At 41.8% G+C, this 576,716-nt stretch overlaps 4 protein-coding genes across 12 annotated transcripts; 2 read left to right on the top strand and 2 right to left on the bottom strand.

Annotated features, from left to right (window-relative positions):
* Nucleotides 1-76,593: 76,593 nt before the first annotated feature.
* LOC128153275 (probable tRNA methyltransferase 9B) lies at nt 76,594-92,738 on the top strand. The gene is given in 4 exon segments (XM_052812412.1): nt 76,594-76,747; nt 79,243-79,416; nt 91,450-91,727; nt 92,170-92,738. Coding segments are annotated over 4 exon segments (903 nt in total). The 3' UTR covers nt 92,467-92,738.
* Nucleotides 92,739-102,961: 10,223 nt separating this feature from the next.
* Nucleotides 102,962-114,512, bottom strand: RFC3 (replication factor C subunit 3). 2 transcript variants are annotated; one of them, XM_052812815.1, is made up of 9 exons: nt 114,347-114,512; nt 113,173-113,310; nt 111,918-111,985; nt 109,028-109,125; nt 107,311-107,492; nt 106,928-107,064; nt 106,705-106,803; nt 105,601-105,670; nt 102,962-103,892 (listed from the first exon to the last, which is right to left on the bottom strand). In XM_052812815.1, the coding sequence occupies exons 1-9, from the start codon at nt 114,431-114,433 to the stop codon at nt 103,701-103,703; spliced, it is 1,071 nt and encodes a 356-aa protein (XP_052668775.1). In that variant the 5' UTR covers nt 114,434-114,512; the 3' UTR covers nt 102,962-103,700. The 2 variants fall into 2 exon arrangements, with proteins under 2 accessions (XP_052668775.1, XP_052668776.1); XM_052812816.1 differs by lacking the exon at nt 114,347-114,512 and adding an exon at nt 113,948-114,117.
* A 37,659-nt stretch (nt 114,513-152,171) lies between these two features.
* Nucleotides 152,172-464,200, top strand: STARD13 (StAR related lipid transfer domain containing 13). Of its 8 annotated transcripts, XM_052812403.1 has the most exons (18): nt 153,725-153,813; nt 201,591-202,512; nt 232,131-232,277; nt 236,846-236,980; nt 292,183-292,216; nt 425,805-425,876; nt 427,938-428,019; nt 435,423-435,486; nt 440,719-442,097; nt 443,509-443,682; nt 445,751-445,910; nt 449,933-450,131; nt 453,175-453,382; nt 454,310-454,424; nt 455,202-455,423; nt 457,402-457,619; nt 460,734-460,910; nt 461,286-464,200. In XM_052812403.1, exons 2-18 carry the CDS (start codon nt 201,748-201,750, stop codon nt 461,401-461,403), a joined length of 4,269 nt encoding a protein of 1,422 aa, XP_052668363.1. In that variant the 5' UTR covers nt 153,725-153,813; nt 201,591-201,747; the 3' UTR covers nt 461,404-464,200. The 8 variants fall into 8 exon arrangements, with proteins under 8 accessions (XP_052668357.1, XP_052668363.1, XP_052668359.1 ...); XM_052812405.1 differs by lacking the exons at nt 153,725-153,813; nt 201,591-202,512; nt 232,131-232,277; nt 236,846-236,980; nt 292,183-292,216 and adding an exon at nt 315,501-315,803; XM_052812404.1 differs by lacking the exons at nt 153,725-153,813; nt 201,591-202,512; nt 232,131-232,277; nt 236,846-236,980; nt 292,183-292,216 and adding an exon at nt 341,180-341,475.
* A 10,061-nt stretch (nt 464,201-474,261) lies between these two features.
* On the bottom strand, nt 474,262-524,122 carry KL (klotho). Its single transcript, XM_052812886.1, has 5 exons — nt 523,370-524,122; nt 487,971-488,481; nt 483,061-483,329; nt 479,348-480,464; nt 474,262-475,563 (listed from the first exon to the last, which is right to left on the bottom strand). Exons 1-5 carry the CDS (start codon nt 524,120-524,122, stop codon nt 475,226-475,228), a joined length of 2,988 nt encoding a protein of 995 aa, XP_052668846.1. The 3' UTR covers nt 474,262-475,225.
* Between the last annotated feature and the right edge of the window lie 52,594 nt (nt 524,123-576,716).

Below are 576,716 nucleotides of genomic sequence, written 5' to 3'. Positions count from 1 at the left end.
TGATCATTGCCTTAATTGACTAAAGTGCAAGGATACTGTTCTAAGTATTGATTTTCTAATCAAATTAGTGCCTGGTATTTACCCTCTATATGTTTATTCCTCTGTTGTGCAAGGCCCTCTAATGTCCCACGGGATTAGTATCTAACCAATAAGTTTATTGTCCAGTGCCTTCTCTGCATATGCACAGAATGCATCAGGCTCTCGCCGTCTCACAACCATTAATAACCACTGAAGCGGAGAATTTTTTTTTTAATCAACAAAGCTGCTGATAGAGAATTAGCCTTGCATTTAGGGGAATCAGTTCCATTATTGATTACACAGCTTCAGATTTCCTGCCTGACCACGTGAAAACAGCGAAGTCTCGCTCTGCCTTGGTTTCCCACTAAAAAAAAAACTGAGTGTGATGAAGATGCCAGAAGTTTGAGGCTGGAGACAGCAGCGATGAGACCATTGAAATCTCTCTCCCATGCAGAGCAGGCTGTCCTGAGAAGCTGGGTTCTGCTCTGCCCAACTCTGACAGCTTCTCCACCAGGTACTCCATTTACTCTAAGCAGCAAGTCTTGGATTTGGTCCTGATGAACCAGGGGAAGAGAACATTATATACATTTCAGAAGTACCTCATAATGTGAAAAGGAAAAATCTTGTTACAGTGCACTCCAAACAGCCTATTCAAGGTAATCACATTTATATTTATTAAATGAGACAGCATTCACAAAATGTCAGCGTTGCAGCCAAGACCTAAACGACATTACCCAAGACATAGTCCAGAAGCAACAAAATGGTTTATGACACTTCCTGTTCTCAGAGTCCTCTTTTCTCTTTCCTAATGATCTCTAATAAGAGGATGTACCAACGTACATGCACAGAGATCTCCAGGCTAGCTGCCTCATATAAATGCCTTTTTCAATAAAGGAAACACCATGCAAGGTAGCATATTAAACATCAATGCCAAACTTCTTTCCCTATAGTTTAGTTAATTGTACTCTGAAAAAGCATCTCCAGTCAGTTTTTAAATGTTTCTTTTTCTAATGAATATAACTTTTGCAAAATAGACATAAATTTACTTCCTTATCCAATGATTTATCTGCTTATCCAATGATTTATTTAGTTAATCAATAGCAAAAGAAAGCAGGTATAAAATAAAGTAGATCTGAGTCAGTTAGAGGTTTTGAAGGAACAGCTGCAGGAGTTTCCTTTGTGCAGAAGTGGTGGTGAGCTTTCCGGATAGAAAACAACTTAAACTGAGCGAGCAGTGCAAGGGAGTTTCTCTCACTGCTGGTTTGAGAGACAAGACACCCGGAGAAAATAATCTGGCTTATTTTTATTTGAAAAACAGCAAAATATGGTGCCTGACAATACACTTTTCATTTCATAATTACAACCTCTAGTATTCTGGGATCATTAAACACAAGCATAAGTCAGCACATGATTCTAACCATGAAAATAGACACATCTCAGCAAAGTACTTAAGCCAGGCTTATATGCCTTGTTGAATAAGGATGCAATTCTGAACTTCATTCTGTAAAATGCTTTGGGGCAAAGTTTTGAAAATGCATCTGAAAATGCCAATATACCAGCATCATGCTTTAATGAATTTGTGCAGAGATAAGTGAAGAACAATTGATTCAGGATTTTCAGATACATCATTGCTGAGGACAAAAATTACTAAATGTTAAGACAAACATCGTATATGAAAAAAAGCTAGCCTGGCAAAAAAAAAGGAAGATTATATCAGAACCTGGAACTTATCTTGTGCTACAGCATGTGTTTAACAAAGTCTCTTATGAACAAAACTGAAAAAAGTCAACGTTGCCGCTATATAGCAATGATGATCAGCGCACAAGAAGGCTGAAAGTCATGAGGGAATCAGCATGATGTCATTGAAATTAAACTTATAAGCTGTAAATAAATACCCACCCCACCCCCCCAAAAAAACCCAACCTGATCATAAGACTCTTAAAATGATACAGAAATGTCTAGTGTGACAGATATTTTGGTCAGGATGCCTACCTATTTTCTATAGTATTTTACATAACAAAACACTTTTCTTTCTAGGCTTTAAGCACTAATTTGTCTTCTTTTATTTTCATGTGGCTTCCAAGAAAGTCAAGGCATTGTAGTCGGAGTGCAGTATCAGGTCTGTAATATGCTCTGATGGGCAAAGCATTTCTGCTGTCTTGGTCTCAGAGACATTTATTAATGGATGGGCTGATAATGCTTATTATGTGCCTGAGATAACCTCAAAAGAGCCAGCAAATACAACTAGAGGTGAACAATGTCTGGTCTTGTGAGGGTTTCTTAGCAATAAATTGGATTTTCAATGCAAAATATATCACATTTTTGAAGAAAAAGCAATCAGACCTTTGAGAGCCTACTAGCTGTGGAAAGAGTTTTGGAAAGAAGCAAAGACGTGTTGCATGTCTTCAAAATCATTTAATTCATCAAAGGGCAAAGAAATCAGCATCTCATTGAAATGCAGCCTTCTGTATCTTTTAGTTCTGATTCACGTGAAGGTGGGGAATACGAGTTTTCTAGTATTATATTCTCTAGTAAGCGGGATTGACAAAAGTACAGTCACATCATTCAGACAATAAAGATGAGGTGATCCCTTTTTACTTCCCTCATTAGTATTTAATCATGTACTTCAAAAGAATTTCTAAAAACACAGATTTTCCTAGTACCATCGCACCTTAAGATCCACAGCTACGGTTCATGTTGAAGTCTGTTTATTTGTATCCGAATATATGCTTTTAAATTAAATTAGTCTTTGAGGCTCACTATGCCAACTGCTATTCGTCCTGCAGGAAAACAAGTCCCTGAAGAAATGCAAATAATTCATGCTTCTTGAGGGCTTTGGGACAGTTACTATGCCACCTGAGTTCTCAAAATTGCAGTAAGTAAGTAGGTTATATAGCCTTGGCATCATCATTCCATATGGCTGCATCCGAAATAAGATGCTTGAGTGGGTTGTAAAGTGACATAGTTTGAATACACATAATTGTATCTTAAGCTCAGCTACAAGCCCTAGGCCACCACCAGTTCAATAAGGGATCAGACACGGGTCAATTAAGTTTTGTGAACATTTTATTATCTGGGAGCTGAAAGTCTTTAGCTGAGATTAGACAAATACGGATCTTCACAGATTATAAACACTGCACTGATGCGTTGTTACGGAGTTATGGTATGAATATCGTCTCACATCACAGATAAAACTGAAAGGAAAATCATGTAAACAGGTAATTTCGGGAGACACTCCAAAAAAACCAGCATTGATTCTGTGGTTTTTTACACATGGGAGCCATCATATAGGGCTACCTTTGTAAAAGATACACGAGCAATTAAGAAGGAAACAAAGGTAGATTTTCTAGACATGAAAGTGTAAAATATTTCTGTGTTGTCAGACTGCATTTTTCACTGGAAAAGGTTTTCCCCAAAACCTCCTGCCCAGCTTTTGTTAACTGATCCCACTCTCCTCGAGATCACCAAAATGACAGAATTAATGTAAAACAAAGGAGATATTTTTTCTCTGTGTTATTGCAGTCTTGTCTTAAACTGGACTGACTTAGTTCCGCACAAAATCTCACCACGTTATTTGTAAGAAGGCACAGTGGGGGCCAGCAGTTACACTAAATTTTTCTGCTATTCTTCCCATCACTACATTTCATCTTTTGAACGCTTTGTGTTATCCCCATGGGATGGACTACAACGTAGAGTATGGAGTCCCAGATCACGGAATATTTGGGGCTTTTCTGCTTTCACACTGTCCTCTCCTTTCCCTTCCTAATCATCTCATAATTCTTAAAGTAACTACTAATTTACTTTTATTTTAAATTACTCTTAATTTGATTATTCTCATGATTCTTGTAATTCTTATGATTTTCCTTCCCCCTTTTAAGTATTTTTAGAAAGAATTTTCAATGCAAAAGAACTACGCAAATGCAAATTTTAACAAAAATTAATGCAAATGAAGAAATAATATTCAAAAATAGATGAGGAGTTTATTAATTTTTAACAAACAAGTGGCCTATCTACTTCATAAAAGCAGTTCTTGGATCTTGGACCCTGTTCTGAGGCACTTGCAATTCAATCTTGACTTAAGATACAGAAACCATAAGTCAGTAAAGGAGGCAGGGGGAAAACATATTACTGTTCCCCCAAGGAACAGCAATTTGACTATGTAGCACCAGTGATGCCATTGATTATGCTGAATACATAAATAGATCACCTCTATGAACAAACGCACTTCAGAACTGAAAACTAACTGCATTTTCCAGAGCACAAAATTTCTGGTAGTGGTATCTTATCACTCGTAGAGACTTAACGGATATTTCTTCCCAGTTTCCTGAAGAACAGTACTTTGTTTTATCTAAGCTGCAAGTTCAACCACACTGAATGACAGGGGACAATATGTAAGGGATTTCTAAAATAAAATAAAAGCAGGATTTTTAAAAGATAAACTCATCTAAGTCATTAGGAAGATCTAAGAAAAGAACGTCCTTGAAAGCAGGTTAAGGTTTTTGTCAGGTCAGTCACAGATACACCTTAGTCCAACACCGCATTGCATTTTAACAGCTACCATCTCATTTCCTATGGATTTTTTACAAGATTTACTATAAAGGCATTGGGGAGGGTGTGTATAGTAATGACAGTCGTGTTTATTATTTCAGTGAAAAAAATAAGGTCTGAGATGATTCAAAAGCCATACCACTTTGGGCCAGTATTTCCCAATTTGGAATTTCAAAGTTAGACATTCAGCTTCATGTGGGAGCATACAAACCAGAGTGGCCTGGTTTCCAGCAGCACAAAACGTCCCAAATAACACAGGAGTGGCACATGTTCATACCTATGAAAGCTGGACTTCATGCTTTGCCCTGAGGCTAGAGATCTACTTTGGGTAGCCACTTTGGGAGATTTTGCTTACTTCAAGGTAGTTCACAAAATTAATAGAAAACATCAAATGACCAAATAGGTTTTCTAGGCTCACATCTGGTTATTTGATTTCCTAAAAAAATTGCAGGTAATGGAATTAATCAGGAAGCTGGAAATATTTTTATATGGGAAGCCACTAAAAAAAAATAAATTATTTCTAATACAATAATGCCTAGAAGTCAGATACTTCTCTTTGCTGGACACCTGTGTGCACATAACAGAGAGATATTTTCTGCCCAAATTGTTTTCTGAAACTGGTTTTGATTAAGAGGGGAAATGGCAAAGGTCTATAGACCAACAAACAGTATGAGGAGTATAGACTGCATGTGCTGCTTTATCTCCTCTCATTACACAAAGAGGCAAAGAACGTTCAATGAAATCAACAGGTATCCAGCTGCTACAAGGATACGCGTTTTTCTGGTGAGACGTAACTGACTTTGGAATTCATTGCTGCAAGGTGTCTCTGAGAATCTCTACACTGCTAAGCAAAAAGAGGACCAGGGAGTTTGCTCATACCCCGGACCTTCAGGCATTCCCACCGTTTAAACATTACCTTATGTCTTTGCTCTCTCGGCAGCTCCAACTTGCTTTCTTGCGAAGCAATATTTGGAAGTAGTTCCCTTTTGGCAATACAGCTCTTCTTGTATAAACAACAGTGCACCATTTTGTCTCTTTCTGCCCTCCAGTGATATTCTCAAAGGATCAGATATTCCCAGATGCACTCCAGGCCATGAAATATATGTCCTCAGTTTCCTGTTGTTAAAATGCCACTCTCACAGACTCTGACATATTGCTGACACTTTGAGTAGGAAAAAAAAAAAAAAAAAACACAGAAAAAAATTATTCTTATGTCCTAAGACCACCATTTGGGCCCTGAGGAAATACTGGGCCAAGCCACCATATGGTGACACACTCCACTGCAGAGTGGCAGCGTGAACACAAGCCAGTTGGTGCTATCGGTCCTGGGGACGGAGATCATCTCCTGGTCTTCTCGCAATGTGAGATGTGCCACATCGCTTACCCTCAGGCAGATGATGGGTCTGCATCTGTTTTATTTATCGGTAATCAGTGAGACCAGTAACTTAGGAGGACCAAAAAAGTATCTGATGGTTGCCAAGAGAGCATGAGAACCTATACAGCTAAATTAAATTCAAAAGAAACATTACCATAGCTGTGAACCCTCATGTTTCAGGACATCAGCTAGTAAAATTCATGTGATTAGACAGAAACTACCACCCTAGACAAGTTTATACAGCACGTAATTGCCTGCAATGGTTTCCCATTTTCTGTAGTACAAATCTTCACACACCACTGGTTTCATTCAGTCTGGCAACTTCTGTGATCCTCATATTGGCATCCAGTCACGTCACTGTTCAGCTAATATATCCCTCAACACACAATGGTCAAATAATTCCTTTGCCACTACCGGTCTTTTTTAAATTTAAGAATTTAAAGCATTAACCTATTCCCAGCATGAGGTACTATATTATCACACTAAACTATGTTAATTGTTTACAAGACCTTCCTACAGAGCGTGCATTTGCTGATAACAAGCGCTTCCTGAACAGAATGAGTGTTCTTAACTCCCCTTTGTGAGAGTAGGAGACACTTAGCATTTTGGGATTAGACTTGAGCCCCTCGATCCTCGCCTGATTCCTGGCAAAATCTGTCGTCTGGCCTACATACCACAAGTTCAGCTTGCCAACCACCACGTGATCCTCCTGCAACTAAAATGCGTTGGCAGAGATTTGTTGGATCAAAGGTAGACGTCTAAGAGTATGATCTAATGTGACCTAGTTGTCTACGTTCCCTTCGTAGCCCACGAAGGGAATAGAAAGCTCTACAGAGCAATTAATTTACATCTAATGCCTAGAACTGATTTTCCATTAATTCTAAAGGGCATCTACAGAGATTTATTTCAGACGTAAACAACCACATCAGGCGTCCTCCATTAAGTGAGGTGAATCCCACCACTGCTTACATGTTTCAATAGCTTCATCAACTGGACTAGACTGGAGTGCAGGTAGGTGCCACATGGTCCTCACCATGCACAGATCTTTGCAATTTGCTGCTTCTGTTCCGGGGATGCTTGCACACACAAAAGCATGCCACATTTTTCCAACGCTGCTAGCTGATTTGGTAAAAGATATTAGTTCTGCAAACAAAATTCACTTTGCCATTTTTCTTAGCCCACCACCAGACATCAGAAGTACCATTAATCCCCCATTCTGTCAGTACCCAGCATTTCTTTATGTGGGAATCGGGCAGCAGCGCAAAGGCCAAGAAACAGCATAAATGAGCTGAGAGTGTTGGACTACAACTGTGATTCATAACCAAGAAGACGGGCTTTCCCCTGCCTACACCCCAGATCTGGCGGATTGCCTCAGACTGTGTCATAGCTGTGGCACCCAGCGACCAAGGCTTGGTCCAGCCCTGACCTGCCGCTACATCGGAGTGAGATCCAGGTGCATACACCCTCGCACACCCACCAGCTGTGAAGTCCCTTCTTTCCTTTGCTTCCCTCTCCTTCTCCCAGGATAATTTGCTGACCTGCACCTGCTGATGGCAGGGATGGAGGAGGAGGGACCATGTCCTGCAGGAGCTTCTCCTTGCTGCAGGCAGGAATGAGGCCAGAAAGGGAGCATGAGAAGGAACTTGGTGAAGTTTCCCTTTAGGAAGGGAAAAGGAAGGGAACAGGAAGGAGAAAAGATGGGACTTCGGTTCCTACTCCCTGGTCCTCAGATGCAATGCACAAGCTGATTCGGGAACAAAATTTTTTCTCCTCATCCTTTGCCACTGTTTGCTTGGGTGCTCTTCTAGGACACAGGAGATAAAGGTGTTAAAGTACCGATGCTGAGCAAGAAATCAGATCTTCTACTTCATAGGGACCTCCTGGTATTTAACCTAGTATGTTTAAGCACTAAGCCTTTAGCTGTGCATTAAAGGAAAGTAATCACAACTGCATTTGGTGAGGAATCAAATCTTTGCAGCATGCACTGTATGTTATTGGAGAATGCTGATTGAATTCAGGACCTAAGGGCTTGCAGTCAAAAAGATTCTTTGTTTCTGGGCTGTTACCGGGTTAAGGCATCGACTGGCTATAAACTGCTCAGACTGGAGAAAATTTTGGCATAAAGGGGAACTTTCAAAGGACAGCTCAGGTACCCCCAGAGTTTAGTGGCATCTAGATAGGTGGTTTTAGATTGAAAGTTTGGACTTGTGGGAATTTCAGGCACCTAGTTTTTCCCCTAGTGCCAAATCCCTTTGTGCAGTTTTCGTATGGTCTGAAAGGGGAACTATCCTGCAATTGAAACAAGGTAACATTTAAAATTAAAATAGGGAACTATGTGTTAGAAGGACATAGAAGCTGAGTAAGGATAGAGTGGGAGAAGAAAGTGAGCAAAAAGGGTGTAAGAAGGGAAAGGCAGAATTAGGATAGAGTGGGAGAAAATTAGAACAATCAGAATTAAAAATAAACCCCAGCCACTCTTAATGTTGAAAGCTCACAGCTAGTAAGCTGACTGTCATCTCACAGCTCTGCCAGAGTATTACAGGAAGAGCACTCAAAGTTACCATCATGTGTTTTATGTGTTTCATAATCACATCTGTTAATTGGAAGGTACGTGATTTCATATGTACTAAGGTCTAGTACTTTACTGCTAAAGTCTAATTAGTAAATCTTGGAAAGAAAGGAACGCAAGCTGATGCTTTGCTCAACAAGCTTGTACGTACAGTGGAAGAATGTCAGGACTAAATGCCAGATAAAACCATGGCTTTATTAATTTTCACTTGACTCTGATAAAAATATATGAACCATGCAATTATTTCAAAATCCTAGTGGCATTAAACTCTCCCCATCTCATACTTCTTCCTCATCCCACTTTCAACCGCAGCAGCAGAGATCACTTTCTCCTGCTAACCTGCAATAAACTCTGCTTACAGCTGCCTTCGAAGGAGATCCGCTGAAACTTAAAAATAAATGAGACAAGACTAAGATTAATAAAATAGGCAAGGATAATTGTTCATTTTGTTATGACCCAAATTCAATCCATTAAGGGAAGAGTATAAGACTCCCTTCTAGTTAAATTGACTGAACTGCAACAATGGAGAACAATAAAGCACAATTAAAAGTGAAAGTGACCTGGGGCTTTAAATACCCAAGAACCACGGTAATGGAACAAGAAGGCCATTTAAAGGTCAGCAGCTTATAAACAATATCCTCAGAGCAATTTCTCAAGAGGAAAATCATTTCAGATGGACCTACCATGTAGTTTATAAAAGAGAAGACTTCTTCCGTCCTGAAGGAAGCCGAGCAAAATGAAATGCCTACTACAAGGCTCTGGCAGCCACTGTTTCGTGTCTCAGATTCAAGAGGAGCTATTCTTATTCCAGCTGGCATTCAGTGAGATCGTCCGGCAAGGTAAATCTCAGAATACCATGCCTATAGAGACATGCATTTTCCAAAGTATTTGTTTCTTTGGGAAGAAACAGAGCAAGAGGCAAAAGAAAACGCTGAAGCTCGCGGTTCTCTCCGGGCAACGGTGGGAAGCAGCGTCCGTCTACCCCTTCTGGTCCTGCCCAGCTGTGCTTCTCTGACAGTTTCTGTGGTCTCCCACAAGCAGACTTCTCCTGACACAGCCTGGGGACCTGCTGCCAACCTGCACGAGTAGCGAGTGTCCCGGCACCGCTGCAGGAGTCTTCAGCCTTTCCTTGCTGAGATCAGTTGTCCAGGATGCGCTCGTCTATCACTTTGGAAATTTGTCCCCATGAGTGAAAATACGGAAACCATTATAAAAACCTAGTACCGTTCCTCCTATTTACAGTGATCCTGCAAGCTCAAAAGGAAGAAAATTTCCTTCTCCACTTAGACACCTTTTTTCCCTTCATTTTTCAGACTTAGAGGTAGTACCCCATTCCACCAGGGTCTGTACCACGGAGCTGGAAATACAGATTATGCCCCAAAATCTTTATCTTTAATTGACTGCAGGAAAATAAGGCAATTCATGTCAACATCCATCAGAAACCTGCCAAAAAATGTATGGCTAGCAAATTAATTTTCATCCAAGCAGGCATATTGAATACAGTGGTCCAACAAAAACTGTATCGTGTCAGCACCCACAGCAAAAACTGCTAGGAATAATTTGCAGGATCCAGCAAGTTATTCTGTGCCATTTAAATCCATATCCGGGGGAAAAAAAGGTGATTTTACATATTTATTTAGCCTGTGTTACATCTCAGTCATCATGGAACACCTCATAACCCAATGTCCAGGGGAAAAAACAACAGGATAGTTGGCACAAGGTATTATCACGTGTAAGGCATGTTTTACGTTTCTTGCAGCTGCATCAAAGACTGACATAAACCAGTTGTTTCAAAAGTCACCTAATGACAGAGAAGAATTATACTCAGGCTTTTGGTGAATTCTTTGCAGATGTGTCTGAATTCAAGAGTTAGCCTAATAGTAATGCTGTCCTACACAACCCAGGTTTCACTGGCTATTTATGGTCATTTAATATTTCATTAGTTCCCTTTCTGAATGTCTGTCTTCTGCTGTGCTCATTCTGTACTTGTTTCTCCATCTGCCCTCTTTCTTCATTTTGCACACAGCAAGTTCACTGAATATTTTACTCCCCATTCCTTTCATGCTCTCTTTTATCCAAGCAACTCATCAACCCAATGACTTGAAGTTTGGTTCCCCTGTGTTCAGGTTAGTCAAAAAAATTAGTCAAAAGAACTCAACCGCTTTGCCCTGGATGTGTGTTGCCTGTAAAGTACCATGTGTTTTTTTAAATACGACATTGCCTGGTGTTATTGATATTTCAAGAAAAAGAGCGTCCTCTACATTTTCTGCTGGTACAGTTCATTTACAGCAGGCTGAGCATGCACTCACTGTGCACAGACAGTGCATGCAGAGTCACAGGAACAGCTGATCAAACACAACCAAGCTAAATTCAACTCAGTACCTTTTCCATTGCCTATAAAAGAAATTTGTTTTTTATAGATTTTTGTCTGGGTCTTGCTTCTGAGCTATAGGTGTAAAAATAAGACAGGAAGCTGGACAGATTTTCTTCCCTCAAGACTGTAAAATTGCTCGATAAACCTCCTTCTATAATAAAACCCTTAAAATGATGGTTGAAATCCTGGCTCCACTGGAGTCAATAGTAAAACTCCCATTCACATCAGAAGCGACTGACTTCTGTGCTAATGAAAGCCCTTTAACTACACCAGGTATGCTGCATAATGACTCAATATAATAACCTGTTATAAACTACATACTTTTCTCCAGATAGGGTTTCACAATTTTTTTCTAATATTGCATTTTTAAAAATAGTTATTTCTTCCATCAGTAAAAGACAGTCAATATACCAATGCCCATTAATACTAAGCAGCAGTTTAAAAAAGCACTCCTGAAGACAGCATGGAAATGAAACTGCAGGGGGAATGTTATATAGGCCGAACGAAATGGTCAAGGCTGGTTTATGTCTCTGCTGGAAGCTGGTATCTCTAGGACCAAAGTAAATATTAAAAGCATTATTGGTCAAGACGGACTCACACTGACATCTGGCAAATTCATACAAAACTAGGAGGCATTTGTAGTCTTCGTCTGTGCCTAATATTTTGGTTTAGACTGACCAAAGCGTACACGGTAGACACCCAGACAGAAAAAAACAAATTCCAGTTTATCGTCGCCAGCAAAAATGGATTTTGGAGAGAGGAATTCACCTTGTCAGCTGTCTGTTCCCCGTGCGGACAAATCCCGGTGTGTAATTGCAGCGTGACTCACGCCAGCTAACAAAGGCACTGCGGCGCGGGCAGGGGGACGGCGGGGGACAGCAGCGAGGCCACCGTCTCCCCGAGCCACCCGCTTTCCTCGCCAGCCTCCAGCACCGGCTCAGCAAGTGCGATGGAGAGCCCGGCTTGGAGCTCTGTGTCCCCCGCCACCCTCTCTGCTCCCCACCATCGGCTCGTCCCGGGGGGGGGCTGCCACCCCTGGTCCCCTCGCGGGCAGCTGTGGATGGGTTCGGGTCCTTCTGCACCCCTCCAAGGGGTCAGAAGCAGAGCTTCACGTCGGAGCTACAGCTGTATCAGTGCTCCCTCGGCTTCGGAGCAGGATGGGAGACGAAGAAAGAGGATAAAGCTTTTCCAAACCGGCCTCGTGTCTGAGACGGGCTGCTTCTGAGTTCAAGGTTTGGGTTAACAAACGCCCAAATACCACTACAGGTGTGAAATGAAAGCCCCTTCTCTACCCACAGAAAACTCCTTTGAAGATACAGCCCTACACGGTTTTTTTCAGTAAGTCGGTAACTAGGCGAGGGCTTGAATCCAGAAACACAGTCCTCGCGTAATGATTTCATCCGCTCATAAATAGTAGCAGGGGAAGAATATTTCTGATAGTGACATCTCTTACATTGTCACTGTTTGCAGCTATGGATGATCAGAATTGTAAATACAGAACTATGGGAATAATCTGTCAAGCAATGTGTTAGATTTACCATCACCTGAAGTCGTTAAATCAAGTGTGGACATCTCTGAAAACCATAATTCTAGCTCAATCACAACTCTGTGTCATGGGCCTGCGTTGTACAGGTGGAGGGTATGATGGCAATAGCTCTTGCGGGCATTAAAAGTTATGAATCTTTGAATCTGCTTTGCCAAACTGGTTTGGATTTCTTTTAATTCCAAGATTTGGGGTTATTTCAGCATTCATATTTGTCAGCTTGAAAAGAAACATCAAAAACAAAGATACAAAGCCCAGCCTTTCAGGATATAAATAGATTAACAGTTCCTACAGGGAAAGGTACCTGAAAGACCCTGGCCGATTTTGGGCCCTTCCAGAAGGCTGTGATTAGACAAAGCCTTCCCCAAAACCCACTGTTAAGGGCATTTGAGGTGGAAGGAGATACTGGCCGCGAGACAGGCACTCAAAGCACATTTCCTTGGGGGTAAAAAGTTCAGAAGTGTTTTATAAGGAGCTAAAAGCATCTGAGGAGAACAGCTGTTTTAAAATATTGTATAAAGGCAGGAGGACCGAGGAGGCTGTTTCTTTTAAAGTTTGGAGAGTGCTGATACCGATCAAGAGTGTTTCAGCGTGACCAAGCTGGAGTACCCAGCATTGCGTGAAACATAACAAACCTTCACCGTTGCTTCGGTGCCCTCCTCTTGCTGAGCACTCCCTGTGCCGAGGAGGAGCCGTGCCCATTTATCCACCTCAAATTGTAAATTCCAGCCACTGCCTGGAAGCAAAGTTGGTTTTTTTTCTTCTATCTAGTCACCGAGATCATACCGTTATAAACAGTAAGAGATTTTCCAGAGCTGCAAACAAACTGTCTGCCTTAACGCTGTCTGATCCTGCGCAGAGGTAGACATCACGGGTCTCTCTGCCGGCACGCATCGTGCAGGAATAGGACCGTAAGACTGCAGGATCTTAATCTTGCAATGAAGTGTGCAAGGGATTCATACTGAAGCCATACAATTCCTGCAAAGTGTACCACCACTCCCAAACAGGGACTTTTTTTTCCTTTTAATACCTAGGACGGTGATGCCCCCGAGAGAGGCATTGCCACAGCAGAATTCAGTAGAGCACAGTAAGTAATACAAGGTAATTTGCATGATTAATCAATAACGTTTTGTCCTGAATTGTTAAGCTTTTTGTCAGCTTTTTGGTTCTACCAACATGTTAATTAACAGTCGGTGTCTCAGATCATCCCCGAGCCACGCTTGCAAGACACTGGAGCTTCACTGGCTGGGGGCAGGGAGGAGGATTTGGGAAGGTCATTAGTGAAACATGTGACATGTGGGAAGAGCAGCGTCAAATTTCAGACTTCTTTACTCATTTCAGACACCTTTGGAGTCCCACAAAGGGCACATAAAAATGGAAGTTTCTGGGATGACAAAGAGGGAGAAAGAAGAGCAGGAGTGAGGAGAGGAGCCGAAAGGAGGAGCTGAGAAAGCTGTTTTCCATGGTAATGTGGAGTGGTCAGGAAGAGCGGGCAGAGAAGGGCTGTGCTCCAAAGGAGCTAGAGAAAAAGAGGTTCAAACACCGTGAATGGGGAGACACCATGGGGCCTTCCATGTTCTGGGGCTACGAAGCAAAGAAGCAGGTAAAAAGTAAGAGGACACAAACCCAAGAGGAAAGTAGCATCTCTGAAAAAAAGAGTAGGGGAAGCTGGGGAAGAGGAGGTGGGGACAAATAAGAAGGAAATGGTATTTTTTCTTGGCAATTGGTGAATCCTTCTTACGTGCTTACAAAGGAAATTGCCTTTCCTTAGAGAACCTGGCATGCTCTCCGGAGGCTGATAGCCTTTCAGCAATGACATGCCCTGTGTACCAGAGCAGTTTTTTATGCCAACAAGCAATATTTTTGTTTACATAGTTCTCTAATCCACTAACAAAAAAACCAAGACAGGGCTGTAGCAAAACTGCTCCCCGGCACGTCCTTACCTGAAAGAAGAGCTTCATGGTAACCCACCGATGGACAACGTGGGGTTAGCTCTGCGGCACGGGCCAGCAGGTCGGGAGGCAAACCACACCTCAGCCCCCATCCATTTGTGAGAGACCCAGGACCATGCTCGTCCCGGGTACCGATTTCTGTACCTGCGGATACAACATTTGCCTGGGATGTATTTGACATTTAAATGCACAGGACTGAAGTTGCTCATAGTCTCTCTGGAGAGAGTTCTGCTCTTGTCCACCCCCTCACCCTAACCTTCGGGCCCCTACAATTCCCCATCATCTCGACTAAAACATCTTGTTTCCTCCTCCAAAGAATACAGCAATATAATTAATAGTAAGTAAGAGCTAACCCACAACTGTATGCATTCTATCGTGTTCTCAGCCAAGCAAATCTTTCACTTTGTCGGGTAATTTCTTTTTAATGTGGTGGTTGCTATTATTTCTTGATAGTGATAAAAGACCTGAAGCAAAACTCTTTTCAGAGACTTCGAGAGGAAAAAAAAAATCTTTGTTGGCTGAAAGGAGCATATTTAATGCATGCAGAAGGTGTTAATTAAAAATCCTTAAAGCTGACATTATAGCCCTAAAAATCAGGAATATTTTGAGTCTTAAATGTCTCAGTTATCATTACAGAACATGTCTGCCATGGCACCCATTTCTTTACCCTGAGGCATTACTATAAAATTAAAAATGGGCATTTGGAGCAAGTAAGCTTTGATATAATTGAATTTGTGGTAGGATCAAATCATAATATGCCCATGATTTGCTGATCTCATTCCTCCCTTCTGGCAAGGGTTTGTCAAGTGGTACTAATGGACACTTATAACCTACTAAGAGATTTGCTACAAAGCAAGCTAATTTTTTCACTGTGTAACTTATTGTTGTGCAGAGGTTTAACAAACAAACAAACAAACCAACCAACAAAAAAAACCCACCGCAAAACAAAACACAGAAAAAACCCCACACCTGAAGTTTGCATACACACTAAATGGCAGAGGAAGCTTCCAAGCTGCTATAATTCAGGAGGTATGACATTTACCTCTGTGTGGTTTTCTTCAGCTGGCTTAGTGCACACCACACTGTGCAAAGTTGAAAATCAATTAATTCTGGAAACAATTTATTTTTATACACTCTCTTCTGTGGATCCAATTTCTCATCTGTTCAGAGAATTCTTTTGGCATGAGAAGAGGTAAAACTGATGAATATTAAATCTCTGCAATCTAATAAAGAGTAGTGCTTACCTGAGTTTCAATGAAATACAGTTGTGTATATACATACACCTAGGTATATACATTTCATATACGCATGAAGGCATGATCAATGCACAGGTTTTATCAATTTATAGGTAGAGGTTCTAAATAAAAAATAATGATTTTTTTTATCCCTTAAGATCTCAGCTAGAAAAAATGACTTTTGCAAATGAGAAGTGGCATCAGTCATCAGTGAAAGGAGTGTACGGAATCTGAAATAGCAAAGCAATTGAACATGAAAAGTTTGGCATAGAAAAGAAGGGTGAGTAATTTAAACCCACTCAGGAACAGGTGTGACTTGTTCATAAACCAGTTAGGAAAAAAATTTGTTCAATTACTCCTCTCTGGTAAATAACGAATTACCATAGCAACTCCATTTTCAAACAACATATGCATACATTTTGTTTCAGAAAAGCTTGAGTCAAAAATTGCATTTTACTACCAGGCTATGCCTTCTTTCCTAACTTCAAGATCCAAACTCCATGAACTTTCAGCTCCTTATTTACACACGCTGCTTAGCCATGACCTGAAACCACAACCTTAAGGCTGACTATATTGCTCAATCCATGCTTACAATATATTCTGCCCATTTGTTGAGACTGTTACATTAAGCCAATCCAGCCAGTAGCTTTTGTGATAGGCAGAGTAAATAGCTGTCATTTTGGGGGTGGATTCCAAATGATTTGTTAAAATCAGATGGTTTTTATCAGCAATTACAAATAAGCTGAGGCATATGCGTGTCTGCAAGTCTGTATTTAAATTTATAATTATATATGTTGTGGTGGTGGTTAGGAATTTGTAAGCATTTCGATTTTCAAGAAGTAGGGAATTATTCAAAGGGGATCTGATCAGCATTTGAATATAAACACACATTGGAATGCTGTTGAATTTAACTGAGTGACCATACAGAATCCAAACCCTTTTGTAGAGCTACAGAGCCCGCATAGAGCAGGAGTCCCAAACCCCACCGCTCCCCAGGCTTTGTTGTACAGTAACATACAGTACAGTGAGTAACATACTCACTTGCAAATCCTGGCCCAGACTTTACAGAAGAAATGTTCATCAGCAGCAATCCATCTGTAGCATACAGCACTAGCCTGATTTCTGATTAAACTTTCTTTAGAAGCAACTTAAAAGGCAGCCAGTGCCAGTGTCTCCACACCTGGATCTGCCCACAAATACATAAGGGTTATACAGGCTCAGTTAGGTAACGTCATTTTAGTACCCCAAATCTTTAAAATATGTACGATCTGGACCTTGCACCTTGAAGAGTCTCTATTTTTGTGCAGAGTTGTGTACTGAGGGGTGTCTCACCTGTTCAAATTAACCTGTCCAGGTTGAAATTAGTCTCCAAGGGGTCTTCAAACTTGGAGGGGTGATCAGAATCTGATGTCATTGACAGGTTTCCATTTTGCAGTCAGCAACAAATGAGAGTTTACTCAATGTTCTCATAACCATCTGTTGCCTCCACAATGGTAATTTCAGTCTGGATCCTTCTATCCCATCTACGTTTACATGATTCAGATGGCCAAAAATATCAGAATGGGCAGCAGCATAATGAACACTGACTCCTTCAATTTGAAAAGCATCTCAGATACATTTCTGATTTTATAAAACTACGCCAGAAGGTTGGGCCAATAAAGATAAACCATGTATGCAGTTGTAAGCTCTAGTACCCCGTCCTCATTTTTCTAAACAATAAAAGAAGAAGGTGAAGTAGAAAATATAGGCACTTATTCCTTAGCCAGCCTCATCTCATAGTTCATTGGGCATCATTTTTTGCTCAAAGAGATTCTCTGAACCAAACCACTCAATCATCAATAGATGCAGTGAAACAAATCTCTTCTCATTCCATTGGAAATATGCAAACAGTAATACATCTCGCCTGAAGAAGAATTTCCTGTTCATACCACAGTAATTTATCTCACAGAATCATCTTGCTTTAGTTATTCATTCTAGAATCTTTTAAAGGAAAGTGAGGGGGGGGGGGAAACAAACCAACACACAAACAAACCACTCATCAACAGAGCAAACACAATTAGTTGATCAAGTTCACCTGTGTCCAGTGACTCAAATCAATTGAATTGTTAAATTGCAAAACTTTTTCAGGTCATGCTATATGGGCTGCATCTGTAGTAGCATTTTAGTCTGCAGCAGGCGTGCAGTTTGGAAAGAAGTCTCCCAGTTGTCCCCACTTGCGGTGCCTCCGCTGACATCATGGAGAGGAGTCGAGTCTCTCTGCACCAGCTGGGTTCCCCCCAGTGGAACTGAACTGGAAGCTGCATCTCAGGGGAGCACCCAAGGCACTCTAGCCACCCGTGGGTGCTCAGTCCAAGCAGGAAGGTTAGAGCTAGGCCAGACTAAGACCTCCTGAAATGCAGATAGACACCAGGTCCACAGCCTCAATGGCTTTGCTTTGCAGATCTATTCCTCTCGGGTTGCACTACTTACTAATGTAGATATGGGTTCTGCCACAGAGCTTTGCTTCAGAAGACTTTCTTGCGTGGAGTGATTATGTCAGTGGGATTTTATTGATATCTTCGGTTGCATTACCTCCTGCCACCTTTTCATCTTTGTGTTCAGGTAAGAAATGCAATTCTACACAGGTATAAAGTTATCATATCCTCGCCATAAACTGAGTGACAAGATAACTTGTCTTGTCAGATAGTTTCACAGTGCTATGCATCAGCTGGAAGGCTGAGAATGAAGCAAATATTCAAAGTTTTTTTATATCTCCCCTCAAGCCACAAGGAGATGTAAGTACTGATATGAAATGACACTACATTTTGGGAAAATTTTGCAGGGTTGCTTTAGCCCAAGATGGCAGCTATTATGTAAGTAGTAACACCTTCTCTTCCAAATTCTTCATTTTCTCTTTTTTCATGCAGACCAAATGTACTTGAGCTCAGTTAGCTTTCCCTTCAGATAATGAGAACATAGCAAAGTGCTTAAATCAGCACATGAAACTTCCTGAATAAGAGACACAGGGCCTTGAATTAAAACAGCCCCTCCCAACATTAGACAGATGCCTGAAGCATGCAGAGGTAGAGTAAAAATACCGTACTAGCAGCTGGAGACGTCACAAAGCTGAAGGTAAAGAATCCTTTCTTGCAGCATCTTGTTATAGTTTTGAATTTTCAACTTTGAAATTCTTGACCCGTGCTGCAATGACTGTCACACAGCCGTAGAGCATCCCCCCTGTCCAGAGGGTCGTCCCTTGGGCCCTGAATTCCTGCATCTCCCATGGCCCGAGCCGTAGCAATGCAAGACTACATCTTTCCTTGGCCTTGGGGGAACACCCAGTCAGCATGGGTATCCCAACACAGCTGTTATATGAAGTTTTCAAGATTATCACTAGCCATGTTAGTGCAAGAGACGTGCAGATCGAAGTGAAAACAGTGACAGAGCTGGCTGCTGTTCCTTGCCTCAATTTTCTGACCGTTCTTGAATGCTCCTTGGTCACCGCTGTGCAGGGCAGTTCCTCAGTTTTATTTTAGCCAGTGCTTCACTGCAATCCATGAAGAACTTTCTTCATGATTCCTTGTAGTAGGTAGCTGCTGAATTATGTCTGTCAGGAAAGAGAAAAGGCAAACGACATTTCAAGCTTCATAAATTTTTCTTAAAAACTGAATGATGAGACACACAAAGGAGAAGTGCTGCTTTAGATACTATTTCTCAACTTTTCTAAGCCAAGGATCACCATGTTTTTGTGAAACATCACTTCATTGCTTTTCATTAAAGGCCAAATAAAATTTAACCTAAGCTTCAGGTAGTCACTTATTAATTCTATTTTTCCACATTGTGCTTCTTATTTGCATATTTAGGAATGTGTGTATTTGGAGAGTTTTTTTAACACATTCGTTCTGTGGACCATGTTCTGATGTCTCATGGACCTCTTGCATCCTGGAGACAATGTGTTGTTAAACACTTCTGAGTGCAGCTACAATCTCCCATCGGAGCCTGGTTTTTATTTCACTCAGAGACTATAATCAGTCAGTCTGTAGCAGGTTTTGTTTTATGCTTACGACAGCTTTCTTTAACCATAGCTGGTCCTATGGCCAAGAGAAATCTCAAAAAAACTTACACTCTCATTCTTCTCTTTTATTCCAAATGTTAGCTGTATTTTTAAACCTTTTCATTATGGTAGACAGTAGCCTCCTTGTTAAAGCTTTGTCAGTTTGGCTTTCATGATTTGATTTTCCTTAGTTTATCTACGGTCAGAGACTGGCTTTCACGGTCATAACTTATTCTGTTCTGTAGCTTCTTACAGAATGTGAAATTTCACCTGAAGCACCTCATGGCTGAGTCCCTGCACTTGAAGCACTCTCCAAAAAGTAACAGAAATTACAAAACTACACATGGATTCTCCCAGTTATACTGGCATGTTATTAATTAAAAATAAATTTGAAATTGCTTCTGTTGCCCCAAGGGCTGCAGAGCATCATAACCTTCCTCATCCTCAGCTTCCCCAGCCACAGCAGCACAGTCACTGGTCCTCTGTCCAAAGTCAGCTGTAGGGTTCAATTTCTTCCCATAACTTCAAAGCACAGAGACCGTCAGAAACCAAAGTGGTTGCAAGGAAGAACTAACAGACTGTCAGAGGCCATGGCATGTCTGTTAGCAGAATTTGCTTGTGTTAGAAAGGCACTGAGCCTTGCTGGGCATTGGAGGATCAGCAGTCCACATTTACCCCCGTGCCCCACCGAAAGGACACAGTCTTTCCTTCCCTCCTACAGCTCTGGAGGTGAATCAAGGGGGGTATACGCATAGCGTGGTCACTGCATTAAAGTGTGCTGAGAAAATAATGGGTCCTCTAAAGATTATTTTTAAAATCTCTTGACATTTTGGAGTTACAATGGTGGAGCGTTTGTGTCCCAAAATAGGGCATCTTGGAACCTCTGTCATTACATGACAAATCAGGACACTGCTGACATTTCCTTGCTCCATAGCGAACCTGAACTGTGAGGCTATCTTACAAGGAAAACTGTGTGAGTACCATCACTTGAGAATTCAAAACTAGGCTGAACAATTCGCCAGAGAATATGTGGTAAGAAATAATCTTCCTCTGACAAGTGACCTAGACTAGAAGGCTGAGCAGGACTTTTCCGGCTTCTACGTTTATTATTCCTTGATGTGTGATTATTTGGAAAGGCATAGAAGTTCCTACCAATTTAGAGAGTGTTTTTTTATATGCAAAACTCATAGACAAATCTCAGTACGGGGAACTGCACTTTGCAAGTAACATTTTCAAGACCATTTCTGGAATTCCATTTCTGTCAGGCACCCTTACAAATACCCAGGCAACCTAAATAACAGCTATCCAGATTTCTTTTAGATTCTGACTTTGCTTCATCGATTCTATTTTGATACTACAATAAAATGGCACTGTGTAATTTTATTTTTCGTTCATAATTGCCCTTTTGATTTTGAAAATAATGCTTCTCTCTAACTGCAATGTGAGCTGCATTCAGTTTGTTATGTTATCTAAATTTGAGCAAATACTATAAAGCTCGCGCGGTTCCACCAAGGGACGGAATGTTCTCATTTCTTCAATTACTCACATCTGAATATAATGTTCACAAAGACATTCGCACTTGTTCTTCTTTCTTATAATTGGAAACCTTAAGATTAACACTGTTGTTTAAAATAAGATACGTTTGAGTCAACAAGCCTTTCCAAACTTAATTTTCAGCACTGCAGGTTACTAATTCTTTTCTGTTCTAGCTTTCATTCAGAAGCCAACATACACATCACAGAAATGTACGTTTTTAAACGTTCTTGCTGATTTAGGCCCAGTTTGTCACAGAGATCCTGGCCTAATTATGCCTGCTCAAACCCCGAAAGGATTGAAAACATCCTTCAAAGGGACGTGTCTTTTCCTAAACCCGGTAGAAACCTCCCCGTTGCACGCAGGGTCACTGGGCTGGGTCTCAAGCCTCCCACCACTCCAGCATAACCATCCTCTTCCCAGGATTACTCTTGCAGCTTCGACCTCGTGTCTGCACCGAGGCTGGCCATGCGAGAGCCGGGCGTGAGGAAGGACGCGTCGTTTCGTGCAGCCGTGCTGCGTGTCAACAACGCGCAGAGCTCTTGCCGTGTGTCGGCACAGGGGGTCTCACCGCACTGGGGACGGCACAGCGAGGCTCCGGTGCCAGCCTGGGCGGGTTTCCAGATTTCACTAGCCAGTAACCCTCAGACGTAGAAATATAGCAAGGTTCAGGTTTCGACCAATATTTTAAACTTTGGAAATTAGAAACCCTTGGTTTGGAACTGGAACGGTTATGCTTCCCAGCTCTGGCAGGACGCTGCTGACCAAGCCCACCACTGGCTGGAGAAATGGGACAGCACCAGCATCGTCCCCCCCAGGCTCACTGCGAGGTTCCCCCAGGCATGCAAGGGACAGAGGCACACCGTCTCCCGGGTACTGCCCCACGGTCCGGTTTAGACTGCTCCGGAGGAACCAAAGCTCCTCTCTTTGAGCCCTCTTTTCTTTTTCTACTATTCACCCAGAACCGTGCATGTGCTTTTATAATAGAGATTAATTACAGAAATGTGGTGGGTTTTGACAGCAGAAGGTAACTGCTGTCTGGAAATAGCATGAATTGTAGCATACTTTCACGAGCACACAATATGAAGAAGGACACTGCCAAATTAATGGCTAGAAACAAAGAAATATAGACATTTTATTTAAGCAGTGTGGTATTTAATGTCAGAAACTGAAGGGAAATCCAACTGCAGAATAAATAAGACATAGCAAGTGGATTAAGGACATAAGTTTATGCACATAGCACATACTTATAAGTAGGAACAACGTGTATCTACATACATTTGAATCTGGATGTATGCATAAACAGATTTATTTTTTTTCACTCAAGGCTATAGCTCAGAAATGTTTTTAATGAATCACTTATAGTAAAACGGTCATAAGAAACATCATACTTGAGGTCCACCCTCAAGTAAAGAGTGTTTTTCTCAAGACTTGAAATACTGGTTAGCAGCCATGCCTGGCCTGAACGGGGGCACCCGTTTCTTTCTGTTCAATGAATTGGACTGCCCTGCTCTTTATGTATGGGAAGTACAGCCAGTTTGAGATACATTTAAATAAAACCTTTCTGGCAGTTATTTGCCTCAGACGAAAGAAAGTAAGACCAGCCTTCAAGGTCCTAGTGGGGTTTGTGGCTGCATATGCTTTTTTAGTTCCCCAAAAGTTATGTTCCCATTAAAATGTCACCTCACAATAATTCTCTAATGTACTGGCTTCTGCCTTCATTAGCTGTTGAACCAAAGCTAGTAATGGAAAAACAGATTACCTTGAATTTACGATGGGCTAATTTCACTCCTTTTAGCCGCAATGATAAATCACCCTTTGTTTACAATCGAAAGACCAGTAATTTTGAGCAGAATGAAAAATGGATGGAAAAATATAGTTTTAACTACTGGCACAGATTGTTACGGGGCCCCGAAGCAACAACATGGTCAACAAATGAAATGTAAAAACAAGCTCTGGTAAAACCCAGTGAACAATGCTTTCAAACTGCACTTATTTTAGTCACTTGAATATCCCACCTTTTACCTCTGATGATGGGATTTGACCCATGAGGAATTCTCTGTCACAGATGCAGTATGTTTAAAGGAGAGGTGGAATGCAAGACATCTGCACGGAGACTTTGTTTCTGGAAGGTCACCACCTAAAACCTTTCTGGACTGAAAGAAAATTAGGGGACTGAAACTTTTCAGGATGTAATTAGGGGACTGAAAGTAAAATCGGGGCTGAAACCAGACAGTCATTTCTGTAGCCTGGACCTTGCGGGGGATTAGGGGGTGGGCGTCCTGCCACCTCCGACTGCCTTTAGAGCTGCTTTTGATGCTTCTCTGAGACAACATCAGGGCCAGCACACATTCTGCAAAGTACTGAAGCGTGTATAACCCCCCCACACACTCTGACCAGGCAGCAGAGGCACCTACAAATCACCCTTGTGTTTCTCTGGCTCAGGGATCCCCCAAAAGCTACGCAGATTTCTTTTGGCTTGTACTACCCCTGCAGGTGCCCCACTGGAGCAGTGCTGCACAGACTCCTGCTGTCAATGAGAATTAATTGGAAAGATCTTTTGGGAGATATTTCTCTGGCTATTTCTCCGGTTGCATGGAGTAGATCAGTGTTAATATACTGAAATGGACCCAAAATTCTTTAATTCTTTAATGGAAACACCTGAGGAAACAACAGCAGCAACAAAAAAAAATATTTAGGAGAGATAGTAGTAGAAATCATGATAAAGTCAGTAGTACCTAAAAGGTACCAGATCTTATTCACAAAGAAAACTTCCGCAGAGCATCTTTGGGGCAGATAGCAATTCACTTTTTTTTTTTTTTTTAAATTAGTTTATTTTTTAATCCTGCTTTAAAAGCACGGATAGAAAAAGGCAATGAATAGGAATGTCATACACTGTCATTTACCAGCTTAGTATAGTGTAGAAAAAGGTCACACCTTCGTAGGCATGGGAAGGGAGTGGGGATTCATTATCATGTGTTAGAGAGATGATGGTGAATCCAAATTCATAACACTAAGCAGCTCCACTGTATGTGAAAAAATAAAAAATCTGAGAAAACATTTAGAAGCTTTTCCTAAAGGCTTTTTTGTCCCTGTCAAAATACACTATAATTCTGTAGAAAGTAGATGATACATATGAAAATTTGTGTTAAAATGATCAGATTCTAAAGTAACAGAGTTTCATTTCTTCTACAAATTAGTTTCTATATGTATACATACCTAATTATCTACCTATACCTTTCCTTTTCTTTTTATTTTCCAGCAACTGTGATTTATCTGTTCTATTTTGACCAAGTTGTAAAAGCCTAGACTACCAAGTCAAAAAAAAAGTAAAATAAAAAAATAAAAAGGATGCTGTTGGGACAGAAGTTCCCTAAGGGACAAAATGAAATGAAACATTTTAGTTCATCAGGCAAATACCATGTCAGCCTCCAACAAAGGGCAGTATTTTCATTTGACTGGTTCAAAGAAAGCGATCCTCAGAACCTGTTCGTGTTCCTTTTCCTTCCCAAGTGAAGGAAGGTTGTAGTTAGGGTACGGATTTAACTGTTGAGGTGGGAAAAATTCGATTTGTTTTGTCTGCTTAAAAAAAACAGCAACTAATGGTTTTAATCTTTTTTTTTTTCTTTATCTCTTTCTCTATCTTTGGGTTATGAACTGGACTTCTATATTCTTACACAGGATTTATTGCCTTGTCTCAGACATCAGAGCAGTAAGTGAATACACTGATAAAAGATGTGGCTAATGTGAGATGCAATCTTATTTAGACCACCCGCAGAAAGTAGTTGATTCTTAAAAAGATCTTGCAACCATCTTCCTCTTAACTTCAATAACCTAAGAATCCCATTCTTACCCTGGAGTTGATGGCCAATATATTCCTACCTACTACATTTAGAAAGGGATTTCGCTTTGCCCAGAGAGCAAAGTTGATCAGAGTGAGAGAGATTTGTTTTATGTATGAACTGAAATCTGCTGCAAACTCTCTTCCTCCAAAGTGCAAAACAACTGATTTCTGTGTTTTATTTTAGAAAGTCTCCCCAGGTGAGTCTGTCAGGAATCTGCAGCTGAGACACTGTGAGAATATCTTCCTTTCTTCAACCATTTGGGTTTTTCCCTTATTTAAAGCCTAACTCCTTCAGGGTATTTTGCTCTTCAAACGTACAATGAGATCTTTCATTGTACACGGTTTAAGGAGATATCACTGGTGTCAGCTGTGCCATTTTTATTTGACTCATTGATATTTGGTGTTTTTCCTAAAGCTCCTAAACTCCTTGGCTGAAGCAATTAAATAAGAGTTTGAAGGAGGCGAGTTCTTAGCACTTGGGGTTAGAAGAAGAAATTTTAAAAAACTTGAACATTAGAGCAAATAAAGAGAACCCAATACTTCTGAAATAGTAAGATTTTAAATCCTTTCATGACTTCTTAGTACTCAGCATTAACGAAAAAGCTGCAATAATACACATTATATATAATAATAAAAAAGTTTGCTAAAAATGATCCTTCATTAGCAAGCAATGGAGCTTCTGATTCAACAATGAAATTTAATCAAAAACTAATAACCCATGTGCCCATGCAAGTATGTCTTATTTCTGTGGCTGCAATTATCCTCCCAGTATTATGAGAAAAACACTTGGATCTCCTTGCCTTCCTTGTCTCTATGCTGGCAGTTGTGAAGGTCTGTCTTTATAAATGATTACAACAGCCCCCTTCCATCAGTCACCATACTATTTTCATTTAACAACACTGCTTTATCCTAATACGTATTAAATATGCCCTGAAGGTGTTTTCCCATCTCCTTCCCCAACAAATTTGGAAGAAAATCTTTCAGACCTATTTCAGGATCTGCCCCTTCTGTTTCTTTGTTTCCATCCGTGTGTTTGCACCCTTCAAAATTTCTGTATAAGTCACTCATTAGGAAAAACATTTTGATCGGCCGGTTCTGAAGAGATGTTGCTCTCCTGCCAAGTGGTCAGTGACTGTTACACCTAATTGCAGCCATAGGTTGGCCTCTCCAAGCGTTGTGTGCCTGAGTGCCACAAAACTCCCTCCTTCAGCCCTCTCATGGGGGCTTTCTTAGTAATTTTGAAGCTTTAATTTTTGCTAGCTGATAATAAAGGGGTCTTTAGGAGCACATACAATTTTGGGGCAGGCTGGAAAGGGTGCACGTCTGATTTCTGATATTTTTCTTTCACTGGCGGATCATCTCCTTCCTCCCTCCAGGGCAATCTTCAGCTGCTTGATTGGGGCAACTTTGAGTCGGACTCGTGCTTGCCAAGCAGTGAGAAACACGTCTGTCATCTGCCAGGATCCAGCCCTGTAGTCCAAACACCTTTTCCAGTAACACCACAAAGGTTTTTGTGAAGATTTCAGCTTATGCTGCATCAGGATGTCGCAAATCTGTATGTTAAACCTGCTTCTTACCTAAAGCTTTCACTATAAAACATTGCAGGAATTCCTAAAGAAAAAAGGCAAAAAATTAAAACCAGTCTCAAAATAGTGAGTGATACAACACACACACTAGAAGCAGAAGAAAGCAGGGACAGGAGCATTTATTAAGATGATGACAATAGGGGAAATTAGAATGAGGACTTAAAAAACGTGTCACAGGGTTATCCTTGTCCACCCGCTCCTGCCAGCCCTGACCATTTGACCTGATGCTTCACAACCAGCAGCCCCGACTGGCACGACCAGCCTCCCTGAAGGTTTTCCTTTACTTTTTCATGCCTTTCCACACCGATGTTTTTCCTCTTCAGTCCTCCGCCTCCTTCTGGTCCTATCTGAACAATCTTATGTCTGCCTGTAATTTTACCTTTCTCATCTCGGTACAGACTTTCTCACAGTTTTTTCAGAGCAGCCTGGGTGGAGGTTACGCAGCTGTGCTGCATCAGAGCTGAGCCGTGCGTCCACATACAGTCAGAGAAAACCTGGCTGGCAGGAGAAAGCTTACAGCAGGGGCTACAGATAGTGGGGGTTACAAACAAGTGTAATAAATTCCTAAATACTTCAATATAAATCTACTGTTTCTATCAGCATAACGTATCCACACAAACACAAACAAAAAAAAAAGTTCCCTGTGAGTTATAAATAGCGTACTCCTGTAAGCTAGCTAGTTACAAAGGATTTTACATGGCAAGCAAGCTATGCCTAGGACAAGCCACCCGATTTTTCACGCTAAGGCAGTATATCAAATGCTCGGCCTGGCATCCCTAGGCACCCATAATTCCTAACCTACTGAGAGCTTTAGAGTCACAACATCTGTAAGACCGGACCTAAAATGACAGAAAAGTATTGAAGGTCATGCAGAATAATTTACCTCAGCTTTGTGTATTTGATAGATGAGAAGGCTCTTACTCATTGGAAATGTTAGGAAGCATTACAAGAACAAGTAAGAAACAGCAATTTATAGATTCATAAATTTTAATGCCAGAAGAATGACCTAATCTGACCTGCATACCATAGGCTGTGAAATTCCACCAAGTAATTGCCACATGAAGCTCATTAATTTGGGGCTAAAGTAACGCTTATCTCCGCATAGTAACAATTACCAGATAGCATCAGAAAACTATTTTTTAAAAGCAAGAAAAAAAGAAAAAAAGAAATTTGCCAGTGCAACTCTATCCACCCCCTTTTTCTCTACATGCTTGGTGGAAGTTTTCAGAAAGCTGTACCGCAGTAAGATTACAGAGAATAAATGAGAAGTACCTATGCAGTTTGCACATGACATTGCATTTCTTGAGTATCTAGCAGCTACAGAGAAGAGGATAATAAATTATCTTTATGCAGCAAGCCAGAAACGGGGAGTTAAAATAAACACGAAGAAAACTAAAGGTGACATAAAGCATTTACACCCAAGAAAAAATACTCCGGGTAAATGGAAAGTAATAAAAAAGCTGCAGCATACATTTACCTTCAATAGATTTTCACTTTAGAAAATGATGATCATGAGAAAGAAATTGTAAAAAGAATCTAGGATAGATGGAGATCATCTGAAAGGATGAACGCACTTCTGGAAGACAACAAAAGCATGTCCTTTGCAGGGAAGATTACCGGCTGGGTAGGTAGGTAGCTCTCTGTGACCTATGCCAGAGCAGGAAAAGCAGACAAAATAACAGCAGAAGCTGAGCATAAAAGAAAGCAACTTAGTACATGAAGAGTGGAGCTAAGGAAATCTTGTTTCACATGGATTTGTTTTGCATGTCCCGCATCACACCTACTCACCTCAAGAACAAGAGCATCTTCTCCGTATCCCTACGATCACTCCCACCATATTACACATAGCTCTCTCCGATGTCTCACAGGTGCCCCATACTGGTGTCCCAGTACTGCTTTCTTCCCCGTACTCCCACACCACAGTACCCCCACCCGCCCATACAGCAATTCCCCATCTACCTCTGGGGACGTACTGCCCGGGCAAGGGACAACACGAGCGAGGGAGAGGGCTACAGGCACGCTGAGTGCCCGGGCTGGCTCTCCAGGTGCTAATCCAAATCAAGTCGTGATCAAATCCTCTGGTCTTTTCACAACAGAACAATCTTATTAACCTTATTTCTCATGAAACCACTAAAAAAAAAAAAAAGCATAATTTACTCAGTAGGGGAAAACAGAGAAAAAAACGTGCCATTTTCATAGGACTAAATGACATGCAGGCTTAATACTTCTGCAAAGAAAATGCAAAAGCTCCTTTTAACTGAGTTATCGGGATGCCAACTGCCTAATCAGAATAATTAGGGGATCTCAATATTATTCATTACTTCTTGTTTCAAACGTATGTGGGAGGTGGAAAATTGAATCCAACCATTTCGTTCAGAAACAAGGCCTTTGTGGCTCTCTCGTGAAGGAGGACACATTTCTAGGTGCTTCATGAGGAGAGTGATATACAATTACCAGTACAAAGAATGGTACAGAATGTACCGATCTAGCCAGTGAAAGAATATCTAAAGTAAGGCTTGAAATTAATAAATGTATAAATAGATTAATTAAATAAATGCAAAAGCAATGACAAAAGCAACTTCTATCGGAACTAAATGATTATGAGACAAATATACATGTCATTTTTATTTAAAGTTCTTTATTTCCTTTAACTATAAATACTACAGAATCTCTTAGCATATACACTTACACGAATAAGTGTTTAAGTAGATAACACTTCTATAAATATGACAAATGTTTCTATAAATGCAACTGCATCCTGATGAAGAATAATTATTTTTCTATTTTCTTAAGTCTCTCAGCAATGGATACTTGAATAAATGTGAGACAACATCATTCTAATAAATGACTGTAGGACACGCAACTGGGGAAATGGAAAGGAGGCGGATCATGAATTATTTATCATTGTCACTGCCACAGCTTTTTGCAAAAAAATAATACTTGAGTGCCACCTGGGACATGGGACAGAGCTGTCGCCCTAACTTGCTGGAGTTTGATGCTACTGATAGGAGGGCAGAACCTATTTCAGTGATGGTGATAAAACACTGATGAGCCTTCCAGTGATCTCATATCTGGGTGTAAAAGGAGATCCAACCTGCCTATGGTGCTGTTTTCAGGGCAGGATTTTATACCTTAAGTTTTTCTTCTAGAACCAGTTGTTGGCCAACTGCTGCTTTCTTCCCAAGAGAATGGTCAGTAAGGAACTTCTCCCTTGTCCTATTCTCCCTGTTTTTCAGTGTCCCATCAGGAGTGAAAACTCCCGCCCACCTAATGCCAAGGCTGAACTTCAGCCGCTTTAGCTTTCATATCTTGCACTGGAGTTGGTCGCTCTCAGCTACTGCCATGGTCAATGGAGAGAAGTACTTGTAGTGATTTGTTGACTTATTTTAGGCATTAACTTTAAGGTTGAAACATTAAGTTTAAAATAAATCATGCCTTTCGGGGTTGATTTTTGGTTTGTTTTTTTTTATTTTCCCTTGGAGGGGTAGGGGTTGTACTTTTGGCACTTGATTCGTCTAATTTGTTTTAGGCATTGACTTTAAGGTTGAAATCACTCTTGCCCAAACAGTACCGATATGCTCTGAACTTAGGTACATAGCTTTTGATTATGCTCAGAGATGTCTGGAAGGACAAGGCACATTTTATAGATGTGTTTATTGCCATCACCTACATGTGAAAGCTGTCCTGGTTCAGGCAGGAGGAAGAGGCAATCCAAGGACACCCAACACACCGGCGGACGGAGGTGTGGTATGCATGATTCCAATTACACCTGACACTGAAGTTGATGCCTTGATGAAATAATTACTGAAGCTTGCAGGAAGCTGCAAAGATTCATGCATATGCATCAGGAACCCTACTGAAATATGGGAGAGCAGCAGCTGACTTCAATCCAAGCCATTGGGGGACAACTACAACTTTTTTCTGTCTTCCAGGGTATAACAACTAATCATTCTTGTCCACTAATTATTATCTTAAAAATGAATAACCTATGCTGTTCTTGTTTTGTATACCATACTCCTAAGAGTCCTTTGCATTATGCATGTGTAGACACATAAGTCTACTACTGAATTTTGAGTTGAGATTCCCACCAGCTAAAAAGCATTAAGCTTATCACTGATGGAGGGAAAGCAGGCTGTGATGGGGACAGAAGCAGCTTGGAAGAACTGGAAGACCTTCCCACCGGCTTGGGAAGAGATGTGAATCACCTTGAGAAGCAGCTCATCTGTGAGCTGAAGGGAAAATGAAAGCCAAAACAGTGTGCAAGGCAGCTGTAAAGTCCGCTATTATTTCCCCTCCTTGTATTTGTCCTAAATACAGTAAATGATTCCTTAGCTTTGCATTTCAGAGAGAGAAACTTGTTTTCCTGGGAGGCAGATTTGCCTAGTAGACTGGCAATGTCAAAGGACCCAGTAAGGTGCAGGTGGAGTCCCAGTTCTCTCCTGTAAGGGAGCACCCAGCCTTTGCCCGGGAGTCCCAGCAAGGCGCCGAGGCTCTTCTCCCCTGCGCGGCAAGGCCAGACGGCGTTTCGGCAAGAAGGGGAGAGCGTCCCACGGGCACGGCAGCAGGGCTCCATCCCCTCCGCAGGCAGCGGGGAGCGCGGGGAGAGCCGGGGCTGAGGCCATCCCCCGAAACTCCCGACCTCCACCGAGTACGACGCTCAGGAGAGGAGCAACACTCCGTTACGTACATGACCTCGTATTTTCTTGTAGTTAACAGAGAAGACCCGAGTCCTGTTTTGTTAGCTACTGTATATTTATGAACGCAAAGGCGGCCATGGCTGGAAGATCTTAAATCGTGTACTTATATCAAGCAAAGACGTGAATGCTGAGGTCAAGAGGAGTGCATTTCCCCGACTGATCATTTCTATTCGTGACTCTGGTTTTGTGCTTGCTTTCCGTGTCAGGCGTGGGGTGTGGGTGTAGCAGAGTGATGGATAATGTGTGTGTTTGCAGTTTGGGGGGAGCAAGTGGCTGCCAGATAAGAACTCTCCGATTTCTTAATTCTATTCACCAGCCTCATCCCTCCCACAGACGATTTCTGCAAACACGTCCTGTATTTCTTTTTTACCACTAGATGGTAGTAGCAGGTAAAGGCTTGCTTTTTTTTTTCTCCCCCCTCTCTCTCACTCCCCTTTCTTTGTTTACTGTCTGTGTAATAGTTTTAGGACACTGGTTCCAGTAAAAGGTTTATTGTTTTCTCTGAAGGATCAAATGATTATACAGATAGTATAGATTCAAAATTCACTGTTTGCAAAATAACCGTTTCCTTCCTTTTCTAATCCTCACACCCCCTCTCCCCACACATCCTTGCTGAATCCAGCGTGGGTGCAGATCACAGGCAGCAACCATTAAGGGCAGAAACAAGCCTCACTAGCCCATGAAATCCCACTGAAGATTTTCCTACGTACTGCCAATTACACTCAGCATTTTCAGCAGTTGCTTCTTTATGGGTACTGAGGGGCCTGGGCAGCTGTTCTGCGGCCTCCGAAGCATTTCCGTGCTCTCCCTCAGTCTGCCGTGCCTTTCTTTCCCCACTTGCGGGGCTTGGCTGGGAAAAAGCATCCCCAGCCCCAGCAGCTCTGCAGAGGGATGCCCACCGCCCGGCTGGGCGGGCAAGGGGGTGGCTGCGTCTCCTGACATTGTCGGCCTCAGAAAATTGTTAGGAGAGGCGGAATGGGGTATTGTAACTTCCCCATGACTCCAAAGGTAGGCTCACCTGTTTTGATTTTTACATGGGACACGTTTTTGCTCTGTAGATGCAGCCAATAATTAATAAAACATTGTTTTAAATTAGTGAAATCTATCCCAAACCCTCACTAACATTTCATCGATGTGCTCTGTTTTCAAAGCTGTTTTGCACAACCATTATCATTTAGAAAGGAGAAAAAAAACAGCCAGTGCAGCTGTCATTTGATAACATCAAATATTATCCTTGGCTACTGATAAAGTATCACAAAAGCATCATTTAGCAAGTGCTTGATGACCAAAATATGGATATTAAGACTGCATTTTCTTTATAGATATTTATTATAAATGGACCAGAACAAATTAAGTACTACACATAATAGTGTAGTACACTCTCCCAGTCCCGCGGGTACATGTTCATATTCAGCTTACTTCATTTATGTGACCCCAAGGAGGACCCATATGTTAAAGTGCAGGTCAATTTACTTAGAGCAGTATTTACTTTTTAAATGGATGGTACCAACCTGCAATAATGATAACTGAAGGAAGAGCCATCCTTTCATTTAGTGAGAAATAAGCTGTTTGTAATTTTCTCAATAGCCCTATCCCACAATCATGTATTTCTACACAGATGAAAATGCCTGTTTCGCAGACTGTTCAAGACTAAATTCTGATGGGTATTTTCATCCTTTTTACATAACTAGAGACACAAACCAAAATAACACCCAAGGAAAACAAAAACATATATTCCTATATCTATTGGGGTTAGTCTGGATTAAAGCTTCCATTTTCCCTATGGCCACGTTTCCTTCTGTAAGGTATTGAAGACATACATCTTTCCTCTTTCATACTGACTTCTTTCTGCCTCTTCTCCCTTTCTGCCACAGGAGAGGAAGACTTAAAAAAAATAAAGTTAAGACTAAGGGGCAGATCCTCAGGTGCTGAAAATCAATGTTGCTCCAATGAACTCAATTTATGCAAATTTTTATTAGCTGCAAAATTGGGCCCACTGGATATTCATTGCACTTCAACATCTGATGTACCTTTTGACAACAAAAGCAGAAGGCAGCCAGTTCTAAACAACCCTTTAATTTTCACTAGAGGAAGAAGGTTTAAGGTTTCGTGAAGCATTTTTCAGCTAGAATTTCTCCTTTCAATTCATAAGCACATACACGCTCTGTTCTGTAACTTCAGTACTTCATTTCCAGGTACCTGGTTCAATTATAAACTGTTCAGAGAAATGACTGTATTAACAAGGCAAACCTCTATCAGAGAAGAAAGATGTTCTTAGAGTTAAATCATTTGTGCTGGCATCAGGCGTTTTGGACAGCTTTCCTGCTCTCTCACAGGCTTTCTGTGTGTTCTTGCACAAACCGCCCAAGAAATGGCTCCTCCAGCCTGACGGTGGGCACTTACTTAGTGAAGTCCCCAACTTGAGAACTTTGTAGCCCTGCACTCCACTGTGGTCTGGGCTCACATGGGACGTCTGCTTCTCATCGTGGAAGGCAGAGTAAGGCTTCAGCAGTGACAGCTCAAAAAACCCCTTTGGGTAAGTTCCTAAAGTTAGGTATGGCTACTACGGATCTGAATCTCAGGCCACAGATTCACAAACATTTTAAGCCAACGCTGCAGTCTCACTCCTTCCCTGCCCTCTGGCACTCATTAGTGCCTGCTCTTCCCCTTTTCATGTCCCTGCACAAGCAGTTGGGCAATTCCGTGCCAAATAGGACTGGTGGACAGATTTGGACTAAAACTGATGCAGCAAAAAAGATTCCTACCAGCCCAAACCTACCAAGCTACCGCCTGGGTACACTTTTGTGTTACCATCTGGTGATGTCTATGTAAGCAAATAAAACGGATCATGGGCAGGACCCAGAGGGCAAAAGGTGTGGTGAGGTCTGCCTGTTTATGGACGCCACATGTATATTTTCTCCCCCAAAACAGGGTGATTTCATCCATACTGCTTACTGGGACCAGTCTCCCAAACTATGCCCAGACAAAATGCTGTGGTGCAGGCCAAAGCCAAGCTGGGGGAGCCTAGCCTGAGCCTGTTCAGTTTATCAGCATAGACAGAGCACTGTGAGAGGGAGCAAAGTATCTGTTAACGGTGCATCAGTGCTGGGTTCATGATATGGACACAGGAATACCTGATTTGTCTAAAAATGCACTGTCTTGCCTAGTCAGGTTTGTACGGCATCAGGGCACTGCTGGTCAAAAAGTAAAACAGCCACCTGACTACTTTGGGACAGAATTACTTTTTCATGGGAAAAACATTCTCCCAAATTTTCTATGGGAAAAATTGGCTAGGTGGCTTTTCTTTGAGCCAAGATATTTTGGTTTAACTCGGTTCAGTAGGAACCTGGTTTCTGTAACAACACTGTATTGCATAATTGGGTTTGTGGTTTTAGCCTCCTCTGCCTCCTGTGGTTAACTCCCAGATTAGACTCTATCTGCACAGGTACGATACGCTCGCTCGTCTCACCGTCATCCCTACAGCTGTGATGCGGCGCTGGAGACGTGGCCTGAGCCTGTGGTCTTACCCGCCAAGGACGGAATGACACAATAGGCGATTCAACCTCCAAACCCCATCAGGCAGCGTAACACTGCAGAAATATGCAGCTTTTGTGCTCAGCTGGGAAAAGATGAAATGTTCAATTGTTTCTGAATCCATGTTTTTCAGAACATTTTGTTCCACAGTGCGTGTTGATATTTTGACTTCTTGTCCCAAAGTGGATGGAAATTCCAACTTTTGTTCAGCCCTTGCTGCAGCCTCTAGCTCCTGCTATAATAAAAGCAAACCAATTACAATAAAAGAAAAATAGCTTTTAACAAACAGTTACACAGTTTCAATGATGCCTAGTACAAGAGTTGCAATATTTTAAAATTAAGCTTTATTCTTTACAGAATACAGAAGATTTCAAGATCTTAATCACAGAACATGGCTAGTTCCTCTTAGTTGCACTACATTTTGCGTGTGCTATATATTTCTTCTTTGCCTGATTCATGACAGGACTTCCAATATGAACCATATAGTACATTCTGCTCTCAGTTACGCTGCTGCAACCGCATTGATTTCAGGGGCTATGCTGAGCTTTGAATTCTCTTCCCACAACTGCATGTTCGCACACTCTGCACTCAGACTTGCTCTCTGTTGCACTCCTTTGGGACACAATTTCAAGAATGAGTCAAGATGCCTAAAAAGTGCAGCTGTGCGTGTTGTTCAGTATAGTTTGCTCTTGACAATAGTTATAATTAATCAGGGCTTTTCACTCTCACTGACATTGTGGTTACTTCTGAGTTTTCTTTTTTTTTTTTTTTTTTTTTCAGGACAGAAAACTATGGAAAGCAAAGATCATTTTTAAAAATAAATTCCAGGAAAGGTTATTATACCATGTTGCGTTATTGCTCGGAGTGCTTTAAAACTGGCAGCTGGGTTATGTTTTGGGATCAGATTGCTGTGCTCTTTGTTTGCAGAGGGGTAATGATTTTGCAATATAGAAAGCACTGCCTAAAGGATAATGAAAAGAATGAATGAATGTGTTCTTAAGAGCAAAACTCTTTCTTTTACATGGCATATGAGAAGGTGTACCTCCTAAGAGGCTAGGCTGGCTATAGTTTTGTAATTCACAGAATTATTTCAGATATAAACGTGTGCCTATAAGCTGCATGGTATCACAATGAGATTTTTTTTTAAATTCAGCTTTGATTTTTTGTTGCTGCTGTTGATGTATGAGTCGGTTAGCATACTGGTGTAGTAGACTATGATGCCTAAAATCACCATTTTTCAGAAGCACCATGCTTTTAATGCCTAGGACTTTAAGTATCTCATCCTCTGAGGCACTCAGGGTGGCTGTTTGAAAGCCAGTGACTTATCAAAGAGCAGGAGAAATAGTAAGATAGCACTGGAGTACCTCTTGATGTCTGAGGACTCAGCTGTATCATCAACAACAATGAAAAGGAGAGGAATCTCTACTAAGCAAAAGTCTTCCCTGATAAAATCTTTTCTTTACCATTTTTACAATGCTTTATGAACTGTAAAGATCAGATCTGATTTGCATATGCAATGTCTTTGCTTTTTTATTTCACAGTTGCTAGTCATCATATAGCAGGCAAATTTCTGATGAAGAGATCAGCTTCTAGCAACTGGAGTTATCATGTGTTCAGCTTTCTGTCAGTTTTGCGAGCATCCTTTGCTCATTAAACTGAGTAGTGGGAAAATGGCGATATGCTCAAAACAACTTCTGGTATAAACATGGATTCTGTGTACATATATCACAGAGACGACACGCCAGAAATTTTTTCCAACCATTTCTACAGGCTTAAGGCATGGGAAGATTTACAGAACATATCAAAGTCTTCATCCGCAGTGTGAGCACCCACATCCTGCTCAGATGAGCCCAGGCTCTGTCCTCAGTTTTATACAGTGCCTTGCTGTAGATACCATGCACCTCAAATAGCTATTCCTACACTTATACTCTGTGTATATACACTCAGCACTAAGATTTGTGGGTACATGCTGCAGATTTCCCACTGTCAGAAAGTATGATCCTTAACCGACTTGTGGGTTTTGTGGGACACCTTACTTTTTCTTCACAATTCCAACACAGCAGTGATTTGGGTCTGCTTTGCATCACAAGCAGAAGTCCAAACCTGAGATGAAATGTCCTGTTTTCAAGACGACGTAGGGAACAGATCCTTATGGGCTTGCTAAGCCTGAAGGACAAGTTTGGCATATTTGCAGCAGACTGGAAATACTTCATGAATAATGCAATAGCTGTGCAAGTCCACTGCATCCAGTGGTACATGTCAGGGATAAGAGCAAAGTTAGAGAATGGGATCATAACATTTTGGATATCAGCAGTGGAAGCAGAGCCCCCAGGCGAAGGCTCAGACTTTCCTGAAACTGCTAGAGGAACCTTGTCCCAGTTCCAAATGAAGGCGATTACACTGGTGCACAAGTTGATGGCTGTGCACGACTGAAGTGGATAAACCAGACACAGGTAAGTGTATAACCAGTTTGGTACTGGCCAGTCAGCTGCTGAAAGTCTGCAATGGGATCTTATCATGGTTTACAGCAAGCAGATGGCTGGATGGGATAAGGAATATAACTTATAGTCAGTGAAATTAAACTTTTTGGTTGTCATGGGTATGGCCAGGATTTGCCCTGAGGAAGAAGGAACCAAAAGTGTCAGAGGCAAAAGTTATTCTGCCTTGGGTCTCCAAGGCATGTGGTCTTAATTGCAGGTTCATTAACACCCATGTGGGAAGCAGAGGCAAGATGTGTAATGCCAGGGTATTGAGGAAGCCTGGCATTTACAGGGCGGGACAACTAGGAACTAATTTTCCTCTTAACGTTGTTGTTATCAATGAGGTGTTGGTGCCAACAATTATTCTCGAGGACTGCCTTTGGCTTTATATGCCTTGGAAAAAGAAGTTTAGGTTAAATACAAAGCAGTTTCAGTAATACAGTGGAGAGTACATTTAGCGGGTTAAATGGAGTATGCATTTACATAGCAGACATTAAGTAAAAGAGCATTTCAATACCCCTGTGACAAATATTATCCAGACTGTAGCACTCTGCACTACAACTGCAGGGGAATTTTGAGCACTTTTATGTAGAAAGGATCTAGGGACACTCACAGTTTTTGGACTGGTCCACACACCCAGAAAACTGTAGCCCTTAATACTGAGCCAAGTTCAGAGCTAGCACAGGGGAGATCGCATCTTGCTCCAATGTATTGACAGTGTAATAATGGGGAGAACAGCTCGGAAAAGCATGTGATATTTTGTTGCTTAAATGGAATGGGAGTCCTAATACATTAACTTAAAAAAAAAAAAAGTTGTTCCATATGTTCTGTTATATAATATTGTATTGGTGGGTTATTTTGTAAACACTTTGTAAAGATACCTGTACTGCATGAACGACAAGAATCCACAAGGAAAGAGCTATTATTATCTTAGGATGGGCAGGGAGGGCTGCTGTTAGTATTTGAGTATTAAAGTATGGTTTCTGAATTTCAAGTCTGTTGCCTTTTATCTCGATTTTTAGATGTAGAGGGGACTGTCATAACCAGTTTCATTTAACATCTGTGTCTGAGAGTTCTATGAGGCATCCCATGTGCAGTCTAGATGATTTGTATGTTTTGCAACTTAGTAAAAAACATTCTTATACTTTTCATCATATTTATTTATTTGATGGTAGCTTCAAAACCACTATTATGTAGAGAAATACACTTAGAGAGTGGAGGAGCCCTATAAGTAAGGAGATATAGGGACCTGAAATACATCCATATTACAGTAATGGCCATTATACTCTCTATCCTATTTGTTACTGCTTGTGAAAAATTATAGTGGAGAAAGGAAAGGACTTTTTGTTTTAAGATATTCAGATGAATCTGTTTGCACTGAGCACAACGGAGTGACTGGAGTTGTTGATAAAGGCAATATTTCAAGAATTACCTTCTGTGATTAGGAAAAAAAGAGACTACTCCTAAATGAATAATGGGGTGATTGATAGTGGCAGAAAGGCCCTTCCACACTCCACCCTTCTGCAGTCTCTCCTGCTTTTCTGCTAGCACGAGTTTCCATTAGAGGATACACAATGACTGATGCCTCATTTTCTCTTTCAGTTCTTCACTGTTCCCAGAATATTTAAATCGAGCATTTTAAGCCTAATATTAGCTGAGCAAGAAATACCAGCCCTCCAGAAGCCCTCTCAGGAAGCAGTCAAAATGAGGGGGACAGGCTACAGCTACTGCCTGAAGACTTTGGCACTTATCACCATTGCATATTATACTGGCCAATACGCTCTTAAAACCTGGTCAGTACTTTTATAGCAAAGGCATAAAACCCAGCAAGGTCTGATGTAACCACTCACTGAAATCAATTCTATAAAAACCCTACTCAGGCTATGAAAATAACTCTATAATCATGGTAAAAATTGCAAAAGTCCGCTTATGAAACAGGCAGGGTTGTATGTTGAGGCTTTTTTCCCCCCCTCTGCCTACCATTTTGTACATATGAGATCAGAAGGGATACAGCTGGAAGTAGGAGACAGAAAATTAGTTATGAAAAGTCACTTTATATTCTCTGCTCTTAACTGAAACTGAGCACACTGCAGAAGTAAACTGTTTCCTGTAGCAGTAAATGTATTGGCCAAAACCCAAGAAATTTCTCCCAAATATATTTATACTATATGTACTTACAGGTATTAATAAATAGGATAGATTGGCCTTAATGGATTGTGGATGTGTTTCAAGTCCATGCATTCCCCTGCCTGGGTCTTAGTGTCATTCCCAGATCTGTGCCTACATAAGTCATTTTTTTTAAAGTCATCTACTATATCAGCTTTCCTAGTTAGTTGTCTGAGTCTCGTTGGTTACAGCTGATCCATGTTAGCTCCACTCAGCACCCAAGATTCCTTCCTGAGATCATCTTCTTGTCTGTATTAAACTAACCAGTTGAAAAGTGGAGTGGGGAGGAGAAAAAGCCTGCATGCTGTGGTTACTGAGTAGGGCATGTTTGTACTCCCCGTTGCAAAAACACAAACTGGGAATCATTGTAAGCTTATACTTGGGTATTTATATTCCACATGCTTGATCTACACAAAGTACTGAACTCTAATTCTTGTGTACTTTCCCAGGTAAATTCTTCACATGCCGGTAGGTTACCTTTAAGCTGCCATAGCAGGGATTAGCTGTGTATAGTTTGTGGTTCAAATGGCAAATAGAGTTTTCTCAGAGACAGAAACCTTCCTGAAATCAGAGAATTGGGAAAAGCCAATGGATAGAATATAAAAGGAAGAGAATATAAGTTCAGGGAGTCTCAGAAATAGCAGTGGTGATTTGTTTGCACTCAAGTCCAGGTACATGCTAAAGCCATGAAGAACAACTTGCTGATGATCTTTAGTAGTAACACCTGGCTAAGCTGATTGTGGATGCACCCAGCTGCAATTACGTGCAGAAATAGGAAGAGGGGAAGGGCATTTTTATGAACCTGAACATAGAGATAGCCCATTTTGCTGTCATCCAAAAACATTCATCCAGAAACAACGCTCAATGATTATAATAGCACTGCTACTGATGGGCCCAATCTTGCTTGGAAAGATATCCTCACTAGCTCCAATTATCATTAAATCTGACCTACTGGATTATCAGTGAACCTTTTTATTTCTTGCATTAAGCTGTAATAGAAAGTTTAATGACCATCAAGATTATTTGCAATGCAAGAAAGATACAAATATTTCCAGGTAAAAGGAGTCCAACTGAGATTATCAGGGAAACAAAATAAAATAGCAATTGATGTGGTTAAGCTCTTGAAAGCTCCCAATTTGTTTAGCTAACAAATTATTTGCGAAAAAATATCAACAAGAGAAGCTACAGGTAAAGACTGAAACCCAAGAATTTGAAAAATGAAGACACAGGCATTTCCAATGTTAGATAGCCATGGTAGCTAAGGAAAATACAACTTTGTGATGTAGGAAATGTCCACAGCACAAGAAAAAGATCACAGAGCCCCATGTAAGAGAAGTTTCAGTGCAGGGAAGAGTGGAGAAGGTACAGTGGAGGGAGGTTAGGCCTGCGTACATGAAAGCTGATAAATGGTAATTCAGTGTAATGGCTCTACACCATGCGTTTGATAGACTGAGACATGAAGAGAAGCAAGGAGAAGCAGTAAGATCAAAGATGCATGAGATCTTGGGGCATGTCTGAGACTATCTTTCATTGTCTTTTGATATGAGAGGACAGTGGATCTAGAGAATAGAAAGCCTTCGTGAATTAAAAGTGCCATGAAGGAAGCAGAGAGAATAGACTTAGGAAAACAGGCAAGGTTTTAAATTCTTCACTAGCAGCTCCAGAAAGAGGTAGTCATATGACACAAAAAGTATTTAATTTTATAATGTCACATTGGAAGTCTGTAGGACTAAAACCTAGATCTCTTAATGTCTAAGAGAATATCTTAACCACAAAACCATTCATCTTCTGCTATGTTCCATGGTTTCATCACCACAAACTACCATGAATAATTCAGGAAGCACTTTGACACCAGTCTCATTAATAAGACATATAATCAAGGAGATGTTTAAATAATGATGTAGAAAAGGCAGAAGAACTCAATAAATATCTAATTTTATAAGAAGTCAAAGAAGTACTTCCTAGCCCATGCCTAGTAAAGAAGAAGGATGTTAAACTGAATGCCTCTGAGGTGTGGACATTAGAGAACAAATGGGTTAGGTTAATTTTTAATAAATCTCAGATTACTAAGGAAATTTGAAAAGACAAAAACAGTGCTAATGCTATGTCAATGTTCAAAAAAGGTTAGTGCATTGGCTGATAAGTCTTTCAGCATGGAGTCAGACTGGGCCAAATAACAGAAAAAAATGGGCAAAAGATTGAATTTATAGAAAGAGATAGGAATAGAATTTCAAGATGTTAAATCAGTCTGGTCAAACCAATCTCATTTTTTGTACTACAAATTTGTTTGATAAAGGATGTGTGGCAAAGGTTTGTAAGGTATTTGCCTTGGTATCACATGACAAGCTGATTAAACAAGTAGTTCTGAGAGCTAACAAAACCTGATTTTCTAGGGAATTGTGTCTCCCTTCGTTAATTGACTGTTCAACAGTATTACACTTAGATTTTCTGTTTACTCTGCATATATCAACACAGGGCTATTTTTTCTTGCTGCAGGGTATTTCAAAATGACAAACGTGCTGTCATCTTTAACTATAGAAACTACCCAATGGATTCAGAAATTATTGAGAGTGATATTTGAACTTTTGTAGTATTTCCCTACAACTGTCTACTTTCATGAAATATATTTATCTTTAGGATATTTATCTCTCTGCAAATGTGCTTGAAAATGACAAAAACAGCCTCAAAAAATTTTGGGCACCTTGCTTCCGTGGGAATAAGAGTACCATGAGCACTGTAAAATCCTAACAAATAACAGTTCTTACCTGGGTTGGAAACTCTCTGTCTGACAGATCTCAGAAAGCAGTGATCAGTAAGAAATCATAAGCAAGTAACAGTATTTCTAAAGAAACCTCTCAGATATTAGTATTAGAAAATAGCAGATTATTCTACATGGTGAAAAAACAGTAACAAGCATAGGGAACCCATGGGAGACATCTATAAGGTGAACCATTAAAAATACATTTTAAGAAAGCCAAGTTCAAGCTCCAACAGCTAGGAACAAGGAAGCAAGCCGTAGCACAGAACTGAGGGATGTACCCTGAAAATCATTAGCTTCAGGAAGGATTTAGAGATCACAGTGAAGAACTGACTCAGTATGAGGTAACTGTGATGGTGTGGGGAAGGGGGCTTATCTAATCTGGGGAGTAATAGTAGAATAAAAGTATTTTACATCTACACAAGGAAGGAAGGACCAACAGGCTTTTAAACCAGACATAGCTAGCGGGCTACACCACATGGCTATGAGTAGGTATGTTTATACTGGGCTACCTAAGTGCTTGCCTTAGGAAGGAGGAAACTTCAGAAGTCAGCAAAGGCCCCTAGAAGCCAAGATTTTGAACGTTCTGCTAGCTACATGATGCCAGGGTCTGTTCTTTGACTTGAAGACAAACTGGCATGCTCTAGCCATGGCCATTCCATTTGTCTCTTTTTAATTCCAAGGCAGGATAGCTACATCCAAGCTGTCTCTTGGGCAAGGTCTCTGACCCAGGAGCTAGCTAAATCCTGAATGCCAAAACAGCACCAGGAATTGCTCCAACAGTTTAACTGAGGGCATTTGGGGACATGTGTTGGCCTTGTGTTTTTTGCAAGTGTCAACTCAGTGACTCAGAAGTCATCACAGTGTAATACAGAGAGCTCTGTGCAGTAATTTATCCTCCTGGAAATCCTGTACCCACACTGCAAACAGATGTCACAGTTTTTTCCTTGAAAACCCAGCCCAGCCACCATGGAACAGGGTTCTCCTACACACCTAACCCTTTGACGAAGTGTTTTCTGGTGTGCCCTGTGGTCCCAGGCTGACTGTATCAAGTCAATCACTGAAGCACCTGCACCATCCCCACCGCTCCTGTCTTCCTCTGTGCCCATGCAGGTGGCTTTCTACAATGAAAGCCAGAGCGGGATGGGCCTCTTCATCCCAAGCCCCTGTAGAAGGACACAGACGGTGGAAGGTTTAGCCCAGAGAGGCAACGTTTACCTCAAAGCATCCTAATTTCTGAGTGTTTTATTGCAAAATGTGGGATTTTTGCCATTTTTGCTATCTACTAAGTGTAAGAAAAAAGAAAAAAATGTCACATCTTGCTATTTCATAGATAGTCACCAAATTAATGCACCACACTACATGCTACATATTCATCACCGTGACAGAAACCTCTGGATATTTCTGTATCATGCAAGAAGAAGAAGAAGTATTTTCTGGGGCACAGACTTCATTCATATGCCCCTTCACAGATCTTATTTGCAATCCACAAATAAGTATTAAATTCCATCCACCTTTTTGTGCTTGCATCTTCATAGCTAATGGAATCCTGAGACATTATCTAATCAATATTCACTTATTTAATATATTCATAGAAGTAGAGTGCCATAAAAAAATGGAAAATTTTTGCTTTTATCCATTTAATATCATTTACTATCTGTGTATAAAGTATGTTATTAAAGCACTATAATCTTAAATCTGATTTTTCAGCAGACCAATGAAAGGCATATCTACATTCCACAACTATGTCACTGACAAATTTCAATTTTTCAGTTTTCATTGCAATGTGAGTGCTGTTCAGATGATGACAGAATAAAAGGGCTTTCTCACCTTCTCATGCACTTATTTCCATCTAGAAAATAATTTAACAAGTTTTTCCTTAAGAATACTATCTCATATTTGAGAATAAGTATATCAGATTTCAGCTGAAAAAGTAAAACTTTGAATATGTTCATAAACAACTGAACATCATCCTTTACATGGCTAAATAATTAATTTTAGCATAGCATTTTAGCAAATGTTAGCATATGTGTCACCTTTAATTTACCCTATCAACATATCACCAATCACAGTATCAGCTAATTTTATAGCCCACTAATCTTTTAGCATATAATGTAATGATAGTATCAGTTATTAGGGACACGATAATATAAATGGATTTATGGGAATAACTAACCAAATATCTGTTAGAATGTATAGTAATGAGTAAAATTTTCTGCTTTTCTGACATGCCACAACTTCTTTGAAATCAGAGATAAAATCCTTTATGTCATTTTAGAACCCAGAATTTGCTGTTATTTTGTTTATCATGCACATTACTATCGTTGTGACTTTCCAAAATCCTGACAATCACTAAAATCACTAGAATACTAAATCACTGACATATTCTTGATCAATGGTGTTTATTGAAACAAATTATTGTTACGTAACAAACATCAGATTTCCTCTTGTTATTGAAAATATGACATGAGAAAGTCTTACTACCTTATTTACTTGATAGATGAGGTTTCATAGCTGTCTGCTACCCATTTCCTTCACCTCTCGAATTAACAGAGGTTGGAAAATTCACTAGTAACTTTAGTTTCTTCACTCACTGTGGAGGCTTTTGGATAAAACATAACACAAACACATTAACTGGAATACAATGACACATCTATTGTTATTTGTTAAATAATGCCTTAAATGCTGCAAATGCTAACATGCAGAAATAGCATGATACATCCGTGCATAACACCAGTTTGTAACATATGTCGAGATATGTCATGTGAGCCATTTGATTCCCAAGCTCAGCATCTCCAGTTACTTTATTCAATTTCTTTTAGCTTCTAGCATCAACAGTGATAATTGTGTACTGTTGCTTATGCTTTGTAAGTGTACTACACATCTGTAGTAATATTTTACATGAAGTTCTGAGCAAAAAATCGTAAGTTAATGGGAGATGTCTGACTCACTGAAATGGGCTTTGAGTTCAGATCCTAACCAGTAAAAAAATTCTTGCAACCATCTTTCCCAAATCCCTGATGTCCTCTTTCTCTTTCTCCAGCAAAACCAAGTCCCAGATCAGTAAAAAATGTCAGGCAAATATATTCTACTCCGTTATAATTTTTTCAGTCACTGCTGTAAGATGCAAACACACCACTGAAAACAGTTTTTCCAGCCATCCAAGTTGCATACTAGAACTGCATTTTAACTGTGTTCCAGGTTACAAATATATTAATAATTTATTTGCTTAATATACAATTTATGGTAAATTGGGTGCCTTGTACAATAAAGGCAGAAGTGCACAGCCAGAGGAAGTAAAGGTCAGCATAATCACGGGCTAGACAGTGTTCATAATGAAAAATAAAAGACTGCATGTCAGTAGAGAAATGACAGGATCCTTTGTTTAATTTCATATTCTAATGCTGTAGGACTTTCCCCTCCTGCAACCTTTAAAGTGAAATAATGTATCTAAAGGAAATGCAAAGTATTTGCAAGATATGTGATGACACATCCTTAAGATTTTTTTACCAAATAATTTTTTACCAGATTGTTTTATTTGTGAATTCCTGGGTTGGACGGCTGTGTACAGCAGACTTCTGGGTGACTTGGAGCCATGGTTCCACTGAATTTAATGAGCTCTGCTCATATACCCAGAGGATTTGCCCTCATGCTTTAAGCGGGGTTGATGTATAAATGAGCAGCCACTTCTTAAAGACCTTTGGAGACTGAATAAAACAAAGTTCTGCTTTTGCAAATCCATACTCAAGCTGCTGTTCTGACAGAGAAGTTTATTTACTGGTGAGAAGATGAAAAAAGAGCACAGTGGAAGGCAGCAGTGTAAGAGTAAAAAATTGTCAGCCTTTAAAGCAAAGATTTAAAACTTTAAAAGGACTGGCCAGATCCAGAAGGAAATAACTCCTGCTCTTAGCTAACTTAGCTGGATTGGGACACCTCTGGATGCAATCCGAGGTGCAGTTGACTAGAAAAAGAACTGGGATGCTTAGGACTAGATTGCCACTCTTAAATGTTAGTCACAGTGGACTAGTGATGACAAACACTGGTTCCCACTGACCTCTTCCAAGAGCAAGATCAGTATAATTTTTTTTTATTGCTTACAAACACCAGCAGATCACGAACAAAAGTCCAGTTCCACTGAAATCTGGCATGTAAGCCTGTTCCTTTTATGTGGGTAAGCCTTCTCTGTCTGTGTAAATAAAACTACTGCCAAGAGTAAATGCTGATGGCTCCTCAAAGAGCAAAAATCAAAGAAAAAAAGTTCTGGCAAAAACAACAAACAGAATGAGTGAAAAGAATGAAAGAAAAAGAGGACAAGGAAAGAAGGAAGGAAACAAGGAAGGAAGGAAAGAAGGAAGGAAAAAAAACACAGACAGAAGCCTCATTTCAGATGAGTGAGGACTACTCATCTAAGCAAGGATTTGCAGAATCAGCATGATCAGGAACTCAGGTTTTATCCCTAACTTCTTCAGATACAGATGGATCACCTGAACTTGCTAAATCAGAAAACCCTCACGTGCACTTATTTATAGTATTGGGACCTTAACTGGCTATCTCTTGGGGGGGGTTGCATGTTATCAAATAATTAATTGAACAAATGCTGAAATTAAAAGATAATGTGTCTTTAGTATGTTTGTTTAGTTCGGTAAGGAAGACCCAGATTTGAACAGTTCATACAGACACTGTATTTGTTAGGACAGTTTATTTTTTTCATTCAGATACTGGCTTTGCTCTGCTTTTTCTTTCAGTGAGTTCTGAAGGGTTTTGATGCAAATAGGCTGCCTCAGGAGACAGACTTCCAGAATTTTTTTTTTTTACTTTTTATTTCTAAAAAATATTTTAGCTCATGCATTCATGCATGGGTATAATTAACTCTATGTCCTTCTGCTTGCCTGCAAGTGCCTGCAAGCCCTAGTAAAAAAGAAGGACCCACATTGCACCAGGTGCTGCACAAATACAAACCAAAATGATGGACTTTGCCTGGCAGATTTCACACATTAAGTAACAAGACGACTCACATATACCTCTTTTCTTCCATGGAAGCCGAAGCACCTTACAGGAAGGCAAAATGCATTATCTCTATTCGGAAAGGAACAAAACCTAAGCAGAAACGCAATGATTCAGAGCAACTTTGCACGGCAAGTCAGTGGGGAAACGGTGACTAGAGGCCAGAGCTGGCCAGAGCTATACGCAATTCTCCATTTCTTTTAGCTCGTGAGATGTGTCAGGTCTGAGGGCTACGCTTTTTGTCTTATGGCAGTATTCCCCATGCCCCCGGATCCTTTTCCTTTACACCCACCTGGGTGACCCGCATCCTTCTTCACGTTGTTCAGAACAAGCCGGAGAACCGCACAGGTTTTTCTCCCCCTTTTGAAATACGCGGTCAGAGTTATGGGACCTGCCTGCCAGCGTGTCACAAACCTGGGTAAACGCCCAGCGTTTCTGTTCACGAGAACTGCCTGAGGCGGGGGAGCGATGGAGGAGGAATGGAGGGATCCGGACAGCCGCCGGTGGGCCGCTTACCTCAGGTACGGCCCCGGTGGGGTTTTTTTTTCCCCCTCCCGTTCACTTACGGGGGGATACAGAGATGGCGGGACGGGCGACGGAGCCCCGGAGAGGAGCCGTTCTCCGTGAGGCAGGGAGGGAGCGCGGGCACGGCCCGGGCCGGGGCCGGGGAAGCTCCTGTGGGACGGACGGCAGCGGGACGAGGAGAGGGTGTGAGGCGGGAACGGAGAGGGTGTGAGGCGGGAATGGAGAGGGTGTGAGGCGGGAATGGAGAGGGGTGTGAGGCGGGAACGGAGAGGGGTGTGGGGCGGGAACGGAGAGGGTGTGAGGCGGGAATGGAGAGGTCTGTGAGGCAGGAACAGACAGGGGTGTGAGGCGGGAACGGAGAGGGGTGTGAGGCGGGAAAGGAGAGGGGTTTGGGGCGGGAATGGAGAGTTTGTGAGGCGGGAATGGAGAGGGTGTGAGGCAGGAACAGACAGGGGTGTGAGGCGGGAACGGAGAGGGGTGTGAGGCAGGAACGGAGAGGGGTGTGGGGTGGGAATGGAGAGGGGTGTGAGGCGGGAATGGAGAGGGTGTGAGGCGGGAACGGAGAGGGGTGTGGGGTGGGAATGGAGAGGGGTGTGAGGCGGGAATGGAGAGGGGTGTGAGGCGGGAACGGAGAGGGTGTGAGGCGGGAACGGAGAGGGGTGTGGGGTGGGAATGGAGAGGGGTGTGAGGCGGGAACGGAGAGGGATGTGAGGCGGGAACGGAGAGGGTGTGAGGCGGGAATGGAGAGGGTGTGAGGCAGGAACGGAGAGGGATGAGCGGGAGCCGGCAGCCCCCCGCCTGCCTTGCCCTGGGAAGGGAATCCCGCCTGGAGCCAGGAGCCCCTCGCTGGGGTCGAGGCCCCCGCGGTGCCTCAGGCGCCAGCTCCTTAGGTCGGCCGGCCCGACGCTGCCCTGCCCGTGGCTCCATTTTCTCGGACTTCTCAAGGACGCGGGCTGCCGCCGTGGGTTTTTTATGCTAGTCCAACACCAAGCTGCCTTCTGCGGGCGGGATCTCAACGCCGCGTGGCTGTCTTTGGCTGTCAGGCTGGTGTTAAAGGGCGTTTAGGCAACTGTGAGAACGGCCCTCCCAATATTCTACCTGCTTAAATAAAATCATCCTCTGGCACGTTATTTCCAGCTGGTGAGGCTGGATACTGCACAACTTTGATGGATGCTTCAGTGTCTGAAAGGAGGAACAAATCCCTGACCTCGGGAAGGGTGAAGCCCTGACCTAAAGCATGATAAATGAGCCGAGGATTGGCGAGGTCTGCGAGGGTTGTGTATCTGCCCCCTCGAGTACCTTTACAGTTGCTTCATCCTTCTTTCCAGAGGAGTTTGGCTGGGAAGCCTGCATGCTTGCAGATTCATCGGCGTACCTCTGCTCCCAAGTTCACGTCCCTCCTTTCCCGGACTCTCCCAAGCCCTCTGCCATGCAATTTGGGGGAACAGACCTTTTGCACCGTGTACTGCAGTATGGTCAGGAGTTTCTGTAGCGTGATCGACGTTGGGGAGTTCTATGTTCACCCTTGCATTTCTTTCTTCCTGTAAACACACTTATTTTACTTTCTTGTATCCCTCTGTTTGTATTCCCCGCTAATTCTTCCAGAAGGAAATCTGTTTAGAATATGAGCTGTCAGATGTCATTAGGTATTATCAGGAAACTATGTTGCTATGTTTTAAGAACATGCATATTTCAGGGCACACTGCTCCATAATGTTTGCATATTTAATACATATATTTGCATTTATGAATCTCCATGCCTTTTGGAGCATTGCCAGTTGTGGAACTGCCTGACTGTGGAGAGAAAGTAGGCAGCCAGAAGGAAAACAGTTCAGCGCCTGATCACCTGTCTCATTTGGTACAATAACGCTCATTGTTAGCTGGTGTTTCTAAAACTGTGATGTTGATACAAGCAAAACCAGAGCTCATCTGCCATTGTGTTTAAAATAGTTTATGTTCCCTACCTATCAAGTAGTATTTAGTTGGACTTAACAATAAAATAATAGTAATAAGCACTATGCCTTGATGGAATGATATTGTTAACACCTGTTGATTCTTGGCAAACCAAAAATATTTGAATTTCACATTTAAAAAAAAAAAGCATCTCAAAACACATTTGGAAGTCAGCAGTGTAAAATATGGAATGGATCTTTATTAGTTATTCCAAGGTGTAAAAACCAGTTAACAATTTTGCTACTAAGAATGAAGTCTGTGTATGATGCTGTACAACATTCTTTTGTGCACATTCTGCTTGTTAATTTTCTCTATTGCTCCTATAATTCAGTAGAGCTTATAAAATAAGTTTTTATTTTGGTTTTGACCACAAAAAATCAGTTTTTCACAGTGTTAGACAGATTTCTCTATGAAACATTAATCTTTTTGTGGATATGTGTATAGGCACTCACACATGAAAGAGAGGTGCATATGCAAAGAAAGGTAGCCTTGTAGTTAAGGTACAGGACTTCAGAGGCAGAAGATCTCTCCTATCCTGCTTTATGTATTTTCTCTTTGACCTTAGGGATAAAAGTTAATGTGGTTCAGTTTCTTTCCTTGTCTGTAAAATAGTGATCTAAATATGCACCTGTCTTGCAGAAACATTGTTTACAGTAAGTTGTTTCCTCTGGCAGTAAGCTGCCTGAGATACTGATTGATAGTTATTTTGTGTATAACCCCATAGAGAACACTATCAATATGAAATCTAGTCAGTTAAGAGTGTTCTTTCACAACAGGGATTAACTGACTTCCATTTGCAATGTCTGTGATGCCCTTGAAAGGGGTAATTTCACTCTGCACTGGGGTTTACGTGGCTGGTTACATGATCAGCCAGATCTGAAAACTAACATGGCAAAACTCAAAAACAGAAAAAGGCTTTTGGCTAGATCGATTTCCCATAAAGTCTTGCTTTAATGCTGGCAGAAGGGAGTGGACAGAAATTTGCAGACTGGGGCAAAAGGGAAGGCAAGAACTCTCATGGTTTTGCAATAGCATGTGGATTTAGTTTGTCGTAAGCTGACTATGAAACTTCCCCTTAAGGCAAGTATGTTATGGCAGTTTATATACTGCAAATATCTATCTGTTGAAGACTCCCCGATCACTCTTCGTGGGCTTGCAATTACATTGCTGTTTCGTGCTGTCTCCTTTCCCTCTCTGTGTTGCTATATAAAAGCCACATGCAGGCACTACCGGTGCAGATGATTGCACAGAAGAAGGGCCATCTGCAGCAGAGTCAGTTGTATTCAGAAGTATAAAATGCATGTTTCATTTCAGGTTGGCTGTGAGAGAGTGGAAAAAAAGACTATTTTGCATTTCATGTCCACTTTAAACAGATGGTGACAATTTAAATATGACAGTAAATCATGATTTACATCTGGCTTAAGAAAGCATATGATAGATTTTTTAAGAAACAAGATACTGTGTTAGCATGTCTGGCCTATAACAAGCATGTTTATTTAGTGTTTATATTGTAGTCTTACAGAAAAGCTTACCAGGCCGGGGCCATGTGGGATATATAATAAATATCCCCAAAGGGTTTACAGGCTCTTGAGTGTGTAGCAAGGCCACGCAGGCTCAAGAGTGTGCAGCAAAACAGACAAACAAGCAGTCAGGGATGGTGAAAATGTGTGCAAGGTAACAAGGACAGTTACATGTGCACAAATCCTATCCAGTGAGAAACAGTAAAAAAACGATGTGCACACATACAGTGCCTTCTTTCCAAATGAACCGCACAGCGATTCAGCTTTGGTCACATCTGGAGAACTTCACCGGGTGTATGAGCACCAGGTGGCCAGTGTGGAGGTTTTGATGAAGTTTAATGTGGCATCATGCCTGGGAGCACTGTGAGTGGGCTGGGGCAGTCGACTTCGATTTACACAAATCCCCTGTGTTGTGAAATCGCTCTTAAGGTGTAGGTGGAAGAGGGTGGAAAGCTGCCAACATCTCTGTGTTCTGGTTTTGTTTTTTTTTATTGAGATCTTGAGGATTGTATGTTTCATTTGGTTTCTGTTTTATTTGTATTTAAACATTATGTAATACTGCAATAAGAATACATAGTAAGCTTCAACCAGGCACTGTGTTTTGCGTGCCATAATCCATAGTTCCAACTTGCATGAAATGTCCTCCCAGAGCCATCGAAGCTGCTGTTCCCAGGACAGGGTCAAAATTAAGGTGAAAAAAATGGTGCTCTTGTGATTCCTAGCCCAAGCCCTGGGAGGCTTTTCGTACCAGTGTTTGTGGTGTTGCTGTTTTCAAAGGCTGAACCCCAACAATTTTAACAAATTGTTCCACTCCGCAGAGAGCGTTGCTATGGAAATGAACAGAGCTAACATCTCTGAGAACCCTACTAAAGAGCACTATGCAAGGGGGGAGGGATTTAAGAAAGTAGAGCGTGCAGGGCGTTAACATCTTTCGATTTGTGCACCGTTCCTGTGGACTTCAGAATTTGGCCCACTGATAGAGATGGGGGGGGTTCAGTCCATTCTACAGAAGTTTAATGCAAATTGAATTAAACAAGATGCAAGCAAACGAATTTGGAAGTGGTCTCTGGGAGTAAGCTTGCATAGACTTAAACATCTGTATTGAATTATTTTTTGTTAATAATGTCTAGCAGAAAGATGTGATTATAATGGAACTGAAGAGGTTATTGAAGCATAACACTTTACATGTTTTTTGGGACAGTTACAGTTTGCCCAAAACCTGAAGCAACTGTGGTGTTCAGAGCATTTGGATGGAAAAATATTGCTATGGCAACAAATTACTTTTATATTCACATAAAGCAAAAATAGATCTCTCTCCCTTTGTGGGAAGCACATATTTTAAAGTGTATGAAAGATTAAAGGTGATAGGCAGAAACAGCTGCATGAATATATTTTTGTTTTTCTTCATTTGGTTTATACATATTTCTGTATAAATCTGAAATGCAGAAATAATTTACAGCTAGAAGCATTTTGCAGCGAGAAAGTAGAAACAGCTTAGGAAAGGGGAAAAAGTATAATATAGTCAGAACTTCTTATTCTGATTGCAGTGTAGCAGCATCAGACTTCAACTGATTAAAAAAAAAATTCCCCAGTGTCATTCAAAAAGGAGGGAGAGAATCCTCTCTCTTCTTCCTCTCTCTCCTGCGTGTACACCAGCAAAACTGAAATCGCTTTGTGTCCATAATTTAAGAAAGAGACAATGTTTTTTATTTTTGATCAGTCAGGCACCTTGTCGAACTCAAGAAATAGACCTGGTGGCAAGATTATTGATTGCTTCATTTTAGCTGTGTGGTGGTGGGTTTTTTTTTTTATTTAGAAGGCATGCAGCTTTTACTTTTGTGGGGTGAAGAGCTTCTGGTACATCTATATGCCATGGTGTGCACCATCTGCAAAGGAAGTATAATACGTCTACATTGATATGTAAGGTCTATCCTGAGGTTCCCTCTCAATTATTCTGAGCCACGTGAGCTGTCTTACACCATCTGTATCTCTCTTCATAATGCGCAGCAGAGCAGCCCACATTTTGTGCTTCTTAGCTGCAAAATAGAGGCCGCCTTGGAAGTGGTGTGTGAATTTCCAAGCTCCTTTTCCAGCTGGTCTCTTCATATGGACAGCAGAGAGAGGTACCAGAGAACTGGGGGTCAGAAGTGAGGAGTATGAGGGAGTTTGTGGGATGGTCACTTACTGACCTCCCATTCCCAAACCTTCAGCCTAAGCTGAACAAACTGAAGGAAGAGGCAGTCAAGGCGTGAATTAGGGTGAGTTGGAAGCATGGTAGTTTCAAACTGGACTGCTTTAGGGCAAATACAGAGGTTTATGGTATAGATAGACCTGCAGACCTGGATTTGAGGGCCACTTTAAAATTGACCCAAAGTACCAGACAGTTCAAGGGGCATCACATCCCTTCTGTAAATACCCAGTGCACAAGAGGGTCTGTAAGGGATTTGAAGGGACCACTAAACTGAAGTTCATATTGTCCATGCTATGAAAATTGCAAAGAGGACATTTTGGGGTGAGGAAGGGAAGGCTCTAGATGTAGTGGATGTAGAAAGGGGAATGGAAGAATCAGCTGGTCATTCTGCATCTCTGCAATACCTCATAAGCTATTTCTGTACTGCTTAATAGGAGGGTGCTGCAGAGCAATTTGGGGCAAGCTGGCTCACATCCAGATTACTCAGGGCAAGCTCTTCATCTAGCACACTGACTTCTTCCAAGCTATATGGTCCTTGGCTGTGGGTCTCCCTGGGCCTCAAGTGATGCTTTTGAGGCCCAAAGACATAAATAGTATTTCGTGGCTCTTTTCCTTTTCTGCTTGAATTGCCTGAAATAATGTGATACCTGTGTTGCAGCTCTCTGCAGTCTTGTTTGCACAGTGTGAAACAAGATGCGTTGGCATACCCTGAGATGTGGCCAGAGGATGTAGGGAAGAGTTTGAGGGCCTGAAGCTGGGATTGTTGTAAGCCACTCCTGGTGCAATTATACCTCTGCTGCCTGTTGGAGACAGTCCCTGGAGTGAGCTCTCCCCCAAGCTGTCCCTGCGTGTCTTGGAGAGACCCAGCGTAGCCCAAAACATGCTCCAAGAGTTAAGCAATGTGGGTGAGCAGAGATCCAATCTTTTAGCTTGGTCTCTGGCTCACTTCAACACCGTGCTGGCACAATTTGGACCGTGCTTGTACTCATGCACAAATCCTGGCCACAGATCAGGAGTAGGCACGGGCCAGGGACTCTCTCAGTGGGCAGGATGGGTGCAGCCATGCGTGGCTGTTCTGTCTCCATTGGCTTTTGTGTCCCAGTTGGCCTCAGTGCCAGCATGGTCCCAAGCACATTTCATTTATAGCTGTTGGCTGCAATACTAATGCCGCTAGACATGGTGTCACAGTACTATGGTCATAATAACCCAAATAAAGAGTTGTATCCTTTTTTTTTTTTTTTTTTTTAAATATGTCTGTGGCTAGTTTATCCTGGGTTTGGAAAGAATGGAGTTGAATGGGTTCTATAATGGGACCCAGTCTGGACAAAATTTCAGTAGTTTATGTTTTCTGGAAACATTGTCAGAAAACATGTGTTGGACTCCATCCACAGCTACAGTGCTTTGAGTACATGAACTAGGTATTTTAAAAGTTGGGTATATCCACACAATCCAAAATTATGCTTTGAATGCTGTGCTGACATACCCTCAGTTACACTGATGAAAACTTCTTTGCATCAAAGGAACAGAAATGGGCTAGAGGTATTTTTATACATGCAACCCAGAAAGAGATGGGAGAGACATGTCGTGTTACCCTTCCTTAATGCAGTCTTCAGAACTGTATGACTCTTGACTTCTGCATATTCTCCCTGGTTTTTTGTGTGTGCAGCTGAATTTTTGCCCTCTGTGCCCTGGCTTTTGTTGTGCTTATAGATGTCAAACGCAAATTTAGTCATGTTACCAGTTTAGAATAAATGGTGAGGGTCTTGCATACCTCACTATGTCCCATAGCCTTTTTCTGAGAAAGAAGGGAGTAGCATACATTGCTTTTCAATTTTTGTATCTTTTTTCTTTCTAAGAAGAAAGATGATTGAGGAAAGCATGCAGCATGACAGAGAGTGTTGGCATATAACTTAAAACACATCTGAAGTAATTCACCCCATTTTGTAAAAAGAAGTGGGTCAGAATGAGGTATAAATCTATCCTAATCTAATCTTAGTTGTTTACTCACTTAGTCCTGTCCTCTCACTCTCTGTCCACCCTTACTGTGTAGTGTTCTGGAGTCTTTCAGGTTCTGATTGACACTGGTTTTTTTAATTACTTAAGAATTAATAGAGTTGGATGTGGCTCTTCTCTCCACGTGCACTCCGAATGAAGATGAGACTAGAGTATTTTAGTAGCAAGTGGAGCATTGTCTCCCAGCAGTATTCCCACTGGTGGGATCTCTGCCAATGAGAAGTCAAACATAGGAAGTATTCACAGGTAGTGACTTTTCCTATTTTGTCAACCAAAGTCCAGTGACTGTTTTATTATTGCAGGCCTTGATGTATATTACCTCTAACATAACATTAATAATACACCTGTGCATGATAAGTCATCTTCTGTATTAGGCATAAAACAGTACAGTGGAAAACAAGGAATTTTGGAAAGAGACTGCTATAGACTGTGACTAGCATATTCATTTATTCCTCTGTTGTTGGTGTAATATAACAGAATTGCTGCACAAGTGTTTTTTGTTTAGTTTAGTTTAAGCAAGTTCTTGCAGAACAATGAACAAAGGGATTTGGGGATTTATACATTCCATTGTAAATACAGTGGCATTTCCACAACCCTGTTTAGAAGAGTAAAGCTTCTATTTGTCTCCTGCTGATTCTGTCAACATTCACACGGTAAGTTCAGTAGAAATCCCTCAGGTATTCCAGTGTCAGACCACAAAGTCATTTCTGCCTTTTAAAGAAAATACTGTGTTTCAAGGAACAGAGACTTTGGGGAATATTCCTCTGAAGTGGAGAATTGTTGCAGCAATGCAGATGTAAAGAACTGAAAGGCTGGGCACAGAACTGAAAAACAAGCAAAATAAAATGAAAAAATATATATTTATATATCTTCTGAGTTTAGTTACCTTGGTGAAAATCTGCAGCAACTCCACAACATCTACAGAATTTCCTGGAATAGCTCAGATTAAAATATATGCCTGCCTGAAGATAAAATGAACTGCATGCAGTAAACAAAGAGAGGAGAAACACTAACCTGTGCTGGCAGCAGATAGTTGGGGAGGAAAAATAAATGGGATCATGAGTTTTTCATTCATTCTTTTCACAAATATTAGTCCTTTGGATTTATTCAGACCCACTTAGACAAAGTCAATTATTACAGAATCCAATTACTTATTTCGTGGTTTCCAAAGGATACACAGCTCATGCAACCATGTTGCCTTGTCTGCCGATCGCTCCTTTCCCCAGTAATTTCTTAAAATGCTGTCTGATTTTAACGAAAAGGGCAGACAGATAGGTACCAGGCTCACAGGTACCATGTCCCAACATGCATATGAAGCAGTGTGTGGGTAGAGGAAAGAAATCCAGACCCATCAGGGGACAAGTGGTTATAGTTGAGCCTTTTACTATTTTGGCAGGCACTAACAATTGGCTCTTTCACACATATTTGCTGCCCGCCAGGGCATGGGTATAGGCGTGTGGGATGCAGTGGGACACGTAGAGCGCTGAAATGATGAGGTTCATATGAAATAGAAAGTGGAAAGCTGGTTGTTACACACACACAGATAATAGTTGAAGCATAAAAGGGGGGCATAAGGTAAGCGTGGCGCAGTACTGGTGCCTGTGGTACCATTCAGGCACAGCTTGCTGCCTGTTGAACTGATCTCAGGGCTTTATAGGCATAATGGCACAGAGTAATGGCAGAAAGGAAGGATGGAAATCACGCCTACTTGTATCATAGAGCTGAATTTTATTCTGTTGCTTAGAATTGGTGCTGAATTGCAGAAACAGCAGAGGAGAAGGCTGTGATGGAGTAAGCTGCATCTCCCTCCTGCTGGGCTCTACCAGTTTTGCAGTATATTACAGCCTGAAAACTGCTGAAACTTACCCTGTGACCCTAAAGGGAATTTTTCACAGCCTGGGATTGGCAAAACACAGCACATTCCAGCTGCGTTCATCCCCCACTTTGGTAGATGGCAGTTCCCCCCTATAAGGAAGGGCTTTTGGTATTCATAAAGCACCAACAAAGATAATCTGTGACAAGCTGGATTGCTTCTCAAATTAGAATTTGGATTTGGATTTGGTTGTGTGGGATAAATTCTCATCATTGCATAATGAGGACAGGGCTGGTATTGATTCTGTATAATTTTCTTTTCATATTACCTGTACCACTTGAAGTAGCAACTCTAACACTTTGATTTTCATTCGTGTAATTGAGAAGACAGGAGAGTTTTCTTTCTCTTTCAAAATACTTTTTTTAAAGATTTTTCCAATCTTCAGCCTTTTGAAAAGGTATATATACTGAATATTTTTCTCTAATTGGCTTAACTTTTGGGAGCCAATATTAATTGAAATTTCACACTCTTCGGTGATTCTTTCTGTGGCTTTGCAAAGGGGACACACAATTTTAAAGCTTCGTGTGAAAAAGCCTATGATACGATACCATCTGGAGATGAAAGCATTCGAAGTCCAGATTTCAAATCCCATTGCAGCAGAATATTTACTTGTCAGATCTTGCTTGTTGTCAATGTTGAAATGCATGTAATTTCCTGCAAGGGAGGGTTTTGGAATGTGAAGCCGCAGCAGTAATGAAGGAAATTTGTACGGTGGTTGAGCTGATAGTGGGAGTGTGAGAACTCTGCATTGTAAAGTCAACACAATGCCAGCATTAGTATTCAGATGAAATTTAGGCTTCCGTGAAGAGGCTGTCATGCAGTCAGTTTGTCGAGATAAAACCTCACTGTGTTCATGCACCCTGCGAGCGGCTCTGCGGTATGTCAGTGGCGAAGTGCAAGTACTTTTTGGAGCATTGGTGCTGTTCATCCTTGGCATAGGGTGCTCTCTTCCCTAACAGGAGAGGTTTTGTTTGTTGGTCCCTATCTACACAGGCTCCTGTCTGTGTATTCCAAAGATAACTGAGCACAGTTTTAACTGATTTTGGTTGAATGGTATGATTTTCATTTTTTTAAATCCCGTTAAGAAAGGACAAAGCAGAACATTGTATAAAATCAAAGCTTGAAATGGATGATACTTTGCCTGCTAGCGTTAGTTGTTGTTGCATAGTTACAGCAGCACTTTTGGGATGCTTAGTGTGCCAGGCCATGGACTGGGTCCCTGTTGTGCAAGGCAGCGGTTCAATCATGAACAAAAGAGCTTACAATTCACCTCCATAGTCTTTTGCATGCGAATGTGAATGGCCATGCTCCAGGGACTGGGTTTTTCCTTGCCGTGGTGCTGTGCCCAAAGAAGGAAAACTGTACTAGCTCAGCTAATGCAGTTACTCAGTTTCCAGTACAATTGTATTACCGTTGTATAACTGCATCAGGACGAATATTTTATAACATGAGCAGAGAGCAGTGTGCTCATGTCTTATCGCAAAGGTGGCCTGGGCTGTGATTCAAGAAACAGCACAGGGCTGCTGGCAGGCAGGGTAGTAAAGGAGAAGGGGAGACAATTCTGGGTCAGCAGCAGTCTCAGACAGTGGCCTAAACAGTGCCTAGTATTTTGTGGTATCAGGATGGATTCTGTACTCATTTCCCAGCCTTCACTTGGCATACTGCATGTTAGGGAGGCAGGGATAAGGCTGGGAAGTCACTTGATGCTCTCTGCAATCCCCTGCTGCCTCCTTTTGATTCAGTGTCTTTGTACATCAGCCTGCTCACACAGACGGGCCCAAGCCAAGCTTCAAAGGGAGCAGGAGGTGGAAAAAGATGGGCTTATCTCTGCTCAGAGAGAATTCCTTCATAGCAAGGGCCACGTGGTTTCTTAAGAATTGTTCTATGGTAGGAAAACGGGAAATTTCCCCCAAACAAAAAAGATACAGGGTTGCAAAGATTATAAACAAGTATCTCAGCTGGAGCCCAGGGAGTTCTCATTTGGTCTCTATTGTATGGAGGTATTCTACTAAGTGTAGGGAGGCAGTGAAAAATCACAGTCTCTGATCAGCAGGTAAGCTCACCGTGATATATGCTCTCAGGCCCTCCTGCACCGTCACCTACCTGGAATCCACAGCATATGCTTTCAGTCTGGGGAAAGCACAGCTCACAAAAGCTTTGCTGAGTAGTGGGTGGTAGTAAAAGGAAAACTAGAATATAGCCAGCTGCTAAAAATCATGTTTCTCTAGCATACTAGTGTTCTTTGAAAGTACCTTCAAACTAGTGTGGAGAGAAAAAATGGACATAGTTCTTCTATCCCTTTGAACAGGTTTGATAAAAGTTTTTTACAGGAGTTTGTGAGTAAACGTAGAAACCACAGAGTGATAGATGAAGTCTTGTCATGGATTAAAATAAGACTAATAAAGAGAAAAACAATGGGTGCAGTAATAAACTGTCCATTCTGGGCAGGCAGATGAGCTCATGGTGCGTTGTCCTGTGAGCTGAAACAATGGTAAATGTATTCACAGGTTAAATAGCCAGTAGGCAAATATGCTAATGACATATATAGAAGTAAATGTAACCTGTCAGATAAGTAATTGGGAGACAAGGCAGACTAAGCATTTCCATTAAAATTTTAACCTATTTTTTAAATAGTTGAGCAGTTTGGAGAATTGCCTCTTCTCTAGTTTATATTTGTACATAAGCCAAATCCTCAGAAAGCAGGACACATGGGTAAAGGGGCCGGTGGGTTTTTTGGCCTCTGAGACTGAGTCAGCGCATGCCCGGTCCTCCTATAACCTGTCAAAAGAGCGGGATTTGTCTGGTTGGTTTGTTTTGCAAGGGTTTGGATCTGACCGCACGTAGGCAACCTGGTTTAGCCCTCCAGAATCACACAGGCACTTGTGATGGGAAGCAGCAAACTGCAGGAGCACAGGGCAGGAGACGGGAGTGGAGGAAGAATAAGTTGTCTGGCAAATGGTTAGAATTCTTTCTGTATTAATAGCCTAAATTTAGCAGCTGGGCAATAGTTTTCTCCTTATTGACATGACAAGCCTATTGCCTGGCCAACATTGATTAATTTAGAGGACAATTATTTTCCCATTGGCATCAATGAGATCCAACTAGGGCCCCAAATACTTCTGTGTAGGATTGGTGTCACAGCAGATATAATAAAGCTGGCATTTATATTCCGGGGAAGAATAGAACAGCAAGATACAGAGGATACAACACAGTCAAAAGTCACACAGAACAGCTAGAAACAAGATAAGAACAGAAAGTATGTCATAAAATAGAATTGAAGTAGCCTATTTTTGTAGAAAGATGGCAAATATTCGTGAAATAGAGGAACAACTGTATAGTGTGAAAAAAATATAAAAGGCTAATCTAAAACTTGTAACTTGTAACATTATTTTTAAACAAATAAACCTTTTTTATTTATTTAAAAGCATATATAATACATACATACTAATATATATGTCAGTAAGCATATTCTGTGACATTTAACACGTGGCTGCCTTTTGTTGTTATTTGTGGTTTCATTCAAACTGGAGGAAAGAAGAGGGAGCAATCAGAAGTTTATTCTAGGTTGGATGATAGAGATTGTCACTCCCAGGAATTTAGGAGACTGGAGACATCCTTCCCCTCCCTCCTGTGGGACTGTCATGGTGTCACGTACAGGTTTCTCCCAAGGTTTCTGGCATGTGCTGCAGCCAGAGCCAGACCTCCAGTCAGGAGGCACCTTCAGGCTCTGCCAGTGCAGCACTTGCTTCCTTTCTGGGATAAAACTTGGGCCTGCAGAAATGTTTATGAGCCATTACTGACATAATGTGATCCAAATTAATCTTGTTTTATGTGTTCCAGTTAATGATACTTTAAAATTCGATAGTCAGTAGAGAATAACTATGCTTTTAAGAATTTTCAATTTTCCAAATCCATAACTTAGAGTTTGTAATTAAAAGAAAGGCACCTTTACTTTCTATGAAATAATTTTTTGGGCCTCCCAAGATATGAATTATACTGAAAGATTGAACATCTTATAATTAACTCTAATTTACATGCATACTAGTGCTCTGTGCTAGTGGAATCAGATCCATTCATCCATGTGTCTCAGAATCTTTACTGCTAAGAGATAATTGAGATTTTTCTATAACATAGATAGCAGGGAGGGGTGAAAAAGGCATCTCTCTTCCATCTTTTTGACCTGCAGTCCTGCAAGTCGGTCAGTCTCTGTCATGAGTTGGCTCTGCAGCCACTTCACATGGTGTGGTCTGTGGCCCCACAACCAACCTGATCCCCCAAGGTCATTCTCACCATGGAAGATCACTTGTGCGGTGACAGACATAAAGACGTAGGTATATTGCATTTGCCCAAGCCATGAGGGTGGGACCAAACAGCTTACAGGAGCCCCTTATGCAACAAGGCCAAGCTCTGTTCTCCCCAGAGTCCTTTAAACAGAAACGAGAACCCTTCAGATGACTTACAGATCTGAAATGTCTATATTGCAAAAATATTTTTTTCATGTCTTGCTGTAGTTCACCAGGACTTTCATCTCCTGAGTGGGCTCTGAAAGTTTTATTGACTTATCAAGCTCTTATAGGTCATGATATCAAACATATCCATCTTTTATAAACATTTTCAATTGTCCTGGTTTCATCTACGAGCTACTGTAGGAGACAATTCTTCTGAAAAGCACCAACGACTGTTCTAATAGGGGACATATATTTCAGATTCCAGGAAGGTTTAATATCTGTCTAAGCAGCAAAGGTTTTCCCTTCCCTTAGAAGCTTGGATTGATGTCATCCTGCATGGAGCAGATGCTTTGACATTGAACTACTCTGATTATTTTGCCATATGAGAAGCTATAAGCCACTTTATTCACCAGCTGGTCGTTACTCTATTGTCTTTTCTTATTCCAATGAAGAGAAAAATGTGGAGAAAAATGATGAGAGATTTTCTTTTGCCAATTTTTCCTTTAATTTCAGAATATAATGTTACTGAATTTTTGGCACCCTACATCCTATCTCATTCCTTAGGCCAAGGACACTGAGTAGGACAGATTGCACGGGCAGGAGAATTACTACTCTTTGTCATCAGTTATAGTTCTGTTGGGGACATTGAAAGTTTCCTTTGCTTTCAGAAGAACCTTCTTTAGTTTGACTTTTAAAACCATATTTATTCCAGAATGCATTTCCTACAGCAGATAGGATATACTGTAGTATTTTTTTTGTCTCTTTATATTGTTCTATATAAGATGACTGGGCAATTGTTAGCAAGTTCACTCATGAGAAATAAATTACGAATAAGTCCTATTAATTTTTTTCTCTTTCTTGTTGTGAAGATTGTTTTCTGTAGTGATTTGTATATCAAAACTCTTTCAGAATGTTCATTTGACTCTACAACTTAATGCTCAGGATGCTGTAGTGCAATATGACTTGTAACTTTTTATCTTCATACGTCAAGAAATATATTTTTTACAGACCACATCACATTTGTCTATGTATGAGGACTACTTTATGAATTTTTTAATAAATAAAAGACCTTCTTTGTCTTTTAGACTAATTTTTGCCAACATCACTGAATTGGATAGAAAGGAAGGGAGAGCACTTTCTAGGTTTTATGCCAATGTAAAATTACTTCATATATCTGTTAATGTAGCTGAGAGATTTTGGCCCTTCTCTGTGGCAGGAACATACTGTCCTGTCCTAACGAGAAGACTCAGCACGTAGGTATGAAGGTGTCTGTGCATTAGTGGACACACACACGTGCAAAGACAGCATCTTCTAGCAGAGGAGTGTCGTGCCATACCTGCTGCTGGCTGTGGGTATCAGCCATCCGACCCTGTTCTGTCCCACTCTCAGCTGAAGTTGCTTGGCACAGCAGAGGTAAAAAGTCTTCCAGAGTCAGCAGGTGTCAGGCGAAACAGTGTCAGAAAAAAATTAAGATGTTAGAAGGAAAAGAATGTGAAAACACATTATGGGATTAACTGCAGTAGCAAGCGAGGAAGCAAATAGGTGACATAGGGACCATGAGAACAACGCAGCTACCAGCTGAGTGAGTCCACCTTATGGAATGCATGACCATGGCTGGCTGAACTTGACCAAACCGGACTAGATACAGAGCACGGAGTTAACAGAGGATGCCATGGAGCTTAGCCATTTGAATGTTTTGGGGGGAAAAAATGATGAGATGAAATGAGATGAAGACAAGGAGCATTCTTCAGGCAATAGCTGGAGAGTCTGCCTCTTTCTGGGCTGCCTAGAGATTTTGAAAGCTGACTTACTACTGGGAGGCCAGGTCATCTATGCAGCTTTAAAAAATGCAAACAATGGATTTATTTCTTCCAACTGTGATGCAGAAAACGGAGCTCTGACTTCCGACAGTTCCCTCGCCTCCATTTTATCCTGCCCTTCATCCTCCTTGATACCTCATTTCAGTTCCATCCCCCCCCACTTCGCAACCACAGCCAGGGCTGGGGCTCCTTTACCGCAGAGAGCAAATTTATAAATTTTGCATGGCTTACAAATCTCTCACACATCAAGGCTTTCATAGACTGGAATTCAGTCATCTTCTTGGCTGAGGGACACAGGGCCCTCACCCTCATTAGAAGGGAAGGGACCCCCTGAGTCAAGCCCAGACTTCTACTGAAAAATCCCATAAGCTTACTGAGCAAAACATGGTCTTTACCTTAGGCTAGCCTCAGTCACATGCCAGAGGATAGGATTCTGCTGGGATATTTTCAGTCCCAAGTCTGAGTCCTCGGTGACCTCGCATTTAATTTTGACTGCTCTCATTATGTTGTTTCGCGCTTTAGCAAAAGGATAAGCACATTCTACAGATCCGTCTTGTCTTAACTGATGTGCACAACACACAGAAGGTCAGATGCACAGTTCAAGTCAGTCAGTAAATGGTACAAAGTTACATCAGTTTAAGATTTGGCCTGTAGCATTTTGGCTAATATCTTTTACTATATCCATATCCTGGAAATAACTACAGCTCACTGAACAGTTTTAAAACATCTATAAACCTAAGGAGTGTGGCAACTGCAGTGATGGCTTCAATAAAAATATGCTCAGTGTCAGATTATGAATCCAGTCATGGTAGTATAAAGCCAGAGTAATTCTGTTGATGTCATTGGAGTTACTTTGGCATTACATTATCATGACACAGATCAAACCTTAGCTCACAAGTGGCTCCATATTGCTTTGAAATTTTTATGGATTCCCTTTGTCTCGCCTGTTCTCTTTATATCATGTTTGTTTGGTTTAGCTTAAGAAAGTAATTCAGGATTTATCTACAGCCCTTCCTTATTTTTTTTTGGTCTGAAGTCAGTTTTAGAGGGTTTTGTTTTGTTCTGAAAACAAAAAGAAATAGCAAACAAGCTGCCATTCTTTTCTATTTTATGAACTAGCAGTCAAGACCTTCCATTCTATGGATTTCTGAAGGGTTTTTAAATTTTATCTTTTTTAAGCTGGAAGGTATAGCAAAGTGAACATCATTTTGTCTGTTTTCATCCCAGCAAGAAGAACCTGGGGGCTGCGCAAGTTACCGTTGCAGACAGGTTAAATTCTGGAGGCCTGCAAGACTGGGGCCTTACAACTCCTATAGCTGTCAGAAGTAATTCTGGCCAGAGACATCGCAGCTTTGTATTCAGCATAATTAAAGCAACCGCTTGGAACTGTTTGCATGTAAAGAACAAAACAATAGGCATTGAGACTTCATTATTGAAAGCAGCTGCAGGAGAGGCAGTCCTGCAGCCAGAGGTTAGTAAATCCTGCCTGGGACATTTTAGTACTGTAATTCAAATTTTCATGACCCTTTCTGTGAGGCTGGAAGCTATTTTGCACTGTCTTCTACCTTTTCTGTCCCATTCTTCCCTCAAGTATTAAATCTGTGAAACTAAATTTAGAAATATTGGAGGCCCCGCTGTGATCCCACAGCCGTCTGTGAGAATATAACAGGTTGTATATACCACCCCTGTAAATTTGATAAGCCGAGCACTGTAAAACCAGCTAGCAGAGTCTATAGCTGGAATTCATTGTGGAAACTCTTGCCAACCTCAGTGGGGTTGGATGTGTGTCCTTCAGTGGGCTGCAGTTGTTTATGATGAAATCCTTCCTGCTTAGCTAGGACACTGCTACACCAACCAAACTTTCGTGTTGCTTGCTCTGAGGTGGGGAGAGCAAGGAGGAAGGGGGATTGGGTCAGGCGACTCAACGGAACTGCAAATTTAGTGCCAGTGGAGAAAAGTGGATTCCCCTGTAGACCTTCATGTGGAGATACGTGCTATCTAACTTCAGTGCCTTTGCCTTTCCACTGACTGTACAGAGTCTGTGGACTCCTTCCATGTTAATACTGCGTTGCTTGATACGCTTCTCCAACGGCCACCTCTGTTCTGCTTAAATCCAGCATTTGGCTGTCTGAGTGAAAAGGATGGGGAGCCAGAAGGAAATGTGAGGTGTCCTCATCTCCCTGGGATCCACACGGCAGAACATCTTTCTGAGGAGGCTTCAGGACAATATGAAAAGTCAGTTCCCAACTTCAGCAGAGCAATTACAGCACTTCTGAGAGCACTTCATCAAAGGGTTGATGGCTCAACTCAGCCTCTCTGCTCTGGAGTGTCTCCTAATGACAAGGTAATAGGATATCCTGGGTGCAAACACTGCCTTTTGAAATTTTGGCTGTGTCTCTACTGCTAATTAAAAGGTGAGGGATTGATCCCTGGCCCTGTGACCAACACTGACTGTTTTGTACCCTCTCTGTTATGGGCCACCTCTTTACAGCAGATAAGACTTAGAGAAAACTAGTCAGAGCACTGAAACCTAGAGCCGGAGAGTGAGCTAACAGCTACACGGTGTGGGTGTACCTGAAGGTTATGTCTGTCGTGATAAAGAGAAAAGGTCAAGGGACTAGTCCCTGACAGGCCAAGTGGCAGAGTCTGGCTTGTGTCTGTGCTGCTCAGGGCTAAGCTGCTTTTGGAACAGGTTGGCCACATCCACACTACATGGCACGTGGCTTTAGCTGTTTTCTGATTCCCAGGTGATGCTTCTATAACACAGGCTGTGATGATACTTCTGTGTGTTTTTTCAGTTCAGAGGGGGATCTTATTAATGTATATAAATACAAGATGGGATTGTGTAAAGAAGACAGAGCCAGACTCTTCTCATAAAATCTGCTTGAGCATAAGAAGCATCTTTTTACTGTTAGGGTAATTGAAGACTGGAAGAGGTTGCCCAGAGAGCTTGTGGAGTCTCCATCTTTGGAGATATTCAAAACCTGCCTGGCCACGGTCCTGGGCAACCAGCTCTGGCTGACTCTGCTTTGAGCTGGGGGCTGGACCAGACGATCTCCAGAGGTGCCTGCCAACCTCAACAGAGCTGCGATTCTGTGGCTATAAGGGAGAGTGCCCATCACCACCTCAGCAGAGAGACTTCTGGGCGTCCATGGGTGACTGAGATTCAGAATTTGGGGTAGTTTCCAATCGAACAGTGACTTGACAAATGTTTATGTTCAAAACATTAAGCAGGCCAAGAAAGGAGGCTGTTTACTGGGACTTACATGGGTTTTATCTGCCCGTATCTCATTTCAAATGAGTCACCTCCTTAGGCTCAGCCAGATTATACCACTACACTTTCTGGTTAGTTGTATTTGGGCTATTTTTAGAGTACTAACAAATATGAGCAACGATGGCAGAGCTATAGCCAGAGGGGCTGTGGCCAGCTCGCTAGCCCTGCTTGCTGTAGCATGTTCCCGTACATCCCATGGCTGGGCTGCTGCACAGCTCTGCCCGCACTGCCTCCAATCTCACACCCCTCTCTTCTTCAGGATTTCTATGGCATCAAAATTTTAGCACCAGGGTTTTTTGAGGGGAGCCCTAATTTTTGGACAACTGTTTGGGGTTTTTTTCCTGCCCTTACCCAGATTAGATTACCCATCTCTCCCTGAACTTTGTCCATGGATGTTGGTGGTGTATTTATGCACGCAATTTTCCTTTCTCTTACTCTTTCACCTGCTGCCAGGTAGTCATTCTGCCATTTTGGTTTTTTGGCTGCCTTTTCTGAACTGGATTCTCCACATGCCCTATGTAAGCACACGCAGTAGTGCAGAAGAAACAAGGGTAGGGAGAGATGCTTCTGGCAGTTTAGAATGGCTCCTCCGAGCTCGGCAGCTATGTCATTTCTAAATGGATGTGATGTTTTAATGACAGTCTAAACTAATGTGAAATCAGGTTATTGACTTCTGTTTCAGGACCTGATGATCCTTCCATACCTGCTTCGATGATTCATTTTTTTCTGTGTTTTTTTCAGGCTCCGCAGTTAAAAGAAAGTAGTAGTAGATGTTAAAACGATCTTAAATCAAAAGCTAAGAAATTAACTCTTACAATGCCAAAACTGCAGCTGTCAGTAACAAAATTAGGTACGCCATTCCATTTGGCTCAAATTGTACAACTTAATCCTGTGTATTATTCAGATGCCTTGTTTACAATGCTGAAGTTTTAATGAAAACAAATTTATTTTAGTTCCATCTCTTCTGCTCTTTTGTCCTCAGGAGGGAATATGAGGCAAGGAGCTCCCATTTCCCCTCTGTGGCAAATGTCCCACAGGCCAAGCAGGGGAGTTATGAAGTGGAGAGCTTTCCCCCCCGGCTGAATTGGCAGGACTCAACATAATCACTTAAGCATGAACCAGACTGGTTTTCTTTCTACTTACGTAAATCCATAATACTTAAATCCATAGTCCTTCACTGTTGAATTACTGCCAGTGGTTTCCAAATACAATTTCTTTATTAAATAAACAAGGATCAGATGACACGCGTTAGAGTGCAGATGACCAGTGCTACTATAGATTGCTTCTATCTGAAAAACACAGATTTGTAAGGGGATGCTGGACACATGCAAGGAAGGGTTACCAGGCACAGATGGCAGTGCTCATTTATAGCAGTAGAGCAAGGATGTAATAGTATTAACAAGTGAAGGGTCTGATTTTGTACATGAGGGAAGTGAAACCCATCACTTGGAGATGCAGGAGAGAAAGTCACTGATACAAGCAACTGGCAATATTTTCCTGCCTAGTTCATTGTCAGCTACATTAATGAAGATGCTTGAGCTATTCCCATGTGAACTAGCATTTTAACCCATCTTTTGTTGCTGCCTTGAGCCCAAGCTGGGGAGGAGAAAGAGGAATAACAGAGCGTAACTTCATGTCAGTAGGGAATCTCGCAAGTCCATCTGCATTGCCCACGCTCTACCATCATCTTGTGTGCCAGGGTCTACATGAAGGCCAATGTGTTTCACAGAGATTTCTAAGAGCTAGGCAGGCTGCCAGTCCCATTCTTCCACTGCATCGTCTCCTTTACTCCAGAGCAACAGGCAAAAGTATTGAGATGTGATACTTCAGTGATGCCTTGGAAAAAAATTCCCCATGGGAGATGTACCCATGTTGGATTCTCTATTAAATAAAACCTAAGCAAGCCTGTTTATACCCTCTTCAGACCCTTTTATAAAATCTATCTTTACTCAGGATCCTTACTGTAACTGTAGGGTCTGTGAGGATGGAAAAGCACAGAGTAGGAACTTTCTGTGTCTATTAACCCAAACTGAAAAGTGTAGTGATTACGGTAGTACAAGCACACATATTTCCAAGCACATAAGGGCTACTTTGAACAGACTATTAGACTTTTCAGACTTAACAATGTGTAAGCAATTTATTCTGACTTGCTTATATCAAGATGGCGTGCCTGCTGCTCTGCTACAAAAAATACCTGGTGACCGGTTAATTCCAGTGCAAGTGTTACAGCTGCATGTTCAGGTGTTTGCATCTCTTTTGTTTGCATGCTGCAAATCATAAATCCCAGTACTGGTTTGCATTCAGGAAATTATCTGAGTTTTTGCAAAAAGGAAGTGTTGAAACCATGCTTTTCTCTGAAAATACCATAGATTATTGAAATTTTTTTAGGAATTCTCATTGCAACAGTCAGCTCACTGGGCTGTGGTCAATGTGTGTTTTCTTGACTATCTGGTTATTTGCCTTTGTTCATAGTTTGCTTTTTTGGTTTGTTTCTTTGTTATTAAAGAGGAAGTTATAAATTGAAAATTATTTTACATGATGTCTCTGTTCCCATCAGTCCCTGAACTGTAAAATGGTGTCATGTACTGTTTTGTTCAGCTGACTAACTGCATCTACATCTATAAAATGATTCAGTCTTCAGTGGCCAGAGGCTCATTTTATTATTTTCTTCCCCTTAAATAACTCTTTAAATAAAACATTGAAAATGAAAATGCAGTCCATTGGTTATTGAATTTTTTTTATAAACTGTTATCTTTCTGAATATAATTCACTTCTTCAAGGTTGAAATTCTGAGTGTAAATATTAGCTCGATTAATGGAAATTGTGTGCATAAAACCTTAAGCACAGTGCTGGAAATGTTTCCTCCTCTTTGTGCCCAGGTACAGTCTCTTCTTAGTACCTCAGGCTTGGGGGGGGGAGGATTTGGCTATAATGCAACTTAGAGAAATATATATTTTTTTAAGATCTCTGGAGCAGGGAGAGGGAAGTACTAAATTTACAAGAACTTCAGTTTAATACTTCCGATTTTATGCTTTCCATTTGTATAATCATGTCAATTTTATAATGGCATAAAGCAGCACTAAAACATTCAATCCAGCATAATCCAATTACTATTTCACTGTCTCAGGCATGTCTTATTCTTAGATAGGAGAAAAATCACCAAGTGTGATTACTTTATGGATTTGCATGTACACTTCGTACCGTAAGTAAGCTATGTCATGATATTTGCCTTTGTTTTCCCATGTAGCTGTTACTAAGAGGCTGTCTCAGTGCTGTAACATGGAAGGAGATAATAGTTTTAAAAGGTTATTTCATAAACTATGAAAGGGGTGCACTTACAAGCAAGTTTGCCAGTGACTCAAACCAGAGTTTGCAGGGTTGGTCTTCTTCTTTGGGGGGAATTTTCTTCTGCCCCCACTTAGGGTGATACCCCCTGAGCAGCATCAACATTCTCAGGGATGCGCAGATCCATCTCCAAGGGAAGTTTTATTACTTAAGCCGCCCTTCCAGTGACAGGTCCATGTCAGGAAGAGCGAGCTGTGATGGTGATGTAAGCTTGGTTTATTACTCATAGCTGTTGCCAACATGTGTTTGTAAAAATTCTCCTCGGATGTCAGATGAATTGGGCAAGACATGAATTTCATGTCACAACTGCAGCTGAGGAGAGTAAGCTGTAACCGGCACAGCAGCACAGCTTCTAGAAGTGACATCTCCACTCCACCAGTAGTTTTTCAAATGCTGTGAAGTTCATTTTCTTTCCACATTAGAACTAGGGGAAGAGGGCTGCTTTTGTTATTTTTCAGGCTCTAAATTTGTTTCTTTCCTCCTTTGCCGTGAGACGGACGTCGTTCCTTCCATATATTGTGTTTACTTAAAGACTTGCGAGGGGTCCCTAGGAAAAGATGTGTTGTAGTGCTACACCTCCAAAAGGCTGGGATCAGCAGACTGTATCGTGGCAGTCTGAGCTAGTGAGCAGGATGAGATCTTCTGTCCATCTGTGAAGGCAACAAGAACAGGTAGAGGAAAATCTTATGACTGGTTATGCCTGAGTAGGTCAGGGTGGTGCAGCCACCGTGGAAACAAAACAGCAGTCCAAGAACCTAGTTCTGATACTTAAGGCAAAGTGGGTTAATATTTATTTTAACACTCAGTGTCCCAAATTCCCTAAACATGTTTTGCCTCCATTACAGAAGTACTGGTAAAATTATTTTTTATATCAGGACCAAAGTTCAAATCTTGAAAGTCACGGAGGGTAACAGTGTGTAGCTCAAGTCTCCAAGGTTCAGCACCTTCTCTAGCCTGTAGGGCCATAAAGTTCTTCCTTTGCATCCATCCTTGCTGCTGGGTTGCACTCCAGACTCCAGGACTATGGATGAGGCTCCACATTCCAGCTTTCTATGGGGGTACCCAGGAAGCACCACCATCTCCCCTCCGGAGTTAGCTTTACCCTCATTTTCCCTTCAAAATAGGCTGGGTAAAGACCCAGCAGGCTTCTCTCCCTGCCCGCTCCTGCAACGCTGGGAGTAGTATTGGTTACTGGCAATTAGTGAGGCTGCCCTTCAGGGTTCATTTCCTGGATTAGGTGAACATGTCCCCGTGTCACATTTTCCAAAAGTTGTGGCTTTTTCTGAGTAAGCGCTGGCTCAGTCTCACAAATCCCATCCTTCCCTTCTAGTTTTCCCTTCCCGCTTCTCTTCTGCATGTAACCACCTCCCCGGCAGCACCTGCAACGCGGGGGAGTTCAGACAGGCACATACCGACCTTACGCTGTGGTTGCTGGTGGCTTTAGGAAGGGGGAAAAGATGCAGCTCTGCTGCCTCTCAGCCCTGTAAAAGGTGAGGATAAGGCCAGGAGGATGCACTGCGGGAACTGGGAGGCTGTGCGAAGGTTTCACCGCGCTATGGTAATATTAACACACCGTTATGAGGAATCCCCAAATGGCTGATTAACTGTCAAATTGTGATGCTGTGCCCGTGCATGATGGTATCTGGGAAAAATGCAGCGAGGCCAACTAATTAAAATACTAACCTGGAGTTTCTCTACATGTCTGCTTTTTTATCCTTTCTTCTTTTTCTCAGTTTTTTTCTCCTGCTTTTCGTTTGCTTCCTTGCCCTTCATTTTCCCTCTTTATTATTTATAAAATTCCCTTTTATCATTTGCTTCCCATCTAGCTTCTTTCGTTTCTCCTTTTCTCCTAGCCCCTCTGTGCCCCATATTGCATTTCTCCTTCTGTTAATCAGTCCTTCTCCAGATCCTGATACCTCATGGGAACCGTCGTTCAAGGGCTTTAAGGCCGATATTACAGTTTCTCCTCTCTTCTTTTCTTTTCCGCTTCACAGGGGTAGGGGCTGTTAGTCTGACTGGCAGAGTGCTCCTGTTGTGGCTGGTGCTGCTGGTGGAAGAACAAATTTGCTGAAGGTCCCCAAAGGGACCCTGCCAAGGTCCAGCTGAATATTTGCAGTGTTTCACTCACAGATTAGGCACTTCACAGAGAAGCTATTTCAATGCAGTCACAATGTCATGTTTGTGTGTAAGGTGGGAATGGTGATGGTGCAGGGGATGCAGAGAGGGAGAAGGATTAAGCAGGCTTTCCAAATGTATCATCACAAAAATACTCACTTAACCGAGGGGAGGAAAGCACCGCCATCTCTTTCATAGGTATTAGAAACAGTGTGTTCCTGGAGTTGTCGGTTTGGATTTTCAGCTATGACGGACCAGCCGTTCTGTCATTTGCTGGCACTGATTACTGCAAGACTTAAGCTAATTTCGTTTCTGAAGAAGCCCAGCTCAGCTCGGCAGCTCCAGTTTTACCTCTCCGGCCGGCGGCAGGGAGGGCTCGATGGCATCAGGACGCGTCTCCGAGCCAGCCCCGTTTCTCCTGTGCTCCCACCAGCTCTCCCATGGCCTGGCCCACGTGCATGGGGCTCCAGAGGGGCTGGAGGGACGCCGGCAGAGCTGCCCTCAACTCACCGAGCTTGGTGAGAGCCGCTGCACAGTCCCGGGCAGCCCGCTCCTGCAATTGCCTCCTCAGCTGCAAGTGCTATGGGGGCAGAGGGAAAGAATAGGCTTTTTTTTTTAAATTCGGAATTACTCATTACATCTGGGAGCTCTCGGATGCCACGTCCTTCTAGAAGACTCTCCCTGTCAAAACCAAGCTTATTACCAAATCAGTTTATTCTCTCCTATTAGGTTGAACCACGGAGCAGCTGAGTTAAACTGACATCATTGGGTATTACCCAAAGAATGAAATTATTTAGAATTAGAAAGCCTATTCTCCTCCCAAATGATTTCTTTTTAAATTCAAAGGTAAATTTAAGGCACCCTTAACACAGCAGAGGCTGCCACGCCGCAGCCAGAGGATGAGCTCCTGCCCTGGATTTGGGAGCCGGAGCCGCCTCCAGCAGCTGCCTGGGGTACCCCCACGGGAGCGATGCTGCGGGCTCTCAGGGCTCCCCAAAGCACAGGGCACAGCCTGCACGAGGCTCGCGTCCCGCACGAACAGTCGGAGGCTTCACAGTGTTCGGGAAGTTGATAATCACTTGTGAACTCAGAAGTTTGTAATGGCTTTTAAACTCAAATTTAATTTCACTTTCAATCAAGTTGTGTCAAATTTAGCTTAAGGTTAGGTGACAGGCAGTCAGGCTGAACTGCTGCTCTGTACCTCTTCGTTTTGCTTTCCTGCCAGCCCTGGGTGAATAGATTTACTTTTTTTTAATTTGCATAAAGGTAGGGGTGAGTGCACTCAGAAGAAAATATCTGCATTCCCCAAAGCCTTTGTTATGCAAGAAAGCAAACACCACCAATGTAAAATGCCATTGTGTGACATTTGCAGCACTAAATATCCAATTTTGTGTTGGGCAGAAAATGTTTCTTTTTTCCTGATGCATAGCTTAATTTCCAAGTCATTTTCTGGCTTTCCCTGTGACTAGAGAAAGGATGTTGGGGATGATAGAGAAACTGGAATGTCTGAGGTTCAAATTGGCATGTATAAATCATATGTTTGAACCTGAGTCAATCCCCCAGAATTTTTTTTCCCCCAGGCTAGATTGGTGGGCATCCCTGTTTGCTTTTTGATTTTGTTTTTTTTCTTGTTTCTGCAATGTGGGTCATAACCAGCTTCCTAAGATTGTCTGAACAATTTTACTTAGTAAACGTGGTAGCTGTGCCCTCAAACGTCTCTCTGCTCTCTTCCTCTGGTGCACTTTATTTTTTATGGTTTTCAGTCTGTTGTACTAAAAGCATTAAATGGAGTGTCAACAAGCATTTTGTGGTTTATGGCTTGGTAAATGTAGGAGATGGGCATTCATTGGACTCCTCTAGGCAGAAATGTCCATAGCGTGGCTGCTGGTGGTTGCTGGGGACCAACCTGACTGGTCTCTTCCTCCAGCCTCCTCCACGAAGTGGTACTTTCTTCTAAGAACCATGTAGAAAATTTATTTTGATAGTGCCTTGCAGCGTTGGACTTCTAAATTTCAGAGAGTCAGACCATTGCCCCCACTCTTGGAGCTACCGTTTTAAAACAGAAGATGCTGTGTCTTTCTTAATTCTAAGTGGGATTTAATCATAGCCCATTACATCTTTTTTGCTCCTGTTCCAGAGGAGGCACTGTTTTACACACAACTTGTGGTGGGTTTTTTGTATTTAAGCATTTTTTTTGCCTTACTTTGAAAGGGTGTCTTACTATGTGGTTCGTCTTCTAGGTGCTTTCATATGCACCTTCTTTTCCTGGTAATTAAGTGTCTCAAGCTGGTAGCAACTTCCAGGCTGTCCCTCTGCCTCTAAGTGAGCTATCCTGACTGTAAGCCTGGAATTAAACAGAAACAGCTCTGTTCTCACTCCTGTGATCTCACATCAATTCACCAGTTATTATTTCCTCTTGTCAAATGAAGCAATAGCAAAGCTTTGAAATGATGTTGCAGCTTTTCCAAAGAACAATTTCCCTCTCCTCTCTCCTCCTTCTGCCTTTCCCTGTGTATTTGATAGTACATCAGCTTCCTCTTGAAATGATCCCCAGTAGAGCACTTCAGCTATTTCAGCCAGGGTTTTTCTGAAGGTATTTTTTAAAAACTAGTTTCTACAGCGGAGTTTGGTTATAATGAAGAACAATACGAAAAAAATCCCTCTGCCTTGGAGAGCCAGTCTTGTGTGCACTAACGCATGTGGTGAACTCTGTGCCTGGAATATCCCCACTGGATACAGTCAGTGCTATTGTTTGCACACACAGAGTTAAGCACCTGTGTAAGTGCTTGCAAGGTGATGGCCTTAAATCTCACTGGAAAATAAAAAGATATGCATTGCAGTGCAGGAGGGACTAAACCAATGCAACTCACTTTCATTGTCTTTTTGTTTTATTATTATCTGTGTTTCTAAAGTGGCTGTTATTTAGCAACACATATAATTAAGAGAACATGATGATCTTCCAAAGAATTTCTTCACCCCACTCCAATACTTGTCATCACTTTGATCTAAGCAGGATATTCAGGAAACTTGCGGTCTGGGCAATTTCCCAGTGATGCTGAGTGAGTATCTGATATGACAGAAGACACCAAAGGCTACAGGATTTAATCCTTGCACAGTTTTTCAGATTAATAAATGACATAACAACACCTCCAGAGTTATTTTCTTGCTGTTACTGCAGGATCGAATTTGGGCTTAGTCTGCTCCAGTGTTTCTCTTTGATGTAATTGCCTAGGAAATCACAGAACTATAGTCTTTTGAGTTGATAGGACTTTAAATGCTTATGGGTTTGAAAATAAGGACCAGATAAGGACTGTATCAGGAGTCAGATTAATGGCCAGCCTGCAGTGCAGAGATCTTGGGTGAGGTGCTGTCATCGATACCTTTGCCTCAGAGAAGTTATTCTGCCTGGAGTTGTTTGCAGCGTGTGAGTGGAGCCAGAGCAGCCTGTCTTGGTGGCCCAAATCTTCAATAAATCAATGGAAATCCGGGCATGGCCAGCGTATGTTCAGTGAAGTTCACGGTTCTTACAGCCTTTCTGTACAAAGTTTCACGGTGAACTCAACAATCACTTAGGATGCCATAGGCTATTTGCAATATCACAGGGTTTTCCTGGCGTCATTGCTAATACCAGTGCACCAGGCCAGTCCAGAACAGCTGAAAAAAAGGATGCTTGGAAAGCTGGAAAGATTTTTGTTCACAGTAACACACGGTGTCAATGAATTGTGCGATGGGAAGTCTGTAAGCATGGATCTTTCTGGGTGCTGAATGAACCGGAGGAGATATGACACCTCTCGGAGCTTTTGTTTCAGTTTCTGAACATCTTTTGGTATTCGTCATCACTTTCAGTCACTGGTTTTTAAGATGTGTCTGTAAACAAAGGACTTCTTAGAAAATACTTTTTCAAGGGTAGACTGGAAAAGGGTGGAAGAGTTTATGAAGCAAAAGCTAACAGCTTCCAAAGTATAACAATATAAGCACGTTAATAAACATTGAGTGGTAGGTCATAAAATTCCTTTCAGTTTTATATAAGAAAACAATACATTGTATAAAATCATAGAATAAATTACCTTTCTTCCTTTAAAAGCCTCAGCAGTTTCTCTTTAATGGCAACATAGTATTTGGAAATACTATTTCCTAAATAAACAATGTCATACTGCTTAACTTAAGGAAATGTACTTTGGTAACGAGTTTCAGCACTTGTTTTTCTCCCTTCCCTTTCTCTAGGACAGTTGCACTGCCTCCAGTGAGTTAGCCTAGCCTTGCCTGTGATGGACAAGGAGGCAAGCCAACTCGAGAGGGACCACATTCACAGCGTATATGAGAAAATTGCTCCTTGCTTCAATGACGCGTGCTACAAGGCATGGCCAAAGGTGCAGCAGTTCATTTCAGAGCAGGAACCAGGCAGCCTGATTGCTGATATTGGTGAGTGGGGTTGTTTATCACATTGCTAATGACAGTCTCAGTACGTCCTCTCTTTCTATCAAGCAATATTTGTGGCAGAAAAGTTTGGAGCTTGTGAATCAAACTGGGGAATCAAAATGGCCAGACTGACTATCAAAATTTGCCTCCTGCTTTGCTCCACCATTCACAGGTATATGAAGACAATTTTACTTTTCCCAGTATCCAGTAGGTCAACTAAACCGAAGCTAAATTTATTAAGATGTCGTTAGTGGATGCTTATGTTGTGTATTGGTATGATAATTCTGGAATTTGAAATCTTGTTTAGCTGTTACAACATGTAGTGGTGTGGCCAATTTGAAGCAAGTATCGTGACACTGTCCTGAGTGCTTTAGGGAACAATATGTGACAGGTTTTAATTCCCTGAAGGTTTGAGAATGTCTAACTGGTACAAGGGAAGTCTCTGTACTGGTTTCAGCACCTGCACAAGAAGTGGATACATGCTGGGTGCCCAAATGAGGTCTGGGCATTAACTCATCAGTTCTACATGTTTAGGCTAGACTTCTAAATAGCTCTTTGGACCTGTAATCCTTTCCAACAGCACATATGTGTAGTCTCCCCACTATAGCATGGGAATGTTTGTGAAGGAGAAAAATGACTGAGGGTTGGAGTAATCACACTAACTTTTGGGGCATCTTTCAAACGTTACCGTATACTTTTCCCAGTTTATCACAGTGTAAATGCTGGGAACTATATTCCTACCAGACCTTGGCAGATTTTGCAGTGTTTTCAATGTGAACAAATAAAACATACGAAGAACCAGCACATTGAATTTTTACTGATGTCACAGACTTTGGGCTTTGTTAGTGCTGTAATTTAAGCTCAGGCTTGGCTCCTGGGCTTTGGCCTGCAGAGGCTGCTGGCACGCTGTTGTGGTGCCCGTGGCCAGAGACGAGTTTTGTGTGAAACACAACTGCCAAGAGTGGTGGCACGGTGCTGGAAAGGAGCCTACCTTCGGGGCTCTCCTCTGCCCCTCCATCCCTGGGAAGCAGCCTCTGGTGTCAGATTAGAGGAAACATATTTAGTAGCTGTCGTTTGGCTTCTACTTTAGCCTTCCCCTCCAAAAGTGAAAACCAGAAAAAGTCCTGGAGTTCTTTTCCAGTCAGAGCTCCAGGGTAGACCTCTTTCTGCTCTTTCTCCTTGGAAAACCAAGTCTGATATTAGCCAAGTGCTGGCACCAGTTCACAGCACCTCTTCTCAGCTGGTGCTGAAGTCAGGCATGGGAAGGACTGAGAGAGCCCCAGCTTTTCTCTGGATAGCTTTCCTTCATTCCTGGGAGGTGGGATCAGCAGTTAATATTAGACAGGCAGTTCGGAGCAGACTTCTATCTGCAGCTCAGCAATGATTCATCTCCAGTTCAAATGGCGTAACAGATTGATGGGTCTGGGAGGCTTCTTACTGAACACAAGGACCCACACAGGGTTTCAGAATAGGTGCTATGGGGTGGCTGTAACCTAAATATAGGGACTTAAATATTTGGAAGGCTCCAAAATAACTATAATTTTTTTTTTAATTAATTAGAGATAAAATCTGGGCTCTGACCCAAGCTCAATGTTTGATGTAAGCATAGCCATAAACAGGATGTGAACTAAGGTCTGCACAAGGTACAGGGTATTACTGGTAGCCAGATGCACTTACCTCCCTGATCTTAATCTGAACTACGATATTTATGATGCAAGTGGGAAGGCAAGTTTTTAAAATTAACAGTCTACTTTAAAATGCACTTTGTGTTAAGATCCAGATAATTCTGCAAACAGATTATCAAAAATTTAGATAAGATCCATTTTACTGCTGACATTAAAATCCTCCTTATCTAAAGATGTCTGCCTTTATTTCAACACAACAAGTATTTCAATTTGGGAAGATGTAAATTTCCATGTCACAGGATCCATTATGAAAAGGAAACTGCGTGGAGATACCAGAAAAAGAAACTCCACTGTTGTCATGGTGACAGCAATTAGCAGCAGTTAAAACAGCAAACAATGGATTTAATGGTTTGGTCTAATAGTGACTTAATTACTTAGCAGTCTAGTTTGTCTATCAGCGTTTCAATACACAGGAATAATTCAGTGCAGTGCTCTCACTACATGATGCTTTCAGTTAGCATTTTGAGTCTATTACAAGCAGAATTGCAGTAGCATCATTACCATAAATATTTTTGATTCTGTATGTGGTGGGAAGGCCAAGGTAAATGCTCTCTAGCAATCCCACTTGAACACCTCCTGTCACGCAGCAGAGAGCCTGCTAGACGGAAAGGAGCAGTCTGTGCTCATTGTACTGTGATTGTAAAAAATAACCTGAATTCCACTGCAATTGTATCATCTCCTTTAAAATGGGTGGAGAATTTCAAGCTATTAGGCCAGTCAAGGGTGTACATCATGGCTTATGTCAGGAATACATTTTCTTTTGTACAGACACCAAATGTCCACCTTTCTTTCTCCTCCTCATTATTACTTCAGGCTGTGGAAACGGCAAATACCTTCACATCAGTTCTCAAGTCTATAAACTGGGTTGCGACTACTGTTTCCCGTCGGTGGAATCAGCATGAAATGAAGGCCATGAAGTAACAGTATGCCATAGCTTGTGTCCGCCTTATCGAAGTGAGTGCTCCGATGCTGTCCTGTCCATCGCTGGTAAGTTCTGCGTGCTGCCAGTGTCTATAGGCCAGACCTTTAAAGAGTCTAAACTACTTAGGCCGGCATCACAGTCTTTTCTAGGTTTGGGTTTTTTCAGTGACCAACAGAATATTTGGGGTTGTGTAGACCAGGTAAATCTATATGAGCACAAGGAATGTATATTATTGCAAAGTCAGTGAAAAACTGCAAAATGGGTAAGTCACACACATGTGAGCTGAATTTTATTCTAGCCCAATCACAACTAAACTACAATGTGCAAAACAGGAGAGCGCCTTGTTTGTGCCTTACCACATGGCAGAAATTTGAAATGTTGGCTCTGTCAGGAAGAAGATATAACAAAACTTGCTTAGGAACACTGAGCATATTCAAAGCACAGTATTAAATCCTTCTGCACCTTTCCAAACACTGGTTTTTTCCTCCCATGCTCCATGTTTTGTCAGCCAACACAATCATTTTTGTGCTTATGAAGAAGGATGACCATGACACTGATCCAGCTGGAAAGTAACGCAGCAAAAAGAAAGGTTGCTTTTAGCTGAATGAGTTACCCATTGCTTCACTGCAGAGAGACCCATTTCAGCAAAAGCAGGGGATAATGCATAGAAAGAACAAGAAGCCGATGACAAATCAAGCAGAAGTGCTTATTTCAGTGGCACTGCCGCCTTAAAATGTAAGATTTTCCCTTTTTGTTTAGTTGCCCTTTTCAAAATACCTTAATGATGGAAGAACTACCCGTCTTTGCCACTTTTAAAGCAGACACTGAACGGTAGCTTTAGCCTTTGCTTTTTTCTCTTCTAAATTTTGAGGGTTCTTTTGTTTTGGAAGTCTTGAAATTATTCAACCACCTTTTAAAAGTTAGTTATTAAGCTTATACTGATTAAAAGTTGGGCAATACTGTAAATAAAACAAATTACAGTGCTCAGCAAACCTGATTTTCCTTTTCTTAACCAAAGAAGTGTGAAGGTCTCCAAGCCTTGTTAAATCAAAGTGAAATGTTAATACCTCACATCTCTTGAAGTTAGTGAGTAGCCTGACACAGCCTTTTCTCCAGGTCTCGGGTGACCTTTCCTGAAGCCCTGAAGGACTTTACTTTTCAAGCCCAGGTCCATTTGACATTTGATGGAAATTTGAGATTGCATTATTGTCACTGGTACATCATTGTGTGGGGCTGTGAACCATGCTCAGCTACACCATCTGAAAATCTTTCAGTCATGATTTAAGAAACATGACCAATAGCTAACAGTCCTCATTATTAGATTTTCACATCCTTTGCCCAGATGGAGTAACAACCTTCGTGTGCCCAAAGGTGGGTGATTTTGCATTCTCTGGAAATCCAGGGTAAGGAAGTGAAGGACAAGCCAGATTTGTTGAAAAGGGTATGTAGCAATGTTCAGAAGTTGTCTGACTCAGAAGAATCTGTGCCCCGGGAGTACTTACGAACAGCCTACAGAAAAGCAGAGTAGCTGGGCTGGAGATGATACAGAACTACAGACCTTCCTATCCACAGCAAGCTGAAAACCGTGTTTGCAGGGCTGCTGCACAAGAAGCTAGAATCGGTGACAAATCCAGAAGGACACTTGGGCAACGGGTAGAACTGCGTGGTTATGGACAGTGGCCCTTTCAGCGCTATAATATGGCTGCAAATTACAAAGTTATTTCTGTTACAGCCTTTACCAACACAGGTCATGCATGAACCATAGTAATGATCGTGTTTCCTTATTATTGATGAAAAATATGATTCAGATGCATCATAAAGCTTCAAATAATAGGTTGAATTATTATATATACAAGTATATAGTATCATACTAGTATAGTACATATATACTATAGTTTGGGTAAGCATGTGCTCTTTTAATCTTCAGAGGATTGTCAAAGGAGGCAAGAAATTTCTGTTGGTGTTCTAAAGCCAGGTCTGTAGTAGGAAATATTGGCAGAAGAGGAGCGTCAAGCCTAACTCGATGATTTTTTCCTTGTAATATGCATATATAATGAAGTATTTTTGCTAGTTCCATGAATGGAATCACCTATACTGACAAGAAACAAATCTAGACATGATATATCAGCAAAAGTTTAAAATGTGCTGCTTTCAAATGCTTAACTTTCTGTTCAAGGAGACAAATTTGCCCTGTGAGTATACAAGTCATTCCACAATGTTTTCACTGCCTTAAGAAAGAAATCACTTTCCCAGTGTATTCATAGCATAATTTTATTTGAGATTTAATATCATCAAACAACAGAAATCATCCCATTGCCATTTACTGATGGCTTTGTTATTGTTAGCGTGATGAAGCCATTCCTGTATTATTGAAATAAGTAGGATTCCTGCCACTTGCAGTAATGAAAAGAGGACTGGCACTCGTGTTTCCACTTTATCTAAGGAATTGTTGCGAATCGTAATGCAGGACTGATTTTTTAGCATGGCTTTACCTCTGTCAAGGTGGCTTTCTCCTTTATATGGAAAGGTCACGTTCTGTGTTAATAAAATCTTGTATATGCTGAGCTCTTGGACTCTGAAATGGGCAAAGGATAAGAAGAAGCTTTTTCTATTCATTTAGAGAAGTAATTTCTTTCCTCCAAATGCAAAGGTGAAGACATCACATTTTCCTCTCCTGTTAGGAGTCAGATGCTCAAGTCCATAAAGTTATTTTATATTAATGAAATATCTGATCAGACTCTTCATCCCAGTGGGAAAAAAGGGTTTCTGAAGTGAAAAGCATCAAATGGCTTTCCTTGGTGTTAATACCAATATGTGAAAATTAACTTTGCTTTAATCTGTGATCTTTTAGTAATGTAGTAATTTAACAGAGAAAGTAAGGGGAACCTAAGGGACATAAACATGTCTAGTCCTCTAATTTACACTGCCTGAGAAAATGGTCTGCGTAATTGCAGATAGTATAATTCTTAAAGTTTACAAGGTGGAAGAGTCTCTTGGGGAAAAAAGGAGTCCAAATAAAAAGTCCAGGAGAGTTTCCTTACTATATAAGGTTCTGTCTTTATGGTAGAATTCCATGAGATGCTGAGCAGGAAGAAACCAAGTGTTAGTATCAGATCATAGCAGTGTAGTTACATTGCACTGTTGTGCCAATTAATGTGGGCACAATATTGCAATGCTGTCATGACATAGTTTCTTTAGCCCATAAAGAAACCTCATATTTCTGTGCACCATTGGTTATTTCTGCATAACACTGAGTTTTGTCAGATGATAGGTATATCATCACTACTTGCCAGGTGTCCTAAATTCTGTTTTTCCAAAGGATCAGTCAGGATTACATTCTAACAGTTTTTTTACTTTTTCCAACAAAAAGGCACTGTGGTCAGAAAAATTACGTTTTCTGAAAGAAGCAAAGTTAAAGGCACAAGAAGCAATTTGTCCCAGTGGAAAGCAGAGTATAACAACGTCTGGTATGACAGCATCAGGAACTCTTTAATGCCGTAGAAATTGAAAAGAAATCATCAAAAAACATCACTATCAATAATTACAAGAGATGGTGTGAAGAACCAAAGTCAGGATGACTACAGCATAACATGAATTAGAACTAGGATAAGGTTTTATAAATGTATACAAAGCAAGAGGAAAACAAAAAGGAAAGAAGAGCAAATAACAGATGACAAGGGAAGTTGCATTTTTCTTTGGTCTTTACAAAAAGTTAATAGTAGTCATCAGCAAGTTAGTAGAGTTTTAACCAGAGGACAGGAGTTTAGACTATAAAAGAGAAATTATGTCTTAAAGAATATTTAGATAAATTAGGTTACACAAATTGTTAGGAAATCATGAAATTAATCTCAAACTACTGAGAACTAGCAGATTATCCTTAAGATCTCCAGCAAGTGAAGAAAAGCAAACATAATACTTGTTTCCAAAAAAGAAAGGACGTCAAGAGGAAGCCAGCCTAATTTAGATTTATACAAGGATACTAGAATAAATAATTTAAATAATCTAATTTAAATAGAATAAATTATTTAAACCTACAGAATACTAATGTAATGGGAAACAGCCAACATGTATTTGTCAGGAGCAAGCCAATCTGCTTTCTGTCTTTGAGATACAGAACCCATCGAGAGGGACGTACCATGCTCAGGAAGGAAACATTCAATGAACAAAGTGAGAAATAATGGCCAGGCAAGATGGACCACAGGCCAAATACGTGTGAGTAGTGTCCTGCTGTTACAAAACCAGCCAAATACCTGTCTGGAGTACAGTGACAGAGCAGTTTCATGGAAGGCAGAAGAATGAGTCACCCGCCTGCACTTGGCACTTTTGAGATTCTAGGTGGAATATCTTCTCTGCTTTTGGGAACCATGCCTTACAAAGTTTGCAGTCAATATGGAGACATTTTAAATAACTGATGTTCAGAAAATCTGAATTATTAGAGGAAGCTGAAGGAATTGGGTTTGGTTAGTCGAGAAAGGAAAAAAATGAAAGACTGAAGGAAACATAATAGTCTTCAAATACATAAATGATTTTTACAGAAAGCTGTTCTTTATTTGACATGGGAAGAAAAAAAAAAATCATCTTACCCTGCAGCAAAGGTTATTTACCTCAGATATGAAAAGGCTTTTAAGAGCAGGTTAGACCAATTTGGGTCACATTTGGGCCAAGCATTTAATCCTGCCTTGGAGATGGAAGATGAATGACCTCTATTTTTCTGCATCTATTTTAATGTAAAGGCCACCTGGCCTTTCTGAGAAAAAAATCCCTTGACTCTCCTGTATCCAGTTGCTGCCTAATGCTAATACAGCTCCTCTCACAGCAGCAAACTCTCCTCCCTGATGGAAGTCAGAGGTGCAAAATACTAACAAAGTCTGAATATCGTAAGAGGTCTCGGAGGCAGAGGAGAAGTGTCACCCACAGAGTACCTCTGCTTCTTCTGAGACATCTGCAAGCCCTGATTTCAGCTTTGGTCTCATCACTCTTAGTGTGTTATTTAAAGTGAATAATACAGTTATTTCTAAGTTAGTAATCGTGAATTCTTAGAGATGCGGAGAAGCTCCGTAGGACAGCCAGAGCCTGTGGTTGACACCCGCAGGCTTTATCCGTCATTCACGCAGTTGCTGCCACTGGGCTTGTCAGCTGGCAGCGTTGTCTTTCGGTGCAATTCTCACCAACAGCGAGGAGCCTGATTTCTATCTCACTTCATTAAAACAGGAGCTTTGTGTTCCTTGCATTGATATTTTCATGCAAGTTATAATTGATTTATCAAAAATATCCTGTTTATTTCCAGTGGATGATACATAGTTATCTCAGGATGGGGTCTGGTCAGAAAACTTGACTTTTTTTTTTTTTTTTCCTTAGAAAAACATTCATCACAACAGAACAGGCTCCGCCCCTTACAGTCCCCTCTATTTCTCCAGGTCACTGGAGTGCAGAACTGGTGCAAGCTCCAAATACACCCTTATATTTAGCTTAATTTTCACAGTAGCAGCCTGCTCAGCATTTTTAAATGCAATCATTTATTTTAGACCACAGTTAGCTATCTGTGGTCTTATCGCTGTCGTCATGTTGACAGTATATCTGTTTTAAATCTCACCTACATGTTCTTAACAACATGTTACCTGGTCGCAAGGTCTTGACCAGCTGCTGGGTGTCATTAAAAGAGGTGACAGCTTCTCGCCGGCTGCACAACTCGCTCGTGTACGGATGCTGTCCTCTGCTCGCTCGGGCTGCAGAGCAACACGGCTGTGGTTTTGGAACACAAAAGGAGGGATGGCTGAGCTGCTTCCACGTGATGGTTTTGGCAGGTTTGTGCTGCTACCTGAGAGCAGGCTTCCGAGTACGGGGATTTCACTCCGTACTACCAATAGCTTATTCTCCTGCTGAGTAAGACATTGAGATCCAGAATGGATCCAGAACGGCATTCAGGCACCTGAGCTGGGTCACAATTAAACCTTCTTCACTAAACAAAGATCCGTAGTGCCAAGGCCTCTTTGGAGGGTGGTGACTAGCAGAGCATTGCAGAGATTTCACTTTTTTTCCTCTTTCCACTTCAGCCAAGTCCTCCGGGCACTCACCCAGAAAGCGGAAAGGCTCGATTCCCTCCCTTCCTCAAACCCACATTCCCAATACTCAGGGACGTGCCCCAGTCCTCCAGCACTCAGCTCTGTTGGGTGCAGAAAACCACCACCACCCTCCCTTGGAACCGGCAGCCAAAAAGCCCAAGGGAGCCTAATCCTGTAGCCCGGCACGTAGGAGCACGCCCAGGAGGGAAGGAAAGGCAGCAGGCACCGCGAGGGTGGCACAAAGCAAGGGATGGGAACAGCGTGAAGAGAACTGCTCCACCTGACCTTGTTTTATTCTCCTCTTCTGCTGATTTTTAGCTACAGGTGTCCCCACTGCTGTGACAAGCGTTTCAGAATTATCTTTAATATAAATGCAGAATTAATCCTGCTGAAACCAGTGTAGCTACCCAGATGCTTAAAATTAAGCATATAATTATATTCCTGAATCAAGGCTTTAATAAGTTAATTAAATTTCATAATTATAATGATTTTTATAAAGGCAGCATCCTCATTTGCTAATGCTAACCATAAATGTGCGAAAATAAAAGAAGGAGCGAGTTTTCCGATGTAAGTAATTAATGAGTTATGTTTTTAATAGGAAAAAGTTTTTAATGGAAACACTGTTTGAAGTTTACTCAGTAATTCTTTTAAATAATTCTTTGGTATATTAGTATTTTTCCTCCCCTCTTTATTTTTGATACCACCATAATGAAGAGAATAAAATCATATTTAACTTAGAATCATGCCTTCTATATATGTGGTAATTGTTCCTATTATTAGAGCTGACAGAGATAAAGTGACATCTGAAGTGTATGTACAGTATATACAAAAGAGTCTCAAAGATAAAGATTCCATGATCCTTAAATACTTTCCAAATGTCTCTGAAGGGATTTAACTTCAGCAAAGAAGTTTGACAGAGAAAAGCAATTTCTGATTACACAGATTTCTTTTTGCCATTTAACAGGGTTTAAATTAAATCACTGACCTAAAATACTAATTTTGAAAATGGCTTCTAAAAAAAAAATTCAGACAAAGTTGTTGATGCGTTCAGGTTTGTTCTCTGAAGACAGCTGAATGACACAAAAAATGTATCATGCATTGTCTGCTTGGTCTAAATAATCCCTTTTAGTAGGATTAGTCACAGTATTAAATTAAGAGAAGGAGCAATTAATTATATTCTTATGAAATGAAGAAGAGAAGAATCTTTGAAATAGTCTCCTTTCCTCCTTACCCTCTCCCTTTGAAATCTAAAATTGCATTATGGATTTTTCAGTTATGGAAAATCTTTCAGTCTTCAATTTAAACAAAAGTGGTGGGAATGAGCAGTACATGGCACAAAATTAATTTGGATTGACTTTTATGTACGCTAGGGGAATGTATGGCCAAAATGAAAAGGAATGCTTGATTTATAACAACTGTTAATCCATGAAGCAAGACCTTGCTGCTGCAAAGAGCTGTCAGGAGTTTTGGACAAGCACCTGTGCTCACCCCAAACAAATATTTTGTGCTTAGATTTCCTTTTTGCAATTGTTTATTTGGATGTTTAAAAAATTGAATGTGGTCCTACTTGTCCTCATCACCATGGCATGGTGTTGCTTAGTACGATAATGACATAATGTTCATTAAAGCCCTTTTTGTAGTGAACTTAAGAGGTTTTTCCAGCTTTCATTACAAGGGTTGCATAACAGCTAAAAAGCTCTTAATATTCTTCTGTGGAAAAAAGCATGAGGATAAACTTTTGGAAGAAAAGATAGTAGGCAGACAGCTACAGAGGAGAGCAGTGTAATAATAAGGATGTGTCACTAACTCTCTGATAAACTTGGGAAAATGACCACAGATTATTAAGAGAGATTGTGAGGGCTGTGAGGGCTATGAGGGCAGAAAACACGATATTGAGACACCACAATTATCCATGTGTAGGTTGTGTAAATGATACACAGGGGCATGAAACCTCCTGGAAAAATTAATCTGAGAATCCACAAAAGGGAAGCAACTCTTATTAGTCTGGACCGGTGCATCAGGCCCACATCAATAAGTAATTGTGCAAGAACCACATTCTCCCACTGAATTTAATGTGACCGTAACCAAACCTCCTGCTAGGAACAAAAATGCTTTAAAAAATCCACTGCATAAAAGTTTACTACCAAAAAGGAAGAAACTCTAAGGAAAATTGAATGGGAAAGCCAGAATGGTAAAATGCTAGCAGACGCGCGTGGAAAGTGCTGAAAGACTCAATGTTGAATGCTTAGTGTAGGTGTATGGCACCTATAAAAAGGCCGCTGTTCGACAGATTCTTATGTAATTTATAGTTACAAATCAAATGAATAGGCTAGTGATAAAGTTTGCTTTATGGTGACATAGAGATATTCAGGATTACTGACCGCAAAGTTGCAAAAAAAGTCTTGTGAAACTAATGACTGGGTGCAAAATTGCAGAAAAGTATTTGTGGATAAATGCTAGGTAATGTGCATAGAAAAAAATAACTAAGCATACAGGCACAGTGGTACCCTCTATCCTTGTTTAGGAAAGAGATATTGAAGTCATTAGACTCATTTTCATTAGCTCAGTGTTCAAACCTGGTCAAAAAAGTATTGAAATACTAGGAACAAAAATGAAAATCCAGAAGAATGGTAGAAGATAAATACCTAGTGCATCCATATCTTGAACACTGCGTGAAATTCGGGTTTCCTCCATCTCTGGAAGGTCCTTATAATGATCAAAGGTGCCAACTCTTTATGTATGAGGATAGATTAATGGGCTAGGGCTTTTCACCTAAGAAAGAAGAGTATCATCATAAAAGTACCATAAAAGAAGTGTATACCTCATACTGCTCCTAGGGGAGAGGGAGATAGCATTCTGGAGCCCAGAAATGATATTAAATTAGTGAACAGGGAGTAAATTTCTGCAGTTTCTTACAACAGGAGAAGCGCAGGGAAAGATTTAAAATGGAAGGACCCACTTTTCTAAAAAATATATAATTAAAGTGCAGATTCCTTTGATATGTGAATTTGTGTAATCAGAAGTACAAGTGAGTCCAAGAAAGTATCCATGGAGGACAGACCCATCACTGGCTATAAGACACAAGCTCCAGCCCGTGGCTGAGGAAGCTTTTAGGCTGCCGACTGCAGGAGGCAAGGGGAGAGAGCATCACTGCTCTTCCCTCCTTTCTTTCCCGAATATCTGGTGCTGCCCGTTGCCACAGCTCCGTGCTGGAGGGCTGTTTGCTCCAGCCCAGGCTGAGTTTCCTCTGCCCTGATATTGTTTTCACCACCTGCAGGCTTCTGTATTTATTGTCATTTAGGACAAAACTAATTTTCATTTCAAGTACCAGTCGTTATGACAAGTGCAGTTTGAAGCATCTGGACCCTTGTTTTACAGTGTTTGGGTGGTGGGAAATCACCTTAAAATACGTTGAACAGCTGGTGAAAGATTGTTCTAGGGGTTTAGCACTGCAAGACTCCGGGGAGACCTTATTGCGGTCTTTCAATGCTAAAATGCTTGTAAGAAGGATGGAAAAAGTTTTTACCAGGGCCTGTAGTGACAGGACAGGGGCAAGTTTTAGACTGAAAGAGGGTAGATTTAGTTTAGTTGTAAAGGAAGAAATTCTTTGCTGTGAGAGTGGTGAGGCACCGAGGGAACAGGTTGCCCAGAGAACTTGTGGCTGCCCCATCCTGGCAGTGTTCAAGGCCAGGCTGGATGGGGCTTGGAGCAACCTGGTCTAGTGGAAGGTGTCCCTGCCCATGGCAGGGGGTGGGAACTAGGTGATCTTTAAGGTCCCCTCCAACCCAAACTATTCTATGATTCTATGCAATACCACCCCAGTGCCATCTGCTCATCAGTATGAGAGGAATTGCAGGAGAAGCAGATCTGAACCATTCCCACCGGAGCAGAGGGAAGCAGGCTCATGTCCCTGCTGGGCTGCGATCAGGCCCTCGGTGAGGGTTTGTGCCTCACCGCCAGCTAACGTGAGCCGCTCCGTCTCTGAAACAGCACCTTTACTGCACAGTACAGATTGTTCCGTTTAAACACAGTTTCAACATACAAGGAATTTAATGTCAAGGAAAAGAAAGAAATTATTTTTTTATAAGCCGCCCACCTTAGGTGAATGTGGCTGCCTGGTGATCTTGGAGCCTGACAGGTTTGGCTTTGATTAAAAATAATCATGTGCAATAATTCACGTGATAATCTGTGATTTCAGGATAGTGTGATGTTGCCCCATGCAGATGCTCTATTTCTTTGCGTTATGCATTTTTAAATTGAATACATCACCCATAGCTTTTAAAATTATCTGACAAATTTATCTTGACAACACTAAAGTTTTGCTCAGTGTGAGATTTTATTAATATGCTGTAATTTCTTAAATGATACTTGATCCCTTTTTAATTAGAATAGCCATAATGTTTCAATGTCAACGTCTCCACTAGTGCTAGAAGACCTGAGCTTTTGGAATTGATTTCTGTTCATCTCAAACAAGTGAGACCTACAGGCAGAGCAGCTGAATAACTACATGTTAAAAGACCCTATTTCTTCAAAGCTCGCCTTTTGATCCTCACATTGCCGCCAAGGCTCTGAATGCATCATTCATTGCAGGGAAAGTGTTTTCCTATCTCAGCTGGATTGCATGCTGTTATTCTTTTAATTGTAAAGTGTCTTTTTTTTTCTGAGGCAAAATGGATCTGATGGTGAATGGCTGCCCTGACAGACACAGAGAGGCTGCACATACAGAGCTTCTGCTAGCATTTTCTAACGTTTCTCGAAACAATCGAAAGCTTGCACCTTTTTTTTTTCCCTTGAGAGATCTGTTATTCTTCTGTGGAAACCAACACCTCAGCAGCTTAACCAAAAAATGGTTTATCATTGTAACCTGAAGTGGTATGTGTAGAAGTGTCTGCCCAAACCGGTACAGGCATTTTCACTGAGGAAAATATATGGTTGGATAAATATCACTAATCCTATTGCTTTTTGTTTTCAGCATCTTTAATATGTGCCCTTTCCTTTCCAGCACTATTCCCGAATTTTTTCCTATTCTTATTTCTCATGTAACATTCATTTGATGTAGTTGAAACTTTGCTGAGGTCCCTGCTGTGCACCAAGACCTAATCAACCTCGACATCTGTTGCGAATTGCTCTAGAGCTGCTCAGCCTGAGAGCAGGAGCCAACCTGCAGAGCTGCCGTTCGGCAAATGCCTGCCAAAGCCTAAGGCCAATGGCCCTTTTCGGGGCAAAAATTTTTACTGAAATGGGAGTCGAATTTAAACTCAGTTCTGACTCAAGCAAAGCTGTGCTGCTTGAGTTTCGCCATCGTAATGGTGAGGCGTTCTCCACGTCATGCATGTTTCTGTAGTGTGGGGGGTTATCAAGCATGAGTGGGACTATCTAATTATTTTTTTTCATGATATATGCTTGTTAATGGCAGAAGTAGACAAATGCTAGTTGACTAAGTGTCTTTCACCCATATGTTGATGATTTAAATATATCCCAGGCTGATAGCGACTGTTCATTTTTTCTGCTGTTACTGACGTCTGACAATAAAGGAGAAGAAATGGGCAGGCGGTTTTAACCTAGTCCTTTTTAATGGGTTATCATCAGCAGGATCACTAGCACGGCTGTTGCAAGGACCATGTATGGTCTCGGTCTTTCAGAAGTGCTTCTTTCAGGCTGCAGATGAGCATTAGGTGAGGGTAAAAAAGGGCCAGGTTGCTTTGCCACTGACCGAGTGGTAGCCTTTCACAGAGAAAACGAGTCTGTTGTGTTGTTCATTGCTGATCCGAAAGATGTCATTTGTTTCAATGTTTCTAAATTCTGCTGCGTTTTTAAAATAAGTCAGCGTGTTATGAACTCTTTAGAGTTGGAGATAGCACAATGTTCGAGATGTTAGAGGTAGTACAATAACATGTAGCACAATGGAAGATAAATGATGTATTCCTGTGGTGCAAACCACAGGCTGCCAGTGTGTCAGAGCCAGTCCCTGTCCTTATACTCTGTATTCATTAGTGCCTCGAGGGATACTTATTCACCTTATCTGTTCTGTTCTAGTGATTCACCATTTTTCAACGGAAGAGAGGTGCATGCGGGCAATAAAAGAGACGGCTCGTATCTTAAGAGTAGGAGGCCAGATAATGATATATGTGTGGGCAATGGAGCAAAACCGGAGAAGATTTGAAAAGCAAGATGTCTTTGTTCCTTGGAATCCTTCACCTCCTTCCTGCTCCTCGGGTGAGCCTTGCCCACGTGGAGTACAAAAATCAATCCTTCGCAAGGACAAAGAGCTGGCTTTGAACCAGCCCTGTCGTAAGTTGGACGGGACTTCAGAGGTACACAGGACAGCAAGGAGCTCATCCCGTGGAGGGGAGAAAAAAGCACTGTGCACGGCGTTAGAGAAATCTCTGAGACGGTCTCTGTTCTCAAGATGACTTGACTCGGTATTAGGTGCGGGTGATCAGCGGCACCAAGAAGAGCTCATTAGATACTGCAATTATGATGTTCAGCTGAATGAATTAAACAGAGGGAAAAAAGAAGAGACCGTAGCTTTCTGAAACACGCTTCTGATTTTTTTTCTACATTGCAAACCGAGTTTTGAAAATACAACAGCTTTTGAAGTGGCTGTTAAACCTGTGCTGCCCATGTCACGCTGCTTGAAGGCTTTCAGAAGTCGTTATTCAGAATTAGGGCAAGCAACTACACAGCTCCCTTATGCCTGCAGATACTCCTCACAATTGCAGCAGAGTGTGTTTACCTGACCTGATTTCACATCAGAAAGAATTAGCTGTCAGACAACAACTTAAAATAGACCATCACCCAAAACAAGGAGCTTTCTGCCAACCTCAGAACAAAAGGAGACCAGGCTCTTCTCCGCAGAGAGCAGTCAGTGAGTGCACCCCGACCACCCAGAGCCGGCAGCAGACCTGGCTGAGGTACTACCACGTTTTTAAAGAAGGGGAGCTGGCTGAGCTGATAAACTGTCACATTCCTGAGCTATATATTACTCAATCATACTTTGACCATGCCAATTGGTGCGTGATTGCAGAAAAGACTGAAATGTGGAAGATCTAGGGGAAATTTCCTTACTGAAATGCACCAAGAATAGTTCTGGGCTTTCTTCCTTTTGAAAGCTCAGCACCTTTGAAAATCTTTCCTGAAGCTTTTTATAGCCTCAGGTTTGTTTTAGGGGAGAGGGGGACATATGAGGACGAGACTGCTTTGAAAATCTCAGGTTCTGTGACTTTGTTTTCTTTGATTTTGTTCTTAAAATACATCTCTATTGATTTTTTTTTCTAGAGTTATTATTTCAGACCGAGCGCATTTTAGCACACTGACCCCTTTCCATAAACAGCTGCCAGCTGTGTTTTGTTGCTTGAAAATAAGTAAAATACAGTTGGAAGGTGATTGCTGGATTATTTTTTACATGTGCATTAAAAAGCTTTGTTATTCATTTATAACTATATAATCATTCGTGTCAACTTTTTATTTTAAAATTTATCATACTCTGCCACTTGATGTAACGTAACGCGGGAAGTAATTGAAAGATGCACTATTTTATTACAGTTCACTTTGTCAGCCTATATGATAGTTCTAGTCATACTAGACAGACAGTCTTTTATGAGAATTACTAGGTGTATAGAGCCTTCATGGCAGAGACAGTAATTCATGACACTGTCGTAGTCTAGAGATCTTTTTCATTGCCTGGTGGCAGTCACAGCCAGGAAAGCAAAAAGATATTTCCCTCCATATATGCCACTACATGACCCCCCCAAAAAATAGTTTTAAAAGTGAGCTTCACGTGTATGCTTAAGTCTTTCTCCCTATCAGCAAAACTAGGAAAAGTCAGAAGGATTTAATAACTCATTTAAATCTGTACAGTGAATGAGCATAGCACAGAAAAGTGCTCCAGTGACCACTAGTCAACTGAGAAAATATTTATTAACATCAGCATGCAATGCTAATGCTTTTATCTACAGATCTCCCTTTTGCAAAGAAGATCGGATTCATTACACAATTTTTATAGGTAAAGAAACTGAGGTAAGTAATTTTGCTTAAGGTTGCAATGTAGAGTAAATATTTGGAAGAAAAACAAACAAAAATCCCAAGCAACACAGCTGCTTTGCTGATGATTATTTATGTGCTGGGGAGATCTGTCTGTAATTGTACTTCCTGCCTTTCTTTCTGTGGATTTGTGAGTCAGCAGGTCAGAGATCAAACTTGTTTTCTGAGAAATAAGCCCCTGCATGTTCTTTGCATGTCTGTCAGTAGCAGATGCATATCATGTTTTCCAGCGTAGCATGGAACCATACAGTAATCTGAGTATTTTAATGCAGCTTTAATTCAATTTGGATATAATATCTGTAATCACATTTCCTTTATTTCCGCCCATGGAGTTCATGTCGGCGCTATCATAGTACATCTTGTATGTTTAGGTGGAAGAGCTGGAGGGGCTAATCGGTCTCCTCCACCTGTAATGACCGCCTCTGCAGTGCTCCTCTTTTCCCCCTAAATGTTAGTATCATTGTGCGAGTGAAGAAAAGAATTTGCAGTCACGAAACGTTGCTGCCGTTCGGCTCTGACGACACCGTTCCCATCGTTCCGTACGCTTGTTCCATTGCCGGAATGACCTGACAGCATCTCCCTATTTTTCAGTGCAGCTTCAGGTGGCACGGAGCAGCAGCAGCAGGAGCAGCGGCACGCTGCAGCTCCGAGCCTCTCCATCACGTCCGCTCCTACGGTTCAACAGGCTGCTAACCCACAGGACGCACCAGAAAAATGCCTTTGATCGTAGCTGCCAGTCCTTGCCCTCAAGCACACCCCACGTTTAGTTTTCCTGGAAATGAACACAGGTATTTTAACTGAACCTTACTGATCCTCTTGGAAGGTTTTAGCCTGCTCCAGCATTCCCTGAACAAAAGGCTCCATCATCTCCAGGTCTTCCCTGGGGTGCGATGAGATTTCTCCTAATGCGGATACCCCCGTCTGCCTGCTCTGGGTCAAGGTGTTCCCAAACAAGATGCATGTCACAGGGACAGTACTAGCCTAACTGGAAGGAATTTTAATCTCTGGACAACTGTCAGCGGCTCTAAAAGCAACCCTCCCCTTCAACAAGGAGTTAATGTCCTTGTTTTGAATGAAGTACACTGCAAAGGGTGAAGGCGTGGGTTAGGTCTGCTTCCACACGGGATGGCTTCCACTCACGACGGCTGCCTCTGGAGGGTGCCGAGTGCTTCCTGGGATCAGAGTAAATTCAGCCTCTTGCAAACGAAGCTGCACTCCCTGACTATGCAGGGGAAGAAAGTAAAAACATGGATTTCGTTGGAAGGATCACGTAGTAATACTTTCTCAAATTTATGCATGTCACAAATGTTACAAAGCCATAAGCTCTATTTGAAATTCTCGTTTTGATCAGGATGCCAGTAGCAAAACCAGGACGGAGTTCATTCCTTCATTTCTACATCACAGTCTGCATTTGTAGTCCTCAGGGTAGGCGCTACCTTGCTCCAAGAAATGTAGCACGGAAATGCTCTGCACTCCTGAGCGGTGCTTGGTCCTAATTCGTTTTCTTCTTGTGCTCTTTGCTGTTCTGGTCTGGATTTTAGAATAGAAAGGTTTAATTTTTCTGGCCTCTGGTCTGGATTTTAGAATAGAAAGGTTTAATTTTTCTGGCCTCATTTAGGCATCTAGACTGTAGATCTGTATGTAAGTCTAGCTTTGTGCTCTATATTGCCTGTGGAGTTAATGGCAAGAAATAACCCCTTTAGAGGATGAACCATGAAATACACCTTGAGGAGCTGTTGGGATTAGAGAGCTCATGTTCAGCACCTGCTCATCTCTTTCCTTTGCATGTGGAAAGAGCTTAGAGAGGAGCTCAGCCTTAAACACTGATTCTTGGGTGCTTCAGTTAGGAGAGATGGATCCTACCTAGGAATCTTTTAAGTCCTGAGGATGAAAAAAAGGAGCACGAACAACAGTAAAATCAGACAGATGCATCCACCGCTCCGCCTTCTGGCCAAGCAGTGCTGCCTACATATCCCTATTTTGTAGGAACCATGCTGAAAAATTCATTGTTAAGCTGGGAAAAAAAAAAGACAAAAAGCAGCAGCCTAGCTCAGGTCTCTACAGCATCTGCCACTCTGAATTTATGGTCATTTGAGGCCTCACCGTCCAAGGGACACTTTCAGAAAAGCTTCCAATGTCTGACACTATCTCTGATCTACCAATGATGGTCACTTTTACAGATACCAGTATTAATAAAGCCAATGCTTTCTCACTTTTTCTGATTTGCAGGTCCCTAAAAATTCCCCAGTGTCAGAGACTTCTCAATTTTCTCCACAGACAGTTGCTGTCCTGTTCCTAATTTTTTTTGTGGGCCCCTGGGAAATTGTCCACAGCCATCCCAGGATCCACAAGCGCGGTCTGGGATCCTCTGTTCTGTGCTTGCCGTGGGAAGCACTGACACGTCGACTCCCACGCAGCCCACATGAAGTTGGCGCGGTAGCAGCAGCCGGTGCTGCTCACATCGCTAAACCTAAGACACTGTGAGCACAGCACTGTTTATCCTCCTTTGGCATAAACAGGTTTGAGGAGCGTGCGTCTATCATAAAAGATTTTTGCCCACTGGGTAAATGTCTTTCTTCTAATTGTCTGTTAATTGGCAAACAGCTAATCCCACTTATCAAAATTCTTTCTCCAGAGAAAACTCAGCCAAGAGTTTCATAAATCCTTTTCCCTCATCCTTTTTAGTTTTAAAAATTGTTCCAAGTATCATTTGGTACCTATCACCTAAGGAGGTGTTCTGTTTGAGTTAATCAGCTCCTGCAAGGTTATCTGTGATCTATTTGAAAGTGCCTCAGCCAACATCTTGCCTTCTTCTTAATTAGTAATTACTGGCCTAAAATTGTCACTTACCATAGGCATTTGCACTGACCTCTCAAATTAAGATCGCCCATGAAATTAAAAGTGGAAGAAGCCTATTGGGTCACTTATTCTATCCTCCAAAGTGCATTTATTATTCATGGTGTGTGGCAGGGAACCCAAGCGTAGGGTATGATTGAGAGCACCGCAGTTAACTTGTCTTTGAAATGTAAATATACTTAATGAGTATACCTGTCTTCCCCCAGGATCTGTCCTTGTCTGCTTTGTCATTCTGACTTCTTTCTTTCTTTCTTTCTTCTCTTTGATGGGGCTCCTGATTTCCTTTCCTTCCTTCTCACTTAAGACTGAAACCAACATTTTGCAGAAGGATTCCAAGTGGTAAAAAGCACAAAAAATATTCCACGGATTTCTCAAAATACGTGCTTTATTAGCCTGCCTTTCAGATCTCATTGTGACCAGGACTGTGCTCAGTGTCACCTTCATAATTTGGCACAACAAATCATTTGACATGAACATACTATTGCAACTTTAAAAAAGAACACCAGCTTGCTTGCAGTGAAAGCCCACATTGGCAACATTTAGCTATAGGGAAACTGTGCCATTCGCTGGCTGTCACAGATTTCCAACTAACAGCATCATATTTGACACAGCGAAGTAAATTATCCTAGGCAAAAACAAGAAAAAAATTTTGGGGAAACACTGTGTCAGCCAAGAGAGGGAGCATGACAGTAGGTGTCCATCTCTCGGTCTTCAGTTGCCCCATACCCAAACTCTGCTCTTTATAACTGTATACAGAGGCTTGAAAAGAGGTTTAAAATACCCAAGAAAGATATTTTAACAGTAAGCCATGCCAGAGTTGCCATAGAGCCTTTATGGGAACATGAACAGAAAAGGTACCTTCCACAAAACCAGTCTGGCTGGTAAAATGCAAGCTTCCTACTGATAAAGCCCAACAGCTTTTTTTCCACCAGACTTTTCCTTCACCCCCGTATTCAGGTATCTCTACACAGCTTTGTAAATTAAAATTGAAAGATGTCTTATACTGCAGCATGCTGATCTACTACGTGTTGGAGCACAACCTCTTCCAAGCACAGGAACACTCCGTTTCATATGCAGAAAGTTGAGCAGACGTGGCAGAAGGCCAACACAACTGAGTGGGGATATCCTGACGGAGCTTAAACGAGTAAAGGAAGGTTCCAATTAGAAATTCTTAGAAATTAGAAAACTAGGGAAATATTTTCCCTGTGAGGGCGGTGAACTGGGCTGCCCAGTGGTGTGGTGGACTCTCAGCGGAGGCAGGAGACAGACCTTGTCTCTCACAGAAAAGGTTACTGAAGAACCATTGTCCTGGGCAAGGCTTGCTGGCCACAGCCAGAGCGACTGGAGTGAGAACAGGTACGTGCTGGGGGCAAAAAGAGGCAACTCTACTGCCAGACCGGCAGAAAAGGCGGTGTAAGGAAGTTTAAGAGTGCGGAGATTTAAGACTGGTTGGAGGATTACAGCTACGGAATTTGGGGTGTCCTCATGAAAAAGGAGTTCTGGGACACTAAGGAGTAGAAGACAGCCGGTCTAGGTTGGGAAGCATTGACTGTGCCAGGCAGGAGGACCTGGGCATTGGGGGCTGTAAAGCAGGGCAGTTCGGTGGACACAGCAGCTGGAGCTTCGGGGAGGTGGAGAAGCACTGGGGCTACCTGAAGATGCCGTGTTTCAGGGCAGGGAAACATGCAGAAACTGCCTTTTCTTTTTCTGTTCTTGGGCATACGGTGGCCATGGACATGTCCCAGGACTCCTCCTCTCTCAAGTGCCTCCTCATGCACCAAACCAGGCTCTTTTGCTTGCTCTCCTTCTAGCCCATGAACCATGGCTGCAGCGGACTACATCGATGCGGGTGGAGTTGCCCCCTCCTGAGCCCTGCCAGCCCCGTGGGCTGAAGGGGAAGGCAGGTGAGCGAGCTGGATTTCAATTACAAATATTAGGCAGTAACTAGTTCACCGACCGTCATTTTCAGAAATTACAGTCAATTTGCCTATTTACTCCTACTTTAAGAGATTCCAGTGTTCCCATTTCCCTCGAATGCAGCTGTGCAGACCACTGATTCCGCAAATCTCCCAGGGGCTTCAGATGAAAGGTTGGAGGGGAAAGGCAGGGACAGCATCAAACAGATCAGCCACAGATACACAGTAGAAATTATTTCCATCATGGAGGAGGCAGAATTTTAACAGCTATTTTTAACCTCTAACTTTCCTCCTAAATGCGCTGCTAAGTAGCAGTAAAATGCATTAATAAGTAATATTAAAATAAACCTATTAATTGGAAACAAAATGAATCACCCTAGTTTAAATCTCTTTAGATGGAGCAAGCACAGAATCCAGGTCTCCCACTTCTGGCTGAGCATTCCAGCTTTGCACTACGGAGCACCCTTCGGAAAAGCATAAGCTTTGCTCACCTCCTGTGAGGACTGTTTGTAGATCCCTGCCTAGGTAGATGGGTCCCAAGCAGAGAGGCATCTCCCTTGCAGTTGTCCTTCAAGTGTTTAAAGAGGAGAAGAAATCTCAAGGGCAGTGCAGACATGGTTTGAAGGGAACCTGGGGAGAAGACAGCACGCACAAGGTGGAGCCAGGAACCCGTACTCCAGCAGTTACCACGGCACGAAACTACTTTGGGAATAACACTGAGAAGTCTGTGTAGAGAAATATAATATTGATTGACTAACGTCTGTGAGATGGTCCTGAGAAAGAGTTAAAAGTAACTGCAGGATTTCCGTGGGACTACAAAGTTGTAATTTTGCTTGAGAGCTGAATGTCACTTAAAAGACTATCAGGGACACGTTCCCAATAAAGTACCTCATCGTGTCAAAGGCAGAGGTTTCCCTTGACACAGAAAACCAGACATTCCTCCAACAGCAGATACTCCTGTCTTGCCGAGCCACCCACATGCATTGCTACTGGACCTCGACTGATTTTGGTGGAGCGCTCTGGCGTGGCAGCGAGGACGCTCCCAGCACCGCGTTACCGCAGGGAAGCGGAGGACAGCAACCTTAGCCGTTGCGCAGATTTTAGATGACATCTCACAGCGTCCTGTTCCTAAGACAGGCTCCCCAGTGAAAGACCGACACCTACGCCACATCTTGGGACGGGGCTGAAGATCGGCTCCAAGAAGGTGCCAGGAGGGAGGTGGTGAGGAGTGCCCCAGCACCTCTGCCAGGAGAAACGCAGGTGGACCAGTGGTGTCAGCGGTGAAGTTACATGCTTCAGGCTCCTTCTGCTTCCATTACATCTTACACTTCTATTACTTTTTACATCTCACTCCTATTTAAGAGATGCCAAACCCATCCCCACTGAAATACCACCTAGTGCTCAAATGATTGGGACAATATTTACGACCTCCGGGACTGCTGAAACAGAGTATACAATTTCTTCCAGAAGTTCAACACACACGCTGTACGCAACTATAGAAGAAAATCTGTTATGGGGATGTTTAACCACAGACTCATTTTTCAGACAAGCAAAGCATCCACTGTTTTTGTTTAAAAAACAAAACTGGGTTAGGCCCCAGTTGTTCTCATTAATTTGGACAGAAAATAATTTCAATTTTGATGACAGAGAACATTCTGAGTCAATTCCCCAACGTATTGAAGTTAATGGCAAACTCTTTTAATCTTGGTTATTTTCTGATGTGCAACTAATTCCTGACATGCAACTTCCCTGATGTACTATTGATTAGCCTGCAGGGCACATTCGACAATAGAGATTAATTTCTTTTGCACGCTTCTGTATCTACATTCCTTCCCTCCTTATGAAATATAAAGATCAACAGAAGTATTTTGGCCTTCAAGAACTAGAAGCACATGTCACTGTCACGTTAAGGAAACTTTTGTTTAGCAGACTACAACTCTGGGTTTTGGTTTGGGTCATTGACTGAAATCCAATGCAACAAATTCATACAGCACTAATTGGTAGCACAGGCAAAAAATGTTAAGCAAGAAGGATTAAAGGCAGCTCAGGCATAGCAGAACTCCTTCCAACAAGACAAATTACAGCTATTATTTTATATCAATGAACTGTAATAATCTTGAATTCCCTGCACTGGAAGGAAAATTTGTGATAATGAACTCTTCTCTTATCTACCTTACCTTCTAGCCTGCGATAATCAGGGTACTTCTTTGGTAGAGAAGGCAACATTCCTCATGTCAGCTTTGTTCATATGAATTTATTTAACAAAATACATTCTAAAAATCATCTGCCAATCAGACAATATGTTTATTATGATTAATGGTCAAGTAGAGTTGTTTATCATGGATGTCTAAAAATAATGTGATTTTAAAAATAACGTTTCTCACAGGAGCTAACACTTGGACTTCAGAAACAGGGAATAAAGTCTGAACGCACGACTCGCCCTTTGCACAGCTGATATTCAGAGAGCAGAGTTTTAACGAAAGTAGTTGCTGCCTTTAGTTTCTTGATCATTTTTTTAAAAATCAGTTTCACCTCTGGCTTTCTGTGCTAGCATGAAGCTGACTCCTCTGCAACCTCTTCGACTTGTTCAGTGCTTAAGTTCCACCTGGGTGGGAGCAGGTTGGAGTTTTCATCTGGAACTAGCAGGAGGTGACACAGGATGAAAGCAAGGGTAGTCCTCTCAGCACGCAATTCAGAAGCAATTCTAAGCAGGTCTCAAAAGATGTAATCAGCTGAAGAAATGGATCATCTAGAGGTTGGTCCTGTGCTATTCAGTGCTTAAAAGTCTGTCTGGACCGCCTCTCCCTCTTGATCTGCGAAGCAGGAGCGCAGCGCTCAGCGTAGCTGCAGCACAGGGCTGTCTGCACGCAGGCTGCGGAGGCAGCCGTGCCCACCCCGGGACACCCTCGCTTACCAGGCTAAGGTTCTGCTTTTCTGGTAAAAGGGTTCCATGGTAGCCTCACGACGGGAAAAAATGGCAGAAAACTCCCTTTTTTTTTGTCTCCGACAGCCACTTGCTCATACATTCCCATCAGCTCCCTTTGTGAGTGCACAGCAGCACAAGGGATGGAGGTTACTGGTCCCTGCTTCCTCCGGAACAGCCCAGGCACTCGGTTCTGCCCCACGTTCCCTCTAAGCAAGCGCCCCAGCTACCCAAAAGGGAGGGGAAGCAGCATCCAAGGTGGCTATCAGCCTCTAAGATGTTCCCCAAAAGCGCAACTTACTGATCATTTAAGGCAAGAGTTGCCTTAAAAATTATGGCAGGAAAGAAGAATGTGTGCAGAGGCTTATGAGGTACTGTGCCCATGTGTTTGAATTTCTGTGTTCTAGGCTGTGGAAGACAAAGATGCAGGAGCAGGAGGGGGAAATGCTGGCTTTTGGGAGCAATGATAGCCATTTCCTCTGTCAGCAATCCCTGATCATTATCCCATTTTTCCATCCTTGACTACTCTTGATTTATCCAAGGTAGAACGTGATAAAAATGAAACTTCAAGAAGAGGCAGCAAGAACACCTGCAGAGAGAGATTTATGTCGGGGTTTCAGTCTCCTAGACAAAGCTGCTGAGATCTTCTGAAACAGCAAGCTGCTCCTCTGCCTCCTCCAACTGACAAACCTACAATCCAGCTCCTGCCTGTCCCCATCAATCCTGTCCCTATGCATTTCAATGGTATTTCACAAATCCCTACATGAATTCCTCTTCTCCTACATTAGCTCTTCTTTTCTTTTTTTTTTTTGGGGGGGGGGAAGGGGGGAGCACAGAATTAATGCTTTTGCTTCATCACATGCTATACTTAGAGTAGGCAAATGGTAGTTTGGCTTTTAAAAAATGAGTAGACAGACTAGGCTCCTGAAAGGGCAGGCCATTTGTACACGCATTAATTATGCCCCCTCTACCATTCTTGTGCTCTTCCTTGTAATGGATTTAAGTACTCATTTCCACTATCACTGACAATTTAACAGTTTTCTACAATCTCTGACAGTCAAGACACTCACACTACAAGCTACCAGCGCTGTGGATTTGGGTGACAAGAGCAGATGGAAGAGAAAAATCCATCTTCTAGACTTCTTCAGTTTCAAGGAGAGCACCTGAGCATGAAGCAGGCCAGCACTGCCTTACCGAGACTGTATAGGAAGGCAAGCTGCACATTAACCCCACGCACGGGATGGTCAAGTTCCCGAGAATGGCAGTGACACTACCTCTTTAAGGACTAATGTCACCTTCTGTACATTTTAAAGGGGATGACAGAGTTAATAACTAGTGAGATTCTTTCTTTATCAGTTACTAGAGAGAGGGCCCTAGCTTCCAAAAAACTGCCATTATGCATAACTAGCTCTGACAAAAAAAATCCCCAAATATTAAACCCTTCCCTGCTAAAAACAAAAGGGTGGGGGTGGGAAACAGTATTTAATTCACTTTAAATACTATCTAGTAATAGCCTAAGTTAGCAGAGCGCAGTTACAAAGGGCATGAATTTAGTCATTTTTAGGGTACCATAACACACGTGTGAAAGACTTGCCGCATGAAGTGGCATAGGTGGTGGTGGTTGGGTTTTTTATTATTTTGGGGGGGTTGGGTTTTTTCTTTTTTTGTTTGTTTGTTCTAAACTTCAGTGGCTCTCTTTAGTCTTACAATGGCCGGGGGTATATCCCACCTTTCTGAAAGACAATCTAGCAAATTCATCAAAGCAAATGAATGCACATACCTAGGTAGTCACAGACAGTGTAAAACACTATTTCAGCATTTCATTTGTTGTTCATATTTTTACAATTTATTTTGCCATTTTTAAAAAGTCACATATCAATTTAAGAGGTGAAAGAATATTTGTTAAAAGTTGAAACCTTACCCTTGGTTAAACCACAGTCAAAAGGACTAATCTTTACCTGAACAGTATTATGTAATGTTGAGGTGAACCCAAAAGTGTCAGACAGCAAGTGGACTTGCTTTATACTGCTTACAAATAAGAGCCAGAAAACATTCTGTGTCAGCACACCATGTAAAACAGAGTGGCTAAAATAAAAGCCAGACAAACAGTGGGATATATAAATCAGTAGGCAGAACATACATGCTCAAACTGGAACTTACCACAACATGGAAAAACCACCTTTTGCTTACAGCCTTGCCCATGAACAATGAAAAAGCAAGCATGGAGCATCCATGTTCTCTCCTCTTAATGTCAACTTACAAATACTGCAAAGCGGCAATCATCTTATATGTCTTCCAAGGCAACCTGTCCTTCTGAAAGGCTCTGTATTTTGTATGGATCTAAAGATGGATTTGTGGCTGTCAAACATCCATCTGGTTTCTAAAACTGAACATTTTCCTTTAGTTCACTGTGGTTTATATTAATAGCAAAATAAAATATTTGACTTTGAACTAGACCCACACGCAACCAAGCACGGACAAGCAGACAACATTTGCAACATTACTGGCATCGTGACACAACATTCTGTGTACTGCTTTGGGCATCAGAGTTAGAACATCATGTCATCTAGTCCATCCTCCATAAACTTCTTGTAAATTGCCATAAACTTTGCAACAAATGCTTCCAGATGATAAATGGCTTTGCTGCCCAGTTGCAGGCGGTGTTCATAGAAGGCCGCCATCTGTGCAACTTCTCCTTTCAGTTGTCCATCACAGTTATTTAGAAGTTCTGTCAGGAGGCCCTAAAAGGGGAAAAAAAAAAACCAACAGGACAGTATTTGAAAAATTATGTATTTTTTGTTAAGAGAATAACCTCATTTCTCCAAAAATAGCCAAGCTATGACCAATAGTTCATTCATGATCCAACAGAAAAGACATTGAAGAATCATTACACCACCTATTTGACAGAACTAGATTCATGGAACCATGTCTCTTCAGAACTTACTTTCAAGATAAATTCCTCATGTCAAAATAGAGGTTACCTATGGTGTTCTTAGATGGGAAAAATCATATACTGAAACTACCTATGCCTTAATAAAGAAAATAAATTAACCTCATCTCCAAGTACTATAACCTCTACTGCGTGCAGGCACATGACCCTGGGGAGAATTTTTACCATGATAGCAAGTGTATTAAAATCACTTACTTCCTGTCTTGACTGCATCAAGCACAAAGAGAAACAACATTAATAAGTAACAAGGAAAGGGCTTATTTAAAATTTATCTGTTTATATTTATGTACATATGTATGTGCAGACACACACAAAATACTTTACAACAATACTTCAGCCATGTAAAACCAAAAATGCATTTTAGATCTGAGACAGCAATAAAATCATTGCAAATCCATCTCTATTAAAACAGTTGGGATTAAGTGAGAAGTATCTCTGCACCATTTCAAGTTTGTGAAGAGGGAGTGGGTAGAGAACATCCACCTTTGGCTTGACAACAACAGTCCTCAAACAGGGCAATGCAGGATCCACTATCCTATCATAAGAAAGGAAGGCTAAAGAAACATCTAACTACCAAAACCGTCAGAAAGCAGATATCAGTTAACGTGAAAAGAAATTTATTATCTTGTAATTGTGTCTGATGGGAGAGTCCACCTAGCCTAAGTTGCAAACATTAGCTTTAATCTTTGTTCTGCTCTAATTGTCTTCAGCATCCTTTCATCCTGCCTGAAAAACATGCACATCCCATTTGCTTTTCTTCCTCCCAAGATGACTTCTATCCTTGAATAGGCCTGCTGCTCTAGCATCCTTCAGCAAACTTCTCCACTAGGACATGCAAATATTGAACTTATAACAACAAAACTTTTACAAAAGAAAACAAACTGTATCAAAATTAGCCCATAAAGTATGTCTATACTTCAACACAGAAACTGGCCTGAGAAGTCTTCAGGGGGACAAAGCATGTCCTCCTTTGTTTTTACTCAGCTATGATGCTGCTGTTCTGTGATCACAGAACAGGTTTTAGTAAACAATTCAACAGAGGTGTGAACAAGAAAGCCTGCAACAAAAATAAACTAGACATTTACATTTTCCAAATTAGAGAACAGAATCTTCCTGCCCCCAAAACCTACACAACCCAAAACCATCATGCCCAAATATATTCAGACATGAACTTAACTAAACAGTCTAGTATATCAACTGAGAATCATGAGAAGTGAATGCTATGTATCAGTGTTTGCAGGAACAAGGTCTTTAATTACTGCTTCAGAGTGATAACCTGGACTATTTTGGTTACTCTGGTAGAAAGAAACACAAAAGAAAAGTATCTTTTGGTCACTCAGGTCTGTTTGGAAAGGAAACAGCTTTTCATCAATATTTGGATAATTTGTGATGTTTTGGTGTGGTGGTTTGTTTGGTTTTTTTTTTTAAAAAAAAACTCAAATTGAGACTGTCATAGCGTTAATATTTATAACAAATTAGGAGCTAGATAGATGAATTACCTTCATTATAATCTCAGGAGGAATGCAGTGTGTCAGGAGTTCATAAAGCCGTCCACGGACCTCTAAAAGCCTGGTGGAAAGACACCACAAAATTATCAGAAGTATGTCCGCAAAGCATACTAAGGCGATTTCACTATTTGTGAAATATGCTGCAGGAAAAAAAGAAAGTCAACCCAGGCAAAGGTTTTTTTCTGGTTTTGGGTTTGTGTATTTTAAACCCAAAAGCATTGCACAAGTCAGTCAGTTTCATTTCAAATGCTACATATCACCTTTTATACAAAACAGTAAGGTAAGTTACATATACTCTAGTTACAATGGTCTCAGTTAATCTAGAAGCGACAAGGCTATTAGAATTTGTCTCAGGCTTGTCTCCCTTTAATTCCTCTTCATATCTAAATTATTACTCATGCTTAAGACTAGCGAGAAGACACCACAAAATTGGTTGAACCACAAGATTTGTTTATGCTGTTTTTCTGTCTTCATTGTTTACAAGAGCAGGTAAGATGATTAGGTGGCAGAAAGCAACACAGTTATCACTTCTCAACCTGTGATACCAGGAGGCCAGAGCCTACAAGCATTTAAATTAAATACAAGAATTTAAGTGACATCTCATGTAATACATGGAACACACTAAAAGGATCAGGCTATGTATATGACACCAAGATGGATATAGGGGGCACCTCCTAATGTGCTTTAAAAAAGCAACAATTTCTCATTTCCAGTTCTTTTACAAAGACATGTTATGCTAAAGACGCTGAAACAGAAGCCTTAAATAAACCAAAAAAACCCACCCCAACACATGCCCCCACCACCCCCAAAATAAAAAGAGAAAGAGAGCACAACAAGCAACTAAGCTTATGCTCACTTTTGATTACAAAGCTTCAACAGCAAAAACCAACAAGTTTAAGTTCCTGAAGCTCATTCAGCCTCCTCTGGTAATTTTAAAGCTCACTTCCTCTGGCTGCAAAGTACCAGCTCCAGCAGAAATGCCAGAAAATTACACATAATTAGAGTAAAGATGCCACATTTTTAAATATAACATTTTTTTAGGTTTGAGAATACACCAAAAACAATCTATAGCTGCAAGCAAGTGTATTTACCTACCTTTGTGGTGTCTGTTGACTGACAATAGCATTTGCAGTTTCTCTCAAATAAACTTCCCAGTCCATCTCAGGAATGTCTTGATCAGCAGTAAATGGATACCTACATAATATTTTTAAAAAATTAAAATCAAAGCAAACATTCACCTATTCTAACAAGGCCTCAGAAGTAAGTTCACTTATGTGTCTGAGAGTATAAATTACATTAATTTTTAGCAGCGACTTACTGTTGTACTCTGCAGGACTCACACATAAGTAGTGCTTTCCGAAGATTCCTGCCAGATTTCTCTGCAAGCCTTTGAGCCAGCTCCTGAGGAAGAGTCAGGCCTTCTTTCTTACACACACTGGACAAGACATGGCAGATCTAGACGGAAAACAGATAGCAGGGAGTGCAACACTTAGCAAACAGTTTAGCACCTACAGATTCTCCTGCTTGTAACATTTCTGGACCAGAGATGGACCAGTCTTTCATACGACATGCTTGACAAGTCACCCACCACAAAGAAAAACTAGATCACTTTGTGGAAGCAAAATATTTCATAAGTCCACAACAAGAACTTCTCCAGTAAGAAGTTTTAAATAACTTATGCTTGCTTCTGTTTCAACATACATCTTCAATGCTGGGAGCAGGCACTCGTACGGCCAGGCACCTGCTTTGAATAGGTCCTATAATTTTTGACATGGAGTTGCAGCACAGGATCAACCTGCAGGTCGCCATGTACTTCTCCATTGTTCTTCGCAAAGCATGCTGAGCATCTTTAGTGAGTTTGTCGACTTCTGTTAACAGCACCACTGAAAAAGGATTAAAAAAAGAGTGGGTTTTTTTTAATTAATATCAAATCCTTCTAAGAAAATGAGTACTTTGACATACAAGTGATAATACCAAAATAAATGATACAAGCAGAAAAAGGCAGCATGGTTCCACAAGCAGGACACAAAGATTAAGACAACCTGCATGCCTTTTTGACTGTATAATCTTCTGCTCCTTCACATCCAATATTCATGTTCTGGAACGTCAATTTCTTCAGAGCAGGGCCTGCAACACTTCATGCCAAGAAATAATCCAGGTAGGTGTAGAAGCTTTCACTTTGATAATTAGTATAGTAAATTTTTAAAGGCATTTTTAAGTAAGAAATGCAAAAGAATTTATGGCATAAGGACATATCAAAAAGCAAAAATTTCTTGAAGACTCCCCTCAATCCATTTCATATTTAAAAAACCAGTATCTTAGCTTAACAAAGGAGTAGTAGAAAGCTGCCTTGTTATTGTAGCTGCAGCACCTTTCCATTGTCTTTCAAAGAAAAAGAAAAACTTATTTCAAAAATGCTTCAGAACAATCAGGAGACACCTAATATGAAGCAGCTAACCTAACCAGCTACCTTCTGCGGGTTCCTCCATAGGCAACTCATAGATGGCTCATTTCAGTACTCCGAATGGCCCAGCTGAGAACAGCCTGGAGAACAAGTCAGCCCATTACTCTTCTCCCATTTCTCTTCTGGTCATATATGCTGCCTAAGACAACCAGCCAGCTTACCAGATACTTAGAGCTCTAAGGGTATATACATCAATAACTGGTAGAGCCAATCAGTGTCTAGCAGCTTAGGTGAAATATAGCATTTCCTGAGAACAGAGAGGAAAACGAGACAAAGAACTAAATCCATGACCATTTTCAACTAATTTCTGCTCTAATCTATCTGTCAAGATTTCCTCTCTCCTTCAATCTCTTGTTACATAGTTCTGATTTTGCTTTCATTCTAGTCATGGGGAGGAAAAATAAGCCAGTTGTAGCAACATGTGCCTTGGAAAATTCAATGAAAGCCGCCTTCATTTTCTTACCCAGCATCCTTCCATACGCTGTGGATAAAATGCTTCTAAACTTTCTGCCTAAGATAGCTCATCCCCCAAAACGCTACAAATAAGTGGCTAACACCTACTGTTTGCCATAAGCCTATCCTGCCCCTCAACTCAATACTAAGTCTCAGTAGCTCATAACGTAACTACTACCGTAGAACACTAGACTAAGTTATAGTGCATTTCAGTGGTAGACTTGGGAAAAAGACAGCAGGAATCCAAGCTCCCTCTGTCCAGCCACAGTCATTCAACTACACCCTGTTCTCCTAAGAAACCAACACAAAGGACAACCTCATACTGAGTATTTAACCACTCAAGATGTTTCCACAGTGGAAGAAAAATGGGAGGTTGTTTAATCTGGGAAAGGTTCGTGTGTGCCCTCATGCAATACACAGGTACAAACAAAACAGTCAGCAGAAATCTCTGAAAAACAAGCTCAAAAAGTACTTTGGCTGGTTTTAACTGTTTTTACTCACCTTTAAAATCTCGTTGAGTACTTGTCTCAAGCTGTTGGGATTGCGCTACTGTCTTCAAGAGTTCCTGAATTACTACGCGGTCATTGTTTCCTGCATCACTGTACCAGGAGTTTGAATAAAACTTTTTTTAAAACAACTTTATATTGCATATAAAATACATCCTCCTAAGCAGCCCCTTGGTCAACTGACTGAACGAGAATGCCAAAAGAATTCAGAAGCTGTTGAGGTAGAATTACGCTCAACACACATACTTTGTTGAACGTTACCTTCCCAATAATAAAAACAACCCAAAGCTTATGCAGGCACAGCTGGGTTAGTAGCACTGTATTGGGAGGTAGTGAAACCATTGTCAAATGTTTTATTAAGTCATTAAAATAGAACTTATTTTTCTGGTATGAGAAATATAAACTTTCGCTCCCTACAATTTGGGCAAAGACACAATGTGAACATTTTTACCCGTTATGGGCAGAAAAATTAAGTCTAACCACATAATAGGATGCCCGACTCAAAAGACTGATGTAAATGCATAGGGTTTTTTCCCCTGAAAACTAGATGTTATGCTATGAACAACCTATACGCTTAATGTAAAATTGAATGCCAGATGCACTGACGTTACAAAGAGTTACTAGTAAAAGACTGATATTGAGATACTATTACAGCATAGACGGTTAGCTTTTTTCCTCTTAGAAGGCAGGAAAACATGGGGAAATACTAGATCTCCTCCTGCCTCTTCTCCTTACTATCCCCTACAGTAGCACTGCACAGCTTTCTCAGTCCCCTGCTTAGTAGCTCAGCTAGTTAGACTCGGATTTGACAACCACTGGGGATTGACTTGCAAGCTAGATTACTGAAAAAGCAAAGAAAAAGAAGAAAAAAACCTCACACTCTTTAGCATCCCCAGACTATTGCCTTCACAGAGGCAGCAGTAGCTCTGCAATATTTCACTGGCAAGCAAACGAAAAAGCATTTGTCCGTCCTGTTCTAGTCACCACTCAACCAGACCTTCCCCATTCTTGTCAAGGAGAAAGCAGCAGAACAGACAGAAGCATATTAGCTCAACAGTTCACAATCTGTTGAATAGGCTACGCTGACTTTGTCTGCGGAGATCTGTCCTTCTGCAAGGGAGCAGACCTTTGATTACAGCGCAAAAAACAGAAAGCAAAATGAAACAAGCCGGTTCTACTTAAGAGCTAGGCCAGTTTTTGGAAACGAAGTGATTAAAATAGTTTCCTAATATTTAAAACATAAATTATTCTCTGCAGTAACAGAAAACCCAGAGTTATAATTTCATGGTGAAAGATTATCCTTGATATTATGTGACCACACCAGACATTCCAGGAAAACAACGAACAAAGGCAGTTGCCACACAAATGTTTAATTTTTATTGTTCCTTATTCTTTTATTACCCAGTTACTCAGGAGAACCCATTTTAAAGCATCTACCCAAGCTAGTCAAGTGACCAGCAGACAACGCTTTGGAATTCAGACAATATCCTCCTTTTGGAGGAAGAAGAACAGTTCTACCTAAGAAAGTTCCATAATAAATCCAATGTCTACAGAGTCCTGCCCAGAAGTTAATTTCCTTTCCCTGTTAGCCATTTCTCATGTTCCATGTTACTCAAGATGCACAACATGCTTTCACAGTATTATAATTCAATCAAACTTCACCAGCTATAACACAGCACATGCAGGTTCACTGTCTGGTCAGACATAAACATGACAATTGCTTGATCACTTAAAGCCTATGAATCAATATATTAATTCTTAATCAAAACTCAGCACTACTATTATTTACAATAACCAATACAGCAGTTCTACACTTTCAGGATTTTTATAGTTAAAGTAAAATACAATTATTTTATAGGTTTCAAGCTAAAAGTACTCTACGGAAAGTAACAGAAGACGTATTAGTAGTATTAGGTTATCAGAGCAGAAGATTGAATGCTCACACATTTTATAATCACCAAAATAACAGATTCAAACAGTTAATTACCAATAAAAGTCTCAGCTTTAATTATTTGGGTCTGTATTAGAATACCAGCAGATATTCACTAATCAATACACAGAGATTAGCTGCAGAACAAGCTTTGAAAGGAGACATGGTACATGAGAAGAGCTTCTAAAACGCAGAGCAACATGAGAAAAAGGGTTAGCAATAAGCACAAAGCTAAAAGTTACTTCAGGATACACATTGTCTTATAATTGCAACCCAGACAACAAAGCCAACATAACCAAAGCCTCCCAGTGCACAATGACATTTACTCTCATGTGATTTAAAGCAACATTAAAGGTTTCAGGTAAATATAAGTATTTACTTTGGGTCAGTGAACTATCGCTAGCAATTTCACAACTGTCAAAGAAGACATACAGTACACCATTATAGCTTCTGTCATTTAAATCAACATCTGACCTCACTTATGACAGGATTCCCAGTATTTTGTGGTGGTATTCTTTCCCATGCTCAAACAAAAGAGTTACTGGGTAAACCTTGCTTACTTTCAAATCACTTTGGTTTTGTATTTGTGAGAGAACTAAAAATATGGGGCTGTTGGTTCCAATAAAAGTTCTCTATTTCAACTTAAATGGTTAAATCTATGAATCCAGAATTGTTTCTGTTACCCAGTCCTCAACATCAGCATGCTTACGTGGCTAGTTAAGCAGAACATTACTGTCTTTAGTATACAGCAATCCAAATTTTTGTTGATTTAGAGCTGTTCAGTTAAAAATCCTCTCCCTGCTCCCATTTGCAGTCCAAACCCATAAACCATTATCTAATTTGCTCGGGCAATAAATTGGACAATCAGGCCCTTATATACCCAGATCGAAACCACGTGCAGTATGACCAGCGGCTTACATTTGAAGTGGGACACTTTTACCATACACTTACTTACCTTGGGTTAACTTCAAGGTGATAATTACTTGCAATGGTGCTAATTTCAATTTTCTTTTTAGAAGGTGCCTATGTAGAAAATAAGTATATTAAATTTCAGAAAGAGCGTTCCAAAAATCTGATGCAAAAATTTATCTTACAGACTACAACTGGCTGGATCACAGGCAAACCAAAAGCCTCAGAGATCAAAGAACTGCTGAGACACTAGACTTACACATCTCCTACCCCCCAACCCCATCCCCAAAGGAGAAAAGGAGTACTGGCACATCACCCAGCCTATAGAATAACAACAGTAACGATTACTATAACAACACGTAGTACATATTACCGCATACTCCAGTTACTGAGTTTTGCAACAAGAAATCTCATTATTGGAATCAGCCGTCCAAAATAAATGATACTTTGTCCCTCCAAAGAAAAGTTTTGGAGGGAAAACCTCTGGACAAGCCTGAAGAGGCTGTTTACTTCTCTTGGCAAAAGTTTTCAAGTCTATACTTTGTTTAAAGAAAACACTACTATTTATATCACCACTGATTTGGGGTCTGAACAGCTAAATATATCCTATATTTCTATCATCCAGTCCAAGTATTATATTTGTTCCGCTACTGAGAATTAAAAAGCAAGCACTGAATAACCCACTTATCAATAAAGCTTGATCACCCCTTGCTGGTTAAGCCTTCCATAACAAGGATTTCAAATGGATAATATAACCTTTTAATAATAAAAAGTTAAATGCCTAAGACCAAGGCAGGTACAATGCAAATTATTTTTTTTTTGCTAATGCTGAAATTGTCACTATAAGAATGAGACAAGTGAAAACTTATATATATGCAAAAAGCAGTAATAATAATTTTTAAAATAAGGGTTAGGGACAAGTGAAATTCTATACATCTAATTGAGAACTAGTCTATCACAACCCATGCTATTGTCCAAACCAACCTGTTTAAAAAAGAAAACACACAAACAACTAAAAACAAAAACAACCCACAAAAACAACCAGCCAGCCACAGAAAGCAACAAAAACCCCCCACATCCTCCCACCCATGAAGACCTAAGGAACAAGAACATCTGGCAAAAGTATTTGTTCATGTAACCAAACCAGTGTGATTCATTACATAAAAGAGCTTGAAGATACTGAGTGCAAAAAAATTTCTTTTTAAAACTCAAATAAATATGAAGGCCTCACAAGAGAAATGCATCAGTATATAAATATCCACATCACTTTGCAGCAGATGAGAGACTTATGTTTTTTTTACCGTTATACTCTGATGCTCAATCCTCAGCTTTTCCACTCCCGCACCATATAATTCCCTTAACAAACACATTATTCTTGTCTTTTTTCCAGCTCCTGATGGTCCATACACCAACAGATGAGGGAAGTCACCACACTGAACCTGAACACAAATCAACAAGGTTAGTTAGCTACAATATTTGCCTTATAAGAGAATATCCATCTTTCCATTCTCACTCAAGTTTACATGAAATTACTTTTCCAGCTCAGTCACAACACAGTACCTAGAATTAGAACTGCTGAATTCCTGCAGCCGTATTTCCTATAGAACATCATATTTTTCTGAAGACCATATGTAACTCTTTTAAACTCCGATCACCTCACCCCTCAAAAAAAACCCCCTAAAACCAAACAACAAAACAAACCCAAAAAACAACAGAAAACCACCCTAGCATTACGTGCTTTCCACCATTTCTAGAGTAACAGCTGCCACAAACACACAGTAAAAAGGATTAAAACAAAGTTTAAAGCAGATACACACTCATATAATTACGATATATACGCATATACATAATTACACTGTTGTTTCATATGCAAGCCTTGAATATGCGCAAACAAGTAAAAGGTAGCCTGCATTTAAATGAAGTTCGGAGTTTGTTTCTTGGAAAGCCAAAAAGCATGACCTGGGGAACACCTGACCAAAACCCACAGCCAGAATTTACATTAGTTAGATGTAACAGCCATTAACACTGAGGGAGTGAATCAATCCAGCGGCCCAGTGAAGAGAGAAGCCAGCGCACCTGGCAGGGGAAGCAGTCCTTTAACATCCAAACAATTACAGAGTCCTGACTTTCATTCCCAGCTGCTCACCTAAAAAAACAGCGGCTAACTCTTTACGTAAAACAAGGTAAGCCCTATTCTCGGGGACACTGACCATTCTCAGCTAAAACCGCCCAGAAACACAGACCCGCATCACTCCCGAAAAAAAAACAATCCCAAGCCGCTCATTTCCTCGCAGCCTTTTCCTTGGACGCAAAGGCCTTGCGGGGCCGCGGAATCCCGACTCCTGGCAGATCCTCGCTGAGGGGAGAGGAGAGGACCCGGTGACGGGGCCGCCTCAGGCGGCTGGAGGCCGCGGCGGGCAAAGCCCGCCAGGGAGGCCGCCGATGGGCGGACGGCGGTCCCGGGCAACCCCTCACCAGGTTGCGGAGCTGCGCCGCTTGCTCGCGGTGGTAATCCAGCCTGCCGAGGGAACCGGGCCGGTACTTGTCCACCCACAGGCTCATGGCGGTTGAAAAGCGCGCTCCGCCCGCCACAGCCCCGGCCCGTAATGGCGGGAGGAGCGGCCGGTACGGCGGCCGCCGAAGGGACAAACTTCAGCGGAGGGAGCGGAAACGCGCTGCTGCCCCGCCCTCCTTCCCCCCCCGCAGATCTCTCGCTATCTGTGGCAAACTCGTTATTTTTAACGAACCGCAGGCAGATTCTTCAGGCTGAGCTGCCGCGGCGGAGCGGGCAGAAGGCACCTGAGCTCAGAGAGGTGGGATCTGAGGTGATCTCTCTCAGGGATGGCCCAACGCCCGGGCAGCCGGAGAGGGCGAGCGAGGCGGCGAGGGGCTGACAGGAAAAAATCCCTTCAGGCAGGCATGGCCTGCCCGCCCTGCCTGTGGAAAGGTTCACGGGTCTGCCTTCGGCCTCTTGACCTCTGCAGATGGCCGGTCGTCGGTGTCAGGGGAACGTACGGTCCGTGGGTTCTTTGTCCCGGGGTCCCGCCGGCCTTGCAGCCTCATTATAAATCGATGGGTTGCCCGTAATCAGTGTATCAACGCTGGGAATTCGCCAGGTCCATCTGTCTGTGTGGCTTTATGAACATACAGAATGCATATATAATAGAGAAACTATGGTTCGCGTAGTAGCCCTAACAAATGAAGCCTCATGCACAAATGATATTATTTGAAAGTAGAATTTCTTGAAGTAATAAAACACGGGTATGCACATGAGTAGTCTGGCGTGTGTCAGGCTAATATTTTTGCTTGCATGATTTCTGTGAGAATGATACAATTAGATGAAAAGTTCATGTGACTGTTCCTGTTTTATCGGCTCTGTGTTCACATTTTTTCACATACTCAAAATCATAATGCAGGCAATAGCTTCGTTAACCTAGACGTTGAAGTTACAAAGATCGCATAAACCTAGTGGGGGCAAAGAGAGAGCATATCAGTTAGTACCATGTTACCTGTTTATACAAAATAGTTACATTACTCTCATAGACACTCATGAATCAGTTTTATTTGCAGATTGCCACGAATTAGCAAATTCACCTTGTACTGCTTTGTCAGCACTGCCCTTGTACACGACTGAGTCTGTGAAAGCTGCTGCAGCGATATCCTGCCCGGCGCTTATCCGTCGGGTCCCTTTGTTCTGCTCAGCACCACAAAGTGACCTGTTCCTCTGCCATTTTCTAGATTTACATTTTGTGGGTCTACAGTTACTCATGTGTGGCTGTTCTCTCCACTCAGCACCTGCTGTTCTTCAGAGTAATCTCCGAATTTGACCATTACTTCCTTTGGTGTTCTCTTTGGTTAGCTATATTTATGACTAGCCTTTATAAGCTTTTTCAGATCCTTTGCTCATTTGCCTGACTTTTTAATAATTTCTGAGTGATGTGCTACTCTTCTTGTGTCTATCAATGTCATGCTTAACTTAATTGCAACTTCTGTGATAGCTCCTTATAACCTACTCAGTTTTTCCAGCCCCCAGAGATACTGTTTTTACTAACGCATGTCAGCTTCCAGCAAGCGCTCTGACAGATTCTCCAGGCTTTCGAAAGTACCAGTGAAAACAAATCCTTTTTGGATGAGGTCAGACTTAAGCAGGACTTAAGTAGGACTCAGTCCAGTAGGCTTTTAGATACTTTCAGCTCCTGAAGAGATCAAGGAGGAGTGAAGACATGTAGCATCTCTGAAAGGGCGCTAAGCTCTTTTTATTAGGTCATTAAACTTCCATAGGATTTCTTGTTATCCCAAGGAGAAGATGTTGGGAATTCTGCCCTGCCTCAGCAACGCATTTAAGCATGGACTTACACTTAAGCTTTCAGTTAAATTATTCCTTGCCATAAAAAGTACTTAAGCAGATGAACAAAATTAGTTTAAGTAAAAATCTTACCATTTTAAAACCTGTGCTTATATGAAGCATTGCAGTTGTGCTACTTTATACCTGATTAAAATGCTCCAGAATGCTTTGATTTTCTACTTCATTAATTTTTAAACTTCACTATAAATCTAAACAAAAAGAAGTAAATATCTAAAATGGAATGGTTTGGCCAAGTGTATTATAAATAAATTAATGCGAATAATACAGGAGACTGTGGCAATTTCAGCTGCAGTCACAATTCACTCAAATATAAGGACTGTTGAAATACGTTTCCACTCATTTTGTTCAGTCCAGCAGAAAGGTCAAAAGGTAAAATGACTTCTCTGCATGAATAAACTAGACAATGTATCTGAAAATAGAGATTTTAACTACAAATGGCATTTTGAGCCTCTTACTACCAGCAGCCATGTTACTAGAAAGTGACACAATGTCAGGCACTATAAGAGAAACTCCATCTTATACCCAAATTGAAGTAAACCCGTAAGACCTGGGTCCAGTGTTTAAATATATATATATATAGTATTTAACCAGTTTTAAACCAATTATTGAAACAGTGTTAAAACAAATTAGAGCATTATTATACTGACCTCCTAAAAATCTTTACAGCATGATTGCTGCTAGCAATCCAAGTAGCCATTAACAAGTCCAAGTATCATTTTGCTGTACAACAACTTGTGTTTTTCAGACAGAAGACTGGCATCCTTTGATCCTTCAGGCTGCTTAGCTGAGCAAGATAGATTCTTCTTTTCAGTTTCAAATATTTTAGTAGATTATTGCTGCTCTGTTGGCTGTCACTCTAGGTTATATCACCCTGTCCCCATCAGAGCGCCTGTATTGCTGCAAGTAAATTGTAGCATGTCAAGAAAGACCAGATCACTAATTACAATGAAAAAAAAAAAAAAGACCATAATAAAGTGACATCTGTTCTATTGGTGACATGCTGATGTCATGCAGATTGAATGTGACAGTGGAAAGAACAACATTAACGGCGATAGCCAAATCAAAATCTAAAATAAATATATGCCATATAGATTGACAGCACTGAAGAAGCTCCTTCTTTGTAAGAGATGTAAAACCATGAAATCCTAGCTCTTCAGCAGTCTAATGGTTTATCTTACAATCTTTTATTTAGTCTGGAAAATTAAAGTAACAAAAACATCATAGAAGTTTTCCAAGCAAGGATGAAGCAAACTAAAAAGGCATAAGAAGATATGTTTTCGCAGCCACTGAAGGTGTGTATTCTGGAAAAGGCTACAGAGAGAACATTTAATTGGAGGATGCATCCTGTCCATCGGTCATTACTGCAAAAGCTTTTGTACATTTGGTCACCTGGAAAAGATTAAGCAAAGTCCTTCGCTAAAGAAGCGGAAAGATGAAAAGAAATAGGTGTATTACAAAAAAAACCAAAAAGGCAAAAGCATCACATTTTCATGAACTCAGGACACTTGGCAGTGTTATAAAATGTTCTAATTTAATCAGTACTTCTTCATGTTCCAAATCCTGCTGCTAAGGGCCAGACACTGCTCAGCTTCCCTAGTCTCTAGTGTGCCTGGAGAATTAGAAGAAAAGGAGATAAGATATGTTTTGCTGTTCTTAGGCCTCTGTGGCCTCAGTTGTGCATAGCTGTGCAAACCTAAGACCTTTTATTTCTACCATTAATACTTGTCCAACTACACACTTAAGCAAGATTTACAGCAGCACAGTTAATCATGATAGAAAAACATAGGGAGACAGTTGAAATTTTTTAAATATTCTGAACTTAAATTCAGACGTCCATCTGGGGACATGTAGAGTTACAGATCCATTCTTCAGATGAACTACAGCTATGCTGAATACATGCCCATTTTCTACTGAAGGTTTTGATAAAAACCATAGGCTATTTTAATTTGTAATTTAGGTCTTTCCCCCGAGATTTACAAGGTCACTGACTAAAAGACACAGCCATGTTCTTCAGTTTCCGTCAGCCTGCATTTAGCAATAACAAAAGAATTGGAACAAAGGAAGCTCTTGTCCACTTAGGATTGCAGACTCGAATTTAAAGGTATTCTGAAACTGACTCAGGAAGTTAAGAAATATTCAACATTCTTTTCTGGATGTATTCTAAATAAAACACACAAGTTCCTTATGGAAACTAATAATGAAGCTTTTTAAAGAATGACATGCTGTCAGATATTTAAACGTACGAAAAAATATTGGTGCTTGACCTGTAATTAGGAATTAATTTTGTGAAGATGTTGACATATGACATTTTTTGTCTCTTTCTGGGCAAGGATAGATGTCGCTGATGAAGGACTATGGATTATTTTGAAATCTGGGGGTCTTTGCTTCCATTCTCACCAGGATGTGAACTAGAAATTTTTTTATTGACTTGAGCTACTTTTACAATGAAAAATTCATGAAAAATTAATGCATTTTTGCAAAAAGTCAGGTGAATGTACAGGAAAGAAGTGACATCAAAAAATTCTTAGTTAGTTCTTCCTGTAATATTCTAACTAATGTGGCTAAGATAATAGGTGTTTTCTAGATTTCTGCCATCTGATAACTCTTTCAACTTTTCCTCCAGATGATAAATAGCCCAGCTCTTCTGAATTCGTAGAATATTAACAAATGAAATTCAGACACCTCTGAACACCTCTTGGTGTATTTGCACAGATGGCAATAAATGTGGAATGTAAAAATCAGATTTCCATTGCATTCCTGTGAAGAAAGTAGAACCTGATGTTACCCAGACCTGTATTTATGCTGTGCCATTGGCAGAACACATTGTTTGTCCCTAATCGTGGTTTTCGTACATTTACTGAAACTCAAAGGTTCTACAGCATGTACTATGTTTTATGAACCCACTAATATTTCAGAGCCTGACTACCATAATTTCACCTCCTATAAAATCATCAGATTATGTTTGTAGGATCTCTTTTAGTCAGACCACAGCAGCCTTGTTCATGTCTCTTAATTTGTCTTTTCCCTTGTAATTATATCTTTGTTGAATCAATGGGCATACTGAAGCTTTTGAATTTCCTAGTGTTCTCCTGAGACTCTTCATTTTCAGAAGAGCTTTCAGCTTAAGTTCAGTGTCAGTTTCAGTAAAGTTTGCTAATCTTTCAAGTTTTGATGTTTTAGTTAGTCAGTAAACTCATTGGAGGTTTGCTCAGATTTACTAGCTAATCTGAGGCCAGCCCTGTTCATATATACGTAGGTGGAATCTGCTTACTGAGATGGGAGCTGTTCTGTGTAATCTGGATGAAAAGTAACACAGGGTGTATGACCAACAACGATTTATACTCACACTTTTCAGTTAAAAGCAGTGTATTCTCATATCCTCAATGTAAGTGTGTTTCTGTTATAAACATATCTATAACAACAAAACATCCTACATCATGCTACACTTCCTGGTTTTATACATTAAAATGTCCAATATACAATGACAAAAGGAATCTGAAACAGAAATTTAGTTTGGAAAATGTTTACCGCAGATTTATCTGTCTTTAGTAACAGTAGACTTGTGCACATAACGCTATTACACAACTGTGGTCTTGGAAAATTACCACAGAGCAATACCTATTATGAAAAGCTGTTAATATTGATACATCTTCATACAGCTGTATTGCTATTGATGTGAATTGGGATGAACCACAGTCCCAGAGCTCCTTGTGCTGGAAAGCTTTACCAGCTGAGATGATTGACTTCCTGTTCTCTAATATTACAACTCTATAGTGACAAAACTGCTGCCTTTCTTATTGTGAGACAAAAAGGAAAACTGTGTCATAAGGTCCTCTGGTCATTTCTGTGGTTCTTATCTTTCTTAGGCAAAGTCATTTTAAAATTAGTGGGTTTTGTTAAAGTAGGCAATGCAGAACCCACCGTTAAATGTTAAACACACCTTGAGGAGCAGACTGCTATGCTGTGCAATTTAAGGAAAAAAAGATGTAATAGTTTAAGTAAATATTTTGCATTAGTTCTCTTCATCTATTTTGGCCTTCCACTTCTTCAGGTATCTGTCTAAATTTACATTTCCTTACAGTGACGAGAAGAACTCACCTTCAACTGTGTGAAGAGCCTCTTTTTAAATTTTAGTGCAAGTAGGACTGAGTTCATATGAATAATTTGCTGTATTTATGGCAAAGCTGTTCTCTTGTTTCATTTTGCCTCAGGTGTCTATCATCTGGAAGAATCAGCTTAAACCATCAGGATATGCAAGCCTTGAAGAACCATTAAGTTCATCCTTCAGATATGCAGTTGTTAAAATTTATGGATTATTTTCTAGCTGCAGGTATGTGACAGCACTGTTTTGTGATTGAGAAATAAGGTGCATGGGCTAGGACTTTATAACTTTTTAAAATTATCTAAGTTGCAGCTGCCATGCTTCTCTCTCTCCCCTGCCCCCCAACTTTCTACCCTTTACCCTTTTCTGTTACCATGCTTGTCTAATTCCATGAAAAGCTGGTTTAGTGAGCTAAATGGGCAATAAAGGTAATAATTTTTTACCAGTCTAGATCCCTGGAATTCCTGCTGTAGAGTCAGCTGGGTGTAAGGGTTGGCAAGACCTTGCTTGTGCCAACTTCAATCAATTTAAAATCTTGTGGAGCCACATTGTCAGAATGATGCATTAGGGCTGTTTTTGCTGCCCTGCCCTTAACTTTATTTCATCTTCATACAGAGACCTAAGACCACTCTTAATAGTTTTGTAAATGGCCTTTATTTCGTGGCTTCTGATCTGTATGATGAGGGACTTCCTTGTTTTTAAACAGCTCATCATTAAGGCAACTGTTTACAGGGATCCTGTGGCTATGAGTAGCGTTCAAAGTACATGTGCGAAGACTGTCACTTTTGCTGCCTCCCACAAAATTTTCCTTTCTGGAACCTGTTCTTTTTCTACTACGTTCTCTGCACTTAGGCGTCTTTCATTTTAGCAATTTGTAATATCCTTGTGTGATGGCTAATTAGAAATCTGTATCAGAGGTCAGAACTGAGATGAATTCTTTGTACCTAAAAGATAAGCTAACAAGCTTGATAGGAAAGAGGTAAAGAGCAAGATCAGTGTATCTTGCCTCTTTGGATGCTGGCACATCTTTTTGGACCTGGCCTATGGGTTCCACTTGAGTGCTGTAGACATACTACATTGCAGATCGTGTTAGGAAGGCTAGATAAACTTCTACTGTTCTATTTGTGCAAGTGTCCTTTACTTGCTAATCACAACAAACACCTGTACTAGTAAATAAAACCAGAGAGTGACCATTCTCTGTTAATGAGAACAGCTGTCACCAAATGTTACAGAATACACCAAAATGTTTGTTCCCATCCATAGGGCCTACTGAGAATAGCCCCGACCTCTGCTATTCCCCAGGCAGCACCCCAGCTTCCCTTTGAGTGAGTATTCATTGGCCCAAGCCAAAATCATGCCAAGGATCATGTAAACAGTTTAATGATATGGGCCCAGGCCCTGTCTGGTTTATCAGCAGAGATGTAAAGTAAGGCTGTATGTGTGCTGCTGAATCAAACTAGGCTTAGGGACCGTTCTGTGGGCCTGAAGCTAAATGGCACAGACTTTGGTGTGTCTAGCCTTTATTATTCATATAATATTATTTATTTTGTATAATATTATTTATTATTTAATTACTTTTATGTGCTTTTTTCTGTATCGAATGTCTGATATAATGTGAAGGCTGAGGCTGAGTTGCATCCCACCAGAGTAAAGTTTTCGTAGCACGACACTGAACATACGCATGACATATCCTGGGGTATGACGTGAATGCATGTGATGTATTGGAGGATGAAGGGCCTGCAAGGGTAGTGCTGGAGGACCAGGTAAAGTGGAGGAAGCCAGATGTGGTGCAGTATTTTCCATGCTGCCTGTTAGGAACAATCCCTAGCCCATGCTGTTCTCCAGAGCATGCCCTGGCATTGGCTTAGAAAGTATTAGTTAGAACGGGCCGAAATTGTGCCAAGGAACATGTTTAGTCTTGGGTAGCATGGATGACAGTGGTACATGCACTCTTTGGTCTTTCTCACGTACCAATATAAAGAAGCACGAGTAGTGCATGACTCCCTGGTCCTAGCTTCAGTACTCACTGAGCAGTCATGCTGACTGCCTCCTGGAAAACCTTGAGCACAGGAGACTGATTGCTTGTGGGAACTAAGGGGCAGGAACTCAAAGTAGCACTTGACAGATTCAAAACAAGGAGAAGAATGTGGTTCTTTGCTCAGGGCATAGTTACACTGTAGAAGTCCTTGCCACAGGATACTGTGGAGGCTAAAAGTTCACATGAGTGCAGGGAGGAGGCCACGTAAACTCACAGAAGAAAAATCTGAAGTGTTTACTAACTGTGGAAGCTACATCTGGCTCAGAGAGCCCCTAGAACACAATTGTTGGAGGCTGGGAAAATGTCCAGGGAAATTATCACTCTATATTTTCCCTGCTTTTCTACTCTGTCCTGTGCATCTTCTTTGGCTGCTGTGAGACACAGGATACTGAGCTAGAGTTGTCTGGTCCAGCTGCTGTGCTCTCCCATATTTATCTTCAGTTTCATCTCCATCAGTGTGCATGCATCTAGTGAATTCGGATATGCAGTGTCTGTCTGCAGCTTGGACTGTTCATTTTTTTCCATTGCTTTATGCGGGGATTTAGTCCAGACAGGATGAAGTTGTATGTATTTATTCAGGGCCTACAGACCTAGGTGCTTTTGTCATCGTAAGCTTCCTGCTTAGCTTAGTAAGCTCTTAATTAGCTTCTATATCTTTTCTGTCATTCTTCCACTCAGCCAGAGCAGACTATTTCTTCTAGGAAGCAGAAATTTGGCTTTTTAGGCCATTTGTGCCTCTGCTGGTAAATTATCTTGCCCCCAGAAAAAGCTATTGTGATTCTTTAACACTGCCAGGCAATAAACCCTTCCTTTCTCTTGTACGCTTTCCAGTCAGCACCTTGTTTATCTTTTCCAGAAACTCTGCCTTTCTGCTGCTTTGCTGGTAACCAGTGGAAGAAGTCTTGGGTCTATTTGCATTCTGCAGCAGTGTGCAGTGTCTGCGCAGCAGCATAAAGTGTCTGCACTTAGTATGTCAGATATGTCATGCCTTTTCAATTTCAGTTCTGTTACCACTTTTTACCTGCAAGTCCTTCAACTGGCCCATATTCTAGAAAACAGAGCAGTAATTTACTATGACATGACTTCCCCTATTAAAAATGAGTACATCTGTTCACTCAGCTATGGCTTCCTCAGCACCCTCCAGTAGCAACATAATTAGAGTTCTGATTGCAACCTGCTAATGATTCCTTCCCCACATATCTCCCGATCTAATTTTAAATGCGACATAACAAATGGAGCTAATAAACAGCAAGGAGAGAACATGATAAGGGTAAATGAGTTATACCAATATCACATGTGAAAATTTATTTAAGCATTGATACAAGTGTAAACTCACAAGCTTCTGTAGGCACTGCAGGAGAAGTGTCTTAGAACAAGGTATCTAAAAGATCAAGGAAGGCTTTTCTTAGATGTTTAAGGCTGTGGAAGAAGACAAAGACATAGATGTGGAGGTACATTCAGGACCATATCACTGGGCCTATCTTGCATATTGTACCTTATCTAAACTTGTTAATACTAAAGATACAAACAGAAAATTCCCTTTTATTTCTAATAGAAATTTTCATCTCTTTCTAATAAACATCTAAAGTCTTAATTTTGTTCTAGGAGGCACACTATTCTTTCAGAAAACTTGTGTTTATCAAACTGGTGATTATCAAAACAATTCCGAGGCCTTCCACTGATTTCAGAAGGCAGCTGATCAGCTTTACTGTACAGCTGCTTGGATACATGTGAAGCCCATACTGTATCAGTAGTCAAAGAACCTCTGAGAAAAGTCAGATATGTAAGTTTAAACGATGATAACTATTGAAGTTTTTGTTACTATTGAAAGCTTTAATTATTAAATCATTATAGAAATGGAGGAAAATTTTTACCATAGTGAAGGAAATGGTTATGTTGCTGTTGATTTCCACAGCTTCAGGATTTTGTCTATAATGTACAAAGAAACTTTGACTTAGTAGATTTAAAATCTTACTAACTTTACAATATATTTAGTAGTATAGTAGAATACTCATTCTTGGCCATTCAGCTGTTCTGCTAAATGTTACAGAAGCACCCTCAGGTAAAGAGACATTGCTTTCCTCTCCCTTTGTTTTTTTCCAACTTCTGTTTATCATTGAACACCATATGGTGTATGTCCTTGACATCATTCGTCAATATAATATAATGCTTTCTGTTCCCCTATTGTACATGCTGGTGTCAGTCATCCTGTGATTTCAGAACAAAGGGATTGTCCAAAGTTTGTTTGTTTCCAACAACCAAATACTGTGGATGAATTATTTATGTAAACCTAATTATCTCCTATTAAGTTTACAAAATAAGGTAAAAATAAGGCTATTTAAATCTTATGTGTCAAAGAGTAAGCAGATTGCCTGTAAAGATCAGAAAGAATGTCTTTCTTCACATGCAGTAACTGATAAATAGGTGGATGGTTAAGAACAGGGCTTTTTCTTCATCCTGCAATATCAGATATTGATCAGAGTTTTAAACAGGATTTGATCTGTTCTTCCATTGTCTTTCTAATTTAGAATCCTATCTTTCTTAAACCTTGGAATTATTTTGTAGGTAACTAAGACATACACAGGCATGACAGAATAAGTTATTCTGCAATCCAGTCATCTCTGTGTTAGGATTGCCAAGAAGGAGGCCAGATGCAATTAACAAAATTTACACTTCGTCAGCATTGTAAAAATTACTTACAAGGTTATATAGAAATATTTTGAAGGCATTGAGCTGGAGATAGGAGTTAAGGAAATAAGGGTTATTTTTCCTAATTAAAATAATTTAGAGCAACTCTTGGGGTTTTTTTGCTCTGTTTCACAGTGTGCTCCATTTAAATGATGCTTTATTCTAGATCTAGCTGAATGTCACCTTTGGTTTTTATATGTCATATAAGGAAATTCTGAATTTTAAAATCTCTCCATTAAAAATGTACAGCCTTAGAAATCTTGTTGCTGTAGTCAAATACTCAACATCGGAAAAGTTTGTCATATCACTTCTCAGTGAAATATTAACCTGTGGAACCTTTCAGTATTGCTCTGTAAAACTTTTTGAAAATCACAGAGAAGACAGAGTGCCTCAGAAAAATGACTTGAAGAAAACCAACAGCATAGCATTTTTTTCAGCTTTTATGATTATACTGCATGACGTGGCTTTCTTCAGATCCTGCTTAGAATCACTGTTATTAACTTCTATTATATAGTGGTTCATTTGGACTACAATTTTTAGATATATTTGATGAACTATGTCCAGCTTCAGTAGAAGAGGGATTCTTTGTTTTATTAAAAGCAAATGTGAAGGTGCAATCTAATGCAATGTGAATTCAAATTTTCCCCAGATTTGAATGGATGCTGTTTCAAGCAGCCCGTGTGTCATTTTAAGTAGACTAAAATTCCCATTGATTTTGTGGCGAACAGGAGATGGCTTTGAAAAATTTGGCTTAGACAAGATAGCAAAGACAAGGTACAGAGATATAGGTGGGAGATTTTTTCCACCCTTTCTTCCACCAGTTTCCATCCCGGTTGTCTTCCCCCACATCCCAGGATATAATACAGTCTTATATCTAACTCTAATGCTTTCTGCTGCTTCCTCTGCAAGGTGGTAGTGTTACATGCAGAGGAAGGTCTTTAGTCCCCTGCTGCTTCCCCAGCCTGGCAAGGTTCCATAATTACCAATCTGGGCAGCTCTTGAATCCTTAAATCCCAAGCCCCTTTGCCCTCGAGCTTGAGAACCACACTGATTTCAGTGTCTGGGAAACCTTGGCACAAGAAAATAAACTGGCTTTTAGGCCGAATGAAATATCAGTTTATAATGTAATTTTGAAAAACTGCTGATATGTACAGTCTCAGGACAAATTAAAACCTCAGCAGGAGTAATACCATGCTGTGTGAAAAGATTGCAATTGATGCTTCTATTTTTTACTGTAATTGTCTGAGAGCCTCAGGAGAATACACACCAGGCTCTGAAGGAAAGTGCGTTTGTAAGCCCTATGAGCTGTGCCATAAACTGGTGTTTTGAACAGCACAGGGATGTGAAAAAGAAAAATGACACTGCATGAAGCTCTGGATGAGAAAAACAAATTAGGTCCTTCTGCTATAGTTGCTGCTACTCACATACTTGCAGGTTTGTTTTTGTTTAAAATTAATCTAATATGCTTTTTTAATTTTAAAAAATAAATTATTGCTTGCAAAAAAACTCAGGAGGTGGATGCTTTATAATCATGGCTGACACAAGAATAATGTGCAGCATGAGCAGCTTCCTACTGTGGCAGAATTCGAATGGTAACAAAAACTTTACTAGCGTATAGGACAGAACAGCAGGAGATTTTATTGCACTGGCCTGAATCATCAGGTCATTTCCCCATAGGTAAAGTGATGCAAATCTAGCTGCAACTGTGTGTGTTCCTCTAGTCTCTGCCTTACCTCTTGCAAGCCAAGCTGAGCAGACCCTCTTTATAATCGGAGAAGGCAGCATGTTGTGGGCCCTCTGAGTTCCTTTCCTGAATTGCTCTGCTGTCCTCAATCTGGACTCAGGTATCAGACTAGTATGACTCAGAGAGGGGTTTACAATGTGGATTCTTGTCGACAACCAAGGGAAGGAGCCCATCAAACTTTCAAAACCACCATAGAAATACTAAATTTCAGTAATTTTGAGCTAGGTTGCTCCTGGTCCTAACCAACCTGAAAAGATGCAAAGAATCTGCCTTGCTGTGCTTCTGCTTCTGAGATTAAAATAAGCTCATTACGGTGTGACTGCTACGATAATCTTGGTGAACACTGACCACATTTTAAAGAGTCCAGTGACACATCGTATTTTCTAGAGCAGCCAGTCCTTCCTAAGTGAGAAAGGTAGGAGTCACGCAACTGCTGGCTGAATGCAGAGGGACAACTAAACTGTATTGCCTGCTGTTTCCATGTATCTGGTGAGCTAGCAGGGTCAGATTATTTTCCTGGTTTAAATCTCGGTGACTACGAATACAATGTGTAGTGCTGATTAAAAATATAATTGGTAGTCCTAGGTATAATAAATGTTCTGCTAATGGTCCTAGGAAAGAAAAGAGCTCAGCTTTCTTTGGGAATGTTTTTTTTTTTTCTTCATGACATGGAATCAAATTAAAAGTTTTTGTCAGCTCTTACAGGAGATCTTTAACTTTCTGCTTCATCACTTTGGAGACTTGTTCTTGCTGCAATTTGTTAATGGTAAACAAGATATCTGCATCCCTCATCCAGGCTACTTACTTGATTTTTGTTCCCCTTAAAACCATCTCATCAATCATACTATTAAATGAACATTATAAAAATAAAAATAAATGTAAGGAACTGTCATGTAAACTCCCTACAGTTTACAGTAAGATCTGGATTACCTCAGGAATTTGCATGACTATTTTATTAAAAAAAACAGTGCCCATTGAAAAACATTTAGTAGAATAATAGAGTTTCCTATTTTTGTATCATCATAGAAGTATGGCTAATTTCTAGCCCCCATCAAGGAAATATGATTGTAGCATATGATTCATCAATAAATGAAGCAGAATCACATCTTCCTTATCTATGTATCTACTGGTGCTCTTTAACTACTGTTAATCTATTTAACTATTGTATGTGCCTTCAATACAAAAGCAGCTACAATAGCAAAGTCACCCAGAATCCTGATGCTTCAGTATATTTAATTTATCATTTAAAATATATGATATATAAATGCTGTTCCAAGTATATTGCTTAAAATCTATTGAAATGCACTGGGGTTTTTTTTTCCTTATTTTTTAACTCTATCACAGTGACGTCCGCCACTTCAGGTAGATTTGTCTATGTGTTTGGTCACTTGAGAAAGAAAATTGAGCCATATCTTTTGTACAGTTCTCATTTAGCTCCTTGTTTTCACTAGCAATTTATCAAGTGCTAGAAATTCAGAGATTTATCTTATAACAAGTAGTTAAAATTCTTGAAAGCACCTGATGTTTTAAGTTCTCAGCTTACTTTGGAAATGAGGCCTAAGGGATCAAAGCCATATGGATATATCTGAGAATTTTCTTCCAGCCCACTCTGTTTTTAGTTTTGTCACAGAGAAATAACAAAGGAACCACTTCCTTTAAGAGCTGAGCATGTTTGTTTAGCCAAGAATAGTCAAACTCGGTAATACAAAAGTTTACCCCTGTAAATGTGGCATTTTCACAGCCATTCTCCTCTTTCTTATTTCTTGTGGCTTTTCAGTTCAAATTACTAAATCAAATATTGACAATCTTTTTGTTCCTCCTCTGATAGATTACATGCAAACTGTTGGTTAGGTGACATGGCTAAAAGAGCATATATGTGAGGAGGACAGCTGTATTTATGTCACAAGATGACATCACTGCTTGGGTGTCTGCCACATTCTACAGCACTGAGATTTTCTCCACTGCAAGGCTTAGTAATTTGTTTCAGTGATGGATCACATATTTGTACCTGATCGAGGTCAGGAAGCCAGAGACATGATGTAATACTTGAACAATTGTATAACAAGGGGTCTGCCCACACTCCTCAAGCAGTCCTGCCGAGTTTGGTGCTGCCAGTTCACAATTTAGGATCTCAAGTCAAAAGCAAAAAGCTGTCTATGCACCTTGAGTAGAACTGTTGAATAAGGAGCATGCTAAAATTGGGGGCAACTGAAAGTATTTGCTGATTTTGCCTTGATTTGTTAGTAGTTTTATTCCTTCCTGAAAACACAAGAAAAACCAAAGTGGCACAACGTTTCTAAAAAGGAAACATTCACTAAATAACATTCTCAGCTTGAAATCACCAAGCTTGTCTTTTCAATTGCTTAATGATTATTCTTTTCAGTCAAAGAAATTTTGTAGGTTGATCCAAACTATTTTTCCAGCTTTTCATTTGACAAGAAAAAATCAATTTTGCTTGTTTGTAACTTGATTTAGGTTTCTGTTCAGGTCAGCAAATGGAAAAATCAGTGATTTGCATAGTTATGTGAAGTTCTGTTAAAAAAATAATGACAAATCGCTACAAAAGAAGTATATCTTCTGATGCACTTCTGAACTATGGCTGCATCTAGCATTGCCTGCCAGGGTGCATACTTGGGGTCTGTAGAGGTTCATTTACCTGCAAGTCAGGGTGCTGGCGTCTGTGGCTGGAACACAGCACGCGTTGTTCCTGCAGGGATCTGGGACTCATGTGGACCTTGTACCTGGACCTGGGAGCTGAAAAACTCCCAGATCTAGTAATACAAACACTGAATAGCTGCACTATATCTAATGATGGTTTAAAAGCTACGGTCTGGAAATACCAGTTGGAAAAATGAGCTAGAAAAATATGCCTTGCTGCCCTGATGACATGATTTCCTTTACAATGAGAGCTGAATTTTAAGAATTAAGATTCAACCCCCTCATGTTAACGAAATTCTTTCTACAATTTATTTTAAATATTCTCTCTTTTTTTTTCCCCCCCTATTTCTCCCTATATTGCTCTGTACTCTCCTAGGGGCTGTTTTGGGCTCCCCCCGCCAGCAGCTCCGGGCTCTGCCCTGTAAGAGGGCAGCAGCCCACGAGGTGGCAGAGCTCGCCTTGGAGAGCAGCGTTTGGTGACAAAACCCTTTTTTTGGTAGCAAAGCTCCCCCCCCCCCCCCCCCCCCCCGCTTCTTCCGCTTACTCATTAATTGCAAGTGTAGCTTCCTTTTTGCACGTAAATCGTAATTTCCTTAGACTAATAAAGGGAAAATATTCAGCCAAATGTAGACATGGAGATCAGTTTGTATATTGCTCTTGATTCAAAGGCTTTTCTTTCAACAAAATAGGAATTTTTGTCTAACTTTGTTTACCTCAACAGAGTTTCAAACTAGTTGAACAAGTTGTAATTTGTTTAACTCCATTATAATTTAACTCAATTTCAGTGTTTGTCTGAAAACTTTAAAATGGCAAAACCAAATGGAAAATTTGTTCAACCCTTTAGCTTTTAGAACAGTAAATAAATAAAAAAAGATGGGTTGCTTTGAAAACCATTTTCCAACAAGAAATATCTGTCACTGTTTAGAAATTATTAAATTTTCATCTGCTCATTGTAGAAAAGTGACGTGAGCCTGCTTAATATAACTTGACTAGTAAAACATTCCAGAGTGTGACCCCATTTGATTTTGTTCCTTTTCTTTTTTCAACTTCCAGGCATTAAGGGAGAGCAGATATAATTAACATAATTCTAAATTAGAGTCAGCGATGTTATTGTAGGAGTTAGTAGGAGTGCAACATTCATACAAAGTGTGCCAATCCCTGTAAGAAAGCTGAACAGGAGAGTTATTTAAAGAGATTAAATGATGCAGAATAAAGCTTCCAAAAGCTGTAATTGAAAGTGACAGAAACATTAGCTTTGAAACAAGTAACATTTAATCACACAGATTATACAGAAACATAATTTTTGTATGTTGTTTTCTTCAATAGAATTTAATTTTAATCTGTTGAGACAGCTCATCATTTTCAGCTGCCTACTGCCAGAAGCCTGTCAGAATATGTAAATGTACAGCTACTGTGAGGAGTGGGACCTGTTCTCTCAGACACTGGCTTCAACTTCTCTATGCCTAAAATTTCAGTTGCTCCTACCTGCACCTGTGGGTTGCAGGTGTAAGCGTTTGCACTGCTTCTTGCTTTTGTATGGACCATTTGAATGGTTGAACTTCTGAGTCTGGACAAGCAGCATGGCCCCAGTGAAAGCGTAATATTTGTGCAGTCATAAGTAGAAAATCATTAAAGGGCAAAGGCACAAAGGAAAAAAGCATTAAAAAACTTTTACGTGAACACACAGAGTCCAGAATAAGGGTTCAAACCTTCCTGTAAATAACATTTGATTTTATTCTCTTGCAAGTATACAGGAAATCCAAATGGGCTACATAGTTTTAAAATCACAGTAGCTGAAGGCAGAAAAGAATTTGTAAGTGGCTTGATTAGTCAGGACACAGAGAGAGTAAATCTCAATATAGTAGCAGAATAATAACAGCTCATCTGGTGTTGCAGAACATGTACATTTACCAATGTCCCTGCCTTGACTGATATGAAACGGAGATCTGTATTTGCAGAACGTGAGAGCAGGAGTAAATGGGACCTTCAGGAAGGCCGATATGAAGTGCCTTTGCCTCCTGGGGACTCAGAAGGGCAACCAGCAGGAGAAACTCACATTGACACTAACGTGCTGTTTATAGCAGCCAAGAAGTACATGTGAAAGCATGTCAAAAACTCCAAGCATTTTGGATGGTTACCATCAAATATTTTGAGTTTATTTGCTCTTGTTATAAAACTTGTTTTAAAGTGAAGCCAGCTATCTAAAAAAGGGTTTGACCTACAAGGTTATAGGGAGGTTTATTTTATTTTTCTCTGCCAAAGTCTTTCTCTGCTAATATGGAAGTTTAAAATAATAGGTTTCACCTGTGTTTCATCTCAGCTCCTCAGTAATAACTAAATTAACTCAGTCTGAGTTATTTAGAGATGCCTTTTATTTTGGGAAAGGTCATATCAATACGTCAGCACAGCCAAATTTTCAGCAAACAAATATTTTGTATACAGAGCAGTTCATTTTTGCTTATGGTGAGAATATTAAAACAGAAGCAAGTTCAGTATGAAATGCAATCAGGGACAGATCCCAACCTCTTGAATTTGGAAGAGGTCAGGGTGTCACTGGTAAGTCCCAAGCAGCAATCCTGGCTGTCCTCTAGTCTTCAGCCCTTCGGGCACCATTTCTGTCCTGTGATTAGCTTATAGCTGACCAAGGAACGATGTGGACCTATTCAAAACCCTAACAGAGTTGACACCACCCCCTTATCTTTGACAGGGTGCACCTGCGCATGGGATCAGGAGATAGGAGCCCTAGTTTTGGACTCACTGTGCCTGAAAAGGTTTGGCACTGCTGCTCCCGTCATGGATGAGATCGCCTTAACGGGTAAGCTAAGGGGGCACGGGAGAAAAGACACTTCCACCTTCACTGTTACAGCCAGGATACTGTGCATCAGAAATGTAAGACCCAGAGGCCCAACACAACATAGACTGCAGGTGGTGGGGGAAAATCTTGGGATCTCGCTTCCTTCACTGCTCATACATTTCCCGTTGACCGCCCTTCACATGAGAAAATCAGTGCATGCTGCAAGGCTGGGACCGCAGCAATCTCCTCTCCTGCCCCACAGGTCAGGCTGTGGTTTGCTCTGCGGTTTGCTCTGCTCCCATCGTACAGGTCTGGCATTGCTGGCTGCACACCAGTGGGGGTAAAGTTTTGGTAAAGAAACCAAAAGTTCAGAATAAATGATTAATTTGTCTGTATCCAAAGGAGATTACATTCTTTTCAGGGCAGGGACTGTCTCACCACATTTGTTTGCAAACGTTTGAGCTGTTCACCCTTTGTCAGTAATAAGCAATAACGTAGCGAGGAAGGAAATGGACTTCAGAAAAGACCGCCAGCCTAAAAAGAGCAGCCAGAGAGATTAAGCCTGCATACATAGTTTTAACAGTGATACTGTCACTAAGAGAGAGACACAAGCTCTTGCCTAAGAAGAGTTATTATAATACTCTGTTTATTACAGTGTCAGTACAGGACATGTAGTCGTCCTAGTACGAAGTAACACTTGCTATATTCTGCCCAGAATAAGTAATGAATATCATGTGAGTAACGAATGTATCAGATCTTGCCAAAACTGTGTCTGGGCAGGCAAAGGGGTCGGCTGCCTCACTCAGCAGGACACTCTAGCTACTCTGTGCTACTTTGGTGGCACAGAGCTGCTAGGAGGTTTTCTTGGCTGGCTGCATAGGGATGCTGCTTGGGTAAGGACGAAGCCACTGATGGACAAAAAGCCCAGCATGACTTGGGGGTGATCTGAGGTGCCACAGAGGTCCCAGCACAATCTTGATTATCTCCAAGTCAAGAATCTTCAGGGGTTTTGAAAAGCTACTGTTACCCCTTTTACCTCACATTTTTTCTTGAGGATGGTTGGCTGTAGCTGTGATCAAAAGGTCATAATTTCTGATTTCTTCACAGCTGTTGATGACACCAGTAAAGGGATTTGGCCAGATTACATAATATTCCTCTCACTATAATAAAGGAGCAAAATTATTCCAAAGTGGTGTACTATGCTTCCCTTGTTGATGTGGCCCAGGTGATGGCTGTGGTTCTCCCTGGACATGACTGGGTCATCAGATATCTGAAGCCACAGTGCATAAGATGGAGGACAGGAGTTTAATGTCTAGTAGGCTGATGGGCCTCAGGTCTGTGCCTTCCTCAAGTCTGCTGGTGGCACCACTATGAACAAATTTCTCTGAATGCCAGCTGATTGCCACTTCAATCATTTGAGTGCTGAAGTGCTGTTGGTATCTGGAGGGATGCAGTGAAGGAAATCTGTTGGTTTCATACTGGTGCCTCTTACAAGGCCTTTTATAACTAAAGCACATGATTTTGGTGTTGCAAAGACCTGGACAGCTCTTACAAAGTGAGCTGGTAACTCTGGCCAGTGACATGCATCTTCCAAAGTTACCTTTAGGAGTGATGTAAAGCCAAGAAGTATCTGCAGGTTTTGAGGCATGGAAGTGAATTTGGGGGATAAAGGAAATTGGTGGCATTTTATTTATCTGTCCATGTGGAGTGAACAACCGTTATGTCCAACTTTGGATAAACATCTACAAAAGCTTCTGAACAACAAACTAGACAAGTGGGAGCTTTTATAAAAAATAGAGTGTATTTCTATAAAAAGTCTTATTTATCTGAGGTGATAAAAGAAAAGCTGAGTAGAAAAGCTTAATACTCTACTAGATCAGTTTTATAGCAGAGTAGCTACCCATAAATTCAGTGGAATTTCACCAGCATTAAACTAGAAAAACACAACGGAAAAAAATGTTATTCTGAATTCAAAGAGAAAATAAGATCAAGGGTTAGCTTTCTTGTTTTGATAATAAAGTAAATACTGTAGGAACATGGAAGGCTATTAAATGATTAGGTTAGAAAAATCAGCAAGGCTATTTATACAGAAATATCATTGATGATAAACTCACTCCTCAGTAAATTTGTCAAAGGCTAAGAGACTGATAGTTTCTACTATTAGTTCTTCATGTTAACAAGCACTGTGGTATAGAATCTGTTATAAATGTTATCCGTACAATAAGGGAAGAACAAATACTTGGTTGTGAAAGGACTCCTCTGTTTTTGTGAAGTGGCATACTTCTACTGCCTCATATCTGGCTTTTAGTTTTTAATCTTTTTTGTTTCCTGTTTTAAAATATTGACAAACCTTCCTTTCCACATAAACATCTAAACTTCCATAGCAAAAAATAATACCCTAGACAAAAAATAAGCTTTCCTTTTTTTCTGTAAAAACAGTTTGTAAACTCTCTCAAAAGCTGCCAATCTAGCAATTTCCCCAGATGTCTTGTTATATCTTAGTAATTAAATTGTAGTCTCTGAGCTGTCTTCTTCATAACTAAGTTTACAGGAAATGCATCTTCATCCTTGTCTAGCACAATATAAAAATATTCTGCTGGGAATACAGTTGTATTTATTGATGCTTCAGAATTTGTAATTCCTTTCAAAAGAAAGTTAGTTAGCTCTTTTGAGCTTTCATGAACTATTGAAGGCTAAAACAGTAATAACTTGAAAAGATACTTCTAGGGAGTTTTGTGACTATGTAAGATTTGGTACAGGATCTGCAGTGGAAATGCGTTCTCCTTGGTACCCACATATTCTTTGCAATACCCATTTACAAATGATGGCATTCCTACATTCTTTAATTTTATAAAACGTGTCTGATTATGAGATCTCAAAAACTATATGCTGTGTTTAAAGGAATGTGTATATCACAATTGCTAATGTGAAGTATAAAGATCTTCCTCACAAAATACATGCAATCCCACATCAAAAAGCCAGAGCAGTAGAGAAGATAATCACCAGAACTGATCTCTTGGGTGAGTAAGAGAACTAATCCCTGCAATCTGCTGGGAGATGATGCTTCCAGCCTCTTCGTGTCCCTATTTAGGGACTGTTAGTGGAAGCTTCCCGGCTGACCTTGGATGTCAGAGCAGCAGGTAGCGCAAGGCACCCTACAGCTTGTCTGTTCTTGGTGACTACTTACAGGAGCCTTGAGCTGCACGTGGCTTTTTGCTTCCCAGCAGACACCCCTTACCCAAGCACAGTCTCCAGGCAGGCAGGGCAATTTTCTAGCAAGCCCATGCCATCTGGAGTGCACAGCAAGCCCAGCACCGTACTCCTGTGTCCCTGCGGCCGTACCTGCCTGGGGACTCGGTGCCAAGGCTTTGTCCACAGCGGAGATCCCAAAGCACCCTCAGTGCCTGGCACAGCAGCGAAAGAGGCAGCGTAGCCCACAGGCCATCCACGAGCCACCGCCGCTCTCCTCTGTGACTAAGCCAGCTGGTGCGTTGGCTGGCTTTTGGGACCCACCACCCAAACTTCGCAAGGCTGTCCAGGAAACCAGTCTCATGGGATGGGAACTGCTCATATCATCTCAGTCGGGCTGAATTTACCTGAAGGTTTCAGGGCTTGTTTTCCAGGAGCTTGACACGTAGCTCACGTTGGGTGTGGGGGCCAAGTTAAAACTTCCCATACTCTGAACTAGTATCCCAGCCAACTGAGTGTGGCAAGAGGGAAGGAGAAAGCAGTCTCCCTCTCCTGATGACATGATTTCACATGGAAACATTACTGAGAACCCAGGGCAGCAGATTTCCAGAAGGACGTCCAGCCCACTGGGCTAGAGATGCATCCTGACACTCGCCCTCGTGTTTCCATGTCTATTTAGATATGTCATACAAAGCAATCAAGTACCACAAGAAAGGCTAAAGCAGTTCCCACCTAAGGATAATCTAGAGGCTTGTAATTAAGTTAGACTACTCACAAATTAAAAACTTAATTAAAAAAATTAAAAACTCTTGGACAACTTATTTATTCGAGTGAGTTTGTACTGGAATTTCCCGACAGAATTTTCTCCCTTCTGGAGGACGTCATGGTTTCCTATGGGTATGCACCAATCTTTCCTGCTGGAGATGCTCCATTTTTGCATTAAGTACCTAAGTAGTCAAATTAAATGGAAATCAAGAGCCCCAGTGCTTTTTTACCAGATGTATAATGGCTTCCTACCCAAATAAAAACATGTTTCTGTGGCAGTGACCTCCTGAGTCATTTGGCTGAATGCTCTTAGTTTATGCAGCTGTGTCCATCACAAAATGCCTCTTAATCATGCAAAGAAGTTCAGTGTATGCTTTGCATTAAAAAACTACATCCATAGCAGATATTGTGCTGTAAATTCAGTGCATTGCTCTTTTCTAAGGCAGTGATTACAGCAATTTTTCCAGTTTTGCTAGTGAAATCAGGAGGTCAAAATTTGTATCAGTATTGACTGATACTTGTTTTCATCCAGCTGTATGTTTTTCAATATACATGTTGCTCATATTTAAAGATACATGTTTTTGCAGCATCACTGAGAATCAAACATGGATTACAGCACAATTTACAACATGATGCCCATTTACTGCTTTTTTGCTGTTGCTGAATACCATTTTAAATTATTATGGGATTATTCAGAATATCACAGCTTTTCAAATTTGATTTTCTCTTAAAACACTGCAGTAGTTTTGTTCCATTCTTGTTTTCCACTCAATAATTCAAAGACTTGGAATGAATGATTTAAATATGAGTCATGTGCATTATGAACTATTCAGTGTATTAGGAACACAGATGTTTACTGCCATAAATTGTTGACATCATTTTGGGATGAACTTTGTTATAACCTTGAAATGAGCAAGCTGATGGAGAATATGAATCGATGTAAAGTTTTTCCTGTAGCTCTGGAATATCCTTCTCTAAGAAAAGCTGCAGAAGTATTTTAAAAGCAAAACTTTAAGCTCAAAATTATCTGAAGAATAAACCAGAAAATGTTTCCCATCTATGATAAGAACTAAAGCGGGTTCATCTGTATTTCAAAAACCAAAATTCCAAATAGTTTCTTGTTTTAGTGTGTTTATCAGAAAAGAAAGATGGTCTGAATAGGCTATTGTTAGTAACAAGCTTTGCTTCATCAAGTCAATAAATAGTTGAGTTGTTATATCATGTAGTTTCAGTTCATGAATTGTGCATCTGTTCAAGCCTTGACAGACTGAGAGTACCTGTTTAGATACTGCAAACATTTTTTAGTTCGCAATTTCACTTTTCAAAAAAGAAATGAAATGCAACATCAGTTGCTGAAGGAGAGAAATCGATGTGAGACATAGGATAACTAGGAATATTTAGCAGTCTAGTTTGTCTCAAAACTGTGAGTGGCAACAAACACTGCAAGCAAAACTTCCCAAACTCACTGTGTTTTCTTTAACATAATAACTATTGAAGTTAACTCTTACCAGTATATTAGTTTGAATGGTACAACCAAGCAGATTTCGGGAGATTATCAGCACCTTTGATCTCTCGATCCATGTATGCAAACCCCTTTGATGTTGGGTGGAAATCCAGCATGAATCAAAGACAGTCTATTTTCTAAACAACAGAGGCTGATCTGGAAAAGGTCAGGCAGAGAAAATCGTTACATACATAAGCCAGTATCATACTGAAAAAATCACATCTTTCTCTAACTGGCTGAACGAACTTTTCTGAGGCTATTTTCTCTGTTTTGTTATGCTTTAATGAAAGTGAAATATAATGCACAAAGAATTGTGGGTGTAGCATTTACTTCCTGGCTTTGACATTTCTGACGGGTTATTACTGCTAAATATTTGTGAGCGTTAGTGGCCATAAGAGCTCTAGAAACTGCCACTGTGAGGTAGATACGCACAGAGTTACAATTAGTGTAGTATTTAAAGTACTGGTGGAAGCTATTTTAGCTGCAACTTTAATTTTGACCTCTGTCCCTAGACTTGTTAAAGTCACTTCTCAGGAGGATGGGGCGGTGCATGATTGCCCGGGCAGCAGCAGTACCACTGAGGGGATCGGTCGGGACTGTGGGCTTTGAGAGAGTGTGGAGGAGGCTGCTGCTGGACATCTGCCACTGGGGTGCTTCTGAGTTTCTGTATGCAGGCCCATAGCAGGGAAATATCCCAAAACAAACAGTGGAAAAAATGTGAAGAGGGAACAGCACCACTGTAGTAGATACCTAAAGAAATCATGACCTTCGTTTTACTGCGTCTCTCATCCTACCCTCAACAGATGAACTTTTTCCATAGGTTATGTTTTGGGGCGCAATCCTTTTCACGTGTTTTCATGTAAAGAAAACATTTGGCCAACTGACGTGAACATATTTATTCACAACATTAAAAACTTGTTTAAATTGTCTGTTATGGATATGCTATTTTTAATCATGTTTCTGGGTATGTTCTCCTAGTAGCTGTTATCTTAATTCTGATAGGGTAAAAACCTTCAGCCCTAACATGGTCAAATGACAGATGCAGACTGCCCTTTTTTTCCCTCCTTTAGCTGCTTATAACACATACTGTGGGTCTGCGGGGTGGCAAGTCCACTTGGTCCTTCCCAGCCACAGTGTTGAGATACTGACATATAGAGGTATGCCACAAGGTTTGGCTCTCACTGTAGCCCCAGTTCCTGTATTGCTGGTTGCAGTGTTGGTCTATAATTAGAATATTTCTCATTTACAGAGAGTATTACCATGCAGTCTAGTGTCTAAAAACATCCTAGCAATGATTTCACACTGATAAAGACATTTTCAGTATAGTAGCAGGAATACTTGGTAAGATTGCTATGATGTAGGGTGCTTTATTTAGGGTCTTTTATTCTTAAAAGGGGTGTCCTTCAAAAGTTGTTCTTGTTTTAAAAAATAAGAACTCTAAGTTTCAGATTATTCCTTTGATCACAAAATTTCATGCATATTGAGGCTTTATAAGGCCTCCAAAACTCTCTCAGAGAACTAATGGCAATACTAGGACAGTCTTTTCTTCATTTAGCATTTCTGGAAAAGTGGCTGCCAGAATCTGGGTTTACAATTACATATGTTAGGATGAAAAAGAAAAGTCATAAAGGCCCAGATGCACAGGGACCCAGGTCCGATGACATCCAACCTGACTTTCCAGTGCCCAGCTCAGAGGCAGAAATTTGCAGTCCTGAGTTACTCGCCTATATATCCTGTACAGCTGAGGGAAAGGGTCAGGCACCAGGCGTGGGATTTACAACAGCCAGGGTGCCAAGCAGAGGGATGCAGAGAAAATGCTGAAACAAGGGATGTGTCTGAAGTTCCCTCTCTCTGTGCCTGGGATTCAGGCACTGATGAGAGAGGCACTTACAGCTCTCAAGTCCCTCTTAGCCGCTTCAGTTGCTGCTTGTGTATGAATAACTTGTTTACTCTGTTAAAAGAAGATGCCTAGCAGTAGTGGTACTGTTTCTCACCTTTTATGAGTGATGGGCATCACCCTACAGGGGTGTTCATTCGAATGATTTTGGAGTAACAATAGGCGCATGAACTCTCTGCTTTGTGCTGAGCTCAGTGGTGTTGGTACAGGCTAGGCATTGTGTAACAATCCCTGATCTACAAAGGATTTTAGGTATTGGAACAACTAGTTTGAGAATGCCTAAACACACTGTGAAACAAAATATCTGCTGAGGCACTCATCTTATCCAAGATAAGAAGGCCTCTGGGAATATGCGTTAGAAGTACTTTAGGTGCCTGAATAACTTTGCTGATGACAGCTAAGGTGCCTTTCAGGTATGCATGCCACAGGCTGAATTTTTGTGACTCACTCACTTGAATGCAAGCATCCAAATTCTGCTTGAGCTATGCCATAGGCACCTAAAGGCTTTTGGAATCTTTTCCTAAATTATTTGAATTATAAAAATGTCTTGTTTCAAACATATGGCAAGGATTCAAAGAGTTTCTCATTTTGCTATGTAAATGAGTAGGAGGTGATGTTTTAAAATTTTCGATATTGCTTCATATTCCTAACATAATTACCAGAACAGGATTTAAATTCATCCAGCACTTCCAAAGCTTGCACTGATTTGACCACAGTCAAACATTAAAATTTTAAGCCAGTATCTCAGGACTTCTTAAGTTTCTTTGCCGACCTTTCTTTTGCAAACATGACTCTGAGACTGTTCCAGATAGCATCTAGGCACTGTTTTGCATTTTATATATGACCTTTACACCTTATTTGCCAGACAAGCACCCTCAGCTTCTACAAACTTTTTGAGAATTCCCCATGGCAATGGGAATTTAGCTATAACATGAAAGGCAGCTCTGAGTGAATGTGCTCCTTTATAAAAATTGGAAAGTAGCTTTCTTTTTCGACTCAAGTGAAGTTTTTTCACTAGGACCTGGAACTGTAACTTGGGGCTCGCAGTTTTAATGGTCCTACTGAAGACAGAGCAAAAGACAAAGGCTGATCAGTTATGCAGAGCAAGACTGTGCTGTCTAACCAGTCTTATACTAGAAAACCCAGAAAAAATAAATCTGTTGCCCTAGCCTAAGATTTTACCTGGTTTACAGCAGTCCAATTTAATAAATCCTGTATGCTGTTGTGCTGTGTGGGCATTTGGTTGGTGGCTGTAGCTATAGCCAGGTGATTTATTACTGCTACCACATCCTTTTGGATGGACGTATAACATTACTTGTACTGGAGGTTGTTCTGCTCCAGACGTGCACACCAGAAAATATTAGCTGTACTACATCTTCCCCCAGCTCAAATATCAGTGGTACATTGTTCCACATTTGTCTCCGTGGTCCTTCAAATTGCTAAGGCAGTAAGCAATGAAGAGGGAGCGCATCCAGGTTTGCATGATGCTGACTGTCCCAGGGACAGAGGACTCTCGGGGATGGGCAGGAGCCCACCCACTCCTGCCACTCTCCTTCTCCAGCTGGCATGCTGTGATTCAGGTATCACAAGATGGTGCTCTTGTTCTTATGGCAAATTATTCAGTAGCCAACACTTGAGGTGCCTGAGGCTCTGAACCTTGTGCTACACATGACAAGTTGAACTAAACAGCACTGTTGGTAGTTGCACGCCTGCTGTACCAGAAGAGATGCCTGGTGAGAACAGCATCTCCAGGGAAGGCTATCTTGTGCCTCCCTATGTAAGAAAAGATTAAATGCTGCACGCTCACAGGATTGGTATGTGTTGCGATACTGTCCAATCCCTCCTTGGTGCCTCATCGAAAGACATTCTCTTGAGCAGACATCATAAAATCTGGGCTGAATGTTTCCTTCATATTTGTAATTCTCCAGTGGGAAGAGAAGTAGACCCAGAAGACCTGTTCTGTAGACTAAGGATCTAGCTATCTCTTTCCATTCTCTTTTAAAGCTGAGCTCACCACTCCTCTCCAAAATGAAATACTTTGGCATCATCTCATACTGGTGTGATACATCCAATTTAAAACAAAGTATTAATCTTTTTTACCCAATGGACTCTGTATTTTACTTTCTGCATTTCTCACTTATCCGTTGTCTTTTCTCCAAGGCTTCTTGGCTGTAAGGAGGACACGTTAAAGAATTTGTGATATCTCAAAGGTCCTTTGTTATTGTACATGCAGATCTAATACTGGGACTCCAGAAATCATACAAAGATGATATCTCAGAGAGTGAGAGAGGGATTGTACATGGACAGCAGTTCTGGGACTATGTTTAAAGATGATAAACATCTGCTTTTTCTACAAATCTAGCAGGTGGCTCTTATTATAATGAGGCTGCAGGAGGCTATTTCAGGAGACTGGAGGACACAGCAGCCTTGTGGTTAATAAGGGCAATTGGATTACTGAGTAGGCTACTGTGGTTGCTGCTCATTGTGTACCTAAGTGAGAACTAAACATCTCTTGCTCCACATTTCTCTGAGCATCCCCTCTTTGCACATCCATTTTACCACAAGTAGTAGGCCGTGTCCGATAGACGTTACTCTGTACATGAGATAACGCATTACTAAGAGCTCTGAATTGTACTGTAATAAGGTCAGTGGTCTACAGTTTTAAGCTACATACCGGAAAATAGAAACCCATTGCTTGTTGCTTCTGGTTCTCTTTGAAAATTTTCTCTCCTCTTTGTCTTTAGTGAACATCTTAGTGCTCTGTACTTTCTAACAAATTCTGCATGCCCAACTCTTAGCTATTTCTTGACTATTTCAGTATCACTTCACCGAAGTGAGGCATACATTGGAATGATGCTGTTGTCACCACTGCATACGCCAGTAATTCATATGCATGCAAATCAAAATAGTACTAACTTGTACAAGTTTGGTACAAGTTCTTGTGTGGTAAAAAATGACTGCAGAAGCCATTGCTGACAACATTGCTTCAAAGAAATACAGAGAAAGTTTGAGCTTGCTGTGGCGTTCTGGCAAATAAAAGGAAATACATTAAGAACAAAGCAGCTTTTCTCTCTCACTCAATAGCATTGCTCATTCTTATGACCACCCCAGTCTGGTTTTAACACCAGTGTGACAGCGTTCTCTGTCTTCTCTTGAAATGCTCTCTCTAGCTGAAGGAAAAAATTGCTTGTATTTTCTGTGATCTGTGAGGACGCTGGAAAGAGCTGTGCACAATATGTTCCCTACTTGCTAGGAAAGACAATGATTTTAATCAATGTAAATGATGATGCCATTTCTATTTTACCATCTATTGGATTCCATAAATGCCACTATATTGACAAAAGCAGCCTGCAGTAATAATATTGAAAATAGAGCTGAAACAAAATTTGAGTGTGTATTGGTAATGAAGTTCTTCAATATGATTGTAAAGTTCAAATAATGTATCATGAATTTCAATGCATCCTGCCACACAATTTTGCATTCCAGGTTAAGGTTATAATTCATAAAAAAAAAAAAAAAGACTACACCATTCAAGCATGTACACGTGTACAAGTAGTACACTCAAATGACTTTGTCCCTGAATGTGTAGTGTCAGTGAGATCCACCTCAGGGTCCCTCATTAGCTTCTCTATGTATTTACTTTTATTCCTCTTCTTGAATGCCAGTCCTTCAAATTCAGCAAGGACCCCTACAATCAAGCCTTTCTGTCCCATTTCCACATCACAGGTCAGACCTTCAGCCACCCTCACAAAACACCTGAATCTCCATATTATGTTCTAATCATTAATGTTCAGATTTCTGCATAGGTTTCACTGAGAATGTGATCTGAAGATAATGACATTGCACAGTTATAAAGGTATAAAAGTCTCTGTAGATGCTTTTAGAGTCCCTCTTCTACAATGTTGTACCGACTGAAAGCTAAAACATGGTGTTCACTCTTCTGGGGAATAGATATCTTCTGGTTAAATTTTGAGGTTTTTGATTATCATCACAGTTTTGGATTTTGTTGGCAGTTTGACATAAGCATTGAATTTCAGAGGGTTTTAAACTGTTCAAATTATTAGCCAGTTTACATACCTTTTTAAACTTTTATCTTCTACTCGCTCATAAGATAATGAAAACCTAGATGGTGGATGAAAACCTGGACATGAGCCAGCAATGTGCACTCGCAGCCCAGAAAGCCAGAAGTATGCTGGGCTGCATCAAAAGCAGCGTGGCCAGCAGGTCGAGGGAGGGGATTCTGCCCCTCTGCTCTGCTCTGGTGAGACCCCACCTGCAGTACTGCATCCAGCTCTGGGGTCCTCAGCACAGGAAAGACATGGACCCGTTGGAGCGGGTCCAGAGGAGGGATACAAAAATGAGCAGAGGGATGGAGCACCTCTCCTGTGAAGACAGGCTGAGAGAGTTGGGGTTGTTCAGCCTGGAGAAGAGAAGGCTCCAGGGAGACGTTATAGCAGCCTTTCAATACTTAAAGGGGGCTTATAAGAAATATGGGGAAAAACTTTTAAGTAGGGCCTGTAGCAATAGGACAAGGGATAATGGTTTTAAACTAAAGGAGGGTAGATTTGGACTAGATATAAAGAAGAAATTTTTTGCGATGAGGGTGGTGAAACACTGGCGCAGGTTGCCCAGAGAGGTGGTAGATGCCCCATCCCTGGAAACATTGAAGGTCAGGCTGGATGGGGCTCTGAGCAACCTGATCTAGTTGAAGATGTCCCTGCTCATTGCAGGAGGGGTTGGACTAAGTGACCTTTAAAGGTCCCTTCCAACCCAAACTATTCTGATTCTATGATTCTTCGATAAAACAGCTCAGTTTTGCAGCTTTTACAGAGATACTAAACCTCCATAATTCATAGTTGATGTCTGTTGTTAGCACTGCAGATTCAATACTGAAAATTGCCTCTGAAATTACTAAGACAAAACTTCACAATATGTGAACTGGAGGTGAAGTTAAAAGCTAATACTCAACTCTTTCCATGTGTTTATGCAGCACAGTGCTGGAACCAGAGGAGAGTTGAGCTAACAAAGGCAGCAGCAGCAAAATAGTCATATTAGTGCCCTTCCCTCCTGCACAGTCCCTGGGACTGGCATAGTTTTCTTCTAAACAGAGCCATTTAGCTTTTGGGGAACATTGTGTTAACACAGTTATATTGCCTTTAGTGCCTGAACTGTCTTATTCAGAAAACCTGTGCATGGTACAGACTCTCCAGCCTTAAGCCACTATCGTTGTGTCCAGTTATCATCTCTCTTTTTGGACAAGGGGAATGTGGTGGATTTGCTATAGCTTGACTTTAGTGAGGCTTTTGACACCCATGACATTCTCACTCAGAAGCTGTATGGGCTGGAAGAGCAGACTGGGCTGCACCACTGGGCTCATCAGGAGTAATCAGTGGTGACTTGATGCTCGGCTGCAGTCTGGTAACACATAGACTACCTTAGGGGTTGGCATGGGGCCCATTTTGTTCAACATGGTCATAACTACCTCAGTGATGACACTTGAGTGCACCCTTAGCAAATCTGCAAACTAGGGGGAATCGCTGATGTTGACTGGTGTGCTTCAGTTCAGCATGATCTTGAGAAACTTGAGGACGGGGCCAACAGAAATGCTATGAACCCTCCACTTCTCCTTCAGTGAGGAGAAGGGCAAAGTCCTGCATGTGTGGCAGAATAACCCCTGCACCAGTATGGGCTGGAAACAACTGGCTGAGTAGCAGGCTGGCCCCAGTGAAAAGCCCCTAAGGATACAGGTGCCAGGTTCAATATGAGCCAACAGTGTGCTTTGATCACAGATGAGGCAGACTGCTTCCTCAGCTCCATTGCAAGGACCATGGCCAGCATGGCAAGGGGGGTTACTATCCCCTCTGCTTGGCACTGGCCCATCTGGAATAGTGTTCAGTTTGGGGCCTAAAACACATTACCTGAAGGAGACACTAAGGCATCTGGGATGAAGAGGAGGCCAGGAGGTGATCAAATAGCAGCCAACAACCATGCCAAGGGGTATTACAAAGACCACAGAATCAAATACTTCTTGGAAGTAAGAGATGCCCAGCTGCAGAAGAGGCAATGGCCACAGATTGTGTCTTGAGAGATTCAGGCTAGAATTTGGGAAACAGTTTGAGAGACTAATGAGAGTGGAGGTGGAATCTCCATCCTTGGAATGGGTCTTGAAAACTCAACTGGAAAAAACATGGCTGACCTGACCAAGTACTGGCAATAGTTCTGCTTTGAGCTGCAGGCTGAACCTCCAGAGGTCCCTTCCAACCAACATTTCTGTGAGTCTATGATATCTCCCTAAGAATCGTCCTCTGGCAAGAAAATGATTATTATTCCTCCAGTAGTCATGGAGGGTGTTGGGACAGTATATTTTCCCCGTATATTGCAAGCACACACAAGCCTGAAATATGCCATTGCCAAGATGTGTCCACTTGCCAAAAAGCGAAGAGCATGCCACACTCTTGTGCCAAAAACAGAAAGCCATATGATCTTGGCAAGCGTAGTACATGAACCTAGGGCTGGCACGCTGGTAAGGCATCCACTTTCCCTTCTTTTGCTTGGATCAAAGGCAGAGGTAGATCAGCTCTGCCCAGAGCATGGTGAGGACACGTGTTGCTCACAATATGCACTCTGGTGATGAGACTGAGACTGATCTGGCACATTCAGTGTTTTTAAATACTCGTAGAACAAGGAGATTTTAACTTTACAGCCAGATTTGAGAATTTCAAATTTTGTTTGATTCTGTGATAGGATTAGATGTCTGGCTCTAAGAACAAAGGTATGTGGCTGGGGCCCTTGCTCTTCGGGGAGCACAGGAGCAGTAACCTGGGGGTCAGTGATTAAACTCCAGACTACAACTCAACTCTTGCTCTGTGAGTGAGGCTTGAAGGAAGCTGAGCACCAAGCTAAAAGTCTGTCCCCAGGAAGGTCTAGGTTGGCAGGGAGTTTGAAGGGTCAGAGCTGTTCTGTTGTGTGGAAACCTGTATGTGGAGGCATGACAGGGAACAGTGACTCATTTGCTCTAGGACAGAGAAGATCAAGGAGGAGATGAATGGAAACAGAACTTCATAAATCCAATTGATTCAAGTTATTTTTTTAGATACAATTATTTTCCAGATTGTTTCTGCTAGATACAGAAACTGGTGCTGTAAGAAGCAGGAACACTACATTAAATGGGATAGTGAATAATAGTAGATCATAGAATATAAAGAATAATAATATGAGCCCGCCAGAGGTGGTGGAGAACTGCTGCAGTATGGACCTCACAGATGTTGGGGCCCTGTTTTGGTAGACCCCGTGCAGTCACTTTATCTCACCTCTGCTTTCAGTATAACTATTGTGATTAGATGGGGAAGAAACAGGGTATCTTTCTCTTCTGTATCCTCCCCCAATTTCATTTCTAAAAGCTTTACCCTGTGCAAGAATTGTCCAAGAACAAAAGGGCTGTCCTTTTTGTTCATAGTTGCACAGTATGATCTCTTAGACCTTATATTCATTCTTACTGCTGTAGCCACCAATCTCAAATAAGCTAGAATGTATATTGCTGCTTTTGTGGATCAGAAAAACACAACCATCAAGAGCAGTGCAGAAAAGAAACATCCAAGAATGTTGCTGCCTGGAGTTTTATATTTAAAAAAAGATCTTATCACCAGCAACAGAGCGTCTGTCACTGTGGAGGGAAGTTGCTCCAGTTTTGTATTTCTTTGCAGGGTTCATTGCAAGTTTTCAATACTTCAGTATTTCTTTTTAAAACATCTGGTTTTGGAAAACAGTGCCAGTGCCTTGCGAAATTGTTCAAACTTGATGGGGTCGGCATCTCAAGGCCATCATTTGTGTTTGGGGGATGTGGAAGGCTTTTAGATGTAAGTCTGTGAAATACCTTGTTCCGTGTCAATCTGATCTTCAGAAACAGGATAGTGCTATAGCCAGCTGACAGAGTGAGGATGGAGAAACAGGGACATTTAGGAGGTAAAGTTTTCTGCTTGCCCTTAGAAGGCAACATTTGCTCTTCGAAGGTCACAGTTACCTCTGAGCAGGACAGACTTATGTTCTTCTCTCTCTGGAGTTTGTAGCCCTTGTTCTAAAACTGTGCCCAGGGAAACCTCTCTGAATGGTTTTTTAGCATTCATTTGAGAAAAGGAGATATACATCATTTGGTAGGATTTTATTTTTACACTCTAAATATTGATTTATTGCTGCTTACCTCTTGCAGATCCACTCCCTTGGGCCTATACACTGTAATGCATCTTCACCTCCAGCTCCTCATGTGATATTTCAGTCACTTTCAGCCCCTGCATCACCTCCACAGTTCCTTCCCTCCCACTATGACCTCTGGAGTATAGCCAGTTTAAGTTCAGACTCTATAATTGACTGGAGGCAGCTTTGGTGAAAGGAGGTAGATAATAATTGGTTTATATCTGAAAAATGAAAACTGAAAAACCTACGGGTAGCAGAGAAGAAGTGTGTTATGAGAAGTACATTTCATTAGACTAATTAATACATCCTTTAGGCATTTAAACCCTTTCCCACTAAAATGTCCTTACCTTCTGTATCAGGACAATAAACCTCATAGTAGTTTGAGTTATCCAAATTTTATAGAAATTGAATTCCAACTGTGCAGTAGTTGCCAGTGCAGTGACAATGCCCAAAGCTTCTTGTTGTTAAGTCTCCCATAATTTAACCTTGAGTGAGCTGCATCAGGGGACTTCTGTATCCTCCTTGTGTTGGAGAAGATGTGACCTAATCAGTGTCCAGACTGAGGGATGGGATGATGGCATGAGCTAGCATTCCTGTGAGGTGACGTGCTGTTGTCATCAAGTGGAATCTTAAACTGAACTGCTGTGAAGCAAAGTATTTTGGGTTACTCCGGCAAACTCAGATGAAAACTTTTTTCATATTTTGGGCATGTCAGAACACTTCATTTCAATATAAATTAGTAAGAAACCTAATGTAGACATCTTCCCTAAAAATATTTTAAAAATCAGGTTGGTATTTCCTGCCATGAATAATGCAAATTTCAAGTCCCGTAGTTATGACTTGCAATGAAAACAAATGGTGAAATGTCAAAGTGTCCCACTGGATAAAAATGTTTTCTTTCTCAGCTGTGCTCTTTGGGAATTGGGTGGAATGACATGTTTCTATACTCATTTGTTATAATATCTGTACGCCCTGAGACTGCTGGAGTAATTTTAAAACAGACCTTTCTATCCAAAAGTAAAATTGGCACGTAGCCTTTTGATTCAGTTAACAGATGGTGTATGGTATTTTTGAGAACAGTTGTTAAATGCTTTATAGTGTGACTCACCAACTGATAGTTGCATATTAATGGAAAGTGGACGCTGCTATCACATTTACAAGTGCTGTATTGTTGAGGGGAGCTGGTTGAGCTGATTTATATAAACAGTTGCCCTCAGAAGTTCAGCCTCGAATATTTGGATCCTTTCTCAAAGTACTGTTTTTATGAGGCTGAAACCTGCTAACCTTACTGAAAAAAATGGAAATCCTTTAAACCAGACCTTAGCTCTTAGTTTCGGGGGGGGGGGGGGGGGGGAATGGAGTTCAGCAGTTAATTATGTTTATTTTTTAGAATTAATTTCTGAGCTGGGTGATACTTCTAGTGACTAACTGAAATTATCTAGGGAAAAATAAAATGTATTTATGATGCTGATATCACTATATGTGATATATTAGCTGTTAATCAGACCAGCCACAAAGCATTCCTGCCTTTTCTTTGTACGAGTTATGAAGAATTTTAGATAGAAATTTGTTTTGCCCATTTTCACAGTCTTAAAGAAATCATTCCAGAGCAACATGACTGGATTGAATTCAATTCAGGTATTATTTAAAAATCCTCGCTATGAGGTTTTTTGATGAAGCACTCTGTCCATCAGTTATTTCAAGAGCTGGAAAGACCACTGAAAGAACACCACACATTTCATGAAATTAAGAGGACCATAAAACAGGCCTAAACCACAAGACCATGAAAATTATTGCAAAGACAAATAGGTATCATTGTTAAAGCACTTATTTTGTTGCCTTTATCCTGCATTTTAGTTTGCCTTTGAATGGTAAAACAGCTTTAATGGAAACACTGCAGCTGAAGTGACATCAGCGGCAGCGTTACAGCTTACTGTAGTTCATGTGCATAAAAATAAGCCCCAATATAACTAGAATAAAATTACAGACCTCATTCTCTCCAGCCCCTGCGTTGCACAGACAGGCTGGGGCCCAAAGGGAATAGCCCCTGATAGAGAGAGTCATACAGAAGGTGCAGAGTTTAACTTTTTTCCCAGGATCTGGAAGGAGCCAAACACCACAAAAAGTACCCAAAATACACCAGACAGAGGGCAGCCCCGAATTGTCCTCTGATTCTTCATCGTCTATGCGGGAACTGCACTTATCTAAAGTTGCAGTCTGGATTTAGGGGCATCCAAGCAAAGGGGGCGGTTGGAAAACAGCAGTCTGGGACAATGTCAGAGCCTCCCAACAAACCCAGGAGAATTTTAACATTCCCCCGCTGCTCCCGTGAATAATCAAACCTTATTTAAACTGTCTGGGGATTATTTTTTTCTCCTTCGGTTCCCACTAAGCCTGAGTAAGTATAGTGAGATTCCAGTGGGATCTTTAGCAGAGTAAAGTACTATTTGTGCCACAGGCAACCACGCAGCATCTGGTGGCAAAGGTTGGAGAGATGTGTGTAGTATTCACAGAATGTTGCAATGCGGTTCTCTTTACTCAGATGCCTGTTTGCACTTTGGCCGCCGGGTAACGTAGGGGAGATAAAGAGGCAGAGAGGCTGCTGCAGGTACCGACCTTCTCGGGTGACCACTGACCCAGCAGCTGGCTCCTAAATCGCCGCCTGTGACTGGTATTTCAGGCAGGGCTGAAACTCTTTCCAGGCTCTGCATTTTGGCTGCAGAGACCCCACCTCGCTGGCAATGGTGCAGGTTGGATTCCCAGGTACTGCTGAAGGTCTCGTCCTGAGGCTGCAACCATACAACTGTTTGCACGCATTTTTACCTGCGTGTCCAGGTGGCTTTGTGCAAGTCAATGAATTTACCCAAGACAGTGAATTATATATTAGTGTGTTTGACAAAAGGAAGGGGATGCAAAACTTTGCAATGTCAGGGTTGCAATAAAACTCTAGTCTTCTGAACAAATGTGGCAAATAAAAGGAAACAAGTATGAAGTTTAGAGTTGGTCAGCTCAAATACAAATTTGCCTTAACTCTCCTTAATATGCCTTTATTTTCATCCAGCTATTGCCCTTCTTTAAAGAAAAGAGAATTAAACTTCCCTCTGCTGTCTGTTAAAAACAAACAAAATCTGCAAACTCTACAGGAAAGAGCAGCAAAAATAGGGGGGTTAGAGGAACTGATTAATGAGGAAAAAAAATACATAGAGCTTGGTGAAGTGGTGGCTAACAGGTGATGTGATAAGTCTACAAATATTTGCAGGCTGTAAATACTGAAGACAGGAATTTAGTATGACACAGTCAGGCATAATTGGGACTAAAAGGAGAGGAAAAAAAAAATATGCTGGGAGTTGAGGAAAAAGACTTGCCAGTGAGATGCAATAGACCTGGGAATTAATAGAAGGCACACATGTCCTGCGGGGAGCCGTGCCGTGTTGGTAAGTAAATAGGCTGAGAGAGATGACAGGACCGTTCATCTTGAGCTGCTGTGGTAAGGTGACTTGTTAAATCTCAGCCGTTAATGCATATATGCTTAGCAATCAAGAGCTGGCTTGGCTGTGTGTTAACGCAGGCTGGCAGGCTGAGCTTCCCAGGCCCGATGCGAATCTGGGCCAGCTGTGCCAGCCCCTCCGCAACCGCGGCCAGTGCCGAGGCGCAGAAGGCTAAGGCAGGTCTCAGGTGGGCCAGTGCAGATTCGCAGTCCCACTTCTCACCGACTGGTGGGTATGAGGCTGGATGGGGCAGAACCGTCTCTTTTGGGGGTTTCATCTTGTGTAGGATCAAAAAAGGAAAAATGGAGCTAGACCCTTTTAAAGCCTGTGGAAAACCAGTGAGGCTGTTGGGGTAACAGAGCCAGCGGTCTGTGAGCAGGTCTCTGCCCCGGCCGTACAGGGGAGGTTTCTGCTCGGGTTCCTCTGCATCACCCCAGCAAGGTCTCAGACTCAGCAGAAATACCCATTTTACAAGGCTCAAACGTTTTTTCCTCCGCCTCTCCCTCCAAAGTGCTGCTGGATGGTGCAACTCCTTCAGCAGCAAAAGGGGGGTGAAGGTTTGTCCCGCCGTGCTGCGGGGCACAGCCCCAGGGAGAGCCAGGGAGGCTGACCCAGCTCCAACCCCCTGCCCGGCCCTGGGTGCGGGATCAGGATGGGGATCAGGCAGGAAAAACCTCTGGCCAGCTTTGCCCCTGCCACTCCCAGCGTGGAAACCTCCGAACAAAATGTTCCCAGCTGGGAACTGGAAACAAGTTCGCTCCTTGTTGCAGATCTGAAAAAGACCTCACACACCCCAAAGACGGTCCCTCTCGCTCCTCCCCGCACCGCCGGCGGCCGATGAAAGAAATTAACTTCTACTACAGCTCTCGGCTCTTACTAACGGAGAGTTATTTCCTGCTTGGGGCGTGCTGGCCCCAGCCTCTGGAAATGGGAAATTCCACCCTGAAACCGGCGGGAACTTATTTCACTGACCGAAGTCTGTCCTGTCTCAGTGTCTTTCTGCAGGAATTTTTCCTCTGAGAAACCGGTGGGTCCTGGGGGTGGAAAAATGAGCTTTGTCAAAGTTTTTAACTAGCCTGATTATATCCACGATAGGAAAAGCATTGCAAAATGATCCTTTAGTGAGTTACTAACCTACTAAGCTAGAATTTAGAAGCAAAATTAATTTAATTAAACCAGCAAGTTATTCACAGACTAGAGCTAGCAGTTTTTATTACAGCCAGTCCACTCTAGCCTCCACCCTGTCTGAAAAAGTAAGGCTATTTGATCAAATAAAGCTGCTACTCTGAGTTAATAAAGCCAGCACTGAGATTATGAGAGATGCGAGATTGGAAGACCTTTAGGTCTCGTACTTCAGCTGGAAAAGGCACGGCTTTTGCACTGGTGTGTTTCCCTTACCAGCATGTTGTGACTTGCAAGTATGCTTCCAGGAGTGAAAACAAATCTGTTTTGTTAGTTCATCACACTCACTTATGTACAGTCTGATTTTTTACTTCATGCGCTGTGTTACTGCTGCACTTTCAACCTGCGTTAATGTACACACATTTTTCTCACCCCTGGTTCTGTGCGAGGGCTGAGCACGCAGCGAGCTGGGAAGCTGTGGGCGTATGTCTCTAAGTATGGTTTCTGAGCAGTTTGAATTTAAATGTCATCAGGTTAAACAGATGCAAGAAGAAAATGACCTCTCTGACTGACAGGCACGGAGCAAAGCGGTGCGCGGGGAGCTTGCACGGCAGAGCCGGGCAGCTGCGGTGGAGGCAGAGGAGGAGCAGGGAGCCCGTGGGCAGCCGGCCGTGCGGTGAGGGGAGAGCGTGAGCTTTCGGGAAAGGGAGGAAAACCCAGGCGAGGCTGAGCTGCCCGGTCCAGAGCACTGCCAGCCTCCCTGTTACGAGGGGCTGGCGATGCCCAGGACTTTTCCAAAGGCATGGGTTTGCAGGGAGGAGGTTTGGAATGAAAAGTCGTAAATGGAGTTAGAATAGCAACTAGGAGAAAAGTGAAGAAACATTTAATACAACAGTAAATTAGATTATTTTAATTAAAACAGTAAAGAATAAGGCCAAAAGGAGCAAGCCACAGTTCTCGCCCTCAGACTCTGCTGTCCTCACGGCTGGTTTTGCAGGACCAGTCTGCAAAAGGCTCTGCCTTTTCTCCCTGCGGCCAAGGTCGTGCTCCCCCGCCAGCCCTCCGTTTCGCCTCCCGCAGCTGGGTTCGGGACGGGGCAGCCCCGGCTGAGGCACCCCCAGAGCCGTGTTTCGCTGACCCCCGCGTTCGCCTGGCACCCGGGCCCCACAGAGCAGATGCTGCCCGAGCGAGCGGCTTTCCACATGTGCTCCCAAGGTCTCCCGATTGGCGTGCTCCGCAGAAGGGGCTGGTCCTTGAAGTCAGCTCCTGTGCCTGTGACAGATGATATTTTTATGCAAGAAAACAAAACCAGGATATCTGATGGACTGCATTATCTTTCCAGACAGCATGGAGCTACAGCTGCAAAGCAAGAAGTTTTATGCTTAGACTTCAAAACTGTGAGTGGAATTTAAACAGCAGCTTTAAACACCTACTTTTTTTTTGCCTTTTTTTTTTTTGTGTGTGTGTGTGCGCAACTTTGCATGAAGTATATATATCTGCATAATAACTTTTCATTATCAAGCAAGCTGTTGCAAATTCTCGTAAGATGAAATAATTATTGTTTTGGAAAACTTCACAAAGCATTAGCTGCATTTGTGGCTGGACTAGTAAATGTGTACTGAGGAGCAGGAGGATGCTCTTTTCAGTGAATGCAATTAGTCTAGCTGGAAATGGTTTCAAATTATCTTTTCCACTGGAAAATGTGTTTGGGCAGGACTAGTTGTGCTGAGGGAGAATCTCCTTGGAGTTATCAGCAAATGTCAGGCTGGTCTGTGTGTCTTTGTCACGGGCGTCATTTGATGTTTGCTTGTGTATGGAGAAGGATTAGGTTAAAACCTGCTGTTACCATTATGTGGCACTGTGCTCACTAGATGAAAAATCTGTTGGTACCAGGTGTTAGCAAGCTGGCCAGTTAATGATGATTGCAGAAAATTAGTTTCAGTGAGTATTGTCTACTATGATGCAGATTTATAGAAATAATTTTAACAGATACATAGCACTTACTAGTGCACAGGAAGATCATACTTGTAGCTGAAACATTAATAACCTACTCTTTCTTGCATGTGTTTGAATAGGAATAATGAAGTGGTTTTCTGTGGGAGAGCTCTAGGGGCAGATACCCAGGTCAGGAGTGCAAACCTGAGTAGGCAGTCTGCAACTCCAGGTTTGTGATATTTTCACTTTCCTATGGGAACTGTCCAGGATGGTCTAGGATGACCTCTGTCATCCTAGGATGTTATTTTATATACAGTCTTGAGTGAAAAGAGCTGTGTGTTGGAACTTTTCTAGTTTTTTCTAAATGTTAGTAACAGCTGAGATACATGCTTTAAAAAAAAAAAAAGTTGTTTCAAATCCTGTCTGGATTGTTCCACAGCTCTCTCTAGCTATCCAAAACAATCCAACACCCTTCCCAATTTAACATATATTTTCCTCAGAAAGCAAGCAACTTCATGTTTCAGTGCCTTGGCAAGTACATTGCATCAGTTTATACTTTTATGTTCTGGTGGACCCAGGTGAAATCCAAAGGTGATATGAAAAGAAAAATCAGTGGCATGTTATTGCTAAGTTGGTATGGCAGAAATCCCATCCCCAGTGAATCCACCACTACTCTCTCTCTCCATCTGGGCACCTCCAGATCACGCAGCAACACAAAGAGCATCCAGATGAGGTGTGGGCATACAAGTGCATTTCTGCTGAATTAGTCAACGCATAACATGGGATGTATACCAACTTTGTACAACTGGCAAAGGGGCAATTCAGTCCATTGCCTGGTACAAAGTAAATGTCAATATTTCTTTAACAAATGAACTGCTAGAGTAAATCTATACCATTTTACTACTCCGACATCATTGGTTGCAGAGTTTTCGTTACAGCACTGGGATCTCTAAGGTCAGATTTACAGTATCATCAAGCTGTGGCCTGAGTTAATGTATACTCATTGGAAATAATACAGTGATGATAAATTTCCCTTACCTTCATTCCTTTCATCTGTCTTTTGTTGGTCACTACAGCAGGGACACCCTAGATTTGTCCAGCAGAGCAAAACACAGAGTTTTTACCCAAAAGTTTGGGGGTTTTACGCACTGTTTTACCCAGAGCTGAATTTGGCACTGACAGAAAAATGTTCCCACAGAGAAAATCAGGAAACTCAATATATTTCAGCCAGAGAGGCCTTCTCCATTTATGTGGCGGAAATCCTAAACGGAAGGTGTCTTAACCCAAACTGCTAATAAATGTATAATGGATTAGTATTCTGTGTTGAAGAAATTGAAATATTTTAATTTCAATAATGTTAAAATCAATCAATTTTGTTTCCATTTTCTAAAATAGCAAATGAGGGTTAAAAAAAAATCTAGGCACATACAGAAATGCTTTTCAGTGGCCTGTCCTTTAAATGCTGATAAAGTCCTTAAACTAAAGGGCCTCTATAATCCTTATAATGTAAAAAGTTTCCTCTTCATGTGACATACTCTGGTTCTTCTTGTTCCCTTAATTTGGCAGTCTTTTCTCTATTAGATATTGCTACCTAGACAGAATGGGCCAGATTCTCAGCTAGGCAAGAGCGAATAAAGAATAACTTCATTGAAGTCAATGACATGACCCTGGATTCATTCCAGTGTGACCGGAGTTGGAATGCGGCTCCACACATGCAGCTGGCATCCCTGCCAGGCTGGGCGAGGAGCTGAAGGAAGAGCTACTGCAGTTGTGCATGTTGCTAGCAGAAGGATGGCTGTGGTCCTGCCAGCTTCGAGTCATGCTTTCACCTGCAGCTTCTTCCAAAAGAAAAGATTAAACAGCACAATCTTACTTCTATTCCACCAGCTTCAGTAATGTCTCTTCAAACTATGCGTGGTTTTGCAGAAAGGTGCTAAATCCAACTACTTGCCGTCATACTTTGTCTAACCCTTTGACATATACCTCAAGCAGCAAAGTGCATGTGTTACTCTATCCTCTTTCCTCCTGCTCAGAAAGATTTTAGGTTTTCTTTGGTAACTTTTAGGTTTATGTTGTTCTTTACTGGTGACGTTGTTTTAGGAAGCTTGGCTCCTTGCTGTGAAAGTGCTGCTCTCTGTGATACTCTGCGACCTCCTGGGAGCTGCTTCCCCATTCCTAGAGAAAGTTCTGTTTCCGCCTCTGTTTTGTGATGATAACCATGCTGTTCCCATGGCCACCTCCCCAGCAAAATAACTCCCAGGTCTTTGTCGTGGAGAGACTAATGGGATTATTTTGTTACTATAGGTGGGGCTTCCTTACGACTGCTTTGATTTCCCTGTTCTACATGCTGGGATAGTCCAGAGCTGCTGCCCTAAAGAGAGGAGAGGTTTTGTGTGGCTATCTGCCGACTCTGTCCTGTCTCCTGAAATTCATCCCAAAGGCAGAACTTGGTCGTGTTTCAGACAGGAAAGCTAGCTCGTACTGCTATTGCTGGTCAGAAATGGCTGGTTTACACCTCTCTTGCTGCAGCTAAAGAACAGAATTCTGTGATATTTTTTCCAAGAGCAAGTCATCTCTGCTATTTGGAAATGCCAAAGCTACAAAAGGATCATAAGGGGGGGACTCCGCATAGGGTCTGGGGTGAGGCTGGTTTCCTGGTTACTCTGAACAGGAAACAAAAACGTGGTATGTTCAGATTTTAAGGAGTTCATTATAAGTGCTACCTGCTGTGTGGATTTCCAGGGACACTCAAGTCTCTAAACATTCAGCATCACAGAGAAAAAAACACCAACGAAGCCAACAGGCAGGGGGGTGCCTGTTCTTCTTTGGTGCTTCACAAGTTCCTAGAATGAAGTGTGCTCATATCTACCATTGAAGTGGGGATTAGATGAAGCTAAGGCTCAGCTGAACTGTGGCTAAAATAGTTTCTTTTGAAGTACTTTTTATCATTACTCAGATACTTTTGTGCTGTGTAGGCATGGCCTCAACAACAGCACTCTATTAGTCCAAAATAACTTACTAAATTCTGTCCGTATGGGCACAAGGTTTACCTGTAACACAAAATATTCATATGATGTATGCAGCCTAATTACAAAACTTTTATAAAGGTTTATAATATTTTATCAAAACTTTAAAGTTTTATAAAATCTTACCTTTTATAAGTATTTAGGATTCTGTCGCAACTGGTGCTGATGACAAGAATGTATCACAGGCTGTTGTTTTGGAATAAGTAGTTCCACTAGGAAACTAGAAAAATGTGCCTGATATTTTTATTTTTAAAATTAATATTCTGCTTCCACATAAGCATTTGTGAGATGGGGATATTTGTTGTGCAATTAGTCAACAAGGGTTATAAAAGGGATCAAGCAAGAAGAGAGCAGTGGCTTAGAACATACAAGAGTCCGCAAATTCAAGAAGGTTTGTGGACTTAAGAGATAACACCTTGGCTGCAACACTGCTAATATCACTGTTTTTTCAGGCCTGAGAAGTATCACACTATAATCTCATAAAATCTTTGTGAAATTGGGGCCTTTGAGTCACCTGAGAGAAGCTGTCCAGAAGCAATGTGTGAAAGGAAGGGAGTTACAGGGCAAAGGAAAGCACTGAAAAAACAGACTCGTGCTAATACTACACAAATGCTTCTTGAAGCTGAAAATGAGAAAGTACAAAAGCTGGCAAGGGGAAAGATGAGGGTATGAGTAAGAGTCATGTACCTCTGATGTTGTTTTTTACCCTTTGTGCTATGTGTTTCGTGCCTTAGGGTGAATGAATAATACTCTGTTTTGAAGACAAATTAAGTTACCTTAATTAATGCATAATACATTGTTTTGAAGACAAATTAAATTACCTTAACTAAATTGCTGGTTGTGGGTTCTCAGAGAAAAGGTGTATCCATGTGTCAAAGGTAGGTGCATCATTTGGGTTCACACACTCGCAAGGGGGATGTGCAGGGCAGGAGGGAGGTGCACTGCTGAGCAACCCAAACCACGAGTTCTCCGGCTCTATCCAGAAAAATTAGAGGTATCCCGAATGCAGTGGATCCCCAAACCTTTACAGCCACAACTGGGTTTTTCAACATTTAAACCCCAGCTGTTTCAGTGCCACTGCATTATGAAATTACAGCAGTGTGAATGGCATATCCGGTCATCACAAAAACCCCTACCTTTTTCAACAGTTTACGTATCATACAGAATCAGCAACTGGTATGGTTTAAGTTATGTCTGTCCCTCTATGAATAAAGAGCTAAGAACCCTTTCCCTGGCATATTATTTTAGTGACACAAATGGAGGAATTAAGTATCTGTTAAACAGGGAGCATTTAAACACCTAAGTTGTGAGTAAACCAGTGGGACTGACTCTAATATTTCAGAGTTTAGCTAAGAAAAAAAGTCTGAAAATAATTTTGGATATCGTCTGTCATCGTCTCAAGCTGAAACTTTAAAAACTGCAATCCATATCTTTATACCTTGATACATACCTTTATATCTTTACACTTACCTTCATGTCTTCATACCTATCTTTATTAACCAGGAGAATTTAGGCCCACCTAATTCTAATTCTTGGAAACAAATGTGGATTTACCTTTTGTGCAAGGTAGGAGTCTAGCCTTGACATTAACCAAGAAAATGCATCTCAAAAGAAAATCCAGGCAACTGAAATGGAAAATAATTAAAGGCAACATAATCATTCATGATTTTTAAGCACTTTGTGAAGTTTTAAATGGGTGGCTGGAGCAGAGTCCAGTTTTGGGTTGAGCAGTGTTGCAAATCCACCAAACCTAATGGGAACAGAAATAACATATAATTAAGGTGCCCTCAAACACTTTGTAAACTCTTCAGAGAACTCCCTCCTGTGTAATTTCTGCCTTTGAAACATTCTGCACCAAAGCACAGCAACAGCAACCACACACAGCTCAGGTTGGGGAAGAAAGATAAGGATACTCTGCCCCTTGTTGTATCAAGAGAGCAATATCAGGAAGGAGGACTGTGACTATATTTGCTGGAATTTGGTGGGGGTTAAAACTTAAAACATTGCAAAATGCCATGAGAGCTGTGATGCCAATATAGGATCAGGATATCAGTATCAGCATAGTCCGACATGCCTGAACACAAGCATCAGTGTTGAGGATGCCTGCGCTGTTGGTATTTCATCATTTTAATTGCAATAATACCTAGAGGTTAAGCTCTGCTGCGCCAGCTGCACATAGTCCATGTACATCTACACGGTGTGTCTGCACTCCGCAGGTTCTGCTCTACTCACGAAAAAATACGCATTACCTCAACTTCGAGGTGGTTTAAGCAACCCTGCCTGGCTGCAGGGCAGAGGTAGGTTATAGCTCTGCCCACTCGCAGTGCTAAATCTGAGGCCTCGCTTGAACGCTGCATTTTCCAAAGGCTATTTCCCTGGAGGGAAGAGAAAATTTTACTCTCTCTGTCAGGAATACGTGGGCGTGAATCCTTGCAGGCTGAGGAGTGACAGCACCATGTCCTGCCACGTCCGCAGCAAGTGCCTTCACCCCAAGAGCATTGCACAGGCTGCAGGATGCTGCTCCCTCCCACACCTAGCCCTGATTTTAGCACAAGGTGGATGCTTCGGCACTCCTTCCTGAAGCAGCTTCTCAGGCACGGTGGAACAGTGCTGCCTTGTCCCTTGGGCACCGTTGCACTCTGTTACCCCATCGCCCCTCCAAGGAACCCAGGCACCAAACTTCAGCACCCTAAATTACGCTGCTAATCAGGATCAGGAGCTGTGGTGCCTGCGGTGGGTATCCAAGTCAGGCGTGCTAAAACTCACCCAGAATTTCCAAGGAAGTAACTAACAATAACATTCCTCCTCATGTTTTTGGCTCTTGCTATCCCCATCCCAACATGGATTAGACAAACATACAGATGTTAGCAGAAGGGGATGCCAAAGATTAGGATGTTTTACGTAGATTATTTGCACACACAGCTGATGTGTAGTCAGGAGCAGTGATTTCAAATACTGCCGGCTTGGCTGCCCAGTACTGAAGCAGAGAGGAGCATGCCTCTTCCAGGTCCTCAATACAATTTTCTGCAACATTGAAGATGGCAGTCTGTAAGTGATATATCTACTCTTCATTGCTGCTCTCCATTGGGGTACAGACCTTGGGATGTATGCACGGTCCCTTTATTACTTTTTGAAGCTGACTTCCATTTACTTTTTCCCCCAAACCTTAAGTTCCCAAATGCTTCTGAGAAACATCTCCATAGAATTGGGATGCTGCTCCATACCCTTTGCAAACGTAAATTAACTAATCTTGCAGTAGTAATTGACAGAAAAGTAATTTCCCTTTATCATGACAAACAGTATTGCAGTATGAGAGTAATGACTACAATTTAAGCAGCTATGAATTGTGCATTAGGGAGCTCTAGGCCTGAATATTGCTCACAATGAAATTTAAATTGCATTTTTTTTTTTTGCATCTAGCTGTTCATAAATAACACTGCAGTTACAACCACAATAGTCATTTTTGTCACCAATTTCTTAATGTTACTGACTGTAGAAATAAAAGATCTAGCTAGCTGGTGGTCAGTGCAGTAAACAGAGGTTAAAATACTCTTTATTACACTCAAACTTCACTAGAAATGGGAACAAACTGAAACCCTAGATGCAAGCACAGCATGAATTGTAAGTGCCTTGAAAACTTAAGCAAACATTTAGCAGCTAGGATCTCTTTCAATGGCTGGTAATACTAGGGGAAAAAAAAAAAAAAGGACGCAGGGCTCCTTGAACTCTGTCATATAAATTGAGATTTTGATACAAATTTCTGGCTTGGACCTAACTCTCAACCTACCTGGCAACCATATTTAGATGCAGAAGAATAAGTAGTTTAGTATGTATTGTAGTAGCCTCCAAACCTGCTGGGTCCTGCACACTCAAGTACTTGCACAGGTGCGCTGTAAGCTCTACAGCTTTCAGTCATTTGCAATGCACTCCGTGCTTCATCCGTGGTGCAACAACCCCCCCCGACTGTGCAGGCATCCCACACACAGGCTGCTGAAGTCCTGTACAGTTAGCTTGTGAGACTGATCTTCCTGCGAATAGGGGATAACTGAGGGACAGTCCTGCTCGTGGTTTTGATATGGCTATTCTTACAACTCATCAGCATGGCCAAGTACACCAGTAATCCTCTCTTGACCGTGGCAGATCTTCCTGGAGGGTTGGAGCTCAGGGTTTGGCACCCGTTCTTTACATGTGTTTTACTATGTGCGGATGTGAAATCTGTGACGGCATTTCTTAACAACGTCGGAGCAGGGTAAGCTGCCCACTCAGCTGTAGTCACAGCCATCTCCATGCTGTGGGGTGAGCATGTGTTGTCCTTTACCCCACGGATGGTGATGCTGGAGCCGCAGGTGGTAGAGGCAACCACGTCTGTAGCAGGAGCGTGCTCGTCTTCAGCACTCTTCCTCCAGCCCAGGTGCCGTATGCATATACCCAGAAACTCTCTGCTTCTTGGAAATGCTTTGTCTGAGAAATGCAGTGCTACCCAAATGGTAGGAGAGGAATGCGATAACATGTTTTCTTTGTATATATTTAAAATATCTTGTATTGCTCTACAGTTGAGCCGTCGCCCTCTAATTTCTCACTGTTTTTATGATAGGAATGAGTCCTCAAGACAGGGCTTCAAAGAGGAAAAAGAGTGTGTTGAGGCGGGGGGGGGTTGGTAAAGCAGACATAGGAGATGACATCGAAAAATGCAAAACAAAGCAGACACAGGCATCGCTGTATGATGTGTGTTGGCTCAACTAAATGGAAATGAGCATCTATTACATTTTTATAAACCAGGCAAAAATAATCATAGGTAGAGATAAACTAGCTTCAGTGTAAATACAAGCTCTGCTGCACGGTCCTCTGTGATAATGGGATAATTTACTGATACAAATAACTTTTTTGCTGCAGTCTGTGAATTACTAGCATAGCTGTGTGTGCAAGTTGTAAAAAAATAACCTGGTTTTCTAATGGCCCTTACAGGGAAGGAGTAAAGGATCTAAAAGATCAGTGGAAAAAAAGACAGGCTGAAATAGCAACAAAGAGGCAAATGAATAATTTTGTGCAGGCAGGACTCTTCTGCAGGTTTTTTTGCAAGCATCCCTAACACTGTTTTCTATTCCTCTGACCCTTTCTTACCATTCTGTAACTTTAGAGAGGTACAGATATCACAACTGTCTAATGCCTGTGAAGAAGCCAAGGAAATAAACAACCTAAAAATGCAGATCTCTGTGCTGCCAAAAAAAGCATAAGATCATGATTAATGGAAGAAATAGTTTCATGTGACAGCTGGTGAGAATTTACCTTGAAAAAAGGAATATTCAATCTGAAAACATACACCTTGAAACTGGTTGTAATTGAAAGCCACTACAGTAGAGCAAATTGGAAACCTTTTAACAGTGGCTAAAATATTTTCTCTTTAACTGAGACCTGCATATTAGCTTCAGTGTGAGAATAAATATTTTGAGTCAAGGATTTTTTTGATAGAAATCTATAATTACCTTTGCAATATTGCTGGTATCCATCTACTTAGCAAAGACTCTGACTTTATTAGCTATTTAATCATCTGAAATACTCTATTACCAAATGCTCAGGGAGAACAATGTCTCTGTCAGATTCTGCAGCTGTTGGGTTGTGTGTTTAATAACCTGTTATATTTCAGATGCTGTAGAAATTAGTCACTGAAACTTTTCTTCTTTTAATCAATCCCCAGATTAAAGATATGGCCAAACTAAATCTTTCTTTGAAGCTAGGTTCACAGAGTTTTCATCCTCACCTAAGATTTAGATTACCTCAAAGTCTCTGTCAGCAATCTGTGTTCCTCCAAAATGTTTAGAAAGTTGTGATTTTAACGTCACATCCTTGTGTGTGTGGCGGCTGATGGGGACTCTGCCCCGACCTCAGCGGGAGCAGGGACGGAGAACTCCTGGTGGTGTGCCTCCAGAGCCGCGGCACCCGCGCGGGATCTGGCCAGCAATCCTATCTGATGATGAACCTCCAAACTGCCAAGATAACGATGGAAATAAGGCCACACCTGCCCGTGGGGATGCTGCTCTGATGTAAATGGGAGTGATTGACTCCAAGTCCCTCTGCCCCTTTCTCCATGAGGCTGGAGGCAGCCTCAGGCAATGTGACCGTGACCTTGGGGAATATTATTCTCCATGCTCTCGCCAGCTTCGTGTCGTCCCTCCAAGAGACACTACGGGGACAGAACTGCAATGGGAAAGTCTCCAGAAGTTTGGCAGGGCTTAGAAAGCATGCAAAAATGTTAGAGATCATGTCCCTGATTCTCCTGGTAGAGCTGCACCCATAAGTAAATCCGACATCTCTTCTTTTCTGCACGCGAGGTGTCTCTGGCCGGCCTTTGCTAACGATGTTATTTGGCTAACAGCTCTAGGGCTGAGTCAGTGTCAACAGCTTGTAGAGCCGAGACAGCCAAGAAAAGCCTGCTGAGGAGCCCAAGCCTTGTAGGCCAGTGCGATAAAGAAAGAGAAACACTGGGATTCAGAACAGGGAGGCCAACTAATACTGGTCTTCATTTAAAATACCAAATTATACAGCTGAGGAATGAAATAACGTAGTATCTAGTTTGTTCCTCTGCCACTGCCATTCTCTCCGTTGCATTCCTTTGCCATGAGTTCAGCCCGTATCATCTCCCCCTGGTGCTGATCCCAGATTAAGCTAGCTGAAAGGCACGGAGTCCGAGGGAAAATGCTGCTTTTCACAGATTGCAAACCAAGACCACTTAGGGGGTTTCCCAAGCATTAGGACTCCAGGGACAAGAAATTTGGCTTACAGCTGGTCAGCAAAGGTTGTGCAGCTGCCTGGAGGTGGGAAAACAAAACGGTGTTTTCATTTTTACGTTGTTAACAAGAGATCAGGGTGGGTCTCTACAGCTGGAAAGACAAAGGGCAAATGGAAGTCAGGGCTATTAGACAGATTCAACAGATGTCTCCTAGCCTTCCTGGAGATGATGGTAATGAGAGCAAATAGTCCCTAGCCCTGCCCATAGCGAAGACTTTCTATGGTAGGAGGACTTTTCTTGGCGGTGGAGTGACTGCACTGACAGTCAGACGGCTTCACAGCCCCACCTTGCTTCAAACTTACCTGCACTGATGGTTGGTGAGATGAGATGGCAACAAAAAGTAACAGGTAGAAGTGGAAGAAGTAGAAAGTAGAAAGAAGAAGTAGAAATAAAACTCCACATTCACCTAACCACTGTCACATGAGCATGAGATGCAAGGCACCACAACAGAAGTAGGTTTCAAGGAGAGATTTTGAAGATGAGTTTACTATGTTAATTATGTTAAAAAATAAAAGTTAACTATATTTAAAGTTTTTAACTATATTAAAAACTATGTTTAAGGCTTACTAGGGAAGGAAAGCAAGAGAGGCAGATGGTAGATTGGAATTTGAATCTGCTGCTGTTAGCTGGGCAAAGTGAGGAATAGTCAGTCTCATAAGCTGTAAGATTTGACAGAAAAGGTGAGCTCAAAGGGGAGGACCTTGCAGGGAAGACCACAAGTCTGTGTCTGTGAGGAGGATGAGAGAGGATGACAAGTTGATCTTCTGAAACCAGGATGCAAAGAGCTTTGTTTTGTATGGATTTAAATGAGGTAGTTCAGAGGGTGTCTGAATATTGCAGCCTTACGTTACCAGGATCTGGCCTTCACAGAGCAACATGCAAGCGTAGTCAGCCTAGAGAGAGGGCCCTTTTGGTGGCGCTTCGTGGGCTGTTGCATTGTCACAGCAGAAGTAAAATGAAGGACAAGAATGTCCAAGCAACGTTTTAGTGGCATTGCATCTAACGTTAAACATGTCAGTAGCCCCCTTACATTATACTGAAGGGCAGTCCAAATTATTTGAATTACTTTCTTTAGAAAGACTGATGCGCCTTTTGCCTTCAGGTAATGTCCAGCCTTCCCAAGTCTGGTTCCTGCACATTCTCAAAACTTCTGTTTTCTGTCCAGCCTTCCAGTTGCTTGAACATTTTTTCTGCTTTTCTTCCTCTGGATCTTTTTCTATGCTGGCCTTTCTTGGTGCCTAATGCATGCGTTGTCATACTGACTATGGCATATTCTCTGAATTCAAATTCTTCTTTAAAGCACTTTACTACCAGGTAGCTCTCCAGGGAAAACTGCCTCTTATTTGTTTCATTTATCCCAAAGCACATCCTCGTCCAGGTTCGAGCTCATGTGTTTCACATCCCCTTTATCTGATGTCACTTCTCAGCCCTTCACACTTTTCTCCTTCCTGCTCCATTGTTTTAATTCTCTGTGTTCATCTGATTTACGCTGTCAGCTCTGCCAAAGATATTTGGCCCAATTCTCATGCTAATTATGGAGATTTACTCCACAAAGATGGAGTAAGAGGAGTTATTCTGGTGTTGCTGATACACTAGGATCTGAATCTGATTTATTTCTTTCAATAGCATGCATGATTTTGGCAATATTATTGAATAATAACCTGCTTTCATTTAGAGTACTCAATAACAAATTTAAAATTCCGATGAATTCTGAAAAAAATCCTTCTTATTGTAATTATCTGTCTAACAAATGATGTCACCTGGCAAACAGGAGTCGCTACAGAAGCTCCTGACAATACAGTCATAACTGGGAGGAATACAGAGAAATTGTCCGAGCAGCCAGGGATCAGGTTAGGAAAGCTAAAACCCTGGCAGAATGAAATCTGGCCAGGGATGTCAAGGGCAACAACAAAAGCTTCTATAGGTACATCAGTGATAAAAGGAAGACTAGGGAAAATGTGGCCCCTCTCCAGAAGGAAATGGGAGACCTGGTTACCTGCGACATGGAGAAGGCTGAGGTACTCAACGAGTTTTTGCCTCAGTCTTCACCGGCAAGTGCTCCAGCCACACCGCCCAAGTCGCAGAAGGCAAAGGCAGAGACTGGGGAACTGCCCAGCGTAGGAGAAGATCAGGCTTGAGACCATCTAAGGAACCTGAAGGTGCACAAGTCCATGGGACCTGATGAGATGCTTCTGTGGGTCCTGTGGGAACTGGTGGATGAAGTGGCTAAGCCACTATCCATCATATCTGAGAAGTCATGGCAGTCCGAGGAGGTTCCCACTGACTGGAAAAGGGGAAACATAACCCGCATTTTTAAAAATGGAAAAAAGGAAGACCCAGGGAACTACAGGCCAGTCAGTCTCACCTCTGTGCCCAGCAAGATCATGGAGCAGATCCTCCTGGAAACTATGCTAAGGCACATGGGAAATAAGGCTGTGATTAGTGACAGCCAACATGGCTTCACTAAGTGTCCTGGTTTCAGCTGGGATAGAGTTAACTGTCTTCCTAGTAGCTGGTACAGTGCTATGTTTTGAGTTCAGTATGTGAAGAATGTTGATAACACTGATGTTTTCAGTTGTTGCTCAGTAGTGTTTAGACTAATGTCAAGGATTTTTCAGCTTCTCATGCCCAGCCAGTGAGAAAGCTGGAGGGGCACAAGAAGTTGGCACAGGACACAGCCAGGGCACCTGACCCAAACTGGCCAACGGTGTATTCCATACCATGTGACGTCCCATCCAGTTTAGGAACGGGGAAGTGGGGGGGGGCAGGGATTCACCGCTCGGGGACTGGCTGGGTGTCGGTCGGCGGGTGGTGAGCAATTGCACTGTGCATCATTTGTACATTCCAATCCTTTCATTATTGCTGTTGTCATTTTATTAGTGTTATCATTATCATTATTAGTTTCTTCTTTTCTGTTCTATTAAACCGTTCTTATCTCAACCCACGGGTTTTGCTTCTTTTCCCGATTTTCTCCCCCATCCCACTGAGTGGGGGGGAGTGAGTGAGCGGCTGCGTGGTGTTTAGTTGCTGGCTGGGGTTAAACCACGACACTAAGGACAAATCGTGCCTGACAAATTTGGTGGCCTTCTATGATGGGATTGCAGCATTGGTGGATAAGGGAAGAGCAACTGACATCATCTAACTGGACTCGTGCAAAGCATTTGACACTGTCCCGCATGACATCCTTGTCTCTAAATTGGAGACACATGGATTTGACAGATGGACCACTTGGTGGATAAGGAGTTGGCTGGATAGTCGCACTCAAGGAGTTGCAGTCAACGGCTCAATGTCCAAGTGGAGAGCAGTGACAAGTGGCGTTCCTCAGGAGTCAGTACTGGGACCAGCGCTGTTTAACATCTTTGTCGGTGACATGGACAGTGGGATTGAGTGCACCCTCAGCAAGCTTGCCGACAACACCAAGCTTTGTAGCGCAGTTGACATCCTGGAGGGAAGGGATGCCATCCAGAGGGACCAGGACAGGCTTGAGAGGTGGGCCTGTGTGAACCTCATGAAGTTCAACAAGGCCAAGTGCAAGGTCCTGCACATGGGTCGGGGCAATCCCAAGCACAAATACAGGCTGGGCGGAGAATGGATTGAGAGCAGCCCTGCGGAGAAGGACTTGGGGGTGTTGGTTAATGAGAAGCTCAACATGACCCAGCAACGTGTGCTTCCAGCCCAGAAAGCCAACCATAATCTGGGCTGCATCAAAAGAAGCGTGACCAGCAGGTCGAGGGAGGTGATTCTCCGTCTCCGCTTTGGTGAGACCCCACTTGGAGTACTGTGTTCAGCTCTGGGGCCCCCACCATAAGAAGGACATGGACCTGTTGAAGCAAGTCCAGAGGAGGGCCACAAAGATTATCAGGGGGCTGGAGCACATCTCCTCTGAAGACAGGCTGAGACAGTTGGGGTTGTTCAGCCTGGAGAAAAGAAGGCTCCAGGGAGACCTTATAGCAGCCTTCCAATATCTAAAGGGGGCCTACAAGAAAGCCAGGGAGGGACTTTTTACAAGGGCATGTAGTGATAGGACAAGGGGTAATGGCTTTAAACTGAAAGAGGGTAGATTTAGATTAGATGTAAGGAAGAAGTTCTTCACTGTGAGGGTGGTGAGGCACTAGAACAGGTTGCCCAGAGCAGTTGTGGATGCCCCATCCTGGAAGTGTTCAAGGCCAGGCTGGATGGGGCTTGGAGCAACCTGGTCTAGTGGAAGGTGTCCCTGCCCATGGCAGGGGGTTGGAACTAGGTGATCTTTAAGGTCCCTTCCAACCCAAACCGTTCTAGGATTCTATGATTCTGTGATTCTATGAAGATGGTATTCCCTGTTGTTCAAGCCATAAAACCAATGTGACAGACAGGCTAGCCTTCACCAGCCTACAGCAGGGAAGAGTTTAAAGTCTAAATTTCTTTTGAAACATTTAAAAATATTTTGAAACTTCTGATCTCAGGAATAAGGAGGAGGCTGGTCATTGTTACCTGGAAGATGCGAAGCTACAGGGAGGAATAGCATAAATCCTTCAGTCCATCAAGAGCAAAATAGTTTTCCATTAAATACAGTTTGAACCTTCGCTAGTGCTTCTTTTTCATCTGATACTCAGCTCACCGAAGCTACGTTTTCTCAAAGCATCACGCTTTGGCTGAAAGCACAGCGTGGCTTCTTGCCAGGTACAATAATTTAAAGATATTTGCATGCTTACTTGACTTGCTTTGAATGGACATATCTGCTGGGTTTTGTACCATCAGCTCCTTACATTCCTGCAGTGAACTCTTTCCTGTTACACTCCGGATCTCCCAAGCTCGTTGCCTCTACAGGTTAGGGGACACTGAAAAAATGTGTAACCCTAGAGTCTGATGACAGCTTTTGCAAAGCATGTTGTTGACTGGTGCTGATTTGAGCAACGATGGGTCTGTCGGGGAATTTAGCCGTGTGCCCGGAGGCTGCCAGGAATGCCTGCTGGGGAAGCGGTTCTGAGGCCAGTGGTGCCTTGTGTACATCTGAGCTGACTCACAAGTGGGAGGGAGAGTCTCCAGAGCTGCTGAAATCCCCTGCATGAGATACCCACATGACACAGAGGGGAAAAAGAGAAGAGATACAAAAAAGGGTCTGTAAACCTGCATAAAAGGACAAAGAAATGTTTTTGCTGAAGCTTGGTTGCCTGCTTGGTGCACTCAGAGCAGCCTGGGGGACTGCAGCACAAAAGCCGTGGATGGGAAGCACCGGCCAACCATTTGTGCACGTTTTCTTGCAGGCTGCACCCTGGTGACCGCCATCGCCTTCTTTTGTGATATATGGCTCGGTCCTTTTCCCGGCCACATCACTGCTGTCAGAAGGTGACATCAATAAAAGAAATCAGCTGTGAACTGACACAGGTATAACACTGACAGATACTAAAAATATTTCAAAGCCATTCAGCATCTCCTCTTTTCTGTGTGGATTCACTTCTTCTGGCCCTTCATGGTCTCCCTGACCTTGCCATGTGTCTGTGAGCTGCTCACACTTCAGCCGTGAGTTATGACAGAACTTATGGATCTGTGCAGTCCTGTTTTATGATGATGATTTATTGTTTGTGTTACAGTCATGCCTAGAGGCCTCAAGCAAGATTAGGGCTTCATCGTGCTAGTCACTGTACAAACATGTATTAGGAGACGGTCCTGCTCTCAAAAGATCCCAAATAAAGGTGGGAGGAGGAACAGAAACCTAGAGATGTGAAATGTATTCACCAAGGCAACCCAAGGACAAGTACCAGAGCAGGGAGCAGCAGCGCTCATGTTCCCTGGCCCCTGCCTGCCCACCTCCGCACCAGGCTCCTCGTCTGTGTCTGCTGCTCCTCCACGTCCTCCTCGCCAGCGACTGTGCACATCCCTGCTTCGCCGTGCCTCTGCCCGTGGCCTGAAATCAGGCATGGTGTGCCCGGAGGCACATCTCTGCCTCTTCCGCGTGGGTGCTGCAGGTGCACTGGTGCCCGTGCAGTTTACTGCTTCTGCTGTGCTTCTGAAATTATTTTCTTCCCATTGTTTCGTCACCACTGAGCTGACAGTCACTGCTACCCGCAGAGGTGTTGGTTGTCACCTCCAAACTGAGACCGGATGGCCTCATTCCTTTTCAGAGCAAAATAAAACAGGTAGCTTACTTAAAATGATTGCTATCTTACATATCCATCTAAGGTATCTTTGGTGCAACAGCAAGACTGACAATGTACTAAACTGAAAGCACAGAGACATACAATGGATCAGCTGCATCCTACCTCCACTCCTAGGGCTTAGATCTCACTTCTGGCTATGCCTAAACACCACCTTTGCTTTGCCTTTGCAGTACTTAAGGGGTAATTGGAGGGCAATGTTTTTCCTCCTTTTGTAATTGTTATTGCGCTTGGCATTATGACCAGAGCTGTTCTCTACATATAAAAGCACAGTTTCCAGAGATTAACCTGAAAGCTGGGTGTGTGGACTAGCATCAGTCCTGTGTTAACGTAAATTATACATTAAATATTGCTTTCAAAATGTTGTGGACTAACTTTTCTGAGGTGCAAAATTCTATATAGGAAAGAAAAATGAGATGCAGACTTGGCTCAAAGATTTTCAAAGAGGAAAAAGCCAGACTGCACTTATGAAAATACTTGTTTATGCCCTTTAGAAAAACAGGAAAATAAAAAATACTGAGAGAGCTGCTTTGCCTCACACTGCTGATAGGATTACCAGTACAGCAGTCAGGAGTAGGCAGACACACTGAGATGACATGAGGGTGACAGGTAGGTAGTGTATTGAGGGGTCTTAGTGGGCTGTGAGGGCTTACAGGAGACTCTCCAATGCTGTCAAGACCCCAAGCCCTGCTAGAAGCAGCAGAACATGCCGCTCCCAAAGAACCTGGAAAGTGTGAGCTGCATCTAAGGGCAATGGAAACGTTATCACGCCGGCAAGGCTGCTGTCAGAGCCATGCAAGGGGGCAACCTGCCCTTCAATGAGCTTCTGTAATGAGGAGCTCGACCCAGAGAATGGCACAACTTTTATCTCCAGGCAGATATTCAGCCTGTGTTGTAACATCTGAGCTATCCTGTGGTGCTTTCATGACAGATGCTGACTCCAGCTAAAGACAATATATCCTCTGTCAGCTTAGTGTTAACACTGCAACTGTGGCAGGTGGGGCCAGGCAGACATTTTCTATCTCCTCAATTAATCTTCAGTGTAGTTCAAGAGCACAGCAAAGAGCTGAATCACAAATACAGCCAGGAGTGTTTGCAAGGTGTAGGAATTCCTCTTTTCCTCTCGGAGCCAGGGAGCATCCAGACTTCCCAGCCCCACCTGCATCTTTCCCAGGCTTGCTTTCTTCTCTCCATAACACAGTTCGGCCTGTGCTGATTATATCTGCATGATACTGTCACCATATAATGCCACAAGGAGTGGAGACGTTCCCCCCAAATGTGTTTAAAAGGAGAATTTTTTACCACTTAATTCTTTTACGTGGATGCAAATAACGTCACAGTAAGCAGTCTCTGCATCAAGCCCATTCTCCTGGCAAAGTGGTCCACCGATGCCCGGTTCCTCATCCCTAGTAGGACCTTTGCTGCAGTTTGATTCATCCCCATCCCTTTTTTTTTTATTTCTTTTTTTTTTTTTATTCCTTCTGTAAAATGGACACAAGGCCTGGTGCTGGCCTTCTTCACAGTCAGTCCAACCACCGCCCCGTGCCTCAGCGCAGATGTCATACGTGTTACAAACTGCTCTATGCACCGATGGAAAAGCAGCCTCAGCCCAAAATGAACCATCAAACGAGTCTGCTCTCACCAAACAGTCATTTTTATGCGTTGTCTCTGTGAGTCAGCTATTGACGATTCCAGCACTGTGGGCTGGTTTCCCTTTCCCTTTGTCGTCAGTAACACGAGGGTGATCTGAGCTTCTTCAAGAGCGAGACGCAGAGCAAGTAGGACACGCAGTTTTATGGCACCAGGCTTTGCTACTTCCTTGTCTCAGGGAGAAAATCCAGTTCTGATGTGGCAGGTGGTCTGTAAAACACCTTAGCAGCAGGTCCCTCCGGGAAACGTGGCGGAGCTGAGCTGCCTGTGGGGCTCACCTTCAGCGCCTGAAGCTCAGACACCCGGCCTGCCATGAGGTCTTCCTCCTGGTCAGGGCAGGGGCTGGCCTCTCCTTTGAAAACGCATGGTAAATACAACACCACCAGCAGCACGAAGAGGTTTGGGAATCAAATCGGCGTCGGTGATTTTTGCGGAGACATAGCCATAACCAGCTTGGCTGCTGTGCTTCTCATAGGCTGTTAGCATTTACTGAACAACCCAACACTACAGCGTCAGCCAGCGACGTCTTGCAGACTGGATCACAAGCGTATTCATTGACTGCAGAGGCACTGTTTGTAGGAATAAATATTACACCTGTGAGGTGGAAATGTGTTATTAAAGCCATAAAGATAACAACATTGCTCCTAAGCGCACAAATTTAGTGCAGTGTCTATTACTGTTAAATGGCAAAATTACAGTTGTAACAATATGGAGATGTAAATGTAATTGTGTATAACATTGTTGTAATCATTAAAATCCATATAAATTTTGCACACTCAAATTAAACACAAGCGACTACTGCTTGACACCTGAAACATGAGCATAATATTCATGCCATATGGTTGGCATTTTCTGTTTCTTATATCTGTCACTCTTCATTCTTGTCAGCTGCTCCCGAGAACTTGCCAGATAATATCTGCACCGTTGCCAAAAATGTCTAACAGCTGGTGTAGTACTGGTTAAACACTCCATAATGTTTCAAACTTTAGTGCTCCCATCTATGCATTAGAGAGCTGGTTCTTGGAGCAGATGTTTAGCTTTGTTTTTAAATTAACTTCAGTCTGCTTTTGTGTGAGTGGTGTGTTTTTATGCTCCATCATGCTGCTGCCTTCTGTGAAATGAATGAGCTCAACAGCATGCTGGCTTTGACAGCCTTAAAACACATAAACTGGCATGGTAAACTCTGTGTTAAAAATGCACTCTGGTATCTGCTTCGGTACCTGACGTGGGCTCAGGGGTGGACTTCAGCTGCAAAATTATGGAAACCAGTTCAGACCATCTCTTAGCTGAGGTGGTGATATCTTAAATTTTCCCGTGTCCGTGTGATCCTCCTTGCAGCACGGAGATGTGCATCAGCTCGATGCCCTTGGCCACCACTGACCACCGGAGCCCCTCTGTGATTCAGAAATTGGCACGGAGGGTCCTAAATGCCCAAATGAGTCTCCTGAGGGACCCAAAACGTAATGTGGGCTTAAGGCAGAAGCACTGCATGGGCATGGTTTAGAGCTCTGTCCCCCGCAGCCAGGGAGAGGGCAGCAGGGTCCGTACTGGCACCCAGGCTCGCACCTGGAGCACAACCCAGGGCCCTATACCCGCCTTCGGCTTGCAGGGTGGGAGACCACTGGTGGAGGACTGGGAGCGGGAGACACATGTTTGACTCTGTAAATACCCTTTAAAACAGTGCTAATGACTAAGCCAGGAATTCTCCGATGTCTTCTGTATGGAAATCAGTGTGAACTCTGAACATGCTGAAATCTATGTAGTTGGGTGATTTACATATTAAGATTTATGATGAGCCAGGCACATGAACACCGATGAGTTAAACAAACATCCAATTCCATAAACAATCTGATGTTATGGATAGCATATGCAGTTCCCTTGGGGCTGTGAGTTTAAAAGGCTGATTTATGCCTTTGGAAAAGAGGACTCCTTCCTTTTTCATTTTGCTCTTCTTTTCTTAGAGACAAGGAGTTATCTTACCTTTTGCTCCTTCAGGTTCACTTCCAAATGAAGTCACTACCCAGTTAAAACACTGGGTTGAATTTTGAGATGTTGTGGTGGAGAGCATTTACGGAGAAGCTGCTAAGACAGTCTGTCCCCAGATGGCTTTGCAGGGACAAAAATGGGGAGAGAAGAGTGCTGAGGAGAGGAGACCTCTGCCCCTCCAGAAGTGGGCAACTTGATCCTGCTAGGCTGCTTTACCTCATGTAGACAATGTCCTAATACACGTCCTTTTTACACAGAAGCTTTTTAATTTGTGCTACCTTTTGGCATAGGACACCCTTTCTGAACCACAACTCCCCTGTTTTGGCTGCTGTACAGGTACACAACAAAAAGGTGATGGCTGCCTGAATAGGCTTCCCATCTAACACGAGGCAAGAAAGAGAGGTATGGACAGGCAAAGAGTGCAGGGAAATATATGGGTTCATGCTATAGGCAGTGGTCCTAGCATGCCATCACCAACGGCAGGCTATACTCTCATTTTTCCATGTGGGATGCATAAAGGTTGGATATTCAGATAGTGGCTTCTGCCTCTCATTTTCCTCTTCTCTGCACGTGCAGACCTACTCAGGGGGAAGAAGTGTAGGCAGAAGAGTTGTGGGCTGCATATATCAGAAAGTAGATTTGCGCAGTTTTTATTCTTTGCAGATGTTCCCGCCCCTGTACTGTATCCCTAGAAATTACCCATCTTGGATAATGGATGGAATTAGATTAGAAACAAGACAAGATGCAGTTACTCACTGAGGACGAATTCGATAAACTGGTAAAATGGGGCCTGCAGCTGGGCCTGTCAGTGTCTGGTTTGTGTGCGCGTGGAGGAGTCGCAGAGGATTTTATCCTTGGCATTAGCTGTAATAGGATAAACGTATTTTCTGTTTATTGTAATATAGCCTCGGTATCACTTATTCCAGTAAGGTGCTATCCACATGAAGTCCTTCACTTGAAAAAAACTGTGATTAAAGTGAAAATAAGCTTTGTCTTTGATGAGGAACAAAGAAATTACCTTAGGCCAGAGAACTACATCAGGATGCTCATAAAGCCTCTTCAGTGCTGTGGGATCCAGGGCAGGAGCAAATGTCAGCCCACTCATTTCTCAGTCCAGGCTCAGCTCTTTTCCTAAGCAAGTCCTTAAAGCTTTCCTTCACCACCAGCATTTGCAAGTTCATTCCTGAAGTATACAAGCAAATGGGACAATCTTCATTTGTCTATATGCTTGGTACATCCCTTTAAATGATTTTCTGTTTCTTTAGACATTTGGACACTGTTGAAAGTCACGCCATCAGGTTAGTTTAAGGCCACACGAGGTATGACAGAGCTGAGAACACAGGTGCTGTTGGGAGGGGTATTGCACTGCTTTTCCTCTCACACATGTTTACTTGTGAATGTGCTCAATGACAGGGTGAGGTTTTGAATTCAGAGGCAAGGAGGGAAAGTGGGAAACTTCTGCTCATCAGTGTTAATGCCTTTTTGTGTGTGTGTGTGTGTCTGTAGAATCCTTGGACCATTTTGTTGTAAATATTTTATTTTACACACAGTAATTGAGACTAAAGATTCAGCACGCCTGAAACCGAAGATGTCGGTTATCAAACTATGATGTTCTGCTGCAAAAAGACGACTAAAAAGAATGACATAAGTAGATGTTCCTGGAGGCGAAACATGTAGTACAGTGCAGCTCATTACTTAGTAATGTAGCGCACAAATGTGTGATTGTAATCCATCATTTTTACCACCACCTTGAACAGGATTATAGCCAACTTGTAGGGTCATACAGGTACCTGTAATCCTAGGCAGTAAGTTCCTTTCAGCTCAGGCCATCGCAAATCTGTCATTTGTGGTGTTCCATTTATGTTCTTTATTTTATGAATGTGAATTAGTTGATGGAAATCATTTTAGTGCAAAGGTAACCAGGCGATGCTTTTGACTGAGTGCCAGCCAGCAGGTCGGGAAATCAGTTTTGTGCTTCTTGCTGTTGATAGGTTTAGCTATGGGACTTTTTTTTTAATGTCTCTGTATTGATATAAGATATATTAACATGAAGTTTCCAAACTCAGCCGTTGCCCTGTCTATCCTTTGTAGAGGTGTTTACAGCATTTGAGTTATCTCTTTCACTTCAACAGGCTAATCAGGTACATAATCAGGTGTGCATAATATTTACAGGGTCAGGGTTTAATTCCTAACAACACTACAAAAGAAAGGCAATGCTAAGCATGATGGTTGTGACGCAAAATTGTTAAATGTTTCTTTTATGTGCTGCTTAGGCCATTAAAGCCATGTGGATAGACCCCACGGCCAGCACGGCCCAAGAGGCTGCCCCACAGGTCTGACGCAAGATGTCACTTGATGCTGAGTGTGGCAAAGCACCCGTCTATACGTAAATTCAACATAGTTTCTAAAGTGAAGAACAGAGAAACAGAAATTTAAAAAATCTGGTTTTCTTTCTGATTTTATTCCTCTCTCCCTCTGTTATGTTGCTATAGCATGTCAATGCCTTCTGCTGATGTGGAAATCAGTAGAAGTAGCCAAGTCCTTTGTGTACTGTAGAGGGGGCACCGTGCTCTGCTTTTGGGAATCACCCTTCTTTTCATTGGGAGTATATCTAAGGCCAGATTTAGAGAGGTTGAAAGGGTGAAATAGTTGTCTATATTGAGCTTCATTTTTATAATGGACTTTATCAAAGATTTTGTAGACTTTTAAATGATTCATTTCTCAGAACTCCTCTTGAGGCTGGTTTACTTCCCCTAGCTTCATATTGTCAGTAGCAATGACTTAAAAGAAAATCAGTCAAAGCAATGCAAATAACTCACTGTGCAAAAAATACAGGGTTCTTTTGGCAACACTTCTCTAAGAAATATTTTGCTGAATTTTAGCACAGAAAAATACTGTTGTCTATTTAAATTTCTTAAGTAACTTCTAAGGGTTTCTCTTGGCTGACACTTCTTGGCCTTGCCTTAAACTTGGGATTGTTTCACAAGAGACCCAGGGAACACCCACTGATAACAATGTCAAACATTCAATGTATTTACTGAACGTTTCCACTTGCTTGATCATTAAGGCATGCTTTGAGTATGAGGTCACCGATGTTGTGTAAGTGTAGAATTTATGGGGTGATTTGAACTATAGGGGAGTCCTGACATGTTTTTGGCAAATACCGTCAGATACCATGGACTGATGCCATTCAGAATTGTAGCTTTGGGATATAATCAGGTTCTAGCATGAACGTTTTGCATTAGAATTCAAATCCTCCGATTACAGAGAAGATGGGAAAAAGGTTATTTAAACAGGCCATACATACACTGTAGGGATCTTTTAACAGAACACATTTTCTTGTCTGTTGAAACAGATGATTTAAACATTAAGTCTTTTAACAAACAAAAATGAAAATGCAGTTTTAGAAGATCGGCGGATAATGCTTTACCTCTATGTAGCATGCAATCATTGTGCTCTCCTTTTGAATCCTGCGTTTAAGCTGAAGAGAGCACCAGCAGCGTGGGCTGTAACCAAGTCCGGGCTTCCTAAACTGTACTCCTGGATGTGCCACCGACTTGCTTGGTAGCCTCACAGAGCCTATTCAAGGCCTGTTTAAAACTCATTTAAATCATGAAAAAATCTTCAATTGGATTTTAGCACCTTTTAGATATAGTGATAATGACTTTGGCTGCCTTAATTTGCCACTTCTCTGCATGTACTGTTGTGAGAATAACCTAAGAATCTGAGCCCTTGAAAGAAACCAAATGGGAACAGGATCTGGATCTGTGTAATTGCTGACTTTATCACATACCTGCTGCCTGACTTTGAGTTTTCTGACTCTGTTTTTCCTCCAACCTCTTGTTTTGCATGTTTAAATTTCAAGCTCCTTCAGACAAGGTCCATTTCTCACAAGAGATTTGCAGAGTCTGTTGTCTGTGGTCGTGCTGCAAGACAAACAACCAGTGACGGCTGCCGCTCGTGCAGGAGTTTTCGGCCATTCTCTCCCACTTTGTCTAAAACATGTAAATAAAGCCAGTTCTGGTACTGTGCAGATTTTAATCCTTTGCAAAGATATTAGCCCTTTGACATTAGCCCCACTAATTGGACTTTGTTTCATGACCTGAACTTTTTCCCTTAATATTTTAAAAATCATGTTGTTAGCTGGTTGCCAAGTATAAGAGACCACAGATAAATGAACAGCATTTCAGTGTGGGTTCTGGAAGGAAGTACTCTCCTGGTATTGACTTACACTGTATTTCTTCATCCCACCTACAATATAAAGGAAGGAGACAGAATAAAAACCACAGAATACAGAATAAAAGATAAAAGAAAGGAGTGATTCTAGCAGTTTGAGTATATACTTGTCAGATAAAGACTAAACAAGACTAGCTGATATGTGGCCAGGGTCTTTTGTAAAGGGAGCACAATTGATACACAAAATATTTGATTTCACACATATATTGTAGGGATCCCTAGCAGAATATGCACTGGAGGATTTTAAGGAACAGTCCTGCTCTTGATATATAACATTCACAGAGCTCCACTGTTTTTGGAAATGTGCTGTCTAGCTCTAGGAGTCTACCTCTTACAGGAAAGGCCTTTGAATAATGTGTTTCAGAACTTTCTGACCTGCTCCCTGAAAGATTTTCGGTGTTGCTTTTTAAAAATAAATTTGTTTTATTAGATACATTTACATGGGATAAATGGGCAAATACTGCAATCTATTTTCCTACCCTTATTTTTATTTAATGTTCTGTATTCCTATTGGGATTAGGACTATCCTATGACACAGAAAGGACAATCCTATTTTCTGTGGAAAACAAAGCGCAAAGTCTTCTGACAAATAGCACAAAAATTGCTTTGCCTTTTAGGCAGACATTGTTCTCCAGGTATCTGAAAGACTTAGAGAAATGGTGTATTAGTGTAGTGAAGCTGACATTATCAGGTGTTGTATATGAGAAACGTCAGTTATGAGTTGTCACGCAGCTGTTGTTAAGAGACTATTCAGAAGAGCACAGTACATCATAGTGACTGTCACTGCGCTCGCCGCAATCACCGAACAACCAGCCGGCGTCAAACAGAACATTTCTTTTGCTTGCCGGGCCAATTACGCTTATGGTTTATGTATGTGCTGTGTTGGTTGCATTTAGGCATCCTCCATAAGCGTTTTACGCTAGCTCTGGCGGCACAGACCTGCGGCAGGGCGCTTGCCGGGTGGGATGGCCGGCGGTCCAGCCCCCCGCCGCTGGCCGAGCCGGCTGGGAGCAGAGCCCTCCGCGTTCCCCCAGCGTGGCTGGGGGTCGGGAGGTGCGGGTGCTGGTGCTCCAGCTCCGGTTCCCCCTCTCTCCCCTGCCAGCAGTTTTAGAGGACAGGGTCTGGCTGCTCTGGGCAGTCTCCTGGCCCTGGCTCCAGGCAGGATGGGACTCCGGCAGCTTCCCGAGCTGCTCCTAACTTGTTGCCGGCCCGCAGCCTCTGGGGCAGGGACCCTTGCTGTCCTCCTTCCCTGCAGCATCTTATACATGCTCAGGTGTCTCCCTCCAGCTACGCACCACTTGGAGCAAATTGTGGTTGCTCCATGGGCTTCCCCACAGCCATACCTATTTACACCAGGTATTAAAATGCACACAGACCAGTGAAAGTTAGCCCTGGATTTGGGATTTGAACAGACGCTGCCTCAATCCCTGCTAACACCTTTAGGTCTCGTACTGCATTCAGGCTGTTAAGCCTTGATCTCTAATCTCTCCACGGGCTGAACTTCCATTGACTTTAACCTGCCCAGCCATATCCTTTAAAGCCGGTCTCCCCCAGTTACTGCACCACGTGCAGCCCCGCTGGACCTCTAAATCTTTCAAGAGGTTTGTAATTTGGTGCATTCCCTAAGGAAGGTTTGGAAGGGGTCCAGGGAACAAGGCTAATTTAGGAGACGGGAGAATCCATCTTCTGAAGAAATGGCTCCAAGACCTTAACATGTTGGGCCGTGAAAAAGGAGCAGGTGAGATGATAGGATTTAATTACAGTGTACAAGTACCTAGGGGGGTGAACACAGAACTAGGTCTGAATCTATAGCAAAAAGGTAAAATAGGAGGTCATGGGCTGAAACCGAAGTGTATTTCTCTCAGCAGAAGGCTACTCTGTATATGTACTAACCTGGCAAACAAGGTAGTGGAAACCAGTAGTAGGTGCAGGAACCTATTTATTACTGTTGCGGTGTGATCAGGTTGCCCTGCTGATGGTTCTTATCAGTCACAAATGGCTCTTTTTCTGTGTCATTTGGTGTTTCAATCTACTATCCTATTTGGGGGGAGGGAATCTTCAAAGCTGAGCTTCTGGGGGTTAAAAATAGAGGCAATATTTAAAAGCTAATAGTAATAATTACGTAACTATTTTTTCATGAAGTGCTTTGAGGGTTTATGTACATAGTATTGTAGGTCTTGCAAAATGGCGTGACTCCCTCTGTGGTCTGGTGCTACAGAAGAACACAGAAAATACTGCGCAATTCTGATGAACTTCTGGCAGGTGAAAAGTAAGGTTTCTGTGACATCAAAAATAGTAATAGGGTACTGGCATAAATGGGCATTCCACCTCACTCACCATTTTCATGTTTATGTAGTAGGGGAAAAATAAAAGCTCTAATCTGGAAGCTGAGTACAGCATGTGAAACATGAATTTAGGCTCCCTTTAAAAAAAAAAAGGTGTCTCTCCACTAATTTGCAATGGTTTGGTTTCAAGTTTTAGAATAAGTTTGTGCAGGAGATGGCCCAGTTTCAGCTGGTGCCTCCAACTCTGAAAAATGTCAGGACATGTGGAGGCAACTGGGACATTGGTCTGCCCCTTTGCAAACCGAGTAGCTTTGTTTTCACCCATTTTCAATCACTTAATCATCTACTAATGAAAAAGCTACTCAGAGAAGAGGTTAATGTGAGGTTTAAGCTGGAATTATGTGGCATCAATAAGCAAGTTATTTTAGACAGTCTACATTCGTGCCGCAAGTTTCCTAAACAATGTTCAAAGTTGATTTATTTACCCCACCAGAAGTGCAAGAAAATAATGAGTAAGGCAGCAGTTCTTTCTGCCAATATCTCTGTGTACGCTCTGCACTTTTTTTTTTTTAATGGTAAACATCCTATTAACAAGTTTGATAGACTAATCCCAATTCTATAACATCTATAAATTAACTGGGGATGGGGCATGCCTAGAACTGCTATGTCTTTCAAAGGTCCCTGCTAAAGTACTGAGACTTGGATTGCTTCCCATAGCATGTCAAAGCACTGTGCTGGTCCCCTCTAGCAAGGGAGATGCTCCAAGCTAAACCAAATGCTCCCAGGAGATCGTTTTTGGTCTCTCCTGGTGGAACGGGTGTGTTTGGGCTGGATAGTCCTGGTGAGATTCATCCGGGCAGCAAAGATAACCAATCTATAGTGGTCATCCTATGCTCCTTCTGCTGTCCCTGGAGAGAGACAGACTCTCCTAAAATGCAGTTCATTTTGAGGAAAACATTGAAAACTGGTCACTGGTGCCTAGCAGGTCCTGTTCCTAAGCTTGGATTATGGAGTAAGTCCTGGGTGACTGGTCAGGCCCCTGGGGTCCTTTCACAAGTTATGGTTGTGACTTTATGAAAGATTTATCCCAGTTGCCATAATTGTAGCTACCCAGAATCAACAGTTTTGTCTTCTCTGGGGCTTTCCTTGCCACTTCTATCCCAAGGCAGCTTCACTACGTAAAACTGAGACTGTCTTCTACTAGCTTCATTTTTTTTCATCTAGACCAGTACCTGTGACAGAGATAATAATCTTTAAAATGAGGTTAATAATCCTTCTTTATCAATTTTAACAATTTATGTGAATTTTCTAGAGCAGAGACTCATTTTCTCTACAGTTTGGACTGGTGCGTAGCAGAAATCATAGTTTATATCTTGCAAGAAATTTTAGCATTTTAAAATATATTCATTCCACTGCAGCTCAGGATGGAAACGACTTAGTTAATTTCTTCAAAACAGGGATTCATGAAAGAATTCATATTAAAAACTATTTTTCCATCTTTTCAAATTATTTTTTGTTATTTCAGAAAAAGCATTTTATTAATGATGGTAAAATGCTTCCCTAAATTAATTCAAAAATAAAAGAAGAACTAGAGTATTTGACCTATTATAATGTCATACTACAACATGTCAGAGTAGTGGTACCAAACATAAACTTACTTTTAACACTTCTAAATTTTTCCTACTTCAAAATAGGTTTATGGTGGGTTTTTGGTAGGAAATAATTTTGTTCACAGTTTAATGAAAAGAACCATTTTTAAAATAAATGCCTTTGAGGAGCTTTAGTTTTGCTTCCATCCCATCTCCTCACATCTTTCCTCAGCTGAGTCTTCTAGCTATACTAAAAAACCTAATACTTTTTGTTTTATTTTGCCGCTCAGATTGATTAATTCCCTGGGTGCACTAGTCAATAAAATGAATAATGCAGCAATGACATTTTTTACAAAAAGTTCAGAGTACTGCTGTGGATTGCTTTATTAGATGATATATCTATAAGATCTAGTTATATTCATCAACTTTAACAAAATACAACTAGACAGCACAGCCGTAAACATGCCAAACCAAGACTGTGTAAGCGTCAGCAGAAGACACACCTCAGCAATCTGTTTTGCTCTGATTCAGGCAGTCATTTGGAGCAAACAACCAACTGGGTTTAATCCTTTGTTGTTGTTGTTGCTCTTTGGTGTGGTATCATCTGAAGAACTGCCTTAAATAACTACATTAAATAAGAGCAGAGGAGCTAATGGAGGAGAATCACGTCCCTGACCAAGAGATTTCTCATGGAAAAAATTCTAGATTCAGTTATTATAGCAAACAGTTCCCTTTGCCCATATAGCTTATTTCACTCAGGAAATTGCTTTATGTTATGCTAGCAAAAGAAGTTTGTTGAGGACTTATTTTGCCAAAACTAGTTGCATCTCTCTGGAGAGCAGTTTTCCAGGATTATTATTTTTTTTTAAGAGTAAACATGGTGACAGACTGAGAATTACTTCACAAAATGCTCTGAGGGTAAAAATCAATCCTGTTTCTAGTAACACATTACTTAAGATAAAGTGTAAAATGCACAGGCTTTTGTCTTTAAATTTGACGTAAAAAGTAATTCCAGAAGTTGTAAGGTGCAAAATGTTCTAAAAATTATATGCATATCTCTCTTCTCTTGTTTCCTACATGGTCTTTCCCCCATAATTGTGCTAGAGTGTTTTTTTTTTTAATACTTTATGGAATCTTGGAAAAAAGACACAAACATGGAAAATGGCCCTGAGTAGCTGGAATTATCATCATTTGAATGAATGGTGGTTAATTAATTTCTGGCTGAGAATAAACGGTTCATTAATCTTCAAAATAGACTGAAAATCCACTTAGAAGAAAGAATGATACTAAACACAAAACAGAAAACTGAGGGGTTGCATTGGCCTATGAACACTTTAAAAATGCTTACTTTAGATGGCTGAATTCATTTGGATGGGTAAAACAATTCAAATCTCCCCGTATAAAGAAACCGTAAGGCCAGCAACCAGCTCGGTGGTCTTCCAACAAGATCACTGAAAATATTTTCACCTATATTTTTTAATCATTCTTCACTTCTTGATTCCACCTGAATTAGGGTGGCCAAAAACCCCACAACATCCTAATGTCTTTTTAGTACAGAGGCACAGCTAAGTAATGCTTTTATGCTTTTTAAAAATGCTTTTTAAAAATGATCCCTCATGTGACTGTAAAATTAGCATTCTGTGATGTGTCAGTATTTCTACAGCCTTCAACCAGCCTTATGAGCCTCTAGGGGCTCGCTGGCCAATATTTGTGTTTATATATGCTCATCACGATCCGCCTTCTGTACGGTTGTTTGTGCTTTCCATAGTTATTTGTGTCGTGTCACATTCAGAGGTATAGGCTGTGAGTTCCTTGAGCGGGGACTCATTCCTGTGAATTTACTGCACTTCGCACAGTAAAGAACTGATTCTTTATACAGTGCCCTGGCTCTACCACAATATAAATAACATTTTTTTATATTGGCACAACTCCTTTGAGTCAAAGGAGGAGTCATGGAAAGAGGCAGTGAAGAAGCAGAGATTTCATCACTTTAAAATCATGGGTTTTGAAGCATGTCTTTCTGTAAGATGTTATCCAGAGAAAGCAAGAATTGTATTTTGAGAATTCTAGTGATATTTTTTAATCCCCATCAACCTACTATTAAACACATGCTGGAACTTTTAAGGTATTGACACAGTGGCAAAAAACCACCCTGCCTGCCTTAGGCCACATTTTCTAAACCACAGATCCAACTGCAGATATGATGTTTTTAGTAAACTGACAGAGGGAGCTGTAAGAGTGGTTTAAACGATTCATATTATTCCTCTGGGCAGAGTCCCAGCTCAGAGTTCTCTGAGTCAGCCTTGGTGTTCCCTTATCAGGAGGCAGAGCATTGTTAGAAAACACCATTTTGGGGCTAAAGCAACTCTTCTGTTGTAATAGCCCTCTGGCATTGACAAATTTTTAGCTCCCTTTAATAGGGGAGCTCCCTACGCATGCCAGCTAAATCCAAAGGGCTGCTTCTGAGTCATCTTTGCATCATATCTTCTTCATTTCTGAATTTTTACTTTAAGCACTTTAAGCACTGATTAACTCAGCTTCTACATGGCCTCACTTTTGACCCCCAGGTTTATGAGTGCTGCCTATACGTTGGCTTCCATTCCAGTTTAAGTTTAAAAACAGACCTGCTGTCTTGCCAGGTATGGAAACTCAGGCCTCGTTAGCAAAAAGACTTGAGGCCAGCAGCAATCGGCACTTTGGCCCGCTTGCAGTCCCGTAAAAGTGTGGGAGCTTGGGGTGTTGCACACCCTCCTGTCCCCATCCCACGGCAAGACCCACACAGTGACTGTGCTTGGCACCCCAGGCTGCAAAGCAGGACCCTCTTTCCTGGGAACAGATTTCGTGCTTAATGGCATTTATGGTAGATGGATCCATTAATCCAGAAGAGATGATGCTCTAATGGCAGAAGCAGAAGAGGCTTCTCATTGATTGCCCAGGAGCTGGGACATTTGCCTTCTAGACCCTCAATCTGAAACACTGCTTGTACTTTTTAGGAAAGTCCATCAGCCACCACGCTACAACACAGTCTGGCCTGGCACAGTTCTCCTGCCAGCACCAAACACTCTGCTGAAAGGGAGGTGAGATTTACAGGGTAAAAGCTAGCGAGCAAGATGGTATTGGGGTCTTAGGCCTGTTGCGAGAGGAACCTCCCTGGAAAGGGAGAGTCCCAGGCCCTGCTCTGTTCTCCCACTTATTTATTTTTTTGCAGCTTATTTGTGACACTGAGACTCAAAGTCTTTCTAAGCTGGGCTGAGTTATGGCTCCACAGGTAACTATGGAGTATGAGCTCACCCATTCTCTGACCAGTGCCAGTAAGGTGTCAGATCACTCAAAGTAACATATAGCTCAAAAATACTAACATTCACCCTAAATCTAAAGCACTTCCAGCTCTCTGGGAAAGCGAGCCTTCATTTCAGTCCATGTGAGCCCTCCCCAAATCCCTCTCTCCCCATCCTAGACAATCCTGCTCCTCAGGTCCTTTCCTTTAATCTTTATCCTCACTTTACAAGTCAAGATAGAGACACAAATGCCTAACACCTAGTGGGTTGTTCATGTACAACAAGCTTACAAATGCATGCTCCAGGCACCACCAGAGTCAGAGAACTTGGCTTGCCAGAAGGCAGAGCTGCCTGCGCTGCCTGTGCTGCCTGCTCCCTGCCTGCTGACTGCACCCAAAGAGGTGCTTCTAGAGGCCTCTTGCCTGCCCAACCAAGGCTACGAGGACAGTCGTGTCCCCTCCTGCAAGGTATCGTTCACTGCAGGGCATCCATCAAGAGAAAGGGAGCATCAGGACTGCCAACGTCTTTGGCGTGGGTCAGACAAATGGGCAGGCAGGGAACGTGAAGGGGGAAATGAGTGGGAATGGGGTGCTAAGGACTGGCAGAGAAGTCTCTGGCAGAGGACGAGCATTGGGCAGGTGGAGCTGAACAGCTAGATTTTGTTGAGGGCGACTTCGGGAAGAGCTTGGAATTAGTTCTTTCTGTGTTTCAGCCTCTCTCTCTTTCTCTTTTATTCTGACTCCATGATTTTTCATACCCCTGTAGCAGACAGACATCTGGTTATATCTCTTACTGCCATAACCCTTTCTGCCCTAGTAGCTTCACCTTTCTGGCCCTTAACCTTCCCTTGAGCAGAGACCATTATTGCTAACTGGTAGGCAGAGGTGGGGTAGAAAAGTATAGCTTCATCGTGGTGATCATACAGAAAAAACTTCCCAGAGTCTGGAAAGGACTGATAGAAAAGGTATATAAATCCTATGGCTCAATATCTTTTACTAGCCTATGAAACAGAAGTTTTTGGAAAGTTAACAGAGGTGTTACTGAATAATGGCTGCATTTATTCTCTTCCTCCCTAAACGGTCCCTTTAAAAGTCTCTTTTTTATTCTCAGGATGTGAAATTGATAGCAGGAAGACAGTTGCAATTCCCGCTTCAGCTAACTTTGTTAGATACTAAGTTGTGGTATCTTCAGCCCAATAATGTTTATAGATCTCAGTCTCTTCCAGTATTCAGTACATGCCTACCTGTAATGTCTACAGTGCTCTAGCTTGTAGAAAAACGACACTGCAAGAGAAGGAAAGCTAATGTTTAGCAAATATCAGAAGAAATGACAGCATAAATTAGGCTCTAAAGCCAGATGTTCATTTCAATGTAGCAAGCTATTTGAACTTATTCTGAAGATCAATATTTTTAGATTTTTCTGAATTTCTGGAGGCAATGTTGTCAATTTGAAAGCTTTTTAGCCTGGGTGAGAAGGTGAAGAATATCAAGGGAGATGCATAGGAGCCAAAGAGGCAGCTTCAAAAACAGCACATTGGAAAATCTCCAGTTGTTTTAACTCCAAAGAACACTCAGTTTTACAGTACACCTAGCACACAATGCCTCATTTTTCACCCATAATTCAGCTTCTGAAGGTGTTCGGCTTCTGAAGGTGTTCACCTTCTCTCTCTGCATCACTAGTGGTGAGTTTCTCTCTGCTGTCCCTGCCAGTTCCCCAGGCCAGAGACACTTCTGCCTGTCAGGTGCTCCTGCGAGGGACTTCTAAGCTCTTCTGCACTTCTATGGGGAGTGATTTGTCACATATCTTTTGGGAGAGGAAAAAAATGTAATGCATTTAATTCAGCCTCAGCCACTGTTCCTGGTTAAATGTACCTTGTGTTTAGAAATTCCTAAGTGTTGTACTAGCTGTTACAGAGTAAGAGGCACTCACAGCATTGCTGAATTTGTAATAACAGGCATGCAAATGTGTGACTGCTTGTCTTCAGTTGTCTTACTTCTGTTTAGTGTAAGCTCCTCAAATGTGCACTAATGGAGCATGCCCCATATGGAAGAGGCTGCACAGAATAAAGCTATAAAATTTTCTTGAAGCAAGTGGAAAGGGAGAATTTGAAAATCTTGAAAATGGCATGATTTTATTTCTTTAAATAAGCGCCTATCAGAGTAAACAGAAATCTTGCCACACAAATGTTAATTTGAGATAACTTGTGTTTGATAAAGAGCATTTAGACTGGGCAGTATGTAACTAGTTGCCACTGCCATCTATGAAGGGAGTACACACATTTGAGGGAACCTTCCCAGTTGTCTTTTTAATATTAGTTCCCCCTTAAAATACAACTTTCACAGTATGGTGGGCATTTCTACAGTAGCATTTAAACCATCTCTGAAGTATTTCTTCCATATGCAGTATTTGACTGACAGCACTACATAAAAAGGCTCCCAAAGCCAATCCTGGAAGTTAGTAGGCCAGCATTTTATTTTACTTGCATAGGTTGAGGTTCATAACTGAAAGAGTTATTTGGGGCACCCAGAATACTGGCACTGTCTTCAGCCTGGAGGTTGGTTGGTGCAAATGAATGGTGGACATTGCTGTTCCCCCATATATCTACATTGTATAGGGAAAAGGGGAGTGGTGAAGGGGCTTTGTAGCTGTAAACCCATAGCAGGTAAACTCACTGGCACTCCACATCTTGCTCTGAGAAAAAGAAACTCAACAATATCGCAGGTAGAAGCTCGTAAAAACCTTCTACTTGCCTGTACCCTCACTGGTATGGTGTTTGTTTAGGATACTTTCAAATAGCTTTGGAATTGTTTATGTAAGTTAACATTTCTTTACTTAACTGAAGGTTATCTATGACAAGAATTTACTAAAAATGTCATGCTGCCAGGTAGGTACCATATTAAAATTAAAGGGAAACTTAGCCTTTTGCACAATTACACAAATACATGTAAATAACTCACACAGAAGCATGCTAAACCAACACTAATTACTTATCACAGCACGCGGTCGAAAATTGGCACGTCTTGTTTTACCATTGCCCTTCCTATATTGACACCTTCTCGGTCACCTGTCTCATGTGGAGGGTGATGCAGGAAACCACAGGCTACAAAACTGTAGGATTGTGTAATTAAAAACTGTATCGTAATATAAATTTTCAATGGGAACAAGATGCAGCTCTCGGTCTGATACTTGTCAATCTCCCACTGTGGTGGGAACTCCTAGGAATCTAAGATCACAACAGCTCTCCTGATGATTTAAGGGGATGATGACAGTAGCACATTATAACAAACACATGCGGAGTACATCCCAGACTCTCTAATAAGCAGAGTCCTTGCGTGAGTATTTGCATATGTGCCAATATTCCATTAGTGTATGAGATTTTAGGGTTTTACAACATAAAAATAATAGGTTAAAATGCAATATAAAAAGGCTAATAAGTATGTTACGTTGTGAATATAAGCAATTTAAGGGACGTGTTATAATTTTCTGTATACTTGTACAGAATCTGACCCTGACCAAAGTTGTTAATCTGCTGCAGCAACAGAAATTTTAAATAAACACAAATCCTCATTTGCCCATTTATTTCTTATCATGCAACCTATTTTCTGAGCTCGGAGCATGGTTGTTCCAGGGCTTGTTGAAGCCCTGAGGATATAATTTTTGGGGAAGTGGCACAGCTAATTTCCCGCTTACCGCACGTCCTTTGCTTTTTTTCCTACATGAGGCTCTATTTTTCCCGAGAAAGCCTGAGAGTAACTCAGCTTTTCACCGCTTTTGGGCATCACCTTGCAAAGCAATGCAGCCCTATGGCTAATAATACACAGTGCCTTTGTGGCTGTAGGCACTGACACATGTTCACACAATTTGAGGTGATGAAAGATGAACAAGACCAATTCCATGTTCCCCTACCTCCCAAAACCACAAAAAAAATGTTCATTTACTGCAATTTATAGAAAGAGAGAGGTGGCAGCAAGAAACCTGTCAGCATTAAGTGCCCTGGTGCGGGTGGCCGGAGGCGGTGACGTTGCTCCTTTCTTGTCATGGCCACTCTTCCTGGCGTGGGTGGTTTGCATTTATGCCTGGCTGAGGTGTACAGCGAAGTCCATATTTCATACGGCTGCTTCGCCCTGTCATCACTTTGGCTCGGGAGCCAAGGTTGCATTGGTTACAGTCTCTTACAATTTTTAAGCTTCTCTTAAGAACAGTGGGGACTGCAACGTGTTTTAAAAACCAGCCAAAGAGAGCTTGATGTTTTGAAATCAGAATGTTTATCATTACACAAATGATCCCTTTGGAGAGGCACACTTTAGAAGAAGTGGCTGATATTTTTCAAAAGGAGAGGCCCATGGCTTTTTGAAGATCAAGCCCTCTTAAGATATTTTGTGCTGAAAATATCAAAAACTTTGGCCTTAAACTATATGCACTGAGAGCATAAACTGAGAAGCATTTGTTCTACCATTTTTTTGACCAGAAAGCTAATGAAAGTGTCAAATATACATATTCACTTGGTTTTTTGCTTTTTAGCTAAAAATTACCAATGTGGTGATTATTCCTCATTGTTAAAAAAATTCTATATCTAGCATGACAAATGTGCGCCAACACTTCAGCCTGGTATGATTAACAGTGACTAAGTTTCATACCCATGAAAAACTGATTTGCTGACAGATCTTTAACTCATACTATGACAGTACAGGCAGCCTGAACCATAACAAAGTCTCTATAAAAGTACGTGCAATATGCACAAATGAACATTCTGGCATTTTTAATGAATGAAGATTGAAACTGAATTTCTGGCACTTCAGAAACTCCGTCAAGGCAACTAGCTTTTTTCTTGTCTCAAGGGAAAAAACTGACTAATTTTGCTCCTCTCTAATATCTGAATTAAAGACTTATCTACAGCACTCTGAAGGAAAGAAAATCTCTCTGTTAACACAGCACACTTTGTACTTGTAAAAGAGAGGATGAAAGACACCATCTATCTCAGAGGTTAATATATTTGAATAGAGTTGCAGAGGCCCTTGCCTAGTGAGAGGAGGGAGTTGGCCATTTGGCTGAATGCTTGTATACTGTGTAGAACCTGGAAATAACCATTCTGCTTGTTTAAAAGGCTCTGAAATGGAGTTTGCATCTGTACTCTGTTTCCATGGGAATTAGATTAATTGAATTTCATGTTCTGTGTGAGCTTCATCCTGCCAGGCAATGGACATCCCCTTTGATTAAACTTTCTACTTATCTTTTGGTTTTATTTATTAAAGGTTGGAAAGAAATGGCTTACGTAGGAAAGGAAAGGAAAAATAGTAAAAGTTGAGAAATAAATTTCCTGCACTTTTGCTTCATATACCTTTTAGTCTGGATATAAAGTGACAGTTTCAGATATTTTTTTCTACTCCAAATTTCTTTCTGGAGAAAAATATCCAGCTCATTCTTTATTTGTGGATTACACTTCAGGTGTAGTAGACCCTTTAAAATTTCTAGCAGCATCCACTTGTGGATTGCACAGTTGTTCGTAATGGGGTGGTTATTTGCTGCTTCATTACACAAAGTCATGTGGAAATGCCCAAAGCAGTTTTATTCTCCATGGAGGAAAGATGTCATGGGTGGAGAAAATCCGAGGAGAAATCGATACTATAAGAAACCAAACTTACAGAGGGTCCAGAGAAAAGCTTCAAAAATGACCTCTGAACTTGGCATACAGTTAACGCAGTTGCCATGTAAAGATCTCTGAGTATCTCTTTGGATACCCTAAAAAAGGTGTATCACAGCAGCACGCCTCAGCTCCACTGCTTTATTATTTGTGAGACCTAAGCTAGTAAGCTTAGAGCTAGTTTAGATATTTTGAGACTACATTTGTTACACCATTTGAAATGTTTAGTTGTTTGAGTTTATCCAAAAGGAGAGCTGTTATTTGATAAAAAGTCTAGAATGACCCCTTCTATGGGGAAAAGAACAACTGATAACATAAGCCTCCTTAATTTAGCAAACGCAACAGGAAATCTCACCAAGTAGAAATCTGGAATTTAAGAACTGAAACTAGAAAACAGGTGAGTGTAAGTAATTAGTGGAAGATCTCAAAAGGGAGGAGAAGAAGTAACCGAAAAGCAGAAAGGCAAACAGGGAATTTGTTCAAAATAGCTATTCAGGCCTCAGATATGCACCTTGGCTTAAGAAACACTTCCTTCTGTGCATAAATAAAACTTTGGACACTTCTAAAGCAGTTGTCATTAAGTATTGCTGGGTGTTTTGACTTTGCCTGGTATATCTGGGCAAAAATCCCCATAAACTTAACCCCCCCCCAAAAGAAGAATTCAGAAGAACTGTGAGTTGCTGTCAAGTTAACTGAATACTTAATAATATTAAAAAAAAATCACATGGGGAAGCAAGGGATAGAAAGGTTGAAAATACTGAAGTACTCATCTGAGCACTTTATATTTGAACACTTCTTTCTTCTGTAATCTCTGAAAAATTAAATAGATTAATCAAAAGGAATAAATATCCCCCGACATAATTTTTTTTTTTTCAGATGAAACAAAAATGCATTGGGTCATCCATCAAAAATATGTTGGCTTTGAGGGAAAAGTTCTTTTACCAAAAAATACTACTTGACCAAAACTGATTAAGCAGGATTCACCTTGGCCTTATTGCACATAGAGATAGGGATCGCAGGAGGTTCCTCCAAAATAACTTTTGCTCCTTCTGAAATAACTTATCTTCATTGAGGCTGACACAGTCCTTCCTTGCTGCCATTCATATCTCATGTGCCCAGCAGGTCTTGAGAGGAGGAGTCTGCCCTCCGGCATGGCCTTTGTAGTAATAGGCATTTATTGCAGGGGTCACCATTTCTTTAGCATTCATTACAGACACTGATTAGAGAGGGTGATAAAGACGTTGCTGGAGTCCAAAGCCCATCTTGGACTGAAAAGAAAAAAAAAAAGAAAAGCATGCAAAGTAGCATTTTAAATGGATGCATCTATTTACTGCTGATATTTTCATACAAATGGTTTAGTGATATGAGATTCAGAAGGTGTAGCAGAAGCTTTAATTTGCTGCAGTTCTGGTCTAATAGGTATAAAACACCAGAGGATTCTGAAATACTGAACTCAGAGGTGTTCTGACAAACCTTTGTACTCATAATAATAACAGCTAGTGTGAGCTTATACAATTTAAAACTAATTGCCCAGCCAACATCCTCATTACCATATTGATGCAGTTCATAAATCAAAGCCCTGCCTATTCAAGCTGTTTACCAGTCTTGCATTAAGCAGCATATTTCAACTGAGAAATGTAGCGTGTTGCCAAAACACTGCAGAAACTTTGTAAGACTGATAGGAGTACAAACCTGGCAAGCCAAAATGCCACAAACTGATTTAATACACATGGCACTAAAGTGCTTGTTCTTGTTTCCTGAATATGTTCTGATTTAGCCTTGAAACTTCCCATAATAATGTACTGCAGCACAGGTACAGGTGCTTACGCAGCAGAGAGCTGCTGGTAATTTAGATCAATGTGGCTTCCTATAGGAGCTTCTTTGCTTAACCAGGAGACACGTATGTACTTTTTTTTTCTGGAAGCAATACAGTACTTATGCCACCTGAATTTAGGTGCATACATTAAGAACGTAGGCTTTTTGTATAGGCAAGGGAGAGGTTGAGGCTCTTACTTAAGAATCCTAAGTTAGTCACCAAAATTAGGTGCCTGAAGTTAAATTCTTTGAATAGCCTACTAAGTAAACTGAAGGTACAATTCATTTGCCTAAACAAGTGCCTACCTGCAGGTGCCTAGCAGTGCCCTTTGAGATACCCTGCTGTCCTACGACATCCACTCAGTAGGTATGTCAAAGGAGTTGGAGGAGATTCGCACCTCCCTGAGCTGGCAGCTGAAGGCCGGGTGGGATAGTCTAGGATGTCTCAAAGGGCACTAAAAGCCTATGCTTAAGCAATTGAATTTTTCCCTATTTTTCCTTCAGGTATTCAGTGAGTTGCTTAAGTATCAGAAACAGCCTAGTCCTGTAAGCAGGATTAATAAACTTGTGCAGGGTTCAGTAGCTACCACGGTCCAGCTGCTTCCAGCTCCCCAGGCTGGCAGGTTTTGGACTAGCTGGGAATTTCTGCAGAAATCTTATCCCAAACACCAGCGCCCTGTGAGTTATTTTTCTGTTTAGACTTTGCTCAGGAAACAGCAAGAGAGATTTATTTTTATTGTGGTTTCTCATGAACTGAGCGCAGTAGATCTTGGCAGCTGCTGGGAAGTCTCTCCCCCCGTGCCAGGCTTTCACCCCTGCGGTGGGCACGGCTGCAGACTGCAAGGACAGACAGAGCTGAAGCAAGAGTTAAGGCAACAAAACGACTTTGAAGAGGAGGATCAGAACTTGAAATTTAACTTGCTGGTGTGAGGGAAGCTTGAAGAAAAAGCCGGGCACTAAAGAGTTATGGAAAGTTGTTGGAGGTCTTGGGAGCATTTAAAATACTCTGGGAAAATCAAGGGCTTGGGGGGGACGGGGGTTTGGTTAAGATCATTGATTTATCCCTATTTAAGAGAACCCAGTTCAAGGGAAAAAGGGCGGACATTTCTAATGAAATGCAACTCTCCTCTATAAATAGAATTAGCAAGAAGAGTTCAGCCTATTAAAACAAGTGCTAATCTTCAGTTATGATGCCTGTTGAAGCCTCCGTCTCTTACATTGTTTACGTGAATTCAATCATGACAATTAGTAAATCAAACAACAATTTTTATGGATGGAAGATGAGATGTGATTAAGACATGGCTTTAGTGATAAAGAAACTTTAGCTCCTATTTACATCTCTTCTACTGGCTGTGTGGTCACAGTAGATGCAAGCGTCCAATTCCTTATATAATGATTATGAGAGAAATTAATATGAACTGATACTTTCTTATGAAAGCACCCGAGGCAGTGATATGTTTTCCTTCTTCAGAGAGGGAAATAACTTTAAAGAACTTAATTTCTTTCATTTTAAGGAATTACAAATGATACAGACCATACCAGTCTCTGCCCCTGTGAAGTGCCAAAATAACTGCTTTTGTCCAGTGTCTTTGGCTGCTGGTGGGTGTCACAGGTTCAGCAGACATGTCTCAGAGGGATGCACGCAGTTTTGGAAGCCACTTGCAGGGTGTTGTGAAGAACAAATTTGTGCTGATATACATATTTCAATAGACAAGAGCTAAATACAAAAAAGAAAACCAAGCTGCTTGCTATTTACCTAACTTGTACAGTGAGAAGTGGTTGTCTTATGTCATTTCTCTTTCATGAGCTCAACAAAAAAAAGTAAAAAGTAAAGATGTGAATATGACCCTTAAGCCATCCATATAAACATAGATATCCTCCAGTATGAGAAATTAGTTTTTCCAGCCTCTTTCCTCTTGTGCAAAATGAAGATTAATTTCCAACCAGCCCATTGAGCATCCCATGAACATACGTAATGGAATTCACTTTACAGGCTGAAGAAACAGGGGTACTATTTAAACTGGAGGGAGAAGCAGCTCATACCTGTGTGTCTGCTTGCAGAAAGGCTGTTTCCTGACTTTGGTTTGGACTGGCTGCTTAGATGAAGAGCTGAGATCTTACCAATGCCAAGATCCTCAACCTAAAGGGAGACAGACTTTTTTTTTTCCCATGTGGTTTATCCAGTGTTATTTTAAAAATATTTATTAGGTGTTGATTCATTATGGGGCCTGTGTTTATGAACAGTGTCTGTGTATGACTGGCTGCTCTTCCTGTTCCATGTAGATTGCACCGTTCATATAAAAACAAAGCCAAAGTATTCCAGGGCAATGTATAAAAAAATTCTGGTTTTCCTTTAATACTGCAGATTTTAGATAAACGCATATGCACACACACACTCCTTTCACCCCTTCTTTCCTGTGAGTATAAGGATTTTCAGCAACTTCACATCAGTTTTAGTTTCTCAAGTAGTTCAGAGTATAATCTTAAATCACTCAAAATTGCCTTCCAAAAGCATGTAGTCAAACAACCTCCAGCCAATATCTCGTCAGGACCTTGATGCTGCATTTCATAGGTGCAAGACAAAATACGTGAGGACGAACGTGGTATACAAAAGCAACGCATTGAATGCAATGCTAAAAGAAGCCTAATGGGAAAAGGAAAGCCACATCTTATTCTTTAAAGATGATTCATTTGTGTTCTCAGAGACATGCTGAAAGACACATGCCCTCAGTTCCCCACTCATACCTGACTCCTTCTCGATACCTTCTTTTTAGAGGATGTAATCAGGTATGCAAGAGGTATGAGACTTTTCCAAGCGTGAAGAACCATGTCTAGTCCTTTGCTTTGCTGGTGCTCCCACATGGCTGCTGTTTGATTTTGCTCAGGATCGTAACCACGCGATTCATGGGCCGCACAGAGCAGAATGATTGGCAAAGTCAAGGCCCATTTTATGTAAACTAACTAGGACTAAACATTGCCCCTGGATCTAAGTTCTTAGAAATTGCAATAGTTGTATTAGAGAGGGTATTTCCTCACCTTATTTGCAATTAAACCACTGTTCCCACATGGTGGTGAGGTGACAATGAAAGTGCTGTTGAGAATGCTGTTTTAGACTGAAACACAATTGAGTCAGCATGCCAGCAGGGTGTTAGCACCTTGGCTGGATTAAACTCAACCTCAGGTTCAGCTAATAGCATGAAATGTGTCAGTGATTCCTCCTGGAGCAGAGTCTTTCCCTCCTATATATTGCAAGTTAGTCCAGCTCTAAATAAATTGCTGACATAGCTGCAGTAGTTAAGATGGTGGTTGGAAAACAGCACATCTGTGACCAACAGTTGCACCTAAGACAAACATGAATGTAAGCACAGTTAAATTAGCAAAGTGTCTCTTCATCATTGTGATTTATTGCGATTAAGAAGATATTTTACTTTCATTGGCAATGTAAAATGATCTTCTGCCACGGTGGAGGTGGGGATGGACATGGCAAAGCTAAAGGAAGGCTTGGTAGTACAGCTGTCCTGGGATAATAAACACTTCTAAGTTGAGACAAGCCTCACTAAACTGTCATATCAAGTAATTCCTGTAAAATGGTTGCCTCAAGATGTGGCTTCATTTGCTGAGTGACTCATTCATAAATATGCCAAATTCTTTGCTGACTAAAATACTGTTTCACATCAGTGAAGGCAATCAGGTGCGTGAGGTGTGAGAGAAATCGGCATCTAAGTGCCACCTCCTGCACTCACTGAAACGAGTCAGGAGGGATGTAGATTTGGCAGCATCTGTGCCAAATATCTGCGCCTGAATATCTCAAGGTAATCTACTACTACTAGCATGGAGGATCCATTACACGAGTAGAAGGGTATTGCAGCTTTTCCATTTTTGCTGTTTGCCCTAATCAAAAGCAATATAGAAAAACACTTCCAAAATTAAACTATAACTCAGAGTCTTCTCACCCCATGTTTCCAGTGACAATTCATCCTTGTCCTTTCCGGGCTAGATTTGCAAATAACTGATTTATAATCGCACTCAGAAACTCACATGTCCAGTAACCTACAGTATATGCAGAAGTCTGTCTGCAAGCTATGATCCTATTTATATATATAAAAGGGAAGACTTGTGAAGCTTTGGCAGCAAATGTAGGTCTTGAAGAAACATAGGCAAACAATAATTAGAATTTGCAAGTGACATGGAAAGCTAATTTTGGTATTCCTTTATACTGGCTTTATACTACATCAAAAGGCATTTCACAGCCTACCTTTTCAAAACCTGACAGCATCCAAACTCGAGTGTGTGCAGTGGGAACCTGACTCCAGGTGCTCCAGGTGATAAAGCAAAGCACAATGTTAAGGTCTGGCATAATGTGAAGAATGAGGTCACACTGTATTTTTAGAAGTGCCTGGTGTTCCTGTGAAGCATGCTCTCCCTCTCTCTTTTTATTTTTTTTCCTTCCCTCTCCTTTTTTTCTGTCTTTTTCTGTGAGTAATTTGGCCAGTGCTTGCAGAAGGCTGTTTTCGCCCCAGGGATTCTCACACATACTTCTGTTGACAGAGTTCTTGTGCAGCAAGCAAGCTGAAATGCCTTTTGTTGAGGATCTGCTCACTTCTTTTTCTGTTCTGCCCCAACGCTTGGAGGATCTTTTGGCTACTAACTGGGTTCCTGTTGTTACGCTTATGGAAATTAACTGAATTGAAAAATATGAGGTTACCTTGCAAAACAGGTAAAATTATCATCAGGAAAAAAAAAATCCTAATCTCCTAATTTGCTCTTAGTCTATGTCTCACATTCTCTTGGCTTGTTTGCTTAATTTTTCAGGGGAAGATTGTTTAAGTCAATGGGAAATATTAAGCAAAGTCATTGTAAAAGGGAAACAAATGCATTAGGGGCTGAGGGGTAAAAACTCGTTATTTTAGATGAGTGGTGTACTGTTCCAGCCAAGATCAGGACTTGATTTGCTGGTTTACTCTGTCAGTTCAAGTTTAAATTGAATTTAAAGTAAGAAAATTCCACACATTCACATGCTCTGTAATGCCAAAATACATAATGGGTATCGAAATGCACTAATTTAAGCAATGTTTGGAAAGTTAGTTTAGGTGACTTGCTGCTATAGTAACCCTATGAAATAAAGCATAATTATTTGCCCCAGAAAACAATTCTCCTTGTATTGACTCAAGAAAATAGAAATGAGTCTCTGTAAAATCCTCCTGTTTAACGGTTAAGCCTAATGTGTGCTTTTTGTGTGATCTGTATGCAAACCTTGGTGAGTTTTAATACAAATTTTGGTTGTCTGGGCAAAGGGAAACCAAGCCAATAGAGCATGATACACAAAAACTTATCTGTGAGTCTGCACATACACATTTGCTTGTGCCAGACCATAGGAGAACTTTCCTTCCACAGCATTTCACTAGCTGTGTCACAACTCCGTATTAATTTATTGCTGATTTGTAAGGAGCTTTCCTTAATAAATAAAATTTGGGTTGTAAGTTTTAAACTTGTGTGTGTAAAAAGCTGAAGTTGCTACACCCAGTTATGCATTCCACATTTTAGCTTAAAAAAAATCCTGTGTTGCTTTTTTTGTGCTCTTCCTTAAGCTATTTTGGAGTCAGTTTTGGTTGGACAGTTAGCTGTGGTAGCCCTACATTTCCCTTTTTAGTTGGAAAAAACACATATATGCCCAAGAGACTTTTATTATTTGACATCTTTACCTAAACTAGTGCCTACCAGTACAGCTAATGCTACAGTATGTATTTAGAATTACATATGCATATGAAAGTAATTTCCCTATTCATAAAGCCTTGAAGACCTTTTCCAGAAAGATTATTGTTTCAGAACTTGTAAGTGCATACATTCAGAATTGTGTTGAGAATTATATTATTTTGCAGGGCTGTGTTACAGGCCTTTTATGACACGTACAGATTTAGCTGTGAATGTTCAGAACTCTCCGAGTTACACATTTTGCTATGGGCAGGATTTCCAAATCCACAACTCTGCCAAAAATGCTCCATTTTTAGGAGCTATAAATGTCTGTGTGTAACTCTTTATAAAATATGGAATTTGATATTTTGTATAAGAGTGTGGGGATTTTTTCCAGTCACTGCTAGATTGAGTAAAGATATATGTTCCACAGGATGAATAAGGGTAAACTCACACTCTCTCTTCTTACCACTTCCTCTTCAGAGATTTCTTGCCATACTTGCACAAAACCAGGCTGCTTTTGCATACTTTCTTTGTTCCAGTCTCATCCCAGGAAAAGTAAAAAAGAGTCCAATAGAGTAAGCAAATCTAATAAACAGAAAAACTCTTTCATGCTTTTTGTAATTAAACTGTGAAAATTACAGCTTTGTACCACATCCTGTAAAAAACAAAACTCATTTGAGAGAAAGAACTTGGGAAAATTTTAGAGAAGCTGGGTATTGATTTTAGATGCTAGGAACATCCAGCGATAGGGAAAAATGCAAATTTTTGCAGGGATGATAATTCATGTTTTGGACTCTAAATCATCATCCTAAAATACCAGAAATAAGAAATATGTAATTCACTTACCCCATGCTCACCCGCTGCAGAATTTCTGTAGCTTCTTCTGGAGCATTTTTTGCTGTATTTTGGATATGTTACAGCAAAGATGTTCCTATGAACACAGCGGTGTGTTCCTGCAGATGTCTTCACAGCAGGGCCTGCTTGGGAGCATTGCCAGAACTAAGGAGGGTCCAGGGAACGGGCCAAAGTTGGGTAATTTCTGCCAGAGAAGGAAGAGTGACAGTAGGAAGGGGTGAGGCTGGAAAAGAGAGTCTGCGAGGGAAACCTGGAGACCTGAGCATTGCTAATCCTGCGGGAGCTACCCGTAGGTGAGGAACGGGGCAGGCACCAGTAGCAACGGCTGGTGAACACAACCCATCCTCCCACCTGATGGCAACAGGCTGGTGTGGGCAGCCAGGCCAAAGCTCTTCTGCTGCCCTTTGGGGAGTCTTCTAGAACAGGCAAATCTTTTTCGCTTGTACCTGGCTTTGCGTGGTGGGAGTATGGGTGCTAGCAGCACGCCTTCTTGTGGGTACTGGGTGCCAGGGACTGAAAAACAAAGGTGATGGCTCACAGCGAAGCACAGATAATATTATTCGCCTGAAAAGGCAGCAGGCTTTTTCGCTGTGCCTGCAATGTACAAAATATTATGTGACATGTTAGTTATTCCAGTCATCCCCTACAAATGTGGGAATGTGTTTGCTTTTTCAAAGACATTGTGCTCAATTAGTTCATATAATGTTAGGGAGAACCGAGAGTGTTCAGTGCTTCTGAAAGTGAAGTCACTTCTAAGCGAAGTCACTTCTAAGCAGACGGCTAACTTGAAGCTTCTGAGAAAATGAGGGCTTCAAAAGTAGGTTCCTCACTCACATGTAGACGATGTAATCTACTATATTGTGTAACAAAGATAGGGGCTGGGATTCTTCTTGCCTTTATTTGTCCCTCTAAAAGCTGGGTGACCAGGGTAAGCTTTTTGTCTAGACATCCTCTATAGTTTTGGATAAGGCAGTCATGCCAGGAGGGAGACTCATCCCATGTCAAAATAAGTATCCAAGATAAGTGAGAGCATTTACCTTCTGGAAGCGTTTTTCTCTCTCCACTGACTCCAGCAGGAGGCTAGACAGTTTACAATAATGTCTGACTTTTAAATAGCTAGCAATAGCTGAGAATTCTACCTAAACAGTGTGTACCTGTATGCTCACACCTTTTACAGCTGCAGTTCAAATGACAAAAGTAATGTAATTAATAAATCCAAATTTTCTGTATGTGTAACAGTATTCTTTCTATTACCCAATGTATGTAACTAAAATATAGGCTAACGAGCACTAAAATATGCCTACCTGGTGTGCATTGCTTGGTTTATGGCACATGCAGTGAGAGCATCTTGCTTTGCTTCCCACTTTGACGATCACAGTGCTGCCTTCTGACAAGTCTTCCTCATCACTGACAGGTTTGCCACATACATCAAAGGATTAAGCTTCTCTTTTTTATTTTGAAAAGCTTCTGTTCTGCTTTGCTCTCTCACAGATGGAGTACTGAAACAATCATTAAAATAAATACTATCAATATTCAATCTGTCACAAGAAGTAAATTACATATATGGGTGAAAGCAAGCTATTCAGTGATGCAGGATCAGTTCTTCAGCTGCTCCCTTCCTCCCATGCGTTGGAGGTGCACAGCCTGGATGTGAGCACAGAAGTTAAGACTGATTTAAATCAGACGTGGCCAACTCTGATGTAGTACTGAAGGTCTCCATTATTTTTAGCCTCCTTTTTTTGCTTTGCAAATTTATTGGAAATGGACAGGTGCTGCACTGCATCGGCAATTCACAGAAGCCGAGAGACAGAAAATTCTACCTATATTGAAATCTTCTTTCTTTTGTGTCAGTTACTTTGGGTCCTTGCTCTTTCCTATGACATTTTAGTAGCTTTGTCAGAACAGTGTAAAAGTTTTCAGTGGTTTAACAGACAATAAAAATACAGCAAACAGAGGCATATTTCAGTAACAAGCATATAGCTAACATCACTGAATGATTCTGAACCACTGTGTCAATAATCAACATAAAGTCAATATTTAAAAACCATTTCTGCATTTTCCAGTTCTTTCCTAGTGTCTAAGGTAAACAAGTCAAGGTTCTCATGTTTTAAGTTCATTTAATCTGCATACATCAAATATTTTTGAAGAGACCTATAAGTAAATTTGATATGGGAATTTCACATTTCAGGATTACTTTTGCTGAGGCACTCCAATGCAAGCACGTTACCATGAATAATTAGTTTGGGTTTTGGTTTTTTTTCAGGAGCAGAGAGGATTCCGATGTTTACTATGAGAATCCAGGCATTAATAATGATTCTGTGATCATGGTTTTGGAAAAATAAGAAGATATTTCCTGGCTATGTATGCGGAGTTATGTTCCTTAAGAAAACCAAGAATGAAGTCATTTTGATCTCTGATGGATGAAACTCACTGGAATGGAAACTAACATCTATGAAGAAGAACAGGGCTCACCTTATCTTACATCTGCCAAGTGCCTGGGGACTCCAAAGGAAGCAAAGTATGAAGAATACCAAAAAAAGATAGAAAAACAGGCAAGTCCATCTGAATTTCAGAATGTTTTACTGGAACCTGAGTTGAGTTTGCTGTCTGCGTCATCCTTATTAGACCACAAGGAGACATCCTTGCAACCTGGCACGGCTGCGGGGTCTGTCAGTGTCACCCATCAGCCTGAGACAAAGCACCTTTGTGAAGAATTACTCTGTTCCGCAAGGCACAAGCCAAAGGAAGATCCTTTAAACCTTCCCTTGCACACAGAATGGCCAGTCCTTACAGGAAAAAATTCAGACAAGAAGCAAGAAAGGAGTCATGAGATCAGAGTCATAAAACACAAACCAAGTGCTATCACATTTTCTGATTTCAAATTTGTATCACATGAAGCTAATACTAAACTCCATATTTGCGAGACGGGAGAAGCAGACGAATCTTCATCTGAAGAGGAAGAAGCAGATGGTAGAAATGATGATGATGATGATGATGTATTTACAGAACTGCCACTGTATGAGGTGTTTTTCAATGGTGTTCATAGAAGGAATGTTTCTCAAAGAAAGCAAGCTAAACATGAACTTACTAAATATCAACACATCTGTCATTTAGAAGACCGCAATGATCATTCTGAAAAGGAATCAAAGGACCATGACAAGGAAGAAAAACACATGGAGCTGGAGGTAATACAAGCTACTCTTTTGTTCCAAATGTGTTTTAAATAAGTGGTATCGTTTAAGGTTGGTTACAGGAGGAGAAGGAATTGTGCAAATTGTTATACAGTGATAATTAATGCGAATTACATAACTAAGAATATAAACCTACGGTAAAAGTATACTAGGTTTTTACATTAGACAAATCTGTTACTTCAGATTGGCCACATTTCTATTAGCCTGAACTTCAAATTTTGGTTTTCTGTTTTCCCTTGCCTTTTAAAATGGAAACATTGGCTCAGTTTCGCCTGCTCCTACAAGATCATATATCATGCCACGTACAGCATATATTCCCTGAGTCTACGGACTGTTCCAAAGGGATAGAGCTCAGGTTTACTCTGAGAGCAGAGTATATTTCTTCGTGCTGAAAAATGGCCTTTTTTAGTGTAGTGGCACTGTAGCACTGCACCACCTAACCCACAGCACTGCTTCTGCTAAATAACAGTGTTTTCTGTATTCTTATTTCATTAAAATAGTATGGAGGACAGGTTACAATATCTGGTCTATAATAAAAAAAAATAAATAGATTTTTTTGTATCTGTACTGGTACACATCATGATGCTCTATAGAGCAAAGTCCAAAATGAAAACATAAGAAGATTTTGGACAAAATGAAAAACACTCTGTAATAAGAATCATCCAACTATAACCTTTCCAGAAAAAAAGGTTGAGTAAATTAGCTGTGGTTTTTGGAACTGGAGGAACAGCAGCTTTCCAAGTGAGTTTTCACAGTCTGGAGAATAAGCAAGGCTTTCCCCTTGCTCCCAGCTGGTGACAAACCAAATGCCTGGAGCTAAACATGTTTATCATTGGAGAAGTTCAGCTCTAGTACAAAAATATGAAGTGACTCCAAATAGCGGGCAAAACAAACCCTTAAAATTCCAACGTTCCTGACCTTGCAGCACAAATTAATCTTAAACTGCAGGTCAGGCATACCTTTCCTTCCTCTCTCTTCTCCTCCTCCAGCTTTCAAAAGTTATTTTCCATGTAAATTTGCTCTATGCCTTGAAAATCAGAGTGGAGCCCTAGTCTTTTACCCAGCGTGTTTTCTTTTCCTCTGTCTGCAGTTGTCCCTTCCAGTGCTTATACACAGAGATGCTTCATTGATTTCTGATTAAATGAAAGAAAGTAGAATTTGGACTATAATGTCCATATTATAATCAAAATTAATTACTTCTCTTCTTTAATACTAATCTATCTCCAATTTGGGGGCACTAATTCTGCCCTTAACAGTGTGGTTGTATTTCACACATATCCCAACTTTACTGCAGATACACATCAGCTCACAGAGAAATAAGCCACATTTTTACAAGTTTTTCTCGGCAGCTAATATGAGAAAACCAAGGCCCAAAGGTGGTTCCAAAACAGTGCACTTTTTGAGACAATACTGACCCTGAGAGATTCTTGTGACACATGGTTTATTAAATAATCACATTGTTACTCTACCTGAAGCCAAGGCTTACTTCCTCATTTACTGAGAAACATCCCCATTAATATAAATATATATCAAAATGCATGCACAACATCCCTTGGATTCTGTTTACTGAAGGTCATTCCCATAGATAAAAGGGAGAGGACAGGGGCTGTTGTCATTTAGTTTACTTTATGTCTATGCCTGAAAATAAACTCAAGGATGCAGCTTGTACTGCAAAATAATGGATTATAAATTGCCAGACAAGCACGTGAAATTACCTAGTAAATCTCAGAGAATGTGTCAAAACATTTCAAAAACTGTACAGATGCAATGATGCAGTCCTAGTTTTGATTTTTTTTTCTATGTAAATAAGTATGTATCATTCTAGGAAAGCCTCCAATAATTAAAAAAAAGGATTATCTTGTCTCTGAAATTTTAGCAGCAGTCATGCATTACTATTTAGACTAAAAAACTCCCCCCATGACTCTGGTTCAAGCAAGTGTATGTCACTGTCAAGTTACTTATTTCTGTTACTTAAAAATGGGGCTGTAGAAAAATGCCTTTCTAGTGGAAAGAAATTAACTAAATAAAGACGGCGTGGTGTAAAAATGTTGTCAAAAGCAACCATTACTGCTAAGCCTTAGACTTAAATATAGTATAACAAACAAATCACCTCAGCCATACAGATATAGGCTATCACACATAGCACCCTGACTGAGATCCTGGCTAAATCCTTGCTACTAGAGTTCACAGTGAAATAGTGATTAAGATCTACCCTGCAGGGGCATTCCTAAGTAAATGTACTTGTTACTGACTGCAAATCTCCTATTTTATGTACAGAAAGTAGGAAAGGCTGTCACCTTCTCCAGGCTGGGGAGCACTGGCCCTTGCAGGGAGTCACCACCAGTCCAAATCTCCTCTTAAATAGTTGTTACACACTTTAAAGTGATAATCGAGTTCAACTGTTCAGTGATAACTGTTGAACTTCTTCTTTCATTCTAATTAGTTAGCAGAGACAAATCTCCAAGTACACTGCACCGTAAAGAAGCAGAGGGAAGATGGAAAAAATACAACTTGTGTATGCTGCCAACTCTGTTACAAGCAGAAGAAACTCTGCTGAAAACAATTTGTACAATGGTGCCCATTAAAAAAAAATGCTTTCTTTTTTTCCAAAGGCATACAGCATCTGCCTGTTCTGAGTGGTACAAGATAAACGATACTTCTGTTCAATTTATGAATTCAGTATGGTCCCTGAGTTTCCACCCATAGCCCATATATATTTCCTGTGCTTTCTCATCAAATCTAAATTTGGCAACCTTTTTTTCCTTGTCAGGAGTCTGTAATCAGTGGTGCATTTAATGCCCAAACAGAATTCTGAAATTAAAAATAACATTTATTTCAACTAGGGAAGCAAAATTTTGAAGATTTAAAACCAAGTCTGTATACAAGTCTGAAATATTGTTCATGTTACTTCTCATTATGGGATGGTGATCTAGGTAACATCATCGCTAAGACAGCGCTTCCTTAAACACACCAGTGAGTTTCTGTACCCTCATTATAGATTCATCTTCTCTGCCCATCTTCCTTGCAAAACTCCCTTTCTGTCTTTAATAGGAATTTTTTTCACATCACTCATGTCATTCCAATATTCAGGTCCTGCTTGACTAACCTGATCTGCTTCTATGACAAGGTGACCCGCTTAGTGGATGAGGGGAAGGCTGTGGATGTTGTCTACCTGGACTTCAGCAAAGCCTTTGACACCGTTTCGCACAGCATTCTCCTGGAGAAACTGGCTGCTCATGGCTTGGATGGACATACTCTTTGCTGGGTAAAAACTGGCCAGATGGCCAGGCCCAAAGAGTGGTGGTGAATGGGTTTAAATCCAGTTGGTGGCTGGTCACAACTGGTGTTCCCCAGGGCTCAGTTCTGGGGCCAGTTCTGTTTAATGTCTTTATCAATGATCTGGATGAGGGGATCGAGTGCACCCTCAGTAAGTTTGCAGATGACACTGATGATCTGCTGGAGGGCAGGAAGGCTCTGCAGAGGGATCTGGACAGGCTGGATGGATGGGCCGAGGCCAACTGTGTGAGGTTCAACAAGGCCAAGTGCCGGGTCCTGCACTTGGGTCACAACAACCCCAGGCAGCGCTACGGGCTTGGGGAAGAGCGGCTGGAAAGCTGCCCGGTGGAAAAGGACCTGGGGGTGCTGGTCGACAGCCGGCTGGATATGAGCCAGCAGTGTGCCCAGGTGGCCAAGGAGGCCAACGGCATCCTGGCCTGTACCAGAGATAGCGTGGCCAGCAGGAGCAGGGCGGTGATGGTCCCCCTGTACTGGGCACTGGTGAGGTGACACCTCGAGTCCTGTGTTCAGTTTTGGGCCCCTCACTGCAGGAAAGACATGGAGGGGCTGGAGCGTGTCCAGAGAAGGGCAACCAAGCTGGTGAAGGGTCTGGAGCACAAGTCTGATGAGGGGCGGCTGAGGGAACTGGGGTTGTTTAGTCTGGAGAAAAGGAGGCTGAGGGGAGACCTGATTGCTCCCTACAACCACCTGAAAGGAGGGTGCAGTGAGGTGGGTGCTGGTCTCTTCTATCAAGTAACAAGTGATAGGATGAGAGGAAATGGCCTCAAGTTGCACCAGGGGAGGTTTAGATTGGGCATTAGGAAAAATTTTTTTACTGAGAGGGTTGTCAGACATTGGAATAGGCTGCCCAGGGAAGTGTTGGAGTCACCGTCCCTGGAGGTATTCAAAAAGAGCGTAGACAAGGCACTTCAGGACATGGTTTACTGGGCATGGTTGATGGTTGGACTCAATGATCTTGAAGGTCTTTTCCAACCTAAATGATTCTGTGATTCTATGATTCTGTGATTCTATGATTCTAAGGTTGAAGAATTAACTGTTGGCAAGTATTGCATATAGGTGTAACTTCCAGGAGAATCCTGGCAAAATAATTGTTTCTTAAAGAAACAAGAGTCCTTCCTAATTCAGAAGGAATCCATTAAGGGAGTGAGCCTCTGTCATACTATTTTCCCCGGCGCTCTGCCATCTCTGCTGTGGAAGCTGCTGCGCAGCATGTCAGGCCCAGAGCATCAAATCTGCTAGCCCTTACACAGGAACCTGGGAGACCTTTCAGGGGCTGGAGATGCACACATATTTACATCGCACCTCTTTCAACACATTTAGGAAGATCTAAACCAAACCTGCTTGTTGGTTTAAAGCAGGATGCTGATGGTCTAATATTTGCATTGAATGTTACCTTGTTCAGCTGGGTCAAACAAAGAGTGAGATTCCACTCCCTAGGGGTAACAGAGACAAGATGACCCAAACAGATAATTTAGGCAGTTAAGGTAGTATTCACAATGAATATTTTTGCCAGGATTTGGCCTTCAGACTGTAAACTCAAAGACTTGTGGAAGAGGCTGCATAATCATGGGAGCAGCCAGTACCATGTCGGGAGAGCCAGCCTCTGGGCCCAGCACTGGGTAGTGTTAATGGGGTAGCTGTGCCATCACCTCTCACCATGAGTAAATCTTTGCTTTAAGTAAAACTGTAGTGTTCTAAAGGAGATTTGTGAAAGCTCCATTGCTTTTGACATTGAAAGTTAAGGCAGCTGAACTCTGGAAATGGTTACAGAAAACAGTCTTTTACTGGCAGGAAGATGGATGATCTGGCTTTCCAGTTTCTCTTTCCTTGATTATCCACTTAGTTTCATTAATTTCTTTGTTCCATCCTTGTACTACAGTTAGGTGAATTTTATTCTCATTATACAATCATTACTGAGTGACAAGTTTGATAATCATCGTATCAGCTTAGACCACGAGAGTTCAGATTCAGGCTGCAATAATTTGCTGAGATGTAATACGGAAGTTTCCATAGCATCTGCCCTACATTTTGTATGCTTCTGGCCTGTGTTTTCATTCTTCTTTTCACAAACACCAGAAGTTCACCAAAGGAGCAAGACAAGATAAAGAGACAAGACATGCAGGAGGAGATAAATCCACAAAAATTTATTGAAAGCCATAGTCTTTGAAGTTAATTATGATTCCTTAAAAGATACATATTCTTCTGTGTGGCTTGTAAATATTTTAATCAAGTAATCATACCTAATGAGAAAGGAATCAGAAAGTTTTAAGTCTTTGACAATGAATTTGACTTATTCAGATTAGATTGAGTTAATTCAATTTAAATGATCGAAACAGAGCAGCAGTCCAGCCTACAACTGTGATCAATAACTGGGCCTGCCAAAGTAAGCTTCTTACCCTTATATTTGGATGGCTTAAACTCTGCTAAGTCGTTGTACCTCTTGTATTCCTGCTCAGTGCCTTGCTTAGCCACCGTGAAGCACTTTTCCGAGAGGTACTTTGCTGTTTTCATTAATGAGGCACTGGAACTTAGGTGGAATTTAAGCTATCTGAAAATTGCCCTGCAATAGTTGCTTCTTCTCTAATTCAGTTGTACAAGAGCAAAAGCTAGTAAAGAACATATTAGAGTGAAGCACAAATTCCTTCTCCCATTCCTCCCATACTTTGGAAGTTTGTTCTTCTCTTTATGAAACTGAGACTCCAAAACTAGAGGAGGAGAATGGTTGCAAACTTGTGATGACTTCTTCATGGGAATAATACAGTTATTATTATCTCCTTTTTGTTCATCTTTTGCAGACATGGGATGCCTACCCAGGTAGGAAAGCCGAGTGCTGAAATAACAATACCCAGGGAGAACAGAGTAGGAAGTTAAGGGGAGGAAAATGGGAAATGACTTGTCTAAGACAGGAGTGATGCACTGAGCTTTGTACATTCTAATTTCCTTTGTGTGTCTGTAAGATTTGCACTTTCTGTATTTCAATTATACATTCTCTAGAGCTGATAGGTGGAGACACGGTGAGTTGAACTGTGCAGAGCTTCAAGTGTTTATGCTTGTTTTCTGCCTGCTTGGAAAAGGAGTTGGAGAACTGCTGATTACTTTAGCAATAATGCATTATTATTAGTCAATAAATAACCACAATCAGCTCTTAATAATAAAGTCAGATAAATGCTGGCTTAGGGACTTTAATTATTAAGTTAAAAGAAAGAATCTTTTATTAATTTCACAAATCTGAAGGACTAATGATGAACATAGCATTTTGTATAAGGTTTTTCTCTAATCTCACTATTCCTAATAATGTAACCATTTCTCATTGGAATATGGTGTTTGTTGTGTCCTACTTATTGTGAATGGCGGGAGCGGTAAGTTTGAATTTGCATCTTCAGTGGAAATTAGCTGCATGGCTGTTTCTACTGCAAAACTATAGAAACTCTGGAAAATAACAGTAAAGTTATAACAGGAATAGTAACTTAAGGATATGCTGAAAGATCATATTGAAGAGAATTGGTATACTGGAATCATATAGGAAAACATGTAGATACTATAAAAATGACTGTCCTTTATCTCTTCAGTATACTTGTATGCTGCTCGCATGTTTTAATAAACATGCATGATTCATTGTTCATTAATAGAGGATTAAAAAATAAAAATGTATACGCCCCCAGAAAAGATGCACTTTCTTGCCATCAGCAGATACCCGTCTTTCAAATCACGAGATTGTCTTCAGCAGGGATCATTGGCTGCTAGGTTGAGACTGGAGAAAACATATGCACTCTGGTTTTGTAAAAAATATCCTATAAACTGTTTTCAGCAGTGCCAGCTTGGGCTCTGCCAAAATCCTCGTGAAGAAAAGTTGCAATATGAGGGGACAAAATCTGTCCTTTTTCAAAAGCAAAGCTGATAAACAAACCCCCGTGTGATGGGTGGACTAGCACTCAAAACATTCAGAGGATTTTTTTGCAGTTGACCCTTCATGCAGTTTGAAATAATTTGTGGTGCAGAATACCATCACTCTCTGAAAATGTATAGTATATGGTATATACTACCTATATAGTGAGATTCTGAGAAAATTATAATTCTGGGACAAAATAATGAAGAAAATCAGATAATTAGTCAAAAAGACAATTCACCTTGAGTTTCAAACTTCTTCAGAAAATTTACAAAGTACATTTCAGCTTGGTGCACGATTAGGCAATATGAAATTACAGAAGGTGAGATTATTGAGTTACATTGCAGTGTGAAATCCTCGGGCTGTTCAAGTTAATGTGTAAAACTTTGGCCCTTAAGTAGTTTTCATAACATTGTGAAAGATCTTCAGGCTAGCAGCTTCCAAAGTGCAACTATCTGCTACTAGCATCTGGCAAAGGTTTCATGCTTCCCATCCTAGCTGTAGCTATCCTACTGAGAAGTTCCTGGGCTGCCGACGAATTTTGTTGCACAGCCTCATCGTGGTCCCCCGTGCGCACATTAAGAGGCCCCACAAACAAAATTTTGGGAACTCCTGCTTTAGCCCGTTCATAAGTATTAGAGCGTGGTTTATATTTATCTTTAAAGCTTCAGGAGAATAAATAGTTAACGCAGTTGGTGTATTATATTAAAAGGGGAGAGTATTCCTCATATGTAACTTGGCTTATGATTTTTTCAGATATTGACTCCTTTATTTGTTGTGTGTTTGAATACTTCAGAATTGTATGGCCACCTCAGGAAACAGCAATATTACTATTGCTCTTGCCAGAAAATGTAAAAAAGATTACGTGTTTGTGGTCGCACTAAGCCCATAAAATAAAAGAGGTATATCAACATTCTTCTTTACAAATATTTGAAAATATCTGGAACCTGTGCAATGTGAGACCATTCAAGTGTTTCACATATCTCTACAGAAGTAGAGCAAAAGTCAACAGAAAATAAGCCCTGTCTAAGTCAAGGCTCTGATGAACTACATTCCTCTGTCAGAGCACGGGAATAGGCACCTGCAATTACAGCCTCGGTCTTAGGTGGGGGGAACCAGAAGAAACATGTAGAAATCTGTTAATCTGCTTACCATTGAAATTAAGATATTCCTTCAAGGTGCAGATGGAGATTCTGGATAAACTGTGGGATGGGCAGTAAGCAGAACAACTTGAGAGACTGGAAACTTGCGCAAAAGATGAGGGGGACCGGGTTGGGTTGCATTTTCAAGCTGCTTTGGCTGATAGGTGAGAATTTGGTATGTTTTTCAAGTGCAGCAATAGAACTGCAGTACAGAAAAAAAAAAAAAAAGAAACAGAATGTTACCGAATTAACAATCTTGCAAAGTACATTTCATAATATGGCAAAGTTCTTGAGTGGGAGTAAGAAAAATGAGTTACAAATTTCCTCACACGCCCAAAAGTCCCACTGAAAGTTTGTGACACTTCCTATAAGGCATTTAGGTGCTTTTGAAAATTCTTCCTGGGTAGCATATGCCCGGTTAATAAAATCAGATTCTAGTGATATACTTAGGATCTCTCTGTCCTCCTTTGTGTGAAATTCCAATAAAATAATGTTAGCCTGATATTGTAATGGACATATTTCCTCGGTAGTACCATGGGACCACAGACTATCATGATTTGACATGCCCAGGGATCTGTGATCATTTTGGTACTGCCACATCACCAGCTATGATATAACCAGTGATCTGTGCAAACACTGACGTCCATGGTTGAAACGAATTCAGAGAAACTTAAAAACTTTTTTAAAAGGTAGTGGACATCAGAGACATTTTAGGATGACGGATCTGAGAGTTCATTTTAGGACATTCTTGTGTGGTTATTTTCTGTAGGAAAAATGTCGTCACCCTCAAGACTTTTCTTAACAATCACTCCAACTATGGAGTATTTTAAACTGTAATAAAAATGGAAATAGGTTGCTCTTACCTATCCAACTTTTTGTCCAAACTAAAAGTCTCGCCCAGTGCTGAATTATCTCAGAGCTACGACTTTTGCAGTGCACTGAAGGGAAACCTCCTCTGAATTAGCTTGGAGTTCTCCAGAAATAAAACAGACAGGACATTGAGGCCAGTGCCTGCATTTGAAACATTTGTCTTCGAGAAATTAACTTAAGCAAAATCTTACCAGACTTTTGGATTGTATTACTGGGCTCTCTTTATCTGTGCTTTCTATGGATTCTGAAATTCTCTGGCATTTAGACTTTCAATCCAATGTTTCAAAAATTGGGTCTAAAATAGGTAATGTTTTAGTGTCAAAGATTTAACAGCTTATTTATACTGTATATTCAGAGAAACATTGTCTGGCCTTAATCTAATCTTGGTGATGAAGTAGTTAGTGATATGGTATATAACCTACTGTAAGTTTTGCAATTAGTATTTATTGTTCCTATTCAAACAGTATAATGGTGAAATTTCAGTAGCTATGTAATGACAATTTTGCACTGTGGCAAAAGCCTTTGCAGTTAGTCTGGGGACTGATTTACCTAAATTAAAATGTCAAAAAAGCTGCCAAACCTGCCAAGAAACAACAGAATATAACACTGCAACTTGTATGTATTTCATTCTATAATACGTACATCATATATCAAGACCAAGAAAAAAGTACACAAAGCCAGTAACTAGAAGAAAGAATATACAGACTGCTTTTTATTAACAGCATGCCTGACCAAGATCAGTGCCTGTACTGAGAGAAAGCGGAGGACCAAGTATTTGTGCAACTAAGGATCTAGACTCTGAGAGTTCACCTCCAGCTGTACTTTTATCTGCTGTGTTATCAGAGTTTACTAAGGTATTACAAATAACTGTAGATATAGATATATGCAAAAAGATCATGTTTGGGAGATGAAAGATAATTAAACTAAAAAAGATTACCCCTGCAAGACAAAAATATTCCACAGACCCTGGGTTTTTTTAAATAAAAGTTGCAGTATTATCATGTGTCTCTTATGCAAGAGAGCTATCAAGATAGCCTTCTATTTTGTGTTCTGTATAGTATAGATCCCGCGCTATCTTGATTTGTCCAAGCCTTGTAAGCACTTAACAGTTTTAGTCTTATCTTGGGGGTCACATAATGCCACTGAGGTAAACTGAAAAAAAAAAAAAAAAGAAGAAAAGGAATGCTAAAAGAGAGAAACAGGTTTAAAAAGCCTTAGCGGGAAACCCCCAGTATTCCAAGCAAGCAGGGACCAACTCAGTTCTTTCTGAAATAAAGGCAAAAGTGCATTATACAGGTTCAGAAAATGCTTTTGAAACCAAACTTTTCAGACATGACAAAGCTTGCATTTTGCATGTGAATGACAGCAAACTCTGAAATTGCCACTTCAATGTTCTCACATAAAGCTTCTTTAAATAGAACAATTTACCATGAATACAAACAATAAATAACAGCAAACTCTAAAATAGTAAGAACTGCTGTAAGTTGGAATGTATACATTTACAGTTTTTATCTCAGATCACCTTCTCTTGTGCACAACGTTTCCAGTTTTGTATAAAGTTCTTAAGAAGATGAGTTTAAGTTGCATTAAATGGAATGCAGATATCTAAGCTAAAAAAAGACTAGACCTTCTTGATGGGTGTTCTTTCTTATTTGGAAATTGTGTTCAAATTGTGGCAAATGCTAAGGAGTGGTCACACAAGCAGCTCAGGACACAGCATTTAATTCCAATGCAAATTAAAATGAATGTGTAAGAGCAGCACGTATGAGGTTGAAAACTGGGCAAAATTAAGAGGGAAAATTTAGTTTATGCATCCAATTTAAAATTGGCAGTATATACCCCAAAAAACCTTCTAGGTATAGCATAGCAAATAAAAGCATTCAGTTTTGTAAAGGAAGTACTTATTTTTAAATTTGGGGTTACTCCAGTTCAGAAAAAAACTCCCCAAAGATTCAAAATTCTCCATGACAGTGAATGATTCCTTAGCCTGGGTGTGATATGTCAGGAGCCTCCAGCAGCTTGCTAGGTGGGCTACTAAGGAGCTTGTATAGCTTAACTGGCAGATAAAGGTATTTTCCCCAGAGGAAGGTTGTCAAAGTTAAGCTGTCTTTGAAAAGTAATTCAAGTTTGATGAATTGACAAATATCAATTAAATTAAAAGAAAATAAATACATCACTTAGATTCCAAATGAAATTGCTATCACTTTGGCATTTTAAACTTTAAATTAAAACATATATTGGGTGGGTTGCAACTAAGCTGGTTTCTGCATTGTCTACCCAGTTTTTTTTCCAGCAGGGCTAAATTATATATTGATCAGGTTATACACATTCTCGCTCTAAGCGTGCTCTAGCCCATTTCCCCTTGGTTTTTTTGTTTTTTTTTTTTTTTAAAAGGTGGCAATATCACAACAGGACTATACAGAGGTGAGCAGGATTGGAGAGCAATTGGGAGAACTTGTCACTTTTTTCAGTTCCTCAAGTGTTACATTAAGACATACTGTGAAAATACAAACTATGATCCTTCCAACTTTTATCCCAGCATGTTTGGATATAGCCCAAGTTCTAATGCAGCACATAAAGCCTTCTCCGCAAGAATATCTACATATGACCTTTAAACCTGCAAATCTTGCAATTCTACATTATACTGCATTTTGCTAGGAAGATTTTGCTTATTATTACTATTGTTAGGTCTCTTGCATTTCAAAATACACTTTTTAAACCTTGTTTGAGATACATAATTGGAGGAACTAGCTGAAATCCTAGCCACCTTGAATTAGGCTAGAAATTGTTTGTTTTCAGTTATTTACCAGAGTTACGTCAATACAACTTTTTATTTGGATTATTGTGGTTGATGGGGTTTTGCTAAAATATTTCATATCACATGGAACTGAAATATTTGTGAATAGACAATATCACTGCTGATAATCATCCCACAGCAGGGTTTTTTTTTCTCTTTCTTATAATTCTTTTCGTAGTTCCAAACAATAATGTTTTCCTGTTCTTTTTAATAACCATTATTTTTCTATATATAAATAAAGCTCACGAAATACCTTAACATAGATAAACAGAATTTTTGGATCCTTTCAGTTATGGTACTTCACAAAGAGCCAGGCAAGTGCAAATAACACTGAAGTACTCAAAATATAATGTATATTAGAACTGGAAGTCAATAAAGGTTAGGCTAAACCTCTGCTTGATAAGTGAAACCCTGAGACAGGCTCATGCTTACAGCTTCACCTGCCTCAGTAGTGTAGTGCATTTGTGTCTTGAAGATTTTGCAAAACTCCTGTAGGTTTATAAAAGTAGCTGCTACAGATCACTCCTCTCTCTCAGCCCCTCTCATTCCAGCAGAAGATGTCTGAAGCAAGGAATAGGGAGCATGCCTGAACCTTAAGGTTCTGGTGACTGTAGTCGGTGCTACTTGGTGACCATCATACTCTTACAGTAAGACAGATTTTTTTGAGCTCTACACCACATTTTCCAACCTTTGCGTCATACAAAAATATTTATATGGTATAAGCAATATGTTTACATGCTCTGGAGATACAGAAATTATTCTTTTCCTCAAAGAATGATGCCTAAGGCTACTGTATGAAAGCAACTTTTCCTCAAAATTGAGATCAAATTGATTTGTTTAACAGAATGTGTTTTATGGTTTTTAACAGAGTTATCTTTTTCCCAAGCTAAAAAGGACATGCTAAAAACTATAATCACTACTATGTTTCTGTTTATGATTAAAAAAGCCATGAAAGAGTCTTCATAAAGTAAGATGTCCAAGGGGAGCAAAATATACAAGTCAATATTATGCAGTAATAATACAACATTTCCACATACTTCACCATTACTTTTTTTTATTCTAGCAAGACAGGGCTTCAGCCGTTTACAAATACCATTAATACTTACAAATATTATGAATAGTTAAGTTTCTGAAAGTTGTTTTGATCACTCACATGGTATTTATGTCTGTTTCTGGTCTCTGAAAGAAGAAATGTAGTTAAAATTCTGAAAACTTTAAGTAGATAACTAGCGTTAAGAATTAAAAATGTAAGACAAAATACATACTACGTAAATTAATAAGGGATTAAGGAACACATGCATGCACAGACAGATGACTGTTCTTGTGCATTAGGTGATGATCTTAAACTCAGCATTTAAACTCTACCTAATTCCTTCAGCTTCTTAGTTTCTACATTTGCCATGGGTATTCTTGCCATTTAGAGGAAAAAGCAAGAGCATGAACTACAGCAGATTATCACAGTAGCACACCTGATACTGTGGCTTTTAGCACAGGCAGGTAGCAGGAACGTGTATCTCAGTTTACCAAACAAGGGATGGTGAAAAAACACAATCCAGAAACACAGAGAGGTGACCTGCGAGAAGTGTCATTGTAGGGCCTGTGGCCTGTTCAAAACTTTATCTGTAAGACTATATGGTTCTCCAGGCTGAAAGCTTTTGCGGATTTTATCAGGGAGGGGGGAGTGAAATCTGATCTCTATAATTTAGGCAATGAATCTTCACCTAAAATTTAGATGTTGAAATATCTATGGTTCCTGATCATCCAGGGGACCTGGTGGAGTAGGCTTGGTGCTCTCATAGTTTAATTTTCTTCCCAGAGAAACTAGGGATGTGGGAGGAAGACAAGAGGGAGTGGGAGCGGAGACAGTGCACACCAGGTCTTGCCTCAACACAGAGTTAAGACATCAGCAGAATATTATCTGGATCTGGGTGTTAGGGAACGTATCCAGTTTCCACATTATAGAGAAAGCAGTCTGTCAAGTGAAGCACATAAATTCCTTATACAGTCAGACGAAAAGACATTGGTGTCTTTGAAGAGCTCCAGAGGGAGATCCCATCTGATTAAGTGCAGGCATTTAAGAGACTTAGACAATGAGAAGAAAAATGTGCCTCTTCACTCATCTCTCTCACTTCCAAAAATTTACACAAGGAGATTTATTTGTTGCTATGATCAGTGTCCTTATGTCATTTTGACAAGCTTCTTATAATTGAAATGCTGCAACTCATAAGCCCTTTCAAAACAGGGGATACAAAACATTAAAACTGAACAACGTACATGCACTATAAATAATACCTGGAGCTAGTTTTATGCAGTCACCAAGTATAATGATATTTCTGATTTCAACAGCATACTCAGACTAACTCCCACCTCCCTTTAACTTCGGCCTATTCAAAACCTAAAAAAAAAAACCTAAAAAAAATTACTGTTTGTGTTAAACCGTATCTTTAGTTACAGATATCTTTAGTTTACTTCCTCACTCCTAATGATTTTTTTTTCCAGAAAAGATTTTCAATGATGTACTTATCTGCTGCAATTTTGCCACATAAAATAATGATTTTTCTTTTATGTGACTGTTCTTAACACTACTCTTCCCACTGGCTGACATTCAGAAAGGAACTAACTACATCCCTGTCTTGATCCTTGGCCACTAGAGATGGCCTTCTAATGAAGTTCACTGAATTCATCGAGGGTCTGCAAGGAGCAACTTGGCAGGGCTGACACCTGAAGAGAAGCTGTTGAGAAACCCCTTTCCTCCTTACGAAAAATATAACAGCATGTGGGATGAGTGACACAAATCCTATAAAATCATCGAATAAGAACTGAACAACCCATCACCCTCCCTCACAATGTGTTTTTCTTCAATTTCTTGATCAGGGACTAATTGCCCTTCATGAGAGAAAAAAATGTCATTTATAAAATCAAGTGTCTCAGGGCAGGAAGTGAAAACTTATTGTTCTGCTGTTTCTGCAGAATTCACCTAATCGCCCCATGATGATTATCTCCGAAAAGTAAAGAATTGTTCCAAAGTGTTTTTCCGATTTAAGATTACCACACCGGCATCCTGCCGAACAAAATCATCCTGCTTTCCCATGGCCTCCTGGCTCACCCCTTTCCGCACCTCAGCTGCTCCCCGATCCATTCCCCACATCTCACTGTTTTCCCACCATACTCCAGTCCTCTCCCCGCATCCTTGCATTATTGCCAGTTTCCACCTCCCGCTATTTTCTCCACACCTGCCCATGTCTCCTCTATTTCCCTTTCCCCAGAATATCCCCAACCCCCCCATGATTCTGGCAAGAGACAAGATGTGCCTTAGCTATAGGTATCTTTTCACTGCCTGGCCAGTTAGCACATATATGCTCAGCAGCAGCTGCTCAGAAGCGATGCAGGCTGATATTTCACCCTTGGCTTATAGTGGGCCATCATTTGAATCTTTTGTGTCTCTCCAGCCACAAATTTTGATCTCTCTAGTATTTCTTCCCATCTTTCAAACTGGCTTGAAACTATCTAAAATACTCAAAAGCTGTGGGCGAAATGTCACAGCAGTTGAGCAACACCAAGGCAGAACAGTATGACTTTGTTCTCTTAAAACACTAAGCAAAAAAAAAAGAGAGAAAATATGAAATAATTACTTAAAGTATAATTACTTTACACATAAGTACCATAAAAATATAATGGAAGAAACTCGGAGGAAAAAATACATTTAGCATTTTAATTAAACCTATAAATTCTGATAATGAACACTTAGGAAAGGTCTATTACAAAAAGTAAATGAAACTAGAAAACTAGACCATCCTGAAGGAAAAATCAAGAGAACTGATTTTTAAAAGGTATTTAAAAATATTTTGATTGATGTGGTCCAATAGGTTTGAGTTTTATTTATTAAGGAAGACTAGAAATTGGAGTTTGATTTATTAGCGTTTGTATTGAACCAAATGACAAAGGACCACAATTAAAATTAAGTTCCCCTGGCACTAGGAGCTGTACTGTAACATGATTCAAATTCAGGCTTCAAAGCCTTGATTCTCTGTTCTACCAGTTTCTCCTGAGCGTCATGATGTCAAGATAGGAGGCTGAGCCTCCAAACCTGGATCTGATGCTTTGCCAGACTTCACTCTTGGTAATTAAAGGAACTGTGATTACAGCCTGACTTTGGCTTCCAGCAGCCAGGATCTCTATTCTTCCTCCCTCCTTCCCCATAACCTTCCCTTTCATGCCCCAAAGTGTCATGGACTTTGAAGAAAAACCTTTTGATATCACCAGAAAGATAAAAAATGAGACTGTCCAAATCTGCCCACCCAGGCTCATTTTAACATGTCAAACCAGATAAGCAAATCTTAAATGCTTTCGGAAATGCTTGATTTTAGACATCCTTCTCTTGAGCTGTGCTGAAATCTAGGAGTTTGAAGAATTTTCTCTCTTGTCTGAAGTCTCCTTTTGTGTCAAATACCGGAGCTGAGCTCAGGCTGCCTCACCACTAACAAAAGTAATCAACTGTCCCAAGGCAAACTGCAGTACAATCCAACGGTTCAAACACTGTTATGATTTCACAGTCGTGTGCTTCTGACAGCCAGTGTTGCCTAGGTTTGCGAATTTGGGTAAATTTTACATTTATAACTGTCTGACATTATCCATGCAGTTCCTGTTACTCATAAGACTGCTGATATCAAGGCAATTTGATCAGATCTCAGATGTGACATAATTACTTTTCTGAAGTTGCACAGAACCAGTCTCGACTGAGTCAGCGTGATTTATTCTGACATCTGTCAGGTACGACAGAGGGGCAGATAGTCTGTGTAGAACATTACAGATTGAACGGATTCTATGATTCTGTATTACGACATAACATACAAATATATGTAACTGTTTAGACGTGCAGTTAGCCGTTTTTAAGTGGAACACTTGCATGGCAGTAACTGCAGCTTTGAACGTAAAAGCAGTAGCTTCCCACCCGTGCGCAGAATTGCAGAAATAGTTCTGAAAAACCGATTCTCTTTGGATGACTTTTAAGCCTTGTCCACCTCTGCTCAGGTGTGCGAGCGAGGCATCCGTAGCAGGCTCCGCTCGCCCAGCTCTCCACGAAGCAGGTCTGGTCGTCCTAGCTGAAGCGCTCTTTCATCCTGGGGAAACTGAGGCACGGCCCTACGGAAAAGTCATTTTATGAGGGAGCAAAGCCAGCCCCAGTCGTGACAGTTTTTACACCAAGACAAAGCACGGGGTGCGGGGGGGCTGCTGCCGGGGAAGGAGCGAGGCAGCGGGCACCTCGGCGTCCCCCTCACGGCCCGGGCACCCCGGCGGCTCCTCACGCCCGTCCCCGGGGGGGGGTGGGCTTGAGGCCACGGTCCCTTGAAGACAATGGGGACGGCCCGACCGCTCCCCACAGACCGGCGGGAGGTGGCTCCGGTGCTCAGCCTCGCCCTCTGGAGGAACGGCTCCCCGCTGACCGCCGTGCACGGCGGTTTCTCCTCACAGAACCCGTGAGGGCGGCCCCCCCCCCCCGCCTTCCCGGCTAACGGCTACCGGTGCGGGGCGCGAAGGGGGGACAACGGGCAAGACACAACCGGCTCCTCAGCGCCCTCACCCAGCACCCCCGCGTCTCCCAGCCGCCGCTGAGCCCCCCCCCCCCCCCGGCGGGACGAGGCCTCCTTCCCCGCAGCGGGCGGCGGGAGCCCGCTCTTCCCTCCCGGGCCGTTAGGGCGCGCTCTCGGGCCGCGGGTGCCTCCGCCCGGCGCCGCCCGCCAGGTGGCGCCGCAGCCCCGGCCAAGCCGGAGGCCTCCGCCACGTGACGGCGGCGCTGCGCGCGCACCTCGGGGCGCTGGCCGCGGCGGGGAAGGAGGGGGGGAGGCCGGCCGGCCGCCATTGTTGGCGGGGAGGGCGGGAAGGCCTGCGGCGGGGTCCGCGCCCCGTCAGCCGCCGCCTTCGCTCCCCCCCCCCTTCAAGGCGAGGCGCCGGCTCCTCTCAGGCAGCCGCCGCCAGGGCTGCTCCTCCTCCTCCTCCTCCTCCTGCTTCTTTTTCCAGGGCGGTAGGGCCGCTCCGAGCATGGCGGCTGGGCGGGGCGGTCGCCGGCTGCCTCACGGCCGCCCGCGCCAAACGGCTGAGGGAGAAGCTCGCCGCCGTTGCGGCGTGGAGGGGCGCGTCTGCTTCGAAACGTGTCCCGAACCCACCCGTGCCGGGGGAAGGGAAGCGGGCGCTGCCGGCGCTTTTCCTCAGACCCGCTCGGCGGGGAAGCGCTGGCCTCGGCCCCGGGGCCGGGCCGGGCCGTAGGGCGGTTGTGGGGCCGGGCCGGGCCTTGGCGCTCCTCGGCGGCGAGGGTGGCGTTGTGCTGTGCCCTTGAGCGCAAGGGTGGGGAGACGGCACGACCTGGCTAGCGATTCTTCTGTGAAATAAAAGCTTCCCGAAGTGAAGGATGGGAAAAAGCAACGCTTTTTATATGCTACTGGGAAACAAATGACTTGGGGCTAGATACTGGAGGGATCTGGGCGAAGTGTGGTGGCCTGGGGGTCCTAATGTTAACAAATTGGGTTTTAGGCTGAAGTGGAGAAAAGCTGTCTTTGTTCTTTCTCTGCTGTATGATTTTTTGGAGGAAAAGCCTTTGTGGTGCCTTTCACTGGCTGGTTCTACTGTCTCCTATCCAAAATCCCCGGGAGGTTCTCTGCTGCTGTGAGAGCTGCCGTTTCAAAATTAGGTTTCTCTGACTCCAGTGTGATGTTAGGAGTGTGCCTGTCATAAAATAAACAGAAATTAAAACAAATGCCACCCTTTATTTGGTGGGGTTATACCCAGGTGTTCTAAGACTTGCAGGTCTGTGTTATATTGGGACAACCACAGGGACTTTTGAGGAACAATATTAGTAGAATATGGGGAGACTTGGCCCAGGCTCTTGTACATGTTATACACAAACGGTAACTTTTCGTAAATATTTTTTGTTATTTTAGTTTAACAGATAAGCGTAACTTGATATGAAGCTAAGTAATGTGAAATAATACAGGGATGTTTTAACAATTACAGTTGCGTTTATTTAAGGAAAGCAGACGTGATTTTTATATTATGTAAGTTTTTGAAATAATGTTGGCAATATGAGTGATACAACTTTCGTTCTTTTTGTGCTCTAAAAGTTTTAAGAGTTTCAGGAGTGGTTAATAGAGTCATGGATTTTTAAAAATGCATTTAAATATATCAATAAATACTTAACTCGCAGCAAATCCATAGATGGCATTTAACTTGGTTTTTAATAATACCAAAGCCTAGTAGTTAAACCTGGATACTTAGGTGTCAAACTTCCAGTGAAGATCTGGGAATCGTGCCTAATTACTTCTCTGGGCCTAGGATTAATGCCCTCTCTTTACTGTTAGCTTGATGAAAATCGGTTCGGGATTTAATTTAGAAGGTTTACGTTATTTCGATTATCTGCTCTTCTTTTCCTCTCTCATCATTCATGTTCCATCCTTTTCCCCATCGCCACCTATTCGTAGCCACCAAGAATATCTTCCCTTCTGCCAAGCTTTCTCTTCTTTGTCCTTGAGTACTCTAATTCCAGAAGGTGCCTTTCACTCTTTATTTTCTCTGTTATTTTCTGATTTCTGTTTAGAAGTGGATTGCAAATGTTAATATTTCTTCTTGGTAGTAGATTGCAAGAACTTTTGGGCAGGGAACAACGTCAAATTTGACAGAACTCCATGAATGCTTGCGAATCTTGGAAAGAGTATTGATTTTTTTTTTTATCCTGTTCAGCGGGGTTTGGGGTTTTTTTGATAGTTTGTCATAAAATGACTGTAATACTATCTTCATATTTATGAGTTTCATATTTATCAGTAGTTTTGTGAGTTACGTTTTTATATGTAATGTAGGCACCAAAGAAGCACTGTATGACTTGCTCAGAAAATAGCGAATAGCTGAAGTTCTGTAATACTGAAGTACGCATGCAGATTTTCTTATTTTACTAGTATACTATAAGGAGGGCTATATGTAGCATGCAAGCACAGCATCAGAGTTTTAAATCTTGTTAGCATTTAAAAGCTACTAAGGTAGCAATCATTCACTCTTCGGGGAAAAAATTTTTTCCCCTCCCTTACTCATTGTATTAAGATGCAACATGACCTGGTTTGCATTTTTCTCTTGGAAGGCCTGGGTCAGACTAGAGTATTTGCTATAAAGGTCTAATATTTAGACTAGACCATTTATTTACCAAAGACCTAAAACGTTGTCACAGAAGAATTCAGAATAGTGCGCTGTTTCTTAAGTGGGACCTTCATCAGGCGACGCACATCTTTAATAGAAGACGGAGGTTTCAGAGGGAGCAGTGGATCTTGCAGCGTTTTGTAGTGTGCATGTCTATAAGTGAAAATGTCATAACTGAAGAGCTGCCTTTGTCATGCTTTTGTTGACTATGATCTGAGAATTCATCCAGACCTGAATTATTAATATTTGGATCAAATCCAGAGTAATCTAGGACACGGGCAGACTTTGGTTGCTTGACATGAAAGTCCTGTTCGGTTTGCTGACTAATGGCCACTGTTGCAGTACAACTTGCAGCTTATGGTACTGAAAACTGGGAGGGAGAGCATCCTCTGTGAAATACCAGGTTATTATTGTCCAGTTGTTATCCCCTTTTTTTAGGCACCAGCTGCTGACCACTGTCTGAGACTGGCTATTGGCTAGTCAGGCACTGATAAAGTAGGGGGGTTTGATTATTTTCTGGCCTGTTTTCTCAATTTAAGAACTCCTGCTTGCTTTTTTCCTGCATGTGTCAAAATCGTACAATTCATTCTAAGACAAAGAGCTTGATGCTTATCATGAGGCTAACCTTGATTGGGAGACAGCACATAGGTGAGACTGGTTACTCGGAGTCACTTTGGTGGACATAGAACCTACATGTATATCATGAGGGTGAAGGTTTCCACAAAACGCAATGGCAGCTGCTGCTTTCTTTGTAAAAGAAGGAGGTGCTGTATTTACATTTTCCATAATTTAGTGGTTTGTCTTCCCCAAAAGAGAAGGATTCAGCGTTCTCAACTGTTTGAAAGACATTAGCCTGTGTTTTCTACCTTCCAGAAGAATTTCTGATAGTAAGTTTTTATGGGCATAGGTTCTCCTCTTGTAGCTTTCCCTGTGCAAAAATAATTCAAGATTTGTTGGACAGATAAGAGAAACTACACATGATGGAAGCAACTCAAATGTGTAGCCTGGGGATGAAGTCCTGTTTGTAGCACTAGAAGGCCAATACACTAGTCTTATCAAAGTGCTCAGCATAGTTGCTGGCTAAAACTCGCAGAACTCCTCTGATCTATTCCCCTCGAGGTAGGTAGGTACCACAACTGGTAAAGGAGATTTTCGTGCCTGTTTCCTCTTTGGCAAGAAGGAGAGGAGGAACTGCACAGCTATTTGTACCCGGCACTAAAGTGATACTATTTTTCTTCTTCCTGCCAATTTTTAAAATGATGTGAGAGCTGATATAAAATGCATTAGGCCTAAGATGAAGCTGAGCCCTGATCTTCTACATCCTGGGTAGCTCTGACCACAACATTTTCTAAAGAGAGAATGCTTTTGTAAGAAAACAGACTAAGCACTCTCCAGTCTCAAAAGGTATTCTATAGGTGCAACTAAACACACTGGGGAGAAGGAGCTGCAAGTTACCTATTCCGGTATGTAACTTTTTGTGGATTTACTGGTGTGAGACCCCTCAGCTTTTGTGAAACCCAGTCTGAAACACACCATTGCTTAGTCAACAAGCACTGCAGGAAGATACCCTTCTGTACACAGGCACAGGTTAGTTACACTTTCCAGCATAGTCATGGTAAGAGTAACCGTATTTTGAAGTTGGTAGGTTTTGGTGAAGAAGCAGTTAAATGCATCTTAATACCTATGTGTGTAAACTGTTTTGATGCTCATGGTCACGAATTGTGATGTGCAGATACAACCACTGTTGCAGATGGTGCCAAGCCAAATGCGAACGGACAGCCTCAGGCAGGTGTTTGGGATACAAGAAGCGCAGTTCACTTCCTCCACCTCACAAGGTGGAGGAAATGGTGGAATAGATAAATGAGGAGCTGGCATCCGCTCTGAAGCAGCTGAAGATGGGATAACCCAAGAGGATAATTCATGTGCTGGAATAGGAGCAGATGTCAATTAAGATAGCTTCTCTGGCCATTCGGGTGCCAGTTCTGCAGCATGTGCCAGCAGTACAGGCTTGTCAGACAGGCTGTGAAATTCAGTCTTGTTTGACATCACGATTTGTTAGAAGGTGGAGAATTGTAGGTATTGTGAACTGGGAAAATAAAAAAGGGGGTTTTTAATCATTGGAGCAAACCCAGTTATGATTAGATGTTAAAACCAACTACATGCCATTTTAAGTTGTCATTTTTTAAATGAGAAGTCCAATATGAAACTAGTTGCGTTTACTAGAAACAAAACAAACCTGCAACAGAGTTTTCATACTAGGCCGTCTGGGACAACGGGCTACTGCACTTTAAAACCTCTGCAGAAGTGCGCAGTTGTTTTCCAAAGCATTTTGCCCCACACCTTTTCCTCAACTTCATTCCTTTCTTTTCCCTTTCCAAACTCTCTTGTCTGGGGTGAGGCACCATGCTGATACGGCTTATGGCCTTCAGTCCCAGAGATTGGCTCAGGTTTCTTCATCTGGGAAATACTTCCATAAACTAATATTTAGAAGACCCTGTTGGTACCAGGGCTCCTGTCCTGCCTAGCTTAGAGCAATAGTCCTTAAGAACTGATGCAGGAACCCTTGAAAGAGAGACAGGACTTCAGAATTTTATTTTCTTTTATACGATGGAAATTATCACTGTGCAAAATCAATGTGTTGATTGCAAATTAAAGGCCAAATTTACCAATTCAGTGCATGAGAGATTGAAAACTGTTACAAAAGGTAATTGAGTCTATTTCTGAGCTGTTATGAGTTTGCCTTTAAAAAGTCAAATACATGAAATGAGGTAAGGGTTGTGTTACATTATTTTCTCATAGTACCACCTTTTGGGGTTCCCTTTTCTCCCATGTTGTGCACCTTTTAATCATTAACAACTCACAAGTGTATATCCTTATTGTTCCATGTCTTGAAGGTAGCATTTCCACAGTATTTTTCTACGTCGTACTGTATTCATCATTCAAGGACATAGCTAGTAGTTTACTAAAAAGCAAACACATAGGTTATAGAAATGCACGGTTGAGCTTAGTGAAAGAAAATTAAGTCAGTTATGTGGTGGCACTGCAAGGGGAAGTGGAGAAAAGCCAAAAACAACCTTAAGTGTCTTTAAAAATCAGTTCAATTTGCTCTACAGCATCAAACAATTAGAAGGTTTCATCAGATTCGTACAGGTACCACTTGCGTCACTTCTGAAAACTTGTTTGAAGAGGTCAGTAGCTTGGGGCAGCATGCTGCAGGCAGGAACGCACAAAGGAGAAAGTGGCTGGACAGGAAGGAAAAACGAAGCTCCGTACACAGACCTATTTAAGAAGTGTAACTACCACAGATTTGGGGGGAAAGGGTTCATCCTGCAAAAGGTATTTCCTTTAAAACAGGTTAAATGAACACTATCTTCATATTAGTATTTCTGTACCTTTTCTTTGGGAAAACTGCTGAGGTCCTAATAGCCCGTCTTAGGTAAATGTTTTGGGGATCAGAAGGATCCAGATTGCTCTGGATTTTATGCGATGTCACTGAAAAGCTTTCATTTTCTGAGCAACCTAGCTCGGTTGCCTGGCGACTTGAGAGACTGAAGAGACTTTCCTTGATCATTTCAGAGGGATAGCAGTACAGTTCTTGGAAGTGGAAAGTGTGAACTGCAGAGTTTACCTTACCTGCTTTCTGGGACAAAAAGTACCACAAGGTATTTGTCCATCTAAAAGCTCTGTAAATATTTAAGCAACATTATAGTGGGATATGAGGAAAAATGCCCTTTGCAATATTTTATCTTCAATGTAGAAGACACACATAAATCTATATTGAGAATAAAAGAGTCCTTTGTATTCTAAATACTTTTTTTCAGAAGGATTTTCTTTAGGGAACCGATCTGACTTCCTCCCCCAGCCTCTGTAGGCAAAGCCAGCAGTGGCTGAGAGACCTTTTACACAGAGCTGCTTTTGAGAACAGAGGAGCCCCATCAGTGCAGCAAGACCAAAATACAGTATTTGGTCGCTGAAATACTTGCACAAAATCATTCTTTGCGGATCTGGGCTGTACATCAGAGAGAATTTTATTTAAACTGATTTAATATTAGCGAGGAGGGTTAAATAGCATTGGTATTTTTTTATTTGGAGGTTAGTAATTTATCACTCAAAGTTGTACAATACATTATTTATCAGAACAATTGGACCTATTGAAGGTTTCTGAAGTGAAAGCCACAAGTTATCAGATAAATTTAGAGTTGTGTAATTTTCTCATAACCCTTCACTTCGAAGCCTTTCTGCTTCCAGTATAGGATGAGGTCTGGCAGAGAGGTTAACCCTGACCCCTGAGTGTTCTATATGGACTTGTTAATTTCTGCCACATTCTTTCAGTCTAAATTTAGATTTGCTGGCAGCTATTATGCCTGTTGCAGTAAGCTTCATGGGCAAACCGTTGAAATAAACACGCCTTTTATCACAGATGTTTTTGCTGAATAAGATTAGTGAAGAACACTTGAAAGCTGAAAAACAGGGTGCAGAAGCCTTTGGTCGAAAAGGCACATATAGTTAAATGTCTGGAATGTATTTACTTCTCAATCTAAGGAAAGAGCAAGTAATTGTTTAGGTGATGGACCATAATCTTGTGCCCTCTTTTACCTCTCTAATTTGTTATTGGTAGTAATGAAATTTCAGCTATTGAACACAAAATCTGGATATACGTGTATATGCAACAAAAACATTAAGCTTGCTGTTCTAAAACAAACTTTGGTTGCTGTAGGAAGTAGCAATCTACAAGTAAATTTTATGCTTGGCTGATCGCTAAATGTGCCTTAGTAAATATTAAACAGTTGGGTAAATTCTTCACTTACAATAACTATCTGAGGCATAATAGCTGCATTTGTAACTGCTTTAAGGAAGTGCATATGACTTAATTTTATATTTAGCACAGAGGATAATTCTGTTTTACGATATTTTTATTCTTTGTCTAACCTGAGTATATGGGACTTGAGAAATCCATATGGCAAAGGAGTTCACTTTCATGGCCAGTATGTCGTTCGCTGCCTAATGTATGACATGATCTTCATAGATCCACCTTGAAAGATTTATTTGACGAGGGTCTTTCTTTCTACTACTGCTCATCTGTCTAGGATAGGACGAGAGGAAATGGCCTCAAGTTGGGCCGGGGGAGGTTTAGATTGGCTATTAAGAAAAATTTCCTCACCAGAAGGGCTGTCAAGCATTGGAACAGGCTGCCCAGGGAAGTGGTTGAGTCACCGTCCCTGGAGGTGTTTAAAAGACATGTAGATGTGGCGCTTAGGGACATGGTTTAGTGGTGGAGTTGGCAGTTTTAGGTTAACGGTTGGACTCGATGATCTTAAGGGTCTTTTCCAACCTAAATGGTTCTATGATTCTGTGTTACGACATAACATACAAAAAGTGTTCCTGTAATGCACTGCTGTCTCTAAGCTTTTCAGGTTCTTCAAAAGATAACAGCATTCCTATGCATTGCTGAATGACTATGGCTCCAACAAAGAAAGGAGACCTTGAGAGTATATGGAAGGGAGTGTTCTCCCTGGACACCTTTTTAGGGGAAAAACAGTGAATAAAGCAGACCATGATTCTTAGATAATTTAGAGTGAGGTTTTTTTTTTTTCCTCTTGAAGGGCAAGACACAAAAGCTTCCGAAGATACTCTGACCCTCCTGCCTCTGCAGTTGCTATGGGCAGGATACAGTGATACTCAGCTCTTCTGAGCACTGTGATAGTGTCCAACCTAGTGACTAGGGCTGAACACTGGGGAGCTGTGTTCCTCGTGAATGGATTAGGCAGAATTTATTCACTGGTTAGAAGTCCTACTGTGCAGGCTGTATATTTTTGAATGTAAGTAGCATCATGTTTTTGCCGTTCAGCAGGAATTTCAGGCAACCTTTGAAACACATAGCCAATGAGCATTTGTTTCAAATGGTGCTTTTGTGCCAAATTTCCAATTAGTGAATGGTGTTTGTTAACTAGGCCCATTTGGCTTTATCTTGAGGGATAATGAAAACCCATCTTTTTCCTCATCCCCTTAATAGACACAATATAGAGTCTTACTGAACTAAAAAAGGGCAGAACTGAATGGAGAAAGCTAGGAGAGTTGTAGTTTGGGGAAACTCCTTAGGACTTGTATTTTTAAGAAACGACTGTGGTTTGAGTAATGTTACAGTAAAAAAAGAAATTTATAAAAATCAGGGGGGTTGGCTCATACAGAGGTATTGCAGAGTATTAGTGAATGCTGGAAGTATCATTCCAGTAGGCGAATATTTGTCGAGATAAAGGCAGAGTGTGCTTCCTTTCTGTTTTGGGTTTGTGTGGTGGGGTTTTGGTAGTGGGGGAGGGACGGCAGGGGTGGCTCCTGTGAGAAGCTGCTGGAAGCTTCCCCAGCTCCAAGTCGGACCCGCCGCTGGCCCAGGCTGAGCCCATCAGTGACAGTGGAAACACCTGTGGGAGAGCAGATTTAAGAGGGGAAACCTGCAGCGAGCAGGGGGATTGGGATGTGAGAGGAACCCCTCTGCAGATACCAAGGTCAGTGAAGGAGGAGGGGATGCCCCCGCAGCCCGTGGTGAGACAAGACAGCAGGCTGTCCCCCCCCCAGCCCACGGAGGGGAGCGGGGGAGCAGATGCCCACCTGCAGCCTGGGGAGAGAGGAGCCCACGCCGGAGCAGGGGGATGCCCCCGAAGGTGGCCGGGACTCCACGGGAAAGCCCGCGCTGGAGCAGGCTGTGCCTGAAGGACTGCAGCCCATGGAAGGGACCCACGCTGGAGCAGTTCATGAAGAACTGCAGCCCGTGGGAAGGACTCATGCCGAAGAAGTTCACGGAGGACTGTCTCCCGTGGGAGGGACCCCACGGTGGAGCAGGGGACGAGTGATGAGTCCTCCCCCTGAGGAGGAAGGAGCGGCAGAGACAACGTGTGAGGAACCGACCCCAGCCGCCATTCCCCGTCCCCCTGCACCGCTGCGGGGAGGAGGTAGACAGAACTGGGAGTGGAGTTGAGCCGGGAAGGAGGGAGGGGTGGGGGGAAGGTGTTTTAAGATTTGGGTTTACTTCTCATTATCCTTGTTTTGATTTGATTTGTAACAAATCAATTTTGTTTTTTTTCACCCAAGTTGAGTCTGTTTTTCACCTGTGACCATAATTGGTGAGTGATCCCTCCCTGTCCTTGTCTTGACCCAGGAGCTTTTTGTTCTGTTTTTTCCTCCCCATCCCACCACAGGGAGAGGAGTGAGCAGCCTCGTGGTGCTGTGTTGCCAGCTGGGCTTAAACCGTGACACCTACGCAAGGAGCTGTATTTCTTATTGTAACACAGTACCATGTGTATTGTTACGTGCATTTGGAGTGTCTTAGAAATATTTGGAAGCCTTTCTTAAAGTCTTCATGAATTTTCATCTTTGTATTTTCTATGGAAAATGCTAAATTCGAGACACCTCTCCAGCTCCCTAAAATACTCTTTTTCTGTCATGGAACAGAAAATGGACTGTTTGCACTTGTGTAAATCACTTCTACTTTTTATCGAACTCAGAAATCCAGACTTCTAATGTAACCTTCAGCGTTTGTCACCTGGAAAGTAATTTCTGCATAGCTCACAGAAATCAGACACATTTTACTCATTTCCCTGTGTAATTGTTGCCTCAGAATTGTTTACCACTGATAAGTAAGAAAGCACATTCTTACACCTCCTTTTTCTTAAATTACAGTTTAAATGTGTTGCGAAATAGAACCTTCATATTAGATTTTGACAGTCTTTCTACATTGATTGTTGCTGGAGTTTGGGTTGGCTTGGATGTTTTGTCTTTGAGGTGTTTTTTGAGCATTCTTTAGTATTGGAAAGGTCAGTATGTGAGGAAGCATAACTACAGGAAAATGTAGAATCTTTACTTTGTTTACAAATGAGTGTTGTAGACATATGTCAGCATGCACATTTCCTGTGTAAGATCATCTCACTCCAAATGGATTCAACATGAGGAGTGTCTTTTGATACTCCCTTTCTGTGGGACATCCTATATTTTACTTTAAAATGGTTGGGAAGACAATGGGAAGAAATCGTATCTGTTTAAATAATTCTAATAGTTACAGAGTTGAAATATAGCTTAGCACTTTTAACAGTATTTCAGGAAAAATACTCAGAGGTTGTAAAAATTTGGGAAATTCCAAATAAAGATTTGGAAAACTAAAGATTGGGTATTTAATTTTCTGTGCTTCAAATCAATCCCTAGATAATACTGGCCTCTCTGAAGGGAACGTGTCTGTTGGTAATACAGGACCAGGTGTCTGACAATCTGGGGCCTTAGCTACTGTGGTGAAGCTGAGCAATTCCATTAGTAATAATATGTGTCAGTGTTAATACTGGAGTGAGCCTCCTGGATTCTATTCCTAAAGCTTTTTTCTACAATAGTGAGCAAATTACAATTATCTCTGTCCCACTTGCGAAACCCTCATAAGGAAACAAATCACCATAAAGATTTATCAGGTGAGAATAATAACAATATTCATCTAGCTCCCCTAGGTATTGTGGAGTGTTGGTATGATGCTCTTAGGATTTTGGTAGGATGGCAACGCAGTATTACTGTTTGTACGCTCAGTCTGTTAGAATTGTTTGCTATGAAATTATCCTCTGTGCAAAGATACATATTGTTTGTGAAAGTAAGAAAGATGAAAGAACTGAAGTAGCTTCAGGACAGAGACTAATCTGGGGAGCGGTAGCTGCCCGTGATGACAGGGAGGTCAGTGTGACTGTATTTTTCTTGTGGATCATTAGAAGTGATCTGAATAAGGAAAATGAGGCATAATGCAGCAGCATGCACAGGGACTGCCATGGAAAGATGCTTGAGGGGAGTCACTGGAGAGGACTTTGAGGAAACTAAGGAACAGGAAAAGTATTTTTGGCAGTTACACTACAATGGATTAATGTTTTCATTATACAGTGAAGCGGTTTGGTTAAAAGAGGAAGATGCATCCATGAAAAGAGAAAGTGTTTGAGACCAATAAAGTATTCCCAATGGATGGGCAGAAGAAAGCTGCGAGACTTGACGAAGCCTGGAATTATAGTAAGGAATAAAATACAGTGCACATGATGACCTTCAGTGTTCTGATTCTTATTGACAACAAGCAATCAGTGGAGAGATGCTAAAATAGAAGTGGCTTAAGGAGGAGACATTAAAGTTACTGTGGTTTTGGTGTTGGTTGTGCTTAGCTTGAGCTGGCAGTGGTTCACCCAAGATGAAGTGTTAGAAAGCCATTCAGATATACAGAAGTGGAGTGTGATCATTTGAGTCTGAAGAACAGCTATGAATGTTTGTCATCAGGATTGGAGTGATAATTGAAGCTTTCTAAATGGAGAAAAGTTACTCAAGGACAGGGAAAGAACTGGTCAGCTTTTTGCTTGAGGGCTAGAAGGAAAATGAGTATTCAAGTTACAAAAAGCTTGAATGTTTTAAGACTTCACATATGTTTGATCTCTTTTAGACCCAGCCAGAAAAAGGATCTGAATGGTCAGACTCTATGTCATGTCTTATGAAGAAACTGGAACAGTTGAATTTAGATATTGAAGAAGCTCTGAGTGCTGGCTCTTCTCCCTCCAGTACTCCTTCTACCAAAAGGCACAAGCAACTGGTAAGAATAAAGTGTGTCATATGATACGTTTTCTAATGTTTAGCTATCAGATGCTCATCAAGCCATGGTTTTCAGATCTGGTTGTGTTTCTGAATAGGCTGAGGAGCTCAGGTTCGAGGATGAAGTAAGTTACAGTTTTCACTCAATAATAACGAAATCTCTGATTTCATTAGACAGCTAACGGCAAAATAACCAGAAATGTGATAGGATGAAACTTAAAAGTTTTCTGTCAGTATGGCTTAAAATCATTAAACACGCTTTTTTAGAGGGGAATTTGAATCCAGATGATTGCATTTGATAGTTTTTCAGGATAGAATGTTGTTAAATTAAAGTTCCAGTGCTAGCCTATTTACACTTGTTGTATTTATTTAAAGACATAATAGCAAGAGAGACACTATGTATCTTCATTAAAAGAGCTGAATTAATATTTTTGTTTCTTTATCTGAATATTTGATTTAGAGTTGCATTCCTCTAGTTAAGAATATTTTGTGATGGCAGGTGTCATCAGTTGACGACACAGTTTCCCAAGCTTTTATTTTGAGGGCAAATGGGATTAAGGAGCAATGATATTATTATTTTAGCAATTTTTGAATAAGCAAGGTTTTTTATAGAAGCAAGTAACTGGAGAGTGAACAGCATGAGAAGTAGGAGTGTTTTTTCTCTGCTTTAAGCTATGATTAAAGTCCGTTCTTAAGATAGAGTTGTTTGGATTTGCAGCTCTGAATGTTAGTGCTGGCTTGAAATTCCTGGAAGGTGAGCTTGTCTGAATGCTTTTGCAGTCACTGCTGTTTCAATGCTGCTTCATTTTGCAAAAGTAAATTCTTTAAGTAAATGTCTGTGTGGATCACAGTGTAAATGTTCATGTCTCTCAAGGTGGGACATTCAGAATCTTGCATCTCGGTGTTGCGCTTTGCAGTATGTGTTTTCATATTCTGCAGAGAGAGTATTAGTAACAGAGTGGCCATGGCTGTCTCATTTCTTTCTTATCATACATGTCAGCGAGTCAGAACCAGCTCTGTCCAACTGAATCAATTTCATCATTAACTTGTCTATTAATGGACAGTGTTCTGTCTTCTTGTAGGATACTGCTCAGTGTCTTCTGTCAAAATTCGGTGGCAGTGTAGTCTGCTTTTCTGCCTGAAAGTGAAATCCAAGCCATCGGAGTTGAAGCACTTCCAGTTGTGAGGCAATCTGGTTTTGGTAACCAGTGATCCAAACACCTGTGATTTTATGGCTGTGCCTATTCTCCTAAGGCAAAAGCCATGGTTTGGTTAGGCATCATTCTTTTTCCATGATGACTTGAACATCATGGGACACTGGCCTTCAAATCCATTGCTGGAGCATTCGGTGAACGGCATGTAGCATGTAGATAGCAGAAAAACAAATCCAAACAGACAATGTTTTCAAATGCCCTTTGATACATAAGAACAAAGTCATCAAAAGTGGTTGCACAGAGAATGCCAACACCAGCATCCCAGATGCTTGTGCTTCTCTTACTGAAGCCTAGTGGCAAGACAGCTTCTGAGTACAGAGGCCAGGACTTTGGGCACAGCCACCTTTCTGGGGCATATCCCCGCACCAAAAGCCTGCGCTAGTGATAAAGAGCTGGTCATGCTTGCTATGCTGATAAAACCTACCTCCGAGCCAGTCTCACTGGTCTTGGCACACTTGTTTCCCTTACCAATAGTTGCATCTGTCTGGATAAGTCCAAAAAGATTTTAAGGATGTTTCTAACATCAATGCCAAAATTACCATTTTCCTTAATGTGATATTTGAGCAGTTACACTCTTCTTCATCAGGTCACGTCTTCTTCCCACTCTGAAGCGAGAGGGCTTGCTTCATTTTAATTGTCTACGGACAGCCAAACATGTGAATCAGCCATATTTTTATTGTGGCCTTATTTGGCAGACTGGAAATGTCCTTTAAACCTCCAAGAGCCAATTTCACTACAGGAGCTGGAGAGGTCATTTAACACAAAGGTCTTCCTGATGAGACCAGCAAGATCAGAGCAAGAAAAGAGTCAGGGACAATCTGTTGTGGAACTGATGATAGGACGCTGTTTGCTGTCTCCTGCAAAGGTATTTGTAGGACAAGTGAATCATCTGCCCTCATTTAAATTTAAGAGTAATTTGCCTCAAAATGGGTTGACCTTAGTCTTCCCATATAGTCAAAGAAAAGAAATACATCCTCCTAAATCTCTCCATGAATTTACTGTGAAGAACCAGATTTTGCAAATCGCAAAATGACAGTTGCAGTGGAAAAAAAGAACAAACTCTTGTTTTCATACAAGTTGTACGGGTAATTTATCTTCTATCAATTCAGCCCATTTCGTCTATATTTCTTGTTATAGCTTGTAATTTGTTCCACACATATCAAATGTTTTATTCTTGTCACTCACAATGAAACTTGCATAGGAAGAAGACCTATCATCTCAGACATATGTTTACTAGTAACATTGTAGATTTGACTTCTATAAAATGATGAACCACTTATGGGTCTTCGTATTTTTTTATCCTACTTTGATTATATAAACTGGGAACTCATGCAAGAAGTTATGATTGAAAATTATTTTGGTTGAAGTGCTCACAGATGTGAGGCCAACATGTAGACCTGAGGTCTCTGAAGTAGGTGAGACTACTGTATGAGTGGCAGCGTGTTTGTTGGAGCTGCTGCTCAGAAAATTTGTCTCTTGAGGGTGTGGGCAAGTTTTAACAGATGACAGAGTATTTATTTCTTATGGCAAATGCTGTGCCTCAGAAATATGTTTTGTAATTTAATCGCTAAGTTGAGCCAGTTGGTTTTCTACTGAAGGATTTTTCATCTGTTTGTGGAAGTAACTCTTCGATACTTTATTATTCTTCAAGTTTTCCTATTGTGAGGGTATCTGTTATTAATAATACTCGACTGAACACAATTTTTGCAGGAGGAAGTGTAAATATTTGGTAATGAAAATAGTCTGGGTGAATAAATGTTATGGGACTGGGTGAGAGTAGGGGGTCTTACAGTATTTTGGTGAACAAATTTAAGGTGTTTTCTAAAACATAATAACTTTTAGATGAATGGTAAGAGGTGGTCTGTCTTTACGTCTGTGTAAACTGCAAGTTACTGCTGGTCAGTTTTTTTATAGGGAAATAGTATGGGGCAATAACACTGGCTGGATGACTCAGTATCTGATCCAGAAAAGATATTAAAAATACTTATCTGTCATCAAATTATTTTCTGAAACATCCTGTCACCAATGTTAGAAGTATATGGTTTAAGTACAAAAAGCTGGGCTATCTGAATGTACTAACAGCAAAGCTGCTGGCTTTGGAAAACTGCCATTAATAGTACTGCTCCTCTAAAACCTGTACCTTTCCTACGAAAAATGTCTGTCTTAGCAATATAGGAGGTACCTCATAAATGAGGCAGCAGAGATAAAACACTCTTGCTGTAAACAGCGTGTTTCCCTGTTGTTTAATGTTTCTGCTTCATTGCCATTTGGTGTCTAGTACTCAGATTCAGTACAGAAGAAAGAGCAGATGTGAAGAATGAGAATCACATTTTTCAGTTTTAGTCCTTTATCATTCATGGATAGTGACAGAGAAATCCTGTTTGATTATAATTACCCTGTCTTATATTAGAGGTATGACTTTCATTGAACAAAACTTTGTGTTTAACTTGCACATTCTCTTAATTTTTTTGCAGTAGTATATTATCTTCAAACTTTTTTGGGCCACGTACTGATTCTTTTGTCAGCTTTTCAAAGCCTCCTCATTTTACATCTGTAGAAATATACTAACTGGGAACTAGGCAGTTCCTGTTAAGGACCAGCAGCAAATTTGTCCTATAGTGAAGGGGAGCAGCCAGAAAATGAGCTGATTTTGATTGATTGTACCCAACAGCTTGGGACTGCTCTGCAGTGCATCCATGATTCTGGTTCCCTGATTGTTTCCAGCATGGATCCTGCTGGACTGCAGCGTAGCTTGCTCCTTGCTTGCACACCTCGTTGTTCTTTTGAGGCAAACTGGGATATGTGGGGGAATGTTGTGCAGTTGGTCTCTTCCTGCCGTTGTGTTCAGTGTGGCCACGTACACATGGGCTCAGAGTTAGGACATACATCTTTTAAAAAATGGTGTGGGAGTAGAGCAATTGAGTGAGATCTCCCCAGGTTTGGGGGACAAGGAAAAGTTGATTTGGAAAGTTCAGAGTCTGTAATTTGAAAATGGGAATTTGTTAGGTCTCTGTTTAAGTTAGAAAAATGAATATGAAATAAAGTTAAAAGATTGTTTTAAATAATTTGAATAAAACCATTTCTCTTTCTAAGGTAGAGGTGATTCAGTTCCTTGATATTTATTAGTTCTCCAGTTGTGTTAAGGAAACCACATAATATCTGGATGTCTACCTTAGCAAAATGTAAAAATTATGCAGCAGTGGTTTTAAGAAAAAAGATTGAGGCCAAATGTTTACCTTACATCGGAGAAAAAAAGCTTTAAAAAGATAAAATTCCAGTGTTTTTATCTTGCAGTTCACATTAAAAATATTTATGACTTGCCTTTATTTACAGGGTTTTTAAAATTCTCTTACAGTGCCCTGTTCAAGTGGAGACAGGCTTTTATGGAGATCATCAAGGAAGGGGGTCTTGGAAAAATAGAAGAGCAGACTACCAGGATCTAGACTGTTTACCTTACCCAGTGTCAACTGGAGCACGACCTAAAACTGATGTAAGTAGCTACAGCATATTTACAACATTCTCTGATTCTCAGGTTCGGTAACCTCAAAATTTACTATTTGTCATTAAAATTGGCCCTTGTGTTTCTTAGAAGTAATTTGTTCCGCAAATATTGCACTACAAGGAGGAGTTTGCTTTGCAAAACAGGTACAGATAAAAGTTAAGTCAGTCTTGAGTTAATGAGACTCCGGGGCTGTGGGATTCATCTAATCTGATTTTAGACAACACTAATGGAAGACCTCTACATCTGGACTAGTCACTTGGATTGCCTTCATAGTCAATCGAAAGAAACAGGCACTTCTAAAGAGTAATTCATCTCATCTGGACATTACATGTGATGGATTCCAGGCATCAGAGCCACTACTGCACCTTTTTCTTCATTGCTTATTTTAGAATTAGACTCTTAGGATTTTTAATCTGGCTGTTGGTTATGCCCAATTCGGGGTGCATTCCACCCAGCATTCTCTGTAAGCAGAGGTGTTCAGCTCTGGAGGCTTAGTTAAGCCCTATTTCTAACCAATAATAGCAATATTTATTTTGGTTGTTTTCACAAGGTGATGCTGTAGTCTGCAATGAAAGTCTGTTAAAATCTGTCAGAGGGCTTTCTCAAAAGGCTTTGATTCACTTTCTCAATGGCTAAATGTAAGCTATTTTAGGATCAGTGTCTTGGTTCTAAAATGCAGATGGGTTTTGCCTCTCAGTTTTAAATTACTTGGGTGCCAGCAGTTTCTACGATCATCACACAACGCAAAAATGGCTGCACTGGATTGAATCATAGGTACTTATAGTGCAGTATCCTTTCTTTGGCAGTGGCCAACATTGGATGTTCAGGAAAGAAATGTAAGAACAGGATAAGCAGATAGTAAGCCATCTCGGCTTTCTCTGAGGTATTTATTGTGCAGATACATTGAAGCCAGATGCTATATTGCGGTTTTGTAATTAATAGCCCCCAAGGGTCTTTTTTTGCCAATAGTTGTCTTTTGTATTCATTTGTATTTATTTGTTTTTTGATATTCAAAGCATCTTGTAGCAGTAAGTTCCAAAGTTTAATTGTGGAGTATGTGAAAAAACACTTCTTTCTTGTTGTAAGTTTGCTACAGGATTATTAATTTGGCTGTAATGCTTGTACTGTGAAAAACTGAGTCTTGGGAATCTTGTAGGAACTAGTGAACACCTGAGACTGGGGGTTTTTTTCAGTGTGTCTGACTGTATTTATTGGTATTGAATTTTATCTGCCTGCTTATCTTACGCTCATTCAGCATCATGAGGTCCTTTTGCAGCAATTGGTAGTCAGTTTTTGTTTTTATTAACCTCTGTAATTTAATATCATCAGAAGACTCTGTCTCTTTTTATTCCTCCATTTTTCCAGTTCATTTATGAGTATATTGAACATATATCTGTGAGACTGTCAGGTAATATCTATCCACTGTAAAAGAAAACAACCAATTATTCCTAACCTTTTTTTTCACTTTTAGTTAGCAATGAAAAGACATTTTTATTTCTTGGCCTCTTTTTTGTTGTTCGTCCTTGACAGCATAGTTTGAGTCTGATAGAGAACTTAATCAGAAGGTTTTTGAAATGGAAGTACATTGTGTCAGCCAAATCACCCATATCTGCATGATCATTCAAAGAACTTGGCCTCCAAAAGCCATATTTAACTTCCCTGTTAGCCTGTGTGTTTATTCTGTTCTTAAGCATACTTTCTGGTAATTTTCTGCCATGTGTATCAGTCCTACTAGCATCTCTTCCACAAACAGCTTCAGAGGCATTTTGAGATACTGGCATCACATATGCCACCCTCCATTCCTCCGATCCCAAAGCCAATAGGTTTTAGCATTAATTACACATTAAGGCAATAGCTCAGCAGCTCTCTTTCTCCTGATGAGGATTTCAAGTTATCTATGTAATTTTGATTAAAGCAAAATCTGTTATATTAAAGGTATCTTTAAAACTGTCATACTGTTCATCTACCAAAGAATGATATGCATGCCACCATACAAATTCTGTATTTCATTAAATGATCCTACTCCTGTTCACTGAAATGGAAGTTTGAAGGTGGGCTCCACTTGCTTACTAATTGAAAAAATTACTGTCTTCCTACTAGCTATTTCCTTTCCTTAGAAAATAAGTTTGCTGTTTTCCATTTCTGCAAAAGCACAAACATTTGTTCTGATTTGTCGCTTGTTCTAGTTGGAATAGATGGTAGAATTCAGTAAAAAGATACTTGACAACTTTATTTGTTTTTTACCTCAGCTGAATGTTCAGGCATGTACAAGTATGGTTGCTTAACTGCCTTCCCACTAATACTCTGTAAAGTGATGTTGCAGTAATACTGTTGTTTGGCTAGAATTATGTGGGAGAGAAGGCACAGAAAGTAAGTTTGGGAGTTTTTTTCTTTTCTGAAGGCTACATTTCTCTTTTTGTTGAAATTCAGGAAATACTAGTACAATAAATAGCAGTTCCGTGAATCTTCATCAGTACAGTCCATGTATCGTATCAAACGTTTTTGTAATACTGTAGTAACAACAGTGTAATGAGACAGTACTACTATTGCTTAGGGCATTGTCTACTCTAGAAACCTACTGGAGACACAGAATTTCTTTAGAAATTAATGGGCTGTTTTTTGAATTGGCCAGTGCTTTAAATTAGGGATAGATGTTGAAACTGGGTGTTTGCAAATTTAATTTGGGAGAGTAGATCATTTTACTTCCTTCAAAGTGCTGCTTTTGGTGTATGTGCTATATTTCAGGCAAATACAAATAATGCTATGTCTAGCTCCAGGCATTCAGTCTGCCTGAGTCTGTCATGTCTCTCCAATACCTGAATTTTCACCACTTATTCTTTAAGATACAGACTTTTCCATATTTTTTTAAAAAGGACATGCCAAAGTTACTTTGGTAACAGTAAAGAGGATGATGGATCCAAATGACAAAAGGCCTCATTCCTTCTGTGTCACACCCAGGTTGCATCCGTTTAACTCCCATGATCCAAGTGATATAATATGTAACTTGGGAGTAACACAGAGATAAATCAGATCCGTTGTATTTTGATGAGCTAGTTTTTCTTCTCTTCCAATTTTTTATGAGTCAGGAGGTCAAAAAGAGCTTATCTGTCTCCACTCCCCAGGAGCTCATATACCCAGGCATTTAGAGAACCAAATACTCCATAACTTATTGAGATTAGCAAATATAGCAGAGAAGACCAATGTCAGATATAGCAGAGATGCTGTAATTAAAGAATAATATGCAGAGAATTATGCAGGACACAGCTGTTCAATTCTCAATAGAAGGCGGTGATGTTAGCTGCACACTTTCATGGATCCCAACTAAGCTGGCAGCTTAAAAGGTGCAGTGAAGGTTTCTCTGGCAAACTTGTGTCACAGTAGGTATTCTGTTTATATGCCTTTAAAATATGACTCACACTTGTTACAACATTTTGATAGAATAATAGTGAAAATCATGGGTTTAGGGCAATGATGTGTCATGTCATGTCTCCCCTCCTTCCCCCCAAAAAGTTGCTTCACTGGAACATTATTTGTGAGGTACTAAAGGAAATACGTACCTAAGGTGGTAGGGAAGTCAGGTGCCTGAGGGACAAACGGCAAAGTTTCACCTGACAAATGCTGGCATTTGTAAGTCTGTGCCTACATCACAGAGATTCCATTAATGGAGAAGAAAAAGCACTTCTACAGCAAGATCCATCTCGCCCTGAATGTAGGGCACCTGGCTGAAGTGCTTTGTGCCCCCACGGTGCTGCTGGTGGTTGGTTGAGTGTTCGAAGAGGCTGGAGTGACTGGCTGAGGCATAGGAGCTTAGAGCTGGGTGAGTTCAGTCCCTCCTATGGCGTGTAAGTTACGCTCTGGCGTTTGATGGGCAGTGCCCACCTCTCCATGCGCTGAGCAGAGGCAGCTTTGAGACCCGGCTGGTCTAACTTAACGCATTGAATACCAGGTGGTGTGAAAACCCTCTAGCTCTTGCAGATAACACAATATCCTCTGCAGTATGCCTTCTGTGAATTAGTAAGGAAGCAAAACTTCATATATTGGTAACAAGGTGGGCTTTTTCCTTTATCTGTGGTAAGTCTGCTTTTATGTTTTCTTTTTAAGTACAGTTGATGAGCATAGTTTCGATTCCTCATGGTTTAGTTCCACAGATAGCTTGAGTTCATTAAACCGAGGGGGCTAAAATTAATCATTTTGTAGGTTTTGGGCTTGTTTTAACCTGGATTCTCGGTCTGGTTCACTGCTTAGCCACATGAATATGTAGGCTGGTGCAAGAGAGGGTCAGAGTGGCTGGAGATGAGACAGGGTGAATTGCTTCTTTCAGCACCAGTGCTAGCTTCTGATAGCTTAAATTGTTTGCAGAGCTATAGTTTATCTGTGCTAAGCCACTTGATTCAGAAAATGGGAAGCAAAACAGTGCCTTGTAACCCACATGACTGAAAAGTGTTTGTGATTCTTTTAAGAAGATATTATTCTTTTTTTTTCTGAGAAATGTTATTTGATGCTATAAACAATGTCTCAGAGTTTAGGTCACAGGTTCCAGAGATGTCTGATACCTTCTGACATTGTTTAGAAATGTAAAACTAATAATACCGTAATCTATGACTATAGTAGTCATTATCTCTCTGTAGGCAGTGCGATGCCTGCCTGACCTTCTGACGTTGTTTGGGGCCAGAGAAATTCAAAAGTAAAAACAGCTGAAGGAAAATCAGAATCACTGTGTTTCTCATGCACTACTTGTTCAGTATTGCTGCCCCTGGACCAGCAGGGATCAGAGATTATTCCATTAGTGAGCGTGTGTGACAAGCCTTTTATCAAATAGCTGCCAACGTCCAGCGCGGAAGGAAGTTACAATGTGAATACTCATAACAGTTTGTATTTCTAAGTACTCTTTCGGAATTTGAGGTTCTTAAAGTGTTTACAAACCTTAGGCTAATCCTTCATTTCTCCGTGAAATATGTAAGCAGAATCTTCATTTACATCCAAGATTAGAAGATAAGTGTATATAACCTCGCTCTGAAATAAGTTCCACACACTATCACTGCTGGATGTTGTCATAAATTTATCAGTTCACAGTACAATTTACAGCAGCGGTTACATCCATTATCTAGCAGGGTGTGTTTCCCTAGGTGAAGGTTAGGCAGATCATGCTTTACTCTGACCTTGGCCCCCACTGACAAAGTTGATAGTAAAGCCCTGAGAAGACTTGTGCAACCTCTGGGCAAAGGTTTCCTGCCTCAGAGAGCTCTCTGCCCGTTCTGTTGTCGGGCCACTTCATATGACCCATGAAGTGCAAGAAGATGAATAAGCCTGGACCTGAGTGATGGAGACATAGCGTTTGATGCTGCATTTTCTCAAAGAGATGATGTGCTTGAAGACACAGTTATTTGGCTTTGTTGGAGCTGAAGATTTCTGTCAATACTTCAACTAAATGTGCTTGTAAAAGTAGCATAGCTCATGCAGATAAGAGATGCAGAAATCTTTGTAGAAATGAGGTCCTCATTGACTTTCTCAAAGTTGTACTTGTTGGTTGCAGCATGGTTGAGCAGAATGTATACACAGTCTGTGGTTTTGCTGCCAAATCATCCTTCCTTGTAAAGAGTGCTAACTCCAATTGTTCCCATTCTTGCAAAACCAAATTTCAGACTGTCTTTTAGTCATGTGAATTGCTTTCCTATGTATCATTAATGTTGATATTAATGATATCAGCAAATTAGCTCTCCAGTATAGACACGGGTAGCCTGAAACATCATCTTTGCAGAATTTTTCTTCTTGCTTTCAGTACTTAATGTGACCAGTATCCCGCTGGGACAGAGGCATGGTGAAATAGTCAGATAACGTGACCCACTCTGCTTCCAGCTCTACCCCGTTACGGTGGACTTTCTCACCTCTGAACAGGATGGCTGCCGTTCCGTTCTTCCCCTGCTCTGCCCGCGCAGTGAGATGACCCTTCTTGCCCAGGAGCACTCTGGACTTGCAGGCATTTCTGAGACAATCAAGTGCTCCTGAAAGACAGAATCTTCCCTGCTTTAAGATGAACTAGTTTTTTGGTAGTAGAGGAATTCATTGTCCCAGGGAAAGCCTGTACTAGCTCTAGCAAAAACCAGGCTAATAGGGAGTGAAGGGCAAATGGCTTCCTTCCCATTTTTAACAGCGAGAGCTATATATTCCGATATATATAACTAATACTCCAGGCTTTCTCACCCACTTTGTTTCTAGTGCACCTGATGGCACTCTGGCCAAAGTCTGCTCCCAGCGAGGAGTGGTTGCAAACATAAGAGCCCAGCATAGCCCCTTCTCTTCTCCCTTTTGTCTTTATTCCCTCCTCCCGTCAGTCAGCTCCTTCACACAAAGCTGTCTGTGAAGCAGGCAACGCTGTGCTTACACATTACGCTGAAATCATGATGCCACATCAAGTCTCAGAGAACAGGGGAAGCTCAGTATAGATTTTAGCTTTGCTCAATGTAAATATTTTGTATGTGAATGGATAAACTTTCAAAAACTTCTGAAAGGAAAACTAGCAGATTAAAATCTCATGTAATACATCTTCTAAACAGTCCTAGATTCCAGGTCTAAATTCTCAGTCGGCCCATCTCTTGAAGATCAGTGAAACCTCAGTGGAAACAGGATCAGGCTTTGTGAATCAGGAAGATGTAAATATACCAAAACAGCAAACACTAAATCTGTCTCACTGAGCAGATCGAGTATCTGAGTAGCTTTTGCAGGGTTGATGCCAAGGACTGACTGTCTCAGGGGTTCAGTTCTGATGGTGGCAGAAAGAAGCCCTGAATTAGATAGAAAAGGAAGGTGAATAGTATACAGTTATTGTGTTTATCAGCAGTGGCTAATAACAAACTGTTTCATTACACATTCTTACTGATCTTTATATCTAAAATTACCATAAAGAGGTCACAGGGCCAGTTGGTAGGCTACTGCCTTTTCAGTTTAGAAATGGCATCTTGAGCTGTGGGTCCCTTTTAACAAAGCTTAGAAATTTGAAACTGAAACTTGGCATTGCAGTGTTTATATGTAATATTAAGAAATGCTGTCATATTATTATGAAATGGGTTTTTTTGAGGGAGGACAGGATTGTTACCTGTTAATTTTATTGCAGCTTCTCCTTGGAATTTTGCTTTTGCATTTATCTGATTAGAATTAAAAAGGGGTTGTTTTGCTTGGAGTTTACTTTCTTTCTTTTGTGTTTTAGCAGTCCTGTCTTCACTAGTACAAGAACAGACCAGAGAAACAGAAGTCGTCCCAAACACACGCAGCCCAAAAACTTTTTCCAAATGCATGTTTATAGATCATCTTATTTATTCTGATTTACCATGTACCTTTTAAATTTTGCTCAAAGTACTTTAGTGAGGAGACTCCAATATCTTGCACCATAGCTACTCCGCATGTAGGTGGTTGGATAGCGAAAGGGTTGTTTTGTTTCTTGGTCGAATCCTGAACTCCAAATGGACTGAAAAGCCCCTGTCTTGTTGATTGATGAGACTCTTGAGATGTTAGTGTCAGTTCCAAGGAAATGAAATCTTTTAGATCATTCTGATTCATTTAGGAGCAAATTGTGGTGTGTTTCAGAACTGAGCAAAAAGTATTTATTGAATAGTTTGTCTGGCAAATTTTACAACATTCCTTAAATAAAATATTTAACATACTTTTTTTCTTAATTTTTAGCTCAGTTCCATTTTTTTCTGATAAAAATGTTGAAGTCAGCTGAAGATGATAATCCTAATGTAGTTATACAGCAATTAATATTACCTTGAACTGTTATGGTTAAATCACTCAATCTATGAAAATATTTATTCAATTTAAAATTACACTAACAGTATCCTTTTTACACAGTATTTTGCATCAGATTCATTATTTGAATTTAGTTTTCATAAGGATTGTTTGGAGGCAAGGGACATGCTTTGTGCATTTTTATTTTTCTGAAACTCATTGAGTTATCTGTAAGAAAAGAAAGAGCTTCTTTATCCTTATTCATAAAATGGCTTTGAGAAATAATTTAACAATATTTAATTATTCTTGGATGGATGTGGACAAGATAATTTATATGTGGGTTTTTTGTGTACAATATAAAGTAAAATTGAAGTTTCCAACTCATTTTGGAGTAAAGTTCATTTGATGTAGTTCAAAAGGTGTATGAAGTCCAAATCTGTACTGGGAGGAGACTGAAATTGGTTGTTTTTATTGCTCGGCATTACATGGCTATTTATGTAGTTCGAACTGATAATGTCTGTTTATGTTGTAAGAAGAGCTTTGAACAAGCAAGTGACTGCGGGAGCAGTTGGGAAATAGAGGTGACCCACCTCTGCAAGGGCAGCCAGCGGGTCCACCAGGGACGGCAATAGCAGCAGAGCAGCTGGGCTTGGTGGTGATTTCACGAAAACCCCGTGAGCAGAGACCGCCAGTGAAATACATTGAGTGAGCACTTTTCTGAGCCAGCCCAGCCCCGTCTCGTAATAACTGTCTCAAGCTCACTCTGTGAGATTTGCTGTCTAGGTCCGGCTGTAGTGATGAAATGAGAGCTGCAGACAGGCATGGATTAATTAGTATATGCATCCCAAATTAAGCCTACGTATGCTACTTGGCTTTTATAGACATACTTATCACATGTAAATTGAAATGTTCAGTATTCTAGAATGACATTTGTTGTTATAGTAATTTTCAGATCTTCTAGCTGAATTCTTTTGCAGAAAGAATATATAATGCAATAATACTATAATGCAAGGTACCAGTACTCTTCAGTGCTTGTTTTTTGTGTTATATTTCTGATCACACTGACTATTTGCAGGAACACAATCACATTTCGTAATAGTGCAATCTTGTTAATCATAGACACTAAAATTGCTGACTTACATTTCAGCATTCGTACACAGCCTCAGAAATGCATTGCTTTTCAAGGACAGACAAATGTCCTGATTCCTTGTCAGTAGATGTGGGATGCAAGCTGTCACAATAAGAATCTCTATAAATGCGTAACAAGAGGTGATCGGGAAGCGTACCAGTAAATTATACCATGCGTATGCAAATATAAAGAGAGATAACCTTACTTCCATACAGTTAACTTTATACTCAATGAAGTGCAAACGGGAAACAATTTCTCTCTCTTTCTTCTGTTTGCGTGTTTTATACCAGCAGCTGGGCTCATGCTTTTGGATGCAACACACTGTCTATTTAATTGGGTGACAGTACAATTTTCTACTACGTTTTGTAGCAGCCACAGAAAAGAACAGGCGATAGAGTACACCGCCTCCCACGGGTGAGATTGGCAGGCATGTGCTGGATTGGACCCTGCCAGACTGTCTGTTGTAGTTTTGTCTGTGGGATTTGTAGAGCACAGTTTTCTTCAGGGAGGTATATACAGTCATACTTTATCTGTCTACCTATCTGTCAGGTTTTTGCTTACTCTTTTTCTGGCCCTGTGGTATGTTTGTTACAACAGCATGAAAAGAATGAGTGAATATGTTGTATGTGCATAGTTTTATCCAAGTCATTTCTCTTCCAGCGTAGCCATTACTCATTTGCACCATCTTGGTCTCTGTTTTGGGACTTGTGTCATTCCTATTCAGGCAGAGTTTTCTTGGCTACTTCGCATGTTGATCAGACGATGCACACGATTGAGCTGGAGCCTTTGACTTTTACAATAGTTGTTCACAGCAAGAGCAAAGTGGAGAGATTGAAATATTGCCGGAGATGTATAGTTAAAAATGTGTCCTGCCTGGACTACCCAAGTGCTTGTGTGGTGCTTCAGAGCTTGGGTAGAGTCGGACCCCTAGTCCCACTTATGCAGTGGTGCAAAGGTCTCTCATAATACAAGCCTCCAGCCTCTTTGTACTCTGGAGAGCTTGTAGACTGCTCTCTCCTCTTTCCCACGCTAGGGAAGAAGGGACTTCCATCTATAACACACCAGAGACAGAGGCCAGCACAATGCATAGGGGGAGCATTTTTAATGCAAATGAATACAGCAGATCGTGCATCCCATGTCTCTAAAAGAGATAATCCCTCTCAAGGTACAACTTTCTCTGTGCTTCTTGCCCAACTGCCACCCCCTTGTCCGGGGATGTATGGTATCTCACAGTACTGAAATGGGATTATGCAGCCCTTTGTGTAAGTGATGTGCACTGGAGCTGGTAGGTGCAGGAAGGCCCAAGATTCTGCTTGACTTAAGCAGCTTTTTCAGACAGCTCTGTGTTTGTTTTTTTTTTTCTCTCAGGTGTACCCAGTCATTTCCCAGGACTTTTCTTACAGGTTTCTGTAACTCCTGCTTTCTTTTCTCAAAAAAAGAAAAAAAGAAGAAAAAGATAGGTACATAGGCATATTTTATCTCTATACATGTATATATGCATATATGTACATTAGAGAGAGAATGAGAGAGATATGGTTTTAATGGACTTTAGTTTTTTAACAGTAACTCTCTGTACACAGGTAGCTTGCTGTATGGTTCTAGCAGCCGGTCCCCTGGGCACTGCTGCCTCACTGAACTGTGTTTAGCTTCTCCAGAAGCCTCTGCAATGCTTCAGCTCTTTTAGAGATGGATTAGTGCTACACAGCGCTTACTTTCTTATCCGGAGTGGAGGCCATGCGTGTGTCCCGTGGGAACTGGGGAGTACGGGGCAGTGGTACGTGCCTGAGTCTCCTGTTGACCCAGTGTCATGAAGCACATCCAGAACCCGATGAGGGGCAGGGCTTCTATAAGGGGGCTTATAAGGAAGATGGGGACAGACTTTTTAGTAGGGCCTCTAGTGATAGGACAAGGGGTAATGGTTTTAAACTAAAGGAGGGTAGATTCGTACTAGATATAAAGAAGTTTTTTGGGATGAGAGTGGTGAAACACTGGCCCAGGTTGCCCAGAGGGGTGGCAGATGCCCCATTCCTGGAAATGTTCAAGGTCAGGTTGGACGGGGCTCTGAGCAACATGATCTAGCTGAAGATGTCCCTGCTCGTTGCAGGGGGGTTGGACTAGATGACCTTTAAAGGTCCCTTCCAACCCAAACTATTCTGTGATTCTACACCCCATGCCTTCGATATAGTGTGAGAGCTCAGCTCCTCAGCAGCCTTCATCATTGTTCTCGCGGAGCTCTGGACTCCCTCAGCTGGTCTCAGAAGGGAGCTGCCCCTCCCTCTCCCGAACGTCTGGAGGCTTACCTGCAGAATAGAGAAATAACTCCCGGGCCACAACAATGCACTGCCGGTGAAGCTTCCGAAGGGGGAGCGTAGCAAATCCAAGCCTGGAGCTGGTGGGTCTGAGAATCTAAGGTGAGTTGAGGGTTGGGTTTGGGTTTGTTTTTTTTTTTTTTCAGAGTGACTTTTCTGAAAAAAAAAAAATTAAGCAAAACAAAAAGGTCTTACCAACAAAACACATAGCAAGAATGAGAAGGTAGGTTGATATTCTCCAGTGTTTCCATTTTCTTATTCATTTTCACAGAAGCCAGTTTTTCCTGTTCTGGGCAGGAGAAAGTTCAGGCGTGGAAGCCTTGCTGCTGTAATTGCCTGGTGTACACATGGGAAAACATACAAAAGCTTCAGAAAAGAGATTCTCTGCTATCATTTCTTAGTGTATGGAGGGAAGTACAACTTCAGAAAAATTATTTATGGAAGGTTTCTATCTAGCTACCATTCAGATGGCATTTTGGTAAATTCCCAGAACTGAACACAGAGTGATAAAGTAGTGATTTTGAGATGAACTGCTAGTTGTTAGATGGGGCCTGCTGATAATCCACAGTAGGAGAAAGGTCACACGTTATTTGAAACAGCCAAGTGTCATAATTATGACCTTCTTTAAATTGGCATTACATGGTTTAAATATTACAATGACTAAGCATTTGATACAAAACCAAAGTGCTCAGAAAATAAAAGTGCCTGAAGCTTCTGTATTCCAAAATGCCCTAATGCAGATTTTGAGATGAGCCATTAAAGTAGAGCTTGAGAACATTGTGTGTTAGCCAGCACGCTGCAAATTGAACCGAAAATTTCCAGAGGTACTTGAGTGTCTTAAAACTTGAGCTAACAAATTGGAGTTTGCATCTAGGACTGTGAATCTGGACTGAAACAGAGTTAGCACAGCCTCAGAGAGGAACTGGAGCAACCTATAGTCTGAGAGACCTCAGGAGGACTTCTAGGCTATTCCCCTGTACCAAATCCGAATCGCCTATACCTGTGTCATCCTGACAAAATTTTGTCTGGCTTCTTTTTTAAGACCTCCATTGACAGACTACAGAGCCTGTTCAGATGGTACGTTTCTTCTGTTTCTTCTTCTTCTTCTGTTTACTCTGCTTTCTTGCTGTAAAATGTCGTCTTCTGTTCATCACAAATTCGCAGAACAAGTTATGTTCTTATTCTTTCCCTTCTGCCTGCCTTCCTCAGGTCAGTTTGGTTCATCTAGCTATTTCTTGTAGACCCTGGTTTCCAGACTCCTTGTTCCATCTAGTGTCTTGACCTGCACCCTAACTGTTAATTTGAGCTAGTTAAGTGTCTCATAGCTTTGAAAAAAATACAAGAGAGTTCTAGCAGTTGAGGCTGTAGCAAGGCTCTTTGTAATGCACATTGACTGGTGAGTTGCATAGACACTGAAGCAGATAGTGGTATGCTATCCTGCATAAGCCAGCCATCGCCAGTACTAACAAAAGAGAAAAACAAAATAATTTGGAACTCAGAGGAGGATTGTACAGTGATGGTGATGGCCCACCTACGAATAACTGAAAGGGACTTCAGATGGAGGTAGACTTGCAAATTTGATGGTCCATGTTGAAGAAATGTGTAGTACTCTGAGTGTACAGAAATCCAAGAACTGAGTAAATCATTACTGTTCTCTGTTGAAAGGACGCCACTTGTTTCTCAGCACAAAGGCAAAGGCTTCATGAAAATGATGAAATGAAAGAACAAAAGAAGAACAAAGAAGATAACCAGGCAGTCAAAAAGTCAGAGAACCTCTCTCTTGTTCCTTAGTATGCTCTTTCATCTTCTGCACAGTCATGGTTGCAAAAGTTACATCTTTCCTAGTAGTGGTATTAATTCCTGTAGCCTGCGTGTCATTAGTCCTAGACTGTCCTAAGAAATGTGTTGTAGTTTGTGTTAATTGGCCAAACTTCACACGTGGTTGTGCCTACTGCACGTGGGATCTCTGTGCAGATAAATAGAAAATTCATCAAAACACAGGTACTACCAGACAGTGATTCCCAGGAGATCTGCAACCTGATTCAGGTGAGAAGGGAATCCTGTTCTCCTTTAATTTCCCAGGCTGAACGCCTCCTCATTCCCTTCAGTAATTACAGCGCAGCAGGAAGCTTTGTTGGTGGCACGCACATGGTATCTGGGAGCAATCTGAAATACCCCACGGCCAGAGGAGGATGAGATGTGGTCGGTGGGACAGAGACACTCAGGGACAGGCACGGAAGCACACCAAGTGACTCAGGAGGTGGCTCTCAGCCCTCTGCATCAGCAGCGAGGTGAGGGACCGGCTCACATCTGTGCTCAGCATCACTCTGCTGACACACCAGTTCAGGATGCAGTGTGAAATCCAAAGCCTTGACCTCTTTTGATCACTGGGGGTTTTTTTATACATTTGGCCTTGATTAATGTATAAAAAATAGTTTACCAAAGGTTCTTGAAATTTCAGCTCAGATAATCTGCCTAAGGAGATGTCTGTCTGTAGCTTCGGCTCTGTAAATTATTCTTCACTCCTTGTTCAGGCAGTGCAATCCTAACACAACTGTGCTTTGATGTTGGACATAACTGTCTTTCTAGACTAGTGGTGATTCTGGTCTGTACAGTCAGAGCATTTAGAGATGCAAATCCTCATATTCTTACAGATTGTCTTCTGTGTTGCACTGGCTTTTCAACCAGTCATTCGGTCTGTTTACAGAGTGAATTTAGTGAGAGCTTAGACAACTAACGTAAACCTGAAGTCTGATGCAGTATGAATGTACCCCATCTTTTTAATGAACCCTTTTTTAACAGGGAACCTGGTGTGGGTGATTAAGGCTGTCCCTGCACCTGTCTGTTCAACCCAGTTGTAGCCCTTGTGGTGATATAAAGAAAAGAAAAAGACATTTTGGCAATAAATGGTTATAATGAGTTTTAATCCCCAAGCCGTACTCGTACCAAAGCCTCAAGGACTTCTTGCCTGCTTTCTTTGGGTGTTGTTTTCTGAAGGCGTATCTGGAGCTTCACCAAGTACGTGCCTTTGAGTCCTTGTTTCACAGCAGGGATTCGACCCAGAGTCAGGACTGTCTGGTTCTATGTTGACAGAAGCTTGCACAGTTGTTGGCTTTGCTTAATTGAGGAGCCTCCTTTTGTCATAATCTCTTTGGGAGTTTTGCATGGTAGGTAGCTCTGAGTCAATTTATTGACATGTCTCTCCACAGGGTATTTTTTTATTAAAGTCTATCAGAAGTGCTACCTTTTCTGCTGACCACTGTTTTTTACATACACCTCTTTGAGAGTGCTCCTTAGGACATTTAGTTTGAATATACTTGCCACACTCTACTGGGTGCCCGGTTCTTTTATACTGAGAGACGCTGATTTTGAACTGTCCAGCTGTGTATGCCTCTGTGATGTGGAATTCCAGAGCTGATTGAAATCTCATCAGCAAGAGTAGCTCGTGCCTCTTGGGAAATCAGAATGTTTTCCTCCTCCCCACAGTCCTGGCTAGCCTACATCGTACCTGTGGCCCCCTTCCACTTGGCTGGCACGTGTTTCACACGCTTACTGTCCAGCAGCCTCCTGTAGTGCCATTCAGTTAGGATGTGGCAAAGCAGAGTGTGGTGGGGTTTGTTGATTGTCTCACACAAAGTACATTGGGACAATGATTTTTTTTTTTTTTTTTTTTAATGTTATAGCTTCTTTGGAAGTGTGTGGCCAAGGCAGTCACTGCATATGGGACAAGATTGATCTTTAGTGGGGAGTCTTACAAAGGTGGTTGTGGAAGGACTGACTCAACCTTTTTCACAGTGGCTGTGGTGGTCATGTCCAGGGAGCGTCCATCCCTGGTTTGGGTGGGCTTCCTGGGAGTGGTCTCAGACAAACTACTTCTGGTTTATTCACAGCAGGTATAAGCATGATGTGATCTTATCTGAGAAGTAAATAGCCATAATTCCCAGCAAATTTGAGTTACAGCCCACAGTTGTTGAAGTTCAAAATGATTTTTTTTCACCACATCTAAGGTTCACGAAGTCGATGGTAGGATTGAATTCCATGGCTTATTGCATGATCTCAGACTAAACTAAAAACCCACAATGAGGACTAGAGGAGGTCCAGACTCCCCTGACAATAAAATTCTCTAGGCCGGTTTGGCAGGAGCAGGCATTGATATGAAGTGCATGTGCATGGTAGACATGCTTATATCAAACAAGTCTGTGGTAGATTCATCCCCTGACTGCACTGTCACAGGTGCTTCATTTTTTCCAGTAAGATTTAGATTTATGTAAGTACACAGAAGAACCATTGCTGTGAGTTTGTTTCATCTAGCAATACTAACAACTGGACAGTGAGGTTAGCTGGTTGACAGCAACTATGAGTCCTGGCATTTATCAAACTGGGAGGTTTTTTCCCCCCTAAGATACGTGTTACTCTAAAATATTAACATTATGTTAAAAAGGTCCCCCTAGCTCTGGAATGAATTACTGGTATCAGACATTCTCCAGCTCTGAAGACCTCAAGGTCATAATGTGGGAACAAAAATTATGTACCATATGGCACGTCTAAAATATTCGGTAATTTGAAGAGAGTGTTTGCTGAAAACAAATTTCACAGCAAACCACACTGTAAATTTTCTATAGCTTTGAAAAATCGCCATGAAAGAAATAAGAGGACAAAACATTGAAATGTGTACCCTGCCCTGCTTCTTGAACTTGGGTTTATCAGTGAATGATTGTATTCTTTTCATTGTACAAAAGCATTCGTCAGACCTTTTCAGCTATGAACGCTAATGATGATAAGCACTTTAGTGTGGGGACCTGAAAGCATTCTGTAAACATGACTGAGTTCACATCCAGCGTTTCCTGACAGGCATTTCTGTAATAATATATTTCATCTGCTTCTGGAATTTTTGCATCCCCTGTTTTCTGTGTCAGGAGAAAAATGGCCATGTGCAAAGAGGTGAATTGCAACATTTAGATTTTTGGATCCAAGAAGGACGCTTCATGTTCTTCAGTATCTTCATTTTGCAGCTGAAAGGCAGAAGGGCAGAATGCAAATGATTGCCCAGCATCCCACATGAGGTCTCTCACAGTACTGAAAGGCTCAGCGGAATCTTTTGATCTTCAGTCCTGCAGCATCAGTCACAAGATTGTCTTCCCTGCTGTGCAGAACTCTCTTGCATACTCCCATCAACACTTGCTTTGCACCTTCCTGCCTAGCCCAGAATATACAAAATAACATTCTTTGTAATCCTATTTACTCCTTCAAACTTAGTACAATAAGGCAAGTCCTGAACCCTGCCTCCTGAGGCGTTCAAGGTACTGTTTGACAGATGTCCCAGTAAAATCAGTGTAGTTGCACTTTTTAGTGACTCAGCATCCCAGTAACGTGGTTGACATCCAGTCGCCTCCCAATTTACACCCTGCTCTGTCTGCAAAGGCTGCATTTGCAAAGCAAGGACTCTGGCAACTAAGAAGATGCCTCACTCAGCTGGAGCACGGCACTGAGGCTCTTAAGGGTAACAGTTCCCCTGGTTTGACTGAAAGGTTCACATTTGTGGTAGGCATTTCAACGCAGCAGATCCTGGGGCATCCTGATTTCCAGTGTGTGTCATCTGGCAGTTCTCATTCAGCTGGATCGGCAGTTAATCTGCTGGAATTGCCTGTTCTTTCCCCATTTTTTTTTCCTTTTTTTTTTTTCTTCTTTTTTTTGTTATTTTCATTCTCCAGAGCCTAAGAAAGGGAAAGTACAAGCCTAAACGAGGCTGCTGGGACCCACACATTTAGTTGCACAGATCAGCCATCTGCTTTGCATGCTATACCTTCGCTCCTTGTTATACACTTATTACGGGAATATTTATTCTGTCAATGACTAGCTGTTTGCTCTTAATATGCTTCCATCTGCGTATAAATTTGTTAAACCACTCCCCTTAGGCATATGAAAGTTTGGCTTTCCCTTTAAGGTGGCTATAACTATGCAATTAGATTTACTGTATCATCATTGGGACGTTCAGCTCCCACATCCGCTGCAGGATGTGCGTGTGGAAGATGGGCTGGGAAAAGCAATTTACACAACTCCTCAGGTGCAAAAAAAGGTTGAGTTTTAGAGGGACAGCCGGAAGAGCTGGACTCTGTGCAGGAATTTTGGAGGTCTCAGAGGTAACAATATGGTGAAAATAACTGCAGAGGAGCCATAGACACCTCTAGGTATAAGTAAGGGCAGTGGATTGCTAGGAATGATGAAATGGCCCTGTCCAATGGTGTGTGCCATGTACCTGGCAGATTTGCCTTCGTTGAAACTCCCGGCGGGCTTGGGGGGAGTTACACGAGAAGACCCCTCGTGGGCCTTCCTTCTGGAAGGATCCAGAACAAGACCGAGTTGCAGTTGAGGGTGGGAAGGACGGGTTCTGATTTCTGAATTCTTTAAACATTTTGGAGTTGTGTGGTTCATGTGTAATGAATAGAGAAGAGGAAAGAGCAAGAAAAGAAAAGATGGCTTGGGATTTAGGGGTTGGTTTGTTTGCTGTCTTCTGGTTTTGTTTTATTTTCCCTGCAGAAAACGATGCAGAATAATGTATTTTCTCACTAATTCTACTGCTGTTAAATCCTAACCGAACCCTAAGAGACAGGGCCAGATCCCCTAGCAGTGTCCGTCTTAGCATTTGGCACATGGTACCACTTCTCTTCACTAGCTTGAACTTTCAGAGATCGTGTGCTTTTGAAAATTAATTAGATTCTCATTCTCATGCTAATCAATATTGGTAGCATTTTGTCTACAAAAAAACTTGATCCCAGGAGCATGGATGTTTTAAGTGCTTGCCAGAGACTGTCAGCTATCCTTGGGGAAATGATGTGTTCAGGCATATCTCACTTTAAATAATTTTTAAAGTAAACACTTTGCTTTGTCTTGCATATGAGTTATGACCCTAATGACTTCTGGTTCTGAGTTTCCATTCTCAGCATTTCCTTTCCCCAGACTTATGATGATGATAATGCTGCACAGTGTGGGAATGAGCCCAGGCTGCCTTTTATTCCTGTGTATTTACCTGACATTTTGCCAATGTGCTATTACGCTGCTTTGTATATTGAAAAGTAATGCCCTGAATCTCACATTGTGAAGATCAAAACCCACTTCAGCAAGGTATATAGTAGACCAAAATCTCAAATATGGGGATAGAGATAGCGAGGCAGTAGGCACGTGAGCTCTTAAGGGATAGATAGAGAAAGCATAAGCACAGTGGCTTACTGGAGGCAGTTCAGTCCCTGCACAAGCATGAGCAGCTCCAGCAAGCTTTGGCGCAAAATTGCAAGGGCTTTGAAGAATGCAGCAACTCTACTGATGCCTGTGGTGAAGGCAGCTATTTTCTCTGTTTAGCCCACCTTATGCAAGGAATTCTTGATGAACTTTTTCTATTGAAAGGCAAAAGATTGAGCAGGGAATTCCAGGCATAATGGCTTTTATTGTTGAACAGTCTTCCTTTTTTTTTTTTTTTTTTTTCCTCCCAAGATGATGTTGATTAGAGTCGTGGCTTCTTTGTTCTGTTTGATTCATGGCTCCTGAGTGAGTATCTTGACATTATATGACATCTTATCATTAACTGGTGCTCTGAAGGCTCTCTGCAAGTGTTTTGCAAATCATTGCTCCATTATAGGCTCACTGTTGGGACCAATAATTTAAGACATATGCTTACAACTTAAAATTGCTTTGTTCATAATAGGAAAGCAGGCAAAATTGTGGCTACTTGAATATTTAAGAACGGTGTTGCGAACACAAGAAGACACTGTGCAAAGGAAATCTGTAGTTCTAGTCCTGCAGGTCTGGGGATACATTTGTTCCTATGGAGGTCAGCAGGAGTCCTTCTGCAGGAATTTCTTCAAGACCTCAGAGCACAGTGCCTGGGGGAAAGTTCAGCAGTACCAGAAACACCTAGAATATTTGTTCCCAACTTTTAGATAATTGACCCATTACTGGAGAATATTGGTAATATTTTGTGTCTTCTTGTTTCAGCTCCTCACAAAAATCTCTCTCAGGCCTACTATATCTCTTCTTTATCATCTTTCTTGCTCCGTGATTGCCGTCATATCCATCCTGCACCCTTACTTCTCCATTGCCAGCTTTGCTGACAGATGCAGGACTGAGAGTGAGGTTAGAAACCTGACTTTATCAGGCTAACATCACTCAGAGCCATTGGGGTGTCTCTGCACCATGCTCACATGTGATTCTAATGTAGGAATACATAACACAGACATCTAAGTTGGCTTTGCATGGATCTGTATGGATCTGACAGAGCTTGTTGATTCCCTTGCTATGCTTTATCTGTGACATACTCATGGGTCACCACTGAGATCCACCTTATCCGTCAGAAAACTCTGAACAAGAGCCCTTAACTTTGTAACTCCATTGCAAATGATTTTGTAGACATGGAGTCAGTTTATTCACAGTGGAAAATAATTTATTTCTACGTAGTTAGTGTGCTGTTTCAGAGAAATCAGAAATAATTGCAGAACAATTAGAATTTGCTGGCAGGTGGAAAAAAAAGTTAATTTGTGTGAAAATTGACAGTAAAGATAGTTTAAGTAGGCTGCATTTTCTTTGGATACATGTACCTCAGCGTAAGAATTTCATTTATAACACTTGATATAAATAGTGTGATAACACTTCACAGAAACTCCACTTATCAGGGGAATTCCAACTTCTTACAGAGACCGAAGCATACTGGTTGTCATGCCATCCCTGTAAATATTTTATGTTGGCTTAAGACTCAAGGGCAGACGTCTATTTTTACTTAGTGTTTGTGAAGAACTATGAACCTAAAAAGCTTTTGGTGTAAAACATTTAGCAGTAGCAAAGTCAGTTCAAAGCTGTGTCCAGAAACAGGAATTGTGATGCAGCTTTTTTGTTTGTTTTTATATTATATTTAATGTTTGCTATGCTTCTCTGGTAAACATGTCTGTAATAAATAGTTGTTTCAAACAACATCCGTTCAGCAAAGTATCTTGGAAGTCAGTACTCAGAAAGCGTAGCCTACCTTTCCTCTTAAAGCAACTGCCTTGCATTGACATCTTCGGCAGTAACTTGCCTTTTTTTTTTTTTTTTTTTTTTTTTTTAAAGCAGCTACAGCTTAGCATTGCCCACCTGCCAAAATAATGAGGCTTGTAGACTGGCAAAGAGAGCTCGTTACTAATGTGCATCCTGTTTTGTTTGGTGTCCCAACAAGCTTTCCTGGATATCCACTGGTTTTTCAAAGAAATGACATAAAAATTCTATTTGGGCCATAATCTGAGGTTCTCAAAACCACAAAAAACTGTGTCGTGTGCTCTTGATTAAAACGAGGAGGTCTGAGAGCTAAAGACTTTTACTGTGCAGATAACCAGTATAAATGTCGAGGTGCCCGAGCCGCATTGCCTGCTAACACAGACTCCTCGGCTGCATCCGTGCGTTTGGAAACGGGGCAGAGCGATTCAGTCATTCAGACGCTTTAAAAAAATTTAGCCAGCATTAATATTTATTTTAGAATTCAGATTTCAATAACTTAATGCTCTTCTGTGTTTCCCTGGCAGGCTCTCAAAAGCCGACCACGTTACCAGCTTGAGCGGCCATACCTACTTGTCGGCTTCTGGCTGCCTTAGCGCAGGGCTTGACTCGGTGCTGCTGTGAGAGCCTGGCGTGTGACATCATTACTAATTAAGTTTGAATACAGAGCTATGTTTGAGAGCCAGAGGAAGTGCAGGAAGGAAGCTGAGTGTCAGTGACTCATGTCATATGAATGCATGGCAAGCGGTTATTGATAACATACAGCCAAACCACAATGTTGATTTTGGAGGATTTGGCATGGGAACTAAAAGCAGCATCCTGACCTCAGCTGCGATTTGTTTGTATTTAGATTTGCAATAATGCTGTTTTGGTTTTTTGGAAGAATCACTTCTTTTCAGATATTCTGTCTTTATTTATCTCACAGTTCTTGCTAGAATAAGGACCCTTAGGGACTTGAACATTTAATCTGTGTGAACAAGGCATCAGCATTTTTCTGAAGACTGTCTCCCATTTTCTGTGTGAAGGAAAAATGTCTCTTTAGTGGCAGGCACCCTGCCTTGTAATTTCCGTTGTGTGAGCTTGGACATCTGTGCGATTATCCTCTGGGAACACTTGCAGCTTGACACACATGCATCTAGTCTAGCTATTTTTAATCACTGCTTTTCAAGTGTCTGTAGTGAGTTTGGTGACATGAATGGGAATAGTGTTTTCCAAATTTGAGTCCTTTGGTATTTGCTTTTTGTAGTCCCTCAACCCCGCTAAAATCTCATAGTATCATAAAGGTTAATCACTTCCAACTGTCCAGGAAACTTCATTATAAGGCTTGAAAATATTACAGTGCCCACAGAATTTGAATGCAAAGCTGCATTTGAAGATTATAAGAAATAGCCAATTTCTGTGTTAAGTGTAGCCATACTATATAGGAATGTAACAAACTGGGAATCAGGTAGTCTTTAAGCTTTTTAAAAGTTATTTTTTAAGTTAAAATATGATCGTGTATGTGTTTTGGCTTAATTTATAGGAAAGGTGATAGTTCTGTACCAGCAATAGTTACTATGAGAGCGGTTCATCTTGCTGGAGAGTTATCCTGGTACTTTTTTCATTTTACTCTCTGGGACAAAACTCATCCCAGGTAACAATCTTTTCCTTACCTGTCCCTTTCTGTCACAGCTCCAGGGACTATACCTTTACTGCCTAGCTTATTGCAAGGAAAACTTCTGTACCACATCTCTCAGTGTCAGTGTGTGAAGCAGTTGTAAAACAAGACCTGAAGAGTAATGATCCGTTTCAGGTCTCAGATCTCTATTGACTCCTATTCCAGTCAGCAAAAGACACTTGAAAAAACACAGCACAGTATTTGGAGTTGTGAAACAGTATTTTAAGTGAGGTTACAGATGTAAAATTCAAGGATTATATAAATGTCATTGTATTGATCAAGTCACAAAGAATACTTTGTATTACAAGTTTATTTAAAATTGGTTATTTGAAGGTTAATAGGATAAGAGAGAAAAAAAGGCTTTAAGAGATTCCTGTAAACGATATACTTCATTTCCTTGGCCGCAGTATAGCATCAGGTAGTATGCCACTTCTGAGAGATGTTTGTGTACTCTATTCTTGAAGACCTCTAATGATGGAGACCGCACAATCTCACTGTGCAACCAGTGCTTCACTATATTTTACCATTAGAAAGTTTAGTCTTTAAAGTGTAGTCTGAAGTTTCCTTGCACGTTAAACTCATTTCCTCTTGTCGTCTTTGGATGTGGAAAAAAGATTATTTTCTTTCTCTTTATGGCATATGTTTGAAAACTGCTCTCATGTTTCAGCCCACTCTTTTCTAAATTAACAATCCTACTTCCATCAGATTTTCCTTGCAATTCGCATTTTCTAGATCTGTGATCATTTTTTGTTTCTTTCCTCCGGTCCGTGCTGGTTTTGACATGCATTGCCCAATACTGAATGCTTCAGGTGAATGCAGTTCAACAAGAATCACGCTGAAGTTTATGGACCTCTAGCTGATGCTGGAGACTGATAACTCATGAAAGTAATCCCTCTGGATTCAGCAGGGCCACCAAGCTAAATGCTTCTCAGTGTGAGGAAGGAGTGCAGTCCTGCCAGTCAGATCTACCAAACGTTACTGCAGAGATAATTTTCCTCATCCGTCACTTCAGCCATATTCTTTTTCCATTCCTTAAGCTGTGCCTCCATTTTTTGCTGTATCAAATATAAGGTCTTTATTTTCACTTGCAACTTCCTTAACAGCCTATTCCTTTCTTACCATATTCTCTTCTTCGCACACTCCCACACCTTCCATCTCTCCATTCCCAAATCCCGAATTCCTAGATTTAAGGAAGTTCCTTTGTGATTTCTCTTACTTGGGGCCTTTAGGAAAATTCTTTGTAAACAGCCAGGGCTCAGCGACAGTCTTCCTTTTAAAAAGTTCTTAAAACTCTGTTTCTGAAAACTTGGTGGGAGTTGGGCCACTTGTGCGCTGCGCACAGTTGTGCATCAGCCCCGCACGGTTGTGGTCATTCTTTGTGCTCTCCTGTTCACATGCTGTTGTCTCGTGTCTCTTTTACACTTGCAAGGGAAGCTTTTTGGAATATAGGACATCTTTTATGTGTCAAATGAGAGGTACTTCACACAATAAATTGGTCCATAGGTAATATGTCAATACTAATAAAATACTTATAAATGTGCTAGAGAGATATGGCCCTATGCAGAGCCTGCTGTTCCTTGTGCAAGGAGCCAAATATTTCAGAGATAATTCTTATATCCTCATGTATTTTTTCCAACGCATAGAACTATGCTTTAATAGTATTTCCACGGGAGAGCAAGGTGAGCCAAGGCCTGGTCATTACAGAGGTTTTTCCATGTAACTGAGTGGTTCAAGAAAACATTATGAAAGATTATCTTGGCAAAAGATGTAAATGTGAAGAGCAGCTGGTAATCCCATGAGGATCCTGCTCGTCTGTAAATTAATACACACCACTGGGGATACTGACAACTTGTCTTGGAAGTGAAATGGTTGAGACGAGATTTTGGCACTCAGCAAAAGATACGACACTCATAAAAGCAGAACTATATTTTTGACATAGTGCAATGGCTAATTGATTTGGTATACATTTATATTAATATGAAATCCAGCATCTAGTTCTGATATTTTTGTGTGTGTGTAAAAATGGAATTGCATTCCATCGGGAGAGAGAGAAAACTTCCTTTGTTATCTTATCAGAAGAGCATAGCTCCTATCATAAGAGCTCAATGAAACATTTTTGCGGGGTTCTTCATTGAACAAATGGTTTTCTCACAGCCCTCCTCCTCCACTGCCTTAATTTTACAGCGTAATGAAAACAAGATGCAGCAAACTAACTGAGCTAGGATCAGAAGAACAGTTTTAGCGGGGTAATAGCTGAATACATAGCTTAACAGTTACATAACTGGAAGGAAGGCCAGAAGATGTAAATGTTTCTCATTTATACATGCATATGTACATATGCATATAGATGTAAAGAAAGTATGGTTGCCAAACATGCCATTAATGACATAAATATGTGTGTGGAAAAATAAGTCAGATAATCAGACATCTCGAAAACTAAACTTGCTTTATGTAGTGAAGTTAAACATAGATTTGTTGGAAGTAGCCAGTGTGAGCTAAATATAAGCAGAACTTGAATGCGTTGAGCTGAAAGTCCCAAACTTGCTTTCTCTGTGACCATTAGCAGCGACAGATGCCACCAGTGGCAACAGCAACGCTCCCTCCAGGCTGCCCGAGCCACAGAGCAGCCGTAAGTCCAACATTTTTCCCGTATGTGACTTCAGTCCAGGCAGAACGAGATCGGCTGCAGTTGTCCAGCGTTCCTTGCAGGCTGTGCCATCTGGCCGCTGCGCAGCAGCCCCGACTGCGGGGTGCCTGTGACCTGATGCTGGACACGAGCTTCACAACCACTCTTCTGCAGTACACCTTGCTGTGACTGCCCGAATCAGCTCTGCAGCCTGCCTCGGCTCAGTCACAAGTCTAATGCATCCCCAAGACTGTCAGATTTGCTGTGTGTACGGTATGATTGATGCTACCTATTTTACTGATATAGGGTACACAACACCTGTATACATATTTCTATCCAGGGACTCCCAAGCAGAAATATTGATGTATTAGTGAATCCCTTCCAAATTAATACCCCTCTCTGTATTCCCTGCCTCTGTTCTTCCTATAGTATGTGCCCTTCCACAGAGAAGCCCTGCCCCTCACCACCTATCTGCTGCAGATCCCATCTCTTCAGGTTAGGAATCCTACTTTCAGCCCCAAATTAGAGTTCAGTGCTGTAACTCTCATACAGCACTACCAAAATCAAAGAGCTTTCTGCTTTGTATTTCGTATCTCACCTGTCCTGAGGTCCAGTTGTCTTCATTTACGTTATCTTTTTCTGTTGATGATTGTTGATCTTAGATTTATTTTGTCTTATTTTTATTATAAGAAAGCCATGATTTTGGTCACTGTTGTGTCTTTCTATGCTGAGTTTCGTGTGGTTAAGTTTTGTAGTATTTTTATGTGTTTGATGCTTTTTTTCTGTGAAAGAACCTTTTTACTGAGTGACATATACAACCTCTCCAAATGTTCAGGCTTTGCACCTGGGAAAGAAAAGCAGCACCAGAGGGAGTGCTACAATTTTCTCCTAAGTAGATCCTTTTTTTCTTCCCCAGATCCCAGGCTATGACTAGATACAGGCTGAATTCTGATCCAGATCGTGACTGAATCCTTCATGGTCACAGGCAAAGATATTTCTGAATGCAGACCTGCACCCCACCTCCCATGCTGTAGCCTCAGGAAGAAGGGAAAGGACAGCTTGATTTCTCTCGTTCTCTCCTTTGGTATCTGGTGGCATTTCCAGCACAGGCAATCCATCCTGTACCTGAGAGGAATATCATCTATCCCTACATCTGCTGTTCAGTTCAAATAGCCTGGGGCCTTTCTAGAGTTACTGGAATCATTCTGTGAAAGCCCTCCTGAGGTCTTTTGGGACAGCATCCCAGGTCAAATTGATATGCTGCATCTGCCTGCTCTGACCTATGCAGTGATGCTGATGGATAAGACTGTATTTGTTAGTTCATTTGCTTTAGCAAGCACTGGCTTAAGTGCAGCTTCTGCTATGTGTAATGACAGATGCTGCCAAATGTGACTCACATTTTCTCTTCATTCCCCTCTACAGCAGCCTCTCCAATTGCTGCTGCAACTTCTCAGCATGAGGAGCAATCTTATTTCTTAATAAACAAACAAACAAATTGGCAAGAACTCCAGACATCTAGATGTTTTGGATAAAAGGCTGTGCTCATTAGCATTTCTCCAGTAGAGAATAGCAAATTCCCAAACCATACTGTCTGGGACAGGATTCATACCCTATGAAACTGTATGGCTCTGAAGAGGATGGAAGATAGTACCTCTCCAAGAATAAAAAGCTTGTCTTTCACATTTGCCTTGCCAGTTGTCCTGGACGTGTGACATGCTATAACACAGTAGTTTAATGTTTTCCTTTTTTTCTAAAGAAAGACTACAATGATAGGACTGCTCTATGGGTTTAGTTTATCATACAAATTTTCTCTAGTGTGGGAAGTACACTCTTGTCTTCTGGAGAAGACTGAGAAGCTAATAGAGCTACCATTGCCACAAACTTTCTGCCCGCATCTGTTTAGCACATTTACAGTCTCCAGCTTAGCCTCTTTGAAGGTGCACAGGAAAGATGAAGAATCCATTTCTTTGCAGTTTCTTTCTTCCCTCTCCCCTTCTTCTGCAGGAGCCTGGCTGTTCTCTTCTGCCTTGTCTGGTATTGTCCTGCCCGAACGGGATAGATCTCGTGTAATTTCAGAATTATAAAGGGGGGAAGTCTAAGTTTCTGTTTCAGTCACCAGCGAGGAAAAGGGATGGAGGTCCTGTCCAGTGCTTCCCTTTCATCCAGAACCCTCATGCAGTTCTTTTCTGGGGGGTTTCAGAACCCACCACAACAGTCTTCAGGAAAGCTGGTTGTTGTCTGCTTGGAGGAAATGTGAACTTAGCTGCGCAGTGAAATGCCCTTCGAAGTACCTGCCGGGCTCTTTTTTACCCCAGTAATGGTAGAAATGACACTAGTGCATGTGTTTGAAAGTTGTACCCAGCACCAACTACTTAGTTTGCCACCATCAGATTCTCTCACGAGAGCTCTGAATGTGTAAGCGGGTGAGCTAAATTGTCTCAGACTAGCTGGAGACTGGTGGAAAAATCTAAGATGACATCCTGAGTTTGCTTTGGATCCATGAGAAATAACATGGAATACCAGCTCTTCTGCTCCAGAGCCAGTCTGTTTCCAGGCTCCCTGTTCCTTCGGTTTTCATCGGGCCACCTTGCATTGCAAACCTGCTTCTTCTTAGAGACCTCAGAAAGCTGAAGCAAGATGGTATGAATGCAATTAGGGTAGTCTGGCATGATCCCATAAAATTCAGGTTGGCAGCTGCACCCAAACTGTTTCCCTCTGCATCTTATCTGCCAAGCACGGAAAGTGGCTGGAAAGACAATTTCGTGGGGGCTGGGACATGATTTGTGAGTGGGGCCCATAAATCTAAACGCAGTTCTTTTAAAGAATCTTTGCTTTATATTTTTTTTTCTTTTCCCTTTCCAGTTAAGTCTGCCTACATAATCTCTACTTTGTCCTGTGTTCAATCCTCGTTAAAGCTCTGGTAGATTTTTATTTATACTTTACCCATCTCAAAAAAAATAAAACGGGGTGGGGAGGTAAGTTTGGGGAAGAAAGTAGTAATTCAGGGTCTCCTGCAATTTCATTCTCTAGCTTGGGTTCCTCATTGCTCATCCCAGCATGCAGAGCCCTCGTGAGCTGGTAGCTGTTGTGGTCTGCGAGTCCCGGTCACTCCTGAACTGATCTGAGAGCAGTTGCGGGAATTTTCTCGCAGATTGGTATGTTACAAGGTCTTGAGATCTGTTATAAGGAGCTGGCAAATTTGTCTGTTTCTGCAGTCAGTTCTGGCTCCCGTTTCCATCCTGGAGCAATTTTAAATATTCCTTTTCAAAAGTTGGCATCGCTGATACCAGAACAGAGTACTTTTGTAGCACTTGATTTGATTTCTGTACTTAAGGTTGTTTTCCTTCCTCTCAAACGATTGTACTCAACTACTGATAAAATTCCTTTTCCGCAATCTTTGATTAATAAGTAATGTGGGCTGTGCTGGCCTGGGAGGAGGTGATTCAGAGCAAAGCACTGCGTTTTAATATGAAATGAAGTGAATCTGTATGCACAAAGTTATGTGAAAAGAATACACTTCCAAGTAACCGTGTTCTTGAAATATGCTCTTCTGCTTTTATTAGTTTGTTCTGCAGCGTTGCTAATTCTAATTTCATGTAGGCTTTAAGGTGACCTGTTTCTCAATGTACAGACACCCGTCCTGCGTATGACACCGTCTGAATGTAAAGATCCATCCCTGGTGATGATGATTCAGTAGTGTACTGTTACAGGTTTTCTCATCAGTGGTAAAAAACATGGCATTATTTAGTTTGCTTTAAAGAGAAACCATGTGTAAAGTAAAAGGTATAGAAATAACAGAGATGTTGCCAAAAAAAGAAATTAATTAAAATGAACAAAAAAAAAAGTAGGTCAAATTTTGGCCTAACTATGTTCAAGTTGTTCCTTTTAAATACAAAGAGCACAGAAAATAGGCAGATGGGAGTACAGAAAAGGGAAATAAGCCAAAGTGATTAGCCCAGTGACCTTCCCTTATTTCTGGTGGATTTTGTATGTATGTGAACTGTGCCATTGTTTTTGATGAATAAAATTAACATATTCAATTTATATCCTAAAAGAAGCCTAAATTCAGTAATTTACTCAGTACTGCAATTTCAATTTAAGGTGCAAGTTTTAACTTTGGAAGTTATTTGTGGTACTTATTTTCTATATTTTGCATATTTATGTGTTCAGATCAAAGATACACAAAAAAGAATAATAGTTTTATAAAAAAGCATTAGGACTAATTAAGAAAAGAAAATAGCTCAGAACAATGGCATTCTCCTGGGGTTTTGTTCCTATGCCATTTTTAAACAATTGAACATTGAGCCACTCAGTAACAGATTAGCTTATTCATCAGCTTTCTAAGAGCTAGATTTCAATGGATTTCTTCCCTTTCTTATATTCTTTCAAATGATTTATATAAAGGAAGGTTTTCACTATGTTGGTAAGGTTTCCCAAGAAGTTTCCAGCTAATGCTTAGTTAAACAAATTGAGTAGAAATTTATACTGTAATTAGTTTGATGAGTGGATTGTGTTGCACAGCCCAGATTATCTAGAGTTTTCTACTAAGGAAAGTAAAGAAATGAAAAATGAAGGCAAAGAAAATTAAGACGTTTCACTCATGGCTGTTATGTATTACTTTAAAACATAATTATAATCAATGATAACTTTAATGTATCTTCTAGTATTACATTTAACTCCTCTTTGAATGTTTGCTGGACCTTTGGAGGGGTCATAGGACCTGTCGTGTCTGAGATCCACAGTGTCTTTTTTCAGAGTGGCCGGAAACAGCAATTTCAAAGAGCATCAATACTCAGATAGCCTGGTGAGTAGGCTTACATAGAATATGCTGCTAACAGTATGGGTCTCACCTTCCACCCTGAGAACTTGGCTCCTGTGTGGAAATAGGTTTATTCAAGTCATTTCATTTCCAAAATGCAGTGGCTTGAAAAATAGTAAATCTGGATATTTTTGATATCCAAAAAGGTGTCTGAGTTCTTTTGCCTATTGCTAAGCTCTTGCTCTCAAAACCTCCTGTAGAAATGTATGCCGTAGTATAATTTCCTCTTTTGTGAAAAATCTGTTTCCTATTCCCATTTTTAAAATTCATGTGTTTGGATGTCCTTGTTCTGGAGTTACAAATTAAGACAAGACAAAGTCCTTGATACACCTTTTATTGTTTATGCACTTTTGAACATCTCCCGTGCTGTTAATTTCCTTCCTAGGAGCGACCATCCCTTTCTTTTCATGCTGTCTGCATAGTTTTTGACAACTCGTGAGTGGTCCCTCTGTGAATCCCCTCCAAGTTTGTGATTCTGCATTTGGGAGAAGATGACCAATGCTTCCATGGTGTCCCACGTGACACTGCAGACTAATTCGCAGGCAGACGTCACCATGTTATCAGCGTCATTCTCCTTTCCACTCTGTGTGTATCCTAACACCTTATCAGCTTCTTTTGGCTAGAGCGTGCCAGAGAGCGGAGTATCACTGAGCTATCATAGTGGCACACCGCTCCATTTCTTTAGGAAATAAACACACCCTCTTCTTGCTGTAGCTATCCCAGCTGTGCATGTTTCCATATCCTCCTGCACTTCACCACCTGGCCAGTTACTGCGTCCCCAGGTCTGGTTTTCGAGCTGCTCATTTAAGGTGCCGTAACCTGTTTCAGCTGGGTTAGCTGAAATGGTTTTAATGGTAGGTCTTGGGTAAGTCGCTGCCGTTTCAGTCAAAGAGGCGATGGGGGAGCCCATGAGAACCCTTCCAACAGCAAATCTTGGGGGGACGGAGGGGAGGAGTAGGGGTACGTGTGAGGAGGGCAGGGTCTCAGGGGGTAGTGTCTGAGTAGCAGGGGCCAGTGACCTGCAGGTGGTACATCACAACCACCAGAGAATGCATGTCAACAGAGGTCATTAACCAGCCTGTATCATATTATTTTGCATTACAAGGCATCGCCTCTTATTTCCTAACATCTATTCTGTCAGTTCTTCTGTAATTCACCTGTTGAGCATTCATTAAATACATTTATAAGGGCTAGCTCTGCTATATAAATCAAATCCTAAGCTTCAGCCTATTGGAAATATAGGGGTATTGAAAAACTTATGCAAACATCTACTGGCTCCTTGGAAGCAGCTTTGATACCAAACATATGTTTTTCACTGAGATGTATTTACACTGAAGGAAGCAACTTGGCATCAGCAGCTTTGTCTATTAGCATCTACTTGCAAATAGTCTTTTAGAGAATTCACATCTCATACGAGACGTTAAAAAAAGTTACATTTTTTGCTTGGTTCAGTTTTTTCACATTTATTAGATACCTTCCCTAAACCTCGGTGCTGCAGAGAGGTCAGGTAGTACCACTGCAGGCATTCACAGGACTATTCGGTTAGACAGGGCAAATGCTGCACAACTACCGCTCTCTGGAAAATGCTGTTTCTGAAAAATGCATGTGTTGATTTTTCTGATATTTTACATGTAACAGGAGATGGTCATCGCAGTCAAAGGCCAAAACAGCCACGAGTAGAGCGCGCTTTATTCTGAAGTTTATTTTGTGAGATGACCGATACCCCACGCAGAATGACTGGCTCGGCTGTGTTTGCTTTGTAGACACCTATTACCAGACAAAATGAATCCCACCTGTGCAACGTATTGTTAGACTGACTAAAAGTTAGTTTTGTTCCACGTGTCAAAATCTGGCATCTTGATGATTGGGAATATCAAAGCATTTCTTTTCAGTTAAATATAAAAATTAATCACACATTTCCAACGCTGGTTTGCTCTTTTTTCCATACCTCACATTATTTTGATTTTTCATTATTTATTGCAAAAATGTTGCAATGGAAATTCTGGTTTTCTCTCAACTCCTCATTTTTATTTATCCTATTCTGTTCTTGAACTGAGTCTTTTCTTTAGAACTTCCTTAGCCGCTGTTAAGGATACTCACGTTCTGTAACAGGCATGTCTCTGTGGATAAAAGAGTTCAGGATACCAGGAGATGTCCCTTCGCAGTACAGATTTTCAGGTGACCGGCACTTTAAGTTCCTAGCTCCCTTTAAAATGATACCTGTTTAATTAACCACTCACAAACAATGTTACTTGTTCACCTAATATCTCTTCTCCAAAATAAAAAAGGCAAAATCTTATTATCTGCAATTATGAGCTTTACTTTTTTTTTTTCCCTAGAATGAAACATAGAAAATAAATTTAATCAGTAAATAGCCCTAACAACTTAACCTGTTCTGTTAATTCCAATTATATTTATTTCTCCTCTGGCATTAATAACGCCTTCCAAAGTGTTACTGCATCAGTATTGTGTTTGTAGAACTTCTCCGGCAGAGCTAATTGATTCTGAAATGCCAAGCCAGTAAGGTTTACTAATTGTTTCCCCTGCAAAACCGTTAAGGTAGCTGTGCTTTTTATTACAACCATGTTAGCATCTCGAAACAAATTGAGGAGACTCTCAGGGGTAAAATATTTAGCTGCATAATGTAGGCTGTGAGATAAAGACAGTGTTGAGGATAGTGCAGTTAAATACCTACTCTCTAATTAGATTCTCTCTGAAAATGAGAAATATATAAAAATACAAAAATTATTACAGTTATTACAGTAAGGTACAAGCGTAATGCTCTTGGTTATTAATGCTAAATAAGCTTTCTGACAAAGCAAGATCCTTAGACTTGACCTTTCTCTTTGGCTCCTAGAAACAACTTAAAGGCAAACAACAGATAGGTCTTCTCAGGAAAAAGAGTTTCACTCTTTCTAACTATACTTTTACCTTCAAAGTGTATAAATTAGAGTCATAAACTATATCCGTTGCTTAAACACTACACAGTATGTTCAATATGCCTTGTTCTGTAAGTTACCATGGCACTTACATTTTAATATTATTATTATGGAGGTATTATAAAGTTAACGTTGCAAACATCTTTTGAAGAAACATTCCCACTTTGCTAATGTCTTAGAAGAGCAGTTGATGTTAAATTATCACTATTACCAAATTTGTAAATCTTTAAAAATAACACATGCGTTACATGGATAACTGATCTTTATTATTCTGCTAACAGTAACTACGCAATGTCCCTTTTATTAAACTATTACATTTTTGTTTCACTTTTGTGCCCAAGATCTAAAAACTGTAATGTGTGGCGCAGAAACAAACCCAACCTTTCAGGTAGATATCTGAGAAACGTAACTGATTTCTGTTGCATTATTGTAAAAAAAGCTTAGATTAGGCAACAACTACCCAATTGAAATCGACAGTAATCACTAGTGGCGCTGTTAAACATCTCCTGGCTTGTAGAGTCTTTCTGTATTGACCTTTTCCTTTACGTTTCCTAGTTTTCACTTGTAACACCAGAAGAACAAGATCTGTAATTGTAATTAAATCAATCTGACAATGAGTCACTCTCCGGCAACTAAAGAGGAATCAGGAGAAAAATAATCTAATCTTAAACATGAATGGTATTTGCTGGAGGGAAGGGAGGAAGGGAGGGTGTATGCAATTTTTTTTAAAGGGGAATGTAAAACTTGCCAGGAATTTGTTACATTTTTTTTCTTAAATTTTTTTCATAATCTTGTGCCTTATGATCTAGAGCGGCTGCTGAAACAGGGTGTCTTGGAAAACTAGTGCTGTATTGAAATCACCTGTAAATACGTATTTCCTTGTGTCTGCAAAATGGCAGGTTTCAGTTTTTAATTACAAACATTGTTAGAGGCAGAACTACTGGCAAGAAAAAGACCACCTCTTCTTGCATCCATTATCCGCTGGCACCAGTTCAGAAATAGTAATCATCTGTAGTAGGCACCTGAGCACCCTATCCTGGTGAAAGGTAGAGTGCTTGAGAGCCATCCGTACAGCCTCTGTCCTGGCACAGAAATCTACAACTGGCTGGTGTGAAAAGCTGAGCTCGGGGGGTTTCTGACCTCCTCGTCCTCGCTGGAGCTCACGTGGCTGCCTACACACTTTATCCTATCCACTCGAGATCCAAACTTGGATTACGCTTTTGAGAACAGGCACCCAACTGAGCAATGGCCATTCCCTTCGCAGTTGCATGTCAGATGTCATCTTGGCTGAAGCATCTAGAAGGAAAGTCTCAACTAGGCTGTAAGATCTTTGATGCAAGGATCATCATTTCATCCTATACGTATGCATGGTTTTTCACCTAGTTTTTCATATATTGTGTGTTTCCATAAAAAAGTGATCTTATTTCTGGTTGCATCCTGAATGTGGGGTGGTTTGTAATGTAAGTAACAAAATATTATAACGCTACGTTAATGGTAAGTTGCTCCATTCTCACATTGCTGTCTTGAATTGGTGCTTTAAGCTCATATGAAAGAAGCTCTCAATAGGTACTCAAAACCACTGTGACTGTCAAAAAGCTGACAGGTAGTGTACTCCAAAGCTACAACACAGGATCAAAAACTGTAAGACTTTTGGAGATAAGACAGGTGTGTACATTCTGGTACCAAATGTGGAACAACCCTTGTGTAGAAGGTAATTTGAGTCTCTTTTTCTTTCCTCCAGAACTGTTTAAGATAAAAGTCATCCTAGAATTGTCATTTGTCTGACTGATTATTTACTAAAATCAAAGTGTTCTTCCTAGAATGCCTTTTAGTCAAGAATGAGTTTAGGCTTGCCTAAGATTAGATTTGAATTATATTAGATTTAGCATAGAGTGAAGGTGAATGTTGCAGTATGTAATAGAGAAAATGCACCAAGAAATCAGACTGTTTTCTATAAAGAGCCTTAAGAATGTTTAGCATGAAGACAGGTGGAACTCCAGGTAGTGTATCATGATAATACATAGACCCAGTGTTTGCTGCCTGATTGGGCTTGCATAGCTATGCATTCAGAGTAAAGAGATACTAAGATTCTGAAATATAAAGAAGTCAGTGAAATAATTCCTTAAACTCACAGTCAAATTAATTTATAGGTAAGGCCTCTCCTCCCTTCTTAAATCATCTGCCCAGAATTACATATTCTCATTCTTTAATCGTGTACATGATAAGGAGGCTTGGCACAGTGAAGGCCGTTATACTTGATGAGCTAAAATATGCTGTCGTGAAGTACATCCTTGTATCTGATTTTATGCCGTTGTATTTGGTTTAGTGTAAACACTTAGCTATTTAAATTAATTTTTTAATTGAATGTTTCTTCTTTTCATCAGCATTAAAACATTAATATGTATTTCTAGTGACAGGCGGGTTTTAAAGACAGCCTAAAAATACTGGAGGGCCCTGGATGTGAAAATGCAAGGGGCCGTTAAGCCAGTTATTGCTTTAAGGGATGAAACATTTGAACTCACATAATGAGCAGATCAAAATTCCAGACATTCTATAATTAATTCACAGCGGATCTCTAGCAGCTCATAGTAAGGTTCTGTATATCTGATGGTCTTCTTCAAGCTCTCATTGGACTGGTAGCTCCTAGATTAAGTCAAGACCTAGGCACCAATCTTGAGGTACAGCTAATCCTGGGAGAAGGATCTCAGACTTTTTCCATCAGCTGTCAAGCGGCCAGTGGCCTTTGAAAACTCAATTGCATGAAGCTACATGCTTCTGTGGCTAAACAGCTACTGGTAATTATTTAAGGGTCCTGTCCTACCGCATCTGCAGTATGGACATGTCCTCAGCTACACGTTGCTATGAATTGGAGTGCAGGAAGCAGGATGACTGTAATGTGGCATCTCTCTCTTGTTGTCGTGTCGTTACCCCATGAAGTACAAAATGATTGCTCCAGCTTCTGGGTCTTGGAGGAAAACTGCCTTGGACGTAGCACAGCTGAGAATCTAGTCCTCTAAAATCTGCTCTGATAATCCACTGCTGATGCTTCTGTTGTCTGCCACTCATGCTCGCAGAGCTGTCCTCTGGCCCTTTTCTTGGAAAGACATTTAAGTCTTGTAACAGAGCAAACTGGGTGTGTTACGTTTTTATTCTTTCTTTTATTTGTTCCTTTTTCATATTTTTATTCTGTTTATTATTTATTCTTTGGAGAGCTACCTAAGTCTTGGTAGAAATTCTTCCACTTTCTTGGTTTAAGTGGCAAAGGGAAGCATGATTTGATGCCAGTTGTTTTCCACTATCTACCATAAAAGCATGCTAATGCTCAGGCAGTTTAAGCACTTGCACACGATTGTCTCCAGAGCTGTTGCCATCTTGGTTACATCCAAACTGCTCCCCACCAAGTCTGTTTATTCAGATGGGTTTCTGGTGGAAAGTCCTGCAGCTTTTGCCCCATCCACGTGTCCAGGTGCCACTGACATCTGTCATTCTCTGTACAGCGTGGAGGTCCCCAAGGAGTGGGGAGCTGGTTATCTTACAGCCGTGAAACTTTGGGAGAGCCACCATCGCCCCCCCAATAATGTAACGAAGCAATTACTAATCACATGTATTTCACCATGCTGAAACAGAATCCAAGGTGTAAAGGTAGAGAGGCATCTCAGCATCCAGTTTTCCAGCAGCTGGTATCACCAAGGTTGTTGACAGAAGTGCGTTTTGACAATAGTGCAAAAGCCCAGCCAGAGGACACAGAAAGCTGAGATTCCTTTCTCACAACAATTAGTAGGTTTTTCACACTGAGAGGCCCTTTTCGAATGTTTCACATTCTAATTGTTCCTGGAACATTAGAATACACCAATTAGGAAATACTTTTAAAAACAGAATAGCAATAGCTGCTTCCTGAGTTCAGATATTGTGTTGTGAGTTAGTATTATTTTTAGTCGTTATGGCTGAGTGAGTAAAACACTATGGAGGATAGATGTGGATCAGTAGATGCGTCCCTTACTGTTGGGATTTTCCATTTTCAGAGTTGACAGCAATAATTTTCACTTTTAAAAGTTTATTCTTGTTGGACCTGACTTTCAGTTCGTATAAATCAGACCTACCTTGATTTAAGACCAGCTGAAGCAATGGCGTTTTTTGACAAATCAGTGCTTCTCAAAAGATGAATAGTGCCTTAAATCTAACTGTAAAAACAAATTTCAAGCAGTTGCCATTAACTTGAATTATGAAACGGAAAACAGAGAAGGATGATATTTGTCTCACAGTGATTAAGGAAAACAAGATATGCAAGGTGATAAAAAAATCGTCATTAATTCTGTCAGCATTTAGTTGTGGTCCATGATATGCATGTGAGCTGTATAAAAAATGTGCAATTAATATTGTCACAAATGTTAGAAAATGCTATGAAATATTTATTCGTATTTTAATTGTCTGAAATTTGTCTAATACCACTTTTTTTGGAATTATATAACCTTAAATTCAGTTCAGAGATCGTACTGAGCTACCAAGAACAGTAACAGTGTGAGAAGATTGTGGAGCTTTCCACTAAAGGATCCTTGAATATTTTTAGGAAGATCATAGTGCTTAGCTACAAAAAAAAGAAGAAAAAAAAAAAAAACAAAGAAGAGAAATGAAATGTTTGTCTGCATTGCAGAGAACCATAAAATCAGTTCATCATATAGGAGCATAATGTATGGAGATAGTTCTGTGAATATATTTGTTTTGGCTGTCCATGACAGCTGAGAAATAATACATGACAATTTAAAAACCCCTCTGTGGGAGTATAGTTATTTAATTCTATTTCAAGAAGTAAAGTATGTCTTTTTTTGCTTTAAAATAGCTTGAGTCAGTAGTACATATATTTAAATGAGTTTGAAGCTGCTTTAGGCTATGCAGGAATGTGTGCGTGTGAGAATGAGCGAGAGAGAGGGGGAGAGAATTGAAGCCAGTCCCTAACAAATCTCTGCTGTCTTCTGTTCCAAGAAAAGGATGCATGCAGGCAACTAAGTATCTCATTATGATTTTTGTCCATAATTTTAAACATGGTATGATGCAGAAAAGTGAAGATGTTAATGCTTCTGTACAGACATTTTATGGTATCTGTACGGCAAGAAATGATAAATGATAAAATATGGTTATGGTTGTGGATACCCTAACATCTTTTACTTCTGGCTTTCAGTTAGGCTTTGGACATGTATATTAGTAGTGATGCAGATGCAGAAGTTAGAGACCAAACTGATTAAGGGTTTGGTCTGGACAGCAGTAATCCAACTGTCACTGTAGGAGAGGAGATGCCCATGACTAGCTGAAGAACATCCATCCCTTCGTTCAGTCAGCGCTGCACTGACTTGCTGGAGGTCACAGATTAAGGCAGCAGCACCTTCAGTATATGGGCACACAAGTTTCTGCGCTCTCAGAACCTCAGCAATTTTTGAAGGGAAAAAATTAGAAGGGTGAGTGAATCAGCGGCACGTACATATACGTGTGTATATATATGTGTATATACGTATTTGGGGAGGGGAAGAGGGGATGATTATAGTTCATGCATTATGTGTGTGTGGTAGTGGAGGCTTCCAGCTCTAGGCTCTCCAGACTGAGTTAAGTGCAGCCCAGCATCATAGTTAGCGTATAAAAATAATTGCGTTTAAGCATATGCTTGACATCAAGCATGCCTAGTCTAAATAATTTCAAACCCCGTATGTGTGTTGGTCCTTTGCTGCATTACAGACCTCACGTTCTTAGTTCACATGAGCACAAGGGGTTCTCAACTTCTAACACAGCCTGAATTCGCCCAACTTTTCTCGCCATGGGCATACTGTTCTGCATAATCCTGGCAGGTAAGGCAAAAGGCAAGGCAAATAACTGGGAACGCAGAGCTTCGAAGTTGTTTAGGTGTTTACGTGGTAGTTATTCTGAATTGCACCTGGGCATCTGCTGACAGCAGAAGAGACAGTGAACCCCACTGCAAAGGGAAATGCATACTTCTCTATGAAAATATTAACTTTACAACCATCACACAAATGCATTGTCCTTTATTTCTACGGGTTGAAGAGTTCATTTTGAAAATAAACAATGTAAGCTGATACACATCACAGCTGAGTTAAGTGTTTGTTTTCTTATGGGCTACACCAAAATGTGCAATGGAGTGGTGTCCTGGTTTCAGCTGGGATAGAGTTAACTGTCTTCCTAGTAGCTGGTACAGTGCTATGTTTTGAGTTCAGAGCGAAGAATGTTGATAACACTGATGTTTTCAGTTGTTGCTCAGTAGTGTTTAGACTAATGTCAAGGATTTTTCAGCTTCTCATGCCCAGCCAGTGAGAAAGCTGGAGGGGCACAAGAAGTTGGCACAGGACACAGCCAGGGCACCTGACCCAAACTGGCCAACGGTGTATTCCATACCATGTGACGTCCCATCCAGTACAGAAACGGGGAAGTGGGGGGGCAGGGATTCGCCGCTCGGGGGACTGGCTGGGTGTCGGTCGGCGGGTGGTGAGCAATTGCACTGCGTATCATTTGTACATTCCAATCCTTTCATTATTGCTGTTGTCATTTTATTAGTGTTATCATTATCATTATTAGTTTCTTCTTTTCTGTTCTATTAAACCGTTCTTATCTCAACCCACGGGTTTTGCTTCTTCTCCCGATTTTCTCCCCCATCCCACTGGGTGGGGGGGAGTGAGTGAGCGGCTGCGTGGTGTTTAGTTGCTGGCTGGGGTTAAACCACGACAGTCCTTTTTGGCGCCCAACGTGGGGCACGAAGGGTTGAGATAACGACAAACCTGACCAGAGCTTGTTAAAACAAATTTGTTATAAGCATTCATTATATCGGTCTAATAGTTGCTGGTCATTATGTTGATTTATGTGTTCTTAGAGTTGTTGCTCTGGTTTTTAAAGTTCTGTTATGTATCACCTCGCTTGCTGTATGTAGTCCCTCTTCTGCTGCTTATCATCCGTGGGAGGTGGATTAAGGTTTTCGCTTTGATGTATTGTATAACACTGGTTTATGGTATGATAAAGTCGTCGGCTGTGGGATTAATCCGGTACTTGCACCCAGCATTGTCACCTTTATACTGTGGAAGCCATCTGTGGGAAACTATTAATAATTATACCATTTACCTTTCCTCCTTGGAAAACCAGTCTATGGGTGGGATACCTTTCTTCCCCTCTCCTTTCTCCTTCAGTCCAGTTACAATGATGTTTGAGAATTTTGAAAAATTTGAATACTCTTGGGATGTTGGGACCAGCACGGTCCTAGCCCTACTGCTAGGAATTAGCATGCTTCTGAATGTGGTTCAGCTCTCATTTAAGGTTAAACAACTATTTAAGAAAATCACCCAGAGATCTGCCCCAAGGCTGGATAATTATGAGTGGCAGGGTGTGTGGGGTAGTATGGGCAAGTACCTAGAAAAGTGGGCACCTCCAGTGTTTTGGAAATTCACCCCTGAACAAGTGCAGAATCCAGAAGAACTAGTAAAATATTTGGAAAAGGTATGCTGTCACCCCGGCAGCTCCAGAGAGATACAAATTACTGCAACGTGCTGGGGCCTGGCCCATGCCTATCGAGCCCTGTTCGACACCACTCAGTACCCTCAAGGGGAAGAGAAGGTCTCTGGACCTAACAACAAAACGATGAGCACTGTGGCTATCCAAACCTCAGCGACAGGCACTGCAGCCCCTCCAGCCTCGGCAATGAGCACGGCAGCTACCCAAACCTCGGCAACGGGCACTGAGGTCCCTCCAGCCCCAGCAACGAGCACAGCAGCTACCCAAACCTTGGCAACAGACACTGCGGTTATCCAAGACCCGGCGAGCGGTACTGCAACTGAACCAGTGGACCAACCTGCACCAGTATCAGTTGCCCCCGTACAGAAAAAGAAATATACAAAAAAATCAGTTCGCTTAGCGAAGGATGAAGGCGAACCAGGGTCATCACGGGAACAGGAGGAAGAGGCAGAACCAGAGGTAATAACCCGGTCCCTATCCTTGAGTGAGCTGCGGGATATGCGAAAAGATTTTGGCCGCCGTATAGGTGAGCATATTATCACCTGGCTCCTCCGATGCTGGGACAATGGGGCTAATAGCTTGGAATTAGAAGGTAGGGAAGCCAAGCAGCTGGGATCGCTTGCCAGGGAAGGTGGCATTGACAAGGCAATTGGAAAAGGGACACAAGCCATCAGCCTCTGGAGGCGACTCCTGTCAAGTGTGAAGGAAAGGTACCCCTTTAAGGAAGATGTTATATGTCAATCAAGCAAGTGGACAACCATGGAAAAAGGTATCCAATATCTGAGGGAATTAGCTGTGCTAGAGACAATTCATCATGATCCGGACAACCCACAATTACCCAAAGATCCAGACTGCACTGGAAAAAGGTGAAGCTCCGGAACACCTGCAATACATTGATGACATCATCGTATGGGGCAACACGGCAGAAGAAGTCTTTGAGAAAGGGAAGAAAATAATCCAAATCCTTCTGAAAGCCGGTTTTGCCATAAAAGAAGGTAAGGTCAAGGGACCTGCACGGGAGATCCAGTTTTTAGGAATAAAATGGCAAGATGGGCGTCGTCAGATCCCAATGGATGTGATTAACAAAATAGCAGCTATGTCTCCACCAACTAATAAAAAGGAAACACAGGCCTTCTTAGGTGTCGTGGGGTTTTGGAGAATGCATATTCCAAATTACAGTCTGATTGTAAGCCCTCTCTATCAAGTGACCCGAAAGAAGAATGATTTTCAATGGGGCCCTGAGCAACAACAAGCCTTTGAACAAATTAAACGGGAGATTGTTCACGCAGTAGCCCTTGGACCAGTCCGGACAGGACAAGATGTTAAAAATGTGCTCTATACTGCAGCTGGGGAGAATGGCCCTACCTGGAGCCTCTGGCAGAAAGCACCTGGGGAGACCCGAGGCCGACCCCTGGGGTTTTGGAGTCGGGGATACAGAGGATCCGAGGCTCGCTATACTCCAACTGAAAAGGAGATATTGGCAGCATATGAAGGAGTTCAAGCTGCCTCAGAAGTTGTTGGTACTGAAACACAGCTCCTCTTAGCACCCCGACTGCCAGTGCTGGGCTGGATGTTCAAAGGGAGGGTCTCCTCTACACATCACGCGACTGATGCCACGTGGAGTAAGTGGATTGCACTGATCACACAACGGGCTCGCATAGGAAACCCCAGTCGCCCAGGAATTTTGGAAGTGATCACGGACTGGCCAGAAGGCAAAGATTTTGGAATGTCGCCAGAGGAGGAGGTGGCACGTGCTGAAGAGGCCCCGCTGTATAATAAACTGCCAGAAAATGAGAGGCAATATGCCCTGTTCACTGACGGATCCTGTCGCATCGTGGGAAAGCATCGGAGGTGGAAAGCTGCCGTATGGAGTCCTACACGACAAGTTGCAGAAACTGCTGAAGGAGAAGGTGAATCGAGTCAGTTTGCAGAGGTGAAAGCCATCCAGCTAGCATTAGATATTGCTGAAAGAGAAAAGTGGCCAGTGCTCTATCTCTATACTGACTCATGGATGGTGGCAAATGCCCTGTGGGGCTGGCTACAGCAATGGAAGCAGAGCAACTGGCAGCGCAGAGGTAAACCCATCTGGGCTGCCGCACTGTGGCAAGATATTGCATCCCGGCTAGAGAATCTGGTTGTAAAAGTACGTCACGTAGATGCTCACATACCCAAGAGTCGGGCCACTGAAGAACATCAAAACAACCAACAGGTGGATCAGGCTGCCAAGATTGAAGTGGCTCAGGTGGACCTGGACTGGCAACATAAGGGTGAGCTATTTATGGCTCGGTGGGCCCATGATGCTTCAGGCCATCAGGGAAGAGATGCAACATATAGATGGGCTCGTGACCGAGGGGTGGACTTGACCATGGACACTATTGCACAGGTTATCCATGAATGTGAAACATGTGCTGCAATTAAGCAAGCCAAGCGGTTAAAGCCCCTGTGGTATGGAGGGCGATGGCTGAAATATAAATATGGAGAAGCCTGGCAGATTGACTATATCACACTCCCACAAACTCGCCAAGGCAAGCGCTATGTGCTCACGATGGTGGAAGCAACCACTGGATGGCTGGAAACATATTCTGTGCCCCATGCCACCGCCCGGAACACTATCCTGGGCCTAGAAAAGCAAGTCTTGTGACGACATGGCACCCCAGAACGAATTGAGTCAGACAACGGGACTCATTTCCGAAACAACCTCATAGACACCTGGGCCAAAGAGCATGGCATTGAGTGGGTGTATCATATCCCCTATCATGCACCAGCCTCTGGGAAAATTGAGCGATACAATGGACTGTTAAAGACTACATTGAGAGCAATGGGGGGTGGAACTTTCAAACATTGGGATACACATTTAGCAAAAGCCACCTGGTTAGTCAACACCAGAGGATCTGCCAATCGGGGTGGCCCTGCCCAGTCGGAATTTTTACATACTGTAGAAGGGGATAAAGTCCCTGTAGTGCACATAAAAAATATGTTAGGGAAGACAGTCTGGGTTACTCCTGCCTCAGGCAAAGGTAAACCCATTCGTGGGATTGCTTTTGCTCAAGGGCCTGGGTGCACTTGGTGGGTGATGCGAAAAGATGGGGAAGTCCGATGTGTGCCTCAAGGGGATTTAATTTTAGGTGAGAACAGCCAGAATTAAACTGTATATTAGTTGCTATATAACCCTGCTACTGTATATTATCCTTACTATAATTATGTGCTATATCCATAGTACTATAGTAAGAATCACTTAGATCAAGCAAGAAAAGAACTGTGATAAAACTGAGCAAAGCGCAGTAGTGATGGAACCAGAACTGACTCCAGCATGCAACAATCCAACGGTGCACACCATCCTCCTGCTGCGCCAAATGTCACCTGCTTGTCACACTGCACTGAAGCCCAATTCTGCTCTACCGACTGAGAGGACTTTGCACCATCCCTCCTGCCCAGAAAGACTGGTATGACAGATGGAGCCCAGAGTCGGAAACTAAATGAACTCAATGAACATTTTATGAACATGACCCATGAACTAAAGAAATGATATCTGTGTGTGTATACATATATATATATATCATTGCTCATATGTCTTAAAGGGATGGAAAAGTGATGATTGATCAGGATGTAACTAAAGGTATGGGAACTGTGCATGACGTCAATGGTATAGAATAAGGGGTGGATACTGTCCTGGTTTCAGCTGGGATAGAGTTAACTGTCTTCCTAGTAGCTGGTACAGTGCTATGTTTTGAGTTCAGAGCGAAGAATGTTGATAACACTGATGTTTTCAGTTGTTGCTCAGTAGTGTTTAGACTAATGTCAAGGATTTTTCAGCTTCTCATGCCCAGCCAGTGAGAAAGCTGGAGGGGCACAAGAAGTTGGCACAGGACACAGCCAGGGCACCTGACCCAAACTGGCCAACGGTGTATTCCATACCATGTGACGTCCCATCCAGTACAGAAACGGGGAAGTGGGGGGGCAGGGATTCGCCGCTCGGGGGACTGGCTGGGTGTCGGTCGGCGGGTGGTGAGCAATTGCACTGCGTATCATTTGTACATTCCAATCCTTTCATTATTGCTGTTGTCATTTTATTAGTGTTATCATTATCATTATTAGTTTCTTCTTTTCTGTTCTATTAAACCGTTCTTATCTCAACCCACGGGTTTTGCTTCTTCTCCCGATTTTCTCCCCCATCCCACTGGGTGGGGGGGAGTGAGTGAGCGGCTGCGTGGTGTTTAGTTGCTGGCTGGGGTTAAACCACGACAAGTGGTCATTTCTGAAATGTCTTGTGTGAGTTTGCTGTGGATGTGGTGAGGTGGTGAGGGAGATGGCTTCGTCTTACCTGGTGCTGGTGATACTGAACGACATTATGTTCGTTCTTAGAAAGGGAGAACTAGGAAACCTCCCAAAGGGAAAGCATGTCATTTGCATGGGAAAAGGCGGCATGGGAAAGATTTTTCTTTAAATCTGGTATAAAAGCAAACTGATAAACAAAGACAAAACCACGCAGACAGTCAAAATTGATCAGAAATTGAAAAGGTTTCCAATGCAGAAATGTCACATAAAGATTAAAATCTCTAAAGTAACTACAACATAAACACCAGTCAGCATCTCTGCTTCTCCTAAGGGCATCAGCCTTTGCTGGGACACTAGAAGAGGCAGAGATGCTACCTAACATTTTCCCACAGGTGTTCTCAGGAAAAATGCTTCAGCTGTGCACAATTCCTGTACTTTTCAGTAACTCTTTTGAATAAAATACTTTATTCTTCACTTATCCCTGCTTTATCTTCTACTGAAAACTGACCACTAAACAAACCTCCTTCATTCTGTTTTTCCTCAAAAAGCATAAAATGTTGACCGAGATTTTAACTGATTGCCAATACATCAGTTTCCTGGGAAAAAGTGCGTTTTTGGTTGAGGTTATATTGCAATGATTAGTTTTATTGACTATGAAGGAGAATACCTGATACCCACTTAGAGCCTACCCATCATGAAACATTTCTGTGGACACTCGATAGTGAAAACAAACAAACTGCTGCTAATGGCAGTCTGAAGTTCATTCCCAGCTAAGTACTACTCTGGGCCGAGCTAAAATAACACCACAGCTCTAGCCAGAGCTCACAAGGCTTGGTTTTCATGTTCTGCCACAGATTACTGCTAGCTGCTGTTTGCTTTAGAAGTCACTCATTTCCCATAGCAGGACAGCAAAGTCCCCAGCTTTCATCCCTGCCTTTGTTGTTGCGTGACCTCTTGTACCTTTCCCACTTCAGTTTATCTTTAAAATAGATATAGCACTTCTTCCTACTCAAGAGGGTAAAAATGATAGCATGTGTGACTCACTGCATTGTTCCAGGATTGTAAAAACCAGGGACTGCTCTCGCTTCTCACTTTTGTCCATCTCTATTTGTCAGTCATTGCTCTTCTTTTTGTCTGTCTTCCTCCCACATCCGCCCCATCACATTTCCACCTGACCCCCACACGTATATTGTGACAACTATGTTATCTCCGGTTTTTATTCGTGTCTTTGTTTGTACAGAAGCATAACTGGTTATCTTAACGCAGGACTGAGCATTAATTGATATTTGCACAGTTCTGAGCATGTTGACATTAGTCCTGCTGCAGAGTCGAGAGTTCAAAATGACTAAGAGCTCCTGAGACTCGCCAAAGGTAAAAGCATCATAAAGAGGACATTTTTTGTTTTTATCAGAACCAAATTTGCTGAGACGTGGCAAAACTGTGTCCTGTAAGGAAGTGATCGCAGAGGTGGGTTTTGGGAATGGGGCAGGATGAACCAAATGTTCAGGACACCATGTGGACCAAACTGGGATACATGTTCCTCAAAACTGTTTCCTTGGCTAAACGCTAAGGTTGCCTGCACCTGCTTTGCTTCTGACTGCGCAAGAGCGCAATACCAAACTGTCAGGTTAGATTTTAATCAGATTTTAAAATATCGACTACTATAAAAGCCTATTTAAAAGCATAAAAGTGGGAAGCACTATGGAGAGTTTGTGTAAGTGAAAGCGGGGGGGGGGCACATCACCACTTTTTGCTGGGTGGGACCAGACCAGTTTGGCTGCCCTGGTCACCTGGAAGGGCGAGGGGCATCTGTTTCTGCAGTGGGATGTCTGTATTCTGTCGCTCAGGTATATCCAGCTGGCCACAAAGGGCAAAACAGTGACAGCAGGTAAGCTGTTGTCACAGCTTGCTTTGGTCAGAACATGGACTTCCACGGACGTAATTTAGAATCCCTGAAAATTTAAGGAAATTACCGTGGATATGTTACAGCAAAGTAACATTCTGGAGTTTGAAGTATCTACATTTCTGAAAAAAAAATAATTATTTTAACTAATCAGAGCTATTTTCTAAATTAATTCCAGTGGTGTCCGAAATCACAAGCATAATAAAGTAATTTGAAGGTGAAGAAGGTATCTGACCTTATGATACCTTGGGGTCCTTTTTTTGTGGTTCAAAGTAGAGATATTGGTAGAAATAGTTTTTCTCTTCTGTGAAATTTTTTGTCAGTTTGTAAAATTTCCTTATCTGGTTCAAGATCACAGGCCAAGACCAGGTAAAAATGGTTCTGTGAATTTCTTATCTAATGTAATATCATTAGTTAAATTTTAGAGTAGACACATTTTAAACACAAAAAGGCATTTTTTCTTTGAAAGCTATCAAAATGAAACATTTCAACAATGTCAATAATTTGCTTTTTTTATTTGATAATTTGCTTTCCCGGTTGAAAAGTTGTGTCAATTGAATTTTTAAATGGAAAAATAGGTATGGAAAAATTCCTCAATAATTGCAGTCTCCAATTTATGGCTTCTACTGGTTCTGGTATCATTGTTCTCATCCGTCTGTGAGATTTGTGGATCAATTGCAAACAGCAGCAACATTTTCTTACCCTAATGTGAACGGTGGTATCTGTGCATACCTCCATACGTGGTATGGCGTAGTCAGCAACAAAGAGGCTCTTCTCCAGACAGAGGCTTTTCGCTATTCTTTAAATAATAGGAAAAGTTTTGTGTTCAAATTTCAACTAGCTGTACTGGGGCCAAATTTAGGAGACCGGATAGTTAGCTCTTCAGGGCTGCTGCTTCGAACTGCCTGTAATGTTTGCAGTGTCAGTCTTCTGCCCTACGAGGGCAGAGCCAGAGCTATGAAGGATGGAGGTTAAAATCACCTGCAAAAACCACTGCAGAATAGCAAACAGTGTCATGTTATCCTAGAGAGGAAATCACAGGAGAAGCAAAGGTAATGTGGAGCGGTGATAGCCAAAAAAATGATATTACAGAATATTAACAAAGCGCTTGCATCAGAGCAACGTGTCGTGCAGAGGAAATGGTAGCTGTAATGGAGGTCTCGTGGCAAAAGCAGCAAATTAAACAGCAGAAACTTTGGGGGGCTAAAACTAATGTTCTGCTGCTTTCGTTTCCCATTTGTGGAGTGCCAGTGCTGGTGCAAGATGAATAAGCATGGCCAGCTGAGCCACAGGGATGAATGGCATCTTCCAATCTGATGGCAAAATGAGCAAGTAAACTGATTTAATATCGTAACAAATAGCGTAGAGGCGTGCTGTAACACTCACTGCAGGTGGCTGCTCGTCGTGTGTTGGACCCAAATCCTCCTCAATAGAAATTTGGGTATAACCACCAGTGCCATAATCGCTTGACGTTTTGAAAGCCTATTAGCAGCTGCTAGAAGTAAAAATCTCCCCGGTCTGTTAATATAGTAAGTTTTTTTAGTTAAGTATGATACGTTACAGTTACTAAAATGCATGTACCTTTACCGTTAGTCTTTCAGCTCATTTTCTTCTAATTTCTTTGAACATTGTTGAAATGATTTTCATTGTTACAGACTTTATTATTGCTCTGCCTCACTTACTGTAAACCTTTTTCTTTAATAAGTTATTCAAAAGTTTTCACTGTAAAATAGTTTCCAGCCAGTTTTCTATTTGATCAAAGTTTTCAAAACTACTGCCACATGAAATGTCACATTACTTTCTGGACTTTTATCAATAGTACATGGGCAAAATAGATAGATTTGTGGCAAAGAGGATAAAACAATTGAATAAGTCTTTCTTTCTATGTCAGTGCTTTTCAAACCAGCACTGATCTTGGTGTAAAGTTTGAAAGAAATATTTAGAATAAAGTAAAATGCATTTTAAAAACAAGTCTTATTTTGCCAACTAAAACGCTAAACTAGGGGAAATAATTTTCAGATGTTCATTAAATGTTCTTTAAAGCTGCACACAATGATTAAATATGTTTTTATATCTGCAGGCAATATTTACAGTATTTCATCTTTTTAGAATACAACTCAGCATATTAAGTCTAGGGTTTTCAAAAGACATTTCTGTGTCCTATGAATTCTTCTGGATGCTTGAATCCCTTCATCTCATTTTAGAAATATCATGATAAAATATTTGAGTTCAGTTTCCCTAGCTCAGGATTAAAAAGTTCTATATGCTAGATCCTCAGAGAAACCAGGAAAAAGACAATTTATATGATTTTGCCAGTTTAAAACAAAGAAATAAATTAGAATCCCTAAATTGGACTTTCTCCACCTCAGCTACAGAGAAACCCAGTTTATTTTATTTACATTCCTTTTCTGACAACCCCTTGAAACTTTACATAGCCCTCAGGAAGACGAGATGAAGTGTCAGAGGTTTAAAATGTCTGTGGAAACACTGTGTTTGCAGTGCTTCTACAGAACTGGACTCATTTATGACCAATTCGGTTCGTTTTTGGTAACACACTGGAGTGCAGGTTAGGTGGCAGCAAACGTCTCAATGAGCTACACTAGAAAAGGGAAAAGAAGCCTCAGAAATCTTTTCAACTTGCATCAAGTTTTATGAAAGTTCATTTATAAAATGGGCCAAATGTCTGCTTTGCTGGGGTACATGTACCCATTAATTTCAAGTAAGCTGATACATATTTGGACTACATGCCTTTTTTTGCAGTAACGGGAACAATATTAATTATTTTTTACATATTTTTACAGCTTCAGAAATAGGGAACATTATTATATTGGAGGATACCTGAAGTAGCCATCTGTCACTATGACAGCTGTGCTATAAGCTAACATAGGGAAAATATTTTTAACGTTAAGTTGTTTAGGATAGGTGTGTACAAGAGAGAGCGCTGAGGGACCCCGCGGAGCAGACTGAGCACGTCTGTCCTCTGTCGCACTTGGCCCTGGCTCTCCACTCTGCTCTTCATGGTCTCCTGTGTCTCAAGTGTTATTTTTGCGGGATCTTTTGTACCCACAGCGAAGGGAAAGCTGTGCTGCAAGCCACGAGGTGAGGGTTTTAGGGAATGGCCGCATGCTGCGCACTGGGGGTATGGCACTGGGAGGTGTTCAAGGGTACAGAGGATGCAGAGAAGGTGCTGGAGGACTCTGCGGGGTGGAAAGAAGCAGATCTGGAGCGGAGTCTGCCTCCATTCTGCCATTCGGGAGTGGTCCCCAATCGCTTGAACTATGCGAAGGTTTAATTTGTAGATAGTTAATTGGAGCTGTTCAAAACAGAGCTAAGGGTGACCCAGCAGTTACGCAGTGTGGATGATCAAGGGATCGTAAAAGCACCCTGGGCTCTGGGTCCAGCAGGAGCACTCTGTCCAGTCGAGTAACAAATACCCCTGCTGAAGCTAATGTTCACGTGAGGAACAAGATTGCCTTGATCAGTACTGTGCATGTTCTTAATACCTTACACGGTTTTAAAATACCGTGATGAAAACAGCATAAAAACATTGATTTCTTAATAATGTTTTCTTATTCCAAATATTAGTCTAGAAAAGGGGACCTGGACCCAAGTTTCTCCACTTCGTCGAATAGAATAGAATCATAGGATGGTTTGGGTTGGAAGGGACCTTAAAGATCACCTAGTTCCAACCCCCTGCCATGGGCAGGGACACCTTCCACTAGACCAGGTTGCTCAAAGCCCCATCCAGCCTGGCCTTGAACACTGCCAGGGATGGGGCAGCCACAACCTCTCTGGGCAACCTGTGCCAGTGCCTCACCACCCTCATGGTGAAGAACTTCTTCCTTACATCTAATCTAAATCCACCCTCTTTCAGTTTAAAGCCATCGCCCCTTGTCCCATCACTACATGCCCTTGTAAAAAGTCCCTCTCCAGCTTTCTTGTAGGCCCCCATTAGGTACTGGAAGGCTGCTGTAAGGTCTCCCTGGAGCCTTCTCTTCTCCAGGCTGAACAACCCCAACTCTCTCAGCCTGTCCTCATAGGAGAGGTGCTGCAGCCCCCCGATCATCTCTGTGGCCCTCCTATGGACTCGCTCCAACAGGTCCGTGTCCTTCTTCTGTTGAAGACCCCGGCGCTGGACGCAGAACTGCAGGTGGGGTCTCAGGAGAGAGGAGCAGAGGGGCAGAACCCCCTCCCTCGACCTGCTGGTCACGCTTCTGACCGAGCAAGCAGACTTGCTCAACTGCAGAGCAAGGAGCTTCTTACCTTTCTTTCTTTCTTTAAGCCCATCTGTCATAATAGTTTGCAGTGCAATAGCTCAGCTTCAGTGGAAGAAATTGAGAATTTCCCCTTCCCCTTGCTTTCTAACCCGGCGAGGAGGCCAGTGCTTTGTGATGCAGCAGGTACGAGGCTGAATCCCATCCAACCAAGAAGATCTGTCTTCCATGCCCCAAGTGACTTCTCTAATAACGCTCAGGCTGTATATTGAACATGGTCTCTAAGAACACCTCTGCAGTGGTTGTATTTTGAAGGGAAATTATGAGCCCTGTTGTCAGCCTTTTGAAGATACAATGTAAGAACCTAAATCCAGCAGAGGCTTCAAGCCTGTACCAAAGATTGGTGCCAAGTCTCTGGGAGAAATCGGATTTCTGACACAGCGGTCTCAGCAGTGTTTTCTATGGGATAACTTCAGTATTGCCGTTATTCTCAGCTGACTAACGCTCTCTAGGGAACTTGCAAGCGTAATCCAGACTGAAGATCTCATTGCTGGGGCTGGGCAACTTCAAGTTAAGGCTGACATTGCTGACTGTCATAATATTACTTCCCCTTTTGCGCCGTAGAATTTTATTTTGAAGTAGTAACTAGGATTTTCTTTCCTTCTGTCAACATCTTTCTGAAAGGATCTAATAAACCTGCTAATCAGATGATTGAGTTTTGCATGTGGATTGCTGGTTTCCTCCGTTAGAACTGTCTATATGTCACTTTAATTAAAGTTTAGCAGATTATTAAATTGCTAGAATGAAGAACCAGCAGGATTTTCAGTCTTTATGCATTGCAGGACCTTTTCCAGCTCAGAGTGCTTTCCTTCTGTATCAGTTAACCAGTAAGAAGCCGTACAGATTTATCCTTTTTTCCTCTGAAGGAAGTGTTGTGTTTCAGAGTGGTGCTGCAGGTTGTTCACTGCAGAATATAATCTTGCAGAATCCAAAGCCTTTTTTATTAACAGCAGATGTCAAGTAGTCCTGTCAAAATGCCACTGTTTATTTGATAGCAGTGATTTTTTTTATACTGTATCTATGTTGAATAAATTCTCTGGCTTTTTATTAAACATCCAGAAGAGTTATTTGCACACTGGACAGATACACTAATTACCTTTTTTTTTTTTTTTTTTTTTGGAGGGTGTGATTTCCTGAGAGTGAATGATTACAGTATGACAGGTACTCTGAAATATCAGTGGCAGATTTGGGCATATTTGAAATTAGAGCATAAAATAGCTAATAACTAATAGGAGTTGACGGGGAAGAGGGAAGCAAAAGACTTGGGTACAAGACAGTCTTTTTTTTTTTCTTTTAAATGGTATATGGTATTATGGGATTGGCTGGCATTGCAGAATCCTTGTGCTGTTGCAAATTAAAATGGTTTTGAAGTTGTTCAAGTCAACCATTTCGTATTCATCTTCTGTGTCAGAAAAAAGCTTTTATGTGACAATAAGCTTACTGGGACATTATTAAATCATTTAATCCAGTTGTTTGATGAGTTCTTGCTGATTGCTTATAACCATGAAAGATTATGTATACATCAGAGAAACAATTTTTTGATGAGTGTGTTTATTTTGCTTGTTAGTTTATAACGCTGGTGCTTTGCTTCTACCTTCACTTCCACTTAATCCAAGGAGTTTGTTTGAGTAATTTGTTTCCACACAGAATGCCTTTCAGGAAAATCTTTCAGGTTCTTTATAAATGCACTATATTAACTTTCCTTCCCCTGATAGACCTACAGCCTTTCTTCCCTCCTTCGCTCTGTGCCCCAAATACACTTTTTCACACGCACGGCTCTGTCAGTGAAAGGTGGCTTTAATGGGATCGCTCGCGTGCTTAAAGATGTCCCTGGTTTTAGATGTCTGTTGAACAGAGACGCTATTTTCATCTTGCTCTACGGGCTTCGGATTCGGGTAATGATTTCTAACAGATTCTCCGGGCATCTTGTTCATCCGTACAGGACCCATATATTTAATACTGCGGACTCGGAGGCTGTGTTCATCGGGCAATATAAAAGTGGGCCAGGGACCAGTCCCTCGTCCCCGCTGCGGAGGGCATGCTTTCCCACAGCCGACTTGCTCCGAGCGGAGCTCCTCAGAGCGCTCCGTAACAAAGCCAGAGCTGCCGAGCCAAGTGGACAAACCCGGGTACGGTGCTTCGGCCTCATCCGTGGCCATCTTTCATTTAGCAGTGTAGACGAGCCCTCCGAGCTTCTCCTAATTGCGAGCTGTCCCTTGAACGAGCTGCACCGCCGCTGAGGGTAGGCTTCGCCTGATGCAGAAGGCTGGCTCGTTCCGATCGGATCATAAAGCAAAGGGTGGCTCCGCTCAGGCACGCTTTTTTGGGAACCTTTGCTCGCAGAGCCGAACGTGGGATGGCCCCGCTGAGACACTGGGCTGCCGAGGGGGGAGAAATGGACCCAGCATCTAATAAATTCCTGGTTTCTGCATGCTGGTTCACATGCTTCAGCAAATGAAAGATGGTTGTATCAGCAGAGCGTGTTTGGCTTTGGCTTCTGTTTGACACTTTCACTTGCAAAATTGCTACAGCTGGAGTTGTAAGCAAATGATTTCTTTATTATTCATAGCAGCAGGTGCTGCAACAGCCTTTTGGCTAGAGTTGTACTCTCTTGGTCCATGGTTTCTATATATTTGATTAGATGGTGCCCCATGCTGCTCAGATGGGATGCTAGTCCTCCGATAAACGTATTCTGTTATACAATCAGCTATATACTGCATTATCATCATTATTTCCGTAAATCGCTTTCAGTTGGTAGCTTTCTGTTGCCACTTGGGATTGTTCCAGCAACAATTTGGATCCTTTTTGTATGGCATCCTAAAAAGATTTTGGAAGTTAACATAGCCTGCGTTTGATTTTAATAGCTGGTGCCCTTCTGGCTGCACTAGAACACAGAAACAGCTATCTGAGCAGGACTGACATATTTATTTTGATTCACATATCGTTTATGTATTCTTCAAGAAGTGCTTATCCCAAGATTCAGTATGGCAATTTAGGCACCCGCCTCCACCGTGCTTATGCCAGAGTCGTGATGCTAAAAATCAGGTGCCTGTCCCCAGCAGGGTGATTGAAAACAACGTGGCTCGCCGCACAGCAGAGGGACAGAATGATATGCCTCGCTCAGAAAGGCATCCCCAAAACCTGGCACGCTGATGCGGGACCTGCCTGTCCCTTGCCAATTGACGCAGCCTGTGTCTGAATTTCCCACTCCTCTATGGAAGTGGGATGCTTCTGCTAGAGCCCTCTCCTGAGGGCTCAGCACCGACTCTTTTTAAGTGATGCTGCTAGAGAAATTTTGTCTTGTAGTACCGTAGTTCTGCTCCTTAGTCCTTGCAGAATGGGCCAAGGTATAAAGACTTGGGAAATAAGTTGAATTTCCTCTTCAGCCCGATGGGAATGAGAAGCACATTCTCCTTTCTAGGCTGTAGAAGACCTGGGGGAGGCGAATCCTCCATCCTCTCTAAGAGCGAGAGCAGACGAGGTCTGGCACGAGGGTCTGTGCAGGGTCTGCAGAGCCTGGCACTGGTGGGACCTCACTGGGGAAGGGGGCTCAGCTCCAGTCTCTCCGGGCATTTCACCATCACTGAGCTAAAAATCAAAAGGGAGCCCGGACGAAATCTGTACAAAGCACTTCAGTCCAGGCAAGCACGCAGCAGTGTGCAGGAGCCAGAGCTGGCCTCCATTGGAAGTAAAGCCAAGCTACGAATTGCCATTAACAAAACCTGATTTGGACGCAGCCACTTGTTATTTTCCCATCTAGAAGTGACCACCTCACTTGGTCCCTGCTGGCTAAAGACAGGCTAACTTCAGCTGCTGCTCAGGCAGACCTTCAAACCGAGAGGCTTTTCTACAAAAAAAAAGAAGGGAAAGTAACTGTAGTCTGGCCGTGCTTTTCCTATTGTTAAGAGAGATGCTTAACCAATTCTCTACTGCTTAGAGGAAGAATTTTCCAATATCTCGGTAAAATCCTTCACTAATTAAAAGGTAAATAAACCCCGTGTTTTTATAGACAGATTCCTGTCAAGGCTGCAGAGGCAATATTAACCGAAGAGATAACGGAGCACTTGGTGCATCTGTCGGGAAGGTGCAGATGGTTGTCCATGTGGGGACAAGCAGATAACAAGAACAGTGCGTGTGTCACTGCAAGGTACAGGAGTGGCTGCTTTTTCAGCTGGCTGCAGACTGGGCACTTCACACCTGTGAGTTCACTGGCATCTGGAAGAATCAGTTCAGCTTTCTGTTTAATTAAAATAAAAAACATTAGGTGCAGTTTCACACATTATGCTAGTTTCATTTACAGGCCGGATATCTGACAGAGTTGATGGATCTATCGTAGGAAAGGAGAATGGGTGGTATGCATTTATTCACTGGCAACAACCTCCTCGTTTGGGCACTGAAAGCTACTAAAGAAAAAAGTAATGGACCAAGAGGTGCGTCCGAGTACGGTGTTAATGGTGCCACTTCCAGTTAGCACGGCAGACCTGAAGCACGGAGATGAAAAATATGAAGAAAACAACACAGCAAGGCAGTTTGGCCACGTCCCTCAGACAGAGGGACCCTCTCCTGGTCACAGATGAACAAGAACCATCACTCCGCTGCTCCGAGCTGCTATAGCCACGGTGTCCTCTGTTTCCCACCTGCCGGTACAGCTGCCCGCACATCTCGCCGGCAGCCTGCGTGCTCCCCGAGCCCCACCGGCCTCGCGAGACGCTTTCAGGCACGTCCCGATGTGCTGGACCTCATGTATCCTTGCAGGACGTACCCTGCTTGTGCCAGAGCCTGCTCCTGAGCTCTACTCCCTGCAAGGCAGGTGAACCTGGTTTAGGAACGGGCGCCAGGTTGTCTTTAGCAAGCAAAACTAGATATTCCCCATGATTTTTATTGGTGAGCTCTGGATTTTATGTCTTGTGTAAGGTGCTGATGATTAATAACGACAGACGTTGTCATCCTGAAATGTGGAACTTACTTGAAGGAAAAAAAAAATGTATAATTATTAAAGAAAAATTAATTTATTTCTTACAGGTGCTGTTTCAGAAGCTATGTAAGGAAAAAGCAGGTAAGACACTGCATTACTTCTTGAAAGTTTCTTGGTGGCTTGTGTAGACACGCATGCGTTGATGGAGGACCCATGGGAATCTCTGCTATTATATTTGTTATTTAGTGCAGTTGCTACAATCACCTCCATGCTGTTGTTCATGATGTAGTGGTGTAGGACTTGCGTGGTTCTTAGGAAAGCTGATAATTCAGCAACTTTCGACTTACGCCTTGCAAGGTGAAGTTCTGAAATAACGGGGATAAACTCAAGTATTTGTTATTGGTGTCAGAGTGGGACTGACGGGCTTGCCATGGTGCTGGCAGGTGTAGGTTGAGTCGAGGTGAAGTGTACCTGAGTGCATTTTCTGGCTCAGTGCTCGCACAGCAGCCAAGCCTGGTGAAAAGGCTCGTTACAGAGGCACATTTTCCAAAAAATGTAATACCACCCCCAGGCCTTGTTCCCAGTGGCAACGTCATGGTGACAGAATCACTCCTTAGCATGAGCTCACTAGCCGGCTGATGCGGTTGTCAACGGCATCGGTGAGTTTGACCATTACGGGGAAATTATTTAGTTACAGCTGACGTTCTGCGAGGCACCAAGATCGGAGCAGTAAGTAGAGTTAAAGACACGGATACCCTGAACCCCACATACGTTAGCGTGCCAGGAGCTAAGGAAGGGTTTGGATAGACAGATATGCACACAGAGATCCTGATTCAGCAAGATACTTAACACGCAATTAAACCCGCATTTGACAAAACCAATTCATTGCAATGGGGAGCAAGCAACTGCTTGGATGATTTGCTTAATTGAGGGTAAATGTCCTTATTAAATTGTAACGAAGCACAATTAAGAAATACAGAGAAAAGAAACTGCTTCCCAGAATGTGGGTTGCTGGAATTTAATAACAGCCCCACAGTTTTGCAAAGAGAAATGTCCCCAAAGTCCAAGTGAATCCTCATTCCCACAAAAGCCTTTGCCAGCTAGAAATATCTCAGTCATAAAACAACTGACCTCTGGAGTCACCCATTTCCAACTGCTTTTTATGTGCCGTTAGTCAATATGTATGCAGTGTGTGTCAATTAAAATGAAAGAAATTGGACATTGTTGTTGCAATTATCCCTCTGTCCCTAGATGACTTAGCATCTTTTTTTTGGCCTGAAGGACTAGTTTAAGCCAGTTTGCTAACTCAGTGATTTCTTCGTGCTCAGAGTAGCATCTGTCTCTGCTCTAAATTGCATCCTCAGTTCTTTCCGAGGGCCACCTTAACTCTGTTAGAAACAGATGAACGAAGCCTTTTGCAGCCAATGTCACTGATTCAGTGGCTCTGCTGGCAAACGTGCTGACTTAGCAAAATGCCAGCAACCCTGGCCTAGAAAACCCAGGTCTCCGTCGGCATTTTCGCCCTCGTGTGCTTAACATCAGGTCAGCAAAACATGAGGGCTGTTGAGCATAGTATAGATACAAGTATTTTCATTCAAGGTCTGTGCACATTAACTTTTTCTGCTTTACGAGTTGTATGTGTATGTATGCCATGATGGTATTTGCCAATGAAACACATGCCTGTGCTTTTCCAAAGCTAAACAAATCCCATCAGTTCTGAGATTGATTTAGGAATTGTTTGTATTGTTTTCATGGCTTGGATCAAAACCTCTCTGTGACACTGAAGGCTTGCTTTATAAAGAAAAGGAAAACATCAATGGCACATAAATTTTAAATAAAACTTATTATTTTAGCAGTGCTCCCATTTTTTACTATGATTAATTTTTCAATTGTTTTACTTTTATGATAACATTAATTTTGTCACCAAAAGAGATAAAGTTTAGTACCCATCTTTACCGTGGAACATGATGGTTGAAAGTTTGATAACTGCAGAACTGAAAGATAAATGACAGGTCATTTTCTGACACAGTTTGGTCACTGAGGTGGAACTTTAATCATGAAAATCTAGCACACAATAGAGCTGGTAATAAATGTATCATTAAAATGTTTCTGGCAGAAAATGCCCATTTCTTCAAACTGAACCATTTTACAGGAAAAGGTTAGCATTCGTTAATTTCTATTTCACCTTATTTCCGTAAAATAGGTGTGCATGTCTTGACATGCGATGATCTAGCAGTTTTCAAAGTGAGAAGTTTTGATTTCTATTTGGCTTTGAAACTTTTGGCTTTGGATTAAAGCATTTAAAAAAAAAAAAAAGGAGAAAACCTGATTTAAATTTTAAAAATGGCCAAATCTATGTCTTGGAATGAGGGACAGGGTTCCTTCCAGGTTTGCAGTTCCTAAACATTTCTGATATTTTCTCTGCTTTCTGGATAAGGAATTTTTTTCTGTTTTGCAATTTCTCACATGAGAAGAGCACCTGTCCTGCCCGTATCGACCACATACAGAAAGCAGCACTCTTCTGCTCAAGTTCATGTTCTGCACCGCTTTCCTCTTACATTATCTCTTCTTATTCTTTCTCATTCCCTTTTGTCATTTCTTCTTCTGACCTCTTTCTTGGGAAAAGCTCTCTCAAGCTAGAGCTCTCAAGGCCCAAAAGAGTAAACCGTATTTGTGTGTGAGAGGGAAAGAAACCCCGCCCTTTGGACTGTTGTTCTCTCTCTTGCGTGCATTTTTTTTTTTTTTTTTTTTTTTTTTTAACAAATAAATGCAATGTTTCGGGGCTTCCATTCCCTGGATTTACAGTGGGTGCCTCACAATATGTTAAGCAGGATACCTGAAATGTGTCCTAAGAAAAGCTGCAGCTGCACAGACCGCTCAGCCACCCCGGGGAACCTCCTTTGAAGTACCAGTATTGCTGGCAGTGTTGCTGCATGCTAGCCAGGCCTAGTACCATTATTTCCAGACGTAATAACACTGGTACTTTTAACAGTGCATGCACTGGAAATAATGATGTTCTGACCATTAAAAAAATTGCGCATTAGGAAAAAATATTAAATAATGATAAGATGTGACTCTAGAGGTATGAATTTATTCTGGTTTCTGTTTTCTTGAATAGCGGCAGGGTGCAGCATGAGCTGGTGGCTCCCTGGGGACCAGGGACAGACACGGGAACAGGGTCAGACACAGCTCCAGGATGGCCAGGCAGGGCCCTGGGGACAGGGATGGGATGGGATGGGATGGGATGGGATGTCCATCTGCAGGTCGAGTCCCATGGCCAGGCAGGGCTGTGGCAGAACTGGAAAACAGCCCTGCCGCAGTGTCGTGGGGCTCGGATGGACAGCCCTGGGTTGGGCTGAAAATGGGGTTCCACGAAGACCTGGAAATTTGTATACTTATAATTGTATATATATATACATGTACATATATATATGTATATATATATACTTATATAATTGCACACTACTAAGTAAATGCAATGTTATTAGGAGTTAGACCTAGGCTGCAAACATGGTGTCACCCACACCCTTTAAGATGTAGATAACAAAGTGCAAGGGACAGTTGCCAGAGAGGATAAGCACTTTGGAGTGGAAAAGCTGGTTTTCATGTAGACAGGCTTACCCTTGGTCTGTAGGCTAGCAAGTTGTCTTTTGGCTTTCTGTAGAAGCAGTAGACAGACAGTTCACAGTTGTACTCCTTGTACGTGATGGCACGAATAAGCAAGTTTTATGAATATGTAAAAACCATCCTATTCTATGGTTTTACCCAGATCTGTGAAAACGCCAGCTTCATCCACTGAACCCTACTTTCTTTGAGAATGAATGTGGCTATCTTGGTGGTAACTGTGGTTCCAACCATTAAACCACATTCCTGCTGTCATTAATGAATGATGTCATTAATAGGACCGCCCCAGTCCCATCGCCGTGCAATAGACCACTCTGTTCAAGTCATCATCATCATCATCAATGCTTTTCTTCTCATATTGCTAGGTACATAACACCAAACCCAGTCTGCACCACATATCTCTGTTCTGGACTTGTAACGCAGGAGGTCCGAATTACCTGCTGTGGTACCACCGAGAACGCCTTGGTTAGCTCCTCCTCTTGCCATCAGATTGCTGCTGGGTTTTTAGATAGCCTGCAGAAGTCACTGTTAAAACCTGGCTGACTGACGCTATGCATTCTTACTATCTCCTAGTATATCTTTTAGTAAAAATCATTCTATCCAGCTTGAGCGTTCTAGCTGCCTAATGTATTTTCAAGTTATCACCACATAGCTCAAGATGACTAACACAGAGCACACTTCATCACTGGTAGGGAAAATGAGCTTTTACTTTGCTGACAAAAATCTGAAGTCAGATTAAAAGATGACACATCCTCTATTTTAGTGGTGTGTATGAAACACTAAATATAGCAGTGTGCTCGTGTATTTGCTGATGCATGGTAATGTAGTCTGTAGCAGAACAGCAATGGGCTGGCAAGAAAGATGGTGCAGTGCAGTAGTATGATAAAATCCTCGCGTGACCTTGGCCATTTCAGAAGTACTCCGTGGATAATTGTGTATCCTTGACTGATACATTACAAAATTCACATAGAGGCAGTTGTGGTCCCAGGGCTTTAACAAATAGCCTGATCCTGCAGTATTTGTCCAAGCATAATGCTAATTGACTTCAAGGAGAGGTCTCCATAGCATAAGCAACCAGAACTGTGCTATATAGCAGCTCTATATGAACAACTGCCAACAAAGGGCCTGATTCTGGGCACTGAGAGGGACCTGCAACTCCATCTGGCTCTTGCTAGAAACTACAGGTGCTTGATTCATCGCGAGATCAAACCCACATGCAGTAGTTCCCACTGATTACATCTTTTTGTGTTTCCTTGGTCATACAACGTTTTATGCTCATGTTTATATTTCACTTTGCTGCAGTCCCCGGGCAGGAGTTACGGATTAATTGCGCCGTGAACAGGGAAATGGGGGTGGCTTACAGAACCATAACCTGTTCTGGGATTTTCCCCTTGCTCGTGGCGAGGTGGAGAAGACGATCCCTTTCAGCCTTTCGCTTCCCACGGATGCCTGGCAGATGCGCTGGAGGTGGAGCTGAGGCTGTGGCCGTGTCGCGTCCGCTGCAGGGGAGAGCAGCAGCGGGGTTGGACATTCTGCAGTCCCTCCCAAGACTGGGTGGGACGCAGGTCTCATGCTGTCGTTACTCCAGCTACAAGAGTTTACCCAAGATGAGAACCTGACCTGAAATAACTGGGGGGAATAAAACATCCTCATCCGATGATCCCATGCATTCACTAGAAGGCAGAGTGGGGTCACTGACATGTTTCCCACACGAAGGGGAGATGCTTACTTTGGACTGAAAAATGAACAGGCTGTTTTCCTCAGGAGTGGTACAGTGAAAGTAAACTAGTGAGTAAACCCAGCTGTTTGGTGGCCTTGGCCTGTTAACTAGTTAAGGTCTGTATTGCTCAAATTAGAAGTAGGTAGACGTGGTGCTTGTCCTGCAGTCAGTGCATCAGAGGGTCCTTTCATTTGGCTCCTGTTCTAACTTCTGTGCAGTGCCAGTTTGGCTCCCAAAATTAGGCGGTGAGATTGCCTCTTCCTGACTATATGTTCCTTTCGTATGTTCCTCTCATAATCAAAACCGATAGAACAATCCCCTCCTTTATTCTTATGAAAAGGCAAATCTTTGCTACTCAGCTCCTACTGATGTATTGGAGCAGCTGAGGGCAAACTGTGATCCTCAGCTCTCAAAAGCAAGAGGAAAACGAGAACCCTTACTATATATATCTCAGGATATTGCTGTTTCTAAAAAAAACCCAGGTGTAGATTAAAACATACATGTTTACTGTTTTAGCATGTGAATTATAGACAAAAGCTTGATCTGTTAAGGAATACTCTGAGTTTTATAGAAGAAAATTCTGAAACAATGGAACAGTAATGTATAAAGACACTTTATACACATACTAATACTCAGTGTCATTCTAAATATCTTCCTCCATTTCCCTGCTCCATAGTTCTTTCTGTAACTTTGATTTTCAGTCAACATTTTTAATAAAGAAAAACACTGAAAAGACTATAGCTGGTAAATGTTAAAAATAATAGCTAGTCAAGAATTGTACAAAATATAGGTAGTTTCAGAATGAAGGTATTATAAACATTTTTCCTAACTCATTTTTGTTTACAACTTGGACTCCTAAGGAGAGCTGAACACTGAACAGCTGATAGATGAGCTTGGGTTTGTAACTGCTCTTGAGATGGGACAGGAACCTTGCTGTAAATGGCAATCTAATGCTAATTGATAAATGGCTCTAAAGTTTTGCCTCTGTTGGAATTAGGGGGTTTTGCTTTCCAGCAACTAAGGTCAGATGCGGAGCCATAGGATTCTCGAGTCATTTTCTTCTGTGACTGAACAAATGTCTGACAAAGGTTGTGGACAAACAGCCATATTCAGCTCCGTTGCATCCAAGCAACCAACTTTCTTTAAACTGGGCTTTTCCAAGAGTCATGGCAGAGGGCACGTTTTAGAATGTAACATTTATTCTAAAACTAACAAATGCCTGGAAAATTTTCACTGAATAATAAAAAAATCTAGTATACCTATTTTTTGTTTCAATTAGACCTTTCCCTCAGACCTCTCTGATAGCCACAATGCAAGCTATGTTCTTGTATTTTATTTCCTGGGCAAGGTATAACTTCAAAAGTTTGAAGGTTGGATATTTTAAAGCATGGAAACAGCAAAATAAATCTTTAGTGTTTTATGGTGCTAACTAAGCATTACAGCTGTGAGAGAGAGAGACGCACACACACTAGATAGAGCTATATAGTAGGAGCCTTTCGTTTTCACAGAAAGCATTTCTAACGGGTAGCAGTTCCAGCAATTTTAGTATTCCCCGTTAGAAAACATTTCCCTCCTGTAACAATTCTCTAGGTTCAGTTTTTGCTATTTAACTATTTAGGATCAATTCCTAAGGATTAACTTCTGAGTTTTAGGGCTGTATCGCAGTGACACATAGCTCCTCTCTGAAAGGCTCAGGACACAAGATAGATTCTTCGCTGTTTCTTTGTTTGTAAGTCAGGCAGGCGAACACAGAGGAATGCTTCTGAATGGAACATAAGCTTAATGTAAGTTATTTGGGGCAATAAAGCTATCAAACAAATCAGCCAGCCTCTGAATTTTTGCAACACAGGACCTGTCGTGGGACTGTAGTCAGACCGTGCCACTGTTTCATGCTATTGAACAACCTGCCGTGGGTGGAACGCAGGATCTTTAGGCGTGAGCCTCAACACCTCGCAGTTGAGTAATAACCACTTTAACTTGCAGGAAATAATCACTGCGTAAGCCTCTCCCTAAATATAATGGGACCACTAGAGGAGGACAAAGAGCTGTGTAGTGTTAATGTCAACTACAGGGGCACCTTCCTAAGAAACAGGAGAGCTGCTTTAGCAAGCTTTTCACCTGAAAACCATCCAGTCTCTGCCCTTCCTGTTCTCTGTATTAGATTCCATCCAGGCCAGCAAGGTGCTATGACAGAAATGCACATAGAGATACTGGTATTTACTGAGGACTCAGCACAAGGCAAAAACAAATCAGTCATTTCCACTGTGCCATCAAGCCACAGCTGAAATGCAGCAATAGGAGGAGGCCAGAGCTGCGTGTGAATGCAAAAGACACGCCAAAGCCATCCCGTGTTAGAATTGCATATAATGGCATTTGTCAGTTGTGATTTTGGCTCTGCGTCTTTCTGAGGGCAAAGCAATAAGAAAGGCACGTTCAAGAAAACAGGTGGCCAAAAGGTTCCTTTAGACATAGGTATTATTAAGTGGATCTGAAACTGCTATTCCAGCCTTGGTGAAGTGTTGGCTTTTGACGTGGGGTCTGAGAAGGTAACGGCTTTAGGCTTTTATTTGAAATTTGTTTATATTAGGTTCATACCTTCCCTGGAATATTTCTTGGTTCCCAAAGACTCTGTTATATAAGGCTAGTATGTATGTCAGGACAATTTGTTTTAAAGCAAAAGGACAAATTTTTCCCTGGCGTAATTCTTGTGGAAACTAATGGTTTTACATCAGAGTTCACTTAAGCATCGATTCAATGATGGTTTAAAATTAAGCAGTAACATTGAACAGTTAAGAAGTTGCCCAGCACACTCTGTGCAAGGCATAGGTCTGCCTGATGATTGCCATGCAGGTTTTTAGTATTAGCTGCAAATTTATAAATAGGAAGGACAGCCTGCGAAGTGTGCAATGTTTGAAATTTGGTTTGCATGACTTCTATGTGGAAGTAAAAAAGGAAACACTGAATTTCTTTTTAAGCAAAGCTGATGAAGAATTCATTTATTCCACAAACTACAGCTGATTTTTTTTTTTAATTACTTAAACAGTTACAGTTGTCATTGTATACTGCTTACTAATAACTTCCATTTTCTGGAATTCTTAGCTTACATGGGGTCTAGGGATTTCTCCTTACTTTAAATTCAATCCTTACTGCAATATATGATTACATGTGATATGTAATTAACACTAAGATGACACTGGCTAGTGAGAAAAGCTTGCTTTTAAAAGTCAGGAAAATGGTCATCTCTAAGTATGACTGAAGTTATTAGATTGGTTGAATGGTTTTCAAGTCCATAATTTTCAATTTCTTTTTAAATTGCCTCAATTCTGAGAAGCAAACTGATTCTAGCATAGAATCTTGCAGATTCGTCCTGTAGAATATTAAGGATTCTTCCTTTGTAGAACCTAGTTCTGTCGTGGCTGCAATCACCTCAACTCGGTGAGGTTAGGATTAGTCTCTTTGTGATGCATTTATAGCTGTATAGAAAATTATTTATATCTGTAAAGAAAAAAACATACCCTCCACTTTTCACAGCATTTCAGAATCAAACTCCTCTAAGTAGCTGAGGAAATGGGAAGCTCGGGAACATTATATTTCATAAAATGTATATAGTTCTTTTAGCAAAGTCTTAAAACTACAACTTACTTGGACTGCTAATTAAGTCACTTATTATTTTTAAATTGTTTGTACTGAGGTAGTGACAATGGGCCTCCAGCCCAGAGTAGTGACCTTCTGAGCACCGTACAGGCAGAATGGGAGTCCTTCCCTCACAAACCTTACAGCCTTACGTCATCATCGATGTTTTTCATACAAAAAGGTGACTTAAAACATTTACATCTGTTTCTAATTCAGCATTCAAATAATTTGCCGGGAGCTTATTTTCATACATGTTGGTCCGTGAGCCGACTGGTGTCCAGGTGACGGTCCCCATCCTGCCAGGTGCTCTTTGCTGTGCCCTTTGCTCAATGCCGAGCTCAGCACCGGGAGGACCTTACGTTAGCACGGTGGCTGCACGGAGAGCCTCCGTAGCTGCTCACGCGTGCCAGCGCGCTCATCTGAGCTGTTCGCATTGTCTCAGGCAGCAGCAGGTCAAGGCTTCTTAGCATAGAAAAATCGGAGAACGAGTGGCTAAAGCCCGGGGTGTTGGTGGTCCACCCCTGCCAGAGACAGAAGGATCTGGGCTGCAAAAATAGGAGGGAGAGACTCGGAGAACTGTTTCTTCTGTGCCTGCTTCGCAACGCAGCGGAGAGGGAATATGGAAAGGAATAATTACGACATCCCACAAGTGACTGGTCTTCCTTACAGCCTTTCCCAGTGGTAGTTGCCTTACTATCCATGCCAGGCCTCCATAGAGAGAAGCCGCTAGTTCTGATTTCCAGCATCTTTTAGTAGGCAGAGCGGGCACAAGGCCATAGGTACTCCGGCATCACTAGCAGACTGCTGATGTTGGCATCTGTTTGTTTAATAAACATATAGCACATAAAGTTAGCCCTGCTTTTCACACTCTTTCTTTTCTTGTCTGCTCACCACCACATTGTCAAAATCTTCAATTGCCAGCTCTCTAGACTCTCATTTGGTAACAAAAATGTAAGATGAGTTTCCAAAGTTAAACTAAACTTCTCCTGCTATAAATTTTCTCCTATTTATAAGACAGACAGAACTGATGCAGTACACTCAGTGGCTGGATGATGTATTGGAGAACTCAAAATATTCAGTAATGTAATTTAAAGTACACCTCTTCATTTGTTGCTTCTCTTGTTGTGCTCCTCTTCTATGGCCCCATATCCTTGGAATTTTTTAAGCGTAACAGCAACTATATAGGGATGATATCCAGAGTATTAAGCTGTACATAGGTAAGTAACTGAATGTATACAGAAATATGTAAGAGTGCCTCTCAATTGCTGTGATGTGTATATGGAACATTGATGTAAGCGTAGTATATTGTGCTTCCTTAGGTCTTGATAGACCCTGTGCCTTATGAGCGCTGGGGAGGAAATACCTTTAATCTTCAGGTGTTCATTTGCAATGGCTACACTTTATTTTTACACAACACAATTTGATGGGCGCAGAGAAGTCCTTTCCAGTGGTTTTGTTCCCTTGGGTTTGAGCCTTCTTTTACCGAAGTCTGTGGCACGCCGTCCTTGACAATGTCAACAGAGGCCAAGTGGAGCAATGAAGTACTGGAGTTCTGTTGCGTAGGGCTGTGGGGTTGTCGAGTATGCATCGCTGTCCTTGGGAAACCACAGGGCCACCTCTGTTCACAGCACTGGGCTTATTTCATCATTATCCTTTTAGATGTTACAGAAAAGCAGCTCCTGTTTTTTGGCAGGAAACACCCCCCCACACCCACTTTAGACCCTTTCCTTCTCTTTGCCTCCTCTCTTGTGAGCAGAAACTTTGTCAAGAAAGCACATTTGTTTGGGCCAGGAGCAGAGGCAGCTGATACTCAGCTAGTTATTTTGATTGCCTGGCTGGTAGGGGTTGGGGGAACAGATAATGTCAAGATTTCCTCTGCATTCCAGATCTGTTTTCCTCCTACGGTTAGCAGGCGGTGAGTGTGACTTTTCCCACTCAGCTTTTCCCACAGTCAGTAAGACTTATCTGACAACAGAGTTAGTGTCAACTGTCCAAAACTAACTAGGAGATATCTTCCTCTCACCACTCCTGTGCTGTTATTGCTTATCAATGTCACTCTCCAGCTTAAATGACTGGTTAATTTACAGGCGTACTGAGACAAATTCACTTCTGTTGCAGCTCCGTTGAGTTCAGTGGAGTTAGGCTGGGAATGAGTTTGGCTGTAGGTGTCTGAAAAGCACAAGTGGTAGGAATGTGATAGTAACAGAAGCAAGAGCAGTGTGACAGTCAAAACAAAAAGGAAGCCCTGAGCTTTGGCAGGATTCCCATTTCAGATTTCTGGAGTGTGATCCAACAAGGTGTTCATGTTTTACAGCTGGTGCTGCAAGAGAAAAGTTGTTATTCAACAGCAAAACAATTCCAGTGTCTCCACATCAAAACGTAGCTCATGTTAAAAAAGAACAAAAGGAGAAGTAAGCCATAGGATTTCAGAACACAAACTCTATTGAGAATCATGAGGACTGTGCTTCTAAATCTATCGGAGACTTTTAAAAAGACTAGAGTGAAACTGAAACATACTCAACCTGAGATTTTCAAATGAGCCTACAATGGTTAAATACTGAAATCCTATTAAAATTCCACAGGAAGAGGAAACATGAGATAGAATTGATACCTCCAGCTTTACCTACAGTCCAGGATGGCTTTCTAAGCACCTCTTCTGTCAATGTGGGGAGAGAGGCGTTTTCAGTGTGTAACATCTTCTTCAGCTGGATCAAGTCCTCCTCCACAGGTCTGCTGTAGCCCCTCTTCCAGGCAGCTGGTTTGGGGTGGAGTGAGTCGCCCTCCGAGGGACATTCCCCTCCATCCCAGCTTCCCACCTCCCTCAGTTCTCTTTTAACAATGGGTGCCCAAAATTCAAGGAATGGGACTCTTACACCTCTTGCTTTTGGAATTTTGTTAGTATTTCTGATTCACAGATTAAGTTAAAATGAATGAAGTGTAAACCCAAGCATTTTAAAGTTATGTTTAACTCAGTTAATTTGGTTAACCTGGACTAGCAGTGCAAACAGCTTGCAGTGTATCCAGAGCACTTTGTTCATTGCTCTGCACGCTTCTCTACACATACCCTACCTACTGGTTTTGTCTCTTATAATCTTCTGGACTCCCCTATCTCTGTTCATTTTCTCTCCATTTCCTTCTTTGCAAAATCCAGTTTTAGTTTTCCTCCTTACCATTTCCATTCACTATTGTTTCCTCTTAAAGGCACCGTGACTTTACAGTCTGGTTACTCTCCTGCTTATGATGCCTTACGGTGGTCTTCCTTCCTTCCTTCCTTCCTTCTCTTAGTTCTGCCTCTCCTGTTGCCTCCACCCCATACCTCTATGTTCTCCAGAGCTTCTTAGTCTTCTTTGGTTCTCAGTGAAATGGGCAAAGGGCTCTGCAAGCTCTCTAAATCCATACATAATACTTCCTCTCTACCCTTGCAATCAAAACAATTTCTTGCTTTTCCTTCTGCTGGTTAATGGACCTGTCATGATCTATCACGACCTCACCCATGGGTTATGTGTCCTTGACTGGCTGAGGATTAGCCAACTTTCTGGGTAGTAAGAAGCAAGGTCTAAAAACTGCGGACCGAAAGCTGAACTTCCAGATTGCTGTTTATGCCTTTAAATAAATCACCTGATTTTCAGAAAGGATTTCAGAAGTGGCTGATGAGTGGTAACCACTTCTGAAAATTGGACAGTGACTTAGGGTGTAAGGCTTAGGGACATAGTTTTTAAAATCATGAATTTTTTGTGTCTGAGCACAGTATTTCCAGACTGAATGCCTGGATGTGAGTGCGTTCTGGAGTCCTCTTTGCAAATAAGAGATGAAGCACTGTCAGAAATGGAGCTAAAAGTGGAAGTGTTGGAATACACTCATCAGGTTCAGCTGTCCAAGGCGGCTAGAATGATACCCATATTTGAAGATGAAAAGAAGTCATTGTGGGCAGCAAAAATAATTACAGCTTCCCATATTAATTATCATATATGTTTCTGAAAAAAACAAAGCAAGCTATAATACGCACAGATGAGAATACAGATGTAGGATTAAGTATGGCTCTGCAAAAGAAAAGAGAAACAGCTTTTGCACGGAAAACAGGAAGAGATAAAACTTATCTCGGCTTTCCAAACTAATATTCCAGAGATCTTCAAAATAGAGAGGAAATAACGTGAGAAATCAGTGTGGGAAGGAAATTTTGGTCATAGAACATAAACTTTATAAAAGATCCAAAGACACCCAAATTAAACTTGTCAGTTTCAGAATGAAGAGAGGCTAATAATAGGTTGCCTAAAAGATTTTTACTAGGACAAGTATCATTTAAAGCTTCATTATCTTGACAAGTGAGTGAACAGATGGCAAAATCTGTAGCAAACTCAAGATTTCCTAGGGTACTAAAGATTAGAAAGATTTCTGAGAATCAAATTCAAATCACCAATGCGAGGTGATTTGACAACCTCAAAGCAGATGGGATTTCAATTTACCTAAGTGTGAGGATGCTCAGGAATGATCTGAAGCATTCACTGATACTGCATACTTAATGAAGTGTTACCAGTTCAGAAAAATACCTAGGCAACATTATGGACAGCTTAATTAAAACAGCTCAGCAAAAACAGCTGTTCAATTTGCAGCACTAGTCGTGAAAGCAAATAAAATGCTAATTTATATGAACCATAAAGAACAGCGTTGATATTATTATAACGTCATCATATAAATTCAGGGATCTATATCACAGTGACATCCAGAATTTTCAACATTACAAAACTGTCTACGAAAAGAAACATTCAGAGAAGTCAGTAAAGGATGCTAGGCAAGGAAGATACAATCATTTTACTTAACTAATGAAAAAATGTTGCGGCACTAAATTCCTACTCACCACCAAGTCATAGGGATATCCAGTGAACGCAAGATATAGAACAAGTAGCACCCTCATGTGCTGGAACCTGTTTCCCCAATTAATGAGGATCATCAAATCAGCAAGAAACAGAGGGCTTTATACTCACATATTCTTAAGAAGCATGATGGGAGTGAACAGGGAGAGGGAAGTACCCACACTGGATGAAATTTTTTGGTGAAGCATATGGGAACTTTTACAATTACTTCAGCAAGTCAAGAACTTCATTAATGAGAGATTGTCACTAGTGTTTGGTCCAAATTGGGGGGGTGGGGGGTAAGAGTTAAAGAATGGTTAGAGCAGTTCTTGTAGGAAGGGAGGCTGTTCCTGGTGATTATTCAGAAGACCTTGAGTTTCATCAATTCTGCATTAAAAGGGTAATTTATACCTGTACAAAGTAGAGTAAGAGCCTACTGTTTCTTTCTAGTAGTACATACAACCCACTTTGCATTTATCCTCCCCAGCTATAAAAGACGAGCTATAGGACGGGAGGGAGGTGGATAAATCCAAATCTATTTAAGTCCTAAAGGAAGATAATGTTTTCCAGATGAAATGGTATTCTTTATTACTTGACTGACAACGATGAACTACTTTAGATCACTGCAAAACCACTTAGCAACATTTCGCAATAGAAATTGGGAATAGCCTCCAATTTGAGGCATAAGACTGGGTTCTGGTTTTCATATTTATTTCTCACACTTTTTTCCCCTTTAGCAGTGACATTCACTGAAAGATTTGTAAGGCCTGAACTCTGAAATTATGCCTCTGATAATTTTGATCAAATTAACATCAAGGAATACTTAGTATAAATATTCTCTGTCAGGTAAATTAACTGATCTTCTGTCTCAAAAACTAACACTGCATAAGATCCTGCTGAGTTATAAACTCTTTAGCACCTACTCTCCAAGCAACTTATGTTGGTTTTTGTAACATAAATGATTCAAAAAATTTCCCTGAAATGTAGAACAATCTCAGATAATTACTACTGAACAGATTTATGTCAGCACAAAATGACAAGAAGCTGTTGAAGTCGAGTCTGCCTGACAGTAATGTAAGTAAACAGTATGAACAACATCTGTACCTGCAGCACCGTAAAGGTGTTCCGACATCATCCATAGGAACTAATTTCACTAGAAACCATTGCAACACTGAAAACAAACTTTAGAACCAGCAATACATACCAGCAAAATAACAGCTTTTTCTTGCCTTCTCAAAGAGTCCCGAATGCATCTCTCCTTCATTTGCATGGCACTTAATTGAAGTCAAGGGGAATTGTGTTTGTGGAGTCTCAAAAAAGTGTCCATTAATGATCAGAGGGGGAATCGGGCCAGCTCGAATACAGCGCTCCAAGGGAGTACAAGGGGGGGTGAAGCCTGCTCTGTTCTTTCTGGAATCAACTTTTCAAGTAATACTAAATAAAAAAAAGATGGCCCTTTCTGGAAAGTGAGTGGTGGCATTATCAGTAGAGAGCAGCGGCTGTGACCTCCGTCATCGTTCTGGTCACATCACTGTGCACAGCAGCAGGTGATGGGGAAACACCTCCTCAAGCTCTCTCTGCCTTCGGTGTGCTGGGCCAGCTACAGAGCTGTCCCTGCTATTGCCTTTCTTGGGAATTAAGTTGCTTTACCAAGTACTGCTTTCAATCCCAAAAGAGAGAAGAAGAATATCTTACTATTTTCTAGCTTTCTCCCATGGTGTTTGATGTTACTATTTGTATAATAGTAATTTAATGTCACTATTAAAATTCAGTTCTGTGAAAAGCAAATGGGTGCATAGCATAGATTTTTTGCCTCTTGAATGCAGAAGTTGGAGTCTATTTGAACGACCACAATAAGTTATGCTTTGCATGGTGGACTCTTTCATTTCTCACGGTCGAATTATTTTACGCAGGCTATAATTATACAGCAGCACATCAGTGCTCTCATAAAGTCTGCTGCCTACTATGCAGTGACACCTTATAGCTTACATCTCTGCATCTATGTAGTATAGTCCACATAAAACTATAACATAGCTTTGTTTCCAAGATACTGAACCTTGAATGAAATTATGCAAACCCCCTCAATCTACATGCAAAAGGTAGGAAAAGTGTAAGCAAAACTGAGGAGAAGCTACAAATTTGGTGTCCCAAGTATTTTTTAGACTTGCAGTTCACAGGTATGCTTTTGCCTCCCTGATTATATGAAGTCATTACTGAAGCAATATTGGACTTCTTTTGATAACTTTTTCCTCCAAAGCTTTCTGTAATGGTTTCAAGGGCAGTACTGCAGGCCTGTTCGTGTTTCAACCAAAAAAAGTAAAACTCTCCAACTCACAGTAAACCGTTCTCTGCATAGCTCTAAAACCCGAAACTGCAGTTGTTACTGCTGACTTGTTAATACAACACAGACATCGACATTTCCTGGTTACTGTAAACACTGAAATGCTTTTGGAGTTAATGGAATACAGGTGCTGCCTGACACTACCAAAATGTTCTCACAGAAACAGAGACATTTTTGGATGGAAAGAGCTGCAGATCCACCTAGTCCAGCCCCTTCTTCACAGCATGAATATCCTGCTTCTCAGTGGGAATACCCAGATATGTTAAATGTCATGAAGCAAGCATTCTTCCTAAGCTTAAGCTCCTTTATACTTGCAGGAACGGCCGTACCACTTAGCCTGCTGGAACAGAGAGTTCTGTAATGCCAGAGCTGGGTGATGGAGTGGGCTTAGGCAGGCTCTGAGCCGCTGGGAAACCTTCCCAACGGGGCTGTGGGAAATGATGCTTACAATCAAATCGTCACCAGACTTCACTTTGAATGAGACTCAGACAATACTGCAAACAGCCAATTGGCCCTTCTTTATTGTGGAAGCAAGAAGAAATTTAAAATCAGCCTTAATGATTCAAGATCCTGTAGAACTCTTTAGGTTAATAGGGGTTGGCTTGGGCCTCAGCCAGATTTTGATTCTGGTCATTATAATCTGCCTACCTGAAATTCTATCCCCTCTTGCAACTGGCCATGGCATTCTTTATTTCCTGTCCAAAAACATTAGTAGCATTGCATTTCAATTCTATTAAATATATATTTTTAAAATCTGTTAAATAAGTATAAATGGTAGCTAGGTGACCAGTAATGAAGGAAGCTCTGTAAAAATCCGTAGCTTGCAATATATTGTTACTTGGCAATATGGTCCCATCAGTCAGTAGCCTGATTACTAGGAAAGTGAGTGTGCGCAGGAGTATTTCTGTATCTGAAAAACGTTCTTACTCTTGTAAGTAAATTGGTTTGGGGAACAATTCTGTTGCGTTGTTGTTAGAACCTGTTGTCAAGATTGATCATGTTTTCCTGTGTAATCCAGGAGAGTTATAAAAAAAAGAACAAGCTCCCAGGCCTCTGAACCAATATCCAGATACAGTGTGTGCTAAATTGCCACTGACTGCTGCAAGGCTTTTTTACAAAAATGTTCCAATTATTTCTGCTGTGATGGTAATAACAGTTGGAAGTTTGGAAAAAAAAAATATCTTGGTTTAGACAAGGTCCCAATACAATATTAAGGAAGTGAGCACTTTGAGAGCAAAGAAAGATGTCATTTAGAATAATATATTTTTGTCAAGCAACTAAAAAGGAGGGGGCAAATCAGACACCAGAAGCTGGAATGAGAAGAACAGGGGCAATATTGTGTGCTGAGATACTTTGTGTTTCGACATAGCTGCTCGCTTTTTCAAGGGCATTAATCACATCAAAATTTCAAGCTCTGCTTCGTTAAAAACCCGCTGTATCTACACACATAAAATGTGTTGCACTTTCCCAGTAGCTTAATCATTGAAGAACTATTTCTTCAATGGCTATTTCTACAGTGACCAGCTTTGCCCAGCCCAAGCTTACATGTCTGCAACATACTCTATTTTAAAGATGTCCACAGACCATCTTACGAAAGGAAGTGAAAGTTTATTGGCACTTGGTTTGTTTTGTCCATTCTTCTGCTCTGCTATCTGAGAAATGTGCAAGGGCTTATGTGACTGCAGTTCTTCGGAATTTCAGCTTAAGTATCAGCTTTGTTGTCTACTGTTCAGTAGAAGCGCTCTGTTTACTCCGACAGTAATCTATCCAATGGTCATTTGTGCCACAGTTACCTCCCTGTCCCCTTTTTCACCATTCTCACAGAGCAGAGAATCCTCCTACCTGTCACACAGGGCCTTCACCTGGAGTTCATCATTCTCCTGTGACAATTTAGGCTGAGTTAAGGAGACAAGATGGGAGTAGAGGGGTTATTAAAAAATAATCTCCAAGAGCTAGATACAACTATGATGTGAGACGGAGAGAAAAGTCCAAGTTAAGGCTGGCCAGAATGTGAAAATCCTGCTCTGTGGTAAAACCAGGAAAATGGCAGTTATTTTCCGAAAAAAAATGCCATTTTCTCTAATTTTTATTCTATAAGAAATTGTTTCTTTGTCAAAAGGAGTTTTCCAGGTGAAAATCCGTGGTGGCTCTAGGAAAAACTTTCATCCCATGTTTGCCATCTCATCTTTGTTTTCACTTACTCTGTCCTGATAGACACAATCTGGTCTACTTCAGCGCATCCCAGACGCAAATACTCTGGCAGTTCTCTGCTCTTCATTGCAGTTCATCCTGCCTTTATGTTGCATCAAGCGGAGGCTGCTTGGCTGAAGGCTGAAGGCCCTTCCCTTCCCTATCTATCATTTGTTCAATATTAAAAGCTTGATTCCCACAGTCTGTCCGTACAGGATGCCAGCTTTTGTTGTCTACTCATTACGTTTTCAAATACGCATTTGCATGCTTTCTCTAAGAGTGCCCCTCATGCTAGGGAGCTGGTCCTCTGAATGTGTAAAGATGATACCACATTAACCTCCTTGGAGACCCTCTTGCTAACTCGCCTTGCGTCAGTGCCTCCAAAAACTACTTCTGGTGTGCTAACACCAGTAGTTACTACGCTGGCCAGTATTGTTTTATTGTTCTCTGGTACTCCACCCTTCCTACCCCAATTAGCTCTTCTCTCCACTGGTGTCTTGTTTTATATTTAGTTCGTAATGTCCTGAGGGCAAAGATTCTACTTTTGCTCCATCCAGTTTCTGGTTCTAAGTGCTTTGATAATACAGTTTATTGATAAGAATAATAATAGAGTACCATCCTCTGTATGAACAGAAGAAAAGCTTAATTCCCCTCCGGCCCCTCCACGCCAGTTTTAACAAGGGAGAGGGAGAACAGTCAAACAGCAGATACTTTGTTACTGGAGTCTGTATCTGAGCATACTTAGAGCCTTTTCACAGCAAATACTGCAAGAAGTCCCATTTATTTCAGCATTAATCACTGTGAACAAAAGTGAAGGAATTTGGCTCCGACTAATGAAAGCCAGCAGTGCGCTGCTGTTGACAAAAGTGCGGAGTGACCCTTTCCCAGAGCTTCAGAAAGCTGAAATGGAGAAGGATGAACAGATAGGTGCCAATCTCTTGATAAACTGGGAAAGAGTGAAACTGCTTTATAATTGATCCTTGTTAAAGCTACCTGAAAACGATGATAATTTGCATATGTAAATAATAAGCAAGGAGAGAGTGCCAGGGAACAAGCTGGAACATTTTGTCCTTGTTCACAATGATTCTTATTTTTCTCTATCCAAAATGTTTGTTTGTTTACTTAGATGTCAAAGAGGACACCTACTCATATGCCCTTGGTGCTTTTCACATAACTTCAGCCACAGAATTAGTATGCAATTCACTGCAGTCTGCTATTAGGAAAACAAGCAATGGGAAACCTCAAATCTTTTCTTCCCTTCCAGTGGTAACCCAGACTTACAAGATCACATTCAGGACATTTAGGCTGTGACAGAAAACAAATTCCAGAGCTCTAGGACCCCCCCCCCCCCAAAGAGATAAAGATCATTGCCAAAGTTATAAATATTACTTGATGTATTTATATCTGGGCTGTATGAGCTACTATTTGAAGCTACAAAAACTTCAACACCATTTTGAATATCATAAACTTCAAGAAGCTTCATTAATTTACAGTCAATTCCTGAAGAATTAGATGTATTATAAAATTTGGTATTGTATTGATTAGCATCAGACTGCACCAGTGATCCTGTAGTACTAATTGATTTCCTCTTTTGCTTTATTATTGCTTTTTGAGAGATATAAGTATAAGGAGCTTGTGTCCACTAAACAGCGTGCAGTAACCAAGGATGCACTCTTCTCACATTTTCCTCTGCAAGACATATCCTGTTTTGTTCTACAAGCAGACAAATATTGTGAAATGGTTAAACTAACAAAAAAATCCTGACTCACCATAATTAAGGCCTAGAGGAAAAAAAGGAAAGAAGTTGTACTTTTATCATAGTCTTTCAGTAGTTTACAAACGGCAAAACAAGATGTAGTAATTTTTCTCTTTCCTTAGGCCTGATTCTCTTCTTAACAAAGGCATGGGAGTTTTTACAGTGACTTTATTAGAACTGGATCAGGCTGCATAATGGAATCTGTAACAAATTAAAAACACACTGCTAATTAGAGGCCAGATTATTATGTAGTATCAATTAACTTGGCGTTTAATTACCATGGTGATTGGGAGGCACTATAAATTGCTAAATATATAATTAGAAAATCAGACTTCTGTGCCACAATGGCATCAGAGCATGGGTATAATTAGCTTAGATTTTCCCCCATTTTACATGCTTGCAAGATTTTAAGACAGACAAATATCACTTTCATTCCTGCCAGTATTCTGCTATCAATGAGAGAAGACAAATATCATAGTTCACCTTCTTTTAAGGCAACTGGGAATTTCCTCCTTTCTGTTCATCATATACAGTGTTTTTATTGCAATTACTCTGAACAGAACCATTTTGGCGTGACTAGTATCAAGCAGGGAAACTGCTGCTTCTGTGGAAAATGTGCTTTCCTTGTCTTTCCCCCAGAAATGTTACCCATCTTGTTCAGGATGTCAGAATGTTTCAAGCTGTAGACAAGAGCACTGGTCAGCTGGCTATTTATGCACTTAACCAACAGATGAAAATGCATAGAAGGAGACCAGAACTTTGTCGTTTAGTCACGCTTTCTAACATCTTAAAAGGAAGTGAAACATCTTTGACCTGTGAATGATCCCCAACATACACCTTTCTTCAAGCAGGTTGTGTTGAACAGCTCTTTTTGTAACTGCTACTACTAGGTGTAATACATTAAAAATACCTGTGTTGGTAACTCGACTTCTGAACAGCTGACTGTGATTAAAGGCATAAAATAGGAGTGGGCCAGTTGCTGCATGAGATATTTTCTCATTACTCAATAGCACTGTTTTCTTTGGGGAGAGAAGTACAGTATCTGATCTTGCTGCTGGATTTAGTTTTCCACAATAAAGTACCTGAAATTAGTAAGATTTTTGTCAGTGCCTGCCACAGAGTTTGGTCTAGGCTTGCCAGTTCAGTTCTGCTGCTGGTTATGAAATACAGCCATATCACTGGAGTTTATCTTAGTAACCTGCGGTGAGATATCACGGTATTAGCAATTGCTAGTAGCTCATTGCTAATTAGCTGCTTTCAGTAAACCTGGAAGTCTAGGGACATTTTTGATAAAGTAACATCTTCAAAAACGGTATAGAAGGGAAGATAATATCTTTTGTTGTGTTGCTACATTCTGGCCACCACAGAAAGCAACTGCAGAAAGGGAGATCTATCTTCCAAGCAGGCTGGACACAGTAAGAGGGTGCATTCAAGTGTGGCTGCCAGAAGAGCGCTGCTGAAGGTTACAGTACTGGCTGACACAGACTGGTGTTTGTGGGTAGTGACACAGCGGTATGGTACAAAACCTTCAAAACCGATTTTATGGTTTCACCTTTAGACGGTGTGTCACTGCTGATCTTTATAGGGCAGCTGAGTACAGTGTCAGAAAAGAATTTCTCATCTCTACCTGGTTCCTAGCGGATAGGAGCTCGTGACAGAAAACAGGCATCATAGATCTTACGTACTGGTAATGGCTGTGTTGGTACGGAATTAAATAAAGTGAGGCAGAGGTCAGAGGCAGATATACAGGGCAGAGGAGCTGATTGTAGGAACTGTAATCCTCTCTTCTCCCATTAACATCAGCAGGTGTTTGCTCTGGATCATGGGATGTGGGAGTATTTACGTAATTATGCTGTCCCCCTTCCAGATCTTGGATGCATCTGTCCCTGGAAGGCATCCCTTTTCTCACAAGAGTTTGTCCAGTCATTTGGAGGACACTGTAGCTGGAATTGCAGGAGGAGGAATGACATACAACATCTTCACAAGTTCTGGGCAAGCACATCATCTCCACTGTATCAGATAAAGTAGAGTAGTTTAAGATGAACCTTTTAAGAACAGGGACAATGGAAAACGAATTCACATCAGAGAGTAAGCAGAAGATGTATTAAAACTGAGTGGTAACATGGAATACATCTGTCTGTTTGCTTTTAGCTTCTATGGGTATTGCTGACATTGCAGTTACGGTTTTAATTTAAACGAGACGGGGGTATCGATAATGTTTAACATGACTACTTCAGTGCGTGGCACTCACTTGCAGGAGCATCAGCCTCTTCATCGCACATCACGAATACTCTGCAAAAAGAGTTAAGCAGTAAGTAATGGTTTGTGGCTAAATGAAATGAAGCCCTTGTTGTCCTTCTCAGCTATCGGACTCTCTGCTGCCAGTCGTGCCGGCAACCATCCACGCCGCGGGTGGCCGGGGTAGGGAAGGGGCCACTGTTACAACAGTATTTCCCAGGCGACAGAGGAAGCGGAGACCCCAAATTGGTTTCCTAAATGGGATAAGGGCCCTGATGTTGCTCTCTGGCTCGTCTAGGGATGGAGGAATCGGGATTCCTTTTAGTCTGTGAATGTGTGTAAAAAGTGGCTGCCAGGGTTTGGTTGTGAAACCTTTGAGGAGTGTAAGAGCTTGTTGGAGAAGAGGAGGAGATGCAGGGGGGAGGGAGGCGAGTGGGTGGGATGCGGAGAAAGCGGGAAAGAAATGGGAGAGGCTGCGTTGCGAGGACTGTGTCTTGAGCTCGGGTGGAGAGTTGATAAACAGAAACCTCGGAAAAAAACAATTATCTTTCGGCGAAAGCCGCGGCGTGGGGTGAAGCACCTGTGACGGCTTCCCCCGAAAAAAAGGCAGCCCGATGCCGGCTTTTTGCAGCGGGGCAACGGCGGGGCTGGGCCGGCGGCTCCCGCTCGCTGTCAGGGGAACACGAAAGCCCGGCCGGCGCCGGTGGCCCTGGGCGCGCTGAGGCGGGCAGCCTTTGGCCGGGCAGTTCTCAAGCGAAGGGTCACAGCCACAAGCGGGGCCGCGAAATTTAGGCGCGGGGGCCACGAAGTTTAGGCGCGGGGCCGCCTGTGGTGGCCCGGGCTGCCGTTGGCGCCTCAGCCCGAGGGGCGCGGGGGGCGGCGGCCATTTCCCGCCGCCGGCCCCTCACGGGCAGCGGCGGGGCAGACCCTCGCTCCGGGGCGGCCGCGACCCGCCTCACCCGTGGGGTGGGAGCCGGGGCACCTTCCCCGCCCCGCGGGGGCTGAGCGGGAAGAAAGGAGGGCGGCGAGGCGGCGGGACGGGGCGGTGAGGAAGGCGGGTGGCGGCCACGCTGCTGCCCCCGGGGGCCGGGGCGGGCGGCGCTCAGGTGAGGGGGGCCGCCCGCCCGGAGCGGCGGTGACGCGGCCCGCGGCCCCATGTGGCCGCCGCCGCCGCCGCCGCCCGTTGCCGGTGAGGGGAACCGCCGCCGGCGCTGAGCGGGGCTGCCCGGGGCGGCATGCGGAGCCGCCGAGGATGAGCACCCAGCGCCGCTCGGCCAAGGCGCAGCTGCGGAGGTCGCTGAGCGAGCAGCTGCGGGACTCCACCGCTAAAGCCTGGGACTTGCTGTGGAGGAATGTCCGGGAGCGGCGGCTCGCAGGTCAGTCCCGCCGCGCCGCGGTTGCCGCTACCTGCCCGCGGCCCGCCTGAGGGGAGACCCCGGCGGCGCAGGGAGCTCCCCGCTCCGAGGGGACGGAGCGGGAGACCTCGGGGCTTCGGCCCCGGCGGGACGGGGGGGCTCCTCGGCTGCCGACACGGGGGCGGGCAGGTCGGACCCCCCCGCCCGGGTCGCGGCGGGCACGGTGGGGATGCTGCCCCGAACAGTGGGGCTCAGGGTTTAAGCGGTGGAGGTAGCCCCGCGTCTGAGGCACCTTCTGAGCATCCCAGAAATCGGGAGGGCTGACTTTGCCTCCGGGAAGCGGGCTCACCTGCTTGTCTGATCAGTTTTCTGAGTCGGTTGCGGGTCCAGGTGGGTTTCTCGTAGGGTTTGCACGCGAGGAGGACCGCAACTCCCAAAGAAAAATGGTTTGTTGCATTTCGGGCGCTTTTATAGCTTTAGGTCACCTAACTGCTCTGGAAAACCGGGCTCCTGCTGTCTCCCCATCCCCAGGTGGAGACCAGAAGGGCACAGAGCGGGGCGGGTGCTCCAGTAGGTCGGGTCACGTTTAGAGCGCTGCTGTCGCAGCAGCACGTTGGCTTTATGCGTGCAAACATACAGCTAATTTGTATTTGTAAAATACTTCATGAATTAAAAGATCCAGAGGGTACATGCAAGTGCAAGGTAGAGTTCTGTACTGGAAAACAATACATCGAGATTTATGAGCAGAATCACGTGTAATGAAGGCTAATATGTAAAGATGGACTCCTCTGCCACATCCTACAGCATTGTTAGGAGTTTGGTGACCTTGCCTAGGGCACTGTGACATGCTGGTATTGTATAATACAGAGGTAAATAGTGTATGATGTAGGTCTTTAGGCTGTGTCTACAGCACATTATTCCTTGTGTACAATTAAAATAACAGATAAAAATTGCATGGTAATTTTTTGAAAAATTACTCTAAAGTGGGTAGCTTCAAGAATGAATTACTAAACCAGTTGATTTTGTGGTGTTATGGTTACCCAAAATAGATTAATATATCTTTACATGTAATCTACTTATTCCTATGTTAATAACAGATGCCAGCAGACATTTAGCAAGGATACTGTTGGCTATTTTTTTCTTTTTTGGTCAAAGACAACTATTGCTTGATTATTGCTTGATTGAGCAAAGGACCTGGGCAGGCTGCCATAAAGCTGTAGCCAACTTCTTAAAGCAATTGGGTATTAAAATTGATGGAGTCAGACTTTTTATTTAAGGTGGATAGAATACTAATGTCCTGGGTTTATGCACTGCCATAATTTAAGTGCTATTCATAATATGCTGGCAAGACACTGATACACATTCCCTTTAATTAAATGAATTACCTGACGATGCAACAAAATGTGTACAAATAACACCTGTTGATTCCAGCGGTGTTCTCTTGTTCAGATGCTTTTATGTCTCTAGCATTTTTGTCCTTGTTTTTATATTTATTTGTCCCTCTGCCCCCCATAGCTGCAATGTATATTTCTGTGCCTTGTCTTCCAGCTTTTGTTAATGAGAAGGCAGGGAATTTAAGCTGATCTAAATGTGTCATTATTTGCTGGTTGCCACAGCAGCTTCTTCCCCATTGCGATAGATCTGATCCCAGTGTAAAAGTTCCCTTTTTTTTTTTTCTTAAAGTTGACATTGTAGTTCAGCCCTGGCTGACAGTCGGAGCAGCAGTGTAACTGGTAACTAGTGTTTAAGATCAATGACCGAAACAAATTGCAGTTTTAACCATCAGTGTGCTGTCATATTCCAACCATCAAGCCAAATAAAGACTTGTGATTAAATCATTGTTGTGATGACGGCTTTGCAGGCACTTACATAATTGCTCTTTTGGTCTGCTTTACTTTTTTATCTATTAGTTAAAGTTTCAGCCGCCAGTTGTCCAACATATACCTGTAAAGAAAGTAAGCACAAGACAGCCTAATTCATAAAAATGATATAATTGTTGGGATTGGATGAGGTGCTGGGAGGTCTCTAGTCCAGCGTCCGGCTCGGAACAGGATCAGCGCTGGGAGCAGGGCAGGTTGCTCGGGGCTTTCCCCAGTGCTCCTTGGGACGAGTCTCTGCGCTGATGTCCATGTGCTGGAGCAGAGGGCAGCAGTACACGGTTGGGCAGCGCGTGTGTGACCTGGAGCAAGGAGCTGAACCTTGGCTAGAGCAAGGAGAGAGCTGAACCTTGGCTCAGCTGCTCTCCAGGAGACAGACAGCGTGGCTGGGTTGCTGTGTGAAGTAAACTGTGCACAAAAAGACTGCTACAGTGTGCTCCTTCCCTCCCTCCCTCGTCCTTTACAGCAGAGGTGATGAGCAGCAGCAGCCTGGCTCCTGGCATGCTCCTGGGACGGGGCTGCTCCGTACTGTCTCTTATTCAGGACAGATCTATGGTGCCCAGCAGCTCTTAGTCGCTTTTTCTAATTTCACTGACCAGGATTTGTTTTTTAAACAATGAGTGTACCCGCTACAGTGCCACAAATGGCAGCCTTAGTTTTTCTGTGCTTTTCATAATTTTTGCAGAGGTATTTTACACTTTTTGTGTTCCCACTATGCTTATGGTTTAAGTTGGGATTCACAAACTGATCAGGAAATGTACCAGAATTTTAACTCCCTTGTTGGAGTGGGGACCTATTCATCTGAAAAGTTATAAAAAATACTGTTGGTTTAATGTAAATCTGAACTGCTATGCCATTACTGAAAGCCATTGCTTTAGGAATTTGACTTACGTATTTAACAGACTCTTCAAAAGTGATGACCCGAAGGTGATCAAATCATGATCACCTGTTACAGTAAAACATAACAAGTTGTAGTTGTTACATCCGTTGCATGTAGGTGAAAAGTGCCACCCTCTACCTGGCATTCTTTCAGTTACTATATACTAAACTAAACTATATATTTAAGTTTTGAAATTCAGTACTGCAAAGTCAGGAAACACCAGAGGTAAGGATGCCTGTTGCTGCCTTGTTGCGCGGCCTCCTTGCAGTATAGGATTGGCTTTTAATGACATGATCACATCCCTCTTTCTAGCACAGAACGTTTTTGCCTCATTCAGTGCACAAAGTAACGATCCCCGTTGCTGAATCTGTTCACTTAGAGCCTGCTGCTGTACTGCAGCTTTCTCAAATCCTGGACTGAGCACAGAATTACAAATTCCCTCAAGTGCTCATGAGCATGGTGCTTAGGAGCACTGAGTCTTGCACACTTCATACCATTAATGTTTTAATCGTATTCCTAGAAGCTGTAAGGTTACGTTATTCCATTTTACAGATAGGAACCAGAGGCACAATGAGATTGAACTCAGGAATATCAATAACTCTGAGTGTTAGAACTTGAATTTTCTACTTTAATATTCAAATTATGGCTCTCGGTAGCTCCTGTTGCACAGCACTCGTGCAAATCAGTCTCTGGGATCTAATTGTACCAGGGAATGAGTAACTTGCAGTTTCTGGCGGTCTGGTCAGGTTTTGTTTCGAGTGACTTGGTGAAAACCAGACAGAGAGGGATGGAACCTCAGGGGCACCGTTTACTTGGCATAGTCTCAGAAATCCGTTTTTTTTCCTGTGTGCTGTCTCCCACCCTTTCCTGAATGCCTCTGCAAGAGATGCAGCAGGGGCCCAGCAGCAGCTGGCTTCGTTGGGTAGATGATGCTGGTACACGACTAGACTATTGTCCATCCTCAGACAGGATCCTTGGGAAGTGCATGTGCAGATGAGGTTAAAACTTTGTCCTAGTGCCTAATGGGAGGAGCGTTGAGTTGGGATTAAACAGGTGACTTCAATTCTGAGACTTCCTGAAGTTTGAAAATTTGACTTTGGACCCTAACATTCTTCTAATAATAGAAAACTTTGTCTCTATTTTCCTAGGTTTAGCTTTTAGCTGTGGCTTAGCAACCCACACAGATTGCTGCCGGGATTTCTGCTCTGTAGGGCTGCTACTGCTGTGCCTGCAGCGTAGATGTACCCTCTGCCTTTTTGCCAAATCTCTTCCCACCTGAGCTTCATGTCCCACAATACTTTGTATGTTCTGTGCTCTTGAAGAGATTATATCCCCATTCGATTTCCTCTAACTTTTCAGGTACAATTCCTCTTACGTCTTCATTGACGTCCTCCCTACGGCCTGCCTGCGACAGCAGGACAGGACAGGATACCCCTGAGCACTGTCCTGGCTCCTACTTAGCTGCAGAGCTCTCCAGAAGCAACTGCTGGGGTTGATTTTGGAGAAGGATCTCCAATGCTCCCACCCTGTTTTGGGCTTGGCTGTGCTCTGGGTTAATGGAATTTGGGGAGAGTTTCCCACCAAGTCTCTAGTGGTTTTGCTCAGACTGACGTTTCAAAGTTTTATAACTTGGCCAAGTTTGGACAGATTTTTCAGAGATTGATGCTAGAGTGACTCTTGAACCTTTGCTGTGAGGTTACAGGTTTTTGTTTGAAAGGATGAAGCACTAGTTTCTCAATCAAGCAGCATGAAAGTGTACAGTGGGACAACACAGCATGGACTATTTTTATCTTAGAAATAGATAACCTGCAGCACCAAAAATTGAAACAGGAGCACGAGGCAGGCTCATGATTAAAAGAAAATTTTAGTCTAAAGAAGCCAAAATTAAGATCTTTAAATTGAAAGGTTTAGAAGACCTACTCTTGGGTATCCTTAACTATTCAGGAAGACATTATACACTGATTTGCAGCTACAAGTATATCTTCAAATGTGACTGAAAAGCATTTATGTCAGATATGAAACTGAACATCAGCTGAAGTAGGGTAGAAAATGGAGAATAATTTGTCCAGCAGAAAGTAATTGCCACATTCAGCATTTGGCAAAGGCATCAAGGCAATGCCCTTTCTCCTCTCAAAAGTAACTTGTGGTTGGTTTGTGCGTTATGGTGGTTTTATTGGGTGCAAATGAGCAAGCCTAAGTTTGTAATTGCACCTCTGGTGATATGGTGCTCCCTGACACCAGCTGATCTGTTGATCCTGGGGAATATGGAAGAGAAAAGTGGGTCTGAAAAAACTAGTGGTCACAACCAGAACTATATGAATTTTAGCACAGTTTTCTGTTCCGCCTGTATGGGGGCAAGAGCAGCCATACTTCTGGAGCCTAATTAAAGAAACATCAAATCTGTAGGTGCCTCATAGTTTTTAGTTTTCAGTTAAAATGAAACAAGAACTTGCTTTTGCAAGTTTATAATGAGTTCTGCTTCACAAATTACTTCTTGTGTGATGTATCCTGAGGTCAGTACTAGGAGAGCCCAAAGGAAATATGTGTACCAGGCTCCCTGGTCCTCAGAGAACCCCTGAGCAAAGGCAGGAGTCCCAGTATGGGGCCAACCTTGAGTCTGCTGCATCTTGATATTATTCTATTACTGAAATCTCTTCTTAATTAAGACCTTTGTGTACAGTGCAAATGCAGCAGGTTAATCTAATTAAAATCGTTCAAGAAAATAGTGGATTTTTTAATAAAATAATTTTGCCAGGTCAGTTTTCATTAGGGAGTGTGGGACGTGTATGTGAAAAATCTGGTATTTGTGTGGCTGGTTTGGTGGGAATACTTTTATGTTCTGTTTTAAAATCATGCACATAAGTTTTTAGAAAGCAAAGTAGAGAGGTTGCAGTCTGTGTCCCCACCACTGCACTGGAGAGTACAAGATGCTGAGTCTCTTGTATGTTGATAAGATGTATATGTGTAAATTCCCCCCTAACCAGACCCCATCAATGGGAAAAGACTGTCCTTTGTCAAGGAGAAAAGTTATGAAAGGTGTTCTTTATTCGGGATGGAGTGCTTCAGGGAAGAAAGAAAGTGACTTATGAGTGATTCGTTTGGTCAGGCATGCCAGGAAATTTTCTGCTCTTGTATCAGTCCTAAAGAAAATGTAGTAGCCAAAAAAGTAGTCATTGATATCATAAATTATATTAATTGTGGTATATATCCTGAATTAACATTAGGAGGGGGTTTTAGGTGAATAAAGTATATAGATGCTCTTCTTTGCATGCACATTATGTCAGTATTCTGTAATTTCCATCCCGTTCCCTAGACACTGCCTGAAGACCAGCTGCTTGAATCTGAAAAGGGGGCAATGGTGGCAAAATACCACCATTGTTAGTTCTGCTGCTGCCGGGTTCTCGTGACCCTCAGCAACAAGAAGTTAATTCCAGAAATACAATTACAAAAATACCAATATGCTTGACCTGCCAAGTATTTCTGTATCAGCATGAGACTGCAGAGGGGGGTGATGGAGCACAAAGTCCAGAGAAAGATGTAATTTTTCTCATACCCACTCCTGTGGCTTCGCTGCTGTTTGCCGTGTAAGATTTGGAGTGACTGTGCAGAAGCAGCAGAGGTTCCTGGGGCGACAGCAACATTCATCTTCTGGTTTTACATTTAATGCATAAATTCTGATTTGAACAAGTCCTGCTTCCATCAAAGAGAGCTATATCAGAGATCATTTTCCTAAGAGAAATTCAGGTTTGATTACTTAATTTCCTAACACGAGATACAAAACTCTGCTGATAAAATGGGGAATCAGTGCTGGTAATAGAACGGGATACCTTTTGAATCAGTCAGTTTCTATTTGATAGCTATTTAGGAGAGATTCTTGATAGGTCTCCTTCTTTCTGGAGTTTGGCTGTTCACTGATTTCAATGACACATTGTTCTTTAGAAAATACACTTTTTTTTTCTGGAAAGTTATGATGTCAGTCCTTTTTATAGTACAACTTCTTTTTTTTTTCTTCTTCTTTTTGCTACTGACTTTGAGTGGTTCCTTGAGCATCCACAAGGTTCTTTCAGTTCTCAGTAGGCAAATATTTCTCCGCACATATACATGGCCTCAGTTCATTCCACCTGTAAATGTTTCCTATGTGACTAGAAGAAGACTGATACCTCGTTGGTATGCTACACCACGCTTGGAGGATTCCTGTAAGCATTGTAATTATTGCTGATGTTTGCAGACCATAACATTGGAAACAAATCATAGTACTCTTTTTCCAGAAGCAGTATATATAATACAATATTGTTTAAGTTCCTGTACGTTTAGATAGATGTGTTTATTGGTACTCATATTTTTCTTTGATATATAGGAGCTCATATAGACTGATACTTAACGTACTTGTCTGACATTAAACTGTAATGATGTTTTTCCATCCCAAGATTGCTTCTTAATACCTGTCATGGCATATTAAATTATGTGTCTTCTCAGTTATTTACTATTAGGTGTTTTGTATTTATTCATATGACTGTAATCCTACAGACCACTTTCCATATCCCCACACAAGTGACTTCATTTATAATAGTAACTATGCCAGAACATTTATATAGAACATTTATATCCACAATAAACTTTTAGCTGCTAAGTGAACACTATAATAATTCCCATCAATACAGCGTTGTTGGTGGCTGGCCAGAAAACACCTAAACTTGGGAAATTTCTGGATTCAGTAAGGCCCTGGAGGCTGGACTTGCACTCTTCTGCTTTCCCAGCTACAGTAGGACTTGGTGTTTAGTTTCAGGAATCAGTGAAATTTTGGTTCTGAATTTTGTGTTATCGCTTTTCGTTTGAATGAAAAAAACACTTTAAAAATGTCCCATATTGTAATGTTTTTAAGGATTCTGAGAACTTAGATGACTTAACAATTTTATCTGTGCAATACTTGCCAGGCAATGGCCTTATTTCAGAGCAGTGGTTTGACTTACATTTGTCTTCTTGTATTTTGTATTTCTTGCAATTTCTTGTGAGACAGATGTTCTGTCTTCCTCTTCCTGATTTCTTATGTTTTTCTCTCACAACACGGCCAATTCCTGTGCTGCTGTATATCATAATTCCTTTAAAAATCATCTCCTTAAGTCACAATTCATTGAGAAACCCAGCTTTCACTGCAACTGAAGCATATTTTAATAGCAAATTTGAAAAGAAGAGCTTGAAAATGTGACCTTGAGAGTCTGAAAAGACAGAACACAAACAAACAAAAATTTTGTAAAATGTCATAGTTTTAAGCCAGCCTCATGATTTTAATGAAGTGATGCCTGTCTTATGATTCTAAAAAATTTAGGTTTAGGAATATTATTTTCAATTAATAAAGAATTTGTGATGGTTTCTTTTGATTATTACAGGCTTAAAAGTATGACAGTGTAGGAGGTTCCTTGACTGACATTAGAACATCCACAAGAACACTGCACTTCTGTAGCTCCTTTGCATGTCCTCTTTACAGCTGAAAAATGAAAATATTTTGACAATCCAACCATCCTGGTGCAGCTAATACTGCAAATAAGCACAGACTGAATGCGCACAGATAGGAGTGCAGCAAGTACCTATGGTACAGGAAGGGATCAGGAACATCTGCAATTCATGGCACTTGGTTCCAAAAGACCCCAAACTCCAAAAATCAATTTAATTAATTTATGTAATAATCAATTTCATGTGGAATACTCTGCCTGTCGTTCCAGTAGAGGGCAGTAATTTACATACAGTATTATCAATTAGTATGTGTACACAACTAATTTCAGAATACTAGACACAATAACTGGTTTTGTTAAGATAATACAATATTCAAGGCATACTAAGTGCCTCAAGGATAGAGTGCCATCCAGAAGTCTTATTTTCTGTGCTTTTGCAGCAGGACTTAATCACATCTAATTACAGTAGAGTTTATGCAAGTTGTACTCAGCTCATTAAACTAAATCACCTCCACATGCCCCAATGCTACATGCAGAGGTGTGCAACACATCCCCCCAGTTTAATGCCATAAAACCCCCAGACTGAGGGACTTTGACACAGCTCTTACATTATTTGCGTCACTTAAAGCAAGAAAAGATGCCGGAAAGTATGGGTTTGGCTCCCAAGGTAATCGCATGAAGTCCAAAACTATGCAGTGCAGGTATGGCCTCTCTCACCTGCAGGGTGCTAGTCTGGAGCAGTGTGTACAAAAAACCTCTCCATCCTTTGGCATAGAGTCCTGAAATTACTTCCAGCAATTACTACACTTAGAAATGTAGAAGTAGACCAAAATTCATGAGAATGAAAAAAAACGAGATGTTTTCAGCTAGCATGCCAATCAAAACTAAAACATACACTGCTGTATATAGTCATCAGAGTGAATTGTATTTCAACGGATGATTTCATTAAGATACTGATTTTTTGTCTGTTGCCGTTGAACAGTAAGTACATAGAAAAGTTTTTCAGTCCAGAAATCATTTTAACAGATCCAGCAACATCCTGTAGCACAGTGGAAAAGGAGGCACTGAAGCTTATAATCATTGTGTTTCTTTAAGCTGTGAGAATTTGATTCTTAATCTATTTCAAAAACACTACCACTTGAAATTTGTGCTTAGCTAAAAATTGTTTAAACCATGAGTATTTCTTTAGCAGCAAGATAAGTTCACTAACTCCAAAGTAGCTTTCTTAATTCTGTCAATACTTTGCAAATTTTACTTGTCACAGATCTAAAAATAATGTGGGGATAATCAGTTTCTTCTGTTGCTCAAGCTAAATGAGTGGCACTGGTGCTCCAAGAAGCCAAGTGGCATGTTTTCTGGGGAGGAGGAACTTGTGTCCCAGGCCATGATTATGCAGAAGATACTGAACCTTCACAGGTCACTTAATACAGAAGCACTTTAAACCCCCCCCCAGAACTGGAGTATTGGTTTTGTTATAGAAAGAATTTATGGGGAAATTACCTTCAGCACAGAAGCATAGTTCAAATGTATGTTATATCATACGTAGATCTGTCTGAATCTGAGGTAAGAGTAGCTTGAAATATCTTTGTATTTGGTCTTCTCTTGCTGTAATTTAAGAAGAAATTCAGGGCAGTTGCCAGCTCCAGGAGGGGGATAGCTTGAGGGAATGTTGAAAGAGTTAAGTCAAAACCAATGTTACAAATGATACTTCTCTCAGTCAAAATACTGAAAAATTACACTTAGCATTACAAAAAAGGGTTCCTAAAGATTTAGGAACCTCCTGCATTGGTTCATAGCTTGGACTTGCCTTAAGTGTGTTGCATACGTGTGTAAGTTTATTTTGGATCCACTGCATGGAGGAGTGAGGATCTGAGCATTTGTCCCAACTTTTAGGTAATTTTCAACGTGCCTCTCATTCCTCTGGTAAGTGCACCTCTCTTTCCCCATCCTAGTCCCACTCATCCTGATCTGAATGACATGCTGTTTCATAGCTTATCCAGGATAATGCTGTAGTAAATTATTTGAGACTGTGAGTCGTTTATGTGTCAGTTGACTGCTGAAAGAATATGCGATCGGCATCTCATGGTCTTGCTCATTTTAAGAGGCCTCTTTAACGTAAGGACAGATTTTATCTAAATAAATCAATTTTACAGGGAGATTTCAGCCATTGGATTTGTAGTAAGAAAAACTTTTTATTTATGACATTGGAAAGACCACAGCTGGGAATGCACCCATTAATATACTCTAACAGATGGATTCTGACAAGTCCGTGAACTATTCACACTCTTTTTTAGCAAATATTTTGTAGCAATCCCAACCTGCAAATGTTACTTCAGAAACAAATACGGAACTATCTGTCTGTCTCAAGGCACAAAACAAGAGTCATGAGTGACTTTAAAATATGCATGAGTACGCATATGATATTCACTTGAAATTTAGGAAGGAGTGCTTTTAATGGAGAATAGTTATGCCTTGATGCAATAAATGTTTTGAATTATAAATAAAGTCATAGAGGGTAGGGTGTCTTTATAGATGTAGTGAAGTGAGGATTTTCAGCAAAGGCTGGCACAGCTTTTTTCAGGAAATAAAAATATTTTCCATTTGTGGAAGTCACTGTTGGAGAGAAGGTAAATGCGCATCTTCAGAATAGCTCTCTAAATAAAGTAGCAGAAATAGAAGAAAATGATACAATATGGGCAAGCACTAGAGGAGTTGATAGTTATGACAAAACTGATGGGATGAGGACTGCTGTGTAATAGTATAACTAGTGACCCAGATTATGTACTTTAAAGTCAAACCAATGCGTGGCATATGTGATTTCTCTTCAAATTTTAAACTTTAATTTGAAGCTTTAAAATTTTACTGAACATCACTGTATTTCTGGTATCATAGGAAGGTAAACGTGACAACTGATTCCTCTTTTCTGCAGCATTTGTTACTTCATCCACCTTTACCATACCTTCTCTTACTTTTCTGAGTTGAGATTTTCAAAGGCCCATGACAGCATTGAGCCCATCAGCTACCTTTGAACAGACTGGGTAATTATGTAGCCAAAAAGACATAGTCAGCTTTCAAAATGTCAGCAATCACCATTAACATGCATAACCAAACATACGTATATTGAACCTCTACCTGAATGTCTGCCACATGGTGACGTGTTTGGGCTTTTGCCCAGTTTCTTGTCTGGGAAGAACTCTTACAGCTTCATTATCAGTTAAAGATTTGGACCATTTTTCTTCTGCCAGTTACATTATGGAAAATAAAGAACAACTTTTCCAAAGTCAGCAGAAACACTCTGGATTCTGATGTAAAGATGGCTTTTATCATCCTGACTTGACTTACTCCATCACTCCTGAAAATAAAGAACCACTAGTTCATAGAGGGTCAGAAGCATATAGTTTTACATCAGCTTAGCAAATGAGTATTTTGGTAATTACAGTTGCTCTTTCTATATGTCCCTAACAGCTCCAAGTGCTTTTATTTCAGAGCAAACCTGATAATTTGATTACAGCCTTAATTCAGTGGAGCACTTAAATACTTTGTAAATTTAAATGGTTAAGTGTTCTACTCATGATGGTTAACTGGTCGACTCGTGGACTCTTCTGTTTTGTTACGTTTAACCTCTGAACCAACAGCATATTCTTTTAAAAAATATTATCTATTAAATCAGCATGGTAGGATGCAAGAGTTCATCAGAAATGTGAAGGTACCAGAACATCCATGTTTCTGGCATATAATAAAATACAGGATACTATACTGAATCTGATTCAGATAGAGATCAAATACACTCCAGAATCTAGGTTAGACAAGACAGCACCGAATAAAATTGTCTCTGAAACATCTGAGGTTTTTTATACAAAACCATAAACATGTATTTACAAAACAGCCTAAGCTGTTTCTTTTGAAGGCACCCTAAACAACAAGGACAGCAGGACAAGTGTTACAAAGCCAAGGCATATGCATTAATCATGGCATGGCAGCATTTTAAAGAAACTATCAAATTCAGAGGGATTATAAAACAATTGGGATGAGTTGTGGGTACGAACTGTTTTAAATTGCTGGATTCTAGGTCACAAGAGAGGCTATAACACAGGGCACTCACTTGCTCTTTCACTCCTCTGTGTTGCTTTCTCTTAAGGGAGGATCATGACTTTCAGAGGGCTGGAACCATTATCTCTTCTTTTATGGAAAGCATCAGTTGGTGCAATCGTTAAGGATCTTGAAACTGGGAAGAAGTTTATTGCTGTGACAGATTGGGCAACATATGGAAGGAAGTAAGACGTTCTCCAGAGACAGATTAAGTTTTTGCCAAGGCATTTTACTGAAATTTTGGAAAATAAACAGGTCATTAATTGGGTCCAGATTTAGCTACTGCAAATTGTGCAAAGATGTTGCAAACCAGATGCTTTCCCCTATTTGTTTTTACAACCCTTTCTATTTATGGATGCTCTTATTTAATGACTTACTTCTTTAATAGAGGGCATTGTTTTGCACCAGAAGTCTCGTCTCTCAGTTTTGCCACTAGATGCCTGAGTAAAACATACATGTCCGTACAATTTCAGGGGACAAAACAGTCAGCAATAACACGATAAGTAGGAATAATCAGTAGGAAGTTGTGGAATACAGTAGTTCTTGTAAAGTTAACTTTTAATTCTTCCCTGGGTCCCCTAGCACATAGCAGTTTTCAGTCTTTCTCTATGCCAACCCTGCTAGCGAAATGGTAGAGACAAAGACACCCCTCCCAAGGACAGTGTCCTAAGACTTGGCTTGCCGATGAAGGTGGGAATACAATCCACGTCAGCATTTCCCTGGCTTTCCTGAGGTATGCGGCACAACCACTGACATACCTGCCAGCCCTGTTGAAGCACAGTTTCAACTTGATCTCCAGATCAAGGCTGGATCCCAAAATGGGAATGTAGCAGCCAAGTCAGCTAAGCTGTACCGACTGACAGAAATACTTGAGAAAATAAATCTTCATTCCTTTTCCACTTAGGTTTCATTTAGTCCTCAGAGTACAGGCATTATGTTATGCTCTATCCACACAGTCTTGATTCATGTTATAAATAACGTACAGGGTGAAAAGCGTCTGCCCTGACTTGAAAGCAGTGAGTCTAGTGGGGATGCCTGCTAAAAGGATTGAGCTAGTCACACAAGGTCCTTTACAGTCAAGACAGAAATAGGTACCTCTGAAAGCAAGTCCTGTCATCCTGAAATAGGTGTGTGAGACAAGGGGGATGACTGGTGGTGCTTATTTCTTTCCATAATCCTAGCCAAGTGACAGCACCAAAGACCTGCCTGCATCAGTGACAGGTGGGGAAAAAGCCATCTCTTCAGCTGCCACCTGAGTGCATTTGATATGGAAATCAGTGAGCCACTAGCATTGCAGAAGTTTAATTGCAGAGATGGCTGCTTAGAGCATCTCTGGCTTCATTTTAAGGTACCTGCTCAAGTAAGCAAAGCAGGAGATGGAGCTGACAAGGCGCCTGTGACTTCAGTGGCACTTGAACATGCCCTTGAAGCTACGTGTACCGACAGTAACCAGCCAGTGTACCTGAACCTTGAATAAATGTACTTCTCCATTTCCAGTTTATTCTGGGGAGGCAGACTGTGAATTACATGTCTTTAGAAGGCATACCAAATTTATCGTAATAAAATCTGTGTGATTTTATTTGTGATCCCTGACTGGTTTAGCTAAGCAACAAGGGCAGCAGCCGTACAGATTTTGTAGTGTGTGTTTTAAAGTGTGTTTTGAGGTTCACTTTTCAAACTACTAATTAGTTATCCGATGTGTGAATATTTATTGTACTCAGTACAGTGTCCTCGGTCAGAGCAAAAGTCCATCAGCCTCGGGTATCCTGTTTTTCACAACAGCTGCTAGTGGATAGTTAGGAAAGAGTTTAAGGACATGACAAGTTTATGGTATGACCTCTTAGCTTCCAGGTTTCAGTAAATAGTTCTGTGCTGATGTTGTTAACGACGCTGCCAATTAGGAACAAAGTAAGGGGGAGGTTTACGATGTGACTGTGCACTTCCTAGCTGAGCTACACCTAAGCTGGTGAGACACAGAGTCTGTTTCCCATTTGTAATCTTCTGGAGACGTGTAATCCCTCACATCACAATTGCTATTTTAAAAAGTTATTTTCAAATCATTCATAGGTGTCACGGCCAGAGTTGCCTCCCTGTCACATGAACTGTCACTAGTCTGAGCAAAGTGTGAACAAAGTTTATTTTTAAAGCAATACTGGCTTACTAGTGGTTTGAAAGCAAAACGTTCAGAACTCCATTTGGTTTTAATTTATCATCCAACCTATTATGTTTGGTAACATATTAGGAACCAGTGAGTATATTATTTGTCGTAAGTTCCCCAGGACATAAAAGGAGGAAAAATAAAGACTGATATTCATGAATCTCTGGTTCATTCTTTTGCAATCCAAGTACACAGTACATACAAAGTACTTTAAAGCCAGTTCTGATCTCTGCTACACAAGTGCAAATCCTGAGCACTTACAGGGTAATCAGTGAATTCTGTCTTGGAGTAAAAGACCTCCACAGTAGCATGGTCTGGAAACTCTTTTTTTAGCACCCAGTTTTGCCTTAATTTCATGTCCTTATAGCTGAGAACAGCACTTACCTGTCAAAATCTAATTGAAAGAGAGGAAAAAAAAATCAGCAAACATAAACAGGACCAACCTTTTTCAAAGGTCAGGTGCAATTTCAGTTCTGCAATTTTTAGTTGCTCAACTTGAGATACTTCAAAGAGGTCTTATGTTCAGACTGAGGAAACCAACGCTCCCAGAAAGTCAGAGCTTTGCAAGTGTCATGGAAAATCGGCCCAAGATGAGTAGTTCCTTTTGAAGGTTTTGGCCAAGGAATTTTTCCAGTAAAACTACATTCCATAAACATGGAGCAACACCTTAAGTAGACAAAAACAAATGAGGAACACCGTGGGGTTGATTTGAAAGAGAGCTGTATATTCAGTAAGTGGGACAGGGAGGAAGCCTGGTAGAGGGACGTGATAGGATGCCAGGATAAACAGAGGGTAGACGGCAATATTTTCATCACGCTGGAGTTGAGAGAGTAAAAAAGAAGCTCACGGCTGGTATGGACCTTATCAACCAGCTCTCTTGGTCTGCCTGTTTTGAACAGAGGGGGAATCAACAAAGGAGAAGAAGTCTTGGTAAGTGGTTGCTGGAGGACGGAGGAGGATGTGCAAGGGAGTGTGTAGGTGTACAGAGCTAGAGAGGGGAGAGGTGGAGAAAGAGAATACGCTCCAAGGCAGTACAGCTGATACGGGGGGTGGTGGGGAGGAGGAGGGAACGTCTGCTGGAGAATAATTCACCCTGCCTGCATTGCTGCAGGTTCTAGGCTCTCTCTGGTCCTTCCTGCTCACTGGAAGCATTTTCCAAAGGCAGGCTGGGGGGAAAGAGAGGAGCAGGGTGCCTGCTCTTTCTCAGGAGAAGCAGTGTGGTGGCTGGCAAGGGAGCTATGGGAAGCCCTTTCCTCTGCATTGCTCCTGCTATTTGGCAGGCTTCCACTCTGTAAAAAAAACACCACCTGCAGCTTGTTGGCCAAAATGACTTTATCCAGTGAGACACATCAGCTCTGTGGTGTCTATATAGCACAGTGCAAACTGTGAGTGAAAAAAAAAAGAAGAGTTCAAGAAAGACATAAAAAGTCTAGAAATGGAAAGCTTAAGTTGTGCACAGAGCAGTTGATTGTTTGTGAGACACAAGATCCTGGTCAGGGACTTGTCCAGTTCATGAATATCTATTTATATTGTAAACCGTTTGACTGCTCGTTTATTGTGGAAGGTCTGCCAGGGATTATTGGGGGGCGGGGGGGGTGTTTAGGAAAATAAATAAATATATAGATATATAACTGTTTGATACTCCTAAATCTGCTGATATGAAAAAATAATGATTTGGGATTAAAAGCTATGGGCGTCATGCATTCTGTTCAGACATACAGGGCAGCTAATGTACTGTACAGAGCAATTGATGTAGATTATGCTAAATTCTAGCTTTGGGTGAATGTCCCCCTGGCTTCTTTATGTGTGAGGTTGCTAATTAGGCACCAGTATGGCTGAAATTATGCAGTCAGCTAAGTGTGCAAGTCTGTTGGTCGCACTTGCAGTGACATGGTGGGTCAGCCTTAAAGCTGGGCCAGTGACCAAATTCACTGCTTATCCATACTATTTTCCATGCAGGACCTTTGTTCTGGTTCTGGGATGCCCAAGCTGGTAATCAGGGAGGAAAGGAAACGTTATGTGCGCTGTTCTCCAGGGCACGAGCAAGCACATACGCAGATGCCATGGGGACGGACCTCAGCTCTGTGCTGGATTCAGTGCCCTCACTCGCCCTTGCAGCAACAGCACGGGACTGCCACGTGTCAGGCCAGATGGTCCTGCACTGTACCAGGGATGCCGGCTGCCACAAGGCTTAATTCAGCTCGCTTCGTTAGGGAGATGGGAGAGATGGAGGCAGAAAGAAAGGGTCACCCGCTTCTGCAGAGGGCATGCCTCCCCAGGAACCCTTGCCACACCACCATAGCCTAAACTTCCACCATGCATCAGCCAAAACCCCAGCTTTCCTGGGTCTCCAGGAAGAGTAACCAGCAAGGGGTGGCTTTGCTGTACCTAGTGGCTGTCTTGGTGGTGATGGCTTGGGGATTATAGAAAAAAGGGAGACATTTTAACTGTCTGTGAACAAAATGCTTTATATGCATCCTGCAGAGTACTTCCTTGCATCCTAGGCTGCAGTCCAGCCCTAGAGTTGAGACCCAGCTTACCGGTTAGTGCATATTGCTCTGTAGAGCCACATGTACAAACACTACATCCTTGTTACGCAGTATTTATAAGATCCGATAACACGCATTTAATAACATATTGGGAAATCTGTGGCATTCTGCAAGTTTAGGCAATAAGTGTCTCGTCTGAAGGAACCCACTACAGCTGTAGGACCATTTTGAAGGGTATTTATTTTCTCCTTGGTTCATGTGGTTACAGTAGACTTTAGCCTGCATCCAGTGGACTGACATTGCTTGTAAGGAAAATGAATCTGCCTACGAAATTATATTTCCTTTTTTTTTACATGTAGGTACCAAAATAGTTAAGCAAGGCAAAGATTACTGTTATCAGTTAGAAAATTGGTACAGAGACAGGTTATAGAACTTCCCTTAAGTCTTACAGCAAGTCACTGCCAGATAGTCCTGTGCCCTAACCATCATGTGTCCATTTGCGTCACTGGACCAGAGACTGAAGTCATGCAGTGAATATTCATTGATTTCAAGGAGCCTGGAGAATTTCATGTTCCCATGCACCAGTCCCATGCTGCTGTGTTTGAAATAGCGTTGCCAAGAGCTATTCTGTTCTGTCTTGTTTTTATTTTAATTTTTACAAAATCTAACTTAGGCATTGTCTCTCTAACACAGAGAGATGAAAAAACCCTCTCTCAAAACCAGATCAAAACCTGAATATTTCCTCTCTTGCCCATTTCATCACCATGGTACTGGAGTCCTGTTGAAAAGAAAATAAATAGTGAAGCCCTCACATGAAGTCTGTGAAGGCATGAACCTTCAGCTGAGATAGGAATGTTTGCATGTGGTTCAGAGTGACACCAGCAGTAGGGCTGTGTAGGGATTTACAATGTATTTGGATAACATAAGAAACTAAGTTTATCTAAACACTTTCTTATGTTATCACTGTGTTATCCAAACACTTTGTTAGTGAGACTGGGAGATTAGGATGTGTGTTAGCCCACCACTACTTAAATATATTTACACAGTTCCTGTGGGTTTAGTTTTAGGAACTTGGGCATAGATTTAGCAGATGGAGTTGCACTAAGGGTATGGAAACTACTTTTAGCTCATTCCTGTCATAACACTATCCGAATACTTTGGCAGAGGAGGTCTGCCACCTGAAATGTCTTCCTCTCTTTTGACCTCTATTTTGAACTCTATTTATTATCTAACTTTTTTTTTTTTTAATTTACTGTTGAGAACCACTGTCTTTAGGGACTTCACACTGCGGGTTGCTGGCTATTCTTGGCTTGTGAAGAGTTCAGCTAGGGCCAGTGGACTCTATATTCATATGCTGGTGTGGTTTGACTGAGAAAAAATGTGATGTCTAAAACTGAACAGGAATGAGACCATAATGCCTAAATTAGCAGCCAGGCACTGGTCGAAACAACCGACCCCTCCAGTGACTTTACCCACCAGCCAGGAGTGCCTGGTCCCCTCTAACCCCCTGGGAGAGCAGAAGGGACAGGAAGGTCACATCCTCGTTGCGGCCAACAGACCACCGGCTTACGCTTCACCGGCAAATGTGACAAGAGGGCACGGAGAGGTTGTGCCCAGGGAAATGCTGGCTATTCCGCAGGCTCCAGCCACAGACCACAGGAGGGGTTATTTTGATGCATTTATGCACTAGCAATGCTGTTAGGATCCCACTTTTACATAGTTCACGGGGTGGGCACAGGCTGGTTAGCTCACGTAAGAATACCGACTGGCCACTCCAGGTCAGACCACAGCTCCATCCAACCCAGTATTGCGCGTCAGCCAGCGGGCAGATGCAGCTATTTTGGGAAAAATATAACACTAGCATAAGAATGTAGTGATGGTGTATATATTACATATCCTGCCTCCGTTCATGTGGTTCAAGGAGGTCCTGAGCCATGAGCTGGAATTTTGTGCTTAATGGCCCTTCCTGGATTTTTCTTCCAAAAAGTTTACCTAATCTTTTTTTTGAACTCTTCTAACTTCTCGCAGCCACAGCATCCTCTAACAATGACTTCCAGGGGTCAGCTATGCAAATATGAAACGTATGATTTATGTTCATTTGTTTTGAACCTGCCCCATGATCAGTTCATTTACTGTTCCCAACTTCATCCACTGCAAGAAGAGACCCCAGCATTACCAAGCGGTGGGCAGACCTTTGTAATAGCATAATGATGTTTGTTGGTTTGCCCTCAATTACTTTTCTAAAAAGTTTTAAAAGCCTCTTTGCTTTTTTGTTCCTGCTGAGCACTTGTGTTGTATTTTCGTAAACCTATCCAAGATCTGTTTCTTCAGTGGTAATAGCTCCATTAAATTCCATCACTGTGTGCTGTGCACTGTGTACCTTTAAGGTGTTTTTTTCTCTGGTACATTTATCAGCACCCAAAAGCTACAGGTTTACTGCCTTCTCAATCAATATCGTAAGAACCTTCAGTGTCTCCAACCAATTTCTCTTTTGACTGCCAGACGAACTTGGTATCATCATTACATTTTGCCACTTCAGTACTCGGTCCCTTTATAAAAATCATGTATGGATAGTGGACAAAACAGGTTCCAGCGCTAATCTCTGTGGGAGTCCACCGGGGACCTCACCCCATTGTGAACGTGGAATATTTATTACTATTTTTGTTTCCTGTCTTTAAGCAGCCATTAAGCCACAAGTGGCCTTTTCCTTTTTATCCCTGATAGCTGAGCTGCTTTATGATCTCTTGGTAGAGTATCTTGGAGGATCCTTTTTCAAATCTGTTACTATTCATTTTGTTGATTTAACATCCCTGAGCTCCTCTATGGGAGGACTGATGAGAGGAATCACTTCAGCTGTCTTGCCATGACCCTCGTCTTCTTGGCTTTTTGCATATGTCCTTATTTCTGTAAGTTTGCCTGGGTGGCTGGTGGGGCAGTTACCTCCCTTTTCTTCCTACCATCCTTTGTGCCCATAAACGCACTACTATTGTTGTACGGAGCCTGCATATAATTTCTAATCCTCTGCTTGTATTAGAGCTACCTTCTGTGGTTTGGCGAGGCCACTAATGCTTTTGTAATCAGGAGATACTTTTTATACTGGTGCTATTCACAAAAAGTGTGTATCTTAAAATGCAAGTGGATAATCCTCTGATGCTGGAACGGGGATGCTAGAACAGAGGAAAAGGATATAATGTACTATTCAGAAGCCTCTTCTCCTGGTTTGAAGTTTATCAAGGGTGTCTATAAGCCTGTCTTTCATGCATAAGAGGAAGCCTTGCTTAGCAGTACTCATTTTTAAAAGTCACTATCAGACAGTTGACATAGCAGCTGACTTGCCTCCAGAACACATCAGTATCAGGCTTTCCAGTTAAACAATCATCTGTTGTAATGTTGTGCAGCTATTATCCGCTTCCATCCCACTTCCCGGCGATGTCGAAATCTCGCAAAAACTATTTTTCTTTTGCCCCAGTCCGGTTCCTGGCAGCCCCAGACGAGCCACAGAGCCTCGGCGCCCCAGCACAGCCTCAGGAAGACGGTCAAAGTGCCGCTGAGCCAGAGGGAAACATTTCTGGCTGTTCTGGAGACCCTGCCGTTTCATGCCCTGTATAAATGAGTTTGCAGCCTGTAGTAATCCCAGCTCAGCTTTCAAACAAACGTCTGCATTCAAACATAAAACATTTTTCCTAAACAGCAGGCAATGAACTTCTGCTTTTAAAAGTCTCGGTCCCAGAGATAGGATTCAAAACACATGAAGTAAGTGAAACCCTCATCATAAACACAGCTTTGGGTTCCCTGCATATGACTTTTTTCTCTTCCTAAGTTTGAGTAAGGAGGAATTGCCTGCTGTTAACACATGAGCTGCTGTGCAGGCATCTGTAAAGGCAGATACAGGTAAGAAATCTAAGATGTGTGGATAGGATAGGGATAAGATATGCAGCTAGGACTCCAATATCGAATATAGGATATATTGCATGTATAGGATATCGGAGTTTTGGCCATAATCCAGCAAACTGAACTGTTCTTCTACCTGCAGAATTATAGAAGGGAATCCAGAGATCAACAAGTTAAAAGCAGACGCCTGATTTCTTTTCTTCCGTGACTTGGAAACAAGAGTTTCCGGCTTCTTCTAACTACATGTCACTAATGTTAATAACAACTGTGCTCCTCCAGTGGTTAGGAAGCTGTGTTGTTCTCATAGCACCAGTGCTTTCAAATGAAGGGAAGCTATCAAGTTGCCATTTAATTTTAGATGCGATATAACAAGATAAGTGCAACTAACAATAAAAGGGAAATGGGTCAGGGTGAGAAGATCAAGTGGCTGATTACTGTGTGAGAACTGCAGGTTCAGTCCAAACCCAAAGAACTCCGAGCCAGGTACGACATCATGGATCTATCTTACAGTTAATTAGGAGGGGTGCATTCTAAGATGTGAGTAAGCAGTCCTGTTACATATCTATATATACGGAAATACAAGTGGGAAAGTGCCATTCATCTCAATTTACCCTCGACTACCCTGCTGCCTATAGCATTGCCTCACGCCTATGTGAATAATACTCTAAGGCCAAGGTGGTGTGTAGAAACTCACACTGTTGTTTTGCTCAGAAAAGCTGGTTTTAAGTGGATAATTTATTACCAGATACATTTTAGCATTTCTAGAGTACAATGCGCTGTTCTCTCCAGCTGATTACGGCACCCCGCTCTCAGTGAAATGGGAGCAGATCTCAAGTACTGCCTGTGATACTTTGGTAGATATGGGTAGCCCTGGGGCGTTGTTTTCCTGCGAATAGTTTACTCTTTCTCTCTCACACCAAATGCAATTTCAGGGAGAAAAGGTGGCAGAAAGATATAAAAATCAACGAACAGAAAATGAAGTGTTGCAGAAGAGTACGCATCCTTGAGCTGACTTTGTCAATTATACTAATACTGTGCAGGTGTCAGTAGCGCTGTGCTGTATAATAAGCCTTTAAGTAAAGATTCCTGATCTTCCAGCAAATTTCAGTATCCATCAAATCACCGATTGTCATGCTAGATGTGACATGTAGGTATTACACTATAGATATGTGTGGACATTTCTGATTCAGATTAAAAAAAATCGCTAATTCCAGCTGTGGTTTTATGAAGGAATCTCCATTCCTGCGTGGATCGGTCATGACATGGGAATGTGGGGTTGAGTTTCCATTTTGTGGGCTGTGCTGCTGTCGTGACAGGCTGCAATTTCAGGTGTGTGCTGGAGCTCCCCCTTAGCCTTTGTAAAATGAATGGGGAAGCTTTTACTTTGAAGTGCTTTTATGAGATGTATTAGCATGAAGTTCAATGTTGCTCTATTAACTATTCCAGAAACAGTCTGTAGACTGAGACTGAAATATTAATTAGTGCTCTTATATAACAGCTTAGGCTTCTGTAGTGCTTTTTGTCTGAAAGATTGACGGCCAAAGGGCTTTCCTCATTTGAATGACGCATTTTTGAAAATAAACAGTGAGTGTCAAGGCAGTCACCGAATGAGGAGACCGTCATTTTAAAAGTATGCAATGAGGACTACTTCTTTGCTCCACCACGCACAACTTCAAGCACAGGAGCTTTCAAACGAGCACCGCAAGACCAGCTAACTCTTATTATTTCTTGTTTTATTTGACTACTGTGTAAGTGCTGGACCGGAGCCAAAGAATTCATCCTCAGCAAGGGCAGCGCTCGGCAGCGCCGAGCCTGGAGCAGCCCTCTGGCTCTGAGGTTGTGTTTGGACCCTCCTGTCCGGGAGGAAGGGATGGTCATCACCCTGCAACGGAGGGTCCTCATTCTGCCCTTCGTGACCACTGAGATGTGCTGCTGGGGAAGCTGGGGGGGCAGGTCTGCCCTGTCGCTTACCCTCTGGCGGGGATGTGGGAAGGATGGGCACTGGGACTGGTGCTTTGCTCTCTGTTACAAGCACGTAACTGGGCTTGTTGAGCCCTTAATGGACTTGTTCCCTGGTCAATCCCTTACTCAGGCTCTTGCCTTGGTTTTTGTTTCTTTGGGCTGGCTTTTGAAGCGTTGCATTTCTATTAAACTTCTTCCTAGTCTTTGGAAATATTGCAAGGAAGAATGCAGAATCCCATTAGCTGAAAAAGTCAATGCATTTTCCAACAGAAAAAGAAATCCCCATGAAAATTTAAACAGAGTGCTATGAAATGTTAATAATTGCTTTTTCCACTAGCAATAGCATTTTATAAATAGAATTAGATCAAAGGACTGTAGATTAATCAAATAAGAATTTGCCCGCATGATGGTAATGTCTCTTTGGAGAAATACTGTGCACATCATTGACACTCGGGAATCTCTGGGATATTTATTCTTCAAAAGACAGCAGCTGAGTGACCGACGTGCTGACTTGGCAAGCTGGGGTGGGAACGGAGACCATCCCTTCCCTGCTGCTCCGGCTCTCTCCACTTGCACCTGTGCGGCAATCCTGCCTCTCCGCTTCCCACAGCAAGGCAGGGGGGAGACTGGTCATTCCCACCCCCTGGCTGCCAGTGAGCAGCCCTGTTTGGGAGTATAGATGGTAGTGGTGCCACCTCTTTTGTCTTGGGTTTGAAGTCCTGCTGGGAGTCTCAGAGAAGACCATACAGCCACACCTGGGGCAAAACCCAGCAAGTGCAGGACTTGCTGGTGCTGTGGATCATAGTAAAGGGTAATGGAGGCTTTCAGTCTAGAGCATTCATTTTAAATTTCTAGTACGCGGAACTACGTTTCTCCATTTTATGGCACTGCAAAAGTCCCATGTCGATTAGGAATAAAATTCATACGGTGTCATGAGAACAGATTGCATCGCAGTAAAACCCTGCCCTAAGAGCGAAATTTTAATGAATAATTGTGAATGAGACAACTCTCCTTTCCCCCTCTCATGTTTAGGTGGCTACCTCAGCCCTTGCAAGCTAGCCTGACCCTGTCCTTTGTGAGCAGGCAGGTCCCAGGCAATGCCACCCCACGGCCCTGCCCCGGTGGGCAGCCTCATCCAGGCTGGAGGTGGGAGGAGAGCTCCCTTGTAGGAAGGCATGTCGTGACATATTGTTGGCCTCAAGGCCGGAGAACAGGACGCAGACAATAATGTCACTGCAGGTAGACGTCCAAGTGGAGTCCGGGGAGGTCAAGATCCCCCCGTGGGTTGGGATGGGGGTCGAGCCCCTTCTGCCCAGGGCTTGCAGCCGCTCCAGCAGCGCCGTCGGCTCCCCGTCCCCCAGCCCGACACCGGCCTCGTGGCAAGGGGCACGGATCTGGGAGGTGGCAGCACGCTTCCCGAGCCGGGCAGGATCCGTGCTGGATCTGTTTTGGCCAGCCTCCCCCCGCATCAGCTCTGCCTTCCCCTGCCTTGCTGCCTGCCCGTGGGTTTTGGCAGGAGCCCATTCAGCCAGGTGGGGGGGAAGAGCCTTCCGAGTTGTCTTCATTTCCAGTTTTGTGATACTGTGAAGTTGATCTCCAGGGCTGTGGAATTGCTTCTCGTGGGCCAGCAGCGCTCATATCAGAAACTGTCTCGATCACAAAACTCCCTGGCAAGACGTCTGCTCCCTCGGAAATCAGCTCATGCTAGGTGTGTATTAAACCAAAATATTGGTATTTTAAAATGTAATGGAAAATTATTTGACAGGCATACTAGGAGGGCATTTTCGGTATATTTTTATTCAGATTTGCTGCCCGCTTGCTGATAAAAACAGCAATGCTCTGCTTCCATTTGATTAACTAAAGAAATGGCATGTTTTGCAAACTCAGTGGTTGATACCTAAGACTGAATGAAAACAGATGCCCCTCCGTCTGTTAAAAAAAAACCCAAAAGATGTTATGGTGAGGAACCTGGACAAGAGAGAATGTCTCCGTTCCCTTCCCCTCTTTCAGGCTATGACCAGTTCTTTGTAACACTAATACTAGGGACTCTTAGGTTTTGTTTACTGCTGAGTGCCTGCTGCTAGGCGTTGATTTTTTATTTTTTTTTCATCCCAAGGGCTTCATTTGTTCCAACGCTCGTCGTACCGTGCGGTTTTGGGGATTCAGACAGCCCTTCCGTAAACGCACTTTTCCTTGGCAAACAGGGCTATGATTTTTCGAAAACAAGCGAGGGCACCTTCTCCGGAGATGAGTCGACGGCTGGGCTGCAGAGGCAGAGGTTTCCTGCAGCCCCGCGTACCCTAAAGCAGCCGTTCCCCAGCGGCTTCCAACTTTTTCCTCTTGGCTTTCGAGAGCGGCCCGCTGCAGCCCCTCCGGGCCGGGTAAGCCCCCTCCGCCCCGGGGGGAGGCCGGGGCTGGGGAAGGCCGGCCGGCCCGGTACGGCACGGCACGGCACGGCACGGCCCGGCTCCGGCCCGGTACGGTACGGCCCGCCGCGCTCGCTGCCACGGGCTGGACTGGGAGCGATTGGCCCGTGCGGATCATGTGGGAGAAGCAGGAATCCTGAGTTGTAGCTTTTGGCACTCCTTTTTTTTTTTTTTTTTTTTCTTTTAAAGCGCTTGCTCTTTTCAGCTCCCTAGGGCTCGTTGCCTCCCCTCCTTTCATTACCCTGATTATAATCTGGAGTAGCCACCGCGGAGACGGCCGGGGCGGTTTTAAAGGAGCAGAGATGTTTAAGCAGGTGCCCAGGACTTCGGGCACGGGCTGTTACTACCTGAACTCGGTCTCACCTGAGGGCCAGGAGATGTACTTGCGATTCGATCAAACCGCCAGGCGCCCTCCCTACAGGATGAGCAGGATTCTCGCCCGTCACCAGCTACTGACGAAAATCCAGCAAGGTGAGTCAACTGGCAGAAGCGCTCCTCAGCCTGGCGGCGTGGCAGGGTCTGCAGGTCCCCGCTTTCACATGGGAACAGGTTTTAATGCCTCGTATTTCAGGCTCTTTTCCCATCTCTATTCTGAACTAATCTGGGTAGAGCCAGAGTTTGAAATAGTCATTCATACCTTTCTGTTTCTACACGTGCACACATACAGTGAGAACCAAGAGACAAACGCTAGTGCATGATTAGCTATTTAACTAAATTATCTTTTAATCATAAACTGTGTGGTAGCTTAGGTGCTGAAGTTCGTCTCTCTTTTCCGACTGGCAGAGCGGTTACTGGCATCAGTACATCTGCTCTGATTGCTACAGGTAAAACCTGCCTGTGGTAAAGTACAGAGAGAGAATAGATGATCATCCAGTTAAAAACAAAGTAGAAGTCCAGAGCAGCTGGAAGAAGGCAGCTGGGGTGACATCCTTTGGAAACAAGCACGTGTAACTGTCAGAGGATTAGAAAACTTGTCACACATCCTTAAAAATAATTGCTGACTTGGCTTCCTGCAGCTGCTTATGCAGTCATCCAGGCAGTCATTACAGATGTATTGATTTCGTTTTTCTGAATATATATCTACAGCACTAAAGCTAAATGCAGATTGGCCTCAGAACAAATCCTTTGGCCTGTGCATGCAATTTAAAATCATCTTCAGAGTCGTTAATGCAAAGATAAAAAAATAAAAGCCAACTGTACAGATTTTTCCAGATTAAAAAGCAAATCAATACATAGTTTTGTACTGATCATAGTTTTGTACAGCACCCTGTTTCCAAGAATACCAGTTTCCAAAGTGGATGTGGTCCTACACGCGGAAAAAGAGTATGTCACGTATTTGTCATGAAAAAAAAAAAAAATCCTGAAGATAACAGTCACTTTCTTGACAGCTTGCGAAAAGATGTTTGATTCTGCTATCTAAAGGGCAGGCTTAGAGTTAAAATCGTTCACTGTTATGTCTGACAAATATCACAGAAATTTGTGTGAGCTTCTGACCAGCAGCAGTTAAATGGAGTGGCTATTTCTGTGTGTTGCTTTTCAGTAAGATCCTTTATATCCGTGGCTGTCAAACTCTGGCAGAAGTACAGGGATATAGTGATGAAACTTTTACCGCATTTATAAAGAAAACAATACATAATTCTTTGGCCAGTTTTTAAAAAAGATGAAAAAGATAGTTTCTGTGGCAATTAGGAAAACGCAGTTGTTTGCAAGGCGGTCTCAGGAACCGGTCGCGTTTGAAGGATACTGGTCCTTACTGCAGCTCTAATTTCAGGAAGGATATTATGTCATTCTGTGTACCCAGCGTACAGCCTGGGTTGAATGGAAAGAAAGGGTAATTTATTTCTCTCCAGGTTTATCTGAAAATGTTTTGGGGAGCAGTGCTAGTACCAACGGAATTTTCAAGCAGCAGCTGCGGATGAGATGGATTAACACACCTCCTCTACCTGTCCTGGTGCTGTTTTAACGTTCTCTCTTGTAACCCATAACCCATGAGCTGTCCGGCAGAGCCAGGGCTGCCAAAGTCACCCAGCGGTGCTGAGGCTTTTGAGAGGCTGTGTGGTGGGACAGGGAGGAGTTTCCACGTTGTAGCTTTTCTTCCTGCGGCTTGTTGCACGGCTGGTCAGTCTGTGATGAATGACCTCTGCTCCTCTGCCGCAGCTTTCCAACCTGTCCTACACAGAGCTGTGGGAAATGGTATTTGTGTAGCGCCTTGATGATGTGATATATGTTGCAGTTAAGTATATGAAATATTTGTGTATTTGGGATCACTAAGAATACATGCTTCCTTCACTTCTTTTATGGATGGAAAACTGGGGACAGAGTCCACTGTTAGTTAACTGTCAGTTCATTAGCAATAATGAAATTAATGTGTGCAAATAGACACTGCTGTCTGTTTTGCAACCCGTATGTAGGAATACACACATCTAGTGCAAAACCGTAGGCAAGGTACACATTTTTTCTGCAGTGCCCCAAGTAATGACTAATAATTTTGATACAAGTGGCTGTGTTAGGAATACCAAAAAAGCTAAGTCTAGCTAGTGTAACTCAATCTGAAACCTCCAGTTTACACGCTGGGTGAAAACCCCAGACCCGTCACTCACTGACAAGGCTTTCACCAGGTTGTGCTGGGTCAGCCTGTCACGCTCTGTGCTTGCCTGGTTCAGACTGTAAGCAGTGTGAGGGTACTGTCCCAGTCCCAGAGGGTACTGGAAGAGTACTGTCGTATGGATGAAGGTATCAGCCTGTCCCTTTAGAGGTGAGTGAGTTTTACCCCATTGGCAAGTGGGATTCGTTACTAATGGAGTGCCAGAGAGAACTTATCAAGAATGTGTTGAAAAGTAAACCAGGAGATGCAGGATGACAACCAAAACTTGCTTTCAGTCACCTGGTTGAGTAAAGGATGTAAATCATTATTTAGTCTCCTTGAATTTGTACGTCCTTGAACCATACATTTTAAGGCCATTAAGACAATGTATTTGAACCCTGCTACTCCGCAATCTGATCATTTGAGTTACAGCATATGTTTAGAAAAACATCCAGCCTGCGTTTTAATATCACTGGAGCAGTGAATCCCCCCCTGGTTAATTGCTTTGCTGAAAACAGATATGCCACATGTTTAAGTGCTAAGCTGCCTTGGGGCTTGTTCAAATACCTGCTCTCTGTATATCTTCTGGTGCAGATACTTCTCAGTTGCTGGTTTTCAGACTGGAGGCACCCACAGTAGGAAGCACTGAAGTTTTTACATCAGGGATATTTTTTCTTAGTGAAAGGAATGATTTACAAAATCACAATGTATCCAATTTATAATGTATAAAGCAGTCAAAGCTTCCATTCCAGGATAGGAACCTGGTTCACTGATGAAGTGTAATACAAAGTGTTGCATATACTGCTATCTTTTCAGTCATTAGCTGCATGTACTATTCTAAACGATGGTAATTATCACTCTATCATATTGTGCAATATAGCTGTTCTTCCTCCTTTAAAAACACATTTGCTGAAGAAGCTTTCCTTTGTATTTTCCTTTGGTGTTAGTTAAAAATAAACTAAATGAATCATTAGAGGAATTATGCTATTTAATAATTTCTAAAAAGAAAACCACCACAAGGGAAATTAAAGGAACTAGACTGTTATTTTAATCAGATCATACTTTGAAACTCCTAAATATTTGGTTTATGTACACCACCGACTCCTTGAGGCAGAATTATGTGGTGGCCTGTGGATGTGAGTAGTAATTATCTGTCTGATATTAAATAGGTATTTTCAAAATGTGATCTTTGATGATTCCCTTTCCCCCATAAGCCCGTTAGTTTCCATGATGAAGGGGACACATGCCTCAGCATAAAGGAACAGGGTCTAGCATGCTTGGTCTGAGGTATTTACTCAGACTGTGTATGCAGTAACTGTATGAGAATTCATTAATGATTACTCATGTTCTCTTTAAATAAATAAGGTGGTGACTTTAGAGAGTTTATATTACATGAGTCACAAAGTTGTTATTTCTTTCACAGTACATGGCTAAATTCAGTGCAGAGCAGAAAATACAAAAAGTAGCTGTAGGTAAAAAGTAATGAAGAATTAAAGCCATACTCTGAAAATGTTAAATTGAAATCGTTGACTGTGCAGCGCAAGTAGGGTGTAAGTCAAGGTGAACAAAGCCACATCTGCCCCAGCACAGCTAGGCATTGCTGGTAGAGAAGCGTCCCCATTCATCTACAGTAGAATTTGATTCTTAGACTGCACTTTCAGTAAGAAAATAATATGAAGAAACAAATGAAAATAAGAGAAATTCCTATTCTCAGCGAGTGAATTCCTGCCCACAGTGAGTAATGCTCTGTGATTTGTCTCAGTTTATGTCCACAGGCAAGAGCAGTTGAAGAGAATTGTTTGATGGAGCGATCTCAAAGCAGACTTTAACTTTTCAAGGCAAACTCTCTGTTCAACACTCAGCAGATGTTTTACATGTTGCAAGTTCAGTTTTGATCTTTTATGAGTACTGTTGCCTCTGTGTCACCTGCATTTGTCTGGTTTGAGTGAGTGTTAGAGGTACAAACAAATACACTTTTCTGTCTACAGTCTTCACTTTGGAGCTAGTTCCATGTGTTTAATTCTTCTCTTTTTTTAAGCATAAGTACAGTTTGTGGGAAGTGTTACAGAGGGATGCAAGTGACTTGGCAAAAAAATTGTGCATTTTAGGTGACTTCAAATTTCAACTGTTAATGTAAAACAAACTGTAATATACTCCCATACTCAAAAGGAGAACTTGGAAGTCATGTTAAGTGAAAACGCTGCAGTCATAGTCTGCATTAAAAAAGCCCAGATCATGTTCTGGATATGCACACAGGTACAGAGTACCTGTCGATCCCTGGAGATGGGAAACGGGATACAATTATGTAATTAAAGACTGTGGTTTTGTTCAGACACACAAGGAGGACAAAATATGGTTGTTCAGGCAACCTGAACCCTAGCATATCCCACATTCTGGATGCTGGCCACTTTACCTACACATCTTTAAACCTCAGGAAAGTAAAAGATTAAACAACAAGATTTAGCCTTGGCGGTGATGGTACGAACACCCCCGCTCAGGTCATCTATGACCAGTGCCAGTGACCTACTGCCTCTTGAGCTTGTGGGGTCGGTAACTCGTGGCAGTAGCAGTTTGTAGTTCCCGTTCAGCCCCCGGTGCCTCCGGTTGTGGTGGCCCCGTGTCTCTGCTCCAGCCCAGGCACGCAGGAGAAGACAGGTCTGGGGCCAGGGTGGCCTGGGGCACCGGGGGGAACGTCCTCAGCCGCAGAGCTGCCTTGCAGACCTCAGCTGGGACATGGTCCATCACCCTCTCTGGCGTCGGACACGGTGGGGCAGGTGTGTGTTCGCAGCAGAGGGATCTTTGGGTCGATTAAACAATATCAAGTCTTGACTAAGTCCGTGAAAGCTGTGTTTCTTCCAGTATCTGAAGGTCCATTAGAAACTGAGACCCTACATCACATGAAGCTTCTTCACCATCATCTTTCCTTCCTTACACACTCTTTCCTCAAGTCCTTAGCCCTAAACTTGGAGAAACTAGAGTTTTTCTATTAAATTGTAGGATTTCTTTAAAAATAATTTTTTTCTAAACTTGTACTCTGAAATGGTTGAAGTATTGCTGTGAAGCTTTCACACCAAAAAATGTGAACATCCTGAGGGGTATTTATAAACTCAAAGTGCCTTGAGGTGTGTTTATGAAATAAAAATACAATTAAATAGTAGTGCAAAAGATTACAGTCCAGCTAATTAAAGTTTAAAAAAGTTGTGCTTGATAGACAGCAAGACATTTGAAAGGGAGAAACCGTCACTGGAGCCACTGCCTAGCAAAGAGGTTCAAAAGCTGAAATTATCAAGAAATACCTGTGTGGTATGTATGAAGAAATGACCTGTGTGGTACTGGAGATCAGACTTCAATGACGATAGTGGTTCCTTGTGGCCTTATAATTTCACAGCCACTGAATGACAGTGACACTTCTGCTGACACATGCAGGTTGGACACCAAGAAGTAAATCTTGGCTCTCCTTTTAAGTTAGGGGACTTTTGCTCTTGATTTCACTGAAAGCAGGATTTCAGCCAAGGTGAAATCTTGAGACATTTTTGTTTTGAAATTATTTGTGGTAAAATGAACAGCTGTGGTTGTGCTATATATCTTGCTGTATTGATCACTGAGGAGATTTTTAATTCTCACATTAACCCTATTGTATAATTAGAGCCAGTAATGTTAAAAGACATTTAAGCCAATAAATGCAAGATGTATGCTCAATAAATGAATCATTAGAGTAATAATACTTGGGTTTTTTTTTTTTTAGTTTGAATTTAGAAGAAGTGATAAGTCACTGGGGTATATAAAACGCTACATAACAGAAGTAAAATAGAAATTACTCACAAAAATAGATTAATTAAGAGAATCTGTACATAGCACTTTTGTTACTGAGAGACTCTTATGTCTGTATTTATACATAAATCCCTGAAAATAAAGTGCAGTACTTGTACCATGAGCACCGTAAGTGTTAATTAAAAAAAATCTGCAGTTTTAGGTTCCAGCCACATATTATTTTTCTCTCTAGGCAATAGATCCTTATGGACTTTTTTTTCATTTTGATTCAAGTGCAAACTATGAAGTCACTGATAGCATCTTAGCCATAGTCATTGTTTTTATCTTACTCGTATCACACAATATTGTTAGACTTTTAGTTGCACTTCAACAATTATATGAGCTGTTTCATATAGGGCATCCCATATATTTAGATTAGTGCCTAATCCTCTAATGGAAGGGACTGAGAAAACAGGTCCCTTGTAGTTAGGTTATCAGGTTATTAAACAGTTGTCCATAGTTGAGTTTGCTACACCTTGTAGCCGCTTTCAACAGTAAAGTGCTGAGTTATATGGCCCGGGGGCTTGATGCAGTCTGTGCTAGTTGTGTCATTTCTTATTTATACTTACTTTACAGGTATTTGAATGTGGGCAAGTCAATGAACCCTCATCTTCATGCCTCGTAAAATTCTCATGTGTTGTACTTTTTGCTTAAAAACCTGTTGAGTTTCCCCTTTCGGGTTCAGTTCAATGGGTCAGCTCTGCTTACTAGAGCAAATCATCACAACGTTAATTGCACACCATAATCTAGTGGGGCAGAGGAGGGCCTGAGCACCTTGAGCTGCACTATTTAGAAGCTATTGAAGAGCAGACAGCATGATTCAGAGAACTTGTGAGTATTATGGCTTAGCTGAAAAGAATGTGCGTGACTCAGTCTGAAAACATTTTGTGGCTATTCGTCTCTCATCTGTTACAGGACTGAGTAGGTTAATTCTGCTGGGAGAAGAAAATCACTCCATAGCGCTTCAGACTACATAGGGTTTTGACTAACATACATCCACAGATGAGCAAAAGTTTCTGTCCTTGTGATAAGTTAGGCTAACTCGGAGAAATAACTTAGTTTAAAATAGGGGCTGCGCAGTGTGTCTTACGTAAATACCATCTGCCAAGCAGGGAAGCTGCCTTGCTGGAACATACCAGACGTTTTGCTTTCTGCTCAAAGTCCTTTGCCAAAGAAGGACTCAGTCCTGCAACTTACTCAGATGAATCTTCCTCTGTTCTAGAGGAGCAAAATAATAAATCCTAATAATGTCAACTGGTATTGTTTTAATGAGCTAGATATTACAGCCCTTTGGCAATAGTTGTGCTCTCTTTTAATAGGATTGTGGTTGGAGGAAGGTCTGTTTGTGTGAGCAAAGTCTTCAGGATTTGGAAGCAAAATCTGTATATATTTATTGTTGTCTCTCTGATTTAGTCCTAATGGCCTAAAGGGTATCTGACTTTTTCCCCCTTAATGTGTCACTAGTGTCTTTCATGGTTTGTTTATTTTATTGATTGTGCCGTGTTTATTTCTAATTCTCCATCACTTGAGTGGTTTAGGAGTATGGAAAAAGGCAGTAAGTTCAAAGTGGAATCTAATTTAATTCTAGCTTTTATCTCTTTAGTCACAAACACACACCCACCAGCATCCCCTACCCCCAAAACCTGCCATTTTCTGGGAGATTTCTCAGCTTCCTTCTTGAAATCACATTTGCAGGAAAAAATGACACCCTCTCATTAAGGAAAGGCATTTACTTAAAGGCTGCAGTACAGCTTTTACTGCCGCATGTGTCCAGAAGCAAGGATGATGGTACAGCTTTTATGCTTCTCTAACACTTCTCTAGAAGGGAGCTGCTCCTTCTGCAAACCCCCCAGCACATGCTGAACCCTGTGGTTTTTCTCTAGATCTCTAACAGCTCTTTGTCCTTCCTTACTACATGTGTCCTTTGGGCCACTACTTCAATATGCATTATCCGCATTATCCAGAAGCTGCTGCTTGCAGATATTGGGTGTTAACATGTCATGTTCCTGTGTTGGCACTAGGCTTATGGCAGTAAAATGTCCCTCTGAGCCTGAGTGGGCATATCTGTACTGCTAAATAAAAGGGATGGGAGGTGAGCTGGAGTACCCTCTGCTCCGCTGAGCAGATGACTCCCTGGCTCTGTTTTGGCCTTCTCCAGCTAGCTCAACCCAGAGCAAGTTTATGGGAGAGAGGACTAGTCCTAGGTAGCGCGGACATCAGCTGAGTGATGCCGCTTGACCAAAAAACAAGAATCAGGCTGTCTTTCATTTAGCAGTGTAAATGTAACCACTCTTGCCACTGCCACAGAAAATGCAAAATGAGGAGAAACCTTGCTGCACAGGTCTACAGATCTAACATTAATGTTTCTTTAGTATTTACTCCCCAAAAGTTGAAAATTTCTTGCTGTAATACAATTTTTAATGCTTTAAGTTTCTGAAGGAAATATGCAAAAGTAAATGTATCCTATCATGAACTGCCTTTCCGTTCCTGCATAAATGCAGAAGTAAATTCTGTTAAAAAGCTGACTACTTAAGTGTTTTTCATGTTTTCATACTGTGCAGCAGACAGTTCACATTAGCTAACCACAACCCCATTCTTCTTCTTTTGAAATCAATCCCAAATTTGTGTAAAATCAGAACCTGCAAAGACTACTCCAAATAATGAGATCATATTGCTCATCCCAAGAACTGCAGCATCATCGAGCATCCTTCCAAAGGACCTAAGATTTGAAAAGGGACCAAAGATGAAAGATGACTCTAGATTTGAGAAGGAAGAAGTGTCTCTGTCAATATTCGGATGGCACAAGCGCAGGGCTCGTGTGAAAGGCACAGTCCTTTTTCATCCTTTTAGCTTCAGGAAGCAGCAGAATGATTAGTTTTTCCTAGTCCTCAACTGGTATGGAAGTGGGAGTCTGGACAGGACAAGACTCTCTGAGCTGTACAATGTGGCTTTTTCATAATATGTTTGGCAAACTCGAATGTTCTGTGGGATGAATCTAAGTTTTGTGTCTTTAATTGCATCTGATGGCGGCAGCTGAATATCTAATCATTTTGTAACTTCAAAGACAATGGCCTTCTCTTCCTGCAAACATTTATCTGAGGGGGATAATGTAAAATCCAAAAGTTAGTGCTTGGCACAGGCGGTGAGGCCGTAAGTCCTTGGCTTTTAATTTTTCTCCTTTTTCTTTTGATTTTTACAGCTATATATATTTCTGAGGACTTTTTAAAACCGCCGTTCTGTCAGCTTTACTTTGTTAAAAATGTGGCTGTCTGCCTAGGTCTCCTCCAGAGTTAAGTGGAGTTTCCTATCTTTTTAAATTCAGCAAGCATCGGAGTATATCTCTTTTAAAAGCCCCTTCCAAATTAACAGGGTGAGATATTCAGAATACTTTGTCCAAAACCACTTTATCATTCAAACTGCTGATTCTGCATTAAAACCAGACACTCCTGCCAAAACCCGAGCCATTGCAGCAAAAGCTGCATTTCGTACCGCTGCCTGAGTGACGTAGCCTGGATCGAACAGCACCGGCGCCGATTCACGGCCGGGATTGTTCTGTCTTCATCCAGCGCTTCACGCCGAGAGCCAGCGCTGTCTTCATCCTGCCGACGGCCGTTCGGACACGGCGTGAGCGGTGCCGCCTGAGGCGACGCGTGACTGCGGTTCGTCTCTGAGATCCTTCAGGCCATCCCTCCCCAGCAGCTCACGGCCCCCACGTCCCTGTCGAGGGGCCGTGGGTGCCAGCCGGAGGAGATGGGGTGCCCTCGCACTTGCACGTGGGGCGTGAGGTTTTTGTCTGTTCAGGCCAAGAACGATCTATTCACCGGCAGCTTCTGAAGGAAGGAAAAAATTTCCGGTGACATTTTAATTCTCTTTTATGCAGAGCTATTTTTAGAGGTGCTGCTGCCAGTCATGTCAAATGCTTTGTGCCTTTTGAGTTTTCGCTGAACTGCATAATAAGCGTTTCAGCTCCCTGGCGCATAATGGCAGTCTTATTTGCTGAAAGTCTTACTATTTCAAGTGGCCTCTTATCTTAAGACCAATTCATTAGTTCTGGCCTCTGAAGTTTAAGAGGAAACAATTGCAGTTGCTAAAAAAAAAATCTAAATTAAATTTTTTTCAGTAATACTTATTTTCTCTAATATCAGGTTCTGAAAGTCCATTTTAAGACTGACAAAGCAGAGGATCCATATCTCAAGGCCGCAATCTGGCCTCTGACATCCACAGCCGAGCTGTTAAGCTGGGTGGGAGAACTGGACTATCGCTGAGGGAAATTTAGTACCTTTTCCGTTATTTGGATTACCTTTTTGGTCTGAGAGTGCAAACCGCTTTGCACCTCAGGTGCTCACAGAAAGCCAGCAGCAGCAAGAGCTGCGAGGAGGGGTCACTTACATCCCTGTTAGCCCTGTTGTACACTGCTGCCTCCCACAGTCGCTAGTCCAGGGGCTACTCCTGGCACACAGAGGGTGGCCTGGAGCCCGGCGCGTCTCCCAAAACCCACCCATGAAGTACTGCTGTGGCTCTGTTACTGCTGTCGGCCAAGCTTGCTGGGGGATGGAGCTCAGGTGCATGGACGTGAGGCATCAGGTGGACACACACGAGAGCAGAGTAAGATCATGTCGGCTGATTGCACTGTGGGGTAGAAGCTGAGCAGCCAGTTTGCCTGGTTTTATCTATCTGTCTGTCTATCTATCTTTGTATATATATTTTTATAGATATTTGTATATATATTTATATAATTTTATAAGCTTAAAAATTAGATTTCTGAGGGCACTAGGCACTTTAAGTACAAAGATTTAAATAGTTCGCTGTTGCTGGAAATTGCAATGACGCAGAATTTTCTCGTCCGCCCGGAGCGCTGCTCAGTACCAGACCCAGCAATCCGCCCTCATCTTTCTGCAGAATATCCTGTCAGCTCTTAGAGGTGTGAAACGAATACAATTCTGTAGTCATTTAACTGATTTATATAGAAATTAAGATTTCAAAAAGTATAGAAATCAATAGTTTTGCCCCATGCAACTATCATTTCACCATCCTGCTTTGCTTTATTCTGACAGTACTCCGGTCTTGCACTTTTCTGGCACTGGGGGAACTGGTCTCCAGAAAGCTTCGTTCATTAGTTCTCTGATAGCCTCCAGTTAGGACCACTGGCCAGGGTTGCTTAAGGCATCCTCGTCTGGACTGCCTCTACAAACAGCAACCTGCAAAAAGTGTCATATGGAAAAAAGACTGTATATTACTTTAGCCCTGATTTGGGAATGTTTCCTGCTTCCTTGACAGTAATGATATTTTGGACTAGTAGTGCCCTGACATCAGAGGCTTTGATTCAAACCAGTTATTTTTTCATAACTAAGCACACACAGGTTATTCAAGAAACCATTCGTTTACTTGACTTTAACCAAGTAATTATGTGTTAATCAGAAATGGCTCAGACCTTTGAAGTTGCATTGTTCTAGAAAGTTGTGGTTTGGACCACTTCTGTAGGAGACTTTGGCTAAGAAAAATGCTGCATTGCTGTTAGACTCTCATTGGACATAGGACCTAAAGTTGTTGTACAAGCAGGAAGACAGTCTTCACCAGCCGCTGCGTATGAAGTTATGTGAGAACTAGGGGAAGACTGTAGTCTAAAATCCTGGACATAGCCCATCTTAAGGCTTTAATGAGGACCAATATAAAACTACTGGCATTTTCATTGTAGCTCTACAGAGCCATTGACTCCCCACACTGGCAGGGCTTTTTATAGCCCCATGGTACCTGCTGACTGATTCTGAGAGCAGAAAGTTTTTCAAAACACGCTGGTCCCAATAAAGAGAGACTGTAGCTTTTAAAATACAAGCAGAATACAAATTATACAGAATTTTAAGGATAAGGATGCAAGTAGTTGCGTGCGTATGTTTTCTTGTTCAGCAAAATGTTTCTGTTATTACAATGCTTTCTTCTTCCTGAGCACCTGAAGCTGGGAGGGTTTTTTTGGTCTTAAATTTGGTCTTAATTTTCTGGTCTTAACTATTGCCATATAGTTTTGTAGAAAATGTATGAAAAACTGAAATCGTAAAATAGTTGTCTTTAGTGAACATTCAGTAGAAATGGCCACAATCCATTTAAAGTGAATCAAAAGTACACCACCCATTTTTTAAAAGTATTCCTTATTGACTATGTAGCAGCTGGAAAACTATAGCAAGTTTTAATTATCTTCAGAAAACAAAAAGCTCTTGCCAACACATGCTGGTTATTATCAGCAGCTGCTGTACGCTGACATACTCTTTCAGCTCATATGAGGCTCAGCTGTCTTGAACAATCATTGTAAAATGTAAAATAGATTTATAGTGATGATCATTTCTTGTTAGATACTTAACTACTGATGTAATTCGTACTGAATTTAGGTTCACGTCTTTGTTTAAGCTGTAATAAAATTACATAAAACTACGATTAATATTTCATGTAAGAGGTGCAAATAGCATGCAACAGGACTTTAAAATATTGAACTGTGGTGCTTTTTTAAGAATTCATTAAAAAGAATCAAATTCCCTGTTGTCATGGTTTTAGCATTCGTATAAATGTAAAATTTGACTTTCTGCCTTTGAGTAACAATTACTACAACTTTATCACAATGAAAAAGATAAAAATTAATTTGCTGATTTAAACAGAAATCTTTATCTTTTACATGTCATCCTTCTATTAGCAGAAGTGGAGATGTTTATGGTAGTGGCTGTTGTCAAATCAGATGCTGCAATTTTTTTTATTGTGTAATTTAGTTGAGTTTGGGTTTTTAATGACATTAATGTACTCTTCAGAATCTGAGACACTAAGAGATAGATGCAACATTTATGTGCATCTATTATTATGCTTCAGTGTCCTGCAGAAAGACACATAGGTGTGGTAGATTCTTTTTCAATATATCTAGAGCCTGCATCTTCTCCAAACTGGAAAATTTGTGATTAACTCAATTTTCTGTTACCTTATATTCTCCGTGATATCTTTTAATTTTGAACTGACAAAGTAAGTAAAAGGTCTCAGGCAATCTGTAAAATGTTTTGTTTGGTCATTTGCACCGGGGCAATTTTAGACCCTTTCTTGTTGACATGAGTGAGTGACTAAGATTTGATGGTTTCTGTTCTGAAGCTTAACCTGGAGGGAACTGTTAATTCAGCAGACTCGACTCGTGACATTTTAAATTCTTCTTCAATATGGATTAAAAATATGCATGAGACTCCACATAGTTGTATTTTACTGGAAAGATTATTGACTTTTGGACTTGAGTTTTCACCCAATCTGTTCTTTAATCAAATTACAGTCTACTGAAATACAGTTCAAATTCTAGTTTAAGTAGGACTCAGGTGATATTCACTAGAAAACAGGTGGTGTATATATGGTTACATACTGTCTTCACACCAGCTATGTAAGGGACATTTTTCTTTGCTGTCTCAGAGACCCAGAGTTCAGATCCCTGAACAGATCCCAGCAAAGAAAAATACTGCTGAAAAAAACCAGCTCTAGTTTGCAGGCAAATAATCTGTGCAGGAGCATCACAGTAGCATCACAAAGTGCAAGAAATACACCTGGTTGTAGTCTGGCTGGTATTCAGAAACCATGACTGCTGGTTTGATGACAGTCTACTTCGCTGAAGCTTATTAAAACCCCCAAAACTTCAATGAACAATAACATCCCAGCCATTGAGACCAAAGACTTTATAGAATCACAGAATAATTTAGGTTGGAAGAGGCATTGGGGGTTCATGTAGTCCAACCCTGCTCAGAGCAGGGACAGCTAGATCAGGTTGCTCGGGGCCTTGTCAGGTTTAGTTCCGAGTGTCTCCAAGGTCTGGTATACCACAACTTCCACAACTTACCTGGGCAACTTGTGCCAGCATTTGACCACCCTTGTGGTGAATTTTCTTTTCCCTTATATCTAACTGGATTTCCAGTGCTGTGACTTGTTTCCATTGCCTTTCATCCTACAGCTGTGTACCTCTAAAAAGAGTCTGGCTCCACTTTCCTCTTAAGTAGATGAAGCCAGCAATAAGCTCTCCTAGCCTTAGCCTTTTCTTCTTAAGGTTGAACAAACCCAGCTCTGCCAGCCTTCCCTCCTATGTCAAGTGCTTCAGCCCTCTGACCATCTTGATGACCCTCTGCAGGGCTTGCTCTGGTACGCCCATAACTTTCTTGCACTGGGCAACCCCAAACTGAACAGAGCAGTCTCACAAGTGTGGATTAGAGAGGAACAGTCACTTACCTTGATCTGCTGGCTACATCCTTCCTAACAGATTAGCCCAGTATGAGGGTGGCCTCCTTGGCCTACTCATGTTCAATTTATTGTCCAACAGGACGCTGGAGTTCTTTTTTGCAAGGGCCATCCCTGTCCATTTAGCCCCAGCCTGCCTTGTTGCAGAGGGTTATTCCATCCCAGCTGCAGGACTTTACATTTACCTATGTTGAATGGTATGAGATTCCTGTCAGCCAATTTCTCCAGCCTGTCAAGGTCGCTTTGAAGAGCAGCCCTCCAGCATATCAACCACTTCTCCACAGTTTGGTATCATCCACAAACTTGCTGAGAGTGTACTTCATTCCATCATCCAGGTTGTTAATAAAGACATTAAACAGTATCAGTCGAGTATCAGTCCCTGAAGGATGCCACTAGTAACCAACTACCTGTTGGACTTTGTACTGCTAATCACAAAGCGTGAGAGTAGCGGTCCAGCCAGTCGTCACCCGCATTACCTGTCGTTCACTTGCCTGGTTTGGCTATAAGGATGCTATGGGAGACCAAGTCAAAGACAAGCCTGCTTGTTCTGTCTCCATCCCTAACAACCACCACAGAACAGCCCATTGGTTATGGTGTACTTAATACCATGTCTATGAATGACCCAAGTTCAAGATCTTGCCCACATTCCTACGGCATAAGCAACGGTAAACCTTTCTCGCTTGTAAGTCTCATCCTCTTCAGTTTTATAAAAGTTAGTAACTATATGTCAGCACAGATAATTGAACCAGGACCTCCAACTTCGCTGATCTGTGCCATAAGCACTATGCTGCAAAGTCAATCTCTGTAGGCCCTCTGGTTCTGTAAGGTACTCGGTATTGTATCCATAATTCATTGAATGACACTAACCTGCAGTTCCTCTGCAGTCTTTAAATGGGAAAATATGGTGAAAACAGAGAAAAATTAATCGACTCTGCAGCCTTGTTTACTTGTGTTTTGTCTTGGTAAGCTGTTGATGTGTATTTAGTCAAGTCCAATGAGTTGAGGCCATTTGAATTAAATTGTTTTATACCAGCCTGACGAGGTGCATATTAGTGTAAGAAAATACAGGGCAAAGGATAGATACAGGGCGAGATAACAGGGGAGCGGCAGGTCTGTTCCACCCTTCCCAGTATCATTACTTCCCGGGTACAGCATGAGGTGGGGCCATGCTGGCAGAGCAGCTGAAGAAGCCACAACCGAGATCAAATATAAGGCAGAGGAGGGGTAAGGAGACACACAAGGTGGGTCACTGCTGTCACTGCTGCAGGAGATAGAGGAGTCCACCAAAAATATCCAGGGCTGCTGAATCAGAAGTTGTTTTTCACCCTGACTTCTGAGTCTCATTCTTGCCAGCGGCAATGGAGAGCTGTATTTAAACTGCCATTACCTATCCAGGATTACAAATATGACTCAGGTAAATGAGGGCAAGTACATGCAGGTCTACTGCAGGGATGTACTCCTAAGAAAATGAATCTGCACGGTTTTTTATTCCTATGAAAACAGAAGAGTTTGGAGCTAAAAATAGGCATCTGGTTATTGTTGCCTACCTTTTTTTATATCCTCTGCCCCAATTCCTATCAGTAGAGGAAAAATAAAAATCCCAGATAACCAATGCGTACAAAAAATTACTTACTTATTCTTTCTAGCAAACATTTAAAAGGCCATCACAGATTTCTTTTTTATGATCGGTAATTGGTCTGGAGGAATTAGCTTAGCCAGATAAATAGTTTTACTGGTTTTCACTATTGATGGCTTTAATAGTAAAGTCACTTATAAAAAAAGGTAGCTCTGAAGTACTGGCTTAAAGGATTTTGACCTAAAAAAGCCTGAAGGACTTTAGATTATAAGGAATCCACTGTTACTCTGCATCTAGAAAACCTAGAAAACCTTACTAGAGTCTCCTCTTAATTGGAATGTTTCATACCACATCAAAAACTAGAAACAGTTCCCACTGGCTAGCAGAAATAATTAAGCTTGCCATTTATTATAAGTGGTGCTGTGTGTTTTCAAAGCAAAGCGTGATTTTAAAGATGTATTTTTTGAACCTCCCTGACCCTCCTCCCCAGACCATTTGAAACCCTTGAGGTAAGCAGAAGTGACAGGTGTTCAGCACCCTTTGAAAACTCCGGTAGCAGCTCTGTAACGTGGGATCTGTAGCTGTCATTGCAATTTGAAGATCGGAAGACAGACACAGCAAAGCTCAGAGATTTTGATGGAGGACAGATGGTAACAGAGCAGCAAAGCCATAGTTACAGTTCCAGGTTCCGCAATGCTGTGTTCAAGTACACTAGATCACACTGCCTTTCCAGAACAGAGGAACATACAAAAGGCACGCTAGCGCTAAAATAATACAATTTATTTCATGGGGTATTTCACCTACAGCTCTTTCCAAAGGAACTGGGGAAGATACCGGTATGGCAGTAGCCAGGTGACAGATGTGGCAGCCGTTGGGTGCGTAACATCTCTGCACGTCAGTAGGACGGTACGGGTCGGGGCAGGTAGCTGGCATGGAGCACCCTGGGGGCAATCCCTGACCTTTTTTTCCAAACTACAGCACATAACACCCCTATTTTATAACTGAACTGAACCTATAGCCAAAATTATCTCCATTAAACACCTGAACAAAGCTTCTTGTACTGACAGCAATAGTAGTAATGGGTTTGAGTCTTGGGGCAAGGGCTGGGGCTTCTTCCTGCAGCGCTGGCTGTGACCTGGGTGCTGGTCTGCAGAAGTGAGCAGCTTGCTGCTCAGCCCCCCGTGCTGGGCAGCGTCACTGGACACGTAATCCAGCTGAAGTGCGCATTCTTGCCAAAAGGGGTGGTTTTGTCCCTGGCCGCTTCCCTCCCTTTGATTGAGTCTGGTAAAAGTGCAACTGCAGGATGACTTGGATCAGGTCGTTTGCCCAAAAGAAAATAAATGATTGTGCTTGTATGGTTTTACTACAAGGGAGATGGTAAGAATATGTAGCGAGGGATGGGACTGCTGCTTTTAATGTCAATCAGCAGCATTACTGAATTTAAAGCAAAGTAAGACTGTAGCTACACAAGCGACGTAGACACAGGCAAAAAAGCAACTCGGTGTATTGGATTTGTTTGCACATTTCTAATGTGTCCTTATTTCATAACTCAGCAGAAGTACTTTAATAGAGATTTCAAAGTATCTTAGTTGGAAATCTAATTAAAACATAGCAAGGTTATGCACAGAACGAATATAAAATTTTTATTCCACATTCGTGTACAAGAATCCAGAATAAAATCCTGTTTTCATCTGCCTGGATTGTACTGCCTTTGTTATCTGTGGTACGCTGGTGTTTGCAACTCTCTTGATTACTATCGGAAAGCAGTGTTATTAAACAGGGTCTCTCATTCTTAACAAAAGTTCCCTAGAAACTGGCAGGGTTAAAGGCTTTAAAGGTCTCATTCTGAAATGCAGATCATATCTTTTTATTAAGAATTTCTTCATGGATATTGGAAATGTAAAGTTGACATTTCAAGACAGATTAGCGCAAGCAAAGCACACAGTATTTAGGCAGAGGAAAGCCAGATTCTCCTGGCATTATTATTCGTAAAGAAAAAATAATGGGAGCTCACGTGAACCAGCAGGTAGGAGGTTGCAATGTGCCAGTAATATCGTAGTGCTCTTGAGCATGCTTGGGAAATGCAGAGATTCAAAATGGGTCTAAGCTCTTGATTTAATTGCTTATCTTTCTACTAGTCCAATTTTTCTCCTCTATTTGCTTTACTTTCTTGCCTTATCACTCTCAACCACAAGAAATAACAACACAGATTTTGGTCCTATATTTTTCATCTGCCTACAGAGATAACTTTCTGTAACTGCCATTTTCATTTTGCTATTTTCCCCTTCGTTATCGCACTACACACATGCTACCTCTTCCAAATCTCCTTACAAAGTATGCTAACAATGTGCTTTTACACGTTTGACAGAACACTAGCGTGCATAAGATCACTGATCAATAAAAAGAAGCTGTCTAAACAAAATCTTCATATTTATTTTTAGTTTATGTACATTTTATTTCAGTGTTTATACACATTTTAATTTGGTTGCACAGAGTTTGCTTGTATAGTTGCCCCTTTCATCCCGTTTTCTTCTCCTCCTGCCTCCCTACTCTGTAAACAAAATGAAATGGAAATATGCCTGTAAGCTGATCATTTTAAAAAATCACAGGTTTGGAATGTTTTCATTATATATCCACTGTGGCTAAAAATATGCAGTTTTATATTTGGGAGCCTACTTTGCTGCACATTTACAAATCAGAGAGATGAACACTCATCTGCAGACACACTCATGGGCAAAAATAACGTGTTCCTAAGTTGGTGTAATTTGGGGAGGCTGTAGTACAAATTCCGTGGCAGCTGGAGAAGCAGGACAGGGTGCAAGGCAACACTGATAGAGCTTCCCTAACCGAGGGAAACTCAAGGTGAACCTCTGGAAATCCCTTTGGGTGGCCATGCGCTGTTTGGAGCAACAGCCTGACCCTACAGGGACACTACCAGACAGGCAGCAGGAAAATTTCCTCATTTCCTAGGGTTAGGGTGATTTACTTCATTCAAGGTGTTCTCAGGTCTTTTTGCTTTAGTCAAGTGTGGTTTCTTGTCCATAGCTTGTTCACATACCTTTGCTCTGAAGCAGTACAAGAAGCAATCATACCCATCGGAGTGTGGCTGCTTGGGAACCACACGCTGTCATGTTCTACTTTTGAGTGCATCCTCCCATAATGTTAGACATTCAGGCACTTTAATAATAAATGCAGAATTAAGGCTTACAGAAGGTAGACTGAATTAAGGATTCTAGTCTACCCCGTACAAGTTCTAAGACACTTGCAATAAGCCATGATTCAGCTATATAAACACAGCATATATGCTCAATATGCCCTGAATAACTCTTCCACGCATCACAGAGAAGGTGAAACACATCTGTGGAAGAAACTCTCTACTGTTGGCTTTGCATAGGAAAATTTTGGAAGTCTTCCAGCAACAAGGCATCCATCAGTCATCTGTTTCTTCCTCTCTCTTGCAAGGTGTATTGCCAGTTCCACCTGTGAAAGTCCCAGCTCAAACCCATGCAGGAGATCCTCCTGTGGACGCCCAAGGACAGCACTCCAGGAGGTGTATCCGAGGGGGCTCTTAGCACCTTGCCAGCTTGACCCCTTGATAAAACGTGTGGCAGTTTATTGTGGGGCACTGTGGCTGTCCCCATTGAGCTTTTGGGTAACATGGTAATCAAAAGGCCTTTTGATTGAAAGGAGCACATTCCTCCTTTCTGACCGTTGTAGCTGTGGCCACGCGTGGAGCCAGCGCATGGAGTTGGATTGTTCTGCAGTGGGTCACGCCATCCTTGCAGCACAGTGTAGATACGGCGTAGGAGGTATTTGTGGGGTATTACAAAATGGCTTGTGACCCACGACAGGAATGGTGAGATACGAGCACTGAATACTGATGGGACCGCCGGGGTGGCAGCTGTTGCCTGTTGCAATCCCTGTGGCACAGCTGCATGCAGACAGGAATGTCTGGCACGGAGGGAGTACACCAGTGAGGGGATTACATGGTCATGGAGATTAAGACAACCAGGAATGCATCGAGTAGTTTTGCATAAGGCTCTTGAGGTTAGCTAGAGGCAACTGTGCAGATGCAGGTTTTGAACATCATCCCAGCCCAGAAGTTAGGTGCCATCACTAAACTGTGACAGGTTTAAATATTGGTTTTAATGAGCGGCTGCCTTGGTGCTAGAAGTCAATAAGCAGTGTCCCTGTGGGGATTTGAGAGAGGACCCAGGGATGATGAACATGGCTAGTATGTAAGATAGTATTTGCCTCAAGAAGAATTAGTTTAGTTGAGTTGGGCTGGTGGTGGCATTATTTGTTTGCCTTGAGGAGCGCGTCAACAGAAAGGATGGCAGAGGTATGGTGGCCCCAAAAGCAGGTAGGAGGGGATCTGCTGGCAATGTGCATGGTGCTGACATGACCAGGAGGTCTGGCATTTACCTGCTTGAGGAGAAGGAATCTCCTTTTGCTCTGAAGAGAATAATTACCTTTTCAGTGTCAGCACTTGCACTTTGCTGCTGCTGGTGTGTTTGAAACTGCATCCAGGGATGACAGCAACCAGAGGAAGAAAATCGCATCACCAGTTTGGTTGGTAGCGTGCTGACGTTGGTTGGCTGACGGAAGGCTAGATGGTGGTGCCTACAACGGGTGGTGCCCGTTAGGTGCCAGTATGCTCAGTGTCTTCGAACGCACCCAGAAAGTGCAATTTTCATCACTGTAGCTGCTCGGTACCACTATAGCAGGGAGTGCAGTGCTGTGTGCCGTTGCAGTTGTTTATTTTGACACTCCTTATGTGTCCCTACATGAGACTGAAATATGACTAAAAGCTCTAGACACAGGTTTGTGCCTCTTCTTTCTTAACTAAGCTCTCAGAGACTAGTGTAGTTCTGGGTCATAACATTTGATTAAAAAGTAAGTAAGCATTAAAATACCAACATTTCAAGTGTTCTTGTAGCAATTAAGTGGTGTGGAATAGGCAAGAAAATTGGGAAGTGCAGTGTCCTTTGTAAGCTGAGCGTCAAGCGGTGAGTGATAATGGAAGTGGAGTCTCCAGCAGGGATGCTGCCATCAAACACACCGTCTGTAGAGCCAGGAACTCTGCATAAAAGCCTGGCCTAATTTGTCTGATCAAAGCTTCTTGTCAGATTCAATTGCAGACTTTCTCCACCTAGGCGCTTTGTAGGACAATGTGCGTTGTGGGGGGAGTGTTCAAGGGCCTGTTCAACTGGTGCTGAGTGCTATTTGTTTAATGCCAAACCTCCTGAGAAGGCCAATGTCAAATATCTTAATCTGAGCCCTAAATGCTGCGATAATACTTTTCTCAGATGTAATGTCAAAGTTAGGCAGTGCGTAAGTATGGCAAGGCTTGTGGCTTAGGGTGTCTTATTAGTGAATATCATTGCTTTGCATATTAACTGCCTCAGCAGTGTCCTTATTAAAAATTTAACTTGCTATTTCTACAGTAAACATGATGATGTTTGCTTAGCAATAGATAACAAGAACTAGTTCATGAACACCAGACCCAATGAAGGCTTCTTTGTGGTGAGTTTGCACGGCGGGGTTGAGCTTTGTGCGGATTTTCTTTGGCTTAATAAGGAGCCTTTTCTTTAGTGAGCCACTAAGAGGCTCTCTTTCCATTACCCTGCTGCTTATTTTCACAAAACTTGTAAGAGTTTAATACCTTTGAGCCATCTGTCTCTCTTTCAAATCAGCCAATTCGTTCAAAAGTTATCAGGGGAAGCAATGAGGAGCCTGACACAGACAGACAGACAGACCAACACGCAAAGCATGGTCGTGTAAGCAGCATTTCCTTAGGAAATTAGGCTAAATATACATTGCACAAACAAATTCTTAGAAGAAGTCTTTGTGAACTAGATCTCTTTCATATAGTTTTCTGCAAGTTTTAAATTAAAAATTGGCTTGTAATAATAGGTAGAAGAGAATTACAGCTTATAAATGGGAACCTTCCTCTAGTTTTCAAATGCAGCATGAGAGAAAGCCCAAAACAAGGCCTGTAACACAGCAATAGTATTTGCTCAAGAAAAGCCTACTCAGTAAAAGGAGCCGTCCAGCTGCGGCACTGGGATCTGCTTAGAAGCCTGCACCTAACGGGCACGGACGTCTGACTTGCCAGTTCACAGACCTCTTTTGCAATGCCGTTGTTTACATTTCATGGTGTCATACTTGTCCAGGAGCTCTGTCATTACTTGGGGAGTTCAAATCTGCCCACAGTAATTCTCTTAAATCGGCCCATGTCAGCTCAGGGTGCAGTGCTATTTGCATCGCAGCTGCAGCACCATTGCTCCAGGCTTTCAACAGACATTTGACAAAATAAATTTACTGCCTCAAAAAGCTTACAGGGTGGCTCTAACCCTTATCTTTATGCACCACGTGTAGCTCCACCCAAACAAAGGAGGTTATGTTGAGCAACTGGGTGAGTCATTGTAGGGTCGAAGCTGAGTGTAGGCTTAGGGACAACAGTTGGTTACAACAGACGGGAGGAGCACAGGCTAATTAAGATACGACTGTCAGCAATTGAAAACATAGCAAGGCCAGAGGCACATGATACGTGCATATGGCTTATGATGTGTACATGCACAATGTTTCTTCCCCACTCAGTAATTAAAGAATTTAAAACATTCTCCGGTGGGAAATTTAGGTTTTCTCATGTTAAAAAGTGGTATATAATTGCATTGGATGGTAAAATGAGACTATCATGTAACGTTTGTCTCTACTTTGCCCTATAATAGGGACAAAAATATTCTTAGGTCATAAATACCAACAGACATTAGTCATAGCTGTATAGTTGCTTCATTATGTTACTGTAATGCAGCAGGGTAGTCTTCATGACTGTATGGAAAGCCCACACCCAGGGCTGACTGGGATTGCCTAGTCCTGGACTGATAATCCCGCACATAGAGGTCACCAAGCAGCACCGTTGGTGCTCTTCGGCATCTAAAAACCAGCCTGTTGCTGCAAAAAATTGGAAGATACGTCCTGTATGTTTTTCATATGGGATGTGGCTACCATAGCAAATACCCTGTACGTGGAGCATCTGATGTCCCTGGTGAGAGGCTGAAGCGAGCTGGCGCTTCTTTCCCACTGGGGTCCCGTGTCAGGACCCAAGGGGCCCGTGCATGAAGTGGCACCACAATGTACACTTTAAACCCTTGGGGCTGCTTACCCATTTGTTACCTCTACACTTCCTGATTTATTAAGTAATGATACAACATAGTGGAACAGAGACAGTGATACAGGCTTTCAGCATTAAGTCCGTTTTGTAACAGTTTAATGCCTGGAAATTCATTTAAGATTTGTATCACCGCCAAGGCTGAATCAGGACCAGAGGTACTGGATGTATTTACCCAGGCGCGGTGTCTCAGGCACAGGTAGCCTGCCACAACGGGTACATAAAACATCTCTCCCCTACCCCTGCAATGAGCGGGTTCTTTCATTTGGTGGCAACAGCTTAATAGGATTGCAAAAGCTGTATGTGCCAGTCATCCTGTTGCAGGGTAATTTTAACAACCTGCCTCTCTGTTGTGCCTCATTCGTGGAAGAAGCCGTCACACAGCTCATCAGAGTGAATTTAGACCCGTTTGTACTCGTCTGTCAAGAGTCTGAGCTCTTGTTTAAGCATCTCGCTTATCACGGCAAGGAGGTACTAAAGGTTATTGTTGTCCTGTCTTTTTTAATTATGGCAGGACAGTACTTTAATAAATGGTGACAGAAGTAAACAAGTGTCAGAATAGTAAATGAAGGATTGTATTATACCAGAGCTATTACTTAGCATCCCACAAATCAGTTGGTTGGTAGCTATAACATGTTATTGCTGAGGGCCTGCATTAGCAACAGCCTTGTTTCCAAGGCTTTGATATATATATCCAGTCTTTGCTACCTTATTAATATTCACAGGATGAGAGAAATATAGCCATGAATATCTATCTAGCAATAGACCATTTGGGAAAGACACAGAAGTATTGATTTCTATTTTACAGTATTCAGTGATCATTAATTTCCCCACACCAGTGCCATAATTAAGTTAAGGCGCTCTCTCCTGAGTGTGAACAAATGATAGCATACCACACAATCAGGGGTTTGATGTGCAATGAATAAAACCAAATTTTTCACCCCAACTCCTACCTTTTAGGGAAAGTAAAGACTTTCCCTGTAACTCTTAACCGTCTTCAGAATTATGGATCAGGATGGGATCTGAATTGTTGAAAACTTGGGTAGCTAATACTGTCTGACACGATGTGGTGATTGAGCACCTTTACGGGGCTTGGCGTCTCCAGGACCCAGATGCTCCTCAGGCCATCTGCACGCTGGGGCTGATGCAAGTCCTCAGGGGGTCCTGAGCAGAGCCAGAGGTGGTCGCAGCTCCGGCAGAGAGGCCAGGGCCCGAACTGAGTGTCTCAGGCTTTGCATTAGTTACTTGCTCCGGGTACTCTGTGTCACTGGAGTTTCCCATGCTGACCCCAGTGAGAAAATCAGGCAGCTCATTGCCATTCTGTATTAATTTTATTTCTGCTTTCATTTCTTCATGTCTCTGAAACCAGATTTTCTTCTAACTTGGCATATTCCTTAGAGCTCATTGAGATCTGTGAAATATTTTTCTAATACTGAGCAATTATGGAGCTTTTTGGATGTGGCTCCCAGGGAAAATTGTCTCATATGTGTGTCTGATTTGAGAACAGGTAAACTGTTTGAATTTACATTTACACACATGAAAATCACCTCTGGGCTGAGATTAAGCCCAGAAAGCGTCAGCCCCAGAGGCACTAGTTTGACAGAACTTCTAGGAAATGTAAATGAGGGTTAAGAACTGAATTTGTTGTTGAGCAATTATCTTCAAAGCAACTAATACTAACTAATCTTCTGCACAAAATGATGAAGTTCTCTCACATGGGAGAGACAGGCTGCAAAATCCTCCAGTAGCTGTGGTTGTGTGATATGCTCAGTCTTCAACAATGGAAAAAAGGGCTGGGAATAGGCAGCACAAGCGTGTGGGACACTGGCCGGAGATTCAGACTGTAGAAATTTTGGAGCCTGAACAACTGAGTGAAGCAAGGTGTGGTAGGAAGGGCTGCATGGGCAGGCTGGGGGTGGTTCTTTGCCTTTGGAGGCTGAGGATGTTGTTCCTTGACGCCTTTGCCCCTCCCAGGATGATTTAATTCAGGTTTGAGCAAGTAGTGTCAGTACCCAAACTCATGTTCAGACTCGGGTCCAAATCTTTCTCAACCATCCTGCTGAACTGTTAGTGTGTAAAATGACAGGCTGGTGTTTCTGTCTCACAGTACATTATTACAAAGGAAGGGAGTGTCCTCTGCTCTCAAGAAGAGAGAGGCTTCCTTCGTATTTTACTCTCACTGACGATTTATTACATCCAAAGAAATGCTTTTTGTTCTTAAGCTTCAGCTTTGGAAAATTACAATTTTACATTTCCAAAGCCCATTTAGTTCTTGTGGTTCACAGTTTAATAGAACAGCTATGTTAGGGACGTCTCTCTGCAAGAAGTACTACTAATTTGAAAAACTTTGAATAAATCTTGCTGAAGTTTTCTTTGATTTTATGATTAAAAGTACTAAATGTTTACAAAAAGGCAGGAGTACAAAGTGTGATGGTTATAAGTCATTTAAATGACAATAGTATGAGTTAAATGTGTGCTTGCTTTTTAAAGATAATAGAGTCCTGCTTCTTGCAAATTATCTAATAGAAATTGTGTGATTAAGGAGCTAATGCAGTTTAAAACAGCTTTCCTGTTACAATAAGAAGGAGAAAACTAAATTTTGCTCGTGGTTTCACTTTACTGGGCTCATCAGCAATTGGAAAGTTGAAAACAAGCTGGTACCCAGCTCTATACCCATCCTGGGAGTATAATTCAGACACCTATTTATCACCACAGAAAGAAAATTGTATCAGTAAACTGTTCTTTACTGGAAGCAAAATCATACTTTGTAGCTTGATTTCAGTGTCTGTGGTTTTGGTCTCAGTGCTGCCCCCTTTCCTAGGCATCTGGCATTCAATGATTTGTATGTTTCAATTAAGTTGCTATAAAAAATGAGTAGCTTGAGGGCACTGGTTTATTACTGGTATCCAACTCTGTTTTCATTTACTAAATGACATTCTGAAAGCTTCTATTCTGAACATAATCACCTTAGGGTATCCACTGAGCACAGTCCTGGATGATTCAATTATTGCTGAATGCTCTTCTCTCCCCAGAACATAGGGCTTCGCGCATTAGCAGCATGTTTAGTGTTTCACAGTTGTTCTCTTTGCACTCATCAGGGTTTTCCCAGGAATACGCTAGAAGGATACAACTTGCTGCTGTTTCTTGAAAACATGTTATCTTTATGTCTCCTCTCACAGCAGCTGACTTCTCCAGATGACTGTGTTAAAGCTGATGGACATATTTTTTATTCTGTTTCTTTGCAACTACGCTTTCCCCTTACTGTTTATGAAATCTTTGTGTACTTTTCATAAAGCTAAATTACAGAAATTTGGAGGACATGTTTTGTCCACACGGATTGTCAGACAAAAATATAGTTTCCACAAAGTTTTCTTGGGAGCTGGTGTTAAAGAATCAAAATCACCATCAGCCCATTGCTCTGTTTCCAAACCCGTCTCATCCCACACAACATAAAATAGTCCTGACCAAGAGGTAAACTGTGAATTTCAGAGCTGCAGCAGCTTGCGATTTACAGGTCAGAGCTGTCAATAAATTTGCAGAGCTATGATGATTAATTTTATATTTGAGAACAAAAGGCTGAAAAGAAGGAATATGTCAAAGCTCACACATCCTTTCTGAAGGGCCATCAGGAGTGAATGTGGTAGCAAATGCTGAATATCAATATTTTTTATTTTGTATAATTTTCCAAATTTCAATTTACCTGGTACCCCACATTTCATAGGCACTTTTCGGTAACAAGATAGTAGCCACTGGCTGAACTGCCATGTATTTAAGGATTTCCTTAGTCATTAATTAAAATCGGAAATATGCAGGTTAGCTGAAGTCCTTTATCAGCAGATATCCCTGGTAATTTTGTGCACCTCTCTCTCCTGACCCCTCAGCTGCTGCTGGTCAGTTGCCAGTACTATTCCACCATATCCCTGGATGTGTGCTTCTCCTTCCTCACTAATCTAGGTACACACACTCAACACAAGTTTGAAAATGTTTTCCCCTCTGCTTTGCTACTTAACACCTCAGCCATCTCAGCTGCCCCAGCAGCTCAGTCCAAACACACACCCCGAAGTATTACTGGGCGTGCTGGTCATTTTATCACTCAGACTTAAACTTTCTCAGGCCCTCTATGGTGACGCGATGGGTTTGAAACATTTAGTAAAAGCATGCCATATTGGACAAACTTTGGGTGAACCAGGGTGTCCTTCAGTAGCTCAGCTGGTGGGCTGTGGGGGGAGGCAGAGCTTTCAGGGTCCCCTGTGCTGGTACAGGGTCAAGTTTCCAGATCCCCTGTGCCCCTGGAAATTTTAGGGCAAAGACTTTCATACGTGCAGCTCAGGGCACTTCTGTTTATACGTGGGTCTTCTGAGTCCATGGACTTAAGACGGGCGACCTCAAAACACCTCAAAACTGTCAAGCCTGGAGTTCATGACAGGTGCTGGCTGCTCCTGGTGTTGCTGTTGTCAATGACTTGGCTTTTAATTTCATATTAAAGAATGTATCATTGCATCCTTGTCCTTCAGATGGGAAATCAAGAGGCATTGGCAAAGGCCGGAGCCAAACGTTTTTCCTGGTAGTTCTGAAAGGTGAATATGTGTGAATTTCAGTTTGGAAGAAAATTTAGCAAAATCACTTTTGATCCTGCTGAAAATTAAACTGAACTTCCATATCTCCTGCATGTGGCAAATACCGTAGATACATCCCTTCCCAACTGCTCAACAACCCCAGAGCAAATGGAAGAATGTGAGAAATAATGGCAGCGTTCATGAGTGTCAGGAGGAACAAAAGCTTGACAGAATATGAGGCAGAGATGGCCTTACTGAAGACCAGAAGATCCATATTTTTTTTTTCTCTTTTCTAACCTGAAAAGAGATTTTTATTTCTAAAAGAACATGAATGGCATGCTAATTCCCCAAGGACTGATGTTTGCATCCATTCAAGCTTGGCAGCCAACAAAAATGTATTAAAGCTTAACTTCTATTACTTCTGTAGTGCATTTGCTGTTGTAAAAAAATGGGGTACAAGAGGAAGTCAAGGCATAAAATATGAATCGAGGCTTTATGAAGGCATTATTAAAATCTTGCCATCTGTGAAGAGGTTTAATATTTCTTCTATTTGCAATTCAATGAACTTGCATCAATGCAAATCTGATTAAATCAAAGGGGTAGTCAGTTCCAATTATTTTTGTTAATGACCACAGCTATAATCACTGTAAACACAGTTTCCGACACTTAATAGAAAGATTTGACCTCGTAAAGCTTAAACCCATTAGTTCATTTGGCCTGGCATCCTGTCTATCTCAAGGCTTGTGTTGAGAACAGAATTTTGTTGTTTAGCTTCAACACCCTTCCCCGAAACTCATCCTGCCTTGCCTTGGAGACAAAAATTTAAGAAAAAAAAAAGCAAAATCTACCACATTCAAAACCCATATGCTTAACTTTTGATTTGAATTTGTCTGTCCTCACATTCCAGACATTCTTGTTGTGCTTTCTTCCTAGAAGGAAGAGGTGTTCACTGTCAGGTACCACGGCACTCTGATAAAACTATTTCTCAAACTTCTTTTTTAGATAGGCGAAATTACTGCTGCTCACTATGCCATTACTTTATCCAATACTCAAATAATTCCTATGGCTGTTTTTTGAAACCTCTCAATTTTTTGAGAAAGGATGTCAAAGCTGTCCCCAACATCTGTCCCTAATTATTATTTCCCTGACATATCCCTAAGGATCAAATTACTCAGTTATTTTTTCCACAGCATTACACAGCTATTTCTCCACTCAGTCCTCTTTGGAATCACTGACATCATGATCACAGCATCTTTTCGAAGGATGCAGTTACTCACCTGAAGAAGAATGAGTTTTACCTCCTAAGGGCAGGGGCTCTTTGGCTGTATCTGCAGTGACGGAGGGCAGGTGAGAAGGTGCGGGAAAGTTACAGATTATGGGGAAAAAAATAATTTTTTTTCTAAGGAAAGCTCAAAAATCCCTTTGCGATAGTCATGGGGCAGGATGCTGCATTTTGAGCTTGACAGTTCAGCAGTGTTGAAATGGAGGAGCAGGAAACATGAAGGCATTCGGGTGGGAAGTGAGTAGCATATGCCTCCCATTTGCTGGGACAGCTATATGTCGGATTTATTGCTTACAGTATGGATATGCGATGATATTGCCCTGATATTGGCTCTGACATATTTTTAGTATGTTTCTAGTAACTTCCCCGAAAAATGGTACGTTTCAATTTGAAAATCTCTTTTCACATACGTTCCAGTCTGAGTCAGCCTCTTGAAAAACCATTTAAAGAGCAAATCACAGGCCTCTGAAAAGAGAGGCAGGAAAATCTTAAAAGCACTAAATTCAGTGATTTGGAATAAAGGAAGCTTAAAACAGACAACATCTGTTGTTTTCAATCCCATGGGATTTTCTGCTTTTTTTTTTTTTTTCCAAATCCCAGCCCTTAATGAAGAGCAATGTCAGATTTAGAAAGAACAAAAAAAATGTTTCATACAAAATTAGAAATGTGTCTGGAAATCTGAAATCCTTGAGTATGTAAGCCAGCATCTGCTCCAGATATTTCTTTGGTAATGCAGAGAGGTTCAAGTATTGCGTGATCACAACAGTTTTCAAATGCTACCATGTATTTAATCAATCTACATTGGGATGAATATTGGCTGAAGATAAAGGATTTCAGTTTAATTTTTAATGGCCAAAACCAGCTGCAGAATTGGACCCAAAGGTTTTTAGAAAGTTGGGAGGTCTCTGCACAACTCTAAGTGGAATTGCCATAGCATATACAATAGTGTAGGCTACTAAAATGGTTGTGGGATCACATAAATTTCAGGGAAATGAAAAATGTTTCCAAGAATAACCAGGGTTATTAAGATACTGCTAGAAACATTCTTTTATAGTCAACAGGGTTTTTAATACTAAATTTCAACATACTAAGTAGATGCATATGTAAATCACATTCTGTCCAAATAACTTCTTGTATAAACTTTATTTTGTTAAGGGTTTGGAAAACTTTAAAGCAGTTCTGAGGTATTGAGTCAACATACCAATGTCTTAACAGTGTCGTAGCTGGCAGTGCAGGACTCTTCAAGTATCCTGTGATTTCCAGCTTGAGTGTTAGTAAAGGAAGTATAAAGGAAAATGGCTACAACACTTCACACTTTCCTTTGCTGCAGGTGTAGGAATAGCCTTTTGGCAGTATAAGCTTGTCACATGCATCAACATGTTTTTGTACATTATGCCATGAAGCCAGACCATGAAATTGCTGACAAACTGGCCTGCCATGCAGATTTCTGGCTTAAGAGGGGAATAAAGTTGATTGTGCAATGTAAACCTGAGCTTTCCTGCCATAAGTGTATCCCAGAAATTTTAAATCCTATCCTGCTTACAAGTGAAAGTTCACGCACCCTCAGCCATATGAGGGAAAACCAGGCAAAATCTTTAGGTGCTTTGTTAGCAGTAGATCTGGACTGGAGGGATCTGCCTTAAGTTACCACTGTTCCTCGGTCAGCAAGTTGCGCTGGTCAGGAGTGCCACCAAACCAACACCCCTTCCACTGCTGAAAATACAGTTGCAGTCCTTTTTTCCATCAGGTATGTCTTGTCTCTGACATTCGTGCTGTTGCAGCCTTTCAGCTGGTCTTCAGAGCCCTACTGCAGTCCAGTGCACAGTTACCTTCTTACTTAAGGCACCGGCGAATCTGGCCCGTGCCGACTCTCCCCGCTGCTTGCCTTTGACTGCCACACAACATTCAAGCACTTGTTTACCCATTCGCAAAGACCTGTAAACTGCAGGTCAAATTAACCTTAATGATCCTTCACCGTTTGCAGTCCAGAGGTACTCAGCTGGGATGCTGAAACTTCATGTCCCAAGGAAGAAGATTCTGGAGGATGACTGCATGGCCCTCTCGGGGCTGGTCAATCCCTGGGACTTCACTCCCTGGACACATGCAGAAAGAGCCACGCAACAGAGCTCTTCGCTTAAAGCCTCCCTTCTTCCCCCCAGTAATTATAGTCCTATTTGCTTAGGCAAATGAAGAGCTGGCAGGCTGAAATGTAGGCTGAAAGGCACGTGGTGCTAAGGAAGCCCTTCCCTTTGCACATACATACTATTACACGCCTATAGCAATAATAATTCTAATTTGTCCATGAGCTGCACTGAGGAGTACTTTCAAGATACACATCTCTATTAAGCTCTTTCACAGAATCTTTACAAGCAGCGTGTGTATGGAAAAAATTCAAAAGCTCTGGAGTACATCACAGATACATTTGTTAAAGCAATGTGTGTTATGGCTATTTTTTGTTAACGGGCTATTCAGTAATGAAAAACTTAGTCATGTAACTTCAGCTCTGTATTTCCATTCTTGTTAATGCTGCTACCAGATCTCTGATACAGCAGAGTTGCAGTGGTGCAAGGCAGGATTAGCTTGATTCCTGGCAATGCTGATTTTAATGATGCTGATATGGTTATTTCATTAAAGTCCTTATTATTTTAGCTTAGCTCTGACTGCTCTGAGAGTTATGTATGCAAGTAAGAAGAAGAGACATTTACTCTGGGGTAAATCCACCGACTCAGTTTAATATTGACAGCTTTATCTGGATTTAAGCCACTGTATATAGGATTCAAATCTGAGCTGACCTCTGACTGTGAGCATGTAGGATTTCTGGTTGTGAATTTGGTACTGTTTCAATGTTTGCAGTAGTCCTGTAAGTCTAGATGGTTTAAGGTTCATTCACTGTGTGAGCTGACCATCTGCTCTCAGTGATTGCAAATTCACTTCCAGTATTAATAAACTGTTCCTGTGTTCTTGCATGTCTCTCAAATGCCTCAAGCAACTGTTCCTTCCTCACATGGCAAAATCACAGCAGCTGTGGAATTCACAAGGACTTCAGTGCTTGTCTCTTGCTGCATTTCTGGCAGCAAATCGCAAAGTGCAAATAACTTTTCTAACTGCCTAATAACTGCAAACCCATTAAGTGTAACTTCTGTGACACCAGAAAAAAACCCTTGCTTTAAAAGAGCCCTAATGGGATTAGAGAGTGTGTGAACACCTGGGGTTGCTCTCAGGGCCACCTGCTAACTGGAACATGTTAGAGATAAGGACCCGGCTTCTCTTGAGCATTGGCCAGAGGAGCTGAGTGATGCCCAGTGGAGCTGGGGCTGGAAGCATGAGATGCAGATGTGCCTCCCCATCTCCAGGCACCCCTCTCCCTCCCTGCCTCCTTCCTAATGTGGAAGGATGCTCATGCCCCTTCCCCCATTTTTCTTTTGCTAGCAAATCAACAGTCGTGGCAAGGAAAAAACCTTTCTCCACGAACACAGTCAAGTCACATCTGTCTAATATTTATTTAGCCTCCTTTGATAAAGGCCCAGTCCCGGGAAGAGCTGAAGGCACTGTTTTGCACGCTGGTGCTTCCCTGCGCGCTGGTTCGAGCCTCCCTCTCCGCAGCTGCAGTCACAGCGTGAGCTCCAGCGCCGGCATCCCCGCACCCTGCCTGGGGCCGAGGCACACGCCATGGCCCGAGGGTCCCCGTCAGCCTGCGCGGAGAGGGTGGGCAGCCTCAGCCTACCGAGGCGAGGGGGCATCCACTGGAACACCCTCTCCTGCACCTAGGTACTTATCAACAGCTGCCACTGAGTATCCTTGTGAAATGCGAAAGCCAAAATCCTCATCCGCGCTGAACTGCCTAAGTTCTATATTTGGGCACAGACTACCTGATCGCTAGTTCCTTGCAAAACAGCTGTCAAAGGACAAAGTGACCCTCACATTTTGCATAATACCTTAGTGCTTTGAGGTATCTGCCCACCAACCAGAAGGGACTTAAACCCACAGTCCACACATCTTAATAGGATATATGACCACAAGATTGCTAAGTACTTGAGGGCAATACAAGGAAGAGGAATGAATACACATTTTCACTAAGGTCATTGGTTTTTATTGGGCCGCCCTGAAATTTCATTTTAGGAATTGTGTGACATAGTTATGCTGTTTAATGATCTGTGGCAAAAGTGTGGAAAACATGACAGAGGTTGCAGAAGCCACAAAAGTATTTAATTAATCCAGACGGCAGAAGATAAAGGAGCTTAAACAGATGTATTGGGTTTGCGTGGCCAGGTTTTGGTAGCAGGGGGGCTACAGGGGTGGCTTCTGTGAGAAGCCGCTAGAAGCTTCCCCCATGTCCGACAGAGCCAATGCCAGCCGGCTCCAAGACAGACCCACCACTGGCCGAGGCCGAGCCCATCAGTGACCTTGGTAGCACCTCTGGGCTAATGGATTTAAGAAGAGGGGAAAAAAAATGTGCAATTGCAGCCAGAAAGAGGAGTGAGAATATGTGAGAGAAACAACCCTTCGTGCAGACCCCCAGGTCAGTGCAGAAGGAGGGGGAGGAGATGCTCCAGGCACCGGAGCAGAGATTCCCCTGCAGCCCGTGGGGAAGACCACGGTGAGGCAGGCTGTCCCCCGGCAGCCCAGGGAGGTCCACGGTGGAGCAGATCTCCACCTGCAGCCCGGGGAGGACCCCACGCCGGAGCAGGTGGGTGCCCGAAGGAGGCTGTGACCCTGTGGGAAGCCCGCGCTGGAGCAGGCTGTGCCTGAAGGACTGCAGCCCGTGGAAAGGACCCACGCTGGAGCAGTTCGTGAAGAACTGCAGCCCGTGGGAAGGACTCATGCCGAAGAAGTTCACGGAGGACTGTCTCCCGTGGGAGGGACCCCACGGTGGAGCAGGGGACGAGTGATGAGTCCTCCCCCTGAGGAGGAAGGAGCGGCAGAGACAACGTGTGAGGAACCGACCCCAGCCGCCATTCCCCGTCCCCCTGCACCGCTGCGGGGAGGAGGTAGACAGAACTGGGAGTGGAGCTGAGCCGGGAAGGAGGGAGGGGTGGGGGGAAGGTGTTTTAAGATTTGGGTTTACTTCTCATTACCATACTCTGATTTGATTGGTAACAAGTTAAATTAATTTTTTGCCCAAGTTGGGTCTGTTTTGCCCATGATGGTAATTGGTGAGTGATCTCTTCTTGTCCTTATCTTGACCAAGAAGCCTTTCGTTATATTTTCTCTTCTCTGTCCAGCTGAGGAGGGGAGTGATAGAGCAGCTTTGGTGGGCCCATGGTGTCCAGCCAGGGTCAACTCACCACAACAGGACATAGTAAAGCTAGGCATATGAACAGCACAATGGCAGATGAAATTCAACATTTCAGAAAGCAGAGAAATCAATAACTGCGAGGAATAATTTGATCTACATTGATCCTTCACAGGTTTCTAGATAACCTGTCACAAATTAAGTTTGCAAGAAGACATTTAGATCTGATTTCCATCCCTAGGCTCTGTAGGCGCCATGTTTCTTCGCCTCCTGGGAAGTCAGGGTTTAATGTCCTCCCTTAGAGCACAGCTCTCTGCAGGTCTTGTCTGCAAATTTTTGCTGATTTCACTGTGTCTCTTATGCAAGGGTGTGATATTTTCTCTGAATAACCCAGCAAACCCCAGTTTTGACTCAGTTAAAACTGGAGGAACTGAGTTTCTGCCAGTATTGCTTCTTTTACTTATACTATCCCTATGTGTTTCTTGGTGTACAGAGAAACATCTTCAGGTTTCTTCCCCGCACACCAGCCTTCACTGTGATTTGCCTGTGCACGTGTGTTTGTTGCTTTAGTTCTCCAGCAAACTCCACTTGTTAAATCCCACTCACGCTTGACATCCTTTCAGTTGGCTAATGCAGCTTGCCAGGCTCTGATGAGTGATGTCCAGAAAGAAGAATTGGTTTTAAAAGTGGCCCATTATGTTTGACTACTCATTGTTTACCTTGGGCTTGTGACGGAGGAGTAGCTTCCCTCCAGCCGGCTGCACTGCACTCTCCTCGTCATCATCATCTTCCTCATCGTCATCCTCAACCACCTCCTCCTCCTCCTCTGGGGTTTCCAGTTGCAGGTGAGCAGAGCTGGCTGCCCACAGCAGGTCCTGCTGCTTGCACCGGCCTGCTAGGGCTGGGGTGCCTTACTCCATTAATGAGATTTTGAGATTTTAATGCCAGAAGAAAAAAATTCTCATTTTTGGTGTTTCCTGTTCCCCAATTCCTTTTCACTGGGTTCGGACAGCCGGGACCAGGGCAGGCTTAAGGGCTTCATGGCCTCTAGCAGGCAATGGCCAGAGGTGCAGGACCTCCCAGCCGCTGCATAAACCCGTGGAAAACTTTTTTTTTTTTAATCAGTATATGTTTTCCCTGGCTCCCTATGGAAACAAGGCTTATGCAAACACTCCCTCTGCGTGCACCGTCTCTACTTCACACCCTCAGTAACTCTGGAGCCTGCTTTCAGGTTAATTTGACAGAGGTGCAGAGATTTCACAACCAGTGCCTCTAGGGTTTGTGTCAGTAGATGTGCCTGCGTCTAGGAGAAGCTTTTAACACTCTTTCTGACAGCAAGACTGCTACTGCACAACTTCACACAACACAAGACACCAAAATAACGGCATTGGAGAGAGATTATGTATATGGAAAAAGCTGCTTGGAAATCCATTGTGAATCAGCCTTATTTGTTCAAGTGCTCATAGACGTCCTGACCCTTACTTTTGTTTGATAATTTGGTTAGTGTAGACTCAAAGAACATCACGTCTCTTCCATGGTGCTGTCAGATAGTCCTGCTGGGAAGGGAGAGGGGAGACACTCCAAGTTGCTGGTACTGCCTAGACGATCACAGCGCACTGCCTGCTTTGTCGCTTATAAATCTAAATGGATGCTTGAAAGACACCCTGAGTCTTGTATTTTCTTCCTGTTTTTAGCTTCCCTGTTCAGACTGGTTTATAACAGCAGTCATTAAAATATAGCAAATAAAAATGAAGCTCGTAGATAGATTCTTTATCAGCGTTCAGACAAGCTGTTCTCATATGTACGTCAGTAAGAACAAAGGAATGAATATTCCTTTGACCATGAAATAAATCCTTCAGGTTACTTAAAATGAAGAAAAAATTTCCTGAAAAACAGTTGCACACGTGATGCCTTTTCTCCTCCTCGTTTTTGCTTGGCTGTAGTCAAGAAGAGAGAAAAGATATGACTGGGCTGCAGGCTCACTTTGGGTTAGTCCAACAAAATAGGCAGTCCTTCAAGGAAGCTTATCATCTCCTTTATCATGCCTCACTTCTTGTAGCATTTAATTTTTGTTTGAAAACCTCTTTCTCAAGTCAGATGTTGGATGCCTTGCTTTACTTAGAGCATCTGAAAGTATTTTTCAAACATAGTGAAACGGTTTTAGGTTGAAGTTGTAGGAAGGTGATCTGTAAGTGTCCCTGAAGTGGTCAGGATCTGACTTCTCATTTTAAAAGCACTTATTTCTCATGTGTTACAAACACTTGAAATGACAAAATTACTGGTAATGACTTTTCTGAGTTCATACCACAAATGCCAAACCTGCAAAGATTGAAAATGACTCACATGGAACCATTCAGCTTTGTCCTTGGGTACAGAATATCTTGCAGAGGGGTTTTTTTTCCTCTTATTTTTCCTAGAAGTGATGTTTGAAAACAAAACCACAGCGTGGCTTTTTTGTGCTAGGAAGTCTTTGTTGCTTTTGCCAAGAGAGTTAGAGGAGGACAAGGCAGAGTGTGGCATCATATGCTTTTGGTACACAAAAATACGTCTAATCGGGACCATCTTAGGAGGTAGTAGAGTGTTGTAAATGAAATCAAATCTCACTGTCTCTGACTCTTCTGAAAAATCCTTTCTCTCTGTTCCTTTGTACTCAGGCTCTTCATTTCAAAAACCCAGTAGTGGCCTCTGTCTTGGCTGCACCGGCTGTAAACGATAGTCTCACGTGTCTGGGTAGCTTCCCAGCACTGACGTATGTAATCAAGATCCTAACAGCAAATCTCACTTTGCAGGAAATTACTTTGGGAGAATCCATCATTCTCTTTGCCCAAAGCTGCCTAATGTACTGCCAGGTTTTGTTTTTCTTTTATTTTTCCCCCCTCTGTAAATCACGCTGAAAGATCTGGAGGACCATGGTGATAGAAATATTAGTAAAGATTTTTGTGCATGTGTGTGATGAAAGAAAACAAATTCGTCAATAACATAACTTGCCAAAAAAAGCAAACGTTAGTCCTTTGGGTTTCTGAAAGGTCAGGGAGACAACATTTTGTACCTCAAGCATGCTGAATTTTGCTCAAAAAGAGTCTTTACATATTTAAACAAGAAATTTTATACTGTGAAATAGTCACAAGCCGGACTCCTTCGCCTTCTCTTCAGTCCGTGTGAGGATGGGAGAATCACACACTGACTGGCACCACTAACATCGAGAATTCATGCCCGTTCCCCTAAGAGCTTGTTCAAAATAAACCTCTGATGTCTTGATTACGGCCTGTTAAGCTCCAGAGCAGTTCCTCAGATGAACTGTCAGGATGTAAGCATTTTTTTTTCTGCTGATGTTTGAGGCAGGGCTGTGCAGAAAATCTTTTGTCTTCTGTTGCTTAGAGACAATCTTCTCCTCTGATAAGAAGCACCTTTCTTTATTTTAGCGAATCCCACCTTAAAATCTCCAGGAGATTCATGATACTCTGCAAGAGGTGAGGTAAGCTGCCTAGCCTTGTTTGGAGTTGGTTTTGTTGCAGGAGGCTAGAGGTCTTAGGTCTATGGATGTGCTGTGAAAACTTCCTATATTTGGTAGAAATGAAAGAGGAGGTGCTGGGACACTTGTTTCATCCGATGCTCCAGGCTGCACTACTATAAAACTTGCAACAGGAGAGCTGCTTTGTGGAGAGCTCTGCTTGTCTGTTTTCCTAAGAATGGTTCTGAATTTTTGCATATAAATGTAAGAGCTGAGTTGCCATAGGGTATTTAAGGCTTGGCATACTTCATGCAATGCGCTTTCTATAAAGACGCTTTTGGATGGTGGGAGCATTCTGGCCGTAATTAAAACATTTCTGCATTTAGATGCTGCTTCTTATTTCTCATCTTGAAATGTATTTTGGTCAGACCTTAAGAAAATCAATATCAGAATCACGTCAACTTTGAGATGCCATATATCCTACTGCATTTACTTTGATATATTTTACATAGTCTCAGATCCTGCCTGCTCATAAACAGGGTGTTTGGGAATAGAGTAGTCTTGTCAGATAAATTACCTGAAACAGTCACAGACCTGGCATTGAGATATGATGGTGGAAAATCTATACTTACGGCTGTGGCACAGTCAGCGCGTTAACTACAGCTCCTATGAGAGATGGAAGAAATTTCACCCTGGGCCGCAAGCGTACCTGATTTCAGAAACTTCAGCAGTCAAGCTAGAGCAGTATTTGGAAGGAGGCTCTTGAAGTTTTAGGCAGTACAGGATGTGTTCTCGGCCATTTACGGCTCCCCAAGCCAACGGTAAGCTAGCACTTGGCTGGGTGTTTGGGGAAGGCTCTGTTTCCATAGGTATTAGTGCTTGAAACCATTAAGTGTTCCACAGCTCTTTTACAAGAGGAGTAATTACATCCTGTCGGCAGAAATTACTCCCGCTGTTTAATTTGGAAACCATATTCTTTGCTTCCAGTCTTGTATTGTTGCACTGCAAATAGCAGCTGCATTTTCTGCCCAGGGTGGTGGCACTTCTCTCCGACACGTGCATGGGGGATGATAGCAATGGCGATGATGTCCCTCGGGATGACGTTTCAGGTTTGCTTGTGACTCAGGTCATTTTAAACGGTGCAGGCATATAGTTTCAGAAATCCAACTTTTCTTTGCAGTGACAAAAATAACTTTTCTAGCTCTCGTTTCCCTGCAGAGGGATCCTGAGCCAGCCCCTGGGTGCACTGGGTCTTGAGGCAAATGCTGATACTGAACTTTTCCTCTCTTACTCTGTCCTTTTTAAGCCTTTTATGTACAGAAGGAAATTAGCACTCCAGATTATTGTTGTCTGTTAGTGGTGTTTTTAATTACTGATTTTCAGGACACCCAATTAACTTTTTGCTGAAAACAAGATTTTTTTCCTCCCCTGAAGCAAGCCAGTGATTCACATTTTAATACAAACTTTTAAAAATGTTTGACTCATGCAGCAATTCCAAGAATTTTTATTTCTGAGCTCTTTGAAGCGTTTTAACAAACTAATGAAATACCATGCCTCTGCCGTGCACAAACTGAACCTCATGTTAAACAGGGCTTCTGTCACTGCAGTGCAGTAAGTGCCATATTCGGGCCCCTGGAGATGCTTTGTCCCACAGGATCACCTTAGCGGGAGCGTACGGCCACGCTGTCCCAGGTCCCAGCCTGCGGGAGCGGCGAGGCAAGGAGGAGATGCTGCTGAATCGAGCGTGGTACCGCTGGTCCCCCGGAAGGGAAAAATATCGGGGACCAGAGCTTGCTGAAGAGTGTTGGGATTTATCACGTGGTTCGATCAAACCAAAGCAAACTGCTTTGGGCTGGGCTCCGGGAGCCCCTGCTTTGCAGCGAGGCAAGCGGGTACATCAGCAGTTGTTCGCTCGCGTGATGAGTAAAGCAGAGAGGCGCTGCTTGACTTTCATAAGTGAGACTCAAGCTGTAGAGTTTAGAGTTGAAAAACATTTATATTGGCTATTAAAGGGAACACATGTGACACAGAGATATGCCATGTAAACTCCAGAGATTTTCCAGCAGGAGAAAGACTCTGAAAAGCTAACTGAGTACCAAGTATAAATGAGAGAGGTTTTCCTGAAAAATAAGTTAGGTAATACATATTTTGATCCTTCAAAGAATGTGTTTTATATTAAAATGCAAAAGTGTATGGCTTTCTCATCAGGCAGAGATAGTACAACTGTCCTACTTTACATAACCACCGCAATAGTAAATGAATGACAAGTAGCTCAGGATCCCTTTGGGAAATGGCAATCTTAAGTAAGAGCATCTACTGCATGAAAACTGCTCAGGAAAAAAATCCCCACTCAACATATTATCATTACAATTTTCTGCTTTAGATGGGAAGTTTTCAAATCACTTTTTTCTTTTCATTTTGCCTTGAAATACCCATTTTAATGCAGAGTTTCAAATAGTAATAACCCAAATATTATTTTTCCTTTCCCCTTGTCTTTTTTGCTGAAAGCATATCCCTGTTACGCAGCACTTTATCTTCCCTCATCTCTGTAACTTGAAAATTTCATAATCTTTAGGAAAAAATATGAGCGTGTTTGTAGGGGAAACCTGAACACAGGGTTTGCCTGGTCCTGGTAGCACAAAATAAAACCTTCGCCTCGAGTTCTCCTCCAGAATCTGCCAGGGTTAGCACAGGACATGCGATAATAAAACAGGATTAAAGGGAAGCAGCAAGCAGTGGGTCACTGGCTCCATGTGCCCTTCCTCTGCAGGCAGCTGGGTTTGCGGTCGTACAGTGGTTGTCAGTGGCGTGGTAGCGTGATTAGGGGACAGCAGCAGGGAATACTGGCATCGTGGGAGGCTGGCGGTTGGGAGCGATGGAGGAGATCAAAGGCTTGAGTGTGTTTGCGTGCTGGAGAATAATTGCAAGTAGCTCCTGAAACTTGGCTTGGCAAGGCAGCCTGGCTGTTGACTCTATCCGGCAACGTATTTCCACAGGAGAGGTGAGTACGTGGCACTGTGGGCCCCACCTGCAATGGTGCTCTCGGTTCTCCTTCGCCATGATTCAGCCCCCGTTCAACTTGCGTCAGTGGATTCAGGAAAGGTGTTAGAGGGGAAATGGCTTATTTTATCAAAGCAGACTGAAACAGGGCTGTGTTTTAGTCTACAGGACAAGGCTGATCTCGTTGCCTGCAACTGGAGGGTAAACACCAATGAGGGGAAAAAAGCCTTTGAGCTAGAGGACCATGTAGCCCAGCTGTGAAGTTTTAGCTGACAGCGGAGGTCCCGACCATCAGAGGAAGAAGGCTGCAAGAGCAGTGGTGGGGAGATCTAGGGAGATGCGAGTGCTCATCTTCATAGATGAGCATCTTCATCTCGCTCATCGTTCCAGCAGTGTCCTCATACGTGTTGTTTCTTCTCAAGGGGCTCACGGCATTTCCAAATCTATCTAGCGGCTCATGCATGCTGTCTTAGCAAAGCAAAATCTGACAGTAAGAAAAAATAATGTGTTCTTGAGTGTCTTAGGGTTTTAAGATGAAAAATACGTTTTTAATAATTCTGTCTACTGCATTATAAGCAAATACGCTGCAGTCAGAGTGCCTCTAAACTATTAAAACTTTTCCCCCTGACAGCTTCATGGTAGAAGGCTTGCCATATTAAATTTATTCAATTCCTGAAAAGAGTCCAGGGCCGAGCAGGCATAACCATCATGGTTGCATGGAGAAGGCCAAGCTTTCCTATTTACAAGTCACTGGGGGAAAATGGCAAGTAATTTATTCCTCCTCCTTTCCCCCCAGTGTGCTGTGGGGATGTGAAACTATTTATGAACTTGGTGTTTCAGCAGGGTCAGAAAACCAAAGGGACTGTTGGACTTGAGACCTCCTGAGGTCCTTTCCAACCTGAATTACCCCAGGGCCCTGTGATTTTATGATCCAGCTTTTTTAAGGACAAGGCAAGGCAGACTTTCACCAGAGCTTTCACACGGAGCTCTGCGGTTGCTCCCTCTGCCATACTTTCATCACAGGGTCTGTGAGCACTGAAGGTCCTTGGATGGAGTCCTAGCTCCTTGCAGACCAGCTCTTTACATCAAGGTGAAAGGTCTTCCTCTGACAAAAGTTCACCCACCAAAATGTTTGCTCGTGTTTCTTCTGGTGATTCCCCAAGTGTCAGCAGAGGGAGAGGCTACAGGTCAGAAGGCCCAAATGAAGATCTGTGTGGCACCCTAAGCTCTTCCCCAGCAAAGCGTTCTTGCCTGTTGAACTTCTGGGCAAGGGGTCATCCTACCAATTGAATAAATCAGTAGGTCTCCAAGTCTTTCACTTCGTATGACGTTTTCTAATCTCTTTTTGTCTCTGATAATGGGACTAATTAATAATCTGACCTGTGGAGCCACAGTTTGGGGCTGATTTTTTAATTGGTATCCAGTCTCAGCAGATCTCACAACTATCTCCAGGTGAGGGGGAAGTGAGGGCTGCAGTATCTGCACAACAGTGGCAGGAGGAACTATCCTACTGGTCTTCATCCCGGGGACGACTTCTGTACTACCAAACAAGGAATGGCCAGGGATCCCACAGCCGGGGAGCACAGGCTGCCTCCTAGAATCATAGAATCATTTAGGTTGGAAAAGACCTTCAAGATCATCGAGTCCAACCATCATCCATGCCCACTAAACCATGTTATGGAGTACCTCGTCTACGTGCTTTTTTAATACCTCCAGGGATGGTTACTCAACCACTTCCCTGGGCAGCCTATTATGTTCACACTGCTTAGGAGAAGGTTGGTCAGAGCGGTCCAATATAGAGAACCAGCAGTGCAGATGGTCTGGCTCCCAGGACCTGAGCTCATTCCTTGGCCATCTTGTGTTCAACCATACTGGGCTACTGTAGGACTGTGCTCACAATTAGCAAATAGTGTGGCCCAATAGGAGAAGACTTGCAGAGAGAAACAGTCCTGGTAAACCAACATCTGTGCTACCAGATTTTGCTGCTTTATTGTGGATTTACTCTAGTTTGAGCCTGTGAACTGAATGCTCGCTAGTGATGGGAGCAGATCTTCCCATTCATCCCCAAGGAACTCGGTGCACTGTCTGGAATCGAAGCACGTGGAGGACGATGTAGAGTAAATATATTTCTTTTCACCTGCAGCAGGCTTTTTTTCTTGTTATTTGGGTGATGGTCAACAGTCTCAGGGCAGAGAAAGAGCAAATCTTGCCCTATGTGCCATAAACATTCCTTCAGGCAGTAGACAAAATGCTCTGTAAAAGTCCTTGGAAGATCCCCATCCTGGGTTCATATAGTGCGTGTCACACTGTGGTATCAAGCCTTTAATCTCCTCTTCCAGCCTTTGCTAGGGATTCAAAACTCTGTTATTATTCAAATGGGTATGTACTACTGATTGGTCTCATTTATGGATTTTCAAGTACATTTTAAAGGTCAAGTAAGTAATTCTAATGAGTCATGTGGTTTTTGACAGCTGATAAAAATTGAATGTACAGCAGCACCTGGAAAGCAGATTTATTGTATTTGCCGTTACATATTTGGATTGGACGCAGGGATGGTGCTTCTCCCCTGCTCATTTCACTCTCCGTCATCAAGTTACTGGCACTGATCAACCAGTGCATCCACAGGAGAGCACTGTCGTTGCAGCATTTCAAATCACAGAGTCACAGTTGCTTGGACGGGCACCCAGGACCCGTGTCTTACAGCTGCTGGTTAAGAGAGTAGTAGCTGCATCAGTGCGGTGCTGCCCTCGGCTCAGAGCGTTCCTGGCTACTTAATCCATACTGCTTTCTCGTAGGCTGCCTGGCTAGTAACAATTTGGAAATCAGTCTGGCGTAGGTGTTCTCAAAGTCTTGTGTGCAGGCCACTCATGCGGTGGTTGCGGAGAGCTGTCAGATCGCAAGATGACAACTGACTGTCCTCAGTTACTGTCTGCAGAACTGTAAGCAAAGAAAATGAGAATATTTTCCCATTTCCACAAATAGCAGTCACAGATGGGGAGCAAGGCTTGAGCTCGGGTGCTGTAACATCAGCTTCTACCATGTGAACTAAAGGGCTAACTGCATCGCTTGTGGGAGCAGTAGTACGTACAGGGACGGGCAGCAAGGCTGGCCAGCCCTGGCACGAAACAGATGAGATTCTTCAGCTTAGGAAAAAAAGAGAGTTAAATGGGATCTGACAGAAGCCCGTGAAGTCATCTATTGTGTGGAAAAAGTGAACTTGGGAGAACTGTGGGGCATGTAATGAGGTGGTTAGAGAGTCAGTGTAAGTAGACAGAAGTGCTTTTTTTGGTGTTTTTCCACTACGTTTTTGGAACACATTAGGGTTGGGTGGAAGACACTCAAAAAGGGACGAGATCCACTCATACAAGACCGGTGAGGCAGTAGTCCAGCTCCAGCAGCTGGCCGGGGCAGCCGCCGGGTTCCTGCTTCTTGCTGGGAGCCGAGCGGCACACCGGGGGAAAAGCCACTCCCGGCACAGGCGGCTCTTACAGCCTTCCCTGAGCTGCTGGCGGAGCTGAGACTCGAGGAGCCCTTCATCGAGACCACGGCAGCGGATCAGCTGCTGTTCAGGCTGGGCGGCGGGCAGGGGACCGTGTGTGCCGCTGGGACACCATCAGCTGTTAGCGAGGAAGGGGTCGGTGTTAGCCCTGCCGACACTTTCAGCTGGGATGCGGCGCTCACCATAGAAAAACCCGAGAACCCCGGGATTTTTCAGCCCATTCAGACTGTATCCAGATCTGCCCAGTCATTTTTAATTTCCACAGCAGTTTCTTAAGAAGGTCTGGAGGGTGGAGGATTAAAACAATTTACGGTTTACAGAAACTCGGCTCTGTTTTGCTCTGTTCATGGGAACAAAGTTCATGGCACTGGTTTTATGGTACCACCTTGCTTTTATACTCCACGCTTTTTTAAACATGATAATGACTTCAGCGCTGTATAGTGCACTTAGTGCCGTGCAGAAAATAAAAGTATTTCCTGCCCACACTTCAAAAGAGCTGCTACGATGGTAAAGGCTCTTTCAAGCTTAGGGCTGCTAGCCTAAACAGTATGTACGCTGGGTTAGTCTGTCAAAAAGCTCTGCATTGCAAATGTAAATTTATCTTTGTAAGAATGACAAGCTCCTGTTCAAAGCAAAACACTACATAAAGCAGTTCACTGAGGCAGTATGTTTTACCATATTCCCCCTCTGGAACAGAGAGGAGTTTTGTATTACATTAATCAGCTTCTAAGCCCTGAAGGTCACAATTATCTGGCCACTATTTTTCAGTATTAGTGATTTTAGTACACGATTAACTTTCATGTGTGCATCATTAAGATGAGGAATTGTTTTTGAAGTTTCAAATAGAGCAGCAGGTCTTAGCTGTAGTATTTGCCATACTTGCTCAGCCACTGTTAAAAGGGATGATTTATAGAAAACCCAGCTGTGAGTTTTCGTTTCTTCAAGAGCTGGAGGCGGGACTAGAAACCAACCTAAAACCAAGCGGAGCATTGATCAGAGTAGAAATGATGTAGAGCACAGCTCTGCAGACAACAGCTAAGCATCGTGGAAGTATTAGCTGGCAGCGATAAGGAGGCGGAAGCAGGGCTCAGTGACAGAGGAGCCATCTGTCAGGAGCTGGGAATCCGATTTCAAGAGAGCAGAAGATGAAGTACAGAAGAAAGTGATTTTGGTTCAAAGGTACAGTGAAGCTCAAGGATATCTGTGGACAGTAAGTTTCTATACTGTAGCAGGGATGTTTAATACAGCAGCTAGTACTGTTTGGAAGGGCTTTTCAGCTTTGAAAACAGACATAAGTAGCTCCTTTATAAAACAGCTTTTACTTAAAGCTTTTTATTTATTTTTAAGATGTAAATCAGCTTATCTGTTTGAGGTGGCTTGTTTAAAAACTTGTAAACAAACTTTAAAACTGCTGGTGTCCATCACTTCAGAGGGTGGTTTTGTTTAATAAGGTCATCTCCTGTCGAGGATAAGATTTGTTCGTAACCTTTCTGAAAAATTTCTTAGAAGAGAAGACTGCTTTGGCCCCAGTTGCGAGGTGAAAAAGGGTAGGCAAGAATATTTTTTCTGGAAAGGGGAAAGGAGTTCCCACCCAAATAGATCTAAACTAACTGGAACTACAGTGTATAAACACCCCGGGGCTAAATCCTACCCTCACTTACACTGATGTAAGTCAGGTTTAAGTCTACTGCAGTTAATAAAATTACTCCTGATTTAATTAAGGATAGAATTTGGTTGCACATTTCTTAATAACGAAAAAGCCCCATGGTTCTTTCCAAAGTGCATTTTATGTTAACAGATTATTAAGGACTTGCTTTAAAATACGTTAAAATTAATTGTAAACTCACATTATGATGCATCTTTTGTCACGTATTTGTATCCTTTGAAACTAGCACAAAAGCCAGCACGAGATATTGTAAGCAATCTTATTATTTCTTGTTAGCAGGTTCTCAGATAAGGTTTGCACTGCTCATAGTTTCATGCTCGTTTCAGTTCAGTGGCTCATATTTGGGGTGATATGCTTTAATCCCAAAAAGGTTTGTGAAGCTCCAGCTGGGAGTGATAAGGCGATATTAGCTGTAGCAGAAAAGTGTCAAAGTTCTGTACAAGACCCCAGACTGATTACTGGGAATGAAACTGTTCTATTACAAATTGTACAGAAAAATTACTCTTGTTGCAGTGGTTTTAATGTATGAGTTAGAAGCAGAAGCATTGGCTGCTGACTGAGAAAAAAAAAACCAACAAAAAACCAAAACCCACTCACTATTATGGCCCAATATGGATGACAAAACACTGTAGCATGTGTGGGAAAATGGCTGCAGTCCAATGTCTGGAACCATTTATCTTCTGGTAGAGTCTGGAAGATGACTGTTTTATGTATTTTACAGAAATCCCTGCTGATTGATTTCATTTACTTAGGGGGAGGGGGCACGGTGACTGATGGTGGGGACAACTGGGCAAAAAAAAAAAGTGGATTCTTTACATTATCCCGACATCCTGTTCTGGTTAGGGTTGTTGGCACCTTTTGAGGGGACCAGACCGTGCTGGGCAGCCCAGTACGTCCTGCTGTTGCTTTTGCTACTACACACAGCCAGAGGTTTGCTTCTTTTTTTCTGGGTCTCTGAGCTGAAAGTTGCGGATTCTGCTTCCACTAGGGCCAGGCACATTTTGGAAATTATGATTTGCAGAGGTCTGAAGGGGAATGGACAGAAATGGGTACGGGTCTCTGTAGCCTGCCGGTAGCTTGGCTGGCGGTGGGCGCTGTTATTGAAGAGGGAGGAAAGAATTTGTGAAAAGTCTGAGGGAAAGTCTTTTCAGTGTGCAGGGCTTGCTGAAATAGCTCATCCAGCTTTGGCACACGAGGTCTGTACGCTAGGATGATGATACTGTTTTCTTCTGACGTTTGTTGCTAAAATAGCCACAATTCCTGGTGTGTCTTTATTTGTAAGGAATAAAGAGCTTGTCAAGCATGGTAGAGACAACAGGGATATGCTGTACATCAGTGTCTTTCCTTTACCTTACTGTTATTTTTGTGTGTGCTCTGCCTGCCTGTCTGTCAAGGTGTTTGCCTTCAAATCAATTAGTCTCACATCTCGGCATGACAGTCGCTTGTTATATACCAGGCATATCTACAGACATTTGCTTTCATGTTGCAGGGAATCAGTGCCAGTATTTTCATATGATGAAATAAGAGTGGAGGGACACATTTCCTAGTCAGTACACTGCTGCTGTGTTGAGGTTTAACAAAAATGGGGAGAAAATGGATGTTTCAACTGACAGTACTACTTCATTTTGTACCCTTCAATCTCTTCACAGGGTCCCTTACTAGTGGTTGCAATGCCAAGTCCAATGCAGTGTCACGTAACAAACCTGGAGAAAGGGAAAAGAATTGTGTCTCTCCCGTCATGTCTGGTTTCCCAGACATAACCACAGTACAGTCAAGACATTTTTCATTGACAGAGTGGGAAAGAAAGAAAGAAAGATCTTCTACTTTACCCCAACCGCCAAGGAAGCTTCACGTATTTGTCAAGTATTATTATCAGATTGGTAGGAGCTATGAAGCACTGTGCTTAAACAGTATCCCAAGAATAAACCCAGCATCACCTCCCTTCTGAACAGCACCCTGTACTATTGCCCTGCGGTGTCGTTCAGCCCACGCAGGTTCTTTGGCCTCACTGCTCATCACGCTGTCTTGATGCACACTCATTTTCTGTGTCTGTTCGTTGAGGATGTGCTTATGGCTATCAGACGTCTCTTTGTTACTCATGTGTTGACCTCTGATTTCTAAGTTTACAGGAGTTTAGATTAATCATAACCTTTTCTACTTTCCTAATTTCCTTAGCCTCCTTTTCAGCCACTACCTGTTTGGGTTATCCTCCCACAGAACAGTTTCTTGTTGGGACCCTCCCAGAGGGGTAGCCAGTGTTGCTCTCGGTTGAGTTTGAGCCTTTGCTGCTTTTTGGTAGCTCTAATTGAGGAGGGCAGTGGGTAGTGCCATGGGTTTCAGGTGAAGGTACTGGTTCTTTTCCTTGAGTATGCCTCTGAGCTGCCCTACAACACAGAGCAAATCTAGTGCCCCGGTGACTTTTTTAGAAGTTCTGCCTTTATCATGGAGTCCTTGAGGGGGACTGTCTTCCTCACTGAGAGGACTCTTAATGAGATAGTGCTGGTGAACAGATCCAGTGTAAGTCCAGTGTCTCCCTTTAATCTTGCATTTGGGCAGGAGGGGAAAAAAGTGGTCTAAGCTGATGCAAACTTGTCTTTTCATCCAATGGACTGCGTTGTCCTGGTAATTTGGAGCACATTTGTGGACTGCCAGCCCCCAACCCTTCCTCTTCTGTAAAGATTTGTAGGATGGTGTGCTCAGGCTCCAGCCATTCCAGCTACTGCCTGCACAGTCCCTACATTTTTATTTGTCACCTCTTAAGTCTCTTCATTACCTGGAAACATCCTTCATGTGGCTATCACAAAGGTACCTTCCCGAGTGCGCTATTTCTTACAGGTAAAATATCTTAGAACATATTTTACACACGTTGCACATTATCCCATTTTTTAATACAGTTTGTCCTTTTGTACTTTGCAATATAGTACATGACAAGCATAGGCTGGGTGGTAGAGCTATAGGTGCCTCTTGTTTTCTTATCAGGTACTGTTAAAAACAGAAAATTAGATTAAAAGAAAAGAAGGGAGCTCTGTAGGCTGTGGAACATTATAAAACCTCCCACTGAATGTCTGCGCAGGACATACAGAAACAGCAAAGCTGTTATTTACTAAATGAGTTCAGAGTAGGGGCCAACTGAATGCAATGCATAAATGATTTACTTATTCATTTATAACTCTAACCTAGAATAATGAATTTTTGCTGTCCCATAAAAAGGATGACTTTATGTGACCCTTTAAAGCCTTCAGCATTAAGTGGCATTAAGTTGATGGCTACTTGTTTTGTACCTTCAGTGAAAAATTATGCATAAATCAAGTAAGCTTTGCTTGTAATGTACTCATAATCCTCACAGGCAAAACTCCCACCCAAATCTAGTGATCAAGTATGGTTTCTTGAACTCAGCAGAAAGGTCACCTCATAAAAAATATGGGGGTATAATATTCAGGCCACCCAGGCAATTTTTTTTGGCTAGGATATTGCTTTAATTAAGTGATTCTAAAGTTAAAATAATAATAGGATTCTGATTTAAGCAGATAAAAGCCAGGGGAGCTACATTAAACTCAGTTTCCATCCACCAAACACATCCAGACGAGCTAAGCTCACTCGCTGTTTGAAGAACATTTTTGCACAGAGGGACAGACAGGATGGGCTGAGGTTGAGTCCTGAATGTTCTGGGGTTTGCGTATTTAAATCAAGCCCTTAGCATTGTTTTGTTCCTTAATTACTTCTGGTTTGCTGATTTATTGATGCTTTTGAAGACAAGTAGACTCAGTAAAACATAATCATTCTGTGTCACGTAAAAGCTGTTGTTAAATCTGTGGACATTATAGACAAAAGGAAAGGATTGATTGAGGGGTCTTTTGTGGAGGTGGTCTTCCACCTACAGGTAAAAACAGTGGTAGCTGTCCTTTAAAGGTGGAACTGAGTTACTGAATTGCAAATGAAATGGAAGGTCTTGTGAAACCACTGGTTAGGGCTGTCTCAGTTCTTGAAATCTGCCAACGCAGCCAACAATTTGGGCAGAAGTTGAATGGGAACGAGCGGTCCTGCAGAAGGGGTTGGTGGCTGGAGCATCTTCATGGAGCACTGCTAGGAGAAGCGAAGGCTGGACTTACCTCTTCTGTATGAAATGGCCCTTCCATTTGGGGGTGACCTTAGGGGAAATAGGAGTACTATTTGCTTTAGCACTTGCTACGCAGGCTTTGAACAGGGATGAAAACCGCAAATGGCAATCCTTTGCCAGCCATGAGCACTGATGTACAGTTGAAAAGTCATGACGTGGTCCCACCTGGCTTAGTTTTGGGGAAATATTTGGAGCCTGCACCTAGCGTCTGCTGCCTGTGTCCCTGGGGCCCCATACCCGCACCCTAAACCCCAAGTCCAAAAAGCACCTCTGTGTCTTCTTTTTCAGTGCAGCGGAGCATAGCATCCAGGCATTGCTCCTTCCCTCTGTGTCTCTCCTGTGTCTGTGTGTCCCATCTGCTACACCTAGAGCAGGGCATGGGCCCTCACTTGTCAGAGAAGGATTTAGCAACTTGTTTGTTCAGGAGATGTTAATTTGTCACATCCCGCCACCAGTGGCTAATGACCTACTTGGGCATCTCTGTTCTATTCATTTGGTTTGCAGGAATATGCACACAGATGACCAGGAGCGAATGTGGTAGATAGAGGTGCAATGATGTGTACCTCTCTTGTGCTTCTGAGCTACTGAATTCAAAGTATAGATGTATGTTAATATTTAGCACTTACATAGTGCCTTAAATCTCCGTAGGCCTGTAGGAACATGTCTAATTTATACATCCAAAGTAATAGAAGAGGTAATCGCACATAACAGTCTTTTCATCACTTAACCCAATGAGGAATGAAGACACTATTTTGTTTGGACTGTAATTGCTTATACATACCTGAAAACACCATCCCATATTCTCAGTTCTTTGTAAAAACACCACAAGTTTGTCGTTACAAGAACATTTCAGACAGCTGCATAATGAGTTAACTTCACTTTTTAACTAAACTGAAAATTAGGAGGCTGACCCAGATCTCAGTGGGTTATTTCCACTGGCGTTTTTCAGTGAACTTAGGTGCTGAACGAGCTAAACCAGTTAATTTTAAAAAATTGTTTGAAAATCATCTTTCAGAAAATACAGTCTTGAAAGCCTGGTACTGATGATGAGCATGCTGGCAGACCTTTAAGGCAGCAGTCGAACACCCTCACGCTTCATGTTATTTATTTATATTACATTTATATTGCCCACCCAAGCTTCCAGAGCAAATTCAATAGACAGCTATAGTTCTGCCTTCATTCCTCAGCTCCGGTTGCTATGGCATCCAAGTTAGGAAAATATCTGCCAGCTCCAGGTGGCTGAGCAAGCAGATGGGTGAAACATGAGCAGTAATTTAGGGAACCATGAGGTGGTATCCTACGACCAGCGGGTATTGTCCATGGTTTTTGCAAAAAGGGGCAAGGAGTTGTGAACATCGCTGGGAAACCTGGGCTTTATTTAGCTACAGCGAAAGAAGCAGCCTGTACCAGCAACCTACATTTGTACTGAGAGGCTCTGGTAGTGAGCTATGAAATTGTTCAAATTAAATACAAAATTAGAGATTAGAAGGGGCTGGCTGGTATCACCTATAGCTACGCTCAATAGCATCCCACTCTGTGATTCGTTCCACTCAGCTCAGTGAGATTATAATAGTTGTTGAATAAGGTGGCAGAACTGAGCCTTCAGGTTAAAGACACATATAATGAGAATTGTAAGCACTGTGCAAAAAAATACTTTCTTACGTACAGACTTGGTACTCAGAATGTATCCCTTGAGATCTGCATAATATAATACAAATAGGATCTACAAATTCAAACTTTTTAGTCTTAACTATGTTCAGGATCAATATTCAAATGCTTTGGTAGAATTTCTTCCCCCATCCAGTTGTCACTGTTTTAAGTCACTTTAATAGCGAGAATTAATTTTCATTGAAAGCAATTTTTTCCCAACATTTCTTTGTTTTCAGTAAGAAAAGAACAAAGACTACCAAACAAAATACAACTTGTCTAAAATCTCATAAAAGCTTTTGCACAAGAATCTATCAAGCCTGGGAAAATATGTGTTCTTTTGTAAAAACATATTTTTCCTTGAAGTCACTGCTAGATTGCAGAAGTTCACATAACATATCGGTATGTGTATGTGTTTATGTAAGACGGACCTCTGTATTTCACTTTCAGATGTCAGTGTTGCCTTGGCAACTGTATTTTATTGATTAGTAGAATATATGTAATTTGTTTCAGAGCTGCATCATCTTACAAGTTCATTTTTCTTTGTGAGAAGTGGTTTCATTTTCTTGTTCTCTGAGTAAAATAATTCTTCTGATATGAGAAATAGCATTCTTTTGATCCTTTTGGAGGTGTTTCTGTGGCTGTACACAAAACCCAACAAAGTTTGACACATGCTTGCCAATGAAGTCATTAAATACTTTATCTACGGATACATGCATTTCTTATTAAAGTTCTTTTGCTGTATCTGTTAACCTAATATCTTATCTGTAGCTTCAGCTGGTAACCAATTGGAGACTCTGTCCATGCAGTTCCAGTTATTAGATACTGTGTGGTGGTTTTCCTCCAGAGATTTCGAATTCCAATTAGTAATACTTCGCAGGATCTCTTTGAACTAAGTATTATTATGGAATTTATTTTACACTTAGACAAGCTGAGATATGGAAAACTTACCCTCAAATAAGAGTAAATCTGAAATAGTACTGAGAGTAGCTCCTGAAACTCAAGAATCTTTTACTCTTGTTCTACCCATTGTGGGTTTGTCAGGTCTAAGGCTTAGTTCCTGACTTAGGACAGTAGCATTTAACGAACCAATTGTCCCGTCACCAGTCCTATTTCTGTGAGTGCTGGTTACGTTTATGAGAAGTCGTGGTCCTGACCTGAAGACCCTGGGTCTTCGCACAAACCGAGCAGGGGAGAGGATGGGAAGGGTCGGCGGGATGCTGTGTCTCGGTTCAGATGGTGCCATTGCCTGATTACGTGCACAGCTGAAGAGATCCACATAGTTAGATTTACCAAATATCCTCCTGCTTTTGGTTTTGTCCTTTCCTCCTGTTTTTGTTTGTTTCATGGTTTATGAGTATCACAGGAGCCAAGAGCAGGCAGGGTGTGCAGCTTCCTGGATCAAATCAGGCAGGGGAGCAACAAGAAAAAAATAGGGAGGCCGAGGAGAAGGAGGAGGAGTACAAATAATGGATGGGAAGTAATGGAAGTTCAGCCAGATGTTCATGTAAAAGCTGTCTTTTTTATGTAGAACTGAAAGCATAGCCATCCTTCCAAGTCCTAATATTAACAATTTACAAATTATAGCAGTGATTGTATTTATATGTCATACAGAGTGTAAATGATGGGAACGGGTTGTCAACACACATAGGAAAACAAGTCTGAAAATCTCTAGCACTTTCTTTAAATATAATAGTTCCTGACAATTAAATATCCCATTGGTTGTTATCTAAATATTTATCTTCAGTGAAATTACAAGAAGTCCACAGTCAGAGAAAACCCACACTTTTCTGTTCTCTGTCTTAAAGATTAAATTATGTTCTACCTTTGAAAAAGCACTTGGTTTCTGGTTTTATCCTGTTTTATTTTTGTGGATAACTTTGAAAAAAAGAAAGAGAAAAGAGTCTGCCATTGATGGCAAGCAGGGACAAAGGCACTGTTACTAGATTGTGGTTTTGAAGGCTGTTTACCATGCTAAGTCAGAGACCATAATGTGAAATCATGTTTTTAATCTTTTGGATTAAAACATTCAACAACAGCCCTTCCTAGCAACAAGGCTCCACCTAACACAGCGCCTTATTTTCTTGCAAGGATCCTGCAGTTTTACATGGATTTTTTGGGCCAGTCTTTGGCAGCAACAACACTAATTTATTCCAGATGAAAGTCAGGCCCACTATAATTAGCAATACCATGGTATTTGTCTGAAAAATCAAGAAATGCTGGCATTTGCTAGAGACACCATGTGTCTTGTGGAGAACCCGGTCCATTTAATTCAAGCTTTTAGGTACTCAGGGTTAAGCAGATGGTCCCGTCCATTTGTCAGAGCTGCTTAAATTCCTTGTACAGTCTAAGGAGAGCAGCAGTTGCTTACTGAAGACCTGCGGAGGGAGATCCGTTCCCCCTCTCCATCCATCCACCCACCCACCCGAGGATGATTCAGTCTGCCTCATTCAAGTAAATACCTCTTCCATTGGGAATATAGAGGAACAATAGGAAATAAATGCTGGCACCTCCATGCAGTCGGGATTCATTTGCTCATTTGAAGATGGATGTGACTTATCTTCCCCTTGCATAATAAGCCAAGAATTAGAGCACTCACCCCAGAGAGAGGAGGTCCTGGGCTTTACTCGGTCTGAGTGAGTCGAGTTCACATCTTCTACATTTAACTCAGAGGAGATAAATTCCTCCCTTCGTAGGATGACCATCCGTAAGTCTCCATGCTTTTGTTTCTTATCCTTTCCTTTTCTGTGTGTCTGTGAGGACTGTGAACTCTGTAAGGCACCAGTGCGTTTGTCATTGAACGTTTGAGCAGCACTGACTGTTCTGATGTTGGCTGAGGTTTGTAATGAAATATAAATAATAGTAACACTTGTGCAAATTTCTCCCTTCGCACCACAGAAAATGCTGATTATAAGCTTTGTTCTGGTAGATGCATTACATGGTTTTGGTTGGTATTGGTACAAGGTGGGCTTTGTACAGCCTTTGGTTGTGACATTGTTTGTGGAACAGAGAAGAGTCTCCAGGGATGTTGGACTTGATGTGTATATTTAGGGAATGGCTGGCTGCTTGTTGGTTTTGTATGGGCATGATTATTTCCTCATTTTTGGTTGTTTCTTCTAGGGACGTTTGTGCTGGAGCTTAGTAGATCTGTAGCTCTGGGAAATACGGTGTTCCGGGGTCCTTTCTTGCAAATTACTCTTTTAGGAGCTTTTTTGGACCTAGGTGAGTACATAGCTCAGGGCAGAGGTAGGCTGCAGGGCTCCTACTCAATGCCACAGTCCCTCAGCATCTTCTTCCCTTGGAGTTTCTAAAGAAGGAAGCGGAGGGAGGGACAGGGCTGTGAGGACAACATGAGGGCATTATGCTGTGAGGACATCATGCACTCATTCCTGCAACACTGGCGAAGAATGCAGCAGTGATACGCTCCTCCTATGAGTCATTCTGGAGCTGCCAAAAGTTGGAGCAGCCTATTGCCCAGTGATGAGTAGTGGTTGACCTTTATTCCCATCTTAGAGAATATTGTAAAATTGAGCTAAATGAATTGCTTTTGGCATCAGCGCAGCCTAGTTTCCTACAGATTTGGATTCCTTCCCCCCACCTCACTGAAACCAAGTCCTTAGTTCCCCTCTTCCGTGCCACTCCCCAGATCTCTCTCCCATCCCTTAAATATTTGTTGGGCAAGTGGTACATACGCTGTGGCTGATGCAGAGTGCTGTGTACTCTTCAGCCAACTGTCTGCTGCTCCTCAGCATGGGTAGTGGGTCACCCCACAAATGCCTTTCCCTTACTGGAATACTAATTTGTATGCTTACCTCTACCCAACACCAGCTTTTCTAAAACGTAGTATCTTTGAGACCTGGCTTCCCCTGTCAGATTTGACTGAAACTGGCCCATAGATTCTGAAATTATATTGGGGTCCAGGGGGGTGTCCCAGAGAGACAGAATATTATTTCCGTAGGAAGCAATAGTACAAATACACTGTAACGCAAGCAGACATTAAAAGCATTATGAGGAAATTAGTAGGTGAAGCTCTGTGAGTTGTGTTGTGGAGACAGACATAAAAGGAGCACATTTTTAGGTTTGCCATAAAATCTTTTAAATTATTATAGTGAAAAATTGTTGAGCAACTCATCATAAGGAAAATATGGGACTCACCCTGCCAATTCATCCCCAATGTATTCCAGCCCAGCAGATGGATAGCCAGTGATGAATTTGGTCTGAGCTTATCAAGCGTAATAAACAACTATACAGCATATAGATGGCTAAAGTTATATCAGTACATTGCACCTATAAAGTGACAGTTATTTTGGTCATCTCCTACTTTGCCACCTTTAAAAGTATTATTAACTCTACCTACCTTCTATTAAATAACATTTAAAAGAGAAATAAAACTTGCATATAACAAACTATATTAAAATGTATGTACAGTCAAGGAGAGTTTTAGAACTTCACGAATGCTGTGTTTAGCCTTCCGTCTCCTTCTGTGTCTCCCCATCCGCAGTTATAAAAATATCATGGCTCACACATATGGTTTACTCTTCAGAATATTAAAAAAAAGAAAAAAAGATTAACTATGAATGGGCAAGAGTTTTTTCCATTGATTTGGAGCTTGTCTTGAACTATCCAAGGGCAATTCAGCTACTGGCAGTTCAAGAAAGTCATGCAGACATGCTACTAGCTATTCTTGGAAACTAATTTTCCTCTTGAAAATCAGATTGCACAAATTGTTCAGTAAAAGTCACAGAAATTAAATATATTACAGTGCCAAAAATATTTAACATGTGGAACTCACCAGAGTGTTTATAATTTTGGATTTATCCTTTGCTTTCAGACCTCAGGCAACTTCCTCCTAAGGCTGTTCTAGTATTTTTTTATCAGTCTGAATCTGCATAATCATTTCTCTGTTTCAGTATATGTGGTGATCCACCATAATACACTTGAACAGACCTTCAGCGTGTCCACTTGGCTTAGGATCTTCTCGTGCTGTCACCACTTCTGCAAGTGGGAGTTAGGAGAGTAGTGGCCAGAGACTGGCTTCAGCCTGGCGAGGTGGGTCTCCCCAGTACCCCCAGTACACAGTGGGGAGAAGCTGTTCAGAGCGGGAACCTAACATCACATTGCTTTAGTTTCCTAAAATGCACCACTTTGAAGTTTTTAACCCCAAGGTATGATGTGTCTAGTCTACAAAGACTGTTCTGAATTAGACTGTACCGGGGAGGGGAACTCTTGTCTTACTCCATGTACAAAACGACCGTCAGTTCTCAGCTCATGCCAATTTGTATGCACTGACTCCTGGACCAAGCAGGACTTGTGTACACATCCACTTCAGGAGAGAAACCCCTGCTTGAAAACCTTGACCCAAAATGTTAATCTCAAGGAGAGTGCACTCTGCAATTTGCACAGCAGGACATATAGTTTCTGCATGAGAACAGTAATAAAAATATACTCATATTTATTATTTATCAAATGAGACTTCTGGAGTGTTTTCGGACTGTTGGATATCACTGCAGAGTCCATCTGGGGTGATACCGGGTCTCCTCAGGGAGAAAATGCAAAGCACCATCTTGGGCTGTCGAAGCAGTTTCCTCATCTCAGGGGATGCCCTCCCGGGGCAGAGCACTCTTGGAAAAACATCTAACCTGAAGGCCCTGAGCATTAATCTGAAAGCTCTTCAGTGCTCATCTCCTAGCCTGGCAGCAAAATAACCCTCCTGAATAAAGGAGCACAGTATTAAAAAAAAAGCAATGCCAATGTTATTCCTTCAGAAACTTGATAGAAGTTAAATGTGACTTCCCTCGGTGTGGGTAGGGATGTGAGGGGTTTCCAAGTGGCAGAGTGTTCATCCAGAAGGAAATAGGGGTGAGTGGGGAATTTAACAGATAAAGCGCTGAGTACGTTTTCCCCTGCAGTCACGAAATACTTTAGGGAGAGAGTCTCTCGTAACCTAAGGACAGAAGGAGATTTTAAAAGGGATGGCATGAACCAGTACCTACCTTGAATCAAAATATCTTCAGATTAGGGGCATATTCAATATGAGCCCAAATTTGAATATTTTGGATGTGTCTTCCCCTTAACCCTCTTGTCTTTACAGTGGGCCAATTGATAATTCTTTCAGGACATGTTTTATATTTGATTGCAGGTATACATTTTCCTATTTGAATCAACGTATCATCTTTAGGAAGTGATTAAAGACAGGAAGAGACTTGGTAGTCTCAGGGTAGCACATGCTCATTGCAAATGAATTATTTACTCTCCTTACTTAAGTATTTTAGTGCAAATGTCCAAAATGGACAAAGGAAGAGATGACTGTAAGGTTACTGTAGTAAGCTCCTGGAAGCTTTTGTAGTGTAGATGGTCAAATTCCCATACCTGAGAAAAAACAGCGGCAGAGACAGGAGGCAGCAGTGGTATTAGAAAAATAACTCTTGGAAGTAAGATCTGGCAGTCTGGAGACTGCTTTTTAGAAAAGATTCTGACTAGGGTTAGGATGTAGGATTTTAGGAGAAACATAAGGTCAGAAACTAAAATTGTTTCTAAATATACCCAGTTGCGCTTTTTATTAAAGGAAATTGTCCCTAACTAGAAGTCCCTGTGAGTACTGTGAAAGCATGCACCTCTGATGTACACAGCAACAAGCTACATATATCACAGCTTGGAGTCAAGGTAGATGCCCAGTACTGTGTGCTTTTAATTCTTGGTAGCTATTACAGGTATTTCCAGTAGAAAATTATTTTTTGGGCGGCTGGCGGAAAGGATCTAAATATCTTACAAATTTTGTATAGTTATGGATGAAATACTTACGAAATAAATTCCTAGGTAATTCCAGGGTAAAAACCCACAGTAAAGCTATATATGATATAATATAATAATAACAATCTTCCATCTTAACATTCCTGGGGACTCATTTTTGATGCTGTCCTTTCTCATTTTTTCATCTCCTGAAAGCCATATTTGCCTTAGGGGTATGGTATCATTGTGTTAAAAATGAGCTGGTGCTACTGGTCTCACGATTGACTGCCGTACTTTGAGCAGCTCTGTTAGCGCACAGCTCTTAAAGGCTGCTTTGGAAGGGTCTTTACACTTACTACAGATGCTAATGTCCTGATGTCTTCCCAAATGATAGAGGAGAACGTTTTGCCCTTTTCGTTTCAAGGCATCATAAAGTCTTGGAGACTTTTGAGGCCAGTTGCCAGATGTGATTAAAAATTAACGAAGCAGAGCAATTGTACCTGATCCCCCTGACAGACACTTGAATAACAGCTTTTCCTAAGACTACCTTTCTAAATGGGTCTTTTTGCATCTGTATTTCTCTGCTTTCTGGCCACAATGACAACTTCCTTATCATAAAAAATGGAAAACAACAGTAGAGGACATTTGGGGGTTTTTTTCATGCAATTCCCTGCAAAATCTAGTTGGATTCTGTCCATTGCACATAGAGTGAGCTACCAAGACGATCTGTAAACTGAAGCATAAAACTAAGTCAACAGGTATGAAGTGGGGAAGCAGATAAGCCTCTTTTTAGTGGTACAGGAGTTACTTTCAGTAACGCTCATACTCAATATGTGCTAATTGAAATGTAGCAAACTCTGTATTTTGGGGATAGGCCTGCTGCATTGCTTCAAAGCCTGTCTGCATTGGAAGAGAGAGTAAATATCATCTTTCCTATGTCCTGTTACCTCAGCATTAAGATATTTTAAAGGAAAGGAAATAGAAAAAAGCAGGCGGTGAGGAGGCGTGTGATCTCTGCATTGATGCTTTAGGAGGTCATTGGGGGGTGTTACTGCTCAGGCTCTGAGATTGAAGAAAAACAATAATATGACAGCAAAGTAATACTAATTAATGCTTCTTTACTACTTTACATATGCTGAGCATTGCAGAGACACCAGCTAAATGTAGAGACTTGGTTATACATAGAGAGATTTGGTTCTTCAAATCCTGTCAATCTTTTTGAACAGTTATATATAACTATAACAGTTATATATAAATAGATTTGACTGAGCATTTTTCTTTGCAGAAGCAGAGACAAACAGTCATCATTATCTGTGAACTATTCATAAGGCTTTGTATAAAAAAGCTTTTAGGGCTAAATTCTGATATTTTCACTCATACCAAATAGGAATGTACTCTTCAGGTTATTTATTAGTAGTGAGAGTGTCCAGCGTTTGGCAAAAATGTTCTCTGTGAAATATTGTTTTGGAGAGGTATTTATCACTAAGTTTATTATTCGGGGATTTTCTTTCTTTGAAAGAACATACTCCTGGCTGGTCAGACACACTTTTTATTCATTGTGCCTTGTACAGGACAACCATTGGCTATTTAGAAGAGCAGTATTTACCCGACACAAATATTGTTCTCTTAAAAGTAGACTTTCATGATAATCCTTCACATTATCATGACATCAGTACGCAGAGTTACTCGTAGTCACTGCAGTTATGTAGTTCCCCCCAACAGGATACTGTTAAATAAACAATGTTATTTGAGGAATTGGCAATTCTCTCTTCCATGCTTCACCCAAAGTGTATTCTTAGCTTTTCATTCACTGACATTTTTGCTTTCCTGGAATCCGCTCTTACTGCCTTCTGAAACTCAGAGCTGTGCAGACCTCTCATCCAAGCAAATCTGTGACAGTTTGGAGAGACCTGCTCTTTGGTATTCATCAGAAGAAGTGAGGGTTAACTAATCTGGGCGCTGCAGCTGAGGTTATCATCCAGCACCCCTTACAAACCGTGGAAAGCAGCATTGTGTGAAATGGCACCGTTCTATAAGCAGGGATGCAAATGATGCTGAGATGCCAGCACAGCAGGAATATAAGGTACTGTTTGCAGGAAGAGAAGAGAGGTTTACTGAGTTTCTGCTGAACAGCTACAGGTGTCGCAATCCAGAGGTAGTTAAATGCAAGGGCTGGAAAAGTAAGCAGTGCTTTCCAGCCGCAGCGGCCGAACACTGCTTGAGTTAATGTCTCCGTCTGAGAACAGAGCTGGAACTGTATCATCAAAAAATCTGCTTCAGCAAGGGGTAGTAAATTTGCCACCTAGCCGGTTTGAGACCAAAGCAACCTGTTTGGTCAGATGTATCTCAGAGTATATATTTTTTCAGAGTTGTCCTGAATCCAGGATTCCTCTAAGGAAGAGTAAACATTCGCCCTGCAGGTTGTGACAGAGAGTGGATTAGATGAACTTTCACTCTCCACTTTGGCCTTATTTTCTGTGGTTAATTTCAACTCCTTAGATGAAGTCTTTTTAAGATAAAAAAGAGCATGGTCATTCTTGGGAGAAGAAGCCAAGTCAATTTTTTTTTAATAAAAACTGGTCATCTTACAGGATGTGGCTACAGTTATTATCAGTCCCAAGTACATGAGTCAGGTGGTGGTATTATCAAGTTATTCCTTACTCTATGTTTGTGTAAGATCCACTGAAGGAAATGTGACTGCCTTCACAGGCAGTGGAGTTAAACATTTTCCTAAACTCAGTGACCAGAGCACATGGAGGAATGAAATTTAACAGAGACTCAGTGAAGTATCCTGAGCATTAGTGGGATAGGTGTGGAAACCAAGACAATAAAAAAAAAACCAAAACAGTTGGAGAGTCAGAAAGAAGAGGTATACTTATGAAAATAAAAGAAAAAGGAGCCCAGCAGTAAGGAATTCTCTGTTTTGTTGAAAATACAGGAGAGATCAAGAGTGTGTAGTTCTTTTTCAAATCCATTTCTTACGTAAATAATATGATGTGTGCTTTATGGCACAATCCAGCAAAGCAAGCAAGGAAATAAGTGTTAGACATGCTTAGGTGCAGTGATTTTGATGACACAAGTCTGTTGAAAGACCTGATCAGGAAAGCAATCTTATTCAAGACAGCACGAAACGGTTAGACCCCTTACAGCAGGAGTTTAAATTCGTCTTTTCTTCAGAAGAAAACGACGTTAAATGTATCGCTTGATTGCGATCTAGGTTACAGGAACATACTGCTATAAAAATATAGCATTAGTGGAATTTTCCAAGTCCAAAAATAATTTAGTGTCCAAATACTTATTTTATCTGATTTATGGCTTCACAGCCATGTCTAAGCCAGTACTGCCAAATAAAATTTTCTTTACTGTGAGATGTATTCTTCTCAGGTATTTGGAATGACGTCTAACATATAAATTAAGCGAAAGTTTCCTTCTAGAAATATTCAGCTATATTTATATTTTTAAAGTACAACTTCATATTTTACATCTTAAAAGCGTAACTTCATTTTTTACAGTATCAGTGCCTAAACATATATATGATATGCTTCATGAAATCAAGGACCCAAATACATGCAAAAACTGTGCAGTCATATCATACAAAGGTGTTTTCTTCTTAATATCCTTGTAAAAGTACTTTTCTGTACTCCAATAACTTACCAATTTCATTCAATGAGTATGTCTCAGGAAACCAATCAGGCAAAAGAGTAACAGTGAATTTGCCCTCCCATTCCCCATAGATGGGTGTGTTCCTGACACCTATGTTGAGACATGTAATTGAAATAATATTTGCATAAATTCCATTTAGTAAGGATGCATTGGCTGATGCCAGTGAATGTTAGGGCACTTAATCAAACAGTAAATAGCAATGCATGTCTAAGCATTGATCATTTAATGCAGACATTGTCAGAAGAATTAAATAGATCATGATGTCCTTTTGTTCTTTCTTTTTACTTAGTATAATATACTGTTGCTTTCTAATCTCCTCAGGCTCTTTAATAAAGAAAGATTTCTTCTCTTAATTTGGACAGCTGCATAATTGGGGTGCTAAATCATCCTCAGGGATGTAATCAAAATGATCCTACTGTGTAACAATTCTCTATTTTTCCTGCTTAGTTTAGAGCAGAAGGAACAGATTTAGGCGATTGCAATCTGTTGCATTGCCTTAAAAATCAAGCATTGATCATTATAATATAATAGTTTTGAAACCAAAGGTCTCCAGGTCCCTTGTAAATAGATTTAATTCAATGTTCAAAATATCTGTTGTGGTAGGTATGGTTATGGCCCTTTTAATGTAGGAAAATCTGATGCACAAAGATAATTTAACAGAATTACAGGATTTGATTTGCCCAATTCAAATCATAAACCAGCAGTAGAATCTGGAAAAAAAACAATCACTAAGTCTGACTTCCAGTCTTGACTGTTAGCTACACAAAATGCACCAAACAAATAACTGCCTAACTCTAGACCCTATTTATAAAAAGTCATGGGATCCGTGCACTAGCATTTTCCATACTTGATGGGAAGGTAATAGCAGTGATCATGAAGCTGAGGCTTCCTTCACGAGGTGCCCAATGCAGAGAAGGGGTCCGAGAGGAAAGCTCCAGACTGGGATCTCACCAGTACTACCCTTCCCTGCCTGCTGGTCTTGGCATTAACCCTGCAGTCGCCAGTGGATATATTTGTTCTGGTTCCAGGTATTGCTGCTTGAAGCCAGTGAGGTAGAGGGAGACCTTTATACTAGAAAACTGTCAGAAAAGGGTGATGATCCTAACACCTGTACAGTTTCACCCTTCAGTTAAATACTATGGTCACCAGCATACACATCATTGAATCAGATTTCCTATTTTTATTCTAAAAAAAGGCAATAGCAGGGCAGGACTCTGACCTAAAAACATACGCTAAGGCATCTCTACTCAGCAGGAGGGACTTCAGCTAATGTTATCCCTTGGAGTTATGCTCAGCTGCTAATTTACATGCTCAATGCATGATAAAGTTCCTGTAGTGACACTCTGCAAAAGAGCGACTCGGCTTAGAAATGGTGCAGAGAGGGACGTGGAGGTTCAGGCCAGCCGGGTGGCTGGTGGACACTGCAGCATCCTCCTGGAAATGACCTGCCCATGCTCACTGAGAGCATTTCTCCTGCAAACAGAGGACATGCTAATTTCTCAATACACCCTCAATTTCCACTGTATAATAGTATTAATGACCTTGACAGAAAGTGTTTCCTGGGGATTAATAACCATTTGAGGTTTAATGACCTGAGGCTATGCCTCAGGCCATCAACTCCTCCAAGCTGCTCATTAAATCCTTAGGGTACAGTCTGCTTCAATCACTCCTGCTTAAGCATTTGCTCAGTGTCACCTAATAATGATATTCTCCCTGAGGTATTTCCTCTTCAGAGGCCCTGGTGTTGGAAATGTGTTTGTCCTTAAGTCTTTTGGGAAAAGAACTCATCGTTAATTTTTTAGGTGACTGTGTATTACAAGTCAAAGCATTTACTCAGGCTGTCACTAAGTTTCTGCTGTGATGAACACAGTAAAAATGAGACAGTTAAATTCATAATTGCACCTTGAAATGTAAACTATTTGTTTTAGTTGCTTACAGTCTTAGAATCTAAATCAAGAGCCAGTAGCCTCTCCCCATTCTAACACTGGTGGTTCAACCAGAGGTAATTTATTTGAGAGGTGATATGGGACAGGTTACCACTTTCTAGCAAACAGTGGCTTCATACTAGCTCTAAAGGATACCCCAAATTCAGATCTGTGCAGAAGGAACAATATAATAGAGAGCACATCTGCCCGTTGGAAGAGAAATGCCATTGCTAGGCCAATTTCTTACTGATGAAGTCATAAGTCAAAGATGGTGTATTGTCCTGTGTTATGGTACGTACTTATGAAGGGTGAACTTGTTTTTCTGTCGAAGATTTTTTGTTTAAGGGAACATTCTTCCCACATCCAGATGGCATCAAGTACAATTGGATCTTAGTTAAATAAGCTGCTGTGGTGTTACATCGTGTTCCCTGTTTATTTGTGTAATAGTGCAGCGCGGCATGCCAAATAGGCATGGCACAAACAAATTGCTATTAGAAGTTTCTTCCCAAACTTTCTAAACTGAAAGAAAAGAAAAGTGCAGGGAAGAAGGCAATCAACAACGGTTGTAGGAAACCGATACAGTGAGCAGGGTGCAGAGTTACGTGTCTACAAATCAGTTCTATTGTCTTCACATCAGTTGTAAGAATCCTCTGGTGAGGCTTTGCCAGCATCCCCTTTGCACATTAGTCTCCGTTGTGCACTGAGCGACTAGTTAACTTGATATGTCTAAGGAGAGCTGGGAGCGGTGCTGTTAGGGCGCTGGAGAGTGGAGATGCTTACCTCCCTGAGAGGTCTGGGAAGACCTGCCCTCAACCTGACTTTAACTTAGAACTAGCTATGCTGTCCCTGTGCTTTGAGCTAACATCTTTGTCCAGACACAGCCCGCATTCTTAGGGAAGGAAAAGCATTTTTCTGGCAAATGCTAAAAATCAGAAATACTTGGGGTTGTTTATAAGCTTAAGATAATTAAAGAAAACCTGAATACCAAGAATGCAGAGTATCAACTGCGGGGGAAATCTTGATAAATGTAGCTTAGTTCTGGTAAGTGAGATACACATATATCCTATGGAAACCAGCAGGTGAACTGATGAATAAGACACAGATGGGGTGAACAAATCAAGTACTTAATTCCTTGCTTGTGTTTGAGATTAGTGGATTCTGAGGTCAAGTAACTCTAATTCAATGACATGCTTTGTGTGGGAAATACATGCTGTTTGTGGTAAACACTGAGCACCTACACAGGAATGTTCCTACATAAATCTCAAATCCTTTTGCACACACAGATACAGATCATTTACGCCATCACTGCAGATGGAGAAAATCAGGTGCAAATAGGTGAAATTATGGACCTTAAGTCAGACAGTACATTAACAGGAGATGCCTCAAAGAAGAATTTATTTCATCTCACTGGAAATGTCTCTAGCTTTATATGCCTGTTCCTCCCAAATTCTCTGTATAGTCCCTAAAGATGAATGAGCACTTTCTGGGTACAAGCCATTTTGCCTCTTTTAGACATTAACTTTAAGATAAGATAAATATTTTCATGGAAGTACCTCTTTCCATAGCCTTCAGGAGCACCTGGGATGAATAGTTCCAATGCAGTTGCAGGAAGGTGAGATGATTCCCACCCTTTATATCCAGAAATCCCCATGTATGTAAATAAATGTTCTACATGGATGACAGGATGGCTGCTGTGAAGACAGGTCAACTAGATATTTAAGCATATGCTTATTGCTAAGCTTCTGCTATGTCCTACTGAAGCCTGGTTTATAAAACCAGCCCTTCTGCTGAGACCCTTACTGTTGTGTGGAACAAGCAGGTCTGCTGCTGACCCAGCCTTAGCTCCAATTCTCCTGGCTGCTGTTGGTTTGAGACAAGTGTACAGCATCGTTCCCACGTAGATTTTAGGTGTAGGAATACACTTCTGGTTGGAATTTCCTTTCTAAAGTCTATTGAGAATTCAAATGAGAGCCAGATGAGTTTTTTCCTGTTCATTTAGAAGAAAAATGCAAAACATCATGAGAAACTTTAAAACTCCAGCACTCCCTGAAAGTCCTCACCACAATAACATTTTCCTGAAAAAGTTCTTTCCAGGGGGTTTTGAGCTTGCAGGTCATAAGCATTCGTATGTTTTTCTACCGCTGATGAGGAAAGGCCTGATCAGTAAACAATGAACGAAGGAAATGCTTTGAAATACATTCAACAAATAGTGGCTTTGTAGACTCAGTTTTGAGGCTGCTTTTAGCAATTGCAGAAAGGTTAATGGAAGCTCCAGGTCTGCTCCCAAAATCAGAGTCAGCCAATGGAGCATCACAGCTATAATTTTCACCCTTTGGCAGTGTTGCCTTCCCTGCACATCCTCCAGTGGAGTCCAGGCTGGTTTGTTTGGGTTATTGTTTGTCTTTAAAGATGAAGCTCTATCAGAAAATAAGGAACTGTAATTTTCAGTACAGCAGTGTGATTCCTTAGTAGTAAGTGAGCTTTCAGAGCATAACGCAGCGGCCACAGGATACCATGGGTCCTGGGTTTCTAACTACCGTTACAGTGTAAAAAAATACTGCAAAATACAGTCCATCTCCTAAATCAAAATACCTTTATCATGTGTTCAGTTTTAACCAGTGGTTTCAGAGCAACATGTGGGTTCTTAAGATGGTTACTGAAAATGTTTAACTTCCATTTTGCTGAGATTTCATTGTCAGATTTAGGCTTCTCCTTTTGAAAACTGAGCCAGGCATTTTTACAGTGAAATCCATAGGAGAGACCATCTTTTGTAGGCAACTGCCTGCTTTCTGCTTCTGTTTCTGTCTGGAGAACAACTTATCTCATCATAATTCTGGCATATCTGAGGCTAGACCCTGCCAGAATCTGAAAGTGAAATAAACCATCAAAAAATGTCAGATTCTTAAAAGTGCAGACCAAGGTCAAGTCTAGAAAAAGGCTAGACTTGGAAAATAAAGTACTTTGCCTTTTCCTTCAAAGCATACACAACCAACTTTCAATCTTTGTGTTTATCTGTATATCCCATTACTGTAGCACCGGACAGCCAAAAACGGCTCACATCCTCAGCACATATATTCGTTCTACTGGCCTTGAGGGGACAAAAAGCCAGAGCAACCCCTGGATGCTGCTCTTCGTGGAGCACATCTGGAGATGGGGAAGGGCCCCGAGCTGATCCCGGAGGCAGCGCAGCAGCCGGTGGGGAGTTTCCAGCTGGAGCGGGTCCTGGTGGCCCTGTGCCCCTGGGGACGGCTCCCAGCTCGCTCTGGAGGTGACGTCCCAAGGAGGGAGGTGTCCTCACACAATCCTTCTGGGCAAGGGCAGCTGCTGTTGTTCGGGGACGTATTTTCCCAAAGACCAAAGGGAAATTTTGCCCAACAAATTGAACCCAAGATTTTGAATAGCAGCCATCTCTCATCTCTTCTTTAAACAGGGTATTTTAATGCTCTGCAGAATTACAGTGTGAGGCACGCTGCCTTCCATCTCCTTAATTCTCTGTAAATTTACTTCTAACAGCTACTGCCAAAATACAGTATGGCACTCGCACAGCACATGCTTCTTCAGTGGTGAGCACAAAGCGGCTTCTGTTCAGAGGGAGTATGTTGCAAGCCCATGAGTGACACATTGTGAGTGCTGAAGATTATGAAACTTATTCTGAAACTGAGCAAGCCATAAACACTTCATTTTTCAGAAACAGTCACATTACTTCTGTCATTCTGCTTGGCAAATGTATGTATGCAGACCTTGGTGCATCCACGTAGCACACGTTGAACAAGGACTAAGTGCTAAACCAGTGGCATGCCAGCAGCACTGCAGAGTTCAGAGGAAGTATTTCAAGTATGCACTTCAACACTCTTCTCGGTTTTTGTAAAAACCCATGAGCTTTATTTGTTTATTTTTACTTCACTAGCTTCTCTCTTGGACTAAACTGACCTCAAACTATAGCATGGAGTTACATTCATTGATCTCCTGGTGAATGCTCTCTAAATGATCAGGAACCAGGTCACGGCTTACGACAACTCGTATCTCCAAGTGGGAAATACTTGCTGGAAGGGCAAGTGTCTTGTGTCTGTTTATGGCCAGATGCTCCTGTGAAATAAGTAAGTCTAGAGATCAGCCGAGGGCTGGAGCAAATCCCTAATAGCAAAAAAACCCTCTCCTGTTTGATATCCAGGCCATCTGATTGTTGAAGTTGTAAAGGAAGGAAGACGTCCTCATGTACTTGGAGCATATTTTTGAGCATAATACATACTTTAGCATATCGAGTCTCACAATTTTCTTTCCTAAGCAAGGAAGAACATTTTTTCCCTTTTTTAACTGAAGTGTAAGTGTTAAATGATGTGTCTCATTTCCCACCAAAAGTCTAGCTGAGCAAGGAATTAGTCATCTACTTTCCAAATAGCTAGCTGGTAGCACTGTCTAGTGACCAAACCATCTTTGCCCACAGTCAGGCAAGTAATGATTCAGACGAGTGGGAATGTCCTCTTCAGCAATCAGAGCAAAGGGACTCCGTCTGTGAGATGGCAACTGAAACTGTCCAACTAATTTCCCATCAACTATTAGAAGATTAAGAAACAGTTGAAATTCAGCCAGCAAGTTAAAAAGTGCCAGGGACTGTATTTCACTGACATTTGCAGAGCCAACCCTTCTGTGTTCCCTCCTGTTACCCAGCTAGAGACATTGACATGAAAATAGTAGGTTTGTGCTTCGGTAGCTTTGGTGTCTCCCGCTGTCTACCCCGCAGACCCACGCTCCTGTACTGGCAGGGAGCAGACACTGGTAGGTCTCCAGCCTTCCTGTTGTCTTCTTCCAGGGTAATATATGCTACATAGCTGAAGGGCAGACTCCAGCTTTATAGAGTGGTAACTGCAAACATCTAACTTACCTAAGCTCTTTCATGCTATTTGATAAAAGAGCAATTTATGTCTTTCCTGCTTGTAGCTAAAAATAACAGTAAAAAAGTGTAGAGTGTTGTTAGTCCTGGGTGGTGTGCTAATTAGTTCTTTGCTAACTCTGCTTTATTGCTGGCAATGATTATTGTCGAGTAATTACAGGGTTCCTATGAATCTGGCTTCCATTTGCTCTGTGGTGTAACAAGGATAAGGAAATGAGAAGTGTCAGTACTATGGATACCCAGTGTTATTTCTGCCATAGTAGAATTTTGTATTATAGGGAACAGTTATTTTCTACAATGGTTTTAATAGCTGGAAACAGACCTAGGTGAGCTGCAGAATGGAAAACCAGTATTTTCACTACCTTAGAAGTCTGTTCTCTACTTGAAGGAGCGCATAAACCCCCCCAGCCTTCTATAAAAAAATGTGTGGAAAGGAAACGAGAGACTTCAGCCAAAATGCTAAAAATAATAACTATACCAACATAGCCAGGTTGTCTATTCCTTCCTCCCTCCAGAATGAACGAATAAATGTTTATGTACAGCTATCATGTAGGAATTGCTTTAGCCTGATTTCTGTGTGTTGGTTTGTAGCCGTATGGACTGCAGCTTTCATTGCAAACAGGACTGAACAAAAAAATCCAATGATTTGTGTGAAAAAAAATCCTGGAAGTATTTCAGTTCAGATATCCAAAACATTTCAGTTCATTGGTAAAACTGTTTGTTCTGTAATCTTCCGTTTGGGTTTTCAAAGTGTATTTAGATGTGTATGTGCCGAAGTGTATGGAAAATGTCTGTAGCCACCTGGTAGCAGGAGGCAGGATGAGGTGAATCAGAATCAAAGGTGCTTGAGGAAGCAAATGAGAGTTAAATACCTCAAACATCTTCAGAGAGCTGCACCCTACCAGTTAGGAAAATTAAATATCCTTAAAATTCTGGCCTTTGAGTTCACTACTTTGACATTGAAAGTTATCTGTATCTATTCAGTAAACTTAAACAAAATTTCCATCATGTGATGGATGATGGAAACTGTCTGAACAGCTGTCTGAACAGTAGCTCCACTGCTACTGTAAAAAAGAACTTTTAATTTGACTTTCCCACATTTAGTACTGTTTTTGTATTGGAAAGAAGTGTTTGGAAGGCACTTTCGTAAAAGTGGGTGCCTTTGTGAAAACAGAGTGAGGAAAGATTTTCTTTTTTTAGTAAGCAAGTAATTGCTTCCTTTAATCTCTTTGTTTTTCTCATGACTCTATAAAGATCAGCATACAGCCATGTAATTAGTGGCTCTGGACTAGATCACGCTGAAACACACACTAGTGTGACTTCACTGTTTTTACAGCACTGCACAGTCAAACTAAAGGGTAAAATTTAGTTCATAATAGCATCTTTACATAAGCATACGCTATTTCTTCAATCACTGAAATAATTTTAAAAGTAGCAGAACCATCAAACAATGGAGGCCATCTGGTCCAACCCCTGCTCATGGCGGAGCCAGATTATCACATCACATCGGGGACTGACATAGGATCAGTCCAACTCCAAAAAGGAAGATGGACCAAGTTCAGAATATCCAGTTAAAGAAAATAATATTTGTCCTTAGTATTAATTTACTGATTTTTCACTTCTTCATACAGTCATAAGAAGACATCCTGGCAGCTCTCATTAGTAATGTTCCTGTAGTAAATGGCAGCTGAAAAAAAGCATTAAGCAGATATGGGTGTTTGATCATGGAATCATAGAAGCATTTAGGTTGGAAAAGACCTTCAAGATCATCGATTCCAACAGTTAACCTAACACTGCCAAGTCCACCACTAAACCATGTCCCTAAGCACCACATCTCCACCTCTTTTAAATACCTCCAGGGATGGTGACTCAACCACTTCCCTGGGCAGCCTGTTCCAATACCTGACAACCCTTTCAGTAAAGAAATTTTTTTCTAATATCCAACCTAAACCTCCCTTGCCGCAACTTGAGGCCATTACCTCTCGTCCTATCTCCAGCCACCTGACAGAAGAGACCAGCACCCACCTCACTACACCCTCCTTTCAGGTGGTTGTAGAGAGCGATCAGGTCTCCCCTCAGCCTCCTTTTCTCCAGGCTAAACCACCCCAGCTCCCTCAGCTGCCCCTCATCAGACTTGTGCTCCAGACCCTTCACCAGCTTGGTTGCCCTTCTCTGGACACGCTCCAGCCCCTCCATGTCTTTCCTGCAGTGAGGGGCCCAAAACTGAACACAGGACTCGAGGTGTCACCTCACCAGTGCCCAGTACAGGGGGACCATCACCTCCCTGCTCCTGCTGGCCACGCTACTTCTGATACAGGCCAGGATGCCGTTGGCCTCCTTGGCCACCTGGGCACACTGCTGGCTCATATCCAGCCGGCTGTCGACCAGCACCCCCAGGTCCTTTTCCACCGGGCAGCTTTCCAGCCGCTCTTCCCCAAGCCTGTAGCGCTGCGTGGGGTTGTTGTGACCCAAGTGCAGGACCCGGCACTTGGCCGTGTTGAACCTCACACAGTTGGCCTCGGCCCATCCATCCAGCCTGTCCAGATCCCTCTGCAGAGCCTTCCTGCCCTCCAGCAGATCATCAGTGTCATCTGCAAACTTACTGAGGGTGCACTCGATCCCCTCATCCAGATCATTGATAAAGACATTAAACAGAACTGGTCCCAGAACTGAGCCCTGGGAAACACCAGTTGTGACCAGCCACCAACTGGATTTAAACCCATTCACCACCACTCTTTGGGCCTGGCCATCCAGCCAGATATTTAATCCTCTCAGAAATAATAATAATAAAAAAGTAGATATCCACAAATTATGTTAATATTCATTTTAGAAATGATTTTCACTACAGTCTCAAGGCATGATGAAATGTTAATGATATTGATATACTTCAGTGATAATAATTACGGTATGGTTGTGAATCAGAAAAAGTCATCTGGGTTTGTAAGTACAGCTCTTGCCTGTACTTTCAGGATAATGCCAGCTCTCCTGTTACTGGACCGTATGTAGATGACAACTTCTTCCAAACTATGTGAACAAGTGACATTCTGCTGTTTGGGGTTTAGTTTTTTCAGAAGAAATACACAGGACATCGTTCTCAATAGGCCCGTTCATGGAAAGAGCTAATAAGGAAACAGTAGGATCTAAAGGCAGGTCTGCTTGTAGTGTTAATCAGCTGATACCAGCAGATAATACTGATAACACCAGGTGGGAGCTCAGCACTTTGCGTTGCATTCACTGTGCACAAGCCATGGATTCAGACCTCTGTCTTGAATATTTGAGCTCTTCTGTATGTGTTGTATCTTATCAATGTTTCTTGCACTACAAATTAGTCATCTCACACAGAACTCCAAAAGAAAGTGCTTTAATCTTAATTTATGATAAACAAGAACTGAGAAGTCTTTTTTATTAATACATCAAAGTATTGTCTCCAAGGGGAGTTAGTTTCATATTAATGTTCGGTGTTTAATATAAATTCACAGCATGAAGACCACCTCAGATAGGTAGAGATTCTCTGATGTATATCTGATTGCCCACATGTAATTTCAACATCTACAGCACATGAAGGGTATAATCAAAGAATAATTAATATGTTGATAAGGAATTATGTTTTGTTCTACTTATCAGTGTAATTCAGAGAGAAAGTTTACAATGACAACATCTATCTTTTGGGGTATTGCTTACATTTTCACTCAAATTACAGCATGAAGCATTCTCCTGCATTCCATAGCGCCTTTCATCTGATGAGCTCCAATTACTGTCTGACCAATTAACTTCAGTACCGCACACATGCAAACCACGCTGGGTATTGTGGAAAAACTGAGCGAGGCATTGAAGTCTGAAACTTGACCTCCGGTTTAGGACACTGAGCTTGAAAACCCTGACTTCCAGAGACATTAAATCTCTGTCTTTAATTTGAATTACAAGTACCCACGAGAGCTGAAACTAATGCTCAGACCAGCACTACATCCTCTTGGGAGCCCTCTGAATGTCAGGCCACCCCAGAGACCTTGTGCATCTTGTATGCTGTTTGAATTCAAGCTGTCTGCAAATCTCCCCTAGCCTTGCAAGAGATGACATTTTTCAAAACCTTGCAAGGAAGGAGGGTAGCTGCAAGCTGCATGTAGTGGGGTCCATCTGCTGCATCCAAATTCAAACCAGATCTCAAGGGCAGAGTACCACACAAAACACCTTGTGCAATTTATGTGCACTGAAGAAACATGCCTTGTGTACGGATTGAAGAATATACTGCTCCTATAATGTAAGTAATAGCAATCTAATCAAAGAGTTAGCCCAGATACAAAGATAATAACGCTTATAATTCCAAGTATAAAGTTATGGCAAATTTCCAGTAGTGGTACAGTTAGAATTGATACATATATACTTCCTATTAGCTACAGCTCTCCCTGCTGTTATGCTTACCCTTCCTATGACTCTGTGGGTCCTAAAATCAATGGTGCTAGTCTTTCTCGAGAAGAAAAGGGACGTAGAGGAGCTTACAACAAGCCTTCATCTGAAATTCTCCGCTAGGAGAAGTATGATGTTGCTGGCGGAGATATTTTCCTCCTCACTGTTGGGTCAGTTTAGGGTTATTTTTACACATTTCCTGAAATAGTCACAGAATCACAGAATGGTTGAGGTAGGAAGGCACATCTGGAGGTCATCTTCTCCAACCCCCCTGCTCCAGCAAGGCCACCTGCAGCTGGCTGCCTAGGACCATGTCCAGATGGCTTTTGAGTATCTCCAAGGACGAAGCCTCCACCACCTCCCTGAGCAACACGTGCCAGCGCTCGGTCACCCTCACAGTAAAAAAGTGTTCCCTGATGTTCAGACGGAGCCTCCTGTGTTTCAGTGTGTGCCCATTGCCTGTCACCGGGCACCACTGAGGAGATCTGGCTCTGCCCTCTTTGCACCCTCCCTTCGGATATTTGTACACATAGATGAGATTCCCCCAAGACTTCTCTTCTCCAGGCTGAACGGTCCCAGCTCTCTCCATCTCTCCTCATCTGTCAGATGTCCCTTAATCATCTTCGTAGCCCTGTGCTGGACTCGCTCCACTAAATCTGTATCTTCCTTTTACTGGGGAGCCCAGAACTGGACCCAGCACACCAGATGTGGCCTCACCAGTGCTGAGAAGAGGGGAAGGATCACCTCCCTCGGCCTGCTGGCAACACTTCTCTTAATGCAGCCCAGCGTTGCTGTCTGCCTTCCTCGCAGGAAGGGCACACTGCTGCCTCATGTTCAAGGTGGTGTCCACCAGACCCCCCAGGTCCTTTTCTGCAAGCTGCTTTGCAGCCTGTGGACCACTCGCTCTTTTCCTCTTCAAAAATAGTGATCCAATAGAAGATCCATAACATGAATATGTTACATGAAAATAGAACATGAACATATAACATGAATAGGTACATATAGCTACAATGTTTCAATGACTGCTTATTATATAATATCTATTCGTTATGGAACTATCAATTGTAAAAATTGTAAAAATCACTTTATAGCACATCTGGGTGGCAAGTGAGCATACACTTGAAGGTTTTCTAAATGCCAGCTGGACTCAACATTTCCCTTTTCAATATGAGCTCAGAAGCTATTTTGGTCTTCAGGCCACTCTTTGGTCCATAATATGCAGAAGTTTAGATGCCACCTAGGTCTCTTAACTTGGGAACTCAAAGCCAGAAACTCATAAAATAAGAGTCTGTTTTCAAAATTTGGCCCATAGCGACTCTATGAGTCACCAGAAGTTTTGGAATAGATCCCAAGGGATGGGATTGTTACCCCTTCTCTACCTATTTGATAATCATCCTTCCACATTAAAAATACGATATATTTTACATTAGAGCCCTTAAAGACTCACATTTTCCGGACCTTTATCCAAATATATTTTTCAGTGGATATACAGTGCTCATGTATCAAAGCCCTCTTAATTCTCAAGTCAGCGGTGCTCAGCTTTTGAACGGCAGGCAAAATAGGTGGGAAGGGCAGCATGGTGCTTGAAGAACGGGTGGGTGGTACTCTGTGCTGAGCCAAGACTCATGGGGGCAGTCAGAAGGCAAGAAAAGGAATATAAATCCTAATGGGGAAGGGGGAGGATGTGAAGGGAACCAGGCTTTTAATCACTTCTGCCCATTAGCAATACCAGAGTATTTTTCCTAAGACTAAAGGGAAGAGAGTCTGGTGTCCTTGTCAGCTCCCAATATATATATATTATTTGAATTTTATCTATCCCATAAATCCAGTTAGTAGTTTCAGCTGGATAAAGTATTCTCCTTGTTTCTTGTCATAAACTGCTGCAGCGTTCTTTTATGCAGCTGCCACATTTCATCCTAATGCAGCTGCATTTCACCCAGGGATGAAGTGATCCCTATATATAACTTTCGCATCAGTTTTTATAACCATTTAAAGTGCCTCAAGATGAGATGTGGGATGCAAGCTATTGTTTTATTAGTGTCATCACAAAGTGCTGCATTGTACAAATCAATTGTAAGCTAAGAAGAAAAGTGGTTTCGAAGTTATACTTGAAGGTAGGGAGAGATCTTTGGAGTTAGGAGGGATTTAAAATCCTGTTTCAGGAATTTAAAAGGAAGATGGCAAAAAAGAAGAAACAAACTAAATTGGAGTAAGGTTGTATAAACTGAACGGCCATGCGGGACTGTGGGTAGCAAAAATGTCAGAGAAATGAATGGCAGGGAGTTAGTTTTAAGTGACTTCGGAGTGGAAGACATGGAAAGAAAAGGAGAAAGGGAAACCAGCAGTAAATAGAAATGGTCATGATGATAAGCAGCAACCAAAGACCTTGAGAGGACACTCAAAGGAAGACCTGAATCTCTTGTCTTTATCGCATAGCTGAGCCATATAACATGGATATGACTTTTCAGCATCAGTTGGCACTATTGAACATCTTTGCTCTGTTATTAATGCTATGTCTGAGACTTTCAAATGTTAAGACATCTTGGTGTCCAAATCTCATTGCATTCTCATGTTTAGGTGCCTGACTGTGCTTAACACCCTGTACCTCAGCAGAGGGAGTTACTTAGAAGTCTACATAATGGGAGAATTCCCTGGGGAACCGATTTTATGCTAAAGACCCTTAGGGACAGTGATGGCTGCCTGGAAGGGCAGCTAATTACTCTGAATTGGGAGTCCCTCTGGTTATTTCTTGCTCCTGAGGTCTTTATGTGTCCCTGTGTCCCTGCTGGCTTGTTGTGCTGGCTGCTTCGGCGGCCCCTGCGAGTCACCTCTCGGCTTAGAGCTTGTGGAGTGTAGCACGTTGTACAAAGGTCTTTTCTATACTGCAAACTGTTAGTGATTTCTCCCTGTTGGTGTGACGCTATTTGCATAGCTGCCTTCATGTTATTAGCATGAGGGAAACCATTGTGTTGTATACCTAGCTCTGATGAGATCTAGATGTAAAAAATATCAATACAGACACTGTTCCCAGTCGTGTAAATTTTCATGCCTGATGAACCTGCTGTAAATCTCAGGCCTACCAGTTTTACCGGTATCCCATTAAGTTAGGAGAGGAATTCAGCATAATCCTTTCACCCAAAGGGGACTTAGGTTCCTAACTCCTTGCTGGAATAACACGCCTTTCTTATTGGGAAATGCAGCCTTCCTCAAGATAAAAGGCTGATGAGAAGTCTCCCAGCTGGGCTGTGCAGAATTTGGTTGTAGTAAGGAACAAAACAATTGTAGTGGTTGAAAGAAACATTTTATATAGTCCCAGACTATGTCTGAGCAACACAAGTTTCAGTAGCTCAGATGGAAAAGCTATATAAGGGGTCATCTAACCGGGAAAAAATAATCTCAGAACACTGTCTTTAGTTTGGTTTCATTTATTCCATTCTGGAGAATCCTTTTCCAAATCTGTGGTGGTAGCAGTGAGTAGCAGTGAGTAGTCAGATAAGACTCCAGCTCAGTTTTGAGCCCACCCATCTCCTGATCGCAGTGTCCTTTGGCAATGAATTTTATAGATTCTATTAAAAAAAAAACAAACTTTATCAGTTCAGATTGCTTCCCTTCTTTTTCATTCCTCCCTTTTCATTAATCTCCCTGCCCTTGTGCTGCAAGGTGGAGTGAATAGAAGTTCCCAATTTCCTATTTTTTTTATTACCCCTGATTTTGTACCCTTTTATCGTAACCCTTCCTTATTCATCTGCTCTCCATGGTAAACAGTCCCATTCTTTTAATCTCTCAGCATATGAGATTTTTTTTCATGTCCATAAATAATCATGCTTCTCAGTTTCAACCTTTCTAAGAAGTCAGAGCATGAATGGACATCATCTGACTATTATTCACCAAGTGTAAAGAGTTGCACATAAAGAAACTACTCATGAGCTTGAAAGGATCTTTTTCTGTTGACATTTGAATTATATTCAGCCACAGTAGTTTAAAAGGTCCATATTTTATTGTATTTTTACTAGTACCACAATATTCTGCAAAAGCTTAAGGTCTATTAAAAATAATACTTTGACAGCTTTACTTGTTCCTTGCTTGCAAAACATAACCTTGCCTCTAATAGTAATTATATGGCATGATATAAAATAATTCCAATGAAATTCCACTTCTGAAAACCTTATTATCAGGATTTATTGAAGAGTATGCACCATCGTGTAGTAAAGTCATATAAATTCATTGTATGCTTATGTTTTATTTTATTTATGATATATTTGTACCATAAATGGTAATTTTACGGGTGCATGGTACAATTACCTTTGCGTTTTTATTGGAAGTCTTCTGGAAAAGTCCTACAGAATGGAAGGGAATGGGGTAAACCATTAGACCGCTACCTAAAAGCATTCCCTCAAATGGAGTTCTCAGGAAATTATGCTAAAATTCTTAATAATTTCAGAGACACCGATAATCCTCTGCACAAGAATTTATGCCATCCTATAAATAAAACTTCAGAATTTTCCCTTTTAAAGAATTCTGCTGGGTACAATGCAACATGAAAGGTTACAGAAAATTGTATCTGTTGTTATTAAATTGCATGGGACTTTTTCCTTAGGGAATATGAGAAGTTTTGTATTTTTCCATGACTTACACCAACCTGCTTGCAGTAGTGAAGTGAGATGATAATCTGGTAGTGAAGGTATTAACCTGCTCCTTGCAGGCTATAGATGTGAGCCTCTGTTTTGCTGAGAATTTCCTATGTGACCTTGGAAAGTCATCTTTTCTCATATTTACAAATATTTTCCTGTCCTTTACAATTTAGCACCTTTACCCTACTGTAGTCAAATTTCATAGCTCTGAAGTAGCTTTGCAAATGCCATTCAGTGGAAACCTATCAGGCTTTAGTGTTATGTGGTAGCAGAGTGACAATGGATTGATGGGTTTAGGTATCAGAAATTTGGGATTTGGTCTGTCCAGATGAGATTTCTAAGGGTATTAGGAACTGAGGAGTGAATAGCCATATTTTTATGGGCAGTTAAAGGAGTCAGGCACCTAATTCCCACCAACCTTATCTCTAACCTGCTTATGTACTTCTGAAGTGCTTTAAATCTCCATCTGTAAAATAAGAATAAGAGTTACACAGATAAGTATCCTGAAGACTATGAAATGTCGGGGCAGGAGAGTAATGGTGTCTGTTGAAGTATCTCAGACTGTCCTACAAGAAGAAGCTGAAACATGCTAGACCTTGTACAGCTTCGGCCTGAACTAAACTTTCCTACAGATCCCATCTGCCCTCATGAGTGCTCTCATGGGAAGCCATCGGGATGGTGACATGGCTTTTGGTGACGTGAGAGGTGTGTGGGGCACAAGGGATGCATCAAGACCGGTGAGGCAAGGCTGAAGCTCTCCCACACAGTGTCTACAGCTGCCTTGAGCATGCCTCAGGTGTAAGACATGATCGATGTTTCCTACCCAGGAGTATTCTCTGGTTCACCTTTCGCACAGGTCCACAGCAGCTCCTGAGAGTAAAAAATGTTATTAAACCCAGGGTTGAGCTGAGGCTCCAAACTGACCCCAAAATGCCAGGTAGATCTTGTTCTGGAAGATGCAGTACAAACTCTGTCATCCCAACAGTTTTCCTCCTCTTGAAGGAAAGATTAAGACAAGGACCAAAAGTTAATATAAAGCATGGCACCAGACTAACCACCTGCAAACTCTCTGAGCTGTAACCAAGCTGTTAATTCAACTCCCAGACAACGCTGGCAAGAGTAAGACCTCTTCTACCTCACAGACCAGCTTGGGATGGCCACTGGAACTCACAGATGTGGCTGCACGGTAAAATGCACGCCTTTCCAAGGACTTGATTAATCATTTTCTCTAACACTCCCAGATATTTTATCTCAAGTCTACTAAATTAGAGTTAAGTGGTGAGCAATATAGGGGGAATAGAAAAGTGAGCATAAACAGTGATTCGTTACAGACAGATGAATAATAAAGGTTATCACATAAAGTTGACATAAACACAATAGATAGGGTAATTATGTACCTTATTTATTCTAGTTGCTATTTCTTTCACTGCATTGTGCAAAGGGATATCTGAATCTTAAATAAAAAACACAGTTTAAAAAAAGGGGAGAAACGCCAAAAGAGAAGATAGAAGAGACAGGGCGGCAGAAAGACAGAAACAAGATGAAATGCTGATGTCTAGACAGGAAAATGGAAAGGACTGTAGTATCTAGGTCTTAGCACCGATATTCATGGACAGTGATAAGGTCCCAAGCTAGAAAATTAATTTACTTACATGATTTTCTCTTGACAGAGCTATTTTCTCCAAACAACTTTTTAGACAGTTCTCCTGTGTTCTTTCATGTGAGGAAGGACTGTCCCAGTGGTTTGGTTTTCTTGGGCTCATTAAAATGCAGCTAATGTGGACTAAACAGGACCCTTAGAGGATCTAGGGCAGCTTGCTAACCCAACAGCAGACCGTTCCCGGTTTTGGGGAGTTAGTTTTCTGCCAGCTCAGAGGCTTGAGCTACATCTCTGAAGGGTTAGCCAGGAGCTGGCGTGGCACGAAGGGAAGCAGGAGACGGAGCCAGCTGGTGTGGGGTGGGCAAAGCAGGCTGTCCGCTTCGGCGGCAGCTGGCTGCTAGAGTCTTCCTCTGGTGTAGGGCACCATCAAAGCAGTTTGTGAAGAATCGGGGAAAGTGTTGAAAGAGAAAGACTGCAAGCAACTGTCTCCGTTTCAGCCCCAGAGTAGCCAGAGCACCCACATGGTCTGTGAGAGACAAGCTCAAACCTGCTTAACGCTAGAGATGGACTCAAAGCCAAGTCCCAGCTGTGCTCTGAACATCCATCACGTTTCCTGGGTGAACCTCTCTCTCTCCTTATTTCGCTCTACTTACAACCTAAATAAATGAAAAAATGGATCAGAGGCTTGCACTTCAGTCTGTACTGTGCGATATATGCTTTGGGCTACTGTATCAGTGTCTCTGATAAACATTTAGTTTAATATAGAGTGGGACAGCTCTAGGAGGAAAGATTAAGACACAGTCCCGTGGTGGGGGGGAAGGTGGCTTGGATGATCAGAGAGGTGTGCGACAAGGTTTTAAGTCGCTGCTTGCATGTGGGCACTGAAAGGTTTCGGTGAAGCAAGGGCAACTTTTGGGGCGAGATGCGAGGAAGGTCAGCAGCAACATCTGTGCGCAGGGGACTCTGGACATACCTTCTGGGAAGAGCTGGTAGTTGGGGGGGATATGGAGGCCCTGAGGAGATCATCACCCCCATCCCCCCAGAAACGTGGCTGGAGGGCTTTTGCATGTATGAGTCTCAGTTATAACTCGCTACTGGTAGAAAAGTGAAATGGAAAAGAGAAATTTGTTTCCTGACAAGCTTCAACTAAAAACTGAAAAAAACCCCTGAGAATTCAAGTACTGTGAGACATACTGATGCTTGTCAACATTTGTGACTGAATTATTATCTAGCCTTAATAATTAATGATTGTTATTAACTGCTGCTCAAGCAAGTGGAAAGCAGTGGGTAAGTTATCCCTGACTTTTTTTCCATCAGCAGAGCAGGGCAGTAGTGCTTAAGGACAACCCCACCATCATGTGTGCTGGGATGAGCAGCCGTTTGGTTACACCAAGGGAGATGCTGCTTGTGGGTCAGCGGTGGCTCATGTTCTTCTGGGAGGATCTGTGGCTCCTGCCAGCCTTGAGCTCAAAACTACGAGCCATGTGCTCTCTAAAATCCCTCTTCTCAGCATGACAGCCCTTTTCTGTGCTGTTGACAAGCTGCCTTGGAGTACACATGTAGTTTTCCAGGTCCTTCAGGGTTGCACCAAGACAGTGCAGCGGCTGCAGGCTGGTTCAGACCCCTGCGTTAGCCCGGACATGGGAACAGAACCGGACCAACACTGCCAAAAGTATTTCTGCAACCCTTCATTGACAGCTTCAGCGAGGTCTTTTTGGTGCTATACTCATCCCTTCTCAAAGAAGTCTTCACTGATGTTTAACTAGCAAGTAACAAAAAGCAAATATTAGAGTGTGTGCACAGAAAGAGAAGGTTAAACTGAGCATCTCAAATTATATTTTAAGCATAACAATATCCAGTAATGAAAGCATCTGTATTGAATTCTGAACTGTAACTTGGATTACATGCCCGGAGTGAGATAATAGAAATCACCTTTGGTGTCTGCTGAGGAGTAAATCCTCGGTTGTGCCTTTTCACCCAAAATGTAGGATCGGCCAAGAGGGGAATGGCTGGAACAGGTGCCTTTAGCCAGTGGAAATACGCTTGTATGAGCAAAGTCATATTTTTGGCTGGGCCAGCAGCACTTTGCACTTCTCCCCTTCTGCTGTTCTCTGAAAAAGACCAAAAAGGAAAGAGAGATATGGGATGGAACTGGGCACTGATATGTGTCCAAGACCCAGTATCCTGGAAGCTGACCTAGCAAATCTTCTTATTCAAGGCTGAATCTCTTTGTTTGAGGTGGTCATTCAGAAAATGAGAATACTCCCCATTGATGCCTTCATGGAGGAGACAGAGTCAAAGTTTTGAAGGCAGAAGTTAATCAGTCAGTTAGTCATTTTTGACTGGTTGCGGTGTGTTACAAACAGCCTCATACAAAAAAACCCAACAACAACAACAAAAGAAACCAGACGACAAACAAAAAAAAACCCAACCCAAAAAAGGGTGAGATTTACTTCCTTGGTTATTCCCTGCAATTATTCACCCATTGCAACCTGAGATTTTTTAGATCTCACTTGAGCTGCAGGAAGATTCCTCGGCAAGCTCCTCTGACCAGTCAACTGCAAAAAACATTGAAATATGATAAGCGTAAAAGAGCATTAAATGGTAGCATTCTCCGTCACCCACAGCCTCTGTTAGTTGTGCTTCCAGGCCAGATGAAGCTAGAATGTACATACAGCTGTTCTGAGTTGTAAAATACATTTTGAAATGGGATTGATTCATCTGTGTTTCATGAGATTGAATTAAGCAAAAGAAAAAAGTATAAAGACTTGTCTTTTTTCCAAGCATTTAATAAAAATATTCAGTCTCACTGGAACATAATAGAGATGTGCTTTCAGCACACAGATGTGCAGTAGTGAGAGCCACGTTTTATGTAAGCTGCTCGTTCTTTTGTGCAGTGTTAAGAACTGAATGTACTTTCATACTCCGTTTTTTTGGCCTTGACATGAACTAATGTCAAAGCAAATGAAGACCTGGTGGTAAATCCTTTTCAGCACTGCTAATGATTCCTGCCATTGCAGAGCTGTTACTGGCTGTCTAATGGTCTTTGGGAAATAAGGCTTTTGATACGTAGACCTTGTATTCTGAATTTTGATTTCCGCGACAAAATTTGCTGGCGACTCGGTATTTAGAGGAGCAGAAAGGTATGTGGGTCACATACTGCAAAGTATATTCAAAGCAGGTTTTATGGTGAGCTTCAGTGGGTAAAGTCATTAGAGCTATAATGAGTGATTTGAACAGAATTTCGTGGGGAAAAATTCATGCCAGCATCTCCTATCTATAAAAATGCATTTTAGTAGAAAACAGATTTACAACTGGAATTTTTTTTGCATGCAAGACAGAACATGAGCAACTGAGAAGAAGAGCAACTGAGCCTGATTTTCTTTTTCCAGTTCCATTGCTTGCTTTATATTTAGGGGTTTGTATTATGGCTGCCTAAGTTTTACAACCACAAATGTGCCAAACCCCTTGACTGGTTCATTCAGGTTGAATAATAAGCAACATAAAATGTCTACTTTCTTCAACACCTGCACACTCCATTCCTTACCGTTTTGCAAATGTAAGAGGTGCAGATACGTGTTTTGACTTTGGTCTTGTAAACCGAAACTGTTCAAGTGGTAGATCCTGATCTAGATCTGGGCAGCAAGGAGACGGTGCCCAGGTTTCCCCAGAAACCCACATTTCTCTGGGTGAGCCTCTATTTTCAGTCGTTCCTCCAGTTGCTCTGGGAGCAGCTGCACATACAGGCAGTGCGGGTGCTGGGCAGAGCCGGACCTGGCACACTGCTTTCCATAAAACGAGCCCATGGAGCTTGGTAAAAACAGAGGTACCCTACTGTCAACACGCATCAGTCATCTCAGAGGTTGGGTGCGTAACCGTGTGTGTGACTGCTGGAGTGCACAAAGTCTGTTTTGCTGGAGACACTTCAAAATTTATCCTCTGTTTTTGTGTAGCTGATGTTTTTTTACTGCTGCTTTAGTAATTGCACAGCGTAGATCTGCCTCTCCTGTGCAAAAAGCTTTAGGTCTTATGTAGTCCCCCTCTTGAACGTGATTTCCTTCCATTCCCTCATGCTCACCTATCCCTACTGTCACCCCCAAAATAAGGAGGGACTATTTGCTTGCCCAGCTGATGATTCCCCCACCTCTTCCATAGGGGTAGGATACATCTTACCCAGCAAAAGCTGTTCAAAAGGGGGAAACCGTCCAGCATCAGCTGTGTCCATACTTCTAAATAGTGGAGAGGCAGGGACAAGATGACACAGACTGATTCCTCTCCTCACTGCTTAGTAGTAGCCTTCTCAAGAAAAGATTTGTCTTGATAGATAACTGAAACAATCCAAAACAGGCCTGCAAGTAGATTAAAATTAAAGAGCGAGCAGTCTGGGGTCCAGTGCTTGAAGCTACTGCCTGTTATCTATTTTATTTAGCTGCACAGACATACTTGTAGCTGTTTATCCTCCCTCTGTTAGCAGCCACAAGAGAAAAGCATTGTCAGTAGTTGATTTATCCCACCTATTTTAGACACTACTTTAAGGTGAAATGAATCACCCTTTGGAAGTAACTGTCTCTCTATTGACGATGGAGGGAGTCTACCTAATGAAGTTCAAATGGCTGAAGGTAGGAAGGCGCATCCTACCTGTGCGATTTTCCTTTCAGTAACATTAGACCTGCACTGGGGTTTTCCTGGCAGAGCTTTCAGTGGCTTTCACGTGGGATTTTTCTCCACAAGAAGTGTCAGAGCAGGAGAAAACACAGGGCATGCTCCCTATCACCCCATTTCCACCCTGCTTCATCTTCACCTCTCCCCAAAAACTTACCCTTGGGGGAGGATAGGACACAGGACCCCAAACCTGGATGAGCAACTTCTCCTGCTGCGTGGAGATGATTAACAGTTCTTCCTGGTCACCAAGCGGCTACACAAACCTCAGGGTCCTGTGGAGGCAGGTGGATTTCTTTAAGGGACTCTTATTTTCCAATGCTATAAAAAAATACTTCAGAGTCATGACAGTACTTTTAAGCAACAAACAGCTACTAGCAAGTCTCTGCTATTTCCTTATAATTTAAAGAACTTCTAATGCAAAATAATGAAGTGTGAACTTTTCTCTTTTCTCTTTCTGCTCAGAAATCGAAGCAAAGGAAGCGTGTGACTGGTTACGTGCAGCTGGATTTCCCCAATATGCTCAGTTCTATGAGGGTAAGTAGGTTTTTCTCCTCTTTGTGCGGTACTGTAAGCACACTGGGCCCTTGCCAGGAGAGCTTGCAGTCGGCCAACTCTACATTTGACTGTGTTATGGCCATGGCTGGCTGCTTCACAAAGCTTCAGCTGCTGGAGTCATACCAGTGCCTGAAGAAAAGTAAGATTCTTGCCCTCATAGCCATGGGAAGAAAAAAAAAAAATAGGGACATAGTTTGTGTAAATCTCAAAGATTAAGAAAAACAAGTACAAAAAATCCAAATACATTGGTTTCTTTTTTTTAAACTTCCTGAACTGCATCTAAAATAAGATTGAAAGCACTGAAAGTTACTGAAAATTTCAGTCTTACTGAAAAGAAGATTGAAAACCATGCAGTTAGCAAAAGTGAATAATCTGAGCTGCATTTTACGTTTGCAAAGCAAGAAAAGCCCATATTTTGGTGCTAACTAAAAGCAAATGGCCATGTCCCCTTCCTAGCTGTAAAGTTCATGCCCAGGGAAGTGGCGTCCCTGAGGGCAGGGGCGAGTGATTGCGCTGCTGCTGCGTTCAGGAGCAGTTCAGGGACTGGGGCTGGGTTTTTCCTCCTCTCCCTAGCTCAGTGCTGAGAGGGAAACTGCAGCTGATCCTCATTTTCCCCAAACTGAATATTCTCTCTGCCAGAGACACAGAGCCAGCTCAGGCCCGCTTGGGCTTATTAGCCGAAGCGCAGCTCCGCCAAACGCCGCTGGACACCTTCCAGGTCAGCTTGGGTCTGGAGGCAGCACGGCTCCATGCACGGAGCCGTGGCCAAGAAACCTCGCGGGTCAGGGCCAGCTCCGCCGAGAGCCGGTTCGGACGCCGTCCGTCCCCTCACGTGGGGCTGAGGGCAGCGGGCAGCATCATGCCGAGGACACCTCCGTGGCTTCTGATGGCCAGCTGAGGTCCCTTAAGGCTCAGGTGCTGGCTCCCGATGGGCTGCTCGGGTGCCCAGGGACTAGGAGCACCGTGCAGAGATGCTCAGGTGGCTCCGCAGGAGCCAGGAGGGCTCTGTTAAGCCCAGCAAAGAACTAAGACTAATAAGCCTGCCAGACCAAAGCCGACATAGGTGTGTGTCTACCACAGTCCCTGGGTGCCCAGCAGTACTTTTGGGTCTGCCTTGTAACCAGAGTATCATCTCAGATACCGACTCCCCCAGAGAAAGGAGAGCCTGCTGCCTGCTGAACTCAAAGGGATGTTCTCTCCAAAAAACAACCTGCGCTGGGCTCCCACAGTTCCCGTACAGTCAATATGCACTCTAGGCAGTCTGTGTCTCTGAAAACAAGGTCCTTTTTACAGGCATCTATTATGTCAGTGTTAAGCACTAGTGTCTGAAAATGCTGGCTGCAGTTCCTGTATCCCAGCGTCCTGCTGCGGTACCTAAGCATGGCAGAGCAGTCTGGAGAGCAGCCACAGCGCTGGAACCTGTCCCACCGTTATGGAGCCCACTAACGTGTTGCAGCCATGTCGCTTTTCATCACAAATGTCAGCTTCCAGCACGCTAGTCTGGCTTTTTAGCTAATATTGGGCATTATAGCTCAGCTCTTTTTTTTTGTCTTTTTTTGAGTAACCCTTTGTCTGAAATCATTGTTATTAGGACCTGTATTAAAAGCAAAAAGTGCAGAACGTTCCTGTTTCATGGGAAAAGTCTGTCTAGCAAATAACTCATTAAGTCACTGTGATAGGAATGGAGAACCTTGTTGCTCATGTGGATAAAGAAAGTGTGTTGGTAATTCCCTGATCTCATTCATTTGTGCTAAGCGCTAGAAAGAGCAGCTAACAATTAAGTATCTTATTAAGGCCAAAATGAAATAATCTTGCTCTCTTTTTGGTGCACAGGACATTCAACTATACCTTTAACAGGAAAAAGAAAAAAAAGAAATTGACTGAAAGGGTCACAGATAGAGCTGGAAGGGAACCAGAGTTGAGTGAAATCTGTCGTACTAGATTTCAGTGAGCAAGCACATGCAAAGCATTTTAAATGTAGACAATGTATTTTCATTTGAATAGCAAGCAGTCATCTTCATATTGTGTCTCCTTTTATAGACTCCCAGTTTCCCATTGACATTGCTGCAGTAAAGAAAGATCATGATTTTCTTGACAAGGACCTTGTAGAACCTCTTTGCAGGTAAATAACAAAGTTTCTTTTCTGATAATTTAACAACATGAGCTGATATTATTATTGTTAGCATAGCAGCAGAAGCAGCAGCAGAGATGTTTGCTTGTCTATGTGAATTAAGCAATGATATCTATAATGCCACCCTTCTGAATACATTTGTCTCACGGAAAATCCTGGATTAGGACCCCCACTACACTCATAGAAAACATCACATGATTTGAGAAGACCCAATTCCAATGGATTTGAAACACCTGCCTTTTAAGAAAGAACTAGCGGTAGCACAAGCAAACCCTGAATAAATGAGTCACATTTGAGTTGCACATGAATAACTCTTATGTGCAAGCACGGCGTAAAAGATGAAACTTCATTGCACAGAATTCAGCAAGTACTTTCTCTGGCAGCAGATGTGGGTTTCGTGCTGCTGATTCCCTTGGTACTCTCCTTTTGGCTCCAGTAACAGAACTGGGACCAGAACCCCACAGTACTACAGCTGCTACAACTAACCACTGGTTTGCCCCTCCCAGAGGGCTTGTGTTTGCTGTTTATCTAGCTTTTTATACTCTGCCTGTGATGAATGTACTGTATTGCATTGCTCAAGTACTGTCCCCCAGGACTCAAGAAGCAGCAATTCTGTGGTAGTTTTGCAAAACCACATTGCAGAAGCATTGTTCCCCTCTTCTTTCTCCTGTGCTCAGCTCAAGCTGGGTTCTGCTCCTCTCCTCTTCAGCAAGGACAAAGGAGCATCTGGCCTCTAACCAAGCAGGCTTTATTACATGTTATGGAAACTTTCACAACACCAACATCAAGATAATTGGACAAAACTCTATTTCCCCTTCTGCAACTGTGGCTAAAGTCATCAGAGAGTATATGCTGTTCCACTGCACATCGTGCTGTGCATTACAGGGATTAATGAGTCTGTGATGGAGGACTGCAGAGAAGGTTTCTGAGAACCATAGAAAACAGGGCTGGAAGAGAGCTCATCTAGTCCATCTCTCCATCCCAGGAGATGCCCTCCTTCCTGGAGGATCCAGGTAATTCCTGGGCGTAGCTGCCAGAATGCTTTCCCAAAACTCCCTTGCTGCAAGCAAGACCTATTGCTTCTCATTTTGTCTATTACAGATACGGAGAACAGAGTATTCTTTTTCTCTGTGTAGTAGCCTTTGTGTCTGAAGGCAAATCAGTAGGTAAGACCTGGATCCTTCAGTGGTTGCTCTCACAGCTAAATGGGAACAGCTCCCCTCTTTCTCCTCCAGCCTCTCTGTAGACTCACAGATACACCTACAACAATTACACTAGGTTTATATATTTATGAGGATTTCTTTGTGAGCTGAACAGCTAAAGACTGGGGGTTTTCCTCTTTTATTGAAAGATGAGGTTTTGGAAAATAAACTAGCAGCTGGAGAGATGCACTCCTGACAAAATGCTTTATGTCAGCTTAAATCAAGTGGTACTGCTGAGATCTGTGGTACATAAGCATAGACACAGATCTTTCCAAATGATTTTATTCAAAGATAAAGGGTTTATGACTGTCTAGTAACTTTTTCTGTAATGATTTTATTCAGAAGATACCGAAGTTTTGTTGGGAGTTTTTAAACAGTTTAGATCTAAAAAAGGAATAACACCTCCTATACTAGCCAGGTAGAAATACAAGTATTACATTATAGGTTATGTTTTCAGATTGCAGACTTTTAATTTGCTGTAGCTCAGCAGCTCCACACCTTTAGCTGAGAGCGACCCATAAAAAGCGATTGTGCCAAATGTCAAGATTCAGGCTCATCAGAAACAGTGAACAGTGTCAGCTGCTGCCCCCAGTACCAGCTTTTTTACTGTATTAGCTATCAAACCAACATCTCCCAAGTTTTCCAGTGTACTGGAAATCCTCACAGCTCGGCTGACCACTGTGGCCGGTTTTCTACCTTTGCTTTGCTCTGTGGTGGCATTACTACAAGGTGCATGCCAGTATATCATACGGGAGCCAGAGGCTATGATGCACTTTCATGAAACGGAAAGCTAAAAAAAAAAGGTTGGTTGTTATTTCTGTATGCACCGATTCCCAGGTCGGGAGCCAAACTTTCATTCGTCAAACACCCAAAACTGCCCTCAAAGCTATGCATGACCAAGCCTTCACACTGACTAATAGTGCATTCAGCCCATAGTACTGAACAAAATGGGTTTCTCATTTTTATTTGGAGGATAATTTTAAAGCTGGAATGCCAGAGTGGATAATCAGTTTGAGCAGAGTTTTAGCTCTGAACGGTAATGGTTCTAGAATAAACACTGAATTTCTCTGCTATTGTGGGTTGAAATCAGACTCTCGATCTCATTTTATAATCAGTTTTCTTATGGCATTGCAGTATACAAGACAACACGAGGCACAAATGCAGAGGAACCTTTTCTTTTTTTAAGGCAGCTGGTAGTATTTTAGTGAGGAAGCCTGACTCCCTGTTGTAAAAGATTTCAGTGACCTTTTTGAGATATTCTAACACTCCTGCTGTTTACAATATCATTTCAAAATTTGGCAGAGTAAAGACCAAATTTGAGGCCTTTGGGTTAGAGGCGTATCTATCAAGAGATTCCACTCAGATTTTATTGAGTAACAAACAATAGAAAATTGCCATGCAATCTGCAGGCGAACGCTGTCAGCCTGCCAAAATAATAATTGGGCATGAAAATTTTATAGCTGGATCTCTGTGTCGTTCCCAAAATAGCAGCAACCAACTCTGCTCTGGGAACTTTTGTGGCCGCTGAGATAAGAGGATGAGAAGGAAAAGCCAAGCCATGTTGTACTTTTTGTATTCACGTAAATACAGTGACTAAGAATATAAAGAACGAGTATGTAACAGTCTGATGCATAGGCTCCTAAATGAAGCTCTTAAAATCTGAACTGTCAGCAGCCTTTTTTTCCATAGCTATTGTCTCTTAGATAGCTTGTAAATAACCCAAAGGTCGCTGTGTATGGGACATCCTACCATTAGAGTTTTGAAATGATGATTGTATAGTCAGTACTATCTGCTGAGTTATATTGCTCTAGGTGCTGTTAGGAAATAAGCCCAGCCCTCCACATGCGCTACAGAAAGCCCTGCTCTGGAGTCAGTAGAATGGCTCCCATTGACCTCAGCGAGGGTTGACTCACCTCATGTGAGCATGTAGCCTATAAGATAACTCACTCAGTTGCAGCCATGATAAAAAGCGATAGGATTGGAAAACAGTATATTCTCTTCACGCACAATGCTGGTGGAGCAGGGACATGCCAGTGCAAGCTTCGCATTCCAGCCCTGACAGTACTGGGAGAACCCTAACTCAGTGTGCAGACCTCAGCAGAGCCCAGCACAAGGAGCTGGATGTCCTCCTCCCAAATTCCACAGCACCAGAAGCAGCCAGCTCGGGGCATGTGTATGCAGCACCTAAACTTGTCTAGGAATAATGATAAAGAAATAGTGTCATGTTTCCCTCAGAGAGGAGTTTACGGAACCATATAATGTGTTTGCCTGGTCACAGTCCATAAGAGAGGACATTTGCAGATCTGCCGAGGTAGGAGACACGGTGCTGTCCATGCTAGCCCTCCCCATGGTGCCTTCTCCTGCAGCCCCTGGCTGCATTCCCCACCAGCTGCTTGGAAGCAGCTGCAGAACAGGTCCAGGGGAATGCATGGAGCTCCAAGTCCCTTCAAAGTTGTCTTCCAATTACCTGGATGGCTCTTCAAGCAGGACAACAGGTCCCTCACAAGGGTTTCCAGCTAATAGATCCTGCATTGCCACAAGCTTGTATTTTTTTTTAAACACTGCTTAGTGCTGTACAGGATGCGAAAGTCAGAGATTTCCTGCTTCTGAAGAACTTCCATCATAAGGGTTAATAATTACAGCATTGGGGTTGGGATTCAGAGCCCTAAATACCTGTGTCTATTGCCATCTTAGATCTCCTAAGATATCTCAGACTTCCCCATGGGCTGGCTGGACCAGGACGACCTGCAGCAGCTGAAGGCCAGGCATGATACTCTAAAAAAATAGCACCAGATACCTCTGTTTGGGAACCCGCATCGCTCTGCTGATGTTTAAGTATTGTTTCAAGGGACACTTTTCAACATAGAGACGATATTTCACCATAGAGATAAGTGTTAAACCGTAGAGGTAGTGTTTACCTGTGATGGCCTGGAGAAGAAATAAAATTAATATCAGTGAAGCACCTGCTCTAGTAAATATTTTGCAGGCTTCCCCTGAACACTGCAGAGCTTTCCAGATGAGCATTCAAATGCATCCTAGATAATCTGGTTTTTATATAGCCACCTCTCTTGTGTTTATTTAATGTGTTTTTTCCTGCCTTTCCTCAAGTCCAGATTTTGTGTTTTGTTAACATTACAAACAGGCAGTCTTTTCCTATGTTTTTAAGCAGTGACGTGAAAGTGTAGTGCTTCTGTCACTTTGACTGGAACATTGGTGACAGCCTTTTGTAGCCAGAGACTTTTATTTTTTGGTTTTTGAAAGACTTGCTGAGGACTTGGCTGTCAGTCATCTAACGACTTTAAGCAGATGAGAAAAGCTTTCTGCCACCACTGGCACATCAACAAGGCAAAAGAAGTTGAAACAGACTGGCTTTGATTGGAGTTGTTAGTACCAGGCAAGCTCACAAATATGATCATTAGTTCTCTAATTTCACTGGCAAATCTTTCCACAGCACTGGAAAAGCCCCAGAAAGCATGTTGATGTTTTGTAGATGGGTGAATTTAAAACGTGAGGTTGAGCCCTTGGCATCCAGTAAAAAGTAGTTTTGTTTTTGATGGAGCAAGTTCTTCATAGCAAAGCCAGGTTAGAAACCAGCCAGGACAATGGTGTGGCTTCCCAAGCCTCCAGTTTAAGTAACGATATTCACTTTTATAGAGGTGACCTCTCAGTCCCTGCTGAAATGATCTCGCTCTTGGGTGACGTTAGCAGGAAAGCGATGGCTTTGGACGGTCTTGTTGGTTCAATCAAGTGCGTTCTGCACCTTTCCGTGCTGAAGAAGCAGCCCTTAATAATCATGCCACGACACTTTCTGCTGTTGGCTGGACACGTACAGAGGTACCTGGGTGCAAACAGGGCGAAGGGTACACCAAGGGCTGTTGCTTCCTTGTTTTCCCATTCCTGAAGAGTGTGGCTTGCTCCTTGGTTTTTAGAAGGCAAGCGATACCATAGTGAATGGAAGGAGCACTGGTCACTGTATTTAAAATGTTTTTTTACATCTTCTCCTTAACAACTGCAAGTAGGCAGTAAGTATAGAGGGTTTTTTATAAACTTGAGGAAGCAGTTACAGAGAACACCTGCCAGCCTCATTCTCGAGAGAGTTTCTTGGGTGCCTGCTCTCATGGAGGTGAGAGGTGGAGTCGATGGCTTAGTTTTCAGAGTTGACGAGCAGCTTGAAAGGAGGCAGGGGTTTCTCAGGATTTCTGAGCCTCTGGGCCTGAATTTAGCTGACGCCTGTCTCCTGGTCAGCTTTGCAGGACACGTTTTGGTCAAGGAAGCAGGGAGCACTTCCCCATCCCTGGTCTGGCCGCTCACCATGTAAAGGTGTGAGGACGTGGCGGCAGCTTGATTCAGATACACAGCTATGAGCACTCCGGTGGCACGCAGCGGCGTATGGTTGGGGAAACACGGCTACAAACTCATCCCTTCAGCACAGGCCAGCGAATGCAGAGGTGCAGGGACGCCGATCTGAGCCTCTGGTTCACCCCTCAGGGGAAGCTGTCCCTAAGGATAGAAAGTTGTGCTGGAGTCCTTTGAAAATGTGTCTGTGCCTCTGTGTATTTGGAATTGTTATCGATATGCAAATGTAGACATTTTGCACTCAAAAGAAGTGCTGAACATTATTCATCCCCAGGGCCCCAAGAAAATACAACTTTGGGTTGAGAAATTCCATGTTTGGGCAAAAGATGAGCTTTGCAATAATAGATGTAATCCCAGAGGAGAATGTGTGGGCAGAAAGCTGAAGATATAGTTACAGAGCCACAAAGCCTGAAATTTATTTCAAGAACATTACTATCATGTATGCAAGGTGTGCTTGTGCATGCATTATACTCACATTAATATGATAAGCACAGGACTTTTCTGATATGGCATAACGGGTTTATTGGCTTGAGTTAGGGTAGAGTATTTTAGCCACAAATGAGCAGGTGATATTTTGTGAGGGAATTTTTTTTAAGGAAGATCCACATTTGCCTGGCTGGTTCTTTATTAGTGGTGGCAATTTGAAAGGATTTCTAATATTAGAAGTTCCGGGGAGGTATATGTTAATGCCATAATGTTCTTATGCTATGTGAGAGATTATGTCATTGATGTGATGCTTTCTTTCATGTGTCCTTGTAACTTATCACAAACATTTCAAATGTTATCAGTTCTGGAGATTTGCAGCTTCTTCCTGAGACCCAGAAGCAACAGGGGCAGCTCTTGCTGCAAAGACACAGGGGATGCAGGCAGCCGACAGAAGAGTGTTGTGGGCACATGGCGCTCTCACTCTGCCTCTCTTTATTTTGAAATTCAGCCCTAAATCTGGAAAATATTCAAAGTCAAACATATTTAACTCTGAGCTTCTGCTTTTAGAAGAAGGATGGTTTCATGAATCAGGACCTTTAAGTATAAATAAATATTAATCAGTTATGATTAGCACGGTAGGTTCTCTGTTGAAAGAGCATGTTTTCTTGTCCTCTGACTGTCTCTGCACATGGGCACGCACACACACACACATTCAATTTCCATCTTTATCAGATTGTCATTTCAACACCTTATCATCATGGGATAGCCTTGGATTTAAGGAGCAGAAGCCTTACAGAGTCCCTGGTAACATCATTATGAACGTGGTCAAAAATAACTAAAAATATTTATTTAAAGATGTTAGATTTGTTACATGTTGGGTCTGCTAACCTGTCTGTAAGATCCACAGGTATGGGAAAGGAACTATTGGCTGTGAAGAAACATTTAACTAACTGCTAAAAGTTCTTCTTTATGTCAACTTTTTAAAGGAGGTGCTAACTGCCTAAAGTGAGGAACTGCATCTTTTTCTTTTGTCTTTCACCAGTGCTTTGAAATCCCCCTTTTAGACTAATTATGTTAGGGTCCTGCAGAAGGCAGCTCACCTCCGTCTTCTCTTGTCCTTTCCCCAGCTGTCAGAGGTGTTTGTTTATACCTGTTTCCTTTGCTGAGTACTTAAATGTCTATGAATTAAAAGGCAATGCATAAAACCTCGCTATCAAGTCATATGAAGCTAAGATTCCCTTCTATTGCAGTGGTCTTATAGCCTGGAATAAAATGACCAGTATCATTTCTGAAGCCTGTTGTATGCAGTTGGCACCCTACAGGCAGATGAGAGAAAAGCTTTTGAACTTACGAAAAGTCATGCCCTTTAATCAGAGGCTGCTAATCTTTTTAATTTGCTTTGCCCTGTAGACGACTGAACACACTGAACAAGTGCGCCTCAATGAAACTCGATGTGAACTTCCAAAGAAAAAAGGTAAGGAAACTTCATGAAATGTGCTGGCTTTGCCCTGGCTTTTGTGATAAGACCTCCCCAATTTAGCCTTTAAGTCAGTAATGCTCTTAAAAGTAAGTTAAGTGTATTTGACTTTCAACAATGTGTGTCAGCATTATCTGGACGCATGATAATGTGAATTGCTGAATCTCGAAATTATAAATAAAATAGAAAAAAACTGTGACTAATACAGCAGGAACAATACTATGTGTGTTAAAAGGGCACACACAGTACTTAAAACTTTACGTATGTGCAATTCAAGTTAGCGCGTGAAAAGACAGTGTGGTTTCATTAGGCTGGCTTGTTTGCCAATGCCATGTGAGTACACAATGGAAAATCCTGCTTGGAAAAAATGGAAGCTGCTCAGATGAAAACAATAGCTTTTCTTTATTTCTTGTACTGACTTATTCCCAGTTAAGAATATGAAAATAAACTCTGTCATCCTTACAAGCTCCTGTGTAACATGGGAATTATTTGAGCTTAAAGGCTTTCGGTGAGAACTGCAGAAACTGCCCATTGATTTTGAGAGTTTTGTAACAAGTCCAGCGTTAACTGTTGAACGTTTGGTTTTCTGGTCACAAATTCCCCCAAGCCCTTCGGCAGTGTACAGTGGTAGTTGTCGACTCTGAGAAATCTTGGTGTCTGTTTTTCCTTCCTTAGAGTGTTTGTCTAATGCTTTTTCAAAACTACCTCTGAGAGTTGCATTTTTGGTGTCCTTGCAGATTCAGTCTACTCACTGTTTGAGAGAACTTGAAGAAAGAATGGTTTTAATGTCCAGATATTCTGCCTTTGGCACATGTCCATTTGTTCCTCTGTGTACGTAGCCTCTCTAGCTTGCATTTTGTCCATTCACTGGGGCCGTGGGGACCTCTCCTCTTCAATCCTTCAGACCTGATGGGTTTTTCTTGTCTTTGATAAGTGCCAACACTTTCCACATCAAACACTCCCATTGTACCTGAGAGAGGGAACAGTAAAATCCCCTGACTACACAATATGATTTGGGCAGGTAGGCGCTATTGGAAGAGGCTGAGGTCCTTCGGTAAAAACTAACTCAATCGATAGTGTCATTGACCTGCTTGGAGCGGTGTCTGGTTTGCGTACAAGAGCTCGTGTACTTGTGTTCAAGTAGAGATACTGGAGCTGCACAAGAGACAGAACTATAAAAAGCAACATATAGGTGAACGCGGATTGTCCTCTGGAAATTTTGTTTAGTTCCTGTCCTCCTTCTCGTCAACAAGTATTTTGGGTTTGGTGTGAGGTTTGTATGCTTGCTTGCTTGCTTCTTTAAGTGTCTGATTATGTTGGGTTAAAAAAAAGGAGGATTTTCTTGTTATCTTTGTTTTTTATTAATTTTTGCTACCATTCCTTCCTGTTCTGAATGGATTGAAGCCCTCATCTGCTCTCCTTGCAGATGACCATTAATTTGCTATGGAAGTGAGACTGCCCTACGTGGTACTCTTTCACGGGGGCAGAAGTTAGTTGGGTCCATACCTGCACGAGGCCAGGGAGAAGCAGAATACAGAAAAACATAGAGAAAGAGGGGATGAAGGATATTTGGGGTGACAGATACAGAGCAACTGAAAGTAGAAGAGAATGTGGGGGAGAGAAAAAGAGGGAGGAGAGACTGCTGACAGGAGGAAATGTAAATGCAAGTGTAAAAGCTGGAAATTGGGTCTGGAATTGAGCACCGAACCAGGTAAACTTTTTAGCTGTAGATGCTGCCTTTCCTAATAGTCTCTATGGTGATCTGAACAATGAAATGCAAAATCAGCTTGCTTTGGAGATTCAACAGAACAGGTTTGCACAGGACTAGCACAGCTGCTTGAGTGATTCATCAAAATACGGACAAGAGAGCTGCCAGGCAAGGTTACTGTGAAAGCCAGCACGGCGTGAGCGTTCCCCGCTGCCCACTCTCCCACCCGAACCACTCACGCTGTGGGCTGCTCTCTTCCCCTTGGCTCCACCGAGATGCATACAGAAATCCTTGTATATGTGTTGCAAATATGTCCGTAAGCAATTTGGACAGACAGAGATTAGTCTTTGGATTAACTGCGTTCTGCAGCTGTCGATTTATGAGAATTCCTGCCCCCAGCTGGAAAAATGTGGCAGAATTCCACCGCAAATAAACCAACTTTTTGCCTTTTGTTAGCATCCCTCTGTATCTCAGGCAAGGACACCCTCAGTGAAAAAGCTCTACTATTTTAAATCAACTGTGACAAATCCGTGAATCAAAACCTCTTTCTTTTTGGCAAATGTTATCAGTCACTCCTCAAGAAACTTGCCCCTTCTCGTCTTCCCAAACATAATGGTATTAAATGGACTTTTGAATATGCTCCAAAGCCATGCACTTGATTTCACCCTAGGTCAGTTGAAGTATATAGTCACTGCTCCAAGATATCTGCTCCACCTGTGTAAAATGAATCGTTGCTTTCAGACCTACTCCTGATCCACTGTCCCCATAGCTGGTGACGCCTCTGGCAAACTGCTCTCTGCATTTTTTTTAGGATAGTCTCGTTCGTCAGGGCACTCTGATATCTAAAAAGAACAGTGGGTCATTCAGGATGTTCGTGGCTCCCGGAATTTCTACTGATTCCATCAAAAGAAAAGCACATTATGTCACAGGACTCACAGTGCAGCCGACTTTGGATTGAGTCACCATGGCAGCATTTCAGTATCAAGATACTTCATTTGTCTGATTTCGCTTCTGATGAAACACAAGCATGTTTCATTACCAATTAAAAAAAAAAAACACTAAACTTTTTTTTATTGACCTGCAAATTTCAACACCCCAAACCCTCTATTTTCTGAGTGGTTCTTGGGCAGAATGTAATCCTATCTTTGTTGTGGTTAGAGGCAAAACTTGTTTACTACCAATATCCATTTCTGTTCATCTCTCTCAAAAAAAAATCTCAAAACTTACTTTCCTCTAAAAATGATTTAAAGTATATTCGCCACTGAATTTATGTTTATTTCTGTCTCTTACTCTGTGCTCTCCTCTTGGTGTGTTTCACAATGTCTCTACCACTTGGCTAGTTTAATTGATTCCAGCTTGTAGAAAATACAGGCTAAATCCTGTCAGTTCATACAGTAATGTCAGTGCAGCTACAGGGATTTGTGTCAGCCAAGAATCTTCTTTAAGGTCCCTTTGGCATATTGGGATGTACAACAAATAAAAAAATATATATTTTTATCCTATTGGCTGGTGCCATCAACGCTTCAGCAGTGGTATGCTTTGTAGATAAAATTACTGGTACTAAATATTTAAAAGTACGTACCCGTGCGGTTTTTAAAATATCCACTTTGTGGCACTACTAAGACCACAACAGATGAATTTTTAAGTGCCTGAGTCTGTGCAGTCCTTCGCTCTGTATATGCATACAGCAAACTGTGGAGCTAAAATGAAGGTAGAGCTGTCTGATATGCCATTGCTTCCCTGCAGACACAACGGACAAAGCAGCGTTAGGCTTTTCTAGGCAGTTTCCTGACATTTCACTAACTGCTTAATTTTTCTCTCTAGCTAGCCACAGAACTAAGATCTCCATTCATTCCTGTGAGCTAACATCAGCTGCAGGAGCACTGCACACCTCAACGTTAACAGATAAAAGAGGAATGACTAAACCCTAAATTTCATAGCTATATTTTAATTTATGGTTTGGACGTGATCTAAAACGTCTGGCTGACTAGAAGTGATAAACTGGCAAAAGTTTATGGCATTAGTGAGACCTGGCACACTACTGATCCCAATCTCCATCTTTTGAGGTTTCGCGTTATTTAAGGTTTTGGGCGTTCTTGTAAAATTTGGTTTACATTTTTCAATTAGACAGGCCAGCGGAGATCTAGTCAGAAATGGGATATAACTTTACCATCAAAACTTCATAGAAAAATACTTCTAATAATAGACTTTTAAAATGAGAATTTTTCCAGTCCCAAAATAGTCTTTCTGGTTTAGCACCTCATTTTAGTCTGACAGCCTGTCATATTTTACTGCCTTCATACTGCTTCCAAGAATGTGAAGAGCTGTTTGGATGTCATGTAGGTGAAGTTAGTTTGTTCTGCTTTAAAACAAATGTACAAGAATAATGCAGTATAAACCTGGTTCAAAGTCAGGGGAAGGATACTCATTAGCAGCTGTGGGTTTCGTTCGCATCCCTAGAGAACAGCGAGTTCGACACTGCGTGCTTTATGCTGAAGATGTATCTTTTTTGTTGGAGCGAACAGATGAGAAAAATGTCATAGGGAGAGCTTTTTTATCCAGATTTTTTTCAAGGCGCGTGTTGTCTGCATTGCAGAGTAGCTCCTGGAGCTGCCTAAACAGAAGCACGACTCCATGTGCCCCAGGCTGAGGGACGAGACCAGGAGGGCTTTGGGGCTGCCGCTGCCTCGGGAGAGCCTGGGGGAGGGCAGAGACAGTGGTGTGGGCTGGGGGTTGTCAAGTTTGGGGTGCCTCTGATGGCAAAGGCAGTGAAGATAGTGGTTGCCACTGTAGGAAAGCTCACCTCAACTGTAGATGCTGAGGACTGAGCCTGGCTGCTCCTCCTCCCCGCACCTCCACGGCTGCCTTCGCTGCCTGCCTTTGCCTGCGTTCAGACCCACCCTAAGTGATACCTCCAAATATTGGGTTTTTATTGTTATTTTAAGCATCGTGGCTATTTGTCTGTAGTTACGTTCCTGAAACATATATCTTGTTAGATGTACCTGGTCTGTGAAGTTTATAGATGTTTACTTAGTTCTCAGTGCAAAACTAAGGGCAGCACCAGATGTTTGCTGTCTTGGTTTCTTAAATGGCTGACATTGCAGTAGTACCCAGCTACTTCCCAGTCTTTACTGTGTGTATCTTAACACCATCTCTGCAAGTCAGGATCCCTCTACTTGGACCTTTCAAAACCCTTTTTTTCCTAAACAGTTACTGTGGGCATCAGTCCTACACAGTTCAGTGCACAGGCAATCCGCCCCACAGAAGGCAAGAGACACTGATGGGACTCATGAGCTCCCTAACATAGAGCAGGCTTTTATTCCTTACTTGTTAAGATGCTTGCTGCGGTCTTTACAATTAAGTGAAGGAGGCTGTTACGAAAGGACTGATGACCAATCTTTCATAAACTAGGTTCAGGGAGACTTTACCACCCGTTGCTCACATGGAACAGCACAATCACATTAATTCAAATAATGAGTAAAAGCACCTGCTTTTAACATGTGCCACTTGCTGTTTTCCAGAGTGAAGATTCAGATGAAGAAGACCTCTGTGCTATCAGCAATAAATGGACTTTCCAAAGAACCAGCAGACGATGGTCTCGGGTGGACGACATTGATGCTTTGCTTCACCGGTCAGACAGACATGGATCTTCTGGGGACATTAAAATGAAAAATACAACAAGCAGCGAGAGCGTCCTTACAGATCTGAGTGAACCTGAGGTCTCATCTATTCACAGTGAGAGCAGTGGGGGAAGTGACAACAGGAGTCAATCTGGCATCAGCGGTGCCACCAGGGAGACCTGCGACTGCTCTGGCCAGCATGATGTAGAAAGCACACTGCTGCAAGAGTCCACTGCAATAAATACTGCACTGTCCCCCAAGGACAACCTGAAGAATGAGAAACCAACACGAACCAAAGCAAAAACCTTTCTAAAACGCATGGAGACACTAAAAGCAAAAGGCGTGCATGGGAAACTAAAAGGCTCAGGAAGAACAGGTCCTTTAGAGATAAGTGGACCTGTTCTCCAGTATGAGCCGAAATCCTTGAAAGACATGCACTGCGTACAGATAGTCAATGGCGATCTCCAAAACATGGGACAAGATTCAGTCAAAAGAGGACTTTCCTTTTCTGCCAAATCCAGCAGTGACAGCAGTCAGTCTGAAAACAGCAGCAGTGGGGTGAGCACACCATGTTTGAAGGAACGCAAATGCCATGAAGCAAACAAGAGAGGTGGGATGTACCTGGAGGACCTAGATGTTCTGGCAGGAACGCCCTTACGGCAAGTGGTGGACCAAAACCGCAAAAATGAATTCCATTCCCAAGAGGACTTGGTTGTGCATATTCCCAAGGATCACAAACCAGGGACCTTCCCAAAGGCACTTTCTATTGAAAGCCTCTCACCTACAGACAACAGTAACAGTGTAAACTGGAGGACAGGCAGCATCTCTTTGGGAAAGCAGAACTGCTCTACGCCAAAAGAGTCCGGATTGATGGCTTGCTGTCCTAAAGAGAGCAGAATTAGTATTTATGACAATGTGCCAGGTTCCCACTTGTATGCTAGTACTGGAGACCTCCTGGACTTAGAAAAAGATGTCCTTTTTCCTCATTTAGATGACATTTTGCAACATGTCAATGGACTCCAGGAGGTGGTAGATGGCTGGTCAAAGAATGTGTTGCCAGGTCTGCCAGTTGATGATGTGTCAGTCAGGGAATCTCCATCATTGCCTTTCCAGTCACCCACACAGATCACTCTTGATTTTGAAGGAAACTCCGTCTCTGATGGCCGGACTACACCGAGTGACATGGACAGAGATGGAACATCCCTGAATGAATCTGAAGCCACTGGTGTTAGGGACAGGAGAGATTCTGGGGTGGGAGCATCACTCACAAGGCCAAGCAGGTAGGTAGCAAAATTTTGTACACAAATCCATAGACTGTGAAATACTATATAATAAAGCAGAGGCTCTCAGCCTGGGAGTCAGAAGGTACGAGGTACCGTTACAGTACTCATCCTGTATGGGGATGAAGACTTCCCAGGGAAGGGTGGTACTTTGGGAGAAGGGACATCCTGCTGTGGAAATTCTTATGTGGAATCAATGGAGAATTGGTTTAATAGGGCAAACTAAGGCTTTTTCTTTTTCTCTTGATCCATTGATTACATAGTAGGATCCTGTATATGTTGTGGGATGTATTTTCAATTTGTCTTCTAAGTTATGCACCCCGGTATTTATGCATCAGTAGCCTTGTGCACATTTTTTATGCACTGGTCTGCTTTAAAAATGTGTCCCTTTGGACTCAGAGAGAATTTCCCTACCCTGCCTCTGTCCCTTACGTGATGGGATGAAATGATGGTATACAATTAACTTCTTAATAAAAGTGAAAAGCGGGATTTTGTTAATAGTTTGCAGACCTGTTTTAAGTCAGAGGGATGAGTTCCTGTTGAGCCAGGGGAGCGTGGTCCTGGGTAAAGGCCTTTGTAGATCCATACTGCTGTGTGTAGTGTGGCTTTGTATGTGCAAAAGCAGTGAGAAAATACTTGGTATTTTCTGATCTGCTGTCAGTCTTGTCACATCCTCACAGAGGATTCTGCTGTGCCATGGTTTGCTGCTGCCCATGCTTGCTCACCACCATCACAAGCAAGTGAACTCGAGGAAACTACTGAGTAAATGAGCAGCGCCAAAGTTTTTAGGATTTGAGCCAGAACTGATGTTTAGCAAAAGAAGAAAGTGAGATGAGGTTTTTTTCTGATGTATCCAGTATATAGAGAAAGTGCTTTGGAGTAAAGAGAAGATGTGAGTGGCTGAATAGCTTGGTGGTTACGGCTCTTGCCAAGGAGACACAGGGTTCAATCCCTTCTCCAAAAAATCCTTCAGTATTTAATAATAGAGATATTTGGAGAACCTCATCTCCAAATACCTTGGTGGTCAGGCCGGTCCCCTGGGAGGTGAGGGACCAGGCATCAAATCCCAGTTCTGAGTCAGGGAGAGAACATTTGAATCTGGATCTCCCACATCCTGTTGGAAATGTGTGGGCTAAAGGGCATAGCAAGCAGCACTGCTTCCCTGAGTACATGGATGGGACCCACACTCCCTTGTGAACCTAATGTTAAAAAATCAAAGCCTGGGCATTTCCAAAATTAAAGAGATTGAGCAAATTGTTTTAACATTTGCCTCCAGGCTACATTTTCTTTCAGTTGACACACCACAAGCCATAATGTATGTGTGTGTATGTTTATCTATCTCACAGTATACCATCTTTTTCTGCCCAATTAAAGCAGTTGTCTCATTTTTCTATTGTTTCTTTTGCTAAAGGAGATTACGATGGCATAGTTTCCAAATCTCACATCGCCTGAGCCACTCCATCGCATCACTTCACATCAGCAATCAGTCAGCAGCCCAACTGAATCTACTGCAAAAATTTTCTCTGCTTCGTCTTACTGCCATTATGGAAAAGTACTCCATGTCAAACAAACATGGCTGGACCTGGTGAGTACCATCAATAACTGGAAAAGAGATATTTCTAGAAGAAAACAGTTTCTCCTAATTCTGTTATTCTGATAGTAAATTCAGTAAATGCAGTTAGGAGGAACAATTGACTTCAACCGTAGAATTTGAAACTGTCCCTTTTAATCCATTGCTGCCTAATGACTCAGTGGCAAAGTCAGAAGTAGATACTGGAGATCGGACTTCATTCCTGCGCTCTAACAGAGAGACAACCCCAGACTCTCTAACAACACTTCAGTTCCAGAAAAATAAACAGGAGTAGGAGAGAGTGATTAAAAGTAGGAAATGTTTACAGTAAGTCTTCCCCAGAATTCATTTTGTGATTCGAAAAGAAACAGCTGCTGCTGATACTTCATGTATTCGATATTGTTTTGTTTGTGCTTTAAAAGAAGGGTTAGAACAGTTATGGGACTTTTCTCTACAGCTCAAAAGATGCAAGCTTTAGCCTAGGCCTGGACCTGCGTTAGAGGGAAGTTCCAGCCGTAGCGGCTGTAACAGGTACCTGGTCGCTCAGAGAGTGGAGCGAAGGGCAGATGGACATGAGTGCTGGCAATGTAGCTCCTTCTGTAGCAACTGGCTACAGAAACCTGCATGTTTAATAGTATACGAACCCTGATGGGCCACACAGACTGAGGTATACCAGAATGCAAATGGGCATAGATAAGTGATTTTAAGTATCTGAGAAATAATCAAAAGAAACTTTCCCAAATACACAGAGACACAGAGTCCAAAAATAATATGACTTGTTATTCACATTGTGATTTCCATGGTCAAAGCACTCGACCAAAATCCCACTAAGTTCAGCTGTAAGCTAGATAAGACAAATTTTCCATTAGAAATGGAAAAACAGATACAAGGGACTACATAGGAGCTTCACCTCACTGACATCAGCCACTCCAAAAAGTTCTAAGTCTAATCTGAGCACGTTGGGTCGGCTGTCTGTGGTCAGTGGAAAAAGACAGGCAACTCCAAAGGCAGCTCATTCTATCCAAGGCTGAGGGTTTGGGTCACCCTCCAGAGGTGCCTCACTCCACAGTGGGTATAGAGGCAGTTTGTACTGCTAACTCTTTCTAAATCTCCGTTAGAGAGCTAAAATTCACTAAGATGAACCCCCAGATGGCTGTTCTCCTTTGGTGCAGCTCCCTGCATCTAGCTGACCATGTCTGTACTGAAATGAAGCTCACCTTGCCTAACTCCAAATAAACAGACTAGAAAACAGCAAATTCTAGATCCTGCTGTTTGTACAGAGGTTTTCCCTCCAGACAAATATTTCTTCAGTTTGTATAATCAGTCTCTAAGGATTTATATGAGTGGAACTCTAAATAGCTGTAAAGTTATATGCTGTACTCCTTCAGTAGGTCATTTAATCCAAATTTTATCTCCTTCCCACACAGATGAGAAAAATCTTTGTCACATTCAGGCCATATTCATCCTTTTTTTTTTTTTTTAATTCCACTGTAGTCATGACTCTCACAAAGGGAATCCAGTTTGTTCTTGTTTTCACCATCACTTTTGGAAGAAAGTGAGCTCACCAGCTTCACTTAAGTAACTCAACTAGAATAAATCATGTAACACCAGGGATGAATCTGGGACATAGGGATTTCCAGCCTTCATTTATTACTGTAAATTGTTAGTCAATAGAAATACTAGATCATGTAACTGGTAGTGTAAAAATCATTCAGCATGTTAGAGGACTTTTCTCTCAGATACCCTCTCCACTATGCTTTGCTGTGCCATTCCTTTGAGTCCCTAATGGATGCTTTAAACCACGTTGGCTTCAGCTGGATGACAACTGCATAGTAAAAGTTTTCTGTTAGAACAGATTATTATGCTATATCTTAGAGCCAGAGGCCATCTACTTATAAAAGTTGTCAAGAAATCCATCAATTGTACAGATTATAAAGTGTCCGTGTATTGTACATTAAACATTATTTCACCGTCTTTATAAAGAAGGAGGTGGCCCCAGTTACCAACTTCTGCCAGGAGTGTTACTCAGAGACTGCATAAATACTCTGATCTTTTCATGCAGCCTGTTCATGTTAATTTTCAGGTCTGTGCCAAAGTTCATGAAGAGGATGAAAGTCCCTGACTACAAGGACAAGAATGTCTTTGGCGTACCTCTGATAGTTCATGTCCAGAGAACAGGACAGCCTCTTCCCCAGAGCATACAGCAAGCGCTACGCTACTTACGGAACAACTGTCTAGATCAGGTACTAACTTTACTCCAGGGACTCGGTTGATTTTTTCTGAAAAGCCACCCTAAGCAAGCAATGGTGAGGCTTTTTGTACTTAGTACCAGGATTATTTGAAGATTGTTATATCTCATGTTGGGCCCAGACCTCCTCTGCTGATTTGAGACCTGGTGCCAATACTAATAGTTTGCCATTTTGAGATTTGTATCCAGCTACTCTGTTGAATTCTTGTAGCTATAACAGTCCTGCTGATTAGTATACAACAGCCTACCTCAAAGAATGACATGAGATCTTCATGTCTATTGAACCAGAGCTCAGGACTCCCAGCTTCTACCTGTATCTGCTTGACTGTTTACGCTTGACTGTTGCCACTGAGGGTTAACTGCATTCACCATTTCACAAGATACGGGACAAAAGGTTTTATTTACTTAGCAAAGAAAGAAAAGTCCAAGAATAGAGAGCAAACTCAGCAAAATATTCAAAGTATTCTGTTGACATAGTCAGATATATCCAGATAGAGTTAGGTCAGCAGCGGTTCAATGCCAAAGCCATTACGGTACGTTTCCTTTTATAGTGATCTTAGCTGCAACAAGCCAACTGGGAGACCCTCATGCTCAAAGGGTTCAAAATGTTTCCCTTTAGCTACGGAGCAGGGGCATACCAATCATAATTTTACTCTTCTTCCCCTAAGGATGAGGATATGTATCTTTATGAACATAGGACTGGGAGAAACCCGCTGGCTGATGGAGTTCAGTCCTCTACTATTATTGACCTGATGTCATATGACCTCTTCCATAACTGCCTTTACATAGTTGCAAGTTCAAAAGGAGCAACCAGTGTTTTACTCTGCAGACTTTGCTGCTTTCCTAGCTCTGAGCACACAAAAAGGGTGGAAGTGGTCAGTTCTGAATCTTTTCATTTTCTGATCACCATTCTGGTTACTGTTCAGCTTGTTTTGTTGGGTGACAGTCATCTTCCCCAAAATGGAAGTCTAAAAATTAAATGCCTAGCTGTGAATCACAGCTGTTTCCCTTTACAGCCAGTGGGGAGACACAGGTCCTTCTTATCCTTTCTCTCTGTTGACCATGAAGAGATTCTGTAGTGATCAGACCTTGACATCTAACTCCTGGGTGTCATAAGTGAGGTGAGATGAGTTCTGCCTACCATACGTAGCACAGGAGTTGAGGGATGGGAGGAATAGCCTGTTGGAAATGTATTAATGGAAGATGCATAGAGACAACTAGAAGCAATATATTCAGTAGCTAACATGCTGTGTTAATCTGGGTTTGTGTACTGAGCGGGGAAACCCAGTATAGGAGGAAAAGTGATGCAGCAAGTCTGGAATCAGTGATGGGATTGGAGGAGGAGACACTTGCCCAAGTATGAGGAACAGGAGATGTGGGGATAGGGATAGGCTTGTCGGGTAAGAAGCAGAGCAATAGGAAGGAAGAGAAAAGGGAGGAGGGATAAATGGGAGAGAAAGTAAAAGGGAGGGTAAAACCAAAGAGAAGGAGAAAGCTCTTGAGATATTTGAGGCGGTCAAAAGGAGTGTCCATGGGCAGTCTCAGACAAGTATCTGCTCCAAGAGGGAGCGTTTACTTGCTGGTAAGAATCAGAGCTACGTGAAGGGCCATTTCAACTCAGCTTGAGTTTCCACTCAGAGTGGAATTGGGAAAATATGGAATAGAAAATGAAGGAGGAGAAGTACAGGTTGGGACCATTTAAAATATCTTTCCACCAAAAACCTTTCTGGGCCGGAACCCTCCAGGCAATTCAGCTTCTCTGCTTTACAGTCACTCCCTTTGTTCCCATTTAATTCAAAGTCTCCTAATGCCTGGCCAGAGGTCTGAGCAGCCTCCAGTCTTGCCCAGCATCTTGCTTATGTGTCCCTTCCATGCACTGCAGAAGTGCAGTCTAGATCCCTGAACAGGCATCAGAGCTTCTACTGCACGTGCTTGGTAAAGTTGAAGTTGCTCTAAATCATTGTAAGGTCTGGCTCCTGGCACTGAAATGTCTAAGATGGTGTGAGGAGCTTCACCGTTATTTGTAGGATATATTATTCAATTTCAGCTTGTGAAATAGAAACTGCTTTGCCTTTGTCAACTGCATCTTTCTGTCATGCATCATATGGCTACTTGCAGGGCAGATGATCCACAGCATGAGGATAATAAAGAGATTGAGCCAGACTAACCTCTGATAAATCACTGGCTTTATAGTCTCATTGTATTTACAGAATGAGTCTGTAATAGGCTCTGAACAGAGCCTAAAACATCTTTTTCTATCAAGTGAAGAACTGTCCTCTTTTGACTAATTAGTATTTTTTCCAAGAAAAAGGAAAATAGGAGTTTGGATAAATATCATTAAACAAAAACAGAGATTGAGAGTAGCAGAATGACATGCAGCAGAAGATTGTGCAGGTGAGATTTGATGTCTGACCTCTCAAATCAGACTTAGCTGGAAGTTTTTAAAGGTTCTTTATGCCAGCAAGGACATTTTCCATCAAAAGCAGAGAACTGAGCCTCTGCTCTCACATTTATCTACCACATGCCGAAACTGCATTTTTTTGATAGAATTACCATGTGTACTTCTGCATCTTCAGCACACATCTCTAAGAGGAAAAAGAGATTTAAAAAGAAGAAGAGAAAGGGAAAGGGGAAACCAAATGCAAAGAGCCAGATGCTCTTTCTTGTATTCTCTTGTCAGAACAAAGAGCCTGTGAAGAGAAATACAGTGCACTGGGATGTACACAGGGCACGCTCCAGTTCTCTACTTCCTACACATAAATGTAGCTCACAAGTGATGCTAAATTCATCAATAAGAAGCCATAGCAGAAGAGCTGCCTCACAGCCAGTCTGGTGTAGCAGTTCATCTCCCTATAAATAAATACATCCCCTCGCAGAGCTGCGGAGTGTGTGATTTATGTAATTAGTGTCATTAATGTGTGAGTTAACAAAAGTCCTGTATACCGTACAGTTGAGAATGGGAGGTGTTCTAGGGAGAGGAGGGTCCTACGTGAACTCTGTGCTGGCAGAGTAAGGGGAAGAAGGCCAGAAGGCATTATTTCTTTGCCTTTACACATTTTTGTTGGTGGACTACACCATGCAGAGAGCTAAACTGACCACCAGCAAGACAGTGGGCACGGGGGAACAGAAGTCTGTAATTCCAAACCTGAAACGCACCTTCTTCATAGGTCTTTTTCAGTATTTCACCTTTGCCCCTGAAAAACTGAAGGAAAACAGTGCTAACACTTCCCAAATAAAATACTGTAAACTCACATGGGAATAAATAATGTAGTCGAGGCTCAGGAATTCTCCCTGGGGGAATTCCACTGGTGAGAAGGACGGAAAAGGGCAGCACTGCCATGAAGGCATCATTTGAAGAATTACTGCTTCCTTTAGAATAGAACGCAAACAAGATAAAAACGTGTCTTAGTGACACTGCACAAGTAATCCCTCTGTGGTCCCCACTTTCGAAGTGGGGTTTTCACTGGGATTTGGGGGAACTGTCGGAAGCAGAGAGCAGGAAGGGGAAAAAATAGATTTGGTCTTGATTTTAAAGCTCTACCAGGATGTACTAATCTTTTGCCACAGCATTTATTACTTAGCTGAGCATAATATTTTCTTGTTAGTCTTCAAAATATAGACCCAAATAAACATGAGGAACCAGATTCTCAGCTGGAGTAAATCAACAGACAGTCACCCAAGCCAAGCAAGCCACGCTGATTTATAGCAGCTGTGCATCTTGCTTAAACTCTTCAGGCAGCAGGGAAACCACTTGCGCTCTGAACTCTCCCTCTAGGAAGGGATACAGAGCAGCAGTGGTTTTAACTCTTACAGTCCTGTCATGAGAGCATGCACTTGCCTACGAGGCTTGTGGGCAAGTCGTGACTGTCGCATTTGCATGTTTTCCTTGTTCTTGCATAGAGTAAAATAAGGAACCCAAGCTTTGGTCATGATCAAAGTCCCCTGTAATATATTTTTATATATATATTCTTTAAGTAATGTTTTCTTTTTACCTAATTCAATATGGTGCCTTTTTAGGTGGGTCTGTTTCGAAAATCTGGAGTGAAATCCCGAATCCAGGCCCTACGTCAGATGAATGAGAGCTCCCCAGAAAACGTCAGCTATGAAGACCAGTCGGCATATGATGTGGCAGACATGGTAAAGCAATTTTTCAGGGACTTGCCGGAACCTCTCCTCACAAGTAAGCTAGGAGAGACTTTTCTACACATCTACCAATGTAAGTTGCAATATTTTTATTATTATAAACAATTAGAAAATATTATATAATAATATCTTGTAAATAATTTTGGTATGTTAACAGTGGATGGGATTCTTTCCAGTCACCTTTGAGATGTATAAAAGAACCTCTCTGCCCTCAAAATCTTTCACTAAGAGATTTTTAGAACTGCCTAAAGGTTTCAGAGTCAGAATACTAGCAATTTTAATGGAAATACAGCATTCAAATGTTGAAAAGCTTTGAAAATATCAGCCTCACAACTGGAAAGAAGCCAGAAGGACAGGCTGCCATGGACATAAAAAGCACGAAGACTCACATTTTTGTCAGATTTCTTTAAGCTGTGGGCCCATTTCATGCAGACATCTCAATACAAGTGAGTCTTCTGGGCATGGAGAAGTGGTACTTGACCATGAGAACACATGCCTGTGCAGTCCCCTTCCTTGCTGTGACTTTTGATTTGCCTTTTCATTATAGTCAATAAAATGTACATGCAAGAAACAAGCTGCCTTCATTTAGATCTTCAGCTTTTATGTAAAGATCTCATGGAGAAAGAAAAAAACCCAGAGGGTTTCTTCTTTTCATTTCAGCATAAGCAGTCTTCAGCAAAATCTGAGGCTCAAATGCATCAGAATGATGAAAATCCCTGTATATCAGGAAATGACTGTGTATCTCTTCTCCAGACTGAGGGAGAAATAAACAAGGAGGAAAACACTGGAAAGCCAGAGGAATTAGAGTGTTTTCCTGACAATGTCCATTATGAAGGCCAGTCAGCCAGTGCTCTGGCAGATACAGAAAAGCATACCCAGCCAGCCTAAGCCAAGTAATTGGAAGCACTAAAGAGAAGTGTGTCTAGTCTTTTCACTTGCAGACGTTTCAGCTGCCAAAACAATAGAAAGTCATTTTTAAACACTGTATAATCCCAGTGCTAAAGAATCTAAGTTACTTCCGTTGCCTCCCTTTACTGTAAAAATCTGTCTGTGGTGCATAGTCACTAATGTATTTAACATCACAGTGTCTGTAGCTGGTAGAGAAATGCCGTGATCTTCCACACGAGAGACAGCATCGCAAATAAATTTAGTGGATTTGGTCATACACGATGTCTTGGGACGCAAGTGAACTGAAACAGTTGGTGCCTAGCCCTGGACCATCATTTCCTCCTCACAAGTTGCAGGTCTTGTCTGCTTACGTACACATCAATGAGCTTGTTCAGAAAAGCAACAGACATTCTTGGTGCTAATAAAATGGCAATCAATCACAATTGTTTCCATAGTGAAGTAGCCATGGAGAAGATTATCCACATGTCCTTGAAAAAAAATCACCTTTAAACTATTACTTGATGAAAATTGGGAATATCCTATCTTGGCACAGGAGCGACTGCAAGTAAACTACCCCCTTGCTAAAGGAAGAGAGACATGGCAGATCTCAATGTCATCGGCATTATTAGGTCTGTAGCCAGAACAACTCCCCATCTCTGAGTCAGGAGCCTGGCATTAGGATTCACAACAGCCACGAGGCTGAACGGTGAAACATTGCTGTTAGACAACAAAAAAAAATGTAAAAAGGGACATGGGCTGACTCTGTAACCCTACGTGGTACTGCAGTGGGCAGTCTGAAGAACTCTTCTTACACTGATAGGAGGGGGAAAAAAAGTGCTAGGAAAGATTTTCTTGAACTGCACCAGTAGTTTAAAGGATTTCAGAAAGACTTGAGAATGGGTCTGTTTAAACCAAAGTGGGAACAGGAAAAGATGGGCTCTGTAGATACTGGAGACCAATGTTTGGATTAAGAATGAGTAGCAGTGGGTTTTTTTCCATGTGACCAACAACAAATATATTTTTCTGGTTTAGACGGTACTGACAAAACTCCTTTCACAGAAAGAAAAATGTTGAGAATTGCTGGGATACCAACTGTATTTCATAATGTCTGCAATTAAATAAATCTGTAGCTGGGAATTTTTCTTCCCCTTCATCCTGTTTAACAAATTATTAATGTGAAGTTAGGAAGGATTTTTCCTCTCTTAGTGTATTGGCAAGGGATTTCCTATTTTCTGGGACTCACTGAGGATCTTTCTCATATATCCAGCATGGCTTGTTTTGCTGTAACACAGAGGACTGGGGATGAGATGACTAGTGTAGTAGTCTATATGGCATAGCATTGAAGAAACTTTCCTCATTTCCCGAAAACTCTCAGTTGCCTAATGTTTACCTATGACTGGAAGGGCTGGCCAGTCTTCTCTATGTGTGAGACCACCAGTGCAACAGTACAGGTGAGGGAGTACCAGGAGGCTATGTGGGGAGAAAAGACACGTTGCACGGGTTTAGCAAAGGCTCCTCTTACTTCTCAGGAAGACCTGGCCTTGCTGCTTCTAGAAAATCAGAAGCATTGGGCTGTGTTCAGCTTGTCGTTCATGTCTGAAGCTTTTAAAATAAAGTGCTTGTACAAGGCTAGCAGGCAGAGCTTAAAAGCTGGCTGTTCCCTCTACTGTAAATCTGCTTTTGTTCTTCTTCTGTTCGATCATATATAGAGCGTAAGTAATACCCAGAGGAGGGCTCCAAGTCCAAACTGAGAAAACTTATGGTAGCCTTAGAAATGAATCTGTCTGAGGTGCTATTTAAGCATATCCATTATCACTTTCATTAAAGTCTTTTCTGGTTTAGGATGCAAGTGTAAGTATTTTCCCAAAGCTTTTGAACTGTCTTCCCAGGGGACAAAAGAAACCTGAAAAATACCATTTAAAGATAGGAGTACTGAGTACTATTATCCCTTCCTAAACTTTAAATGAAGTTCAGTCTCTTTCTTGGGGAACAGCCTTTCAAATGAACACAGAAATATCATAAGCTAGCTAGGCGAGCTGTGCATGACGGATGAGCAAATACCACGACCCTCCAACAACCAGCTGGTCTTTGCCCCTTCGTCCCCTGTCACCTGCCTCTCCAGAAAGCCATTCCCAGAGCGTGAATGCCTGTGCTAACTCTATCTCGTTCCTGGCTCCTTATCGGATCTTACAACTGACCCCCCCTGAATGGCACTTGCTTTTTTTCAGACGTCCCCAAGGAGCAGCGGCTGCAGGCAGTGCAGGCAGCCATCATGCTGATGTCCGACGAGAACCGGGAGGTTTTGCAGACTCTGCTGTGCTTCCTGAGCGACGTCACCTCCGTGGAGGAGAATCAGATGACTCCTATGAACATAGCTGTTTGTCTGGCCCCTTCCCTCTTCCATCTCAATATAGTGAAGAAAGAAAGCTCACCGAGGCAAGTTTCTTCTCAACTCTATAAATAGTCATATCCTTAACACAAAATGATGCTTTCAGTGTTTCTAAAGGTATGCAGGATAAAATTTTCCAAAGCATCTGCTTTCCAGCACGTTACACAGGGCATGGCTTCAGTGAGAGGGGAAAGCCTGTGCTGCAGAGCCAGGAGCACACTTGTACATGCACAGAAGGTGTTTCCACAAGCCCAGCAGGCATTTCTGGCTGGCTGTTGTGAATATGCAGTGCCTGCTTCCCATGCAAAATTTCAGTGGGGCACTAGTGAGTTTTGTACGAGTGATGTTGGCTTCTGTGAAGGGAAAGGGCCTGACTTTGCTGTGGCTGAAGTGAAAGATTGACCATGTTTTAAAGGATTTTAATATGCAGATTTTCAGTGAGTGGTTTTTCACTCGGTATTTTCTGGCTACATTCTGCCACTTGGGAAACCAAGTTTATTTCAGGCCACATTAAGATGGTGCGTAACACAGTGACTGTAGACCAAACAGAGTGTAGACCCTGTTAAACATTAGTGGTCCCAATTAGATGTCCCTCCTGACTTCTTTTTTTCCCCCATCTGGTTCAGAATAAACTGAGATTCTTGGTCACGTATGTGTACAACCAGTGTCTGAGCAAGCACTTTAAGGAGTAACAACGTAAACCGCTGTACATCATGTCTGTTAGAAATCCATTTCAAAATGTACAGCACCTAATGCAGGACATGCATAACCTTTCCTGCTTTTACCTTTGGCTCAACAATATTTTAGGTAAACATTTTTCCTTTAAAAAAGGCCCAACAGGCTGAGCAACCTTTGTGATAAATAAAAACTAAAGATAGGCTTTTCTCTCTGGTGTTCTGAACATCCTGCTGCTGTTAGCTTTCATATTTAAAAGTTTCAGCTCTTTTTACCTGAGACACTGAATTCAATTACAGGGTAATGCAGAAAAAATATGCAACAGGGAAGCCAGATCAGAAGGACCTCAGTGAAAACCTGGCAGCTACTCAGGGACTTGCTCACATGATAATGGAATGCAACAAACTTTTTGAGGTGAGACACTCAAACGGCATTATTCATGCCCCCATAATGCAGCATCCTTTGAAGTATTTATGTTTACGCTTACATTTTCTGTCTTGTCTCAGCTCAGAGATTGATGGTGCCTCACTTATTTGTAAACTTGCTCTATCTAAAGTTTATTTATCTCATTTCTTTATGACTGTTGCCTTCTAGTATTCAAAGACGCAACTATTAAAAGTGCAGGGTAATTATTCTGTGGCAGTGTTCAACCCAAACTACTGGTTTAGGAAATTTTAGTCTAATTAAAATCAGAATCTCCTGGTTTAACATTTCATTTTATTTTAATGCTTTTAACACCTCAGTTAAAACTTACTCATCTCAAAAAGAAGAGCTGATACACTTTATTACTGTGTGTCGTGCAATAAAGCTAAAATCACATAGGAATATGCAGTCATTCCTGCAGCTACTTTCACTGCAGGTGGAGGAGAGATAATGCTCGTATCTCCCTTCCCCCGAAGCACAAGGTGACATTTCTGGGGCCTAGAGGAGTAACACAGGTGTATTGACATACAGTTGATCAGCCTAATACCATTCTGCATGAGTAGTGCTATTCTGAGCTGGTTCATTATACTACTTTGATTTCTCGTCTTGCATAAGAAGCAAAGACAGCAATAGGTATCCATTTTACTGACCATAGGCTCATGGCAATTGGATCCTGAATGGTCCATCAGCCTAGAAACACACTGCCTTAAGGAAAAGCTCTCAGCAGGAGGTTTTCCCCATGGGTTTTCCCTCCCTTCTGTGGCACAGGTCCCGCACGAGATGGTCACCCAGTCCCGAAACTCCTATGTCGACGCAGAAGTGCATTCTCCCACCCTAGACGAGCTCGGAAAACAAGTGGATGAGGAAGGAGGGAACTATCAGATGTACCTGGAAAGTCTCATGCAGAATCTCCAGAAAGAAGCAAAAGAGAAATTCAAAGGATGGGTCACGTGTTCCAGTATAGAGAACACAGAACTCGCCTACAAAAAGGTAATTTGGGGAGACGTGGAAGAAGCAGTAAAGAAACCAAAGCAAAATACAGCCTAGCTGTGGGACACTCTGACTTGTTGCCTGGCTAAATACGTACCCTTCTGTCTGGTGAGGACCCAAAGTTTTTTTAGAAGACTACTAAAAGCAGTTAAAAATGTAATACCATAGTAATTCAAGTATGAGATTCCAGAAGAAGGCACGCAAAGGAAGCTAAGGTCTACAAAATGGGTAAAGTAAGCGATACAGCAAACAACGCAATCAGAGCGCGAGCTGAGACTTCCAACAACAGATAACATTACCTGGGTAAGCTCTTTGACTGGGGGACAGGCAAAGCTTCTGACCGTCTCCTGTTGTTTGGCAGCATTTTGGAGAACGCAGCCAGAACATAGGTATTAAAAAACCTCTTCAGGCTGCTTGACTTAGCCAGGCCAGCCACGTGGCCAGTTTTATCCCTGATCCTCTTGTCCTTGTTTCCGGTGGATTTTTGATATCTACAACTTTTATCAAGATTTCTGAAGTTGTTCCAGGCTCCGTCACTTCTGCAGGGAAAGCCAGAGCGCCGCAGCCAGGAGGAGGGTGCTGCAGGGTCCCTGCAGATAGCGGAGTTCAGTGCTGCTGGAAATGCAATGGCAAAACAGAGGTCTGCAAACCAGCAGCAGCTAGCGAGAGGAGGGGATGGGTTCGGGGTGGGTGACGCTAGTTCGGTAGGGGAAGGGCGCTGGGAGGAGTGTGGGGTCTGGACGGTGAGGGGGCAGGAGGCAGCATTACCCCTGTTTGGGAAGGTGTGACCCCTCTTCTAGGGCAAAGAAATGACAATTACTCTGGTTTGTAGCCAGCTTCTGTGAGTGACCTCTCCAGGGAGGGACTGGGGGAGCCTGGGGAGGGAGCAGCGGGGCTCAGGCATGGGATGGAGGAGAGGGGATGGGATGTGGGATGTGGGAGAGGGGATGCCCAGGTCTGGGGTCGAGGGCAGCTGGGACTGCAGAGGGGATGGGGAGTCCCCGGGGCTCTAGGGCAGGGGGACTGGGGAACCGAGAGCTTTGGGGAGAAGGAATTAGAACAACATAAAATAATTGAAGGTGGGAGGGGTGGAAGGTGGGTTTCTGGGGACACAATCCTGGGTCTGTGGGAGGTGCTGGAGGTTTCTGGAGCACTAGCATTGGTACGTGAGGATGCCAGGGTAGGGAGGGGTTAGAAAAGCAGGGCTTGCAAGATCCAGTGCTTACCGTTAACTTGTTTGCTGCCTATGACCCCTAAAACCACGCAGAAAAGCTGTATGTGTGGAATTTAGGATATTCATCTTGTGCATAGCCCAGCACTTTCCGCTCCCCTTATTGCATGCTGTGGAGGTATAACAAGTAACAGAAGCCGTGAGCTAGGAGGAGTTAGCAAGCAGTTTGCGTGTTCCTTCTTTGAAAGGCATTTTCCCAGTACCTCCCTTGCAGCTATTTTGAGGAGCAAACATCTGTGTACCTGACACATAACTGAATCAGCATGTTTTGCTCTTCCACCAATTAACCAGGAGGGTTAATGGACCCTCAGTCCCAGCTAGTGCATCATATTGCCCAAGGTAGTAGCTTCATTTCAGCCCAGGGTTTCAGTCTCTCCTTTCATCTGTTTTTACTTCTGCACACACCTATTATTCATTACTCTTACAATGCTTGGGGTTGAAAAAGTGTCTGTCATGCCAGCAATAATACAGCAACTCCACTGGCACTATGGGAACTGGTCCAAATATACACTGGTGTGAGAGCAAAAGTAATGTATCACTTCAGTTTTCCATCCAGGACTAGTATGCTTATGTTTTTCCATACAGTAGAGCAGCAGCAATAGCAATAATAGTAATGATTAGCAGGGAAATATGCATGCTCTTAAGCTAAAGTCAGATACCCATATCAAGATTTTGTCCTCAGTTACCATCTGCTGAACATAGGCATATAAATCATGGGGGTTTATGTTCTTTGTTGCTTTACTCCAGGTTGGGGATGGGAACCCGCTAAGGCTTTGGAAAGCCTCGGTGGAAGTTGAAGCCCCCCCATCAGTTGTCCTGAATCGAGTGCTGAGAGAACGTCACCTCTGGGATGAGGACTTCTTGCAGTGGAAGGTGGTCGAGAGCCTGGACAAGCAGACAGAAGTTTACCAGTATGTCTTCAACAGCATGGCTCCTCATCCCGTCCGTGACTTTGTCGTTCTAAGGTAAGCTAAGGCCAGTTCTCCAGCACTTTTGCTTCCTGCAGTGCATACGAGGAAGATCTGGTCTTATCTCAGCCTTTGCATCTGTATAATTGTGCTTCGAGAACTCTACTTCTGGGCAGCAGTGTTGATTTCTCAAACTGAATTAAATTTGTACACCGAGAGCATGCTGACCTTTTCTCTGATGTAATTTGAGCAGCACATACTCCTGAGGCCATAAATATAATTTCTTCCTTAGAACAGATGTCTGATAATAGCTGCTGTTCTCTCTTAGCATTGTTTGTTGTCAAAACAGTGCAAATAGAACCCAATGGTTTTTTACACTGCTTTTGCTGTTCTCTGGGGAATGTTTGATGTTTAAGAGCCAAATGTTTAGTAGAGAAGATAGTGATGCTTTTAAGCTAAGGTTGTTACACGGTGTCTATATAAGTTGTTATTTTAGATTTGCAGTCTTTGTGGACCAAGAAATGCTAACCCATAAAAATGCTAGTGTGGAAATGAACAGAAAGAGGCAGTAGATATGTAGTCTGACTGTCTTGCGGGGGATGACGTCTCTCAAATAAATGTATAGCTGTGTATCAATATTCCAAATTCAATCCCAGTTCTGCTATTGTCTATCTGCCTGTAGAGAACAGACACACAAAAAAATTCCTCTTATGCACTTATGCACCTTCTGCCTTTGAAATCCTGGCCCTTTGCTTGCTAAGAGCTATTGTGGAGCTGCTGACATATTTCACTTACAGGGTCAATCCTACAGTTACTTATTTCAGGATGATTTTGTGTGTTCCCATTCTTGGTCTCTGCTTTCTTTGATTGAAATGATGCACCAGAGAAATACTAAGCAGTTTTGACAAGTGAAATAGTCCAGTGAGTCAGAATTGTATTAGAGGGAACAAAGATTGAAGGAAAAAGATGAACCCAATAAAATATAATAGTACATCCCTTGTATGAACTTCAGTATTCTCTTACAGAATGATAACATGCAGATATTTTCAGTATAAGGGAAGAATTATTGGAACTCTTAGGGGAAGATTTAAAAAACGTTCTTTGTAAGGTCTTCATAATGTTTAAAACACCAGTCCTCCCATTATTCTATTTCCTTTGCCTTCCCACAGTATACTGGGCTAAATTAATTATTTTATAATTAATTTTCTTATGTAATATTATTGACTTAAACCAGTGATAAATTTGGCCCTCCACATAGCACCAAGAAGACTGTCTGGGACCAGCGGGGAGGTTTTGATGACCGTAATTCTGTGCTCTTATTTGCCACTTAGTTCACTATTAGGTTTCGTGGTGGTTTATGTTCTTTAAAGGCCTGCTGTGCAGTCACATCAGTTAAAGAAAAATCTTGCCATCGAGTTCTCATTCTTTTCACTAACCCAGGCAGAATGATCCCCAAGGACTGAAATACATATTATAAAACTGAATCCTGGTGAGTTTTTAAGGGTTGAAAACAGCTGTCAGGCAGATCTGTCAGATTCTGTTGTTTATCTCTTTTGATTTATATCATTAGGTCTAGAGCAAGGTTAGCTAGCAATATTGCTGTCAATTTGATACCTTATGATTGGTGGGAAGTGAACAGTGAAATTATAATTCACCTCTGGGGACATGAATAAATATATTTTAACAGACGGCAATTTTCTCCTTCCCAATCAAACTTTTGGCTGTCAAAGGATAAACTTGTTCTTTTTTTTTTTTTTTTTAATTTGACAGTCATAACAAGGGGATTAGGCCCCCTCGAGAAGACTGTAATGGTAAGAGGATAGGGGCAATGTTTCATTTGCCTGGGATCTGACGCAGCTTTCAGCTGCCCTGCACGGGCATTGCTTTTCATTAAAGATTCCTCACATATTTCATCTTCATTAAGTATCAGAGCACCTCTGTGAGTTAGGTGCCATGCCCGTTTTTCCTACTGTAAGATATTTAGAGAAGTACAGAAACTGGCCTAAATCCATATAACTGGGAATAGGAATCATAAGTCTTCCGCAGTCTCTGGGATACAGTTTTCTGCTTCATAAATGGCCCAAGTTAAGTGCCGCATAGTTACCAAAATTATACGGTCATATCTAAGCACTGTGCAAGCGTTCACAGGAGATGGTTCAGCATTTCACAGTAGATCCGAGATGTGATTTCCTACTCTCCATGTGCTTCATCTGCCACGATAGCTCATCCTTTGTATTAATGCACAGACAGGTGTAAAACCTTCTGAAGTCAGTACCTTCCTGCAGCGTCTTGAATAACAGCTCAATTTCATACAAGAAAAATGCAGAATGTTAAAATTCTCTGCTGAAGTCCAAACTTCAACAGTCCTTGAAAGCAGTTTACCTGCTAAAACATGATACTTCCCAAGGTAGAATAATCCCTTTGTCAGACAGCCCACGGGAAGGTGATGCACATTACACAGCACGGTGGGAATTTCTCATTTCTTCCCACGGCATAGGAAAGAGCATGGACCTATCCTGTGAGATTCAAGGCAGATGAGAAAGATGTGAGATGCCAGAATACGTAGAGAATGCTTACAGAACAAGAAAAAAATGTGAAGTATTAAAGGCTAGGTCTCCTGAACTTGGTGGAAAACTTCTGCAGCATGCAAGAGAGGCTAGAAACTTGGAAGAGGGAACAAACGAAAGGATATTTTGTTCTGAATTCAGATGCCCTTGAAACATGTTCTGGGAGTTTCAGAAGTCCATGCGGGTAGTAGTGAGGATTTCTGCTGTGCTAAACTATCTGTTGTTCTGTAAGTCTGCATGGGTGCAATGCAACATTTCAGCTGGATGGCTTACGCTCACTTTAGCTCCTTTCCAAAACTTCTGTCTGTCTGCAAAAGGCTGTATCATGCCCTGTAATACATAATGGTTACAAAATGCTCATGCGGAGAAGTAAAACTTCTCTACCTGGAGCCTGCAGCAACGTAGATGGGTGGCCATTCCACATCATGGTCAGACCCCCAACTGGGGAACACAAAACTCCTCCAGGGACTCCTAGGGCAGTCCAGTGGCATGACAGGCAACAAGGACAGGCAGACAAGCAAACTGTGACTTTAATTGTGGTTCTTACTCATGTGCCCAAAAGTTTCATTACTAAAGTGATTCCATCTCGAACGTGTTCCTGCAGGACATGGAGGACAGATTTGCCAAAGGGGATGTGCATGCTGGTTGCCGTCTCTGTGGAGCACGAAGAGGCTCCTCTTATGGGAGGTGTGCGAGCCATCGTGATGGACTCGCAGTACTTGATAGAGCCGTGTGGCTCAGGAAAAGCCAGGCTGACCCACATCTGCAGGATTGACCTAAAGTAAGTATCCCACTGCAAAAAGCAGATGTCTATTCAGCAGGGCAAAAACCTCCAGCTCAGGGAGGGGAGGCGCTGGGAACAGAGGACATGGTCAATGTAACTTTGCTGCTTTGGAGTCTTCCTGCAGTCTTTTATGTCCACCAAGCTCATTTCTCTGCTCAGTGTCTACTGCTGTTACAGTGCGATCGTAGAAATAAAATCTGCTTACTTGATCACTGCAAGGGAGAACTTCAGAGTACGCTTACAATGACAAGTATTTGAAGTCACCACCACCACCGTGGGCAGCGGGGAGTAGGAAGCATGGCAAGCCTGTTCCCGCAGGGTGGATTTCTTGAGTATTTGAGTTTCTCAATAATTCTCTTTCCATTTCTTCAGAGGACATTCCCCAGAGTGGTACAACAAAGGCTTTGGGCATCTGTGTGCAGCAGAAGTTGCCAGGATCAGAAACTCATTTCAGCCTCTGATTGCCGAGGGACCAGAAACAAAAATCTGAGGAAGGTGTTCCTGGGAGCGTGTGAGCATAAGTCGGGGTCTGGCAGGGAACAGGAATACTGAAAGCAAAGATCTTATCTAAGCTGCAAATCTGACCAGACCTGGGTCTGTACAAAGCTGAAACAGGAATTTTATAGGAAAGTTATTTTATTCTGGAGACTTCACCTCCCCCCACCATATCCCTTCTTTATTAATTTCAATTATTGAAGTAAACATTTCTTGAGAGAGCTTTTATCATTATTACTTCAAAATCAGACTATTGCCATTACTTGTGTGTTACATAACTCTGGTATTTAAAGGCTTCTAAGAAGCATATTTTAATTGTAAATAAATTATGTACAGTATGTATATATTTATCTATATTATATCTATATATATATGTATATGTATAAATTAATTATTTTGTATATAACTCAGTGCAAATCACTTGCATCAGTTGGACCTTAAGTGAATCTGTCACTTGTTTCTTAGTGTGTCACTGCTACATAAGCTGTGTTTGCTATTATCACAGGGCTACCAGGCATAATCCATGAGATAACAGAACTGCCTGTTCCCAAATATGTTTCGTGTTTGTGTATGCTGTGAGAAGGTACCTAGAAATAGATGTAGGAAGAATTACAAGACCTAAGGAGGAAGGAGGTTACTGTACGTTTAAAAATAATGAGGACTGGATCAGTCTCACCAAATAAAATCCGTGGAAATGTAACAGAGATAGACATTTTGAAGGCCATTTATATTCAGCTGCAGAATTGTGACTGTTAGTACAAGGTGTTGAAAACTTACCTATTGCCTTAATTAATGGTATATCTGTCACTAGAGAATCTCACTATGTGCAGTGTTCAAAGTAACTGCTCATTCTTGCAGAGTACAAGGTAATGCTGTGTGTACTGGGGTGTCTGAAATCAGACCGGTAAGTTATGAAGCTGTAAATCTTTTCTTTTTTTTTCTTTAGCATTTTGTCTAGGTTCTGAGTAAGCGTTTCTGTGTTCTTTCCTTCTCCCGTAGAGATGGCTAATTGTTAAGAAACTCCAAAGCAGATTTTCCACATCCAGCGGACACAATGACATGCAGATGAATACCACGCCTTTTAATATTCTTACTACACAAATAACTAAACTTTTTTAAGCTTTTAAACACATCTTGGAGATTTAAAAGACTAAACGCAGACTATGCTTGAAAGATTGCTTTTATAGTAACAGCAAGCATTTTCATATTATATTGCACTGATCTGCATGATCCTGCCTCTGTAGGTATTGGTGGGAGCAGGATTAGCCCCTGACTATGAGGAGTAGGAGCCATTTAAGCCTATTACATCAATTCATTTTCAGGGACTTATTATTTTGCTAATGGAATAATGCTTTAAAAGTAATAATAATAATAATTTGTCAACGTTACCTTTGAGGCAGGGTTCCGTTTTGTTTTTAACTAACCTAAGACCAAAAATGATATTACATCTATGGTTCAATAAGAATGTACAAGCCTGTTAATACTGTTCTTCATTAATCGCATTTGTTCACTTTGACTTTATTTATTGCTGCATAAACCAGCTGAGTCATTCATAGCCGGTGTTTTAGCTCAGTCCTTCCAACAAAATCCGCTAAGATTTAGTATGAGGTCAATTAAGCAGGATGCATTTCCTATGCGAAGCTACAGTTTTGTGCCCTGATTCAGTAAATGGGGAAGTCTTTTCAAAGCCAGTGCTTTGAATCTGCCCCAGGGTGGACCGTGTGTGGTCCTTGATAGCTGCTAGAGCAGGGTCCCACGTGCCATCGTGGACACGCGCAAGGGCCGTGCCGGTGGGGGACAGCCCTGCAACCCAAGGAAGCAAGCCGGTGGGAGCTTGGGGTGGACAGGGGCAGGGTGACCCAGCACGGTCTCCCCGTGGACTAGCAAGACCCCCAAAAGTCACTGTTGTCTTCCCCCACGAGCTGTCTCACCCACGTTTTATCGTGCAACTCATAGGACGGGGGAGGTTGGCCACCCGTGAGCTCCTGCCTTGCGTTTACGGCCAACAGTAGTCGCGATGTGCAACTATTGCGTGTTTTTGTCTTAAAGACGGGAGCGCTCACACCCTTACCGGGCCATGTTGAAGTCTGGCGCTCAGCAGCCGGCCGCAGGGCACCATCGCTGCCGAGGTCCAGCCTTCCTGGGAGCGAGCGGTGGCTCACGAGCTGGTGGGGCAAGGCCAGTCCCCTGGTCCCAGCCAGACCGCCGTCCCAGAAAGCGGCACCTCCTCCCCAAACGCCCGTAGTCGCGGCAGCAGGTTTCGTGCCGGCTGTCTTCCAAAACACAAGCAATTAGAGCACTTCTGCTACGTTAGTTTGCGTGAACGAATACAGTAGTGCCTCAGTATTAATGGGCACAGAATTTCTGGCCCTGGGAATGGCAATTGTCTGACGGGAAATAATTTCTTAAGGAAATGAAGGGAAAACCTAGACAGGGGTTTTATCCCGTCTGATAAGTCATCGCTCAGCTGGAAGGGGCCCTGTGCCGCCTGCTGCCGTTAGCAAGGTAGGGTTGTCCTCCTACCCTTGCAGAAGCTCTGACATGTGCTTCTGGCATCTCTAAGCCATTTATCAATGAAATCGGATTTCTTTAAAATGCACGTTATACCATGTCTACCATTCAGCTACCACAGTATTTTGTATTACATTGCCATTGAGAATACCTTATGATAATTGCATTTTTAAATGTTATACTCATATCAATACCTCATATTTTTACCTCATCTGTTGGTATCAGTCATTAGTTGTAAATAAACAATTGCAGAGTTGAATAAATTTGCATACACTAAAGAATCACGTTTCCTTTGTGCGCTCATTTCATGCATTGGCACAAGAAACACGGTACGTTTAAGCCCTTGCTTTATTGCAACCTGCTGTACACTAAACTGTTCTGATATGGGACTTCAATAATGATTTTAGGCTCAAAATGATATTGTTGTCCATTATACTTATCCTATAGTGTCCTTAAGTATACACGAGCTTCATGGCAAAGATTATGTTTTCCAAAGAAGCCATTAAGCCAGGATGGCTGGCTTGAGGAAGGTGAACTGAGGTCCTCAACAGTGTTTAGGCCCCTGACTCCACTGAATTCAACCATGTTTCTGCATCTATGGTCTTGTTAATAATCTAAGTCTAGGTTCATAAGAGGGACTGTTTACAGGCCTTACAGATTGGGTTCACATTATCAGACTTCAGCCATCTCAAATCCATCCAGCCACTGCAAAAAAGAAAGATGCAACAGCGGGATAGTGATTCCTGGGGTTTGTCTTACAGATGGAATAAATGTCCCTTTGGATGGGCCTGTATCTCTCCAACTCTCTCTTGAATTATCAAAAGAAGCAGAGTCCCAGAAAGCAGGATGCTGAGCAGGGAGTCAGCTGTGAGAGACCATCAAGGAGGGGATAAGCCTTTATGTCCCACCATTCAGGGAAAGCTCAGTATTAAACTTTGGACTGAAAGGAAGCACTTTTCTCCAATTCTCTGCCACGGCAGAGGTGGTCAGCTACGTAAGTCCATCCTTTCTTGCAAAAAAATACAGTGTATGATGCGCTCTCATTCCCGTATCTCCCTCCCCCCCCACCGGCAGCAACTTCAGGGCAAACAGACTGTCTTAACCCTAACAGCACTGATGTGTCAGTTCCTGATATGTGCTGTCTTTATAATGTTGAATTCTTGGGCATCCATCCTCTTCACAATACCTTGCAGGAGTCACCAGCAAAGCATCCTTCTGTTTGATGCACTTGCTCTGCAGAATCAGTGTCAGCCTTGGAGGATCTTGGCATGCCTAAGAGATGTTGCTCTTCAAAATAGCAGGTAGTTGTTAGATGAGAGCACAGGCTGAACATACTGAAATGACTGTGAGATGAAAATATCGAAGAAGTAGCCGGAAGACTGCTGGAGCCTGCAAATCAAATAGGAGAGGGTGAAAACTGATACTGCTGCTCCAGCTCAATAGTGCCATGGAAGAACTGGGAAGCGAACACAGATCTTGCCAGAAAGAAAGCAGCACTTAAATGGCATCACCCACTCACGATCCCCTGGGAATTTAGCGTGGCCATGTCGTGCTCTCCTTGCCAGATGTGTGTCAGTCACAAGCTGCACAAGGGCTTCACTTGGATGGGTGCTAGGCCAGGCAGACCATGTTGTTACAACTGCAGTTGCACATCGTGGTGTGACAGGACCAGGAGTAGGGGGCATCAAACCCCAGACTCATAACAAGGTGGGTCTTTGGACTTGCCTAAAATGTACGGTTTAAATTGTGACCCTCAATGTTATGGGTCATTCAGCTATACTATGTAGAAAGCTATCATTTTCCCCCAAAGCAGCAATGGATGCAGACCAGATCCCACCTAGCACTGTGTGACTGCAGACTGCTTCAGTGTGCAAGAAATTCAGCTCAGCAAATGCACGGGTACATGGAACTCCAGGGCTAACACAGAGCAGTGGGTCTGGGTTAACGAGTAAATGACAGGGAAAACATTACAACACTGCAGATGATAACTGTTTGCCTGTCTTTGATAGGCTAGTGTTGGGGAGGTCTCACACCCCCAGATGATACCCTCCCTAATCTACAGCAGGACCCAGGCACCGGAGCCTCTGTACCTTTGATGAAGGTTAGCATCGCTTGCAGAAGAAGTAACCTGGACACTTGGCCTCCTTCCACCCCTTTGGCTCTGAAAGGAGGATCTCTCTCCTGACCTCCTATTTCTGGGAATTGTGTGCTATTTTCCGCTGCTCTCTTCCACTGTCTAAGCCCGGCTCGTGAGCCCAACGTGCCCTTTTCCCAGCTCGCTCCGTCCCTGCCTGCCTGTCTGCGGGCTGGGCTCCAGCCTGGGCTGCACGGGAGGCCACGGGGTTCAGCTTGCAGGGCAGGCTGGTCACGGCCAAGCGGTCAATGGGCCCAGCCCCAGTTGCAACAGGGGAGAGTCGGGCATTGCCAGCCTGCCGGGGCTCGAGACTGCAAAGGTCCCATGTCCCACGCTGGGGACAAAACTCCGGGGTGAGGAGTGATCGTTTCTGCGTCTCTCCTGCAAGAAGGCAGGAAGGCAGGAGCTGGAAAATAACCAAGAGCCCGTACCACCGCACAGGTGCTCCTCAGTCCCACCACAATGACAAGTTGGGACTTTGGATCCTCTCCCAGGGGTTGTGTGTCCGGCAAGACGGGGAGGCTAAAGGCTGCTGCAGTTTGAAAGCACTGAACTGCTCTTTACCTTGAGCAGAAACTTGAACCACGGCGTGCAGTTTATTGGCAGCAGTTTGCAAGGAGACAGGATGGGGTCCCAGCTGTGACTGCACTTTAACAAGAAAATAACTCGTTCTGCGGCGAGAGCGTCTGCTCCAGCAGGAGTCTGCCCTGCTTGGCCAGAGCAGCTGCATGGAGCTCCGCTGGCAGGCAGCTAGAGGATTACGGTTTATTTCTGAATCAAAATACTCGATTCTGCAAAAGGCACTAGGGAAACTCAGCCTAAAACTGCAGACTCTGCTCTTTCTCTTTCACCTGCTCGTAGCAGCTCCAAGACAGACACATGGCTTAAACACAAAGCCAGCACTTGCTACAGTCAGGATTTGCAACAGCTTGCGATTTATGGAAGCAAATTAGCTGCAGGGGCCATCTGTCCCTCCCCAGACCACGCCTGGCCCACTCCTTGCTGGAACAACTCCTTTTCCTTGCGAAGATGCATATTGAATGACTTTTACTTTTTTTTATTATTATTAATTAAATAAATGTGAGAACCACAGGTGGCGGAGCAGACAACAGTAACCCTCTCAGCAGCATCTGCTGGCCAGCAGCGCCCCGCCACGCGTGCGGGACAGATGCTCGCTGGGTGCCTGCGTGCAGCCTGACCCCAGACCCGCACGGGGAAGCTCGGCCACCTCGCTGCACCTCGCCGGCTCCAGCCAGGCTTGGTCTTCACGGCAGTACAACCAGAAGCACCACAGCTGGTCTGGCTTGACCACAAACAGCGAGTCCTGGGGTTTTTTCCCCCTCCAGACTCTTTCAGTTTGGAGACTTGCAGTGGGGGGCAGCTGAAAGCAGGGAGTTTGTTTATCAGCTCCAAACACCCGTCCATGTGCCACGCTGCTGGCTAACCAGCACGAGCAAGGAGCCCACCATGGCTGTAAGTGCAGATCGCCCTGGGCTCACGGCTGCTCCGGCATTTTGCACGGTGTCGGCTGGCTCCCGATGGGACAGGAACTCAGAACTGGCCTGTCAAGCGAAAAAGGGCAGGATTTTAGTTCTTTAGCCTGGATTTCTCTTTCCCTGAAAAGTCACGTCCCTTTGCTCCTGGCCCAGGGAGGAGGGATCACACCAGCCTGCACCCCCTTACCCAGGCTCATCACGTCCAAAAGAGGTAAAATAAATGATTTAGGGAAAACTCCCCATTCTTCAGTGGCTGTATTTGGGGATCCCTGGTGAGCAACAGGGCTGCTGGTGAGGAAGGACAAGCTCTGCTGCTGCAGACACACTGTCACCGCATTGGCGGCCATGCCCACACGCAGGGCACACCAGCAGCTCCCTCCCGGGGCCGTGGGACAGCGAGAGCACCACTTCAGAGACAACTTTTGGCAGGCCACCTTTCCCGCTTCCCACAAGATCGCAGGGCCCGAGCCGGACTGCCCACCGGCACCCTGCCAGTGGTGAAGCCACCCCAACGCGGAATGAGCCACCACACGTGCTTTAATTACCTTAATTACCATACCCTTCCCAAATACCATACCAAACCCCATCGACAAGCATCACCTTGAATGGGGTTTACTGCCTGGCCATGCTGATGCCCAGGCGTGGCCTTTTAGGTCTTTTTTTTTGAGCTGCAGTTATCATCGAGTGGTCTCATGGCGTTCTCTCTGCAGTCGAGGAGGTGCCGGGACACTCATCAATAGCCGAGCGGCGGCGTTCGTCACGCTGCTGAAACCACCAAGACAGCGATGGAAAAGTTTGTCATTATTATCAATGCAAAAAAAAAAAAAAAAAAATAGTTGCAAATAATGAAAAATTAAATGGGTATCACTGGGCTAAGCCAAAATATTACACTATGGCCTCCTTGGCCTCCTAGTATTTCTTGCCTTGGGCAACCTTTTCCAGCAATCACTGGTATTTATCAGAAAGAAGATACAGTTATTGCATTTGGGTTTTTCAAATAATTGAGTAATTTAATCTTTTAAGTGCCTCTGAGATCACTTGCTGTAATTAAAGACAGAAGATGAATGACTGAAGTACAAGAGCAGTGGAGGACTGACTTACTTCTTTAAAAATGAATATGTCCTTGACTGCGTCTCCTGTGCATTTATATAATGATTATCCCACATTAATATGACCAAACAGATAAAAGGAGAAAATAATAAGAGCTCGGTGGCATTATTTTTCTTCCAGCCCAATAATAATATATCACCAGCTGGAGGAACGTGCCTGTGAATACCAAGCAGGAGCAACCACGTGCTGCCGCCTCCCGCTGCGAGGTGCAAGGAGAGGCAATATCCGCTCACGGCTCCTGCAGCAATGTGGCAGATAAATGAGTTACAAATGTGTATAAAATTCACAAACTTCCATCAGAAGTGGACTTAAAGGCTCAGCTAGTGCTGGGAGAGACGACTGCAACACTGGCAGCTTACCTTATGAGCATTTATTTTCTCAGCTTTTGGAAATAAGACCCGTTTGATCCTAGTGGAGAGAGAGAGGCAAAAGGTTTGCTGCAAGTAATAACTATCAACAAAAAATCTGTAAGGCCTGTAAACATTATTTTGTCTTCTAAATAAACTATACACCCTGGCATACCTATGTCACACCTTGGTGTTTAGCTCCCCATTTCATAGCCCAAACGTAAACAAATACATGCCCAAAGAGGGAGGAGGACGTGGCGAGAGAGCTGGAGCTGGCCCTGCTCCATCCTTCACCCAGCACTAACCCCCAGCTCACGCCTGTCCCAGGCCGGAGAAGCGGCAGCTTCGCACCCCTCGGGGAACCATCCGGCCCGACCGGAGAGGCTGCAGCCTGCCGGGAAGCCCTCCTCGCCGGCTTGCTCCTCTCCCTTTCCTGGCAGGGCATCCCATGGCCTCCAGCTCGACTGCGCTATTGCCAGACTACAAAACTTTGTCACCTCGTAAAACTTTACAGCACAGGTAGTTTATAGCGTTACACCTCTCGAACTAAACACTCGGCCAATGCGCGGTTCCCTCTGGCAGGAGGAAAACCAGATTTCTTGGGTCAGGTGTTGTGTTTGTGCAGCCCCGCTGGTTTACGGCGCTGCCGAAAGCAACACAGCCCCGAGCGCAAGAAGGCGGCAAGGCAACAGCCAGCTCGCTGCTGAGAGCCGAGCCGCCGTTTCAGCCAGCATCTCGGCCGGACACGCCGTCGGCTCTGCTCTTCCTCCAGTGCCCTGGGGCTCGGCACCGCTCCAGCTTGGATGCGCACCCCAGCAAGGCACAGCTCCAGGGGGGAGCTCCGGCTTGGAAGCTTCTCTGGCTCCTGAGAGCCAAAGAGGTGGGACAGAGAAGGCGCTGCCCAGGTCCTCTCCTTCCCTGCAAGGACTGATGCCATAAAAAAAATCAGTGAGAAGTACATTACACATCCCAGGTTATGAGGGGAGAGTTAAAACTCAGCCCTCCCTGCCACAAAAAAAAAAAACAAACCCAAAAAACCAACAAAGTCTTATATGTTGCCCTCTTAGGAAGAAACCCTTTCTACCAATAGAAAAGAACTGAAGTAGAAACTAATCCAACTTGATGTGAATTTGCAGTATTTAGAAAACATCATCACTGTCATTCCCACTGCTTTGCTCGGTGCCGGTGACAGCGACCGCCTCTCCCACCCGCCAGTGCCCGGTTTCCCTCTGCACCTCGGACCCCCATGGGTCTCGAGCCAGAAACACATTTGGATGAGCTCAGGAGAGCTGGAACCCGATAACGATGCTTCGCCGTGTTCCATTGCGAGTAACTCTTGCGACGAGGAAGGGGCTTTTGACAGTAAAATTCATCATGTAGGAGGTGTATCATTAAGGGACAAATATCGGAGAGAGGGAGTTTTCAGAGCAGATTCTTTTTTTAAATTTTATTTTTTTAACAAAGGATATTCAAAGTCCCATGGCTCGTCCCCACACTAGGGGACTGTTCCCTCAGCTCCCAGGGTGAGGAATTCACTCATCCGCTTGTGCCTGTGGCTTTTCTGCCCTGCTTCGTTAGTGTTCTGCCCGGCTTCTCTCTGCCTCGCTGGTCCTTTTGCCAGTCCTTCACAAACACACAAAGCATCACAAAATAATAGCCAGCAAAATGTCAGCACCCACAAGTGTCTTGGCTGTAGGCTGCTGTTATTTCAACTTTCTGGTTCCTTAACGATCTTAATTTTCCCAGAACGGTTTGACAGAGCGTGGTGTTTCTCTTCAACTCACGAAACAAAATAAAAGCCTCTGATATGTTGGACCCTGCCACTTTCATCTCACCTCGTTATTCCCTCTTTTTCCAATCTCTTAAAAAGGGTGGGCTTAACTGGCCAGCACCAGCCGTAGCCTCGTGACGGCTGGCGAAGAGTGGTTTGGCAATCCACAAGTGGCACATCAAAAACGGGAAAAGCGTTCCCCTTTCTTTTCCTCACCTCCTCTTCTCAGCTTTGCATGAGTGAAGAAGGAACAAAACTGAATTTTCTCAGCTGCAGCTGAAATCTAGCACCTAAAACTGACTTCTTCGCCCTCAATATGGGCATTTTCACCTAAGGGGTTTTTTGCAAGCAGAATGAACAGATCAAGTTTTCTAAATGACTCAAAAGCAAAGGAATCCAATGCAAGGAGGAAAGTGAAGGGCAAGTTCTGTGTTTAAACATGCTGACACTTGTACAGCCACTGTACCATTAACTGGTCTTGTCCTGTTCTGCTCCCACTTCCTTCAACCTTGACATTTACTTTCTTTAGGATGTTTAACAAAGATGCCACAAACTGACTGCTTAGTGCCACAACAATGCTGACAAAATCCCTCAAGCCTGTGAGTAATTCTACTGGAATGGAAGAGCCGTCAAATTTACTGCAGCGTTACTATGGAATAAGCTATTGCAACAAAACACGCTTATATTGGTATGGTTACCTCCACAGGCTTTTTAAATAGCAGTAGTCACTCTAAAAATAATTAAAAAAATAAAAACAACAAAAAATCAAAGAACCAAAACCCCTCCAAAGCCCTAGGTCTGCTGGAAAAACCTCTGTTTAGACACAGGCCCCAGCAATCTCCAACAAAACTTACAGTTATTTATGCAGCACTGGAAAAACAAACAGCAACACAAACTCCTTGCAGAGTTACCATAACAGCCTCTCCAAAGGTACACTGTACTTCATGTTGCAGACAGAGAAATTGGACAGATTAAACAGTGAAGTCATGTTACAATTTGTTATGTACAGTATCTTTATTTCATTTCTGAGATTGTTAAAAAACAATATAACATTCTTTCACTTAGCAAAGACATCCTTCCCACAGTTACCCTGCATAATCTTTTCCAAGAAATAAAACAGAAGCTTTGCACTCACGTCACAAAAATATTTTGAATAAAAATATAGTTTTGTATTTTACAACATGTTTAATCTGGAGCATTGAGCAAACTGGCAACAACATTTCATTCTAGAAACACAGTTAAAATCAAGAAACTAGTCTACATGAGATATTGCATGTTAACATCCATCACATGCAGACTCCAGTTGCTTTTCCGAAAATAAAATACCATCCTGCCCTGAACTGTCTGTGCAGCCTGACGATGGAGTCCCCTCTGCTCAAAGCCCTTGCTACGGTCGGTGTTTCTGCTCTAGATGCACAGATGGTGACGGGGAAGCGCCAGATCACCGCGCACACGTGGGTATCGAACGGAAGAAGTGCCCCACGGCCCACAGCCGGATGGCAGGAGGCGATTACCGCATCCGTCTGCATGAGCACACGGCAATTCTCCTTGGACAAGTACCTAATCTTTGCCTGTTCAAGGGCTTTTTTGTTGTTAGTGGAGGGCGATTTTTTTCAAGAAGATTGACAAGAAACTCGCACTGGCCCCCGATTACAGAAAATGAAGCAGATTCCCGAGGCGAAACCATACCATTATCTCCATCAGCCCAGCCTGTATTTTCCCTGGCCCGTCATCGTGCAATTCATTCGCCAAGAGCTACACGTCGCCGTGCACAGGCAGCGCCGTGGGCAGACTGCTTAGGAGAAGACTTTGGCAACTGCTGTGCCCAGCTCGAGCCGGTCCCTGCTCCGCAGTGATATTTAAAGAGTCTTCTGAAGGGAATTGTGCCCAAGGCCGCGTTATTTCTATGGGCCACGGCACCATGAGTGGATGCAATCCTACGGCATCATAGCAACAAATCCCAATTTACCTACAAATTAGATATCCAGCTGGTGCCATCTGCCTGTCGGTGGTTACATATCACCCAGCCTCTGCGGGAAGAGCCTGCAGTGTCTCCTGCGTGCTCGGACCGCTGTTTCACACGCTGCGCTGTGGCTGGGCCATTGCATGGCGCAGGGCAGCGACTCGCCGGACGGTGAACGGTTAGCCAAGGGTCGGGATGGGCCGGTGCCCGCCGGCACGGCACCCCGCTCTTCTGGGCTTGCCCTGCCCAGGCCCCCCGAGCCCCCTCAAACCCAGGGGAGGCACGTACGCTCGGCTTTTCGGAAAGATCAGCTCCGGACTCTTTGTTTTCCCAACAGCAAAATAATTGTAACCTGCATGCATGCACACATGTACCATACAAGTTAGGCATGACCTGGCTACAGTTTGTATTAAATGATTGTCACTTTTTGTTATGTACTGCGAAGGCATCTGACTACTGGAGTAATGCATTGCAAGGTGATTCATTGCTATGCCATGGAGAAAGCCATTTGGCATTTCATGCATTTGAGGAGAGGCTATTTCTTCATAATCCACACTACACCAGGCACCAATGCATAAATATACAGCATTTTAAAATTTGCTCTTATTCAGCAAGTCCTATCAGGCTATAAATAATTTTTATATATGTTTTTAATACTTCATCACTTTTACTCTGAATTTTTCACCTTAATCTCCATACCAAAATATACATTAGTACAAAGAGAGACCATTTTAAGACTGGAACTAGAGGACAAATATATTAATCATTATGATAAGATACTCATTCTTTTCTATTTCTATAGATTATTTAAGAAAAAACAGAATCTTAAGTTACAAATTAAAATCATATTTCATATGAAAGTTTTAATTTACAGTACAGAATCACAGAGTATTCAGGTTGAAAGGAACCCTGGGAGTTCATTTACTCATCTACTAGTCATCTAGTAGATAAACATCACATTTAATACAGCATAATCAGCTTTAGTAGATAAATAATTCTTAATTAACACAGAGCACATTTCCTTCAAAATATTCTTTCCAGTGAGTGACATTATTCACACAGCAATAAAAATACAATTACAGCTGAAGGCGATGCAGGCCTAGAGATAGAGAGCGGAGAAAAATTACCTCACTGCTTTAGAGCGAGGACACTCCTAATATAGTGATTCACAAGGCAGGCAAAATAAGGTAGTGGGGTTTTCCATTCTCTATTTCTACTAATAAACAATGTCACTACTATTTTGCTAATTTATCTTGCTGAGAGAAAAATGAGACGCCCTCTGAAGTTCAGGAATACTTTGGGATGAAAAGTTGCCAGGGCCAGATCCAGTTGCTCAAAGGAGACCCTCCAGCCAACCTGGAAGAGGCTCAGAGCAACAGCTCCAAGATTTCAGACCCTGGCAAAAGCAGCAATAAACTGCTGGATCATGACACCAAAATGCTGGGATTTAAAAGTCTCCACACTCAACACTAAATGGTATGCGGAGACCATCTTACTAAATTACCCACAAGTTTCCAGCAGCAGAGTGGCAGCTGTGTGCAACTTGCTGCGAGAAGTGCAGAAACGGGGTGCCCCAGCCCCAGCCCCCCGTGTCCGTGGGTACAGGGCGACAGGGGACAGGGTCAGGCACGCAGCTTTCTGACAACCGGGACAGCAAAGACATCCCGGTTCCTGCTCTCTCCTTTTTCTACTGAGCAAATCAAAGAGAAGCCCTTTCACCCTTCCCATCTCTTCCAATCAGCTGGCATGACCCCTGCCATCCCTGGACATACCCCTGCGGCTTTCCCCACTGAGAAAGACACGGTTCCTTTAGCTGAAGTTCCCCGATGACATCCTGAAGTCAGGCGCAGCCATCAGCAACCTGCGGAGTAGTTCACTGATTTACCGAGAGCTGCCAGCAGCACAGACTCGTGTCCCCCTGCTCTTCCCTCTGCACCTGCTTTAGGAAAGGGGGTTGCCCTTTCCCTCAGCGCTGCTTTGTGCAATTCTCCTCCGTCTCTGCTCAGTCACGTTCCCTGCTCCAGTCGGGTGCTGGCTCTGATCAAGCAACATCAGCATTAAACCCTAATTTGGAAAAGTAAACCATTTAGTTTCTCCCCAGTCTTCCCTTGGAGAATTTTGACGTTCAGGCCCTTCCATCACTCCATGTCTTCAAAACATACTTTCACCTGTCCAACTCCTCAGTGAGGCAAAACCAAGGAGGGGAAAGCATCTGCTCAACAAAAGGTCCCAGAGAAAGTTGTGAGATAACTCCAACCACAGGAATTAAGGACTGGTCATAAACCAAATGTACTAAACCAGAGAAAACGATTTCTGGAAGCCATATGCTAGCAGTTTCTTCTCAGTGTCAATATGTCCTGCAGTATCAGGCAATGTAAATGCCTTCCTAGTGCTGAAGCAATCACCACACTGTGTGCTCTTATTTCAGATTTCCCAAGAGGATGCAAGAGAAAGGGCAGCGAGTGATGTGTTCAAAGGGGCAGCTCTATTTATATCGTCTTTCTACCCTCTTGGAGTAGTAAGTAATAAAGAATATAGTAACAATAAAAGCAACAAATATGAAAGAGATAAAGGCTAATAATGATTTTCTGGTTCGGAAGAAGTGGCATTCAGGACACGAGGCAATCTCTTCTCGGCACAGCAGCTCAGGAGTTTCAGGACCAGGAAAACCATTATTGTCAATTATCTCTCTGTAATGTTTCATAGAAGGCTTTGGTTCATATTGATTTGCAGTGTAACTGTAGAGACCATATTTAGGAGCAGTCTTGTCATTAAAAGAATAGACAAAATATCCTTGCAGGTTAACGTTATCCAAGGTGTAAGCTGCGAAAGAAAACAAAGGGTTGAAGAAATGAATAAATGTCACCTTGGCATTCAAGAGCAGTACCATATGCCAGTACATAAAGCAGGGGCAGGGGGATATTAAACCCACATCTGCACCTCTCTTCCCCAAAATAAGGTAAGGTACACGTACATCTATGAAGTGTTTCTCATAAAAAGTAAGAATCTGTCAGCCATTGCCAGACAGCGTGATCTGCGAGTATCCTGCAATTTATTTCCTTGTGCTTGGTAAACACAGCTGTGACTGCATGACTGTATTTAACGATCAGCATGGAGCCTATTGTGAAAAGATGGCTCTCTTTTTTTATGTATGAAAGAATACAGGTTTTGGTTTTCCTGCACCTGGACTTCTGCAACCTGTTTCTCTGATTGCTCCTTCTCCCTGGCAGAGCTCCTCCTGATGGGGACAGCCAAGGAACACACGACATCAAGCTGCACTTCTCACTAGCAAAGGCACAGTGACACCAGAAAAAGACGTGCCCATGCTAAGGTCACGTACGGGGATATCACCCGTGCAAGTGGAAAGGTTATGCAAGTCATAGTCCTCTCTTGTTATTGACCTGAGTTTCTGATCCAAGATGACCCGTATTATCTTTACTGAGAACGTGTCCACAATTCATACTGCTAACCTGGCTACTGAAAGAGGTCCAGCAGCTGGAGCATTAACCCTGAGCCATCAGTCCCACTTGACAAAACCAATCAATCCACAGTAGTAAACACAAACTGTAATACTTTATCTCTCAAATCACTACTTGTAACAAATTAAAGCAACACCTTCTATCAGATGAACACAGGACTGAAAGCTAACAATTGCTGAATTTTCATATGCCTCTGGAAATAATTCTTTCTGCAGGCACATGCAAGACATTTAGCACTTCTAACCTACTTTTCATGTGTAAAATGAAATCATATTTACCTGCCTTTTTACAGAGCTGCTACCCAGGATAATTAGTTTGTGTTTGTAAAACTGCATGTTGTGGATTTAATGGTGTTACATAAATGGTTACTGCTGGTTTTTGTTTTCAGTTGGCAAAGATGTACTTAAACAGTGTACAAAGCACTTCTTAAAAAATACAGCCTCAGTCCAAAGGGTCCCGTACTGTATTCTAGAATCATTTATCTGCACAAACCTGCTGGCTCTCCTCAAACAATGCAAGTGAGCAACATTACATGCACAAATCCTGCCACATGCAGTCCCTGAAACCAGCTGGAGGAAGAAGGCTTAATGGGAACTTTAAGGGGAGAATGCCCATGTACCAAGTCTCCTCTCCAGCATGACACTGAGGTAAGGACATGAGATTTGTAACTCATCTCAGTTACTGCACAGGGTCTTGCAGAAAAAATGCAAGTTTTGGAGAAACCTGAATCAGTCGTGATGCCAAGGTTAAGAGCTTGGTCCCTGTGTAAGGACAAGATGGACAAAAGCACAGTACCAGAGCGGGAGAAGAAAAGAGAATGAAAAAGCTGGTATTACTGACGGACCAAACACTATGGAGGAGTGTATGATGTCAAAAGGGGGAGAGTGAGCTTTAGGGCAAGTATTACGGCTAGTTAGCAGGGACATATTCATCCATGACAAAGAAGGTGGAAAGATAGGAAGATACTTGATTGGGGGATACTGGTTCCAGATCAGTACGAATGACAAAGTTCTGTAAAAAACAGGGGGATGTGCAGGTGTTCTGGCTAACGGGAACTGGGAGAAAAGCCCATATCCATACACGTTTTGAAAACAGAAGTGCCAAGAACTGGTACAGTCTAAAGTGGTAGGAAGGAGAAAAGCAATACAAGAAAAAAAAAAAGATTGAAACCATAAGCCCAAATACAGCCAAGATATGTTTTTTAACTACAGATGCAGAAAACATGCAGCCAGTGCTTCAAAATGCTAGAGAAAGAACTCTTGGGCACTTAATATTGATGTTCAGTAATTCGTGAAAGAGGTGGAAATTACAGAGGAGGAAGTTAAAGACAAAACTTAACAGAGTGGACAGGATGACCTAGCAAATTATGGAACTGCCAGCCACCCTTTGCTACCTAGCAAAAGAGTGGAATAGATTATATAAGGCTGGATAAATAAGAATTACAGGAGATACATGTGATTAATGCCAATTAGCTTAGCTTTATGAAAAATAAATCTTGTCAAACTAACTTGACATCTTTTTCATGAGATCAGCAGATCAGTAGAAGTAATGATGTTTGATGTAATATACTTAGAACTTCACAAAGCAACTGACTTGGTATTATATGGCATTTGGATCAAGAAAATAGAATGTTATGAGGTCAAGGGGAGCCCATAATAAACAGATTTCAACTGGTCTCAAATAGACCCAGTAAGTCGAGAAATGTAATTGCAGGTAAGTTAAGTGTCACAGTAAGTGTATTTCTACCGTGGTCACGGAGATTGACTTTTAGCACTAAGATATTTAATGATCTTAAATATATCAGCAACCTAAAAGAAAAGTAAAACTATTTCTCGCAAAGTTTGCCAATAACACAAAGATTAGGGACATAATTTAGCTAGTGCAGCAAGCTTTGCACAAGCAAGCAACTGGCACTTGAACACAACCAAATGTGAGGATGTCAAAGAACAAGCAGACCGTACTTCAGCAGAGGGAGTTCTGCCTGGGAGGCAGGAATCCGTAACCGAGTTTGAAATCTCAGTAGATAACCACAGAGTGTGTGTAACCAACCTGCTCCCATGGCCAAAAGAGCTAATGGGCTGCTTAGATGTATGAAAGAGGAGTAAAAGGGTAAGAGGTTACGTTATACCTGCCTGAGATATAGGTGTGGCTGTGGTAGGAACAGCACGTCCAGGTCTGGGTTTACCCCTCTCAAGAATGCTGGCAAACGGGAAAAAGTTTAATAATTGAAAGGTTCTAAATCATGTTTTATAGTAAGGGACACACAGAGCTTTGTCTGTGTTATTTATCAAAGAGAGAAATGAGAGACAGCTTGTTTTCAGTCTGTGAATACCTACACAGGTAAAATACATGGAAATGCACAACAAAATGGCTTAAGGCTGAAGCTAAAGAAATTAATATTAGAAATAAGAGTTATATATACCTATACACACACTTATATATAAAAACAGTAAATAATTACCCACTGCAACAGCTTACAGTGAGATGTAGAAGATTTTCATCAGTAAAAATTATCTCATTCGCATCTTGTGCTTTTCTTAAAAACCAGCATGTGTTGTATGACAGGATGACTCAAAATGCCTCCTTTTTGCCTTACAATTTACAAATCTTTGAGACAGAGAAAAAGACTGCTTTGGGTTCTGAATAGCAGGAAAGAGTCCAGGAAATGGCATAATGAGGTAGACAGCTGAATTATTATGAAGATCACTGCTGGATAAGATCACTGTTGGATAAGATACAGAGACAGCTGAGGAATAGAACTCATACCCAGCCCTGAGGCACATCAGTGGAGAGAAGCAACAAAGCAAAACAACAGTAGAAGTGCAGTAAGAAGAAAATCTGACTAAACCATGTGGAGCTACTCACATAACATCTACTTAAATTTCTTGAATCCACAAAAAAGTTCTTCTGCTGTCTTATGCAGAATATGTGCAAGGTCAGTCTTCCTGATGTTTAGTAACACCAATCAATCGTAAATCAAAGGAAAAACTATCTGTTATGCTGTAATAACATCTCATTTATGGAGTATTCTGCATAGGATTTCTTTTTTTTAAGGTTAAACATACTCTGTAACACACTGCATACTAATACTGGGATTTGTGACATATAAATCATCCGTGGTTCCTTACCTTTTAAAGCTTCATTGATGTAATTCTGTATGTAATACACTCTGAGCTTATCATACACCATATTCTGGCCATCGTCAATTCCATTAGCCATAACATAAACTGGGACATCGCCATACTTTGATTTAACCCACTTGAGCACTTTACGCAGTCCCCAGGGCACTACTGCAGCTCTGCCGGGGGAGTGCAGCCATGTGATGTCATTGATCATTTGAACTTCAAGATAGTGGTCATATTTTAGTGCATCTTCTTTCTCCCAGCCCACAAGGGTAGTAGTGTAGTGACTCAAGGCAAAAAAATCAAATGAGCCCTGGATTAACTTCTTCTCATCTTCTGAGAAATAAGGCAAGTGGAAATTATAGAGGTCAACACTGTTTCTTCGGTGAAGCCATGCTCTCATCACCTGTGGGTAGTCACCATTCCCAAAGATGGGCTCTGCAAGCCAGCCAATGTCGAACTCCAAAATTCTGTCAGCAACTTCTTGGTCATTCCTGGAAAAGGGACAAGCTGGTTCTACCCAGTCGGCTTGCAGAGCTATAGATATTTTACCCTTCTGAGATCTCCTGAATTCTTTGTCATAGAGATGCCATGCTTTTGCATGGGCTTTCAGCAGGTTGTGCCCTGCTGTGTATGTCAAGTTTTTCACAGACGGTTCATTCATTGTGATCCAAAATTTTACATGGTCCCCAAGACTTGTAAAGCAGAATTTGGCATACTCAACAAAAGCCTGAACGGTTTCTGGGTTTTCCCAAGCTCCACATTTGGCAAGGGAAACTGGAAGCTCTTGATTCTCAGCCATAGGTTGCCATAAAGCAACAACAGGAGTTATGTTAACTCTGAGAAGTTCACTAGCAAAACACTGATAATAATGTACAAGAGTGTGGTTGATTAGAGAAAGGTTACCTAAAGGAAGGATTAAAGACCATTTCAGTGAAAAATGGAAGTGTGTGACATGCATTTCTTGCAGAAGAGAGATCTGGAGCCTGATAGCAGCAAAGTCAACACAGTGACGCTTGCGTTTCGAGGTGAAAACTCCATCCACTTTAATAAGCTTCTTTGTCTGGTGAACATCCCACACATAAACATTAGAGTCAAGAAACTGGGCGGGTGTCGTGTCTACCTAGGTAGAATAAGAAACAGACCAGATTCAAGCTGTTTGTTCTAGGTAGGTGGGAACATCATAACCATCAGGCACAATGTAGTGAAAGAACATAGTAAGTCAAAACATTGCATTTAGCACCTCTCTCCTATCTCTGATACAATAACACCTCTGGCTCATATGAATGAATTAATTTTCTGTCAACATGTGATGTCAGAAAAATACCAAATCTATGTATCATTTTCATCCTACTTTCCAAACAAGCTTATGTTAATGGTCACTATGTTTGTATCTTCTCCAGATTGCTCCAGCCTGTATGGGAAATAAGGGATTGCTCAAGGATAAGGCACTACGCCTGCGACAGATCTCCAGAGAAGCAGATATTCAGCAAACACTACAGTAATTTTTAAAATGTTTTTCTTTCAAGATTAAGAAGAGCCTACAGAGAGACTGTCTGTTGTAAATTACCCAGTAGATTCAGTTTCAAGACCACTCCCTGAATTCAATAAAAGAAATAACAAATGCAACATCATTTCTGTGTTCAGTTCTTTCCCTGACTATGATGAAAGATGAGTAATGCTCCGCACTTGATTTTTAGCACGAATTCAGTTGACAAGCAAAATTCTTCCTTCTTGCTAAAGACATCCTTTTTTATTTAACTCATACTGAACTCATTTCTAAGTTATTTCAGCAGGCTATTGATGTCTGAATCAATTTTTTTTTCAGACCTCCAAGTAAACCCACTATATGTCACTCCAAAAACAAATGCATTTCCCATATGTCTCTAGGGCTTCAGATGTCAGAATTGCCTGTATGACATACTGACACAGTAGAACATGAGTTTCTCAGGGTCCCGCAGAATTATACTTTCACTTTTTAATGAATATCACAAACACAATAAGGACTAGAAAATGGAAAAGTGAATTACTTAAAATAATGCGCAGTGTAAAATCTCCTCATTCATACTCTAATGTAACTCTTACAAGAAAGATCCAAACTACAGGATACTGGTACCACATGTGTTCATTTGTCCTTTTTTCCTTTTTTTCTTTCTTTGGTGCGCGGTTTCCCCTTGAGTTCATATTTCCTTGTCCTGCCCTCTGTTTGAAAAGCAGGTGTCAGCCTACAACCAGTGTTCAACTTGTAGCTGAGGCTCTGCAGACTGTGTAAAGAAGCTGCTGAAAATCAGTTGCTATTTTCTCCGGAGAGGTCAGTACTGTGCTTATAGAAGAAAGTAATAAAAAACAGCATGTCTGAGGGAAATTGCTTTTCTGGAGAATTGTCCCTTGTAGATTACTAAAGCATGCATTGCCACTAATACTGTGGGAATGCTGTCAAAAGAGTTTTTCCACTGTGATGCATCTACAAATCACACTACCTAAGCCTTACAGCACAAAATGTTTGAATGGCCTTTTGAAATGAAAATATTCAACTTTGAAGGTTTGGGGGATGGGAGGGATTTTTTAACTGTCTTAGGCTGACAGACTCTGCAACTTTATACCTGTAATCGATCCCAAAGGCAGCAATTCCATTTCCAATCCCTAATCTACCTGGGAGCTAGGAGGATAACGACCGTTGAATTTTTTTGGTAATCAGTGTACCAGGTAAGGAGGCTGCAGTATTTTTCAAGAGAACAAAGTCAGATCTTATTTTGGAGTGAGAAAAAAAAAACAAGCCCCCTATACTCTAGCCTTAAGAACGACTCTGTCTTTGTGGAAAATCTAAATTAAAAATTCTGTTCTTGGATCAAGCCTCAGCTTTGAATTTAACTACACCTCTTTACTGTGGTTAAAGAAGCCATGCAAGCCAAAACAGCATCTGAGAATTACAGAGCCAAACTGTTAAAGAGACCGTAACTAAGCTACAATTTTTACTCATGCTATGAAGTCTTAAAATTTGAAAGATTCTCCCAAAGTATCAGATTTAGTTGAAATAAAGAGTGAGAGCTATGAACGGGATCCATGATCTAGCTAGGTGCTATCCAGGGGCACTGCAGGCCTCCACCAGACACAGTACTACACAAAATGACAAAGAAGGAATACAGAAATTTCGTCTAAATCTAATATTGTTTACTTTTTTTTACACAAAAGCCCTCTAACAACAGTACCAGGATATATATACGTAAGATGTAGAAACATGCCACTGGAGTTTTAAGAGCTTTCAGGAAGTTTTCTAAAACATATTATCACAGCAGACAAATATATTACCATTAAAATTATGGACATGAAAAAGCAGTAATATTTCCCATTTCATAGACTAGGACATTTAGAAATACACTTTAGCAGATCTAATCAACTTCCATTTGAAAAGGACTGACTTCCAGTAACTGTTCACATAACATGTCCAGGGAAGATGAGCATCAGACCCCTTTCAATTTCCGTATGTTTTTCTAAGATGTTCTTTATCGTATCTCAATGTGACTGTATCACCTTGGTCACACACAGAAAGGCTAGTGAAGACTGAGAGACACAGTGTTTGGCACAAAACCCTTGTACCCATCTCCTTGCAGCACTGTGGTAATATATATTGGCAAAGACACTCTATCCAGCAAATTTATCAATATGAACTTGTGCACTGATCTGGCTGGACAGCCTGTCGGCTTTATCATCAGACTCACCTGAATGTAGTTGTCAACAATTCCCCAAGCAAAGCCACAGGGTAAAATACCTTCTATGGGCTGGTTTTCAGGCAAAGGTGGGAAGCCATTTTTTTCTATCAGCTTTTGATAGAACAAAACAGAAGATTTGGGCATCAACTTCTTGTCGTGGCTTTGAAAATCAACATAAAACAATCCACGTCGAATGCTGTATCCCCTGTGCCATTCAAAGCCATCCAGGAGGGACCAGACTGTGTAGCCAAACACATTAACTCCGTCGTACCGGATGGCTGAGGAAAGAACAAAACCAAACTTATCTCAGTGCTCATTTTTCCTCTGTAGATTACACCGTATCAGCAATGTTTGCGGTATTCATGTGCAAGAACAATGCAGTAGGTCAGATAAGTATCTCAGGGCCTGCCTCAAAGCCCGTTCAGGGAAGATTTCAACTGCACTCAGGGAGCTGCTAGGTCACGGGTGCACTGTGCAAGGCAGTAGAGGTACCTGGCTTGGCTTTAAACAAGCCAGATTTAGAAAGAGAAGCAGTGCAGCAGTGGTTTGAGCAGTGCTGCTAATTAGGCGTGCCAAACAAACCTCAGCCTTGGAGCAGAGCACGCCACACTTGAACTGTTTGCAGCAACTGAGCCAGTAACTGCACTGCACTGCACTCTGCTAAGCACGCACCACAGCTCACTCCGGGACAGCTTAAGTGCCATTAACGCAGCGCTACCCTGTATGCGAACAAAAGTCACACTCTTTTTTTCTCCTTCCCCTCCACTACAAACACATATTGAGAAAACCCTGACAACACTTTTGGTGTGCTGATGAATTTTTATTACCACAGATTTTAAGTAGAAGCGATAACGCAGGAAGACCCTCTTTATTTGATAATTCTGTCTCTTTCTATCTTTTATATCATAGCATTTTCCAGCTTAAATATTCAAGGGTTTCTAAAAATATGTGTATGTTCTAGGTCAACTGTTTGACTTTTAAGAATCACCACACACTCTGAAGGTTAGTATCAAGGTCTACTGGCATCTGTTAGTATTGCCAGCATTACAGTTTTATTTTAAGATTCCAAAGGATACTCACTTTTAGTGAGATTCAGCAAAATGTTCCTGGGCAAGGCTCAGCTTCAGGAAAGCACAAAGGAGTGTGCTTATTTTAATTACGTAATTAGACACACCCTAATTCGGCAATGCATTTAAGCACATTCTTAAAAGTTCTTTTGAACTTGAGTTTGGCTCTGTAGCCAGCAGAGTTTATCTTTATTACTCACCATCTTCTGTCAGCTCAAACTGGGTACTGACTGAACATAATATTTTCCAGCCTAGTAACGCTGAAAGCGTTATTTCAGGCAACCAGAATATCAAGATCCTAATTTCCTGGTTTTATTAATGTACCTCATTACAATCAGTTATGAAGGACCACATGGATTCTTGATTATAACCCTGTTTGAATCAATTAAATGAACTGCGGTTAAATAAGCAATGAATTTGGCCCAGTCTCTACCAGAGGTCATGAGAAAATGTCTAAGGAAATGGAATATTTCTCCTCCTAAAGGCATAATTCTTTTGTGTTTGGCAAATGCCAGTATTTTTCTAACCTCTGCATGCATCCATGATGACATCTGTCATACCAGCAGAGTAAAAGCCAATACAGGTCCACTTTGTGAACTGGTCTCAGTGAGAATTTCTCTTTGAACGGCATCTCACCCCTTCTGTAAGTCATCACACAGCACTCCCACACTTCTGAGCACCTCATAAAAATTTCTCCTCAAATCCTGCTTTAAAAATGTATTAACTTCTAAGTGTCACCTATGAAAGAAGCAACTTGAAAAATTTTTGGAAGTTCCAAAAAGTCTGGAAGTCTCAAACACAGTAGCCCACACGGATGGTGCCTGTTACTGAAAACCACAATGAAAATTATTCTTTTTTTTTTCCATTGTATATTTCCCTTCTTTTTTATGTCTGTTGGTGTGCAAGGAAGACTGACTGAAATCTAAACTGTCCTTGCTTCTGAAACTGAGTGGGTTTGTCCATACTACCTACTAGAAATAATTCCTGACCTGAGCAATCCCCTACAGCATGCCTAGAAGTGTGCTACTGTGCAGGCTAGAACTCTGCCAGAACTGGGTTAAAAATTAAACAGCAGTGCAGCTCACGCTCTGTTTAGCTCACTAGTATACAGATAGTCCAAGGAAACATGGCAGAGCCGTAGCATCAAATACAGATCCTTAAAACCCTCTGCTCAGCTGCTGTCCAAGCCCAGGGCATGAAGGTGAGGTGTGAAGCTTGCAGCCCCTGTTTCCATGTAGAAGGTGCCCAGGGATCTATGTTTTGCCTCTGGACGTACGGAGAATAGGTCGGTCTTGACCTGTCAGGGACCTGGCCTCCTTAACTCTTTGAATTCAGACCTGCTAACTCCCCAGGTGATGACCTAGTCCCTCGGCTAGTCAATGTGGCACAGAGGAGCTTGCATGCCCTCCTGGTCAACATGCTCCACTTCACAAGGAACAATCAATTTATTTGTTGTGCCAGAGACAGAGCAGGAAAGTGAATATGACCCTAGAGTAAGTGGTTAGATACCCACCCATGTGAGAAGACATCTCCAACCGATTAGCAGCTCTAATTAATATTTAACTGCTTTATATTACAGCTCTATTTACTCCATTCAACCCTAAATGGTATTTGGAAAAAAAAAAAAAAAATCAATAATAGTAAACAGTAAAAGGATTTAGGGCTGTGAATCCCAAATAAAGATACCCTTTCCAAGAGCCAAGAAAAAAAAAAAAAAAAAAAAAAAGATGTACGGAGCTTGTCTACAGCATGCAGTGTCAGAATGGATATCTACATCAGCACTTCAACTGAAATCGGGAGCACACACAAATCTCCCTCATTCCCTCATCACACTTTGGTTCACATCACAGAGTGGTCTCAGGTTGCATGACCTGGGTTCCTCTGGGGTAAAATTAATCCAGAAATGGGCTTCAGGAATGCACACGTGTACACCAAGCCCTCAACACCAACCCCTTTTATTCTACAGGCTTGCTCTGACAGGGCTGCACTTACTTGTTAACATAGATATAGAAATAAGCAGTTTTGTCTGAACCAGCACATATACATAATCAGGTAAAGATAGTGGCCAGATCTAAGAAGCAGCAAAACCACATTTATGTGGCCTGGGGTCTAAATTAATTATTCTTGCTTCTCACTGCTATAGCTCCAATGCCATTTTACTGCCCTGTGACTGCTGGAGTGAATCTCATGGTAAATAGCTCATGAATCTCTACATTACAACGCTTTATTGCACTGGCTAGACATGTCCAAAAGTCTCTGAGAGAGACAACGTGTGCCTTTGTCTTTGGTCTTTAATGTTGTCCAACAAGACTGCTCAGAGCCAACATGATGCCTTTTGTGGATCTTTCTCAACTAAATTCCCCTAGGTATTGCATAGAGGACTTCGATATTTACATTGGATTTTGCAGCTTCTAACGGCGGAAGATTTGGGTGCAATAATTTCCATTGTAATGATGCCAATCTGACGATCCAGTCTGTCTCTGCGCTTTTTTTTTTCTGTAGAAGTTTAGCCAAGTGCTAGGATTCTTAAGTTAATATGACAAGACTGTCATACTGTTGTTGTTGCTGTTGTTATTATTTACTGAGTGGCACATTAGAAGGAAAGAAACTCTGTAAATTGAGATTGTTTCCAGCTAGCTGTGATTAAAAGGCAGATCCATGTATGTATGTCCAGCAATTTACAAACTAAGAAGAAATATGGGTAACGGGAATATGACCCCTTTGTGAAGATGAGCTCTTCATCTGACTTCACGCAAACTAGCAATACTGTAAATGCAAAGTTAGTAACTGTTCTGCATTCCATTCTTCCCATTTTGGATGCACTGGCTCATGCATTTATTCACCTTGTAATTTATTTGCAGAATTACGTTTCTAGAATAGCAGATGAAACAAATGTGGGAATCTTCTGCATCTTCATGAGTGCTGAGAATAAAATGAAAGCCATTTTTGCTCATCCCTTTTATGAAAATGGCAATGTAACACAATGGCTATCTCGTCTGAACTAATAGCTACAATAATACTGTTTTTAAAACCGGAAGAGTAAACTGTAGACAAGTAAATCAATTATTAAACTGTAAATTAAGAAACTAAAAGACAGTGAAGTGGAAATGGGAACCCCAAAAACTTATTGGTGACTACTAGGATTGAAAAAAATCTGTTTTGCCACAAGGAAATGGGAAAATAGAAAAGAGTTCTCACACAAGGTAGTGTATTTCTCTTACTGTTTGGAAAAAAATAATAAGTTAACAATTTAAATAATTTAGATTATATAACCTCAAACATTCAGTTCTCCTTAAACTGATGTAAATTCAGATTATTGTGATTGATGTCCAGAGCTGTACCAATGTAAAATTTGTACAAGGGCAACACTGAGATGCAGAATGAAAAGGTTCCAATTTTTCATTTAAAAATGTATTCTTTCAGCCTTATGTTTTGTTCAGCAGAACTCCTATTGCATAGTATTTACCTTCCCACATATATATTCTCAGGTTTTGTATGTATGCATTCATATATCTTCAGATATGGAAAACAACTATTAATAAGTAACACAGTAAATTAAGAGTATAGTTCACACCTTTTGCACTTCCTCCCACCAAAGACAACAGAAATTTTCCTACTGATTTCAAAGACAGCCGCATCAAGCTCACCAAATGCTATCTGCAGATATTAAGGGTCTTCAAGAGCTGAAAAGAACAAACCCAGGAAAGGGATTTGGAGTCTCATTTCACAAGTGCCAAGATGAATGTTAGATGAATGTAAAATTAGTTTTCAGCCTGGTTCTTCAACATGTCTCTGTAGGCTATTTTGCATTATGATTTTGTCAAGCACATATTAATATAACCTCAGTCCTACCTTTTAAAGTTTCCATAATGAATTTTTTGAGATAGTAAATATATTTGGCATCATCTCTCTTGGTGCTACCAGAAACAAACCAGCTGTTCTCCACAATGAATATTTGGGGGTTGTTATATTCACTGCTTATCCAGTAAAGGAGCTGCCTCAGGCTTATTGATTCCAGCTGCTGGAATTTCATGTGGGAGTCCAAAAGCTGGAAACTCAGGGTAGCTCCAAAAGACAGAGCAAAAAAGTCTGCTGTTCCCTTGATATACTTCTTCTCAACTTCACTGAATTCAGGCAACAGAGATGAGAGGTTGCTTCTCATGCTCTCTGGATAGTCACCATCAATAAATATGGGCTTAGCAAACCAGCCGAGCACAAAATCAAGGGATTTTTGACATTCTTTTATGTCTTTTTCAGTCATACGTTGAGGTTTTATCCAGTGGGAGCTAAGGGCAATGGACACTTTTCCTCTTTGAGTTGGACGAAAATGGTCATTGTAGAGATGCCAGACTTTAGCATGGGCCTGTTGAAAAGAAACACTAATTAATACACCTGAAATTCCATCTTAAGTAACACAATTCATCTCAAGTACTGATGTCCAGTGTCATGTAGTAACCACATAAACACAGCATGTAAGGGCTCAGCCTTAATTCATTCATCAGAAGTTTACAACTTTTTTAATTAACTTTTCTTTAATACCACGTATCAGCTAGAAATCGCTAGTTGGTTGGGGAAAACAGCATCTCGGTTTTCCATGAGATACTATTCCAGACACTGAACACACTTCTAGTTAGACACCTTTATTAACTTTTATTACTGAGTTCAGACATACTTCCAGTATTTACAAAAATGAAAATGCATTTAACTGAACATGTTTCAAAGTATATTTTCATTACAGGAATATCAGTTTATCTGTAGATTCACAGATCTATAAAGAAGGAAGGTCTATTCTTAAGAACTGCCCAGATCTCTCAAACGATACAAGACAAAGAAATACCCTTGAACTTATTCCTCTTTGCACCAGAACATACAGTATAGGAAAAACTACCAATCTGGATTTAAGAAAGTCTGGTGAAAAACAATTTACCATAGCTCCTGAAAAATTATTCCAATAATTCAATTTGATTTGTTTTATTAAAATATGCTATTTACCTGTAGCATCAGATTTCAATCACTTGTCTTGGTATAATTTTATCTGTTACTGTGAGGAGATCTTTTCTACCAAATTTCTTTCCCGTGATCTTACAGAGTCAGTTGAAACAGCCTCTTGATGTTCCCTTTGAAAGCTAAATAGATTAAGTTCCTGGAGCCTTGCATTATCTTCAGGCATAGCTTCAAGCTATCTAACCATTCTCACTGCTCTCCTCTGATTCTCTTCCAATTTGTCATCATCTGTCTTAAACTGTAGAAGCAGAATTAGACATAATATGCCAGTGGTAGTCTTGCCAGCAGTAAAACCAGAGACAATTTAATACCGTATTTCTGCTTATGTGGCCATAGCATTACACTGTGAGCATATGCTCATCTAAACTACCATATCTTCAGAGCCCTTCACCATCTAAAATGTATTTTTTCTTTGCACTTAGCTTATCAAAGAATTTTGACTGCTCTGTGAATCAACATCCCATCTTTTTGTCATCTACATAGTGTAGAAATTGTAATGCTTTTTTCTAGGTCATTGATAAAAAGGTAAAAAATATGAGATCTATTCATTAGAATAAAGCCTACCTAATAACTATTCCCAGTTTACATTTGCATTTTAAGACTTATCAGCTAGTATTTGTTCATATGTGCTGTGATGACAAGAACCTCCATTCTTGCCATAGTCACAGGTGTGATGAATATATCTAACAGATTATTAATCAAAATGTCACAAGCATTTCTAGCCCTCCCTGGAATATAAGCCATATAGAAAGCCTTATAATTCCACTCCATGCAGTTGGTATGTTGGCAATTTTATCAGTAATTTATTGATAGCTGCTGTTCACAGTTTCCTTTTCACACACTCTTACCATTCAAGCTTTGAACCACAATGATTTCCAGTTGCCAGCATTACTAGGAACATTAAGCAATTAAGATTATTAATCATTTTTGACACACACACCGTTAATTACCCAGGAAAAATAATGAATTCTATTATTCTACTGTTCTTGCAGAATTTTAATTCTCACTGCTGGGAGAAAAACAATTGGAAGTGAAGGACAACTAAAGGTAAGATCAATAATCAAGGCTCAGTTCAGCTGCCCCCCATACAAAAACCTGCTGCCTTTGAATCACCATCGGGTATATAAAACACCTGTACAGACCTGACACCTGCTCTAGAGGAGACTAGGCCCATGCCCTTTTAGAGTGGTCACCAAAACACAAAGAGAACAATCTCGGAAACTGTGAATCACAGTACACACCTATGTGCATGTGCCTGAATCAAGCTCTCAGTTGCAAACTTCAGCGTACATGCTCTCATTTATAATACATCAATAGCTCAAATAAATGTGATGCAGTGCTACCAGCTGTCTATACTAATACAAGGGATTTTGATGCTAGTGAGAAACTAAATATAGTAACCACTTTAAAGTCTCATGTCAAAAATGAGAGCTGACCTAAGCACAGACTTAATTTTACTTCACACTGAAGCTCCATTACACTGATGAAAGAACAAAAGACATTATGCATCATGACCAAAACGATACACACCCAACGCTTTAAATACGATTTTTAAAATACCATTGGGAACAAATGTACCACCACTTGCAACTCAAATTTGCACACCCAAATTTTCATTCATAAAGGAGCCATACATTCTTCCTCTGTTGGACCTGACTCATCTCCAGATTTCCTGTCTCAAATGTTAAGATACCACCATGCACACTCTTGAACACACAATTTCATCTCTGTCATCTGCACTTGCAAGTATGCTGCCCACCCAGAGAGCACCTCGAGTGCTGTGGAGGACTTGCCCCATGACCCTCGGCCCTCCCTGTTCCTGTCAGTGGAGAAAGATCTTCCAGCATTTTAGTAGCTTTGATTCTACCAGGAAGAAAGGAGGAAAGGAATCCCACAGGTTATCCCTCTACACAGATAAGGAGGTGCTGTTTACTCTCTCACTGCAATGAAAAAACAGGAAAAGTAGCTATGTGGGGTTATCTCACTCTACTTTCTAAGCAAGTCATCTAGTCTGCCTCTACAGAAAATGAGAAGACTGTTGTCTAAGATACGCAGGGTGAGTCACTCTTCAGGAGTCCATCTCTTTCCACTGATGACAGACAAAACTTGTTACTCAGTTTAGACAAGACATCTTCTACAGACAGATGAAAGCAGGCGAGAAGAAGCCCACTTAAATGTCTGCCCTCTGGAGTGTGTATGAAGTGGAATTGTATTATTTCCATAAAAAAACAGCTAAACATAGAAAACAGTGCATCAAAGTCCCCAGGCTCTGTGGACATAGATTAATGTAGTTCAAAACCGCATAGAAATAAGGCTGGAAGAAGCCAGTGAGAGAGCAGAGAGTCTCTATGGAGATCTGGGACAGAATTCATTTGCCTAAAATTAGGTGTCTAAAGCAGTTTTAGAGACTTCAGAGTATTGCAGCCTGAATTCCAGCCAGTGTCAGAAAGCTGAGTCTCCCATAAATCCTAAGTCACATCTCTCAGCTCCACAGAGACACCTGGGATACTACAGAATGTGGCGAATGATAATTTGCACCTATACCTGTCTTCAGGTAAATGAACCCCACTCCTAGGGTGGGACTCATTTTGAGCTGAAGACACTTTATATTTCACTGTCCACATGTGAGCTAGATGCCCAAGATCCCACTACAGGCAATGGAGATCTCAGGCTCCACACAGCTGCGTGAACACAGGCATCTAGTTTCCAACCCAGAACAATAGAGGCTTAGGTCACATCTGCCATTTCCACGCAGATGTCCTAAATAGCCTGGGAAGTCTCATATGGCACTACTTATACCAAGCTAATGGGATCCCATTCCAATTCAATCTACTCAATGGAGTCTAGCGAGTGATTCCCCAGTACAGTACAGCAGCCATATCGTCACACTCAGCAGGACTACTACCTAGGTCCCAATAACCGTATGGATTAGCAGTAGGATTTAATGTAGGTGCCCAGACCTTTTTGAGAAACCTTACCTGATGAGGCTGGCAGACATGATTCAGGACCCAATGGGAGACCGTGGTCTTCTGGAGCAGCAACTGGAGGCCAGGCAGAGTATCCTAGGGTAGCTCAAATGACGCTATAGCTCTGCTGGGACAACTGACACCTTCTAGATGTCTATTACCTAGAACTGCAGTTTAGCCTCCCAGATCATGTGCAGAAGAAACAAGTAGGAACCAACCTACCATCAGTTCCTTTATAGTTACCTGAAATCTTACTTTCCAATCTCAGTGACTTACCTATTGGTACCTATTTTTAGTTCACAGCTGACTGGGATTAAGATCATGGCAGTCCACACTTCAGTCCTTTTACTGACATACAGCGCAATGACTCCATGTCCCTGGTTTTGCAAGGTGCTGAAGGGTCTTACTTCGTTCTTCGTTAGCTCAGACGGGTGTGCAGTGCTGACAGATCACTTGGCTTAACTGGAAAACCTTACTAAAAAAGGCTGGTTACAAACCAGCTCTAGGAAGGGTTGTGCAGTCACCCATGTGTTATGAGCAGAACTAACTGCTAAAACCTGTGTGCTTGTTTCCAGGCTGCTAAATTTGGGTAGTCTTGTCATTATTATTTGCATTCAGAGAGTAGCACATATTGTTAGATACCAAACACTTGACTGACACCTTTTTGGGAGATACTACCCTCTATTATTGAACCTGCTGAGACTTGAGCTAAGCTGGTATTGGGAAAGCTGCAGATTAGGATGGGTGCTCTCTGTGCTTACTAGTGTTTATTCTTCAGGAATAGACTGTCAGGAAAGCTTTTAAACAGCATTTACCTTACCCTTAAAATGCTTTCATTACTAAGAAAACCACGAAGTTTTACATCACCATGAAAATGAAAAGAAGTCTCCAGATGTAGCTTGTCCTTAGCTATGCCCATTTGTTATGTCTGTACTTCGGTCATGTTTCAGGCTCTGACACAGTCCCATTTTCAAGTTGATACATTCTTCTTCCCCTGACTTTCCCACCCAATATACCTATTTGGACCACACTCTACCTATAGTCAGCTCGTGAAACTCTTTGACATTGGTCATGTTTGATCAGCCTTAAAGAGATCTCTGTGTGAGTCAAAGTCAGTAATGCCAAAATTGAGCCTTGATGAAGTGTCAAACACATTTCCAAGGCAGAAAAGCCCCCTGCAATGCCATAGCGTGGGCTAGTCATACAAAGTCCAAATTCCTGCAGTGACAGCAGAAATAATTCAACACAGGCAAACCAGCTACACAATCTGACACAGTCATGTCCTACTCTGTTGCAGGACAGATCTACACAGTCCAAGAATCATTAGGTGAAGTCAATTTAGTAATATACAGACGTTTGTTTGCCTGACTACCCCTCTAAATTCCTGCCCAAGATCATTAAGACCTTCCTGAGTCTGGCACTGATATGTATCATTCTGCAAGTTCTCAGTACTTACATCTATCATGATGCATAACCTTCACAAGAGCAAATCAAGAATTATAATTGGGAACACTGTGATTCCATAATTTGTGTTCATTCCTCTAGAACAAGTTGTCTCGATTTTAAGTTGTGTGTCTTCTGAACCAATAATAATACCATTCATTTCACAAATAAACTGCACAAATACCCTGCTTTCCATGCTCAGATGAACTATCCTGTATTAACTCTCTGTTTGCATGTTAATGAAACTGAATAGGAAAGTGTTACTGAAACTCATTTAGCAATACAAAGAGAAGAGTTAATTGGAAAGATGTGGAAGGCTTTTTGATTACTAGAAACCAGGCCGATGTACCTCCAACAAAAATGTCATTATTCAGTCCCACATCAAAAGCTCTTCCGAAATGGATATAATTATTGGAATGACATGGGAAAGTCTAGTATATGATTAGTCAGAATGTGCCTTGTACCAAGAAGGGGAAAACATAATGTGTTTTTCCCCCCCGTGTCATCAAAAGCAAGTATTTTAATCAAAAGCTACAACAAAGGATGTCACATTTCATGTAATGGTTCACCCTTAGATCCAAAGTCAAGTAGGTTTTACCCACCCAGTCTTTGGGCAAACATTCTCTTTCACAAGCAAATTATATTCTTAATACTGAGTAACAGATAAAGTTATTTAGAAATTGCCTAAGGTTCTTCCCGTATTTCAAAACTGGTAAGATAATATCTTCATGTATAAAGCACAGGACTTTGCTACAGATAGTACGTTAGTCATACAGTAACTTCATTTTTCCTATATAATTCCTTCCCAAATATGTATTTTTCTAGTTTTCTTTTTAGAGTCTGTTAGCCAACATTACCACAGATGATCAATTAAATAAATTTGGTATTTTTGACCAATCTCTACAACCTGGGACCAGAATTATGCTTGTAAATGGTACACAGAACACCAAGTGAACATTTTTAAGTCTATAACCACTTAATGTAAAATTTGCTACAATTACAGCTTTAAGTATTGATCACGCACCTGAACTACACTGTTTTGTTCCTGTTCCTTTCTCAGTACAATTTAGTCACTGTTCTTCACACTGTGCTGGTCATTCTAACATGCTGATGCCTCACAAACATGAATTTATGTCTGCCATACATAAGGCAGGAAGCGATATCATTCCTATTTTAAGAATCGGGAACAGAGATATTATAACGTGCATAGAAGAAGAAAAATTAAAACCAGGTACCTCAAGGTGTAGAGCAGTGTATTAACTCCAGAACAATGCCTCTGTTTGGTATGATACCTCTACAGAAAAAGCACCAAAGGTGGCACTAAATACTTGTCTGAAGGCACAGTGACTAGCTAAAACACCATTCCTCCCCATCACAGGCAAAATAGAGTAGCTTTGCTAGCACGAGAATAAGAAGGAGAAGGTAACCTGAAAGCATGAAGTTAAGCCACAGGCATCAAGATGCATCGCAGGTACTCAAAAAATATTAGCAGAAGGAAAAAAAAAACCCACCCCACCCCAAAGATAAGGAAGCAGGTAAGAGTTATTTTTAGACTTTGATTTTTAATTTTATAGCAGATGAAAGTCTGGGAAGGCTTGTACTTTCATGTACTATATGCAAAAGCATAAGTGAACATTATTACAGATAGATATGCAGCAGAGAGACACAAAGTGACCGCAATATGACAAAAGGAAACTAAAATCTCCTTGATCTCATTGTGTCAGGTGACTGCTGCAGGAAACCTCTCCTTTGAAGCACAGAAAGCCTAGATGTTATGGCACAAGCCCCGAGCTGAGCCTCTCTCAGACTCACCCTGCCTCGGAAGACCACTTGCTCGGCAGGTACCCTGTGCCGTGGCAGCCAGAGGGAAGGCAGCTGGACTGGGCAACGCACTCTGCAAATCCCCCCATCACCATCAGAGGCTGTGCAAACACAGACTTACACCTTCGGGAGGGGATGACACACTCTTCTCACCTAATTTGTGTCATCACCTGCATCTGAGCAATTCACAAGCACAGCAAAGGGGAAAGCTTCTAGGCCACAATTCACCTGGAGCCATTTTTAATGCCCAGAGGAGAGTGAGATGAAAAGTGCCTGTTCCCCTCCACTCACCACACAGGCAGGCTGGCATGACCCCTGGAGTCGGCATCCTGTCCAAATAAACTAAAGCACCAAGGGACGACTGGGCTGGGAAAGCAGTTTGAAGTCTCCCAAGACATAACAGTCTCTGAAAATATAAAGGTCATCTGGAAAAGAATTAAGCGGCATTTGACTTTGAGAAGCAATGGGAGATGAGATAAAAATAGCTTTATTTCTGACAACGAGTGCTTCTGAGACACTTGATGTGTTTAATTATTTTCCGTTACCTCTGACAGAAAAGATTAATTATTGAACTGCACAAAAATAGTTCAAGGAATGTTGTGACCCATGTGAATATTCAAGATATGAGAGATTCTTAAACAGAGTACAAAAAGAAGATAAAAGTACAGAGCAGTTTGAGTGATTTAAAGCTGAGAGACAATCTTGCAGTACAGAAAGGAGCTAAAATAGTCCCTGATAAAAGACTAGACTGATTGGAATCAGGGACACAATGCTCAGGCTGTATTTAGGGGAAGACCAAGATATAATCATTGCTATCAAAATTGTTTTGGGCGTGCTGGAGCTACGTAAACATACAAAAGCCCCAGAACTGAGACTGACCTGCAAAGCCCTCTACCAGGGCACGAACCTCTTGGAGGACAGGCCAGGCTCCAATGATCCCGACACATTCAAGTATGACAAAAAAGATACAAGGGAAAAAGGCATGGCGAACTTAGTTGTAATCCACAAAAGCAAGCACAAAGAACCGCACAAGCTGTAGTAAATGGCAAAAACCAAGACAATAACACCACTTTGCAAGAGTTGATAATATCAGACAAATGTGCTGAACAAGGAGGATGAAAAAAGCACCATGACTTCGGAGGAACTCTTAACGGGAACAATGGTAACAGTTGTGGCAACTGAATACATCATTAGCCCAAAAACCAAATGGAACATTAATGGATTTTAAGTCACATTCTGGTTGGAGAGAAGGTAACATGGTGCTAGAAACAGTAGTGAGCAAAAAAGTTAAGCATATAAAATCTCATAAAACTCATATAAAACTCATATATCAAATATGTAGAATACATAAAACTGATAAAATAATGCCCAGTCAGAGCACTGAAAGTAAATGGATGCTAAAAACTGGGAAGACAATACTTGTAACAGTACTGGCGAGGAGAAGGTATCCATTATGGCTCCAAAGCTCTGGTTTCCTGAAGGTTTGTACACTCTGGATGGAGAGGGAAAAAACCAGCTGAGGAGGAAATAGAGGACTGCCTGCAGGAAGCTCTCAAACTACAGAACAAAGCTTCAGAAGCCAAAAGCCCCAGAACTCACGACTCTCCCCTGCACTAAGGCAGAAGATGAAAGAGATAAGCCTGTTGCTCTCAAAAGTCATAGTGAGGAGGACAACTACAGTAACATGTATACTCTTTAATGACATCAGTTTAAAAAAAGAAACTATTTTTGGTTAAATACAGAATCAAAATAACTAAATAAATATATAAAAGGCAAACATTTCCAATACCCTTAAGGGTAATAATTCTGGAAGAGGTGACAAGCATTTTTCGGTGTATGATGCACCACCTGTTTTTCTGGTAGATGCACACAGGGAAGCCAAATACTCATCTGTGCATATTCACCCCCTCAACATATCTCTTGGAAATGCTGGTTCTACACACTGTAGAACTATGTTTGCTAACCCAGGTGTTTCACAAGGAGAAAATGTATTTCTGATGGTTTAGTGGAAGCACGTGAAGAGAATTGCTTTGGAAAGTCTCAGAGCAGTTGGTAAAAGCTAAACAAACAAAAAAGGCCAATGAAATAAAATAGTGTGTTAGAAAGAAAAGTTTTCTTAGTAAGAGACAGAGGTAAACACAAATAAGGCTGAAGTCCATCATCAACATGTGCACCCAACGGCCAAGGAAGTGACAAGAAAATTTCAGCTTCCTGAATCTAACTAGCTAAACCAACAACCCAGCTTGGAAAGATGTTGAAGACAACCTATAATTTGGGGTGAAAATTACAGAATCTAGAACCCAGGTTACTCATTACCACTATCCCTGCATTTAAAGCACCCAGAGTAGAAGCCCTATTCTCTGGTGTTAATAATTAACCCCCAATCTTATCCTGGGCACACCAATAGATTAAAAATAAATTGACCCAACCGAAGCATGTATCTGCTCCTGGAGATGTGCTGGATCATTTTGTGTGCAACTTAATGCTGAGAGTCTCCCAGCAGAAAGACAGGAAGAAATCCCTGTCATACCATTATTACAAGAACATCAACTGGTACTGGATTTGGCAAATCCATGTTTGTAGAGTTGGGAAAGGCTGACAGACTGGCAGTCAGAAATTATTCCTTAGGTACACGAATGAGCTGCCCTAAAAGCTCCAGAAGTTCACCTAGGGATGAATGCATAGAGGCTTTTCCCCAGCTACAGTCCCAAAAGAAAATTAGATTGCAGGAGTAGTCATGCCAAAGTGTTTATGAGTCCTGACCACCAGCCAGAGAAGCAGTAAAAATATTCCCAAACCACAGAGAAAAGCTTATTGGAGCAACAAATAATTGCATGAAGATCAGGCATTTCTGATGCTCCAATCTGGCCTATCATAAAAGCAGACAGCAGGATTTACCAGGTAATGGTTGATTTTTGAGCAATGAATTCTGTTATACCATAAACCACACCTGTTGTAGCAAAAATGCCAGAGTTTGGCACAACAGATTTAGCATATGCTGTCTTTGTGATCTTGTAATCAGGCCAAGGCTGGGAAGAATTTCCCCCTACGCTTACAGGGCAGCAAGACCGCTTTACATGCACCTACTACCCAAGGATTTCACTGTGGTCCAGCTTTATGCAATATTTGTATCATCCAAACATAGGAAAAATTATCCGAGGCTGATCAAATCCATGTAATTTCATGAACAGATGATGTATTAACCTACAGCCAGACTCAAACAGAGCTGAAAGAGTTAATTAAACAAGCACAAGCCATAACTTTGGGAGCACAATTCTAAGTGAATTGATGAACAGGTCAAGTGGTACAGGAAAGAGAAAAATATTTAGGAGTAGACTAATCACCTTATCAACAGAGAGCAAAATTAATAGGAAACTCCTTGCTCTGCATGTTTGCATGAGCTCAGATCTCTTCTGCATTTATTTTTCTCCAGGATTTTATATCCATGTTTGCAGATATGATTAAGCCTTTAACCAAGTTGTTAAAGAAGGTGCAGCAATGGGAGAGGAAATCAGGACAAAACCTGACCTCTTCAACATTCAAAAAAAGCTGGCATAGGTAGCCGCACTGGGGATGCTGCTCCAGCATGGCCACTTTATTTGCACTTTGTTACCCCTCCAGAAGCAGTAGAGGCCGTGTTATCACAAAACCAAGGGAAGTCAGTCAGTTCACTGTACAAAAATGAGCACGTGGTGCTCCTGGGAGACTTAACACGGCGACTCAGAAATTACAGAGTGGGTGAAAGGCGTAATTACCAAGCTCAGCATATTTAAGAGTATCAATAGAGTAGTGTGGGCTCAGCAGAAGAATGAACTACAACAATAGCTGGTCCCAGGAGCGTACCATGGGGATCTCATCCAATTTGTTCACAAGAAAAGTCAGTTTGAAGAGGCTACAACAACAGAAAGGTAGCCCCCTCTGGGAGAAGACATTAAGCAATTGGTACAGAATTTTTTAATGTGTACTACAGTAAATGTTTCTACTGCGTAAACTAGACTCTCTCCCTTTTAAGCACCCAAAGATATCAGCTCCATGGTTGCAAATAAAAATTGACAGGTCCTTTATCAATCTCACAACAAAACAGTAACTGCTGGAGTGCCCAGGTACATCACTACAAGGTAATGACAGCCAGAGGTATGAGAACACCACAGTAGTGGTGGTTTGACTGGGTGCTACCCACCAAAGGGCTTCAGAAGGTATTTCTGGATGAATGTGCTAGTGGACAGCTTTTCCCATTGTGAGCTCATCTGTGAGAAACAACAGCCACTGGGCAGCAACAGCAAAGGAACTGGAAGAAGTGTCCACCAGTGGAGGCATTTGGTCCTACATAGTTGGCATAGGAATCATAAATTAAGTCAATGTATATGCAACCAATATACTACAAGCCACTGCAGATCATACACCACAGCAGCCCCAAATGAATGAGGATCAAACAAAAATAGTGACAGACATGAGGTTAGCAACATTGTTTAATGACTGCAAAAACTTCAGGCTGTCAGACAGACAATGGCAAGTAACAAGACTCTGGCGTTTGCGCAGGGGGCAAAGCTAAGCATCATTAAAGCAAGGCCAAAACAAAGTTATTGGATCAGAGCTCTGTGCTATAATATAGGCAAATGCAACCCAGAATGAAGGGGACTTACTTGAGGTGATCACTACAAAGATTCTTTTTTAAACCAAACATTTGGATTGTTCACGCCCAAATCTAACTCAGTCACTAACCTGAGTTTACTCTGCTATAAGCTTGGCTATTAAATTTAATTATTCTGAGATTAGAGCTGTGCATCAATGACAATGGGCTATGGAATAAGACGGAAAGTTCCAGCCAGCCCTCTAGACAGATGCAAAAAGCAGCTAATCAGGATAAGCAATATAAATGCGAAGATACCAGTTTTCAATCTTCAGACAACTGTTTAGATTACAATTTGACCAGATGTGAATATGGAATTCTTCCTTCTTTTTCTAATCAGTCTGCAACTCTTTATATGAGATCCAGCTGTGTTTGCATGCCTACCCAATATAAAGCAATCACTACAAACTATCTCATTGTGTATAACCTGCCTGAAATGTTCTGGTTTGTGCGCATGTAATAGAACTGACTGAAGGGTGTGATTTCAATTACATACCTTTACAAGTAATGCTCAAGTTGCAAAAATCACTGAAACTGTATACTAAATTAACTTTAATCCAGTAACTTTTGGAGTAGCTTTTGTGTGATTGTTGCAGATAATAAAGCATTCAACTGTAACATCTGAAGTCTAGTTGGTTGTAAAACAAGCCACAAAAGCAATGATTACAGTGCTATGCAACAGCCAACAAATTACTGACAAACAACTGCAATACAGAAGGCAGGGTGTCATTCTTGATGGAAATCCCTCTTGTGTGGTGCCCTTCAGCTGCAGGAATTTTGAACTTGGCTCTACACCCTGTAGCTGTAATCCTACTTTTATACATCATAATTTTCAGAAAACAGAAGAGTATTAAGTGTTGAGCAAGTTGAGGAACAGGTATACCCTAGAAGAAAAAACTGTGGACTACCCTCAGACCTATACATGTTATGAGGCCATATCAGGCAAGAAAGAGCTAACAGCTTCAAGAAGAACCACTGCTTGGTCCTGATCCATAGAAACTGTAGGAGGATTCACAACATCATTGCTAGAATAAGGAGTGACAGATCATACTTTGCAGACTTCTGAAAAAGGGGATTATAGCCCGGTAAATACAGTATTGCTATTGTTAGTACCAAGCTACAGGATGCATATGAACTTTATCTTGACTCAGCAGTCATGACTTATTGGGATCTGCTTTGGGTGATCATAAGTCTGTTTTAGCTGCAAAACTGTTCAACCATCAGGGGAGTAGGAAGCCTGACTTTCTGTTTTTTTCCCCCCTTTTGCTTAAAGCTGGCTCTGTGGTGGTATGGTTCTATCCAAATGGTATTACAGGCCTACTTCTAGGCAACTGAATCCCAACGCTAATGCCAACTTAGGTCTGAGAGAGATTCTGCCTAACCTAGACCTGCTACTACAGAAGAGTATAGGTCATCTGTGAATCTTGTGCTAAACCTGAGCCAGTGCAAATGTCACGGGCATTCCACAACAGGAATGGCAGCAGATATCTATGCTCAAGCAACTGAATCCCACCCCGAGGGAGCAGAAAGCAGATCCAGATCCTGACACACAGCATTAGAATCACAGAATCATAGAATCATTTAGGTTGGAAAAGACCTTTAAGATCATAGAGTCCAACCATCAACCATGCCCACTAAACCATGTCCTGAAGTGCCATGCCGACATGTTTTTTGAAATACCTCCAGGGATGGTGACTCCACCACTTCCCTGGGCAGCCTGTTCCAATGCCTGACAACCCTTTCAGTAAAGAAATTTTTCCTAATATTCAACCTAAACCTCCCCTGGCACAACTTGAGGCCATTTCCTCTCGTCCTATCTCCAGCCACCTGACAGAAGAGACCAGCACCCACCTCACTACACCCTCCTTTCAGGTGGTTGTAGAGAGCGATCAGGTCTCCCCTCAGCCTCCTTTTCTCCAGACTAAACCACCCCAGCTCCCTCAGCCGCTCCTCATCAGACTTGTGCTCCAGACCCCTCACCAGCTTGGTTGCCCTTCTCTGGACACGCTCCAGCCCCTCCATGTCTTTCCTGCAGTGAGGGGCCCAAAACTGAACACAGGAGTCAAGGTGTCACCTCACCAGTGCCCAGTACAGGGGGACCATCACCTCCCTGCTCCTGCTGGCCACGCTATGTCTGATACAGGCCAGGATGCCGTTGGCCTCCTTGGCCACCTGGGCACACTGCTGGCTCATATTCAGCCGGCTGTCGACCAGCACCCCCAGGTCCTTTTCCACCGGGCAGCTTTCCAGCCGCTCTTCCCCAAGCCTGTAGCGCTGCGTGGGGTTGTTGTGACCCAAGGGCAGGACCCGGCACTTGGCCTTGTTGAACCTCACACAGTTGGCCTCGGCCCATCCATCCAGCCTGTCCAGATCCCTCTGTAGAGCCTCCCCACCCTCAAGCAGACCAACACTCCTGCCCAACTTGGTGTCATCTGCAAACTTACTGAGGGTGCACTCGATCCCCTCATCCAGATCACTGATAAAGATATTAAACAGAACTGGCCCCAATACTGAGCCCTGGGGAACACCACTTGTGACCTGCCGCCAACTGGATTTAAATCCATTCACCACAACCCTCTGGGCTCATCCAGCCAGCCAGTTTTTCACCCAGCAAAGAGTACACTTGTCTAAGCCATGAGCCGCCAGCTTCTCAAGGAGTATGCCATGAGAGACAGTGTCAAAGGCCTTGCTGAAGTCCACCTAGACAACATCCACAGCTTTCCACTCATCCACTAGGCAGGTCACCTGGTCGTAGAAGGAGATCAGGTTGGTCAAGCAGGACCTGCCTTTCATGAACCCATGCTGGCTGGGCCTGATCCCCTGCTTGTCCTGCACATGCCATGTGAGCGCACTCAAGATGAACCATTCCGTAATCTTCCCCGGTACCGAGGTCAGGCTGACAGGCCTGTAGTTCTCCAGATCCTCCCTCCGACCCTTCTTAGGTGTCAGAAGTGTTAATGTCCACTTGTGACCTAAGATTCAGTTGCTTCAACAGAGGCATCCAGTACCATTTGGGATGTTCTGGACTATCAAGACATCTGCACAGGCAGATACAACGCAAGACCTGTGGGAAACCTTTGTCTTTTGGACTGGCAGCTGGAGGCAAGGCAGGATACTCTAGGCTTCTCAAATGGTACATGCTTGTCTATGTGTGCAACTTCTTTAGCCCTATTGGCTTCTAAAGATGTAGCCTTGCAATTGCATGAAGTTATGACTGCAAGAAGGACATATACTGTGGAAGAGTATGTAAGACTGCATCAAAATCCTGGAAAGATTCGGGGAAACCAAGAGGACCTGAGCTAGACTTTTTCACTCCAGAAGTCTTACACCAGCAACAACCCCTGCAAGGTTGACACAGTGAATCATATGACCATGTAGACGGACAAGGCAAGTAGAATTGAATGACTCATAACTTAGTGGTCTCGATGCCTCAGTTGTTTGCCCGTCTTTGCAACAGCACAGGGAACCATAAGGCTGACAAGTTTTAATTAATACAATGGTTATTACTAGCTGTAATTCTTCCTTAATGTTATTGCTTCCATGATGTTAGGCTATGAAAGGAAGATCTGGGAAACTGTAGGAGGAATTAAAACCGGTTACTCAGGAAAGGCACATCTCATCAGTGGGAATAGTCACTGGAGGAAGCAGACTTTGGTCAGACACCTTTATTTTAAGGAATCACCACACTCCTCAGCAGCCACCAAGAAGGTAAAGTGCAGCTGTTCAAATCAGAACCCAGAAGAGCAGAGAGAAATTCCAGTGTGGGGAAGGATGAGGGAAATAAGATTGACTGGGGGAAAAGAAACTCTTGGGGTACCACATTTTTAAAGACTCAATTAACAGAGTGATGACTTCAGTCAAGAGATGGAGGGACAAAATAGGGCATCGAATTTTATGGTGGAATAAAATTTTGAATCTTTGCATTTCTTCAGGGGCAAGGATGATTTATGTGTATTTATCCAGTCTTTTCTACAAGCTTTTGGCTATACTGCAGTCACAGATTAAACTGGATTCAATTTATATCTCCTTTGATTTGGGAAATACATTTAGAACCCCAACCAAAGTGTGCTGAAACCATGAAAATACACTTTTGAGGTATGAATAAGTCCCTTTATGTCTGTTTCTAAATGCATGTTTAATGGTAGATATAAAATTTCTCTCCTACAGCGATGAGAGTTAACTCAAAAGCATACAAATAAAAAGTTTTCCTGCTTTATTCTTGTAGTCTGCAAACATAATAAAAAGCACCATTTGAGCTAAAAGTTGGAATCTGGTAGAACACAAAACTGCAACAAACAAAAAGCATTTAAAATTAAATATCTAATTCTTACTTTATAAACACAATCTTCATATTGTTGATTATCTGTAGAAATTAAGCTGGGTTTCACCTGTTTGTATACAAGGCATCCAACTAGTTTGGCTGACATAATATTGAATAAATATTTTAATGCAGTTGCTAAGAAGCTAAATGTTAATAAAGCTGATATAAAAATACCAGCTACAGTTGTTTCCTTTTTGAAAGTATATCCTGTATTTTTATACAATGATATTGAATAGGGGGGTTACTACATCAGTGTACTGCAATCTCAGCCTTAGCAATCAAGAAAAGAAATCACAATAAAAGACCTAAAGCAGCTTTTATCCAATCCTTAGAGAAATAAAAAGAAAATTTCAAAAAAAACAGAAAACAGCAAAAGAAAAGGAAGAGTGTTGTCAGGGTAGTTGTTTAGTCTAAGCCACACAGAAAAGGGCATGTGTTGGTTAATACATACAGTTGGAAATGCTAATTAACTACTCTTCTTTCAGCAATCCTTATTTCAGCTTCTGTGCTCTCACCACTATAGTACTAGACACTTTCTGACCAGAATTAACATCATATTAACAGACTGAGGTATTTATAAATACTGTGTCAATTGGACAAATTTTAAACATACTTAGCGCAGTTAGGTTTAGACTTTACTCTGGCAGTGTAATGAGCACTTCTGGAGGCCTACCATGTGATTTTTTAAAAGGACAACTTCGCATGTTTCAGGTTTCCTTAACCAGCAATTTGCCAATTCTCTGTTTGTATTCTCTTTTTGGAGCGCAAATAGTTGCCTCTTGAAGAAGAGATAGTAACTTTGATATTGGGCTTTCTTTACATAAGAAACCAACAAAAGATTATTTTCACTTTGGCTAACACTGCTGCAGAATGAAGTCTTTAAAAAAACACTGTCTGAGTTGAAGGAACTGGCGCAAGGGAAAACTGGTAGAATTTATCTTTTGTCTACTATTTCAAAGTGCAATACTAACCTTCAAATTGCTCTAGAACAAAATAGAAAGCCAGTGATGTCAAGACATTTGTATACATGAATGAGAATCATCATTGGGCTATGAATATAAAAAATGAAATGCCTGTATATCCACCTTTTCTTCTTCCTACTGATTCCAGATATGGCTAAAAACTTAATTTTCTCCCTTGGCCATTTTAAATATAGATACAGAAACATAAGGACAAATTAAAACTTTAACAAAGCTGTTAACTCACAGCTTCAGATACACTTTTTAAGCAATTTGTCTGGGATTAGCATTTGTTTCTGTATAACCATGTCTTCGGAAATTCTGCCAGTACACTGTAATACGTAAATATCCAATACCAAAGTACAATAATGTTTTCAATAATTTAAAGAAAACTTATTCTGGGAGAAATCCCAGTTTTAAGATCAAAATGTACTAGAACAACAGAAATGCAAGTTCACGTATTTCCTGTAACAGCATCATTTCATCCTCCTATGTCCAGCTATATATATGCCAGAAAGTAACGCTGCTCTGCTTCACAGTTACCATGAGGGTAGGTACGTTAGCAGTTGTCAGGAGGCCACGTACAATTATGGTAATTAGGTCAATATCTAACAGTGAGACAGATGCCTATCATTTAACCATTGCCTGTTTTAAAGGAGGGCAGTTCAGAGTAAAGAGTTTGGAGGGATACCTCATTTCTAAGTAATTGACCAAAGAGCTATACAGGTATAGCAAAAACTTTCAACAGGTTTCCATGAAGACATCTATCAAAATGCTTCCAGAGACACAGAGGTTTTTGTAAACTAGTTCAGAGTTTGCTACAGCCTCACTCCTAGACAACAGACTGGCCAGAGACATCTCAGGCTTAAACACAGGAGGACAGGAAGGACAATAAATCCAGTGACTGAATTTTTTTTAAATACTGGTTTGGATTTTTAGACCAGTACAAGCTGATGTAAGCAGCCGGATGGCTTACATATATTCTGGGCTTGTTAGATGGAAAAGGAGATTCAGTGTACCCCTGTGCCTAATATAATTATAATATGTAGCTGCTTAATTTCCAGCCGTAGAACCTACATCTAGCTGGGGGCCCAATATCTACACTAGCCCATGGACCAGAAGCCAATTAGCAGCTGGATTACAGTAGGTAATTACAGTACCTGCTCCTGCAAAGCAGTTTCCAGGTTACCTTCATCCGAAACCAATCTAGCTGGGTACTCCAAAACCACTTCAGGCTACGAACCATAGTACAGCAAATGGAGGCAATTAGGAGATTCACGTTGCACACACACTCCTGATTTGTACTGTAATGCTATTGTAGATGCACGCTTAAACAGCCTAATGCTACAAAAGCACGAAAAGCTTTGTATTTTTTATCAAAATCAAACAGGAAAATAATCTTTCATTTTGAGAGATCCCATGTGGTGCATGAGGCGGTGAGACAGCTGTCCAGCCACTTTGTCCTAAAGAAAAAGGTTTTCATTAGCCACAGCGATGCCAACACAACCTTCAAGTATGTAGTATAAAGGATATTGAAAAAATGGATTTAAGATGGGATACATTAAATCAGGATGATGCTTTAGATATTAAGAAAATCACAGATTACACAGTTTACATGGAATCATGGTTCAATCAATGATGCTACAGGAAGCAGAGCAGCTGGCAGTTCAGTAATTAACTAGGTGCCCAAACACCAGTGAAAAGCAAATTGCTGGCCTGAATCAGGGTGTGAAGGGCTCGAAGAGCCAGGCATTTTGCTGAGATGAAGGGAGGAAGGCAAGGAGGGAGGAAGGAAGGCAAGAAGGCAGGAGGGAAGGACGTAGAAGAGATTGCATCGCATTAACTGAACTTTTTCTCAGGAAGCTCTTTTATACATGAACACTCTTATGGAAGACTTAAGATACTCTGCATGAGACACATGGAAGTTCGTACTGTCTTGCTGGGAAGAAAAAAAATCTCTGTAGAAATAAGCACTTGGAAAAAAAGTAAGGCTCCATCTATAGCAATCAAAACCCACCTTCCTCATACTAGTGAGAGGCAAGAAAGCAGAGATGTTGGAAAGAAATACTGAAGAAACAGTAGGGATTTTATGTACATATTTTGAAACATAAAATAATTCAAGAATATTAGGATATGATATATAGTCAAGTGCATTAGATGCATTAGATGTTTATTATCAAATGATCCACTGGGCAGATTTGGTAATATAGGGACAGAACATAAGGACAAAAGGGATGCTCTGCTGGGTCAGATCAACAGTCCATCCAGCCCAGTACCTTCTCTGATAGCAACAGCAGGCCAAGCTGCTATTTTAAGACAGCAAGTGAGGCCAGTCACTTTCTAACATCTAGCCTCCTACTTCCCAGACATCCACACTGTTCTGCTGGGGATGTCAGGGGGTACATTCCCACCTATTTTTTTAGCATCTGCTTCTAGACCCACTGTTCACATATCTGCCTACTCACTTTTTGAGTCTGCTGGTACAACCTCCAGAAGCTGCTATGGCAATAAATTCCCAAAGTTCATGACCCGCTGTGTAAAAAGGCCTGAACTGTTTGCTCCAGGTTTCTTTTATACTCCATGGAGAGAAATGGGAAATTCTAGACTGCAATTTATCTTACCTTAATGTAGATGTGTAAAATTGATCAGAATTGTCATGCCTTGAAAGTCTCTCCACTGAGCACACACGGAGCATAATCTAACTAGCTCAGATGTAAGTGTGTACAATGCAAACATCTAAAGTAAAGTGAGATGACCCAGATCCTTTAAGTCTTTAATTGGTCCTTTCCAATTTAAAGTATATAGTTTAGCACAGTTTAATTAAATATACTTAATAGATATATATAAAGTAAGAGAAGTTGATTGCTCCTCTGAGAATGCTGCCTCCATAATCCCTCCTTTCAGGGATGACTCTGTGCTGCAGGAGAAAAATGGGAGTGAAAGTAGAGTCCTTCCACAAGCCCGATCTACTGTAGACCAGGAGGTAGTCCTGCTAATTGTGAATCTCCCTAAGTTTCTGCATGATGATGACTAATCAACTGCTATGTTTTCATTGTGGACCCAACAAAGGATTTCACATAAAAGCATGAAACATTCTGAGCAAGGCACTGGAAATGCTTTGTTAAATGATACAAAATTCCAGAAGATGGTGATGAGTCATATTACTGTGTAAGAAGAATTCTGACTTCAGATAATTTTCACAGAAATACAAAAAATACCTTACTGCAAAAAGTCATTACCATCTTTATGATCCTGTGTCTACTATCTGCCAGGGATTAGGAAAACTGGATTATAAAATTAGGAAGACCCTCAAGGGCATCAGGTTCAAACCCCTCCTGCTATAGGCATATATATGACACAGTCCTATTTATAACCTGATCCAGATTCACTTTAACATTGGCTAGGTATTTTATTCATATTACTCTCTCTGGAAGACTACTGCAGAATCACACTTCACAAATGGTTTCCTTTTCTTCCTGATTTTCAGGTTAAATTTATTCATGTTCAGTCTAAACAGTTTGGTTCTTGTATCAAAACTTTCCCTGGACTTAGTTATTTTCCTTCACTTGTTTCTACCATTGATGTATTTATAGACAGCAAGTATATCCTCTCCCAGTGTTCTTGCTCAGGTAAATAAACCATGTTCTAGTAAGGTAATTCCTCATCTCTGCTGGAAACATCACCTGATACAGACTAGAAACAAACGTGTCTTTGTCACAGCTGGATTATATTGGCATCTGATGGTCATGCTGTGATCAGCAAGATCTCATCTTATGGAAAAAAATTTTTGAGTCTTTCTGTTCATCTGTTTATTATCCTGATTATTCTCTGCGCTGGCGCTGTTTCCTCAAGTTTAGCTCATGCTCTAGTTAGTGCAATCCTAGACTGTGCCAAAGCCTGGGAGTTAAAATACGTTAAAAAGTTCAGCTAGGAACTGCCCTTGAACCTGACGCTTCTACTTTCAGTGCAACTTACTGTGGTATTTGCTTTAGCAATTTCCTAGCTACTGCTGAAAATCCCTTCCTCCTGAACTGAAACAGTAATTCTCCATGTGCCACCATTTCAAATGTCATACTGAAAATACAGACTGATTAGATTTATCATATTTTCTTTTTCTAGATAATGTTATCACAGAAAGCTATCAGATGGGTCTGGCTTGACATTGATACTGTAAATTCATAGTGTTTTGTGTCCATTGCAACTGTAGTTATTTACATTCATCTAACCCTCATGCTCATTAACCTTTCCTGTCTATGAATCCCAGTGCTCAACGTGATCACCTTTCTTGACAGATCAGACAAAAAGCATTAATTGGTTTTGGAAGTACTTTTTTTTTAATCCTATCTTCTTCCCCACTACCTGATGGCTGTATGTCTGTCTTTATGCTACTTTTCCTTAGGTGATTGAAGGATGATACCTTGTGATTTGTTTTAAAATAATGAGGTTTTTTATTTTTAAGACTTAGTGCACATTTTAAATTTTCTGCTTATCGTAGTCAGTAAATACCTATTGTATTACTTAAATTGAAATGAGATTCAATAACTTCCTTTGAGAGAATAATGGAGCCTTAAAGGAAAGAGACATCTTTTGTTTCCAGACAGAGGGAGACTGTGACAACTAGTATATGTTTGCATTTGCATATCAGTTCCAACTAGGAGGAAGAAGACTATGTTGATTTTAAAGTTTTTAACTTTTTTTGATGTTTTAAACTACAGTTTCCAAAGACTGCTCTCTTTACATTTTTGGAACAGGCATGAAATACTTTCAGCATACTTCAACAGTCACGGTGGGTCAGCGGCACCTGACTGGCAAAAGGGAGTGAAGAGCCACAGGATGCCCATGAGATCTTACCTGGGAAACCATGGTTATTTGCTTGCTCCAGCTTTACAGGACCAAGCAGGTGCTGCTGACCACCCTTGCAGGGTCAGATGACTCAGCTCGGTGCTCAGGAAAACCAGCAGGAGATACAGGATTTCCCCACAGATAGCAGAAGATATCACATGCCTGAAATAGGTGAGACTGAGGCAAAATTTGCATCTGATCCAGACCGTATGCCTGGACATATTCAGAGTCCACTACCTGAGAAGTCACAGGAACACAAAGTACCTCAAGCCAATTTTTGAACTAGCCCTTCAGTACTCCCCTCCTCTGTCATCTACCCCACTTCTCCCCACCCTCATTAGACTAAGTATAAAAGTCTGTCTACAAAAAGTCTGGGTTTGAGTTTGTCACCACAGGTTTTGTCTATACCCCACAGACAGAAATGGGACAATTTTCTTTTTTTTTTTGGTCATAGGATGAGAGACACCATGCTCACTTTTCTCCATTACCTGTGAATGGCAAGCTCAAATGTAGATATCTCTGCTGAACATGTCTAAAATCTTCACCCAGCCATCACCAGCCCTGATACAGCACTGTCGTATGACTCCTGAGCTCCTGGCCCACCGCTTCAAATTATGCAGCTCTATGCCGAAGGCTTGCAGGCAGCCAAGGACAGCTTAGTCCACGTCTTCACTCGCTAGCTGTGGTGCAGAGCCAAAGTACACACAGCTACATGCCTGGTCAAGCCCAGTGGACAGCTGGCTCAGAACTGGAGAACAAGTCCTCACTGCTCTTCCCTCTGTGATCACAGGGAATGCTGCCAAACCACTTTAAGAGAAATATCTTTACACTAAACCACATTTTATAATGGTTATTGAAAAGCCAACTATTGAAAGGCCAACCAGATGCCAAACTGTGCCTCAGAGCTGATGCAAACACTGCCTGGAAGACAGCAGGATGACGCTGCTAAACCGTGGGGCACAAGCAATTTTTCCATGCTACAGCCTCACTCAAACTAGCAAAATGCCCTGCTGCTGACAGCTGTAACTCAGGGTGGACATGAACCCCAGGTAGTTTAACACTGTTTTTTCAGCTGTTGGATAAATATAATTTGCTATTGATAATCTTTGCAGGTTGAAGACTGTCCCAGTTGTACCCAGTGCCAATACCAAAGAATTATTTTCACGCTATACACAAAGGAGAATGTGGGGACTCTGCAGGCTCTAATCCCCATCCAACTCTCCTATTAGCACCATGAAGTGGAGCTTGAGAGCTGATGGCCAACTGACACTGAAACAGACCATTTCGGTATTGGCCATGTCCACCCTTGATTAGGCATACTGGTTTTCCTTGCATGCTCTCCTGTGTCCCCGATCTGGAGAAGACAAGCTGATAAAAGAATTACTTGCATATCTTACAGACTAGTCTTCAGCTAACCCATCCATTTCACAGTCAGCAAAACAAAGTCAATTTTTTCAGCTAGAAAAGGCATTTATCTGTATCCAAACTACCACATTATGCTACAGTTCCAATAATCTACATTGTTTTTCAGCATTTACATCAGCAGTCTCATTCCACCAGTGCAGAACTGCAGTGGTTGCATTGGACACACTCCAGAATGACACCTACTGCCTATCTGTCTTCTGGACATACTCTAGCCTTTAAAGATTTTGAGACACAAAACTGAGGCTCTGGGCTGGTGCTTCCCAAACCTATGCATAGTTATTGCACAAAACAATAGTGAATTATTCAGTGGTGGGGTCGATAATTAATATTACCAGAAACATAATGTGGGAACTGAGAAAGTAGTATTTTCTTACACTTGTAGAAGAATAGCAGACTATAAGAATCACAGCAATAGGTCAGGCAGTCCAACCCATCTCATTATCATTGAAGCAGTTCCAGAATAAGGTGCTTCAGAGAAAAATCTTCAGCTGCTTGCACCAGCCACTCAAAAATCTGGAACTGCTCAATTACACAACCAGTGATGTAACAAAAAAGCTGAGTCTGCCTGGCAGCTTTTTGGGCAGTTGTCACTGCTACTGTACTATCTTATGTCCAATGTCAATGTTTGTGTCACAGGAAGCCTCACTCTCTGACACTTAACTGTTTATTTTGGTAAATTACTCTAGGGATTTGACATACCAATTGACTCCCTTGTTTCTGTATACCTCCCAGTATAATTTTTTCCCCTAGATGCTTAAATAGCTCAGTTGGGCATTTCTACGTGGTCTTGGGTCTACAAAATGCTAGTGCCCCACAAGTCTGTTTCCAGACCCTCCAGGTCCTTTCTCACAGTGGGAACATGCTGCTCCAATGTATGTCTGACCCTTTCCAATTCCTCTCTCTCTTTGTAGTTCACTCTTCCATACTCACTTCATTCCTAAAAAATATTCCCCAGCACTCCCATAAAATGAAGAGTCCCTCAGCAAAAAATGGAAAGGAGATATATGAATCATCAAGTTTAGTTGCCTGCAATAGTATAGCAAGGTTTTAGCCCCAAATGCTACACAATAGTATCCACTATATGCCCCTTCTTTCCCATGTTTGTGGCGTTATGAGCCACAAAACAAATCTCAAGACCTTTAACACAAGAAAAAACACCAAATGCTCCAAACATTACGACAAGCCACAGGAATAAAACAGGAAAGAGCAAAGATATCATCACAATCCTAAACCCTTGCAACAGAAGGTAAATTATTTAGGTAAAATGCCTTAATGATCCTGGGAACCTGGCCACCTTCCATGGCACAGAGAGAGGGGAAAAAAGAGGCCCAACAAGAAACATCAGTGTTCCTTGACAATATAAATTCCTTCCTGACCACCAGTCCAGAGCCCCCAAACCAGGTCCGGCAGGCCAGCATCAGTATCTCATCCACAACCACGCTCACCCCCTCTGGTTTCTACAAACCTATTCCAAATTACCAGTTACAAAGGAAACATTCCTCTCCAGAAGAGTCCAACTTGGTTCAAGTGGGCTCTGAGTGGTGTAGTTTAGGGTTCTCACCTTTCATGGCTTAGCATTACAACGCTGTTTCTATAACCATTTCACCACCAACCAATTTTGAAGTGGTCTCCATTTCATTCCCCTAAGATGGACTATGGAAAAACACTGTTTCTGAGCTGCCCTGTGCTACAGTTTGCTGGTTCCAATATCCAGACTCAGAATGACTGTGCCAATTTGATGCTGCTTTTATTACAATTTTCCCCCCTTTTAAGCAACTGCCTCCTTCAAGTACCACTTTTCTTTTTACCAGAAATAAGAAAGAGGAGCAGGATAAATGACTAATTAGTTTCACACAAAAGTGGCACAAGCAGCCCAGCTACAAATATGAGACACAGAGTAGCCGCTACGGTGGAAGAATTTTGTCCTGACAGCTCTAAGACTGTTTTATTTCTTTCATCAAAGAATAAAAGGCATCAATCTGCAGCTTCAAGAAGTCAGTCATATTGCAGCAGGTTATACAGCAATTTCACAAGGGTAAACTGACCCAGTTTGAAGCAGTGGGCATTCATCCAATGAAAGAATACAGAAGGCAGTGTGTGAAATGACTTGACTGACTCACTATATCAAAATGAAATTTTTCAATATCACATCAAAATGGAAAACCAAGAATTTCCATGGCGAAGTAAAAATAAAATGACTGATTTTATTTCCCCAAGCTTTCAACTTTTTCTGGGAAACTGAAGTCTCTCTCTCAAATATTTTAATTTAATGATTCAGCGAATTCCAGTTTCACAGGTTTTAGATGTTTCTGACTTGCTCTAATTACACTACATTACTTTGTGAAAACAGGAGGTATTAGGAATATGAGAAAAATCTAGCTGATATGACAGAGGGGTAGTAATCACAGCTGACTATGAAGAAGAAAGAGAGGGATTTTTTTTATACTACCAAGCATATTAAAATGGAAAACTGCAGCTGAATCATATTCCTGCAGCTCTATCCCTTGCCCTGCGTGGTATACCCCAATAGTCTCTTTTCATTTAAAACAAGAGGCATATTCATGGCTGAGAAGGGAATTAGGATGATAAACTGAGTTGAAGAGCTCCTGCAGTGCATTTCCAAGGTCTTACACTTCACACGGCAGAGGTGCTACTTGAATATGGGAATGCACATTTTCTTCAAGTTAAGAGCAATACATCTGTTCAACTTGCTGATTTACTTAACTGCTTGAAAGTGACAGGATTCTAAAAAAAGCTAAGGAAAATTCAATTCTCACTTATTTTCCTTAAGCTCCTTTGAGAAACCCAGACTTAATGTAGCATCCCTCATTTCTTTTGCAAGTTGCTCACTGTGTCCCCCACTCCCAGTGCTGGTGGCAATGGGGGGACAGCAAGTAGACACCATAAGCCAATGCAGACTCTTTGAATTAGGCTCCATCACTGTGAAGCATGGTTTGTGCTTTCGTTAAATCACCAGTCAGCTTCCTCAAAAAAATTCATATGATTTTTATAAATAAAAATGAACCAGAGAACAACTCATCTTTGGGGGACTCCAGGCCATCTCATTTCACATTAATTTTCAATGCTGAATATACACACAAAAATGCAGTATCATCTCATAAACCCAGCTCCTGCATTCCCACTCCTGTCACCCCCACATCTCACCAGCGCTTCATGCATTGTCCGTTTTCCTAATACTCCTCTTTCCTATCACTCCGTGTTTTGTTACGACTCTTTCTGGCCTGGCTTTTGCCTCCTGATGGAATACGTAACTGGTGATGGCCATTCTGTTGGCCCTTCTCTCTGCAAACACCACTTGTATGCAAGTTAACATGGTACTATGACAGGAAAAGAAATGAAGAATTAAATAAGTGTATTACAAAAAGCATGTCATCACTGTGCAGTCAGGAGCCAGTTGAACTTTCATTTCAAACCTGAGGTCAGAATTATTGAACTGATTTTGAAGCAAAATGTTATTACTTACAAAATACAAACCAAAAAACAATCACTCAGCCTGACAGTGCAATATATTCCCAACCGGCTTTCTCAAAAGAAAAGAAATGCCGCCTAATTCTACCATTTCCATATATATTTGAGTTAAGGAACCATAATTAGAATCATTAATCAATAACTATGTTCAACAATTCCATGCCTGCAGCAAAAATGAGATTATTTCTTAAAATGCCAAAAGTTAAATAAACAAATTGAGTAAACTTTGCCCTCAGCTCTGAAAAACAACCGAGCCAGTGGAGCTACTACATATTCAAAAGAGTAAGAAAAAAGCTGACTGAGAAAAGGCATTGGAAAATCACAGTGAACTCTTACCAGAATGCGTGACCAACAGCTACAACTCTGTCCCCCCTCCCCACCCAACCACTTGATGTCTTTTCCAGAAGCAGGATCAAAACAAACAGATGCTACAATCTTCCCAACTGTAAAGCAAATAGCTTCTAAAATATAATCCCAGCGGTGCCAACATATTCTAGCCTTTAGTAAGGGCATTAAACTGATTAACCTACAAAAGGATTCCTAGGTTGACTTTTGGACTCACAAAATAACAAGGCATTTCCATACTATAATCTCTCCTGGCCAATTTGAAACCATTCAGCTGTCTTTAGAAGTGTGCTAAACTGACTAAAACAGAAGTCAAAGCTCAACTGTTAACATGAGACCTAAAGTGCAAGCAACAAAATTATGATGTGCAGACCAAAGTGACAGTCCACTGGAAATGTGGGTGGCTGCCTGTCAGCTCACCCTCTTGCTGAAGAGCACGTCGTGGGGTGTCTCGCAGCACTCCCCGGCCTTTCAGCCTCCCAGGCTGGTGGGATCCGGAGACGTCCAAAAGCCCCTGTGCTTCCCATCATGCAGAAGTGACAGAGCCCGGGCCACACGCTGGCACTGGCACCACCCATGGTCCCAGTCCCTTGGCTCCTACACCAGCTGTTGTAAACAGCATCTGTAAAGATTTCAGTAACTGGAAGAATTTAGAATATGGGGGTTTTTTCCAGAATTGGAACAAAGCTAAACTTTAAACTTTTGCTTTCTCCGTAACGCAGAATGCTATCTCTTTTCAGACTAAACATACATAAAAATGAAGCAATGTGCTTCAATATGGCCAAATCCAGAGATTCTTAAATTGCTTTGTCTTAGTCCAGTGTGCATCTAAATAGACCCTCCCTGCCAAATCTCCAGGGAGACATACCACAAACTTAACAGGCCAGGCTTCTTATGAGTGTTTTGTGCTCTCAGAGCAGAGTTGAAGCTGCCACAGCAAGCCAGAAGCAAGCCAGAAGCCATCACTGATATCCTAAACAGCTTACTGTTAATACAGATTATATTTCATTTTTTCCATTGAACTACGCTCTCAGATTTTAAATCATGCCATATATCATTCTGTTATGAATTTGCAAGCAAAGAGGAAGAATACACGTTTACAAGTACTGTCACCTCCTCTGCCACCAAATGCATCAAGTCTTTTCTCAAACTGCTCTAGCTGTCTTAAACGAAGACTTTTGTTCCTACCATTAACACTGAAAGGCCATTCCAGAAGCTCTTTCTGCCAAGGGCTATCCATGACTTCTAAGAGTCAGACTCATTGTATTGATACTGAACATTTATCCTTTTGTGTCTGTGTGCATATGGTCCTTTAACTCTAAATTTTCTTCCTGTCATTGATATTTATGTCCAGGAGTATTTACAGAGAGCATTAGTGTGAATCTAATTCCTTCCCTTCCTTGGTATCATTTGTCTCCTACTCATCCCATTTTACCGAAGGCTTCAGTCCCTTGCTGTGGCCAATATCTCTTTCTCCTCTTGTGCTTAGTTAGTTACTCTTCCTTCTTAACAACTCACCTTCTCTTTCTGCTGGCACGTTTTCTCTCAAGTGAAGTAATTCAGTTCTTCCTCCAGAAGCCAGTCTCTTCTTTCATGTTTTATTCATGGTCATATTCCATGGGTCACCTTCTCCCTCAGAGACCTGTCCAGTCTTCATTTCAGTAATTTCCTAAACATCCCGAGATGTTGTCTACAACTTTATTCTTCTGTTCCATTCTTCTGATTTAATCTAAAAATCAGCATTCCCAGTTCTACCTGTGACACTCTTCTATATGCTTTGGCAGGCAAATACCCAAACATGAGTAGTTTTTATTTAGTACTTAAAACAGGTTAACACACATCCTGTAATTTCTACAACCTGTCATCATTGTATATGGAGGTCACCTTCCCTACTTCTTCAGAAGCACTTCTTCATCATTTCCTCTTCTTTATTTTCACCATCATGGAAAGGAAGAAGAAAATCTCCTTGTGTACATTTCTTTACTTATAAGTCTGTGCAAGCAGGCTCCTTTGATTGCTGGCTTCTTGGCTTTTTTAAAACTGCCAAGATTAGCCTTGCACCTTCAGGTTAAGTTCAGCATTTTAACTGTTTTCATCAGCAACAACCAAACACACAAATCACACACTCAGTTGCAAGGATTAGCAAACAGCCCTCAAACTCTGCCAAGCACTAACAGAAAACCACAAGACTCTACAAACTGGAGCTAAGCAAACTACGCAGCATCTACATGCACATATCTATCTGTTCTTTCCTGTTTCTCCCAATGTAAGAAGGCTATGCATCATAGTCACCAAAAATAATTAAAATGAAACATCTCCAAATGCCCACACCCTGCACTGCTCTCTATTCCCTGTCCTAATGGTCACTGCTTGCCAACAGTACCACCAGCTGTACAGACATATTCACTGCTTCTGTCTAGTTGAAGAAATACTGAAAGATAGGAGAAAAAAATGTTTTGTTCCCCAGAGTAGACTGGGAAGGAGATGCTGTTACTCAAAGAAAGAGTTAATAAATGTGAGGAACGAAGCTAAGGTAATTGCCCGAGAAAGTGCCAGAGTCTGATTTAATTTCTACCAAAGAAAGAGACATCAGAATTTGACCTTCTAGAAGGTGGGCATGTGATGAGTGAAGCAACTTTCTCTTATGTCACAGAGCATTTCTTCCTCACAGAAGACGACACTTTCAACAGAAAGGACTGCCCCTGCACTTTCAACCTGCTGACGGTTGCAGAATAGAGGTTTCCACTTGACCTACCATGGGAAAAGCTCTAAGAGCTACTTGCTTTCGGTCAAAAGGGAAAGGCAGGCACTAAAAAATGGTGAACTATCTTAAATTAAAATACACGTTTCACTCTGCAAAAATTGAAGCTAGGCTTTATTTTCCAGGTCCCAACAATATCCTTATGTACAGGCAGGAATTATGCCCATCAACTACCTTAAGTACTGGAAACCTTCCATAGAAACAAGGTGAAATGGAAACTGGAAAAGTCTGTCATACAAAGGAATGTACAGTAATACGAGTCCTTCCACACACTTCACTTCGGATCCCCCAAAACTACAACAAATACAGGATCTCTTCCACCTGAGGAAAAAGGTTGAAGGGGAGAACCAAGAATATCTCATAGTTTATGAGGTTTTATTAATGCAAAATGGAAGAGTATCAAGGAGCAGACAGCTTTACACTCATATACCCAGTGAGACTTTATGAGATGTGAATTTTATGTTGCCTGTCTAAATGCCCTTATCTGTATCAAAATGCTGTTAATCAGTAGTCATTATCTTTCTGGCACCGAGCAGAGCCCTGCCCAACATGTTAAACAAAAACTTTGATCTTACATTAAAAGCATGCTATTTAAAAAGGAAGCATACTAGATTACCTTGAATAGGAACCAGAGATATCACCTCGGTACCTCCCGCAACAGCTACTGCAACAATTAAAAATCAGGCAAGTGGCACTTAAAATGAGATATGAAAACACAGGTTTGGGGCTGCCTGTAGAATTAAACACAGAGATTTGCAGCTATAAAAACCACAACTACTAAGCACTAAAAGCCTCACAGTAACAGGGACCCTCAAGAAATCCTCATCCTCGTAATAAACAGCAAAAGAGTTGAGGTGGGACTTAACATACCTACGGGCTCGACCTGCTGCTCTTCCACACAGAGAACACACAAATTCTGCTTCCATCCCACTGCAGTCACCAGCGCAGTCTTTCCAAGTCCTGCCTGTTGTGTTTTAGTGAGATTTCTTAAATCTCTAAAAAGCTTTTCAACATATAGAACCCCTACACTTGAGGGAAGCGCACTCTTGCTTTTCCATGATAACACCTTATTCTCCACATAGTTCTGATACTTCTGTAATTAAAAATCAAAGTACTCTGTAAAGATAACAAACCGCTTTTCTGTTACAGCGGAATATTTGAAAACAACATTCCTTTTGCAAATGTGTATGCAATCAGGTAGAAATGGCAAGGGGAAGGTTACATACTCTTATCTTTAGAGCTAATTTTAATAAAATGAGCATCCTTGAAACCCAAACTCCTCAGTTTATCACATTTTAATATGGAACTCAATTTATTTTTTTTTTCTTTTGACGATTAAAGCTTGAGAAAGGTACGCTATAGCTTTTAACATAATTTGTGAACATAGTATAACCATCTGTAGCTACCGGCACAGAAAACTGCAGCATCAGATCTGAATTTGCTGTATGGTTTGACTGCACTTCTTTGTCATCTCTGACATTTGAAAGATACACGATTCAAATGATTAGTGATTACAATAACCACTACTGCAATAAATTCTTTACAAATATATACTACCCAGCTGGTACTCAAAACCAGAAACAGAACCAATTTCTTCTTTGTTCTTCTCTGAATTAAGTCTTAAGAAAGCAAGAATAGGAAAAAAATTAAAATACTATTACTTAGAATTATTCCTTCTTTTTTCTAAACATTCTGTATGTCTTCACAACTACAATGAGCTGTGTTACTTTCAGTAAAATCCAAAGTCACTCCATCTGCACTGAGTGAAAGCTTGAAGGCTGTCTGAATTTTGAAAGAAACAATACGCACCGAGAAAAGACCATTCCCCTGTGCGGCAATTACTGACACTTTATTAGGTTTAGCACTGAAGGTCAACAAAAGAGTACTTACCTTTTGTTTTGGAAAGAGTTTTGGAATAGAAATCAGTCTGTTGCTACGTGACTGGTTTCCAGGCAGCAATTCCCCTCACTTCTTCAGGGAAACAACGTGTTCTTCTGTTTCTGCAAATGCTGTTTATATTGAGTAAATCCAAGTATGCTCAACTCAGACAATATACTGTGAACCAGTAATGAAAAAATGCATTTGCAAAAAACAGAACATAATAGAGTGACCTCTCTCAACTCCTACCTGGAGAAAGAGATGCATCATATATATGACAGTTGCTGGCATTACATTTTCTGGCTGTTGACTCAAGAGAATGCCAACTTTTATGAACTATACTTGATCCATTCAATTTATTTTGTGAATACACACGTACAACTTCTTCCATTTCTTACCGTGTTTGAAGGGCTTAGACATATCAAAAGCGACAAGTGTCAGTGGAAATGCTATAAAAGGGTGAAGTTTTCACCGAATACTGATCAACATCCCTCAATAACAAACCAAGGATGCATCCACAAAATGTTTTTTCATACAAGTTTCTTTACACTATTTTTATTTGCTCTTTTTTATAAAAAGTGTCTCTTACTCTGTCCATTTAGCATCTGTTATGACCCACTGGTGAAAGTTCAGAAAAATGAAAGGTAATTAAAAAATCCAGTACAATAGTATGAAATCCATTCAAGCTAAATTTAAATATTGATATTTAGATCAAACTTCATTGCCCGGTTTTCACCAGCCCCGACTTGAACAACCTGAATTGAATCAAACTCGTATTTGCTCATTTATTCAGATAATAAGTAACTCACTCAGAAAGACAGAGCCCAAAATCCACATTCATATCTGTTGAATTTTAAAGGACTTGAAGGAAATGGTTTTGTCTTTTAATGTAATTAGCATCCAGTAAAATAAATTAGTAGACATCAGCTTTCACTAGCTATTAAGCTTTCCACTTGTGAGGGTCTTCGGTTTGAATAAATGCAGAAAGAAGATGCTTAAAACTGCATATTGTAAATAAGGAAAAAAAGTCAGAAAACATGCATAATTAAGAGTTAGCCTGCTCATTTGCTAAGAACCAAACGTTTATGACAACACAATTTATCTTTTAAGAAACAAACATGTTCTGCAAGCTCAGTTTCCCTGGAAAGAAGAGACAAGAATGCCACAGAGAAGGATTAGGAAGAAACCTGGGACCAGACCTTTTGGGTAATGTAAGACATAAGCAGCAAAAGGCTAGGCAGCTGAAAGGGGGGTGTTTGTGTGGGATGACACAACCACATCTTTTCTGGTGGAGCTATGAGGACTGTATCCCCAAGCAGCACTGTCTGGTGCTGCACACATCCTCCAGGTTATGCGATGAAGCAGTACAACTGTACCGCCTTCTGATTCAAGTCAAGGCTGTGTGTGTCGAGAACAACTGACCAAACCCACCTACAAAATTACATGCAACCCACAGACACGCATTAAAGAACATTATTCAAGTTGCAAAGTCAATCACTCAAGAATTTTATAAGAGGAGAATTTAATTTGCATGTGGAAATGTAATTCACTCCTTACTGTATGTGGTATAACTTAATCTTTTACTACACGATTACATACACTTTCTCTATGGATATCAGGCTGTATAGTCAAAGAAGCCATACTCTGTAGCTTCCTACTTCATTGTTTGCACAAGCTGAAAGATCTAATATCAATAAGCTACGGAGATGTAAGAAGGAAAAGAGGATCTCAGTGTTAAAGCTGTTCACTTCTCTGTCCTGAAGAGTTAGGCTCTATCTCTGCCTCTACTGAAGACTCCTGCCTGGAGGGGTGAGGGATGGGAGCTCTTCTGCATGAACTGCATGTCCCTTACTTTCCCTGTAGGTGAACTGAGATTTTGGGATCTGACTTGTAGAAGAACTGGAAGTATAATGTAACTGACCAATATTCTGAAAAGATGACATACCAGGAAAAGGGCACTAACAATCAGTGGACACTTTGGGTCTTAATTGCATCCGTGTTTCAGTTCCTCATTCATGAAACGTAAAAAAAAAATGATACCTTGCTGCCTTACACTGTTGTGTAAAGAGAAATGTCCACTAATTGTGAAAATGCTGGACGACAGTCAGTAGGACAAAACTAATCCTGAGGTTCTGACGCTAAAACAAGTACTGGTAGACTTTCCTGGTTTAATTATACTTTTTACATGGTGTAGGCAAGTCTGTGCCTCAGTTTCTCATTTGTTAAATAGAAAAGCACCTTCCTTCTCCATAGGGCTTTTATGAGAACAAGCATATGCTTGAGATTATGAGAGACTCGGACAGATACGATGGTGATGTGGGTTATACTCACTGTGAAACACGGTCAAGTACACCCCAAGGTACTAAATGAAGAATTTAAAGGTTTCAGGACCAGGAATTTAATCTGAAATTTTACCCACATTTTCCCCACCTGTATTTTCTCTTGACTTATTTGTAGCATTAAACAATGCAAAAGTAATGCAGGAAAGTGGCAAAAAGTTGAATGAGGCACGCGTTGGGATGTTTTCTTGGTGTTCCCATCTAATATACAATACTCATTAGGATGTAACTCCTGCTGGTAAGTGTATGTTGAGCAGATGGACATCAGCAGAGTTCGTGAATGTGTATTAAGGTGCAACAGATCATGCCTTAATGGCCAGCTAGGCTGAATCCTTTCTCCTGTCACTGGAAGGATTTGTACACAGTTTTGCTTAATTCTCCCCGAGAATCCACAATGTTTGCTTCCAGCAAACATTACAATTACACCATATACAGATACGCTGCATAAAAATTATGTAGAGCAAACGACTCACGCCACTTACTAGACTAGCTGGGGGAGCAGAGGGTCTTTTTTCCCAGTGTTCACACTCAAAAACCCCATGCTCTGTCAAGAAAATCTCTCAGTATGACCTTTCGGCCACCTCCTTAACTCAGTAAGATTTCTTTACCAAATGCATGAATTCTCCTTACAGTCACACTAAGCATTTCCACAGCAACCTTAGTAAGCCAGCGCTGGACCGGCACAGCCGAACGCATCCCCTCACCCACCCAGCACGGCACTGGCAAGCGTCGGGGCCAGGACTGAACATTTCTGCAGAATACAGAGAGTGCTTTAACGCGGTGTGTTTCCACTAAGTTGAAATAACCGCGAAGTTCCTGCCTCCCATCTACGAGCTTTGCCGCCTTCAGCCCGTAGAATCGGCTGCCCGCGCGCTGGCGGGCACGTCGATCCGGTTTCCGCTCCGGCGGCCGACCGGCGACAGGTCTGCCGACGGGGCGGGCCGAGGGCAGCCTCCGCACCCTTCCCCTCGGCACGACCCGGGGGCCCGGGAGCCGCCGGGGTCCCCTTCCCGCTGCCCGCCATTTACCTGGAGCAGGTGGTGGGCCGCCCGGTAGCCGAGGCGCGGGCCTCCCCGCACGCCGGGCGGCAGTCGCCCCGTGCCGTAGCCATGCCAGGCCACCACGTAGGGGTTGTCCATGGTCAGCCAGTAGCGCACCTGCCCGCCGAAATGCCGGAAGCAGAGCTCGGCGTAGTCGCGGAAGAGCCGGGGCAGGACGGGGCTGGCCCAGCCGCCGAAGGCGTCCTGCAGGCCCTGCGGCAGGTCCCAGTGGTAGAGGGTGACGACGGGCTCGACGCCCAGCTCCCGCAGGCGGCCCAGCAGCCGCCGGTAGTGGGCCAGCCCGGCGGGGTTGAGGGGCGCCGTGCCGTTGGGCAGCAGCCGGGCCCAGGCCAGCGAGAAGCGGTAGTGGGAGACCCCCAGGCGCCGCAGCCCCTCGGCGTCGCGGTAGAGGTTGTTGTAGCTGTCGCTGGCCACGTCGCCGCCCGCCGGGCCCGGCGGGACGGACCCCGGCGGCGCGGCGGGGCGGTGGGCGAAGGTGTCCCAGACGGAGGCCCCTTTGCCGCCCTGGCGCCAGCCGCCCTCCGTCTGGTAGGCGGCGCTGCCCGCCCCCCAGAGGAAGCCGTCGGGGAAGGTGTCGTGGAGGAAGAGCTGGTCCTGCGGGTAGGGCAGCCGGGCGAAGCGGGACCAGGTGCCCGCGCCCTGCCCCGGCGCCCCGAGCACCGGCTGCCCCAGCACCAGCAGCACCGCCAGCAGCGGCGGCGGCGGCGCGGCGGGGGCCATGCTCCCGGCGGGGCTCCGCGACGGCGGCTCCCTCCTCCCTGCCCCCCCGCCGCCCCCTTTTATCTCACCTCGCCTCTCCCCCCCCCCCCCCCCCCGCCCTCCGCCCCGGTGGGCACGGCTATTAATAATTACCTCAGAGCTGCCGTCTGCCTCCTCCTCGCCTGGTTCCCTCGGGGAGAGCTGCCTCCGGGGGCGGGATCCAGGGGGTGAGACGGGGCGGGCGGGGAGGAGAGGGCGGCAGCGGGGCGGGGGATCCTGAGGGGAGAGGTGGACGCCGTCTCCCCTTCGGGGTCGCCTCTGTCACACACCCCCCCACACACACAGTCCCCCCCCGCCCCTGCGGGCGGAGATCCGGGACGCACCTCGGCTGCGGCTCCGGCTCCGGTGCTCCCCAGGGAGGCGGGCCCCTCGCCGCTGCCCTGCGCCCCTTTTCCCCCAAAACGTTTTTGGTTTTTTTTTTTCTGAGGAGCCCGCGGAGAGACTCGACGGCCGGATCCGTCGCCTGTGAGGAACCGCGCGGCGTGGCCCCCTTCCCGCCCCCCCGCCGCCGTCGGGGAGCCCGGCGGGCAGCGGACCCGGCGGCGGGGCTGAGGGGAGGCAGCCATGCGAGGGGGGGAATAAAAATTATTTTTCCTTCACCCAGTATTTCCTTCGTGCTACCTTGGCAAGGCACATCGCATCAGCGATCTCTCGGGTAGCAGTAATTAAGGAGAAACTCGTTGTGCAAGGGCGTGATACGCTCACCCCCCTCAACCCCCCCCAGTAACTCATGGACTGTCACCTCCCAGTAATAACTTCTCTGGAGTAGGAGGTCGGTGTATTTGGTTGTTTACCGCATGCAAAACAAGTTCCGGTTAGAAATGCCTCACAGATCTTTATGGGGAGGAAATAAATCGAGCTAAGTTTGATTATTGAGTTATACTTTTGAACCGATTGTGTGGGCATGATGGATGGACCTCTCGTTAAAGGCAGGTCTCAGGCTGCCGTTCTCATCTCCTTCAGGCAAAACAATTTGACCCGGTCTGCAAAGAGAACTGGCTCAGCACATTGCAAAAAACTGGTATTCAGTTGCGTGGACTCTTAACACAAGTTGGGACCTCTAAGAATAAACCACACCTACCAGACAGGCTGTTAAGGACAGGGAGATGTCCCCAGGAGATAACGTTGTTGTTCAACTACAGAATGAAGGCATTTAGATAATTTCATTTTATTTTTAGGAAATACATGCCCTCAGGGGAAAACTACATGTAATCACGAATAACGAGTCGATGGATTTAAATGCCAATTGTGACCTGCCGCAGGTTTCCTCTGGCGCGCAGGATGGGCTCTCGCACCTCGCGAGCACAGGCAGGGCGTTCGCTTTGCCTGTTTCTAGAACATTCCAACTTCCACCTTCTCTGCACCGATTCAGTATGGTTTCAGGTGTTGTTTTGTGGTCTTTTAAGGAAAAGACCAAAGGTGTAGAGTACAGGATTGCAGTTAGTCTTCCATTAGTGGTGATTAATTTATTTCCATGTTAGAGGGACCATCTTAACGATGCGGGAGACCATTGACACCCCTTCCCTAAGGGGTGGGGTGGGAGCAGGGGGTGGCAGGCCCAGAACCAGGGCTGGTCATCGGCTTCCGCAAGTGAGTTTCCTATACAGCCTGACAAGCCACTGAAATTTGATTACAGTCTAAGTAAATGACAACTTGAGCTCCAGCAACAGAGCTGCAGCAACAGAAAAAGGTGTTAGCATCACCTGGTAGTTACTTGCAAAAGCTGGAGATTAGTTGTTAAGTGTACAGCGGTGCTGCTGCTGTTGTCCCTGTGCAAGGCGTGCAGAGCCAGGCTCCTGTTCAGCCACTGGCCTGATTTCAGTCAAAGTGTATGCCTTCACTGAAGCTCGCTGCAAAAGTATTTTGAAAATCGGGTTGTAGAGACATGCCTCAGAAATACCTCAGCCTAAACCAGAGTATTAGTGGTGCTAAGTGCATTGCTGACATTTAAGGAAAAAACCCTTCATTGGATATCTGGGGACACAAGAGTTTTTAAAATATATCTTGATACATTCTCTTTTCGTTTGCTAATTATTAACTAAAACCTAGATCAATCCTATTTATACTTAGGCAGCACCAATAAGTAGGCACTTAAGTGAAGCTCCTTCATTAGGAGCTCATGTCTTCCACAGCCTCTCAACAGCCAAAGGAAAGAAATAGCCTCATGGTGTAAGTCAGCCTATCTAAGATCTTTGTCAACTTCTAGAGGTGGCTACCTTCTCCAAAAACTGTCCAGGAAGCCTACAGTGACTGTGCTCCTGAAGCAAGCAGCCCATTTTTGAGGGATGAAGTCTGGCCATAAGTTGCTGGCACAAAGCTGTCACTTCACCTGTATGTCTGTTAGACGAGAACTTTTTTTTTTTTTTAGTGTAAATGTCAGAAAATGCGCACTGTGGCCTCCAGTTGCTTGTTTTTCTCTTACAGAGAAAGCTTGTTTTCATGTTTTAGGACAACACAATCACCCACTGCTCTGAGCCAATTTTTTTTTTTTTTTTTCCCTAACAGACAGTCTAACAAACTGTGCAATATTAACCATGCAGAAAGGCCAGCCAGACACTTGCAGACATCCAGGTCTCCCTCATGGCTCCTTGAGTTCAAAGCATGGCTCCATTGTGTCTGTGTTGCTGAGCAAGCACACTTCCAACTCTGCCCCAGGCCAGCAGATCAGGATTTACCTTTCAGCCTCTTTGTATTGGTGATTACTGGACATTCAACTTTTGATAATACGTATAATGGATACTGTAAGTGTCAGTATAAGTTTCATTCAGGCTGTGCTGAGATTTTCTTTGCTAGCTATGCAGTCAGTGTATGCAATCAAATTTGACAGTGTTCTGACTGAGCATTTCTGTTTCTACCCCAAAGAGGCTGAATCTTCTGGGATACCTAATTTTACGTAAAGTAACTCTATTACTGCCTTAGATTCATTTAACAGCTTTCCCTGAGGTCACATCATGCACTGGCTTCAATGCAGCAAACCCCTTCCCCATTTTAAAATCTCTGCAGAAGAGCTAGCAGCCTCACACTGGTAGCATCTGTGCTCTTCACTGGGGTACAACAAATGGTCTCAGTGCCTAAACCTGCCATCTTCTGTTTTAATGCCCCTTCTCTGTTCACAAGCGTATTTCCAAACAAAGACAAGGATACAGTGAGTTGGAAATAGCCTTGTGTAATAGATTTACGCTCTCAACATTTCATCTCAAGACACGACAGTACTTGCTACCAGCTGGGGACACTGCTTAAAAAACTCACTGCCTGAATTACACTTCAGCATTTTCTCTATGCTTCCATCATTGCATAACAATACTACTTCTTTATTCTGTCTGCTAAATGCAAACTGCTAACCTGTCAAATTTTGCTTCCACTTGCTGATGAATAGGCGTTCCCAATGGAAAGCTGTGCAACAGCGTTCTAGATTTACCTTCTTCATCCCTGCCAGAACATCATAGCCTACCAGGCAAATAAGCTCTTCCTCAATTTTTCTCAGAGAAGAAGTTGGAAGTCCAATTTTCTTGAAAAAATGCAGCCTTCCATACCTATTCCTTCTTTCTCTTTTGATCACACTAGTTGTATGCATTCAATGTGGATTCAGAATGACTTTAAAGACAGCTAGTAACTAACTGTATTGCAATTAGAAACACGGTGTTGTCAGGTCCAAAATATGCCTGCTATTGTAACGAATTCATGTAGTGCTGAAGAATGCTTGGGAAGATGTCAAATCCTCCTCTGTTCTAGCTGTAAGTACCAAATCATTCTCATCTCCACTTTTTTGTAGTTGGGAATGGTGGTAGAGAACCTGAAATGCCTTTTTTTTGAATCCTGGGGACTCTAGTCATCTCCTGTTTCAAGGGTGACAAATTCTTCTTATCCCATAAATGACTCTGAGTTGTTCTCCTTTATTCTGTGGTAGGATCTAGTGTGAGGTGGGACATTAGAAACCTGAACTCCAGTAGTTCTTTCTTTACCCTTTTGTAACTGTGTCTCCAAGAATCCTGAACGTCCCCTTGTAGGAAAAGTGGAATTCTAAATCCTTTGGCCCTTCTTACTTTGGAAGGTGACAGGGAGTAGCTTCAAGGCAAACCTAGAAATTTATACTTTATTCACATGGAGCAGGGATGACAATCCTGTTGTAACCTAGGAGGGGACGTGTGGTGTCTGGATGCTTCCCCATACCTGGATGGCAGGGGCTGCAAGGCCTTCCTAGTCTTGCAAACCCTTCTTCAGGGGAACCAGTAAACCCATTTCAAACCCTGAATCACAGAAGGTGCTGGGGATGGTAAGAAAGGTGAAACACCATCTTGGAATGGCATTTCATATTTCATTGGAAATGACATCTTGGAAATCCTGTCTCTTACTTCTTGGGAGGCCACAAACACCACCCCATTATCCAGATGATGAGACAAGGGTTTGTAGATGATCCCCCGGTCTTCAAAAGTGCCTTCTGAATTGGTGGAAAAAGGGGTGGGCAAAGAGAGAAGGGAAAAGAAGTTGCCTCTCTCCTGAGAAGGGAGATGGTGAAGAGGTGGATACAGCCTCGCTCTTCCTGTCCTGGGCAGGGGACATTGGCTTGGCTGGCAAGAAGGGTCCGGAGGGAGGGAGGGAGAAAAGTCAGAGGTGTTGGAGAGAGGACAGAAGAGTGCTCCTTGCCAACTCCAGCTGTCCAGCTCATGAGCCACAGGCTTCAACTCCGTTTTAGGCAGGAACCGAACCCTGGTTGCAGTGGTTGAAGAAACAGGCCTGTCTCCCCAGAGTCTGCTGAGCCTGTGTGAACAAGCAAGGGTGGGTGTCCACAGAAGTTACAGGCCAAAAAGGGAGTTGCCTGATGAGTTTTGGCACTTTTAGGGTGGCAAATCCTGGAAAACAGAGGGACTGGATCACTCACAGGTGTGAAATAGGTTTAACAATTTAGATGGTATCTGCATAGACTGGATCTCAAGCCTAAGAGGTGACTGTGAAAATCACAGTTTGTGGTCTCTGATGCAGTATAAAAAGGAACAGAAACATAATTTCACTGTTCTCACTTCTATTTTAATTTCTATTTGTGATACACTGTTATCATTTTGAAACCAATTTCATTCAGTCTCCACAGGATGGCTCAAAAGCTTGAATCCTGTGGCTCAGTCTGGAGCTGACAGCACTCTGGAGACACGTATGGTGACTTTTCATATACAGTCATCCTATCTCTTCAGTTCAGGCACAGCTGAAGCATTTCTCTTCACTCTTCAGATTCCTACTATTTTAAAACCTCTGGCAAAATGCCACATCTTCTATGAAAAGAAAGATCCACAGGGGCTTAAATGAAGAAATAAAAAGCACTACTATCAAAAAATGAAAATGCAATGCTGAGTTTTATGTACATGAAAGTTGAAATTTTTATGCATTAAATTCAGTCAGGGAAGAATATCCTGCAAAATGACTTCTATCATCATTTCTTTAGATCACTTTCCATAGGTAAATTGATAAGAATTACTCCTGCTAAAATCATACAGCAGAACAAGTTAGTGCTTGCTAAATCTGTATTTCAATAAGCAGTTGAATAACACCTCAGTTCAGATACTTATTTCTTGTTGGTTTCAGCTCATGCCAATATTGGTCTCCTCTACTGCAAGGCAAAGAAATAGGAATGGTTTTAAGAAGTGTGTTAATTCTTTTTAAGATTTTCTGCCTAAATGACTCTTCTGCAGTTAAGAGTTATATCATTTTAAACTGAGCTGAGCTGAAGCTTTGTAAACTAGTCATTTAAACTATATTGCACTATGCTGCTCCATTACTAAATGTACAGGCAACCCTGGCTGCAAATGCATACACATTTTTCAGGGCTACAGGCATATGATGCTCTTTAATAAACACAATTATTATATTATACAAAATCCATTTTGACTGAATAGCAAAAACTCAGTCTCTGTATTGTGTGACATGTGTGGTACTGAAATGTGATTTATAGTCAACTGAGAAGCCATTTAGTCTTTTAGTGCTGCTTCATACTCACATAAATGTACTTGGGAGCTATTCCCAGATACTCTAGCAAAGCTTTACTCCTGTGTTTCTGAGACTGGCTCAAAACCATTGGGAAGTCAAGACATTTATTACCAAAACAGTAGGTATGCACAGTTTAGGGTCTACCTCTTCAAATGTGGTTGAGGAGTTGAACCAGATTAGGCCAAGATAGAGTATGCTGCAACAGTCCAGTCTTGAAAAGTAGACCTTTCTAATAAAAGAAAAAAAAAACAAACCTTGAGAATTATTGCAATGAATTTAACCTCTGAGACATGAAAGCATAGATGCATGGCCAGTGGCCAAAGCATTCTGCATTAAGCAGTTCTTCACAGCTCCTATCCAGAAGAATTGGTGCACTACTTCAAAAACTGAAAGTCAGATAATTTCCGTAGTAAGTTTTGGGTTCTTGTGAGGTTTTTTTCTGTACTTTTCCTGCGACTTTTGAACACTGTTTGAAGAAATAGCTTTTTACCTATCACACTGCAAAGTGGCAGTCACCAGCCTGTAGGCTTCTAAAAGCAACAGCTATCCAAGTGATCTGGCTCCGTGGAAAGACTGGAGGAGTATCTGCAGGTTCTTGCTAGGTCCTGTATGTGGGCCAGCAGCAGAGACTAAAGCACTTCTATGAAGGCTTGCAGTTATGAAATTTAAAGCTTGTAGCTGGGCAGCTAAGTAATGAGAAGCTTGAGACTGTCTGATAGGCAGTCAGATACTAGATGAACACATGGGATGTCTGTAGTCTATCAAAGAACTAAAAGAAGCCTACACAGGATACATGCCATGTAGGGAGGATGATGTGCAGACCAGAAAACGTCCAAAGATGGGACATAAAGATATATAGCCTAAAGTAAACACACGTTGCTGGTAATGACTGGAGCTTGTCTAGTTTACCTTATAGAAAAAATAATTATCCAATTCAATAATGCATAACAGGAGTAGAATATAGTGGCTAATAAAAGGATGCTTGATATAATCTATGAAGGACTCATTAAGTGTGTGTAAAGAGGACTTGGATTCTGTGGATTCACATTGCTGAAATCACTGCTATGTTTTCACCATGCAGTGTTATGCTGTGTCTACCATACACGTCTACCATTTCTGAGCAAAGAAACCTCTATGAGAATTCCCGTGCTCAGTTGAGCTGTGGGGCTGGGCAAGGCTAAGCAAGCTGGGCCATCGGAACAGTCTCTGGAGCTGGGCTGGGGGATGTCAGAAACACCTTGGAGGAGCAGTAGTTGGTTCCTGCAGTGCTTGGAGTCAGTAACCCCTCAAATATCAAGAGTTATGAGAGTGAGAGGCAGACCTCTGCAAAAATTATCTGGCTTGCAGCCTTCCACAGTTAACAAAACTGATGAACTAAGAGTAGGACTTAGCTTTGGATAAGGCACCTGAATGTAGTTAATCTACTTATAGGTTTCTATATGTAAGCCGAGAAATTAATTCAGTAGCTTAAACACAGGCATCTTTTGTCATTGTAGACACTGTGGTGTACCCTGTCAGACCTCTGGCTCCCACTTCAGAAGTTACCGGTCTTGTGTCCTACCTGGCAATTCCACATTAATGTCTTAAGGGCCTCAGGGCATCTCAGTAGATGCCTATGTTTAGGTAACTGAATTGAGCCCATGACAGTTCAGAGAGATCTAACTAATGTAATACATGCAGCCTAGAGAGTGATTCAGCTCACCCAAAGGTAAGCACCAAGGAGAGATTCACCTGCCCAGACACGTATGCCTGGTTCCCTCTCCAGCAGCCCATGGCGTCTGGCATGTCTGCATGGGAGTTGCCGATATTGCACAGAGGGCTCATTTCAGCTGCCCACATATAGTTGACATGACTTTCGGCTAGGTACCCCACCTGTCTTCCACTTAATATTCCAAAACAACACAGGTCTCCTGTAGATCCTGTGTTATATCTATCAGCTTTAGGTGGACGACATGGTGGCTGTATGGCATGACACAATGGTGGTCAAATAACACCATCTACCTTCCTGTGGGCAGCTGAATGTGGGAGACCTACATCCTCCTGTAATGGCAACTGGAAGTCAAACAGGATACCCTCATACATTCGGAATGGTACCCAATGCTGTGTGTAAGGCTGGGAGTCCCGACCATAGTGGCTGTTCACCTCCCCAGTTACACATAGTCTGCTATGGTCGGACCTCTCTGCGTTCTGCATCATCCAGCTCTTGTTGAAGACATTTAGGTGCCTGAATCTCAACCTGAATCTCACTCTACTAGTACTCTGATAGAAATTTTTATCTTAACACCATTAATAACATTCTTATATATCATACATCTACTACCATAATAAGGCCTTGCTTTACCCACATCTGAAATCACAGGAGGTTTAATCTTTTGAGCAATAAGATGCCCATCTCTTCCTTAGGGTGAAATTAGAGACAGGATAATATTTGTTAAGAGTGTCAGGATCTTCATACTTCTTCCTGAGCAGGAGCCACACTGTTACATGCTTTAGGTTTATTGCTTTCTTTAAATAATGGACTTACAACCTCTTCTTTAGACCAAAACAGCAGGGGCAAATCAGGAAGCCGTATGTGCTACCACTGACATCAGTTCTGTGAGATTAAGTGTTTATGAGAATATTTTGAATTTTCTCAAGGTCAGTGATGAGATTTCCACCAGCCACTCTAATTCACTCCTACATGTCATATCTGCTGCAAATCAAAGAAGGATGAGCAATATAATAAGCAAGGAGGAGCTATGCAGCAATTATAATGCAGGTAGCTGAATGCAGGAGTAACAAAAATGCCACGGTGATTAAGCAACACATGTTGGCATATCAATGTTTTAGTTCTCTTCATCCAGCAGGTAACTTCAGAAAATATTGATATTTGTGGGATTCTAAGAAAAAAAGGTTTTGGTATATCTGCTCAATGGCTGTGAGGAAAGTCCCAAATCGTGGCTGAAGGAGGTATTGATTAAGCTTTGATATATGTATATTTGAGCTATATGTAAGAAAGTTAAGCAGACTAATTCTCTAAAATTGTCAGGCCTGTAGGAAGGTTATCTACTGTTTGGTGCAAGCATCTAAAGTAAGCATTTTCCAAGTGTAAATCTTTGATTTACAGTGCTCTTTTATATGTGCCCAGAACGTAACCCATGCAAAAATTCAGCTTGAAAAAATGCTTTGGATTCCATGTAACTATGTTCAAATGCATTCACTGCTGGAAGAATGTACCCCCTTACCAGCATGGTGCATGTATTCTTCATCTAAACCTAAATTTTTTTTAAATTGCAAAAAACTTTCTTTGTAGCAAAAAAACCTTTCATATATACACAGTGAGGCGGTCCCACCCACAGAGAGAAAAGCAGACTCCTGGCATTATGAAACATGCTTCATAGGAGACAGCAGTAAGTGCGTTTTAAATCTATTAGAAATGAAAAAAAAAAGTACTACAGTTAGGCATCATCAAGCAATTCCTCCTTTTGGATGAAACAGGAAAAGGACTCTGCAAGGGAAGTCAGGGAGAAACAACATTTACCGGACCAATTTCTCTGTTAGGTACCAAATGGTAGCTATTGAGCAAGCTATACATTTCGGGTCGTGCTGTCAGAGCAGGTGTTCATTTGGGCAATTTATGGTCACAAAGGCTGATATGGCTCTTTTCTGCCTGAATTCTGTAGCTTAGTGTCCTGGTTTCGGCTGGGGTAGAGTTAATTTTCTTTCTAGTAGCTGGTATAGTGTTATGTCCTGGGTTCAGTATGAGAAGAATGTTGATAACACACTGATGTTTTCAGTTGTTGCTAAGTAGTGTTTAGACTAAGTCAAGGATTCCTCAGCTTCTCCTGCCCAGCCAGCAAGAAGGCTGGAGAGGCACAAGAAGTTGGGAGGGGACACAGCCAGGGCAGCTGACCCAAACTGGCCAAAGGGACGTTCCATACCACGTGACGTCATGCCCAGTATATAAACTGGGCAGTTGGCCTGGGCAGCAGATCACTGCTTGGGAACTAACTGGGCATCAGTCAGCAAGTGGTGAGCAATTGCACTGTGCATCACTTGTTTTGTATATTCCAATCCTTTTATTATTATTGTCATTTTATTATTGTTATTATTTTCATTATTAGTTTCATCCTTTCTGTTCTATTAAACTGTTCTTATCTCAACCCACAAGTTTTACTTTTTTTTCCCCGATTCTCTCCCCCATCCCACTGGGTGGGGAGTGAGCGAGCGGCTGCATGGTGCTTAGGTGCTGGCTGGGGTTAAACCGTGACACTTAGTCATAGATACCAAGAAGAGTTAATTTTGTCATTTTTTTAATTAACTTAGCATTTAAATTCCTGTAGGCCTGACTTTCAGCTGACAAACAGATGTTCATTGAAAGGAAGGCATCTGTGTCCATTTCTCTTTATTACTTCTATCTTCAGTTCAAATCAGTTTTTAACATAAAAAGCTGAAAATTTTGAGGAAGATGATCTATTAAATGCATCCACTTATTTTTCATGCCTTTTTTTCATTGCTTCCTGAGAGTCTCCTTTCTGTATGCAATGGCTTTTCTGGATGTTCCCTTAGAGTGCATGTGCTTTAAGGGCAGAGTATCAATGCCTGCAGTGTGTGAGACTTGTCTTAGCATGTTTGCTATTATTATTTCAGCAGGCCAGCAGCAGTTTCCAGAGGATCACAAATGAAAGCAGGAAAATGGTGATTTTTCAAAGTGTGGCAGGTATCTCTGAAAAAAGCTCAGCAAAATTTCACGCTGCAGGGAAAGCATGCTTCCCAAGGCTAAGGGCATCCTCCAGACCTGTCTCACAGCTGTCGGTGCAGGCAGCACTGTAAGTCCTTGAGGTTGGTGGATCTGGTCTCCAGAGATTGCAGCACTGCTCTTGTCTCTTAAAAATGCTGACTGGCTTGGCTTGGTGGCAAAGGCTCTGCCTGGTTTACTGTCTTCAAGCCACGACCCTTAGACATTCATGACCTAACTGGCGAGGCGTTTCATGTTTGCCTGTAACAAGGTGTTGACACAACCCGCTGTAGTCTCCCCAGGGCTAACACGAAATGTTTTGATTTCTAACTGCTCTTTTACAGCGATCAAAACAGATCAGGTGTCTAACTGCACACATATCATTGTTCAGCAGCACCCTGCCCTGCTCCCCTTCCTCATCTAAGTCCCCAGCCCTACCATATTTAACACAGTCACTTCTTCCACCCGTCTCATGAAAGGACATCACACTCCACAGCAGCATCTTGCACATGATTTTACATTATTGCTTTAGCTTCTGTTAAGGATTTCCATTTTTGTTCTCAATTCACTGCCCAGGTGTACTTTGGCCAGTGTTTGTTTTATTGGACTTGTATATGAGCAATACTGAATGGTGCTGCAGAGTCGCCTCTCTAAACAGCAAATGTCAGCTAAATACCTATGAGCAGCTGGCCATTCCTTAAAGAAAAGGTAGGAAGGCTCTTTACTGTGAAACATATGTGACCTGGAAGGACCATCTTTTGTCAGATTCACCTACACCATGATATAATAAAGCTGTGTAAAAAGAGTGAAGCCTTTTAGTAAAGTCTCGTTAACATACTATGAAATAGTAATACTGGTAAAAGTTCTACTATGGATATAGGTATAAAACTAGGTTAATTGGGGCTTACTTTATGCCTCTTCCAAAATGAGAATCATCTTCATCAACAAACACTTCTATGCTCCTTTAACTGGGGGCTTGGATCCGTGGGAAGGTCTCTGGATGGTAGCAAGCGCCAGCTGATCTGCAGTAACAGTCCATCTGCAGTAACAGTCCATCCAGGTATTTTTGATACATGGCAACTGCAAAGTTGTTACCCCTTAAATGAAAGGCCTCCCCTCCTCACCTACCACCTGCTCCCAGGGCAGATGCTCGACCCCAGTAGTCTTTCAGTACTGGAGCTAGTCCGGGGACCAGGGAAGCCACACATAAGGGCCTGTGGAGCAAATCCCTAGCCCCAAACTTTGGGGCTAGTGCTGGGCAAGGCAGAAGCTGTTCCATTGTACATCCGCAGCAAAACCTTCCCTCTCAACACCCAGGTGTTCTGCTTCAGCAGTGCAGCCCGCTTCTTTCAATCATAAGCAATAAAAACTATGTGACTAATATCCCACCAATTCTCTCCTTTCCCACATGCACTTTCTTTTTCCAGTAACCGCTCCCCAGAGTTTTAGGGCAGGAGGAACCAAAAGCAGAAGACACACTTATGGAGAAGAAAAATAAAAATTAGAATAAATGTGATTTACAAACTTGGTAAAAGAGAAGGAATTCTCTTTTCTGAGACTGAAACATTAAAAAATTACCATTTTTTGCAAAGGATTTTAGTTTCTGTTCCTGTTTGGAACTGGGAAATGCTTTGGTCACTCACAGGACCACTGTTCGAGTAAAGTAACCCAGCAGCCTTAAAGGGAATGAAACAAGGATGGTCCTGCCAGAGCTACTCTGTTCTAAACTAACCTACACGTCCAACTGTACTTGTAAATAAAAGAGAGCTGTGGTGTGCTTGCACACTCATCCCCTAATCACCCCACTATTTAATTGCCGTTCTCTGGCTCTGCTTTTAGACAACTGTCTGCAAGACAAATCAGCTTCAAAGGGGAGCAGCCATAAGCACTGCGGACCTGAGCCAAATGGTGCTACTTAGCCCTAGGCACAGGAATCAGCCTCTTTTATTCTATTCTCTTTTCTTCAGCAGCACAGAAATGGCTAAAAGTGCAATTAGCCCTTTCTGTTTGGTACCAGGATTATTTTTTTTAAATCTACACATGCACCAATAACCAGTAAAACATCTCCATAACTCATCTAGCCTTCCTGGCTCGTGTTTGATAAGGTGTTACTCCACCAGCTCCTATTCAAAGGACACATCTGCCCATGCTCAAAATCCTGGCCAGATTTCTGAAAATGAGTATAAACATATATGTACGTCCTTACAAACTTTTCTTTCCAGCTTTCAACCTGCTGTTGTACTTCATATTACCAGGCAAAACGGCCTCAAGTTGTGCCAGGGGAGGTTTAGATTAGGTATTAAGAAAAATTTCTTCACCAAAAGGGTTGTCAAGCATTGGAACAGGCTGCCCAGGGAAGTGGTTGAGTCACCATCCCTGGAGGTATTTAAAAGACATGTAGATGTGGTGCTTAGGGACATGGTTTAGTGGTGGACTTGGCAGTGTTAGGTTTACAGTTGGACTTGGTGATCTTAAAGGTCTTTTCCAACCTAAATGATTCAATAATTCTATGATCATGCTGCCTCCTAAGGAGTAACACCACACGCACAAACGTACCATGGTTACTGCTGTGATGTGAACCACTTTACCCTTCTCTGCTCCTCTCCAAGACACTTTGTGTGATGCCGACCTGCACACAGCAACTGAACTTCCCAACTCCCTATTTCTCAGCGTCAGAAACACCAAGGATGAAAATCCCAGGTGCTTGTTGACAGGAGGGATAGGACTGGTCCACATGAGGCCCAGGAGATTCACGGTCCCTGGAACTGCGAGGGGAGGAAGGCAGAAGAAAAGTTCTTGTCAGGCCAGCTGGGCAACTGCACATCAATGATGCAGTAAAAACATTTGCTAGTGGGCTCAGGAGTGTAAATAAAAGCTATGATTCACATATGTTAAGAGAAGGAAAAAAAATTATAGTAGTCAAGGTATATTATATACGTGGTCTAAAGGAACGGTGTAATTACCATGTCTCAGACAAGTTTACAAACATTACTAATCCTCTCACTTCTGAGAACATTACATAACCATTGACAAGATAGGGAAGAAATTCAGTGTGTACACACATGCATGACATATTTCTAAACACTGGTGATAAAACTGGTGCTAAGTGGTGATAACTTGAGATTACCATTATACAGCAGAGCAGTGCTTTTTTTTTCTCCCATGCCTTAGATTTGCAAAGTTTACCTACAAATTCTCACACAAGAGAGAATTTGTTTTTCAGCCCCAAATGTTGACAATACTTTGATTGCTAGCATACTGTCTGCCATACTTATTAATACTATTTAATTGCTTCTTTAAAATCCCCAGTCTGCAACCATCTTGACTCTTACCTAGAGTGAACATTTTTCTTGGTGCTTTGGGGGAGGAAGGGAAAGTGAAGATATCATCAATGTGAATGTGAAGCTTTGGAAAGGGATTAAAGGCACTACAATAATACAAGTTGTTGTGTTGGTTATCAGAAGCTTCCAACAGAGGTTTGTCTCCAGAGCTCAAGACCCTAATGATGCTACAGAAAGGATTTCATTAAATACCCAAGTTCACAAGATTACTTTAAAAATAAGTTCAGATGGATGAGGCACAACTTGCTTTAAATGACTGCCGGAAATTTTTGGAGATTAGCCTTTTGCGAGATTAGCTGGTAAAATATATATTAAACCCCAAGCTATTATTAGGGTGGTTTTATCTTAGTGAGTGTGTCATCCAAATGGTATTTTACAGGATAGGTTGGGAATTTTTCCAACACAAAGTATTTTTGGTCAGAAAATGCAGCTTTATCAAAACCACAGCTTTTTTATGGAAATGTACATACCAGCTTTGATACAGATGGAATTTTCATATCAAAAAATCAAAGAGCTAGAGAAGCCTAAGTCATAACAGCCTTCTGGCTTGGCTCACTTATCTGTCTGTGGGAAATGAAGACTGAGATTTCTGGATGTGCCTGACTCTGCCTGAGGGCTTGAAGATCTGTTTTCTACCTGCAAGGAAAATATTCCTTTCACCCAACTGTGCTGGGATGAGTTGTTTTTCACCTATAAACAAGAGAGAGAGAAAATGAGGCTTGCTCTGCAGCCCAATGGTCATAACTCACACATGTGGTGCAGTTGCTAAAGAGATGCAATGTGACGATAGCACCAATATACGTGAAAAGAAACCAAACTTCATGTCTCTAGTCGGAATATGGCAGAGCAGATTCAAACACTGATCTGCCTTTGTCCCATTTGATAACTGATTGCATCTTGTGACTGCAACCAGACACAGGATGGATGGAGAAACCACTTGGCAGCAGATGCCCTCAGAACACAGTATTCCAAAGATATAAAGGACTACTAATGGAGAAGGAACTCAAGAAGGAAAAAGTATTTCATCTTTCCAAGGGAGTGACTGACCCTGAAAGCACAGACACATTCTAGAGAAACACCGTGTAAACTGTAAGAACATTTTGCCTCCACATATTTTATCTCTTGACAGAAGTGCAGCCATTTCAGATTTTCTCCGGGTATTCAAGATTGCTAAGCAAGCACGCCATTGCAATAAAAGAACATGCTGCAGCAAGATAATAAACGTGACTTGCTTAACAACTGTGTTATCTCATATGACCAGGCACAAGAGTAGATAGCATAATCTAAGCATCAATGTGCCTTATGCAAAGGGTATAACAAGCTGTAAGTCACACTCTTTGAATTATCATACATCCATTTGCAATGTAACCACCCCCCTTGAAAAATACATACAGCCAGTCAGAAATTAAATATGAAATTTGTCACAGAAAGTTTATTATAAAAAATGAAGCCTCATACCTAGTGGAGAAGGGTCACCCATGCTTTCCTTCAGTGCTGAAAAAATACCTTTTGTAATTGTACTGCCATAAATGAACATTTGCTAAGTTTATGTTTTGTTCCCATTACAAGCTATGATGACAGATGTGATTTTGGTACCTTGTATTGCAGGAACACCTGACCTTCACATTAATGTCTTCATACCGCTGCTAGCTGAAAGCCCTTCCCTACTACAATACTTAAAATTCTTTTGTCTGCTTGGTTTCTGTCTGATTAAGGTAGAAGGTCCAGGGTTCATTCTGAAGCAAAGCAAGAACACTTTTCAAATATTTCCTATCCAGCTTTCATTTTCATACACATGAAAGCTGTTCTCAGACATACTATTTGTTTGTACCTGATATAGTCATAGATAATGCTGTTAATCTTTTTTTCTGGTTGCATTTTATATTAAAAATTCAATTATGAATGGCTTTAAGTAGATTAAAATTATCACTTCAGAGTCAATCGCTTACCAGGGTGCCTGATATGTTGCTTTGAAAACATTGTTCGCTGTCTTCCAAAATACAATATACTGATTTTCTGTAGCCATGTAACATGTTTATAATACTCATTAATCATTATGTAGCCTCTTATAAATGTATTTTTATTCTTTATACTAAGCCTTTTAGACTCAGTGTAAAGAATAACATTTTTTCTATTCTTTACCATCCCCTTTCATCAACCAGACATCAGTCTTCTGATTATTTTTTAACTGATGCATCATTTTTCTGAATTCTAAATTCTGACTGAATGAAATATACCCCTCTACCTAGCTAAAACACAGATTATGGATTCTTTAATTCTCACTTGTATACCATTTAAAGGAAGGAGTTAAATGATACACAAATCTTGTCCTGAGCCTTGGCCCAGGAATGTACTTCACCCTAGGATCTTCATCACTAATGTAAACTCACCAACTAATTACAGTAAGAGTGGCAGGACATCATGTTAGGTGAAGCCAGTTGTTTTTAGCTGCTGGGGCTGGAGCACGGGGAGCTGGCAGTGTTTTTCAAAACCACTTGTGCTTTGCCTTATCTTATGTTTGCAGGGTGTAGATAGCCTCTTAGGTGACAGCCAGTTCAAATCGGGATTTCATCTCCAGTGTCATTTGCTAGATGGGATGAACTGGAACCAAACCTCAAGCTCAGCTCATCCGCTGGTCCTGTACAGGTGGCCCACCCTGTCCTGCTCAGTGTGGTGGCATGGGAGCCTCTTCTTTTCCAGCCCAGAGAAGCACTGCAGAGTGGATGCACCTACCAGAGGGCTGTGTCCAGCAGCAGATTCCTCTGAGACACTTCTGGTCCTCTACTGAACAATGCCTGCAACAGTAGTGTAAGCATATATGAACCATTTTAATTAGCGGAATGTGGATGTCAATTTCATCAATATCATTTGTATTTCACTGCTGATTTAAGTCCCGATTTTCAAAGGAAAATAAGATTTCCTCTGCTTAGAGGGCATCTGAATGCTATATATGCTTCTGTGTACTTTATATTCTGAAAGAGCTCCGAAGCAATATTTCACCAAATGGGAAGAGCTGGGCTTATATATGATCTCATTTGCATGCACAGTGTGCCCTGCCTTGTAAGAATATATCTGACTTGCTTCTTTCCTTTGCTAATATGTTTTACTCGCATGATATTAGAAATGATGGGTCAAAAAAAGATTGGGGTTTTTGTACTGCAATCTTCAATGTGGACATCCTGAGAAATACATTCCTGAAATTTCTCTTTTCATCCTTCAAAAATTGTTTTGTTTTTTTTTTTATGTCAGCATGTCTAGAAGAGTCATGTAACTACCGCTGAATGGCACAGTCGGGGAAACTATATTCTCCAGATGCAATAAAAGTTACTGTATTTTATTTCCTATTTTCTGTGGAGGAAATGACTTTTAAAAGCCTCCTATGATTTTGCGAGAAATAAAAAAGAGAAGATAAATTAGTTCCTGCAAATTGTACATTTCTACTGCATTCATTTTAATGAAAATGTGCCAGTTTCAAAAGAAGTGAAAAGGTTTTTTTTTAATTGTAGTGTTCTCCTTTAATTAGATTTAATCAGATATTTTATAGCACACCGAATGTGTACATAGGGGTGTTCAATAAAATTCTTATTACTGTCCTCTCTCTTAAAGGTACATGTAAACACAGAAACACATTACATTTCACCAAATCTATTGTAGTATTTTTAAAGTGGAGGCAGATTTTAGTTCAGTCATGATAAAGAGCTCAGTTTTGCTTCCGCATAACTATGTGGAAAACTCTGCTACAGTTGTAAGAATTTAGAGAAATTCTTAAACTTTTAGTTTGGTTAACTCTACAACCTATACTATTGATAACAACAATAAAAAATTCTTGTGTGCTAGAGCTAGCCCTAAAGCGAGAATATAATTATTAAATAGCCCCAAATACATTGAAAAGCATTTGAATTATTTGATGAAATATTCTGGTACTTTCTAGAAATGCGCTTTGTAGTCCATGGCTATTGCTGTTCTTTCAAAATTCTACTAAAATATATTTTAGAAGATATTTTATCTGCACTGTTGACTAGCCTCTTGCCTCCAATAATTGTTTGGACTGTATGAAAAGGAAGAGATTGTTTAGCTTGGATCCATGGTAACTCCTCCAAGTCTAGACTCTGTCTGTGTAGTACATATCACCTTTATGAGAATCTATAAAGCTTTTCTCTTACCTTTCATGAACTGTAGAGATAAAGTTATCCTGTAATACAAAATAGGTATTATATCCCTTGAAAAGAGCTGTTTGAGAACCTTGTAAAAGAAAGCCCTCCCCCGCCTCCCCACCCTGTGCATTCATTTATTATACTTGTAAAGGTAGATTTTCAAGGTATTGCTCTCCATCTGTATTTGAAGAATTAATCAACAGCTTTAGATGGATTCCATTTTCTTTGAATCATCAAGGAGAAAGTGTTTAAGGCCAGCTGTCAAACCAGTTTTTCTTTCACTCAGGCTGGATAAAGAGAACTTGTGATTTTCTTGCTGGCCTTGCACAAAAGTGAATCTGCATATAAAAACACTGAAGTTTTGGAAGAGTTAGACAGTTTTCTGCATACTATGAAATGCAAGTGGCATTTGGAGAGTTGCTAAATTTTTACCTTGCCAATCTGTTGTTGTATGAGTTCTCCTAAAGCTATTTAAGGTCAAGCCCCAGAAGAAAATGTCTTGGTATTAGCATGTTTCCATCTTTTACAGCACTACTGATGCAGTAGAAAAGACAATATATGTCATGCAATTTTTTTTCAAGATGGCATATTATTATTTTTCTTATTTATAACAAAATGGGGCCACATGTGGCATAGATGTGCAATCATTTTCATGTTTTCCACATCACCTTGTCACTTTCTGGCCAGTACGTAGGTGCTGACACTGTTCCTTTTCTCCCTTCAACAACTGAAGTCTCTGGCTGTTGTGTCCCAACCGCACATCTCAGTTCTCAGTATCATGTCATTCATCCAGTGCCAAATCAGAGAAAGGTTGAGGTAAAGCTGGGAAGGCTCTTGAAGGCATGTGTACTCCCTGAAGTCCATCCTCTTGCTGAAAGGTAAGATCACCTTTTCTACAAGCTAGATTCCTAACATCAGTTTGTCTAACTTATTTTTAAAAACATCCTACAATAGAGACTCCACAACCTCCCAGCCAACGCTACCTACCAGGGCTCACTATCCTTATCATTAGGACATGCATCAAGAGCTAATACACTGAACTCCTTTGATTCTGCTTAATTCCATTAATTTTGTATTATCCTTTCAGTTTTCTTCTCTCTTGATCTATTAAAAAAAAAATCCTTGAATTTTTTTTTATTAGTTACAAAGTCAGGAACTGCTTTATGCCAGCTAAGTCCTCTGAAGTGCCAAGTGGAGCAGGGAGACTATTTTAACTGGCCTATATTTAAGACTCCTATTTATACGCCTCTGTATGATGTTTGCCTTTTCTGCACAATGCTGATTCATGTTCTTCTTCTCATCCCCCGTGATTCTCAGACTGCTTTCTGCAGAGCTGCTGCCAAATCAGTCATCTCCCTTCCTGCAGTTGTTCCCAGTCAGACATGCCTGCCTCAGTTGAACTGAATTGACGGAGATGGGAAAGGTCAGATGGTTTTCACACATTTGTCAGGATCATTTTGAAGCCTGAGCCAGTTCACTTGTAGCCATGCAGTCCCTCCAAGCTTGATATCATCTGCAAAATGAAAAATGCAGTCTCCACTCAATTATCCCATTGATTAGAGTGTCAGTTGCTGGGCAGACCTTCTGCAGAACAGCAGTCGATACCTTCTTCTCCTTTGGCAGGGAAAAACTGATAATGACTTTGTGAATAAAATTTTCCAAACACTTTTGCACTCACTTCACAGACATTTGATCTAGACCATGTTTCCCTCCTTTGCTTGAAGGAATGTAAGGCTGAGTCAAATATTCACTGAGCACAAGATATATAAAGGTCACTGCTTCTCCTCTAGCTACAAGGACTGTTGCACTACCTCCAAATGTGACTTAGTTTCTCTTTTTCTTCCAGTTTTGAACAGCTAGCAGATCACCAGGCTGAGAAAGGTAAATGAAGGTAAACAGGGGAAATCTTTGTTTTGATCAGTACGTTACCCCCAACGTCTAACTGAAGTCATTTGTTTAAGAATCCTGGGCAAAGACTATGCTGACTATCTGCTACCCTTATTCAAAGGTAAGCAGTCATTCCAGCTTAGTTACTATAGAAAATCTGGGGAAACACTGTGCATAAACTGCTGGGGATCTGACACTTACCAGCAGACTGAGCTGGTGGGGTGTACTTCACAGAAAAAAATAACAACCTGAATAACTGTGCCCAGTTAACAGGTGATAGCTGCTGCAGGTGATAATAACAGGTCATGTTACAGCATCACGAGACCTGAGAACACCTAAGGAGGTAAAAGTCCAGTGGGCTGAGCTCCAAAATAGTGTTCAGAAAACTTCCCAGCTGGTGGGAGCTCTCTGCTGCATTTGGCATTGCCACAACTGCCCCTGGAATATCCAGCTCTGGACTGGTGTATGCAGTCCAAGAAGGAAGCTGACTAACTGCAAAAAGTTTGAGAAAATTAAAACGGATGAGAAGGCAAGAAAATTGAGTGGAAAACTCAAGCATCTCAAACTACATAGCTGAAAGAAAAGAGTGATTATAAGCTGGCTGGATCACAGTTTAAGTATCTGCACAGACAACAGCAATGCAGCAGAGGGAATCTTGCAAAGAAGAGGTTTATTAGTTTTCTAATAGTTGAATCTAGCTGAATCTAGACAAGTTCACCTAATAAATGATCAAATTTTTATTCATTGAAAACCTGTTTGTGCTGGCTTCTCCATCAATGGCAATTGTGAAATCTAGACTAGTTTGTTTTTCTGCAAGTTGAGCTGTAGCTCAGAAGTCCCATGGTTCCTGTTACTTACATAAAATTACCAGGACCATCTCTTTGGCACTATCGCTTATATGGTTCATGTCCTGACTTTAATTCTGTTCATGCACAAACAGATCAAATATCACTCCCATGTCTCAGTGTGCATAGTAATTGCTGTAGAGCTTTTCTCTAACATTTAAGAGAATAGATTGAATAGGAGAGAATCTTTATAGGGGCAATCCTGGCACCCCTGCTGAGCCATTGGCCCTCTTGAATTCCATCATTTCAGCAGTGGCAGGACGGATTCAGTCCCCTAATTTCTAGGGGGGAAAGAGGTACGGGACTGAACAGCCATACAGCTACCACCACGTCACGAGACCTGGAGGGTATGCATCACGGCAGTTGATGCCAATGGGGGCTGTGAGCCCCTTGGCAGCCCAGTGCCCCTGGGAGCCTGTGGCTGCAGAGCTGTGAAAGCAGTACTAAGCTGGAAGTGCTGAGCTCTGTGTTTTGCACAGCAGGAAAGGCTCGAGGGAGATCAGTGTAGACCTGGAGACAGTTGTTTTCAAAGGAGGATAGAGAGAAGGAAGAATCGGAGCAACCTCTGAGGTGAGTAGCATGTAGTAACACCAGAGATGGAGCTGTTAGAGCAGGTCCAGAGGAGGAACATGGAAATGGTCAGAGGGCAGGGACACCTCTCCTATGAAGAAAGGCTGAGACAGTTGGGGTTGTTCAGCCTAGGGTAGAGAAGGCACTGGCAGGACCTTACTGCAGCCTTTCAATATATGAAGGAGGCTTATAAGAAAGATGGAGAAAAACATTTTACAAGGGCCAGTAGTGAAAGGACAAGGGACAAAGGTTTTAAACTGAAAGAGGGTAGATTTAGTTTGGATATAAGGAAGAATTTTTTTACTATGAGGGTGGTGAGGCACTGGTACAGGTTGCCCAGAGAAGTTGTGGATGCCCCATCCCTGAAGTGCTCAAAGTCAGGTTTGACAGGGCTTTGAGCAACCTGATGTAGTGGCAGATGTTCCTGCCCATGGCGGGGGGGGCTGAATGAGACGATGAGATGATGATTCTATGTAAGTCATAATGGGGTTCTGGGAAGCCGATGTCTGATAATCGTACACCATTCACAGGAAGTTTATTTTCACCTGTTCATACTGTTGTAATATTTTGAACACACCACTTCAAACTTTTACTGTGCACCATGTCGTGGTTTAACCCCAGCCAGCAACTAAGCACCACGCAGCCGCCCACTCGCTCCCCCCCACACTCCCACCCAGTGGGATGGGGCAGGAAATCAGGAAAAGAAATAAAACTTGTGGGTTGAGATAAGAACGGTTTAACAGAATATAAAAAGAAGAAACTAATAATGATAATGATAACACTAATAAAGTGACAGCAGTAATGATAAAAGGATTGGAATATACAAATGATGCACAGTGCAATTGCTCACCACCCACTGATCGATGTCCAGTTAATCCCCGAGCGGTGATCCCCCCGCCCCCACTTCCCCCAGTTTATATACTAAATGGGACGTCACATGGTATGGAATACCCCTTTGGCCAGTTTGGGTCAGCTGCCCTGGCTGTGTCCTGTGCCAACTTCTTGTGCCCCTCCAGCCCTCTTGCTGGTTGGGCATGAGAAGCTGAAAAATCCTTGACTTTAGACTAAACATTACTTAGCAACAACTGAAAACATCAGTGTTATCAACATTCTTCTCATACTGAACTCAAAACATAGCACTGTATCAGCTACTAGGAAGACAATTAACTCTATCCCAGCTGAAACCAGGACAACCATCACTCAAAATGAAGTCAAAATACATAGGAAGTGTGTAATTAAAAAAAGGACCTCTGTCAAACACGAGGGGCCCATAAATAGAGCTGTTTGGACATCTTAAGAATGCTTTATTAATAGCAACATTGGAAAGTGGTATGGTTAAAGGAAGATAAGCCTAGAAGCCAGTATCTAAGAAGCTTCTGAACCAAAAATACTGAGCAGTTTCTAAACAGCTTTTTATTGAATTTTCAGGGTAAAGGATGAGACTAACGTTGAGATATCTTACTTTGTTGAAAGCGTTCCACTTTGATAAAACAGATTTCCATTTGCCAAAGCAGTAACTACAATGCAGGTGCTCCATCTTCCACACATAACCTAGCTATCACCTCTCCCTGTGACCCAGTAAATAACATACATACCTAAAAGGAAGGATATGTGAGTTCCAAATCTTGCTTCAGCAGCTGTGGGTGCCTGCCATATTCTATGGGACACCTCTTACAAGATGAGAGCAGCCCGCCTGGGATACACAATAGCATTGTGTGGAAGCTGTTCTTCTGGAAGGGAAAGAGTGAGGGAGATGATTTAAATGCTGGAGGGCTTTGAAGGTGGTTTTTTGTTGTTTTTCTTTCATTAAACTCAGCCACTGGAGCATTACAAAGGCACATGTCCCCTTCACTGATGTGAATTGATGACCTCATTCCTTAGATTTTGTTACACATGACCTATTCTGCTCAGTGACAAAAGAATAAAAGGTGGGGTTTTTTCTGATTGATATAAACTAGCGATTCTTCTTCACCTTTTTGGCCCCGAACCAGCAAATTGGTTGATTTATGCAGTTCTGCCATTGCATCTATCAAGGCTACACACAGTTGAGAATTGCTAGAGAAGTTTATGCTGAAGCACAGCTATTCACCCCCAATGCCACAAAACAGGCCCCATATCAAGAAGGTCTAACAGCCAGGGACCATCTTTACATTCTTTGTATTACACGACTGGCACCCAAGTCCTCATTTACTCCCACAAAATCACACAAAAATGTTAATCAGATTAATTGCCTACAGAAAATTGGCTTTTGCCACTTTCTGACTACCTCACCTTTTCCTCAGTCCTCTTATCCCCCCCCCCCCCCCCCCCCCATTTTTGCAGCTGTATGCTGTACATGTGGGACAGGATGCATTTTAAACTGCGAGCAGTGTGTAAGCTGCATGGAGCTTAGGCTTAGGAAGGGGTCTATCTCCCATCTTCTCCTAGGAAGCAAAGAGCTAACCGCTGTCCTCCAGCCCGTGAGGCATTCTCCCTCTCCACCTACCAAAGCTCAAATTGAGGTGACAGACACAACTGCCACCCTCTCCCTTCCTTACCTGCCTGGATAAAAGGCAAGTGTGTGAAAATGAAAGCTGTGTTGTGCCAGCCAGAACCTGAAATGCAGACAGGTCTTTTATTAGTGCATTTCTGAAGAAGGGGGGCATGCTTCCTGGCTAAGACAAGTTAGAAAGCCACAATGCAGGTCGTCAGCAACTTGGCAAATTGTAGTACGGGACAGGAAAGAGATCAGCCTGTGTTGTATAACCATCTCTCTGTAATATTAAAGATATCCATTTTATATGGCAATGGCCATGACATTTTTCTTATCCTTTCAAAATATTGAGTGAATTCACAAATGACTTTCAATAACCCATTTGTATTCATTTTCTTTTTCTAAAATAAACTTGTCTAGGAAAAATAATGAATGCCACATTCATTACAATAGAAGCCTTTGGAAGACATATTCTGCCTGATACATTTCTTTACACCCAAAGAGTATGATAAGATAAATTCCATTTTCAAGCAGCTGAATGGTATTACAGTCCCATTAATTTCAATAGCTAAGCCACAGCAAGAAGCATTTCCTGTAAACTCTTTTAGGTTTTTTTGGATGTACAATAGGGAAACTTACTGGAGATTAAAATGGCATCTGTGCATTTTTTAAGAGTTTTTCATTATGTTTTGCAGTTTTGCTTTTTTCCCTAATGCATCAAAGCATAAAAAAAAGCCACGGCTCTTTACAAATAATAGCAAAGAAGTAGTGTTTGCAGACAACTTTGATTCCAGTCTGATGCATTTGCCAGCATTTTGGCAAACTTTGGCCACCTGTTGTAGAGCTGTGGGAACCATAAATTCCCTTCCATGTGGAATAAAATGTACTAAATATAGTCACTGTCAGCATGAAGCAAGTGATTAAGAGAAATATTTTGAGAAACAGCAAAAAGACAGCACTAAAAAAGTCTCATATTTGCAACTTTAACTATATCCTAACCCAGAATGAATATGGTGTAAAACAGGCATGTGGTGCACTATTATAAGACTGAACAAGGAACAGTGTAAAGCCCATGGCTTCCAGTGACCTTGAGGAGGTGTAACATCATACTTCACATCTGTATATCTACTGGAGGTAGGGAAAGACATAAGGGAGCCCTGGAGTCTCCTATTAGTAATGGTGAATGGGTATAAGCTCCTACATGTTCTGTTGCAACTGTTTGACTTGCAGACCCGCTTGAGAAAAGGGCTGTTCCCAGCTCTGCTCTGCTACAGGGAATTACTAGTAAATAATAGCTTTGTAGAGTTTTTCTCAACTTGCAACAGAGTCAATGAAAACTATAGTTGGCATTAAAAGGTTGGTTTTCTATTCCCCAAAGCAATGGAAAAAAAGAATGGCAAAACAGTGTTGTGGCAATCTAAAACAAAACAGTTGGTTTGAGAAGTAGTGGAAGGCTTTTAATTACTTTTTTCACACACTATTCCTACTTTCTCTTTCTTCCTCAACAGCCCAGAAAAACAGATTTCTGGTACTAAAACAAAACTAGCCTGATGGTCCTAAAGATATTTAGAATGCAATCTTCTCCATGCGTTGTACACTATTTTCTTGGCTACATTCAGCACCAAATACCTGCCAGGTATGGAAGAAGAACATAGTATTGGTATCATATCTGGGAGATACAATTTCAAATCCAAGAGCATCCCTAATCATCTGATGTTTCTGTGGTCTTGCCTCCCTGACCTTGTGAAGGGAATGAAAATAGAGCAGATTCTTCCAACTAGTGCAAACACACACAGAAAGCATCTGTGGGACATGGCACAGCCTCACGGCAGGAGAACCTCATCATACCCGAGGTCAGGGGGACATTTCTCTTCACTCTGATTTTATTTTGCTGGAAATTCATGTGATCAACAAGGCTTACTGAAAAAAACAACCCTAAACATGGCAAAACAAAGAGTTTACTGCCATGTTTAAGCCACAAATAGGAAAAAGTTCCATCTGCAGCTGAGAGGTGGTTGAGGTGAATGTTTTTTGCCTGGCTTGCTCTATTTTCTGCACCTTAAGAAGTTTATTCTGTAAATGTTAGTGCAGCCTTACTGGAACTGAGTTTGTGAGAGGAGTCGACGAATATGATAAGTATCACTAGCTAAATAGAAAAATGACTTCTGACCATGATTCTTCTTTTTTTCCTAAACACCTCAAACACCTTCTGTGCAACACAATACATTGTAAGCATCTTTTCCTATGCCATTTTGATTATAATAGAAGTGTATAATTGTCTATAACTCAGAGTATAGAGTAGCATCATAAAATATTTGTGTTGGAAGGGATCTCTGGACCCACTGCTCAAGGCTTCAAAGTGGGAGCAGGTTGCACGGGGCCTTGTCCAATTGAGTTCTGAGTACTTCCAGGAAGGCACATTCCACTTGCTCTCTGACCAATCTGTTTTCCTGTTCAAACTGTTTAAAAAAAACCCCATATATGGAAGGAACGAAATTTTTCTCACATGTTTGCACAGTATTTAGCACAGTACTCTTCTAGTGTATGGATGCTACTTTACTACAAGTAATCAAGAAATAGTAGAAATGCTATTGTAAAATGCATTCGATCGCATTAATTATTTAAATACTATTGCATTGTCTCATATTTACTATGGAAAAACTCAAGATTTAATTAGCAGCAATGACAAATTCTGCCCTGTATGCCTAAGAACTATCTATCTCTGTCGTGGTGTTATATCCACTGTCTGTTCCCAGAGTCCATCCACACAGCACTGAAAGATCTCTTTTTTTCATACTGGCTAATAAGTTTAACACCCTGTGAGACAGGCTATATGTTAAGACGGTAACTTTCAAAGTGAGCTCTTCTGGGAAGGTCACAAACCACTTTGCTCATTTGGCACTTGTTAAAATCCAGAGAGTGAACACAATGCCTCCACAACGAGGATTATCGCACTATCAAAAATTGCTCATTCCTGGAAACTTCCATGAATAGCTTGACTCATCTCTGAAAAGACATATGTCCCAAACATATCTCTGGAGCACAAGGTCTTATTTTTGCAGCTACTTAATGTTTCACTGAGGGATGCTGAGCACCTCCAGCTGATGGTGAGCCAATGGAAAATGAGTGTACTCAGTATATGACCATTAGTCTCCCAAATGGTGTTTTGCTTGGAACAGTCCAAGATTCTTAGTTTCTAAAACAAGTGTCCCTGTGTGTTTGCTGCAAGCAAAGTCTCTTGGTGGTTTATCACAATCCTAATTTCCCATTTAAATTAATGGAATAGTAGCACCATTTACTTTAATGGCTCCCATAATATGTGGTATCATTTCTTGCATAAGTTGCTTCCCACAGCTAATCTGCTACTGCACAAAATGATACCAAAAACCCTATTTATTTTAATGGTATTTAATGAAAGATATTTAGTTGCGCTCTGTACTTCTTGGAAAATCTGCCACTCTACTATCCAGCAAAGGGACTGCCTTTATTGATATACAACATATATAGTAAAAGAGGAGGGTGGTTTTAAAGAATTTATGGGATTTTTGCTGCCTATATTTTTTTTTGTCTGTTAGTGCTCCTGTTGCCACGTGTGATGCTCAGAAAGTTGCTACTCATAAGGGAATATGTTGTTCACATATCACTCATTTGTGATAAGGGGCCAAGAATAGAGGAAATGCTGATAATTCATATGCCAGAATAAGACAAAGATCTTCCAACCTCAGGACAGACAGCTACAGCCACTAGTCAATAGTGGTTGCTTTATTATAACAACTGGAACTTAACTGCTTCTCACCCTGAAAGATGCGGAGCAAGCTCAGTGATCACAGATAAAACATGAGACCACCAAGAAGCAGCCATTTCTGCAGTGGTTTCCTTAGAAAACACATTGCATCAGCCATCACATGGAAAAAGAGCTAGGAAACACTGAAAAGAACCAAGTTGATATGGTAAGTTCCATAAGACTTTGAATGTCATCTTGAAATGCATTATCGCACACTTAAATTATTGTTATACCTGCAGGCTCCAGTCAAATGAAGGCCCGTTTCTGTCAGGTTTTACCATTTAAGAAATCAGTATTCTGCTTGTGAATACCATACATAATCTAGAGCCATTTGGCTTCAGGCTATTTGGCATGAAAGTGCTCTGGTTCACGTTAGCAGTCTGCTCCCTCTTGAGTTGGAGGCAGTAAACAGATGCCCGAGGACTTTGTGAGAAAATGAACCAGAGCCAAGAAACATATTCAATGAGGCTTATTCAATCTGATTTATTGATCTGGCACATTGGAAGATGCAGGGATCCTAGTGTGACCACTGAAAATAACGTGCATTGTAACTTCATAATCTCCCTCTATTCAAAGTGCGTATTGCTATGCAGCTAAATTAGCTATGAACACATAAACAGCACAGGCTGCCCTTCTTCTGAATATGACCTTCTTAGGGCATTCTTTATTAAACAGTTAATGCACATGTAGAAAGTGTGATGGACAACATACCCTAACGTAGCCTACTCAAAGTTAGTGTTTGCAGAATTACAACATTATTCAGTTGGTTCTAATTTTCTCCCACATTCAACCTTTGGTTCCTGGCCATTCCAGATATAGAACTGCTCATTTAGAAAAAAAAAAAAAAAAAAAAGAAAATAATTTCTTTTTACCTTTTTCTCATAGCAGGGTCAAATGAATCCTAGGCAGAGACTAAAACAGGTCTGAAAAATATCAGCTTTGTAAGTTATTATCTCAGAGACTTGCAGATATGCAAGCCAGGATCCTTACTGCCCTGTGGAGCTCAGCTGCAGAAGAAGGGAATAGGTAAGGTACTTCACTCTCACAGCAGCCTGTCTTATATAAACACTAAAGATATGCTGTAGAGTTTTAAGACAGACCTTTGAGGCATCCACATGTTCCTAGGGATTAAGGAAATTGGATGCAGTAATAAATTCTCTGCTCATTTAACTCCATCCAAGTCAACAGAATTAAGCCAGCAGAAGTTGCTGCCTGTAGTTTTTAAGGTCAGGGAGATCCCAGCATACCAGTCTCTTACATGACACACACCAGAGAGTTTCCTGCCTGCAGAAGAAATTTTTCTTTGTGCTAAACAAGCTACAGTTGTCAGCCTGAGTATCCCTATGCATTTCAGAAGGATGTGTAGTCTTGATTACAATTCCCATGCAGTTTTGAATTTGCCATTTTCCTAAGTGAATTATTCTACTGATTAATAGGAGTGATTGTTAAAATGTTTCTCTTTACTGCCAGTCTTAATCTTAACAAAGATTTAATAACTGCAGACTCACCATCTCAGAAATGGGGCTGGAAGGGACCTGAAGTACTGATTACGTACTGGTCACACTCCTTAAACCCAGAGTTAAAATAACAAGCAGTTATAGCATAAGCTTATATATATATAAGCTTATACTTACAGAACTTATACTTACAGAAGGGAAATCATAGCATTCACCAGTTTATTATATACACTACTTACGTGGACTTTGTGGAAGGTTAACTTACCTCATTAGGAACAAGGAAGCCATAAAAAGTATGTGATGGAAAAAAGCGGTTTTGTTGCAAATAGTTCATAAAATAATGCTCGCTGTCATAAAGTGTAGTGATTGCAGCTCTTGACACATGATTATTGCTTATTACATTAAAATGATCATATTTACCCGATAGAGAAAGTATGTGTTACTATCATAAAAGCGGGATGTTATTATATCTAACCATCAGTATTATTTCAACTCACTTATAACTTTTTTATAAAAGACATGTTTTCAATAAAATTTATGACATTTTCATATTTCTCGAACTCTGTGTAAGACATGTTCAAGATCCTGGTGACAACTTGTACAATTTCCTCCCACTTCTGTAGAAGTATAATTTTAAATGGGCCTTCTAATTAGGTCAAATGTGTTAAAAAAAATCTGGAAAGGCTGAAATCCTGCCTGAATGAGGACAGCTCCTCTTTGATGTGGTAATTAAGTTTTGGTAGAACTATAGCAATAATTCAGAAGCCTGAAGAGCAGAGACAGAAAATATTTAAATGGTCAGATGTTTTATTAAAGTACTGAGTAGAAAGGAAGAAGAGGGAGAGAATGTAGTGGTAGAAAGAAGAAAGAGGGAAGGTGAAAGGCAAGAAAGGAAAGGAGGACAAAATACTGTGAGGGAAAGAAAGAAAACAATATAAAGGAAGGAAAGACAAGGAGAAAAAGCAGAGGTATGAGAAAAGGAAAAAAAGGGGAGATGAGGTGAGATCTGCATGACAAAATAGAAAGGAAAATGAGACGGAAGCATATGATGAGAGAAAATGTGAAAAATGAAGTTTATTTAAAAAAGCATGTGCGTCAGCCATAGCAGCATTTGGCAGGTGAGGAAATTCAAAGCAACAGTAGCTCAGGTGACAATTATCTACTAAAGCAAGGCTCTCAGTATCTTCTGTAGGACAACTAATAAATTGTCCAGATAACCATCTGCGTATGCTCACAGCTTGACTGCAGGAACTTTCACCATTCTTTACAGTAATACAGTCTAACAGCATCTGCTTGAGGTAAGCATCGTTTCTTGTCATCTCTCCACTGACTAGTCAGTGGTGTGGGAACACAGTGGATTTTTGCCATTCACATAATGTCATGCAGTATGTTTTGCAGTTGCCAAAATCAGAACTCTGATCCAATAACTCCCAGGCTTCCAGATCAAGTTCACGGTCTGAAACAATCACTTGGAATCATCACAGGACAATAAGAAGATTGCTAACAGGCAATCTCATCAACAAAACCATCTAATATATACAATTTAAAGATTCCTTTCTATGGCATCAGCTACAGTAATTATCAAAGAATGGTGCTGTGTGAAAAATACATAGCAAATTAGCAGTATCAAAAGCTTAAAAAGATTGCCAGGCAACCATCATTTTGCATCATTCAGAGATTGGTTTGTGCAAAGGCACTTTATTCTGACTTGGATGATTACAGCCTTTCTCCATCACTCATACACATTAGGAACTGGAACTGGGGTTACCACCTGCCTGCTCCATTAGTAGCAAGACAATTCCTGCTTTTCATTCTCTGTTTTGCATGCTCTCTGCTGGTGCCCAAGAGTGGGAGAAGAGAAAATTCAATAGTGAAGCCTAATTGCCATTTCTGTATGATTCAAGCTGGAAAAAATGTTGCACAGAAAGAAGGAAAATGCTCAGTATCCCTGGGACAAGGGTATTAGAGAGCTAAACATTTGAAACTAGGCTGTGTGTACATCCTTCTTCCATCTCCTGATTAGCTATTCTGAAAGATGACTGAGATGAGAAAAATAGAGCATCTCTCCCTACCAGAAATTACAGCATTAGTTGAAATAGCTTCCTGTTACCACTTTTGTTACCATTTTTGTGCTACTTTTGGATTTCACCCAGTCTCATCGTGTTGAGTGCTTTTGAAATTTGGCCTGCAAGTTCTGATAAACCTGGACTTCATACAGGTGCAACCATGGCTTAGTATGGTGAGACTTTCAACATGTCTCCTGAAGCTTAAGACTGCTGGGAAAAGCAACAGTGGTCAGCATGGACAAGAAGACAAACCACGTCTGGGCAGTATAAAGATCTACTCTCTTGGGAGCATAAGATTCATAACCAATTCTTTCTAAAAGAGCTGGTGAGCAATCATCAAGACTGGCAAAAACATTTCAAGGCCCTCAGGGAACTTTGGCATCCAAGGCAGGTAGTGATTAAATTTAAGACCCCAGTTCTCATCCGGTGTTCTGATGTCTGAGAAGAAATCAGAAAATCACTTGACATGAAAGTGACTTGTAGAATAAATTGTTGCTTCTCTGGGTGATCCAGTGGGGCAGAATACAATCAAGAAATGTTCAGACAGGTCATTTACATGTCCTACAGATGAGAAGGGAAACTCATTTGGTTCCAGAATGCAGTTAGCCTAATGCTAGTGTTCAGTAGTATAAGATGTGTGATTCTCATGGGATTACAACACAAAACCACAGAAATCTCATAGATCACTGTCACGTGCTTTTAGGCCTTCTTACTCAGACTGCAAGTCTCCTGGGCAAAAGAACCATCTTTTGGGGTTTTGGAGCCCACAGTGAAATCCTAATCCCTGTCTAGTTCCTTTTAATATTCCTCCAAGTTAGATTATGAATTAAAGAAAATTGAAAATGGAAATTATGGGAAATAGTTGAAAATATTTCTTAGAAAAACTGGGCAGACATTAAAAATAACAGCATAACTCTAAAAATCCTTGGGAGCATTCCACATTAAGGATGGCAAACAAATCAAGGTTAGAAATCAATGTCACAAATATTTTAAGGCTGACCTAGCACCTATTGAAGACAGCATGCATTTCTATATTCACTCTAAAAAGGTCAGGCCCAATCCACCTCCTTGACAATGCATTTGTTTCAATTTCACCTTAGAATTAGATTTCCTTTTAATAAGAATACAGATTTATTCCATGCTTGCCATAAGATAACAAAAGTGAATGTTCACTCAAATTAAAGAATAAACCCCAAGACTTCACATTTTTCATAATGTCTTTGTTTTGAATGTTTTCTCTTCTTCCACCTTGCCCAGCAGCAGGTGGAAATCGGATCACTGCACATCCAGCACTATCTAACTGGATAGTAGGGAAATGTAACATTGAAAAAACTCTCAATGCTGAGGAGGCTTCTTATTTTCTCATATAAATGTTATATAACTGAAATTAAAATGATTACATATTGAAGGGAAAAGAAGCATCCATAATCACTATAAGGATAAGACATCATTAGGACAACCTCAAACTTCAAAGCACAGTCCATCGAGACACTTCACCTGCGCAGGCTGCTGCAAAGCTGTCGATCTCATGGGTTTTGTCTCTAACAGTGAGCTCTGGCCATTTTCAAGGGTGTTTATGAGATACTCTGAACTGTTGAGGCTGGGGGGTTTTTTTGGTAGTAATTTAGAGAGATATTGTGTAGTAATTTAAAAAACTGGGTACCTAAGGCAGGCCAGCTGGGCTGCCAACAGAAGTATTCCACATATATACTCCTCTACCAGACCAGGGAGACCATTTCACTAATACACACTGAGGATTATTGAGGCTTCATGCTAAGATACAGCTAAAAGATTTAAAAATTGGGCTTCTGTGGTATATTCATATTGTCCTTCCGTGATTTTGTTCCAAATACATATGGTTTTTAATATTTTTTAGTACTATATATATTTCTTTTTTACTTACTGGTTTCAATCAGAATACTTTTTCAACTGTTGAATTAAAAAAGAAATAAATTTCCTAACAAGAAGGAACAAGAATCACCATGGTAGTAAATTCACCAGACCGATTTCAGTATACAATTAATAAATCAATACTAATAATGTTAGAAATGAAAAAAAGAATCATTCACAGCCACATTGTACCTCCTAGTAGAACAATATTTGCTATAGCAAAATAAAAGGAAGCAAAGGAAAAACTTACATAACAAATAACACACAATAATTATTAACTATTCCATTATTGATTACAAGAAGTTTTCCTATAAAGAAGCTTGTAGGTGGAGACTGAGCAATGGTAAATAAGATACACAATAGGGTTTATCCATATATGAAGAACCTTCCTAAGTATTCTGGATGGACCAAGAAAAATTGGCTGCTATACAGTTTCTAAACCCTAATTCCTTCTTTGGGTGGCTAACCTCCAGATTTTAACACTGGAGGGGACCAGCTAGAATATGCTGTGTCTTGACACTCTGTATATATAAATTGAAATGCTATTTTTTCACATTATTATGCCTTTATGGATTTCTTAACTTAATGTTTTATAAGGTATCACAAGATGAATCTATCATTCACCTTGTAGTGTACTTGCTGTAAATATTACTGCATATGTAATTTCCATATAGTTCAAGTATGGAAAGTTTTATGTTGACATGGTTCGGAACAGGACAATATGATATACTTTTCCACCATTGCCAGGTGTTTCCTGCTTCCAAGACAATATCCCTGGCCATATATTAGCATCTCCTTCCATACTTTAGGCATTTGTACCAGAGGTCTGGGCACAGCAGTATGTGCTATCACCCCAGTCCCAGCAAGAGCTTTCCAGCTCCACAAAACAAGTGATGCACAATGCAATTGCTCACCACTTGCCGACCGATGCCCAGTTAGTTCCCGAGCAGCAATCCACCCCCCAGGCCAACTCCCCCCAGTTTATATACTGGGCATGACGTCACGTGGTATGGAACGTCCCTTTGGCCAGTTTGGGTCAGCTGCCCTGGCTGTGTCCCCTCCCAACTTCTTGTGCCTCTCCAGCCTTCTTGCTGGCTGGGCAGGAGAAGCTGAAGAATCCTTGACTTAGTCTAAACGCTACTTAGCAACAACTGAAAACATCAGTGTGTTATCAACATTCTTCTCATACTGAATCCAAAACATAACACTATACCAGCTACTAGAAAGAAAATTAACTCTACCCCAGCCAAAACCAGGACAACATCCCTACACTCCACCTATGAATTTTAATAATTAGGGCAGGTCCAAGAGGACACTATAAGCATTTTAATTTCTTAATTTCTGAAGTAGCCTGAAATGTATTTAACCAAGTTAACAATTAATGGGATGACAGTGGTTCAGAGTCCCAGTAATCACTGAAGCTAAACACACTTTGTACATGCTTTGTGTACAGGTTTTGGACTTGTTTTTCTCAGTCTTGTCCTGGTTCGCTGACTACAATGCAAATGGAATTTTATAGATATCTAGTCTTCAAGTCAATCTTTGGTAAGCCTGCTGGGTTCTTTTTTAAGATTTTACTTTGAAAAAATCACAGAAAACGATAAGTTATCTTCAAAACGTTGAACTTCAGCTCATCCTCAGGAAATTAAGCAATAACTCTATGGCACATTACTGCAAAGAGTGTCATGTACCTCTACCATTTCCATTTTGTGCTTTGTTGTTGTATTTGTTATCATATGGTATTTCTTTTTCTTCTTAAGTACAGATGCTTTTTAAAGCTCACAGACTTTAATGACATTTTCATAATAGACAAAACCTATGAATTGTGATAGGAGTTTTATAAAAGCAGCTAAACAAAATGGTTCTAGCAAATAGCTTCAGTGTTTCCTAGTTCATCACATCTAAAATTGGGAAAATGAAGTCTCAAAAACAGCAGAAAGAGAAATATTGTTCTTTTATATCCTACAGTTTAAAATGAACAGAAAATGTCAAGCATACTTCATACACACAAATTAAACCACCACATTTCTTTTAAACTAAGTGCACCAAATATAAAACAGCAACACATTCCATTTTTCCTATGGTCTTCAATAAATCTAAATCTTTCCTTTATTATTTGGTTCTAGATATTTATGAGCTACATATTTATGAGAATTAACTGCCTTGCATTACCCACTGCTTCTCTATGGATCATTGTGGAAAAATACAACCAAACAACAAACACAATTACTGACCTCTGATGCCTTACAAGCAAAGGATTTCAAAGAGCTTCTTAAAACTTTGGAAATATTATTCACATTTCTTCACTGTGAAAATACACTTATAGGAAGATTAAAAGGTTGGTTCACATTTACCCTGCAAGTTAAAAGCAGAACTGGAAAGAAAGCCAAGCATAGTCTGAGTCCAAACCTTATGCTCTGTCCCTTAATTGTAAGCCTTCTCACCTTCACTGGTCTCATTAACATCCCATACCCCTACATAGCTGGAATTAAACTGGGATATTTCCCATAATTATAAGCTCCCAGATGCTTTACATTAGAGCTTTGGCATTCATGCCAGGAGCTGCCTTCCAACAGGATTTGTCCAGCTCACCCAAATGGAGCTTCTGGTTTCAGAGAAAACTACCCTTTTGATGCAATAGCGATGTTACCCGTTTTGCAGAGGGACACTATCTGGGATCCAGTACTGATCTGCAATGGGCCATTGAGCTCCACTCATTTAAAAAAATTGAAATAATGAGTTGATAATGACTGGGCTGAAAGCTGCTGCAATATATATGGTATTGCTCAGAGAAGGCAGGAAGCAGAAAAATCAGGTGGCCAGCTTGGCGCAGAGGTGTTGAGGGAGTGCAGGCTCTAATCCCATGTCTGCCCCTAGAATACTCTGTCACTTCACTTCTCCACATTTCAACTTCTATGAAAGAGAAACAGAGGGGATGACAAAAAAATCATTTATACAGTGCTCCAAGGTATGCTGATAAAAAGTGTCCTGGGAGAGCTGGGTGTTACAAATATGCATACCTGCATGAGACAGGAAGGATTAAATCAGATTCATCTCTGGGCTCACACAGCACCAGCCCCTGAACTTTATTGAAGATGTCTATCATGCCCAAATCCTACGATTTGATAGAATATTGGCAGATATCCAATGCAAAAAAAAAAAAAAAGGGAAAAGAGAAGGGAAAGCAGAACTCCCTCCAAGATCAAAATTAAGGGGCATTCTAATATCATTGAAAGGCCTCACATTTGTATTGATATAAGAAATACTTTTTCATAAATAAACTGGGGAATTTATCAGCAGAAGTTGGATGAAGGAGGAAAATAATTTATTAGATTTTTAAAACATAAGAAGATTAGAGGTACATTGAAGTAATGAGAATATCCATATCTATATTAGATGGATTTTTTTTTTAAAGGGATAGGAGTTATCATGCTCTAGGGCATAAGGCACCTACAAAATTACTGAGACTAAAAAGAGATTCTGCCACAAGTTTAACTTGTTGAATTAAAAGTTAAACTTACAGAATTTATGTCTTCCTGTGTGGGGCACATTACAAAATCTACACCTTCCCATGAAGCCAGGTTTTGGCTGCTGATGGAGTCACAATACAGGGCTAAAAAGCATGTGGTCAAGGCCATCTGTCCATTTGAAGTCAATGAATTTGCATTCAGTATGATTATTATTTATGATAGCACCATAGACGGCCCAACACTGAGAAGGATGGTCCCTCCTCTAAAGAGTTTGTAATCCATGGTTTAGGGGGGACATGGTAGGCAAGGATATTCTGGTCACAAGTTTGAGTATCTTACCCAAGATGTTAATAACATTTACCAGATCAGATAATAGTGCTTACTTAGGAAGAAATTTCCATGTTTTAACCTTTCAAATCACCACATCCAAGATACCTGTTCATTGGCAAAACAGACAAGTCATAACTGCATACAGAGATTTGTCTACTGGAATGAAACTTCCCACCAGGCATAAATGTGTCGCAGCCTCTTTTGCCAGACAGCAGGCAAACTGCATCAAGGTGGAGTGGGCAGGGGAGCATTTCATTTAGTTCATCTTCTTCTAGTGGAGGTCTTTAATTGATGTAGTTTGGCTAAGCATAGACTAGCTCACATCAACACAGGAGCTGCAGCTGGCTGCAAAAACCTAATGCTTCTGGTTGTGTAAAACAACAGTAACTAATGTTTTCATTCTTAGGTATGTAGAAGTTCAGAATAAAGGGAACCATGAAGCTGTCTCCTCTGAACTCCTGTGTCAGCATTGATTCTTGTTATCAAACAAGAATGTTTTATTTATTTAATGTTTGATGTATTTCTTTCCTAAAACTGTCCAGTTTTGAACTGAGGATATAAGACATGGTGAATTGACTCCAAAGAGTAATCATCCTTCCTGTTAAAAATATGTTCCTTATTTCCAGTTTAACTGGCTTCAGCTTCCACACAACAGCTCTTTTGAAGTCTCTACCAGATTGAGGAGCATTTTAGGGTAAAATTTAACCCCAGCAAACTTTAAACACTTGCAAGCAGACATCCACATGTGACCTGTATTTCTAGACATCTCTTGCTATCATTGGTGATGACTGGTGATAGCAAGCTTATATGTAGACACTGCTGTGGACACCTAAATTTGGGTGCATTAAGTTAAAACTGAATACTACCAAATCCCACACTTGACATCAGGTATTTTCCCAGTGAAGATATGCTCACTTGACCATTAAGACAAGCTGGTTAAATACTGAGTACAAAAACTTTTTTCTATCCCAGCATACAACATTTTTGCAGGCTACAAACCATAGAGTCATGGAAGAGTTGTGACTGGAAAGGACCCCAAAGGTCCCTTTCCCAGGCCCTGCTTGAGCCAGGGTGGCCTTCAAAGGGAAAGCAGACTCCTCAGGGCCGTGTCCAGCTGAGGTTTGAGTATCTCCAAGGACAGAGATCCCACCACCTCTCTGGGCAGCCTGTACCAGTGTTTGATCACCACCACTGTAAAAAAACATTTTCTTAGGACTAGCCAAAATGTCCCTTGCTGAAGCTGGTGAGTTGAGCCCCTTGTCCTTTCCTCATGCTCCTTTCTAGAGCTTTCCAGTTTTGCAGATCCTCTAAGAACACTGCCAGAGGATGCAGGCTTCCCATATCACTATCAATAATGCCACATGCAAAAGAAAAATCACTTCTTCATTCTTCCATTCCCTGTCCTACGTTCATTAATTGCATTAGCCTTCTTCATCACAGTGTTGTACCTTAACAGCTGTTTGATGATTTCCACAATGTTTTCACAGCTCCTATTTCTATATAGAAGTAATGGTCTAAATTTTTTATTTCTAGCTATAAATCCTTGAATTTCCTAGAAGAAAACAGGTTTTCTGAGTGACCCTTTCTTGCAGCCATCAAGAACTTCACGTTGCTGAATGTGGCTGACCTGCTTTCATCAGCAGTACTTCACAAATCACCTAAATTTTATTTGTGGTTTACTTCCAGAATACTGATAAAACTGTTGGCTGGATGCATGGCTAGTATTGATTCCTGAGGAACTTCATTAGAAAAAACATAATCTGGTGGCTGACAATTGCTCTTTCTCATATCTTTTCAGGTATTACAAAATATTCATCTGAAGTACATGAATTAGAGAGAAAAACAGCATTGGGACACCTAGGGCATGGCTTCAGCCTTGATTACACCTGGAGGGACAGACCTCTGTGGGAGATCAAAGGTCCCATTGTGAAAATATTTCCTGAACCAGATTTTGTGATGGAGATCATTTCTGTTATGTCCAGTTGGGAACTGATGCCTATCACTTGCTCTTCTCCTAAGGAATGGAGGAAGCAAATGGGGAAAATCTGCCTTAAAACAGCCTTTGAAAAAACTCTTTGGGCTGCCAGGATGAGGACCTACGTTCCAGATGGATGAGGACATCTGGTCATCTTAATAACTTTTCAGAGCAGATCGGCATCTGTTTGGGCATCTGAAACAGTTGGGTTTTCAACAATGTTTGAACCCAGCAGCTCCTGCTGGGAACCCCGTTGAAAGTTTCAGAGCTCCAAATTGGACCCAAACTTTTTATGAGCTTAAATAAAATAAGACCAAAAAAATAGGCTAGTGAGTTTTTAATGTTTAAAAAATAAGAGTTTTCATTTTTATTTCCATGTCCAGATGTATTGTTGAGCTCTTTTGAAAAACCCAGCCCAAATATGCATAGCTTTTCTGAGACATGTTTTTATGGTAAATTTCCCAACAGCTACGTGCTGAGGTTCTCTCTCTTGTTCCTGCTTTTCTCTTTACAGGGGACAAAAACCAGGTCTCTGCTCTTCTCAGACTTTCTCAGATCTCCTGAAACTTTCAGAAACATGGTATCTTTGAGATATTTTAGGCAGGCATACTGAGGGAAAGCTGGTACAATTTCATAAGCCTCCCTTATTTAAGAAAATCCAAGAGTAAAGCATAAACAAAAACTGTAAAAGATTAGATAATGGAGACAAACTGTGAGGATTCTTTTAAAAAAGTATCCTCATTGCTCTGCTCAGATTTGGCATGTCTTTCTCTCTCTCCACATACTTCATGCTAATAAAAAGAAGGTTCTTTGGGGCAGGAACGTATCTGCTTTGGTGCTTTACCAAGCTCAGTGGGAAGGAGACTCTGACAACTGGGTAGTTTTTATAATAATGAATTACTTGCATCATCCACTGCAGAAGATTGTATGTCCCAGTGCACTAGCCCTCAGCAATATGTATGAAAATTTTGGAGGTCTGAGCTCACAGCTGAAGAACTTAAATTCTCAGGAGATATATTTTCAATTAAAGTTTTTTATGTTAATACTTCAGATGTTTCAACAATAATTTCCTGAGGCATGCAGGATATCTCAGTTATAAAGAAAAGAGAGCGAAATAATTAACATGCCCAGTTTGATCTTCTAGTTTCCCCAAACTTATTTTCTTTGTTGCTTTCAGAAAATTTAACTAGCAAACAGATTAACAATAAGTCAGCAGCTGCTCTGAAGTTTCCTTAGTTACAAGAACAATTGTGTAAACCAAAATAATTCCACTTTGCACTGTTACGCAAGCCAGTACAAACAATTCAGCCAACTGATAGCAAGCTTTTCTTTCCCAGAATAGTCTCTGTCATGTTTCAGTGTATCTCCATAGAGGAATAATTATTGTAAATAATTGGTAAATATTCATGGTACAGCAATGTCTCTGCATCCCAGCTAAGACTGTAAGCCCTTTATGAGAGTCCATGTACACATAAATAGCAAAGATGGTACCAGCTCTGAAAGCTTTCAATTTAAATCAGCAGAATAGACAAAGGCCAGGAGAAAAGCAGTACTATTTTTCCTATTTTGCATGTGGGCTACTAAAGCATATGAAGTTTATAGAAATTAATTACCAATGGTAAATTACATAGGCAATTATCTGTAGTTTTACATGAAGTCCCTGTTAAAAGAGGAGAAAACTCAAAGCTGCCATGCCAGAGCACACTGCCGTTGCCAAGAGCCCATCTTTTCTCAGCAATTTTGGCAGTTTACAGTTTCTTTGTTGACCTATGGAGAGCGGTATGAGGTTGACCACACATTTCACCAAGGTGTAGCTTGAGGTGTTTAGAGGGCTTTTCAAAGAACACAGGAGTCTCCTAACCACCCCAGCCCCACTTCAGACGGCAGAGGAGACTACTGGGCTGTGCGTGCTCAAACTGGGAGACAACATCTTTTCACCCAGCAAGGAGGAAAAAAGTTTTACTAGCTCTTTATATTCCGACAGTATTTCAGTTCTGTTTTTAAGCTAGGACTGAGATCAGTAATGCCAAGGACATGAATGCCAAGGCTGTTCTTGGTGTATGCCGCCAACCTTAACCTGCAAGGAGATGGGCAAGAAATCCTTCAGGGCATACTACTGTACTGAGACTTCCAGCCACACTTGGGCCTAAATTCTGGGAAAGCAGTTAGACATTTGAAGTGACCTCTCACCTCAACCAAATCTTAAGGGAATTATCAGTCAATAATCTGAATGGGAAAGTAGGCACAGGAAATCAGTTAATATCTGCCCTTCTTGCACTGTTCACAAAACCCAACAGAAACGGATGCCCCTTTCTTTAAAGGAGATGTGTGGATGCTTGCTGTGGAGGGCATGGATTGACTACCAATATTGCATTGATTATAAAGCAAGCAGCATGCCGAAATCTTGGGGTTTTGCGTTACTTCTTCTCTGTACCTTAACAGAAAATACATAATGGCTTCTACTTGTGAAGAAATATAAAAATACCACATTTTACATTAAGTATTTCCTTTTTGACCACAAATGAAAGTATACTTTGGAGTTTTGCAAATTCATTTACTTACTTGTAAAATCATATACATGCACTTGCAAAAAAAATTTGAATATATGTTAAAAGATCTGGAAGGTCAAAGGTTCTTAATACACAATAGGCTTTTTCTCCTACTACCCTCTAGGAATAAACAGCCTACACATGGCATTGCCCTAAACATCAATTAGCTCGTCGCGACCTAAGAACAGACCGATTCCATCTGAAATTGAGGCCAAAGGAGAAAAGAACTGTGAACTCCCAATTCCTGCTTCCATGATGCAGCAATGGGAATTCACAGCTCCCAGTACAGCACAGCACGTCGTTTCTGACCATGTGTGGGAGATGTAAGCTGCTGAAGAAGAGTTCCTTCCCCACCACTTTCCCCTCCCCTTTTTCATATAAAATTTGTACCATCTCAGAACTAAAAGAACTAAATATTCATACAATAAGGTGAAAAATGAGCATTCAAAGGTGACAGAGAGCAAATAATTCCTATCAACAGAGTCATGCAGTTGGGAGGGGATTCTACCTTGCTCCTTGACATCAGATCAACATCTTGTCAAACCTTTCAAACCCAGCAACTGAGGGCTCCTGTATCCAGTATTGGGGGAATGAACTACTGCCAGACCTTGACAGTTATCTTGAAACATGAGCTATGCTTGTGGGGCTAAACTGCCTTTTCCAGTTCTATGTTTGGGCTGATTCAGGTTTTCCACTGGTTCATATAACACATGAATTTAATTCCAGCCCTCATTCATTTTCCTTGGGTCAAGGGGGGAGGCACAGTGATGGGCCATTTGCTGTACCAATACTAGCAAATGCCAGGTATGCATCGAGGAGCCTGTCCATGGAGGTTTGCCAGTGCGCAGGACTTTTCGCTTACAAATCTCCTATTAGTCCAACTCTGGATCTTTGCTAGGCAGTATTGGTCAGCTATTTTGTGGCACAGACAAATAGGGCCTGTGATGAAACCCAAGCAAGATTTAAATTCAGCCCTCCAGAGACATGTGTTTACCCCAGTAGCACTTCACCACCACTCCCTGTCACTGACCCCTTTCAGATTTCTACATTTTACCCTCATGTATATTTCTTTCCTTTATGTCTGTCTTCTATTACAGTGGTCTATGGGATGTGCTATGAGTGCCAAGCAAGTACAGCTCAGCTTGGAAAGGCTGTCAAAATTATTGGCTCCACTTACATGAATATCTGAGTTTCTTCTGAAACAGATTCTCAGGATTCAAATTTATGGACTAAGACATCCAAAATCAATGATGGTTTCTCTTAAAATACCAAACTAGAGGAGCTCTGGACCTGATTTTTGAGCAGTCAGACATCTATGAACTGGGAGTGCATAGGCACCTGGAGGCAATAAACATACCAGCTATCCCAAGCTGAGCTACCATCAGCGAGACTGATTTCATCCCTCTTCCTGTCACTGAGATACTCTGGTTTTCAATAAAATATGTACCGGTTAACTCCACAAAGCAAAGACACAGATTAAAGAGATTTATGTTGCTTGTTACTGATGCAGTTTCATTTCACCCAGATGCTCACAAGACCGACAGAAGAACAAGAATCATGGCTTCCTCCTCACCCCAAGGAGACACTGCCGTGAGACTACAATATTCTGCAGCAGGAGGTTTTCCTAACCTTGGACTCACAACCAAGCTAATCAGGGCAGATTAATAGGCCTTCATATAATTCTCATGGGGGGCCACACTGGCAGGACACATCTTGCCCCTCAGACCCACCGGAATCAACGGAGAGGCACAAGTAGCAGTGCAGTGCTGCTGTGTTGGAGCCTCTTCTTCGGGGAAAGGCAGAGGTGGAGGGAGAGGCATTACAGGCAGCGCTGGTCCCTCCCAGACCAAAGCACTGGCTTTCCACATGAGCAGGTTTGGTGGGTAGGGAAGGACATGGAGCATATCCATCTCTCAGTGCTATTCCCCCACCATATTCCTTATTAAAGGCAAGGTGTGGATACAGGGCCTTCCCAGCCTTTGAGACCTTTCCACCCTTTACAGCTTGCTGGGCACAGCCTAGGAAGCTTGAGGCTGCAGCAAAAGCAGCTCTGGTTTTGACACAAAGAGCAAGACCCACTAAAGATTAGAGTGCATGGGGTTGTGGATAGTTGTCTCCACCTACACAAGAGATGGGAAGTCATCCCTCCTGAGTGGTTATACCAAAAAGGTTTTTTACAGTTGTGTATGGATTAAAAAAATGTACCTGCTGATCCAGGAAGAATATCTTTTTGAATTTGTATAATTTTGTCTTATCCTAATTGCAAGTTTACAAAATGTTATCAGCTACAAAAAACATCCTTGCTCTAACAGACCTCTGAATTCTTGGATGTTTAAATTAATTGCTTCTGTCTCATCCAATTAATCTCCATTAACTATTTGTTCTTCTTAGAAATTAAATGAAAATTTATTTCCTAGTAACTGAAACAGTAAGATGACACATCTGAGAGGCAATTGAGCATTCATAAAGATCTGAGCACAAGACAGAGAGCTTTGGGACTTCAGTCTGACTCTTTTGACAGGCTTGTTCCTCCAGAAAAAGGATAACCACAGGCAAATGCTATGACACTAAAGATGTAAAAGGGTTCTGAGCTCACAAAAATAAGACAAGGAAGTTAGATTAAAATAGATACACTTTCCTCAAAATCCCTATGTATCATTCACAGTGATATATTTCACAGAAAACCTTTTGCAAATTAGCAATCCCAGAGGGAGCTGCTTTCGCACCTGGAGAAGAAGGGCCCATAGGCAGCATGCAGCAGTTGGTGGCTGACCAACATGTCTTGTTGATGAATAGGTGACAGCTAAAACAATTTAAACACTGGAACCACTATTGCCTTATTCACCAAGTAATAGTCTTTTGCTAATCCACCCAATTTCATTCTCATCCCAGGTGTGAAATTGTCTGGACAGAAGGAAAGCTTTCATCCAGGGTGAATTTGGACAGAGGCACCAGTCCAGCCTGAAGCACATGCAGAGAGATTCATGCAGCTCTTTCTGCTGCTGAACAAAATAGACCATCTCTTTCTTTTCTGCTGTTACCTCTTAAATGTTTTTTAATGCTCTTCAGTACAAAATCCCAGGAGAAGTGATAAAACTTTTTGTGATAATTCTTTATAATATACACTAGAAACTTGCACCCCCAGCCAGAAAGCTGTTTGCAGGAGGACCATTTTATTAAAACTTACACAGCAGTCCAAAAGAGAAATAAAAACCCTTGTGTAAACCTATTGCTGGAGAGTCTTCCAGAAACATCTTCTCCCATCAAGTCCAAGAAGGAGCTTGGCAGATTGCTTGTCTTTCACGACAACTGTTGTTGCGCCTGACCCGACCAGCTCATTAAAGTGCTGCTCGCTCTTGGACCGTGGATGGTGGCAGCCATATTCAGTGTGTAAGACCCAGAATATGCAGAGGAGTTTGCAACCAATGTTAATTACATTGGTGTAACTAACAATTGTTAATTACAAATCTGCAAATTATTCCAAGAAACCAGGTGTGCTCCCAACACCATAACTGCATCCATTCCAGCAAATTAAATGTGCATGGGACTTTTCCTTGGCCCTGGGGCAGCCCACAGCCACCCTACAACTCCCTTGGCCTCCACGATGAGGTGGTGCCAGACATGCAGCCTGTGGAAATCATCCCCAGCCCACACTAAATCTAGACCTGCCTAAGAGAGTACAAGTTGGCCCTGGGCAAAATGGTGGTAAGGACTGTGCCCAGCAGGATGGGTGGCTACAGGTGCTGCACCCTGTGGCCTGACACTGATTTAATATTACCGATATAGACAGCGAGCCTCAGGAACCAGGACTGAACCCAGAATTTTCTTCTCACTTCCTGAGTGAGGTATTGGTGGGTTGTGACCTGGCAGCATCATCCATCAGTCAGACATCTACAGAACTGGATTACAGCTGACATGGCTGCTTCTGTGTTCTTGTTCCTTTTCCAGAACAAACCCTACTATTGTAAGATGGCTGTGTACTCTCAATCCCATCCAATCCAATCCCATCCCATCCAGTCCAGTCCAGTCCAATCCCATCCAGTCCAATCCAATCCAATCCAATCCAATCCAAACCTTTCTGAGCTGTTACAGGTGTAAAAGAGCAAAGTCTGGATTCCCCACCTTCCCCCCAAGATGTATATTCTGAACTCTGGAGAAAAATGTAGAAGCGAATCCATGATGGAACAACTTAGAGCTTCCCACCACATAGAAATTGCATCAGTTTATACTTCCTTGAAGACTTTCAACCAGTGGGCTAAATTGAGAAGGGATAAGTATGCAATATAGGGCTTTGGTAAATCGAGTCTGACAGAGCCTGTCTAAGGAGCTATTTTAAAAAAATGAGTTTTAAAATTAGTCCGGATTTCACTTTGCATCTTTTGAAAAGGTGGGGAAAGCAGGAAGGAGAAGTTATGGCAAGTTCAGCATCATTGCAGTAGATTGCCCCTCTGATCTGTGGGGAGAGACAGGTACCCTCAGATTTACAGCGCTCTGCGTAGCAAGGCTTACATACGCAATACATTTATTTCCTGATTTTTTTCAGAGGTATGGTGCAGTGAACACGACCTTGTAAAAGACAGGAGACACAACAAGCAATTATATATTGACAGTGCCTTTTCAGGGAGGGGATGCATAAAAAGAGGCACCTCCCCGCAAGAAGCTGTTCACTTGTGCTGCACTGAGGAAGCCAAATCCTAATGAGCAATCCTGAAATGTTGCTGGGGGCGGTGAGGGAAGACCAGGAGGCAGTGACTGCTCTAGGAGCATGTGGAAAGTGCTGCTGCACCACACTGTTTGATGCACTCACAATACTGTTCCCCTGCAAGGTACAATATCAACCATCTTGTAATTATTAACCTTTTCAGACCTGGGTCAGTGAGGCTGCAGGACAGGTTTGCCACCCGTCAGAGCTGATGGCACTCCCTGCCTGGTCCTTGCCCCCCCCAACACAAGTTATGTTCAGGGCAGTTGCCACCATCCCTCACCTTCACAGCCTGTGGCAGGGGAGCCAGCCGCAGGGAGGTGGGGGAGATGTGACGAAGGCACAGCAGCTCACTTGACCTGGATCAGTTTCACACAGTGGCACACATGAGTATGCAAGATAAGTAGTATAGACCACAGCATTGAAAACATGTTGGCAGCTACTAACAAAAATATATTGACTATCACCCATACGGACAACACCATTTGAGGGCAATGCCAATGTTTGGACATTTGAAAGAAATGTGAAATTGCCCTGGTTTCAAGTGAATTTTTCTTTCTTTTAGGACAGCTGATTCTACTTTTTAAGCAGGCAGGAGCTGCCTAATATGTTTCTGATTTAGGTGACATTTATACTCCAATAATGCTCAGAAAGCCTGACCAGAACCAAGACTGCACCATACTGGAACTGTGCAAGCAAACGCTGGGAGGGTGCCAGCTTAGTTAATGGTTACTCCTGCCCTTCAAAACTTTTATTAATCTTTTTTTTTTTTTTTACTGGAAGGCATCAATTCTGTTTTTAGCCACATCCCTATTCTATGCACAGTTCATCAGCATGCCACCTGGAATTAATATTTACCTTATTCTTAGCCCCAGTTAAGATGAGCAAGTGTCTTCTGACCAAGTGACCCAAGCGGACCCCAAACATGAAACATTCACTTTTGTTTCTTGACTTTTCCCTGCCACACAAGACAAAAAGCCAAGGGGACTCCTGTAAAACAGCAGGTGGGTGTCCCCATGCAAGTCTCCCTCCCTTGCAGAGCAACAGCACTTCTGTGGCCCTGACGTTCAGGACAGCACAAAGGAAGGCAGAGGCAGACAACTGGAAATTTCAGAGCAAGTGAGAGCTATATTAGCTTTCCTACCAAATTGTCCACATTATGGGATCTCAATTTTCAAAAGTTTCAAGCCAATGGATGGCTGTACATTGGAGTCACTCCTGTGAGTCACAAGACGTTCCTGCAGACAATGTGGAGGACACCCAAAAGGCTGAGAAGCATCTGAGTCAACCATTTAGTCCAAAAAGTACATGACCTGTTGCTTGTATGAAGAGAAAAATGCTTATCTCAGAAAAATACCTTCCAGCTTTTGAGAAGGGGTAGCTTGGAAGAAGGACCAAGTGGATCACAGTAGCGCTTCGGCTACCTGCATCGTCTACTGACTGGGGTCACTAGTTCCTTTTCAGTCTGGGTCATATGAAAGCACAGTTATTTTTATCTAATAAACCATGACCCAAGCTAAAAATATCTTTGTCATTTGGTAAGTGAATTGGCACAGTGAATGACTCTTCACTGCTTAGCATTGATGTGTAAGTGATGAGAGATAGAAGGGCACAAAACCTAACATGATAAAAATGACAGTATTTTTAATTTCACGTAGCTGTAATTCACACTTGGAGCAACTGAGAGTGTTGCTTTCTGGGATATCTGAGATGAGGATGATGACAAACTGAAGAAAGTCTAAATAACAACCACATAAACAGTGAAAAAAAAAGCATTAAATAGAATTTCACAGTTAATTACTAGTGGTCAGGGCAAAAAATACTTGCACTTCGAAGAAACCAGTAAACACATAAAGAAGGATTCATAGTGTTGTCAGATCACATCTGGTTGCTTAGAGACAATGTGACGTGACCTGATGAATCACTAAGCAACATACTGCCATTCATCAAAATAAATGTCCCCCATTTTCATGAATATATATCTTCCTCATACGTAACTGTAAATGTACATACATAAACATGACACACACTTTTGTATGGCACGAAAAACAGGAGGTCTTTTTCTTTTTTCCTGTTTTAAATGAGAAGGACAAATAATATTGACGACAAGGTTGGTAGCAAGGTCTACTGCGTAAAACTGTGCCAGTGAATCAGTACAAAGGCATTAATGGCTACAGGGACAGCAAAAATATAGCAAGCTGACATTTAAGAGAGAACTGTCTTTGTAATTAAACTGCTGATGTGCAAACCTACAACAGAAAAAGTGATCACAGTAATCAGCCCTAAACAAAGACTGAGAATCAGAACAAACACGTCAATACCTACAGGCAGGGAGTACATTAGAAATGATTGCCACTGCCAGTAATCAGTGCTTGGAAATGCTGAAGTTGTCAAAAGGGCTCTGCTTTTGGTGACTGCACTTGCTTATCTATCTGTTCAGAGCACTCCTGTGTAACTCCTTTCCACACTCCAGATGTAGGCAGCAGTCCAGCGGAACAGACTTTAAAAAAGATAAATTAGTACAGATGTCAGCTAAAATAGCTGAATACCAAAGAAGGAGTCTCGACTGTGTTTATAAGAGGGTTTCAGCTCTGCCCAAAGTCTTTGTGTCTCTGGGGAGATTGGACAGAATATCCGCATTGCTGGAAAGTACCTGCTGTGCACAGCAGTCAGTGTCCAAAGGGCATGGAGTTATTTATCCTACTTGCTTGAATCATGGTATTAAGGATGATATATGAATTCAAGGTCAAAGTGGTTTGCCCCTTGCCACTGCTACTAGACCTTTTCTTTTGCTCCTTTGCTAAAAACACTCTTCTTTACCAGTGTGGAAGATGAGATCTTTTAAAATAACATGTCTTCATGTTTTATCTGTTTTAACTCTTACTATGTCTAAACCTCTTGATAACTTTTAACATCAGTCCTCTAAAGAGAGCCCTGGGAAAACATGCAAGAAATAACATAGGCCCTAGACTCTGTTTTCGAGAGCAGAAGCATAGTTAGTACATCACCCTCACCCATCCTGGAAATGTGAAGAGTTGATTTCACAGATGTGTGGGTAAAACCAGCTGTACTCACCCTGCACAACTCTTGCCAGAGCTGTCTCTTGCAGAAGATGCCTGCTGAGCTTAGTTAGAATAAGGGATTCAATGAATACCCCTGAAATATCTTCTAAAAATTTACTCTAGGGGCCCTGGTTTTCACTTTGTCAGAAACATAAGGGAATGGCGGTGTTTGGGGTTTAGAATTTTTCCCTCCCTTCCCAGAAAGGACTTTTGAACCCTCCACCCCAAAAAGAAGAGGGGAAAAGGACAGAAGCGATTATCTTTCTCAACCAGTTCCAACGCTATGTAATGTAGGTCGCATCCTCACCAGACTCACACCTGGCACACTGGAACTTCATCATTAAAAGCACTTTCTGAAATAAAGGACTATATCCAGAGACTGTATCAAAGTCTTCAGAAAAAAAACCCAAAACGTTCTGGTCTTTGTTAAGAAACAAACAAGAAAGCCTGAAAGAGCTCTGAACTACAGTCTGCGGCCACATACACTCTCTTCAGACAATCAGTTTGGCAAAGAGAGCTAATGTCACAAAAAACCCCCAAAAGAAATTATGTGAGTTTTTAAAGAGAGATGCAAAGCTAAAGCAAAGTCTGCTAAAACCCTTGGAAACTAAAATCCCCGATAAGTTTAACCAGTTTTTCCTTCGATTTGAGGTACTCAAAGAGGACAGAAAAAAATTCCAAAGGAGTATGGTTTCTGGTAACATAGCCTTTTCATTTAGTTCAAAGTACTTAATGATAGTTTGGATGTAGTGTCATTTTTCTTCTTGTTGCAACTGTGTTTAGTCCTAAAAGATAGCCCTCACTTTTATCTATAGCACAGAACAGAGTGATCATTCAGTCACCCAGAAAAGGATAGTGAGAATGGGGAGAGAGAAAAAAAAGTCTTTTGAAGATATCACTACATTAGTAAGCTAATCTCACCACTAAGGAAAAGAGATAAAACCTTGAGCTGGTCCCAAAAGACAAAGCTACATGCAGGTTTCACATTCTTCGAACACTGGAGCTGGTGGCTATGGCCCAAGGTCCACTGTGGATCCATCCCTGCCAGATTTCCACCTGCTCTACATTTACGTTTTGCCATCTCCTTTGCTGTTTGGCAAGGCACATCTCTAAGACCTTTTCAAGATCAACTGGAACCATGTATGCCAAAATCTCCGGTCCTTACCACTAAGGAGCTCTGTATAGGAAGAGCCTAAAGCACAAAATTAACAAGCGCAGTGGTGCACATACGCACCACACCTTGTGCCACATCTCTGCCTGCAGTCCGAAAAGCAATCGGGTCTCCTCTCAGCCACCTCTAGAGCTGAATTTGCCCTGTCATTCCTCATGGGAGACAAAGAGGTTGACCAGGAAATGCCAAGTAGTTGACATGAAAATAAGAGTTTTAAACTGAAGTGTCCTTCACTGCAGTCTCTCCAGCTAATTTAGATCAGGTTGGCGTGAATGACAGAGGAAACCTACTATTATTTTTTCTCCTGACAGTACAAGGGTTCTAAAAATTACATGCTTCTAATCCCTCATTAGCTGGCATTTTAAATTCCCAGGCTGTGTAGCTTGTGCTCAAGGAGAGAGTGACAAGACAAGAGTTATAATCCCTGTGGCAAGAGCTGTCACCAAATACCTGCTGGGTGATAAATCCACTAGGCTTTTTCAACTAGCTTTTTTTCATGCTTAAACTTCAGGGATGCTACTCAAAATAAGGAAAAATAAATGAAAATGACACACAATCTAAAATTCATGGCATGTAGCATGACCTGTTTATACCAACTGATATGTGATGTGTTCTGTCTTTGAAAGACCCTTCACATCATAGACTAGAAAAAGTGCGGATTGACAAGCTATATATTTTCCTAAATTGTTTTTCTCTCTTTCTCTCAGAAAATTTAGCTTACAGCACTGCAGCTTGCTTAGAAACGGATCTTCCCCTGTAATGGACACTAAGACAAAGCTCTCTATGAAGATGTCCAACACATTAAAATGAAACTAATAGACCAGGCATCATATTTAATAACACTCTCAAATTATATTAAGTTCAATATTCAGCAGAACCAACTTGCACTAACAACAGGCAGGCCAACTGCAAATGATTGAATTTTGCAAATGAACAAGCACAAATAAAAAGCAAAGATAACATCATCAAATATATTTTAGCTTGTTAAGCTGATAAGCACTATGTGGTTCGCAATATTTCATATTGCATTGCATTTGTCACACATTTAGTAAAAGTTATGGTGCCATAAGCAACATGACACTTACCCACTGTGCACACTGTCATCACACAAACAGAAAGTGGAGTCTAATACAAGGCTGATTCTAGAAGAAACAGTTACTGGACTTTAAGTCATGATCCCTTCTTTAACTCAATTCAGGGAAAAATTGGTAGGGAGCTTGTGTGCTTTTCAGGTATAATCACAGAAGGGTTGAGGTTGGAAGGAACCTCTGGAGGTCCTCCAGTCCAACCACCTTGCTCATGCAGGGCCACCTAGAGCCAGTTGCCCAGGATCAAATGTGAACAGGATGCACACTTCAGCGGAGAACAAAAACCGCTACGTTCCCAAACATACATTTATCTACCGTACAGGTAGAGTTCAAGTGGTAACAGGGTCAGCTTTCTCAGGCTGTGCTGTCATCTGCCATTGACCTTGCTTGTGAGCAGCCAGCCCTTTGGGGAGCTGGGAAGTTAATCAGTTGTATGGGCTGATGTTCTCCCTCATTGCTTAACATGACAATGAAGATGTCAGATATCAGTGACTTCTTTCCATGATGAAATTATCTTATCATCAGGCACTGAACAGTGCAAGTTTTCACATGGACTGCTATCCCACCCGCATATCCCCCAGTGTTGTTATTGCCAGCTTGGTTGGAAACCCCAAACTCAGAGTTTCTCAAGGTCAAAGAGGATTTTGCAGGCATTGAGCAAGAACTGGATAACAAATAAACTCAAGCCTTTACATTTCACATACAACAGCTTATATAGTTAAGATAGATGAAGTTTTGCCAACTGATGCATCATCCCTGTAGAAATCAATGGCAACATCTCATATATATAGACTACCTTGTGCCACAGAGTCTTTAAGTTCTCTACAGAGTAAAACACACAAACATAATAACATTAGTAGTGCTTGGGAACGATTTCAGTCTACCCTGTGAAGATTTTTTTCTGTCCTCTGATTAGCCAGTTATCCCCTTGAAAAGCCATTTGGATTGGGTCTGGCTGAGATGGGGTTAATTCTCCCAATAGCAGCCCTGTAGTGCTGTGCTCTGTATTGGTAGCTAGAAAGGTGTTGATAACACACCAGTGTTTTGG

The sequence above is a fragment of the Harpia harpyja genome, chromosome 17 (genome assembly GCF_026419915.1).
Source record: "Harpia harpyja isolate bHarHar1 chromosome 17, bHarHar1 primary haplotype, whole genome shotgun sequence".
In the NCBI taxonomy this organism is placed as follows: domain Eukaryota; kingdom Metazoa; phylum Chordata; class Aves; order Accipitriformes; family Accipitridae; genus Harpia; species Harpia harpyja.
Note: the sequence above shows the minus strand (reverse complement) of the source record. Positions and strands in the feature narration are given on the sequence as shown.

Coding starts and splice junctions, on each gene's coding strand:
- RFC3 (XM_052812815.1), bottom strand. CDS start 114,433: ATGAGCCTGTGGGTGGACAAGTACCGGCCCGGTTCCCTCGGCAGGCTG. Junction 107,493..109,027: donor TACTCAACGAGATTTTAAAG/GTGAGTAAAAAC, acceptor ATCCTTTTTCAG/TGGTGCTGTTAACAGAAGTC. Junction 105,671..106,704: donor AGTCAACAGACACCACAAAG/GTAGGTAAATAC, acceptor TCTTTCCACCAG/GCTTTTAGAGGTCCGTGGAC.
- STARD13 (XM_052812403.1), top strand. CDS start 201,748: ATGAAACTCACTGGAATGGAAACTAACATCTATGAAGAAGAACAGGGC. Junction 443,683..445,750: donor AACAAACATGGCTGGACCTG/GTGAGTACCATC, acceptor GTTAATTTTCAG/GTCTGTGCCAAAGTTCATGA. Junction 460,911..461,285: donor ATCTGCAGGATTGACCTAAA/GTAAGTATCCCA, acceptor CCATTTCTTCAG/AGGACATTCCCCAGAGTGGT.
- KL (XM_052812886.1), bottom strand. CDS start 524,122: ATGGCCCCCGCCGCGCCGCCGCCGCCGCTGCTGGCGGTGCTGCTGGTG. Junction 483,330..487,970: donor CATTATGGAAACTTTAAAAG/GTAGGACTGAGG, acceptor TTCTTTCCTCAG/CCATCCGGTACGACGGAGTT. Junction 475,564..479,347: donor CATCAATGAAGCTTTAAAAG/GTAAGGAACCAC, acceptor TTTCTTTCGCAG/CTTACACCTTGGATAACGTT.